The sequence below is a fragment of the Catharus ustulatus genome, chromosome 8, assembly GCF_009819885.2.
Source record: "Catharus ustulatus isolate bCatUst1 chromosome 8, bCatUst1.pri.v2, whole genome shotgun sequence".
In the NCBI taxonomy this organism is placed as follows: domain Eukaryota; kingdom Metazoa; phylum Chordata; class Aves; order Passeriformes; family Turdidae; genus Catharus; species Catharus ustulatus.
The window spans coordinates 25,752,666-26,326,599 of NC_046228.1; the positions used below are offsets into that span (position 1 = coordinate 25,752,666).

General features: G+C 39.0%; 1 protein-coding gene and 1 long non-coding RNA gene across 4 annotated transcripts; both read left to right on the forward strand.

Moving 5' to 3' along the window:
• The first annotated feature begins 91,655 nt into the window (after window positions 1-91,655).
• Window positions 91,656-486,221, forward strand: NRG3 (neuregulin 3). 3 transcript variants are annotated; one of them, XR_006163020.1, is made up of 10 exons: window positions 91,656-92,352; window positions 237,348-237,477; window positions 341,918-341,991; window positions 376,959-376,985; window positions 416,948-417,050; window positions 422,037-422,163; window positions 429,173-429,300; window positions 437,478-437,648; window positions 441,690-447,256; window positions 485,775-486,221. XR_006163020.1 is itself a non-coding variant. In XM_033065988.1 (9 exons), exons 1-9 carry the CDS (start codon window positions 91,656-91,658, stop codon window positions 442,171-442,173), a joined length of 1,941 nt encoding a protein of 646 aa, XP_032921879.1. In that variant the 3' UTR covers window positions 442,174-452,773. The 3 variants fall into 3 exon arrangements, 1 of the variants encoding a protein (XP_032921879.1); XR_004418567.1 differs by lacking the exon at window positions 485,775-486,221 and adding an exon at window positions 450,186-452,773; XM_033065988.1 differs by lacking the exon at window positions 485,775-486,221 and having other exon boundaries at window positions 441,690-452,773.
• LOC116999363 lies at window positions 383,062-384,626 on the forward strand. Its single transcript, XR_004418569.1, has 3 exons — window positions 383,062-384,296; window positions 384,421-384,471; window positions 384,557-384,626. It is a non-coding gene; the product is annotated as an uncharacterized LOC116999363 (long non-coding RNA).
• Window positions 486,222-573,934: the final 87,713 nt, after the last annotated feature.

Here is a 573,934-nt window from a genome sequence, read left to right on the forward strand (position 1 = left end):
GAATTGGCTGTGGCTTTTATAGTCAAGCATTTACAGTGTGAACATAGTTGAAGTAATTTAATTAGTGCCTATACCTTGGGGAAACAAAGATCCCCTACAGATCATCATATTAGTTGACATTGGATGAATGGTAACTATTTACATGAAATTGCAGGAATTTACAGTAATTTCACGATTACAAGCTGCACTGACTATAAACCGCATCGCTGGGTGTTGGCCAGCATTTTCTTCTTTGTCCATACACAAGCTGCACCCAATTATAAGCTGCTCTGCCGTTCGCAGCGAGGACCCGCATGCAACAAAGTTGCCAATTAGTAACAGAATCGCAGCATGGCGGGGCTTACTGGCGCGGCAAGTGACCTAGCTCGGTGCTGCCCACTGCCACTGCCGGGCTCACTCGCCCCGGCCCGACGCTGTGCTGCGGTGGCGGGGGGGGCACAGAGCCCACTGGCGCCCACAGCGGTGGTGGGAGGCGGGGATGGAGCCCCTCCGCTCCCACGGTGGCAGGAGGGGATGGGAGCCCCCCGCCTCCCCCTGAGCCGCGGGGCCAGCAGGAGGGAGTCCCCTGCCTTCCCCTCCCTCCCCCCCGGCACTGCCTGCACAGAGCCAGCTCCACCCGTGACGCAACAGAGTAACCAACATGTAACAACAACGTAAAACCGGGTTTTACTGGCAGGTTGCTCGACCTCGGTTTGCACTTCCGGGGTTGTAAATGTCAGAAAATTATTCACATATTAGCTACTTCTGAGTGTAAGCTGCATTTCTGGTGTGGGAGCAAAATTCTAGTCAAAACAGTGCGGCTTATAATAGTGAAATTACTGTAATTGATTTGAATCAAATCACCTTTTAATTTTTTTATGTGAGTTTTGTGTTGTTGGGTCAAATTTATCTCTAAGTCGTAAATAAACACGATTTAAAAAAAAAAAAATGCTAAGAGAAATGTTAAATATTGGTAGCTCACTTCATTGTTCCCAGAGTCCATCATATTAACTCATTCCAGTCATACTGTCTTGTTCAGACAGTGTCAAACACTTAGCAAACACTGCACCCCTTTCTCTTTTGCAAATTACTGCCTGATTCAGGGATTTCCTGACAAGAGTTTATACAGAGTATAAAACATTCTAGGTAGAAGGTTCTCTGTTGTGCTCATTTGATGTCATCACCCATTGTCACCTGGGTTGCAGAATAGGAAAGGGTGTCCCTCTGAAAAGGGGAGCTATAAATGAAACCCCTGAGACCCTCCTGTGAGAACACAGCTACCTGGCTGAAAAACAGCTATTTCTTGGGCAAAGAGGGTAATTTTATGTCATTCTTCGAAATGCAACTTTGTATCAGTTATACTTCAGTTGTCAGCTTTGTGCCCAAGCAAAATTATTTTCCATGCTTACTGCACTTCCTGCTCAGGTTTCTGAAGTAATCCCCATTTTCTTCCCAAGAGGGAGTTTTCCTGCTGAGTTCAGCAAGAAATGTGAATGCTTTTTATGAAGATGAGCATTCAGAGGGCTCATAGCATGGTCCTATAGGGAAGGAATGGTAGATGAGTTGCCTTGCATGTGTGTGTCCTGCTGCCTTCAGCATTGCTCGCTTGCCTCTGACCGTCTTTCTGAATAATCCCTTCAGAGCTGTCCCAGTCCACTCAACTGGCTCTTTGCTGCTTCCTAGAAATGTTTTGTCCTTAATCATCCCCACACTGACGCTCTGGGTATCTCAGAGTTGTAACCAGCCACATCTCCTGCAGTTTGCCACAAGTGGAGCCAAAATACATCACCACAAACATGACTCTGTGTGTCTAAAAGAATGAGTAGTTGTCTGTTTCATAATAGCAAGAAAGACACATTTCTCCTTTCTTTTGTTACTGAATCATTTGCTTTAATTTATTTCAAGAGAATAGAGAACAGGCAGTTGTTTGCATCTTGCAATCATCCAATCTAGGAACTTTGTGATGAAAAGGAGAGAACTAAAATAAACCCTATACTGTGATCCCCAGACTTCCAAAGTAGTCTGTCAGTATTTCTGAATTTATGTGTAAGGCATACGTAAAAAGCAAATTGGGCTATGTTTTATTAAAATTCAAGAAATCACCTTTTTAGTGAAATCTTAAATTCAAATTACTATGTGTGTAGAAATAAATTTTTCAATGTAGAAGTTGAATGAAGGCTTAGGGTACTGTGCTGTTGTTATTCGTTCCTTGAGTGTCCCATTTTAGATTCAAATCAGAGGGGGGTTTGCAGAACAGGACCTAAATCAGATAAGACAGGTAGATTGACTATCAGGAGGAGAAAAGAGGGACACACAGTTTTCATTTTACTTTGACACACAATATTTAGGTTCTGTGGAATGCCAGAATACTCTTTCACCCCATTAACACAGTGTAGCTCACCATCAAAATTAGAAATCTAATCAAAACAAGTCGTCAGACTGCAGTCCTTGACAGGATATTTTAGCTGATTTTTTTCCCCTGGATTTTGGGGGCTTAACACATTTTAATGATTTACCAAAATATGAGTATTGGCCTAATACCGATACTCAAGTGTGACAGACAAAAGACTCTCTAACAATTTAAAGTGAGAAAGGGTATGTTTATTCAGTGCTGGGCAGCAGCGTGGGGTAGCCCCCTACGCACTGCGTATTAGGTTTAAACAAATACATATTCATAATACCAGCCCCTCCCATCCCCTGCTTCCTATGGTAATTAGCTTGAATGGCTATTAAGCATGAGTGGTTGGCTTCTTGAATTAAGTCTGGGCTCGTTTTTGTGGGGAGGGGTCTTAGAAGGAGGAAGTAAGGCAAGTCTTTCTCGCCCTGACCTTCTTATTAATGACAATACAAATGGCTTTTGGGGCAACTCCAGTTTTGCAAAGAATGAGTTTCTGGTTGCAATTGTTTGTGTTCTTTGGACCTAACTGCTAGTTTCATCCTTTCCCGTTGCAAGCACAGCTGAACAAACATACAGTAATTTCACGAATACAAGCCGCACCAATTTGACCAAAATTTTGGTGGAAACCCGGAAGTGCGGCTAATATTCCGGGGCGGCTAATCTATTAACAAAATTCTAAAAGCTGCCAACACGGAAGTGAGAGCCCGCGGCAGCCCCAAGCCAAGCTGGAGCCCGGCCGGCCCCGGCTGAGGTGGGAAAGCCTGGCAGAGGCGGGGCCAGCAGTGTGGGGGGCGGGCGGCAGAGCCTGAGCCAGCAGGGCGGGGCAGGGGGGGCGGCAGAGCCTGAGCCAGCATGGCGGGGGAGCCGGAGAGAACTGGGGCTAGCAGTGCAGGGGAGCATGGCAGAAGCAGGAAGGCCGGCGGGTGGGGCTGCCTGGCAGCGGGGGAAGCCCAGCAGAATCGGGGCCAGCAGCGTGGGGGAGCCCGGCGGTGCGGGGGCCTGCAGTGCCGGCCAGGGCGAGGAAACGCGGCGGCGGTGCAGACGGGAGGGGGCGGCCGGCGAGCCCGGCGGCGGGGCTAGGGAACGCGGCGCGCCGCGGCCGGCGAGCCCGCCGGCGGGGCTAGGGAACGCGGCGCGCCGCGGCCGGCGAGCCCGCCGGCGGGGCTAGGGAACGCGGCGCGCCGCGGCCGGCGAGCCCGCCGGCGGGGCTAGGGAACGCGGCGCGCCGCGGCCGGCGAGCCCGCCGGCGGGGCTAGGGAACGCGGCGCGCCGCGGCCGGCGAGCCGGGCGGCGGCAGGCCGCCGGCAGGGCTAGGGAACGCGGCGGCGGCCAGCGAGCCGGGCGGCGGCAGGCCGCCGGCAGGGCTAGGGAACGCGGCGGCGGCCAGCGAGCCGGGCGGCGGCAGGCCGCCGGCAGGGCTAGGGAACGCGGCAGCGGGGCGGTGCTGACGGGAGAGGGGGGCCAGCGAGCCCGGCGGCGGCGGCAGCACCACCCGGCCAGCCCCGCCGAGCCGTGGCGCTGAGCTGGGCCACCCGGCCCCGTCGGCAACCATGAGCGGGCCGAGCCTGCCTGGCCCCGCCCCGAGCCAGTAAAGCCCCCTATGCCGCGATCCTGTTACTAATTGGCCAATTTGTGAAAGCTGCGCACGAACGAAAGTGCGGCTAATATTCGGGGTGCGGCTTATCTATTGACAAAGACAGCAACATTGTCGAGGCACCGGGGGTGCGGCTTATAATCCGTGCGGCTTGTATTCGTGAAACTACTGTAAATTGACAGGCAATCAATTATTTAAGTTTCAGGTAACTATCTCAAGCCCAGTTTCTTTTAAATTTTAACTAAAAACTTAATTTCTTTAAGATTAGTGTTTCATTATTGCCTAGTTCCATAAGCTAGTTCTCTTAAGAGAAAAGAAAATTCTGAAAAAGCAAGATATTTCTTCTGATTATTTCTTAACTGAAGTTTTTAAACTATGTCTTCAGTTTCTCTTCAATTTTTATTTTCAACATGAATAGAACAAAGGCCTCATGTTGTTTCCATGTCTATTTAAATAGTCTCTCAAATTCTTTTTTTACTCTTAAATTCTAGATTCCTTAATAAGTGATGATTGCATTGAAAAACTGTTTTTGAATGTACAAAAAAAAATATATTTATGCTTGAGGGAATAAATTATTTCCGTGATATTACAGAATAAATAATTTCTTCAGCAGTCACTGCTGTGGTTTGGATATCAGACTTAATAACTTAGTTCTTTTATTCATTATACTAAATCCTATAAATCCCTAGACTGATGAAGAAAAGTCTATCAAATAAAGAGGCTGACAAGAATTAATGTAAAAATGTCCTTTGTTCTCACAACAGTGGACACAATTCCTCATTAAATATATTGGTAGAGAAATAGCAATGGAACTCATATGCCTACCCCAAATAGTTTAATTTTATTCAGTGGATTTAATTGTTTTACCTGCAGATGGAAGATAATCTTCTGCATGCCATATAAACTTTGCAGGGTGGGAAATTCACTTTAAATTGCTTTGCTGTTGAATCCAATTTTCATTCTCACTGAGGGAGAAAATATTTTTTGTTATGAATGAATGGTTATATATTTTAACTACTTCACCTTTACCTCTAAGAATAGCCCTAAGGACTTCCTCATTTTCCACATTGTGCTCCTAGCTATTTCTAAGATACCCGTATCTACCAGGAATTGTTCTGTATAAGGGAGAATTGCTGTCACTTTGGGGAATGGGGCTTAAGCATGGCAGCCCTCATCATTTTCAGTTGTGAGATCAGAAAGCAATTGGCCACATCTCATCCTAGAATTCAATAAATTCCACAAGGAATGGATTAAGTGCAGCAGCTGGATTTCTTTGAATATCTATGTACAATTAGTAGCTTTTTCTCTTAGTAGTTTCACAGATAGGCTTGTGCACTAGGGCTGATTTGCTAATGCTGGGGAAATGGCATCTGACCAGAAGTGGAGAGGAGGAATGCATGGCTTCTTTGCCTCTTCTGAAAACATACTTCTCTTGTTATGTGGCAAATTGGCATTTAGCTCTTTCATTCCTACTAATATACCATCCCTGAGGAAATAAAATTGTCTTTCACAGAAATTTCAGGTGCTTGTTAGAATCTCCCACATTCTGCAACGGAGTGTTGCAGTTGTGGTCTAACTGGGCGGAAACACCAATTTTGTGTAGTGATTTTGGTTTGCCAATTTTAAATTTCCTAGCCAATGCACCAATTTATGTAGTGGATTTAGCATTGACCAAATCGCCAGTGCACCCACTAGAATTATTTATTAATTTCCTGCTGTGAGATAAGATTAGTAGGAAGACAAAACAGGCTTAAACATTGAAGCGTACAAAGAAAACTTTTATTACTAGAACCTATAAGGAAAAATAATAAAAATCTGACTAAACTTCAGAACACTCCTCCTCCCCCTCCAACTTCTTTTCTTTCAGACTGGCAACATACAGAAACAAATCAGTCAATTTACCATCTTTAAAAAAAAGTAGTCTTTCACCAATTTACAGTAATTTCACGTTTACAAGCCGCACCTGATTATAAGCCACATGTCCAGATGTCGGCAGTGTTTAGGTCTGTCCATGTATAAGCCGCACTGGAATATAAGCCGCATTTTCGTTCATAGAGAGGACCCACTTGCAACAAAGTAACAAATTAGTAACGGAATCCGCGGGATTGCTCGCCCTGGCCCGGCGCTGGCCTGCAGTGCCGGCGGGAGGGAGGCACAGAGCCCACCTTCACCCATGGTGGCAGAGGGAGGGGTAGACACGGAGCCCGCCTCCACCCACCACAGTAACCAATTTGTAATAATCGCGCAATCTCAGGTTTTACTGGCAGGTACTCGGCTTAGCACCTCAGCTTGCTCTTCCAGGTTTGGAAATTTCAGAACTTTTTTCATATATTAGCTGCTCCTGAGTGTAAGGCGCATTTCCAGTGTGGGATCAAAATTTTAGTCAAAATGGTACGGCTCATAATTGTGAAACTACTGTATTTGGGAGAGGAGACTTCTCTTCAGTCTATGGAGATGTTTTTTCTCCACAAGAAGCAGTTTTTTCGTGGCCTCCATGTCACAGTGATCAGCCACCTAGGAGAATGGAAGTCTGATCACTATTCAAAAAGTCCCTTCCTCAACTAACAGAGGACCATATCAACTCATGGGGCACACTTTAAGGATTATAACCATTCAAACAAAAGCTTTCTTCATCTTTGAAAAGAGAGGTTTTTCTTCTTCCCTGGAAGGCAGCAGGGATTTTCATCTCCTCTCTATTCACACATATGGAATCACAGCCATTTCAATATCTGCTTACTCTAGCACCAATGCCTCTGGTCATATACACATTTAAAATATTCATCCACTCCATAATCTCTATGTGCTATAGGGAATCAAGAGTCTTTTCTCCATATCTTAAAAAAGGAGAATTTTTAGTCCACAACTTTTCTCCTTCCCTCATCTGAAACATGAATCTTCCCTTTGTCTCACCTTGGCGTTTTCATGCTGTTTCTGTGTGTCTCTTCATCTCGGTCCTCCTGTTTCACTCAGGAGAGAGAACAAGGTGTCTGTGTCTCATTCTGGGCGGTGAGAGAGTTAACACCTAGCCCAGGCAGTGGATGGTCCTATGCTCTCTTCCAGGTGAGGCGGCCAGAGCTATTTATGATTAAGAGGTTTTCAAGGCCGCGCTGGGGCTGGACTTGGATCATAAGGGCCCAGCCAGAAAGCGGTGAGTTTACTGGCTCCATGGATGTTTTCTAGCACTTGCTGCATTCAATTCCAGCTGCAGGCCAGGGCTCTTCCCTCCCCTGCCCAGCAGCCCAGGCTGGGGGCCCTTGCCAGGACAGCCCGGCTATGTCTCCCTGCAGGCCACACGGACAGCAGGGTGGGCCCGGCTGCCCCAGAACCGCTCCGGGCCGGCGGCAGGGCAGGGTTCTGCCGAGCCACAGACTCCCTGGGCCAGGTGGGCAAGGATCTTAGCAACTAAGTGGGCCTCCCCTCCCTCTTTCTGTCAAGGTCCTGGTTGAAAATGGGGTCCAGTGGGCTTTCTTGAGCCTTGTGTCAAAGCTCACCTACCCCAGCCCGGCCTGGGCCGCGCAGAGGGCCAGAGTTACCTTCTGAGAGGCCGGAAACGAAAGAGAACATTCCCAGGGTTTGTTCATTCTAAAATATGAATCTCACAGAGGCATGTCCATCTCTTTCAGTGGTTTAAGCAGTTGTCAGTTCACAAAACCAATCACTGATTGTTTTTTGTCAGACATAGAGAAAGCCTAGCTGCTCCTCGAAGAAAAAAAATCACTTCCTTGGGTTGTCTTCAGTGCCAAACCAGCACATGGAGTTTGGTATAGCAGGGGACTGGAGAACAAGCACCAGTAGGATCTGTCCTTTGCTCAGTCAGTGAGGTTACTGTGGCTGTTGTTTCAACTGTGAACAGAATGAAAGCCCTAAAGTACAGGAAAATCATCTGCAAGCACGCACACTGTTAACCTGTCATGGCATGAATAATTATTACAAAGGGAAACCTGTAGTGGAGGGTGAGCAGGGTGAAGTTGTTTACCCTTTAAGATGTGTTTGATTTTGTCACAGGGGTGGACGTAATCTGAGCAAAACCTCTGGAGATTTTTTTTTAATTGAGGGAGGAAAATAATATATGAATTATTTTTCTTGTTTGGTTTTTTAAGTAATCAAGTAGGATTGTACATGTGGCACCCATATTTGTGCAGTGTGAACACTAGGAAGTGATTTGTGGAGGGGTTTTTTAGAGTTTTGGGGAAAATAGAGCTGGAATCTCTTCTACTATGTTATAAATCAGTTTTAGAGCTCTATAGATTTGCTTCAGCCATGCCCCATTATGCCCAAATTACAATATTCCTGTGTCTGTAACGTTTTAGAGGTTGTGTTCTTTCTGTAGCTGTAGCTAATTACATTCTGTTGCAGTATAATTTCGGTTATTGTTTTAAATTGCTATTTCATCACTAAAAGAAATGTTGGCAAACAGCGTTACTCTGTATTATCATTTCTTGGATGCTTCTACAGTTTCTTAGACTGTAGAGTGGAAAAGGAAGGGGCAATGGATGAAGGTTGTGCTAGACCAAAGCACTCAACCAAGAAGGTTTGGAAACAGCAGGTCTGATCAAACCTGGTATTCCACCCTTTGTACCTTCCTTTAAGTGTAGCTTTTTATGTAAGGAATCAAACAAAACAAAGGGGTCCTGTCAAAGACTTGTAGGCAAAATGAATATGCAGGTTCTAAAACCATCCAGTATATTAACTTGCATGCGGGTCGTCTAGAGGATTTGTCAAGCTTCACACAAAGAAAAGTATATCATATACATCATAGCCAGAACCTCATAGCACAATAGTAATAAACTCAAAAGCTTATTTCCACCATGAAAACCATCCGTTAGATTTTTTTTTTTTAAGGGACTTTTGGTCCTGAAGTGTGGTTAGAGTTTTCATGTTTAGAATTTCTTCCTCTTGTTTTGATAAGACCTGGATACATAAAATTAAACCTCTCTTTTCTGCATTACAGTTTCAGGCTTTTCCCAGTCTGAAACATAATTTAGTGTGCTTTGATTTGAGAGTTGTGGAAACAATTGCTCTACTCCCACACTGTCATTAGCGGGAGTTCCACCCCCCCTCCATTTCCCTTATGATACCCAGAGAATTGAAATTGTGTTGTTCTCTTTAGGTCTCCTGAGCTGAATCCATTTCATGCTGAAATCAGTGGAATTTGGAACAGCTCTTTGTGCTCGTGTTATATTCATGGGGGAATTTTTTCACATGAGATTTTTTCCTGTGCTGGAGGAGAACTGCTGCTGTGTATCTTGGGCTGTAACTATCCCCTAGCTATGACTTCAGCCAGCTGGGAAAGAATTATTTAATTAAAGAATTAACTGTACCTCAGCACAGAGAAATGGAAGTGCATACATCTAAGAGAGAAATGTAGGCCACACTTTCATGAAGAACACAATTTCATAAAAAGTAGCTGAAAAAATTCCTTTGGGCAAATGAATGCCTGATATTTTAGGACTGAGAGAAGAGGTAAAAAGGAGTCTTAGGTGTGGAAAGAATAGACTATTGAACATAAACCATACTCTGTATAGACCAAAGAAGAGTTTGTTATTGGAATAAATTTCATAGTTTTCTGCATTGATAACATGGCAAATTTTAGGGAAAAGTTCCTTAATGAAGGCATATAAATATCTTTTATGGTGAGACTCAAGGAACTGATAGGAAGGACCAGCATGTATTTTGCTTATTGCTCATGCACATTTATGGATGAAAACAAATTTCACTGTAAAATACTTGTAAATATAGAATTTACAACAAGATCTTGTAGCATCAAATTTAAAATAGAAAAGAGGAAAACGTTTGTTTCTATGTCATGGCAAATCTCTATCCACTAGGAGATTTTTTCAAAGTTGTCGTCGGGGTTTTTTACATTTGTTTGCTTTGTTTATTTGTTGAAATTACTGCAATTATATATAAAAGAATTTACAGAGAAGTATAAGAATTTCTTGGTAAGTATGAGCATAAATGGAAATTATATAGAATTACGTAACTTTTGCATTTCAAGCTGAAATAATCTATAGTTAGCAATCTGCAAAACAAGTACTGTGACATTCTTTGATATCTTCCAGGTATAAAAATCTCCAGTGCTAGAATTCAACATGACCTGACTTATGCAGGTCAAATAGCATCACTTGTTACAGCTGCACATTATTAATATTCTCATTGCTGAATATTATTTTGTTTGTGTCTTTGTATTGTTGAATTCTCTCCAAAATGAAGGATATTGAAACCTAATAGAACTTTTCAGTTTAGGGGGATGTTCAATGCTTACAGAGGGGTTGAGTTACGCTTTATTTATCTTTGCATCCATGAGACTTCGTGCTTATCCAAAGGTTTTGGAATGGAGTGATCTGCTGGGATTCTTTTCTCTGTCCTCCCTCCCTCCCATTCATTCCAGTGGTTTTTTTCCACTGTCTCTGAGGAGGACTTGTTTAAAATATCTATTCCTACAGTTTTTAGTATAGCATTAAAAAAGAAGAGCCTTAAGATAAAAATATAAACTTTTTAATGTTTGGTGGTTTGTTTTTATATTTTTAACAGGGAAAGCTATTGTTCTGTTTTATGGCTTTTAAAATTTTATTTGTTAGTGCATAATGAAGCAGTGACATGGTAGTAAGTTAATTCATGCTGTTGGATTTTGTCCATGTCCTACTGTGATGTGAGCATGCATTATGGATTTGGATTTTATTCTGCCTATGGTTATTGTTGTGTGCATGTCACAATATGAAAGGATTAGAACATTTTCTTTCTGGAGTCTTTATTTCCCTGTGTTGTAGACATGAAAAAGAGGGTCATGTAAGTGCATTTGTTATAAGATTATTTACTGCAGGGCCAGCAATATAGGTAACATGTACAAATAAACATTGATTTAGCTTATAACTTCTGTGAGATGTGCAGTTACAAAAACTGAAGCTGCAAACTGGTACAGTACTTACAGACATTTCTCAGATCCTTCATAAAGCTTTTCTTCATATGGAAAAGCTTACTTATTCTTGTTTCTTTTCTAAACTACAACCTTGCTGTTGCACTATGGCTTTGTAGAACTTTGTGTAAAGCAAATTCCTTCACTCAGAACCCCAAAACCCTAATATCAAGGACTGAGTGCCAATCACATAGTAATTTAATTCTTTAATACTTATTTAAGGACTGTGAAATATACATTAACACTAATTAATTAATTTCAGCGAATAAAGATAAAACTTTATTACTTCATTATTAATTATAAAATAGATTTTTATTTTATTGATTAAAAGACTGCATTCTTTTGGAAATAGTGTACAAATGTTAATATTGCCATGGGTTTTTATTATTATTATAAAAAGCTATAAAAATATATGGCTTAAACTAGTGAAAGAACAGCTCAACCTTATTTTAAATGTGCCAATAACTTCCTGACATCTTTTTCATACTGCCAGTCTGATGGACTTCAGTTTCTATGAGATTTTTACCAGGCGTTTCCACTAAACCTCCTATGTCATTGTTATTAAATATAAAATTGAAATTCTGGCTCATAACATTCCTAGTAAGGACTCGAACTTGCTGTGAGGTGCATTTCTAGAGAGACAGGAGCAGTACAGACATTGTTGGTGTATTCATAAAGCCATTCCTGAGAAGACTGGGCTGGCTGTTCTTTGAATAATGGATGGCTCAATGGATTTCTCTCTGGGCTCTGTACTCGAAAGGTTATTTGTTCTCATTAGCACAACACATAAAGTCTTTCTTTTCACACTGTGCTGCACTTTTATTATATTTTTGTTTGCTACTGAGATATAAACCCATCAGTGCATGATCAGGTGTCAGTCATGCTCTGTCATATCCGATTTGTTTTGCTCTCTCTTTGGAACTTTCTCTCTTAATATCACAGGTGAATTTGACATTCAGGGTCTCTTCCTGTGCTGATTATCCAGAGATAATGAATGCTGCTTGTATATGCATGTACTTTCACCTTAATAGAAAAAAAGTTTTGACATTCAAAAAAATAACACATCAGTCATAGACTTCTAAATATAAATAGATTAATCAAAGAGACCTTGATTTCTCAGTGCTTCATTCAAATTATGTTTATTTGTGAATCTTAGTTTCTAAAGTATAATTACCTATGTGATATTACACCTTTATGGATTTTCACTATAACTTTGGTATCATTATGGTTTTATAGGGAGCTAAAGGAATAAAAAAGACAAGGTATTTCAGCTGAAAAAAAAAAAACTGGCAGGAGAAGAGGCTGCTAATAGCTGTGAATAATTTGTCTTTTTGGCAATCAGTTGGATATTGCCATATGGAGCTTCAGATGAAAGAATAATTTTGCCATTGATTTCACTGAGGCCTCTTGCCAACTTCTAGAGCAGAGCAGGGCATGGGACCTGCAGCAGCAGCCTCTGAAATGCCTGGTGGAATAAGGCCACAAGAGGATGGGGGGAATTGCATGCCTGAGGTGTCACTTCACAGTATTATAGGAGTGGCTAGGAATCAAGCTTCACTGTTGTTTGTCTTTACAAAGATGAAAGTTGGACAAAAAGTCACGGGAAAGGTCCGGGTTCCATCCTGGCATGGCACAAAAGCTAGAGGACACGACAGAGAGCTTCAGAAAGTCACTTCCCACACCACGGAGGTGCCCTTCTTAACCATGCAGTGAAACTCGTGCATTGAAGTTAAATACAGTCAACAACTCTGTCTTGTTATGCTGTTGTCTAATTTAAAACTAATTTTGAAAACTTAGTATTCCTATGTTTTTCTTGAATTAATGAAGCAGCAGATCATAGGAAATACTCAAAGGTTTTGAGTGGGGAAATCCACAGGGCAATCTTTTAACTCTCTAAGGCAATTAGAGAATCTCTGTGAATGGCATTTCCCCTGAAATACATCCTGATTTCAAAGTGAGTTATATCATCTAATATTTACATCCATTCAAACTTCTCACTAATGTGTAAGAATAGATGCTTTCATGGTTCCATATACATAATGTGGTGATGTGAGGGCAGGTAAACCACTTAAGTTCTAAGAACATGGTTCATAGAAGGTCTGTGAATCCCAGCTCAGGATGGAATAAGATAAATCTGGACAATCATGCATTGCTCTAAGTAGATGACTGTATTATTTTTAACTTATGCACCATTAAAGAACTAGAAATTGGGAATTGGTGTAGTGCTGTTATTCTTCATTGGCACTAACTCATGCCAGTCAAGAGTTAACTCCAAAGGGGAAAATGATCCATGCATGTCAGGCACATGCTGTGTATCAGGCCTAATATAATTTGGTATGACTCCAATTATGTGTTGGCTTTAAGACAACTTCTGGAAACTTGCTAAAATCCTTTCACATGATGAATTAGAAGATTTTCTTAAAAACACACTTAGTGAAAAACAAGAAAAACAAAACTAGAACAGTAATGAAAGCAATAATCAAAGGCATATGTGAAAATATCACATACACTGAATTTTTCAGGCAGTAGCTATCATCAGGACCCAAAACAGAAGTCATGGCTGAGCTGGGAAATCCTTTAAACTTTCAAACTGGGCAGTGGCTGGGTGCATGAAGGCTTTTTCTAGTGTACTATGTAGCATAATGTTATTAGACTGCCTAAAATTGTGCAGGGCTTTTAGGATTTGGTTTCTTACTGAAAGGAAATCCAGTACTGACTGCTCAGTTGAGGGGGCAGCTGGCAAAATGCAAAATGCTGGAGCTGGAAGTTCATGTCATAGGTGAGAAGAGAGGATTCTTGGTGGTCATTACAAACTGAGATGTCTTTTAAGCCTCCTTTCATGAAATTTGTTCCCTTTTCCTTGGCTTTAGCTGCCAAGAACTGAACTGATCCTGTACATTCACGTGAGGGAGGAGTGGGAGAATTTCTCCTGCTAATAGAAACCACAAGTTCCAGCTTCCATGTCTTGTGAGCTGTCCCCCATTTGTTAACGTGTGGTTTCCAGCTGCTTTTCCCTCCTTGCATCATTGGTTTCTTGCAAGGTCTAAAACCACGTTCCTTTTATATTCATCCTTCCTGGGGCTATAATCTGCTTGCTTTCTGCCAAAACTCTTTTGCCTCAAGTGTTCAAAAACCATGCAGGTCTTCAAAACCAGGTTTAGCACTTGCACTCAAATGTCTTCTCCAGCTTGAGAAGTCTTCTATGTGAAGACATAGAAGTGATTCCATGTCTGTAACTCAACTGCAGCCTCCTCCCCACAGGCGAGCCCCTGTCACTCCCCAGCCCTGGGCAGGAGGCAGCTCCTGCCCCTTGGCCTTGGGCCACAGCTCCCAGCATCCCTCCACAGCCTGCCCCAATTATCCAAAGGCCTCATTCTCCAGCTGGAGCCCGGGTTTGGGGCTTGGCACCAGTGCTGAGCTGGAGGCAGAGCTCAGTGGGGTTCAGTGGTGCACTTCAGGCTGTGTCACTCTCTCTTGAACTCCAGAGACATAATTAGGGATAGTAGTCAGGAGATCAAATTTAAGTGCCCAACATAAAGGGTAAGGTATATAACATTCTGAAGCATTTTGTGTATGTTAGTTCTTCATTATTTTCAATCAAGACTGCAAATGAGCTGTGTAAGGAGAGTACATCAGTGGAGATTGCAGTGTGGTTGAAGTGCATGTGAGTACAATTACATACATGCCACTTTCTGTCTGCTGAGTTGTATTTTCCACTTAGAGAGAGGGAAAGCTGGTGGAACACACACTGACAATTTGTTCTTGAATTTTCTGGAAGGTAACCATTGTGACTGCACAGCCAAAATCAGTATGCAAGATTCAAAGCATGTACAATTTCCAGCTCTCGTTCCAAGTGTGATTTGCTGTGGTAGTGAACTGTGCATCAAATTCCTGTCAAAGCATTCAAAATGGCCTTTCTAAAACACTTCTAGAAATGTAATTGGAATGTTAATTGTAATAAGTTGAGCTCTGTGATATTCTCATAAATCTGGGTAAAGTGCAACTACATTTATACTACTCTAATGAAAAACACCAGCACAGGGTCTAATGAAAAAACTCAAGGCAGGGTCTTAAAACATAAATGGTGTTCAATTTCTTTGCAAACTAGATTTGTATCTGAAGTTTCATTGATTTGAATTGAAAAGTAAAACTAGTTTCATATTGTTCTCTAATCAGCACAGTTAAAATCTTCCCTGGAGGGGTGAGGGTATAGCGGATCACATGGATAGTGATCTCAAACAAAATTTCACCCATATAAAAGGCCAAATTCTCTTATTGCAAGTAGGTTAAATTCCAAATAAAGTCATATATCTCAGAATCACTACTAGTTTAGATATAAAATTCTTCGCACAATTGTTTGTGTTCTCTAAATTAAAGAGTAGTTGGTAAGAAAATTGGTTTTTTAACTAAACCGTAGAAGTCTATAGGAGCACAAAATTACTTTGGGTTAGATCATTCTCTCCTGAAGAAAACCTCAAATAACAGTGCCTTCTCAATAGCTACTTTCAGGGAGGAGTGTCAGAATTTGTCTGCTGTCAAATGGGTCAATAGAGCCAACCCTACGAACACCCTCAGTTTTTTCCATTGAGTTCTGTTAGCTTGGCGAGTGATCCCAAGGTCTCATGTGTCCTTTTAATGTGGATTTCTGTATTTGAAAGTGACTTCACACAAAACTCCCAAACTTATTCTATGCAGTTTTCCCAGATGCAGGAAGAAGGTGTTTCTAGTGTTTCCCTGGCACAGCACCCCAGAGGCAGCTGTGCAGCTCCTCTGGCAAGGAGGGTGTGCTGGGTTTGCATCTCCAGGGGCACAAATGTCCCCAACCCCTCTGCTGGGAGGGACCAGCTCTTCACATCAGCACACTCCACAAATTAGGGCTGAGGGGGAAATATGCAGCCAGTTTCAAAAAGCTCTACTCTCCTCTGTTATACAGCAGCAGTTACTGGTAGAACTTTAGGGACTTCATAATTTTGTATTATTAAAAAGGAAAATTTGATTTGCCTCCTGAAACTTTTGACAGGTTCATAATGGCAGCAAGATAATGGATATAATTAATTCTCTGAAATGAAGTAGTAGAAACAGTAACGCTAGTGTAATGTATTGCTCTGATTTTTTAATGTTAATTATGTCAATGAATTATTATAAGGTTAAAATATTTAAATAGAGCAGCTTGCAATTTTTTTAATTGCTGCATTTGTGCATGGTGGAACCTGATAAATATTTGTACAAACAGACTTTGTCTTTTCCAGGGAATATAAAGATATTGCAAGTAATGTATGCTGAAAGAGAAACTATCTGACATACAAACAGTTAGAGTTTTAAATGTTTAATTAAGGATCTTCTACCCTATATTCATAAAGATGCAAAACACAGTAAAAAAAATTTATTCAATTGAACATTTAGCCTTAAATTTGGGAAATACAAATTATTATCTTTCCTCTTCAATGTGTTTTACTAGGCTTTAGTCATATTTCTTAGTCTTAATGCCCCAATCTAACATCTGCAAAAGGAAAATAATGTATCTGGGAGCGATTATTGTGTGATTCACATTAATTAATTTATCTGAAATGCTTAGAATTAAAGCAGTAAATACCTGTGAATTCTGATGTGAATATGAATTGATTTAAAGAGATGTCAAAGACATCCAATTTGAAATATTAGGAAAACTATGTTTTATTTATTGATGGTGTTTCATTTGCGTTAGGTACTGCAATAACACCTTGGATAATAGAGTCCCCAGAGGATGCAAGACTTGCACAAATAGAGTTTTGAAGAGAATTATTTGTTTATTCAGAAAAAGATAGCCATTGAAACAGCAGCCCATGCTATAAATCTCATTAAAAGTTAAAAAATTATCTGAGTATATTCCATGTATATTGGTGTTTCCAATCAGTGCAACTGTCCAGGGAGCAAGCTGGAGATTCTGGCAGTGCTCAAACTATATTCCCTCCCATCACAGTGCCTTCTGTCAAACTGAGGGGAGAACTGTCTTCTGTTTTCCATCCAGAAATGATCTGCTGCTTTCCCTGGAGTTGGTCACTTGGTGCCAGTGGACATCTGGCCTACGCTTTTCTGTACATAGATGACAGAATTGCATAGTGCTCTATTTCTAGAATTTTCCTTCTCATTGACACTGAATTTGCAGTAATATTATTTAATAGTAAGTATTGTAGAGAAGTAGGCCTCTATGACTGTGTGCACAAAAATGCACAGCTTGTTTTCAAACTGCTTTCCTTTTTCTACTCGAAACATGTAAGGATGCAGTGAATCTCTTCTGCGAGCATAGCCATATGTTTCCCCTCTGCACCCATGTCAGGACCCATATGCTTGCCTGAGTTTGCTTTCTCTGCATGCTCTAAGATTTTTCTGGGGCCTTGTCTCTTTATTTATGTCTGCAAATAACTTAATTTCGGTTTTGAGCTGAAATTTGTGTAAGGAAACAATTATTTTCTAATTAAACATGCATTAAACCTGATGGAAAATTATTGAGCTTTTTTAAAAAGCCAGGATAGCATTTTAGTTCACCAAATTCTGCACTGCTTGAAAAAACACAAATGAATTCTTCCCTCACTAAGTATTTTCAGGTTTAGGAGGATATGTGTTGCAGTGATGATTTAGTGCTTAACAGCTTGTGCACTGATAAAGAACCTTTAGCAGGCAGGCATTCACAGTTAAAAAGATAAACTGCTGATTTGAAACCTAAATGACATGAAACTGAATTGTCAGAAGTTCAGGCAGCTAAAATGTTGGACATCCAAGTGTTTGAAAAGTGTTATCAAACTAGCTGGGAATTGGATCTACTCGAGTTGGGTTCTGCTATAACTGCTCTTGCAGTATACCTTATTTTCTGATTTATGAAGGTGTAAAACTAAAATCACACGAAATATCTACTATAGGAGTAGTGTCACAGCTTTTCTGACTACTGCAAGTAAATTCCTAGAAATCCACGTAAGGAAATGGGACTGTAGTGGTAAGAAAAGTCTGGAATCCACCACTGTCCCTCATGGACTGAGCAAACCAGCCTGCAAACTCTAAGTTAGTAAATACAGCAGTGTGGCCAAGAGTATAAGTTTATCGACTTTTATGTGGAGCTGCACCAAATTTATCCACTTCTGCATACCCCTAGGAGACAAACTAAGCCAGTTTATCTGCTTGCAAAATTAAATCACACATTACAGAATGAAACCATGCAAGCGAATGAGCATATGCTGTGTGACCTTAGCTGAGAATTCAACTGTGAGAAGGAAGTTCCCAAGTTTTTCATTCCTGATGCATCTTTTCTATTTTCAATGTAAAAATCTCCAGGTATCAATACCTTTTATTAGATTAATTGTCTTAAAATTGTACCCTTCCCAAACAGACTATTTGCTCATCTGTATAAACTAATAATGCTCAGTGAATTTTTCTCATCAGTTACTTCAGTTACTGCTGGTACATCCGTCTTAGGAACTCTGCCTTCTTCTCGTTATCCCAAAAGGTAAAATGGGTTATCTTGAAATACCACTGCAGCAGGGGAATGAGTAAAGCCAACCATACTCTAAGCATTAATATCCTTTTCCCTTTCTTTATAATATCTCTTGGAACAATAAATTTCCACCTAACAGTTGAAAATGAAGATCATTTATTGTCATTATTCAGATGGCAATTCTGATTTTCCCAATATAGTAAAATCAGTATTTTAAGAAAAGGATAAAAGCTTTCTACTCATTTGTCCTGGGCTTTTTTCAAGTTTTAGGCATGGAAATGGAATTTATTTACCAAAAAAATCAAATTCGCCATCTCAAGGCAAAAGTGATTTAAGGAAAATAGCAGAGAAAAGGAATTTGTTTGCCTGTGAACCAATGAAATGCTGAACAGATTAAGGATATGAAAAAATCAGTCCTATTAATCTTTTTAAAGGAGTTCATGAAGTCAAAATATTTTTGAAGTCTAGTTGTCATAGAAAGGGGGTAAAATTAGCATTGGCTGTTTATAATCCTCCCAAGGACTCAATGTTATTATTGTTATTATACTTTTATTCCCCTCAAAATACGTTCATTAAGACTTAATTTGTTAATCAAATCAGTTTGATTTCAGCAAATAAACTACAAAATACAGCAAAAAGACTATTTTTTTCTCAGTTGTCCTTCCTTTCATTTTCTTTGAGTCTTTAAAATTGCATCTTTAAAAGGTGCTGTTATCTCAAGACTGAGGCTCACAGTAAACTGCATAAACTGAAAGGTAAAAGAAGGCTTGTGTGTAAAGCCAGGAAATGCTGATGAGAGATCTCTCTGGGAAACAAAAGGCGTAAACACCTCTGAAGCAGCAATGAAATTGCCTTTTTGCAACTCTGGGGTATTTTTGCACACTTTGGTGTAACTATTCTGCAGCCATCATGTGTGCTTCAGCAGATGGCCTTCTCTGCATTCTTAGCATTTACACAGCTTATTTCTGGGACAACAAACACAAACTCACTCCATGCTGATGACAAACCTGCAAGTAAGGCCATGCAAATAGTTGACAATCACTTGGGCAGACTTAAAATACCTATAATAATAGAAAGATCATTTCCAATTAGGGAAAAAAGCTCATTTACTTGATGCCAAAACAGTAATTTGGGAGTTGAATTGATCATTCTGCTTTAAAAGAAAAACAAAACAAAACCACAAACAGAGGGGAATATTTTGTCTTGTACTCAAAAGAAAAGCAAAATAAATGTTACTCAAAAACGACTGGAAGAGAAAGAACAGGAGCAGTGTTCACATTTTGCATACTCAAAGTAATATTGTTTACACATACAAAACACAGCACTCTGGTTCAGTTCTCACTTCTCAAAGGAATATCTTGTTCACTGCTAATGTTTCAGCTGCTCTTGGTCAGTCTCCTGTGGATTCTCTGCCTGCTTTTGGAAGTAATAACCATGTCTCAGAAGATCTGGAGGCTTTGTATCCCTGTGCTGCAAGTAAAAGTCTTAGGGAATAAAGCTCTTTTCTTGCTCAGTTTCTGACTGGAGAGTGTCAGACAGAGAAAGGCTCAAAAATGCCTCAGGGGAAGGGTGGCCTTGATGTCAAACTTGCTTTGTCCAGGAATTTCTTTTGGACTGTCAGTTAAAGGGAGATTTCAAATAAAGCTCTATCATTCCTCCTTCAGTTTTTCCCCTTTTGATAAAAAAAATAGGCTTAACTAAAATTCTTAATTTTACCCAGAAGTTTAGTGAAGTTTATCTAGATTTCTCTCTGATTTCTCATATACTTCAATTTAATTTGAAGTTTTCTGTGCAATGAATATTTCTAAGTAATAGCACTGGTAGAGTTGTTTTGTTATCTTTCATAAACAATTAGACAATCAATAAAATAATTTAAGCAGCTACAGAGCAGGAAACCTTTCAACACAAGACCACTTTTATCATATCCAGCCCAAAGTAATTATGACCTTTGGATATCGTCTCAGGACCGGTGAAGTAAATTGAGAACAGCAATAAAAAATCAAAAATAAAATAACCCCCCACCCCAAACCTGTCTTCTCCACTGCTTTCTCTTTGCACAAAATATTCACTGCTATTCTAGGGATTTGTAGTTTTCAAGTGAAGTGATTTTGTGGGCTTTCAGCATGACATCAGACAATTTTTGATGTTGCTCATCTCTAATATGGGCAAAACATTTAGAAGGTAGTTTTCATGGATCAAAATGCAGAGCAGTATGAGAAGAAACTGGCTATTGTTTAAAGTGAACAAAATTCATTTAATGTCTTACTGTTATTATTCTGAGCAATAGTGAGATAATAATTAAGCCCAGCTAAGTATCACAATACTCCAAAGCAGGAGGCTTAAGATACATGGAAACGCTTGTCAGATTTTGTCATTCTTCTTTCATCTAAGTATCTAGAATTGGTAACCACTACTCTCCAGTACAAATGAAGAGCAAAAGACCAAATTTTATCACATTAAATGTTTCAAGGAGGTCTGGCTCCTCATGCTGCTAAGAGCTTCCTCTGGTGTTGATGTGGGTGCTTTCAACTAATTTCCAGAGAAAATGAACAGGATTTGGCTTGGGGTGGCTGGGTAGGTGGGAATAACAGAAGGATGGGTCTTTTAGACATCCCTAAGGAGGTAAAAATGAAGGCAGGACTGTCCCTTTTGTTTGTGGACTTTGAGCCGTGGGATCACGTCTTCAAGGCACCATCAGCAAACCTAGAGTAAATCCATCACCATTAATGCGATCACCTGGAATGAATTCAAGAACCAAACTCAGGAGATCTGGACCTGCAACAGCCTTCAGGAAATGGGCTTCCCAATCAACCTCTCCTGGGATTTCTGAGAGTAGAGAGATCTTGAAAGTAACTTCCAGTTTTTTTCTTTTTCTTGATGATGCTTAACAGCTGTTTTATGCAAGTTATGGTTAGGATATCCAGGCAAATCCTGTTCAGCTGTTGATTAGTGGTTATTTTAGTGAATGTTGTATTAGCTAAAATGAATGTAGCAGGCAGGGAGGCAAACCAGAGGAGGCACAGATGTCTATCAGCACTGACAGTTGAATAAAGACCCTACTGCCAAAAACCCTGAGCTGAACCTTGTAACAGCCTGTTGAGTTCGACACAGCAGATACAAAACATGAATAGTACAGGTCTCCAAGATAAAATCCCCAGTAGTGTGGAGGGTGGTTATTCCAGAGGAAAAGGTTTCCCTTTTAAATTTTGTTTCCATCAGAGGACCTAGCACTGCATGAAGAGCTGTCATCAGCTCTGCCCTAAGGGCTGGGGGAGGTCCAGGCGACCTTCAGCGCAAACACAATGCTGCAAAGCTGCGCTGCTGCACTGATGGATAAAGTGGATTGGATAAAAGCTGCCATTGTGGCCTAAGGGTTTTTCAAGCCCTCGTCATTATTCTCCAGAAATACACACAGGGTCTGACTAAGGGCAGATCTGACTTTGTGACTATATTATATCTTAATTGCATTTTTTTAAAAATTTCATTGTCATAATACTTCTTCAAATTGCTTACTTCCTGTATTTGCATTTGAAAATTTATGCAGATCACAAACTTTTAAAATTTAGCTTATCTTTGTTCCCTAGGACTTTTAGGATTTCTTGGTCACAGTCTAGTAAATTTTGTCTGGAAAAATTCTAATTGAAGGTAATAACCTTTCAAAAGGTGTTCAGAATACTCTAATCTGTCTTGTTTGCCTCTTCCCTTATTTTTTCCATAGCAATTCTCATTGGCCTTTTCTCTTTTTTCAGTCTTTATTGAAGCCAAATGCCATGATATGTTTGGCATATTAATAGATGCACACAATCAATCCTGCAACAAAACTTTATGGGACTTCTGTGGCCTTTGCTTACTTAAATTGGTGTCATATGTTTTTCTGTGTAAAGTTCCTCTATATTTATATAAATATGCTCAAAAGGAGTTTTTTTGTTTTCTGTTTTCCTGAGTAACAAGAAAATTACATGCAATGTCAGGGAGAATGCTGCTATTCATGAGTGAATTCCACTTGGGATTGATGACATTTCTGATGAATGTTTGGCTGTAGTATCTCCCTTACAAAAGCAAAGAAATTGTAGATTTTAAAAAATGGCTTCAGTGATGTTCATTTCATAGAGCAGCTCCAATTCTTTCCCCATTCAGACCTTCCTAGTTCTTACATGTCATTTCCAGTTGTTTAGGAGGAAATATAATTAATCATAACTACATATGGTAACCACATATGTCACCTTAGAATTACGTGCATTTCAGTGATAAGAACAATGATGGTAAAAATAAAGGATTGTTAAAAAATTGAAATTACTTTTACTGCTATGACCGTGACACTAATCTCTGTGGTTACAGCAAATTAACTGTGTAATGGAAGTACACAAAAAACAGCTCCTAAATGAATTTTAAATTGATAGAATAGCCTCAAATGTAAAGTTTCAGCAGTGAGCATTAATGAAATATGCATTATAACATATTTCACATTTTTATGTATTTATATGGTTTATACTGTAGAGGGAGGCAGCTTTGGAAAATTGGAGAGAGGCTTTATTTGAAATTAATCACAAAATAGCAGGAAGTAATATTTTTGGGGTTTCTTCCTCACACCTTCCTCTGGCTGCCTCCCTCCCCAGCTTGAGTTGAAAAACATAAGCCCTAAAGTGCTACTCTGCTATGAAAGATTAGAATGTCTAAATCATATTTGTCTACCTTTAGCCAAAAATGTCTTTAAATGTTCCTGGTACTGTGGGGACAGGAGGAATGTCTTTGGAGGAGATTTCCAAGGATTGGTGTGTTGATTGCAGTTGAATTGTCTTGGGACAATGCAGACAATGGTCTAATCCAAAATGGTCTAATCTTGTAGCATGAGCAGGAGTCCCTAACCAGAGCTGGTTACTGCAGGCAGTAGTCATAAAATACCGACATGGAAGGACTGAACTTTTGAGAGAGACTGAAACTGCTTCAGCTCTGTTCCTAATGGACTAATTTTAAATTAAAATATAGAAATTACCAATTCAAAACTATGGCAGTTGGTCCTGGCGGGAATTCCATATTAGCACTGTGAAGAAGGAAATTCTCCAGAAAGCCATTGTTGCCACAGTTCTTTTTGCTGGACTTGAAATCCAGAACTTTTAAACTATTTTCCAGATGTTTTCTAACACATAGCTAAATCCATTCTGCTATCCAGTGTCAGGATTTTACACTTTATTCAGCCTAATATCCCTGACCTGACACGCTAGCAGACTTTTAAAATTGGGATTACTGTAATAGTCCAAGAATGAATTCAAAATTTAGAAGCATTATACTTTTTTTAAAAGAAAAGATTTTTTGCAAGGAACTGCAGTAATTATTTTATGGCTATATGTATTTTTTACTTACTTATTTTTGAAGAAGCTACTCAAATATCAATTTCATGTTCCTCAAAGCTTAGTCTAAGCATGGTGCAGGAAATAAATAAGCACCCAAATTACAGCCTATTTAATTTGATGTTTGCATTCTCGTGCTTATAAATACAAGTTTTAGACTTTAGATACCTCAAGTATCTCCAAACAATGTTTGTAAAGTATTAGTAGCTATGTGCTGCCATCCTATGAGTTCTGCTCAGCAGTACTGAGGACTCTGAGCATCTGGAGCTTCTCCCTTCATTGGCATCCTACCATCTAAAGTACTTCCAAGTGTGTGATCACTGAAGTGTTGAATCTTAAAAATTGAGATTTTTCAGAGCAAAATAGATTTGACTCAACAGCAATGTGGAGAATCTTCTGTGAAGAGTGGGAGATATCTCAAAGGTAATAGTGAGAAAAATATTTTCCTACAGTGTTGATGTTCATGAACATTATTTGAGCCAGAGGGGTATACCATAGTAATAAACTGGCTTTTGTTTCCAGAAAATGGTGTTAAAACACACATATAAGTGTATTGGCTGTTTTCAAATAAAGTTTGCTTCTTTTTTTAACTGTCATTAAAATTTTTGGTACCAACTATGAAGAACTAAAAAAAATCCATGTTTTTGTTTTCAAAAACAATCCAAAAAATCTGTCATGGGTGAATACACAGAAATGAACACAGGTAGACAGGAGCTTAAAATATTTTGATAAATATGTAAATTATACAGCAATAGAAAGATCAAAGCAGTAGTAAACCCTTATTGTCTCATAGATCTGGAATCCAAGAGCGAGATCTTTCCACTAGTGGGAGAGCTGCAGGATATGCAAATGACCAGATCCAGCACTCACCATTAGACAATTCCAAACTTTACTGTTAGGAAAGAATTACGTAAGTGGTATGTTGTCTTCTCACAGTATTTTTCCAGATGACTGACATGGGCTGCAGCCCCTGCACTCAGCTCCCTGTTTTCAGCTCTCTTTGCCCTCTCAGCTGGAAGGCACTGAGAAAGTGGTGCCTTTCCTGTCTTTTCCCAGCTTCTAGTCCAGTACACTTTCCCTTCTTGGCTAAGTGGAAGGTTTCTGTGTGTACTGGAGGCTTCTCTCTCAACCTTCCCAAAGCCCTCACATGTAAGAGATGGAAATGCCCAGCCTCAGGTGCAGAATGATGGCTTGGTGCAGGAGCTGCCAGCTCACTGCCATGGCCTTACTCCAATGCCAGTGCTAAAGATAGTGCTTAAATGCCTTCATGATTAAAGACTTAATACCCTGAGTTCCCTCTCGGTAATAGGGACCAAATCCCAGAGTGATGATTTGTGTGAGTCAATGAATCAGCGTGAGGTTAAAGATTATTAATGTTTATTTTCATTTTATGCCACTTTCCACTCTGTTTATCTCTATTACTCATAGCTTCATTTCTCTCAAGAGGGACTGTAACTGGCAATCAGGGATGTATATGGAGCATCCCTGGAAAAAACAATGCTTACAGAAATGCACACCTAATTTAGCAAATATCATATGAATAATGGAATCAATTTTATTGGGATGAGACCATACTGCATCACACAGATATAAGTCTCTGCAAGAAACTTCCTAGATTTGCTCTTATGATAGTTCAGTGGGTTTTAGTGAGAATCCTAAAATACTTCTGAAGTGTTAGTATGTCTGCTCCTTCCCATCCTCCACACTGATGTAGCTCAAACCCAAGGTACATGTTTTAGGAAACTGTTTTTATCTTTGAAATTATAGAGAAGCTTAAGTAGAACATCACAGGTAAGGGCCAAAAACTCACAAATATAATTGTTGTGACTTTAAATAATTTCATATCACCTTGGGAAATTCAATTTTCTGGTAGACAACATTAAGTAATATAAAATTTGAAAGACAACTACTGAAATGCAATGCTGTTGGTCCTGTTTAATTGGTACTAGCCCTAGGCTCAGAAGTTTTTAGAATCCTAAGATATTTGTATAAATTTTGCCTCCCCTCAGTTTATCCTTATTCTAACTTTGCTGGGCTTTTTTTTTTTCTCCCACTGAAATATGTCTGTTTCTTCAAGTCTCAAGTCAGTGAATCTTTCTATTCTGTTCTGCAATGGCCAAAATGTGCAGTTAGTGATTAGTATTTGTTATCTCACGACTTGTGATTTGTTTGGCCAGCTGATCTTCAATGCACCTGTATATTAGTGCATATCACAGCTGTTATTATGAGCAAGCATTTACATAACCTGTAAACTTATAAGACTTTTTAGGTGGATAAAACATGTTCTCTGCCTCAAGACAATTGGGTTCTGTATTAGGCAAGACAATGGCTGAGGCCCAAGAGAAGTATTTGGAAAATGCTAAGAGTGTATTACAATAATTTAAAAGGCACGGAAGGGAAAAAGAGTCCTGGCTTTAATGGCTTGGTACAGGAAAAGAATTCTTGGCAGATGAAGACAATGAAGGCATTCCAAGTGTGGGCAGCTAATCTGACAAAAATTCAGCACAATATTTGAAGATAATGAAAAGTCTTGGGAAAATATAAGAAATAGGAGAATTAATGTGGGAGAAAAGCTGTGCAGAAAACTCAGGTGGGCTGAAATTAAAAGGATTTGTGTGATGGAAAAGGCTCACGTACAAAGCTTTATAAAACAGAAATTTGGGACCTTGTTTTCTTTGTGGTTTCCAAACCATGCGAGGTGGGTTTTGGCTAGAGCCTCTGGTGTGTAAGTAATGAAATGAAGAGTAGGTTCAGTTCTCACTTCTCTTTCAGTTAATATCCAATTAACTTACCTTCATCAGGGATTTTTCATTAAGCAAAATATCTGGACTCAATTATCATAGTGGTGTTTTCTGAAGTTAACTGTTCTATGACTCTGTGATTCTCTGAAGTACAACTGCTAGCATTGCTTCATGTATCCCTTTTATTCACCAATTCCACAGTATTTTCTGAAAATAAAATCACGATTTTTAGAGAGAAGCAATGGGACTTGCTTATAAGTGCCACAAACACCACACAAGTGTTAGGATCATACTACCATGATGAAATTTACCTTGACATCCTCTCTTTCCAAAATAATCATCTATGATGCCACAAACTCCAACTTTTACTACCTTATATCTGTGTTATAGATATGTGTAAATGATAACTTTAAATGAGAGCATCTTGCTAGCAAATCAGCAAAGGGAACCACCTCCACCCACCTTTAAAATACTTACATAATTTTCTTTCTGTTGCCTTTTTTTGAAGCTACAATTTGAAAGACTCAGCTGAACGCAGCTGCAGTCATGTCACTGCCACATAGGTTCAGGACAAGACAACCTTCCAAGAAGGTATCATTTGTGCCAGATTAGCAGACTGAATAGCAAACATAAGCAATGAGGTGAAAGAAGAAATGTTATCTTGCTGTGGGAAGAGAAACATGAACAGATCTGAGGTACTGATGTAGACAGGACTTCACCTTAGCTCTGAGAGTAGCTTGCATGGCTTTTAAATGCCAGTGTCTGAGTCCTGTAGCACTGACAGGGCTAAACTCATTAATTCTGCCCACAGAGGTGCTGTAAAACAGATTTGCTGTGTTGGACACAGGAACCAGAATTTATTGCACACTTGATGTGGACATTCTAGTTTAAGACTGTGCACTGCTCAGTGATGAGCTGCTTAGAAATGTGTAAATAAGTCTGTGACAAAGCTATGAATCCTCAGATTCCTCAATGTCTTCTTCATGGCCAAACACATCTGTTTGATACTCTCACTGCTGAGTTTCCATTTTGCATTTTTCTGCTGATAATACTGTTTGCCATCCATCAAACACATGCAGAAGGGGGTAACAGAATAACAAAAGACATAGTGTTATTGAACTGAAATGGAGAAAAGAAGATATGAAGAGATTAAAAAAGCCTAAATTCAAAATCAGAAATACACGTTCGTCTTATCCATCTGTGCTCTTTCTCTACAAGCTGAATAATCTTTTTTTTTTTAATTTGCATATCTGCCAGCAAAAGCCAGATGATCTGGCTTGCATTTTGCTTACTAGGCTGGTCTTAGAGTACTCATTGATCTTTTTCCCTCTGTTTTTACCTGCTTGCCTGCCTGCTTCTTTTCCTGAATAGTGTTGTTTTCATGTGCTACGCCAATTTGTCTGCATCATGAAAGACCTGTTTTGCTCCTTTAAATGCATTTTTTATGCGTTTTGGGTCGTTATTCCCGGTTGCTGGTTGAGATGCGCGCTGCTGTGCGGGAAGGGGGATCAGAGCTGCGATCAGCTCACTGTAGGTGGCACCAGCAGACACAGCAATGCCTGTGAGCAGAGCAGAGAGTGCAGGGGCTTGGCACAACCCTGATTCCACTGCAGCCAGAGCAAACCCCAGCAGGAGCACTGACCTGCATCCCTCAGTGTGGTCCTCAGCACCAGCTAAAAACATCCTAGAAGTTGCCATAAGTGCTTCTTGCAGCAACTGCACTCTTATTTTCACTGTAAGGTATTAGTGTTTATTTTCTATTTCTTTTTTTCTTTAGTTAGATGGAGTTTTGTGTTTGGACTTAGTTTATTAATTTTTATTTGTAGTACAGTGAGTGATACGGTTTTAGCTAACAAGCTAATAGCAAAGAAAATGGAGGTGTATTTTGCTTACTACAAGGTCTTTTAAAGCTAAACAGCCCAATCAAAAACTGACATCTACATTATTTTTACTTCTGACTCAATGACTAAACACTCGTGACCCACAGTGCAGCACTTTTTATTCAACTAAAAAAAATACCATCTAAAACAAAGAGGAAGGAGCAAGAAGAAAGAAGAAGCTTCCGCCTTAAAAGTCCATCTTGTTCCCTACCTATTACTACTTCATAAAACCTCAAATTCTAAACCTTTTGCTATGTAATACTGCACACTTCTATTCAAACTACACACCAGTGGTTCCAACTCTGTTACTCAATTTTGGAAGCTTTCTGTAAAGTCTTAAGTCAAAAACAGTGTTCTTTTGGGAGTCAGCGCCAGAAAGCACAGAAAGTACAAAACTCCCAGGCTTCAGGGTTCCAACAGTAAGGTAGCTGTCTAATTTTTTTTTCTGTTTTGTATAACACCCCTGTTTTGTTGCTAAATGTGTATTGTATTCATATTGTACTCACACATATTAATCTTAACAACTTTTAACTTAACAACTTCATCATCTCTTCTGAATTTCCTTCTTGAGAATATCAGACTCCATGCAGAGGAAGGGAAAAGAAATATTCTTCGAGATAGCAATGAGAATAAGCTAGGAAGGGATATCAGCTCAAAAACCAACCTAGTATATTCTTTCCTTTTCATACTCTGCAGTTTTCCTTGACCTAAAATTAAAGAGTGGATTTTGCTCCAAGGACAATATCGTCTACTGCAAGAATTTTGTCATTTGGGATGGGTTTTGGTCTTTGGGTTTTTTTTAATGTATAGTTTAAGACATGTCTGAAATGTTAGCTAATCAACTGAGATATTGAACAACTATTTTAAAGGATCATATTTTATTTTTCTCCCAATTCTTTTTGCTGCTTCTACAAGGCAAAACACACCAGGTTTGGCCTCACTTTCACCTCAGTGACACCAGATAACACAGAGGTTTCCAAGGCTGGGCTGATATTGTGTAATCTGTTCCTGTGCCACAGAAAGGGGAAGCTTGTCAAGTGTTAAGTGCAGATGTTGGGCAGGATGGTGATGACTGGGGCAGGCACTGTAAAAACATGACCATGGCTCACTAGCTGACCAGTTGCCCATGCAGCTACTGAGGGGATGTTAAGAGAATTCCCTTAACAATCTTGTTAAACACACTTTGATTGTGAAGGATGACTACTGCACTTTACCTCCTGAGGCCTTAATATGCTAAAGCAGGCAAGCTGTGCAGTTTTACAGGATGATATAGATTCATAAAAATAAATTAATCATATATGATTTTTCATGCTGGCAGATGCTAAGTTCTGATGAACAGTTTTGTGCATGATGTTCTGGATTTTCTAACCTAATTTGGCCATATTTTTTGCTTCTCATCTCAATATGCAAAACAATGTACAGAAATACAATCTGTTGTCCTTACAGGCAGAGTAGTTTCTGCTAGTCATACACTCAGGAAGAAGTATTATTCAGAATATAATGCTAAGAATGGAGGAAAGTTCATTAAGGATCAGATTTTAAAAGGCTTGAAGACCCTTGACAGAATTTTTTAAATCGCCCTCAATTGCTATGGGAAACCTATTTTTATGAATCTGTATGTTTAGGTTCCTAATTGCATTTGAAAACTTTACATTTATCTTTTCCTTGATGTGTTTCTTCTGCACCTTGCCCCTTTTGGAAGTGAAAGATTTATGTTCAGAGAAGTCTAGAAATGGATGAGATCAAGGTGGAGCATGGTCTGTTGCTGTATTTGAACCATGGCTCCTAAAGGCTTTTCAACCATCTGTGTTAGACACTTTCTGTGCTCTCCATTTTTTGCGTTGGGCCACTCTAACCAGCCCAAGAGCAGTTGTGGATGGCTGACACAAAGGTCTGGTTACATACCAGCCATGAGGAAAAGATGGCCAAAATCATGATGATATGCATAAACCAAATTATAATTAGTATATTGGTAAAATGTTGAATAATTTGGCTGTTTAACCCTTGTAAATTCTCAGTTGGAAAATTGCCCTGAGTCTACATTCATCACAAAGTAAAGCAGCTGCAGAAGTAGTGGGCAAAAAAATGAAAACAACTGCTGCTAAAAGAAACGTGATTGTAAGAAAAGGTTACAGAAAATGCTGTGAAGGTGACTGGGGGAAAGTATAATTAAAAATAAAAAGAAGAGGAAAAATTTTAGGAAATAAACCAGACAGTTTCTTTGGTGAGGGGAAAATTGAGTTTGTCTAGTGTCAGCAGTGTTTGGCCCAGCTTTGGGCAAGACTTTTCCTTCATGGTGCCATCATTCACATCAATAGCAGTTACTACCTTGTGTTTGCTTGCACAAAATGATTCTGAGAAGCCAGAGGCTCTTTGTTTTCCAGGCTGGCAGTTTTTTGGATCTTCTGTGATCTGGTTTACTGTTAGTCCATGGTACAGGGACTGTCCTGCCAAGAGTGATCAATGATCTCTTGTGCACTATCACTCGTGATCACTCTTCTCTCTCTATCATAGTTGATTTGTCACTGTTTTGGAATTACACAGCCCACAAGGTCTGCTGTCATAGCAGATTTTCAGTAATTCCATGTAGCAGGTACCAGTCCCTGTTAGCTCTATCCTATGTTTTTAGGATAGGGATGTGTTGGCTGCCACGCTTTAAATCTCTTTCTCGTTCTGACATTAGCTTATTTTCGTGTTAGGATTACACATGCCTTGGAAAATGCTAAAATAATAAAGAGAACTTAAATAATTTTCACTAATTCCAAGTCCAGATTTTCTGCTTCTGCAAGATAACTCTCCTAATTTGCTGTGTCCACTCTCCTGTTGTCCATACTAGAGTTCTAGATGACTGCTGTAATATTGTCTTCTTTTACTGGCAGTATTTTCTCTGTTATGTGTATCATTGCTCTGCCACTTCTTCCCTACCAGAACTTTATTTCTGTTTCTTTCAGCAAACCTGACCTTTTCAGAGTTAATCCTGTGATATCATGCCTACACATCTGTCAGGTGACAAATACCTTTGGGTGACTAGGGTACTTCAAGTTATTACTGTGATATGCTAACTTTTACGAGACTGGAGTCTCTCAGAGGCCAGAGATGATTTTCAGGTGACCTGCACAGTCATTTCAATAAGGTTTTTGTAAGGAAGTGTTTGCACTCTGAATTGTACCAAAAGCAAGAGTGGAACAATTGAACTGTGGTCAAGTTATTTCCATTCTTCACATCCTTTTTAGTTTTCATGTATTGTAGACAGGATTGCAGTAACAATACCAGCAGCAGCCCGCTATTGGAAAGCTGAAGAATATTCCTTTTCATGTGAGGTACAGGGCACTCTGTGAAGCTATGCTCAAAGCACTGGAATAGAGACACAATTCCATACCTGAAGTATGGCTGTTATCTTCAAGTAGGTGGTAGATAGCATCCTAACTGTTTCTGAGCCTATAGACTTTGGTGTTTTGGAAGACTGTCCAAGTATTTTTGCCATTTATTTCCCCTTGAAATTGCTAACACTCCATTCGGAATTGTGTATCCACCAATTCTCAGGAATGAACTGACCCAGTTGAAGAATGTTTCTGCACAGGGATGGATCTTATGGTGGCCAAACAAAGGATCGCTAGCAGGAAAATGAGCTGTAGCCCCACCTTACCTGTCAGGAATATTTCAGCTACAACAAGCAGCTTTATTTGAGGCAGCATGGGGAATTGAATTGCTCCTCCTACTGGATTGCTTGTGTAGATGATTAGGACATGGCTTTGCTAAGAGAACTTGTTTATGGAGCAGAATTTGTTATGGGATAGGGAAGTACCTGTGCCTCATCTACCTTCTGTAATTTGCAACAAAACTTTATTTAGGTGGCTGCTCTCAGGAACTGCTTAATGACCACAGTGTTACTTCTGCTGTGTCTGTTACTGAATGGGACATTCATCTTTAGAATATAACTATATTCTTTAAGATTTTCACTTTTTTTTGGATTACACTTACAATTTCCTGATAATTTCTGTGTTTATTCCTCAAAACATAATGTTAAAGGAACTATTAGAAAACATACCTTAGGAACTGTACAAACTCCTAGCAGGCTCAGTCTGAGTGGAGCCAGAGAATCCCTCCCTGCACACCCACTCTACTGTGGTAGGTGTGATGCACAGCACCGCACAAGTGTTTCAGAGAATGTAAATTCACATTGCCCAGAAGACAAAACAGAGATGGATGTCTCATTGCATTAAACTTTCTTGGTATATCATGCCAGAAGTAAAAAAAAAAAAAAAAATCTTGAGTCCAGCTTTACTTTATTTCCAAGGCATAATTAAAAATATAAAATAATAATTGGAGGTGGTTACTGTGCATTATTTTTCCAGAAAATCAGTCCTGGCTGTGGTGGAAAGTTAAGTCACCTTAGGGTAAGGCTGGGAAGACTGGGACTTGTGCCTGTATAACGATTTAGCCAAATTGCACTGAAAACTCACCACATTTGCTTTGCACTTGCATGTAGTTTGAAAGTTGTGTGGGTAGACAGAGCTGTAGACATCTCATCTGCCACCACAGACATCTCAGTTATCATGAGAGCTGAGGTTACTAAATAACGAGTTACAATGCTGTTGGAGGAAGCTCTCACACAGTGCTCAGTGAACCAGTTTTGAATATTAATAATCCTACTTGCAGCTCTTATGAAAAAAACATACTGTAAAAGAGGGAGATGAAAGGAGGAAAACAGATTTTTTTCAGCATATGTAGTACTGAGCACCATGGAAAGACACACTATTAAAAAATGACCAAAGTTGGCCTCTGTCTTGGTTTCAGGATGTCAGACTCTTAAATCTATATTTAGGCAACCTGCAAATTGTTGCTTTTCCTCCTGTAGTGCCGAATACCCAGCAATTTCCATTAACTTCCCCTAAAGCTGTGCAAAGTCACCAGGGCTCCATCAGCCCCTCACATAATGCCAACTCAGGTCTCTCATCAGCAATCAAATTTTGTGTGGAACTAGAATTTTTCAGTCAAGGCAGAATCAGGTAACACCAATAACCCTCACTGTTTTATTCCTCTCCAGTTGCTTGCATACATTTCATTTCCGTTTCCCTCCCTTAACTTGCTGGACTGGTGCAACTGAGTCTTACTCAAAAATATTCCAAAACACACCAGAATAAAAGCAAGCAAGACATGTAAATATGTTAGAAAAAGTGAGTAAGAAAAACTGAGAGGAAAATAAATCTTATTTCAATGAAATCAGAGTATGAAAGGATTTTTCATGACACTCTAAAGGAGATGAGCTGGGATAGCTGGCCGAGTATGTGGGCAAGATAGTGCTTATTGTGATAAATGTTGTTTATGTGCACTCCAGCAGGAAGTAAACTGAGATTGCTTTTTCTTCACTTAAGTCCTAGGAGTGAAGCACTTGAACAATTGCTGATCTTAAAGTATTGAGATTAATAGGGTTAATTTTTCCTCTTATAAAAAGACAAACACCCCTTCACCCTGATATTCATGAAACCATAAGGAAGGAATAGAGATCCAGAACCCGTCTAAGGATAGAAATAATGAGCTCTTTGGCAGCAGCTTACAGTGAATAATTTTATCTTATATTACACCAATAGAAGATTTGATATGTTTCTGAAATAATGCATATATATCATAAATTATGTACACAAGTACAGTTAATTAACAGTTTAACCAGATAGCTTACAATTAACATGTGTTTGGTTTCTTCTGTATACATTAGAAGATTGAGGAACTTAGTTTATGATTTCAAAGTTGGTTTTTTTTCAGGTGCTAATCTCCAATTTTCTAATGAAACATATTAAAATTGTCAATAGATTTCAATTCTTAATAAGAAGAACTACAAAATGCTTAATATGGTGTTAACATAATCCTAACCTAGACCTTCTTACAAAATCTGCCTTTTTTCATTATTGATTCCTGTATTTTTCTTCCCTGGCTCTACTGTGGAAAGTCATTCTGTCTGAATGGCTGCAATATCTCATATTTGCACTTCCAAGGGGCTGTTTGATCTTTGCTGCATAGTGCAGATGTATCTCCATTTAAAACAAGCTGCAACTGCCTGCATGACTGCTCTACATAAATCTGAGTGCATTTAGATTTCTGATAAAAACATCCAATAAACTTTTGGCTCTATCATAAAAATGAGATGGGGTGCCATTCTTTCCAGTTGTATTCTTTCGGGGCCAATATTAGGAAAATGAGTTTTTCAGGGCTTGTTTTAACAACTGAAATTCATTTCTATGTCTCTGTAGATACCTGGGCCTTTTTGTTCCTGATTTGATGTAACATTACTATTAGATAACAGCAAGATGGTTTATGTAAATAACATGACTGAACTTTATTTCCAGTGGCTATAGAAAATCATTTAGTACTTGCTGATGCACAGCATAGCTGTTTTTTCCTGTGCAGCTTTTTTAATAAATGTTTGCCTTTGTATTTCTCACCTGAAGGCAAAAGTGTAGTTGAGGAAGAAAATATGATCAGAAATCAAATCAAACCAAACATATCTTTCAATATTGAAAAGAAAAAGTATAAAGCCTCTTTGAAAATAATGTATTTTAGATGTTTCCTGTGCCAAAATAGAATTTAAGCAAATGTGTAGGCCATTGCCACAGAAATGCTCTTCAGCAGGAGGATGATGACTATCACTTGATTCCTTGGTTTAGGTTCACATCACTTTTGCTTTAGCCTGAGATGATACTGAGTTTTAAGGACTTTTTGACTTCTTGTAGTTGCATATGCTGAATTATCTGTACAAATAACACTTTTGCTGCTAGTACTGTGATACTGGGAACTCAGTTCCTAGTAAAGTGTGCAATAAAGTTGCCTTCCATTGTGCTCTGGAAAACTGTCTAGAAGACAAAACAATAGTCCTGAGTGCCTTGCAACACCCAAGCATTCAGTAATCTAGTCTGTCCTAGAAAATACAATCAGATATTTGAAGTGCTCTGTGTATTTTCTAGAATGGCTTTTTGCAGATTACTAGTAGAAATCAAAGTCTATAAGCAAAGAGAATTAAAAAAAAGAAAAAGGCAAGGATAGTCTCAAATTGAATCTGAATTTGTTATATAAAGCGAAGGTTTCTCCAACTGGGCTTGTTGTGCTTGTTTTCTTTCTTTTTCATCAGGCTGGTATTGTATTTATTATTATGTTACCCTGTGGTTTCTGTTTGTTTTTTCTTTTCTTCTTTTTTTCCAAAGCCTTCTGCAAGGAACTGGTATACATATTGCTTTATTTACATAGGTTAAGCCTGCATGGAGCTCTTGAATTTCCTCTTGAAAAGCATAATTTACTTACAGTAATTTTAAAAATTATAATTGTTAAAATAGTTTCAAATTTGAATCTCTAAAATGTTTGTGGATGATGTCCATATGGCATTAGGAAGGCTAATTAATTTGTTATTCTAATAACCTGAAGGTGGTTCAGTAAATTTCTTGCTAATGCATTTTCTAAATGCTGCCATGTTTATGTTTCACTGAGCTGTTATAAAATGACTTGTTTCCCTGACATACCCTTGTGAGAAGTGGTAGCTCACTGATCTTCTCAAGAGGGAAAGGTTAAATTAATGACTGATTCAGTCAGTCTTTCACCCTTCATTAACACTGAATTAATTTATTAAAGAAATTAAAGATCATCTTGAGTGGTTTAATGTGTAAATTTAATTTTAAACATGCAGAGGGCCTCATCTATTTACAGAATAATGATTAATGGTGAAGTTTAAGAAATATGTACCCTTCACAAATGGCTGATCATGCTAAATTGCAAGACCTTCCCTTTAACCCTGCTCTGTGGTGAAAGCTAAAAACATGTGCAAGGTTGGTAAACTTGGTTTTAACAAGGAGGAACTCTATTTAAAGTAAACACTTGCTGTGTTAGTAATGTGTAAATAGGCTTTAGTAATTTTAGTGAAACCATAGCATTTCAGTGTTTCAGAAGGTGGCAGTGATAAGCCTAGAAATCACTATGGTTTTACTTGCAAAGACTGGAGAATAAAGAGTTCTCAGCTGCTTCCATAATAAATGTAGAAGGAGTTCTTTCCATACATAATATTCTTTTAAAATCTACTCATGCATTTGAATAAATATATGCAATCTTGGACTGTGGTCTTACAAATGGGAGGAGATCAAACAGTAGGGCAAGAGGTCTTGAAGGTATTTCTTAGGTTGCCTTAAATCATACTGGTGACTCACTAGGTCATCCTTCTTTTGAATCAGTTTTGAGCCAATGTTTCATAAAGTACTAGTGGGAAGTTAGTGTGGGAAGTGCTCTTTCAGATGAGACCATATGTGCCCATGAAAGTTTCCCCCGTTCTCTCTTCAAGAGTAAGATTTGGAGGTTTGGATTTTTGTTTTGCCTTGGTTCACTTCACTCTGCCTACTGCATCTAAAAATGAATCCCGTAATTTTAATTATGGTAGCCATTCCTTTTTTTTTGGAAAAATGAACAAACCCAAAGTCTTGATCAGTGTTTTTTTTTTTTTATTTTATGTGGTGTCAATTGAATTGTTTCTTTAATAAGTTTGCAGTGCTGTAAAATGAAACTGTAATCCTTAATTCAGTTTACAATATGTTATATTTATTTAAGAACTGCAAATGTTGATGTCTTTTTATTAATGTTGTTATTATTATTATCATTATATACATGTAGACATAACAATAGCCTTTATTATGTTGGGCTATGTAAAAGTATTTTTGTTAGAGTTTTTTCAAGCAGGGTTTTTTTGCTTTTATTGGATGGGGATTTTTTGATAGAAAGATGTTTTTACATGTATAATTTATAATTTAGTGTCTGAAAGACAACACAAAGAACCTGCTGATTATTCAATTTCTTTTTTTATTGGCTCAAATATGCATATATCATTCCCCTATGCCATCTGAATACACAAAACCACTGTGTGCAATGGGGAACTTACCTGGTAAAAATTCAGCAGCTCTCCACAGCAGTTTGTTCTGTTCAACACCATCTGGCAGCTGCAAGCTGGTTATATCTCCAAATAACCTCCCTGTTACTTCATCCAGTGTCTCATGGCTGAAATACTTTTTGTGGGCAGTTTATTGACAGCACAAACAATGCTTGCAATTTCATTAAGGATGTTCCTGGGAAAATTATTCTGAGATACTTAATTTAATAACACAATCATGGAAGTGACCAAATATGTCAGCCTTCTGACTGAAATAATTCATATTATTGTTAGGATTAAATAAAAGGTGCTAAAAAGATGAGTCCTTTGGTATGATTTCTACAGTCTAAATATAGACACTATAAAAACAAGCAGGAAGATTTTGGAAGAAGACTTGGAAGGAGCAATGAAATATTCAGAAAACCTGAAAATTTTTAGGTATATTTTAGGATCAGATGTTGGTTTTGTGCTGCTCCATCTGCTTTCATATTAGAGAAGCTGAAGTGAGGGAGGAAAAAAAATCTTTAAAGGTTTATTGATATTTTCAATTAGTGTGCACGAACATATTTGTATATTATTTTCTGTGACCTTTTGTTTAGAAAAAAATGCAAACAAACCAGTAGAGGTCATTTCCTATATAGTGGAGAGGAATCTTATGAAGATCTTCTTCACTTCAGATTCAATGCACAAGCCTAATCACTTAATCCAGCAGGGAAGATGGGACTTGGACAAAATTGGGAATATTGTGACTGGGAGTGAAGGGGACATGGGATATTTGGTGTGTGGTGGAGGGAAGAATGAAACTTTCTCAAGTTCCTGATCCATGACCCATAACAGCCTCTGACCCAAACCATTTTGTCTGTGCTGGTTTGCAGGCTCAGTTCTCCAGCTCTGAGCAGCCACTGACTGGGTGTGGAAGCACAAGCACAAAGTCAACCACAAATAAGAAAGGGAGTCCATACTCATATACTGAGATGATCCAAAACTTTGAAGAAGGTTTTTCCTGTGATAACGTGTTTGTGTGCCAGCATGGCAGGTGCCATTCAGCAGCAGAGAAAGCTGAGCTGACAGATATCCCTGTGAGCTAGCTTTGGGCTTCCTGCTGAAGTTCAGCAACAAATCACAACTTCAATGAACTGATTTCACTTGAATTCAGACCCTGTGTTTCCGCACACAGAGCTCTAGGGAACAATGTCCTCTCTGTGGCTGCACAGGGACTGAGCCAGAAACTCATTTAATCACATTTGGAATCCTATGGAATCCCACCAGAGAACAGACTTATGGACAAAATAGGGGTTTTACTGATGACCACCAACTTCTTCAGAGAAATCTGGAGAATTTTGATCACTGTTTGAAATCTTATCTAGGCATTTACTTTCATTCCCTATTTAACCTATAAAAATGAAATTAATTATGTGATAATGTGGCTCTTTTAGGAATATCTTCATCACTGTGATTTAAGTTGATTTCACTATCAGATCACTGAAACATTTGTGTAGTTCCCTAGCTACTGTAATGTATTAATAGTCCTGTGAAGCTGAAAAGAATTTGTGAAGTTTCTCACAAATGGAGTGCATTGTTCAGCAGGGAATAAAGGAAGTAAATAGAAGCAGTGAGTCTGGACATGTTACATCTTTGAATTGTATACCATTCTTTGCCTAATATGATTTTTTTATGCGACCTTAATTGCAATGAAATGTTTGTAACAAATATTTAATCAGGATTCAATGATTAAATAGGCAAATTTAATTTTGCTCTCGTTATTTTTTCCTAGGTAATCAATGCAGATGTGATTTAATGACAAAGTCTAATTGAGTACTTTCATTTTGTGAAAAGAAAATTAAAAGGAGAAAATACACTTTTTAAATTAGAAGTAATGATGGAGTCACAGGACAATTCCTGGGGATTAATGACTATCTGAGAAAGCTGAAGGCTCAAGGTTTAGCTGTGGGCTGTTAACCTCAGGTGGCCATTAATTCTTCAAGTAATGCTCCATGCCCTGATCATTATTACAACTGAGCAGGGATGGAGTAGCAAGTTTCAGCAATTAAACCATCAGCAATATATTTAAATGCATATTTTTCTCTCCCACTTGGGCATTCTGACACAAAACACAGAATGAATCAAACTATTGATGGTATCCAGTCAAACCCTTGGTGTTTTTCTTAATTTGCCTGATCTGTCATTGAGGACATGCCACATTGTGTGCCTGCATTTGTTGAGCCACTCACTGCTGTCCCAGTAGCTGTGCTGAACACAGATTAAATATAAAACTGGATGTACCTGGCCCCAGGGAGCCTCAAAGCTCACATGGATTCTTGTCCTCTCTTTCTCTCAACAATTATGCAGATGCTATGGGCTTGACTGGCATCAGAATCACAGTGTAGGTAACACCCTCTTGTCTTCACCATTCTACATGCTAATTTCCCCATCTTTCTGCAATGAAATTGTAGCTAAACCTTTTTTTCCTCATTTCTTTGAGACTGTTGTATGGCCCCAGTAATCAAAGGATGAGCAAGGCAGAAATCCCCTACAAGCCAGAATTTGCTGCTGAAAACAGTGTAAGAGCTTGTACCAACATATCACTGACTTGGTGTGGGGCATTTTCATGCAGGGAATTCTGGTATCGGCAGCCAGAGCTTTTCTCAGTTCTGTAAAGAGTCAAAAAATCTCATGCTATTGCTTTCAATTTGAGATCTACATAATTACCTGAGAACACCATGTTAGGCTGAATTTGCCTCTATCTAAGCACTGCATTTATACATATTATGTACTGCTTGGTGTGCACACAGAGAGTCTATAAATACCCCCAGGTCTCAGCAAAGCATGCAGGTTTTTCTAAAGGCACTCACTAAGTGGTTCAGAAACAACTGTTGAAATGTTTCAGAATTCCTCTGCTAAAACATTTCAGTCTATGAGTCAAGGGCAGATTAACAGACAAAAGCAGCTAATCCAAAAATCAGCAGTTTATGCCTGAGTGGAGCAAACAGACTGAGGGAGCATGCAGAGCTGGATAGGTCACAAAAAGATGTTAATAACACATCTGCAAAGAGGTGAGTGAGCCAGGCACAGCAAGCCACCTTCCTGAGTGACTTCAGGTGAGAGAAGGACCAAAGATTACCACGAGCACTCCCTAATTAGCAGCGTCATTAGCACGGGGTCATTGTGAGCATGGATAGCCCATAGAGCATAGGTAGCAAGCCCCAAGCATTTTGGTGTCATCTGCTGGTTTGAAATGCACCCTGTATGAGATTGCGTGGCTTGCACAGTAGGCAGGTGGGTGTTAAAGTGTATTATGTTTCTTGAGATTTAACTTGTTAGTTCCATTTACATTGATGCAAATGAGAGTAAAATTATAAATTATTCTCAAATTAATGTAAAAACAATGAAAACTCTAGGGCAGCTTTGATTATTTAGCTGATTATAACAGCTAAATGTTGACAGGATAATGCATTCACCAAATAATACATCTTTTACTGCAGTTCTCTACTTGTCAAGATAAATCTCTCTGTTTTGAAGCTGTCTTTACTGAAACTTCCGTTCATGGTTGTGCTCTCCCATAGCTGCTGCCTGAAGGAATAAATCTTGTGCTTGCACATTATGTCAGTCCATCAGCATGTTGGTAAACCACTTCACATGCTACATAAACATTAATGGCAGCAAAGTCAGAGTTATGGCTGCTGCTGTCCCCTCGGCCTGCATCATCCATCTCTGCTCTCTGTCAGTCATAATCGTTGGGAGTTGGAATTTCTATTTTTAAATTTCTTCTTGGAACGGTGTTTTATGGAGTTTTTCTCCTTCTGATGTAGTCCAGCATAGCCATTAGTGGGAAAATAACAGCACCACTTTAATGATTCCTGTAGAGATCCTGGCTTTTTGGGCTCAGGGACAAGGGGAAGAATTCCCTGTGCCTGAATCTGTGACAAAAGAAATGTGGTTAAAAATGAAAAATAAGCCTAAACCTACTTCTGATCCATCTATTTCACAGCTATTTTCACAGCTTTTTCTCTCATACCTTCATTTGATCCTGTTCATTTGGGCAGCACAGCCCAGTATGAGCAGCAGTTCTGAGAATAAATGACAGGATATCAAATACCTCATTGCTGCATTGGAGTTCAAGTAAAGTACTGCTCTTACATATCTGTTGCCTAAAAATTGCATGCAGAAAATCCAAAAGTCAGTTTACTCAAAGCATATAAAAGCAAGCAATAGACCCTACAAAGACTTGATTAAATAATAGCCTACAAATGAGGGAAGTAATTGAAGTAAGGGATGGTGAGTAACACTGAGTGGCTCCTCATGCCTAACACACAGAGACAAGTCACTTATATTTTCTGTGCATAGTTTTATTTCTAGAATAATTGCTCTTGACTGACATTAATTAAGTTGAGCAGAGATCACTTTCTAATAAGTGATGCAAATTCTCTTCTTTTCATTTCTTTTATCACTCTCTTACAGAATAAGGATCAGAAATGGAATGAGAAGGCAAAGGAATCCAGGTGCTCCAAGCTCCTAACAGTGTTTCCTGACGCAGCTGGGAGAGATGCATTCACTTCAACTTGTTTTGACTCGACAAAAAAGTGAGTTGAATAGCCAATGAATATACTTGTGTCCTAGAATCATCTGTTAACACTTGTGAATGCCAACCTGTAAGATTAGAATCTGACTTTAAGCTATTGTTCATTGTTGAGACTGAAGAGATGTGTTTTCCTGCTGAGATAATGGACCGAACAGGAATGATTACCAAGTCCTGTGGGAGACGTTATCTAAGCTCAGCTTACATCCTTGTGGAGATAGGCGGAGTGTAAGGCTACGGCTTCTCGACTCCTTATCTCTCACAGGTCTTCAAGGAACAGCACAGGAGCTTGGCTTTCTCTGTTTCACCTACTGAAAATGGGAGAACTGACATTATGTTTGGTTTTTCTAAATGCAGAAAGTCATTCCCAATAGTAGTTTTTCCTTCTGAGAGGCAGCTCTGCCTCCTCTGTTCCCTTCCATAACCTGTACTAGGATACTTCTGTGCCCTATACAAAAGGATCCTTCAGATTTGAGAGTTAAAAGTAAAACTGACTTCTGTATCCTGATACAAGGCTACAGTTCATGTTTTTGCTCATATTGTGTTACCTTTGTGTTTCACCATTGTGGAGCTAATAAATGAACAGAAATTTTCACTGGAAAACCAAAGTGACCTATAGGATATTTTTAAATGATTGATTTTTAGTACCTAGAAGATGATGATATAGAGCAGATTACTTTGGGGAATTTGTTATAGAGTGAAATTCTGGAGTGTGACCATTCAGGTTAACTAATGTTCTTCCAGTATGAGACTATCTCAAATCATAGGGAAAGATACAGAACACATTCCTCTTTCTCCCCTTCCTTTATCTGTCACCTTTACCTTCATTAAAATATGGATTAAAATTCTTATCCTCATTCTTTATCTCCATTAGACTACTGTCACTTGAAGAATATATTTTCCCACTAGCTGGTTCCTAGGAGTGTTATTGTGCTTTTCTGGTGTAGAGGAGTATACAAAACTTCCAACTTTCAGCTTTTCATCCAGATAGGTGTTTGAAAAAATACTGTGATACTTTATTCAAAGAAACAGAATTCTTGTCTTTTTTGCTTCTTTTACTTCTGTGGTACAGCAGTATTTTTTTCTTGGACCACTGTTCTCTTATCAAGAAAGTAGAGTTATATAAGATATTATGTCATCCAGTGAGCTTTTTATTATTATTATTATTATTATTATTATTTGGGATTGCTTAGCAAACAAGCCTTTTTTTTCTGACACTATGTGTGGAATGTGCTTTATATTGTGTTTCAACCAGCAGTTTAAACATGCCTCTTGACTGCTAAAACATGAATGGCAGTCTCACTAGCCCATCTGTTTAAAGTATTTTTGAAGTGCTATAGCACAAGCCATAATATTTATGAAATTTCATATTCGTTTGGATAGTGACAGCATTTTTAACTTTTTTTTTTTCTGGTATTATTGCCATAAAGAAAAAAAATCCTTCAGAAAGGAAAACATATGGGAGCCTAATTCTGCAGACAAGGGCAGAGCTTTACATTGAATAAGCAAACATTTGTGGTTTTCCTCCCTTTATGTTTTCCTGCAGAAAATAACATATGCCCTGAAAAGTTTGGGAGCAGTTTTCACACTATGGAAAGCACAAAGCCTCAGTCTGCCCGGCTGTGTTGTCAGAGTTGAGAGTAAACCCAAGCAAACCAGTGTTGCTCCAGCAGCATACACAGAATGGAAGTGATGTGAGAGAGCCTGAAGCTGGGCTTGCTGGTCATTCTCTTCAAATTCATCTCTTGGCTGTGCCAGATAAGATGGTTAAAAAACCCAGCATAATGCATATTTTACTGAGCCAAATGCTCATAATGTAAAACCAGGTTATTTTAGCTCTCGCACCATTAATCTAAGCACCATGCAACCTGTCCTTCAATGAATTGAGCTGAATATGGTTAAAAGTACATTTAGCTCTCAGTAATTTTCCTTTTTCTATCATCATATTCTCTGTAATATGCCTTCAGATTCTTTGCAACAAAACATATTTTTAATTTCTAAGCATGTTTTCTTCACCTTGCATCGCTCACTGTAGTTTATGCAAACAAGAATACAGCAATTAAAGTGAGCTGTTTGTACATTTATCAGATTATATCTACCCCATTAGTCTCCCTAATGACTGAGCACTGGTTCCTTCTCTGTCTGCTGTGCTGACCTCTGTCTCTTTCAGTGAGCCCACAGTGGGAAATATTCTCCTGTTCTCAATAATATAATTTACAGCCTTCAAGTCAACATGATGGTGTTGTTCACAAGTCATGTTCAGATGTAATTTTGGCATGTTTAATACCTGGAGGTATTTAAAAGACTTGTAGGTGTGTCACTTAAGTGCATGGTTTAGTGGTGGACTTAGAAGTTTTGGACCTTACGCTCTTAGAAGCCTTTTCCAATTTCAATGATTTTGTGATTCAGGGGGCAATCTTAAGTCTAACAAGATGGGAACACAGAATCCCTGTTGTCCAACAGCAGGATGAGTGTGCAAGTTTAACCAAAATTGTCAGTTTTGAACATTCATAACGAGGGAATTAGTGCCTAGTTGTTTCAAGCTTCAGTTGTGCTTTGTACCTGGAAGATTAATTAAAGACAAGATAGGAACATAGTTTTGAAACCCAAAGTATTTTCAGAGTTTTTAAATTCAGCATGCTAAAATTAAAATTATTTTACTTTAAATCAATATAAAGTTATCTGAAGATGTTCTGGGAAGTATAAAATTTATATATAAAGAAGCTTTCCAATTTGGCTTAAGTCCAATGAAATGAACACTCAGCATGAAGCATTATTGCAAAAAGTAATGTGGTCACTTTCTGTCATTACTGTGCCTATTTTTGCTTTGTAGCTTGTTAGTTCTTAGCATGATGGAATGATTTTCCCTGCAGTTTAAACAGATTGAATGATCTTTAGATACATTTCAGCTGCTTGTATGCCAAATTAGAAGTATGATTGTGAAACAAATGCAGTAAGTTCTGTAATTCTCTTCTGTCTTGCAAACTATGAGGTAAAATACACTCAGTGGACAAATAGCAGCTTTTCTGTGCAGTGAATAGATAACAATTTTTGCAGCTGTAATACTGGTTTTTTTTCTAGTTTACTGTTATCATTTAGCTGTGTGCTGTTTCACTTGCCTGTATAATTCTCTGTGAATTAGTTCCTAAGACCAGATGTTTGGTACATGGAACACTTTGCTAAGCTATTATAATATATGAAATTTGTTTAATTTGCATAAAGTCTGGCAATTTGTTTGTTCATTTGGTTTTGTTTATTTTTTTCTTTAAGCTAATATACAAATGTCCCTATAAATTCAGATCTCTCCTCTTACATTATGGGTACCAGACCTACCACACCACTCTTCAGAGGTAACCATGTCATCCTTGTATTAAAAAAGTGTCAACTGATTCTGATTCTTCACCTTAACTCCTTTTAAGTTGGATTATAAACAGAATATGGACTTTCCTATATCCTCTGTGTGTATCCTATTGCTGTCTTGGGGTCCTGTGGCACCTGCAGGCAGGAATGCATGGAAATAAAATTCCGAGCTACTTTGCACAGGAGCTGCAATGAGAAGCCCTGTTTGGTGTTTTACAAAGGTATGAGATTCTTTGTGTAAGGGGCATCTTTTTCCAGAGGGGAAAGCAACTGCTTCAAAGCAAATCACACGACAGTGACAGTGACAAACGCCCTCCACAGGCAGTGGCCTCTGTTTAGGTCAGACCCATTCCAGCCCTCATTCCACTCCTGCTGTGCTCCTTTAAGGAATGTTCTAAGCCAGATTTAGCTGATTAATGTCAACATAACTGGCTAAAGTTTCCCATAGTTCAAATCCTGTCAGTGCTATGGATGTCATGCATCATCTTTTAGGTATGAGTAGTGGTGAATTAAAAGGTAAGAGCTGTGCCTGCTCTCCAACACCAACTGCTTAGCCAGCAGAAACAATTCTGTACTGAAATGAGAAGCTGGTTTTATTTTAAAAATGTCATACAACGTTCTTGTGATTTGGAATTCACAATGTTATTTTTTTCACTTTGAGTAAAAATAATATGATAATAATTTTCAGCCAATATAGGCAGAGGATGAGAGCTCTTAACCTTCAAACTGGTTTTTTTTTTTCCCTGAGAGCCACTATTTTTCAGCATGTTATGCTATCAGATTGAAACAGTGTTTCCCAGTAGTTATCAGTCAGTAATTTTCAATACAGAATGATCTTTTAAAGTATGTCAAGTTTGACTTGGTCACTTTGACTAAGTATTGCATTTGGTAAATGTTAAAAACAATCTGTAGTTAACTTGAATAAATTCATATTTAAGTTGTCAGTCTGATGCAGGGAAGCCCAGCATGAGATGTGTTCCATGTTTGGTATCTTTAACGAGAGTCATTGCAGATGGTGCTGGTCTTTCCTGGAGAGGTTAAAATATAATTTTGCTTATTGCAACTGGTCCTTGGAGGTCAGACTTAGCTCATCCTCCCTGTCTGCTTAAGCTATATTAAGGTATTGTCTTAGGGTAACTATACCAGGACAGGTATATGAAGCTACATGACAGTTTTGCAGAGAATTTTAAACATGACAAGTATGGTTTTCTTTCTAACCACAGTGCTGTATAGAAAACATACTTCTTACCTCCATTCAAACTGAGTTGAAAAAGAAAAAAATGCTATCAAATGAAAGATGACTCCATGTGGAAAATACAGCTCCAACACCTACCAGCAATAAAAAACTGTCTTAGAAGTGTTTTAGGAATTTCAGAAATACTAGCTGCTGAAGGGGTCTGTAAAAGAGCATGGGACTGTAGATAGAGCAATCATTCATCATTTAACATCTGAATCATTTCTTGCTGACTAAACAGAAATACATACCAGAGAAGTCAAATAATCCTTTCCCGTTATTATATATGATTCATGAATTCCAGATATTGTACAAATGCACCATTAATCTAAAAGGAAGCAGTATTTCTCAAAACAGCACTTAGAGGTTTATAATAATTTTTAAAATTATTTTGCAGTAATTATGCTTTTTTTCAATATGTTTACAATATCCACACTCAGAAATACCCTTTTGGAAAATATCAGGGTTTGTTTGTAATGTAACTAGCATATAAATAGTTGGAACCTTGTCTGTACTTCACTGTCTAATTGCATTTCTGCTGCAGATTAAAAAAAACCCCAAACATACAATCTGCTATCAAAGGTGAACAGATGTATAACATTAAAAGTCAGAAAAAACTAATAACAAAATCTTTTTGTTGTTTCCATACTTATGCTAAATTTATTCAAAGTTTAAACTGAAAGATACGTGATGTATGTTTGCAAAAATATGTGACAGTAAAGGAATCAAGTCCACCAGGAGCTTTCCAGCTGTTTTGTGTGCTCATGGTAACTGAAAACCAGAGAAGGCTTTGGCACCTTGTGGCTGCTGAGCAGCTCACAGCTGACCCCGCTTCCAGCAGCAATAAACACTCCAGGACCTACTGAGGTCACATCCAACCTGAACTCTAGCAAAGTGAAGAGGTTCTGGGATGGAAATATGGCGACATTTGTATCCCTAAGTGTCCTAAGAGAGTTTTTGGGTGTTCTTTATTAAATTCAAGATCGCTCAGATAACCACCTTTGGCATGTAGAAAGTAATTTATGCAGTTATTCAGGAGACAGTTTTGGCCTTGTGGTTTGTTCATATTGTGCAAAAGAGCAGAAACAGCAATTGTCAAACCAGTGGCATAAAGCCTTTTGAAGAAAAGGTGGCTGAAGTGTTTATGAGGATTTATGATGAAGCATTATGTAATCTAGTCATAAGAAGCTTTTATTTTCTAGCTAGAGGAACATATTTGGAGCACATTCATCCTGACTTGGCCTAAGTCTCTGCTTTGCCTGCTTTTGAACAAGGCACATGCTGTAAAGAAAGACAGTAGTGGTAGGATTTGCATAATATTAAATATTCTTTTCTGATAGAGAAACTTTGACCCTTTTTTTTTTGGAATTAGTTTGATATCCATGTGTAATTATTTCAAAGCATACCGCTGCAATTATTGGGATTTGTTACTGTCACTACATCTGAATATAATAAAGAGCGTCTCTGATGGGATATGCAACATCATGCTTTTGGGTAGAAATATATCAGAAGAACATTTCCAGCTTTGCACCTGCTGCATGAGTACATTTGTGTTCACATACATGGACCTGGAAATTTCTTTTTCAGTTGGAAGGAATTAGGATGTTGTTGTGAAGGCACTACAGTGGGAGTCAGGGCTTTCCTGCTTGCACCACAGATTTTCTCTGCAGTCCTGGACAAGTCATTTGATTCTCACCACTACAGTTTTCCATCTGAAATTGAAAATGCTGCTTTTCTGTTTCAAATAGCAGTTTAACAAAATGTGTATTAATCTTGTTTGAAGTATTAAGATGTAATGTTGATAGGTGATTATAAAGTAGTATATTAATACATTATTACTGAAATTTTAGTTTTGTATGTAAATTACTTGATGCTTACTTTAAGGAGTTTTTATAAAAAAACCAACCAAACAAAAAAACAAACCAAAAAAACCCAAAAACAAAAGCCAAAACACAAAACCTCCTCATCTTAAGCCTAAAAGTATTCATGGTTTGGCCCCAGAAACTAGTCCTAAATCTGTTAATTTCATAGTATTTCTAAAAGCAGATTAATTTCAAGAAATAGATCTTGATTCTTCTAGTTTTGAATTAAAGAATCAGTAAAGAGCAGCTGTCATCATCTCAGTACTGAACTGAAGATTCTCAAGTAGTATTTGAATTGGAAATAAGAGAGACAATACTTACCTGCATTATTAATACAAATAATATTAATGGTATTGCTTGCATCATTAATACTGTATTACTTGTACTGCAAGAAGCAGAACTTCCAGCTCTCTTAGTGACTCAAGCAGGAGGGAGCTATTTAAAGAAGTCCCCACATTAGTGGCGCCAATAAACTTGTTGTCTTATATCCTGACTTAAAGGTTTATGAACTTACCTAAATTCTGTTGGCTTTTAAGAGTTCTTCTCCAGTATTGCTCTATTTGTTGGTCTAGCAAAAGTTTGTAAGTGAAACTTTTTAGGCACTGAAATGTTACTTAGCAATTTTCTTAAGCAATGGTTTTTCTATTGCTCTCCTGCTGTGCTTGAAATTCACCCATTTATGTTTAAATGTGACGGTATGAAATAACCACTGTTTGTTTTATCATGTCTCTGGGACAGATTTGTCAGCCTTTCATCAAGCAAGACTTGCATTGTCCTCAGCAGGATTTCTGTGTGATTAAGGACTCCTGCATTTAGCGCTTTAAGTTTTTAAATATCACATTTTTGTGCCTGGGTATTGACAAATGCACTACTCTAAAACCATATTTATCCTCTATTGAAAGTAGGAGCTCGATTTGCCTCCCTCTTCTTGATTCTTGCTGGTGTCAGACAAATTTACATGGATGATTGCTCCCTTAGCATGCTTATCTATCATCATAACTATGAGGTATCACTACCAGTGCAAACCAGAACAGAAGGGATCACCCAAATTCTGCTACTTATTTAAAGGACACGTTAACCTTCAAAATCTGATTTATTGTTTATTTTCACATCCATGCTCTCCCACATATTTGTAATGTTTTTATATAAACTGTTCCAATGAAACAGGTAACCTTACTTTAGTTCTAATGCTTCATTTTTCTGAGTATCTGAATCTTGTTGCTGTTATACCAAACCTGCTGAATTTCTGCGACCAAATTTTGTATGCAGCCAAAGTATAAAGGGCTCTATGCTCAATTTTGTTAAATGTTTGCAGCATCTTTATGGATGAATCTCATGGGAGACTGGGAAGCATTTATATGACATATGTCTTCACCTATTTTCTTAATTTCTTGGGGGGTTTGGTTTACATTATTCCTCTTTGCACACATAGTGTATCACTCAAACTTCAGCATGCGGTTGGAGGTGTCTGGTGTGATACAGGTTCTCTCCTGTGCAGTGCTGTCAGGTGGGTCACAGCACAATTAAAATTTTCATGTTGAATAAGTTTCTTCATAATGCTGATGTTAATTTCATCTTCCCTCCCTTCATAGGGTAAGTAGGTATACAAGCAAAAACAAATACAGCAAAGTCAGTAGAGTACCCTTGGGAATTTTTTTAAAAGTTCCCAGAAGTCTTACTGGTGAGTGTTTGAAGGGAATTTTAGCTCCAACTCCCATCTGAAACATTGAGAAATATTCCTTCTATATTTAACCATTATAATAATTCTGAAATCACATGCTCCTCTCACACTTCCTGAAGACAGTCAGCACACAACAAACAGATGGAAATATGATACAACTTCACATAAAATGATATTGTCATTAAAAGCTGACTCCGCTCTTTAGGCATTCTCTTCAAAAGTAATCTTGAAGATTACAGCACTGCATTCATTAGTAACTGAAGAAGATAGTCCTGAAACAATTTTTTTTTGGCGCTGACACTGAGCTTTCTGGATCTTTTTTGTTCCATGACAAAGTGAAAACAAAACATTCTAAATGTTTCCATGTACCTGAAATTTAATTGATTGAAAAAGACTTTCAATGTAGGTCTCTCTGTATCAACTGAAAAGAGAGAACTTGGACTGCTTAAATTGATATTGCTTAATGGTTCTCTTCTGTCAGACTTAAAAAACATTATTCACTTGAAAAATCTTTAATTAAACCACTTTGGCCGACTCCTAGAGGCAGTCATTTTAACATTTATTTTAATAAGTAATTTTTATTACCTTTTGTAGAGTATGTGAAGAAAAGGGTTGTCTTCTAAAAGAAGAGCCCAGACTAATGTAATTGCTAGACAAGATTCCAAATGGGGACTTGTAAGATCAGAGCTGTCCCTGCTAAAGCTGCATGTTCTAGGTTTTTAAAAATACACAGAAAAATTTTATGAATGGCATTTACACAAGCCAGTGCACAACCCAAAGTTTAGTGTTATGCTCTTTTTCCCAAAGAATTCATGAGCTCATATGACTTGACTCAAAGCCCTGAACCCTCTTATAGAACGGAATATTCAGAGGAAGAAAGTCTTTCCTTCCAAAAAAAGAATCATATATTTTAGGATGAAGTTTAGATATGTTAGGAGTTGGAATATTTTAATTTGCTATGAGGCCAAACTCTTTCGTTTGCTTCATGAGGCTTTCTGGTTCTCTCACATTCTAAAATAGTGTCCAAATTTCCATAATATACAGTAATCCAGGCACGATATCTCCAAGATTTCCCGGTGAAGCAGTTGGCTATGTAGGAACTGACTGCAGAGGTTTGCACAGGTTACAGGTCCATAAAATACTCTGGCCGCAATTGTCACCTCCATCTTGCAATATATGCAACTGTTGGGCCAGAGAGGGAGAAAAGATGTAACTGCCATGAGTTTACTCTGTTTTGAGTGGTTGTGAGAGAGATCAGATTTTGAAATCATCATCTTTCTAAACATATTGTCTATATTCTCATTGATTAGAGTTTAACTTCTCTGATTATATGAAGATGCTTTCTTAGAAATATGGCAGTTCATCATATGTACCACAACAGAGAATATAGATGCTAATACCTGTTCAACAGACTATAAAATTGGAAATTGCTGACCTGATTTTCAAACTCATTCAAAGAAAACTTACCTTTTCTCAAGTACTTCATGTGAAAATCTTTGGTTCCCATTTTAGCAGGGACATCCAACACTTTTCTGGTGGCAGCTGGCTGAGTCCATTTCCATCTTTTTCTCTTCACTCTGGGGTTAAGGAGGCTCCAGAGCTTTTATTAATCTCAGAACAGAGAGTATCAGTGAAGGGCTGTCAGGATGAGTGACAGACGAGAGCTCAACTTTTAAATGCATAGTCAAATCAAATATATGTTACCCAGAAGGAGAAACAGGAACAGAATCTCAGACATCTCATTTGGATTGAATCGCTATCATTTGTTTAATGTATATTAACTTGAAATGATGGATGTAATTAGAGTTGTAAGTAGCGTTGTAATTTCTGACTGATTAGGAGCAGAAGGAACACTTTTGGAATAAGACTGAACTTCAGAAACTTACATCTCATTTGCATTTAAGAGGTGCTTTGAATCCCTCCTTCTGACCAGAATCAGAGCTTATGGTGCATCAGTCCTTAAGTGTTACTTGTTGATTTGGTGCTAGGTGAAAGCAGGTATTTTCCTATTGTTGTCAAAAAACCCCACTTATATTTAATTAACTGCTAACATAGAATTGGATGCATTTTAAGCTTATAAAACTGTGTATTTAATAATATTTTTCTCCAAACTCACAGTTGGTTATAAAGATCCAATAGTGAATTGAAAAAAACCTCTACAAAATTACACTTGACTTTTATGTGTCCTCTGTCTATTTTCATTTGATTTTATGACTGCAGGTAACCCAACTTTTGCATGAGGTTCTATCATGGATTGAGAACCTTTAACAATGTGTATTGGTCATTTGACACTATCACAGGTGGTGAAAAATATGTTTTCATCCTGGTTTTGAAAGGTTTCAAGGGAATATATGGCCAAAAATACCATAATTAAATATGTCAATCCCAAATCTGTAGTTTAGAGGGAATATTATATTTAATGGCAAACTAATAGAATTGATTGGAAATCTCAATTAAGGTAAAGTAGCAGACAAAATATGATTAGCCTTTATTATAAAGGGAATCAAATTGAAGATCATCTAGTACAGCTACTGAATAATTTGGGTGCAGAGTGTTGTTCTAGGAAGGCTTTCAGAATATGATTTTAATGTCTACGCTTGGGTTAAAGGTTAAATTTACTCTTTCAGATTTGTCAACAAACCCTTCAGTGTCATTAGCATAGTTGAAAATAATAAAGATCACTATTTTGATTTTCCTCCAGAAAACGTGTAGCCCAGCTGCTGTTCTAATTTCTATTACTTGAGTTTCCTTGAATATCTACTCTTATAAGATAGTTTTGCTTAAAAATTAAAATGGTTGTTTTTATTGAAGGTAGAGTGTTACAAAACATACAGATCAATATATACACACAAGTGAAACTAATTCATAAATCCTGTTTTGGAGTAACACCTTTATATTTCTGCTATTACTGTGCTGAAAAGCAGTTATGGCATATCATGCCTTACTTTCCTCTTCAGAATGTTTTTTTAGCTTAACATATAGAAAGTTCTTTGTAGTTATTCTGGGTTGGGTTTTGTAGGAGTGTGCTTCCGTAGCCTAAAGTAAAATCTCTTAATTGCAGGGAGGGCAGAATGCGTAGTGCATTTACACATTGAATCTTAATTATTTCATCCATATGTATAGTCCCATCTGGTTAAGCACGCTGCACTCAAAGAACAGGGTGGCCTTCTCCTTATTCCCCCACCTTGAAGTGGATTTCAACAAAGCAGCATAATCTGTTCCAAACAAATAATGAATCCTTTCTTGTGACAGAGCTGACTGTGTCATCAGTGGTGAGCTGTGATTTCAAGGGCTTCTCAGTGTGGTGCACTTCAGTTCCACAGTTGAGAGTGACGCGGGTCCAGCAGGAGGTTTGCAGTCCCACTGGTGCAGCCCCAGGCCATGGGGAACTTTATCATACCTGAAGTTTTCTGCCCCAAACAACTTTGTAGACCAAAATCTAAAGCCGAACTGAGAATATAAATGAGAGATGTTTTTTTCAGGAGAATGTTGAATAATGAGCTTCTTTGGTGTCTGTTATACCCACATTATTCAAATCAGTTAATTTGGCTTCTTAGAACAAGCAGAGTGGGTCATTCACTTTTCAAGCTCCTCTGTTGAGATAATTATCCATGAGATTTGCATAGGAGTGTGTCAAGATGGAAGTGATATAAGATTGTATTTATGGGAACTTAGTGCATTTTGATCTGTTCAAATTTTCTGTGCTCACGTGCATGGAATTTCTGATAGGGATTTTGAATAAATTAATAAATATTGTGAAAAATACCAGATGGATGTGTTTTGCCATGGAAACTTGAGATTTCACTTGAAAGTCATGTAAATAGTATAAAATGTTTTGCCATTTTTATCTTGTGGTGATGCTGTTGGTAAGATGAGATATTTGTGGTGTGCTAGTTGAAAGGTAGGAGAGAAACAGAAAGAGGTTTTTGCACTCTTAAGGGTTGAATGGGCTGCTAAGCAAGTTTGAAGCTATTCATGCATTCGAGTACAGCTGCAGAACTTAAGCTGTGACAGTAGTTACCATACAAAAAGTACTGAGCTACAGCAACAGATTTCATTCTTTGGGGTGGGGGAGAAGTGTTGGGAACATGATGTTGTAAGAAATTACCTTTTAGAAGAAAACACTTTTCTAACATGAGTTCTGAATTCACTAATCAGGTTAAAACCCTGAGCACTTGACTTTAACCACCAACAATGAATTACATACTCCAGAACTTTCAGCATTTGATACAAGATTTTTATGTAAATTCTCTGTTTTCCTAAGCAATAGTGTTAAATCCACATATTTTTATAATGCCCTGTTAGTGAAAAGCAAATTACCAATCTCATAAGTTCATTGTAGAAATAAATAACACATAAATTTGCTGTTCTACCATTAAAGAGAAGAGGTACCCTGACAGGGGGTTCAGAACCAAATGATAACTTTGCCCATATTTAGTCTCAGTGCTGTTTTGTAACTAGACAATAGGAACAGTCAGGTCGGGTGTGGTTACCTAGAATTTCTCATTCTTTTCACACCTTTGCATCTCAATTCAAATGACAAGGCACTAACTTCTGAGATTCCTGCACAATTCCCTGCTTAGCTCTCATAGTCCCAGCCTTAAAACTATTTACAGAGGGAACTATCCAACAGTTCAACCATCTCCAGGTGTTGAATGCCTGTGATCAGTCCAAATAAGTGTGTAGTTTAAGCAAAATCTTCTCAAATTACTAGTCTTGCTTTTCTTCCCCTCTGCCAACCACCTCAGTATTTCTATTCCCAACCTTCAAAAAGGAGCTTCCTGTATCTGGAAAAAAGAGCTACTGTCAGGTTTGAAACTGTACCACAGATCCAGTGTAATGGAATTCTATCCCATCAGGTTTTTCTGCTCATTGGTCTCTAACCATGACAAAAATATGTCTATTTTGTTACTAACTGCTGCCCTGTAAATCTTGTAGGTCGCAAGTAATTCCTTTAAAAAGCTGTTCTGGTGCCATTTCTTCTTCTTTCTGACCTGGCTTAGAGTAAAAGGGCATAAATAGACAGTTGTAATAATGTGTGGAAGAGAGAACATAGCAAGAAATTAAAATTGTTTGCACCAGCAAATTACAGGAATCAAAGAGTTGTTATCATTTTGACACACAAGAGGACAGAGGTGTTCTATCTTGTCTTAAAAGAAGCTTTCAGTGATTAGTCTGGTAAAGGTAAAATAGCACCCTGTAAGGTAAAAATTACCAACCTGCTATGCAGAGAAAGCAAAATGGCATTTTCATTTAATAGAAAAGTATTTCATGTTATTGTGTAAAACCTTCCTGTTCCCTGAATCGTCAAACCAAACCTTGTACACTACTAAATGACACCATTTAATTGTATACACTTTTCCATTAACATTTTAGTTGACTGTGTAGGAAAATATACCCAGATGGTTGAGCATAACTGCATTTTGCTGTGTTCTCTTTGCACAGTCATGGCTCCCTGAGCTATAAATTCCTGTGACTTAGTGATGGTTCTGTACTGCTGCTTTACAGTAGTTCATGTCTGCAAACTCCACCCTCTGCCCCAGTAACCTCCTCAAAGTCCTTTGGAGATAATAACACGAGACAAAACATTATGGAGAACTTAAAAGTGTGAAAATAGAAAGTCATAATGATGAGGACCAGTCTGGGGCTTTTAATTTTAAAGTAACTGGGTAACTTTGAATATTAAAGCTTTATGATGCAGACATTATTTCTTTCAGCTCTAAACATAACATATTGCCTTTCTCCTACATTGTCCTCTAATCATAGCTTGAAAACCACAGAAACTGTACATTTTTACATTTAAATCCTGATATCCAACAAGGATTCTTTCAGCTTTCTCAGCTATCCATTCACAGAACATCATACTTCCTTGGAATATGCCCACCTGCCTTAACACACAAAATTATATTTAAGCCTTATTCATAAGCTGCTTGCTGTTGATTTTCAGTTTGGGAACTTATGAAACACAAAAAGGAGGATTCATTAACACACACCCTTTTCCTCTTCCCTGCAATACTGGCTTAATGCCGCAGTTTGGTGGTGTCAGCAGGGTTATACATCCCTGAGTATGTTAGTTGAAACCAGTGACAGAATCATTCATCAATTAAGTTTTCAAACTGGCACTCAGAAATCTGCAAAATGCATCTAGTTTCTCTGTATTCAGCAGTAAAATAACCAGCTTCTGTAACACACTTTCACAACTGTTCTCCTCCATTCGTGTCCCTCAAGCAGGATGTTTATTTCTTTGTGAGCTCTAAATCAGCAGAGATGTGACTCTATCAAAAACCCCTAGAAGTTAGCTGTTGTGGTAATTGAAATACAGCTGTGATCTGTACTGTAAGAATATACAGATGTGTGATTTTCAGGGAAAAGCAGGAGAGCCTTAATTCCCAGTGCCAAAATGCAAACTCCTTTTAAAAAGTATTCTTATGCTTGAAATCTTGCCTGACTTAATATATTTTGCTCACGAGCACTCCAAGTTTCATAGGAATACCTGGCCCCCGGACTCTTCAGGAAATTATGGAAGCTTGGACAAAAAGTAATTTTCTCTAACCCCCACAATAACTGCAGCCATAAAGCATCCCATCTTAGAGATTTCTTCTGAGAATAAGGGAAAAGAGCAAAAATATTCATGAACAGTTTTATGAGCTCTGAGATGGTTGTAAATGCAGGAGGGTATATGGTGACAATGTTTCATCAACAATCACAATAAGAAGGAAGTGTTTCTGTGTGGTTACCTTAGAACTTCGGCTCTGTGGTGAAGCTTTTAATTTAAGTGGTTAATCACCCTTTTTCTCTCATTTTTCTGTTTCCATCCCCCTCGTTTATCTATTCTGAGTTTTGGAGCTGGTTTAGCTTCTAATGTCCATCCTCCTTATTAAGGTAAGCAGCTCAACAGTGACAGTTTCAATTAGAGAAGTGCAATGATGATAGATCAATGGAATACCAAAGTGTGGTATGCTGAATGTGTTTCAGTTTTAATTAATTCTGAAGTTAAAAAGAAATGCAGCTACTATCTTATTTCCATGAGTATATGTGTAAGAAAAACAGCATCCATAGGAATGTTGACATGAAATGTGAGTTAGAGCAGCAAATTATTACTGGCATGCACAGCTTTCCAATTTACAGTAATTCTCATCTCACATGGAAAGAAAATCAATATATATCAGTTAAATAATTTTCTTCTTTTGGTATTATCTGTAGGAATTCAGTACTTCTTTGGCAGAAACACTGACAAGTGAGTTATAAAGGCATTTGAATAATTTCTGTCCGTTTCTATGTGCTGCATAAATCAAGCCAAACACCCTGCAGGTATTCTGGAGTTTGTCCAAATTACACACTTACTGTGTTGCAGATAGTTTGCATGTTTAATGAACATTTTCAGAAAGTTTATTGAAAACAAATTATACATTGAAATAAGACATCTGATGCTTGAGTCAAAAACTAACATTGTTATACATTTTTGTTGTGTTGTAATGTTTTATGTATAAATCTTATAATGTCCCCAGCGCAGTATAACTTTCATTTTGTAGATTTAGATGTACATATACATGATTTTCATTTTTAGGTTCAAAAGATATTTAGTATTTAATTGAATGTAATGATGTAAGAAATGTAATATTGATTCAGCTCAAATGTTTTAACAAGTTGTTGACATGATAAATAAATTCAACATTGTAGTATTAAGTAGCTTAAATGCTATACATTCCTAATCATTATCTTTATATATACCATTGTAATGCAAACCTGCATGAGTGTGCCAGTCCTCCTGGCCAGCACAAGCAGAGTGTGCCTTTTTATGTGCCATGTCATTCACAGGCAGCATGGTCACTAGACAAGGTTAAAAGGGAATGTCCTTTTGCAGTAATAGAATTATAAAAGTAGGCAACAACACACATGACAACATAGCTAATATTGTCTATAGGAATGCCATACCATATGTAGATCCTTCTTCATTTCTTACAGTAAGCCAAAATCTCTCTTTCTCTCAGTTTTTTCTCCAGTGTCTTTCATGCCTCCTGGATAGGATGTAACTGGCTCTTCCTGTTCTTGCCTCTGATCACCTCTCTTGCTGCTACAGAAAAGAGAGGATCACAGGCATACTGCATTTATGCCCTTTTCTCTGTGCATTCTAGTCTATCTCATTGTTCAAGCTTCTTGTGGCTGACACACTGGTGTGTGTGCATTACTTCTCTATGTTCTTTTTACATATTCAAATGGCTTTCCTGGTTAAAATTACTAAAATGCTTGCTAGCTCCTGGAAACTTGGACTGCTGAAAACTCTTGGTATAATACTGTGCATAATGTTATTATTAGTAAATGCAGGGATGTGGCTCCCTGTGCATCATACAATGACTTCAGAGGATATCCTGAGCACTGACATTTGGGGAATAGCTGCCTGCGCGGGGTTTGCCCTCTGTTTGCTTAGCTCTGAGACACAGAATCTCCTCTGGGAACAGTGTCACAATTATAAATAGTTTTAAGATCTGCAATAGTTGGAGCTAACTTGCTAGTAAAAGCAGTTCTAACATAGCACCTGACAGTATTCAAGAAGAGATTGAAATTAGAGATTGGTGATTGATTACAACATTGATAATGAGTAAGAAGCTGACCTCAGCTGCAAACAGGGGAAGAGCAGATGGCAGAGGCATATGTTATGGCCTCTTACATGAGGGAAACACAATAGCTATGTCTCTCCCTTCTAACATCTTTTACTTAGCAATAACCCTGACCATTTTCAATAATGGCTCAATCTGCCCAAGAAAAGAGTTCGCTCTGCTCTGTGCTACTGCCATCTTCCCTCCTACTGATGAACGCATTTACTACCCCATTTCATTGACTTCAGAGCAGCCTTTAGCATCATTCCACTCTCTAAAATGCACAGAGATTTGTCTTTAGAGTTTAGTTTCATTTTTGTCCCCTTTCCTGTTCTGCTGTGCTTTTGTGTGTGTGTCTATGGCTGTGCCTGTTGGTGTCCCTGTGCCAAGACCTTCCCTGCTGAAGTTTACAAAAGCTTATTTTGGCAGTCTCCATTAACCTTCTTCATCAGTTTATTTTGCCCTGAAAATCCAGATACATGGAGATGGCACAATGCACTTCACACATTGAAATGTCAATGTTCTTTTAAAAAATCTGAGCTTTCTAAAAATGCAGCATGAATAAAAATGTTAGTGAAAGGCAATGTGCCTATGTTTAGTGTAGTTTCTTTACTCTGCATGTCAAAATAGAGCACAACTATTTTTGGGAACACCTGCCACCACCCTTAACTCTGTTTTGCCCTGTTATTTCCTACTGACATTAATTTATTTTCCTATTTACCACCTTGCAGTCGCAGCTGTGAGAATCCTTGACGTTTGGGATAACTTTGTGGCACCTCTCTGCCTTTAGAAATTCCCTAAAATATATTTTGTGTCTCTGTCCTTAGGTGTTATCCTTTCTTTTTACTTTCAGATTTTTATCACCACTGTTGTATAATTTAATTTAGAGCACTCTGGGACATAGCTTATACAGTAGGAAAAATAGTTATATTTTGCTTTACCAGGGAACCATAGATCCTCAGATATAATTGTTGTAAGGGAAATCCCAAGTTGGCTAGATGTGATATCTAGGCAGTCATTATTTCAGTATTTGACAGAGAAAAGAGCAGCTAAATAATAAGAATTAATACTGCAGATACTTTGACTGAACCTTTTTGCATGATGCTACAGCTCTCTTCAACCAACTTTCTTTGTTTTCCTTTTCTTTCTTATGAGACATATGAAGAAATGGCTATTGCCACCTGAAACAAAAATGACTTTATGTTGAATGATACATAGCACCATTTAAAGACAATAATTCTGTGAATGAAACATACTTTAAACAGAAGTTGAGGAAATTGTTTGGAGGGAATCAACCATTTACAGGAATAAAAGAAAGCAAACAAAATTGTATAAAACAATATAACATTTGAATAAATGCTAACATAATAATTGAGAAATAACTATTTTGGATCTTTTTCTGAACCTTTTCTTTGATATCCAAAACTCATGTCTGATGAGAAATATCTACACATTAAAATTTTGAATGTTGTACCATGAAAAAAATGGCTGGCTTACACAGGAAGAAACTCAAAGAGGAAAATACAGATTAATTTGGTGTGTTGCAGCGTGGAAACATGGATTGTCCAGGATATCTGATCTCTGAGCTCTTAAAATTAAAGCCTGAATTTATGTGTTATAAACATGATGTCCAGATAAGAAGATGACATCTGGTGAGGAAGAAAAAAGAAAAATTGAGACCAATTTAGAAAGGGTATGTTAGGTCTACTTTTTCTGCTAAAACTTTGTAGTGGCTGTGGCTATGCAGCTTTTTGTGGTATGTGTTTAAATAAACTTTAGTCACTATAATATCCAAAAAATATGCTAGAGGGAGTTTCAGTTCTGCTGCAGACTGAAGATGCTATCAACACAGTGTGCATCTAACACACACCATGATGGGTTTCTGTGTTGCTGGCTATTGCAGGCTGCTTCTCTGCTGCTTTAAGGAGCAGCATACAGCCAGCACAGTTCTTTTCTCCTACTCTTTCAAAGAACCATGGAAAATGGTTATATCTATTTGAGTTTTTAGAACAATTTCAAACCTAACACTAGTATTTGTTTATAGCATCCAGGTGTAATGGTCTTTAGGAGAAGCTGTGTAACCTTTTCAGTTCAGACAGAAATTTTCAGGAAGATTCTGAGGAATTGTATGCAAATGTAGATTGAAATGAGTGCTCCCAGTGAAAAGCATACAGTGTTTTAGTCTGAACATGTTTGTTTATTTCCACTCTACTGAGTGCTTTGATGTGTTCTGTGTTGTGCCTTTTGGTGAGCTTCATAAATATAAATATTGCTGATAGCCATATAATTATGGACAGATGGACAAGTAAAATCCAACTGAGATGCACTTGCTTGTTTTCAGAAATGGAATGAAGTTTGTTTGTTTGTTTGTTTTTATTCATACCAAACATGCAAAGAAGCAAAATTAATGTCTGCAGTGGAAGGAGCAAGGCAGAAGGAAGCATTACATAAATCCTCTACTTCCCAATCCCATTCCCTCCAAGACAGTTTTCCTGACAGTGTTTGAAATCAAATAGTGTATCTCAAATCTCTTATTTCTGTATTGGGCTTATACTGGAACATGGGCCCTGCAGTTTTGGGGGAAAAGAACAGCACAAAATCCATTGTAATCCTCTTTTGCTCCCAGCAGAGCAGTTAGTCTGTTGTGCCTCCTCTTATCAAAACTGAAATTTTGTTCAGCTTCAGCATTTTCACCTCTGGATCAATGTCCAGAAAAGTTAAAAAGGATTAGGGAAGAGATAGACAGGAAAACGTAAAGACACAAAAAGCCTCACTGAACTTTGATCAGTCGTGTGGGCATGTGCCCCAGGTGCATTCATTCAGAAGAGCTGCAGCCTATCCATGCATTTCCTAGAATTCTCCTGAAAGCTTTATGTCTTTAATTTTCGGTCCCTGTAACGGATAGACATTTATTAGGCTCAGAAATGATACAAGGTTATGTTGCATCATTTCTAATGGTGGGGGTTTTAATATTTTAAGCAATTTATGAGACTGGGGTTGGTTTAACAGACAAAGGAAACAATGAGTCAGCAGTCTTGAAACCTGAAGCATTTGGAGATACTTGCTCAGTGAGACGCCCAGTTCAGAGCAGATTAACACCCATGAATACAAATGGCATGCAAAGGGTGTGAACATCTCTGAGACACACTGACTTCAAAAGGTGCTATCACTTTAGACTGCTATCATCATGGAATAGGGCTTTGATTCTTGCTGCTTGTTTTGAGGTTTTTTTAAGTGTTTCAGGAGCATGCTTTAATCGTTAATGTTAAATAAAAAATGGTTGGAAAGTGAGCCCTGGCTCCAAGGCAGACTGTGCAAACGGACTGACTCCCAGAACGAGAGCAGACTGCAACCACAGATGCAGGCTTTGCACCAGGATGATTTCACACAGGAAGCAGAACTAATGCTGAATAGAAACGCAAGGTATCCATCAAAGTTTGCCCAGGATATTGTCTTGGGAAGAGTTTTAGCTGTCCCAAAAGGCTGAAGAGAACTAAAGCAAGCGTTAAGCACCGCAAATGACAAGAGGTCCCATACTTGCCTTTTTCTGTATCTTTTTCTTCATCAGAATTGCTGGAGCCAGAGTATCTGCGCTATAAGGAACTACACAGCCCATGTTCTGTAGACAGTGAGTCAGGTTTCTATGAGATTTTCAAGGAAGCAGCTTCACTGATTTGTTTATCTCATTGAATAAACAGGGTTCTCTTCATCCAGAGTCATGTCCTCAAGGAGGTTTGCATCAGAACAGTCCTAGAGTGTATGGATGTGGAAGTAGCATATGACAAAGAATCAGAAAGAAGGGTACAAAATACTGACTGTTCAGCTACCAAAGAGAATATAAATAAATCATAGATATTACTATGTTGCAATTAAATATAGTACAAAGTGTGTGGGGTTTGGCTTTCCAAGCAACAAAAGAACATCACAATGCTGATACTGCATCTACTCCTTCCTGCCAGAGCATAATTATTATAGAAAATAAGTACTCATCCAAAACACCTGAAGTTATTCACCAGCTACAACAATTTTAAGAAACATTTCCTGGATCTGGGATTTTTTTCCTGCTTTCTATTGTATTTTTTTACCTCTAAGAGAGGTAAAAAAATCTCTTTTCCTGGATCTGGGATTTTTTTCCTGCTTTCTATTGTATTTTTTTACCTCTAAGAGAGGTAAAAAAATCTCTTTTCGTCTATGTAAGAGCACTATATTTAGACCCTGAATAAATATTTATTAAGGATAAACTATATGTGTTTTAGGACCTAAGTGGAATTTTCCATCAGGATTTTAAAGATCCACATAATTAAACACACATTGTGGAGGCTGTGGTATGTTTGTTTGTTTGTTCTGCAATGAACTTTGTTTTCTAAGAAGCATTTGCAGTTGATTACATATTTTGTTTATCTATTGTTGGCTCCACTGTTCATTTTGAGCCCTTGCTGCCACTTCTGTGCAGTCAATCAACCTATTTCCTTTGTTCCACCACAAAAGACATCTTTGTATTATTTGAGATATTAAAGTCTCTCTCATTTTTTTTTTTGGGGGGGGGAGAAGTTATTACGTAAATGGAGAGGCTGATTCCATGGAGTATCTCTGTGTGAGCTGGATCAGCTGCTGTGTGATTACCAGTCCTTTTCATGTCTGCATAAATGCTAATCAAGTTCTTAGGGTGTCTGTGGAGACGTGCATGGATTGTTCTGTGGTGTATGAGACCAACATTTCTTGGCAGGTATAAAAGACAGACATAATCTCCTTAGCTGCCTTGTAAACAGAGAGATTTATCAGTGGGCTGCCATCCAGAATATTCAGATCTGCTGAAACTGAAGTTTCTTTTCTAGGATGTATCTCAGCACATACCAGAAGGGACCACAGTCCATCAGCCCCAAACAGATTTTCTGTTTATAGTACCCCAGTTGCTCACTCTTGAAAAAGCAGCAGTGAAACAAGGCTACCTTTCAAGAAATTGCCCCAATTTTTAATATATGGCAGAAAGAGTGGAAGGGTGCTGATTCAAAGGCCTGTCATATTTTCTTTAATTTTGTATTTCTCCCCTCAAGCTTAGCATTTTTCTTGTCAAAAGGATTTGTCCTACTTTTTCACTCTCATCTAACGTATCAGGAGTGCAGAAAATCAGAATTAATTTGCAAGTAAAAGTAAATAAACCATGTAAACTCTCAGGCAATCTCCTTTAACTGCCATGTTGTGGTATTGAAAATCACTGGGTATCTGCAACATTTTAAATGAAGGTATAAATTTTTATAAATCCAGGCTGAATATATGCTTATAGAAAGGTGGGTACTTATGAGTATAGGGGACACAAGTAATTACTGGGGCAGATGCACCCCTCTACTAAGAATCATAATTATATAAGATTATATAAGACCTACATGGTTTTGATGTCATTTCCTGAAATGGCACCATGTGTGTCAGATGTGTAATTTCAGGGACAGAGTGACAAACAAGCAGTTGGCTGATTACTAATATGGTAATTTTAGATTCCCTAATTGTGATGAGTAACAGTCACCCAACTTCACCTCTTGCCAAAAATCTTTCTCTGGCAGTTTATTTAATTCCATTGATACTTGGGGGTTTTTTTTGGTCACTGATCTAAGTAATCCCACCAGGAAGCTTCTGATACAAGGTTGGCCAGGTAGGATGTGGTGTGAAAAGGAGTAAAAGCAAAGGACAATTCAGTGTGACAAGGGAAGTCAGAGCATTGAGAATCTCCTTCACATTCATGAAGGTCCTGAATGCTACTTCTCCCTTTGCTTTTCCCACACTCTTTCATAGCTACAGTATCTCTAGAAATGGAGGGATTGCTGTTTTTTCTTTCATTCCTGGACCTTTGAACAAAGTGAAGAGCTTTCACAATCTGAGGAAATGAGCAGGAGGTGCAGCTGTTGAAGAAGAAATGCATGTTGGTGGGACCAAGTGGAAAGAGAAGGACCCTGAGGTTCATGGGCAACTAGAAAGGATTCACCAAACAATTAATAGACCTGTGAACAGCACAAATATGGGCTGATGTCAGGAGATGCTCTTATATCACTTGTCATGAAGAATGGGACTACTGTCCCAATCTTGAACAAGGTGACTTCCTTGAAAGGGAATTTTACTTTGTTTAATCACAAAGGATATTGCATTCCAGATGACATTTAAAAATCAACATTCAAGGCAGCATTTTTTTTATTTCCTATAGCAGAGTGTGCAAATAAATTTAACAGGTGTTATTAGAGCTGGTAGGGGGTGAAAGACAAATAAAAATTGCTGATAGGGATTTTCTCTGTGTGCTGCTGCTGGGATCCTGCAGAGACTAGACAGTCTTAGTTAAAGCTGCAGTATGTTGCCCTGTATGGGAAATCTATCACTTTTTATATTATTTCACCTGTGAAATCTATTTACAGAAGAGGAATTTTCCATTCACCTATCCTAAAACCATTTTATATTGTTGTTCAAAGTGGAAGGGCAATCTACAGCTATGTATGGTAAACCAGTGTGATTTGTTATCAGGAATAGAAATGAAATATTTTCCTACAAGCTCACCTTTTTCTTTTCTGTGTGGTCATACAAAGTTCAGAGGCTGGACTATGCACACACCACAAGATATTACACTCTGCTGCTTTTACCTCCCCTTCATGTTCTTTTCTCTTTCCTTAACACACGTTTGCCTAAAAGTAGGCCAGCATGATGGATTGATTGTGGACTAAAATACTCCCATATCCCATGTTCTGGATTTTCCAGCTTTAAAAGCACTCTGCAAGAAAAAGATGTGCTTACAAGAAAAATGATGTATTCAATTTATTATTTTCTATTGTCTTCAATAGAGTTTATTTTGAAAACAAAATAGTTCTTGAAGTGGGGTGAAAAAAAAGAAGCTGACTTGCATTAAAATTCTTTTGCAAATTCATTGCTTTGAGGGAAGGAAAGAAAGATATTTGTTCTCAGAAAATACACAAATCTTGATGGTATTGTTATGAAGAAGTGGGTAACCACTGCAGAATAAAGTTGACACTGTTGAAATGACATGATGTTTTTCCTGATAGAGGCATTCTTTTATTAAGATTCCTTTATTTTCTGATGATTGAATTCCCACTCTGCTCTCCTGCAAGCAAAAAATATGAGCTCTTCTCCCCTGTCCCTGTATTCCTTCCTCACTTCATACTTTTCCCATCTATTTGCTGCCTTTTGTTGCTGAAAGTTGTTGCCACCTTTGTGGAGCATATCCATCTCCTACTGTCTGTGGCTTAGTCAAGCTCTCTCTTACAACAGATACTTGACCAGGATTTCTGGGAAGATAATGAATTGTTTTCCACAAGTAGCATTTTGAATGCAGAGCTTGTCAGTACAGACACCTCAGTTATTTGCCGAGCAGGACAAGAGAATACAGGCAGAGATGAATTTTCTTGTTCTAAATTCACTTTGTGCCTTTGTGAAAGGATGAGTTTTTAGTATTTTGACTGAAAAGGGGATTAAACTCCTTGTAAACCTCTGACTATTCCCTGTTTTCTCTGTTGCATGCTGCAACCATCCTGCTGCCAGAAGCCTGTGCAAGGTGTGGGGAAAACACAAGGAGCCTTGTCTTAATGCCAGGCTGTGTCACAAAGCACCAGAGCATGACCAGTGTGGGCTTGCAGGTGGGGAAAGAACACATTGCTGTTGGTGCTCTGGGATTAGACAGCCAGCAGGGGCTGGGTCTGACAGGCAGGAGTTAGCTGTGCACTCCTTAGATTTGTGTTTGTTTATTTGTTTGTTGGTTGGTTGGGGTTTTTGACTAACAAATGCAAATTCTGTCACCCACAGGCACTTTGGTCAATGTCAGTGGCACCATGTTTTCTGTGGAGCTTAGGTAGTTTATTTAGCAAGTCTCCTTTCAGTTTTTTCCTGTCTTTCCATATAATGGAGAGAACCAGTATGAACCATAACTATGCCTTTCATATTTGCAGCATTCATATCACGTCTCCTAAACAGCTGTATGAGCAAACAAGGGAGGGGTTTTCCACTTCCTAATCCTTCTCTTACTATGGAAACACTTACAATGAAATCTGAATTGATTTATCCCTGATATCACGCTGCTTAAGTAACACTGAGAGGGCTGTTAAACTATTGAAATCACTTGATTCAGTCTTAATTCTTAAAATTCACATTTACTTGGATAGAATTGGACTTTTTTTTCTAATTTGAGGTCTGTCCCAGTAGTATTATTGCATCATGTTATGCAGAATTACAGCACTGATTTAATCTTATTTCAAACATGTTTTTTCTTGAAACTAAACAAAAAATAATAAGGCAATATTGAAACAGGAAAAAAAAGACAGTACTTTAAATTGAATTCAATGAGATTTTATGCCCACTAGACAGTGCTATGCATTTTTGTAATAAAAAAGAAGGTAAGAAAAGTATTACTTTTGCCCATCATGGTTGACACCTTGGGTTTTCCATGTATCTTCTATTCTTTACAGAGCTGCAACAAGACAAATGTTCTTACACCCTTCTGTCGAAATTATTTGAACGTTTTCAAATACAAAAATCCATTTCCTTTATCAAGGAAGAACTTATACTAAATAAGAGTATTTCTATTGACACTTGCAATGACTATGCACATTTTTTTGCCCAAAACATTCATATCTCTGTCTTGGAAGATTAAATATGATTAAAATATTCATATTTTGGGAATGGAAGCCAAATGGATGTCTCCTTGTGCATCCTGCTATTTGCATTTGTGCACAGAATTATTTTCTGAGATGTTTTGAAAGGTTTTAATTTCATGATGGGAGCTTTATTGATGGTTTGAAGGATTCTATATTTCTTGCATTTTGGGGTTTTTCTCTGTATTGTGGTGTTGTTGCAAAGACTTGTTCTTAAGTGACTGCTGAGAGATTGTTGTGAAAAATTGTGTTGAGGAAAATAACCAAAGAAAATTTATGTGTTTTTAGCAGAAAAAGTAGAAGACTGTATTTTACTTGTTCAACATAAAATAAGAAAATACAAATCCTTATATGGTTCCATTTTTTCCCTTTTATATTGGATTTTCTAAAAGCATAATTGTGCTACAGGTAGGAATGAGTGCCTACTGTATTAGTAGCCCCAAGGAGAATTCAAAATAATAAATTCCTAGTCACAAAGAGAGAAAAGGCAATGTTAAAGTTGGGAAGCTGCAGAAGATATATAAGAAAAAAAGAATATGGAATTACATAATTTTCAAAAATAACGACAGTGAAATAAGAATTGTAATGTTTTGAGAGAACACTGACTGCTAAGTTGAGAAGCATTGCCTTGATTTAATAATCATCCTGAGCCTATAATAGCATTTTCATATCAAATTTAGCAGTCTGAACATTTTATATATATATCTAGGGTTAAGACACAGAGTCTATCCAGTTCTTTCGTAGGAGTTCAACTAATTAAAACATGATAGTTCCATAGAGAATGTGAAACTGAACTCTGGCAAACCATGTATAATTTGTTAAATTATAGACAAGAACATCAAGGTTAATATGTCTGTTGCTATAAAAAAAAGGTTAGATTCATTAAAAGATAGTTTTAAGATTCCTGTTTTCAGATACTTGCAAATTTGCAAATGTGAAGCAGTTCTGGCTGAAAGTGTGCAGTAGCTGAAGGCTTCATGGAAGTCAGTTTTATTTCAGCCATAACCCCTTCTTTTGAGTCAACTATTTGTTGCTCAGGCATATGATGGTCGAGTCTGTGCTAGTGGAGAGAAATAGTAGACATAATTATGTCCATAATAATTTTATTTTTTGAAGAGAGGAAAGAAATTCTAATTAAGTGGTGACAACAGTCAATATAAAGCATTCCTCATTTTTTTTTTTTTTTGGCACACAACAATGCTGCTGACAGAGGTGAGATGAATAAAATCTTTTCCACTTTTTCTGGAAGTTTTAGTTGCTTTCACTCCTCTCAAGGAGTTTGCAGCCTTCCTTACTGGAGTTGGAAAATATGTAGGGTTGTGAAGTCCCTCTGAAATCTCTTGCACTGATGCCACTGATCTACTGGGAAAATAAAGATGCAGACAAAACTGCAACCACAAATCTGTCCCCACAGTCTGCAGCACTGAGCCTTGTTGATATGTACTCTTACTTTCCTTTTTTAAAAATTCATACGCCATTAAAGCTGCCTTTCTCTTAGGACTCAGTTCTTCTTTAAGATGGCAGCAAAATCTTGCACATTAGAGAAAGAACTGGACCTGGTTGATACAGATATGCTAACTTTAACTTTCTAAAAGAGAATTCATTCTAAATACAGTAGTTTCACGAATACAAGCCGCACGGATTATAAGCCGCACCCCCGGTGCCTCGACAATGTTGCTGTCTTTGTCAATAGATAAGCCGCACCCCGAATATTAGCCGCACTTTCGTTCGTCGCGAGAATCCGTGCGCAGCTTTCACAAATTGGCCAATTAGTAACAGGATCGCGGCATAGCGGGCTTTACTGGCTCGGGGCGGGGCCAGGAAGGCTCGGCCCGCTCATGGTTGCTGACGGGGCCGGGTGGCCCAGCTCAGCGCCACGGCTCGGCGGGGCTGGCCGGGTGGTGCTGCCGCCGCCGCCGGGCTCGCTGGCCCCCCTCTCCCGTCAGCACCGCCCCGCTGCCGCGTTCGCTCGCCCGGCTGGCAGGGCTGCCGCTGCCGGGCTCGCCGCCCGCCCCGCTGCCGCTTTCGCTCGCCCTGCGCCACGCCTCGCGAGCGCCGCGCCCGCCCCGCCCCGCGCCGCTTTCGCGAGCGCCGCTTTCGCTCGCCGAGCGCCGCTTTCGCGAGCGCCGCTTTCGCTCGCCGAGCGCCGCTTTCGCGAGCGCCGCTTTCGCTCGCCGAGCGCCGCTTTCGCGAGCGCCGCTTTCGCTCGCCCCGCCGGCAGGGCTGCCGCCGCCGCCACCAGGCTCGCCGGCCGCCCCCTCCCGTCTGCACCGCCGCCGCGTTTCCTCGCCCTGGCCGGCACTGCAGGCCCACGCACCGCCGGGCTCCCCCACGCTGCTGGCCCCGATTCTGCTGGGCTTCCCCCGCTGCCAGGCAGCCCCACCCGCCGGCCTTCCTGCTTCTGCCATGCTCCCCTGCACTGCTAGCCCCAGTTCTCCCGGGCTCCCCCGCCCTGCTGGCTCAGGCTCTGCCGCCCTCCCTGTCCCGCCCTGCTGGCTCAGGCTCTGCCGCCCGCCCCCCACACTGCTGGCCCCGCCTCTGCCAGGCTTTCCCACCTCTGCCGGGGCCGGCCGGGCTCCAGCTTGGCTTGGGGCTGCCGCGGGCTCTCACTTCCGTGTTGGCAGCTTTTAGAATTTTGTTAATAGATTAGCCGCCCCGGAATATTAGCCGCACTTCGGGGTTTCCACCAAAATTTTGTTCAAATTGGTGCGGCTTGTATTCGTGAAATTACTGTAAGTTGTAAATATATATGTCTCCAACCTGTGTGCCTTTTATCTGTAGTTTCCAATTTCACTTCACACTTTACTATGATAAATTATTTGACTGCTCTGAATGTGTGATAGTCAAGACTACTTTTCTGTGCCTGAAGTTGGGGTCCATGTGAGTATTATTGGAAAGCTTCCTTCTTGATATTCATAGGGTAGTGTTGGGATATGAGTTTCAATAATTCAGATATTCCTAAAATCTTTTCTCCTTCTCTCTGTTATATGAGAGAAAAAGTACACACAATATTAAGATACTTTTATGTCTGCAGCACTTTCAAAGCTGCTATTAGATGATACAACTAGAATTCTTTAAATACTTCAAACAGATTAATATATACCTTAGGCCAGACTCTCAAGAGATGTAAAGCTGCCAGATTCTGAAAACTCAACAGTTATTCCAAATGTCTGGCCCTTCAAATTTAATCCCAGTCATTGGATCTGTCTAGAGAAAATTTCATTCTTCACACTCCCACGTGATATGAGAATTGATATTCACACAAGGTCCTAACTGGCAATGAGGATCCTGTGGATTGTACACTTAGCAATACAGAAATTTAAGAAGTAGTCTTTGATATCTGTTGGGTGTGTACTTAATCTGTAAGGACAGAATGGTGAGCATGGTGCAAAACTAGTGGAGGGGGACTCACATTTCTTGGTCTCACATTTACTTAGTCAGAAAGTGCCTGTGACACGCCTGTCTCCTCATCCTGACTCCAAGGGATGCTTTATTTCCTCCCTTCTAGACATAATCCCTCTCAGGAAACCCTCCCTGTCCTTTTAGAAAGCAGGAACCTGGGTGAGATGGTAACATTTACAGCCTTTGTGTTCAGAGGAGGGGTTGTGTTTTAGAAGCAGACCTGGAAAGCAGAGAAAAGTTTTAATACTGAGTTATTCAGCAGCCTAAATTTTCAACTATATAGCAAATTATTGCATTAAATATCAGACTTAGCATTCGAGATTTTTTTTCCCCTAAGTAAGTTATTTTAGCAATTTAATAATAAGAAATATGTGTCATAAGTTCTTTCAGCCTGTGCTGCAGAAACTCCACAGACAATGTGGTTTTGCTTCCTGCTCTTATGGACGGCAATAAACTGCAATGATATTTACTTGCCAAAATTGTTTGTAGCCATTTTAGGTTCCTGTCTCTTTTGCCATTGGATTTTGGCACTTGTACTTAGCAAAATATTTTTTTGCTGCCACATCTTTGCAACCTTACCTTTGTCCCTGAGGGAGAAAAGAGATTGTTTAATGCACTGTTGTTCTAGGATCAAGCAAACTTTAAATGCATTGTGTGGACAGTTTAAATGCATCCTTTAAAAAACATACTTCTACTTAGAACTTCGAAATGCTAGACTTCTAGTCTGTGCATAATGTCATGCTGTTCAGGGATATGCTCCAAATATTCCAGAAGCAACTTGTCTCTTCTTCAATATGTTTTAGTTTGAAAAAATTCTATATTTTGAGGTTAGAGTGCTTTGTAATACAAAGAACAAGGCGTCCTCTCTCATTTGTGAGTTATCAATTTTAACTATATTTTACACGCTATATTTTATAAAGATTCATATTGAGAAGTGTTTAAATATATTTTATAAGACTATTGATATTATTTTAATAATTTCAGTGTCTTGTAACAAAAATGTTATATAACTTAAACAAGAAACAATCAATACTTACAAACATATCTTTTACTTGACCAGTTTCAAATGTTTTAGTATTTTTGAGGGGGGCAAGTAAAACCATATCAACTACTACCAGCAAATATTACAGCTTTAAAATAAGGGGGGAAATCTGAGGTTAGAGAAATGTGTATACTTCATTTGAAGAATTTCATACTTTAAAAATAAATATTAATTTGTATTTAGCTTAATGAAGACATTGACAACCATATTTTGGAAAGCTTTGTTTAAAGTTGTTATCAAAAGCACTACCATGAAATTGTGGACATAAGTGTCATGTAGTATAGAGGTTTTCCTTCCACCTTTTTGGCTCATCACCTCTTAAACTGGCAGAACAGAACAAATGCTGCCAGCTAACAACAGGGTTTTGAAGCTTGTTGCCAATCTCAATGTGATAAATGAATCAGTCCTTTTCTGCACCTGTCACATCTCATTACTTATTTCAATTCACTTTGCTTGCACAACATCTTTTTACCTTGTAGTTTTGACACAATTCTGCTATTTTAAAATCACACCAGTCCGTGAACTTGTAGTAACTGGTAGCATTTGAAAAACAAGACATTACCTGCAAAATGTGATACCAATTCATGACTGCTACACCTTACAGGAATGGATTTCAGTGTTTTCAAAATACACCTCTCAATCTGGACATGGGATTTCTAAAAAGTTCTTTTAAGAATTGCCTTTGTGATGGGAAGGGAATTTCATTTCACATGAATTTAAAGCAAAAGCAGAGCAATGACAAGGAGACAGGTGAAACAGGCCCTTTTTAAAGCCTTGTGTGTGCTGGAAGTCAACTTCTGTGCTGCATTATTTATAAGCAGGGAATGTGTTGGAGAGGTGGTGGTCTGGACAAGACATTTAATGTCAGGATGGTGCTTCCCCCTCTTCCAGTGTCCTGTGGTTCCATTTACTTAAAATTAGAATAATCTTTCATCCACATTGCATTTAGACTTTTCTGTTTGGCACTTGTAGGGATGTTCACATTGCTGGGATACTTTCTTTCCTTAACACATGAGCAGAGAGAGTCTGGGTGGAAAATATGCCAGATAATCTGGTAAGGATGGTAATGGGTGATAGTGATCCCCAATACCAGTGTTGTTAATGAAATGAGCATTCGTTAACTGCTAACCAAAAGATTTTCAAAGTTTTTTGAAAAATTTTAATCTTTCCCTGGGGAGCTCTTGATATGTGGACTCATATGAAGCAGGGAAGCCTGACTTACAAGAGGGATGGAAAGAAATCCACCTGTATTTCTAGATTTTAACTGCAAAATCTGCAGTGTGTGTATGCAAAACATACCCATGGTGGGACTTCAATCCATATTTAGGGCTCCTATAATAGAAATGCCCATGCATGCACTAATGAATTTCATTTGCATTAAGTGTGTGTGTGTGTATCCAGAAATGTATGCAATAAAACAACAGTAGGTGGGGCTCTATCATTTATTCAGTAATTAACTTTTTCACTTTTCTGAGATGAATCAAATGCTTTTTGTGGGGAGGACTCAAGATGTAGTCATGGGTACATATCAGAGCCAACTAAACTGCTGAGTAATCTAACATTCTGTACCCTGACCATCCACCCACACTCTCCAGTCTCGTGTGGCTGCTATCTGCTCACTTTTTTTCCCTCTGGGGAGGAAGGCAAGAAAAACAGCCGTCAAAAAGCTACTTCTGCCTTTCTTTGCTTAACAGTTTATGAAATACTATTGGAGACTTCTTACTGTGAAGTATGAAACTTTGCAGAGAAAAGAAAGTCATGTTTTCCTCTCCAAAGGTGAAGTGCCTCAGAAAACATTGACTAGCTTATGATGGCTGCTTATTGTCCTTAAGGTTCAAAGCAGCAGTCCTTTGGCCATTCCATGGCATCTTTTCTTTCCTTATGACAGCTACAGGCTTTGCAGGAAGCTGTTCCTTCCTGTGCTCCTTCCTTGGCTTATTCTCTCTTTATCTTTTTTTACTAGTAATGGTGCTCCCTATACTGTTGCCGAGATCTGAATCCTGTTTACCAGAAATATCAAGCACCACAAAATTCAGCATTTTTCAAGAAGACGCTCCAAGGCCTCCAAAACATTTAAAAGGTTTTTTAGATTTTCCTTTGCTCTTCAAAGAACTGTAATAGTAATATTCTTTAACAGGGAAGGACTTGCTGAAGAGATGCTTCCAACAGCTTCTAAATCTTGTAAAACCAATGACAACTATATTGACAAGGGGCTGCTGCTGCCCTTATCTATATTTGCAAGCTATTACTTGATCAAATTGTTGGAGGGGTGTATATTTATCCTTCCAGAAAATTTTGTCCAGCACCTCACTTATGTGTCTGTATGGGACATCAGAGCTCAGGAACTGAGAGCTATGGATATCAGGGAACTGCACTGAACCCTCTGCCTTAGTTCTTTTAAATTCTGAATGCTTCCAGTGCTTTCAAATTCCTATTTTAATAAGATTCTTTTTTCTGATTTTTAAGATCAGATATTCAATATGCCAGAAATAATAAAACCTCTCATACCCAAGAAACATCACAGCAATACTTTGTGATAAAGGTAAATGGTTCTGATTCCAGCTCAGATCCTTCATGAAATGAGGGGATTTTGCTGCTGGAAATGATCCAGTTACCATGAAGACATTGAGCATTCCCTCTGACAGTTGCAAATGTATGGAAATTCACACCTGTGCTCTGGAGGTGGAATTTCACAATTCTTACAATGACTTTCTACTTTCTCTGAGAAATGACCAAAGGTTTCACCCCGGGGCAATTACACAAGTGCCCATGCAAAGATCAGTTTTTTCACAGGTACTCACAGAGGGAAAACTGCAGGAATAATTTGAGTGTTAGCCAAATGAAGCACAAATATCAAGCCACATATGGGAATAGAATGCTCCATTCTTTCCTGTTCAAGGAAACAAGTATATTTTAAATTACTGCTGTTCTGAAGGGGAGGGTACACAGGGTGCTGTGCATCAGCCATTCACTAAAAGTGACAAATGTGTATTACTGCAAGTGCCTCTCTATATGTCTCTAACTGCATCAGATGACATCGCTTCAACTGTGCTTTGGCTAAAAATATGGCTTTACATCTAAAGTTCCATCTGTGTTGTTGTAACGTAATTCAGCTGCAGAATGCGAACTCCCTGTATCTTTGTACAGAGAAATATCAAGGAGAGTGAAGCAAAGAGCAATTTTATCCATACATGAAATATACTTATGTAATGTCCTAATCTGGAAATCATTTTTGTTGAACAAGGGGAAAAGCCCCTAATGAATAAAAAATTGTTCTCAGGAGGACCAATTCAATATTTCTCTTTAACATTTCAATCTGGGTAGAAAAAAAAAGCTATTTCATTTTAAGGAAGCTTTCAAAAATTTGGTTGCCTTCCAATTCGAAACAAATGCTCAAATCTTTACATTTGCTTCCCAGTCCAATTAGAATTGTAGGGCGAGCTTGTCTGGGAGGTTGTACTTGAACACAGAAACTAAAAGGCTGGAAATTCCAGACTCCAAAAATATCTACATGGCTGCAAGTGAGGTGGCTCAGAGCAGCTGGTTCTAAGAATAGGAACAAGCAGAAGCCTGCTGGTGTGGCCAGTCTAAGCTTTGCTCAGCTCCAGGTGACCCTGCCAGTGTTTGTGGTTGACTCTGATGGACACAAGACAGTCTCAGCTGTACAAACTGTTCTAAACCTGCTTTGATCTTTTCAGATTTCCAGGTAAATATATGTGTATTCTGATTTGGGGTACCCTGATTTTCTGTCAGCTGAACTGTCAGTTCATTTCAGAAACCAAATATATAAATGCATGTGGTTGCTGCAGTCTTCTAAGATTTTAGAAGCATTTTATCTATCTGGAATGCTGTGCTGGTTCTGATCATAATTAGTAACACGATTGCATTACATTTTGGAAGCATTGACTATAAAACATATGAAAGATTGCTTGCAAAAAATTTAGAATAGTTAAGGACTTTCAATGAAAAATTTGGGCCAGAATGTTTTAAGGTCTTAAATGGATTCAGAAAGCAATGTTCTCTCATTTCTGTGCAAATTTCCTGGTAGATGCTGTCACTGCAGGTATGTTTTAGATGAGATTAACAGCCATAACTTCTACAGGAAGGTGTCATGTGTGATATGGCAATTGGCATTTGTGGAAAACTATCTGACTGCTTGAAGGCTTGCATACAGATGTGTGATCATATTCCTTGCACACACTTAAATGGAATAATTTGTTCTTATTCCCTGTGTTTCTTCCTGGTTATCCCTTGTAAGAATCACAAATGTTCGTCATTCACAATTTACATTTCCCTTTGAGAACTTTTTGTGTAGCTCCAGGATACTAAACCACTATTAAGCTGTATCAGTTTTCAAGCTCTTTTTTCCTTTTTTTTCTTTCTTGGATGATATGCCAATACCTAATTACCATTGCTACTCTGATATGCTTCAAGCTGTGGGCTTTTTTTCTTACATGTAGCAGGTGAAAACACCCACGTTGTATAAAAATTCTGTTGCTTTCTCCTACATTTAGGTAATAATCATGTCATCAAAGCAGAAATTAGTGACTGGAACATTTAAGGCTGAAACCTGTCCCACTGAAATGATACTGAAATTATGTTCACTCTCATATCTCATTTTTCTGAAAAAGACAGTTACACATGGATTTAGACTATTGCTGTCCTTTCTATGACCAAGCAAGAACAGTATTTTAAAAGTTTCCAAACTCCAAGATCTATTATAATCCTGAAAAGAAGCATAGCAAGTATTTCATTCACTGAATGAATTTGAATTTTCTATAAAACGGAGGGGAAAGGGGTCTGTGAAACTTGTGAAATGCAGTAATGTATTTTATTAGCTGCAGTAATGTTATTCTGATTCATATGGTGACTGGAGAGCAGTGTCTTACAAAAAAGGTTCCAATATTGTTCTAGTAAATAAACTCTCAATAATTATTCTTTTTCAAAGAAAAGCCTGAAGGTCTAGCCAAGGTAGACAACTGATTGTGCAGAAGAAATTTGTGTGCAATGCTGTTTCACCTTCAGGCCTTCTTGGCCTTGCACACAAAATGGAAAGTCATAGAAATAGAAGATCCTTGATCCAGTCATTAACCTTACACCACTGAGTCCACCACTAAACCATATCCCAAAGCACCACATCTACATGTCCTTTAAATACCTCTAGGGCTGGTGACTCCACCAATTCCCTGAGCAGCCTGTTCCAATGCCTGACCACTGATTCAGTGAAGAATTTTTTTCCAACATCCAACCTAAATGCTCCCTGGCATGACTTAAGGCCCTTTTCCTTTTCTCTGTTGCTTGCTGTCTGTGAGAAGAGATCAATCCCCACCTGGCCACATCAGGGAGTTGTAGAGAGGGGTGAGGTGGCCCCTGAGCCTCCTTTTCTCCAGGCTGAACGCCCCCAGCTCCTTCAGCCTTTTCACAGACCCTTCTCAGCTTCACAGCAATGAGGGGCCCAAAGCTGGAGAGGATTTGAGCCGTGGCCTGCAGTGGCAGACTGTACATCAGTTCTTTTATATTTATTCACTGATAAACAAGCCACATGAATGACTCTTGGTTGGACTGTATTCACCAAGTGTCACAGAAAGTAATTATTCTCTTCTGTAGCTCACGCTGCAAGACAGACACTTAAAAAACAGCCACCCAACCAAAAAATATGGAAAGGAAAAGGGGAAAAGAGAGGTAGAGGAAGGAAAACAGTAAAAGCCTGCTTAATAATGAATTTCTGCCAAACAAATTCCTTCAGTGTTAGATGCAACCTGGATATGAGATACAGTTAGATGACTTTTAGGATTGCTCTGTCAAACATGTCTTCTTAGTGTGTTAAAACAATGCTAGCACAAGTGATTCAAGAATAAATGAGTAGCACTGGCTAAAATCTAAACAGCTTGGATAGAGCTGCTCAGGAAGATATGGATCTATGTGTTTGTGGCTGCATAATGGATGTGTAAATTACACAGTGTCCCGCAGTGGCAGACTGTACATCAATACTTTTATATTTATTCGCTGATGTACAGCTATAGTTTACAGCCTGTCAGGATGATATGCTAACAATTTAAGTACAGAGGCCTCACACAGCAAGGCAATTAGGTAAATTAAGTACATAAGCTTGAGTTTTATTCTAAGCCTGGGACCAATTACAATGAAATCAAGAAAACTGTTTCTGTGTTACATTCTAGTCACTGCCCAGCCCTGGAATTATTCTACAAACAGCACTGCAGTAATATTCTATAGATCTGCAACAGAATTGCTGGTGTGAACCCCACTACAGCTCCTCAAATAATATGTACTGGGACAGATCTTTCTGTGTTCTGGCACTTGATGCTGTCACTTACCAGAATGACTGTTGCATGTTACAAGGAAAGGCACCTCATCTGGATTTTTCTAAACTCATGTTAGGTCATAGAAAAGAGTTTGTGCAGCCCTATTTTTCGATCGTGCTGTTTCCCAAAGAAACAGCTCTCATTCACCACCATCACGAGAGGCTTTTCAGCATGAGGTTAAATTTAAAAATAAAAAGTCTTATTAATCAGAAATTTAGCCACACTGTGTCAAAAGTAAACTGTGAAAGAATAGGAAACTCGAAATCTGTCATCATCTTCTTGTCCTACATATGTATTTTTATTTGATAGTATCAGTCTACTGTGCAAGCCAAGAGATCAGTAGTGTAATATTGGCTTCTGTATTTCAGAGTATTCTTTTATCATTAGGCTGCTTTCATTTAATTTTTTGTTTCCTACTGATTACTTGCCTTTTTAAAACCTCCCTCTGCTAACAGAGGGGTCTTGGTCTGCTGTATCTGTCTTTGAGTTGTGTAGACACACATCATATTTTGTGGACACATAAATAGCCCACCTGTGAGCTTTGATGAGGAGAATTCCCATGCCATTGGCACAGATTATCACTGAAATCCTGTTTAATCCATAAATTTACTTTTTTGTTGTAAGAAAAAAATCAGCTGACCTGCATTCATAAACAAACAATATTTTAACAAGCATTAATTATAAAATTTATTCTTGTCCTCAAATGTCACAGTCTCATTTGTCTTTTGTTTCAGTTGCATTCCTCAGCACACGAGATGTATTTGACAGCAGCACTGCTTTTAGGGTTGGTATGTCATACAACCAGTGCAGAAAAACGGATTTAACTCAGTTGAGGGCTGAGATTTGGTTGACTAGATATTACAGTTCAAATACCATCATTTTTACAGGAAAGAACTATAATTTATACCAGATGATGAGAGAAAGTTACAGTCTGGGTTTCTGGGGGTTTTTTGGTTTTTTTTTGAACTATTACCTGTGCCAAAATGCACCAGTTCCATACGCTTATTTCCACCTTTCCTTAAAACACGGTATGTATTCTACAATGCTATTGGAAACCTGAGTTTTCCACGAGTTGTACAGATACCAAAATGTTAAATATGCAGGTTTTCTTGCCTTGAGCTAGATGTGTAGTATGAGTGGTGCATAAGAGCACCAGGCTGCAGCTGTGTGGTGAAACAGAGCTTGGCAGGAAAAGTGTGACTATTGGAAAGCATTTAAGGTGATTTTCAGCTGCATCTTGCTTCAAGCTTTTTGTGTTAACTTCCTGCAGTCTTTAATTACTGTCAGGAATTATTAACAAGGGAAAATAACAGTATATGAACGAAGCATACAATAATTGTAGTCTACAAGGTAGGAAGTATTTCAGACTAAACTGCTTAGCAGGATACAAGAAATGCAAAAGTGGTGGAAGAGATTATTTGTCTCATCTCCTCACCCAACTCCTCCATACACTGACTGTGCCTGACCTAATCCATTATCCTGTCATCACTAGCATACAACAACAGGAAAGGTTTTGGGTCTTTTTTTTTACTATAAATCAGAAGTTTAAACTTCAGAGGGAGAAAAAACCCTAAACATGCCCATTAAAATTTCTGGTAGCTAGATTTGTGATCTGCACTTTAGAAAACATACAGTGCAATTTAGTTTTAGAAAAAAGGTGCTTGGATTTAAATAATGTGCCAGAATTTAAGTAATACTACTAACCTGTAAAATTCAGTATATATCCACTGTAACTAGAATCTAAGTAAAAGTTAAGAAATTACAACTTCTAGTACATGAAGTACCCGACTTTGTTTTCTTGTGGACAATTATAATTTGGTCATAAGTATTAGGTTGAGATACTTCATTCTGAATGTACAACCTTGGGGAGCTGTGCTGTCCTCCAGATATTTGCATTCTCTATGACAGCATTCATCAGAATAAAAATAAATATCTGGGAATGTAGAAATAACTCTGTATGCAATTCACTATCCCAGTGCTTTCATGTGCACCTTTTCAGTCACTCAGCATCCCTTTGATGAATTCCACAAAACTAACCAAGTAAGAAAACGATATTAATATATTGGAGAAAGGCTTTTGGTCTCTACATATTCATTTCTTGGGATCTAATTAAAATTGATTTTGCTGCTATGGGGTTTTAATGACATTCTATATTGTGGCAGCTTTTCCCTATGATTATTTCATAGTTCTGAATCAGGGATCATGTAATGTGCCTGGCAGGTTGGCACCCATCATTTTTGGGTCATAAATATTTAGATTTTCTGAGAGAGCTTAACTTGCTTTATCTACATTTTAAAAATTGGTGTGGTGTAGACTTCACTCAGTTTGAGCTAATAAGTTGTGCAGTGTTGTGTCCTAACAATCCACTAAGCTATAATCACTATTTGTATGCAAAGCACTGCAATTAGAGCAATTTTCTTTGCTGGTAATTCTGAACCTGAAGGAAAACAAATTAGAATGAAAATGCAAGCTCTTTATACCTGAGTACATTGTACAGTATTTTAATATAAAAACTGACCTGTATAGCTTCAAAAAAAAAAAAAAAAAAAAAAAGAAAAAAAGAAAAAGGAGAGATTGCAATTTTGCTTGTACTCCGTTTTAATCTGTTCTTAAACAAGAAAAAAAAAAGTCTATCTGGTTGGTTTTGGTTTTCAGCTACCTTGGCCAAGATTTACCTTTTCAATGTGTCTCAGGATTCTCAGAGAGATGAGGACTTTACACTTAAAATTGAGTAATCTGTGTCTCTTGCTATTTTAGAAAAATAGTGAACATGGCCACTTGTGAGCTAATAGGTAATTCAGATTGTGTAGGCATGTCAATATTTGGCTCTTAGAGTAGATCTGACTTTTATCTGATTTACTTGACCAAATTGGAAACTTCATAGCAGCTGGGTAATAAGAATATAGAATATTCTACATTAATAAGAAAGATTTCTTTAATTCAGTAGACTCGGTATAAAACATGAGGCTAAAATATTGCACTGCCATAGGTCATATGTTGCAGCAATGATTTAAAAAATATGTTCTTCAGAATTTTCCTGTTTATAATTAGTTCAAAACATTTTTTGTTGTTTTTGTTTGCTTACTATGTATATTTTTAAAAATAAAATTGATACACTAATTGCCAAACTAAAAATCTCCTTGGAATAGGGAAAATGATAAGACAAGAGGAATGTGTTTCATTGACAACTCCTCCTATCTAATTGGCTTTTAGTGAAGAAAATAATTCTAATTAAAAATCTTTTTGTTCCAGTAAGTAAAGACCTGGAATGTCATGGGGAAGGAAGCCCCCCTACCATAACTCAGGGAAGTTACTCTGCTTGAGCAGGAATGCTTCTGCTGGCTTTAGGGAGGATGCCTTCCAGCACAGGTCCTGAGCACTTCCTGAAGAGTTTCTGCACTATTTCTACAACTTATTCTTCATGCATTTGAAATGGGTAGATAATGGCAGCTGCCTCAGAGATAATCCTTTTGGGGGACACTGCTGCAGCACCATGCTCTCATGACAAGGAACATGGCACTAGTGCTGCAGGACAGTGAGAACCACCACTGTGCAGTGGCAGTGAAGCAGGAGATGTGCAGCACAGGTCTGTCTCACCAGGCCTGTTCTGGGTCAGTACATTTCAGAACTTTCTGAGCTGGTAGCATGCACTGAAATCTGCTGCCTGCTCCAACAGGCAAGTCATCTCTACAGCTTCACGTTTAAACTTGAGTCAGTTCTCAGCTGCTCTGTGAAGATTGTGAGTAAAATCATGTTCCTGTTGAAATACAGAGAAGCTCTACTATTGACCACAGCTGGGGCTGTGCTAAGATGCTGTCAGGCTTCTGACATTTAAACGCCATCCTCACTTCTTGAATCTTACAATTGCAACTAAAATGTAGCAAAGTTTAAAAGGAAGGAATGTTTTTCCATTTGCATAACTTTAATGATGGAACTGATTGAGCTTAACATTTCTTTCAAAGTTCCCACTTTAGTTGGCATTGCTAGTGTTGTAATCACATATATCTCAAAAGTAACATATTTTTGGAAAGTTCTATGTGATAGGAAATGGGGGCTTAAGATGAAAAGTGCTTTTCATCTTAGAAGTAATTTTTATCTCACTTGTGTGTAAGCGGTGTGCTGTGGAGGGAGTCAGACTGTGTGCAGCTATGTGTACATGTTTGCCTGCCTGATTTTTCTCTCACTCAATCAAAAGAAGCTTTTAGGATGAACAAGTGGAGACAAAGCAAGGACCAGAGGCCAGACACCCTTTTGTATGTTACCTCCGAAGAAATAATGGTGGGACCATGGTGGGGAAGTAATTAAAACTACATCACTGCTTAATCAAAAGGATTCTTAACCATTAAAAGCTTCCTCATTGTAAAATAGAAAGACAGTTCAGTGTCTAAGGGTAGTTTGTGCAAAATCAGTGACTGAAAGATAAATTTACAAAAACTAGGATATCCCTGTGTTTGTGAGATGCAGTAAGTTTTCTGAGACCAAAGGTTAGAGATTTTCTACTCTTTGTATACATGCCTATACACTTTTGAATCTACAGATGCAGCATATTTATTTTTAGGGGCCATTTTCTATTAGAAAGCTGTTTGTCACCAGCTGCTTGGGAAAATTTCTTGTAGATGTCAGTGCAGCTTGGCTTGCACAGCAGGGTTGAGGAATGAAGGCTTAATTTGAGGGCTCGAGAACATCTGATTCTAGGGCATAACCTCAAGAGTGCAGAAATCTAAAAGCTGATCTTTCCTTGCCTTCAGATTGAGGGTGGAAACTACACACAGACTTAAAATTATAGAAATCAAATTAAACTTTTCCTCCAAGCACCTCAATTTGTGCAAGTTAGGTTTATGCAGAATTCATGCAATTGACTGGTGATTTTACTGGAAACAGATGATCTGAAGCCCTTTTGACACAGAAGTTTTATATGAGATGTCCATAAATGAAGATTTAAAGCACTCTGGTTTGAACAATATTTACTGCATTGTGGGTGTTGTTATGCTGTACTACATTCTAGGGTAGAAATATAGGAAGTGAAGAAATAGCAGCAGAGAGCAGTTTATGAGAGACCTTGGGGACACTCGTAATTCCCTGACCACAGGTTTGGATGATGAGGGAACCATAAAGTTTGAAATCTTAATTTCTGACCTCTGAGTACGTGAGTACAGCTTTACCATTCTGCTGAGCTTGATTCACTGATTATAGAGAGATTGACTGACCAGAGATATTTCTCCTTTAAAAGGTTCAATTTCCTAAAAGATATGAAGGGAAATGTGAATGGCTGTGTAGAACAAATGAGTAGCTGAGCAGTGTATGAAGTTTAGCCACTTAGCCTTTGATGAGAGCTGTTTTAAATAAAAAATCTTCCCTTTGCACAGAACAGAGATACAAAAACTCTGGTCCCAGTTTGAGATTAGGAACTTACATGATTTTATTCTCAAAAAAACCCGTTTTATTTATAGCTGTCTTTTTTAGGGTTCCTCCACACATCCCAGTTGATGGTGAGAGATGTGCTTCAACTTCTGACTGCCAGAACCTCCTGGTGGGCCAAGGATGTTTAACTTGACCTTAAACTATGATTCAATAAGGTGATTCTGCATTATGTTTCTTCCAGACCCAGGAATATTTGCATATGTATATTTGTATATATATATATGCAAAACTGAGCAGTTGAATCTCTTAATAGCTGATTGGTGTCTGCTTTGGTACCAAATGGGACAAAGTCACAGAGCTTTTTTTCCACAGCCAAGGGATATATTCACTTATTCTCTTGACTCCTCAACTTTAACATCTTCCTTCTCAAATAGATCTACATTTACACCCTGAAGCATGGCTACATTTATGTACATACATACATACATACACATTTCTAAAAGCTTTGCTGCTCTCCCTTTAGATCTGCTAGTGACATTGCAAATGTGATTTTGTCGGGAAAGAAGTGTAAAATAAAGCCTTGTGTGACTGACACTGTGAGCTTGTTTTCTTTAGCCAACTAGCTCATCTGGTGTGGTAAAAAAAAAACAAACTGCAACAAGAAAACCACAAAAGGAAACAAACTCAATAAACCTTGTATCTATTTGTTTGTCATCCTTAAAACATCAGGCTAGGCAAGGTATATTGTTACTGGTATGATATTGCTTATTAAATATTAAATCCCTGATTATGGAGCTGTAGAGAACAATTGCCATGACAAAGGCAGTGCATCAATGTAGTCATAGTGAACACAAAGAGGTAGAGTACTATGATTTAGAATTACTAATTGGGATTTTAGGTTACCTAGTGCATCTCTAGTTTTCCATTGGACAAATAAATGTTAAACACCTAAGTGTCCCTAAGTAGAAGGATAGAATTTTACATTGGCAATTAATTAGTTTAAGATTGAATTCTAGTTATTTTTTTTTTTAAATCTCCTTTCAACCTGGTGGGGTTGCAAGTTTGGCTGTTGATAACTCTGTGGGTTTCAAAATCCTAAATTTTCCAGACTACAGTCTTAACTTTTTCCCTTTTTTTTAAAAGAACAGCTTTAAACATAGATATTTATCAATTAATTTTCCATCGGTTGCTCTCTTTGAAATATTTATTCAGCAGTTGTCTTGCTCTAGGCATTGTTTCACTTCTTATTGTCCCCCCCAGTGTCTGTCCACACGCGGTTAAATTAAAATCACAGAATCATAGGATGGTTTGTGTTGGAAGGAACATTTAAATGTCATTTGTTCCAATTCCCCTGCAGTGAGCAGGACATCTTCAACTGGACCAGATTTCTCAGAGCCCCATCCAGCCTCACCTATTCCAGGATGGGGCATCCCATACCTCTCAGTGTAAGAAAGTTCTTCCTTAGTCCAGTCTAAAGCTGCTCTCTTTTGGTTTAAAACCACTCCCCCTTGTCCTATCGCAGCAGCCCCTGCTAAAAAGTCTCTTCCACCTTTTGTGCAAGCCCATTTTAAGTGCTGAAAGGCTGCAGTGGGGGTTCCCTGGAACCTTCTCCAGTCTGCAGCAGTCTCAGCCTTTCCTCCCAGGAGACATGGTCCATCCCTCACCTTCAGGGCAGAGGTGCTCTCGGTGAAGCTGTCCTGGATCACTTCCCTCTCCATGTGCCTCAGCAGAACTTCTAGCAGGATCTGTTCCATCATTTTCTCAGGTATGGAGCTGAGGCTGGCAGGGCAGTAGTTCCCAGAGTCCTCCTTTTCATCCATTTTAGAAATGGGTGCAATGTTTCCATTTCTCCAGTCGCCAGGAACCTTACCTGACTGCTGTGATTTTTCAAATATCATTGAGAGTGGCTGGGCAATACAGCCGATTTCTTCAGGACTCTTGGGGCATCTTATCAGGTCCCATAGACTTACACATGCATGCATAAGCCATACAAAAATACATTCATAAATGCACAGCAGTGATAAACCCAGGATTCTCATCTGATTTATTTTCCATAACTCTTTATGCTGGTGTAGCTAGTTACAGAGAAGTTCCTCAGAGTTATACAGGGGGACTAAGAAAAAAGTTTATTCTGACTCCTCTGTTGAAGGAAAAAAAACCCCATGTTTTTCCTTCATAGTTGAAATCCACGAAGAGTTGAAGTGCTTGGAAAATTTGACTGATTTCATGGATGTCTCAAAGCTTTAAAGATGAAAGATCCAACTTTTCTTCCTGATTAAGCTATGAGAATTATGAGTTCCTGTGGGCTTTTTCTACTTCAAAGGGTCATTCAAATGTAACTGTAAGGATGGATACCACAAAATGATTTCCATGAAGTTTGACAGAACGAACTCCTTTTGTTTTATGGAAGGATAAGGAGATTGCTCCCCTTGACTTTTTCTGCCTTTTTTCTACCTGTTGCTGTTCTGGATGCTCAGGGCAGCTTTGAACAGGTTCCTGCAAAACTGCTGAGCCTCTTAGACCTGTCAGAATCTGACATCCAAAATACCCAGGGAGCAGCAGTGCTCTCTGCACTAGGCAGAAATTGCATGGGACAGCAAACAATGCTGAACTGAAAAAGGAAAGATCACAAAGTCTGAAATATTGTATATATTCACTTTTTTTCATAAGTGGGATCAGATGTCCCTACCGGGATGGAAAAAGTGAAGATTTTCAGGAAACGTTTGGAAATAAGTCATAATAGCAAATAATTTTAACTTTCTTGCCTATTAAGGACTGCTTCATAGGCTTTCCCACTTGCTGTTGTCACCATTTTGTCATAGATCTTCGAAAGATGTGAATTTTGATTTAGGGCTTAGTCCAAGATAGAGTGCAGTATACTGAGAGATTTCTGCTGACTTCATCATGCTTTGGAGCAAGTCCTTTTGATGGCATTTTCATGTTTGCTTTCAATTATTTCTTTCTCTGGCATCCTAAATTGATGTTCCTGATAAAAATCTCAGGGGTTACAAAGGCTTGAAGAGTAATATATTCATTTCTCTTATGCTGCAGTGGCCTCGGTATGTCACAAGGGCATTGTTAAGACTAGTCACTATATTTCTCAGCCTGAAATCATTATTGTGTTCTTAAGGGACTGACACAATATGAGCAAAATCGGAATTTAAAAAGCACTTGCCAAACAGAATTTATCCCACTGAATCTTTAGAATTTATGGTCAGTTATAAGTAGAGAACAGTGAAAATTTGGCTTGATGAAAAGTGAGTAAGGCATTTAGGATTTCAGTTATACAACAATGAATTTCTCCAAGGAAAGTGTTCATTTTACTGATATTTCCTGACTGAAATACGTTTTTTAGGATTTGGGGTGTGGGATTTTTCATTAATATCACATGATATTTCATTTAATCATTACAAAGGTTGCCAAGAGAAATATTTGAATTGTATATATTCATTGGTGCACATTCAAGTGTAATTCTAAATATTTAGTGGCAGCCTCTACATTTGCAAATTGGTTGCACATGACTTGAGCAATCCAGGGCTGTTGGTTGTTGAGGAGGAACCAGCACACTTGCATCCTGTGACAGGATAGGTCTGTTGTATCCAATTAATTTACCCATGGGGTTGTTATTCAGAGTTTATACTGCAGTCCGGGAGAGTAGGCTGTCCTCCTTAACCTGAAATTGTGTCACTCATCTCAGACGTGTCTGAGACTGATCTAATGCAGATGAGAGACATCTCAAGTGGCTGCTGTGCTGGGAAACTCTGCAGTGCATTTCTCACTTGTTGCACCTGGGTGCCAGGAGAATTCCTAACACCCTGTGTAAAAATTCAGAGGAATACTTCAGGTACCACACAACAAACAGGTCCCTAGCTCAAGTCCCCTGAAGACATGATAAAGCTGAGTAAAGCTTGGTCTGTCTTGTGTGGTGGCTATTTTAGCAATCAGCATGTGGAGGAGCACTCCAGTCCTGAGCACTGGTTAAAGGCATCACTGGAACTCTGGCTGTGCATTTCACATGGAAGAGGGAATACAGACACATGCTGACCTCAGGCAAAAGCAAGGTTTTCCCCACCTGTGAGCTGACCACTAGAGATCTGTGTGATGTAGCTGAGCTGGGGATGAAAGCTAAGAGGAAGAATTAAGTAAAGAATATTCAAATGCCCTAGTTTGGGAAGCAACTTAACACCTATTTATATAACCAACCCCAATTCAGGCATCCTTTGGGAAATTCTGTTTTGTTCACCACATCCACCTGCTGAAGTACCAGAACACAGCAGGTGAGGTGGGTGCTGGAGAAACTCACAAATTCAAGGGTGGTTATGCTCTCAGATTACACCGTAAAGCAAAGTAACTGCGGAGCTTTTTTGCTCAAAACTTCAGTTGATACTTACAAGAGATGACACGGAGTGTTTTGTAAAGCTTGGGAGGAAAGAAGGGCTTTTAACTGTGTGTGTATGCAGGACTGCATATTGTTTACATGCTGAAATGGATGTAGCTCTATTTCACGGCTCTGATTTTCCAAATTTGAATTCCTGCTTCTTTTGTTGGCTCTTCTGAGGATAGTTACCCTGAGGTTTCTAGATCTGATTCCACAACAGCAGTTAAACAGTAATCTAACTCCCTTAGCTCACCCACTGCCTCTCATTATTTGAAATAACGGCTGTGGGCATGTGTGAAGGCAAGCAGAAGAGCACCCTTGTAGCACAAGCATTAGCTGGGCCATACCTACTGACAACCAGGGTGAACCCCTGTGACAAACCAGGTGATACATGCATAAATGGCATACCTGTTACGAGCTGTGCCACACCAGTGTTTAAGAAAATACCACTTTGACTCCATCATAGGTAAGTCATTTTTATCCACAGATGTCCTCAAGGAGATGCTACAGATTTCTTTGCATATTATGAAGAAAAGTCAAGAAAAATAAATTGCATATTGTTTTCTGATCGTGATAAACATATTTCCAGAAAAAGTAAAGGAGCTGGGCTATGATACAAATGAGTAGGAAGAAATGCAAGTGAGAGTTACCAAATACCTACGTAAATTAGAATTAATGCATGGAACAGATTCAGTTTAACAAGAGTGGGCTGATTTGAGGAACTGATTATGATTTGAATATTAATTTTTAAGGACAGAGAAATAATCTAAAAGCATTCAGAGACTGTGTTTTTGTATACATCATAACATTTTAACTCATGACTCAGCCATTACAGGAAGTAACTTCCATGTATTGCCTTCATTAAGGTGTCTGTCTAGATAAACTACTCTTTTTTTTAAACTGTGGGATAACCTATTTGAAATACATTTGCATTTACTGTGAGGTTAAGGGAAGCTTCTTGTATTGAGATCCGTTTCATATTTTTAGACCAAAGAATTTTCTTCAAGAGGCTAATAGTCATTGGTAAGATCTTAACATATCAGGGTAATGGCTGTTTTTAAGTAATTCACTTAAATGAGGCACATTGAAAGCATTCCACAGTCAATTTCAAGAATAGTTTGTCAATGCTCAATAAGAATGGGAAATTGTAAGAAAAGAAGCCTGAAAATCTTTACTAATAATGCAGGAAGTCCTCCAATATTAAACAATGAAATGGCTACACTTGAGTGATCTTAATGGTATCACATCCTGAGGTCTTCCATTAGAACCATTGCAAAATTTAGGAGCTGATAGCTTGAAAATCTTAGTGGGGGAAGAAGTGCAGTTGAGACTTATGAAACTCTGAAAGAGTTCGGGACACAGTCATGAGAAGAATAAAAGCTGTCTGTCTTGTAAGTGTTGTAAAACACTTTTGTTTTCCCAAGAAGCACGTACAAATTATTTGAGGATGAAAGAGTGATTCATACTGGGCTTAGTGAACTGCAATATGGTTATGGAAGAGACAGGAGCTACAGGACATTTGTACAGGCAACACAAAGCACACAGCAGGACAAAGGTGTTCCAAGCTTACAAGGAAGGCAAGAACTTTGCAGGACAAGCACCTACAACTGAAAGGACTTGGTTCCAGGTTTCCATAAAATCAGTGAAAAAGGTTCCCTGGATTTGCAAGAATTCCCTGTCTTTCTCATTTTTTTGCCTTATTTGGCATCCATTTGTGGTCCTTTCTAAGTGCTTTCTCCTAATCCTTTTCCCTCTTCACTAAAGGAGTAGAAGCACCTAAATCAATGTTTTCCAGTGCCAAAGTGGGGTGATTTCTTGAAGTGTTTAAATAGTCCACTTACCTAATAAGCCACTTCCACAGGTCTTCCCGATGGCTGTTAGCACAGAACTAACTTAGAGGAGCTGCCAAACTCCAGAGGGAGTCTTGAAGTAACAATAATCTAGATACCTAGTTATTGTAATATTGATCACTTAAATGGTATTGACATTCATTCTGGAGAAAAAAACCAAGCAGGTATGTTCCAGTTGCAATATTTTATTTTCTCTATTTGTCTCTTTATACATAGAACAAGTGCATTTCAAAGATTGTTTCCAACTTTGTTGCTCACTTACCCTGTAGATATATCAATACCCTTAAATACATGAGTAAGGAAATGATACCTATGCAGCAATACCAGTAAAGGACACCAAAAAGCTAACAGGTCAGAAGAAAGGGTTAAAAAACATCTGTACATGGATATTTCTATTGAGCATTTTCTAAAATTTTGAAAATGGAGATTAAGCCACCTTTGGTAAACTCCTGTTAACCCTTCAGTGACCACCTAAGCCACCTTTGGGAAACTCCTTTCAGTGACCACCCTAGCTGGTGAAATGTTTGTCTAATAAGTGAAAGGAAAGCACCCATTGTTGACTACATTGAACTTGGGAATTCAACTTTGGTGTAGACCAAACAAGCCAGAGTAGTTAAGAAATCAAAACTTGTCTGGCAACTTCAGTATTGCGGCTGTGCCATCAGTTTCTCCCGAGCTGCTGAATGAATTGTCCTTTTGTTGCAGGTGTGTGGTGGGTTGTTGTGTTTTGGGGTTTTTTTTCTTTAGCGAATCCCGTTAGAAACGTGCCACAAAATGCTGCCAATTGATACCTGTCGGACAGCATCAAGGTGGGAGAAGCCCTGTCCTGAGCCCTGGCTCGCTGGGCTCCCTGGCGGAGGTGTCCCCACCCTCTCCGCTCCCTGCACACAGGTCTTTTCCGACATGCAGCACCAGCCTATTGGATCGCTACCACAGGATGGGTGCGGGAGCTTCGCCCCCACCCCGCACCCCCGCCCCTTTCTCCTTTCTTTTTCTTTCCTTTCCTTTTCCCTTCCTTTCCTAGGCTCCGTTTGCCGTAGCATACACCCTCCCGAGGGGTTTGCCTGGATCATTTATTTATCTTGTGCGCATTAAGAAACCACCATTAGGCTTTGGTGGGAGGCGCCTGGCTCGGTGCGCGCTCGCCTGCCTCCGCGGCGCTGCCAGAGGAATACACAATCGAGCCGGAGCTGCAAGCTTGGCAGGAGCTGCCTTTGCGTGCCCGTTTACTTGCCGGATCCCTATCTTTTTTTGCCGACTGGGTCATTGCCGCTCCCCTCCAGGATTTCATCTTAATTTTTTATTTTTTTTTGCGCGTGTGTGTGGATTATTTATTTTTTTCCTATTTATTTTTTTTTTTCGGGAATCCTCGCCGGAGTTTTGATGCCGGGCCGGACTTAGCGCGGAGGAGCTGCGCGGAGCCGAGCCGAGCCGAGCCGTGCCTCCTGGCCCGGGCCCCGCCCGCGGATCGGCCTCCCTGGCCCGGCGCCGGGCGCGGGTTGGCCGCGGGGCCGCGGAGTGGCGGGTGCGCTGCGCCGCGCCGCCGCCTCCCCGCGGAGCCGCCGAGGGATGCTGCTGCGCCGCGGCCGGGCATAGGCAGGAGCCGAGCGGGCGGGGGAGGGAAGGAAGGCGAGAAAGACGGAAAGAAAGGATCCCCCAAGCCCCGAGGGGAGAGGAGAGGCGAGAGAAGGTGCGCGAATGTGAAGGAATGTACCTGCCCGTCGCCGGAGCAAGCTTGGGATAAAAAATAAATAAACCGAGGAGGCTGATCGCTGCGACTTATTACCCGGAAAAAAAAAAAAAAAAAAAAGGGGGAAAAGGAAAAGAAAAACCTTATAGCGGAGGGACAAGAAGAAGAGCGACGAGTCTGCAGCGAGCAGCACCAGAGCCGGGCGCCCGGCGGATGGCGCGGCCGTCCCGCTGACTCCGCGGGCGCGGGAGGCTGCGCGGGGCGGCGCGGTGCGGCGCGGGGCATGCCGTGCCGGCGGCGTGACTGAGCGGGGCGCTCCCGCCGCCCGCCCGCCCGCTCCGCACCGCGCCGCGCTCCCCTCCGCTCTGCTCCGCCGCATGCCGCCCGCAGCCGCGGCGCGCTGATGCCCCGGGGCCGCGGCGGCGCTGCGGACAGCCCCTAGGATGAGCGAGGGGGCTGCCGGTGCCGCGGCGCCCGGGGCGGCGGAGGCGGCGGCTGCGGCGGGGGGCCCGGGCGGGGATGGGGCCGGGGGGCCGCCGCGGGAGCTGCGCTGCAGCGACTGCATCGTCTGGAACCGGCAGCAGACGTGGCTGTGCGTGGTACCCCTCTTCATCGGCTTCATCGGTCTGGGGCTCAGCCTCATGCTGCTCAAGTGGATCGTGGTGGGCTCCGTCAAGGAGTACGTCCCCACCGAGCTGATGGACGCCAAGGGCGTGGGGCAGGACCCCTTCTTCCTCTCCAAGCCCACCGCCCCCCCCCGCGGCGCGGAGACCACCGCCGCCGCCACGCCGCGGCCGCCCAGCCGTGTCAGCCCCCGCCTCACCACCATGAGCCGCGCTCCGCCGCGGCCCCCCGGCACCCGCGGCCCTGCGCGGGGCGGCCCGCGGCCCACGGCAGCCCGGCACCCCGTGCCGCCGCACACGGCACCGCCCGCCAGCGGCCCCCCCGGCACCGCCGGCCGCGCCGCCCGGCCGCCGCCCGCCGCCCCCAGCACCCCGCCGCTGCCCGCCTGGCCCACTGCGGCACACGCTACCTCCTCCTACAAGATCTACGTCCACGACTCGGCGCCGTCCTGGACCTTGTCTCCCTTCCAGGAGTCCACCACCACCACGCCGGAGGCCAGCACGACCCCCAAAACCCGTAAGTGTCGCCGGGCGCTCCGCGCCCTCGGGCCGCCCGGTGCGCGCCTCTCCCCGTCCGGCCCCGGCGCTGGCCGCGGCGATGCGGCGCTCGGAGGTGGCCCGGGGTGTCATTCCCGTGCGGGAGGCCGGAGAGCTCCGAAGTTTGCGCTTCTTTCTCCCTTCCCTGCTTGCGCCCCCTTTTTACCCCCGGCAAGTTCCTCGCTTGTGTGATGGATGTTGAAGCAGAAGCAGCCATTTGAGGAGACTGCTTTTCATTGTGGTTTTAGGAAGGCTGCAGACCCCCCTTTCCCCCTCCAGGCTGGTCTGCGGAAGGTACTTAGGAGATGCTGGGAAGTGTCTGAGCAAGAGGGACCAGTGGTGACCCCCTCCCCAGAAGGGGCAGTGTGGAGAGAGTGGTCTGCAGCAGGTGCGGGCTGGGTTGTGCATGTGCTTCTCTGCTGGTGCCGGAGTTTGGCTTCCCGCACACCGTCTGCCTTGCAAGCAGGGCGGGCTCCGCGGGGATGCTCTCTCCGTTCAGTGCCCGGCCCCTGAAGGAGCTGTGCCAGCTCGGCCGGGAAGGAGTCGAGCACCCCGCAGCTATGCGGACCCATCCCAGCGCTTTGCCGGCTCCCGTGTGTAGCCACAGCACCGAGTTGCCGTAACTGACTATTTTTTCTTTAAGCAGAGGAGGGGGCTAGTTCTCCGATTGATGCTTGGTGGCTGGTTCTTCCCACCCTCCCAAGCACAGACCTAAGGGTTCGGACTACAGCTGAAAATTCATTTGGTCTGGGCGCATCAACTTTCAGCTGCTCATAAAGGTTACTTAGGACAAATGCAATTGTTGCCAAAGGAACTTCTGTGCGATACTATTTAGCGAAATGCTCAATTACACTGTGTTACAGTATTCTTCTGCGCTCTCTTGGATGCAGTAGAGGAAGTGAAAAGCCGGGTGTCCTCCATTAACTCTTAGTTGCTACTGCTGGGAACCTCAGTTCAATTGAATCCCTTTTACAGACCTGGGCTCCTCTTTTGTATGCTAATATAGGGCTGTTCTGCTGGGGGGTTTTGTTGGAAAGCACTATGAATTTTATTTTGTCTATTAAATCTATTTGTTGATAAGCGCTGGGTCAGAGAGGATAGGCAATGCAAGCTGATCTTGTGAATTGACAAAATTGGGAGGACAGCTAGCTGGATGTGTATGTGTGGGTGGGTGGATGTGCAGGTGGCGAGTGGCTGGGAATGATTGCGAATGAAGCTATCACTAAATTGGAAGAGCTAACGAGGCAATAACTTGTTTCCCCTCTGTCTGCCACAGTAATTGAGAGAGAAGCAGCCCTTACAGGTGTGTCCAAGCCTGCACGTTCTCTAGGTACAACCTAAGGTAGTTTAGAAGTTACCAGAAGGAACATCTTTTGTGGAGCTCAATGAAAGCTGCTTCACTCAGCTGTAGGGAGCTGTATAGGGCACTTCTTAAAAACAAAACAGCAAACGAAGCCAGATTTTCAGATTTTCATATGCCTATTTTCAACCCTTGTGTGTACCAGATATGCTACATGGCTCTTAAAACTGCTGTGATCTGCGTGTGTGTGTGTGTGTGTGTGTCTGCCTGGGCTTGCCAGGTGGGATATGTAAGGGTCTAAATGCTCCCTTGCAATTTCTTCCTTTCTCCCTTTTCTGTCTCGTATGTAAGAGAAATCCACAGCAATTTCCGCCCCTCTAGGCTGTCTCCTTACAAGCTATAGAAGGCAGGAATATTCTGATTAATAAATAATGTTCAGCTGGCAGGACTCTCCTCCATGCAGGACACACAAAGGAAGAAGAAAAACCACAATCTTGAAATGTTCCTGGCAGTTGCAGAGCTTCCTAACTATTTTTTGTTTTGGGGAAGCTGCTAAGACCTTTTACAGCAGGGTGTTTCCCTTCATTAAATGCAGCTCAGTTATAGGATGGAAATGCAAGAAGTGCAAATCCAGCAGAAATTGACCCTGTTTGGGCACATTGATAGCGGAGATTATCATTAATGGAAGATTAAATAGATTACATAAAAAAGGATTTGAATTTGTAGGGCATATGAACATTTTTTTAAAGCCTACGGCTGTACTCTCCTGATACATATAAGCATCTCTAAGGATACATGTAAAATTCTTTGAGGCTGCAATATCCACTGAGGGGCGAGAAAGGAGAAATGCAGTCTTTGTGCTGTGAACTGCTGACATGCTGTGACCCCAAAGCAAGTATCTGCATCTGCCACTCATAGCTCTCAGTAAGAAAGGGAATTTTTTTAAAAAACAAATCCATCCTAATTTCCCAGGTTGAGCTGCATGTTCCTTCTGTGCCCGTTGTTCCAGCTGCTATTGAAATGAAAGTCATGGATCCTGTTGTACCTTGTGAATACAAATCTGACACGATGAATCTCATGCTCCAGCCTTCAAAACAGTGCATGCCCTTGTGTCATCCTCTGGCTTGGCAAGGCACATGTATGGGTGGGAGTCATAGGTTATTTTGCATTTCACAGCTTTTAAGGAAAGAAGCAGCTTTCTTTATTTATACTCGTTTGTGTTGTGGTTTATTTCATTGTTCTAATGTGTTAAAATGGGCTCAAAACAGGACTTAGGAAAATGGGAGGCAAATCAGGAGTTATTTCTCCAGAAAGGCAGATGATTGCCCACCTGAATAAGTGTTGGTAAAGCCTTTTCTCTGTGTGTGTATTCATCTGAGATGTTGTGAAATCTCTCTTTTTTGTGGGTGTGCATAATGACAATAATTCTTGGTTGTGTTTCACTCAAAGTCAAGCTATCTGCTAGCTGTTTTGAAAGTTCTTGATGAAGATCCTTCAGGTTCTGACTAAGCAAAAGCCACTTACTCATCAGATCTCTCTCTGTATTCTGTGCCTGCGTGTGTTTTCCATGATCACGTATGGACTATGCCTTTTCAGCCTAAGCCTCTTTGTCCAATGCTCAGTGTAAAAGTCAATCACTGATTTAGAAGGATAGTCCAGCGTGTAGATCAAAAAAATCAACCAACAGACTGGAACATGCCAGTGAGGTTTTGTTTTTATCAAGCCATTGGTTTCATTTCTAAAGAGTCATGCCCTGATTTTTCCAATATGCATTTTTCATGGTATTCTGGGTTCTTCAGTAATGTTATTATCCTCGAATTGAGATACTGTACTTAAAAGAATTCCTGTGTGAATTCAGCTGTGAAATAGCAGTGTGGTTTCTCTTGTGTTCAGATGACCAAAGGCTAATGCAGAGAACTGAGGTGAGGCAAGTGGGGCTCAACTAAAGCACAGTAACCAACAAAAGAGATGTTACAGAAAACTTAATCAATACATCTCGTGAAGTCCAATTGCAACCTTATTTTTTGTGAGTCTGAGTATACTTTGATTTCCTGCTAAAGATTTTCTGGTCCAGTCGTTTATCCTCGTCATATCTATGACTGATTGTTATGCACAGCATGGGTTCAAGTAACAAGCATCTGGCAGATGCACTGCTACCAGCACTGACATTTTGGTAAAAGCTGTTTGTTTTATTTTGCACTGACTCAAATATCTTTTTCACATTAAGGATGACACTTAGATGGAACTGCGGGGTTTTCACCAACTGGAGGGTGTTGTGGGAGGTGCCAAGCCGTAGTAAAACCAGAGCTACTCTTCCCAGAGCTCTGAAGCATTCTGCCAGCAGATGACATGGATCGCGAACGCTTCGCATGACGAGCATGAGCTGTCACTGAATCGAGGGAACCACACGTGGCTGTGGAGCACGTGCCTCTGGCATTAGCTGAGATTAATATGCCAGTTATCTACCAATCCAAAATGCTTCAAAAGCTGTTGAATCAGAGAAAAAAAAAAAAAAAGAAAAAAAAAGGCAAACAATTGGGAGTTTTAAGAGCATTTGCTTCTTCTTTGTTCTCAGTTATTTTCTATTCTCATACCTTCAGTCAGTACCACAGACGGGATTGGATTTGTATTTCCCATCTTAGATGCTTGTTGACAGGAAGGCTAACTACCATCAAGGTAAAAATAACAAACGTGCAGCCACATCACTGAGGTAAAAGTTATTGTAATTTATTTCATTTTTTTTCATATTTTACAGCTATAACTTGCTTCATCTGTTTCAATTAAGTTGGAGGACATAGGACTTAATTCCATTTTCCATTTTTAATCTTCCTTATAGTTAGGGACTAGAGCAGCTATCACTGAATTCATAAAGAAATGGAATATTCAAATAAGACCCACTCACATATGTACATTGATCTATTCAGATATATTTCTTCATTCATCCCTTTATTAAAGTGATTGTTGGAATCTTATGACCTAGAGGAGCTTGCACAGCACTGGCACGGTGAGTGGGAGGGAAATGGCTGAAAGTATTCCATGCTGATTTTTAACCCTGAAGGAAATTCTTCTGGGGACTGTAGAGTTTGTCATTGTGTTGATTTAACCTGTGATCACTGGTGAAAGCAAAGCCTTGCATTTTATTTGGCTTTTTTTTTTTTTTTTTCATCTATACAAGGACATTATGTGATATATGTTGACAACAGAATACCATTATTAAATTAGAGTATTGATTCATTGCAAAGGATTATGCTAAAGTAATGTTGATGGTTTATCTAAACCCACAGAAAATGGAAATTAAAAATTAAAGCAAAAGACCTGTCTCTACAGTATTGTATCTAGTGTTGCACAGTGCATTTATCATATGACTCATTGCTTTGAATGCAAAGCCCAGTAAACACATGGATTGCTTTGGATTTGGCTTTGACTTTTAGTTTCATATGGTTTTCATTTTTTTTTTCCCCATATTTCAGCCCATATGGTTTTCAGGAAGTACCTGAAACTACCAGTGTTTGGTTTTGTTGATTTCTCCTGTGATTGTTTTGGAAACAAGCTGCACAAGGAAAAGTGCCTAGTAAAATCATGTGGGATGACTTGGTCACAAGCATATGTAAATAAATTCGTTAAAAGCAGAGGCTTATTTGTCTCTGAGCCTAGTGGTTTCTTTTTGAGCTTCTTTGTGTTTGAAGAACTTTGCAATACTGTGCACATTTGTGTGTGCACACAAAATCCAAGCATGGATTTGTGCATTTGCACAGTGCCAGTTGTTGAGGAGGATCAGGATCTCAAAGCCTGTAGTAACTCCAGGAGCAGTCTTTGGCTGCTTGGGTTCTGGTGCTTGTCCAGTCAGAGTGGTTCAGAAAAGAAGCCCAGAGGTTTCACTGAAGCTAACTGGACTGAATGCCAAGCTGAAGGGCATCTGTTTTAATTTGGAAATCTCTTTCAGGTTCTGCTGTGTGGAAGGAGTTTGTAGTCACTGTTACAAACTATTAAGCGCAAGTACTTTTTTGTTATTATTTTGCATTATAAGAGTAAAAAAAGCACAGGAGAAACAATGAAATACTTTGTGTTATGGAGATGTTTTCTTCCTCCCAGGGACTCATTCCTTGGCTCAATAGGGTGAGGGTTGGAAGTGTCATTTAATGAGACAGCTGTGCTTCAGATCCAAACTGGCCCTGTGTTTTCTCATGGCTTAACTGAGTTTCCAAGCTCACAAACCTGCCTTCTTACTTTAACCTTCCCTCTCATGTCTGATCTCAAACTACCCCACTGAGTAAATTGCATCTTCACTGGGGGAAAGGAGCTCCCTGTGAGGACGGAGAGATCGAATTTCCAACCTGGACAAGACAGAGGGTGAACCTTCAGGTGGCTTCTAAGTAGCACAGAGGAGGTAACTGCACACAAGTGGGGAAGTGCTTTCTGAATGGGTTTGTACATTCTGTCACCCAGGTTTCTGGGGTTCCTTGGTAGAATGCCTTCAAGAGGAAAAAATTGAATAAAGCAACCACGAGGAAAATTAAAATAGAAACTGCAGTTATAAATTTCCATGTCCTTTTCACGGAAGAGATGGCTAATTGGATCAACTCTTCCTGGTGAATTTTGGAGGTAGTGGAGAAAAATATATTAACTAAATGCTTATTGCTAACTGTTTAAATGGTTGTTCCTGTTTTTCAATATACTCAGTATTACTCTAGAAATATTTAAAAAATATAGATAAAATAATTCTTCCAGTATTCCATCTTTTCCATGCTCTAAGATCAGTATTTTGTATTTCCAGAGCTCTGTTGCTCATGCAGCATTTAAATAGGAGGATTCTATGACTTTCAAGTCTTTTTTACAATACATTGCTCCTGATTTCTTTCTCTTTTTTTTTTTTTTTTTTTTTGGTGTGGATATGTTGACTGCTGACTGTAGAAGATAAACTGTTCAGCTTCAAAGATAATTCACTTCATATCATGTTGAGCAACCAATTTTTAAGTCCAAATTGATTTATGTTTTTTCCTCAGTGTGATTTTATTTTTTTATTTTTGCAGGAGTTAAACATTTGGGGAAAGCTCAGGTAGAATGGAAAAGGCTCACTGTCCAATAAAAACATAACTGGGTATAAAGATAAACTGAAACATTGGTTTGGAATACCCCAATTCTGCTTTGGCCCCTGTAAAATCAACTCAGAAACCTGCAAATTTTTCTCTTTTTACTTTAACATCTTTTTCTTTGTTGTTTTTTGGGTTTATGGCTTTTTTTCTTCTTTTAAAATTTGAGTTAATCTCTTGGCAGTTCTAAGGGCCCTACAGTTGTGTCCCATCCTTGCCCACCACTTGAATTTTCCTCTCATAGGAAAGATGCACGTTAGCAGTGCAACGTGGTAGGTGCTCTCTGTAGAACAATTAATTAGTATTTTAGCTTGTATGAAAATTCAGGCATTTCACAGAGGCACTTTGTAACTCTTTTAGTGAAACATTGAGGAAAAAATATCCTGATAGTATTCCATGTAGATGTTGTGCTGAATGAAGTAGTGTAGTCTTTCATTTTTTATAATGAGATTGCTCTATGTAAGTTTTGCAAACATGATAGACCCAGTTTAGGGTGTGCTGGTGATGCATTTTCTGTTTTGTAGGTTTGTGGATCTGCAGAATTAGGGCCAATTTATGTGAACATCTGTGTGATAATGTGTTAGTCTGACTTAGATTGCAGTGCTTACAAAACATGCCTGTGTAAGTAAATGTACATGAGTTTTTTAACAGCTGCCAGAATTACTTAAATGTGCTTATTAGAACTGATGCTCCATTAGAGCATTTTCTTTTTTGTGTGTGTATTCTTAGCACTGCCTTGAAAATATCCCATTATGCTGTTTTCTCTTTGCCTGAAATGAGTTCTGCAGTAAAATCTTTGTGTTCTGGAGGACTGTAGTTGCTTAGCTGTAGACTGTGACAACAGTGGGTCATACATATTTTTACACATCACTTTCAAACTATTTCTTGCACTGATTCTTGTTTTTCATTATTCTTGAGAATGTCTCTGGTTTTGTAGTTTTTTGCTATATTATGTTCTTAGCTAGATAGATGCCAAAATGGACTTTTCCATGAAGCTTATGGATAGAAAATACTTCCTAAAACACTAGGGATGGCAAGATGTATTTTAAGATCTAGTTATTTTCTGAAACCAAAATTATGAAGTAAACTTTACAGTGTTCTTTTCACAGCATCATTCCTGTAAAAGTTCAAGATTCTAGTTCAGCAAGAGCTGAGCCCTGATTGCTGGCTGTTACCAGACAGAGGGGCTATAGCACTGTGCAATAGCAAACCATTAAATTAGTATTAATAGCAAATAGCCTCTTTTCCAGAGCTGAGTATTCTCACTGATGTCAGAACTTGTAAGGCAGGGATTGAGATAAGGTGTGTTATTCTCCTGGAAGGGTGCTGGTGGTCTACTTTTACTGCAGTGACAAGTGGTTGACAAGGAAGGTTGAAAATGTTCAGCCTGAATTTGCTGTGCTGCTTCTGAATATAATCAAGTTTTTAACAAAACCAAGAAAGTTGCACTGAAGAGTGTTGCTAATCTGGAAAACTTGTGCAAAGCTAATGCTTTCTTATCTCTCCCAACTCAGTGCATAGGAAAATGGCATTTCCAGTGGTGTGCTCAGGGTGCCCCAGAACTGTAGCTAACTGCCCTTCTCAGCGGCTGAATGATACCATTGAATATTAAAAAAAATGTGGGGAATCTTTGTTTCCGCTCCTCTGCTGAATTACAGTACAAGTGGTGTGTGGGTTATCATTAGAGTAGTACTAAGCTATCCCAGAAGCTTTGACTAGGAATTGATTGTATAATACTTGCTAAAAATGATCCAGTAATTGTCTTCCAAAGGGGTTTCTTTGTTAGGTTGTTTTTTTTTTTTTTTAAGAGTAGTATTGTGTGGAGAGAAGATTAATTTTTTGTTTAATCTGTGAGTGATTTCACAAAAGACAAGCAGGAGTTTTGTTGGAAACCCAGAGATAAGCTGCATGATGAACTGGTAGAGTGATTTTCCTGCCTGGCTTTGCTCTGCTAGGGTTCAGTGGGCAGTGGGTTCAGGAACTTAGCTGAGGAGATTATTCTGATGAGTGTCAGTGCTCCTGATTTAGAAGGGTAGAGGTACTTTTATCATTATTTCATAAGTAGCTAAACCACATTAGTCTTTAGCCTGAATTCTGGCCCAGATACATAATGGTCATAGTGGTAAAAGTTCAATCCCCTCGGGGTTTTTGTATTTTTTTTTTTGGTGATAACCAGAAAGCTTAAATGTAATGCATAAATACATACAGCAATGACTTTTTCCTTAAGCAGATTGTGTTTCTTTTGCTTTTAGATTTCAGTCTTTATTTTATTACTTATTATAATAGAGCATACCACATAATTCACAGGGTCAGTTGCTTATTTGTAAGTTGTATCTCAGCGTAATAAAGTTGATTTTAATTAGTTTTTGTCCTTAAAAATGTTAGTCAGAAAAATGCAGGTTGGAAATCAGAACAATTAATAAATTATACTGTCTTAACAGGTGAAAGTAATTGTTGATACTCTTTCTGAGTTTATAATATCCACACTTTTAGATTCACTGATTATCTCAAGGTAATGACAGTAAAATGGTGCTGTCTACTGTGACTGAGGCTGCAGGAGCTTTTCACAGCGCTTGTGGGCTCTTTCTGCTCCCTCTCTTAGGAGCTCGAGCCTTTGCCTTGACTGATCCCCTTCGGAGCTGAGAGGACCTTGATGCCATCACCATAAAACGATTAGAGAAGATGCAGCATTCACAGGATGCTCTGAGTGTCATTTTTGCTGGGGGTGGTGAACATTTGCTGTCACCTTGCCTTGAGAGGAAGGGGCTGGGTGGACAGAGGAGGTGACAGCGTGAGCTGAGCCTGGGCTGGCTGGGGAGACACAACCTCTGCCTTGTCTCTGTCACCATGAGCTACCCTGCCTGGTTTCCTACAGACACACAGAGAGAAAGAAGTGCTTCTGATACCTTCTCATATCTGGAGCACATTCTTTACAGAGCCCTACTTAGTCCTAAATGAAATCTTGAATAGTAACTTAATATTTTAAATTGGTTTTAGAAGTATCTGCCTGCAACAGGGAATTCTTTCAGGTTTTAGTTCTTGGATGTCTGGATTTAGTCTGAATATGTGAAGCCGTAATGCTAGTGTGTGATGTGTTTAAGAGGAGAACAGTTTGATACTGTAATTGTTATTTTATAGGCGGCTGAAAAGATCATTGCACTTACTGGATTTCAGTATTTGGGTACACCACAGGGCTTGATTGCACCTTGTGTTTGCATACATTTGGAAAACTGTCCTCTGTCACCTTGGCAGATGTAGGGGATTTGTAGCCAGCCACAGCTTTGCTGCTGTAAGGTGAATCTATAAATATGAACAGAACACACACAGATTGAGGAGCTACTGAGCTCTCATTCCTGGTTTGTTTACAGTGCATAATTTGGAACCATGAACACATATCTATTTAAATTTTACAATAATTAAAATACACTTAGCCCTGATTGTCCCTGAACACTTGACTGGTCAGTGATGTACCTATAGAAAATAAAGTATATTGGACAGGCATAGTGATAATATTCCTTATTAAAGAGGTGATGGTGGGTAGAGTCCTACAGTGAGGATGAGGTATGTTAGGTGATCAAAAGATTAATAACTCTTGTGAGATGTTTTATTTGCACACTCTTAAAATTCTGGCTGCTTAAAAGCAGTGTGGGTTTATTAGGGAGCTTATTTTTTAAAAAATGCTTTTAAGAAGATACTGTACGATTATATCAACTTAATTAGACACATTACATTTGAATTATTTATTGGAGATTATTTTTCAATCACCCCTTAAAATTGTAACACTCTCTTAATATTTTTTTCACATTTTTAATGTTGTTTATGAATGCAATCTATATGACAGCATAGATTCTTGGACTTTTTTTCTAGCAAATACTACTTACCAACAAATTTCCTATATTCTTGTCGTGGAATAGAATTGGAATCTGAGGAACTCATGCGTAACTGAGTCTCCAGTGGGAGCTGTAAGCTGGTCAGCAGTTCTGTAAGAATCACAGCAAGAAGTGAGATTGATCACAGATAGACACTAGATTGGATGTTTTACATGAGAACTCTTCATTGACAGGAATTTAGAGTCCAAACATAATAAATTTCTTGTGAACCTAAGTAGAGGTTGGGATAATCAAAACATAAATAAAGGAAATCAGGAGGGTATTGAATTAAATATTTGTGACATGCAATTTCAGTAGTTGTTATGGAAAGAAAGCTGATGTTTAAAAGCCCCAGCAAACCCCAAGGGTAGTAGCAGAGATCCAGCAGCATTTCACCTTCGTGTTGGTTACCTTGTAATGATTTCATGCATTACATAAGGCAGTGACTTTTCCCACTGGGTACAGAGAAGCAATCTCGTAGTGCGTGGGTGGAGATCCTGCTCTGCAGGCAGAGCTCAGGTGTGAACAAACCCTGCTACACTGCCTGCTCTGGAGCTCTACCCTTTGCTCCACAAAATCACCATCACTTTCCCTTTCACCAGAAAAAAAAGTGGCTTTAGCAGGGTAGAGCTGTTCTAATGGTCACCTGCTATAGAATGACATCTTTCTCACTCGTTCAGCTTGCTTATTGGTCTGCTGTCCACCCCAAAAAGTTGTTAAAACCTCAATGATAGTGGAGATCTGAGACTGTTGGTTACTGGAAGTTAGGAGACCAGGAGTGGTCTCTTCCTTTTTCTCAAGCTTAGGTTTCTTATTTATGAAATAAAGACATGGTGAAGAGGTACAGATGAGAAGTGAAGTGTGTATTCATGAATATTCAAAAAATAAGAAGGAAATGTACTTCACAAGTCTTGTCTTAAATTTCGGAAAGTACCTGATATCCTTGGTTGTTCTGTTGCTTGAGTGTCTGATAATTTCCAATAATTGTCTGACAGTGAAATCTATTGGACTTAAATACTAAAGAGGAAGGGACAGAAGTGTCTATTTTTTTGGGTGATTTAAAAATATGTATCCAAATATAGCCAAGATCTGTCCCCAGATGACAGGGCTGTCTGTGAGACACTGTAGCAAGCCACTTACTCTAGTTAGTAATTCTTTATTTTTGTCCTGCAGTGAGTGGAATCAGGTTTGAATTTGGGACACTCATTAGGCCAAAGTCTGCCATTATGACAACCCCATTTAAATCTTTTTACCTTAACTTTATAATCACTTGTCGCTGGGGATTTTAGTAACTACTATGTTTTATATTACTGTCTTGTTATATTTTAGAACCAAAGTGTTATTGTTGCCATATCTCACATCAAAAGGAAGAAACGCTTTCAGTATGGTGTAGTCTGCTATAGATAGAGTCAAAATGCTCTCTGAGTAGGTGGGATCCTAATCCAAATCCAAACCCAATGAGATAAGTGAGAATAAGTGGGCTCTAGCTAACATTTAAAATAAACAGTTACAAAGGAGTGACTTGCTTAGCCTAGTCTGTTGTTCTGCATTTGCTCATGGTTGACTTTTATGAAGTGTAACTATGCTGTTCTCTAAAAAAAAATAAAAAATCTAGCAATAAGAATGCATTTATTAGAGGGAATCTCAGATGGAGAATGAGACAAGTTTTATGGGAGATGCAATAAATCAACCAACACAACTGGAGAAAAATTGGCAAATGGTTTTTTTTACTCTATCTCGTTTGACCTCCTTGCAGTAGCAAGATTCCAGTGTCAACAAAGTTTGAATTTTTTTTTTTTTTTTAATTAGCTGAAATGTTTTTCATAACTTGAACTACTGATATGCTTGGGTTTCAAGTGTAAATAGGCAAGCTTGCTAAGTGTTTTATTTGCTTGTTTTTCCTGCTGTGAGGTTTGGAGTTTAAAAACAATGTCTGTAGCAGAGAAGCTTACTAGTGGTGGGCAAGAAACTGTTGAACATCTTAAAATGTTCATCTACTCAGTATTTTAGAGAAAGGTTTTGTATCACTAGTGTGAGGATAAATATTGTATTAACACCTAGATCTATGACCCTAACAGCACGTTCTCATTGCAGACTCACTTGTTATGAATTTCAAAGCCTGTATGAAATGATTTACACCAGTGCTTGTAAAACATGTTTTGGTAATAGCCCTTTTAATGCCTTGAGGGCATTTAATTGCCATTAAGTGGCCCAATCTGCTGTTTGGAATGGAGAGCTGGGAATATTTCAGTTGCAAATAGGATAATGAAATGGATTGGAAACAAGGAGGTGTAACAAGTGAATAGATCTGTGATATTATCAGTGAGGTTGGCATCCTTTTCATGACTAGAATATGCAATGTGTACCCCACAGTGTGGGCTATCTGTTCCCAGGCAGCCATGGGGTTTCCTACAGGTAGCTGAGTACTGAAGCCTGAGGTGGGATGCACTGCAACTGCCAGCCTGGAACAGTCGTGCCTGGCCTCTTTTACTGAATGGTGGGCTGGCATTTGTGTAGAAGGGTTTTGTCAATGTTTTTTGTATTTTATATTTTGCATGACTCAGTGGTACTGTCAGTCGATTTGCAAAAAAAAAAAAAACAAACAAAAAAAAAAAAAACAAAACAAATTACAGTTCTCCAAAGTCCCAAGTACTCTTTCTGTAAAGGATGGGCAACTTTGCCAAATGCCTGACTTCTCCTAGAGCCAAGCAGCTGATTGTGTGACTAGTGTGCATAGTCACTGGGGAGGGCATCACAGAGAGGGTGATTTGTAGATCCTTAGGTAGTTTGTAAAAAAAACAACACATGGTATATTTGGAGCTTTTACATGAAATCAGGATGTGATCAAAAGAGGATTTTGTACTGCACATCTTAAAAATTAAGTGTAGGGTTGGGCTTCAACTTGCAATAGGTGTGAAAATACTCTATGTGCTTTTCAAGTCTTAGCTTCTCAAAGCATAGCCCTTCATAATGATATAGAAGTTTCATTGATGGGTTCTGCAGAACCTTTTAAATAGGGACTTGTAATAGCTCTTCCCAACTGATGTATTATTTGGAGGGTATGCACATAATAAACCTAACAGGAGCTGTCTTTCCTAATTTAATTTTTTTATGTATGCTCAGCTACTGTGCTTTGCTGATGCAGTGAAATTGTGAGTGCTGTTTTCAGTGTTCTGTGCTGATTCTTCCTTTGCTGCTGGTCAGTCAAGCTCTTCCAGAAATACCCATTAGCAGGACAGTGGAGGTAGGAGCAGAGGTCCTATGCTGAGAGGAAATGAGAGAGACATTTAAAAGCTCAGGAGACTGGAAAAGCCAGTGGAACTGTTTGTATTGTGAATATTTAGTGTGCGTTCTCTTAGGCCTTTATTATGATAAGGCTCCTGCCAGCAAGTGAATTATTGAAGAACTAAGAAGGAAATTGCCCCTTGATGATGTGCTGTGCCCGTACTCAGGTGATATAGTCTGGGAACAGTTCCTGTTGTGCTCTCCAGTACAGGATCCTGTGGTGTTTCTCCGAGGGATTCTCCTGGAATGGGTGGTACTGCCAAAGAGAAAGAATTGCTTATGGACTAGAGAAAGAATCGCACATATGGCAGGATATTTCAGAACATCTTTTCAATTTCTCAAACAGAAAGATTTCCTAGTCAGTTGAGCCTGTTGTTTTGTCTGTGCTGCCTCTGCAGTCTGGGTTGACCAAGCATTTTATTGTCCTCATCCTCATCACCTGAGTGTGCTGTGTCCCTCCACTTTGGAACTGTGTTGAAAGCTGTCATGTGTCTCAATGAACAGAGAATTGTCCCCAAAAGGTTATGCTCACATTACTCTTATATCCTTTTAGTATTATTTAATCCCAAATTAAATAATAAATTAAAAAAAAATTGTCATGAACAGCAGCCCTGTCTTTTAAAATTCTATGTAATAAGAAAAGAATTCTGAATTCAGAATGTCTTTTGAAGTTGCTGTGGAACTTCAGTGATGGCATTGTGTTTTGTTTGTTTCTTGGCAAGTTCCAGGTGTCTCTCCTCAGTTTTCATTTCTCTGCCACCTGCTGATTATGATGAAAAAAATGATGTAGGCAACTGCAAGACATAAATGTGGTACTTGTTTCCTATTAAGCAGGTAATAACTTGATTGTATTTAAAACTTTATTAATTCTTATGGCTCTTTTCTACTTTAAGAAAGTGTTATGAAACTGTTTGGAGAGAGAATATTTGGGTGTCTTGGTCCACCTTTGTGAGAGTGAGAAGCATAGTTTCACATCTATTTATGATTATTTACTAAGGTTTTGGGTTTTTTTTATCAGATTATATTTTGTTTTTTGGCAAGTGCGCTGGAATTTGCAATGAGCTTTAAAAAGTAATATTCTAGAATCTTTCTATGATACTTCCTTTCTATAAGTGCTTAATTTTCTCTGTAAGTGGTTGCTACTGGAAATATAAAGTTTGTAGGAGACATTTCTCTGTCATATTCTGCAGTAAAGATCAATGCACAGAAGTAATTTATCTGCAGTATCCATAATTGATGATCTTTTAGTAGAAGATTCTGATTCTTTCATAACCTTCCTGCTACTGATACACTTAAATACTTTATTTATTGCCTTTACCTAATAGCTTTTAGAATTCTCTTGGTTTTCTGAATCATTTGCTCAGGATAGATTTCATTTTAGAAAGGATGTATTTTCATTTCACTTGCTGTCTTCCCCTGTTGTGTTCTCTTGTTTTCAGGGAGAGGAAGAAGTCCATACCCTTCTGGGTTATATTACAATGTTATTTGAATTGCTTATATTTTATGTTGTTAGGCTTTCTTCCTTCCATTCAATTTTCTTTCCCTTTCCTTTTTTTCAATTTCCAAAATCTTTTGAAAAGCTTTATCTGTTGTTTGAAATGACTGTGGTTTTTCTTGTCACCCCCCTTTTTTGTTATAACTGAGCTGCATCATACCCTCATGTTTTGAATTAGCTTCTGTTTTTCTGTGAGAACTGAGTCAAAACTGATTGCCTGATATCCTTTTCTTGCTGTTCCAAGAAGCAGCTGTTGCTGCTAGAAACAACAAAATAATAGACTACAAGAATACAATCACATTTTTCCATTTACTCTGTTCTGTGATCTTTTAAGTGGCCACAGTGGAGTAGAATTTTCTGTATTTGCTTGCATCAATCAGGTAGAATGTTGTCGAGTTATCCACTCTCTTCTGAGTCATTGCTGATTTAGTGCGGAAGAGTTTGAAGGCTTATTTCACCTTAGTGATGTTCAAGTTCCTTAAGCTACTCAAGACAGAGTTTTCCCATGATTGCTGCATTTAAGTGACTAATTTTTAAATAACCTCACACTATAAGAGTGAATTTTCTGTTTCTCATGGGGATAAAATATTTGAAAATCATCCCTAGAAACCTGTATTTTCTTACAGCAATATTTATCTGTCTTCCTAGTTTTGTGTTGCAATACCTTAATTTACATTCTTGGTATGGTCATTCTGCCTAAACACGGCATTCTCCTAAGCACTGCAGGGTTCTCCAGGAGATGAGTTTGTGTAGTCAGCCCTTCCAATAAACCAGTCCTTCTCCTTCACGCTTCTTGCCCCTCCACTTGTGCCTTACCATGACCACAGGAGAGCTGTGTCTCCAAATTAACAACCAGTTTGTTGGCTGAGCAGCAGTCAGAAAAGTCTGATGAAGAATCAGTCTCCTGATGATTTTTTTCCTTCAAGATCTTCATTTGCAGAGGGCACCAACAATGCTCTGATGTGGTTTCCCGTGTTTTGCCTCTTCTGTGCTCCCTTTCCTTTGCAAGGATTTGTCTTGTGTGGGCCCCAGACATCACAGAAAGGAGGCTAAACCATACTGTCCTCTCCTCAACAACATATGGGTCCTTAAATCACCTCATTCTCCTGCTCCTTGGTTATATGTAACTTCTTTGGGATGTCCGTACCATTATGCTCTCACTTTGGGAATTCATGTTCATGAGTATAGGTCTCAATTTTCAACAAAGAAAAAGGTTGTATTTTAAAATTGTTTTACTTTTTTTTTTTTTTTTTTTAATTGCCTCTCTTCACATTGCATCATTATCTGGTACTTTGAAATTCTAATAGAATAAGAAATTTGGGTGGAGTGAACATGTGTTCTGAATGACAGATGTCTTCACTGTTCCATGATTTTAAAAGAGATCTATTTTTCAGTTAAAAATACATTGTCTGGGCTTTATGAGTCTCTTCTGCTTCCTAAAGAATAATTTAAACTTCCCAGAGTTCTTCCTTTTATGATTTAACACCTTTTTGACACTTTCTTCCTCTGAATTTGATGTTCTTGTGAATTTCCAGAAATTATTATTCAAATAAATATTTATATGCACTGTGAAAGAACTTTAAGAGATACAGTAGGTTGCCTTTGTTCCCTAGATAACTGAGCTTTATTTTGATCAGTTAATTTGTAGTGGCTTTATTCCCCTGAGCAGGTAATTAAATGAAGAATAAAACCATTTGAAAGAAAAAACCTTTTACATTTTCCTAATATTTCTCAACATTTAGGAGAAGGTAGAACAATATTGTATTTAAAAGGACAATACAGCTATTTCTGTTTGAAAAACAGAACATCTTATTTTATATTAAGTAGCACCAGATTCTGTTCATGCTGATACTGGGATCCTTTTTAATTTGCAGTTGTAGAGCAGTTGTAGTAGCATAGAGCATTTTCCTTTATGGATGAGTGCATTGGTTTTTCCAGAGGTCACATGCAGTAAAACTCCAGCTGTTCATTGATAAGAGAATTCAGTGATTCCTGTTGCATCTGCCCCAGAGCCCCATTCAGTTCTGTCATCACTGCCAAAAATGTTATCTGGATTTAGTCTCTGTTCCTCTTCTTTATTACAAACACTTGCCTATCTTTAGTTCCTGACATACTTCACTAAATAGTAAACACAACTTAAATAAAAGTTATTTTCAGATTTCTGAAGAATTCTGTTACATTTTAACCTTTAGTATAATCCTTTCAAGACTTCTTTATCAAAGGAATTTTCAAAACTTCCTTAATTTGCCCAGAATGGTCTCTGAAAATGCAGAATGCTGGTAAAATGTTCGTTTAATAAGGTTGGTTATATAATGTTGTGTGTTGAAAAATAATTTTTGCCAATCAAACTGTATGCCAACTTGCCATATTTCTTACTGTGTAACCTTCATCCTCAATTGCCTTTTATAGACAAAAAATTTTATTTTCAGAGCCGGAGTGACTTAAGACTGCACTTCATACAGAAGTGTGTGGCTTCCAACTTCACTTTGCTTTCACAAAGACCATTCTGTTCTAGTGTTTTGCAGTCCTTACCTATTGAAAGTTTGGATGTTCTCCTAAAGTCAAATATGATTCTCCTTTCATTGCTCCTTGTAAGGTGCACAGATAGAATAGATGATCAGTTTGCTTTTGTTTTTCTTCTTCCTTTTTTTTGTTTTTAAAGTTTTATTTTGAGTTGTCTTGCTGGTTTTGTGTCTGCCACCCATTTGCTTTTTACTACTTTGATAATTTCTGCTTACACATCCTAACTTGTGCCTGTCCTAACGGAAGAACTTTATGTCTTTGGATTACTATCTGCAATCAGGAATTTTTATCTCTCTACTCTCTCCAGAACTCTAATCCAAAATCTTCAAGTGAACCACTTCTGTGGAACTGGGAAGCAAAATGATTTGCTTCCTTTAACCTACATATGAGAGAGATTTTAATAATTTTGCAGTTATTTAATGAAATCAATATCTTTATTCTCTATTTTTCCCAAGCTCCATCACTGTTTTCTCCTTTCCTAAAACGTTGCTAGTCTTAGAACCTGTTACTTTTTATCATCTTCATACTGATGTAACTGTACCCATTGTAGTGGCTGCATCATGTAATTCTAGATGAGACAATCAAGATTTTAACAAGGTGAGAAAAATAATATGCTTTTATTTGAATGAAATGAGCACTAAAATTTTAATGAATCTATCTCCACCACTTAATAAGTGTTGTACACCCCTTCAAAATAGAAGATTGTATTGTTAAGCAGATTTGAAACAAAAGTAGTATCTTAATTTGTATGAATGCTAGATTTTCTATTTTATTATTAAAATACTGTATTTTCTAGTTTTGTTTTTGTTTCACAGCATACAAAACTAAGGAGGGTGTAGACGTGCAGTTGACAATATCCATCTGACTTATTTCTTTTATCTGCTTTTGAATATGTTAGTACTTTGTATGATCTCTAACGGGGTTGCAGGTTGAGTAAGCCTTAAGAAGCATTAAAAACCTGGTTTGATGACCAGTTTAATGCTTCTTCCAAGAACAATTTGTAGAGATTAGGATTTAGTGAGATATCACTGGAGGATTAGCAATTGCTTCTTAAGGCATTCTGAGTTGACAGCTAATGGATAACTTTCCCCAATAGCTCTTTTATAGTCTGCTGCAGCTGGATAAAAATCAATGAGCAAGTGAACTTAAGTTTGTGTATCCATTAATTTTGGTTTTAACAGATGAGTATGACTGCCACAGTCACTTGCTTAGTATGTTCTTCCCATCTGTCATTATCTAGATAACCTCAATTAGCACACTGATTAATCCTCAAATTCTTCTCCAGTAGTTCCTTTCTGGACTGCACAATGTGAAGGAAAATGTTCCCAGCATGTCTGAGAACACACTAATCAATACCCAGATAAATAGAGCCTGGAGAAAAGGAGCCTACTTTCCTTGTGTTTCCTGCCCCCCCAGGTGCTAAATAAAACTGTGCTTATATGAGTATTTTCTTTTTTTTTCCTTTGATCTGTTCTGCATTTTGCTATTATTTGAACTTAAAGCTAATAGTTGCCTTGAATTTTACTGTTAGCTGAGAATTACAAAGCACATTTCCATTGTCATTTCCAGAGAAACAGGAGTCATGGTGTAAAATGGCTTTATTTTCACAGAATGATAAACAGAGTTAAAAGGATACTTGTAGCTGTCATGCAGGACTGTTTGTGAGGGAGCCTCAGCCCTTATTTTGAATCTGCTGGTGTTCCCATAGTTATAATTTAATTTAAACACTTTACTTCTTAACTGTAGCTGCCGTATCTGTTGAGTATTGACTCGGGTACCGTTCTTTGCTGCAAAAGTTAATGACACAAGATAAGCATAATCCAATATTTAACTTCCAGTATTTTCACCACCTATGTAGGAACATTTCTTTATTTATTTACTTACTTACTTGTTTTAAGCCATGCTTTTTCAAGGTGAAAAACATCCAAAACATGTGAAGAGTACAACAAAAATGTCTTTTGTTTTCCATCCTCCCTTGGCAAGAACTAGCTGTGGAAGCTGTTTCTCTGCACAAGCTGGCACTAGGTAAAAAAAGGTTTTAGTAGGAGATTTATGAAGAAACTAAAAGTGTATTGTGTGAGTAACATTTAAAAGAAAGCTACAGAAAAAATTACCTACACACCATTTTTATAGATTCAAGAAATTAATGCAGGGGCGAGCTATTACAGGAAACCACCCAGTAAACCATTTTACACTACAAAAATAATCCATTATACACTTTTAAAGTTTTTATCTAAGTAATAATGCTCAAGAGCTCTACTTTATAACCAAACAAAAGCTCTAGACTGCTCTTGTTAAACATTTGCTGTGCTGCCATGCCTTTAGGAGGATGCAGCAGTGACACTGTGCTAGCAGTGCTGAGCCTGACAAATTGTTCTATTTATAGAGTTGCAATTTGCAATGATTTTTGTAAGTTTTATGGTGTTGTTTCATTTGCACTTTCATTTGTTTCTTGATACTGATGGTGGATGCTTGTTGAAATGCAGCATGAGCTAGACAGTAAACTTAAATTCCTAAAATCTGGGTGAATGTTACAATGTGTATCTTGTATAGAAACAATTCTCCAGTTCTCCCTGGGGGACCTACTTTAGTTTATATAGGTTAGTTTATAGAGGTTTATTTTATTATATTTTATATATTTTATATTTATATTTATTTTATATTTAGTTTATACAGGTTTTGTTTATATAGGTTCATGTTCTTATGCTTGAAATTTTAAAACAAATTGCAACGTATAATCTTCTTAAGCGAAGTGGTTATACCCAAGTGGTAGCTCTAAGTGTCTTTAACCTTTGTTTTCCACAAAAGCAAGTATTAATCCTTATTGCTAAGGCAGAAAGCTAATCTGAACGTTGGCTGTGCCTGTCTTTGGTGGTATTTGTCAGTAGTTTCTTCCTTGTGCTCCTATGACTTCTCACAGTCCCAGATTTCAAAAGCTCTTCCACAGTTTCTGATGCAGGAAGGCTGCCAGCCATCCCTGCCTTTTGTCCCCCACAGCCTGGGGGGTGCTCCAGGTGCTGCCCATGCCCTTGGATGTGCCCTGGGCTTCCTGCAGCAGGAGCCTGCTCAGGAATGCACAACCTGAGAGCACAGCCTGAAACCTGGTGTGTCATCTGTACATCCCTCTGCTATTGCCATGTCAGCTCTGCTCTGCCGGTGGTAGACACCTTTTTTACCTTTTTAATACTGGAAATAGTTCATTATTTTTAAAGCAATTCAGTGATTAATCTGCTGTTAGTATATTTGGTTTTGAGCACAAACTGGGCACCGTTGCTGTCTCAGTTAAAATGAAATAAGAGTTTGGGAAGTGTTACTTTATCCCTGGGAACAGGGAAACGTGTCTGGAGCTTCTTTACAGAAGTGGTCTTTAAATTTAGTGCACTGTGAGCATCTCAGAGCCCTGCTGCTGAGGAGCATGTGATTTAAATGGGGCATGGGAGTCCAGGTTCTCAGCAGGGAAAGGCTGGTGCGTCAGTGGTACCACAGCTCAAGTGCTTTGACATATTTTTGCCTTCTGGATTACTGACACTGAATTCAGGCCATGTATAACTTCCCCTGCAGATTTTTTATAACATATCAGTTGAATATTTGTTAGTCTCAATCTTCTGCACTGGAAATACTCTGTAATAATCACACTCCCGTTTCCATTGAACCATAGTTATTCAATTATCTTAATGCCAACCTTAAAAATATTGAAAGAAAGCCTGTTAAATCTTCTGAGTGTAGCAACAAAACGAGAAACCTGCAGAGTGCAGGGAATGAGAACAAACAGTTCACCTTAGGTACAAGTTTCAGTTTAGCCAGGCAGAGTGCTCACGATGCACTGAGCAGGCTGGATGAGCTCCTTCCTTGCTGCAGGGTTGGTCATTACCGAGATTAGTTTCAGGTCATTAGCCCAGAGACAGGCAACCATCCTGTGCCTTCAGGTTTTCTATCACTTTGGTCATTTGGTAGGTTCTTGTCATTTTTCTTATTTCCCTACTAAATGTTAGTAATATCACAATTTAATCTCTTTTATTTTAGCACTTGTCAGCCCTACACTGATCATTTTTAAGATTATCTAATTGTATATGCAAAACATCCACTTATTACAAGGCTTAATTTCATTACATCCGCATGCAAGTCCATCATGACTACTACCATTATAACACTTTAATTTGGATTTTTAATAAGGGCTTTGATCCTGAAAATAATTACAAGCATTCAATTATAATTGTGTATTATCGATGTATATTATGTATGTATATTACTATGCAGAGAGCTTACTCACATACAAGTTACTGATGTGCAAGAACCTGCATAATTAAATCCCTATTTTATCAACTTTTGGGAAAACTCTTATTGCTGTATGCACAATAACATTTTTCAAGGCTACCCAATTTTCTTTTCAGCACTGATTTGAACACTTAAAAGCCTTATTCATAGAAGGGGCAATAAGTATCTGTAAACTATTTTGGAGTTACAGCATTAGTAATCCCTTTCAACATAACGTTATTAAAATTGACTCATTGGTTGCTGGTGTACATCCCTGCACACACATTTTACTTTCCTCATCACTGAGGTGCAACCTCTGCTCACAGAACATACACTTAATTTTAAGAATGTGCAAAGCAGCATCTAGCAGCTGAGAAATACAGAACCTAAGGTAAACCTTCAGGAAACTTAGTTCAGTAATGATGTGCTTTTCCTGACTGCAAATTAAAATAGGTCCCTTGCAGTGATGCCAGTAACACCAAAGTTGGGGGTTTGATCCCTGTCTGGGCCATTCACCTAAGAGCTGGACTTGATCCTTCTGGGTCCCTTCCACCTCAGACAATCCTGTAAAATATATTAGCATACCTGTGCCTCTATGAAAACATGAAGAACAATTACTTCAGTAAAACTTCCCTGTCTAGTTGCTTTTGTTTAATTTTTTCCCTGTCTTTTTTAATAGTTTTTCAAAATCGAAAACAAAAGAAGGCTGAGAGAATTCTTTGCTAAGAATCCAAACTTTGCACTGAAAACATACATTGAGGTTGTTTCCAAGAAACACATTGATATTATTTTATCTCAGCTCCTAAGACATGAAAAGCTGTTTGTAGTTCAGCTCAGCAGTCTGCTCCTGGGGAACCTTTTTCCTCAGCCCACCTTTCAAGTTGGGTGTTATTTCTCCTGGACCACATGATTTTCTTCTCCCCCATAGAATATGATGTCTTGGAAGATGAGCAGAATAAATGTAGCACACTTCTTGACATATTGGTTCTTCTCTTTTTATTCCTCTTGGAAATGAGGAAAGAGCTGATGATGTCACAGCTATTAAGATTGTGTGAAGTCTTTAGTTAGTGTTTTATGAAAAACAACTTCCTTAGCTCACACAGACACTCATTCTGCTGTGCCACTGTTACTTTAAGTCACTGATCTCTGAACTGAAAGTGATTATGCTAGTTTTGTTTGATATGCAAAAATAAAGTGTAGTCAATGTCACAGAGTAAACATAGCATATTTCTCAGTTTAATATATAAATGTATGTATGGGAATTTGAAAGCAGTTTGGAGAGAATGGAGTGGGAGGAAATGCTGAAACAAGAATAACAATGATAATTGGAACTGTGCAAGTCTGATTCATTAGATGCCAAAGAATACAACTCATTAATCGTGAGAGAGAACTACTTTGGATTAAAAAAATATGATTAAAAAGGGAAGTTAATCAACAAGGGAGTAATGAGGATGAACATAAATAGATAAAAATGCAAAAGCTGAGAGCACTGCATGTTAGGCAATGGACAAGTGCTAAATGATATCAGAGTGTAACTAAAAAGGAACAAATATGAATTGCTGTAGTTTTTGTTACCAACTGTTTGGCAGCAGTGAAATTCTAAAAATGGCATTGGTCTAATCATAGCTAAATTTGGCAGAGAATGCTGGAAGGCTAAAGATACTTTTTTTTTTTTTTTTTTAAATAAATGAGAAGAAAAGAGAACCTGTATATTCTACAGAAAAAGTGAAAAATTCTCTATTTTGCCAAATAAGTAACTAATGCTTTGAATAATTCGGTATGGAGTTAGAAAATTTTGAATTGCAGTTCTAGGTAACTTGCACCAAAAAAAGAATATTCTATCTTTGGAAAAGGGGCTTTCTGAATCAGTAAGTAGTGTGGATTTTTAATCATCTAAGGTATTGTACATGAGTTCAAAAGTCTTCTGAATGACTGTTAATAGTGAAACCCTATAAATGTGGTGATTAGGTAAGGAAAGGTGAGGTGAAGTGACAGCTGCTCTGGACAAAATCATGGTGAAGCTGATGTGGGAAACAGCTTTTAGTTAACTCCTGGTAATCTGATTGCAGCAGTGGACAGGAAGTCTTGTCTGATTTGTAATATTCAGGGAGAATCTCCAGTCCAGCTCACTTACAGCTTTACCTTTGCATTATTCACTGAATTTCATCAGGCAGCATTGCAGAAGAAGGCAACATGCTTTAGAGTGGACAAACTGTGTACAAAGTCAGTGTGTGCATCATGTAAAATCATGTTCAATAGACCAAAAAATAAGAACCAGAATAATTGATTTCTACAAGTCTCGGGGGAAGGTCTCAGCATGGTTTTGCTCTGGTGTATGAAAGAAAGTGCAGGTTCTTGTATGTAATGAGGGGATTAGAGATATGCAGATGAATGTTCTGTTTGTGTGCTTGGATTCTTCTCACGTACAAATATCCTCCAGGTCTGAGTCTTGACTCTTTGCACATTTTCAGTCCTGATCCCATACAGACCTACTCAGCTAATGAGGTTTAAGATCATTGCCTGAGGTGGAAAGACTATAGCACATCAGAATTCACAGTAATCTTGTTTTACACTTGAGTGGAAGTAGCAGTGAAGGAGTTGCCAAATATGCTGGGCTTTGCAATTAATATTTTAAATGTGTACTGAAGGTGCATGTGTCTCTTACTGTTCTTCACTATCACTGTATGATGTATCAAATAAAGGGGAATAATTTTTTTTCAGACATAATTAAAAATATGTTATTCTGCATGTTGCAATTCGCTATTTTACATGTAAATGTGACAGCTAAGGATTGTTAGCTGTGCTTGAAATTAAGTTGAATTTTTTAATGACAACCCTACACAGTATTTTTATGCCATTTTCCCCTTGTGTTGAGGCAGTGTGTGTGAGAAATTATATTGAGAGAATCTACAGGATAATTTCTAGAGAAAATGCTGAACAGATATCTGCTACAGTTAGTTTGAATTGTGCTGGTACTTTTAAAATGCATTTTCTGTGTATAAAATAAAACCAGGAAGGAATTAGCTCTTCACTTACACTCTGTTGTATGTACTTTTGCTGATTTTTATCACTAGAACATGCGTCTCGCTACTGATGTTGCTGACTGTATTGAATTTTGATTTTTGTCAATATGGCATGAACCAAATCTACTCCAGTGAAAGGAAATACATATGTGCAATATCCATCTATCCATGCCTTGGTTCTTTATAATCTCAGAGTAGTCAAAGAACAGATGTGTCATCCCCTGCCCTAAGCAGAACTCTTTTTCCTTGTGTAGATAATTTTAAGAGTGATGAATTGGTACCAGCAGCAGGAGCATGGTGCTTCAACTGAAGAGTTCTCTGTGTGCAGGTGGAATGTCAGCTCCCTTCAGCTGTACTCAGGCAGGAATACAGGACAGGCCAGGCTTCTCCTTTACTGATCAGAGCTCCCTGCAAACCCCTGCTGCAGCCAAGAGCTCGATTCTCCTCGTGGAACCATGGGGCACTCTCTTGTTTCAATTACAAGGTAGTGGAAATGTAAGGACCTGTAATTCTAAACTGCATTCCCAACACAGGATGACTTAAATCAGTAAGAATTTAAGAAGCACTGCAGTTGGTGTAGAATATTCAAGAGGAAACACAGATAGCTGAACTTCCTCATGTATGACCTAATTAGAGTTTGAGTGTGCATCTGGAGTTGCCACTTGCCACGGTTGTTGAATTTTATGGGGCTTATGTGTTGGTGTTAATGCTGAGCTGGCCAAGATGTTTTAGCTAACCAGAATGATTCATTTATTAGATAGCACCTGAAAATTACCAGTCTCAGGGGAAATGTTAAAGAATTAATAATTTCCATATAATTAAGAGAAAATGCTACAAACCCAGTCACTTTCTGGTTGCCAAGGCAAGTCAAGCGGGGTGTGTTGCTGTCGAACACTGCAGCTGTGACTAACTGGGGTTAATAGTAGATTACTGAATTAATTTGATTTTTAAGTGCCCTTTTGGATTGTATTCACTCCCTAGAACTGGTGCTTCACAGGGCAGTGCTGGTGCTTGGGGTGCAGCCCCCTGTCCTGCCCTGTCAGGAGCAATTCTGCAGTGGGAGGCTCCTCTGCCCTATGTCAGCCTCTCTCACTGGGCTGAGTGGTGCTGGGCAAGAGCAGCCAGCTGTGGGCATCTGGCCCAACACATTGATGACTTTGTCCCCATGCTTTTAGTTCAGTGTTTTCCCAGTTATTCTACTCTTGGAGCTGGGTTCCCAACATGGTAGGGTGCTTTGGCATGGGAATTGTTTAGAATATTTCTCTATTAGATCATTAATTTCTCTGAAATCTCAAGCTAAGAGCATTTATCAAACAAAATTCATTAAGTCACTGCCAGGTACTGTGTTTGTTACCTGGGTCTGGAAGTCAGGAATTGCTGGGAACCCTGAAAAAGTAACAGGTTTGGTGCTATTGGGAAGTCCTTTAAACTGAGCAAGCTCTAATGGGAGTCTAGTTTTCTGTCAAAAACTTAAACTATTCAAACAGTGATTTCAGGCTAGGAAGAGAAATTCTTCTACAAAATCCAGCAAAATTCTTGTCAAAACATCTGTGGGGGTTACTCTATAATAGTATTGCAGACTTTTGTACCTAATAATTTAAGGTCCAGTTTCTGAAATTGGGTAATAATTTAGTGAAACCAAAATCACTGTATTTCAGTGGGAATTTCTAAATGAGAAATAACTTTGAAGCCCAGAACAACTGAAAATCATAGTAATGAAAAGTTCTCATGTTTGAATATTTGCTGTTTGTAAGAGCACCCTGTAGTTTGTTTTTTTCTGTGTTCTTATGCTTTCTTACCACTGGTAGCCAGAATTAATAAAACAGGAAAAAAAAGTAAAAGGACAACAGCACTTCAAATGTAGTTTATAACATTTTATATTACCAACATCTAGGAAGATTATAGCTCCATTTGTTGAAGTTTTTTGGCACTGAAGGAACACGATGCACAATTGGCTTGTAGCATAATTTCTGCAGGTGCAAATGAACCTGGAGGTCTCTTGCTCAAAGAATAACTTGGGCATTGCTGCAGCCATGGTCTCTCGATGTGAGTTGTTGCTGTATCTGTCACAGAGATGTAAGTAGGAATAGGAAACGCTGCAATGGAGCTCTGAGGAGAGGTGACATTTATAAATGCAATGCCCAGGATAAGCACCTCATCTTCTCAATGACAAGATGCTAATAATAATGATAATAATATTTTTTTCAAGACAATTATTGTACAATCTGTGTTCTGAAACAACCAAGTTTTGTGGTTTTTTGTCAGAGCTAATACAAAGCTCATTTTTTTTTAGAAACTCATTTAATGTATAAAGAAGAACTTCTCTGTGCAAAATTTATATAAACATTAATATTTTTTCCTTATAACATTTAATTATCTGAATATTACAACAGAATTATCAGCACATGTAACTAAAGTTAGAATATACAATTGACAGTTCCTTTGTTATCAAAGTTATTCTAATTTTATCTATTGAAGAAAGATGTCCATAATAAAGGTAACAGAAAGTTGGGTCACTGGCCAGTGTAATAAAGTTGGCATCAACCATATCCAAGGTCATTGCTGTACACATTTAGTGAGTTCTGTGGTTATCTTCTGAAACAGTAAGATAGGTGTCGCATTCTTCTTGATGCTGCCAATAACATTTTACCTTGTTGGGGAAAGCAAACAAACAATGGAAATATTTGTACTGAAGCTGAAGGTTTTCTTAGCTTGCTAAAGACATGAACATATTTGGTGAATATTATCACTTACACCATGCTGATGTGTCACACATTTGAAAGCAGGAAAGACTTTACATATTCCGAAAACATCTTTACTAGAATACTCATTCAAACACTCCCTGAATTCCAGAGGTAGAAAAGCTGCAGAATAATCTCAAATGCAGGCAACAGCAGCATCTCCTCTGTACTTTTTTGTGGAGACCTTGTAGAATAATTCTGTGACTGGCATAGGAAATCAGAGGAGTAGGTGTAGGGAGGAATACTATATCTCCATATCCTGCTCTAGAGAGACATTAAAAAAATCATCTCATAATTCTTTTTTACTGGATCAAAATAAATAATTTTACAAGCCATGCTCTAGAAGTTTTCTAGAGAGAGCCAAATCACTTAGCCCATATATCAGAGTCACTTTTGGGAAGCTTGCATTTTTAATTCCAAGAACATTGTTGGTGTCATCAGACCATGATTGAAAAGGTTGTGAAATTGCTTTTGGCCATATTACCTGTAATCTTGAGTTAAAGATGTAATGGAGTTTGTGTAAACAATAAATTGTGCCCACTGGAGGTCATGAAAACATGCTTTTGTGTTCTCTTAAGTAGACCTGAAGATATTATTATTCTCTTATTTAAAGGTAAGATACTCCTACAAAGTTTGGTGAGAATCCATCATTGACATGTTTATTCTTGTTTTATGCAATTGTAAAGAAAGGGTGGCTATAGCTAATAAGTCACAGAGAAATTTTATCTTATACTGACCCATTTAAATAATGTAATAATCACATTTTCCTGCCATTATCTAAGTAATATTGCTTGTCATTTCATTCTTGCAGTGATGTTTAATTTTTCTTTTTTTTTTTAATAAACCTTTTTCCAATATTCATTTGTAGATTTTAGTATGTTGCTCTGTGTGGGAAATTACTCTTATTCCTTACTAATCCCAGAAGTTGCAGGGAATGTTTTCTTTCTTCACAAATCAATATCTTCAAGATGTTAAAGGAAAACATTCTTCTTAATTTTTGAAATTTTTTGGCATCTATTAGCGTGTATATTTATTTGGAGTCTGCCTTAGCAGTAATCTCATCTCTAGGAGTGATTGCAAGTGTAAAAGTACACAGCTTGCTGAAGTAATTAACAGTGTGAAGTGGTTTGTAATTTCAAATAAGTATAATATTTATTTTCAATTACTTCACATCATACATTTCTGGGGAGTTCTAATGAATCTAGGATACCAGTTCTTGAACACCAGAGGGAAAACACTGTTTTCCCTGGCACTCAGTGTGCAGTGTGTTTCATTTTGACCTGGAACTGAAATAAAGAAAGATGGATGGATGGATGGATGGATGGATGGATACATATGAGCCAAGAAAAGTAATTGGTTTCAAGTGGTATTTTAACTAGTGGAAGAAGTACATTAATAGGTATTTGTTTGCCTGTACTTATCCCCTGATCCTCAAAACAAAACCCTTGGTAATGCACTTCTGTTTCTTGGTAGCTCCCTGTGCTGTCATGCAGAGTTGTTCTAAATTCTGGTCTGTTTTCTGAGCTTGAGAGTGTGAAACTGGAAGGGGAGGGTTCTCTCCATCTAAGCTGACCTCCTTTGCAGTGGCTCAGAAGTCCATACGTAGCAGAGTTCTGCCAACTACATCCATATACATCCAATGCAATTCATGTTTTATCTTGCAGTTTTATCTGAATTTGGGTGCTTCTCTGTCAAAGGAGGACTGGATTCAACCAGCTCACTCAACTGTCCCTGTTGTTTCATGACCTTTTTAAAAGGAGAAAATTTTCTTCAGTCCCACGTCCTCTGTCTGGGTTGTCACCATCTCCCCCTTGCCAGACATATTTCTATTTAAACCACAAAACCATGTTCTAGCATTTTACAATAAAATACATATGAATTCACCCCTCTCACATTCACCATAGGTGAGTTATTTTTGTTTTATCTGAAGCCTATTTTCTTTTATTCCCTAATGCATTAATATTTCATAAACTTACAAGGTTGTTACTTAATTTTGTTAAGAGACTTCTACCATCAGCCAGAAATACAACATGGAAGTCTTTGTGCAAAAAGCCACTTATTCAGTGTTCACCATTCATCTTGCATTAATTTTTCATGTATATGAAATGTATCAACGTGATTTCACCCTTAATGTGCATGCCTGCATCTTGTTCCTTGCTGAGGCCTCTTTCGTTGTTTCAAACAGTGTTTAAAGAAAATTGCAAAGATAATTTAAAAATGTTGTGGCATTTCAGGTGTTTGTGTAAGTCAGAGGTAATAAAAGTTTGAAACTGCTGTTAAGATTATAAAGGAGTCTTTAGAAAGCAGGATTCTAATTGTTTCCTAAGCATTTAAAATATATTTAAAAATTACTTAGTTTTTAAAATATTGCTTTGTCTAAGATACCAAGCCATAACAAAATCTTTTCATATGAAAGTTAGCTGTCTAAATCAGAAATATCAAAGGTGACTGGGTTTAGAGGTCTGGATACAGGTGAAGGAAAGCAAGCTTTGCCATAAAGATTTATTTCTGTCGTCCAGTAGGTGAAATGCAAATAGATGGATGGATATCACTATGAACTAGTAGAAAGGAGTAATTATCAACAGGGCAGCATTTGCAGCAGAGAGCTCTGGAGGACAGAGGCTAAACCACCCTGCCCAGCAATTTCCATTTCTTTTTTATTTTCCACTTCACAAAGAAAAGAGATGTTGAGGACATTTCATGTTGCTGCTTTGTGCTCTGTGGAGGGACTGCAGAGCTCTGTGTTTGCAGCTGCCTGCAGCATATTACCTGAGCAGTAATACTGGGATAATTATTGTGTGCCTAGAATTTTCCTGAACTAGAGGTGTGATGTGTGTCTGTTCATTTGCTGAAAGCTTAGACCATAAACACATGGACTTGTAGTCTATTTGTTGCAAAATGAGAGGCTTTTCTGTTAATCCATTAAAAAGGGGAATTAAGAGCCCTGAAATATGAATTTTGCCAGTCTCATCAATGATTTTAGTTCAGTGTGTGCTCGTTTTGTGCAGAGCAAAGGGCAGAGCTGAGATAACTGATGGGAGAGACGAGGTCCAGCCATTGCATGCCAACAGACTTAGGTATGAATTGTGTGGGGAGCACCTCTTACCATGAAAGGAGTGGCTGTCAGTCCTTATCTGGAGGAAGCAGGGTCAGCCTGAAGTGTGACCACACTGCCAAGGGCCAGCCTGGCTGGTGGCACATGAGGGGACAGCCTGGCCCCTCTGCCCTACAACACTGCAGCTGCTTCATCCACAGGCCAGGAGCATCTCTTGGCTTCTCCTTCTGTCCTGAGACAACCCAGAGAAACTGCAAATTCAAAAATTCATTTTAGCCCTGCACCAAGCAAGGGACATTAGCAACTGTGTGTGTACTTTATAAAGTGGAAGAGTTTAAACTTTTGGGAGACTTGCTAAACATCTGGTAAAGTTCTCCCCTGAAGCTGTTTCACCTCATAATGGGGTTGCTCTAGAGATGATTGCTGTTACTTGGGCATGTGCATAATGGTATCTCAAAATGCATAATAAGGTAAAGCTCTCCACTACACTGGAGAGGTAAAATGAATCCATAAAGTTGAGTCTTATAAATATTCACTATTTTGACTGGCTAGATATTTCACCTGTTTCCTGCAGGTTGTAAACAGGAGAGAATAGGAATTGCCAACAAATCAAATTACAGAACATTGAAAGTGTCAGAGTGGTAGTGTTCATTATGCTCATTCACAGAATGTATGAGTCATTAAGATTCTGATATTGCCTCAGAAAGATAGAGTTTGTAATGAGAATAAAAAAAGCCCTTTACTTGCATTTCTCTTTCTGGCAATGATTGTTGGGAAAATTAAGGATAATACCAAAATGATTATCTGTGTCTCCTGCAGTCTTAGGTTTTCAACCCTAAATGCCTTGCCTAACTGAAAGGCTAGGAACAGCACACTGAGGAGGTGCAGTAATAAAGTTCTAATTTATTTTGAATTACAATTAGAAAGTTTTCACATTTTCTTACTAATGTTCTCATGGTTTCAAGATTATTTTTTCTTAAGTGTTTCTTCTTTTTAAAAAAAATAATACTTTGAAGGTTCTGAAATGTTTTCCATGTAGAGTAGACTGGGTTTTTTTTGTTTGTTTGTTTGTTTTTTGTAATTTGAGATTATACAAGCATAGCTAAGGTTTGGATGTGTTACAAACACACTGAAACTCCTTTATCAAAAGTCATAGAGTCAGGTGGATTTAATCTGGCCCTTTTATTATTTACAAGTCAGGATGGGCCACCACCACAAGTAATGAACTCAGAGTAATGCCTTACCCAGCCATGTGTCAGTGCTGCTCGTGCTGTGCTGTCAGTTCTGAGTGCAGGCTCTCTCCTGGCTCCCTTTGCACATCCGGAGAGCTCTTCCCAGTGCTGCCCTGGCAATGGAGCTGCCTCTTCACCTGCTTCTCAAGGGCGCAGGTTTGTACAGAGCAGTTGAAGTGGCTGTTCTGTGCTCTCTGTGCTGTCACTGAGCTGCCCCATGCTTTACACACATTGTGCAGCTTTGCAGCATCAGCTGGGCTCGGCGAGAGGTGGATCAGAACCAGCAAATTTGGGCAACTTCTGAGTTTGCAGTGCTGAACCCTGAAGCACTTCTCAGTGGTCTGTTCACCAGCACTTGCTTGATGCTGGTGCCTTAAGTTTTAGCTTTCATGTTTTCCAGATTCTGTACTGCATTAGTATCTAACTCTGAACTTCATAAAAAGTGTTAGCAAGTTCTCTTCACAATTTAGTCAGACAAAACAATCCTTTTCCAGCCCAAGAACCAAGGACATCATTGCAGCTTCAGGCCCAAAAATGTACACAGGGAATTTAGGTGAGCAATCTGGGAGGATGGGGCTTCATAACCTGGAGCTGTAATTGGAAAATTAACCCCAAAATGTAAATGGACTTATTTCACATTTATAAAAGTGTGAAAATGTGTGACACGCTGAGCATCTTGCATGTAGCCACAGCTGGGCTCTTGTACTGCCCAAGGTGCATCCTTTTAAGGCCTTTTAATAAATATCTCCTTTATTCCTTTAACACTGTCCAGCTCTATTCTAGGTAGCCTCTCAAGCCATCAATCCATCCCAGGCTTCTGATGTACCAGTGCAGCTCTCCAACTCCACCTTTATATTTTAAGTGGCAACAAAATACTTCGCATCCATTTTATAAACTTACCTGTCTTAATCAGGCTAAAATCCTGGAGTTGGAACCCTGGGAATAATTCCTAAGTCTCAGTGGGGAAGAAATACAACAATAATAGGTGTTTTTATGGTTTTCTGGAGTGCTTTAGTAATTTTCAGAGACTGTTAGCATATTATACAAATAATTGGACTGCTGTGTTTCTGTTGTGCAGAAAAATCTCTACTTGGAGCCATCAACTTTGTCACCTTACTGCACAAGTCCCTCCAGGCTGTCTTGTGTGTAGTATGCTTAATTTAGTGTTTGAAAATGTGTAATTCTTGTATTTTGGTATTATGTTTAGAATTTAGTTGTAGATTGTAACAACAATGCTGAAGCTCATAGAGTAATTTCATGTAGTGGGTGTTTAGAGGGCCAGGAGAGCCACTTAGAAATACTGAAGGAATGGTGGTCACTCTGCATGAGTCCTGCCTCTGCAGTGAATATCTAGGGAGTAGAAAAAACACCTCCTCACATAAAGTCAGTGATACAGGTAGTGAAATGCAAACTGATTGCCACCACAATTTTATTTGTGTTTAATTTTAATTAAGTGTGTAGAACAGACCTTAATTCCATTTAAAGAAAAATGCAGTGTGAGAGGTTTTTTTCCTTACTTAGTAGGTTTCTAGTCAAGAAGATTTGGTGCATCAAATATCCAACTCTGATATGGTTTTTGTTGACAATTGCAGGAAGTGTTTGTATGCAACTTTCTCAAATAGCCTTTTATTCGAGCAAATCAAAGTACAAACATTAGAGATAATCTCTGGGCATTTTTTAAAGTGAGAAAATAAAATGTGACTGCTTACACTAAATTGTATTTGTAGATGGGTTGAACACAGCTTTTAAAATGGAATATATTCACTGGAGGCAAAGGCATGTTTGTGTTTACTGATCTGAAGTTTACTGACCTATCACAGAGGTTACATTTCAGTGATTTTCTGCAGTTTTGTAAAAGGAAGACTTTTTTAATGCTAAGGTGTTCAGGGACTTAGGTTATTACTATACTGTGTCAAAAAAAAATTGCAGATTTTAAAAACGTGCTTGTGTACATGAATAGGTAGGAAAAAAAATGGTTTTGTGCAGTGCATTCCCAAATATTATAGGATAGAGTCAGCCTAAATCTGGTGTAACTTCAAAGCAGTTACATTCAATCACTGTCAAGCTTGCTGTTCACTGTCTGCATGTCAGATTTGTACAATTTAGTCAGAATAAATATGTTGTATAGAGTGACCTTCAAGAGCCAAGATTCCAGAAGAAATAGGACCGTGTAGGCAAAGTGGGGATAGCAGTAGAGACAGACAGGAATGGCTTGGCTTTGTGGCCAGTGACTGTGGCCACTGCTGGACACTGAGGTGCATGAGCCACTTCTACCTTGGGAGGGAGCATTTAGAAGCCACCATAGGTAATTGTAGCTTTAATGAAACATAGAATTATGACTTTTTTTCATGATTCCTAGAGGAGGAAATTCAGATATTAGTCTAGAGAACCCTACACTTGAAAAAAACAACCATTTTTCTTTGGACTCTAATGATTTATAATAGAGAAAAACAGATTTAGATATGGAAAAACATTTTATACTGCAAATCTGTTGTGACAAAGTTCCTGTAAACGAGACTTTGAGAAGTTCAGGGTGAGATTGCATCCAGCTCTGGGGAAGGGGGACAAAGAAATAAAATGTACTAAGAGAGGTGACTGAAGAATGATAAATGTGTGATGACTGTAGTTTTCATTTGCTTAATTTTCTGTCACATCTGTCTAAAACTTTTAGCCTCAGCTCTGTCTAAAAGTTTACGTGAATTATTGTGTATGCTCCCCAAGGTCTCTTCTCTGACAAAAAAGAAAGTCTAGCAGATGAGTTTAGATGTTGATGTGTACAAAGTAGGTGTTGGTTAGAGGACTCTCATGCCTCTTTTGTCTTAAGAATGTTAATTCCAACACAGAAGCAAATCCTCAGTGTGTGAGGCAAACACATGGCAGGTAACTAGAAGGTGAGGAATGAGACAGAGGAATGTTTTAAATAATTTGGGATGTTCTCAAACTGCCCTGGCACTTTAAATGATTTTTTTGGGTTTTTTTTTTGAATTTTCAGAGGTATATTCAGGCCTTCTGGAGTAATGTACACGATATCCTTGACTGGAGTCCTTCCATATACAAATACTTTATTTCAGAGTTAGTTTCAGAGGTGAGAGACAATAATCCTTTTGTTTATTCTCCCTTTGTTATCACAGAATCCTTGAGTTTATATGTCTACCCCTCTTCTCTGATCCTGGCTGTTACCACTTATGGCTTTAATTCCAGATTCTGAAACGAGTGTTTGACCTTTTTTGTTTTGTCACCTTCAAACAGAATGGAAAATATTTTCAATTATAAAACTTTTTGAGTTTTTTTTGCTTGCTTGTTTGCATGCTTTCCAAGGGAGCTTAGGTTTGCAGAAATTTGTTATGCTTTTGGAATGCACACACATGCAGTTAGTGGTTGCTGTTTCTTTACAAAAGACAACTGGCCAACTGGAATCAGAGAAGAAATAAGTACAAGCCTGCCTTGTATCCTCTCACATTATTTTTTTATATCTCTGTGAATTAGTTTGTAATATATGCAAAAGTAAACTAGAGTGCATTCATAGATTTGCAGGAAACTGATATCCATGGCATTTTAGTGTCCCATTTTTATTCTCTCACCTCTAATTTTTGTGAAGATCATACAAAATCTGTGCTCCAGATAGTTTAGCATCACAAAGGTATTTCTCTCCTGAAAAGCCAAGTTTGGCCCTAATGGCTGGCATATGGTAACCACATCACTCCCTTCCTAGAGACAGCCCTTGCAGTGCTGCTGCAGCCAGTGTTAGCTGAAATTCCCAGCCACAGATGTGTCACCTGTGCCAGCTCAGGCTGCTCATGGCAGCTCCCCATGGGGAGCTCTGATGCAAATTTGAGATAGCACGCCTTAGGTCAGATCTCTCCTTCTTCATGTCACTTTTGGAAATTATTTTTGAGTTAATAATTTCTTCTAAATGTACTCCAGTAGGAAGTTGTCTGGGGGCTTTTTATTCTGTTAAGGTAAAGATGTGAATAAATTTCACAGACACTAAAATTTTTTGCATCAATAAGTTTGTTTATGGGTGAGTTCCATTTGCCCAGGAAGATTTGTAATGGATAGCACTGGGTTTTTCCTCATCATCCATAAGAAAATAATTCATGCAGCCTGCCCTTTTGGGCTTAGCCAACCAAAGATGACCATTGTTCCAGTGAGCTGCTGCTCTAAGGTCTGTGTGAGTGTGTGTTTGTTTCTGTTTGAATGAGGGATTAGGGAAAAAGGAAAATCCTTGAGTTAAAAATTGCAAACATTCTTTTTACCAAATCATCAAACTCTTCCCAAGTAAAAACCACATACCTTGACTGGTTTCTGTCAGTGTTGTTTGGACTGAAGGTGTTTTTCAGAGATGAGTACTAGGGGCATAAAGCAGCATTTGCCTTTTGGAGAACAGTCTTTAGTAATCTATCCACCTGTCAGTATATATTCAGAGATGTCTCTTCTGCTTATGCACAAAGAGAAAAAGACCAGAATTAATTCTAACTTCAACTAATTAAGTCCTCAGAGTCCCATAGCTAATAAAAGTACAAGAAAGATCCATAACCAAGGGAAAAAATTACCCTGGCCTTTGCTGTCAAACTGGGGACTTTTTTGTTTTTTTTTCCCCCTGGAAGTCAACCTTTTGTGTACTTTCAAAAAATATTTAATTTCATTTGTCATTCTTGATCTTTTAGAGCTAATAATTAGTGTCATCTGTAAAATGCCAATTTTTTCTGATGTAAGCCTTCATTTTCATCAGTCAGAATGATTGTATTTTGTCACTGTGTGCTTCCTTTTAGATTTATGCTTGAGTACAGGATGCAGAACATGAGCTCTAGAGACCAAATTTTTGTTCACAGCCCTACAGAGTCCTCTGGGGAGCGTTCTGGCCTTTTCTGCTTTCCTTTTTCTGTCCCATTTTATGGTGACAAAATGTAACCTTTGAAAACTAATTAAGAGCTCTATGCTATTGTATTGCTTGAAGCTTTTTTCTACTTTTACAATATGAGCATGTGAATGCTTTGAGTTCTTGTTGCATAACTTAAAAAAATAAATCTCTCTTTACTGTATTTTACCACAGAATGGGGAAGAAGTAGTCCCATGGAAATACATTTAGGTGTCATTGTGAGGCAACCCTTAATGCAATGCAAGCAGTTTTCCCAGGCTTAGTCTCACTCACTTAACATCTATTTTATTTTCTGCTCAGGAGAAGGCTTGTGTTCCAAACTGCCATGTTAGTGGAAAGCTGGAGATGGAAGAAAACAGATTACTCATAGCTGGTGCAAGGCCACATGATGGGTGACTTTATTTTTAGAGTAGGCTAGCGCAGTCTAATCCTGGGATGCTGCTTGGAAGAAGGAGGCTTTGCATGAAGCAGTTACTATGTAGGTTACATTCCTACATTATTAATAGTGTGACTGGAATGAAAATCTCACAAGTTTAATATTTATAAAACCCTCTATCTGGCAGTACCTTGCCACCCAAAGGAGCAATACCTGCTGTGTTGCTGATTTTCATGCACAGGTGGAGTTCCATGCTGTGTTCCCATCCAAGCAGAAGAGTCTGAACTGTCTGGTATTAAATGTCCTGAGGGAGGGTCATGGTGAGAACCACTCACAGGGACTGAGCTCCTAGGAAAAAACTTCAGTAACAAGCTTTCCATTGAAGATCACTGCTATGGATAAGAGATTTATCTGTCCTCTATATCAGCTACTTTTAGCAGCTACTTCATTTCATTACAGTTTACCTCAGTATTTCTCAAATAAGCAGACATGGTCAGCAGCTTCTCAGTTATTTGTTATGTATCACAATTTTCAGCCATTTACTTTCATAATACAGGGACCATGAGGAATAATTTTAAAAAACATCTGAGGTGACAGTGTGTGTTACTGACCTTGACAAACTGTTAAGCACATTAAGTATATGTACTGAAAATTACACAGCCAGACAAAATGGTTTAGGTCATGGGAAAGCAAATAAACTCTAGTATATGATGATGTTATAGAAATATGTTCTCAAGAACTGATTGGAAAATGGCAATTTCTGTTGAAATAAGAATACATTACTTTGAAATTCAGTATTTTTTCAGATTTTCATAATGGAAAGAAATAGAGGCGCCTATATTTTGTTCAATGGAACATTTGGCTATATTGGGTTCACACTTAAGGAGTACAACTTTATAGATTAAATCTCTTGGATAAAACTACTTTTAAAAAGCACAAGAAAGAACTGAAAAAAACCTTTATTTTTCATTGAAACTGAGTTTTTATTTTTCGTTAAACATGATGGTGGAGAACCAGTAAAAAAAGTGTGTATTTCTCCAGAGCTCAGCTCATGGGCATTTATTGTTTTTTTCATAATACTTTTTGTGGTATCAAAATGAAATTCACAAAACCTTGGTACAATTCTATAAATTATTCCATTATTAGGTTGATTCAAAGCTGAAATAATATCTAAATGTATGTGTTCCCACCTACTGTAGGAATAGGAATGTGTTTCATTAAATGTTTTTAAGTTACACATTATCTGACAGTTAAAGTTGGAAATAGGCTGAACATGATTGTTAAAATATATATTTTTTTGTTAAAAAAGCACTTTTGATTTTATTCCCTGTCATCTGGAAGACTATATCTCTGTGCTTTCCTGCTCTATCAGGGGAATGCACAGTTCGCTAGCTGAAAATGCTGCCAGGCAGGGAGAGATCAGGGCAAAGTCACCTTAAGGAGTACCCAGAGTGGAGAGCAGGACCTTCCTGGAGTGCAGTGAGGTGCAAGGAGCAGGGAAGTGCTGCTGAGGCTCAACTGTTGTTGAGCTGGAGATCACTCCCTGGAAAAGTCACGTCCCACTGAGTTGGAAGTCACTGTATTTTTCTCCCAGATTGCTGGATGTTCACAGACATGATACACGTGATGTTCTGCACTAAATAAGGAAATGTGTTGAGTTTTTCCCCTGGATTTTATGCTCGTAGACTATTAAATAAATAGCTTTTGCAATGTTACATGGATTTTTTTGAATGGCTTGTAACTTTACTTAGAAGTAATTTTTGCATAGTTCTCTTTAAGTGACTATGTCACTTAAAAATTTAAAGGCTTACAGGTTCTCCTTCTTTCCCTTGTTCCCTATTCTGTAAATCTCTAGTATTTAGTATCTTAGATGACATCTCTTTTCTTTTTTTTGTTTTCTGTTTTTACTCTTGCATCCGCAATTGATACTAGCTTGCTATGTGGTTTTTCAAAAGAAATTTCTCCTTGATGCATTGGCTCTGTGTGCCAAGAAAAATCTATCTGAATGAAAAATAATTAAAATAGCATAGTGAGTTAGCCTGTTAGGCTGCAAAAATTGGCTTTCATTTCCTAAAGCATTTTGAGTGACAGTAAGTGTTTCACTTGAATTTCAGGGCTCTGATGAGTCACCTTTTATGTAGGCATTAGGATGGCACTGTTGATGCCTCACTATGACAGTCTTAATATAGCTGTAATTATGCTGAAACTACTCAATAAATGAAATCATTGTATTAATCTGTGTGTTTTCTTTGCAGGCTCCCACAGAAACATTCAGCTGTGTTCTTTCTCATGTTCACTTTATTCTTACACCACACTTCTGTGGGGAGAGGGGAATGGAACTGTCAGATGGAGTCAATTCAGAAATCCTGATTCATACTTGGTAGCTGCTCCTCTTTCATGCTTTTCATTTTCCTTACAAGAATTTCAGTAATTCAGGTACAGCAGCCACTGTGTGGCCACTGAACTCATAGCTGCACCTGTCTGTCAAGGGAGAACAGGTCAGCTGCAGCAGCACTGCTGACTGCAGTAACAAATTCTCCTGTTAGTCCTGTCTGATGGAACAATTAGATTGCTTTCCTCACGCTCCAGTCCTACTCACAATGCAGCTGCACACAGGATACAGCTGACAACACATGGCTTTGAAACTTCAGGACAAATATCTTATATTTTGATAACATTTAGAGATCTGGATTTCATAATTAATCATTTAATCATTTGAAAAGGTGAAAGTATGTAATAAAATGTGAGAGAACTGACTGCCCTTTCCTTAATTCTTGAAAGCGTGAACTATCTTAGTAGAAATGTCTTAAATTATCATGTAGATAACTTGCTTAAGTAATAAACTTCAGATCTTCAGAGTTGTCAGGGTCTCTCTGATACGTATGTAAATTTACAAAATGGACTTTGGATCACATTGGCACTATGGCTAAAAATGATTAATCAGAGCTCTTCCCAGATGCATTATATCAATAAATTTTAAAATAAATAAGTTATTATTAATTTTTACATTTTAGATGGCCGCATAAATGGCTGTGATTGGAACTTATACTTCAGCCAAAGTATTCTGTTGAAAACTTTCCCTATACATTGTGGTAATTTTAATTTGAACATTTATATTTACATTTCAGCCTAAGAAGTTGTGTGATGACAGTTTTTTATGATTTCTCAATAGTTAACATATTTCTTTCATTTCTTGTCACCGTTCTTGGATGTAAGATTGACTTGTCTTTTATAAAAGCTTAAAATGCCTGTTTTACTTGAAGTCTCCAGTTAGGGAGAAGTCCTGTCATGCTATTTGTGCTAAACATTTTTACTGTTATTGAAGTGGGAATTTTGGGTCTTTCTGTTTTCCTAAGCTCACATTTGGAATCAGTGTTCTCTGTGGTTTTATCATCACCATTATTGTACCAAATACCTCTGTCCCAAGGCTCAGGGTCTATGCAATGTACTGACTTGCAGAGCCACAGAGTGGCTGAAACAGGAGCCAGTTTCTCTCTGCTCCATTGCAGCGAGCAGAGTCTTAAGCTGCTCAACTTCAGTTCTAAGACAATCATTTTCAATGCTAAATTTATCAGCTTCAGTTCCCCATTTTTCTCCTGTTTCCCCTTCAAAGGCTAATGATGACTTGAACCCTCAGTTTCTATATTCCAGTTCAGAAATCCTTTTGGAAGCAGAGGAATCCTTGATTTCCTCCGGAGCATGGGAGAAAAGAGTTCTAGGAGTTTTGGGCTCCTAAACTGCACAGATTCTCCTTTCCCTTTTCCCTCTTTAGATGAACCGAGTTCATCTGAGGAGAGTGGATGTGGCCCAGCTGCTGGCTCAGCAGCCAGGCTGCTGGCTCAGGACATCAGCTCCTGTCCCCCTCACTGGACAGGTGCTCGGTGCTTTCTCAGCTGCTGAGCAGCCTTGAATTCCCTCCCCAGGAGGATTTGCAGAGGCTGCCCACGGTGTTCCCACTCCACTCCAGCCCCTGAGCAGGTGCTGTGGCTGCAGATTGTGCCCATGGGGAATCACTGTGGAGCAGGGCTGGAGCTGCCAGCTCCATTCCATCCGGGGAGCAGCAGCTGTGTTTTACCCCATAATTTCTGTATCATTATAGCCTCTCTTAGGATGTGACTGTCACTTCTCAGTTTCCCCTAATTTTACCCCCAGCCATCTTTCTACATACAGACTTGATATAATTTACAAATTATTCTTATGTATTTATTGGTAAGTATTAAATAGTCTAGAAAAATCAGGGTACAAAATATCTCTTTAGAATTATTATTAAAATGAATAATTGATAAAATAAATAAAGATGAATAAGAGATAAAATTCAAAGTAGGTTGAATTCATGGCTGGTCATGTGCTATGAATGTACTGAAGCACCTTTGTTTTTTACTGAGTAAAGTATAGTTTAATTTTCATAAAAACGAACTTTATAATAACAGCTTATTGATTTGATTCAAAATATAGAACTTAAATAGAAAATTATTTCAAAAATTAATGTGGCTTCTGTCAAAAGTATTGGTTTAAAAAAATACCAGCAGAATTTATATTGTATCTTTTTGAATCCTCCTCCTTGCAGTCAATTAATGTGTTTATTCAGTTTTGTTCAGAGTAAATACATTGGCCAAAGTCCTAGCTGCCCTAAAATCAATGTTAGCTCCATTCATTTCATTAGTGTCTATTGACATAAGTAGATTTATTCATCAGTGCAAGGTAGACATAACATTTATTTCTCTTGCTGAATGAACACTAATTTTGAAGGTTTTTCCTATATGAGCCTTGGTTTGTAAACAGCCTCTTCATTACCTGAAAATGTTCAAATATGGAAATCTTTATAAATGTTAAGTTACAAAGATGATTTCAATTCTCTGTATTTCAGGCATCATTGGAGCCTAAGGGAGCTGGAGGAGTTCAGTGCTTTTCAGAAGTTTTCAGTATGAAAACGAATTTGAAAAGCAGTGAATAAATTAGCTATTTTTCTTCTGTACAATATGGCTCCTAAGCACCAAATGAGATATACAATGCACAGATGTGTTCTGGACGTGGGTTAGTTCTAAAACAGAAATTATACTAAGCTGCTATACCATACTTTTTTCTAATTTGTGAACATAATTACTTAGTGAATTACTGAAGAAGTCTTGAGGGTGGCTTCAGGGAGTCCAGTGTTGCAAAGCAATTATACTTTCAAAGGGTTCAATTGATGCTAAAAAAACAGAAGTTTGTTCTTGCTTGTGCTTTTCAACATTAAATCAGTCCTCAGCGTTAGACCATTCCTGTGTGTTTGTACTTCCAGCACTCGCACACAGTGTTTGTCCTGCTGCAGTCCTTGCCACAATCCAGCCTAGCTGTGTGTTCTCAACAGGCTTTTCAAGGAAATTATGTTGCAATTCAACTCAGACCCCCGCTTAAGGATGAATCATTCAAGCACAGGAAAATCAGCAAACATCATTTCTGATGTGGCATTTGATAGCCAGCATCACCTCTGCCAGGTGAAATGCAGGACTGCAGTTAGGACTGGCTGAAGTACCAAGTGTCCCCAAGCCCCTTTTTGCTCTCCATGGTTGCACCAGCAGGACCCCAGCAGCAGTGCAGGTGCTGCCCTGCCTACAGGAGATGCAATTCCTGCAACTGGGTGAGCGCTTTGTGTCCCCTGTGCTGCCCAGAGCAGCCTGGGACAGGGTCACCTCTGCTGCTCTCATTTAGTCACAGGAAATTTCCTTTGTTTCTCGTTTGCTGAATTAGTGTGAAATTGAAAATTAGCATTTCTAGGCCTAGGGTTACACCAAACCTTTTATTCTCACACCTTTTCCTAAAGGAATTATTAGCTATATCAATTGTATGATAAAAAGCCTAAGTGTGAATTTTTATTGAAAGTATATCAATAGGACACAAATCAGTGTTTTTTTCTTTTATTATTTGATTTTAACACATTTAAATTAGAGCACAGGCTGAAAATTGTGACATAGCAGTAATTTGACAGAACTGTAGTGGATGTAGAATGTGTTGCATATGTTCTTCCTATGTAGCTAAAGGGAATATATTTATTTTATAACTTCTTGTTTGTCTGGAATAGTCCTTTAGGACTATGTTTTTTCAGAGTTAACGGTCTGTCATCCTGCTGTAATTCTAGTTAACAAATATCATTTTAATCCCCTTAGTGGGCTAAACAAAAGGAAATAAAAATATTTCCTTTATCTTTTTTTCTGTAGATATTTCATACTAATCCATTTGTTCAGGCTTTCAGAGCACTAAAAGCTCGAGTGATTTGCTGAATCCAATTAATACGAACAGTGTGATTAGAGATATCACAACAAATGAGGACAATTGAGAAGTTTCACTTCATATTGGGCACCTTTACCCAGCAGTATTTGTGTTTGAAACCTTTATCAGTATATAGCATTTTGCAATTTAAGGAAGACAAAATGCATTTTGTTGGAAAAAGAAATGGAGACCTTAGAGATCCTTGTAGTCTGAACATCTGCTCTTGATAACATAGCAGGATTTAATGACACTGCCAGCACTTGAAGCTATCTCTCCTCTATTTGAGCATCCATATATATGAGGAAAGACAAGTTTATATTGCTTCTATTTGAAAGGTAAAATGAATCTGTATCACACATGCAGATAAGATACAAAAAAAGTATGCAACTTGAAAATAGATAAAGTTGTCATATTACACTAGAAATATGAATATTAAAAACTGTAGAACAGATAAGGTTAGCTTGGTGATTCCTACCTGCATATGAAATACAGAGTAAATTTAGATACTCATAGAAATTACAAGAATAAATGGAAATGGAAGTGTAAAAACAATAATTTTCACCATTGTTCATGAGTTACAAGCAGGCTTTTGTATTTTCATGAATTCATAAATGTCTAATGGGAGTCCACAATACAACACAAACAAATTGCCATGTTGGTGGGACAATGGATGAAGTGTTTTTAGGATAACTCAGAATATTTGTATTGGTATTGCCTAAAATCACCTTTATTCTTTTTGCTACTATATATTTTATAGTTATATTAATACTTAAGCTGTAATTGAAATTAGGCTAATAGTTGGTGTAAAAGAATAAATAGAACTATTTATCAGGACTTTTTGTAGTTTATAGATAAGTATATATTGATATATGTAATACAGAGTAAATTTCTGAATGGTTTTGACTATTTTGCAGTCTGCATATATACAGGTGCATCTAGATACAAGTATATATATTTATACTACATAAATGTATAAATTTATGTATTCCTTTGAAGCTTCTGCTCTCTCAAAAGCTTTCCTTGTGTGTGCAATCCATGCTCGAGTTTCTTGTATTGTGTTCACTAGGAAATACAGCAATAATTCTTCATGTGGGCATTTATTCTCTGATAGAGATCCTGTGTAAATATCCCTTGAGCTTGAACAGTGGCAGCATAAGGATCCTGCCGAACTTGGTTTCAGTCACTAATTACTCTGTCAGCACTATGCTTTTCTCTTCAAATTTTGTCATGCAGTTCTCCTTGACTGGCAATAAAGTTAGTGCTGCAGCTTCTAGAAGTGACCCAATCAGAAATCACTGTTCCACAAGGTATTTTTTCTTAAATGTGTTTTCAAGTACCTTGATCATACAATGAACATTCCTCAGAAATGCTTTAAAAATACTCTGTAATTGTTTAGTTAATGAAAGCACCTGAAATCTGAGAATCTCCCTTCTAATTTTATAGGTACTTTCTTGCTTCAATGTAATATGTTTTCGTTTTGTTCTATGAGTTACAGTATTTCTTGCAAGTGACATGGGTGATTTATCACGCAGGGATTTTCATGTTTTCTGTCACAGTGTTATTTTTCTAATGTATACAGATGCGAATTTCCACTTCAGCTGGGTAATAATGTCTCAAGGGAATGGCATGTATAGATTGAAATTACAGGCAAGCACATGCCCATATGTTTGAACAGCTCTGGCAGCGAGATCACTGCAAGGAGATCAGGGAGGATTTAGAGGGATGATTTCCACAGCTTTGTTTGAGGAGGCAGAGATGAGTGAGAGATCTGACCATGCCTTTTCCAAACGCTGGGGCTGGCTCTGAGTGCTGTGTGATGCTGCAGTGGAGGAGGAAGGGGGTTACAGGCTGGCTGCAGTTAAAATGCACAGATGATGAAAGGAGCAGGGTGCTAAGATCCCTATAGTGATTTGGGATTGTATGTGTTGTGTTGCATCCAAGATTACTTCTCTGTCATCAAAGACAAGATCTTGTCTAAGCTGCTTTAGTTAGCTTCGTGCTCACTGAGGATATCCTGACACATGTCCAGCCTCTGTGGCAGAGTCAGGGTAATCAAGATTTGTGAGCTTTTGGAACAAGTAAATCCCTATTTACGCAGACAGATAGAAATCTCCATGTATACAGCTTGCAGAAATCTGTATGTATACAGCCAGCAATTTGTTTGTCTCCTGACTAATCTAAGTGACTACCTTTGCATTGTGTCAATAACTGAAACGTCAGTGTCAGTAAGGTCTAGAAAGGCTTGGGTGCAGCTTTTCTCAGTGCTGGGATGGGAATGTGCAGCAAAGGATGTCTTCAGTGCAGGTGAATTGTAACCAGTTAATAGGACAAGTATTCTAATAAAGGAAAAGCTTTGGATGAAAGTATTCAAAAAGCCTCATACTGAACTCTGGAATTCAGTTTCCTTTTGAAAAGAATGGCTGAAATAACCCAAGAAGTGTTATACTAGATTGTTAATAGTCCATTTCTCTATACAGAGAGTTTGACTTATGTCAAAGAGATGACAAGACCTTCTGATGTTAGCAGCCATGCGGGGAACTTTTCCTTGAGGAGGAGGTCAGGTCAGAGAGAGAATGGAGCTGACTCCTCCGTCTGCCCTGGAGCAGCCAGAACTCACAGTCACCATGAAGGATTGCTGTCCCTGAGAGCAGCATGTGCTGTGATACTGAGGGAGGTCTGTTCTGCAAACCCAAGGAAGAAGGAATGCTGGCATGTTAATGGTGACACGAGCAAAATTAATAGAGCAATTGAAAAAAAAACAAAAAAACTATGTGAACTTGTGGTATTCCAATGTTAAGTAATTCTATGCACAACATATTATTTCCAAAGGCAGCACTTGAAAAATTCCCTGTGATCTTAAGACTTCTGTTATATCCTGTAATTCCCTTCAAACTCTTACTGTGAGCTCTAGGGAGAAAGTTTTGTACCATGTGAAAATGTGCAAAGCCTTTTATATATGAGTTTTCTTTTTCAGGTCATACATGTTAGACAATTTCTTCTTTGCAATTGCTGTGAGTGCTGATAAACCCACTTACTCCTGTGCAGCTAGATGCAAATTTTTTTTCTGCAAAATTTTCTGGCTTTATCCATGGCCTGCTTGCATTTTGTAAATACCCATTTTTTGATTTGACATTGATCTAAAAAACTCCTGGCTACAAAAACTCCAAAAAACCAAAAAAACAAACCACCAAATAGGGAATTTAGAAGGCATTATTTCAAATTAAATATAAATGAAGGTAATGGTTCAGCAGACATTGCTAGGGCATATATTCTTTCTTGTGTACAGTATAAGCTTCCAATATCAACAATTTTGACAATTATGAATATTTTGGTCCTGTGTAAAACTAGTCTGCAAAGTCTTATTCATCAAAAACATGATAAAAAGTCTACAGAAAATGAAGGGGCAGAGTCCGAATGTTATAATAAGGACTGACAATTTTATTTATTCTTGTAAGAGAAGGCAGAAGTGAGGTTGACCTGTGGATCACATGACCATTGAATTTAATGCAGATGCAGTTATTAAGGATCAGTCATACTTTAGCAATTAAGCACTGCAGATAAGATAAGGATTAGTCCTAAGAAACTGTTACTGATACTGGAATCTTAGGTTATTACTTTTGTAAGTATGACTTAGAGATTCCTGTCATCTAGGAAGACCAAGGAAAAATTATTTAAAACTTATTTTGCTTGTGTTATGGAAGGCACAAAAGAAATAACTGTACTGATATGAGCTGTGCTTTACAAAATGCCTGGAGATTCCAGCCTAACTTTTAAACATGCAAATAAAATTAACTTAAAACCCCATATACTATTTTCTTTTACCCAATGTTTTCTCTACAGTTTAAAGAAAATGTTCAGAAAGGAAAAAAAGAAAATTAATCAATCAGAAATGTTCTCCACAATTTATAAAGAAGATAATTGTTGTTACTCTTAATTGGGTTTGTCTGAAGGATAATTTCATTATGAGACAAGGAATGGAGCCGTGTGCAGATATCATTAAAGCTTTAGCCACATCCTGAGGTGTAGTCAAGGCATGCACCCTAAAGAGGACTGAGCTCTCAAGTGTTCATATAGTTGCAGTAATGTTGCAACTGCAGAAAATGAGTAATTTCACTGAAGTGAGAAGAAATCAATGGTGCTATTGATGTGCCCCAGCTGAGTGTAGGTGGCATTTAAAAGATGAAGTGTGGAGCCCAAGCTGTCAGTCTCACCATGAAGACGGCCTGATTTTGCCTAGTTAAAACCCATTAGTTGGCTGAACTCTTGCACACTGGTTATGTTTTGAGAGGTTATTTTTGAATGTCAAGCACTTCCTTGGGCAGGCAAATCTCTCTTCTTAATTCCCCAAGGTTGGTGAGGTCATCCTGTGTTTCTTGTGTGTGCTTTGCCAATTCTCATGCAGTGTGGAGTCAGAGAGGAATATCAGTCAGATGCTATTTTAATTTTTTGTTTCATAATAGCAATCTTGAATATATTACTGTGACTGTTTTTGTTTAGACTGGTTATTGATTTACTCATTTAGTAAAATGATCTAAAATGGTTTTTTATAACATAAGTGTCAATTAAAGGAAGTATTACTGAAGGCATTACTGGATAATTTCCACGAGTCCCAATGATATGGGAGACAGTAATTGTTGCATGTGAGGGGTTTTAAAGTGCAGGGCGTGATGGTAGAGCAGGAATTGCTTCATCTAATTCATCTTCAGAAGATGAACTGTCTCATTTCATTTGCAAGAAAAATGGAGGAAGATATTAATCAAGAGAGAGATAATTTTCAGGTCTTATTTTATTATTTAGATACAAAACAAAGTAATTCAGTACACAGATGTGAAGAGAGCATTCCTTTTGTCTTCCTTCCCTGTGCTCTGGGGCTTGTGCTGGGATCTCAGTTCCTCTCAAGGATGACTGAACTTTGTGCTGGTGTTTGCAGCAGACCCATTGGTCTCCTCTGTTCAGATGTTTTTACAGCACAGCAGCTCTGTGCCTTTCTGAGCAGGATGCTCAGGAAGAAAGGAGATGGTGTTGTCCCTCCCATCTCAAGTTCCCTTTCTTCATGGCAGACAAGGAAATGAGTGCCTAGATGTGCACCAACTCCTTGTATTCCTGAATTGCTTTTTAAAGGATTGCTGTTGTGATAGCCAGCAGTACGGAAAAACCTCCACCTTTGAGTCACACATTTGCAGTTAATATGCTTATGGAATTCTGCAATCTTGTCCTGCAGAAGGCAAGATAACACCAATACTGTCATGCTCCTGCTAATGTTTCAGGCTTATTATATTGAATTTGCATGTTTTAGCAGGTGACACGTTAATGCAAGGTAAATCCTGAAAGCCAGAGCTGATTCAATGTATATAATGCAGAAATAGTTGATAGATTCAAATCAAAATCTCTGACAAATTGGAAGGCATTTAAAGGATTTGTTTCTCATTTTTTGATGACCTTTGATTGCTGAAATAACTCGCTGTGGTGTTTTCACAGGAGAAATAGGTTGCATTATTGGGTTGAATATTGGAAATGATGTGCTTTTGTTTTGATGTGTTTGTTTTTTTGTTGTTTGGTTGTTTTTCATAGCAAGGTGAGTAAGTTGATGCCTGCACAAAGCATTTTTTTTTCCTTGAACACAGAAAAGTGCAGGCAGAAATATAAGCTAACAGTCAATGTTAAATATAGGGGGGTATCATTTCAAATTAATAGAGTTATAAACCAGGACAAGTACTGCTATTCAGAGGCACTGAGGAAGATAAGTATTTAAATGTTTATAGCTATCACCAGCCACATAAAAGTTGACATTCACATGTTACTGACAATCGTGATTGTATTTCGATATTAACTTCTATGAATATGAATTGAGTAAGGAATGGAATTCTCACTTCAAATGAATTCTTACTGTTTCAGGAAGTTGTATTCTTATGAAGGGTCAATCCTGAAAAATTTATATTCTTGAACATTATAAAGAAAAAATAATGGTCTTAAAAATGCAGTTGGTGTGTTTGCTTGTGCGAATATATATTTCATATTTCTTATTTATATTTAAACTATTCTTCTTTTTCCTTAAAATGTGAAAGGCTTTGAAGTTTGAATTAAGTTCAGAATTCATGTGGTCTAGCTTTACTTTGAAAATGTAGAAGCAAGCTTATACCATAAAGGGGTTCATTTAATAAAATTAATTCTTCCTAGTGAAAAATGTTTATTAAGAAATACATGAAAAAAAAAATTATCTCTAGTAAACCCAGGCTCTGTAGGCTGAGAAGGAAAACTGACATCTGAAACAGTTGGAAGTATTTGGGTTTTGCAGTCAGTGTTGTTTAATTGTGATGTTTGGAATTACTCTATCCTCATTTTTAAGCAAGAAAATAGAGCTGAAGAGAGGATAAGATAATCTTCATGTCAAGGAAGACAGGTGTGATGAGGAGAATCATCTCTCCCAGAACACAGCAGTCGTGTTCATGTCAATGTTATCAGGCATCCAGCTGAGCTACAGACGCCCCATTTCCAGGTTCAGAATCAGGAAATTCTTGTGGGCTCTCTCTAAAATCTGGGTGAGGACCTGCAGGAAGAACTTAAGGGTGCTTCCCAGTTGTGGCACCCGTAATCTCTGTGGATATGGGGGCACTGTGCAGTGTCTCAGCTCAGGAGTCGCTGCTGTGGGTTTCATTAAAGGGCTGGCAGCTGCTTCTAGGGCAAGTTTCATTATTGGATTCCAAATCTGCCAGAGCAGCTTTGTCCAGTCCTTGTTCTCATTTCAGCTAATCATGGATTCTTAAACACTTGGGCCTTGCTGGGAGGATATCTCCCTCCACACAGGGATTATTGATCCCTGCCACAGAATAACAGGACTGACATTTGAGGAGGATGTGTCAGAGAGAATCTTTTGCAATAAACCATATGGTCCTCAGGTCTGCTCTGCACCAAGTGTTTTTAACAAAATATCTGCTGGTTTTCCACAGACTGCAAGAAGCAATCTTCTGACAAATCAGAAGGAAATCCCTTTCTTCTTGTCATTCTTGAGAAAGAAATAACGATGGGATGAAATGTGGCAAAAATTGTAGTTTTATCTGTTGCTATTCCTGAGGAACACCAGATTTCTTGCAACTTCTGTGTTACAGATAGGGAAAATGTGTTTTGAAGCCCAGAATATTACTTTTTCCAAGGCTTTACTTAGGTTTTTGAAATTGGTAAATTTTGAGGAGAGAAAAGAGGCAAAAATAGACTAGGTATCTCTGTAATTGCTTTCACACCTATCTGCAGATACCCTGAGTGCAAGTAATTTGGCAGAGCTGCCAGGCTAGGTGAAGAAACAATAAACAACTTTTCTTGCACTAGGCCAGACTCTTCCAGCTAGTAAGAATATTTACAGCTAGAGCTAACAGCCTGTGTTTGTACAGACAGAGTTATATCAACCTAGTATTAGTAAGGGAGACCCAGGTACACATCCTGCTCAGGAAAATGAGAATGTGCTCTTTCATGTGTTTTGCGTCTAGAGGACTGCTTACCCCATTGCCAGTGGAGTTTAGTGGAGGAAGATCTGGTGGATAGGAGGAATCTGTTCCATGCCTTGCAGAATTCACTTTGTGTGTCCATGGGCCCATTAGACACCTAACTGAAAAATGCACTGGAACTTCTTTGTTGAAAGCACAAGAATATTTTTGTAGGCAGGAAGAACAGTTACTGAAGAATATACTCTTAAATGATTTTTTGGCACGTGGAAAGAAGACTTGAGCTTTTGAGCAGTGAATTTACTAATAATTAGGATTTTTGATTTTTATTCTTGTATGTACAAATGGAATTAATGATGGCAGCTCAGTAATGCATATATAACAGGTGGGCAGAAAAGGGGTGCAGGAAAGTCATCTCATCTGTTATATCTGACTCAGATATTTCAAACCATTTTTATTATCTAAAGGCCACTTGCAAGCTTTTTTGAAATTTTAGTCACATCTGTTGCCACTAATTGGTAGTGTGTGGTTGTGTACTCCACAGTTTACTAAAGAGGTGGAAGTTGGTGTTAAATCCAGTGACTGTGTGCTCACTGCAGTAGGCTGTTCAGGACAGTTTGAAATGTTCCAGGAGTCACGCAGAGCACAGAGCAGTGGGCAGATGCCACGTGGGCTTTGTACAGTCTCCGGTGAAAAACACAAATTGGCTTCTCTTAAATAACCATGTTTCTTCTCATAGTGAGTGATATAATCATATTAATAAACACTTTGCAGTCTGAACAAATACTTATGCTTCTCTAATCAATCCTCATGCATAGTAAGTGGAACAAAAACTTTTTTCTGTCTTTTTTTTCTCTCTGATAAGCAAAGTCTACTTTCATTAAAACTCAATGTAGTTGCTTTTCCTCAGTGTCATTATTTACAAAGAGATTCAAAGCTGTGCCACTGGAGTTTTGCATGTGTGGCTGACAAACAAGATGTTATAGGAAAATAGCCCCAAGACTTAACGAAATATGTTGACTCGCATTTGCTGTAGCAAATATATTCATTTCCTCTTGGAAAAGATTTGGTACAGTTCTGTTCTCAGTCTTACAAGGCAATTCTAGAATCTAGTCTACGAAAATAACATTTGCAAATGCTACTTCTGTGCTAATTTTCCGACTGCTGCAAACAAACAAAATAAAAGGAATTGAAAACAGAATGAAGCAAAGAAGTTCAACTTCAAACCAAACTAAATCATCAAGCTTCTAAAGCTTACAGGCAGTGGTCTTGGTTCCTTCACATACTATTTAGGTGAATTGGATTCTACTGAGTTCTTTCAGAAATTCAAGAGAGAAAAGGAGTGTAAATACAGTAAAATTGTTTGGGTAGAAAACTACTTTCCATGCACATTTAAAGATCTCCAATAATAAGTATTGGATCTTAAGATTCTTATCTGGATAGCATGAAAGTTATTGAGGTCAATTAGGTACATGAATTTATGCTGTGAACTTAGTCTTTAGTAAGAAACTCAATGATAACAGGATGTTATGAAAAATTTATTGTATTTAGTAGCTTAAAAATGACTGGGACCAGTGTGTGGACAAGTCCACAAGTTTCAGGGACCATACCAATGGTATCCCAGGATGATGATAGTACAGACAATAAGAAGTGAAAGTGTGGTCCCTTTGTTACTGCAAGTAAATGTACAGTGTTCTGAGGCATGGCACTAGAAAACACCACCATTCTTGCACACCTTGTCCAGTGTTACTACTTCCTAATCAGATCTGATTTCATTTGCTCGCTAAGTCACCTAAAGTATCCTAGCTGGGGGCTATAAATTATGCCAACTTCAAATTTGACTTCCCACAAATCAATAATCTGTCTGATTATCAAGGCTGTTTCCCTGGATGCACCAAAAGTAGGTTTAGCATTCCACTTTCCAGGCAGTTCTGAATCTATGCCTAGTGAAGATTTTATGGTTTTCCACTATGGTTTGTGTTGGGTTTTCATGCATGTGCTTGCCACTTTAGTTGAGGGATCCGTTTGGTGCAGGTGTCTCTGTTTGTGAGCTGCAGGTGGAGCTCTGGGTGCTGGGAGCCCAAGGCAAGAGTCCCTGAACTGTTAACCCTTTGCATGACAAAAGGGACCTGTGGCACAGCCAGGTGAGTCACACACCTTCAGGAGCCCAGGACTTGGGAAGAAGAGCAACTTTGGACTGAGAGGGGATAAAAGCTCAGGGGTTCCTTTGTTGGGGTTCCTCCTGGGGGGCAGCATCTCGAGCTGTTTCTCTGTTCCTGACATGAGTAAGTTGCTTTATGGAACAGGGACATCATAGGCTCTGCTATGGGAAGCCTGGTCTGACTGTATGTGGCGGGGGAGGGAAGGGAGTCCAGTGGGGACCTCTTGGGTCACTGTGAAGGGACTTTTGGGTCCCAGCAGGGTAAGTCTCTGGAACTGGGAGTGTGATTGCCAGAGACTTGGGAATGGTCAAACTGGGGAGTTTCCTTAGCACTTTGGGACTCACAGAAGGGAAGACTGTAGAGAAAAACACCCTACTTTCCCTGACATTGAACCTCCTGCAGGTGTGACAGTCCTTACAGGCTGGCTGTGGCACCTGCCTGGCACCACAGCATTCTCTGCCTGGCCATTACTGGTGGCGCCAGCACTGGGGAACCCTCAGATGCTGATGTTCCTTTGTTGCTGTAGGGGCTGGCGCGACAAAGAAAAGGCACACTGTACTCCAGAAGGCTAATACCTGTTTATGACAACAACCTGCTGTCTTTTATACACTCTGCAAAGTTTACACTTTCTTCATTGGCCACAATAGATCAACATAACGTTTGTTGGCGTAAAACCCATCTACGCCTCTGTTTTTCCCAAGACTTTTCTAAAAATACTTTTCACAGCTGCAGGTTTCTTCTTGCTTATTTTCTTCTTCTTCTTCTTCTCTTCTTGGTCTCCAGGCCAACAGCCTTGGTCAGAGAATACTTCTCAAAACAAGCCTCATTCATTAACCCTCTCTAACCCACAGCCCAGCCGTGGGTCCTGCTGGATTCCTGTGCTGCCCAGCACTGGGATGATGCCATGCCCTTCCTGCTTGTCTTCACAGGGCAGGAGTGATCCTGGAGGATGTCCCGGGGCTGGGGAGGCTGCTGGGGCAGGGCAGTACAGTGTGTTGGGGGTCTGTGATGTGTTACCTTGTGCAGGCTCCAGCTGCAGCTCCCCTGCTCCAGGGCTGGAGCTCCCATCACTCCCGCTGCGGAGAGGGAGAACATCCTCCCCCTGGCATCCTTCCCCAGGTATCCTTCCCTAGGTATCCTTCCCCAGGCATCCTTGCCCAGGTATCCTTCCCCAGGCATCCTTGCCCAGGTATCCTTGCCCATCTCCCAGCTGGCAGCGCTTGGCTGCTCTGTGAGAGCACAGCCTGCTTGGAGATGGAAGGGTGTGTGAGTGGGGGGAGCTGGCAGCAGCCGCGGCATCCCAGTGTCTCATGGTTCCTCAGTCTCCCCCAGACAGCCGCCGCTCCTCCTGCCTGCAGCAGCCACTTACTCATTCCCAGAGCAAATGTTCCTGTTTGTATGGCAGTGCTAATTGGAAGAGCTGTTCCAACTTCAGCAGCTATTTGTTTGGTTATATCACAGACAGTAACTTCTAACTTAATAAACCAAACAGACAAATGTTCAGGAGTTATGACGGCAATGTTAAAGTGTTTGTTTTTTTTTTCCCCAGTGTGACAGCGTGAATGAAAAACACCATCCCTGTCTGCAGCTGGCCTGTAAATGTTTAGAAAGAACATCCTAATAATTCTCATCTCTGATCTTCTAATTTAAATGAAAGATAACCTAGCTGAGATTAGAAAACTATAATTTTCAAATTCTATGATGAGTTATTGTAGCCTCCTGATTGGTTTTCTTTTTTTTCTTTTTTACTTTTCCATATATATTTTTTTGAATATATTTTAATATAAAATTCACACAAAAAAATTGAATTCTTATTACCCATCAATTTACTTGTATTATTAAGCCACCTTGATGCACTATTGGATTCCATTTTTCAGTCATGATAAGTATGTACAGATTTTGTATCTTAAAGTGGGCTTCTCCACCCTAGAGAGAGTACGTGTCAATGGATACAGGAGAGCTGTCAGCAAGGGCATGTGAATGCAGGGTTAGGGTTATGAGGATTATGTGGCAAGTGTAGGAGAGTTTTGTGCTTTTGTCATTCTGCACATCCTTCTTCAAATCCCAGGGCACTTTCAGTGCTGCACCTTTCTCTCATGTGGACTTCAGGCATTGATCACCTGTTATTTTACAGTATGAAATCCTCAATTCTAGGTGCAGATTTAATCTCCTTTGGAAAAGGAATTGTTACCATGGATGTTGATATTCGTTTCAGCTGGTTTATTTCAGTTTGAAAGAGAGCAGGTGAGGAGATTGGTCTAGAAATGAATTACAATTACTTTTCAGCATTGTTGGCCAGTGTGAGCATGTTTTGACCTTAAACCAGGTTAGAGATAAATCTTATTAACAGTACTGATTTGCAAACAAAGGTGTATCCTTTGACAAAAGGAATGAAAGCCAGAAAACTGATTTTACCATTGTTACAGAACAGAAAATCCTACTTTATTGTTGTCCAGCATATTATTTGGACTACACCTTTCTCATGCCAGTGCTAGGTATTAAATCATACCATAGGAGAAAGTACCTTTGTTCTCCACTCATGTCAGCTGGGTGGGAAATCTAAAAGTCTGCATGGTTCTATAGGGGGTGCTTTCTGGGAAGCAGTGTCAGGGTTCATACTGTTCAACCTGGCCTAGTATCTGCCTTTTCTCAATGACTCGAATAATACATGGCATTTGAAATTCTCAGTTGCTGCTATTAGGCAAAAAACATGCTAAAAATGGGGATTTAATTTTTTTTAAAGACCAGTCACACTAACTTGCTGTCTCTGGGAATTCTTTTTGTAGTTAAATCAAAAATTTTTATGCCATCTTCAGTAGTACACATCTTCTTAGTGTTACCATCAGATAGGCAAAGTAAGCATAGACGTTTCAGAGAGATACAAATATTTAATTAAATAAATGCCATTCTGAGTAATTTTCTCAGGATTTGTGTAGATGCACATGTTTTCTGTTGTGCATTTGTTTGAAACCTATTGGAAGAATCTGGCTGCAGGAGCTGCCTAATAAATGTAGCCTACCTGCCAGACACCACCACATGTTTGGAAAAGGGAAGACTTTTGAGGAACTGTCCCTTATGCTTTCCTAAAATTGCAGAACCAAGTTTTGCAGGTTACCAAGTTTGTAGATTTTTTAGCATTTTTACATGCACAACAGAGTTCCAGTGCAAAGGCAGTTGATTTAAGAGAAAAAATTACTGAGCCAAAGATGTGATGACAACTGAGACAATGTGCAATGAAATGTTCCAACTTCCATCAGAAATCATGACAGTCTTGGCTGAGTGGAGGTGTTTTAACTAAATACCGACAATTCATTGTAATCAGTGAACCTATTAGCTGTGAAATTTGATTCTCTCATCATGGACTGTTCCCTTACATATTTCAGATAGAAATAAATCTACATATCATTCCAAGCCTAACATTGTGTACCTTTCTAAACACTCCTGTAGCATCCTGTAAAGTGAATGGTTTAATAAAGTGAAGCCTCAGACAGTTTTTCAGGAAGAGTTGTCTCATGATTGACAAGAATCAGGAGTTAACAGTGCTGTTCTTTATGTCAGCAGTCTGATGCTTCAGTAGAAACTTGACTAGCTCCAATTTGTTGTCTCATCAGCAAGAGAGAAGTAATTGCTTCTTCCTTGACTGGTTCCATCTTTTACTGGTGTCTTTTGCCATCAGGGGAACTAAATGGGAAAATACTCTTAATGGAGTAAAAATATTTTCAGAAATGAAAATTATTTGCATGACTAATACTCCAATCTTGTTAACAGCATTTTGGAAAACACTAATAATGGTCTTTCTTCTCTATTGCCAACAGGGAAGAAGTAATAGGGCTTTTCAGAGACCTGTAGTGGGAAAAAAAAAGGATTCTATACCTGTATTTTGCACAAAAAGTTATTTATTTGCTCGAAGCCTAGATCTGTCTTATGTGGTGAGATACATCCTTCAGCTGCCTGCAGAATCATTGCAACATTTAACTGCTATGTGACCTCTTCTGTGGAAAAGTTAAAATAAGGAAAGCAGCAAGCTTTCTCCTGCAAGTCTGAAGTTGCTGCTGTGCAGGATTCTTATAATCTGAAATTACTTCAGGCACAAATGGGGCACTTGCACACTGGTAGGTCATCACAAATGGTAGTGGGAAAGTGAAGCATGGGGAACATTTATAATTGAGAGGTTTTGGGTCTAATTCTGTTCCCACTGAAAGGGAAAAGAAAACAATTACAGTTTGCTTACACAAATAAGAATGGTGTTTGGGAGCTACAACATGACACAAGGGCGGTGCAAAGGGAGTTGAGTGCATTTTCTGCTTCTGTGACTGTATTTTGTGGAAGGAGAGTAACTAAACTGAGGATGTATTCAGTAATTTAAAGTTCTCTACTAAAAGCATAACACTCTAGATTTTTTAGTTGAAGGTAACTAACAGGGTGTGTCCTCCTTCCGTCTTGGTGAATAACTTGGTTTTTTATTGGTTATATAACGGAGCAGCTACAGCTGTACAACTCTTGGATGAGAAGATTTTTCCCTTGCCATGGTCAATTTTTATTTCTTTCACCAGCTGCCAGGATCTTGTATTTACCCTTGCGAGATACAACACAATGTCCTTTAAAAACATCTTTCCCTTTGCTGCTGAATCTCATCACCTCCAGTTACCTGTGAAGGTACCCAGCTTCAGAAACTGCAATGGTATCATTAGAGCTGAGTGTATAGGAACACAGCAAATAACCTGTTGAAAATTTGCTGAGAGTTTTCAGATCAGTGGCCACAGCATTGACTAGACAGCCATTTCCTCCAAAACTTAATTCCTGTGTGGTGTTACCACCTTTCAGATTAAAATCTCCAGACTTCTTAAAAGACAGAGGTGTTTTCTCTTCTTAAAAGCAAACGTGGGGGGGAATGGCTTTTTTCTACTTTGTTCATGTTATTTATTCTCTTTTAACTCTACTACTAGTCAAACAGTAGGTCTGTTTGGTTTTTGCACCCAGTTTGTTGAAATTGCATCTAGAAAGCTGAAATTTCAGGAAGTGTTGAGCAGCTGGAATAGTGGGCTAAAAGGAAATCATTATAGAACTGTTACTGCAGTTGTTAATTTTTCCTGCAGGCCATCCTGTTCAATGTACATAAAGATGGAGTCCATAGAAAATTCCTGGTGATATGATCAGATCATAATGATAAATCTTTCTCAATGCAACCTCCCTAAACTACCAGGGCAATCATAGCTGGTTTAAATGCATTTAGGGAAGGCATTAGCTCTTCCACTGAGTTTTATTCCATTTTATCTGTGATAAAATGTATTTTTATATTTAAAGCTTTTTTTTCCAATGATAATGCATTAATGAGATAACACATGATAGACTGTGACAATGCTTTAAGCCCAGGGAAAAAACCCAGAGCTTTATTTCCTAAAAGTCCTTAAATCAACCTATGAAATTCTCTGGAGTACCACACTGTTTGAAGGTGATGGATATTTCTTCTGTGTGTAAGAATGCTATTTTTTCAAATGACTACCTGTCATCTAGAAAAACAACTCTGAGTTTAAAAAAAAACCCAATCAATGTACCTGACTAGAATTCAGGTGAATTCCTCATCTCTCCTATATAACAGATGTCATTTTGAACATCATTATATTGAATTCTGTGGTTGTGCAATTGTTGCTGTCAGATTTGCATTTATACTCACTGTAAATGCATTAGTAGTTTACCATTGAAATAAATACTGTGATATTTGTAGGCCTTCTGTCCTGCCTCTGCCATCAAAGCACTCAGTGCTTTGAAGAGGAAAAAGAGAAAAGCCAACTTTTAGAAAAACCTTTCAAAAACCTTCACAGAAAATGACAACAAAGTGAGCCATCATTTTGCATTTCATTTTGAAACATTTGAAACGTTTCTATGAAGAAAGGACAGCTCAGCATAATATCAATTCAGCCCTTTAGTTTACAAAAGTAGGATTTTTCATAAAAATATTTTAAAACAGATTTGTCAAATTCAGATTTGCTGTACAACCAAAACATGTGGTGTTTTTTCATGCTAGTGTGTTTTCTTTTTCATACTTACCCAAATTTGAAAACATGTCCATTTTGTACAAACTATAAAGGAGGCAAAGTGCAGGCAAGAAAATCACCATAAAACTCATGAACTGGAAAAATGTAAATACATTGCATCTTTAATGCATAAATAAGCTGTTTTGTGTTCCTAAGGCCATTAGCTCTTAAGGCCTAATGATTTAGCTTCCTGCACAGAATCATCAGACTTTAATATTCGTGTTCCCTTTCAACTCTAATTTTAATATTAGCATTTGGTAAATACAGCATTTATCATTCAGTGTGCTGCAAAGATAAAAAAGGGCTAGATAGAGCTGTGAGGAAACTGCAATAATTGCTTTGTATGGCCACAAATATCTCATTAGAATGAAATTGAAAATGAGAGATGTTTGACTGTAATTTATCGTCAGGAAAAAACAAATTGAGAGACATGTATTCAAAAATATAAATTTATATATCAGTGGAAAAATTATATTTACCTCCAAGGCCTGGACTCAGTCATGTGAATGTGCTCCTTCCAAGCACAAGTTTCCAGTGCCCAAAATCTTTTGGTGTGTGCCTGCTCTGAAGATGGTGCCTTGCAGGCACGGGGTCCTTCCAGCTGCTTGTAGAAACATCAAGACCTTGAAAACTACTCTGTTATATTTTACTATCATCCCACATTGGGAAATTGAAAGAAATTCAGGCACATTTAGAGAGAAATAACACTTAGGGAAGAATAGAGCATTTTAACTTTGAATAAATGACCAAACCTAGACATTCATTGCACACGCCCTGGTCGTAAGTGACATTTTCAGTTATGTTTTCATAAATCTCTTAGCAAAAAATTTTGATCTGTACCAGACATCTCTGGAACTCTACCTTGCTATCAAGAACAGTAATGCCAGTAATAGTGATACCTGGGAGTTAGGGAATGTGGTTGGTTGCCCTTGGCTGGATGCCAGGTGGCCACCAAGCCTTCCCAGGGGAGAGAAAATAAGATAGAAGGACAGTTTGAAGGTTGAGATAAGGGAGTTTACTAAAGAAGAAGTGAAATTTGTGCATGCACAAGCAAAGAGGAAAAAAAAGTTATTCTCTACTTCCCATCTGCAATATTTGTAAGTAATTTGTAAGTAAAGCTATATTGTTTGGTGATAGCAGTAAATATTGAGACTCACCAAAAAAATATTTGGGCATCCCCCTGTTTGTTCTCTTACAAATGTCTATTGGCATGCAGAGAATGAGGAGAGAACAGACAGAGAAATGTAAAGATGAAAAAAGCATTTGCTGCCTGTTCCTGCAGATTTGTCCTGTTTCTGTGTTTCCATGAAAAAAACAAGAATGAAGACACAAAGCAGAATAATTGAATGTATATGCTATCCTTTTTTATATACAATTTTAAAGTAAACAAAGGGCATTCAAAAAGTCTGTCTTGAATATTATAATAAGGCATTTAATTCAGATGTTGAGAAGAACAATTTCCTTGGCTTAATGTACCTGTAAATTGTTTCTGTATTCTTATTTGGGACATCATGCTAAAAAATAAGTACAGTAAATTCACGAACACAAGCCGCACGGAGTATAAGCCGCATATCCGGTGTGTTGGCAACATTGATGTCTTTGTCAATAGATAAGCCGCACCCGGAATATTAGCCGCACTTTAGTTCGCCACGAACTTTCACAAAATCGTCATTTAGTAACACAATCGCGGGATCGCCGGGGCTTACTGGCTTACTGCCGACCTCGGAAACATTGTTTCCAAGTGAAAAAAGACACACCCTTTATTTACAAGCCGAAAAAGACAGGAACAATAGTGTGGTCATTTTGCGAGCATTCCCAATGGATCCGCGTTGCCTTTAAACAGCCGCTCAGCCGTGCAGGCAGGCAGCTGAGCTCCGAGTGGAGCCACATCTCCGTGCTGGCACAGGAGCGGCCGTTGTAGCCCTCGCAGCCCGCGGGGGGAGCGGCTGTTGTAGCCCTCGCAGCCCCGCGGGGGGAGCGGCCGTTGTAGCCCTCGCAGCCCCGCGGGGGGAGCGGCCGCTGTAGCCCTCTCCCTGCGAGCCGAGTGGCCGCTTCATCCCTCTCCCTGCGGGGAGAGAGGCTCCCCCAGCCCTCTCCCTGCGAGCCCAGCCAGCCCCGTAGCCACACAAGACTGAAAACACTTTAAAAAGTACAGAGAAATATCACACACTTTTATCGAACTGCCGAGGTAACTCACCCCGATAACAACCCCCGCCCCTCAGTAACGCCGCCATCCACAGGCAGGCAATAAGCTGTTCTCTGATTGGTTCATCGTCGGAACAACGGGAAACCATGGATTTCAGACTGTTTTGGCTCGGGACTGGACCAGCATGATACTAGGTAAGGGCAGATATCACATTTTTGTCCATAGATTAGCCGCACCGGAATATTGGCCGCATTTCCGGGTTTCCACCAAAATTTTAGTCTTCTTGCTGCGGCTTGTATTCGTGAAATTACTGTAGTTAAAAGAAGTTGTTTCAAATTTTGGCACCTGAAGGGTTTTCTGAACTTTTGTTTCTGTCAGATCACTGAGGATGCTCCTAAAGAGAACTAGTATTTGATCAATAAAACATTTACAGAATATGGTTTAAACTGAAGCTTGACTCTTAACTGGAAAAGGAACACATTTGGAGCTAAATTAATAATTAATATTAGCTCAAATTAATAAATATTTTAGCAGAGAGAATGCAGAGGCCTGTATAGGAAAACAGGAATTTCCTATTTTAAAGTCTGCCTGCAGTCAGCTGATTGTGATTGCTTGACTTTCAGTTGTGAATTTGATTTGCCATATGGCATGGGAATAAGGGACCCAGGCGTACCACAGGAAGATAGTATTGATATGCAGACTGAAATGGAAAATTAGATTTCCTTCCTAGAGCACAATAAAGAGTGTGTTGGGGGTTAAGACTCTGTTGTGGCAAGCAAGTGTACAAATTCTGTTTAATGTGGGTTTCATGCTTCCACGCTGTGACTTGAAACCTGCTGACACTGTTAAAAAGAACATTAATGCTTTTAGTTTGCTGTTGTTGGGTCGTTCCTGTTTTATTCTGAGCTGTGTCTTCTCAAACTGACACAGAGTCCAAGTGATGCTGCTTATCCCTGCCTGTGTAATTAGCCTTCACTGGTCCAGTATGGAAATCATCTTTTCAAGGTTTTAAAACCCCTTTTTTTCCTATGTCTTTTTCTCAATAACTAAAGGTGGAGTGCATGACAGAAATAAAAGGACAAATTTCAACCTGGTGAGACAAATACATTGATACGTATTTATCCTCTGAAGTCGTACCTTTTTAAACTAGACTAGAGACTAGAGCTTGGCTAGTCTCGCATTGCACAGAGAATCCTAGATTTGAAAAAAAAAACCCCAAAACATTATATACGGATAATATGCATGAAAGTAGCTTCACTGATAATCCACTCTATTCCTGTCCTTTGAGTATATGATGATTCTGAGCTCTGTAGAGAAGAAAATCACTTTAAAAGCTCTCAGAAGCTATTACAAATGAATGGACGTGTCTGGACATGGCAAATCCTTTGTCTTGGCAGCCTGGTAATTTTTATGATGAGCCTGATGTTTTTCAGCTTTTCAGTGTCCCAGCGTGAGCTGTGTCAGACAAACCTAATGAGATGGATGAGCTCAGTTTTGACTGGATCAGACTCTCTGTCAGAGAAGGTCCACCTGGAGTATTCAGCTAAAAATTAATTTTCAGTCCTACATTTGAGACTTTTAGGATGGGAGCTGGCTGTGATGTGAGCCAGCAGTAAGCACGTCCTCATGGCTTCGTGGAGTTTCTTGCTTGCTCTGCTGAACTTCTCTGGTGTAAAAATTGTGTGGATCTTCATGTACTCCCAACTCTACATGTTGAAATTAGGTCTGTAGACAGTCGTGATGTTCTTAGTTGTGTTCCAATGACAACAGAATGAAAACCACTTCTTTCTAATGTTCTCAGACTTGCAAATCCTGCAGCGCAGAGGGAGAAGTTCTAAACCAAAATGTAATAGATCTGCTCTCTTTGAAACTGGGAATTCTGTTCAAGTATTTATTATAAATGTATAGGACTTTATAAATTTATAAAAAGAGCTGAAACTGCTTTTAGATTTATAAATACATCAGTATTTTAAAAATATGCTAGTAGTTCAAAGTTTCTGTATTACCAAAGAAATACATTTGATTAAGTAACCATCTGGTAAAATGTTTGCTACCAGTGAACACACTGAATTTTGGATTTTGTATGTGCCAAGTTAAAATGTGGGCAAGAGTAACAGCTGCATAAATTGAGTAGGCAGTAATTGGACCATATACCTTTCAAGCCTACTGCTATCAATCTAAATAAATTTTGTGATTCTCAAAGCCATTTTGCTTAGCTGATCCATTTACAATCAATTGTTTCATCACATTTAAAATTTTTCTGAAAAGATTTGGTTGACTTTGAGTAGTTGTATCTGTACAAGGCTGGGATGACCTGAGTTTTGGGAGACTTAGCACAGAAATAATTAGGCGCTGTGTTCCATGCATAAACCATCCTTTGAGCCAGCCTCACTCCTGGGTGTCAGAGCATTTGGAAAGATTCTCTGTGGTTAAATGACTTGTAAATAAAAAGTAGGTGCAGTTTGGCCTTCCTGGAGCTCCCTCAGTGCTAGCGTTTGGGGACATGCTGATAACGACATCGGGATTTCCTAGGAAGAGTTGCCGTAGCTTCAGTTCATTGAGAAGTGTTTTGGCCATTCATGCATCAGTGGCTTTGTAGAATGCAGTTGTCTCTTTTATTCATAGCCTGTGGAGCATCTGTAACCTTTCCAAAAAACCTTCAACATTCGTTCAAAATACATCAGCATGTCAGAAAGGTAAAATAGTTAAAATAGGGAATGCTGCAAGGTGTTGGTTTCACGTCTCTAGAAATTTAACCTGGAACTCATACTTTTCCATCTTTTTTGTTATTTATTACATTTTAAAACAATATGATAACGTTTTTGAGACCTATTATTTTATTCCTATAAAAGGAAAATATTAGGTTTAGTATTTGTTCTGTGTTGCTGTTACCTGTGGGAGATTGGGAAGGTAAGATACCACTGCTATACACACTTTCATCTTTGATCCCAGCCGGTTTTGAGGCGTGCTTGCCAGAGGTGGAAACAAACTTGTTTTTACAGCAAAAACCATTCTAATGCAGGGGATGCAATGCAGTTGTTCTGTTGATAATTTACCGTGCACAATGCTGTGTCTTCATTTCAAATACTCATGGAATAACTAATGAAGTGGTGGTTATAAAATAACTCCATTTCTTTCTCCCTGACTTTAAATATTGAAGCTACAAGCCATTTCTGACAATAATGATATGAGGAGCTTAGGAGAGTAGTTTCTTCGACAAACAAAACCATGCACTAAATACAAATTAATTGGAATTCTGTTGATTACATTCATGGATTAGAGGAAAACTGTAGGAAAGGTATTTTGAGAATGCTGTGCTTCATGAACATCCTACAACAATTTAAAAAATTGGTCTGAAATTGCTGGGAATTGTTGCCTATGTGTTGCTGATCTTAGCTCTTATTCAAAGTGAAAGATGCTGTGAACAAGTAAGAAGAAAGCTGAAGAGATGGCTATTATATAGTTTCTTTTAAAATGTAACAGGAGTGGTGAATAGATACATTTTATTTCCCAGTGCTCAAAATGCAATTCTTGCTTTCCAATTATGAGTGTTAGACATCTGTAATTTCTGTTATTTTTCTCTAAGTGGAGAATGGTGATAGAATATCTCTTGCTGGTATTTCTGGTGTGATTTTATTGTAAATGTTCAAAATTAGGTCCTTGGGTTTATTTCAGCTAAGCTACACTGACTTATTTGAAGTATGTCTTTTATACTCTTTGCCCAGGGCTGAATCTAGGGGTGAACTTAATGAAGATCTTTGGAACACAAAGCAGCACTGTCTGTATGGTGAGGTGTGTTGCTTGCTGAGAATGGAGCAGGTTTGAGCAGTCAGTGCATTTTTACTCCTTGGTGCCTGGGGATTTACACCCTGCACATCAGCCAGGGGCCACTGGCCTTGTCAGTCTGGCCAGCCAGCTGTCAAAACGCTTTCAGCCCACTCACTACCTGATTTGAAGGAAGTGGGCAAAGAAATAACTCCAGAGAGGGCAAAGAACTATTTCGGTTTACTGTGATGCTTCAAAATGCAAATGCATTTAATGTATGACTTGATTGCCAATTGCAGAATAGCTACGTTAATTCAGATGTCTACTACGAATCACAAACTAACCCACAATTAAGTGAGGTTATCAGATCTTGAGGGCTGTGTTGTGTTATGTTGTTTCTTGGGTCCTTGTGTTGCTTCTTGTCTTCAGGTTAGGACCATCTCCTCTCTCCTTTAATTCCATAAATGTTTTAAGCACCTCTATTAAACTAATTATTGTCCTGCCCAGTCAGTGTCTACCACAGCCTGCTGACTCAACTCATATTTTTCTTCATTTATTGTAGTCTTCTGACTGCCTCAATCTAGTTCATGTTGACCCTGAATTTGGTGAAATGAAAGAACACATCCTTTGTTACAAGGTCTGCTTTGCTTGTTCTTCTTGCTTAGCAAGCATATGACCAGGTTATTCTGGGAGCTGCAATGTGACTAAATAACAATATCTCCCATTGCAGTGCAGGATGACAAAACTCGTGACATTCTGCTAACACTGAGAAATCCTTAACACCAATATTGGTGTTTTGGTGTTTGTTTTTTTTTAGTTGTATGCAACATTTGTAAAAAAAGGCAACACATCAGATTAGTGTGTGTTGAAAGCTGCATTTTGCTTTTGGACTGGGTAGTTCAAATTGGTGTAAGTTACACCTCCAAGGTGCAATAAAGCACATTAGATCAAATTACATATATCTTGCTATAATTTCAAATTAGAATTATAGCATACTTTCTAATTTATTTTATATTTAATGATGCCATGATCATAAAATGATCATGATCCTATGATCCCATGGCATATGTCTGCATCATTTAGATACTTTAAAAGATCATCAAGCAGAATTTCCAGAAATAGAGGGTTTAGTGGCAACTACTGTTCACATATTTGAACATACAGTCCTTCTAGAAAACAGTGCTAATTAAGTTTAAAAGAAGCTAGTTTTTCCAGTAATGTTCATAAAATAGATACTCTGCAGGGTGACTGTGTTAGAGTGTAAAGAAAATATTAATTAAAATAATCTGCTTGTGGAAGGGGTGAATGGAGAAGAGGATTTAGGATCTGTGTGTGAGAAAGCCCCAAAAAGGAAAATTTCAAACTGAGTTAGGAATGTGGTGGGGAGAAAAGTGAACTTTTCTGTGGAGGGAAAGAAAAAAATCCAACCCAAAAAAAATAAGACATTGCAGCTAATTGAAATATGACATCCTGTGGCAGTCAGTTATTCAGTAATTAGGAGGAAGCCTGGGTGGACAGAGCCTCATTCCTGCCCTCGTGATGCCCAGAGGGGTTGTGTGTGTGTGAGCTCAGCCAGTCCAGGCCATTTGTGTTGGTGTGTTCCATTCACAGCCCAGCCTGGAGTGTGGCATCTGCCATCTCTTCAGTCACTTAAGCCTTGTTGCCATATGCTGATTGTTCTTTACTGTTCAGTCTTGCAGATGTAATATTTTACTGTGTGGCTAGAATAGAGCTGAGTAAAATTAAGAACTTCGTACTGAAATGGGGACATTTAAAAGCTGAAGAGTATTTTTCTCATCCTGTTAGTGTTTTTCCTTGCCATACCAAAAATTCTCCTTAGTGTTTCCTAAGCAGATGAGCAGGGCTGCTTAATTCAGACAGAGCATCACTTTTTTAAAGACAGGTACATTAAGAGTAGTTTCACTGTTTACCTGTTCCCACGGAAATCCTCCAGCATCCTCTCTTCTGCTCAAGCAACGCTGCAGAGACATCCCCTGGAAACAGAGCACTGCAAACAGCAGGCTTTGTGACAGGAGGGACTCCCTGAAGTGCCTTCCTCAGGAGTCCCAGCCTTAGAGCAGGCTGGAGAAGGGGCTGATGAGCTGGAGGGATCGGTGTGCTGGCTGCAGGCACACCTCAGTCACAGCCCTCTGCAGGGAGGGGGCTCTGCTGACACACCCTGTCCTGTGTCACATCAGGTCACATCAGCTGGCTGCTGCTCTGTGAATGCTGTCTTAACTTTGGGTTGGCTGGCAAGTGGGGTTGACTTGAATGTCTGTGAAGCAGAAAGGCATTGATTGCTCCTGCTTTCAGTAAACAGGGGTGGTGTGGAAATTGTTTTGCATCTTATCTGGTTGTAGGAATAAAAATACATCAAAGTAAGAGATTTTCAAGTAAAGTATCTCTAAGAATGAGTAGCATCTAGTACTTAGAAAAACTTAGCTCTGAGTGGAGACATGCAATTTTTTTTTCATAAATGATAGATTTATCGATGTTTCTTTGGACCTTTTCTAAATTTATTTTAAAAATCAAATATATCTTGTCTTCCTTGATACTAATCCTATGCAACTACAGAAAAATGAATTGATTTTCTGTATTGATGTGGCTATTTCTGCCCAGGCTGGAGAGGCAGGACATGTTTTTTTATTGATTTGGCCCTGAACTTCCCTGACTCCTGATGAGCACAAATGAAAGAACCACTCTGGAGGTAATTCTGAATCAGCAAGGGAACAAGTACCACTGCCTTGGCCAGACTCTTGTTTCTTCACATATAATTCTTGTATGAATTATACATTGGGTTACCATCACAGTAATGAGAACAGCATCCGGATATTAATGTGTGACCTGGAGTAAGAGGGTTGTTCCTTGGAGGGCTTGATCTCTCTAAAATGGCACAAGAAGAGATTTATTGCATAATTGCAGAGGAAGGTTGACAGGGCTGACTCTTCTAACAGTCCTGGAAGTGCCTGTGTGCCCAGAGGATGTTGTGCCCGTCTCTGTCAGAAGAGCAAATGAAAGGGGATTCAAGAGAAAGATGCATGAGGAGCTATTAGCTGTTGTTTAAAGCTGTGCTAGGGCAGATTTGTGCAGTGTTCTCCAGAACATTCATGGAAAGCAGCTGCGGTGCTCAGGGGTTTTAAATTCTGGATATTTCACTTGCAAGCATATTGGGAAACTTCATTGTTGTAGTACTGAGGGGAGGTTTGAAATTTATCTTCCAGGAGATAAGGAGATACTAACAAAGACACAGGCCTTTTATAGGACATTTTGCAGGACTAGGCATTTTTCTGTAGAAAAATAAAAATACAGTATTGCATGAGGCTGGATTCTCTTCTCTGTCACTATGGTCAAATGATTTCAGTGCTGTTCTTCCTGATTTCTCACATGGTGCTGGTGCAGCAGAGGAACTTAGTGCTTCACAGTAACTTCTGCCTTTTGTTTCACTTGTTCTTGAGACACACAGGCACACATTTAATATAGAAGATTGATTTTTTTTTTGAAGAACAAAGTAAAAGTATGTCTTTAAGAAAGAATAAAATCTTTAGTAAGATGCTGCATCATTCTCTAAAATCGGTCCTTCAGTAGTGTGGTTTCTCTCCCTTTTTATGCTAGTAGATAAGATGAACTTATTATTTCAATTTTGCCATCAACTGGATTTACTCTCTGGTTTTAAGCACAGCTAAATCACATTGTCAGCACACTGCTTTGTACTATCACTCTTAAAAAAAATCTTTATACTTTTGCTGTATCCAGCCAAAGGCAGAGATAAGGCTGAGCCATTTCTTCTATGTAAGTAATTTAAAAATCAGCAGAGAATATTTCTTTCATAGGAATCAATAAAGTATGAATATAAAATTGTCAGATGATAGCAACTGTGTGATGCAGAGATTAGTGACTTGTCCTTTTATTATCAGAGACTGTGCTCAAGCTTAGATACAACAAATCAGAAATAATAAAATGCTGCATGGGCTTTAGTAGTATTGAACAACAAGAGCTAATGTGTATAATACCCCAATGCAGCTGGGAAGTATTGAGCACCACTCTAATCTCTTGCTCTCTGCTCAGATGAGCTGTGGATTATCAATCTGGTACCTGGTTGTTGATCATTCTTGACTGTCAGGATAAGCCCTCTCCACAACAAAGAACACCCCCAATCGTAGTGAATCCATATTTGCGGTGCCCATGAGGTAGCAATCCTTCCTTTGGGTGCCATTCCAGGCAGGCTGTCAGCAGAGCAGCAATAAGGGAGCCAGCAGGGCTGAGCACTCATGCTGGGAATGGGAGTGTGGCTAATTCCAGTTTATTAGGGAGGGAGCCCAACCAACACCTTTCTGCTCAATCTCTGGCAGTGATGGTTCCTATGGAAACCTTCCTAGGATTGACCTCCCTTATTGTTCTAAGTAAATAAGCTGAAAAATCTTGTTTGTTTTTCTAACAGTACCTAATTTTCTTTGGGATAAGCAAACTATGAATGAATTCAAGAGGCCATCGATCCAGCCTTTAGAAAATAAATTCTATGACTCAGTGTGTTACTGCATTTCAGTGGGTCTGTGTGCTTGCCTAGAAAGCACAGGGGCAAGGGCAGGGCATGGCCTCGATTTTCTCACCCAGCTCAGAGCTCCAGTTTTAATTACACCTCTGAAAGATCTATGAATTGCCTTGAAATGAAACATCAGTTAATACTTCAAATAATTATCTTTGATAAATTGGGTGAGTTGGGCACTCCTAAGTAATTGCTTTGTTTCACCTGAGAGATTTTTGGGTTTCAGTGGTGGGTTAGCAATTCCTGTGCATGCTTTCCAAATCCACCAGTAACACTTTGGGAATGAGCACAATTAGGAGCATTCAGGAGGAGCACTGGCAATTGCAAGGGTTGTCATAATGAACTGGGTTAAAAAAAGGGCTGTGTTCACACAGCAAAGATTCCACGAGCAGTGGCAGTATTTAAACAAGTAAGTGTTTAAGGAAACTGGGATTTATCAGTGGAACATGAAGGATCTCTAGAGTCTGACAAACCCATTTGAGGTAGTTCCAGCTCAGTTCCACTGAACATTGGTGTCTCACCTGTCTTGTGTAGAGGTAAGCCTTGAAGAGATGAGCCAAAAATTACTTCAACTCTAGAAGTGGGTCACCAATGAATTCAAAAATTCATGAAGCCAGCAATGGGACTGTCTGCTTGTGGGAGGGGGAATATTTCTCCAAGGTTCATATTGCCAGGCCAGATTTGATGACAAGCACAGACATTTATAATCAAGCTACAGAATCAGACTGGTGACTGGTGGCTTCAAGAAATATTTCTGTTCACTCAAGGTGCTACATTTCATGCATAGGTTTGTCTGCTGCCCTCTGCAGTACTGGAGAAGTTGCATCTGTTTTAAAGCACTCTGAGTTTCTTGTCTGAACTGTTAAGGCAGAACCTACCACCTTCCAAGTCTTGACACAACATGCCAAGTCAGGATAAACACAATTAATATCTGCTGGAGACTTTTTCAAGCAAGGTGATAGCTCCTGGTTCATTATTCTGAAGATTTGCATACAAAAGAAATAAGCAAGCAGTAAAAACTGCGATAGTGCTGACACCAGCATTAAAGATGAATGCTTAGTACAGCAAAGTGACAGAGAGCACATATTTGTGTTCCCAATCATCTGAGCTGAAAGACGTTTTTAAGTGAAAAATTCATTCACAGACCTGAATTTTGACTGCACTTCCAGTGTCATGTACTGCACAAGGTAGTGCAGAAGATTCAATTTATGCTGTAACAAACTAATTTTAAAACAGGTCATTGCGCCAAGTATAATTTACCATATTAAAAGAAAAAGAACAAAAACTTCTCAAAAAGAAGTGATGTGAGACTTACATAGCCTCCTTTCCCTTTATTTGAATAATTTCTCAGGGATTTGCAAACCTGTTAAGAACTATTTTCATGTTCAAAAGCTCTGTCAACTGGAATAATAGAATTATCAAGTAAATTGTGCTTTTCCTGAGATTTATGTTTCTGTCATGCCAAATTAATCTACCTTTTTTCTGCACCTGAAAGTTAAACATATGTTATCTTGTTTTGTTGTTGTGGTTTTGTTTTCTTGTAATTATTTAACCAAATAAAATTACTTATAGTGATCTCTCAGCTCTGGAGGAAATAGCTCTTTTACCAGTTTCACAGTCTTACCTGAACTGCTTTTTATTTTCTAAAAATGATTTCATTATTCAGGTTAGCTAATACCTTTTACAGACTGAATTAAAAGTAGAATCTCATAAATTGTTTCACATATTTCATTACTTTGTGTAAAAAATGAGATATCAGGCTCTTCCTCAGGGGAATTCCCATGAATGAACATTCTGATGGACTCACCCTTCTAACCTGTTCTCCCAAGTGGGAAACACGTGAAGCACTAAGAAGAGGGAAGGATTGCTCAGAAATGAGAGTTGTGTGTTTCTCCATCCAATAAAGACTCTTTATAATTCCCTACATTGAGGCAAAATGGGTTTTCATTCCCTGTGGCACCACTTTTAATCTGTGAGTTTACTTTTGAGATTGTTTGCACATCTGCTGCTGTGGCTCCCAGGTGGAGTTCAGGGTTCAGCCAGAGCCTGTGCCCACAGTGTCACCCACCTGCCCTGCAGCTTCCTTCCCTCAGAGAGAAAACAACTTTAGAAGCCTGGGAATGTTTTTGATGTCAGAAAAGGGATAAAAATATAAATATAATTCTGTATATTTTTCCCCAGATAAATACAAAAATTCAAGATCTCTGTGGGTAATCAATCTCGTATCTCTATCTGCTTTTAAGATTTTGACAGGCTTGTTATTTTTTCTTTAGGTGTTTGCATTTTGTATAAACTATTTCAGCCACCATCAACTCACAAAACATTTTTAATCCTTCCTTTGTACTTAAAGATGATGGAATTCAAAAGTGAAGGAAAAAAAGTCACCATTGCTTTTCTGTAGACTTTGTTTTGTTATATATATTGACTGTCAAATTATCCAGGAATTGTTTAGACTAGAAACCCAAGGTATTTCAGGGGAAATTGTGTCCTGTTTATCAGTTGTGGTTTGCTGATTCCACCCGTGAAGGCTTTTATTTAGAGAAACAAAAGGAATTGCTAGCACCTGCTTCTGAGTAATTGCTCTCATGCAGGCATGGTCTGATGCTTGTGACTGCTAACTGGACATCAAAGTTTCCTGCTTTTATTCTACTCATGTACAAAAATCTTCATCTTCTAGACTGTTTGTGAGTATCTCCTACAAAAGCATGAGTTGAGTAAAGCAGCTAATTAGTAAGAATGTGGTATGTAATTTGAAAACAAGCCACATTTTTTGAAAGAGTTTGTTTATGAAATGAGAGGGATGAAGGTTTCAGCATCTTGGTGCTTAATTTGTTGTGGAAAAGATAAGGAAATAAGGAAAATAAGGGCAGAGGCTGCAAAGGAGGTTATGGTCACTGTGGGTCCTTTATTCACAAGTATTGATGCTTGAGAGGAAGATAAAGTTTGTAACACTCCCTTTACTGGCAGCGTCTCTTCCCTCCCTCCACATTCAGTGGTTTGAGGTATCACTGAAGAATGAGTGAAACTCATAACAGAGCCTTCAGTGCACCTCTGAATGGCCCTATTTATCAAGCAAATAGAATTACAAGTTGGAGTTAAACTAAAAGAGCATAATACAGTCTATCTAGAAGTTTGAATTTCACTGCTCATCAAAGTCAGTCAGACTTGAATACTTCATGTCCTATCTTTCTGGATTACTTGATAGGAAAGGCCAAAAGGCTGGAGCAAGGCTTTTATCTTACATGCCAAAAGAGTTTGTTTGACTGAAGCAAAGGATTGTGGTGATAGTGTGATTGTGTAGATGTACTACAAAAACATCTTACCTGGACCTGGAGCTGAGTCCGTTTGGGATTGTCAGCATGAAGAGACACACACTTTGTTGTCCCGTTGTGTTTGAAGAGATGCCTGAAATGTGGCAGTGCTGTTTCATCACTTGCATTTTTAAACAGCAGCAAAAAGAAAACATGAGCGAAATTGGAAGCAGTAATATTGTGAATGGTGGTACAAGGCAGATGCAGTGTGACTGACAAACAGAGAGCTGCTCTGTCTCGTGAAAACAGATGTGCTCAGCAAATGCTATCATCAGTATTCCAGGAGGATCTGGGTACTTTGCTAAAAAATGCAGGAGATGACATGGAGCAATCAGCCTGCTAAAGCTGAAGCTGTAACACAGCAGAGATCAGGCAGTACTGAGAGCGGGGATAGTGCTCCTGGAGGTGGGCGTGTGGGCTGCTCTGTGAAGGTAAGGATTAGAAGTTAATGAAAAAAGTGTGAGTAATTGCCTTTTTCCAACATGCATCCTTTATCAAAGGGCTTGTTGTTGTGTTGTGCATTTCCCTTCCCTCTGTCCAAACTTCCAGTAGTTTCCAGGTAGTTCCCTACCCCCATCAAAGCCTTTTTTCTTGCCGTTCATTTGCAGCTTTTGATTAAAGTTATTTTTTATTTCCCTGAAGCATTCATTTTTTTTAAATGTGAAACACAACTAGTGTTTCATCCTTGACCTTTTTATCTGGAATGGAAGTTCAGAACAACACTGTACATTCCCTTTGCCACCCAACAGCTGATTCAGAACTGATTTAATGCTTATTCCAGAATCACAGAATTATTAAGGTTGGAAAAGTCCTCCAAGATCATGGGGTCCAACCTTTGACAGGGACACCCAGGACTCACCTTTCCACTTAGAAGATAGAGCTGGGCTCTCTTCTGGATTTCTAGTCTTATAAGCCAGCGTTTACAATCTCTTCCCTAGATTTTTAGTAGCTTTAGAAATAAGTTTGGACAGATCTAGAAGTATTGGCTGTTTGTATGGCAGCAAATACAGCAAATTTATTTAGAAAAATGGAAATCAGTAAAGTTATTTTATAGGAGGTGTGATGCTAGTCAAAGTAAACTGTGTTTAATTTTCATGATGATCAATCTGTGCTTCAGTTTAAGGCTTTCAAATCTCCTAAGTGAACCTGGAGTCACAGAGCTGTTGTTTTATGCCACTGAATCTATCTACTCTTCTTATTTTTGTCCCAAATGTTAACAAATATTTTTGTTTCATGAACTCAGTGGAAAAAACCCCTTATCTTCTGTTCCTGTTCCTTCTGTTCCTTTTGATAATGACAAATTGCATAAGATCCATTCTAGATCTCAGAATTTACAATCAGTCATTCACCTCCTTGTCAGTAGATCTGGGCCATTTCAGATAGTTTCAGAAAAAGAATTAATTTCTTTACTAATTTGTTGAAATACCTGCATTTATTGCAAGTTGACACTATTTCAATATAAAGTAATTTTAGGATTTTTAGGGAGGATAAGGCATTTGCATACATCTATGAAGAAAGAATTATATCTATAAAAAATATTTGGAGGTAGGAATTTTGAGTAGTGCACTTTTTGCCCATCTTGAATAGTACTGTTGGGAAGCAGTGCCACAGCTGCCCTCTCACAGACTAGTTTAAAACAAATAGTTAGAGTCATGGATGTTTTTAATCTCTTTTTGGCAGCATAACATTTTTTAGTGTCTCTGACAGAATCAACCTCGTTATTATTTTGTGTTGTTCACCATATTCATAAGGCTTCTTTTGTAGACCTGGCAGGAGTCTGCATTTAAATTGTACTTCCTCCTTTTTGTGACCTACAGCCATTAATAGAGATCATATTCCCCCTTTCCTCAATTAAATCCTTCCTTTATTTTTGGAACCTAACACATCTTGCTCTCTCCTGAGATCCTATTTACAAACAACTGCTGTGCTAAGTACAATAAAGCTAAAGGCAATTCAGGTTTTCCCTCACCATCATGCTAACGTTCCTTGAACGTCTGAGATGTGGAAGAACCAAAAGGATGCTGCAGTTCTGTGGCTGTTTGTGCACTCTTCAGTCTCCCTGCTGGAATTGCCAAAGGGGCTGGGGCACCAGGGCAGCTGCTGAAACTGGAAAGCAAAAAATATAATCTTGTGACATATGTGAACCTATTCAGTTACTTTTAAAACAAGTTTAAATATTGACAATGTGCAGCCCCGGGTAGAGATGAAATCTTTTTTTCTCAGATTTAGGAGTTCAGAAGTTACTGTACCACTGCCTCAAAATTTGGGGGTGGGAGGAGGTCTGTGTTTTGATTTGTTACCCCTGCCCCCACACTTTATTGGTCTGTATTATCCCCTAATTTTCACTGAATGTTTGCATCTGCACACTTTATGGGCCAAAGAATCCAAAATATATATAATTAATATCTCTTACTGATTTTAATGTTACCAAAATACTCTGTTGTATCACAGGGTTTATCTGGAAAAACATAAATGTGTAACCATGCAGATGCCTGAGCTTTTTCTCTGTAAGTCTGGCTGGAATTCAGCTGACTAAAACTGGCAATTTGGTTTTGTGTGTTTCTTAAATGCTGAGAAACAGGCAAATGACAAATCTAATTCTGGATTGCTACCTTGTTTTAACTTGAATATCCCTTTTCAAGTTAGTTTGCTCTGTGAAAAACAGAATTGATTTTGGGAATGATGTTAACTGCAGGAAAAAAACAATCATGTCAATGTAGGTGCCAAAAAATATTTTCAGTTTAGTGTAAGTAAATCAGCTCCTTGAGATGTATTATTTTTTAAGGCACATACTTAAATTCTTGTTTTGTGCTTTGAGACTGCAAAATGACAGGTGCTTTAATTGCAGAAAGTAGGCAGGTAGAGGATTTTTCAGGAACTGTGGCAGAAGAGTGGCAGTAGGTGAAGTCTTTTCTAAGTGATGCACATAGTCCAGAGGTATTGTTCCGTGGGACAGGGGATCTCATTTTCATGACAAGCATTTATCAAAGGCAATTTCCTTACCCAGATGTGAAAAAACCCCAGTCCTGACAGTCAGTGTAGCGTGGCAATCCAGTACAGCAATCCAGTTAGGAGCAGTGGTTCAGTTCCGTGCAGGAGCAGCTGTGACAAGTGGCTTACATGCTAAATGCACTGCTCTGTGAGTGGCTGCAAACCAAACAGCTGGGTTGCAGTGTTGAGCTCTATTAGTTTCACAGATCCTATTTCCTTAAAGTGTCAAATGCTTGTTTGTCTGTCTCGGTGCTGGCTACCAGCTTTTTGCTGGATTAAACAATTTGACATGACTACATTTCAGATTGTGGGCGATTTGAAAGGAATTTGTTTGGGCCTTTTGTAGCACAGTTTTTATTCCAAGAAGAAGGGCTTGGTATTTGATACATGTTCTGAACTGAATTTAATTCCCTGGAAATGGATTTCAGCTTGCTGCTGTGAGCTCTGTCTGGTTTACTTTTATCTTCCCATTTCTAGGAAGGCAGTTAGACATTGCAGTCATAAGGGCCATAAATATGGTATCTTAGGAGAGGGAGAGTTGACACACGGAATGCTTCTCCAGTAGCATAGCTTGAGGCTCTGTGCAAAAATAAGCTCGATATTTTACAGAAGATACTCTTTGTATGTAGCAAGAGCGTGGTTCTGCAGCCTTCACCACCACTGATTTAGGCTTGCTAATAGCTAGACTTTAATCTCAGCACCTAACAAGTGCACTTGGCAATAACTTTTAACTTTATCAGTGGTTTTACTGAAAAAAGAATATCAACGCTAGAAAGTTTCTTGGAACTGGCTGTAGCTTTTTTACAAGAGTTTTTGCTAAGTCTCCCTGTAGAGCCTGGTCTGACAAATCCCACCCCACAACTTGTTGAGGAGTGGGCAGGAGGGCTGCAGGGCACCACAGCTCTGTGCCTGCTGCCAGCACAGCTCAGCCTGCCAAGGGGCCACTGCAACACAGAGCAGAAAATTATCTGTAGGAGTGTGAGTAATCCCATCGCTTTCCAGTGAGCCATTTAAGCACGTGTTTATGGTTAATGATTATGTCCAGATGAAAGCAGTAAGATGATCTGTGATTAAAGTTAAACACATGTTTGTGTGCATTCTTGAAGAGGAATGAAATTACCAAGTGCTTTAGTGCTGTGGGTCACCTCACACTACTGTGTTTTCCAGAATTAGCTATCATAGTCTCAAAAAAATGTTTAACATTAATTTAAATGTGTTGTATATGTGTGAAGTTTGAATATATTGTTCATAATTTTCTTACCTATTTGTTTTGGTCTGGATTTTGATAAGAGTACTTGTACTCTGGCTGCAGAAATCCAAGGTGCTGATGAGGAGCAATTGGGCTGGTTGACATCCAGATCCTAGACTCAGAACCTGACCCTGTAATAGTATAATTAACTAAAACATTTCCCACCTTGTTTTTCCCAGTAAGTACTTTTTGAAAATATGATTAGTGTTTCCTTTTTGTTGGAAAAAAAGCACATGCTTTTTTATGGGGAAGATAGAGGAATTCAGGAAAGGTACTGCTTAAAATCACCTTGAGCTTTAAGTTATAATCTTAAATTTTGTGTTTAGAAAGCAAGGAATTAATTGATGTCTTATATGAAATTTTCAACATATTTCATTAAATAATTCAGCATTTTTTCTTCACATGTCATGCTTATTACTAGCTTGTTAAGAAAAATTTCTTTGCTTCTTTGAAGATTTAAGTGAAATATGGCCAATCTTATACCTGATCTTCAAAAATGTATCAATTTGCTTTATTGAAAGGTATTGCCTCTTACGTAATATTTATTACATGGAATAGTTTTTATCCATGTATAGTAAGGAAAGAAATGAAATGGTGTGAGAGCTATAATTTTTGTTTGTTTTTGTCCTTGATATGCATCTAGTTTAATCTGTAAGACACAGGTTATAAACTATGGGGATTAAAGAGACCTAAACCCAAACTAGGAACTTCTAGAATCCACGTGTGAATCTTCTACAAAACCTGAATCTTAACACCAACCCCACAAGAGCATGATGATCTTGAGTTTTGCATTTTTACTTCTCTTTGTTTATGAAGAGCTGAAGGTTCTGCTCTCTGTCCTAAAACAAGACTCTTTTTTGACACTAGAGCTCCCTAATTGAACACTGGGAATTCCCACTGGCCAAGCACCAATAGTGCTGTGGTATTTCACCAACGTGAAATCCCTCCCATCCCTTCCCCAGGTCTAACCTGCTCCAGAGGCCATCCTCTGTCTTCTGCCTAGTCAGGGGACAAGGTGGAAGTCAGGGAAGCAGAAGCTGCAAATTCTAAAGACATCTTTATAAAAAAAAAATTTAAAAATCAGGAGACAAAGCAATACATCAGAATTTTTAATTCCTTTTGCTGGACTATGGAAAGGCAAAAATCCATAATGGCTTTGTGGGCTCTTTCCCCACAGGATCCCAGCCACCTCTGCTGCCTTGGTGTGCTGGAGAAAACAGATTGCATTAAACAGGTTTGATGGAAAATGCCTTTTCATTGTGCATCACTTTAGGATATTAATTCTTACTGAGTCACATTCTGTTTTCTGGTTGCATTTACTAAATGCCACTTCCATATTGTAACAGTATACAGACTTTTATTCTAATGTTACAGACTTTTATTTTAGGTAAAACTGCTTACATATTATTTGCGATATTTATTTGGAGACAGATGATGGGAAAACCATATTAGATAAAACTGAATTATGTTGCCAAGCTGTAGATTCTCAGTGTTTATAAGCTGAGACAGTAGAAAGCAATTTTAAAGCAAAATTCATACTTTGTGTAGTGTTCAGTTTCCACAGTGTTGTCACGCTCAAAATGAAGTTTCATATTCTAACACTTAAAATTTTATTCAGATTCTCTCTCAAATAAACTTACTTTTTAGCTTTCTTGTTTATTTTTGTGCAGATTTGCCCTTTGTGGGGCAATGTAAACGTGGTGTCCTCTTGGGGTCATTACAGATACAGCTTTTAGTTCATTATTTGTTGAATTTGTTCAAAGAACAAGAGCCATTGGGCTCATCTGTCCTCCTGTACCTTGGAAGCACACAAGCCTTCACTTCCAGAGGGGGGAATTAAGGCAGGCTGAGATTTGGATTTGATAGCTCAGCTCCTCCAGGGCAGACAGTGCAGAAGTCACTGGGAACAGGTATTTACCTAATAGAGGGAACTGTCAGTAATGAGACAATTAGGAGTTCCTACAGCTCTTGGAACCAGCTCCCTCCTAACCCACAGTCACAGTTATTTGCACTCCTGGCCCCTGAAGACCTGGACACTGCTCTCTTACCCCAGAAGCATCTGTGTTTCTGTCTAACCTGGGCACAGGCTGAGCCATGTAGTTTAATCATGCACTGCTGTACAAAGGTGATCTCAGTGTGACCGAGTGGGAAATGAAATAATCTGGCAGATTACAGAACAAAGGATCTGTGATCTGGAGCTCTTGTCACCGTGGTTAGTCTAAAGATTGATTCTGTGATGTCTCCTTGTAGAGCAGTGTTACTGAGACATCTTATTCAGCAGAAAAGTGGCTGCTATGAAATTACTCCATGAATGCTCGGAATGATTTTGAGCGAGCAGGCAGAGCCTGTGCTGGGTCAGCATTTTTATCCTCTATGACTGTATTGATTTTGATCCAGAGCTGTCACACTTACAGCCAGATTTACTGCACTGTCAAGCCACAAACTTCAAAATCTGTCTTTAATTGAAGTGTAATGTGATACATGAAGAAGAAAAGTCATTAATTAACATTATCTTACATTTTGCCTATGAATGGAAAAATGCTGTAATAGAGACTCCTACGGCTTGGACTTCATTTATTTGCATTCATTTTAGCTCAATCTCCCCCATACCCACTACAAGAAAATTCTGCCCAGATTCCCTCTATGATTTCTTTAAAACTGTAAAACTTGCTGCAAGAGCATGTAACCTGTAAAGCCAAACACCATTATTTAATTTAAGGAAGGATTTCCTTAAATGGAATTAAATTAAATTAAATCAAGTTATAGTTAGAGAAGAGGAAGATGGGGCTGAGAAGGAGCAAGGGCTGAAAGATAACCTTGAGAAACAGGTTTTGATATCAGGAAGATAGCATAACAGAAGCAAAAAGAAGTGATGAAGAAGAAAATCTCATTCTTATAACCCTGCCTGATCTTTCTTTTTTTTTTTTTTCTGTCTAGTGGCCTGTTTAATGATTAACATAAATAAGAAATGGTATTTCTGGGGAAACAAACAAAAAAAAAAAAGGTTCCTGTTGTGTTCTATGTGTTGCCATTCCTACTTGTGTTTTGTATTTTACTATTAATCTTCTAATACTATAAGTGGTAGGAATCTAATTACATTGCATGAAGCTGTGTCTTTTTGAAGGAGTAATTTACATTTAAACTCTTTTGGAGTGTCTGTGTTTTGTCTTTGATGTCCTTGATTAGTAATTGCAGCTCTTGTTATCAAATGTTATATTTAAAGCAAAACAGTTCCATTTTTTTAAGCAGAGTATTTCTCTGCTTATATTTTCTAGGCAAGTCTTCTATGTGGTAAAACATTCTACAACTTGCCCTATTAAGGTAACAAAGCATTTTATAAAATATTCTCCTGTTTCAGAAAGTTGAATAAAACAAGTTCAGATGTACATGTCCATTACAGGCACAGATTAACATGAACCCATTGATTTTGGACAGGAGAAAATCTGTTATTTAAAACATTGTTGTGGGTGTGCAGATGCTCTCCCTTGTGCTGTTAGATGGGTGTGTTCCTTAGCTGTGTAACTTTATGTACACAGCTGACTCCAGTGCATTCCACAAGGATATTGCAAGAGTGCAGTTCTTATTTCCCTTTCTGACTGGGGAACAGAGCAGTGTCTCAAAGCACAAAAGCTTTGAAAACTTTACCTTGCTTCTTTCAACTGCTGGGTTTGTTTGCTTAAAACATCCTAAATAAACTTAATTGCAACTCTCTGCTTTAGCTCCTTCTTTTAAGCTGCTGTTTCATTACAAAAGTACTTACCTGCATAAACTTTTATTCCCAAATTATACTGCTGTTTCTACAGATTATATTTCTGTGTGTTACATCTCAGTGTTTCCAGATTGTACATATACTTAGTATATGAAGCAAATGTACACTTTACATCTATTGTTTTGTTAAATAGCCCATATTTTTATAAAGAAACACAAAACTTGTTTAATATTCTCACCTTCTGAATGTGAATGGGTTTTTTGTCAGGTGTTCTGTTTAGTCATTTCAGTGCTCACCTGACATTTCCCTGCTTTTTTTTTTAATCAGGAGGTTCATGTAAACACCAAATGCTGAAGGCAGAGCTACTTTTGCTGATTCTGTCATAGATGACAAAAAAAATCGTGCCTGAATTTTTGCAAAACAGCAATTTCACAATTTGATGCCTTGGAGAAAAACACCACCCATTTAATATATTGCTGCATTTTCAGCAGGACTTTGTGCTTCCAGATTATTTTAGATTTTTAATTGCCTTGAAAGCATTAATTTACTGAGCTAACATGGCAAGTACAGAACAAAGGGCTATTTAGTTTACAGATGCTAACATCCGCTTTAAATATAGGAGTGCTTAATGGATTTAAAGTATATAAAGACTAATTGTCTCACTTATTTTGTAACCAGTCACGTTAATAGTGTTTAGTTGTACTACTTGCAACATTAACTGTTATGTACATGATAAACATGAATCAGCCCAGTTGAAAACTACTGTGCCAGAATTAATTAACTATTATTAAATGACCAAATATTAGAACATTTCTGATGAATTAATTAATTCCAATACTTGTATGAATACAGAAATCTGGAAACATGAAAATTAATTTGGACATTTTATTAATTTTTGAAGATTGAGTAATGGCTCAACTGATTGAGTAATTTGCTACAGCCAAGATTTCTATGTGCATTTCTAAAGTTTCCAGAACTTTGGTAGAACTCAATTTAACATGGGTATATGTATAATCCCAGGTGATGATAACAGTTTGATTATATATTAATGTCTTTCTTTGTTGTTTTCTTTGCTTCCTTCTCCACCTCTGTTGAGCACTTTTAGGTTATGACATATTTGCTCATCTTTGATCCATGTAATGCTTTTGAAGGGCAGCACACAAATACTCATTAATTGTTGGATCTTATTTATCATTGAGGTAAAGAGCAGTAGAATAAAATTTAAATCCTTTACCCCAGTAAATTCATTGGCAGAATTGCACATTAGAAACTTGCAAGCTCACAGAGACCAGCAGACTATTTATGAGGGCAGTATCTTACTGTTCTCTTATCTTTATCTTTTATACTTTTTTTTCTCTCTGTCCTTTGAAGAGTTATATGATCTGGTGATCTGAAGCAGAAAGGAAGCAAATTCTCATGCAGACTGTTTCAAGGATGTCCCTTAATGGAACTTTAAAAAGGAGTTCATCCTGGTTTTGAAGGTATCGAAGGGTCTAAGAGCATTAAAGTCCCCAGATATTGTACTCTGTAAAGGACATAATATGCAGTGAGAAAAAAAAAAAAAAATCTAAATTCTAAGTCTAAACATACTTGAAGATAGAATGTTTTTTCCCTTTCATTTGAAAATATCCCAGAACATTATTGTGCATTTGCAGCTTTGGTATTCTGGAAACTTGAGATCAGATTGGCTGTTATTAACCACCAGTAATTTTTTACAGAATATCTTGTGTCTTGAGAGAAGATTAAATAGATTTTCTTTAAATAAATATTTGTGTATAAATTTAACAGTCCCCCCCCAATATTTAGAAAAACAACATGATCTTTTGAATTTCATGTTAGTTTGTCTGCAGTAAAAATCTTTTAATCCTGCTTGTTTCTGATGAGTGAGAATGTCTTAACTACGTAATTTAAATTTCTGGCTATAAATTTAGATGCAAGGAATATATTAAATTTGTTAAATGATTAATTATAAAGAGAAAATCAAATGCTGCCTACAGATACATATATTCCCTTTGAAATTTTTCTCCAACTTCATGGATGTAGTTGACTCATATGATTTAAAATGAAAGCTTATATTCAAATTGTTTGTTTAGGCGAAAACATTGAGGTATTTGTAAAATTGTTTACTAAGTAATCCACAACTGGGTCTGCATGTGTTACTTTTAATTCTTCATTTATACAATTTTTTAATTTACTGGCATTTGTTTGCTGTGAGTGAGTCGCATAAAGTTGTATTTCTCATTAGGAGTGCAGTCCATGGTAAATGGAGGGAACTGCTTTGCTCTCCCAGCACAGTGAGGATGTTGTTGAGTAAGGATAACCTTCCCCAAAGCTGACTCCCAGCATCCACAGGTAATTAATCCCTACAGGAAGCACATGGGATCTTGCTGCTGCTTCTTTCCTATACTTCTGTGAACAGGTCTTTTCTTCAGGGAGCAATTTCTACATTCAAAATGGGCTGAAAACATGAGCAATCAGTGAGACTTATCAAGGCTTTTCTCTATATTTTCTTCCCCAGGATGTCTAGTGAGATAGTAACAACAATAATAATATCTGGGGGGTTTTTTTGGGGTGCAAGAAGGCTGAGCATGGAGCACCTTCTCCTCACTGACACAGCTTTCCCTGCCTGCTTGGGTGTGTAAGAGCACACTAAGCCTCCAGGAAGAAAGGCTTTGATGTGTTTCAGCTAGTATCGTTAATAAAAGATTATTATGCAGATATATTCTCCTTCTTTCCCGTTTGCTCTCTAACTGTAGGGTGTAACCTTGAAGGGTAAGTCACTATTCCAAATTGAAATCCCTGTCTTTGTACTCAAAGTGACTCCTGTAACCTCAGTACTAACCCTGCCACCCAGGTGTGCTCAGGGGTGTTTGAATCTGTGAACGTTTTTAGCCAGGATCTGACACAGCTGTGGCCAGCCCAGCCCAGCTGGAGCTGTTAATGACTTTAATTAACTTAGTTCCCTGGCCATGGGGGCAGCCTGTGGGGAGCAGGGGGATTGAGAACACCTGAGGACAAGGCAGGAAAAGTGCAGTGGGGACTTGTGGCTTCTCTTCAGGAAAGGTTAAAAGGTGGATGGCTGTAGGGCTGGTGATTCCAAGTGCTGACTCCAGGGAAAGGCTCAGGATGGGCAATGTGATCTGAGTGCTTCCATCCCCAGAGAGGTGAACTTGGTGATTTAAAAGTGCTTGTGAGATTAGTGATGGTGTTGGAGCTACTATAACACTCCGCTGCAGTTTGAGTAGGAAAGAAGAGCAGCATGCGGACCCTGTTGTAAGTAAGTGCTATTTTGTGTTGTGGTATTGTGATTTATTCTCTCGTTATAGCTGTGCTCATGCAGTGACACACAGAGTATGTTTTATTATGCTTTATTTGTCCTTCAGTCTTCTTTCCTTGTGGATCTTCTATGCTGAAATGAGGTCTGAATAAATTTTTGTAATGGCAGCGGGTGTTGATTCTTGTATGTAATGGGTGGATGTGACTATGGTCCTGAGCTGGGAGGGCTCACAGTGCATGAGAGATGACAGCAGGAAAAAGTGAGTGTTTGGTGCAAGCCACGTAATCCAGCACCATTTGAGAGCTGTAGATTGTTCCAGAAGCAAACTATTCCCTGGCAGCAGCAGTGAGGAGGGAACTCAGTGTGGGTATGTGTGTGGTGCCTGAGCAGAGCAAGCTGGCACCTCTGCCTTGGCTACCAAGGTTTTGGGTATAACAAAGACTGATGGCTGTGTTCTGCCTTCCCACCAGTCCCTTTGCTCTGGCTCTGTGTGCCAGGAGCTGTTAAAATGTCAGACATGATCGAGGGGATATTGCACAGCTACTCAGATTTGCTTTTGATAGTAGGCTAGGAAAATACAGGATCTGGTGTGTCCTGCTGGCTGGTGGTGTAGAGGGCTTGTTGTAACTTGTGTAATGCCAGATAAACGTGGCTCATGAGATCACTAAGCCTGAATTATTCTTAAGATGATGGAAGAATATTGATGTTTGTAAAATATGGAAACTGGTGGGTGTTGGTATTTATAAAACTTGGTAAACTGCTAGGAAAATATTTTAACCTCTTTATTGTGTTGAATGCTTCATAAATATTAACATATTACTATAGGACCGCTTTTCAAAGCATCTAAAATAGTGAAGAAATTTTCTGTACAGAGCTCTGTGTGGTGTTGGTGAAAGCTGTGCAGCTGCTTTAAGTTTCATGGACTAGAGTTTTCCATCTCTGGGATTCTTCCAGTGGCCTCTGCCCAGACTATGTGCTTCAGTTTAAGTGTGAACATAAAGTGGGGGTGACCATAGAGGTTCAGCATTTGTACCACCCTTTGTGGCTGTGGATAAAGCTGTTCCCTTCCTGCTTCAGCACAACTGTGTAACATGTCTGTAATGTAGCTTCACAAAATTCACAATAAGAGAAAGCCCTTGCATGTGGATCAGGGAAACAGCTTTGTGCACGGACACCTGGAAGTTGAGGAAAAGTACAGTAATTTCATGACCATAAGGCACACCTCCAGGAGTCGGCAAATTTTGCAACTTTGTACATTATATAAGGCGCACCGGACTATAAGGCACACTTTTTTTTTTGCAGCGAGGAGCTGTGCCACGCACAACAAAATAACTAATTAGTAATGGAATCATGCGATTGGGGTGCGGGGTGTTACTGGCCGGTACTCAATTTGCAAACATTTTTCACAGATGGGTGTAGCCTTTAAACGCAGCCCCAAGCGCCCTCCCCGTGCCGCGGGCCCCGGCACTCCCGCCCGGCGCCGGCTGGCACGGCTCGGTGCACGGCTCAGCTTGTGGCTCCCTCCTGGCAGCCGCAGCGGATCCAGGCTTCCCCCGCGCCTGGCGGCCACGGCTCCTGTGGGTCCCAGCTCCCCCCCATGCGGCTGCGGGTCCCGGCTCGGCTTGCAGCTCGTACTTCCAGTTTGGCAAATTTATGAACTTTTTCCATATATAAGCGCACTGGACTATAAGGCGCACTTCTGGGTTCGGACAAAATTTTGTCAAAAGGGTGTATCTTATAGTCGTGAAATTACTGTAATTGGAAACGTATGGATTAATCTTGCAAACTTAAGGGCTAACTTTTAAACTAATGTGCACCCCTCAGCTAAAGTATTTGTAATGGAGTAATTCTGGGAAATAGATATTTTATTTTTAAGCTGCAGCATATTCTCTCCAGCTTTTTCTGAATTTAACAATGTCCATTTCTACACAAAATGCGCTGTAGGGATAAAATCATATCTTTAGTGGAACTGAATGCTAGAAAAAAGCTTTCCTTTCTTCAAACAAAGTCAGGTTCCAACGCTTTTTGGGTTTAGAGAGAAAAGAAAATGTTTTTATATTTTTAAAAATTTTTCCTATAAGGAGTTTGTGCCCTTCTATTTTTCCTCTCAAGGTAGCTTATTCAGATGTGAAAATTTTCCAGGTATGTATTAGATCCTGAGCAGAACAAATTGCCTATGCTTGCAGAGAAAAATATGAGGCTCAGCAGGTTATTTGGTCATGTTCACTTTTCTTCATCGTCAGAGTGTGAATTTAAAATTTGTTTTGCTTAACTGAGAATTAAAATCTGGAAAAATGTTTGTAGTACAAGTTTTACTCTATGTGATTCAAGATTTTCTCTACTTTGAATAGGCTGCCATAAAAATATGTGTGCTTTGAGGGATGAAGCAGAAAAATGGATCAATAGTTTAAAAAATATTCTTTTTAAGGTATTTTTGAAAACATGTTTATGTTAAAGCTTCTGATGAGAAGCTAACGCGGTATGTCTGATACAGTGCTGCACTAATGTTCTCATTTTGTGAAAGTAGGTTTGACAAACTGAATTTCTCTGCCTTATTCAGCCTTCTTTATTCCTCTGTGATGGTTGAGAAGTCAGGGGAAATGAGTAATTGGAAAGGGTTTAGAGGATCAAACTAGCAAAGCAAGAGCTGGTTTTGATGTAAGGTACAACCTTCAGCAAGGGTGGTTAAAGCAGAGTAATCTTGGGAAACACTTGGAGAAAAACATTTCAGAATTGCAATTCCTTCTGTGCTTCTTGTTTCGTTTGAGGTTGGCTAAATTAAAATACTGTTGGGAATAAATTATGGAGCCTCTCCTACCAGCAAAAGCCTTTGTAAGATCTGCTTTTATATCCACAGTGACAGAAACTGATTGGTGTTTATGTCTCCCTTTCCTACGATTCAGAGTTCACATAAGAAATTCAGTTGTATAATGATTTATCCTTCTCCCTCTCTCTTATTTGAACTGGTGGTTTGAACACTAGCTGTGCTTGGGGAGCTTTTTGGGGATCAAGAAAGGACAGAGACAATCAATTAAAAGCACAAGTTTTATCCAGAGTTTAGAGTTTTTCAAACAGTATAAGCCTATGAAACTCAAACACAGATAAAACTTAATCTTCCCTGTGTTTATTAGTATTTAAAACTGGTTAACTCCACAGCATATATTTAAATAATATGAAAATATAAAATCCCTCCTAGAGAGCAAAGATAACATCCTAATGAATGTCTCGTATCCTGGGTAGTGTTCAGCATATCACCATAATTATTAAACACAGAAATGGATGCCTTAAGAACCCATGGTGTGTGCCCCATGCCTCACCAGATCTCACAGGCCTGTCTTGTAAGTGCTAATTAAAACAAAATTGCAATAAGGAGAGGTGATTCAGTGCTAGCAAGTACCTGTTAGTGTTACTTCTTGTTTATGATGGAGAGATTTTATCATGATCTAAAGCAGTGTCTGTGCTGTGGAGCACAGCCTGGAGGAACTCCCTTGGTACTCAATGGTGCTCTTCCTGGGAAGGGGCACGATTTACCTTGGATCCAGAAATGTTTTCTGGCCAAGGTGGTGCATGGAGATTGTGTGTCAGTCCTGATACAGATGGAAATCAGAGGTGCTGCCTGTATGAAGTGGGCTGTGTTCGCTAGCACTCAGCTGTGCTTGAGTGGCAGCTCAGACTAGCTTGTCTTTGAGATGGTTTTCTCTGGTAAGCAGAGAATGGGTGAACTGCTTATGTGACAGCTTAGACACAAGTGAAAAACTTTCATCCAACTTTCTTGCATTAATTAAAAGAAAAAACAAACCTGCACTGCTAAATGTCACTGAAAAGAAGCATCACTTTTGTGGAACTGTCAATGTCAAATAAATAGAACAAATCAGGTTATTTGTTTAAAATTAATTTTTCATCAAAATAGTTTGGAAGTTGGCTCATGCTGCTGAAGCTTATGTACATACTCTGTACCCTCATCTGGAGTTCAGCTGTTTTTGCCATATGTCTTTCTGAACTTCATAGATGTGCCTATGATTTCCTCATTAAAATAATCCTTTATTTATTTATAGGCATAAAAGTACCCCAAAGCTCTTATGAGAACATGTATATATAATATATGTGGATGTAACTGGCCTGTTACAAGGGACTATAGAAGATGGAGGAGCTTTTTATTCCTGATCCTAAAGAAGGAAGACCAGTACAGTGCTGGATGAAATAAGCGTGTGGTCTCTACATTTTCACATTTTGTAAATACACAGTTAGTAACAGAACTTATGAAAGTTAATATTTCCAGTTAAAAGCATTTTTCGTAAATAACAGTGTCCTGTGTTTTGCTAATAAGCATGTGGTCTGGCAGTTCCATTAGCTACTGAGGTGCATACTTAGAAAAAACTATGATGAGAAAGGTAGAAGAATTTTCCATGTCTTGCTCATGACTAATTGGGTGATGTTAAGTGATCACATGTAATAGGTTAAACATCACCCACAGTGATAGTAAATTTAAATGTCTGCCATAAACAGGGATTTCTGTGCTACAAATAGTGTTGCTAAAAATATGGTCACACTTCAGTCACAAAAACAGAAAAATCAAAATGCAAGAAAATGCATCTCAAATCAATGAAATAATCAAGCAGTTGCATCAAATGTGTGCTTTGGGAATTGGTTTGATTTTAGTACTGAGAGTTCTGCCTTTCTGCTACTGAAATGAAAGTTCTTGTGCAATCTCTCCAACAATACCAGCTGTCCTGTTCAGTTATTTCTGCTACTGACAATTTCCTCCCCCTAAGTATTATTCCCAATAATAAATCTGTCCCAAGAGAACAGGTAAGATACTGGCTCATGGAAGTATACCAGTAATTTTCAGGGGATAAAGGCGGCCAGCTAAGACAAATAAGAATTTTTATTCAGTATATTCAGAAATTATCTTAATAGATATGCTAGATCTTGTAGTACTCACTGTCATTGATTTCATAAACCAAGGATCAGTCTCTTTTCCAGTAGTGAGTGACGAGGCAGCATTTCTTCTTGTAGATTCTTCATCGTGTGAGCAGTAATGATGGTGGGTTTGTTTTTGTTCCAAAGGGTTTAGTGGTTTAATGTATAGCTTTTTCATAGGGCTACATCTTACTTCTGAACTGAAAAGTTGTGCTTTTAAGGAATGTGGATGCCTGGATCCTTGATTTAGTTTCATAGCTATGTCCTAATCTTGAATATCACAGCTATTTATTACCTTTAATATTTTTCAACAAATGCTAATTTTAAAATATCAGCTCTATATTTTAAAACACTTATATAAAAATTACAGCCATGTTTTGCATATAAGCAGTACAAACAATTTGTTAGTAAATGCAAATGAAGCCTGAAATATTGGCTTCTTCAGCTGTGAGATGGTTTTGATAGTGGGTGGACTTTAGAGGTGGCTGTCCCCTGCATTGCTCAGGGGAAGATGTAGAGGATCAGGAATGAAGTCAAGCCTGGGAAGAAGAGGGATGGGGTAAAGGTGCTTTTAAGATTTGTTTTTAATTCTCATTATTCTACTCTAATCTGTGTCTTGGTTTGAAAGGTGTCCGCTAAGGAAAGCAGGATCCTTTCTTGAAATGGAGAATGTAAACCCCCTCCCTCCAAATTATTATAATTTTGATAATTAAGGGGCTCTCAGGCAAAGATATGGGAATAGAATAACAGTTTTTTATTAGGAAAAATTAAAATGGAAATACAGTATTACAAAGAACAAACCCAAAACACTGACAGTCAGAATAGAACCTGACACCCCGTCAGTCAGGCAGGGTGTTGGTAGCAGTCGCATTAAATGGTGGCTGCATCCTCCTGCAATGACAGATGTGGTTCAGTTGAAGCAGTGCTCCTGTAGAAGGGTGCAGTTTCCCTCCAAAGGTCCAGTGATGATGTGGAAAGGTTCAGTTTTCCTCTGGAAAAGGCTGAAAGTGAAAAAGGCTGCTCTGGTGTTCCAAATCTCAGTTTTTATCTGGGTAGGAAATTCTTGGCTCTTCCCCCCTGGCTGGAGAATCTCCCAATGAGATGATGTCATTTTATCAGTCATGCAGTGGGACTCAATGGGCCCAATAACAGTAGATACCTCCCTGGAGGAAGGAAGGGTTGTGGAAAAGATAAAGATGACTGCCCCACCTCATTTCAACAGATGGTGATCGAATACAGACTTTTGGTCACATCCTGTATTGCAACCTAAGACAATCTGGTTACAAATTAAACCCGCCAAGCTTCCATTACTAGTTAACAAAAGCACAGCATTACAGTTAATGTCTCTTGACAAACCTGACAGTTACCTTTTTCCCACAGGTTGTATCATTCAATGTGCATAGAAAGTGAACACCTCCATCATTTTTAGCTACAAAATTTTAATAACTTTTCAGCTAGCTGGGAGAGAGTGGGAGAAGACAAGTTAGTGAATCAAGGTTGTGAATGAAGTGTGGAAGGATAATCTGGTATAAATTCTGACTGCCTCATAGTGAGTGGACTGAATTGAAACACAAAAGGATTAAGTATCTCTGGGCAATGTCTCATTTGTAGTTTGGTTTTCATAGGAGACTTAGGAGCCAAGGAAGCTGGGAGTGTTATTTACTGTGTGGAATGGAAGTGCTTTCATTTTTTTAGGGAAAATCCAAGTAAACTACTATTTTTTCCACTTAAAACATGCAGCAAGCTTCTGGTATACCTGCTTCCATGCTGTATCTGTTGCCCATTTTTCACATCCTTTAGTGGGGCAGGGGTTCTGCTAAAGGAATGAACTACTGACAAGCAAAACTTTAATGAGACATACTTAATTTTTTAGGCTGCCATGCAGAGAAGCTAGCCAGTATAAATTCTCTGTAGTTACTTGCTTTTTCTTTGCTGTACTGCTTCTGATACCTTGTTCTCTTGCTGTGGATGATGGCACTCGCCTTTTTCCAATATAATGGCTGAGTAGGTGTAGAATGTGCAGCAGTGGCAGATTCAAAGAGCATTTTCTGTAAAGCAGTGTAATAAAATATTTACGAGATTTGATGTAATGAGCTAGGCAATTATGTGTGAATTGTACTGTCTTCAGTTGGTTGGAATAGGCAGCCTGCATGCATTTACAGAATCTCTTTCAGAACAGTTTCCAAACCATGTTTTATGGAGCAAGAATACTGTTACTTTCTCTGAAGTTTCATCCCATGGCATCACAATGAAACACAGAAATATTTACAGTTAAGCTTGGAAAAAAGGAGTTTAAAAATTCTATTAAGACATATAAATTAGCTTATATAAGGACATGTGCATTTTGAACCTGCCAGAAGTGCAAGAACAAACTTTTCATATTGAAAGGTTTGGGCAATTTCATGTTGTTCAGGTATCTTTCACGTTTCTTTCAGTGCTTTTGGTGTGAAACTGCAGGGGCCTCTCACCTTCCCTGCTTAGCTGACCATCTTCTGGAAAGCTGTTATTTAAATTTTTTTTTTTTTTTTTTTTGGCTTCAATGCTTGTATTATAAATGTGTGCAAGTACCAGCAAGTGCAGTGTTTATTGTCCAATGAACTGGCAGTTTTCTCAGGTCAGGATAAGGATTTCTGTTCATAGATGGGACAAACCTGATTTTATTCTAGCAAATTACTCCATTTATTAGGCAAAGGGGTGCAAATCTGGACCAGCAGATGATTATTTGCTTCCTATTTTGTATGAGAAATGGAGAGAGAATTTGTTTCCACCCTCTATGTCCTGAGAGAGTGGCCTAACAGTGCAAAAAGCAATTAACTAATTTTGCTGCGAAATTATTTTTGGCTATGCAATAATACTACATCCATTTGTTTTGGAGTATTTTCTGAACAAAGGAAAGGAAGGACCTAAATGTTAGAACCGAGACTGCTGGTTCTGATACAGAGTTCTAATGTAAAATTATCCAAATACTTCAACATCCAAACTGCTCAGTTCCAAAAGAAAATGGATTCATCTTTCATCAGTCTTTGTCTGTATTGCTTTTAGTCTAACAGTGTAATCTTCTCAATGCAGACAGTAAAATGCTTTCATCTTCCTGTTAGCCACTTGGCATTGCTTTCTGAAGTTACAATTAGCTGCCTTATTTGAAGAAATTATTGCAACCACTGAATTCTTTTTGTGCAGAGGAATTTTGTCTGAATTTTATTTTATCTGAGTCTGCATTCTCTCTGACTTTTTGGATTGTATAGAAGGAATGCATATACAAGTATGTTTATTAAGAATATCATGTCTAGCCTTATTTATAAATGAAAAAGGGAAAGGCTTATCTACAACTCCTATCAGTCCAGTAACCTGAAATATGCTGTCATATTTTTCACTGTTCTAGAATGATGGATTAATTTGCAATTAGTATTAATTTTAACTGGAGTTTGATCCCTTTGACTGTTAGACTTTGCACATTAATATCTTTCTCTTCTGTGGCCTCATTTAATGGGAACAAAGCTGTGAAGCAGTAGTCTGTGGGAATATGTATTAGGGAAGTACTGGCCTTAATTTATGCTCTTCAAATGCTTATTTGTAGTGCAGTCTGATTAGCTCAAAACTTGAGTGTCTTTGATTTGCAATGTATGCATTTACAATTAAAAAGTGGGGAGTAGGGGCTGATGACAGGCTGCTTTTTTTATAATCATCTACCAAAAAAAAGGTAAATTTGTCTGTGAAACCATAGAAATTGGATCTACTGGCATCCTACTGGCCAATTTGAAATCCCCAGTATGCTTGAAAGAGTTGGTGAATGCTCCAAAAATAATGAGAAGTGTTTATAGAAATTTACTCCAGCTTTGATCCATGCTCTGGAAGAACTGTGCATACCTTCACAAAAATGCATTCATTTCTTTTGAAGTCTCATTGATTTTTAAATGAGAACCTGGAAAGTGGTGGAGAAGCAAAACTTATTCTTTATAAAAGCAAGAAATGCCTAAATAGCATTACTAACTTTAGACAATGAGGAGGTACAGGCTGAAGGAAATTTGCTTTTTATTACCTGTGTTGTTTTGTCTCACACAATCTTATGTCTGTAACATATGCAAAGCATCAGCAGTGCTAAGCAGATTCTTAAACCCCAAAGAGGGGCAAGAAATTAGAAGTGTAATAAGATTTGCAGAATAGTCAAGTGATTTATGGACCCTGCTGATTTCTAAGGCCTTTTGTAGAAAAGCAGAAAATAGGCAATAGCCTTTAGGCATCATTAAATTTGACTTGTTTTTTTATATACTACAAACAGATAAACTGATTTTTTTTTTTTTTCATTTTACAGTAGGAGCCAAGGTACATCTATTTCTCCCTAAACTCAGTAGAAATGTGAATATAATTAAAATAACTGTTTAAAAAAAAGTTGAATTGTTCTGGAATGGAGAATGCGCTGTGTGCTGTGAATTGCTGAGTCTAATGGAAGCCTTCAATATTTTCTGTTATTTTGTTTTAAAATCATATACAAACAATATTTAAAAATCCATCAAATTCTGGTTTGTCCCCCATAGGTTAATAGTTTAGCTATCCATGAAAAACAAGGTCGTTTATCATGTTGGCAGAGGCTAGATATTCCTACTTTTAAATGCTCTCTTAAGAAGTGTGTGTGAAAGCAGCAACACCTGCTTTTGGCCATTGGTGAAAAGTATTGTGTTTTTCAGGTTGCAGGAGGCAGCAAGCAGCGTAGTCAGTCACTGGATTACAGATTATTTATTATAAAGCAAATTCATTCATCATCTTGTCTCTAGTCCATTGAGTGACACCTGACGTTTCACTCCTTTTAATCATTATTTTTTCTGCAAAATGATTCAAACAGTGTTCATAAAGAAATCAAGTAGACACAACAGTACCTGAGCACTGATACATGTTGCATGAATCAAGTGTAAAAGTGCTGATACAAAGTTTGATGATTAATACGGATATTACCATGGAGGTTTTTGAATAGTTGTCATTGAAAGCAATAATTGAATGACAACCTGAGAATGTTTGTGACATTTGACTGTTTATTTGTCATCTCCTTCTAGCAGGCAGGGCGTGTTTTGCTATATATGTTGTAGGAAGCTTTTGCAAATCTTTGTGCATAGCTGCACTGTGGGCCTGTCTCATGTTTGATATGCTCTAAATATTTTCTTCTGGTCCAGTACAGAGGAGCAGCAAATCTACCAGCTCTCCCACATGTCCAGAGCAGTGAGACTCCCACTCCATCCAGCTTTACATGCACTGTCCTGACTGGAGTGGGTTCAAGACTCTTCCTTGGGCTGAATGTGTTTTTAAGAATGCACTGACATCACAGCTGAAAGTGTTCTCATGCAATTAACAGTGCTACTAATAGCTGTGACTTCAGACAAGCACAGACAAACACAACAGTTTCTCATCATTATATTCGGAGGAGTTTTTTTCTCAGTATCAAAATTTTCCTTCTACTCTACTATAATGTCCATGTTTTTTACAGATTTCTATTTGTTAAATGCAACCAAATGTTACCTTGTTTAAAATCTTGCAACTCCCCAGTGTGGTCAACTTCCTCATAGTTTTTGATCTGCATTTATGGGAGAAGGTACATGAAACGAATTCTGTCCTTTTTTCCTGTTAGACTATGCTGTCTTAGATCACATAAAGCTCTTTCTTGGGCAGAGTGAAGCCAAGCTCTCTGAAATGATCTCAAAAGATGAAATCAAATGCTTTTCTGAGTTAATGTCTTTGAAGTCTGACTTAGAGAATGATATGTTACACTGTGGGGTTGTGGGGGTTTGGTTGTTTGTTTTGTTTGGTGGGGGAATCAATGTTTTATGTTGCTGAAGTGCAGTGGCTAATGAGATCCTGAGGTCTGTCTATGCTGCTGACAAGTGTGAGTGCAAACATAGCCCAGCTCAGGTTTCAAGCACAGCTTGGCATAGCAGTTCCAAGCTCTCTGTAGGGGCAAATTCCCACTCAAGTCATGGCTAAGGAACTTTGTGTTTGTAGCAAATTCCATGCTATTGCAATTCATCCGCAGCTGCTGTGTTAGGAACTGGAGGTCTGCAAAAGTGATCTGGGCAAGATCTTGCCACCTTTTCTGGGTTCTGCAGAAATTTAGATGGAGTTAATGCTTTTTTAGTTGTAATTTGTTTCACCTGATGAATCAGGTGACTTAGAACCACAGTACATTATCCTCATGGAGTTTTAATCAAATAAGCAAAAAAATTGCCTACATGAATGAGTAATAAGAAAATGCTTGCAAAGAATAAAAATGTCTGTCTGGGACAAAGCTAAGAAAGCATATTTAAAAACTATCCAGGTCTGTGTGTGTCTGAAGGTTGTGGGGAAGGACAGGGTTATTTGTAGGCATGGCAGACTGAATGTGTCCTAACACTTCAGCTGCAAGGATTTGGTGCCATGAGGATGTAAGTGCACCACTGGAAGGATTCTGTTTCCGAGGGGTTTTATCTACTCTTTCAAAACCCATGCATTTATTAACATACTTTCTTAGAACAAATAAGCAAACATTGCTTTAACAGTGAGCACAACCTGCCATGCAAAATAACTGTGAATACTTCCCTGCTGGAAAGATAATTCTCCAATTAGCCTCCAACCATTCAATGATTGAAAATTTGTAGATGCAAATAATTTTTAGATTATTTAAGTCACTTAAAAATAAAATAAGGGATTCCTGTGGAGCTGGTAGAATTCATTTATAGCTGGGGTGTTTCTGACTCCAGATCACATCTGGCAGGAGGAAAATGTATTCATTCTCCTTATCTTACAGTGTGTGCCAGACTGATGAAACAAACACATGTGGAGGTAATTCTTTCCAGTATTGAAATGTGTGTGTGTTATTGGAAGATGAGAGTGATGGAGAGAGGCAGGGATCCAGGCAGTAATTTATACAATGGCCTCTTATATTTTGCATTCCTCTTTTCCTCAAAGCCTCTACAGATGGTGGCAATGCATGTCATTTGGGTTTCTCCTGCACAGTGACCATGCCTTTTAGATCAGGAATTGTGCTCTGTTGTCTCCCTCTCATGGAGAAGCCACCTGTCATGTCCCACAGCCTGCTCATGCAGAAGGAGCTGCTTCTTTAACTTTGAACCTTGGGATTAGTTCTTGCAAAATCTGCTCTGGCTCAACTCTTGAGTTAGAGTGTAATGGCTTATAGGTCAATGAAACTTTCTTTTTGTCACTTTTTGTCTGCTTTACAACACAATTTGTTGAGGTTCTAGGTAGCCTAGGTTTTAAGTGGTTGTCGAATCCAATGCAGCCTGAATTTCAATTGTTTGTCATCAACAAGGAAGCCAGCTGGACTTGCCAGAGGGGTCACGTTGCCTACTGTGCTTTGGCAGAGCCATTTCAGTTTAGAACCAGCTTGTGTGTCAGTCCTAGGCACAGGGAATCAGCCTGCCAAAACCCTGATTGCCTGAGGTAAGAAGAGCCCCAGGAGGAGAGCTGGTGGGGGATGCTGGGTGTGTCCTGGCTGTGGTTACCCTCTGCTGGGTTAGATGGGGCTCTGCACTGCAGGGCTGAGGAGGTGGGCCAGAGCAAAGAGTGCTGAATTCCATGTGCCCCCATCTGCCAGTGAAGTTTTCAGCCAGAGCTTGTTGTTTGCCTGAAGAGGGGATGTGGCAGAGAAAAAATCGCTTCTGCCACAGGAGTGGAGCGCCGTAACTCGGAACAGGATTGTCTGAAAGTGAGAGATGCTGTTAAATGGCCTTTGGCACCATCACTCACTGCCCAAAGGGAAATGGCAGAGCTTGAGCAGTGCCATGGTCTTCCCAGATCTGTCTGTGGGCCCAGGCACTTCTGCATTCATGTGCACTGTATTTCCTTGGGGTTTTTCCAACATAACACCCTGTTCAACCAAGGGACACTTTTAATGCTTGATACAGTTTAAGCTTGTAATTATATGAAGCTTAGTTGGGAAGAACATTCCAGCCAATCCCTATGCATTCCTCTTCAGTGTCCATGTCATCCCTTGCCTGCATGTCAGACTTGATGAGTAGAGCTGTTTTCCTTGTATTTTATGGTGAAGGATGTCTTACCCTACAGCTTTGCTGATAACTTCTTTGTGCTCAGTTTGAGGGCTTTTAACATAGGTTTTCAGTTTTCAAAGTCTTCCATGATCATTATCTCTCTTCAGTTATTATCAAGCAAAAGTGTCATGCCTGTCCTAAAAGTTGGCAAAGGCAGGTGTTGCTCAATATAAGAATTGAGTGGTGTTACTGTAAGAAGGCTTCTAACCAAATACATCTTTTCTGATAAAAAAAATTTCCCCTACTGTATTGCTTGTAGATACCTAATTGCTTTTATATAATAAAACATTAAAAGAAATTTGATGTAGTAAAACCAGATATAGCCTTATTAAATTAGAAGACTCGAACATTCATTTTAATTATATTTAAATTGTTTTTATGATCTTAAAACAACTGTGTATGGGATTGAGAGATGGATGTTTGCAATATTAGATAATGACAATATTAGATCAAAGCTGTTTGTGTCTTTCAATTACCTCATGCAGTATTGCTGAATTTTCAATTATCTTAGTAACACGTTAGTAGAGTTGAGTGTGCTGCCTCCTCAGTGCACCACCTGCTCCTGCAGTTTTATCTCATCTGCAGTGCAAGAGAGCTCAGTTGCTCAAAAGGAATAGAACTGACATTGTTTACCTAAGGAAGAATCAATTTCCAGTTGCACTGTGTTTTTCAGGAAAGGTAGCTTGTAAAACCATCAGTCTCGTTTCCTGGCAGGTTCAGATACAGTTATTTGCTCCTACCTAGATATGAAGAAGTATACAGAGCTCCTTCTCAAGTGTCACGCTCTGATTGTGTTTCATTAATTTGCAGGATCTTGTTTATCTTAAGTAAGAAGGAACAAGTCAAACTTGGATTTCTTGCACAGCAAGGAATATTGTTCTGGTGCAAAGTTAATACTTTAAAATTGCTTCCTTATGTTCTGTTTTAGTAAAGATTTCTTCTTTCTCTATGTGCTGTCCTCAGCTAATAGAGTGAAAAGTGTCTATTTTCTTCAACCCCTTTTTTTTTTAAGCTTTCTACCAGAAATGTCAATATGTTCTAGCTTTCATTCACTGTAATGAATGATATAATAAATATGGCTGCAAGCAAAAGGAATCCATTTTCATCCAGACCACCTTGCTTTTCATCTTGCCACAGGGTGAAGCCTAAAGACTACAGCTAGATGAAAGTTTCATGTTACATGCTTCATAAAAGCAGCATAAGTACTTTAAGTCCCTAAATTCTGCAGTAAATATAAAGCAAAGGGTTTTTTCTGGCCCTTTGTATGTTCTCTGTGAGAAACCTCTGAGCTGCTCCCAGGTAATGTTTGACTTTTTAGGTATGCTTGTTTTGAGTCTCTTTTGAAATCTACTAAGAATAAGAGCTGGAGGAAATTTTCGGGGGTGGTTTGCTCTTCATAATGTCCCCATGAGAACTGATTTCAGCAGTGATTTTGTTTTATTCAGTGACAATCAAATAGAACTTTTATTTCCGGAATTATATTCAAATCTTTGTTCAAAGGTGCCCTCAAGACTGAGTGACCTCTCCATTCTGTCTTGCAATATGGAGTAGTTTCTACCCTTGATCTCATCACACAGGTGAGGCTTACAGAATCAGGTTCCACTGAAGAGGGCCTGTAATTTTAGAAGGCTGTATGTTTTTACACATTTTTGTCCCTTAAATTGTGTTGATTCTGGGTTCATTACTCCAGGTACGTCACCTAAATATTTTTCTTTGGTCACTGTACCATAGATCAAGGCACTCTAGAATTTGTTGTGTTTAGATATGATGGGTAAGGGTTGCAAATTATGAGTCTTGGAATGTATGAAGTCAGTCACGAGGAAAAGTATTTCCCAGAAGTTTTTTTAACATAAAAGAGAAATGTGCCTAGTGGAGTTTGGTAGTTCTTTGGAATCAGTAGCTACAATCATTAGGAAAACAAAATTATATTCTATTCTATTTGCCCATACTTGTGAAATAGAGCAAAAAGGATTAGAATTGAAATGAGGAATGCAGCACTAATATATATGCTGAACAAAAATTTTAGAAAATCAAGCAGGAAATAATTAGGTTTGAGTTTAGGCCCTTACTAGAGCTGGTTAAAAAGGAAGCAATCCATTTGGTATGGTCCATGAATTCCTTACTTCTTTTGTGAATCAATAAAATCTCACACTCTAAATATAGTACTTCAGTAAAGTATGCTGTTGAAATGGCACCTTTCTGCTAACAGGAGTGGTTTGATGTCTGTACATGTGTGCCCCCACAGGTACACACACACATAAATCTGTTTACCTGTCATGGCAGAAATTCAGCCCAGCTCTGGGACTGGAGAGTGTCCCTGTGTTGCCTCACCCTTCCTTTGAGGACACCTGCCACACTTCAGTGATTTTAGGATTAGTGCAGAGGTGACTCATCACCCTTTGTCAGTTTGGGGAAATTCAGCACCTACCAGTGCAGCTTCCAAAAGTTCCCATGGGAGCAGTTTGTTACTTTGAGGTCACTGAATCTGGGAATTAAAAGGTTCAGCAGAGCTTATAGCGCAATTGGCTTACAAAAACCCTGCTGTAAAATGTGATGCAAGCTGCTGTTGCTGGTCTGAAAGGAGGAAACGAACCTCTTGTAACAGCAAGCCATGGCTGGATTGCCAGTGGTTTAAAAACTCATTTTATGAATGTGCCCATTTCACAAAAATCATGTGACTCCTAACTTGTTAAACTCTTTTGAAAAGTAATGTGAAATTTTGATTTTTCTATATGTCATTCTAGAAGACTTTTATTATTATGCATAATGTTATAAAATATTAATTAGTGTTGCCATTTCTACATAGGCTTTCAAGAGGCAAATATTGAGAAAAAATGCATTTTACTTGAGAAGTACTTGCTGTAAATCACATGTGATATAGACTGTAATATAGTTTTAGGGGATCATGGATCATCTATATCCCAGTTAATGCATTCTTATGAGATTATTTGTGCTTATTACCTTATAAATTTTACATTAGTTTTTTTAAATTTTGCTCAGATGAGGGTATGCAGCAAAGGCAAGTTAACTTCCTTTGAAATGTATCAGGATTGGTGTTGGAAGTAATCCAGATCACATGAGAGATGTTGAAGGTATTCTAGATGGCATGAGCAAAAAAAGGTGTTTTGAGTATCATCATACTTCTCCTGAGAGAATTCAGTGATGCAGAAGGTTTGCAGATCTTTAATATGTCCTCAACAGGTCCCATAATTTTTAGCATTTAACTCTGGGGGAGTGTCTGCCCAGGAATTATTAGTAGGTGTGGAATGATTTGTAGATACAGTTTTGAACTTCTCACCAATTTCTGGAACTTCTATTTACACCAGATTCAATGAGAGTTCCTTATGTAGAAGATCCATAGAGAACCTGTTCTATCAATAACAGTGGGATTTGTTTCATATTCCTTGACAAAGTAAATAGCTACTACAGAGATCCAGATTTTGTTTTTCTACCATAAATTCAGTGTCTAGGAAATTCATGGAGACCATGGTTTAGAAAGGTTTCTGATAAACATTCAAGATGAAACAATGTAGATGAAAAGATGATGCAACAGGGAGATTACATGTGGGACTAGTGTAAATTCTAGTCTTTTGGAATTTATCGTGTTGGCCATTCATGATGTTGCCTACTTAGACTAAACAGGCACAAATAAGCTCAACCAGATTTTCTATAAATTTTTGGGGGTTTTGAGGGGACTTTTTGCATGTATGGAAACCTTTCTAAAGGAAAAAACACAATAAGGTATGGGAGGTGGACAGGGGAGAGGTGTATTCTGTTCACCCAGGAGAATCACAAACCACACCAAAAATCTTTGCTTTGACAGGACTTGTTCCTTAATTTTCCAATTAAGGAGAAGTTGGAAAAGAAAAAAAATGCAGTTACATGAGCCAAATACAATTATTTGATCCCCCCTATGTTTGTCTGAAGTTATTTTGAACAGTCTTATGTTTCCTTTAAGGATGTTCAAGGGAATTGTTTTGGCCTTTGAGAGAAAATTAGTTTTGGTTTTGATTGTAAATCATAAGATCTTTGCCTCCTCATGATTAATGAGATAAGCTGCTTGAATGACTGCTTAATTTAGTGATCTGAGATTTAGAGAACTGCTTTGAGAATATTGGTAAGTAAATTTGTTCACAGTGTGAGAGGTATTTAAAATAACAGCAGTATCTTGAGAAAGACTGCTCTCCACTTAAAGGATGTAATATTGCTAATAAAAGTCAGTGTGTGTGCAGGAACTAGAGCTGTACTGTGTCACTCTGCTTAATTTAGAGCAGCCAGTTATAACTCAGGTTGGTTGCCATTAAAAGCCAATTTTGCCATTGCAATCAGTGTTGATGTCATATTTTATTGATTACATGATCTCTGAAGGCAACAGGAAGGGAAACCAGAAAGTTCTGCCATGCCATTTGAGAAGCTGTTTCCAGGTCTTTGGATGATCTGAGTGATTTGCACACATTTGGTTCTCTCACCAGTTTGTGGGTTCACCCAGTAACAAGGCTGGGCAAATCTCCAGAGGTGCAGAACAGCACCAGAGCTGCTTTATCATCTTGGTTCTCTTCTCCTTCTTGAGTTCTGTACAGCTGGGTGGGTTAATTTATTACTTTCCCACCTTCTTTTTCATTGGCTGAATTGCCCATAGTAAAATATCCGTAATATTCCACACATCCTTGAAAGTTGTGCATTCATTTGAGTTTGAGAGGGGTTGTTCAGAGCAGCCAAAAAACCATTTGTTTCACTGAGATCTGTGTGTTCCTGTCCAGTCTCAGCAGAAATGTACATCTGTGCAGGACTGTAGCTCTCAGGAGCTGCAATGTGTTTCCATCATGGTCAACTTTTATCATTTCCTGGCATGCTTTGGGGACCTGTCCAGGGATTGATTGCCATGGCTCTGGATTTCTACACTTGGTTTCTAACAGTCTTATGCATGGTCCAATCAGTCTGGCAGGGGTAAAGAAACAGATTTAATGACTGTGCTTGTATGAATTGCCATAAATTTTTTCTCTATCCAGAAGTTACAGCAGTTGTGTATTGGTCAATGCTCAATGTCAATAGATTTATACTGGGTTTAATAAGACATTTAAGGAAAAATGCTGCAAATCCTGTGTTTCTTTTGCTTGGACAAACTGTTTAAAAAAGCAGCTTGCAGCTTAATGTTGTTTAGTGAAGTCTGTTCAAGCAGATTTTCTGCCTGTCATGTTGACCCAGTGAATGACTGATATTATACAGTATTTGTCATTAGTTGGTTGGTTTATTCCTGATTTATTAACTATGCAATAGTAGATAAATGCTCTCATAATAAGCAGAGTGTAAATAAAAATAGCTAAGTCGAAATAGTGGTTTCATTTGAGTTACCTGGTTTTGGTAGTGTCGTGTTTGACTGTCATAGTTGCCAAAAAAATTCTGGCATGAAACAGGAAAGCAGTGATTCTTTAAACATAACAGCCAAAATCCTGCAGTCCTGAGAACTTCTTCCACATATCTTACTGGTATTTGACTCTTCTTGTAAGAAGCTGTATCATCAGCTTTGTTTACATCTTAAAAATAAGTGAAATGCCTTCTTTGAATGTGAATGTTGTCTAATGATACGTTTCTACTCTTCCAAGAGCTAGGCTGGTTAATTTGAAAAATTCACCAGCAGCCCAGAGCAATGAGTGCTTGTAATTGCCCACCTGGTGTGCAAGATATGCCTTTATTTAATAGAAAACTTCAAAAGCTCAGTGAGTTTAATTAAAGTTGCATGGAAGAATAAAAGAGAAATTGAAAAGGCAGAAGTGGAAGGGGGGAAAAAAAACCAGAAGAAATACAGGGAACTGCTAAAAACTGTTAAAATCTTTCAGGAAGGCTTTTTCAGGTGAGTTCTTGAGCATCAGCACAGGACACACCTTAGCTGCAGGGCTACAAACAGCTGTGTCCTGGGTCAAACACAAAGAGACAGGATCTAAACCAGGTTATCAAGCTGGAGGCATTTGAAACCAAACCCTGAAGATTCTGGTTAGAGCTCAGACACAAGAAGAATGTTCATTTGTGATGCAAATCTAGATCTTTGCAGTGGGTAGATACTACTTTGGGAAAATGGGGAACACCCTTATTCTGTGAGCTCTGGGGTCACTCTTCTGTGGTCACCTGGGCAAACTGAAGCTTCTTCATGTGATTTTATTTCTGTATATCTGTTCTTTAGAAGAGTCTTGAATGACATTACGTGTAATCCAGTGATGATTTACTGATATGGACAGAAAAGGCTGGTGTAAAATTTATTAAATACAAAGAATTAATAATTGAATGTTGTAATTCAGTATCTCAGTTTTCGCTTTGATATGGAGCTAAAGTTGTAGCTGAAAGAAATGCCAAGTCATCCAGTTTGTGACATATTAATTTGAATGATGTGGAAATTTTCTGTGGTTTTAGTGTGAACACTGAGATGTCAATTTGGCTCAAGTTCAAAATCCTGTGATAGATGCCTTATTCAGCCTGTGTTTGAGAAGGAAAGCATGAAGAAGCAAAGAAAAAATAATGAAGTAACAGGATTTAAAATAAACACCAAACTGAGGGGAAAAAAAGTTATGAATAAATAAAATGTTGATGGTTTTTGAAGATAATGAATAGTGGGATCAGGAAAAAACTATCGCTTCACATAGCAAAACAGTAAATTCAAACATGCATGTGGTTAAGTGTGTATTTAGACAATTAAATGCTCTCTCTTTGAATACTTCATATATGAAAATCTGAATATAGCTCCCATCAGTGAGCTGTGGCATGGGCTGCAGATTGAGGTGGTGCTGTAGGCACGGCTTCTGCATCTGCTGCAATGTTATTCATTGCTCTTTGCTGTGAAGGATGGAATCAGACAATTTTAAAACAATTTTAAGATTCTAAATAATTATGCTTCCATTTCTTTGTACATTTTTTTAGCTTGTTTGTGTATTTTAAATTGTGATAAGTAGTAGACTCTGACCATGGATATTGTTTTCTCTTAAATGGAATGCCATAGGAATTAATATAAAGGGATATTTTAAATTTATATTCAGGTATTTTCTTTTTTGTCTCTAAACAACTTGTACAGAGTTCTTCATGTTGTTTGTTGTGATAGCAGTAGTGATTTATCATGGTCTTTCAACTTTTCTGCAGTGCTGTAGAGTGATGAATAGCTGTAAAAGGATTTTATGTAATGATAGTGAATTTCCTGAATTGCTCTAAGGCATGGAGCTGAATAATGTATGCTGAAATAACTTTATTTACTGACAAGTTGTGTTTGAGACTTGTGTGGAAAAAATTGAATGTCTCCTTGCTGTAGATACATAATTTTTAAAGGAGAATATTTCTTAGGCAAAAGATTAGGAATTAGGCCAAAGAAATCCAAGCATTTATCTCTTTCTAAATGCAAATATATCAATTATTGTACCCCTTTACTGGGACATTGCAGAAATGTCTGATGTCAGTATTTGCTAGGGCATAGGCTACCTCAGCCACCTTTATTTCTGTTCCTAGCTCTCAGTTTTGTTGCTGCTAATCTTCTGCTGAAAATCTCATAAATGTCATTGTGGGTAAAGCACTTTACCATTTCTTTCCAGTTAGACATGGTTAAGTCTTGACCTGAGGAGAGCTGAGTACCAACTGAAAGAACAGGTTTATAAAAAAAAAAAGAAAAGAAAAATATTTTCTCAAAGTCTTTGTTTCCTCAGTTTTCCATATATATTTTAGCAATGCCACAGCACCAAGACCCAAACAGAGAGGTAATTATCTGCCTCTGAAGGGAAAAGCTGCCTTTGGACAAAGCTCAGGTGTGGTTTAGCCTTGTTTGAGCTGATTATTGGCATGGCCACAAGCACAGATCTTCTCTTTGTCTCCAGCTGTTAATGTGTCCTTTTCATCATGTCCTTCAGTTTTGTAATTTTGTCAATTTTCTCTGAGCTCAGTTTCTTTTTTTTTTTTTTTTTTTTTTTTTTTTTTTTAGGGGGATTTAGTTTTGTTCTTCTCAGTCTTTGTAGTATATTATTTATTATTTGTTGGCATTGGTGAGACCCCCTTCTACTTTTTCATCACTTGTGAAATTGGTATCTGTTTTGCTTTGCTTGATGAGATGCTTGAAATGATGAAGTTAGGTTTAAGTCATCTACAGTTCTTACCTAACCGTTCACATTTTTGTTCAACAATGTAATAGACACTCTGTCTGATGATTTCTCTGCAGTGGGGAGAAAATGTGTAGATAATGAGAAAACAGGAAGTCTGTTCCTTTCCATGGGTCTGCATGGTTTGAAGTAATAAATCACACAGCCTGACAGATTTAATGTTTGATTCTCGATGTGCGTGCAATAGGGAACTCAAATATTCCTCCCGGATCCCTCACTAGGACTGGTGCTGTTCTGTATTAGTCTGTAATTTTGCTGTTCTATAAAGACTTGTCTGATTTAATCTTCTTTCTCTGTTTTGACACGAGGTGAGATTTGAAGGCTGCTCAGACAGTCTGTGGAGGTGAAGCATTCTCAGCATTGTACATCATGGCTTGCCAGGTGCTGGATGTTTCACTAATTTTCTGACTTTACAAAGGGGTTATGCCTTCATAAAATGTGAGTTGTACAGTAAATTTTAGATGCTAATTTACTTGTCTTAATTGAGAACTAGGCTTTCTGCTGCAAATGTTTATCTAAAGAGAATGTATTTATGTCAATTGTGGGGCAAGTGCTGCATGCATATTCTTGAACTAGTGTGCAAGCAGCACCATTAATTATCAGCTGGGACTGAACCAAGTCCTGAGCTCGTGCTGTCTGTTGGTGTCAGTTCAGGTGAGTGAATTCACCTGATAAATAGTAATAAGCGTAATAAAACAGAAGCAGTAGTAACCTAACAGCATGCTTGATGTGTCAAATGGAGCATTTTTATGGCCAAACAAGCATTTAATTCTTGTAATAACAGATGATTTGTGAAACTGATGCTTCTTTGAAAGGGAGAGAGATGAGAAGATTCTTGACAAGCTGTATTTGCTGTCTGGTTACAAAAGCTGTGTTTTGCTTTGTTGCTATTACAGCACCAACAGGAGGAGAAGAGATTACTGTCTTTTGTTAGATGTGGTAGAAAATTGTACTCCTGTTAGGCTCAGAAAGAGCCATAGAGCCTTAATGTTTCATTAAATTATACTAGGTTTTGATGGGGAGGAAAGACAATGGAGAACACCCTCTAAAAAGCTTTAAAAGGTTGTGTCTCAACATTTATGAGAAGAAGTTTGGGTGTTCTGTGTTTTTAAAAAGTAAAAAATTGCCATTAAATTGAAATGCTTGTTAGGGACTTGCAGTGGTTTTTTTGGTTGTTGGTTTTTGGTGGTTTTTTTTCCCTTGAATATTAAGTTTTCTAGTTATCTTTAAGGAAAGAGCTTTGACGCTTCTCAAAGGGGACAGGATGGAAAAAAAGATGACTTTCAAAGACATCTGCAGAGCAATTTCTATTAATTCACTTCATACTATATAATGTTAAGATAATAAGGTTGCAGATAAGGTGTCACATTCTCATTTGATGCAACTGCATAATGCACTCTCCAAGTTACAGATTCATTCCAAGCCTGAAGCTTAGAGAATTGGACAAGTTTCCCGTTTTCTAAATTCTTTTTGATCTTGACCATGGGCATATTTCAGCAGCAATGAATGATTATTCAGTTTGATTTTGTTAACTTGGGGTATTTTAGTTCTTGTTTCTGAGCCACTGGGTTTCAATTTTACTTCCCCTGTTAACCCCTCTGGGGAGGGTGACACAGGGACAGTTTTAAAATCTAGCTCAAAGCCAAATGGAATATTTGTGGCAAAATCAGGTCTCTGATCTTCTGAAGTCATTTGTGGGTATAAAAAAGTCCTATCATTAGTGCACAAAGCTACTGTTCATGTACAGAAGTGCTGCCTTCTGAATGATGCACGAGATTATGTTGCAAAGTGTCTGTTTATTTTCATTTTTTAAAAAAATTATGAACAGGGCAAGCACTAGAAAAATAAGATTCATGTATTGCAGGTTAAAATATATACCTACATTTCATTTTGTGCTTTTTATGTGGGCAGGTTTTCCCTGAATTTTCAGCTGGTGCAGAGACACATGGGGTATCTGCACAGCTCAGAACATCATTGCGAAGAAATACAGTAGAAATAGCTGATAAAATGGGCTTACAAGGAAAAAACATAGTGCTGTCGTAGGGAGGAAAAGGGTAATTCTTTTTCAGGGGAACCACATTGCTTTGTTTTACTTTCCTTTATCAGAGGAACATGTGGAGTGACAGACTGGTAAGATGCGAATGAACATGGTACCTGTGTTATATGAGACAGCCATGCAGGCACAGCAGCTAAGTCTTTGTGATATGGGAAAAAGCACATTTCCTCTGTCAGGGAGATTTCCAGTTGGTCTCAAATTCCCACTTAAATGGAGGAGAAGGTGCAAGATTGAAGGTGAGACTTGGAGGGCCAGGGGAACAGACTTGCAGAAGGTCTTGTTGACTGTTTACCAGCACAAGCCCCTGTCTGTAGCTTGTTTGACACACAGAGCTGTCAAGCCCTTCCCTTGGTGCAGGAAGGCAGAAACATCATCCATTCCCCTGAATTACTCACAGCATCATTCCACTGCAGTTTCTGCTGTTGCCTTGAGCAATTGTTCTCAGTGTTCCTCTCCAACTTCACCCTCCTCAGTTATGGGCAGACTCTCCTGCAGATCTGGAAGCTCCACCTCTCAGTCACAAGTACTTACATGAGAATTTCATACTTTGAAAATAAAACAATAAAGTGTAAACTGCAAAACACGTACGCAGATACAAACAGTAGAAGCCCAAGGTACGCTAAAAACTGACCTCGCTCTTCTTGTCCCTCTTTGTGTGTGCTCACTTTTAGCATAGGAAAGAAGATTGTTGCAGAAAAAGACTTATTTTTTTCAGCTACTATATTTTGAACTCAAGAAAGAGGTTACTGTTTTTATGGCAGAGAAAACAAATACACACTGCAGTGCTAGGATAAGTAGTCCAAGGAGCATTAATCACTGAAATCATCCTGATTTCCCTTAACAGAGCAATTTTTTCTGAAGAGATCCATCTGATGATACTGCATCAGAGTACAGTAGTTTCACGAATACAAGCCGCACGGATTATAAGCCGCACCCCCGGTGCCTCGACAATGTTGCTGTCTTTGTCAATAGATAAGCCGCACCCCGAATATTAGCCGCACTTTCGTTCGTCGCGAGAATCCGTGCGCAGCTTTCACAAATTGGCCAATTAGTAACAGGATCGCGGCATAGCGGGGTTTACTGGCTCGGGGCGGGGCTAGGAAGGCTCGGCCCGCTCATGGTTGCCGATAGGGGTGGATGGCACGGCTCGGCGCTACGGCTTGGCTGGGCCGGCCGGGCAGTGTTGCTGCCACCGCCGCCGCCAGGCTCCCTGCTCCCGTCTGCACTGCCACTGCTGCGTTTGCTTGCCCTGCGGGCGGTGCTGCTGCCGCTGCCAGACTCCCTGGCTCCCCGCTCCCGTCTGCACCGCCGCTGCCATGTTGGCTCGCCCTGGCCGGCACTGCTGGCCGCCGCACCACCGGGCTCCCCCACGCTGCTAGCCCCAGTTCCCCTGGGCTCCCGTGCACTGCCAGCCCTGCTTCTACGGGGCTTTTCCCCGCCGCCGGGCAGCCCCGCGCCGCCGGGCTTCCTGCTTCTGCTATCTTCCCCTATGCAGTCGGGCTCCCATGCACTGCCAGCCCTGCTTCTGCCGACTCCCCCGCCCTGCTGACCCGGCTCTGCCGCCCTCCCTGCCCCGCCCTGCTGGCTCAGGCTCTGCCGCCCGCCCCCCACACTGCTGGCCCCGCCTCTGCCAGGCTTTCCCACCTCTGCCGGGGCCGACCGGGCTCCAGCTTGGCTTGGGGCTGCCGCGGGCTCTCACTTCCGTGTTGGCAGCTTTTAGAGTTTTGTTAATGTATTAGCCGCCCCGGAATATTGGCCGCACGTCCGGGTTTCCACCAAAATTTTGGTCAAATTGGTGCGGCTTGTATTCGTGAAATTACTGTAATTAATTATTTTTCCTATTTTTGACTCCTGTTTGGAGAGGGTGTTCTATCCCTAGTAACCAAAGTAGTCAATATGGTATAAGTGAAATGACTTGCAGGTGGGTATGAGATTGATTGGAAAAACACTGTGTAGCATAGTTCCTAAACTGTTATCAAAATTAAAGTAGTACTAAAATGAGAGCTCTAACCAGGCTCCAGTATTATTTGTTACATCTAATAGCAGGGCTGGATGGTGGGCTGTAGAGTACAGGACTGCAATTCAAAAGGGTACAGACACCTTAGAGAAATGAAGTGCAGTTGAACCGGGACAAATGTGAAGTTTTCTGTCTGTCTTCAGGTAGAGATTGGAGAGAAACAAGCTGGGCAACAGCTCTGTGGGAGCCTGGACTTTTAGAGTGGCAACAAAATCACAGTAATATCTGTCTGGAAAAAAAATCTAGAGAAACATTTATCAAAAGTTTAATTTCTTGAGGGCAAAATGCATTTATTGTCCTCCAGTGCTTCTTTCCAGGTCTTATTCTTATGAATGTCTGACTGAAATCCTTTCAATTTATCTATGAAAGCTTTTATTCTAACATAGTATAGCACTTCCTTTTGACCCAGATTTTAAAAATATTCTTATTTAAACATGTTAGTGGAGTGACAAGATTAAAAGCACTTTGAATTGCTTTTTAGTTCAGCAGTACAGTAAAAGCACCAGTGTCCTAGGAGTCGCTTCAGAGATTAGAATAAAATTGTTAGCTTGAAAAATTCTTCAGTTTTCCAAGTGATTTTGAACCACTCTGTCTGCTTTTGATAAAGCCACCCCTCAGTGGCCCCTGTCAGATTGTCAGTGCTGATAGTGTGGAGCCAGAGATCCCCCTGTATTGTGCTGCCCTGTATCTCCATCCTCATCAGTATTGACCTTTTTCTGGAAGAGCCATGTCTCACAGACAGCACCACTCCTGCTGTGTTTTGTGTTTTTAACAGATATGTCTTGGATTACATTGGCAGCACAGACTCCTCTCATTTGTCACCTGCTCTGTGCTGTTCTGTCTGCTGGGCCACAACAGGAAAAATACGACTGTGTTTAAGTCCCTGTGCTGCTGCCTCTCTTTTGGGCATATTTACCTTTTTTGCTGCTTCCAGATTGCCCTCAGAACTTCAGAGCCAGCAGGGTGAAAGCTCTGGATCAGTGCAGCAACCATAGTAAAAGTAAATGGGAAAAACTGCCAAGCAGGGAAGCTGAACCTTTTCATGCCCTATCTCAAATTAACAGTAATTGTAGATACATGGGTTCAAGGACTAAGCAGAGCTGCACAACACTACTGGAAACAAAGAATACAGCATGCACAGAGTAGCAATAGTTAGCAGCTTAAATAATTTGCACTGCTAGACTTTTAATTGAACAGCAGCAGCAAAACCCAAATAAATTCCCCTGGACTTTCAGAGGAGGGGGGATATCTGCATGAAGAAAGCAGGTGCTGGAAAGAGAGGGATTCTTGGTTGCACTACTTTGCTTTAATATGCTTAAGCTATGTTTGTAAGCATTAATTGTCCCTTTGTATAAATTTGTTCTTAAAAAAAGATAGGGAATTTTCCAATCTTAGGAAAGAGATGGCCTTGCAGTGGTGCATAGTGTAAAAGTAGGAATGTCACTATGCTGGAAAGCTAGATAGCACTATGTGCTGGTTTGGAAGTAAACCAGTGAGGGATCTCAAGTCAGAACTACAGTTTAATAGGAAAAATAAAACAAAATGCAATAGTACTAAAACACTGACAGTCAGAGTACAACCTGACATTCTGTCAGTCAGGGTGTTGGCAGCAGTCCCATTAAATGGTGGCTGCATCCTCCTGCAGTGACCCATGAGTTCAGTTGAAGCAGTGCTCCTGTAGAAGGGTGTAGCTTCCTCTGAAGGTCCAGTTATGATGTAGAAGGGTCTGGTTTTCCTCTGAGAATCCAGTGGAAAAGGCTGCCCTGATATGCCAAATCTCAGTTTTTACCTAGGTAGGAAAGGCTTGGCTCCTGCCCCTGGCTGGAGAATCTCCCAATGGGATGATGTAATTTTATCAGTCATGCAGTGGGACCCAGTTACCAGGAGATATCTTCCTGGAGGATGGGTGGGTCATAGAGAGCTAAAGAACAATTCCCCACCTCATTTCAACAGATGGTGATAGAATACATACTTCTGGTTACATCTTGCATGGCAGCCTAAGGCACACTGCAATATTTCAGGAGAGTGTAAGCTTATTCCTGTGCAGGGGAATAAGACCGGGGGGGATTTTTTTGAGGGGGATTTCCATTATGAAACCTTCTGGATGATATGTTGATGTTTAACTGAGGAAAATACTTCCATAGGAGATAGTTCATTTTTGTGCTGCAGCCATTCCATCATGCTATTTATCTCAGGTGTTTCTGGATGAATAGAATATCACATGTTGTGCTAGTGAACCAGTAGCATCCCAAACCCTATTTTTGAAGATTTACTCTGTACCTGCAGAGAGCTGCAATTCAGACATGCATGTGATCTGCCCATTTTCTCTCCATCACTATTTAAACCTGTCTTTCTACTTGTCTCTTTACTCATATTTTTCAGAACAGTCTGTGTTGAAACTCTTTACCATTGACATCTCTGGCATTGGTTACTCTGCAAATATTTTCATCGCTCTTTGCGCTGTTAATGTTACACGTCCATAAGAGCTGTGATGGCAAATACAATAGTGGTAGTAGAAACATGCATTTTCATGGTCTCTTCCTATGGTGTTCCACACAAAGAACAGTGCAATCTTTGGCTCAAGTTGTTTTGTAGTTGATTATCATCTTGTATTTATTTTCTGCTTTGAAAAATATGCAGCTTACATCATGGTATTGAAGTACCTAACTGTAACAGAGCAGTTCACTTCAAATTCAGATACTTTACTGTTTCAGAATAATTTTGTGGCTGTTGATACAGGCAATTCCAAAGACTATCCTGTAAAAATTAGGGATGACTTCTGTTAACATACAGCAATTAACTAGAATAAACGTTTCTTTTTTAATAATGCTTTTTAATTTAATATAATATACTTACAGAAAAAATTTAGAGGGAACAAACCAATAATGTGCATTAGATTTGAATGAGGCTTGGGTTTTGCTGGTTTTCCCCTTAAAAATGTGTTTAATCATTGGCTGTCTCAGTATCATCAGGTATTAGAATTTTGCTGGACTAGCTCATAAATTTCAAATATAAATTTAATATTGGTGTGTAGGATATGCACAAAGTGCTGCTTATTGTTTGCTTTGTACACCAGAGGAATCTTAAATCCAGATTAAAATTTTTGTGGGATTATAAGAACTTCATTTTGTAGCCAGAGAACTGGAACTCTCACAATGAGACCACAAGGGTGAGATCTCAAAATGGACTAAAATTTTCTCAGATTTTTTTTAAAAAATGCTTTACCTTTTAATAGTATTACCTTGATTTCTCTATACACGGACTCCTCTACTATCCTGTTGCTTACCCAGCTTCAAATCTTAAATTCTCTTTCTCTTTGTATATGATGGAACTTAACTGCAATTTGAAAGCTCTTAAACTCCACTGGACTAAGATGAAATAATCCTTTACATGCAGAAATACGTTCAGGGAAAATTTAAAGGATTTATTTTGTTTTTAAAGGCTATACTTGTAATAACAGACTTAGCATTTATGTTTAGTTTGCTGGCATGTTTATGCAAACTTTAAGAGAAAAGCTTAACTGCATCTTTTGTTGCTGCATAGTTTCAGAATGTAAATTGGTATTAATAGAAAAAACCGTGGTGAGGGGATCAGAACACTTATTTATTTGCGGACTGGTATTTCAAATACTAACTCAGTCTTGCACGTCAGTCTGACAGTTGATAAATGCCATTTCAATGGTAACATTTTTTGGTTTTGTTTTTATTTGGGCTGAAGTAGTTTGCTTATGTGCATCTTATTTGTTGCAAGTAGAAATTATAATCAATGAGGCCCTAACTAAAGAGATTGCTGCACAGTTCTGAGGAATGAAAAGAAAAATATGCGTTTTGTGGAACATTGGCAAAAGCAGAAGTATTTTAAACTGTGATCTGTAGTAATGGAGAATGCTACCCTAGGATTAAAGGGCTGCATAAATTGTGGGAAATTTACTGCAATTTTTTTTCAATTTCTATAAGTTCTGGAAGTGTTGCTTAAGATAAACATTGGACTGTTTTAACACTCCAAAATATGTGGTTTTCTGTCCCTGTTGGAATAACTTTACAGTAAACAAAGAACATAACTGCATCAAAAACATCCCAGCTTCAAAAAAGTCTCTTAATGGTTTCAGTGCTGTCTTATTTTCTCTAATTACTGTCATTTCTGTATTGATCAGAGAGGATTAATTATTTACTACCACAGAAATGTTCTTTCGAAGTAATTCTTCAGATTAAGTATTTATATGGATTCTGACATGCATTCTGTTGCTTAATATCATATATTTAATATTAATTAACCCCTTGCATCTTATATACTTGAGATGTGTAGAAAGATGGGCATATGGTGATCTCATCAAATGTGTAGTAGAGGTCAGAAGCTTGGAATGGGCAGTCATAAAGTGTGTGTGGGGAATGTATGATAACCAGTCCTTCCTTTGGCAAGGTCAGGGCAGTTTGAGGAGAAAACTTTTTAGATCTTTTAATAACACACTTCCAGCATCTGGAAACATGGATGCCTCTCCCTGAACTGCAGTTGTAATGAATTAGTAATGTGGTCGTTTATATTGATTACAAACCAGGGCAGATCTTGTCGTCTTTGAAAAGCAGAGATGCAGCATGCAATGTATTTCTGGATATTTTAGGATATAAAATTAAATTTGGTACCTTCAGGCTCTGCATCAAAACCAGTATATCAGGAGGAAGAAGTATGAGATCTTTGAATGCAATTCTTGCACACAGCCCAGTGGTGTAAAAGTGTCTTCACTGCACATTAAATACCTGTCATTGAACCATTGATGTTAAAATCTCAGAATTATTAAGTCTCCCACTGAGGCATTTCAGGTCATCAGAGAAGCTTTGGAGTTGACTGAAGCTGAAAATTTGGAACAGATATGGACTCATGTTCCCAATGAAGACCAGTACTTAGCAGAAATATTTACTTGCCTTTAATTATAGAACACCAGGTTAGAAGGGACCTCAAGAGTCATCTGGTTCAATGTTTCTTGACAAAATCAGGGTCTAGACAAGATGAACCAGGGCTCTGTCCTGCCGAATCTTGAAAGTGTCCCATGCTAGGAATGTACCGCTTCATTCAGGAGATTATTCCAATGGATGATTGCTCTTGTGTGAGAAATGTTCCTTTTGGAATCTCCCCAGGATAGACTTGTACCCCATCCTCCTCACTTCTTCCCTGATTCTTTGTAAACCAGAAGTTTCCATCTTCCTTGTAGCCATCCTTTAAACACTGGAATGTAGTGATGAGGTCAACCCTAAGCCTTTGTTTTTCTCGAGGCTGGATAAGCCCAGTTTTCCCAAATTTTTCCATGTGGCAGCATCCCAGTCTTTTGTTCATCTTTGTGGCTGTTCTTTGGCCCCTCTCCAGCTTGCCCACATCTTTTTTGGATAGAAGGAACCAAAACTGAGCACAGTACTGCAGGTGTGGCCTGGCAGTGGCTGAGTGGAATGAGGTGATGACTTGTGTGTCTCCGCTGGTACTGCAGCCCACCCAGCCTCCCGTTGCCTTGCTTTGCTGCAGCAGCAGCACAGTGCTCACTCACATGGACCTTGTTACACCCCATGTCCCTCTCCACAGAACTCTTCCCCAGCTGGGTAGGTTTCAGCTGTGCTGCCCACCTGGATTGGGTTTTTCCCAGGTGCAAGACCTGGGAAAATGCTTTTCCATTTGTATTCCTTATGCTTGTCCATTTGAACTTCTTAAAGGTTCTTGTTAACCCAAAGGTTCTTTCAGCCTATCCAGGTCTATTCCTGCAGGGTGACTTTCCCTTCCAAGTGTCTGCTTCCCCTTCAGTTTGTCATCATGGGCAAACTTCTTTGGGGAATATTTGATCCCATCATCCAGATCATGGGTGATAAAAACATTAAATAGTGTTGGTCAGTCCTTGGGCACCCTGCTTTGAGAAGGAGTGATTTCCCACCACACTCTGGGCATGGTTGGTCAGTTCTCCACCCACCACAAGGACCACTTGTCCAGACTATAACACCTCAATTTCTCTAGGCTGAGGCTGTGGGACTCAGTATGAAAAGCTGTGGAGATATTCAGGTAGGCAGCAGCCATTAGTTCTTCTCAAAACATTTAAACGTGTGCAGAATTATACATACCCCACCCTGCAGGATGGATATATGTTAGAATGGATCAAAAAGAGAATTTCATGAAGGAAATATGAAACACATACACAGGATTTATTTTTTCAGAAACTGTGGCATTGAGAAGTTGTGAGAGTTAGTAGAATCGTGGAAGGGGTGGGACAATGATTTTACCCATTAAATTTTACCTGCAGTACTTGCCTGGATTGGCATGTACACCAGGTATAAGGCAAACAGTTCAGCTGCTGCTGTATTACAGTAGTGCTCAGAAACCTGTGTGCTCAGAACCTTATCCTCATTGCTTGTATCATGCATATAAAAGCCTTTGAAGAGAGGTCCTAGTTGGCTGCCAGCTATAGCTCTTATGGTGTAGATTTTGGTGGGTGAACAGGGAACTCTTCAGCCTTTTTAGGCATCTCAGCTTTTAACAGCACTGACGTTTTCAGAAAGAAGTGTAATCTTCTTGTCTGTAGTACATCAACATAATTTGTTTTTTTTCTCATTGCAACAGTAACAATAGATTGAAGGTTTCTGCCACGTAGAAATGAAGGTTGTATCTTGTGTCTGTCATTGTGGAAGTCTGATTTTTATGTCTGATTTAAGATAATAAGCTACAGAAGAAACTGTTTATGTACATCAGCTGTTTTTCAAAATGTCGTACTCACATCTGCAACCAGCAGCAGATTCAGGTGCAGCTCTGACTGTACTTATGAGAATTAGAAAGATGCCAGAAGAGTATCACAGGAGACTTATGAATGTTCTCATCATGAAAGCAGGAAGGCTGATACACATTTCTTAATAGCTCCTTTAATGGTAGCGACCACCATATTGCAGCACGATCATCTCCACAGCAACCAGATGGGGTTTACAGAAGGCACTGAGTTTGCTAAACAGATGTTTCAGAGCTGTATATATATATATCTATTATTTCTCTGGGTGTTACTAAGTGAAATACCTCAGTTTACTGCTTGATATGTTCTTAAATTGTATGATTACACTTTTCCTGTCCTTACAATAAGCTTTAGTGCCTGCCATAGCCTGTTTTCAGTAGCAGTTAATATATGTAGTGATTGCCTTATTATAAGGATGAAGTGTACAGAAATGAATGGAAAAAAGGCATTTGGACAGACCCATAGGTCTCTTCAAAAACTGCCTTCAACACATTGGGCAAGACACAAAGCTGCCCTTTTTCACTGAAGGAGAGTGTGAATAAATGAAGTACTTGGCTGATTCATAGATGTACTGAAATAAGAAAATGAAAGTAATGGAACTACTGTATGGGACTATAACAAAGGTTAGAATGCATTATTCTAGCATTTTTAAAATTTAAGAGTGTCAGTATATGGTTCTGATTCCTTCTATTTCTTTGTGTGATTTGGGATTTATGTGTTGGGTGCTTATGGTCACTGGTAGAAATTTAAACACCCAGTGATGAGTGGAGCCCTGTGTGCTGCTCCAATTTACATTGCTGGGATTTGCTGGAAAAACAGCAGAGGTGGGGGATTATTTAAGAAGGTGGCATAACTTCAAAAGGTTTGGTACAGCTATTTTAGCTGCTGTTATGATTTCAGAACAGTTATTCAGTATCTTCTTGGTTGACAGTGGGGGCAGCTGTCTCTGCTTCCCACTTCTTGTTGAAGAAAAGTTGTAAGTGTATGTGTGTGTAGACAGCAGGAACCACACTCTTTGAAGAAGCTGCTTTGCTGTCCTAGAGGTTACTCCTGGACTGTAGCTCCAGTTACAGGAGAGCTAACTACACAGTACAAGCCTATAAATCTCATCCAGCAATAAATGACTGTGTGTCTAATAATTAAAGATCAGCTACTGAAGGACAGGAGTATCTCTTCCTTTTTAACTACTGTCTCACTTTGTTCATTTTTCCTTAAAGACATTCTGGTTGCAGCATGGCTCTCTGCCATCTGTCTCAGAGATCCTTCTCTGATGTTCTCCAGACTGCTTTGTTCTTATTATACCATTCCTTTCACTGAAAGTTCAGTGTGTGTGAAGGGAGAAAGGGAAACCCATTCCAGGGAGCTCAGTGAGTCCTCCCAGCAGGACTCAGCAAGCCACTGCCATCATGCAGGCTCTGCTGTTCCACAGCTACAAGAGCACTCACAGCAAATGCATGATAATAAATATCCTCTGAAATATCTCCAGTTATTCTACTGAGTAATAAATCATTGTTTCTTTAAGTAGACCGTATGTAGCTTTTTTTGAAATAGGTTTTCTTGCTGCATGTGAATTTATGTTATTGTTAAGTGTTCAGAGGAGATATGCCTATCCATTATAAAACTGGAAGAAACAAATACAGGGAATTACATTAGAAAAAACTAAATGGAGTAAGGACTATTACTTACAGAGAAACATTAACAGGTTTAAAGTTTTCTGAATGTATTAAAAACAAGTATAGTGTTGCAGATGAAAATGAAATTACATCTGATCTGTTAATTTTGTAATGCTAAGAAGAAAAACACACAATTTTGTATACAAAATTTCCATTGACTTGAAAGTTATTTTAAATTATTTTTTTATAATATCCCTGTGTGTATAGACTGGCATGGGAAGAGGCCAAAGTTACGAAGAAATGCCTTGGGTTTTTTTTCCCATTTCCATGCAGTTTCATTTGTATACTCCATAAATAGTACAAAAGTAAATAAATAATGTAGCTTCTATGTATGATAGAAGTGAAAATATAGGTAAACATGTATACACACTAGCATCTGAAAAATATACTTTGAGGAGTATTTAAAAATATGTTTGGACTTGAATTTCTTCAAACTAAGTGAAAAAAAATAGTTTGCTAATGGATTTTTTAATTGCTAAAATTAATTAATAAGGACCTCAGCTGAAGAGAATAGATTAGAAAATAAGTGAAAGAGAGTATCCCTTTAATTGCCAAAATGTGTGTATTTAAAAGTGTTTCTAAGTTTTCATTGTGTGCTTTTTGGAAAGTAAATAGGCATAAATTTTGAAAGCTATTTTTTTTGCTGCTTTTTTGTTGTTGTGGTTGGTTTTTTGTTTGTTTGTTTTTTGGGTTTTATTGGTCGTGGTTGTTTTGTTGGTTGTTTAATTCAGTTAACTAGCAGCAGTGTTATTGTCAAGTAGCTGTGCCACACACATGCTTATTTTAGATGCTCTATCCAGACATTATTGCTGTGATGAGGGCTAAACGGAAAAAACTTACTGCAAACTTTTGGGAAGGTTGAAAAAAATCCCAACAATACTGCCCCAAACCCCAAAGTGTTCAGAAGTTGTATAGATTCTTCTCTATATCATATTTATTCTGTTACCTGTGTCCTTTGGAATTACCTTTGTCACTGTTGTTCACTGGGACCTAGTCTGGCTGAAGGAATGGGCCAACAGAGATCTGATGAAAATCAGTGAGGACAGATGAGTTCTCTGTGTGTGATGGACTAACCTCTGGCAGATGTGCACAGCAGAACAAGATATGCTGGTCAGAAATGTTAGCAGGCTATGCTGGAATAGAAGGAAAGTAACTTTACTCTGAAGGTAACTAAGCATTGGAACAGGTTGTCAAGGAGGTTGTGGAATCTTGCTCACTAAAAGTTTGAGATGTGCTCAAGCAAATTCCTGAGCAACATGTTGAAGTTCAAAGCTGCCCCTATTTAGGCAGGAGTTTGGACTTCCTAACATTCATGATTTGGTCTCAAAAGTCAGAGTCACAACTGCAATTTTATGGCATTAGCTTTTGGGGCAAAACAGAGCTGTAGCTATCAGTTTATTTTCACAGATTGCATTATATGTTCAGTGTGACTCTTAACAACTTCTATTAACAATCAGATTCCTTTCCTGTCCGTAGATTATGTGGAGAAGCTGAGTCAAAGGAATTAGTTTAGGCTTTTTTTTTTCCACCCCTATAGTTGTGTTTTTATTACCTATTGAGCATTTGTATGTGACCTTTCTCATGAGACTCCTGCTATTGCATCCTTGTCCATTGTTCTGGGAGTGCTGGGAAATGGGCACAGGAGCTGGAGAGGCAATGGCTCTGCTCCCTCAGGGAGCTTTTCTGCAGGGTTTAGGAAGTCCCCTGAAAGAAAGAGGCAAGCTCTGCATCAGTACTTGAGTGAAGACCTGTGTGCAGGAGGATTGCCCTGGTGTTAGAACAACCTGTGCTGCTGAGCAATAAATAGCTGCTGGGTTTTGCACGCGCTGATGGTTTGTGGGTTTTTCTTTCTGCCTCTTCAGCTGTTTGGCTGTGCTCCCAAACAAGCAGAGCTGAGTAGTGGTGTCAGTGTGTGTGGATCACTGAGGCTAGGCTTTTGTAACAAAAGACAAGAAATGGTCTATTTTAACCAGCTCTCAGCAGGAAAGGGCAGTCAGTGCCTGCAAGTTTATCTCCTTGAAAGCACGGAGGGAAAGCCAGGGACACTGAGCTGCACAGCAAATGTGAAATTGTGGAGTGAATGCTTCTGATGGAGGGAGATACTGAGTGAAGAGGTGCAGGTCCTGTGGAGGAGAAGCAGGCTGTAAAATGAGTATTTTGCAAACAGGCAAATTTAGCAGTGATCAAATATATTTTGAGTAGCCCAGTGAAGTAGTAAAATCTGGGGACAGAGTGGCTTAAAACTAAGTAGTAAATAGAAGTAAATCAAGTTTTTGATTTTACAAGTAGAAAAACTCTAGGAAAGAAATTAATAATTCCTTTGAAAATGGGTTTGTAGTTTCTTTAACCCATCTTTTACCTTGTCTTCTTCCTAAGCCTCTAGTTAAATATTACAAAATATATGTCCAGCCACTAAAGTTTTTTTGAGTAAATAGTAGAGTCAGATTTTTTTTTTTTTTTTTTTTACATAAGTCTTCAGCAATTTCTTGATTTATTTATTTTTGGTGGTGGTAGTACACATCAGGAAGCCAGGACTCTTCTCTTATCAATTTGCTTTTGTATAAAAAGCTTTTTAAGACAAAAGAGGGGCCAGCTTTTCCTTAATGCTTCTTTCCTAGCTGATTTATACCTAACTTCAGTTGAGTTAAGGGATGCGAACAGTGAATCTTAGTTACTAATGAAGTTATTTGAATAATGCAATGTCTATCTCAGTTAGACTTTCTGCTGAATTAATTTACGGACTTATACATTTATTTGGATCTTATTCATGTGAAGAAGCCTTCAGATGTGGGTTCAGAATTAAGTCAGTGAGAGTCCTCATGTGATTATATATGTATTTAAGAGGTATAGAATTATCAGAGTGCCTGTTCTATGTTCCTAAATGGGCATTTAAGGCTATAGATGATGTCTGGATTTCATGGGACTTCTCACTTCAAGGTTCCTAATTTAACCTGTATCAAAAAATTTGAAAGTTCGGTCATGTGCAGTGAGAGAAATTGACTTCTTAATCACTCGCCAGTAACAAAGACTTGGTCCAGGCTTTTCAAAAGGAAAAGAAATAAAAGTATTTTGAGTAGTGGAAATAAAGTTTAGGTATCCTGGGGTGCTTTCCAAAACCTACCTTTGTACATTGACTGACTTGGAACTGTTATTATTGTCAACTGTTGACATAAATGTCAATTGTCATTGTAGATTTCAGAAAATGTTTTCTGGGTTGCTGCTTGGTGTTCATGGGCTAGGTTGTTTTTGCATAATGCTTTTAAGTGTTCCATTCATAGGATGACTGATAGTTTATTTGGATTGCTCAAATATGAAACCAAGTACAAAAATTGTTCCAAAACATCAGCTCTGCAAAAAATCCAAACAACTCAGTGATTTTTGACACAGTATTTTGTTAGGATATTATGCTAAACCAGCAAGTTTGAACTGAGTATCACTTGTCTGCAAACATGCACTTCTATTATGGACTGATTGATACAATTGTCTGACACTTCATTAAATGTTGGTTTGTTTCAGTTTATTGTTTTTATTTCATGAGAAATAATTAAATTTCTGGAAAAGTGGGTTTTAAAAATAATTTGCTTAAAAATTCTGTTATTACTGGAAGAAACCATAGTTGTTTAGGAATGTGAAGTTGAAAGAGCTCAATTATATCATTGTTCCATTAAAATAAGGACAGGTCCTACTATTTACTTGCCAATTAAACCCTAGTTTGAATGACTTGACACAATACATTTTATTCTGATGCCTTGACATTAATTTACCATTAAGGCAAACAACTCCTTTGCATCATGGGAAGAGTCTTGGAGAATATATAGCCTTGAAGACTGGGACAGGCTGAGAAGCTTTGAAGTGTATTTCCAGGGCCAATTTCACTTTTTTGTTTTTTTCTCCCTAGTGTTATGGGTCTTTTCCTCTCAGTGAGAGACTCCAAATCAGAGATACCGTTTAATAGGAAAAAAGAGAAGAATAAAAAACATATAATAATGCAAAAGAGTCAGAATACAACCTGACACCCTGCTAGTTAGGGTGGTGGTAGCAGTCCAGATGAAGTGGTCCTGTTGAAGTAGTGATCCTGTAGAAAGGTCTGGTAGCTCTTGTCCTCTGAAAACCCACAGGTAAGGGCTGCCTTGGTGTTCCAAATCTCAGTATTTATCTAGGTAGGAAAGGCTTGGCTCCTCCCCCTGTAATTTTATCAGTCATGCAGTGGTACTCAATGGCCCATTAACAGAAGAAGGGTGGGTCATGGAAAAGGTAACGAACACTCCCCCACCTGGTTTTAACAGATGGCCCATTAACAGAAGATATCTCCCACAAAGATAAGGAACACTGGCCCAACTGGTTTCAGGAGATGGTGATAGAATACATACCTTTGGGCATATCTTTGCATTGTAACCTAGGACAATAACCAAACATAAAGAACAAAATTCATGACTGGATATCATGCTGAAATGTGGGATCTTAACCCCACTAGGTTACATGTGTAACCTAGTACACGCTGGGTGTTACATGAAATAACTGTGCTTCTCACTCTGCAACCTTGAATAAATCACAAACCTTGCACAGTCCCTGCTCTTTTAAATCTTTTTTACATTAAAACTCTTGATGAGAAGGGAAAGAGAGCTGCATGCTAAAATGCTGGGTTGTCATTAGAAATTGTAGGTATGTCAGGTAAACAGCCTGCATCTAAAAATGCTGGTTGAAATCAGTCCTGCCATCTTCTTAGGGCACATGAGAACAAGAATGAATTCAACTGGTTGGCATTACAGCTTGCTTTTAACCACAGCAGCTCATCACAGCCTGCAGTAACCTGAGAACTGAGTGAGTAGTTTCACACTTAGCTGACCAGAGATTCGTGCTTCTGAGAGCAGAAGTTGCCAGCAGCTCATGTGCTAATTAGTTTAGAACTCACTCTAGTGGGAGCAGGCAGAGGCAGTCTGTAGGCTGGACCCAGCCCTGGAACAGTTTAATCTGTTCCAGTCTTCCCCTGAGTCTTCAAACCTGTGAATGGTCTGCGTGGAGATGCTGCAAACTTACAAGCCCTGAATGCCTAAATCCACAGGCACCAAATTGATGATGAGGTGACAGTATCAAAGCAGTAAATGCAATCTAAATATGAATACTTATATGACTTAGTTGTGCTTTGGTTGTTTAAAAATTTCCCTGAACATTGGTCATTCAAAGGCAGAATGTTAGGTCAGGAACTAGCTAGCTATATTTAGGAGCAGTGCTATAGATTTTTCTTCTTCCCTTCCTCTGAAAGCCAATATTAACACTCTGTTCACCAAACCCAGAGACCTTTCAGGGTTCAGATTTCAGTGCTGATGGTGGATCAATGAAAGTTAGGTCATGGCCTAACACAAATAAACTTTCAGGTGCTCTACCTTTGAACGGAAACAAAAGTTTCAACTAATCCTCATGTAACTGCCATGAAATAATTCACTAAAACAATTTAAGAGGTACTTCTACTTGGAGAGACTCAGTAAATCAGACTTCACAAGAGCCAAGTGATTAGATGAATCACTGACTCTACAGATGCATTGGAATAGAATGTCATGTGGTTTTATTTTTAAGATGGGAACATTTAAATGAACATGTGCAGACCTAAGTTCCTAAATAATAACCTCTGTTTCAGATGTGCAGTTCAGCAGCTTTCCATGTGAATGCTTTTCAGATGGTGGGTAATTCTCCAAGTATTGTGCCCCTTAATTTGAGGGGACAGTCAGGGGGCTTGTGCTATGGGTTGGGAGGGGCTGACAGCCTCTGTAATCCATGCCAGCAGAGGATGCAGAAACACTAGCCTGCTGTTGCTGAAGTCCAGCTTTTAGGCATGTGAAATCAGCAGTCCTGTTCATGCAGGTAACCTATCTGTAGGTGTGATGCTTTATTAAACATTGAATTCTAAGCTTTCCCGGACTGAATGAAGTTAATTGCTCTATGTAACAAAGTGTCATTTCTGGACACCTCGAGCTAAGCACATACTGATGAATCAGCAATTGAAATCAAGACTATACTGATGAGCAGCAGTCTTAGAAAGCTCGGCAGTGAGGACAGAGTCTGGGAGAGATTCTGATCTCTATGATGTGCTGAATGTGAAGATAGATAATTGAGAGACACAAAAAAGAAAACCAAGGCATCTGCATTGTCTGGAGAAGATAGCATGCCAGCTGGTTAAGAGAAGAAGCAAGAAAATATTCCTCTTTTGTTTGCTGAAAAACATTTAAGAATCTGAGGCTTTCTTGTTTTGTGTTTGTCCCCTCCCCGCCCCATCTCTTTTGTTATCATATAACCTTGTAGCATATCTTCTGATTAAATTTATTATTTTTATCTTGAGCTAGAGGGTGAAGTGTGTGGGCAAGTGGCTACATTGGTTGCTTTGCTTTGCTATTACTGAATGACAAAGAATTTCTTACCCAGGGGTTTGACAGAGCTGTTCTGCAACTCTGTAGGCTGGGACCTCAGTAGAGGGCAGAGCAAGTCAGCACACCTTCCAGTGCATGTCCAGAGAAATCAGGGATAGATTTCATTTCAGGTGCCTAAAGGCTGGACTGATAGAAGCCAAAAAGGCAAGGTGATGTTCCTGTTGCAGATGGTAACTAAAAAGCCTGATGTATGCAGCAGGATTCTGAGTTCTTGCTTGAACCCCATGTGTCACTGTGCATGTGTCTATTCTGCTTTGTTAGCTTGGTTTGTTGACTATTTTTGAAGTAAATATTTGGCAGAGTACCTGTACCACTGTAATTAACAGTGGACTGTTCTCAGAACTCATCTTTCATTGTGTTCCATAAAAAAATATTTACTGCTTCATCAACACAATTTTATTCCACACAGCTGAAAGTGCATGAACAATAAGGTACTTCACAAATTCAAACCAGATGTTATAAGACATTCTGCTTTTCAATGCATGGTAATTCAAATGTTCTGCCTGGAAAAAAATTACTTTATTGAAACCAATCAGAGGAAAAAAATAATGTTTACACAGGCAATGTCGTGTGCTCTTTAAAAGACATAAATGACAATGATTGCTAGAGAATGTTGTCAGAAATAAATGTGTCATTTGTTTTAAGATTTACAGTCCACCACCATTAGAGTGAGTTATTTCAAGACAGTACTTCTTGGAAAATAAGTTTCTTAAAATACTTTTTTTTTTTTTAATAGAAGGGAAGAAAGAATATGGATGCAGGTCTTGTAGTAAAAAGACATTGCCTCACAAAATGTCAGCGTACATAATCTTTATTACATTAAATGAGCATAAGTAGGCTTAAAGTATTTTGAGTTAAATAAACTATTTTGTCATAGTAACTTCCGTACAGTACTCTGTACCCTGGTAATTATTTTGGTAGTTGCTTTTCCAGATGCTTCCAAACAAAATGGTTGGAAACCCTTATGTTGTATGAGTATCCTAAAGTGGTTTTGGGGCATAATGGGACAAGAGGTGCTCATGTGCACACTTACACACAGCATCTGTCTCTGTCGAAGAGCACTTTGGTTTGAACCTTTTTCTTGGAGGATGTGTGGTTGTTTTTGTATTTTAAACTCAGGTTGTCATTACATTAAGTTTGAATTTTAAAAGAAGTCAGACCTGAAGACAGGTTGAATTTATAATTTGAAGTTCTGTGTTGCCTTTTTGTCCTCACTTGCTGCACGCTTAAGCCAGGTCGAGTATTTTAAAGAGGTAATATGAAATAGCATTATTTATGATCAGAATTATCATGCTTGCTTTCCTCAAAAGGTGAGTGATAGGATATCTCTTCAGGATATTTTCTCCTTGACATATTTCATTTAAATTTCATATTGAAGACACAGGTCCTTGGAGGTTTTCTAGGCTTCTCAACACAAAGCCTTGAGCAACTGAATCTAAATTCAGTGTTTGACCCAGCTTTGAGAAGGATGCTGGACTAGCTAACCTCCCAATGTCCCTTCCAACTTGGATTCTGTGACTTTGTGATTTAGAATGAGAAATAGGTGATTCATTAGTTTGCACTTTATAAGCTGCTAACTACATCTAAGTCTGGTGTTTTGGGTACACATCCTCATTTGTGACAACTTTGGTCAAAATGAAAATTAACTTTGAGACAGTGGATGTAGAACGGTTCTCGCAGACTCAGTTTATTTCCTGGCTCTGCTGTAAACAGTGTGTGTCCCATCCAGTGCATCACTTGGGTTCTCTGTGCCTTACTTGTATTTCTGTTAAAGGCTAACAATGATCCTTTTCTTTTTATTTTGTTTTAGATTACTTTTTTTTTCAGGACAAGGTTTGTCTCTGTGTACTTTCTTGAAAAAAAGGGAAAAAAGCCCCAGAGAACTACTTTTGTTGTGATTTCGTATTGGTTGTGCTGGAGGTTGCTGGAAGCCACTGTCAGTGCTGTGCCTGTTCAAAGGTGATCCTGTTTGAGCAAAGAGCATGCTTTGGAAAACTGCTCTTCAAAAATAGGCTGCACTTTCCTCTCCTCCACCCCTGCTCTTTGCTATGCCTTTGGGATGGCAGAAGTTTAATTTTGAGTTTGGAGAGACAGAAGCCGCTGTAAAAGATGTGCTAAAAGATCATATTCTGTCTTTACCATTTTGAAGGCTTTCCATAGAACTGGGGCAAAGTGAAGATGGCAGAAAAAAATGATGGTGTTTATATTCATACTTTTCTAAATAGACTTGGGTTGAATAGAGGGATTTTTCTTTCTGTTTTCTTTTCCTTTGATAGTCCTTTAGTGTATCAGCCAATGAGGCCAAAGGGCTGCTGTGATACAGAGATTTATTCAAGATGCTTTTTCCTCACTGAATATCTAATGAAACTTGCATCAAGGGGAATAAAACTTTCTGTAGTGCTAACCTAGAGGAGATTTGCATCCTCTGTCTAAACTGGAACAAGTAGAAAATCTTAACTGCGATCAACAGTATTTTATAAACATTGCTTGAATATGATACTTTAGATCATAGTAAATAAACACAGAATATTCTGTGATGGACAGTGGATCTTAAAATGTTTCCTAGCATTAAAAAGATTTAATATCAGTTGCTAATGTGCTGAAGCATTTAACATCCCATGTTTATTGCTGGGTTTGAAAATAACAAAGTGTCTCTACTGCTTCCTCTAACACCTCTGTCCAAGTGAACTTCTAGTTGTTGAAACCCCAATGTTGCCAGAAGTACCCAGAGCTCCAGGGGCAGGCAGCTGTTCTGTGTTAGAGTTTTAAGATACTTGCTGAAGCACAGAATAATTTCTTAGTCTTTTTCATGTTATAGCCTGTCCCCAGATAAGTGAAATGAGATGCCAAAGTTGTTTACCAGCAAACCACCCCATAAATCTTACACCAAACAACTGATAGATTTATAAACAAGCAAGCCAGAGTGTCTCTGTGTAGCCACATGCATGCATACATGTACACCACTGCATTCTGATTGAAAACCAGGTGGGTGATGAGATTAGCAAATTAATGATGTCATTTTATCAAGCACAAATCCTGCACATAGTTGTCAAAAGTTATCCCTGGTGGCACCTGCCTGGTTCCACAAACAAAATCAGACACAGATTGGAGCATGCACCAGTCTGCATTTGTTTCACGTGCATTTTATTAGCTCTGGCCCCTGTCCTGGTGCAACTCAGCAATGTTTGTGTGTGTTCACACTCCTGTACACCATAATTATAAGAGGATGCAACTCAGTAATGAAGGTAAAGCAATGAAGTGTATCTGCAAAATTAGACACCCAGTTCAGGATGGGATTGGGAAGTGCGTGTCTGTCAACAAGCCCAGATCAAAGCAGTATGGAAACAGTGGAATTAAAAGCTGAGGAGGAGAAGTTTTTAAGTCCTTTTGTGGGTCTGTAGGAAAAAAATAAAGAGGCATGGGCGGAAGTTGTAGTTTGTTTTAGTGATGTTATTTTTCTCAAAATCATTGCTATGTCATAATTACTAAAAGCCTAGATATTTGCAATGACTGCATATCTAATTTTTCAGCCATAAAGCCTTTCTTGAAAGCCATCTGTAAGGAAACTTGAATAACAATTGGAGAGGAAGGTTACCTTAGTAGTTGTCTAGTTTGTGACCCTTTACATGGTGTGTTTTTTTTCTTAAAACTCAAGAGACAAATTTCCTAGGTATAAATCTCCATTTCCTGCATTTTGTGAAGTACTCTGCATAGCTCTGATGCTAGACAAATAATATCAAATATAGCTCACAGCAATATGGAGAATATTAGCATCTACAAAGTGAGGCTTCTAACTGTTCTTGGTTTTAGGGCAGATTCTGTCCTGGTTTTTACTATACTGTGATTTTTAGGATAGATCAGAACACTAAACCCTCAGCCCTTGGAAGTTTTCCCTATGTAAAATGTGTCCCAGATATGAAAGCTGAAAAAATTACAGATGCTCAGATTTCTTCTGGCATTTCAAGGAATGTTCAAAGTACACAGCTTTTGAAATAATGCTGTAATCTAAATTGCTTCCTGATGTGCTCCCAGTGTATTCATCTAATTCTGTGAAGAGATGGGAGGGTCCCACTCTGTACATTCTGCCTCCAGTGCTGAAGGGGGAGGGAAGGGAATAAAAGAGCTGGTTGCTGGAGTTACAACTTCTGTGGAGGTGGACAGAGGGTGGGGCTTCAGTTCTTAATTGCAATTCATTAACAATTAAGCTTTACCGGAGAGAGAGATGTGAAGTTTTCAATCCTTCCTGAATCCTAAAATAGGGCAGCAAAAACTTGCACACAAAAGCAAAATCTTCATAGGAGTGAAGTTCAGTTTTTTTCAAAATGTCATGAACATGGCTGCAGCTGTTGGAAGGCTGAATTTCAGCCAGAGTTCTATAAATGAGCAAGCTCTCAGCTGTTTGCCTGGTTGTTCACTTGCCTCTCTCATCTGTTTGATAATGCTGTGATGAAATGAGAGCCTGGCAAAATCACCAGAACACCACCACACCGCACTGCTGCACGTGGAAGGGCACTGCAGGCTCTGGAATGCGTGAGGTGAAGTTCCTCATCCAAAGATGCATCTGCAGTTCTGTTGGCATGGAAAAATGCAGCATCAGTGACCTATTTATTTTCTGAAACAATCATTAGCAGCACTAATTGACCATGTTATGATAATTAGGGATACAATACATGGATTTGTGGACATGTGTTTCTTGAAACATCCCAAATATTAGCACTGTTCAGATATTGATCTAAGTAGCCATGGTTTGTGGAACAGCTTGTCTGATAGCAGCTGAGACTTTATCCAGCCATAGTGGACATCTGAAGGTGTGATTTGCTTCCACACTGGCTTTTGGTGATTCTGTTCTTCATTTCCAATAGTCAGTTCAGGTGTGGTATAGATGTTAGTACTCAAAAGCCATTTCCTTCTGATTTGAACTTTGATACACCATGAAAACACACTGAGATTTTCAGCAACATCCATATCTTGTGTGTGCTCAGAGATAAGCCTGCCAGCCTTATGATTAAGTGTGTGGCAGGGTGTGCTGCTGCCTTTGTTTGCTGCTGAGCTCCAACAGCTCATCTGCACCGACAAGATGAGCAGAACTGATGTGCTCTGTGTCTTGCTTTGCTATCAAGTTGCCGCCTCAAACAAACCCTGCGTGCAGCGAGCGCGCCAGTGGGAAGTTGGATGATAAAGAGTCAAGATGTTAGTTCTGTCTTTGAAGTCCTTGTCATCTAGTGGGAAGAGAATTAGCTAGCAGAAAGTATCATCTTGCATGTTTGACATTACTAAGGCAGTAGCATAAGAAAATACATAAATCTTCTGAATAACCATGAAGCATACTCAACTGGAGAAAATAGCAAGAAAATAGAGTAGCTGGCAAACAGAGAGATACAAGCTGCCAAAAGGATGTGAAGCATTAATTCTACCATCTCAGGACTGGGGTTTTTTTTAATTTTTAAAATTGTATTTATTTTTGGAGGCACCAGATGCCAACCTTATTGCTTATGCAAAATAGATAGTCTGAAAATTGTTCTAGCTTGTTCTAGCTCACTCCAGCCTCCAGTGCCCCACAGAGGCTGTTGCAGCAAAAATGAGATCAGCTTCAAGGAAAGAAATTCTGACTCTCTCCTCCTAGATGTGGGTGTGTGTCTTTCTTATGTGTGCCAGTGCCTATTCAAGGGGGCTGGCATGGGATCTGTTAAAATAACCTTTTCGTTTATGAAACTTTTCTGTGTGCAAAAGATGGTTAATTCAGCCCAACCATGACTGAAGCCAAAGATTTCCACTTTCTCTGCGTGGTGGAGAACTTCTGATTGTGTGCTTTCCCCTGCCCCCAAGTTTTCCATGCCTTTGCTCAGGTTTTAATTAGGCACAAACCATCACACATTTTCCACTGCTTTTTAGAGCAGTCAATCTAAATTTACTTTTGGCAAAAAACAAATTGAAAGCTGAAGCAATGCAAAAATAACCCTTTAAAAGCAAAAGAAAATTAAAAATCCCAGTTTCGAAATGAACTACCTTGTAATTTCCATCTGAATGAGTGTTTCCAAACCAGACTTAGATGTTTGGTTGGATGCTGAGTTTCCCCTTTTTAAGAAGTGATGTTAGTAACTTGATTTAATATTGCTCTAATTGGAGAAGAAGCAGTGGTATGCTTATACCCTGGATTAAAGCAGATTAATTAAAAGTCTCAACTGATTTGTGAAATAAATAGATGTAATATGTAAAAAAATGCTGGATTATTAACTATCTATCTGCTATTTATGGACTTTAAGTACCCCACTAATGAGTGATTCTTCTTCAGCCTTGAGTTCATCCAAGTTACATCTCAGCTATGTACACTGCAGTCTTAGAGATAGATATTAGGTGGTTTTTTGTAATTCTCAGTGGTTTTCCTGAAGGGACCTGTTAGCTGTTTGTGCGAGCAGGTTTTTCTTCTACTTTCTTGACATCCTGAATTTCCAGCTTTTGGGTTTTTTTGGGTTTTTTATTTTTTTTGGTTAGTTGTCTTTTATACTTTCCTTCTCATGCCTTGTATTTTTTACCCTTTTACAACCTGCTAACTTTGTCATTTATATTTGGAGAAATTATGTTTTAGTACCTGTTTGATTAATGTAGTCTCCCTTTGATTTTTTTTTTTTTTTTTTTTCCTCAGGCCTTCATTCCACTTCCATTCCTGGTATCCTTGGTCAGAACTTGCACTGATTAAGCAGTCTTTGCTCTGGGAAGATTTTCTTAGGAGAACAGTGGGGTAGATTGTAAAGGAAATTATGTTTTCTTAGGAATGGCTGAGGAGCAAATATATCTCAATGTGAGCAGACAGTTGTGTCTTGGCTCTCCCAGTTAACACTGAATTTTAACCTGGATAAACTGAATGAACTATTTGTGTCAAGAACCACTGTTTGATCCACTTTGATCCATTATTAAAAGCCTCACATATTTAAGTATATATATACATATTGGTGTGACCTGGGCAACATTACATGAGAATAATTTAAAAAGCAATGTGACTGGAGAAACAAAGTCAAATGTTAACCATTCATTGGAAGAAGAGGGAGCAAAATACTGTAAAGAGTATTTCTGCCTGCACTTCTTTCCACAAACCTGAAACGAGATGCTGTTAGAAGAATTGGTGAGTGTCAAGGTTCATCTCCTGTGAACTTCTGACAACGATTACTGGAGCATTTTGAAACTAGCTTATCTGATTTATCAGCTGATTTTTTTTCTTGGTCTTTTCCACCCTTCCAAGAGTAGCAGTTGTGCTTTCCAGAGGATATTACTAGGATTTTTGCTGCTGCTGCCAAAGATCTTCTGGCACGAAATTGCTGTCTGAGTCAGCTTTGTAATATGACAAATTCAGAGGCAGCTGCAGTAGTGATAAGTTTGCTGCCTAGTGGGCAGCTTTTGAGTAGACAATAAATCTCCTACTAGTTATAAAATGTCATTAAAAGTGGCCTAACACAATAATGATTGGGAAATTCTGTGCTTATTATTCTGGTTAGCAGGTTGAAAGATGTGTAAGCGGTCTAAGTTAGAATAGTTATTCAGTTGTTGTATACAACAGCTTTAAAAATTAGAAGCCATCAAAAAGGATAATGTAGTTCTCCTGTAATCTTCTCTCACCCAGTTGTTAATTGCTCGTATTGTATTCTCATATTTCAGTGATTACATCTGTGGCTTATATCTATGTTTTTCTCCAATGTGGTGGCACTAGAGCAGTGTATATGATGCATTTTCCAATGGAAAGATTTTACAATGGAATTAGGCTACCATTGGAGGTGCTCAGTGTTGCATTTCCAGAACTGGACTTTTGTGGTTGTTGTTTTGTAGTTCTATTAGGATTATTAATGCTGCAGTTTGTGAGTTCAACTACTGGTTTAATTGACTTTTTCTTTCCTGTACCAGTATCTTCAGTCAACCACAGCCTGCAGTCCTACTTTTTATGTCTAATTATGTTCCATTTCTGTGCCCCAGCCTACATTTAATTTGCACAGAAGTGGAAATGAAGTTGTCAGTGACATCTCGCAGTGACTCTCCTCCCCCTTACTTGAGCTATATCAGATGCCAACACTGCTGATTTGTTGAACCTCAAGCTGTTTTGTTTAGCACTGCAAAGCTCTCTGCTCTGCGGCCATCCCGCCGGTACGGTGAGGCACAGAGTGCTCGTGACTTTGCCCAAATTTCTCGTGGGTAAAGGTAGGAGATGTTTCAGCTTCAATTCTATACTGGATTAATCTAAGTAATGGAGTAAGGATGCAACTTCACTATGGGAAATGTCATGTTCTCTGCTAGCTAACACTGGTAGATAACTTAGGTTAATGTGGATTTGATTTAGGAGTATAGGAAAGCTAAGGAATATTTCTGTTTTCTATTTCAAGGCTAATTTTATTACAAGATGAATGTTACAATTGTGCTTTAATCAATTAATTGTGGAGTGGGGAGGACTGAAGGGTGAGAATGCATCTAAATGCTTATCAGAGCAAGAAGAAAAAGAGATGTTTCATTCTTCTCCTTTCCTAATGCAAAATAGGGGAAAATAGCGAATGTCATAAAATGTTGCCACAGTGCAAATTTGTTGATGCTATTTTAACATTGCCTTTATCCTTTTTGACATTCAAGTAGTGGTGGCTTTGTTCTGTCGTGCTGTTCTTATAACTTGAAGTGTGAAGGAAGATTGAGGTTTGTGTAGCATTAAATTTACACTACTAGAAACCCACCCTGCAGACCTTGTGTTTTGTGAGTTTGTGCAGCATTGGAGGGGAAAACTGACCATTGAATTTATTTTTCTCTCAATTACACTGCTTTCTCAGGTAAATAAAACTAGAGGGTTGGTAGGATTTTCTGCATTACTTTGGTTGGTTTGGTTTTTTGTAAGCTTGAATTTAAAAGAATATATAGTAATGTTCCTAAAAAAGTTTAAAAGTGGGAAGGCAAAGCATAAGACCTAAGAAGTTTGTTTAGTTATTAATGAGTAGAAAATTCACCTGGGTGTTTTTGAGAACTTTAAAATTCCAAATAGTCTTAGTTCTCAGGGACGTATTTGTTCTTCATCATTTTCATTGGAGTAAGTAATTACTGGAATGTTTCTAATCATAGCCTTCACAACTGTTTTGCTGAATGATGCACTGTACAGGCTGATTCAGTTATATAAAACCAAAAAATCATAACTCCCACCAAAACAAGTGGATTCTACTGAAAAGAACAGAGTGTGTTTGCTGCACAGCACTCTGCTTTCCTGCAGTAATGCTTCAGTCACTCAATGATTAAGGATGAATGCTACGATGTCCAGAAGTAACCACAGCCCCAAAAAGCTGTGAATTGCTGGAATTGCTGCTGAGAGGCACCTCAGGGTGCCACTGTGTCAGCCCACAGGTGCCTGGCAGTCAAAGATAAGTTCTGTGGCTGGTGGTGACCGGAACTCAGCAGCAGCCAGTGCTGATTTTGCCTTGATGTGTGTGTGCAATGCTGTAGGCTCCGGGTATGCCACAAGGAGGGAATCACTGGAAAAGCAGTGGGGTGGGGTGTTTGGATTTTTTAGAAGTCACTGAATAAATGCAGATGCTAAGGCTTGAGTGCTTTGTGTGCTTCTGGTGCTCAGGTCTCAGAAGGAGCTGGAAGAACTTGAATGACATAGAGAAGAGGGACTGTAACTTACTCATTTACTAACTTGCTGTCACTATTGAAAGACTGAATTACATGTACTCTCCTGATGGTTTTGGAAGGATATAAATGCTGTAGAGATTATTAAATGTGGAAGGCAGATAGGTTAGACTTCCTGGTGGCTAGCTTTGGTGTTAATTAAGTTTCTGGTGCTTCATAATCTTCTTAGTAGCATTATAGAAAAGAGGTATGTCCATGTTTTCCTTACCTGCCAGTGAGCCATGCTCTAAACCACCTCTACCATAGAAAGAAATTGCATATTAACTTTTAATTTAACACTAGAATTAATGAATTAAATGCACTGAAATTGGAAATGCTGATTTTAACTAATAATTACATCTCCTGAAACTCAATAATCAAGCACTTAGCTGATAACTTGTAAGACCTTGTGGTACTTCACTCAGGGTGAGCATGGTGACAGGTTATAAAATTAGATCTGTAGAGCACATTGGATGGAGGAGTACTTATGTGCTTCCAAATGCAACTTTACAGTGTTGTGGATTGTGGAGACTGAGGTGAAAAACAGGAACCAGCAGAATATTGCTTGTACTGGCAATGGTCCCAAGAGAAATTTCAGAGTGCGTTGTACTCTGTCTTCATGAAAGTCTTTCCCTGTAGTCCCAAACTGTGTCTTCTCTTCCCTCTGCTCCTTGCCTTACCATTAACAAGAATACGTATACTGGTTTATTGCACTAAGGTTGTGTATTCTTTAATAATAAGCAACCAGCCAAGAAGTTTCAATTTTTAAACTTTTGTACCAACATAATAGTCTCGATTGCAGGGAATTTAGCAGAAAAATCTGTTTCACTTCATGGCCAATGACTTAGATTTGTTGAACTCAGAGTTGTGTGTTAAATTGAAGATCAGAGGCGGATGCAACTAATTGTGGTTTGAATGCGAGTCAAAGGCCAAGGATTAATGAACTAGAAAAAAATCATGTTTGTATTATTCTGTGGAATATTTATAGAGATGTTGGGATATTAGACATACCTTCGACATCTCTGGTCAAACTCAGCCCAACTTGGGCATTGTTGACTCCAGTCTGATTTCTGAAGCTGTAGTCGCCCACCAAGAACCTCATCATTCAACTCTTCCTTACACAGTTGACTGACTCTTGGCTGTGCTGAACCAGTGTGTGCATAGATTAAAAAGCTATATGTGATTTACTGGCATTGGAAAATGAGGGCCAATAAAGCTGAGCAGTTTTTGTTGTGCGCTGGTAGTAAAGACAAGTGTCAGTAAGTGTGTGAACTTCTGACGGTGCCACATCAAAAAGAAATGGAAAATTGTTCTCCTTACATGAGAAAGTAAGAGAAATCCTGTGAGGTAATCCACACACAAGGACAGGGCAGTGCACAATGAGGGAACTGTTGCAAAGACACTTTACCTTCTTGTGCTCATCCCCTTTCTGTTCTGGAAGACTGAATAAAAGTGAGGAAATTAGATTTTAAAAAATCAAAATTTAGAATATATGGGTTTCTTTGTGAAAGGAAATATGGAAAGTGATGTCAGTGTTTCATTGCCTGACTCTGCATGTCCACACACCAAAGATGTCAGCATTATAAATGAAGTAATGAATAAATTACAGATTGCATGCCTTGGAAATAAGCAGAAGCTTAGAGTTAAAATAGCTTTTCTTATTTCCCTTGTTTCTAGTTAATGTATTGTTTGACCTATTTCAGTTCCTTGGAGAAAGAGCATCAAACAACCTACTCATATCTTCTTGATAATTAGTTTTTTTACATTAAACCATTAAGTGTTTTCCCATATAACTGGAAGAATTCTTTTATTCCATTCTCTTTGAGCCTACAGTACCTTAACAGTTGCTACAAGAAATGATTTATTAAATGTTGAAAACACAGTGCTGGCTAGTTCCTGTACAACTTTTAGGAAATGGTAAATGATCCAGAAGAACTGCAAACCTGAGAGCACAGATCAGGCTGGGGCAGCCCACCCTTGTCAGCACTGTAAGTCATAGCCTCTGTTTTCCCTTTGCTGCTGCTTACCATGAGAATGTATAAAAATCATACAATGCTCCAGAAGAACTTCCCTATACCATAGTAAAGGATGGAAAGATGTGCAGATATAGATTGTTACAGGTCTATAAGAAATGTTGCTGCAGCTGCCATTAGTGATGAGACTTTATCAATTCTAGCATTTCTTTCTTAAAGAAGAGCTGGGCAAGCTGCAGTCCCTGTATGTTCTAAACAGAAATATTTGCCTTCCAGATCTAAGGTTTCTGTCATTCCCTTGCTCTCCTCTGGGACTTGCATCTAAACTCCCACCCCCACACAATATTTCACTGGCAGAGGGAGAAAGAACACAACTGTGATACAAGAAATAAAAAGATTTAGAGGACTTGATGGGTTTTTTTACTATATGTAGCAATAATTGTAACACCACTTTTATACTCTTGTTGTAGCTGTACTGAATTATTTAGGTAATTTAGTTTGTTTTTATTTTCTTCTTGATTTGATTCACTAGATTTCACATGAGGGATTTTTTGTTTGTTTGTTTTTGTTTTTCAGAGTACTGATGATTGTAGATACCACAGGTGTGTGCTACCTCAGCTTTTTTCTGGCATCTTTTAACCTGTACAGAATTTTCTGATTTGGGATGGCCCTCCTAAGTTTTGTTTGCACCTCTTGAAGTCTGTATTTTATTTTATATTGAAAATGAATTTACTATTTTGCTTTGATGCTCTGAAGTCACTTAATTTAACGATGTTTCAGTTTCTCCATCTATTGGAGATTATTTCCTAGAGCTATTTTCACATCCCCAAGAGGGTTCCTCTTTTTGGTGCAGTGGTGCCATCCAGTCTCAAGGGCTTTTGGTGTCTCCAGAGATGTCAAAGCACAGAGAAACCCTGGTGTGGGTGATGGACCCACGTCTGCCACAATCCCTGATATTCTGCCTTTTCACTGATTTCCTCTATGAGCTTCTAGATCAATTATTGAGCCCTACTGAAGGATAACTGAATACATTTGATTGACAAAAGCACTCTGCACCTAGAGAGCCCATCAGAACTGTCACAACTCAATTTCAGAGTCATTCTTCACTTTGAACACTAAAACCTTTCAGAGTCTTTAGAGTCACTCTGCTTCTTTGGCTCCTAGATACAGAACTTCTGGCCCTTTGTGTCTCACAGGGCTCTCTCCTGAGTCATTTCCCATTTGTTCAGCTTTCCCTGGTTTCAGTTTGGGCAGCACGGAGAATGCAGGCTCTGATGTGCAAATTGCCCATACAGAGATGAATTTCAGTGGTGTTTAGGGTTCACTATTTCAGTTCTGACAGATGTGATCAGATATTGCATTTCAAAGTGATACTAGAATTATTTCTTTTTCTACTTTTGAGTTTGTTGTGACAAAGCACTAGGCAGGTGTAATTTTTACATTATTTTAAGAACTAATGCTTGATTAGTTAGGCTTTTTTTTTAAGTCATGAAAGTAAAGGGATAATTTTATATTTCAAAGTTTTTTGCATCAAGTAAATAACACATGATATTTGGTAATAACGCACTAGTAGCTTGAAAATGCTTCCATATGTTTTTCAAGATATGTATTAGTACTTGTGTATAGTGATTTCAAACTGCAAAAACATTTAGAAAATATGAACAACAAGGTCATACTTAAAGAATTAATTTAGGAGTTGCTGACAAGGGAGCATGTGTGATTTTTGGAGAGATGACTGTAATATCTTCTTCTGGAAGTGTTCTGTGTTGTCTCTGCAGTGGTGCATGTGATGCTGTGCTCTGGTGTGATGGAAGAAGAGCAGTCTGTTTGTGCTGGTGTATACTGAGAGAAATGTTTCAGTGATGTGCTGGATGAGTTAATGCCACATGAGCTTTCTTATGTAATCCTCAGAAATGCACTGGGGCTATTTCTGATAACTTCAGCTTCCCCCAGTCTGACTGGGAAGCCAACACCTGTAAATGACATTGTTTTTGGTGCATTGGCTCTTTCATTTTGTTGCTCAATTATACCAATATATTAATTTGAACCTGAAGGATAATAGAAAATCTCCAAAAAGTCCCATATCTGTAGCACAACTTTGTTTTATATCATGATACAATCAAAGCTTTGAAAGTGTTAATGGATTAAATAAAATTTTCTCTGGCACAAAATATGGCTAAGGGATAGCTTCTTGAATAATTGGCATCCAGAAATCTATTGCTTGTTTATATAAAAGTGCCTCTCTAAATGCAAAAAAATACTTTTCCTATTTTTTAACTAAGCTTTTGGTTTTAATAATACATAAATATATGCAAAAGAGTTCAAGTAAGTTCAGAACAAGAAGTCTGTTATTTTAAAAACATGAAGTTTTCTTTTTTGTTTTTTGTTAATTCTCATGATTTCTTACAGGAATTTTAGATTTTATTATTCCATGCCTAATGCCAGCTATTGTTCAGGTAGCACTGACAAAGCAAGATCTCTGCTTGGCATTAAAAATGGCAATATCTAGAATGATTTCTTTGCAAATATCAACAACTTAAAGAGCTACCATCAGCTGAGGCTAAATCAAAATAAACACTAAATATTTATGTTTTCCCTTCTTTCTACCTTAATGAATATCTTCCTGGTACTTAGTATCTTCTTCTTCTGCCCAGGTCTTATTTGGCAGGGGCAGGAAAGGGACTCTCACATCCGAGAAGGAAGAAGGTATTATCCAGTGAGGGGAATCTTGGTGGCCAGAGCATCTGAACCTCCTTGTTTGTCGTTGTCTCAGGCTTGGTGAACATTTGCTGTGTAAACCTCCCTCTCATTGCACATTTGGTTATCAGTATTGATGCTGTTACTGTTCCCTTTCTTTTGTCCTTGCTGTTTCCAGGAAATCACTCTTGTACTGTGATCTTTGCGTTTTGTGTTTTGAACTGGAGAGGGAATAGGGGAAGCAGTAACCTGGGAAATGCCTTTCCTAAACTTTACACTCCTGAAAGCACACGAATAAAAATTTTAGGTTCAATTTTTTTAAGGTTCAGTAAGTGAATAGACAAAATCACATCTAAACTGTTCTGTGTGTAAGTTTCATTTTTTGTGCAAGACTCTAGTTAGGGCTACCACACTAATTCTGAGATAGCAGGAGAGAAGCACTAGATGACTCTATAGAAACTTCAGGGAACCCTGCTTATTCTGAATCATTGTAAATATTCTGCCACTGACTTCACCAAACACAAAATTTGCCTCCCTGTATGCTATTAACTTTTTATGATGCCTTCTTCACAGAATGCAGTAGTGATACATGAATATATTGTAAAAAAATGTTGGGATTTCTTGAAGGTTTTTTTTTTTTGATAACTAGAGTTGTATTTTCAGAAGAAATTCAGTTGTATCTGGCTTATTTTTTCAGTACATTTAGAAATGAGACCAGGAATTGAAAATAAACATCTTGCTTTTTTGGTACCTCAGTAATGGTTTTCTGGGAAATGATCAGTTATAAATGGATAAAAAGGTAAAGGAAAAGCCAGTTTGTGTGTTGATACTGAACCTGAATACCTAGTGGCAGTCCAAATGTGCAACATGTTAAAAAGTCTTTTAGTGTGCGAACTCTGGCATTAAAATGAGCCATGTCTTAATATTCCTTGGTGGAAATGCACCAAGGACCTGCCTTACCTGTGTTAATGACTGTGGCTGCAGAGTTTGGGTGCCTGTCTGCTAGTCCCAGACTTACACAAGGCATTTCCATCTCTTGTTCTCCTGGGTCATTTTTCTCCCCACAGGAGTTAATGTTGTCTGTCTGGAAGAAGATGTTTACAGCGAGAGGGCCATGGAGTGTAGGTGTCATTAAAGCTAGCCTAGGAAACTTGCTTTGTTCAAGGTGTAAGCAATAAAATCTGTTTCTGAGGCTGGGATGCTGCAGGACAGATGTGATGGATGGGAATGGCTGCTGCTGCAATCTGTGCAGCTGACTTAAATGCTGCGGTTTCCCAGGATATTTTAAATCTTGCATTCTTTGTTTTCCTGCATTTTTCTCTGGCAGTTACAGGTTTATCAGTATCAGGGCATAGTATTGGAAACACTGAAAGTGGTAGCCTTGAAGGAGCAAATAGCATTTCTAGTAACCATATCATACCTTGGAGATCACTCAAAAAATCAGCTATAATGAACCATCCTGTACTGGTATAAATATGATGGCATATATTAATGAGACAAGAATACAAATTCACTTCAAGAATACAACTGTTATAGACCTAAATGGAATAAAATAATATCTGAAATCTTCCTGCTGATTTTTTTCAACAGTCCTAGAGATTGAATTTTTTTTAGAAACCATCTCTATATTTATAAATAAGTGATCTTGAAGCCTTCCTTTGAAATGCGAATGGAATTCTGGTTTGTTTGATTAAACAATGGTAACTGAGGGTTGGCAATGATGTATCCATTTTTGGATATATTTGGGAATTATGTGTAAGCCTTTGCTGATATAATAAGGCAAAAAAAAAAAAAAAGAGCAAGAGTGCCTAGAATATTTTTATTCCCTGTTAGTTGAAAAGATTCCAGCAGAAATCAATATCACCTGCTCCATTTGCATTAAATACCTGGACACATGGCAGTTAAAAAAGTGAAAAATTACCTTAAGGAGTATGCACTGAATTCAGGGACATCTGAATGCTTAACAGAAATTCCCCTCTGTTACTTACCAACATTTGGGACTGTTATGACATCCAAAGGCTAAAAATAAATAAAGGAGCTGCTTTGTTCAGTTTTTTGAATGTCTAAGTTTTACTTAGTCTTAAAAATATGAAGAGTTAGACATCACAATACAATAGTGCTTATTTAGCAGACTTCTGTGAAGGACGATTTCACATGAAAAAGTCATTTCAGTATTTGGTTAGGAGTAAAATAAAACAAGAGACAACAGGGTTTAATATTTCTTAGATAAGGAGTTAGGAAAAGTGTATAGTCTCTACAGTGTTTTCTGTTATTTTGTTCTTTCTGCAGTTACGTTTAGAACCAGTTTTTAGGTTTTGTTTCTATCACTATTTGATGAAGCCATGGCGGAGTTTGTGAATGCAACATAAAATAACAGCAGGATTGTAACTTTTATGAAACTTGTGTATGGGCTATGTGAGTTGTCTCCAGCAGAAAGCAGCCAGCAGCTCCAGGGATATCAATTAGCTTTAAATATCAATTAGTGACATAGCTTTGGAGTGTTGGTGAATGACCTTTGAGCCGCAGCACCCGCTCTCTGCAGCCCAGAGCTCTGGGCACAGCTCAACTGTAGGAAGTGTCCTTGTGCACCAGCCTGCTTAGACTTGCACAAATATTCCAAACCAGAAAATACTCTAATTGAAAAGTGACTTTTAATGTGATTATTAAAAACAAAACAAACAAAACCCAAACACTTTTCCAATTCTTGTGTACAGTAATTTCACTATTATAAGGCACACTTCCAGGTGTTGGCAAATTTCTAAATTTTGGCCATATATAAGGTGCACCGGACTATAAGGCGCACCTTTTTTTTTTAGTGAGCATCCATGTGCAACAAAGTAACCAATTAGTAACAGTTATCTTCTGCTAATGGCATATTGAGTCCCACTGTGTGACTGATAAAATTACTTGATCCCATTGAGAGTTGCTCCAGCCGGGGGGAGAGTCAAGCCTTTCTTACTTAGATTAAAAACTCAAATTCTAGGACACCAAGTAGCCCTTTCTCTACTGGACTCTAGAAGAAAATGAGATTTTTCCACATCACTACTAGACCTCTGGAAGGAAACTGCACCTTCTACAAGACCACTGCTTCAACTAAACCACATCTGTCACTGTAAAGAAGACTGTAGCCACTATTTAATCAAACTGCTACCAACACCCTGCCTGACGGGGTGTCAGGCTGTACTCTGACTTTGTCAGGGTTTGGAGTTTCTTTCTTTGTAGTACTGTATTTCTATTTTAATTTCCCTAGTAAAGAACTGTTATTCCTAATTCCCATATCTTTGCTTGAGAACTCCTTGATTTCAAAATTATAATAATTTTGGGAGAGGGGGTTTACATTTTCCATTTCAAAGAGAGGCTCCTTCCTTTCTCAGCAGACACCTGTCCTCCAAACTAAGACACAAAGTCAGAGTACAACCTGACACCCCATCAGGGTGACACCTGTCAGGCAGAGTGTTGGTAGCAGTCCCATTAAATGGTGGCTACAGTCCTCCTGCAGTGACAGATGTGGCTCAGTTGAAGCAGTGGTCTTTTAGAAGGGTCCAGTGGGGTCCAGAAGGGTCCAGTTTTCCTCTGGAGTCCAGGGAAAAGAGGGTGACTTGGTGTCCCAGAATTGCAGTTTTTAGGTAGGAAAGGCTGGGCTCCCCCCTGGCTGGAGCAACTCTCAATGGGATGCAGTAATTTTATCAGTCCCACAGTGGGACTCAATGGCCATTAGCAGAAGATAATTCCCTGGAGGAAGGATGGGGAGGTGCAAAGATAAAGAACAATGCCCTACTGGTTTCAATGGATGGCCCATTAGCAGAGTATCTCCCACAGAGATAAGGATCACTGCCCCACCTGGTCACAACAGATAATGATAGAATAGATACTTTGATCACATCCTGTGTTATAACCCAAGACACTTTGTCAGTGTTTGGGGTTTGTTTCTTTGTAGTACTGTATTTCTGTCTTAATTTCCTTAGTAAATAACTGTTATTCCTAATTCCCATATCTTTGCCTTAGAGCCCCTTAATTTCAAAATTATCATAATTTGGAGGGAGGGGGTTTGTATTCTCCATTTCAAAGAGAGATTCCTGCCTTTCTTAGCAGATACCTGTCCTCCAAACCAGGACACTGCTGCGCCCCGCTGAGCCACACTGCCCCATGCGGTTCAGCTCGCACTGCTGGGTTGGCAAATTTCCAAACTTTGTCCATATATAAGGTGCTCTGGGGTATAAGGCGCACTTCCGGGTTTGGAGCAAAATTTTAGTCAAAAGGGTGCGCCTTATACGTGTGAAATTACTGTAATTTTTAACATTAGGAGTGCAGTCCAAGGCTGCCCTAAGGAGCTGCCAGCATCCTTGTTACCTACAGCTACTGTACTGAATTCGAAAGGTGAGGGACAAAACACAAAAGAAAAGCTGGAGATTGTGTCCAAGTGGAGAAAATGAAGTATTGCAACTTATGCCCATTTATAAATAAAACACAAAGGTTGATTAATATTAAACAGAGTAATTAAAATAAAGCAGAACAAAACTTCTAAAGAATACATTTAATCTAAAACTTTAAAATGCTGACCTTGACAAGGTGTTCTTGATTTAATGACGGTAGAAGAGGAGTCTCCTGCACTTCAAAAGCCGTGCTGTGAGAATTCACTGCCTCAGCCTGGCTCCCTGGTGGTGCCCATCTCCCTTCTTCTACTGTGTACTTTGGGAGCACCTCAGACTCCTTTGGTCTGTGTACTGCAGCTGCCTTCACAAAGGTGTTTGCACAGATTGCTTCTTCACAGCAGGCTGGCAACTCCAGGTTTTCTGTTCCCAAAAGCTGGATCAAGCTGAGTTTCTGCTCCTTTTGTAATAATCACGAGTGCTTTCAAATAACGTTGCCTTCAGTTTTCTGTTTTTAAATGGGATATAAATACAGCTGGTTACTCAGGTTTATAGTGATTTTTTTACCTAATCAAGTTTTGAATGGTCCTTTTAGTGCTTATGGGTAAAACTAGCCTTAAAAAGTAATTAGGTTACCTCTTTTCTATGTGAGGAATTTTTTTTTTTACATTAAAGGTGATAATTTTTAAAATTTCAGCAGCTAGTCACTGTTTGCATCTATAAACATCTTGTATCATCTCCAAAATTCAACTTGATTCATTTTAATTCAGGGTTTGCTTGCAATCATTAAAAACATAGGTTCTATTCGGCTTGCATCTTTTTTGTGAGCACTGCTACAGGGGACAATGCCATGGCCTTTTGTTCTGAATCTGTAAAAACATTTGAGGAATGACTGTTGGAGTTTATTCCCAGTTATTTTTTTTTCTCTCCACTGAAAACACTAAACTACTACATTTTCTCTCTGGAGAGAAAGAACAAAAAAGTGTAGCATACAAAGACTAGGGTGTGGATTTTCTTATTATTTTCAAATGTGTTTTATTAATCTTCTGTGATTTAGTTTGTATATAAGGAAAATCTGCAGAGGTGTTAAAAATATATTGAGAACAAAAAAACTACTTTTGACAATTTTTGACATTATCTGAGTTGTCTTGCAGAACTGTAGTTACAGGTGTCTTGTGGTTCAGTATTGGTTTTCAACTTTGATGTTAGTTTGGACATTTACCTTGTATTGAGTTATGAGCAAAACCAAGTAAAAGTGTTTGTATAACTTTGAGTTTGCAAGGTTCTGTGTCTATTGAGAACTGCTTCATTTATTTGACAGCAGGCAACTTAATATTTTGTGATAAGGTATATGGAATACAATGAAATGTTCCCTTACTATTTCAGTATATATCAGGTCCTGCAAAGTGATTAGGAATTTAAACTTTTTGAATTAAGATTGAATATGAAGATTAAACCATGGCTCTGTGGAAATCATAATCTTACTGGAAAATCACACTTCATTAGACAAAACCATGTCATAGTAAAGAAAATTAAAATATGTGTCAGTCAGGCATCTTCCTCTGAAAATTTCACTTTATTGTTGATTAATCCAACTGGATTGGAAAGGTTAAAGAGATTTATTAGAAGACGGGAATGATGACATACTGTCAGTCTATTCCCAATCTAATTATCTAAATATTCCAAAGGTGCAGCCAATAGTTCTACCTGTAACTAAGCCTGTAACTGTTTTATAGGGGTGGACTTAATACACCTACAGATGATCTATGTGAAATGACACAGTCCCTGTACATTGCTTGTGTTTGAGTTTTAGGTGCTTTTTTTTGTAGCTGCTGAATCGAATTAGCATTGACCTTGTGTATTTGGCATTTTTCCCTCTTTCATTGTAGGGAGTTTTATTTATTTGCGTATTCATTTAATTAACACTGTATTAAGTACTTTTGCTTGGGGTTTATGAAAAGGTTTTGTATCTTATTTCAAATCACGTTTTGGTGTAGTAATATAAAAACATTGTTCTGGTTAAAGGTCGCAAAGTAGGTGTCTACATTTCAGCAGGGAAACCTCGGAAATTGGAAGTGGTTGAGATTATCCTCCAACTTTGCTGCAGTCTGGTTTGTTTTCCTGCAGGTGTTTCTTGTGAACCTTTTAAGAAACCTGATTGCAAACAATCTGCAATCCATGCCCCGTGCTTTCCATTTCTTTTAGTGTGTGTTCCATGTTGCAGGGTCCAGTACAATCAAATTTATTTACCGCGTGCCATAGGAATATCCAATATTTATCCTCACAGCACTTCTCTCCTCTCGCTGTTTCCTCCTCAGACACCACGACGTATTCCACGGAGCGATCTGAGCACTTTAAGCCATGCAAAGACAAGGACCTTGCATATTGTCTCAACGAAGGGGAATGCTTTGTGATCGAAACCCTGACGGGATCCCACAAACACTGCCGGTAAGTCCAGCCAGTGCCACAAAACTCTTCTGTCTGAGGGAGGAAGCATTAGGAAAAAGTAAACACTCGGGTGTAGAATGTTGGAAAGCAATGGAATTTTTTTTCTCCAATTCAACTGCATTCCTCACAGTTGATGGGTTTTTTACTAGTCTGTGATAATCATATATTGGAATATGTAAATACAAGAAGCAACATTTTGATCTTTCCATGGATAAGAAGAATCTTCAATATTCTGTTTTCTAATCATGTAAGGATTAATGTTTCATTTTGTTGGGTTTTTGCATATAAAAGTCATATATTCCCTGACATACCAGAAGCATTCCTTTATTTTGGGTACTCCAATTAGAGTATTTGACAATAGCTTTATGTACTGTTAATTGAGAGAGAGGAAGGGCTAGTAGTCTTAGAATTAGGGTTTCTTAAGTTTAATTAATGAGAGATAAAATGGACTATGATAGCTATCTCAACTTGCTCTATAGCTGTTGCAAACTTTTATACTCCTGAACTTCTACTATTATGCAAGGCAATCTTGAATATGTTGGAAAGAATATCAGAAAAGAAGGCCAGATCACTGCATTTATTTATTTATTTATTTTTAATTGTTATGTAGCCACAGAGGCCTGTAAAAAGGAGTGATATGCAGAAGGAATAATGCAGTATCTTCCTAAGGATGAGGATTTTAACATACATACCCACCAGACCCCCAATTATTTAAGTAATCTTTTAAGCAGAAGAACAGATTTTCATTTTGGACTCTTGTGATCTGTTTTGCTCCTAAGATACTGTGTATGGCATACAAAAAGTGTATCTGAGATACTCATATGCCAAAGTCCTAATCTGAACATCTAAATATATGGAGAACTCTAACATAAATAATAAAAAGTGTGGAGGACAGATTTACTGAAGGATTTGGGACTTGAGCTGCTAAGTCTCAATAAAAGTAGAAAAAAAAGTCTCAAAGTCCCATGTGCCTGGCTTAAAAATGCAAATTTGTGAATTTAAAGATTGATAAAATTCTGCTTATCAGAAGAATATTTCCAAAATTTTCACTTTTTTGTACATTGCTGGTGATTTTTCTCATTCAGTCGTATATGATTCAATGACCACCAATTCCCTTCTTTATGTTTTTGTATGGCATGCTTAAATTAAATATTATGATTCATTTATTGCGGAAAATTGTGTCTTTTTCTACTTCCATCATAATACTACACAGGCTTTTTTGTTGTTTTCTCAAAGCAGATGAGGTTTTTTGGTCTTTCTTAGAAATGTCATGAGCTATTAAGGGAATTATATCACTCAATTATTCAAGTGTTTTTCATTGTCAGAATATTCAAACTGAATGCTATAAAATAACAGAGGAAAATGGGTGTATATGAGAATTTTTAAATTGGCTGATAAATTTAGTAGCTAATATCTTTAAACAGACTGATTTTGTAAACTGTGGATTACATTTTAAAAAGTTTGTAGGAGATACCTCTTAGGAGCTGCATTTTTTTTTTGTTGCTGTTGGTTTGTCTCTTTGGCTTTCACGATCTTTCCTATCGAATTTGCCAAAATTTTCTTTGTTTCCTGTGACTCTGATAGTGCAGCCTGATAAATGATTAGAAGTTTTCCACCCAAGCTTTCCCCTTTAACTCAACAAGCCAGAATGTTGACTTTTCACTCCGCTGGAAAGAATGAAATTTTTTCATCTCTGTCCTTGTGTTATCCTTCCATAGGGAAGCACCAGTAACCCTGGGAGTCTCTTGGCTCCTGTGTGTTTGAGGTTTTTGTTGTTTGTACAAGTTCCAGGCACTGGCACATTCTTTGGGAATTAAACATCTTTTTTATGGTGGGTACTTTGAGTGGTGCAACACCAAAGGACCTGCATACGGCAACAATTTTCATATAGCAAAAGGAAACACATTTCCAAATTTAAAGGGTTATTAGTTGCAATACTTTGTTTAGTTTTGCAAGGACCTTCGACACTGCAAGCAACAATCTGAATCAGTTTTATACTGATACATTTGTCATTAATGGAATGAACCTTTACATTTGACCCTTAAATGCTATATCTCTACCTTGGTGGACTGGGTGTATCTGTCAGGGTCAGTCCTATAATGAGTGGAATGTAGGTGTTTTTCTGTCTGTAGCCTATAGCAGTGCTCAGAAATCACAGCCAGAATGTACACATATAGAAAAATACAATACTGATATACTGTAATTGTCCTCTAACTGGTAAAAAAGCCATTTTTTACTAGGGTAATGGAATTCCCATTGCGATCAAAAAAGAATAATTTGAATACAGAATTATGAACACTTAAAATGGTACTTTGTTCTTAGAATCAGGCTGCATTGTATATTCTCACTGTGAGAGTGATTTTGCATCTGTTCTGGGAGCAGAGCGCCAATTTACTGAAATGGGAATTTGCCATGTGGAACAGCTGCAGACAGAGAACCTTGAATGAGCAAAAAACTTTCCTCCCACTTGGTCAGGTTTGAAGGGAATTAGTAGATGATATTCTTAGGGAGTTGTGCAGTTGTTCTTGTTGTGTGCATGTCTAAGGATAAATATGCTGATTATCAAGGGACAAAAAGAGAGATTTGGTAGCAATTAATAAATATTTGGACCTCTTCTGTATCCTTGTGACCCAACAGGCTCAGCTGGCAGCTCACTCACCTTTCAGAGTTCACGAGCTCCATTGTGCTGTTGTTGGAAAGTTGACAACGTGTCCATCCTCTGCCTCCAGCTGTCAGTGGTGACACTGGCACCAGGATGCTGAAGAGTGCTGGCTCTGGCTCGTTCCTGTTTTGTGGGATTCCTGCCCTACCTGCTTAGAACCCGTAACTGTGGGGAGTGGGACTAAGGTGCACCCTTGGCCAAGGGCAGGGGGAGGCTCTGTGGCAGGAGACCACTGAGAGCACAGGAAATGAGGAGGTCAGAAGGAACCCTGATCATGGATCTTCCATTCCTGTTCGCCAACAGAGGAACATCCCAAAGTCACAGGATTTTAATTTTTAAAAAAATAATTTAATGATTTTTATTCTAAATTTAACTCAAATTCTGTAATTCAATTTTTTTTTATTCAAACTTCTACATTTTGCTCACTCCCTCTTGGTGAAAAATTGCCTGGGCTGTAAACTGGCAAGAGTTCTCCCGCGTGGTTAGGTAACAAACAAGATCCACTAGATGTATTGTGCTATTTAAAACTGTGACTTCAGTGTTTATTTTTGTGAATGGTTTAACATGAGCTTCTTTTAAGGATAGGGTAGGTCATTGGTAGGGAAACTTCATATTTAGCTTCTCCATATGCTTAAATTTTTTTCAATGTTGGCACCTTGAGAATTTAAGCTCAATGGTGAGGGTGCCTTAATTTGTAATTTACACAAAACAAATCAAGTACAAAGTCAACTCTGACACATCAGTGTTTAATGGGGTATTATGTAATCCAGGCTTTAAAAAGACCTGTTAAAATTTTCTTTGTACAATTTTATTTAAAATACCCCATCTCAAGGAATTCTGGGTTTTTTTGAGTTTGACTTGTGGGGTTGTGGGTTTTGGGCTTTTTTTGTGACTCTTTCTACATTGTTTTTTATCTTTTTAGTCCCTGAATTTTCTTTAGATAACCTGTTTAGGATTGGAAAACACTGGTTGAGTTAGTGGCTAAAACTTTTGAGTGCAGAAGAGGATTGTACTTTCAAATTTCTCCTCTGGAAGAAGCCTTTAAGACTATTGTGTATGCACAGGAAGTCTTGGCATTGGTGATAAACTCTGATGCACTCTTTATAGGTTTAGTATGTTGGATGAGATACTCCTTTCATCCTGTCTGTCCTTCATCTCTCCTTCAAGCAATAGAAGGCCTGAATGGAGAATGAAAGAAGACTCACCAATGTACAGTAAATGAAACATCATTTCCAGTTGACCAAATTGCAGCAGGTTTATCAGCATCTGAAGTGTGCTACTGTGGTGAGGATCCCAGAGTTTTCAGATTTCATTGGACAGTCTGTTTTTGATGCATACATGCTGTTCTGGTGAATTCTGAGCTGGGTGATCTTGCTCATATTTATGCATAAATTTTCCATTTTTACATTTAGTTGATTAAAAAATTATACCAGCATTTCTCAGCTTTATTTAAAATCTGTCATGAGAGCAGAAGGATTGAATCCCCATTTAATGAAAATTCAGTTTGGATAAATGTTTATGTACTGTCAGGTTTTATTGTGAGTCTTCTGCATAATAGTGACTGTAATCCAGGCATAGCCCTTGCTGTCAGTAAAAGCAGGAGAAAGGGATCAAACAGATGGGACTTGAGAACAGTTCTGAGCGTGGCATATGATATGTGCACTTAACCATAAGTTAAAAATCTAAAAAGCTAAGAATATAATTTCCCTGATTTAGTTACATGGCTTGTTTTCTAGGCTTTGGCAGTCTGACCTAGGTGTTTTAAAATACCAGCTACCCCATTTTGTGCATTCCCCCATCTTGTATTATGCTGACACTTTTCCAGAATGCAAGCCCAGGAAATTATTTGCTATTGAGTAGCATTGAATACATTAAAAAAACTCAATCATGTCATAATATTCCAAGCATGGTTTCATCAAAATAATTCACTCTATTAAGATGACAATGTAACACAACAGCTACAAACTTTTAAAGGAAGAAAGAAGGCTGTGCTTGGAATTTAGGGTATTTTCCATGTCAAGGGCAATTGTGAAAATTATTGTCTTATGGGCATTGCTGTAGCACATAGCTAGATTATATTTGTGTAATTGCATGCACCATTTCCTGGAATGCTTCTGCCTTTACTTTCATGTTTACTTTTTAAGGCCCTGAAGTGAAGCTGAAATACAAAGCCAGATATTTATAAGCTGTTGTTAAGCAAGTCTTTAATATAGATAGCCCATTGTGCTATTACTCCATGCCCTGTTTCTTCTGCAGTGCTCTCACAGGCTGTGGTTACTTTCAGCACTGGGATTTTGTCTTTAGCTCAGATGGAATGGCCAGTATGCCTAAAGTGTTGTGTCTGCTTCATCCTTTTCAAAACTCAACCTGTAAGAAGTTAGGAAGTTGGAATTCTGGCCCAGAAGTCTGTACAGGGAGTGCACATTGCCAGGGTAGCACCAGCTTCATTTACTCCAGGTAGCACTTGTAATAAATAAATAAATTTAAACCTTTTCTGCCTTAGGTAGCACTGATATCATCTACAATGTGACTACTTCTGTCTTTTTTTTAAGTGGAAACCATCATGCTTTTCTTGTATAATTTTAGATATTTCTTCTCCTTCACAAAATAAGCAAATAAAAAAATCTCCAAACAAAGACCAAACCAGAAAACACTCCCCAAACCCAAAGCGTTTCTGTGCTTTCTCTTTCAAGCTCCTGCCCCCCAAAATAACAGGAAGAGGTTGTACGGCTTTGTTATCACATAACTGGTTTCTTCTTTCAAACCTTTTTAGATATGAACTGTGAAGAAAAATGGTTTCTAAACCTCAAGGTGAAATGGGGTAAAGTCCAAGATATCTATAGGACTCTTACTTGCTACCTAACTCTTTCCATATTATCCAGTCTTACATTCTTTTCATAATTTAGTTTGAATTTTTTTGTAATCAGCATATAAGCCTTGCATTTTTTTAATTGGATGCCGTTAATTAGAATAAAAACTAAATTAACTGGTCCAAATACCAAATTCCACCTATATAAAATCAGTACTTTTTCAGTTATCCCTATTCTTTTCCTAACAGTTCTCTGAAATTAAGCCCCTTCAAGTCTAATATATGGTATAAGAATTCAATAAATAACAAACAGGTTTTTAAATGTAAATTGAGTCTTTTAACATCCTCCCCAGATGCAATAGTGCAGGAGCACATTATATGATATTCACACGAAACACAAAACATCTGATTCACGCTTTCATAATTTAACATTCAGAAGATAGAGGCTCTTGAGAAATCTTCTTGTCAAAGTACTTTAATTATTGATTAATTTTGACAGTGTCAACACTCCATTTTACCGTGCTTTTTATTTACAGATTTTCCCCTAGATTATTGCATGTAACTTCAATGGTGGAAAATACTTTCAGCTTGCAGAATACATACACCATTTTAAAAGTTGTGTGCAATCCAATTACTTTCAAATATCTGCAAAACTAAGGGTTTTAATGCAGCAGTGGAATAGTTTTCATATCAAATGTCCTGACAGATATTCTCCCTGATGTGTTTGCAGAAGTTCACCCTTCACACATTTAAGTTCTTGGTTTTAATAAACCAGTGTTTGTTATGGTTGTTGCTGTTCACATGGTATCAGTCCTTCAAGCAGCTCTTGAAGGTCACCAGAAGGTCACTGGCAAAATGTCTATTATTCATTATCCCTCAAACATCTTCTGAAAGCAGTTTTGTGTTGCTTTTATTGTTTCGTGGTGGATAAATTAATTTGGCAGCAAAAAGAAATACAGAATGAAAGAAAGCTTTGTATTTAATGATAATTTAAAGTTTCTGTAACCTGTATTCATAGTATTTCAGGTTTAATTTGCTTTCTGCTGAACACCTTAGGCTATATATTCTAATGGTTTTCCTTTGAAAAAAAAAATTTGATTACTAACCAGTGGGATTTCCTGGCTCCGTTTCTGTCTTTTGAAGCCATGAAATTGATGCACCTGCTTAAGGTTATGGTGAAGATGCATTTTCCCAGTGGGAACAATAAGGTAAAAGTCATAATACCATACAGATAAAATGCATGCCCAGATAATTCAATTACACTCCAATTTAACAATTCACCTGTGATTCATTCAGTTCAAGCAAATAGCCATGAAAGCAACACAAAAATCTTAGTTCCATTTTGTCTTGTTTGAAATGCTCATTCAAATTAATATTTGTGAAAGAGTTTGAGGAAATAAAGAAGAAATTGTGTAGATATGCATCCAAAGTAAATGTTGATGCTTAAGAAAATGAGTGTGTTTTAAACCTGTGTCAGCATGCAGTACTGAAAAAGCATGGAATTAATTTCTCTTTCCTAGAATACTTAGGACTAATGTAAATCCAATTTCAGTTAATGTAGAGTATGGCAAAACATAGTTACAGGCTTAGCACATCCCCCTGCTTACATTTTACTTTTTTAAAGTCACACATCTGCAGCACAGAGATAATAGCATCAAATTAAGCAGCGTGAATTCTTTCATTTATGTATGTACGGAGTTACTTCCCAGACATAAGAGATAGGTATCCTTTTTTAGAACAACCAGTAATGTGAGTGAAACAAAAATATTTCTGGAAGCTTTAAGTAAACTGTCATCCCTTCCTGGAGTTCTGGAAGGGAAAGAGGCTAAATTCAGCTCCCTTTGGATTTGGCAGGATCCCTTCCGCTGGTTGAATCAGGAGCTGGGCTATAACCTGGAATTTCAGTGGGGAGAAGTGAGAAAAGTAATTGCCAGCTCAGCAGCTGAGATGGCTTTTTTTTGGGGGCTGCTAATAATGCTTGGATTTCTTCATTTGGCATGAAATGGGAGATCAGGAACCAGTGCTGTACTAACATTTATTCCCATGTCTCAATATCGAGAATACTTAAATCTGGTGGGACCTTTCAGTTTTATCACCACCTTTTCTTGTGCCTACACAGGTTTCTGAAGCTGTATCTTGCCATCATAGTTTAGCAAGGCATCCTATTCTATACAAAATACAAACTTCTATTAAGCAAGTTGATCAGTCAGTAGAATAAATTACATCTAAACTGCCTCCTATTTCCTAATTCTAAAGGAAAGCAATGCTGTGACACATACAGAAAACTGTTACTCAGTACATGCTGTCTGAAACTAAATAAATACAAAATGGAGATATATCCTGAAAATTGGAAAACCACAAATTGGTGAAGTCCTTCCACCGCAAAGGAAAGTTCTGTCAGATTATTGGAATTGGGGTTTTTTCCCCCCCTTATTTTCCAAGACCCCAGTGGAAAAAGCTTTTATAGTACACACAAAGAATTTCTAGAAAAAGAAATCATATCTTAAAATGTACAGGTGCAAATTATTGATGGCATATATTGCATCTGTCTTGAAACTAGCATATGCAAATACTCTGCCATCAAACTCTGCTCTTAAATTAACTTGGAAATGAATTAAGTTTGTTGTTGTTCTTACCTCCCTTAGGCAAGAAGGAATTTGTGAAGTGCATAATGCAGACATCTGAAATCTCTCATTTAAATTCTCATCCCTGCCAGTGTCTTAAGTACACTGAAAGCAATAGCATTTCCAATCTAATCCTATCTGCAGACATTCTCCCAGAAGATCTGGGAAAAAGAAACTCACTAGAAGAAGAAATAAGCCGTGGCCAATTGAGTCCTTTAAATAGAAATATATGCCAACTATATCAAAATGCTAAATACCAGAACTTTAATCCACCAGCACTCTAGATCCATCTAAATGAGGAAAACAAACAAAACCAACCACCTGTTGTTTCCTCTATTCTTTACTGCTGAGAAAACCCTTATTGCTATCTCAAATAGAAAGAGGAGAAGTGAAGCAAAAATGTGTGGACCCTGTAACACTGAGTAAAGTGGGGCATGTGAGATTAGACAGGCAGGCAAACTGTTTTCTGTGAGGTGTATTGAATAGATAAATATTCTGATTCTTATTCTGTACCCATTAATGTAGTGTTTGAATTTTAAACTTACTCCTTGAAGTTTTTCCAGTGCAGAGGGGTGAACTCTTTAGGCAACCTGCCAACAGTAAATAATAAGAAGCAGACTTAGATAAAGTCTCTTCAGAGATAATGCCAGGAGCTGTTCATGAAACACCTTTTGGCTGTGTTTGTGCCTCATCAGCTGCTTTGTTAGGTAGAAAACTGCAGTTTTCACCAGAATTGTGCTGTTGAAGAAGCTTAGGGTAATATCTGCACTCTCACTTGGATCAGCACACAAATCTGAGGTCCAAGTGCTTCAGATAATTATAATATCCCAATGATCCTTGTTAATTGATTAAATGCCAAGGGTATTTGACAGGAGAATGCCAAGTCAGAGGTTAACTGTGGAACTGCTTCTGGAAGGGAAGCATCTGCTATAAAGGTATATGAGTTCATAAACTTTTCATCAGGTACTGCATATTTTTATAAAACAGCATTGATCCTTTGGTGAATGTATGCAATCTTTGCAGCAAGCATTTTGTCTGAACCTTTCCTATTTTATGATGCTTTATCCTGACTTCATGAGGCAAATTAATTTTATTTTATTTTTTACAAAAAAAACATTAGGAAGCTAATACTTTTTTTGTTTGTTAGTTTTTATTAAAAGCTTATTGAAGACAGGAGGAAAAACATTTAGAAATGAAATAAAGCCTCAATTTGATCTTGCTGGTCTCTGGAAGATCCTCACAGGCCACAAAAATACTTTTTTTTTGTTTGTTTTCGCTATTTTGAAAAGTAAAAACTAGAATAATATGATATCTAAAGTGATGGGGCTGAAGTTGATGGGATCACTCTGAAGACTCTTTGAGGCTGCAGAATGGAATTTTGCAAGCTGCTCTTGAGTCAGGCTGCCCTTTAATTCTGCCGTTCTTTTGCATCCATTTCTTCAGTTTCTGCCTTTATGGCCCCTCTAACCTTGCTCAGGTAACAGTGAGATTCTGACTTTTGGGGTCTAATCCCATCAGAAATGGGAAGGAGGGCAGTGGAAAGTCCTCCTAGGATGGCTGTCCTGGATGGGCATTCCCAGTGAACTGCCTTCTGGAGGAATTTCCAGCTTTCTGCTTAAATTTCTCACTGTGACTAGAGCTCCCAAGAGTGTTTGTGAGGATGACCAAGTCCTAAAAAGTGAGTTTTTTGCTAATTTTATTGGGGAAATACTGGCAAAAGCCTAAAACAGACTTTCACCCCCTGCTCCCTTCAATAGGAAAAGTTTATTCCAAACATGGTCTTAATAAATTTGTAAGGTGGGTGACATACCAATGTATACCAGTATATACCAATCTATACCAGTATAAGGCTGTGGTTGCTGGCTGAGGTTAGGGCAACAGGGTGACACTGTGCTGATTGTCTTTGAGGGCTCTGGAGGAAAAGATGGAGAATGAGAACTTTGAGTTAGTATAGACAGTATAAAATCATAACTTGATGGATTAATAAGTCAACAACAATTAAATAAGACCAGCTGCTTAAATATTTTTCCAGACTTTTCCATTCAACACCATCAAAGTCTTTGTGGACTGAAGAAAATTGCAAGGAAGGGAATGCTGTTCATAAATCTGTGGTGCCCCTTCCATGCTAAATTGCTACTGTTTCCATGTGACTTACTAACTCAAAACCAGGGCAGGAATCATTGGGACTTCATGTTGCTGCATTGTGTCCAGGGTCTACATGATTTTTTGGTCTTATTTAGAACAAAGACCCTTTTGTTTTGTCAAGCATCCAACCAGCATGTTATAAAGGCAAGCAGCTCTATGCACTAAATCAGTTCCTATTAGGGAGCAGCAGCAGAACTTGATGTTGTGGCTGCTCTGGCAGTGCCAAGGTGAGGTGCTGATGCTGTGTGATACAGAAAGGCTTTGCCAAAATGCACTCTAAAAGCAGAGAACGATTTCCATCAAATCATACAAGAGATTGTCAGAAAGGACTGTACTAGTTTTGCTTTTCTCTGTTACTTTGACCATTTTGATCATTCCATTTGGGAGAGGTTTTTCTTGTAGTATCTGTAGAGGTGGTAAGTTAATACTACTGGGTTTATTTATTTTAAGGAGTGGGTCTGAGGATTTACCTCTTTACATAGGAACTTCAAAATTGTCCTGGAACCAGGAGTTTCTAACAAATTTTTAAACCAATTTCTATCAAAGAACATGAGTTTCCTGCAATTCAGGAAGAAAATGGCAGCAACAACTAAAATTTGATGGGGGTTTTTTTTGTATATACAGCTAAAGTAAAAACATCCCAAAACAAGAAGAAAAGATGCTCTCTTTTGGAAAGAACTAGCAAGTTCTGATAGCAGTGGTTTTAAAATGCTCACTCCTGTAAATCTCTGAGCACTCTGTGTGTGAATAATAATGATTTAGAGCAGTGGAAATGGCTGGTACACTGCACTAAGGATTTTTATATCTATCTCATTTTTGCAAGTAGTGCACAGTAGAATATTTCCTAATAGAAGAAAATGGACAGGATAGTGGCAATATATGCAGCATATTAGCAAAAAATAGACTGTATGAATTTTAAATAAAGCACAAAGTTAATTCATTATGCATGATGGATAACTGTAATATTTGCCAGGATGAAATTTCTAGTAAATCTTCTTATTTGCTGAATCAAAATGATTGTGCTTTTGTCCAGAGCAACTTGCTTTCTTTGTGTAGTTTGATTTGCTCATGATGTTAAGATAAATCAGAAAACAAGATGCTGCATATTGACAGAACTGGAATTAATTTTTTTATTAAAAAAAGTATTGTTACAGAATTATCTCAAGTGTTGTGTTTTTTTGGGTTAGATAGAAGGAAGACACTACTGTGTCTGTAGCTGCATCTGGTAGTTTTTTCATGGTTTTCAAAGATGAATTGCTCTGGATTTTGTCTTCCCACAGTTATTTTCAATAATTTGTAATCACACCACACATCTGATGAAACCACACAGATCACAGATCTGTCTCAGTCATCCCAAGTGCATTCATTCTGTTTAAATGTTCATTTTGGCTTGCTTGCCTGGCATTTTGTCATAGATGTCCAGCAGTAATCTGAGGCTCAACACAGCATAAACAGAGTTGTTCTTAATCTTTTAATTATTTGTTCAGTTAAATCCTTTCTGAACTAGATCCTGGCAGTGCATCCTTAGAGCCAAAGATATGTATATCTAGATATACACATGTAAGAATATATATATACATGTATTCATTTATATCTGTGCATGAAAAGGGTCAATCTCAGCTCTTCCATGATAAGTAGCAAATGACAGACTTTTGCAGAAGTAACAAATTGGAAAAATAATTGTTACTTAGCAAGGAGGTAAATTATGTGCAGGATCTAAATTTTAAATATACACACAGGTCTCTTCAGAGTGTCAGATTCTTATACAGAAAGGATTTCATTGTGGTGATATAACCAGACACTAGAAAACCTTGTGATTTTTTTTTTTTTGGAAACAGATTTGTTTGGTGGTTTTTAGTTTTTGGGGGTGTTGTTTTGTTTGTTTTGTTGTTTTTTGTTTTTTTTTTCTGTGAACACTTTTTGTCCACTTTCTATAATTACAAATGCCTTGTAAATTTGTTGCTCTGTGTATGGTTACTGAAAGGCCCCAGTAGTTCAAAACCATCACAAGGGAAAGCAGGAATGGATAAAATTAACTGTGATCAAATGGGGGTGATTCAGGGTCTTCTCTTAAATTGTCTTGTTATTGCTATGATTTATTTTTGCTTAGGGATTGTGTGGTGCAACCTGAAAAGGATTATCATGGTAATTCTGGCACACAGTTTTTAGGTGTAGAGAGAACTGCAGCATTACATGACAGAGTGAACTTGCATCATTGGGAAGAAACCATGGATTCATGCCTAATGAATCATTGTTCACCAAAGGATCAGAGTTACATAATTATGTGATGGAAAAGGAAAACTACAATCTCAGCCTTTTAGTACTTGCAAATGTTTGCAGAGTAGCCAGGAAGAAAGCTTAGTGTCTGTTAGTGGCAAAATTCCAGATAAGCTTTTCCTATACTGCTTGCCTTAAAATGCAACTATTCCCTGTAGCAACAGCCAGGAAGGTGTAGTACCCATCAGTTGTTTTCAGCAACTTAATCTGTTGACATTTCTGAAAACAGGCAAGTAATATGTGAAAAATGCATGTAAACTTTCCCTTTGTAAATAAAATGTAAAATGTGGCCTTTATAGAGTAAGTGTTGTACAAGCTAGAGCTGTTAAAGAACTGGCTTGAGTGGGTTCTCAATCAATTAGAAGCTTGCATTATAATTTACCATTGCAGTGTCCATATTAATTAGTGACACATGTAAGCTTTTGCAAATGTCTTTAATGCTTTGTTAGTGTTTTGTGGGGAATAAGGAGATTGAAATATTTTTTTTAGCATCATCCTTAGAGCACAGATGTTAGTTTTCATTATGTTTGTGTTACACCAAAGTGTCAATAAAGATCTTTATTATCATCCAAAAAACCTGGATATGCAAGTGCTATTCTCCTTTCAATTTATGGTCAGCTGGAATAACAGGGAAGTCTGATAGTCATATGAAAAATTTACAATTATGAGTCCTAAAATCATTAGGCAGTTTGTATGTAGCTAATAGGGACTGTGTTATGCTTTATAATAATTAGGCACTTGATTGTTATTTCTTTTTAAAATGTGCACAAGTGTAAAAATGAAAGTATATCCATTTTCTTGGAAGGAGTTTCTGGAGCTGACACTCTGCTGTGTTTCATTGCGCTGGAGAATTCTTGATCTTTTGTCAAAATCCAGAGCTACATTCCTGGGATATCAGTTAGAAGAATCTGTGATATGTATTAAATTTCACTGTTTTACTTCCTTCCTTTTAGCAGTGACTTAATCCTGAACTTTTCAGGAACAGTCATCTGCTCCAAAAATAGGCAACAGCTTTTAACCTCTAATGATTATTGACCAGATGACATTTATACTTTCTGTCTGTCCTCTTTGAATGCAGAGTCAAAGTTCATTTGAAGCAGTTGTTTTGCCTTTTTGCCTGTCTTGGTATTTAGGCTGCAGTAAATCTGAAACTTCAAACCCCTTCTGGCAGAAGTTTGCACTTACTGTGGGGACGCCTTGATCTCAAGAAATTTGTAGATCAAGAAAAAACTGTCACAGTCAGAGATTTCTATGCACTTCAACCTATCCTTGACTTCTTTGTGTGCTTAGAATGTCTTCATGCCATAACAACTTCCTCGTAAAATAGAATATTTGGTGCTATTACCTCTCAAACACACAACTCCAGTGACTTTGTAAAGTAGGCTTATTAATCAACACTATAGTGTTGAAAATTGATGATTGAAATGCATTTCAGTTTTGTCTGATGGACAAAATCAGGGGAAGTCATCCAATATATTTTTTGCTAGTAAAGCTTATTATCTGCAGTTTGACATAAATCCTTATGAGGCGGGTCTCTGTCTTGTGGTGAGCTGACTGTTGATTACTGAGGACTGATGGCTGTGCAGATGTGCTGGGGGAGCTGTGGGGTCTCTGCTGTCACACCAGGTGGGATGCACATGCTGCACTGCAGGTTGCTGCAATGATTGCAGTTTCCTCTGATGTGACATTAATCCAAGCCTGATCAGTGTCTTAAATACTATCTAATCACAGCAGTAGCTAAATAAATAATGAGAAGTGGCTTTTAATGGAATAGATTCTATATGTATATGTAGCACTCAAATTTTGCCTACAGTCTTATCTTGGACACTAATATTTTGGGAGCTACAGTCTTGTAGTCTGTTCCCACTTGCCTGTTAGTTTCCTTTTCCTAGTCTTATAAACTAATGTGTCCAACCAGCAAGGTCAGATGTAAATCTTTGTGACTGGAGACTGCATTGTCTCTTGACTTCAGATTTTAAAGATCCTTCTGTTTACAGATATTATCTTATTTTACCTCCTGCTGGAACTGAATCCTTTGTGATTGCCATTTCGTTGTCTTAGATACCATCAAGCAAAAAATGCATCCTTTATGCATATAAACAAACACTAAATCAATTTTCTGCTTTTGCACTTGTCTCTTCAGGGTCTGGTCTTAGGAACAAACAAATGAAAACAGAGAAATGGTTTACTTACGGCTTCTTTTCTTCTGAGGGTTTTTTTTGTCAAGTTTTTTTGTTACAACTGAAATCAGCCCATCTAAAATGGTTTTGTTGACCAGTATTGCACACCAGTGTTGATTAGTCCTGGGTCAGCAGTGCTGAGAAATTCTCTAACTTGTATTCCCCCTAGCCCCACTTGGATTTGCTATACCAGAAGCATGAGTAGTTTGTTCAGCTCATACCTTATATGTGGTGATGTGATGCAGAAAGGAGGGTGGAATTCTGCAGCCACGAACAGATCTAGCAGTAGCTGCTGAGTGTTGGTGCCTATTGTAAAACCAGGCACATAAACCAGTACAACCCAATATTTATGAAATGCTTGCTTTCTGCTGCTGTCAACACTTACTAATTACTATTGCAACTATTCATTACTTGCAAATGGGCTTTTTGGGTTTTATTGTAATTAAACCAAGATAATAGCTCTTTATAGTCCCTGTGACAAATGATGAATTAGTGAACTTATCTCCTCACCTATTTCTCTTCCCTTTTACATTTTAGATATTGCAGATGATTATGTTTCAAACGAGATTTGTAACTGCAGAGGAATTTCAAGGTACTGTCCTTGATTTTTACAGAAATGCACAATTCCACATCAGTGCACAAAGTCTTTAGTTTAGATGTAATTTCAGCAATAGAACATTTATTTGAAATAAAAATTAGAACTATGACCCATAAATATTGGCTAAAGCCAGTGACTGAAAACATGAAGTGAAGAATGTATATAGAACAGAAAACTGTAAATGATGTTATGGATACACATTAAACATATTAATTATTTAAAATATAGTTAAAGATATTAGTCTTAAATTTAACTATGATATTGACTTTCTTGGAAATCCATGGAGAGACAGCTGCCTGATATATTCTATAGAAGACTCAAATCCATAATTTGTACAAGAGCAATTAAATGTTAATTTAAAAGCAGGTAGCATTTTTATTTTCAGTCATTTGTCTAGAGAGAAGCTTGCTGTGTGCAGGACAGAGACTGTTGCAGAGCTGCAAGGGGACATCCAGTTGAAAATGCATTTTGAGGATGTTCTTTGAGGACTCTTGTCTTTTTAGACTCCCATAAATGAAGTCTTGAGATATCATCTCTTTGTTGATATGCTCTCATGAATAAACACAATTACTGCTGTTAGAACAGCAAATACTCTCTGAGCAGCAATCTTGTAACCTCAGTTCATGTTTCAAAGCAGATAAGGAAAATAAGTTTATCTTCAGGAATGAGGAACCAAAACAGTCATTCAGCACTTTTGTCTGTGTTATGTGCCCTGATCTCCTGAAACCATCAGAAAAAATTCACTGCAGTAATCACTTCACAGTAAATGATCCAGTAGGATAAATGACATTTGTTAAAGTTTTTAAAACTCCAGGAATTGACAAACTGCAACAAAGACAGAAAGAATCAAGGAGGGCATTTTTCTTGATCTGGTGTTAAATTTTATGGTACTTGAAAGCTTTCAAAGATTGGTTGCTGTATTTTGAGGTGCAGAACTTGGATACAGTACACAGCAATACGTTTCAGCTGGTTTAGCATTTATGTAGGTAGCATCAAGAAAGAGTAAATGAACAATAAACAGCCAATGAAAATAAAAATAAAAATTAAAATATATTGCATGTAAGAGATTTCCCTTCTCTGAAGTACATACATGGAACGGCAACAAGATCTCATATGTTGGATAAAATTTCATCCTATAGCTCTGTAGCCATCCAAAAGTGTTCCAATTACTCTGTTTTTTATCACACTTTCTCTCTCCAGAATTCCTTGAAGAGTAATTCCTAAATTTCAGGCTCCACATGCTCTGAAGTGACATAATTTCAGTAACTACTGAATGTCTTAACATGAAGAAAGGTTAGGTTTTCCAGTGGTTCAGTTTTTGCATATGGCAAATGTTTTAATATTATGCTTTTTATACTGGCCTCTGTATTATTAAAAAGATAATAATTTAATCTTGGTCCTGTGAGTCCAAAATCAGCACATGCTCAGAAGAATCAAAGCATTATCAATTATCAGGCTCTCACAGTGTACTTTTGGAAGATTTTTCATGGCAGGTACTATATTTCAGGGTTGAGGGGGTTTTTTAGTATTTTTTGTTGTTGTTGATGTTTTGTGGTTTTTGTGGGTTTGAGTTTTTTTGGTTTTTTTTTTTATTTTTTACAGAATTAGCAACTCGGGTAATTAAGCTCACATTAGATCAAATAAATGAGCTCTGAGAGTGAAGTTAAAAGCTGAAAGTTCGTCAGCCTAATTGTAACAAATTGTTGGCCTGACATACAAGGTTAACAACAGCTAAAAGCTTAGAAGGGAAAAAAAAATCACTCAATCAATGGGGAAATCCTTTAAAGAAAATTTTTGCTGGGCTTGAGTATATGAGGGAGGCAGGGCACAGAGCAGAGGACGATAAGATATTTTGACTCGATATTTAAGAACCTTTAAAGATTAGAAAACCCCCAAATGTACAAAATTTAATTAGAAGCTAATGATTTGGTGTTGTGGGGAGCTGAAGGGAGCAGAATTGGGAATGGCTTGTTTGAAATGACCTTGCTGTCAGGGTTTCACATAAGCTGTTAAATGCATGCAAAGAGCTGCCACAAAATCAATGAAATAAAACATTGCAGTGGTCCAGTATGGAAGCATAAATTACCATTTTAATTTTCAATCAATAAGAAAACAGATATCCCTGAAGCAGTAAAACATGACCTGCACACAGATCTTCATTGCAGGACAAAAGAGAACCCAGCAGATATCCATAAAACTCTCACAGATGTTTTCAAGAACAATTCTGGTTGTATAAGATAGGCAGAACAGTGCTTGTTCTGTATAAAAAACTGATCTACTCCTGATGGGAAATATCTATTCACAGAATAAATTAACCTTCTTCATAGTTTATCATTTTGCAAAACTTTTTGACAGCTGGCTTTAGAATTTGCATTGGTTGTCCCTGTTTTGTTTTAAGTGGGTCTGGGCAGCATTTGAAAAAAGTGTCTGGTCCAGCCCTGAAAAGGTGTCAGGATGGTGCTGCCCAAAAGGCACTAAAGAGGGAAATTGAGTAGCACAGAGAACTTCATTGTAGGCCATAGTTTTACAAATATTTATCCTTGATTGTTGCTGTAATTACTAGTTTATGATAGTGTCTCATGTCTTGTTTGGATGAGTCAAAGAGATTATTTCTGTTGAGAAGGTAAACTTACTACAGTAAAATCTGATTGCTTTTCAGTTTGCGTGTGAATGTAATGGAGCTTGAAAATCCACCCCATTGATACCTTGAGTTAACTTCAAACCCTATTTTTAGGACAGTATTGAATAAGATTTAATTGCTTTTGCCTGTGTTTCCAGATGGTCAGTGCACAGTTCGAAATGCTTCAATCACTTGGCTTGTATTGAAAGACTTCTCTGAGTACCCAGTGTTTGGTTTTGACTGGGAGTAATTTAATGTCTGAATCACAACTACAGAGATCTGAAACCGAGCAGGATTTCTGCACATGCTGTAAATTGTACCACCAGTGTAGACTATTTGCTCATCCCATATCTGTTTTCAAGGTACCCACAGAGGCATAAACAATTAAGTGAGACAAAAGTTTTCAAATTTACCAGTGATCGTGTAAGTGGGAAGGTCCCAACTGACTGGAAGGTTAAGTGGGAAAAAGATGTGTTCTTTGTGGTTGGCTGGAAGGACTTGGAGTCCCTATCCAGCTTGTCACTAAAATCAGGGGGAAGCCAGCTGATAAGTGCAGGACCAGTGTCGCCATCAGGGGCTGTCACACGTACCTGCAAGCTGCTGCAGTGTTAGTCAGTGAGTTGGGGGTCTCTGAATTCTTCAGAGAGAAATCAGAGTGCAGGGATTGAATTAAAGTCTTTGGATGTATTGAAGTATGTTAAGTCACTCACACATAAAGTAGAGGTGTAAATTTAAGTTTTGGGATGAGTAAGTGAGTCAGTAAGTAAATTTTAGTAAGAGCTCTAATGCTTTTAGTGAGTGAAAGGTTCAGATGCCAGAGCAGAAGTGCAAGTTCTAGTGAAGGTTGAAAAGCATACTGGTGTTCTCAGTAGAGGCTCCAGAAGTTCAGTTATAGGCAGTACTTAGACATAGAGCTCCAGTAAGAATATTGTTTACATTTTTCAGATAGAACAAGATAGGTCATATGCGTAGTTTATATGTAGCCTGGCGTGTTAAGAAACTAGAATTCTAAGAGGTTAAGAAGTGGTGGTCTGAGATGGTGTCTTCTTGGGAAAATTCTATATAACATGCACTGGGGAGACCTTTTGCTCTTGCCACTGCTTTTTGCTATTGCTTTGCTTTTGCTTTGCTCTCTCACTGCCATAATCAACACCCCAGAAGAAGAGAGGAGCTGCCACAGCAACATAGGCTCCACTGGGACCTTGACAAGAGCAGCTTCTGCTTCTGTTTGGGACTCTATACCAAAACTTAGCATGGACTTTCATGTCTGTGACTTAGCTTTTGAGACTGATGTGCTCCTGCAATAAACAACCTTTTAGCAACTATTAGCTGCTTTGCTCATTTAGGAGACAACTCGATGAAGTTGGTGCCTCAGAGCACCGGAGGTTTAACCTCACACTGCAGTTCCAGAGAATCCAGCCCCTAGCACAGGTTGTTCCATTCAGGGGCAGCAGCTCAGTGCAGGGATGGAAACAAGAGATTTTTGCCCATGTTAAACCAGTGAGAATACATTTGTGATAAGGGTGCAGGATCTGCAAAGGACTGGCACTATCAGGACCAAGGGGGTGTTGGTAAAATCATTTAGGTAGAAAGGGCTTTGGGAGTTAATAATAGGGCTCTTAGTTTTGTACTGCATGATTATTTATGTCTTATAAAGCACCTCATCCATAGGATCTTTTTTCACAAAATTTCAGATTTGAATGAAACTGGAATGAAAATAAATGCAAGTTATTTCCATTTATCTGATTTTTTTGCAGCAATTCTATCCAACTGAGGAGTTAGCATAATTTCTTTTCTGAGACACAAATCTGTCCAAATGAAATAAATCAGTGAGGATTCAGTGTGTCTCTTCCTGACTTTGTAACAAAGCTCAAAACAGAGTGACAAAGATGCATGTGAGTTCATACCCTGGAATTCTACCTTTAAAGGAATTGTGTGGTTGAACCTATAATGGAATCATCTGACCTGTTCTGTCAATGGAAAAAGTCCTTCTATTTTTAAAGAACTTCTTGTACACATTTTTGAAAATTGTATTTTTACATAGCGGAATAAATCTTGTGATTTTATTGTGAGCTGGTTTTGCCAGTTTAACGCTATGTGATAACCCTAGCATGGAATTTATGCTGCTAAATTCTTCCCATCTTCCTTGCTAGGACAAAACAAGGTACCTCTTTTCCAAGCATGTAGAAATTTTAGGGAGCAATTTGCAAACCCTGAGGTGCATTTTATTTTTATATTACTGCTTTTATGATCACTTATCCAGCATCTTTTATCAATTTGCTGTCAATACCCCCACGATGTATTATTGTGTATTTGAAATTTAGCTTGGGTTTAGTTTAGAATCTATATTTAAAAATAATATGATGTTAATTATAGCAAAAGATTTTAAAAATTAATTTGAAATAACAAAATTTATATTTTTCTTGTTACCTTTGGTGTTCTTTAAGTTTTGTATCTTTGTAACTTTTAATATTTGCACTTTGAAAAATACCAGCAATGTGCCTTAAAAACCATGGCACATAAAGTTAGTATTGCATTTTACTGAATTTCTATGTATGAAAATAGCCTTCAGGTTTCTGATGTAAGTTTTATTCCACAGCTTTTCATATCTGTTGAGAAGTATTCCATCTTCTCTCAGGAATGGTGTTAATGAATGTGGTTTGGGAGGTAATTTTGTGCATGTTACTGGCAAATGTATGATTTTGTTCCCCTTTCCAAGCAGCCCTTCTGTGTTCTATGCATGGTAACTTTTATTATCTCATCTTGTCAAATAATTCCTAAGGCCCAATGCACCAGACAGTCACATATGTCTGATGCCAAGAAGTTTTTTACCCCCTTTTTTGATTAATCTTCATAACTGCAGTGATTTTCTGCAATTAATAGAGTGACTGAGAGACAAAAATCCAATCACCAGTTAGAGAACACTTCAGTAAGTTAAATGTATGCAGTTTGTTGAGTAAGTATTTAAACAGCTGCTAATAAAATCTCAGGTCCATTGGGAATTACCTGTGTTAACATATGGATATACTGAACTTTAGAAAAGGATGAACTTCGTGCTTTTCTTTAAAAAGAAACAGAGGTGGAAAGTGCATATCAATTTAGCCAGAATACTGGGAGGCTGGGCATGAATATAGATAGGTATTTCCATCCTTTTTTGAGTTTTATCTCTCAGATTTTATCTTTAAAATTGACAAAGCTTGCAAGTGTTCATACACAATGTGGATATTAGTGAAAATACACTTGCAAAACCTCTCTTCAGATTTTAGGATTACTTGGTCTTCATTAAACCCAAAAAAAAGAGGGTTGAGCAGTAGGGATGATATGGCTGAGTTTCACACTACAACAGAGGACGAGTTTATCCATTTATCTGAATTCCAGTAAATTGAAGCATCTGCATGAGAATAAAGGAACTTTTTCAGTAGTTCAAAAAAAAAAAAGCTCATTGTCTTCATGAAGAAATGTTACACTCACACTAGCTGGTTTTCAGGCCATGAAGAAGTTTAATCTCTCTTTGTGACAAGCAGTATTAGTCTCTTTGTGCATATATGTTCACAAGGAGTTCTCAGCACTCATGGCCAGTGCATGCTGTGGCACTCCCCTGCAAATATTAAAAGGTTCCACTTTCCATAAATGCAGAGCAGAACTGTTTCTGCCTTCTGAAATTGCAGAAGCATCACACATCAGGTTTCCAGTTTGGGAGAGAAAGATTGCTGTACAGATAGGCTTGACCCTGCCTTTACTCAATAGCAGGGCTCTAGAGACTGGAAAAATAACTTGTTGTAAGAAGTAGAGGTATGAGGGAAGTGGTATGAGGTGTCAAAAACAGTTTGCAGCTTTTCCTTGGCAGCAGAGTTTTTCTGAGGAACTTGTACAGTCTACTCTGTCCTTTGTTCTGCAGTAAGTCTTCCTTTGCTTAAGGAGATTTTTTTACTGTTTTTGCTATGTTTGTAAAACTAAATAATGCTTCTGTAAAAATTGCTATTATTTAGTTTCAATTACTGATTCCAGAATCATACTGCTATAATGCTTCCCAGCTCTATTTCCTTAATAGTCCCACCTGAATCTCCCAGGGAAACATGAATAAAGCTTATAATAGACAGATTGGTATCAGTGTTGTTCCTTTAGATACACATCAGGTAATCTGGCTTTAAAGCCAAATGCTGTGAGAGGATAACAAGGGATTTGACCATTGCATTCTCAGTCTCTAATTCAGGTCTTTGTCAATTAGTGAGGTAGGTGCAGTGCATCTAAACTGATTTCACCTATTAGTTATTTAATCTATGACTTTTAGGTCAGAAGAAGCCTGGACAAGCTTTTGGTCATGAAAAACTATTGCCAACAGCAAGAAAAGGGGACACAGTTTTTAATATTTGTGTAATTCCAAATCTAATGCTAAAAATAGGAACAGGAAGAGGCTCCCATTGAGCAGCTCTCCATGTAAGGTACTGAGGTCAGTTTTAGGTTTTTATGGACAAATTAAAGATGTTAATGTTTCTCAGGAAGACAAGGAAGTGAGCACAAAGAATGAGATGTCCATGTGAGAATTTGGACTCTTCTTGTCCTTCTGCTGGGAGTAGTATTGTAAAATACAGCAGTATTTTAAAATGGAAAAAATTCCCCTATGAACCTAAAACTTATGAAACCTCTCTCAATGTGGTATTTTTATGTTTAGTAATTATCTGATACAAGATATAAAGTTACATAATATAGCTTTCTGGGTGGGTATATGTATTTCTTCTAGGTATAGTATGAAGTGAAAGAAAACTGAGATCAAACATTTGGCATTATATTCTGATATAGAGTTGTGTCTATGTAGAAAACACTTGTGGAGAGAAGGAGTACAGTGAGATAGTGATTAGTTTGTTGAAAAGAAACTTCATTAATTTTTTTTTATTTCCTGTCTTGGAAAGAAGTAGTGTATGTGTATCTAATTTGAGGCAAAGTAATTTACATTTAGTTTGATTTTTTTCCCTTGTTATTCTTTGAGTAGTCAGACACATTGACTACTGATGAACATGCAGTTCTCCTGGGTTTTATTTCCTGCTCTGGCTCCTAAAGAAATCTAGCCTCTATTTCTAATTTCACCTCTTACTATTGCTCTTTATTTCAGAAATACTGCTGAGGTTTCAAAAAAAAATAAACAGAAAGAAGTACTAGTAAATTTGAGAGCAGTAATTATTTGAAATCAAGAATTTTAGAAATTTCAGTTCCATAGCCCAGAAATTATTAAGCTGTCTCAGTATGATAGATGAGATCATCTGATATTTACAGGGCAAGTATTCCAGAAAAATGGAAAATGAGAACCATTTGATTATTCATCTAATTTCCTACAGGAGGCTTGTCTTATGTCACTGGATATACCATGTGTTCAAAGATACTTTAAACTTGTGCACTTCTGTACTTGACTGGATCCAGCATCTCGCCAGAGTAATTTTATTTTGGAGTGTTGGAGAGTTTTTTCATAAAGGCAGAGTCCAGCCCCCTGATGCTGTTTATGTTGGAAGGAGAAGTTTTTAGAGCCCTGCACAGCTCCCTATCTGTGCTGGGTTTACAACAAATGTGTTATTTTGCAGAAGAGTATTTACTCATGATGTCCAACACAATCCTTTCTGCATAAGGTACTTCAAGAAACCATAGGTCTTTATTACCTGAAAGGATTAGATTTCAATAATTTCCTTTACATGAGTGATAGAAGAAATATCAGAGGAGGAGTGGAGGTTTGAAGAGGGATGCAGGTCTATATCTCTTGCCACTTTGCCAAAGCTTTTTTGTTTTTTTTTGTTGCTGGGGGCTTAGCTTGAGGGAGGGAGTGTTACCTTTTTTTTGTTTTTTTAAGAAATGGGTAGGATTATAAATCTATTTTGATCACCAGTGTCAAAAATTTGATGTTCTCTGAGTCAACAGATGCAAATATATATTGATATACATTGGCTTTTATACATGTATATATATCCCTTATGCAGAGAGTGTCTAGAGCAGCTGAATATTTATATAAAAATCAATATTATGCATAATAAAAAATATTCTCTGAAAAGATGAAAGCATGGGAATTACTGTCTAAGAGATACTGAATCCCACATCTTTTTAGAAAGAACAAAGGGGGCATTAATGCAAAATTTCTGCCTTGCTGCTCAGCCCCATCACTTGTGATTTGAGTGGATTTGATCTGGTGGTTCTGCCAGAGGAAATTCATAAAGGAGCAGCAGTTCCCTGTAAAATAAACTTCTGATGTTTGGTGTTCACTTTCTTGCTCTGGCAATGCCAGGACAGCTGTGTGTGGCCAGGCCTGTGGCAGCCACCTTTGAACAGACCACGTTCACTTCAGGAAAGTGCACCTCTGCTTTTAGTAGCACCATTCCTTAAAGAGAAGCAACTTACTAGTTCATTAGTCAGGGTTTAAATATAAAAGTATTATATATATATATATATTTTGTTTTCTTTTCAAGGTGAATTATACTCTGTGACAATGGTGGCTGCAGTTGCACATTTAATTTGATTTAATTTTTAATTACTGTGAAAAGAACATATAGACTTTATAAAGTGTATTTATGGTTTCAATTTGTTCCTAGTTTTGAGGTTTTTGTAAAAATTATAATATTTTTGCATTTCTGGCAGCGTTATCACTACATGGTGACGTGTAGTCAATGTTTAATTTGAAATGAAGTGTACTAACAAATTTAGTTCTAGCTTTCCTCAAATAAATTGTAGGATTTAACTTAGGTTATGTGAGTATATTGATGTGCTCCAGGGACAACATGTGACAGTGTAAATCCCCAAATCCTCCACAATTTAATTGTGGGATTTTATGTATGTATTAGTTTTACATAGGTGTTTTCACATCTCTTCCTTTTGGCTGAAGATCAGGTCTGGGGAATGCTTTGTGTTCAGTGCCCTGTGTATGGTCTCAGCCCTTTCACACACTTGTTTGAAATGCCAGGCTGGCAATTATAATGATCTCAATCTCACCACTATCTTCTTTCTAGGGTGTGTTCAGCAAGAATCTTTAAAAAATCTCTGTCAGGAATTTTATTTACATCAGTTTTTTTCTTTCTTTCTTCTCCATGGAATTGACTTTTGTAAATTCAATTAGACACTCATTGTATTATATGAGATAATCAAGGGGTGAGGCCTTTTAATGTGGAAAATACTCCCATGTTTTTTTAAATTCTTTTTTCCTCTCTCTTTTTGTTGTCCAGTTCAGTGGTGGGGGTTTCTTTTCTCTTTTGCAAAGTCACTATTTTGTTGATCGTGCTCCAGGTGGTAACCAGGTGTGCTGGCACTGCATGTAGTACTGAGGATTTTGGCAGGGGAGATTTCTGGATGTACTTTTTCTTTTAATTTAGGTAAAATGTACAGTAAATTCACGAATACAAGCCGCACGGAGTATAAGCCGCATATCCGGTGTGTTGGCAACATTGTTGCCTTTGTTAATAGATAAGCCGCACCCGGAATATTAGCCGCACTTTCACAAAGTCGTCATTTAGTAACACAATCGCGGGATCACCGGGGCTTACTGGCTTACTGCCGACCTCGGAAACATTGTTTCCAAGTGAAAAAAGACACACCCTTTATTTACAAGCCGAAAAAGACAGGAACAATAGTGTGGTCATTTTGCGAGCATTCCCAATGGATCTGCGTTGCCTTTAAACAGCCGCTCAGCCATGCGGGCAGGCAGCTGAGCTCCGAGCGGAGCCACATCTCCGTGCTGGCACAGGAGCGGCCGTTGTAGCCCTCGCGGCCCCGCGGGCCGAGCGGCCACTCTAGCCCTCTCCCTGCGGGCTGAGCGGCTCCCCCAGCCCTCTCCCTGCGAGCCCAGCCAGCCCCGCAGCCGCACAAGACTGAAAACACTTTAAAAAGTACAGAGAAATATCACACACTTTTATCGAACTGCCGAGGTAACTCACCCCGATAACAACCCCCGCCCCTCAGTAACGCCGCCATCCACAGGCAGGCAATAAGCTGTTCTCTGATTGGTTCATCGTCGGAACAACGGGAAACCATGGATTTCAGACTGTTTTGGCTCGGGACTGGACCAGCATGATACTAGGTAAGGGCAGATATCACATTTTTGTCCATAGATTAGCCGCACCGGAATATTGGCCGCATTTCCGGGTTTCCACCAAAATTTTAGTCTTCTTGCTGCGGCTTGTATTCGTGAAATTACTGTACATTGAAAATGGACTTCAGGTGTCAATTATGAACCTGTGCCTGAATTTTTAACGTGATTGTTATTGTACAAAGAGTTCTGGCTTGGATGTACTAGTGAAAGAAGTCAATTATGTAAAATACTAAGAGGAAATCCTTTGGATTATTTCCTCTACTAAAGTTTAAGTCATCCTAATCTACTTCTGGAATTTTTTGCATTCCTGTATACAAAACAACAAATATATGTATATATAAAAAATTGTGTGTGAGCCTATGCCTATTTTATGTCTATTTTTTCTTAATTTTCTGGAAAAATCCCTCAACTCCCTTAAAGGCAAATGTTCATGTTTCTGGCTAATCAGGCTGTGAGTGTCCTGTTAAGTCAGCAGTAGAAATGTCTGCACTAAACAACAAAAAGAGAAACAAACCATATTTTTCAGTGGTCTGTATCACACACGTGGGTTTTGTTTGTGTTTCTTCCATTAAGGAAACACCAATCATTTCTGAATGCATGTGAAGCTGCAGGCAGTGACACACGTGGAGAATTCCACTCTGGAGATCTCTCTTCGTGTGTTAAACACACACAGTTCTGTTTTGGTTCTTTATTATGTACAACATTTTATCAGAACACTCCTCTGTGTTCCCTTACCAACAGAACTAATAAATTGTCACCCATGGTGGCCAAGAGTTTTGTCTGGAGATCAGAGGCTTTCTTCAATCCCTGGAATACCTCAGTCCCTGCTCCCAGCCTGTGTGGTACATGCTGTGTAAGAGAAGCAAATGATGCAGTCTACAAGGGCTGAGCTTGAACCTGCTGTTTGGATAAGTAGGAGAGTTTAAGCATTTACATTCATTATTTTGTAGGCAAATTTTAATAAACTGTTATAAATGTGTAATTTGTAACCTATAAGCCAGCCTCCTCTGCCAAATAAAAGTTCAAGGCTACAGAGCAGTTAGTTTCCTGTTGCTGTTCTTTGGTGCAAAACCCTGATGGTCTTCTCAGGCTTTTAGACCCAAAACTATTATTTTCTCTGTAGGGTTCTGGGCTGTGTGCCAGTTTGTTGTGTGTCTGTACAGTATTGTATCTATTGCTGCCTGGTAATTTGCCTCTGCTGGGTAAGTGCCTGCCTCTCTTTCAGAGCACACAAACAATTCTGGAGATGAAATAATAGGTTAGGTGCCTTGTATTTTCAGCCATGTACAAGAGATGTGAAGGGTCAAGGTAATGTCTTATGTGAGAATCCACCCTTTCATCAGGGGCTGAGGAGTCAGGCATGATGCATTTCAATCCTCCTGCCCCATGGTGCTTTATTCAGCAGAAGGCATGTTTGGGCTTTTATCCACTGGCATTGATCTGAATTACTGCAAGTAGGAGGAGGAATCAATTCTCTTTGGTACTTGATTTGAGCTGCCTGAACTATAGAATCATTTTAATTTAGACTTACTTCACACTGTAAAAGATAAGGGCTCCTTCCAGACATTCTATTAGGTCTCAACCTGGAAGGTCTCTGTTGTAATTTCAACACTTATCCACTTATTTCATGAATAAAAGGTTTCTGTTTTAATTCTAGTAATCCCCCATGTGAAAGCCCCTAGCACAAGCAGATTCATTGCTGAGAGCACAGAAATAGCTACAGAATTCAGTTATATTGATTTCTTTTACTTAAGGGAGGAATCAACACCCAGCTTCATTAACAGCACTGAGCCTGCACTTGCCTCTCCTGCTGGAGATCTGCACGATTTTCAGTGCCTGCATCTCTTGTCTGTGGTTTGATTTACTGATCTCAGGCTGTTAAAAGTGGTGGGTTCAGCAGTGGCTGATGTCTTCTCCTTGCCTTGCAGAGCTTCACCATGGCAGGGCAGCCTTTTCCCTGAGATTTTCTTGCTGTGATTTGACTGCAGTGTTTCCCATGCTGACAAATTTCAAACAATTTGGTTTTTTTCAGTGCTTGCGTTTCATTCAGGTCAAAGGGAGCAAACCTTCCCTTCTGTCTTTTGTGTTTCAGTGTGACTGTCAGAGGGCTCACCTTGTGTTAGGAGCTCATGGGGGCTGAACTGCTGAGTCCAGATTATGGTTCAGTGAATGCCTGAATATTTGATTTGTATTCTTTCTTAGTTACTTGGGGCTTGATCATGCAGATTTTTTTGAAACATCTGAGGTGAAAAACCTCCTTGTTTGGAGGTTGTGGTTATTAAGATGATGTGGAGTACTGTGTGAAAAATCCTATCTGTTCAAAATTAGCTAAACTGACTTGAAATTGCTGAGGGTGAATTTAGCAAAGGTAGATGGTGACTTAACAGAGACCTGGACGAAGAGAATTGCACATTGACGTTAGCAGTATGAGCTGTGACACCGTGTGCCCTGGGCGTGTTTCTGGGCGACAGTGGCTCATGTGGTCACATTCTTACTCCAGTCTAAATTGAGTAATTAGTGAGGACTGCCTGGTTCAAGTTCCTAAAGTCAAAAGTACCCTGCTGAAATTCTGCTGAACACACCACTAACTCAAAACCAAACACTTTTGCTGCAAGAAGAAGTTGTGTTAAGCAATAAATATCAGTAAATCGTAACTTTTACTTGGCACTTTGCGTTTTATTGCCAAAGTTGACTCAATTTATTCCTCTGATGAACCATGTGGCAAGGACACTGCTACTGCTGCGCAGCAGCCTTGCATTTTGTAATGGATTAAAATCAAGCTTCTGTGTGCTGATGATGGTTAAATTCAGTGTCTCAGAGGCAGCTGCCCAGCCATGGATGTGAGCACGCTCATCTGCTGAGAGCTGCAATTCTGATGGGCTGTTGGCTTCCTTTTAGACACCATTAGCTTGTTCTGTGCTGGTAAAAAATGAGCTGTGACTTTCTTGCCCGGGGGCATTTGTTTCTTGTAGCTTTAACATTGCTAGTCATTGTGGAGATTTTTATTTTATTTTACGCTGCGAATAGCACGAAGTTTGGTTTGCTGTAGAGCTCCATGTAACTTGGTTACAGGGAGCAAACAATGATGCCCCAGGGAAGCAGGATGTGATGGACAGCACATCTAACTTTTCCAATGTGTAGCATCATTCCAGAAACTCAAGAATTCTGTAGTGTTTAACAGCCACTATCTTCTGCAGCCTGTATGTCTTCCCCACAGCCTCTTCAGGAATTAATTTAGTTTTTCAGTCACCAATTAAATTTTTGACAACTCTATAGCCTGAAAGCTACCCTTATGACACATGAAGAAAAGCAAGAGAGTCTAGGTAATGTTTTTTGCATACAGATAAATTCCTCTTTTTGGAGGTGATACAGTTTGGGGATAGGTTTTATTGGCAGTTCTGCTTCTTGAGCAGAGTTTCAAATTTTATTTATTAGTATCCTGCCAGAATCACGTTCACTTACATAATTTATATGCATCAGCAGTATTAAATTGACTTCTGGTTTAAAATACAAATATGTGTTTTGCAAAAATTTTGCATTATTTGCCATATATTTAATTGTTGTAAAAACTTATAGTATCTCTAAATGGATTTTTACAAGGTTTTATGCTATTGAAATTTACCTCTTGCTGTGCACACAGAATCTCCAAATTAATGTGTGTATTTTTCACAGGTGTTAAGAAAACAGTGTGCTTTTTTTGCTTTTACCCTAATCTCTATATTCTGCTTCTTTTTTTTTTTTTAAACAACTTGACAGCGTATTGAGTAGACATGACACATAAAAGGTCATATTACATTTTTACATTTAAAGGTATGTGTTGTAATGTTCTAGTTTTAGACATTATCTTTCATCCAAACCGAACTTATCAAGAAATAGAGCCCATCTGCTGCCACAAACACAAAATATTTTAAGCTCTAGGCTGCGTAAGAATTCTATGAACGCACCAGGAATAATTAGATTAGGATATATTTGCACTTGGAAGTTTGGTAGAGTTTTATTCTTGTGTAGGTTTGAGGGTTAAAGATTAGCTAGGGCCATCATAGCCTCTAAAGATACCTTGTTCCAAAATTGCTCTTGGAAATTATGGTTTTCTCTCTTTTCCTCCCTGCTTTTAGATTTAATGCCTTTCCTCTATTGTTTCAAGCTTTTTACAGATCTACATTCTAGGAAAATGTTTTTACTTTTTATATGTGCAGGTCTCTGCAGATGTTCAGTAGCATAAATATGCTGTATATCACAAAAAAAACCCACATACTGAGTCTTCTTTCAAGTTTTATGACCTCTGTACATGTTTCTGTGCTACTTAGCCTTGCCTAATGTATAAGGTTTGCTTCAGATGAATTAGCTGGCAGTGTACAAATTAGACCTAAAAAGAACACATGAATCTTAAATTAGAAAACTTGGCTAATATTGTGTATGTTTTGATGCCACATAGGGCAGTAATGTTTGGGAAATTCTTTGGAGCTGTAGTATGCACGATTGATGTGTTGTCCCTATTTCAGGGATAATTCCTACCTACAGTGGCACTGGGACTGTATTCAGAGTTTGGGGTAGTTTACAATACAGAGGTGATAACAAGGACTTCACAGATATCTTCATTTGGGAAGGAAAGGGGAGACAATTTCAATTCTGAGCCCATTTGGGGAGTACCAGAGTTTTGAACTGGAGTCAAAGAAAGAAGGTGCGGGTTCCATGCACACAGGACAATTCTACAGAGTCAGTTCTCAGCACTGTGCCCTTGGGCAGTGTTCTCTGCGGACAACTTGAGTACCATGCATTTATTTACCTTTCTGGAAGGGGTGACATTAATGTTCATGGGTGAAGAAAGTCGAATTACCTCTAAAGTTGATCATATAGCAATGTAACTCTGCAATGAACAAAGCAAATAGCTCTAACTCTTCCTTTCCTGCAAGGCAGTTATAGAAATCTCAATTAGCTACCTGCTATTTTGTTTTCCTCCATGCACTTTGGCATTTAGCACTGCATTGTTTTTAAATTTCTTTAATTTTTATAAAGACTATTTTTTTTCAATTATTTAGCTATTTCAAGCCATTTTTGGTAATAATGTAAAAATTATATTGTAAGCACCGCTGATTTTTTTTTAATTTTTAAAATTTTTTTAATTTTTTTTTTTTTTTTGGTAATCTGCAGAACTGCTTACTTGTGCCAGTCAGCATTGTGGGTTACAGATTTCAAGATAACTGTAGGGCTGGGATTAGGTACTGCCTCAGTGAAAGGGAATGAATTATACAGGAGTTCCTCATATGGGGCTAAAAGGGTAATAATAAAATAAATATAATGAAAAAAATTCCTTGTAAAGCAATCTGGTTTTGAGTAGGTGGTCTCTGATAAAACAAACAACAAAAATCAGTGTGGGCCTGTGGCTGTCATTGGAAAATCCTGGAGAGTGGCAATAGTTTAAACCCTGGCAGCTCTATGTGCTGACCATGCAGCAATTCAATTCCTGAACATTAAGAAATTAAACATTCCTAAAAATTAAGTTGAAATATGTGAACTGGCCTTTTTGATCCTTTCAGTGAAGTGCCACTTTGCTTTCTAGTTGCTTTCTTATTAGAATTTCCAATGCTGCTTTGCTAATAGAGGGCTGCAAAAATAAGCAGCACAATAACACAAATAAGTGTTGCATTTTTTAATGGGGAACATCTTGCTTTTAATGGTTTGTTCCACTTTGCAAAGCCCTATCAGGCAACCATGCCATGAATATAAAAAATATAAGCATACATAGACAGTGACCAGAAGAATTAATGTTCTGCAGTGCCAGTGTGAGGAAGAAGAGGACTCTGAGTCTGTTGGCTAACCAGCTCTTGGCAAGCTTCTTTTGCCTTTGAAAAATGCAAAATTAAACATTAATACTTTTTCTGTCCGTGAGTAGGAATTCTCTACTTATGAAATATTTATTGAAATGTTATGTTAAGAAAGCTAAATGCCAAAGGCATAGAATTATTTGATTCTGAAAGACATGTTAGCTATCTATTAGCATATTTTTTCATTTTAATTTTTTTTCCTAATGCATTACCATGGCCATTGACAGTCCAACAGATCAGTTTGCTTTTAGAAGACTGCTTTAGTGAAAAGAAATGCTTATGTTTTCAAAGTACCAAAGTAGAATTAACAGAACCTCGTGCTTCTGAAGCACAAATGAAAAAGTAGAATAGGAGACCCTAAGAACATGTAGTAGACTAGGCAATTAAGAAAAAAAATTAAGCAGGTCTAATCAGAGGCTTATTTCCTTTCTTTAGTGTTGGAAGGGAATTCTGGTTTTGGTTTGATTGGTTTTTTGTTTTTTTTTTTTTAAATAATCTATATTACTTTGGGAAGGAGTTTGACTTTCTTTTTAAATTACATGTAGATTACTTTGGGAGATTACAGAGTATAAAACATTCTGTTTTCTGGTCAGTTTGGAACATAGAGTTCTGCTTTTTCTATTATTGTGGTTCCAAGTGGATGCTTTGTGTACAGCAGTGACAGCTATTTTATTGTCCATTTAATTACTGCCAGCTCTGTGAGAGTGCAGGGCTGCTGTTGAGCAGATTTGTGGCTGAAAAGCATTTCAAGGGAGTATTGGGAACATCTCTTCATTCCAAATACAAAGTGTTTTAGTATATGATCTGTAGTTTAAAATAAAGCTCTGGAAAATACCAGTATTTACTGGGATTGTAATCAAGATCTGTTGTTTGTACTGGAAGCAGAGCTTGGTATAAGTGCTTTGTGAAATTGCTTTTTCACTGGGAAAATCTTAAGAGAACTTCCCTGGCATTCTTTCATCAGAGACATCTTCAGTGTTCGATGTCCTCTTCAAAGCAGGTATAATGTAAGGGTAAAATGTGGTTTCTTGTGGCCCTTTTGGTGGAATTTTGGTGACTGAGGGATGCAGATTGTGCCATATGGTCTGAGCACTCTGTCTTGGTGCTCGGTCACTTCGCAAAACCTTTTTCTTTTTATCTTGCCCTAAAGAAGAGAGGTTTGTACCTGCATTCCCAGTTGTACATTCTCAAGAAGAGGTGTGTATCCTACATATTGAAAAACCAAGTAGTCAAGTGTAGTCAAAATGTGCTGAATTTTATAGTTAGAAACAATGCAGTTCTCACTTATAAAACAGTTTGGCTGTTTAGTGCAGCTGCTAAAGCTCTGGAATGTGTCATCTTCTGAAGTTGCTTTCATTAAATTGGTGTGTGCACACATACGGGGTGATGGAGATGGGCTTGAAAGTAATGTATAGCCAGGTCCTTAAATCTGGGAAAGAACTGCTCCGGGAGGGTAAGCCTCAAAGGAGTTGGGTGCTTGAGACGGTAACAGAAACAATTGTTGACTTGCTGGTCAGTATTAAAGGTTTTCCTTTAAAGGAGCTTATGTCAGCAATATTAAATCCAGAAACCCTTCAGGAAAAACAGAATGAGTATCTGAGACAAATACCCAGAATTTAGGCCTGAGAGGTTGCCCTGAAGTAAATCTGCTCTTGATAAGAAAATTCTGCTCCTACATATAAGGGAAACAAAGCAAGCATCTGTTTTTCTGTATTCTTTTTTCCCCATGTAATTAAGGGGAACAAAGAAGAGTGTCAAAATAAACATGTAAACTAAGGTACTTTGAGAAATTATGGCAAGATAAATAATTATTAAAAGAAACATCTTTTTTGGGGTAGTGGGGTAGATGGAGGAATTGCTACGGCATCACCTTCAGTGTTAGTGTGTGACTTCATGCAAGCAGTTGGGGACTGTCTTAAAATCTTGTGAAGAGGGTCACAAATGGTTTGTCCTGTTCAAACATTTTCTTGTGCATAAATTAATTAAGTACAGGCATAAGTTGGGGAAAACATAGATTTTAGAATTAAACACTCTGCAAGTTACTTTCCTTTGTTTCACCTTGACCACAGATAATGTGAGGTTTTTAATTGATGATGATATCTTTTTTATATGGCTTGTAATGAAATTTAAAAATCCTACTTGGTGCTTGTCTTTACATAAACTTAAAGAATTCATGCCATTATTACCATTATTGCTCGGCTTACTCTGTTGTGAAACCAGTCAGAAATCTATGGTAAATAAACTAAGGATGGATCAGTACATCCCATAAAATTAAAATATTCCAAAAACAACACTGGTAGTTTTGGTTATTACGTACTTCACCTTGCAGTGTAGCTTAAGGCACAAGATGCTGACTCAAGGCAGAAGTTTGCTTGAGGTAGGTTGGCATCTTCTAGAGCATCTAGAATTTCAGATGCTTAAAGAATCACTTTCTGACTATTATCTGTGAATAAAAAAAAAATATTTGACAAACCCAAACAGAAGTAATTAGCCATACTTGTGTTTACTAATCATGGTTCATTTGTATCCAGTTTCATTTTCATTATTGCAATATCAGTGTGTTCAAGGAATCCCACAGAAGAGATCATTTCCTGAGAGAGGAGGGGAGGGAAAGCTGGTCCAGGTTGTTCTTTCCAAACCTCCTCTCTTGTTCCTGCTGTCTGCCACATAACTTGGCATTCAGGGATTTTTGATGCTACTGCAGTGCAACACGTTCTATTTGCAAGCTTGATATTTTCCCAGCAAGGCCTTGAATTTCACATGTAATAATTTGCATTTTAATGTAAAGTATTCAGGTATATCTGATGGAAATATCATGTGAGTCAGTTTTAATGCCTCGTACAAAGTCTGCCAAACTTGTTTGTCAGCTCTAGTGTTTAAGTTACATGTATTCAGGTTTGTGGGAAAATGCAGAAAGAAAAAAGATTCATTCCCCCTGCACTCAAACCTCCTCCTTGTCTGTAGAGCTGCATTTGTATGTACATCTTGCCATACTGAGAAATAGCTGAATAATCTGACAAACCATAATATGGGGGGTTTTTTTGTCAGTACATATAAGAACCTGACTGATTCTTTTTCTTAAAGTTTTTAACCTTCTGAGTGTTGTGAAATGTTTTGCCAATACCATTAGATCATTTTTATCTTCAGCAGAAAGGAATCATTTGGCAGTAATTTTAAGCTTAATAGAGTGGAATCACACTGTGTGGTCCCATCTTAAATTCTTCAGTGTCTTCTTTTCATCCTGGATGAGTCTATCAGTCTGTCAAAGATGGGATGATTCTGTTAATTTCTTTTTTGAGGTCTTCATACAATTATTTTCTTTTTGTGAGTGTTATCTACTATAATTAGTTTGTGCTAATTTTATTGCTTTTAATGTATTGAATCTTTTTAACAGAGTTAGTGTCTGGTTTTGACAATGAGATATATATAATTGCTTTTTAAAAATGTATTTATCATATCTAATACCAGTCTTCAAATGTATATTTGGCACAAAAGCAATAAGGTATAAGGATCAGAATGCAGGAAATTAGTATTTTGAATATGTTGAATTGCAATATTAAATTTATAATTATAAAATAACAACCTTCCAGTAATGACTGCTGAGTGCAAAATGTGAGCGAGGTAATTCATGGCATTCAGCCAGCCAAAAGAATTGCATTTTAGTAATTATAATTTCTCTGTTTAATTTTATAATATATTGAGTGGATAATCCAATCATTGGAAAAGTCCTTTTTTACAAATGGACTGGATGTGGTTTTCCACAAGGAAAAGGATTATTCAGCTTTGACAATAATCGATATCTGCTTAGTCTTTTGCACTTGAAGGAGCTTGGGGTGAATCAGTGGGCAGGGGCTACAAGATGGAATGGAATATGGAATATAATGGAATTAATACGGAATCAACCTGCCTGCTTTTCTTTTTCTACTTCTTGAAGTGCAGGATTCATGCCAACTCCAGGAACTTTTGATACAGAACATCTTTGTTGTGTTTCTTGAAAGAGCTTTACTTTCATACTTAGAAATAGCTTGAAACCTATTATATATAATAAAAAACGTGAACAGTAAAACAGAGTAATTTAGACTTTTTTTGATATATTTAGCTTTTCAAAAACATCACACATGACATATTAATGATACAGTGATTGATTTGGCAGTTGGGATGGTTTAGAAAATGACTTTGAATGCACAGCAGTAATAGTTTCATGCCATTACATTTACATTTAGACAAGCATGCAAAACTAGTGGTTGTGTTTTATATTCCTCATAAAAGCTAAAGCATCCTTTTGAATTTTTTACACATCCAGTAAGACAGAAAGAAAAGTTCCCCCAATAGTAACCTCCCTAAAGCATTTCTGTACCTATGGCTGTGAACATGCTGTGAGCACTGTTTAGTCTCAGTCTTGCTTTGAAATTCTCATTTGTTTCCTTGGTGGGGATTCTTTGGGGTTTGGTTTACGTTTTTGATGATTAGTTTTGGGGACTTTTGTTTTTTTAATGTAGATGTGCAATTCTGTGTAAGGTAAAGGAGAAGAGGTTAATATTGATGTTTTAGGGAGCTTACTGAGGGCAAATTTCATTCTAGTTAACTGCTGGTTTTTCATACTAAGCAAGCATAATTCTTTGGAAAGTGATAGAAGTATGTAACTTGGTATTGAACTTGTTCACATGAGTATTTCAGGTTGTTTTGGTATAATGTTTTATGTAATTTGGGAATTTTTGAAAATAGATAAGGCAGATGTTCCTTTGACTAAAAAATGTATGTTTTCTCTTTTTTCATATTTTAATAAAAAAGGAGGAAAAAAGTATAACAAATTTAGTAATTTTTAAGGTCTGAGTTTGTATTTTTTTGGACTCAGTGCTGAAAGTTTATAATACAATATTCTTGCTTAAACACAAGCTGGTGTAACTGTCTTCTGCTGCATTATTAGTGTCCATATGGAATTCTACACACTGGTTGTGGGTTGTTTGGGTTGTGTTTTTTTTTTTTCTTTACATGTACATGTAAACTGCTGGTCCATATGTTTGAGGTTTCTGTGAGAGAGTTTGTTTTGGTGTTGGATTCCCACTCGTGGTGATAGACAGCATTTCCTCCAATCCACCCAGCACACAGTTTAGTGGAGCAGGGGGTAGGTGAGTTCTGTGGCTCACTGGTTTTCCAGATTAGGTTTCCATGATTCCAGTGCTGAGCAGAGCAAACAAACAAGGTGGGAACTGAAACTTGAGCCTGGCTAAACGGTGTCATCATCACAGTTGGTAGCAGAGACGTGGGAATCAGTTCATTCATCACATCTCCACTTTTGAATGGCAGGAAGAAACTTTTGTTTTCTATCAGACATAGAGAAAACTGACAATAAATTCCTATGAATTTACTTTGAGAAAGCTGACAGTAATTTCCTTGGAAAACATTGGAAGTGAAATGTGTTCATGCTGTTATGATTTATTGACTGGTTGTGTTACTTGGTCACTGATTGTCCACTGTTATTAGTCACTTAAATTTTGCTATCAGCACATCTTTCTTTGCTTTCTAACACATACCTGAACAGCTGGAAATTTGTAACCATCCACTGGAATTAAATTCCAAGTAAACTGTGCTGTTACTAATGAGCACTTGCTAAAGTGCTGGAGGTTAAGCATTTCAGTTCTTGAGAATAGTCAGTTTTTTAGATGGGTTGGTTTTTCTTCAGAATTTGCATGGTTGGAAGGGACCCATCAGAATCATCAAATCCAACTCCTGACCCTACACAGGACTCTCCAGGAATCATACCCTGTGCCCTAGAGTGTGGTCCAAATACTTCATGAATACAGACAGGTTTGATTTGGTTTGTTGCCTTAAAACTCAAGATTTATAAGGATCATGACCAACTGACTCTTGAATATCTCTAGAAATGAAAACTCCATGGTGCAAATTGTTCCAGTGTGTTAGTGGCCTAAAGGAGAACAAAATACAACAAAATACATTCCATACATCTACCTGGAATCACCCACATCCCAGCTTGTATCCATTTTCTCTCATCCTGTCACTCTGCACCATGGAGAGCAGTCATACCTATACCTCCCCCTATTGGGAGACAGAAGTAGGGTTTCCCTGAAATTCAGGTTTTTAGCTCTCTCAGCCTTAGAGATGATGTGCTGTAGCAGTCTGACTATCAACCACATGAATTTCATTATATTGGGGTCTAAAGTAATAAATTGCAATTAAAAGGAAAAAGAAAAGGTGTCTGCTTTGGGCTGGTGTTTTCTGAGTTTTCCTTGCTTTGCTTTAATTGCTTGGATTTCATAATTTTTGTTGCAGTAGCTTGTAACTAGCTCTGATAAACTCACTTTGCATCTGTCTGCCATGCTACCCAAGTCAGCCCTGCCTCATAGGCCGGGTATATTTCTATATATTTCATTGTTATTCACATCTTTCCATCTCTTTGTTACTTTTCTGTTAGTCCTTCCTTTTTCCCCCTGGAAATAAACCGTACATTTTTCACGTTAAATAACAAATCCACAAAACCCCATCTTGGGACAAAAGCCGACTTTTTTTCCATCATGATTGGGGGTGGGGGATGGGAAAGTGGAGCAAGTAAAGTTTAGGAGAGCTTCAGAAGAAACTCCTTTGTTTAGGAACTTTTTTAGAGTTTGCAAATTATGAATATTACTAAAGCTTGGAAGTAAGGGAGTTTCTGGGGTTTCATTTTTCTCTATTGTTTGTAGCAGCTCATAGGTGAAAACGTTTTGCATTTTTGTTTAGTTAGTGTTTTGTACTTTCAACCCTGAAAAACTCCCGCAAGTATCTCCAATGTGGATTAATTTAAATAAAACATCTTTTTGTGGTGCTTTATTTTGACTTTTTTGGATGTTTGTACTAAGGTTTTAATAAGGTATCTTGAGCTGAAATATGAATTTTTTCCATAAACTTGCAGTGTTTATCTTCATGTTATCTAGTCTATTTGTAAACAACTCAGATGCCTCAGGAAGAGGAATCCTATTAGAATACATTAAGTAGCATAATTGTAACAAATGATCCATAAGCAAATGCTACACTAAAGTAATTTCATATTTCCAGCTAGCAAAAACCAAGCCCTTCTTTTATCTGAGATGCACAGATCAAATCTCTCTGAGAGTGTGAAAAGCTTTGTCTGAGTTTTTCCACTTTTGAGAGGACTTTATGTAGGCAGACAGATCCTCTTCAACTTAGGGAGTAACCTTACAGCCTTCTGAGGAGTTCTTTAACCTTAATCATCAGCTGCTTTCTTAAAAACATTGTTACATCCTTATTTATTTTCTGCTGAGAGAACTGAAATTGCTATGTAAAACACATTGTTTGTCAGAATCTTACCAGCCTAAGCCAAATATTCCTGCCTGTGTGCTGTGACAATTTGGGCATTTAGGCAGAGAAGGCATCAGCAGCAGGAGCTCAGTCCTTCCCACACTGAGAGTGCTCAGAGATGGGGATGGAGCAGGGAGCAGCCTTTAACCAGCTGTGCCAGTGTTTTGCTTCCACTGTTTTGCAGTTCTTATCCTGGCCTGAGCAGAGGCTTCTCCAGCCAGGGACATCCACCTGGGCTCTTCCAAGGTCTTGAGAAGGTCTCTGAATGCAGGCACCATCCTGCTCATCCCTCCTCCTCAGCTCCACAGGCTCAAAAAGCACAATAAAATTTCAACTGCATGTCTCAGTTTTATCACTGCTCTAGGATCTGGAGTGTAACACAAAGAAAATGTTCTCAGCTGTAAACTTTGCTATAAAAATATTTCTTTTGTTTGTCTGGCTCTGAGGTAGCTTTGCTGACATGATTATTTCTATCAGTCTGTTATGATTCTGCAGTAAGCTTATTTACCATCTGCTTTCAAGATGTGTGTTGCTGGCTAAAACATGATGTTTCCAGCTGTCATATGCCTGATAGTGTTCGGTACAGAAAATAGCAACAAAAAAGAAAAAAAAAACAGATTAAAAAATGGCTTCCTCTTATGTAGAATACTGTTCAGAATTCAGTCTTGCAGTTATCAAAATGTGAAATGCTTGAGTTATGGACAGACAGATGGGCTATGATCATTTACATCTTAGTGTCTTCTAAAAGAAGATGGGTTTGGGACATATTTCCTGTGTTTCTTCTTTTTTCCACCCAAAAAATAATGGATTAAAAACAAACAAACAAAAAAAACTCCAAAAAACAAAACCCAAACAGAAGCAAACAAATGAGAGCTGCAAAAAAAAAAAAAAAAAAAAAACAAACCCAAAAAAACCCCCAAACAAACCCAAACCATTGTTTTGAGATTTAATATGTTCCATCTATCTTGCTTTATTTCTTTGAAAATTAAGTTTTACATTTATCAGTAATTTATAAAGACTATTCATTTTTGCTGGGAAAGTTAGAAGTATATACAGTATGTAGTCATGGAAAATTCACTGGAAAACATTATTTTGTGTTGCACCTTCCCTGTCCACTCCATCATCCCAACATCTGCCTGTAGCTCCTTCTCTGGACAGACTGTAAGATCTGGATATAGACTGTACATATGATCACACAGAAAACAACAATATCTAATAGGAGCTGATAGATTCTCTTGTATTTTATGTAGAGAACTGAAATAAGCATCCACAAAAAATACAGAATAGAGGAGTGTGATGAGAGAATGGCCAGATGTTGCTTACAAAAAATTAAGAGAAAATCTGTAGTTTTTTTCCTAAGTACTTCAGCTATGTAGTAATGGCCCTAAAAATCTACATTTGGAATGGCTGGGGAGTAGTAGAGCAAAATAAAATTCTTAAATACATGGCAAACATTTAACATTTCCAAATACTTTTGCAGCTGGAGCTTTATCAAGCTGTTTAGTTTGCCGTTCCATTCTACATTAAATGTAGCAGGTTTTGGTTTGCTAAGTTTCCTTTAAAGGATGCTACACCTTTGCTGTAATCCTGGAGTTTTATATCCAGCATAGCATCGGGGTGAGCAGCAGGTCAGTCTGGAGGTCCATTGAAACCCTTATTCTGTGTACAGTGATGGCTGTGAAAATTGGCTGAAGTATCTATTTTACCTTTCCAGCTCTTCTTTACATGAGGTGCTGCAGGGCTGGATGTAGTTTCTGTGTACTTATTAATCTTTAACAACCTCCTTCTTCTCCAATGTGTTCGGTCTTCCTTAAATCCAGATGTAACCTTTGCCTCTCTAAACATCCATTAGCAGGGAAGTTCACAGATCAGCCTTTGCTGGATGATGAGTCACGTCATCTGGTTTTGAAGCTGTTTCCTGTTAGTTCCAGTTGATGCCTCCTGCTCCTTATTTTGGAAGACAGAGTGAAGAATCAATTTTTATCACCTTGACCTTGAGGACTGTGTTTTTATAGGCGTTTGTTATTTCTCCCCTGAGCTATGTCTTTCTGGAAAGAGACTGAAGTGGGGTTTTTTTTTGTTTTTTGCCTTTTTTTTGTTTGGTTTGTTTTGATTTATTTTTTTTTTTTTTGCTTTATGTAGGGATTTTTTGTATAGAAGTTCTTTTAACTTTGTCTACTCTAAGTTTCTCTTCTACAAATAACTTTTAGTTCTACTGTACCCTGTTTTGAGACAGGGAACCAAGATGACACACAGCACTGATGTGGACAGACCACGGATTTAGACAATAGCAGAATGAGTTTTGTGTTGTTTTCTTGAAAGTTCCTAACTTTGGGTTTACATTGCTGAACAACTACTGATATATTTAAAAAAACAATTTTCCACTTGTATTTCTTTCTCTTCATCTATATTTGTTTTATCTGTCGTTTATTGGCCACTCAGTGTCCTGTGTTGCCTCTTTTTTTCTAACAGTAGGAGAAGCTTGGCATCTCATGAGATGTTCATGGTGATGCTGTGGTGAAAGTGTATGGGAGTAAAATGTGACTGTTTCATTTGCTGTTTAAGTTGTTACAAGGAAATAGGGTGGCTAAATTTAACTAACTTGGTGAATCTAGAATTCAGAAATTACCTCTAGTACTTAAGATCTGATTTTTATTCAAGTACGTTAATTCATAGGACCCATCTAGAAATAAAGGCCCTGGAATGGTATTTATCAGCTGAGGGAAGTCTGCAGGAGTGTGTTTTCTTGGTGGGATGAAAATGTTTAAGGCCAGGCTGGATGGAGCTCTGAGCAGCCTGGTGTAGTGAAAGGTGTCCCTGTCCTGGCAGGAGGGCTGGAATGAGATGATCTTTGGGTCCCTTCTAACCCAGGCATTTACAGGGTTTATGTGACCATGGAGTTATCCTCAAGCTCACCTCATCTTCACACTTCCTCAGTATGTGTTGTCTCCACCAGGGCACATACATTTTTCAGTTCTTGTATTTACAGCTGGTGTGAGTATACCCAAATTATCTTGCTACATCTGCTCATGTGTTCTTCACTGTAGCTACAAAAGATGACCAGATAGAAACCCCTAATGTTCATGCTCTTTGTACCAGCCAAGGGAAATCAGTACCTGCTTTAGCTGGCTTTGAGGTGCAAATGTCGATTGGCTTGCCTGGGAAGAGCAAATCAAGTTTACTGTTCCTGACCTCTCAGTAATCTAATTTGTGTTTTGAGGGTCTTACTGAAAACTAAAAGTACTTCTTTGGGTTTTTTTTACCCCATCCCCTCAGATACTTAATTAAAGGTCAGAACAACCTACTAATTTCTTTTCACACCAAACCTTTGTTCTTGTTACATTCAGTTTCTTTATTTGGTCTCTCTGGATTCACAGGTCAGAAAATGTATAAAAGAAAATAAGTTAGAGCATGTATCAAGAAATCCAATCCAGGTAACTGAAATGGATGAGACTCTTATTTTCTCCCTTAGTGAACAAGAAGTAATGGCTGCATATTTGTTGTTCACTTCCATTGAACATCAGTAGAATATAAATGACAAATGGCCAGCTTCTGCTATATACCAAAAATTATGGTAGAATAATTAGACCACCTTGCATTTTTTACACTTAACTTCAGAAGTGACTGCCTTGATTGTGCTATTTGAAATTCTAACTTTGAGAACAGTCTTAAAGTAGTAAAACTGAGCTTGGAACTGAAATTGCAGAAAGATGACAAATAAAGTCTTGTAGTATTTCGGGCTGCAAATTGCCTCCAAGTGCTCTGTAAGCTTGTAAATATTGCACACACCTGACCTTTGTGAGTTACTGAGAACAAGGAAACTCTTCCATTGAGCTAAAGATGGTGACAGAATCCATGGACAGGTCTGAGGCTGAAATTAGAGCAGGTGGTTTGTTTTTTAAATCACCAATTCAACTTTGGTCACCTTGAGGATAACCAAAGTCAACCCACTGTCAAAATGGGCAGGTCTCCCCCATCCAAGTAAATGGGCTAACACACATTTTCCAGAAAGCATGCAACTTTAATTCCAAGTTTTCACTGTAAGGAAAATGCACTGTTTTTGTCTTGGTTTAAAAAGTGTACCTTATTTCCATTTTGTATCAGCATCATCCTGCAATTCAGTCTGGGACTGTCCTTATGTTTTTGATTTGTTTGGTTTGTTGGTTTTGTTTGTTGGTTTTGTTTTTGGTTTTTTATTAACCAAAGAGTAAATTTTCCTCTCTTTCTGTTAAAACAGTTCAGTGCTATGACACTGTTTTGGAATAGAGGATTAGAGGAATGATCAAATAAACTCATTAAAAATACTGTAATGTGTGAACATTAGTTCTGGTTATTATTCTCCTTCTAACAGAAACAAGGATGTTAGAAATAGACCAGATATGGAATGTGTAATTACAGCAATCTATATTTTAAAAATTGTGGGTTGGTTTTTTTTTTTTTTTTTTTTTTGTATTTTGTTTCTAGTCATGCTCTTTGCATGCAATGCATACAGCCTTGCCCAAAAGTATCCATGTGGATCTTAACGCCCATGGAAAAGCTGGTTTGTAAGACTGGCACCCTGATTTGCATGTGAAAACCCGGTGATTACTGTCAGAATGCTGCAATCAGAGATGCAAGCTGGAAGTTCCACCATGTCCTATATAATTTCAACTTAGAAAATTAAGGTGCTGTGTATATGCACTTTTCATGCAAAAATTATAGATAAGTATTGAAAGCATTTGTTAGAATTGCTAGACAAAAAATTACTAAACAGGCCTACAGGTTCTGAGGAATAAATCTGCTTGATTAACTCATTTTAGGATTATTTCACGATGTTAATGATAAATAAGTTTTATTAAGTGTGTGGTGTAAAGTTAAATGGCACTGTGTAGATTGGAGTAGATGAAGGGGTGGGTTCCAGTAATGTAGAAAAAATCTGAGGCTTACAGTGGCAGGTGAGTTAGAGCAGCACTATTCTGGTAGTATTATGTATAGCCTCTTTTGAATTGCTTATTTTACTAATCTGTAAAATTTCCATTTGATAAATGCTGTCTGCATTATACAGGTTTTTCCAGGAAAAAAGAAAAAAAAAAATAAAAAGACTTACAGAAGACTTTAATTGCCTGTAAATTCATACTAGTGTTTTCCAATCTCAGTGGTTCTTCCTCCCATCTGCATCTACATTGAATCAGCCTTTAATCTGATTTCTGCTACATTAGAAACAAAAATGCTTTATTGATGCCCTTTGTTTCCCTTTGTTTATGTGTTAGAAACATTTCTTGTGTCAGTGTGTTAGTGCACAGGCTTGCTTAAATGTGAGGTGAAATGCATGTATGTGTGTGTTTATACATATGTTCTAAATCTCCTTTTGCTTGTAGGCAAAGTGAACTTGTATAAGTCAGACATGCTTTTAACTTGTAACTTCTTCATTCCAACTATGAAATAGCCCTTGCTGTAATCACTTTGATAACCGTTCAGAGCAGACCTCAGTGCTTCACTGCAGCATTTTCAATTATCATTACTTCTGTTTTCAGTTACAGAGTTTGCACCTGGACTGCATTTAATTGCTTTTGCTCAGCTCTCTGACCACTCAAAATGAAGTCTGAAAACACAGAAAGAAATGCTCAGATGGAAAGACCACTGAATACTTATTTGTGGGGGTTTTTTTGTACATTATTTTTAAATGCATTCCCACAGCATAACTTTTACTTCAGGGCATGTTACAGTATGTATTTATAATGAGACTGACTGTGTTCTTTCTTGCTCTGCTGCACATGACTCCAGTGAAGTCAATGGGCTTATGTGAGACTTGCTAAAGTAATATTCAGACTATTAGTCTCACATGGAAGTGCAGCTAATATTTAAGACTGAATTTAAGGTTGTTGCTGTAGGTTCCAAAGCGATTTTATTCTCTTGTTTCATATTTTTCTCATTTTCCCCTCTTATTTTATTCATTTGGAAAATTATTGTTTCTGAATATTGAAGACAATCAGGAGTAGAATTGATTTTTTTCCTGGATATAATAATATACTACATGAATTGTTATTCATGCTGTGTACTGAGTCAAAACTCTGAAGAATTTTTCAAAGGGATTATGTGGAGTTAGATTGGAAGGGTAAGGAGAATATTTCAAGACAATCTTCCTGCAGGGTAAGAGGCTCAGTGAGAGATTAGATATACATTATTTGTGTTGTTGCTTGCTCTGGGAGGAAACTAAAAGAATCTTAATGCTGAGTTCAGAAAAGGAAAGGAAACTAAAAAGTGAATAAACACAAGTTGTTTTTCAAAAGGTGTCCCTCTTAGATGTCTATCTATGCAGAATATCAATCTGAAGGGATATAAAATAATTTAGCACTAGCTCCAGTTAAGGATTAATTAAATAATCCCTTAGTCAATGATGCTTGTCTGTTATGCATTGGATTAGAGGGAGTGTTGCTGATGGCACACTGCAGGTAATAATTTAAGGTGAATTTCTTTTAGCTAAAGCTACTCCAGAGATGGCTGAGTCACTCAGAGAACCTCTCTGGAGCACTGGACTTTTGGAAAAGGAGAGAGTAAAGGAGGAAGATGGTTCAATATTAAATCATGTTTGCTGTTGACTTACATTGTGGGGAAGAAGGGAAAAGGAGGAAATGGAGGCAATATTGTGTGGATACTTAAAAAAACCCAAAAAGTCAGAACAGGAGAAGAGATTGTTCTGAGGAGGTCTGGAGGGAAGGAATGCAGTAACAGTATGAAAAATTTAAATACTCAAACTTTGTTACCAGTAAATTGATGGAGTTCTATCTTTGGAAAGAGCCTTACCTGGTGGTATTAAGGATCCCTTCTTATGTACGACTCCTGTTTGCAAATATTCTGATTTTGAATAATCATTTAGCAACATGCATGTAATTTGGCTCATTAGCATGAAGCATTAACAGTAGAGTTGTTTATTTTTTTTTTTTGCTGTGTTTAGAGTTTTTTTGCAAGCCAAAGGAACCATATATTATCAGCATACTATCTGTGCTTTTGTACAGAAGCCAGAGAAGTCCCAGTTTGACCTGCCAACTGTATCATGCAGTGTTCAGTAAGGAAAATATTACAGTCTTGCAGTCTTTATGATTGGCTGCTCCACAGATTATGCAGAATTTGGAAGAGTGCTACATTCATTCCAGACTGATAGGCCAAATGAATAATAGCCTATTCATTTGTAGAATTTTTTTTTGAGTATTTACGTTCAATGGACATTGGGGATGTTTCCCTTGAGCAGAAGTGTGAAGCACCCATCAGTTACTGTTCAGAACAAGTACCTTGGGAAACTGCCACAGCTTTCTTGTTTAATGAACGAGACTGAAAAGTTTTGAGAAGTATTGAACTACAACAAATACTTCCTCTAGCTGACCACTGTGCTCTTGTAGACACTTTTATAGAAAGTGAATGGAAAGAAAACATCATTTGAAGTTTAAAACCCAAAACAAAATCTCCTTGCTACATTTGTCAACTATAAACATATTCCTAAAAGATCTATTTTAAAACCTGTTCAAGAACAGAAAGGTGATAAACCTACCCATTTCACATCATTCAAATAGAATAAAAATAGAAAACTGTGATTCCTTTCCAGTACTGGCTTCACTTCCAGTTTTTATTCTGGTTCTCAATTAACAATGTCATGCCTTCATGTCTTAACACCTCTTAAAGCTTTTGTAAACTGATTTGCAGGGTAAAAAAGTATAATAAATGCCCCTTTTGTCATGATGAGTTGTGGTTAGATTTCCTTGTGCAATGTTAGTAGGGGACATGCTTTCACTAAGTCCAAAACAACAAAACAGAAGTTGTTCAAAAAGTTCCTTTGCTTGTGTAAAATAATTTCTATAGAGGGAAATGCAAGTCCACAGTCAGATATCTAGTTAAATTATTTTCCCTTTTATGCAAGGAACTATTTACTTTAATTCTTGACCTGTTGTTATTCAGGAAAGTTGTCTGTCCTGAGTTAGGAATCCTCCTTCCCTTCTCTGATTAAATCTTGTAATTTCTTTTTTTTTTTTTTTTAAATCCCAAAATATTTGTCGTGTCTCTTTCAGCAAATATAGTAAACAGTAAAGTTTTAGCCTTCAACAAAATGCTTTCCATTCATGGAAGCCCTTCTGGGAAGCTTAAATTAGCTACCCTTACATTACACACTGTTGAAATGCTCTGAGCCACCATTGCATAATATGTTTTCCAGTATCTCTGGAAAACTCAGTTATTATTATCACTTTAATATAAAAAAAAAAGTCAATGCCTGTGAGCTCAGAATGAGTAATAGCTAAATTTTATGGTTTATTTTAGAGTAGCACAGGTTCCAGATGGAATAGTCCTTTTTATCTCTACAGATTTTTTTTCTTGAATATAAACCATTTTATTCTCCATCATTTTTACATTATAACTTTTCTGTGATATTTTCATTAAAATGAAGCAGTTGGCAAATGGACTTTTCGTCAGCTCATTCTTTACCTATTTTTTTTAACAGAGATGGCCATAAATCACACTTAATTCAAACGCAGTGCAGCTCCCAGTTTCATCCTCTTTTTCCTATGTTTCCAGTTAGCAGGGTTTCACTTCATTGCTGTGATGAAACTGGAACATCATTGCATTCCCCAAAGAAGTAGGTGTATGCCATCAGCTTTGCAGCATTCAGCTGAAGTGTTGGGGCATGAAAGAGAGGAGGAAAGATGGAAAAGAAAGTCAGTGATGACTTGCTTTTGATGGTTTTGTCTTAAGTTGTCACCAGCAGCCTCTTGCCTTTTGGTCTCAGAAATAATTGGTCATGCATCAATTATATAGGCTTCTGAGATGGGAAGGGTAAAGGAAAATAAGGTGATTCTGAGACCTTTAAATAACCTACTCAAAATAACTTTTTTTCCTGAAGAAGGTTTCATTATTTTGTTCTGACCTATATAGGTTAGAAGCAAGAGCCACGTCCCAATGGAAAAAGAAGCATTCTTATTTTTCTAATGATATGAAAGTATGGGATTTTACAGGCTTTCTATGTAAAACTGCTTGGAAGGTTTGGGTGAGTGACAACCTTTCACTGAGCCAGACAGGCACAGGTCCCACACTGGGGATGCTCTGGAATTAGATTGCACTGCCTCAGGATGAGCATAACTTGTGAATGCTGTAGCACAGCTGTGGCTAACTTTGACTGATAAATGTTGTAAAACTGGGCAGTATGTTTATGTTTTGTGCTGTTAATTGAGGAGAGAAGCTGCAATGGGCTACATAAGAAATGATAGACTTGCCTTATAATATATATATATATAACAATATATTCAGAATATTTCAGGTCATAATCTTCGGTTGGTCTGTGTTATCCTTTTTCCCCTCATTTTGCAACCTGGTAAGAGATAAGAGCTTTACCACCCACCCTGATGCAGTTTTTTCTGCATTTTGTTTTCAGCTGTGAAATGATACAAGGCTGCTGAGAAAGTGGACTTCATAAAGCACTTTATCAATAACCTTTTGGATAGGGCCAAAATGTGTGATGTGTGCCCAGAAATGTAGTCATTTTAGAAAATTGATTCAAAGAATTTGTGTGAGATGACCGCTCATCAAAATTTTTCCTTTTTAAAATTTTTCTTTCTTTTCGATCTGTGTACCATAATTTCTGACCGATTATTTTCCAAAATTTTAGGAGTGCTGCTTTGCAATTACCTTTGAATCCTGAATTACCTTTGAATTCCTTCTGAATATTTTTCTGAAATACTGCATCTTCTGAAATACACGTCTCTACCCATTTCTCTTGGGGAGTTCACTTTTTTTTTATTTTTTTCAGTGCACTGAGACTTTAAAAATGGCATTATATGGATTCAGGCATTGAGAGTTTGGTGCCCAGTCTCTTACTGTACTACCTTCATGTACTAGCAATTTTTGAATGGTTTGTAATCTAGTTTTGTTTTTTTGCTGTTTCCATGCTTAATTCTGAATCATGTCTTTTTTGTTACTGAAAATAATTTTTATTTTCCTTTAAGACTGCAACTGAAATGGTGTCAAAATCAGTGAAACCTATGATTCACAATATCAGTCTGGGAAAAATAAAACACTGTTTGAATGTTCATCACATTCTATTTCATATGATTTATCTAAGGTTTCTTCTCCTTCATTTTATGTATCTTACTATTAATTATATTATGGAGAATCCAGATATGGAATGCACAAAAGTTATAGAAGAACACCCAAAAATAAATCTCTTACAAGCAAAGGTCAGGTTAGTTAAATAATAGCACAATTTTTTTTTTTTTAATCATCACAGATGTGAGGGAATGGAAGTGAATGGTTTATTTTTAGTTTTCTGGTGTTTAAGTGTTTCATTTGGAAAATGGGATGTTCAGGCCACTTTGTCTTGTCCCAGTCTGAACTGCTGTACAATGGAAATCAGATTCAATTACAGTAATTTCACGAATACAAGCCGCAGCAATTAGACAAAAATTTTGGTGGAAACCCGGAAGTGCGGCTAATATTTGGGTGCGGCTAATCTATGGACAAAAATGTGATATCTGCCCTTACCTAGTATCATACCAGTCCAGTCCCGAGCCGAAACAGTTTGAAATCCATGGTTTCCCGTTGTTCCGACGATGAACCAATCAGAGAACAGCTTATTGCCTGCCTGTGGATGGCGGCGTTACTGAGGGGCGGGGGTTGTTATCGGGGTGAGTTACCTCGGCGAGTTACCTCGGCAGTTCGATAGAAGTGTGTGATATTTCTCTGTACTTTTTAAAGTGTTTTCAGTCTTGTGCGGCTGCGGGTCTGGCTGGGCTTGCAGGGAGAGGGCTGAGGGAGCTGCTAGGCTCGCAGGGAGAAGGATGAAGCGGCTGCTCGCCCTGCTGGGAGAGGGGTAGAGCAGCCGCTCGCCCTGCTGGGAGAGGGGTAGAGCAGCCGCTCGCCCTGATGGGAGAGGGGTAGAGCAATCGCTCACCGTGCTGGGAGAGGGGTAGAGCAGCTGCTCGCCCTGCTGGGAGAGGGGTAGAGCAGCCGCTCGCCGTGCTGGGAGAGGGGTAGAGCAGCCGCTCGCCCTGCTGGGAGAGGGGTAGAGCAGTCACTCGCCCTGCTGGGAGAGGGGTAGAGCAGTCACTCGCCCTGCTGGGAGAGGGCTGGGGGGGGGCCGCTCAGCTCACAGGGGGAGGGGCAGAGCAGCCGCTCGCCCTGCTGGGAGAGGGGTAGAGCAACCGCTCGCCCTGCTGGGAGAGGGGTAGAGCAGCCGCTCGCCGTGCTGGGAGAGGGGTAGAGCAGCCGCTCGCCGTGCTGGGAGAGGGGTAGAGCAGCCGCTCGCCCTGCTGGGAGAGGGGTAGAGCAGCCGCTCGCCGTGCTGGGAGAGGGGTAGAGCAGTCGCTCGCCCTGCTGGGAGAGGGGTAGAGCAGCCGCTCGCCCTGCTGGGAGAGGGGTAGAGCAATCGCTCACCGTGCTGGGAGAGGGGTAGAGCAACCGCTTGCCCTGCTGGGAGAGGGGTAGAGCAGCCGCTCGCCGTGCTGGGAGAGGGGTAGAGCAGCCGCTCGCCCTGCTGGGAGAGGGGTAGAGCAGCCGCTCGCCGTGCTGGGAGAGGGGTAGAGCAGTCGCTCGCCCTGCTGGGAGAGGGGTAGAGCAGTCGCTCGCCCTGCTGGGACAGGGCTGGGGGGGGCCGCTCACCCGCGGGGCTGAGCAGGGTGTCTGTGCCAGCACGGAGATGTGGCTCCACTCGGAGCTCAGCCCGCGTGGCTGAGCGGCTGTTTAAAGGCAACGCAGATCCATTGGGAATGCTCGCAAAATGACCACACTATTGTTCCTGTCTTTTTCGGCTTGTAAATAAAGGGTGTGTCTTTTTTCACTTGGAAACAATGTTTCCGAGGTCGGCAGTAAGCCAGTAAGCCCCGGCGATCCCGCGATTGTGTTGCTAAATGACAACTTTGTGAAAGTTCGCAGCGAACTAAATTGCGGCTAATATTCCGGGAGCGGCTTATCTATTAACAAAGGCAACAATGTTGGCAACACACCGGGTATGCGGCTTATAGTCCGTGCGGCTTGTATTCGTGAATTTACTGTACTTCATTTTGAAAGTGAGCAGGTTTCTGAAACATCTGTGAAAGAATTTTGTCACTAAAATATTTCTTAATGGTTCAAACAAAGGTCTTGTTGGAAGTGAAATAGATGAAACAAGTAATCTCCTCAGAAATAATAGATTCATAGTAAATTTGAATGTTGTTGAGTTGGTGAATTGCTGGGTTCTGCCCCCGTGTTCTCTCTTTCATTCCCTTATAAAGAATAGCACCAAAAAATGTTACAGTAAGTTACAATACAAAAATATTAGATAACAGCGTGTGTAGCAGTAACATTTCTGTGTTGGACTTATATGGATATTTTTCCATTTAATTTTGATTAATAAAGGGTAAAATTACAATAAGCAACAATGACAACTGGGGTGTGTATATACACACATTTATATATGTGTGTAAATGCAGACATACACAAACAGAATCATATATTAGAATACATCAGTAAAGAATGAAACCTGCTAAACATATGCAGAGAATGAGATGCTTCCAATTTTTCTTCTTGTGAAACCTGGGATATAAATCTCCACTTTATTCAAGTGCTGCAACTTTCTTGAGTAAGGAGAATTGTGCCTGGGAATAAAGTACCTGGGGAAAAAAAAAAAAACAACCCAAGCTTTTTAATCTTCCTCACAGTTGTTAATCAAAATAGAGAAATTAACAGTACTTGTTATAACAGTTCTTGAAATAAGTAAGGAATATATTTATGAATTTTAAAGGTGCATGAAACTTTCTAAATAATCGAGGATGTGTTATAATTAATTATATAGAAAAACAAAATCTGGTTTCATTTTAGAATCCTGGTGAAACTTGAAAACATTTTATTCAGGGAAATAATTTTTCTCTAAAGAGTGGAAAAACATTTGCTTTGTTTTTAAGTAACAAAATGTTATGTGTCAGATGAGCAGCTGTCTGTGAAAATGACACTTTTGCATGCAGATACTCTCTCTTCAATAGATAATTTGAGATTTCCACAGTTTTTTACATGTGAAATCATCACTTGGTTCCTTCCAAGTAGCCTAAGTCCCACAGACAGAATGAAGGGGACACAGGTAGAAGTGCAGGGGGTTTGGGGTTTGCTGGGCAAGGGAGTGACTCTGAGCCAGAGCTGCCCTGTGTCTTGGCACTGCCTGGTCCTGCTGAGCTGGAGCTCCTTTTCCACATGGCAGCCCTCCCTGAGCTGTGCTGTGTTGGTACCTAGAAAGGTGCTGCTCATACCCTGGTGTTTTGGCTCTGGCTGAGCAGTGCTGGCACTGCAGCGACACTGTCTCCAGCATTCCCCCCTTGCCTGTGGGCTGGGGATGGGCAAGATCTTGGCAGGGGTCATAGCCAGGACAGCAAATCCAGCTGACCAAAGGGATATTCCATATCATTATGATGTCTGCTCAGCAATAAGAGAAAGGGGGACACTCATCATGACATTTGTCATTATTACTTTGTACATTATTACAATGCCTGCTGAAGCCCTGCTTACCAGGAAGTGGATGGGCATCCCTTGTTGATGGGAAGGAGAAAATAAATTGAATTTTTTTCCATCTTATTTTCTCCCTCCTCTTCACCTCTTACTGAGGAGAGGAGTGATAGAGCAACTTGATGAGCACCAGCCAAGGTCAGCCCACTACAAGCATAAATCTCAGTCTTTTTGGCTTGAGATGTTACTGGTCCGTCTCCAATGGCTTGTTGGTAACTTTTCTGTGCATAAGGCTTCTGTTTCCATAGCTATTATTGGCCAAGTATCTTCAACCTGCAATCTCACAATACATTCAGATGTAAAAATCCAGTTGAATTCAATGTGACCTTCACAACTCATTCACTAATATGTGGGTTTATGGTAGACCTATTAGTACTCTGTTAAGTGACAAATGTATTATGTCTTCCTATATGAAATTAAAAAAGGTATTTTTTTTTCTGAAAAAACTGTCTCCAACCAAAACTTTCCAGAAACTTTTGTTTTTTCAGCCTAACAAGCTCTTCTTATGTAATCTATGCTGTCCTGCAGTGAGTTTCCTTCAAAATCACAGGACTGGTAACAATACTGAGAATTGCTGACTGCTTTATTGTATTTGTAACTGCCACACTGTTCTGATTGAAATGTTCCTCCCATATAATCACTTGCCTGATCATGTAGCAACAGGTACAGTTAACATTAATCCTTCCTTATGAGAACTGTAATAAATGTGCTGTGTCCCTTCCCAAGGTTAGAGCCAGCTTGAGCTTTTTTCAGTTAATAGACCTATATGTGTCAAAATAACTGATTTTTCAAACTGGCTGCTAGTGACCTGAGTATTCCTGGATCAGCTTTTTCATTCAGCAGAGGAAAGCATTTTCTTTGGCCTCAGGAGAGAGAGATGTTCTCCATCAAAATAGTGATTTTTCCCTCTTCTCAAGTGAAAAGTACCTGTCAATGCAAAACTGCCTTTCCCAACTTCAGAGTAGGAAAGTGCCTCTCATAAGTCCAGACAGGAGTCTTCACTTCCCTACGTGTTCTCGGATAATAAAGGGATGGCATAAAGAGCAGGACAGAGATAGAGAAGATGTGCTGGGAAGGGCAGTGCTAAGGCAGTTTTTAAAATTTCTCTTGATGCCACTCCCTATGTTGATGGCAGCAGGGGATGATAAGTGCTTGCTGTCTATTTTCAGTGTCATGTACGAAGGGCTTAGTTATTAATGGATTAAGAAACAGTAGAAATTACTGTTCTCCTATTAATGTTAATACTTTTTGGCTAAGAATTCGTTTCAGCTCTCACATTCTTGCTAGAAATGTTAGTCATTGATCACAGAGGAACTTTAGTTCTTCTGCAGTGACTAACATGCTCCTAAAAGCCGTTGGTTTCTGAGATTTGTGTACAGTGTCAGAAAAGGTTGGAAGATCTGCCCCAAACCCAAAATTTTATCTTAAAACTGCTTATGTCATTTTCCTGAGAGAAGACAGAAATGCTGTGCAAAGAGCTGTGTCCTGAAGCTGCTTAGAGATCCAAATTACTGGAGTCTTGCAAAACTGACAGTTTTGTATCAACTTCATCACCTTTGCAAGGCAGGTTTTTTATTAGCTGTAGATACATGCTCCATTCCTACATGCAATTTTCTTTTGATTTATACAGCAGAGAAGAAACAGGAGACCTTTCTTTTTTAATTACTGATTCAAATTTTTAGAAAATTCTGAATTTAGTATTTATAAAGCAGTGCGGTAATTTGCTCTTATGCAATGTGTAGTTTATAAACTTTTACTCATAATCAGGGCACAAAGCAGTTTTTGACATTTGTAAATCCTGATCTGGTCTCCAGTCATTGAGGATATTATTTGGATTTGCAGTGATATGGGGAAATATATGCAGTGGAACACAGAAAATTCTAAATGCTGTTGACAGCTTTTGACAGGCATAATCCTGATCTCATCCAGTGTGTTTCATGCTGTCGACAAGGGAACTATTCTTCTTCTTTCTGTTCGTATGCAGTATACATTTGGAGAGTTCTGAACTGTTTGTCTTGTTATAAATTCCCATTTTAAATGTTCACAAAGATTAGCTTTGTGTCACCATTTGTAATTTTGCACTTGAGGGAGAAGGATAGCAGAGAGTTTCTTTGAATTGGAATACTGTGTGCTTTAAAAAACTGTAGTAAAAAGGGGGCATTTCTGACCCCTTTCTCTGCCAAGTCAGTGAGAGGTTTTCTCCTCTGTTGCTGTCATGTAAAAGCCCAGCTCAGTTGCTGTGGGCAGCTGGGAGATGTGGCAGTGCTCTCCTGCCCTCTGCACTGCACCCCAGAGCTCCAGGGCATCAGGAGAACCCATCCCTGTGCTCTCTAAATGTGTTTTTGGATCTGCAGGTCCAAGACATGGATTTGATTTCACAGAATTACGGAGGTATCTCAACTTTCTTCACACCTAGTTTTGCAGAGACTCATTGAACTCTTCATGTGGGACCCATTTGGAGATGCCTGTGCCTCTCATGTCCCTGGACGTGTTACCAGGAGAACCATTTCATACCTCACATCCCCTGTGCTGTGCTGTGGGCCTGATCTGCACAGGATCCTTAAGCAGAGTGGTTTGCTGTATAAACATACTCCTAATCTGCTATTTTTATCTTTAGAATTCTGTACAAAATTTACCCTTCTCTGTGAAAAGATTTCCAGAATTTTTGGTAGGCTGCCCGTCTCTCATTGAAGTGGAAGAAGTGTTGCATGCAGGCTTTTTTTAACCACATGGTACTTTTCATCCACCTAGCATATGCTTAGGAGATCAGGATATCAAGTGCTTTACTTTGGAACAAACACTCATGGTGAGAGTAAATATGGCTTGGTGGAGAAAAGTGAATAGAAGAGTAGCATCTGAGTGGTGTATGAAATTTTGTATAAATGTATTCTAGCAAATTTTACTGTGAAATATGCATCATTCTTTATCATTACTGAAATTCTGGTTTATTTTTTTCACCAGAAATCAGAAGTTGTTCTTACCCAGAAAGTAAGGACAGATCTGATCTGTTAGCTGGAGGAATTCTTTGACAGACAACAGAGGGAGAAGCTGAATCACTGAGCTTACAGCCTGTAAAGGCCTGGGTCTGAGCAAGTTAGCAGCAACTTTTACTTGAATTTAGACATTTCTTCTTCCTTTGACTAAACTATAGGGGACATTTCTTGGCAGTTCTTTGCAGTGTGTTAACTCTGGAGTTGCTGTTCAGGCTGGAAGCAGATGTGTCGAGCAGGATATGGATTCTGCAACCTGAGCGCTGAGTGCTTGTTTGGTCCAAGACCACATAGAGCTCTTCACCAAAAGGTTTTATTTGAGATCCTTTACCTTTTCTGATGGGAAACGGTGCAACTTTTACTCTTCTTCAACTGCCAGGCTGTGTGCATAGGTACAGAGTAAGCAATAAATTCATTGAGAAGGTAATACCACACAAACAACTGATAAAACACTGGATCTTTTGTCTTCCCATGCAGACAAATTCAGTCCAGTAGGGTTTGCATTCTTTATTTACAAAATATTTCAGTTCTCAGGTAGCCCCTGTACCTAAACTGATGCAGTGAGAGTATATGTTTACCTGGGGCTTTATCCATCACATATATTTAGTCCTTGAAGGCTGAAAATATACCTGAAAAACCATTATTACACTTGATTCAAGTCACTATTGCAATTTGTGTTGCAGTCTGTTCCTATGGATAATGCAGAAGGAGACTAGTAGATCACAGCTACAACTGAATAATAACTTTACCAAATATTCCAGTAGCATTTTTAAATGGCCTTCAGAGTATCATCCTTTTTACTTTTGTGTGTCTGATGAAAAGACCATGGAGTCACAAAAAAGGGTTTCTGAGGTTTTATCCTTCCTTGCTCGTCTTGGTGCTCATTCTTACACTGTGTGACATCTATGCAGCCACCCAGAGCCAGATTTGGTTGTCTGCCTGTGGAATGGGAAGCAATTCAAGGCAAAAGGACACTCACAAATTTTATTTTGGTTGGTGGATTTTATTAGAAGCAGTAAGTGACAACCTGGCTCGTAAAGACATTCTGGGATTAATCCTTTTAAAGAACAAACTTGGACTGAGGTGCCGGTTAGTGTAGGGGGAAGTGTATTTTAATGGGCTCATGAAGCATGCCAAATGTAGTTTATTTCCATTTTTACATTGATGTACTACTATATTCATCCCTGGCACCCACAGGAATCTTGTCCATTGTCATCTTTGTCATTTTAATTGACAGAAATGTAACATTTGGTCAAAATAAATGAAGTATGACTTTCAGCTGATAAAAAAGACTGCTCAGTTTATAGCTGGAGATGTATATAATACTTATCTGTTCTTAAAAAGCCTGTAAAATAGAGGTAATGAGCAATATTTGAGAAGAATTCTCTCATTTGTGCTTACTTTCTCTGCTAAAAAGGACATTAGCTCATACAGATGTAATGAATGCTAAAAACCAGTTTGCTTGTAGTGGATTTGTTTACAGCATAAAAAATATTTGCTTTTATTGAGGTAAACGTTGTAGTCCTCTTGGCAGCACCATTGCTGTCAGCTCTTCTGGTGAGGCTTTGGCACAATTATGCTTCTGGGAAGGTTGATGAACTCATTTTCCATGGTGGAATATATGATTTAAAGAATCACTTGGAAGAACCTGTGTTTCAGTACCTGAGTCTTGATTGGGATGTACTTTTCTTAAGCAAATAAGGGTATTTTTCAAGATGAAACATGAAAAAGGAAACACAACTCTGGATGGGAAATGAATGTCAAGGAGTAATTGTCAGCACTTTTCTTTTGCATCCAGATTAGCATCCTGATCTAGTTCTAGTGGCTTATTTTTATTTTAATGGCAGTAGTGCAGCTTAGCATTTGTGAATGATGCCAGTATGGAAGGAGTTGTAAACATTTTGGGGTGTGAGGTAATAATTCTGACAAATTGAAAGGGCAGTCCCTGAAAATACAAAATGCTATAATTAGCAAGATGAGCTCTAAAGTGTAAGTAGTGCTGGGTAGCAAAATGGCTCTTTGTGTTTTATGTCTGACTCCCCTGAATAAGTTAAAAATGTGATAGTTGTAAATTGAGGTAATTGCCTTCTAAGGATATATCCTGAAAAATCTGGTTTGTATTTAGCTAGAAGGGTTTGTCCGGACTTTGAGCCCATTAAAAAAAATTAAAATCTGGTAGTTGAATAGATTCCATTGAAACACCAACAAGCATTTTAAATAAAGTAAGAAAATTTTAATGGATTACATTTTTCTTGTTATATATAAGAGAAGACTTCATAGAATATGAGCAGGACTTTAAAAATGCAGAGGAGTCTTGTGAAGTGGTTGATTGTTCTCTGAGAAGGCTGTGGGTGGGATGGAAAGAAATTGTTTTCACTAGCTCAGATGTTTGGATATTAGGAGGAGATCCACCATAAAAAAAAAGGCAAAAATAAAGAGTAAGAAAATTTTCTTGTGTTTGATATTTTAAGGTAGTTATCCAGATATCAGGTACAACACTGATCACTCATGATGATCCTTTTCTGGTACTAAAGAATATATTAAAGGGATTCATTCCTGGTGATTAGTCACAGATTCTTTTTTTGCCTTTAATTTCTTTCATGATCCTATTTTCTCTTTTTCAGTGACAAAATGTTCATTAATTATGGTTGCCAGCATTACACAATTCTGGTGTTATTTCATGTTAACACTAACATTAGTCCATAATTTCCTGAAAACCAATACTAGTGGCATATGCTTTGGGAGTTGTTTTTGTTTTGTTTTTCTTCTGGATTTGTGTTAAGGTTTTATGCAGTGGCATTTTTTTTTAATAGGTGAACAAGTAATTTATTTATCATTTTTCATATATACTCTTTCTGTGGAAGATTTTATGTATAATAGAGGTTTTCTTAATCAGCTTCTGAAAAAGTTGAATATACTGTAGCCTGGTCATTCTGCTGTTAAATCAGGCAGACCTCTAGAGGGAAGAGTCTGACAGCTTATGATCATCCCATCTAAAATCAATTAGTGATATTCAGTGGAGCAGTTTAAGGGAATCATTTTAACAGCTATCATATTGCAGGACACAGAGTTAGATCCACCACGGGTCACAAATAAAATAGACAATCATTTGCACTGCAAAAGCTAATAATAGTCATCATCTGAGAGGAGCAGCTAAATAGCAAATGTTAGGGCTCAAGCAGAAAGTCCCCGTGCTGTGCTCCATGAGCACTCTCAATGATCCATGAAAATTGAATGATCTCTGTGTAGCATCTGAAAGCACAAAGATACCTTCCTAAAGCACCAGACTCAAGCCTTCCTTTGAAGGGTGGATCAGGTGGGTCTCTCACTGTGGTATCACCTGCACCTACATGTGGAGATAATTAAAGTTAAACTGACTTTGGGAGTACTGTACTTTATAAAGCTATAATATAAATTATCTTTGTGACTTCTGTACTTGTGTTACTGAGCTGAAAAAGCAGTAAGTAAAAGGCCTGGCAGGACTGTTTAGATGAAGCTGGCAGATATTTATGTACTTTTTTGTAGTAGGCACTTACTGTGAGCATGTTTCTTTCAGGAACTTCTTTAGCTTCCAGGTGAGATTAAAATAGGGAGAAAGATTGATTTACCCCAAAAGTACAGTAATTTCACAAGTATAAGGCACACCGGGATATAAGGCGCAATTCCGGGTTCGGACCAAAATTGTAGTCAAAAGGGTGCACTTTATAGTCCTGAATTTACTGTAATTTGGGAAGATGCAAATTAACTCCTCATATTTCAGGAAGTAAAAGTCTTGCCTATAGTTTTGTTTCTGCTCAGGCTCAGGCTCTTGGGTGGCACAAAAAACTGGAGCAGCAGGGCAGTGTCCATGCCACAAACCTTTGCTCAATGGGATTTTTGGTCACTGCCCTCTGGGCTTCTTTGCAAGAGTGGTGTGAGACTCTCCAGTCTCTGGGTGCTTTGTGGTTCCAGCTAGAGATGTGCAAGACTCCACCTGCAGCCTGCTGGAATGAGAAGAGTTTCTGATTCCTCACAAGCTTGCTGTGGGCCATATTGTTATCTGATTTCAGTGCCTTTTCCAGTAGCACTGTGTCAGTGGAGCCTTGCTATTGTGAGAGCTTTTCCCTGCTGGGTAAAGGGAATCCTTTGTGAGACAGCTCAGGTCATAGCTGTGACCACCTGAGCTCAGCAATGTGTAGCATAAAGCTTTGATTTTTTTTGTCAGCCCCCGTATTAGGACTGCAGGTTTGCATCCCTACATACATCCCCTTGAAGATTTTTCATGGGAAATATTTTTAATTAGTAGAGTATGAATGTTAGTGTGTTACACCAAATAAATGTGTTTGTCTCCTCCATTCTGCTGAGGACTTGGAGAATATAGCTGTTGTAGTAATTTAATCACTCAGTTTCTGAGCTGTTACTTATTGTATGATTTTAAAATATCTTGCATCTGACATACTTGACCTTTCTTATCCACTTACAGCTCAAAACTGAATCTATTCAGTAGAGCTCTTAAAATATCCGGATTGGAGACTCCAACTATCTGACAGTGGAAAGAAACAGCACTCTCTTTACAATTGGTATCTTAGGAAGAAATAGAGCACTTGAGGACTCATTTGACAGAAGAATCCCCATGAGTATTCTTACCTCTTCTAGTAAAGATGATGATAGGGATTAGGAATCCCCTAGTGCAGGACCTCTGTATAAAACCTGAGCAGCTCTGCAGGGTACTTGGAAAAGGCTTTATACAAAATCTTTTCTCTGTGTTTGTCAGAAGTTTCCTCTTGCATCTTGGCTCAAGTTTTATCCTTTGTTCCTGGCAATTCTTTATCTTTCATGCTTCCCTTGGCTATTAAAAGCTCCACTGTTTGTTTGAATCTATTTCTGAGATTTTATGATTGACTGAAATGTAGTTAAGCACATAATAGTCATATTAGAGCCTCAAAGACCAGTGGCTGAAATTACCAGTTTTTACACAAAATTAAATATGTTTCTTAAAAATCATATTCTTCCGGTGTTGTATAAGACATTATACAAGACAATCATTTATTTCTCTTTTGTAAGACAACTGCTATACTGCTGGGAGGATCTCAGTACAATTTCTGAAGACTAAAATAAAACTGTTTCTAATACAAATCAATGACTATTACGAAAGTGAAAAAAACCCCTTAGGCACAGTATTCTTTGGATCAGGGTTTACAAATGTTGCTCCTGTGTGTGGTGGAAATATATGTCAGACATGCAGCCTGAAAAATAGTTGGGTTTGTTTGGGTTGTTTTAAGTTTGACTTCAAACCAAATTTTAGGGGATAGTTTTGTATTTAGGCCAGTGGCCTGATCCAAAGAGAAATAGCTGCAGTTTAAGTTTAGTTTGCAGCTTAGTTTAAGGCCTCTGAAGAAAGGCCTTATGAAGAGCTTAGAAGTAGCAGACAATTTTAGTCATGTTTTTCTGGTTCTTCTTCCAGAATTCACAAGTCTACCAAAGCAGATTTTGCAAATGGCCCTAAACTCTCATCTCTGATGCTGTCCAGTGTCCATGGCAAGTAGGAGTGCTTTATAAATAACCCCTCATCCTGATGGAGAGCCTGGGAGAGGTTCTGAGCAGGTTTGAAGAGATTAAAACAATGGGCAGAGGAGGCTTCAAAGGGCTGTGTGGCTGAAAATAAACCACCCAACACGTGCTTTCTTCATATGCCTTTAGTTTGTACAGGAAAAAAAAAGCTTTTCTCCACTTGAAACTTTTATTAACACAGATTTGGATTATATCCTGACTTCCATATGGCCAAAAACTTAAAATTCATCAGTCCAGCCTTTCCTAAAGGATTCATGCAGCTGTTGATGTGGTGTCACCACATGTCACCTCAGATTTTCAGAAAGATCCCAGGGACCACAGGGCTGCCTCTGATGTCTCTGCCCAAGGATCATGTCAAGGATGTCTTGAGATGTTGTGCATTATTTGCATTATTTTGGAGCATATAGCTTCACTAACAATTTCTGACTAGGATTAAATTAATATGTAGAACTAGCCTTACAGTCATATACACTTCTATGAACTCACATTTAAAATAAACTCTATATTCTCCATATTATATTACACTGGGCATAAATTACTATTCAAACCACCATTTACTTTGACTAATCAGGTTAATGGATTTAAAAATCAACCTCAAAGTTGACAGGTAGGTGGAACAGAAACATCACACTGCTACTTAAATCCAAATAAAAAGAGTGTGAAAGAAAAGAGACCAGAATATGAGAGTCTGGTTTTCTTCTGCGTTAATCTGACAGTTTAAGAGTGTTTCTGCCATGTATCTACAGTATGAGTTCTCTAAAATGTTAATCTTTCTACATGTTTTACAGAAGGAACAGAAAAAAATCAACATTGACATTACACATTTCTATTTAATAATTCTAGCTATACATAATTGTAGTAGATGATTACTGCTTATTACTGGAGAAAGATTATTTGCAAAAACGCTTAAAATTCCATTATATTTGTGTCCTGATTAGATTAATTTATCATCTCTTTAGACAGAAGTATAGTAATTCCATGAAAAAGAAAAAGTCTTCCTTCTTGGGTAGTTTCAGCCCATTTGTGGCTCATAGCTAAAGGCTCTTTAAAACTTGGTTCACCTGTATTAACTGTATTAGAATTTGTAAGTCTGACTCCAGATGTCAAGGTTCTGAAGTCGATGCTAGATATTCTAGTTTCTTCTTAAAGGTCCTGATAATCACTTGTCCTATGAAGGTTCTAATTGATTAATATATTATCCATTAACTGTGCTGCTTCCTCTGTCCTGAGTGCTCTGGCAGTTTTAGGAATGCATCTGGAAGATGCCTGTAGGACTAATGCAGTGAACACGTGATACAGCCGTGCTGCTGGAATCAGTCCCTGCAGACTCGGGAGAGCTTTAGCCTGATACTCTCCAATCCCCTGAATGCCAGTGTGGAACACTCAGCTTATGTCAGCACTTGAATATGCTTTTAGTGCCCTAGAAATGCTTCCTCACTGCTTCAGAGCAAAAATGTGTGAGGAACAGCTATGCCATTTGAAGTTCAGAAAGCAAGGGCACAGAGAAATGCAAGCTCCAGTTTTTTTCTGTTCTTGTTTTCCCTAAATTTAGGCAGCAGTCCAGAACAGAATCAACCATAGGAAAAAGCAGAAATTTAGTTACCTGGTCACCATAGCCTCACCATAGTGTTCATCAGTCTCTGCTGTGCTTGTTCTCATGAAAACTCTGTGGCTGAGCCAGCAAAGTTGCCCAAATCTCTCACCAGTGAAGACAAGTTACAGAGAGAGAACTCACAGGCTGTGGGTTTTTGGAAGTTTGCAGTTTTGGAAGAATCCCAGTGGTTCAGGCATTCAGGCAGTAAGTTTATAAAGGCATTGCCTCTGTCCTGTAGTGCTGTGATTGCGTTTCCGTGCTGAGTTCAGTCCTGCAGTGGGTGACCCTGCTGGCCCCCAGGGCTCCAGGCTTGGGTGCCTGGTTGGAACTGGAGCTCTTGTTTGTTCTGGGGGTCTGACTCACCTGCTGCCTTGTAATACAAACTGGTTCTGAGGTGCTCCTGCTGGACAGAGAAGAAAAACACGAAAGCAGAAACTGCAGGGAGGAATTTCTGTGGGTTTCAGTCATACGACTTTGTACAGTGTGCGGTGCAGATGTGAGCACAGATTTCTGTTTAACACTGAGACGGCCTCAGGGAGTCAAATCTTGAAACAAAGCCTTATTTTTAGGAGCACAGTACAAATTCAGGAGGAACTAAAAAGTTGATGGTCCAGAGACACTGTAATAATCCCACTGATGGATGCATTTGCACATGCACAAACAGCCTTACTTTCTCCTGTGCATTAAAAGCTCAGCCAGAAGTCTCCACTTATAAAAATATGCAAAAAATGCACATTGGATAATAAGTAGCACAGGCATTCTGCACATGCCATCAGTTACACTTTTAAATGTGAAAATCAAAGGAAAGAAGATTGTTTAAGAGCTTTGAACATTTTGATGTACCAACTCTAGTAGAGAAGCTCTTTCTGTGATGCTGAAATGTGGCACATGTTTTAAAACAAAGTACAGTCAAGCCTGTCCCTTAAAGGTTAAGTTACTCTTGAAATACTTTTTTCCATCCTATTTGATATTGGCTGGCTTAAAGCTGTTGCAACAAGATTTTTGCTTTTCACCAAAACATAGGAGATGTGTCCATGACCTCACTTTTGAATTCTGTGTCTTTATGCTGCATCCATGTGTTTCATTACTAGTGGGTTGTTGTTTTCTTCAGCATTCATTTTGCCCGTTCTTTATACATACTGCTTGTCAGTCTCTTTGGATTTTTTCTTGGTAAGGCCTTTCACAAGAATGAAACCCGTATTCCTGAAATATTACTGTTAAATTATATGGCTAAAAGAGATTTGAGCTACAGGAGATTAATTCTCTAAGGGTCATTCATTTTGCACTGAATATAAAAGGTAACCTGTTCATTCAAAATTAGAGAGGCTTTCATGAAATTGAGGCCCATAATAGGGAAGAAAGAATATGCCTGAGTAATTTGCAATCTTATAATGAAATATTGCTATGGGAAACAAAGTAGAACAACAGATGCTGAAACCCTTGTTATGATTCTTGGCATGGTTTTTTTTTTTCCACTTTCCTTCAAACCTTCTGAGTCACGTTGACCTGAGATATTTGGAGATCTCTGTGTATTACAATAAAATATTAACATTGCAGCAGATATTCAGTGGTAATAAGTTTAAATTTAAATGACGTATGCTCCATACATCAGAAACCTGAGCTTCTGCTAGTAAGTGAATAAAAATAATGGAATCACCTTTCTTGATAGTAGCACTATGTTCTGTAGTACCAAATCCCAAGAGTTTGACCCAGTTTGATAGGACTTAGCTAATGTGCTTTGAGATAAGCAGAGGCTTAAAGGAGCTCTTGAAAATAGTTTGTATTTCAAAAGCCCAGTTGTATGATTATGATACAGGATTAACCCTCATTTTTAAGAGGTGGAAAAAAGGATAACTTGAGAAACTCCAGGCCAGTCAGCCTCAGTTCTGTGCCCAGCAAGATCATGGAGCAGATCCTTCTGGAATCTGGGAGGGAAGGAATGCCATGCACAGGGACCTGGAGAGGTGGGTCTGGGCAAACCTCAGGAATTCCAGCAAGGCCAAGGACAGGGTCCTCCATGAGCACCAGGAGAATCCCAACACAAATACAGGCTGGGCAGAGAACAGAGCTGGATGGTCTTTAGGGTTGCTTTCAAACTCAAACCATTCCATGATTTGGATTACTGCTGTTCCCAAAAAGATAGACAGCAGGACAGGTGAGAGTATACTTCAGTATATGGGAAAATAAGCAAACTTCATGGAATTTCAGTTGTAATTTTGGAAAATTCACTTAAGGAATTGTTTTGAATAAATACAGTGAATTTAAAAAGAGAAGTATTTATTTGCAGTAAGCTTGGTATTGTGCCTATGTGAGCTTTGTAAAATGTGCTGCTTTTTTTCTTAGTGAAGACTCAAAGAGCCAGAACAATATTTTTGCTAAAAGTATTTTCAGGCATTAAATACAGACCCAGTTAGTTAAAACCTTTTGTCTTTATCCCTTTTTGCAATCATGACTGCTCAGATTCTGGTTGGAACAATTGTGTTTGTTCATAGGAAAGATCTGAAATCTTCAGAGAGGTCATCTTTTCATAAAATGTCAGGGAAGCAGCATGGCTGCTGTCTTTATTCAGCAAAGCCCTTTGAGCTCCTCTGAGGAGGTTTTTCTTAGTTATTTCATCTGGTTTGTGACTGCACAGAGGATTGTTCCATTCCTCTGTTCTCTTGACAGAGCTGCAAAGGCAACCTGCATTAGAGCCTGCTTCCCAGTTTCATTTTTATATTAATAGAACATTTTTGCCACTGACACAGGAAGAATAGGGAAGCACTGAGAGTGCTTGGCTGTCTGATGGTTGACAGCAAGCTAGATTTAAAAAAAAAAATAGAAATGGAGAAAGCTACTTTTAAAGCTGAAGCTCATGAAGGTTCCCTCTTTACTGTGGTCTAACATTTCTGTGTCTGGGTCTTTATAGAGAAATGAAATCTGATTTGTTAGGACAAATATTGTTTCTTTAGTTCCAGAAACAGTGTTAAGCTTTTTTTGTTTGGTTTGGGAAAAATTACTTGGCAAATTTGCTGTTGTCACTTTTGTAGTGTGCTATGGCTTCTGTCTTAAATGAGAACGTTTGGCATTCATTATGAAACTAAAGAAAGGGAAAGCCAAGGTACTAATTCAAATATTTAATATCATAAACACTTTAAAAGAGGATGAAAGGCCAATTAATGTTTAGTTTTGGTCAATTGCCTTACCTATGTTTTTTTCTGTTTGAAAAAACCCAAAAACATAACTTCTGTTAAATCTCTCTGCACGGTATAAGGCAGATCACAGTTCTTGTAATTTAAAATATTTGCCATGGATTTTGTAGTTGTATGATAAAGCAGCAGCCAGCATGTCCAGGTTGTTCAGGTCTGTGTGCTGTGAATGTTTGACTGTCTCTCCTGAGATACAGGGCCAAAGTTACTGTGCACATTTGTGAGACTCACCACCACACTTGGGAATAATTGCCCAAAGACAAGTGAACTTGTATCACCTTGGTATGTCCTGGCCTGCTTGAGAAGCAGCAATATGATATTTTTTTAAATTGCTCAAATTATACTTGAAATATTCACTGTTAATCCTGTAAATATTTCAGATTTTGGACATTTTTCTAGCTATATGCTATGCTGCAAGCAGTCTTTCTGTATCCTTACATCCTTAATCACCTCTGGAAAATGGCACCCTCTTTTTGCAAGTCCAAATACAAAATGCTGTGGCATTTTTTCCTGCAGAAATATTTTAGTAACCTCTTGATTTATTTCCTTTTCATCAGAGTTATGTATCCAGAACTGAATTGCTTTTACACTTTATGTAATTTTTTTCTCAGTTGAATGTGTTTTGTTTTACTGTGTCATAATGTTCAGGAATGTATTCACGTTACAATTCAAGTTATCTCAGGAAATTACAAATTACTGTGATTGAGCATGCTGTGGCTGGGATGTTTTCAGGCAAACAATGGTTGTCTTCAAGATACTGAGCAGTCTAGCTACTATTTATACTTTTTTTCAGTTTATAGCACTGTTAGAACCCCTTGTTAGTAAATACGTTAGTAAAAGAGTAGAAGTCAAAGTGTTGGACTAAGAGAAAAGCTGGAAAGCAACAGAGACAAAACCTATCCTGGAAGTCCAGTCAGAGACTCTGGGAACATGAGCTGTTGGAAGACAGCCCAGCCTTCACTAAGTCTCGTGCAAAATTCTTCTGAGAGCAAGTTCTTGGGAATGCAAGTTGCTTTTGGGCAAAATATTTGGGAAAAATGTCAAAATTCTGAACATGGTGATTGCCCCGCTTACATAATTAGACTTTGTGTAATTCCTTGTAATTTAAATAGAATAGACAAAATAGCTCACACATGTTGTGAAACCTCAAATATGTGACATTTTTGAGGCAGAAGAGATAACAGCAGCTCTGTCTAAGATATCAGGGAGAGGATAATCACAAGCTTTGGGGTTAATTAACCTGAAGCTTAGAATTAGTCTGGTGTGTCAGTGTGAGACTTGGTTCTCAGTTTTCCTCTCCTGCCAAGCATGGTGATTTCTGATGGAAAAAAACACTGCTGGGCAGTGTTGTGCTGTGGGTGAGGTGTTCTGCTGCAAAACTGACCGTCTCTCAGGAACTGCTCCCCTCCAGAACTGCATTTCTGTGTTAAACAGGTGCATCTAAACATGAAATAAGGAGGATGCATTTGACAATTTATTTGAAACATGCCTTTTTAGCAGTGACAGAGGACACCAAATTGTGAAATTCTCGCTTAACCAGACTTTTCTAGAGCTTGTAGGAGAAAAGAAATGCTCAGTCTTGTTATTTAACCCCTGTCAATCTAGCCTTCATCTATCAGAGCAGATGTAACCTGGAAAGGGATTCATGCTTTTCAATCACGTTTGTTGCAGCATGGGGTCAGTCATTTTTGTGCCAATTCATATGGAACAGATGTGACAAAAATCTGAAAGCATTTATAAATAAATAATAAACTCACATCACATTGGAGACTGGTTAACAAGTACTGGCCTACAGCAGTGTCCTTCTATTGAGACAAAGCTGACAAAAAGCACAGGTTTAGTTAAATAAATTTACACAGAGCACAGGTCTGTTAGAGAGTCTCAGTGCAAGGAGTGGCTGAAGGAGGTATTGCATTTGAGTGTGATGTGAAATCATGGGCTTCCAATTAATGGAGGGGAACTGAGGGAAACTGCTGTTGTGACTTGTTAATTAGAACAGGAAGCAAGAAACTGCTAGGAAGATACCTGAGGTGTCCTTACAATGAGAGAGAGTTTAAAACCAGGTGAAGGGTAGGAAAAGGAAGCATTGGTAAATAAAAAGGCAAAAAAGGAATGAGTTTATCTTTAGTAACTAAGTGTAGAAGCCAGAAAGGAGGAAACACATCATTAGAAATCACACAAGGAAGAAGAGAATCCACTCAGACAGTAGATCATTTGCTATTGTTTGTTTGGTTTTTTTTTTTTAAATAGCTACTCCTTGTGATTTGTTCAGCATTGGAAAACAAAAAGAGACCATGTTTTAGAATGGGGAGGCAGACAGGCAAGTGCCAGTATAATTTGCTTTGGGAACAAAATTATATTGTTCATTATTTCAGTTCATTTGTAGGCAGTTAACTTTGCTGTACCATTACTGAAATAAAAGTGTAGAACTACTGCAACAGAGTATTAAGGAAGAATAATATCTATTAACAATGAACTCCTTTTGACACTATAATAGCATTTAATTGACATTAAATAACTCTTTGGAGCCATTAAGAATACGATATGAATGCAAATGTATGAAACATTTCCATCAGATTGAATCAACATCTTCAACAGACAAAGTTAAAGCATGGGAGCCTTGAAGACTTCCTCTATTGCAGGTGAATTTAGTACTCATGAAAGTTCCATGCTGGCATTTCTGAAAAGTGAGGTCTTGCTGTGTGAAGCTGGTTTGTCTGAGCAATTGTGCTAACAGAGCATGGCATGGAGGAGCTGATCAGAGCTTTGTGCTGCCTGTTTAGCCTTTCCTTGAGGCTGCTGGCACCATCCTCAGCCATCCAGTGATGGACACAGTGCAGAAAGAAACAGTGACTAAGAAAGCAGATCCACATGGATGCCACAACCTTGTGTACCCTCTCTGTGCTTTGTCCAGTTACAAAACTTCTAACAATTGTGGCAAACACTAGTACTGTAAAGTTTTTGATTCATCTTTCTCAGGGGATAGGCAAGCTTGGCTGAGAGCATCATGTGTTTTTAGGGGTTTGGTGTTGCTTTCTTCTCACCCCACTAATGTTTTCACCTGTCTTTTCACCTGCTGAGATTGAACCTAGTGGATGCCATGCCTGAGAAATAATGGGCTGGACCATATGCTCAAGAGCTCCCTTCATTCTGAGATACCATAAAGCCAGCATGGAAACAAAAGGAGGCTTCACCTGAGCAAACTGGTGGTGTCTGAGATCTCTGTAGTCCATAGTAAAGTGCAGCTACTGGGAGGCATGGCTTTGCTAAGCACATTGTAGTGTGTGAGTCCCTGACTGGATTTGCCCATAATTTGCCCACTAATAGGATGGGGCATGTGGTACAACACATCAGGTTAATTCAGATCTGTTAATTTGGGCAAGATACTTCTCTTCTAATGAGCAAATTAAGCCATAGCTGTCTACTGATCAGCATAACAGAAAACAACTCTTTTATTTGTAGTCTCCAACTTCTTGGGCATCTACTGAATTTTGCATTTCCTTCTTAATTAGGAAGGGGAATACTTTAACAGAGGCATTATCCACTTCCAATGGGATGCCTTTGGGAATCCTATCAATGCACACTGGACTTCTTATGTATTTTGAGTACTTACATGCAGATATGAGAGCAGGCTTTCGTGCAGTTAATCTAGCAATGAATCATTATTTAGGCCTGGTTTTCTGTGGATATGTAAGGTATTTTAGGGAGAGAAGTCATTCCTGCAGTGACAGATGGAGGTTTTCTTTATATATGCTTTGGTGCAAAGCAAGAGCTAAATTAAATTCTATGATTTGAAAGAGACTGTGATGTCAACACTTATTATTTAAGAAAAGCATGGATCTCTATGTATCTTTACAAATGCAATTGTATTTATGGGATCCTGCTAGTTTAGGAGTTGGCTTTTCAGAGAACTCCACAGCCTCTCAATGGGAGCTTTGTGTTAAGTTCCTTTAGGTTGACAGCCTAGTCCACAAGCCTACTTTAGAAAGGTTGTAAAGTGTTTTCATGCTGGAAAAGGCAATAGTGATGTAGCTGGTTCAAGGAAAAATATCTATTTATAGATAATAATTTTTTTTTTTATAATCATAGCAAAGAACTGCTGTCAATATCTGGAATAATTATTCCAAATGCACAGTCTTTTCCAAAGCAATTGCATTTCTAAAACAGCTGCTGCATAACTTTAGGGCAGGAAGGACCTACATCACTGAATTTTAGTTACACTTCAGAGCTACCATGGACAGTAAAGAAACACTGAAGATTATTTAGTCCTCTAATTTTCCAAATGTTTGGCTTTGAAATTAAGTAAAACTCTCTGTACCACCTCACCCAACCAAACCCTGTCAGTCCCACAAAAACTGATCTGAGGTACAGGGATTGTTTGCTTCAGCAGAACCACATATGGAAAGCATGTCTGAAAGTTAATGCTTTTTCCTTTTGAACATGAACATGAGTTTATACTTTCCAGTTTAGATCCCAGCTTCTGGAAGAGTGGCACCTGTTGCCAAGGAAGCCTAATAAGCCTCTTTGAAACATTTTCAGAGAGGAAGAAAGGCTTAGTTCTCAACTGGGAAGAGATGGAGTGCTGGAAATACAGGATGGGGAGGAATTCCAGCTTCACCTTTCCTGATATTGAAATAATTAGCAGGATTTCACTGCAAATAGGTGTGATTTGAAGTAGGAAGGGATTACAAAACCATTGTCAATCTGGAGATGAATTTTCCTGTTGTGAGAAGCATCTTCTCAGATCATTGATAAGAGCTATGCCCATTGTGTGCTAGGACTTGAATTAAATGAGGCATTTAAGCTTATAACTCTTATAGAAGATTCTCAGTCAAAAGCTGAATATTTTTTTGCTTGGGGCCTAGAATAATTTATTTTGTTGTTCTGTGGTATTTAACATCTAAAATTGAGGACTTCTTGGAATAATATAATTTTTGCTCAACCATCTGCATTAGACAAGTACTGATTTGGCAGGCAGAAATGTTGGCCAGTAACATTATACAAACTTGCATCAAAAAATCTGTAATTTTAGGTCCCAACTCCCCAGGTTCTACATCATCTTTGGTGTTTTGGTTCCTTAGGCTATTTTTACTCTCTAAGGAGTGTTCCACCCAGTGCAGAAGTTCTGATTAAAATTAGTATATGCTTGAAGGGGTTACACTGGATTTAGAGGCATCTTTTTCCAGGAAAATATTTTTAAAATTGATAGGTATTTGCCCAATATTTTACCATATGTCCAAAACATTTGGTAGTTACATAAACCACACTTGCTCTGCGTTTCCTTAGATTGCTGTCCTATATATGGCTGTGTATTTTTAATAATATGAGAAGTTGTTATCATGTCCTTATGTATACTTGGAATAGTGGGATGCTCTCAGAGCTCTCACCTGCTGCACCTTGCTCACTGGTCAGGTTTGTGGGGAATGCTGGTGGTGTAGCAGAGGAGTTGAATTTTTTATGCAGAAGGTGAATTATTAATTCTTTGCTTTTAGACAGTGTGGTGCTTCCCTCATTCAATACCTGCAATGAGACTGAGAAAGCTCGGTGAAGAAATGGCTCTGTCACCAAGGCACTGTTTCCTTTCAGTCAGTGTCCATGGAAACCTTGGTCAGTTTTTATTTTCTTGTGTGGTTATCAGTGAAGTGCAGCTTCCAGGGGGAAAGGCTCTGGCCACTGGCCTCCTGAAGAGCAGGCAGGTGAATTGGCCACTTTTTGCAAGCAGGCCATTTCTGTTGCTCAGGGGACTCTACTGCCCTGCACAGCTAAAAATGTGGGCAGCTTCTTATGCTCTGTAAAATCTAGGGAAGAAAGAGTTCTCTCACACACCCCCTGCCAGTTTATGCTCCTCAGCAGCTTTCCAGAGTCTTCCCAGTGTCTTTTACAATACTGATGATGATGATGATGAGATATTTTACTATGTCCTCCTCTGTATGCAAGAGTTTTTTTGAAAACAGCAGCAGGATATTTCAGAGAATCAGATACGAAGCAAGAGAAGCAGAAGTATGCCTGGCATCCTCATATGGAAGTAATAAATGCAAATTTGTGCTGTAAATTCAGAGCTGAGGTTGTCAGAAGAGATTTTCCTCGATGTGTGCACTGTTGTCATCTGACATGTTGGGTTCTGAGTTTTAAAGCTTGATCTCAAGGATGATAGTAAATTTTTAAACCCTAGAACAAATACACATGTAAATGCAACTTAATAGACTCAGACTGGCGCTGTGTACATCATCTTTGTGCAGGTTTATATATTTTTGTCATATTTTAGGACCCATACTTTTGCTGCCTTATGTGTGAACTATGGACAAGAAAAGATGGTTCTATAGTACTAGAAAAGATCTGGCACCTTATTTAATAGAAAAAGAATTTAGCAGCTCTCTCTCTTTATTTTTTTTTTAATATAATAAATCAATCTCTGTATTATTTAGCTTTTATGTTACTATTTGGTTTTTTAAAATGCAAAATTTGCTTCTAGTGCTCTGGTGTTTTGACTAAACCATCTAAACCACCCTCTAACAGAGGGGAAGGCTCTACAGTGCTGAGCAGAGCAGAGAATGGCTGTTAGAATAATGCCCAGCTGATCAGAAGGATGTAGTATAAAAGAAAAAAAAATAAAATAAGAAAAACTTAAACAAGGTTTATTAAATTGAAAACTCAAATGAGAAAATTAACTTAATCAAAGGTGGTAGAGATAGCAGGGCCTTTTTTTAATGAGAATAATTTGTACATATATTTAAACAAAAAAAATGTTTTTAAGTGCTTCCCAGCCTCCCTGGTGTATTGTAGGTGCCTGGATGTGATAAAGAGCAGCCGCTGGGTGCCACTGTTGAGTTTCAGAGCACTGGGCGAGGCAGGGTTTCTGTGGCAGCCAAAATTTGTAGCTGGGGAAGAGTGTGTGGGTAGTAGTTTTGCAACAGAAATAAATTATTTCTGCAGTTTTAGGGTTTGTGAAATAGAACTGCAACCAACATTTTCGTCTTGCTGTTTCACCAGATATTATCATAGCTGATAGCACATCACAGTGGCAGGTCCAACATGCCCTGTTCCCTGCACCCAGAGCAGAAATGGTGCTAAATGAGAGAGGTGCTAAATAAGAGAAGACTAAAAACTTGCTTTATTGTTCTGAAGCGTTTTGTCTCTCATTGCAACATTTTGGGCAAGCATATCTAGTCAGGTGTTTTCTAAATAATGTGTTTACTTGTGTAGTACAGTGCTGAAGTATGGGAGACCCCACTTTTTGTACGATTTTCCATCAATGATTTTCTTGGTCAGCAGAGTGTAAATATGTTTTGGATGTAGCTTGCCTAGCAAAGCAGGAGGAGTAATGGTGACTCACAAACTCACTCATAAAATGAACGTGGTTCTGAATAGTTTTGGTTTGGGGAGTAGATAATGAGAGCTTGATGAAGCAGAAACACCTTTTTGAAAATGGATGATGTTATCTGAAACAAGGTTTCTGTGTAGAGATACACACTTCATTCAGGCTTGTCCAGAGTAACAGTGTTGTGCAGTCTGTTCTTCTGGAGTACTTTTGATCATTTGCTCTCAGCCAAAATAAAACTAGAAAGGTGTGTGTGATAAGCACAGCACACAGGATTAGAGAAAAGTCTGCCATGAGCTGTTTCAAAGCTATGGACTGAGATTTGGATTTTAGATCCTGATCTTAGGAAATCACTTAATGAAAGTAACTATTTCTCTTGAATTCACAGGCTTGATATTAGCATGTTTTACTGAGTTTTGTTGTAATATTTTTGATAAATATTTTGCTAATACCTCTGATGAGAAATCTGTCAAGCATGAGCAAGCTGGGTTTGACCTACCATAGACTCCACCTCAGCAGCAAAAGACAACTCTTGATTTATAATTTGAGATAGAAATAACTTTGTGGTGCAGGCTTTAACCCATTACCTGGTCAATTGTGCAGTCACATAAACTTTCCAGATAATGTGCAGAGACTGAAGGAGAATTATAGATTCTATAGGTTTCCTTCAAGTTTGGTTCCTTTCTGCTGATAGGGAAAACTTCTGCTATCTCCTTACTGTTACATCCAAGCATTATTTAAGAAGAAATATATATATATATATTTAAATCAACACAAACTTGTCTATTTCTTCTTGTTCATACCTCTCAGTATATAATTTAAAAAAAAAAAAAAAGTCAGTTCTCTTAATTTTCTATGCTGAATTTGGGAATTAGCAAGCCTTATTTTTTCATGTTGAACCAACAGGTGTTTGTGGCAGGGTTGTGTATTAAATATCAACACTTGTGAGAATATTTGAGAAGTGAGTTAGTAATTTTCATTTTATGGTGTTATAAATAAAATAATGGAATGTCTTCTATACCTCCTTGTATTCTGTGGTTGCAACTGAGGTCCGTACTTATGGGTATGAGACTTCTGGCCACAGGTAATATTTTTATTATTATATGAGCATATAGGATATGTTTATATCAATTACTATATGTTTGTTTATCTGGCACTTTGAATGAGTGCCAGATGCTTAGGCTGCCTTGAGGTGCAGCTCCTGTCCCAAATATGCCCAAAGTTTGTGCTGTGGTAAGGGAGCTACAGCACAGCCAGTGCTTGCAAAGATTTAGAAAAGGTAAATAAGGGAACAGTAAAGCAGAGTCCATAATCAGCTACACAGTCCAAAGTACCCAGGAGCTGTTTTATCCAAGATATAGATTTTGCTGATTACTTTAAGACCATCACATAAAGAATGGAAATGACTTTTTGCAGCACTCTATTTTCCTTATATTTTCTCTCATTTTGTACTGTGGCTGAAATAAAGGATTACTTAAAAAAAAATGAAAAACAAAAACTCTACTAAAGCCCTTGTATTTTTTGTGTCCTCACCAATTTTCAGGCTCAATTACACCCAAATTACAATGTACAATTTTTATCATGACATTTGAATTTATTCCTTTTATATGTATTCCAGATTTGCATTCATATTTTGCTATAGCCTTGCATAAAATACCACACTGTGATGCTCTGATTATTTGATTAATTCACTCTGTAAAGATCTTTGACATTGTTAGTGAAAGTTTCTACAAAATTTGTAAGTTTAATTTATCAATTCAAGGAAAACCATGTAGGAAAAGAGCAATAAAGGGACAGAAAATGATGGTGTCATTTGCAGGGCTGTTAATGTCAGTGTTTTGAAGAATAATGATTGTGCAAGTGCAGTGAAATATGTGTTGTACTGCAGTGAGAAAGTTCTGTATTCATTTACTTTTCAGTTAAGTACCCACTTAAACTCTGGCACCAATTTTCACTGTTTACTGATCTGAGGAGTTAAATGTTAATCATGCCATGTTACTGGAATGTTTTTTTACTACTACAAATGAATTCATTTCATCATAGCTAAGGCAATAATTACCAAAGAATAAGCCTTTGTGTGCAAGGATTTATAATAGAAATGAACTTCAACATTCAAAATTTTCTTGCTTTGTGTCTCTGATGCTGTTGTGTGAATATGAAATTTTTAACTCTCTCTAAAATTTCTGAGGTGGAACACAATTCAAGCAAAGAAAGTCTGGGATCTGAGCTTCAAAACCCCAGTTTTGATCTTGAGGGCCTGGGATAAAATATTTTTATGTCAGAAAGACTATTCTTAAGTGGTCATTTACATCTAGTTTAGTTGTGTCATTAAATATGACCCACGTGCCTATCTGTATTTCAGTAAGGTGGAGTTCCCATTTTTATCCGTGTATTTAACTGTGCTTTGTGTGTCAGGTATAAATTGTCTTTTCCCTGAAAAGAACTTGTCAGAGTTATTGGAAATGCATTTCTTTCTCCTAGGTTAAACAAAAAGCAACCCAAATGCTCTCTTTTGGGAAGTAAAGTTTGCTTTTTCAGATGTGTTTGGGTACACTGTGTCTCCAAATGTGAAAAAGAGTAAATGCTAAAGAAAAATCATAAAGTCTGTGAGGAAAGCACACTCAACTGGCATCACTCCCAACCAGAACCAAGGGGTTCCTACCCCTCCTGGAAGTGGCAAAATACCCTCTGTGGTGGAGGCAGAGCAAATCAGACTGAAGTGTGCCCTACATTTCCTCCCAACACGAGGATGTAGAGCTTTGATTCTGCTTCAGCAAAGTGCACTTTGCTGCTCTCAAATTCGTTAATTGTCATGGTGCAAGTAGGGGAAGTAATCTCTAGGTGGAAGTGTGAATTCTGGAATGCTGTAATGCTGTGCTTTAAGGAAACTGCTCTGATCAGGGCTGGTCACTGCAGCAGTGTCACAGTCTGAGATGAGGGCTGGGTCACACACTGCCATGGCCTCTATTCTTTTGGGGTTACTGCAGCACTGATGTGCAGAAACAAAGCCTAGTGCTGCATAACCAACCCCATGTAACTGTGAGGTTATAATCCTCCTGTGCTCTTTACCCACCCTTCGTGTCGGGTTATCTTAAATTATTAAAGCAGCTAATAGTTGCTAAAAGGCTGTTTATTACAAAGTGCATCAGTCTTAAAAGCAAAGTCACCAAAGTTTATGCTAAGTTTTGTTCCACTAGAGTCTCAAATAGAAGTAGAAGCTGCTCCTATCAAGGTCCTGGGAAGCTGATGTTGCTGCAGCAGCTCCTATCGACTTCTCGGGCAATGAGGATGCTGACAAGCAAAGCAATAGCAAAATAGAAAGCAATGGCAAAGCGATGGCAAAAAGCAAGAGCAATGGCATAAAGCACTAACTCTTCCTAATACATAACCTTATACAGGATTTTACCAACAAGCTAACACGTAAACTCCAACCACTACTACTTAACCTATGAGAATTCTAATTTCTCAACACACTAGGATATGCACAAACATATACGGGCTATCTTGTTCTGTCTGAAAAATGTAAGCAATATTCTCACTGGAGTTCTGTTTTGTCTAAGTAGTGTCTAAGAAGGAGCTTCTGGAACCTCTACTGAAATCATTAGTGTGTTTATTAACCTTCACTAGAACTTGTTCTTCTGGTATCTGCACCTTTTACTCACTAAAAACACTACAGCTGTCACTGAAACTTACTTACTGACTTACTTATTTATCCTAAAACCCAAACTTACACCTCTACTTCATGTGGGAATAACTTAACATACTTCAATCCATCCAAAAACTTTAATTCAATCCCTGCACTCTGATTTCTCTCTGAAGAATTCAGCTAGAGGCCTGGCTCACTGACTCCAACATGTAACCACTGGCTTTGTCCCACACTGACTGTGCCCAATATTAAAACAATGTAAACTGCAGAAACAGTGGGGTTTTGTTCTCCTTACTGCAAGCAGGTGTTACACAAATGATTACATAAATATAGCTAAAAATAAACATTTTCCATAGCCACCTCTGTCCTCAAAGATCAATGGCTATAAAAAACCTGCTACATTTCATTGGCTCTGTAAAAACAGACCATTTCATGCTGACCTTTAAAGAATTCTTTTTCATTATTACTTATTACAGGAGGATAAACCCTTTTGATTTTAACAGAAAAGAAAAAAGTAAAAAAAAAAAGAAAAAAACAAAACATCAAACTTTGTAGTTTTTTGAGGTGCTTGCTGAACTTCACACAAGTTGTTTTTCAAACTACAGTCATTTAGTGGCAGTTGTATGAAACTTAAATGCTGTGGAAGCTGCCCTTTTCAGTTATTTACAAAGCCACTATATTCCTTGGAATACTATTGAGACAGAAGACCCAAGGCTCTCTGATGGTCTTTCGATAGTCCACAGGTCTCCCAGTTTCATTTTTGTCAAGTGTTGAGAGTCACTGGCATGCTGCTCTGTGAGAAGGGAGGCTGGGTGAGGTTCCAGGTAAAGCAGGGACATGCACAGGGTGTCTGGGCTGAGAGGGAGGAGGCTGGCTGAGTGCTGGCAGCTGTAAATCCCAGGGATGTGACGGTGCCTTTGGTTAGTGCTGCTCCCTGGCCCAGTGCAAGGCTGAACAAGTCAGAGCAGATTTGCAAGGAGTGCAGTAACTGGCAGGATCTAATGAAAAGAGACTTCAGCCAGGAGAGACAGGTTTACTTGGGGAGCATCTCGGGTCTCCAGAGGCAGATGAGGACCTGTGTTGTGCTCAGCCATGGTTATCTGAGCATCCTGTCATGGTCAGATTTTCTACACCTTCTAGATGTGCTGTGGCATTGCAGTGACATGGAGGAGATGAGAATTTATTATAGCTTGATATTCATAGTGACCCTGACCGCTGAGGTTGGTGCAGTATCTGTGCATGCCTGGAACAAATGGTGTGTGGCAGTGGTGGAGAGGGAATTGGAAATGGAGCTCACTAGCTGCTCAGTTACAGAACTGCAAACAGCCCATGTTTCTACTCATTAATTGATGGCTTGAATGCCCTAAAGAGAGATTATTTCCAAAACAAGAAGAAGGTAGCTTGAAGTGGATACAATGGTTTCTAGATGTGATTTAGTCCACCCTCTCAATTACTTTTTAATCTGTGTCCAAATTCCCAAGCACCCTAGTAATTTGTAGTGGTGTTATTAGCAGGTGGCTGCCAGCAAGCAAATTCTAAGCTGTAAAAAAAATGTTGCCGTTGACAGAAACAACCCCACAGAGACATATTCATCTGGAACCTGAAGGCAGATTTAGACACTTGAAACATATGGTCTAGTGCTTTTGCCTGAACCAGGCAACAGAAGAGGACTCACCTAATTAAAGATTTACTTTGTTTTTACTTCATTCCCTTTGTCTTTCTATTTTAAAATGATCTACCCTTTATTCATTCAACAACAGAGGGGTCAAGGCTGAAATCTTAATGAAATTGCTCTCAGAGCAAAAAAATACCTGTTTTGTTTGTAAGAACTGATAGTTCTTAGTCACAGAAGGTTGAACTGAAAGACGTCAATGTTAGATTATTTTGTTCACAGTCTGGCCAAGTAAAATGTGCTTCTCTGTCAGTCCTGTGGTGTTGGAACCCAGAAACCTGGGAGTTTTGAGCTTTCTGTGCTTTCTGACACTGGCCCCCAAAGGACTTTTGACTTGAGGCCTTGGAGAAGGCTTCCAAATTTGAGTGATGGAGTTGGACTCACTGGTGTGGAGTTGGAATAGAAGTGTGTAATTTCACATGGTGAAGGGTTTGGAATTTTGGGGTTTAGAATACAGTAATAGGTGTGGGACAAGATGGAGGATTTTAGGCGTTGTCTCTTGTTCTTCCTTCTTGATTTTAAGTAGTAGTTTTTGGTTGGATAGAAAATACTGCAGTGCGGGTCACAAGTGTTTGATCATTGGGTCAAAAGTATAGATAATATAGATGTTAGCTTTTGATTGGACTGTTTGTCTTTAAAAGACCTTAAAATGAACAAGGGGCAGCTCTGCTTTGTGTCTTTTAGTTTGTTAGCTAGAAGCACTGTAGCACTCACTGTACTGTAAATAAGAATTAATAAACAACCGAGACAAACACAAAAATCCATCTCTCGTACTTCAATTGTGACTCTGGCTGAAGGCAGAGTTAAAAAGAAAATAGCCACTAATATGTGGTGCCACTAATGTGGTTGCTTCAGTGTTTTTGTTCCTTGAGTTGGCTGGAGTGGGCTCAGGCACGGAATTCTTGCGCTATTAATATATGATGTGTTTGCTCTTATTCAATTAACAGGTTGTTCCCTCTGGGTTGCAGAGGTATTTGTTTAGCAGCAGACTCATTCTGTGAAGTAACTCATTTTCTCAGAGTCAAGTAAGACTTAAATGATGAATATTTTGCAAAATTTTCTTCTGAGTACACTTGTATTTGATCATCTGTATTTTCACCCAGCTCATATTTTCCTGTTAGGGTGATACAGATGTGAAACTGTATTAAAATTTGTTGAAATGTTCCAGTCAGTGTCACCGCAACTTCAGTTAAAAACCTTTTCTCTTTTTTTTTCCTTATGGGATTGAGCATAGCTATGAGTCTTGGTTTTTGTCAACAGAAATGCAGTAAGAGGTTAATAATATCAATGATGATGTCAGTTAATGCAAACCACAAAATTAAAGTTAGAGCTAAAGTTAGTTTTAGAAATTTTGAAGTCTCCATTACATGGAGCTAAAAAATAAGAAAAAGCCACTAGCAAGATTGGCAGTATTGCTCTTTAAGGTATTGCATACTCAGACTAAGAGATTGTAAATAAGAAGGATTTGGAGAACTATAAAGTACATTTTCCAAATCTTCTATAATTACTTTTTTGAGCTTTCATTACAAAAATAAGATGTAAGATGGATATATCTTGTTTTGTTATATCCTTATAACGTTTAATCCAAAGTAGTCATATCCATGCAATACAATTAGGACATTTAATCCAGTATATGTCACTTTTTCATTTTATAGAATGTCAGTGAGAAAGGGAAATAAACCCTGACAAAACTCTCTTTTCTCACATGTCCATCTTTCTGTGTCTGTTGGGATTGTTAAAGGGTACAGAAGTTCCTCTACGGAAAATTTAGCCGAGCAACAGCAAGGGCTGTGTAGGAGCCAGGATATTTTTATTTTGTAAAAAAATCTTGAGCTCTGTTGTGTGTGATGGGTAGGAAGGAAAAAGCTTTCTGCCCCAGGTGGTCTTAAACTCTGTTTTGAAAATGGATTTCGTACCCTCTGGAAATTCAGTGATTGTGTGCACCAGGGGAGGGAACAAGGAATGTAAATCCATAAAGATTCCTGAGCAGTCTGCTCTGGGATGAGCCACTGGGGTCCCTCCCAGGCTCACCCACCCTGTGCTTCTGGGAGACACTTGAGGCTGAAGCATTGATCTTGCAGCACTTTGTGTCCTGGTGGAGGTGGGATCCATCTAGGTTCAGAAAACTTGTGCTTTTATTGATTCATTAATATAGCTATTCCTGAACACAAAACAAGCCATTTCATGAAAGATTTTTTCTGCCTAGGTTTTGCTGTCTCTGTTCAGAGGTCACAGCTGTGGAATGTAGGGCTTTATGATTCTTTTTGTTTCTAATGAGTTGGGTCCTCAGTACTTCTCAGCTAAAAGAAAATATTCTGTCTGCAGTTCAAAATATTGGAAAATCGGCTTCTCATTGATTACTGCCTCTGTGTGTTGCAATAGATTACTTTTTCTTTTTTTTATTAAAGTTCAAATTTTATTTTCTCATACCATCATTTCTTCTTCTTACATGTTTTCCACCATCCACCACTTCATTTTCTTTCCTTAAGAAAGAGATTCAGGCACAATTTTCATTCTTTTTATTAACAGTTCCTATTATCAACTAAGGTTTGTGCCTCCTCATTTGCCTAGTCTTTCCTCTCCCACTGCTCTCACTGAAGCTGATTATTCAAACTTTTCTCTGGACTGTAAAATGTCACAGAACCATTCTTTTTGCCATTTGATGTAAAGCTGATTTAATCTGTCAGCTGACATGTGAGCATTAACCTTTTCCTCCTGTGTTTTAACAGGACTGAATTTACCAAAAACACAAGGAAAATATCACTGTGCTAGGGATCTTAAAGTAAATCATCCTAAATTAGTCTTCTCTTTGAATTTATATTCACTCAGGAAAGCAATTTATTTTGAAGATATGGGATTATTTCACAGTGGTTGAGTATGTTTTCAGCTTTAATTGACATGACCAGTAGCGATCAACTCTCATCAGGGGCTTCTCTTTTAACAGTTTAGACTTTTTATGTCTTTGACTCCCTCTTGAAATTTCTCCATATTAGATTTGACTTTCAGACTAAGATCTACTTTATGGAATCAGCTGCTTTGGAAGGAGTTAGTGATATTTTTTGCCTCTGTAAAATTTTTGTCTAAGGGCATTGATAGCTAAAACTTCAATTATAACCCTTTAGTGCCTGTTTTCTGTAATGTCCTTAGGGTGTGATGATGAACAAATTATTTTTAGCCATTTCCACAAACCCAGACTGAAGGACTACAGTAATTTCACAATTATAACCCACACTATTTTGACTAAAATTTTGGTCCAAACCCAAAGTGCGGCTTATAATCAGGTGCGGCTTCTATACGGACAAAGAACAAAAAGTTGCTGTTTTAGTTTGGAGGACAGGTGTCTGCTGAGAAAGGCAGGAGTCTCTCTTTGAAATGGAGAATGTAAACCCCCTCCCTCCAAATTATTATAATTTTGAAATCGAGGGGTTTTCAGGCAAAAATATGGGAAATTAGGAATAACAGTTCTTTTCTAGGGAAATTAAAATAGAAATACAGTACTACAAAGAAACAAACTCCAAACCCTGACAAAGTCAGAGTACAACCTGACACCCTGTCAGGCAGGGTGTTGGCAGCAGTCCCATTAAATGGTGGCTGCATCCTTCTGCAGTGACAGATGTGGCTCAGTTGGAGCAGTGCTCCTGTACAAGGTGCAGTTTCCCTCTGGAGGTCCAGTGGTGATGTGGAGAAATCCAGTTTTCCTCTGGAGTCCAGTGGAGAAAGGGGCTCCCTTAGTGTCCCAAAACCTCTGTTTTTATCTTGGTAAGAAATGTTGGGCTCTTCCCCCTGGCTGGAGCAACTCCCAATGGGATGCAGTAATTTTATCAGTCCCACAGTAGGACTCAATGGCCATTAGCAGAAAATGACTCGCTGGAGGAAGGATGGGTTGTGAAAAGATAAAGAACAATGCCCTGCCTGGTTTCAATGGATGGCCCATTAGCAGAATATCTCCCAGAGAGATAAGGATCGCTGCCCCCACCCTCAACAGATGGTGATCGAACAGATACCTTTTATCACACTCTGTATTGTAACATGCGGCTTATAATCAGGTGCGGCTTATATATGGACAAAGAATGAAAAGTTGCTGACAGCCGGAACTGCATCTTATAATCCTGAAATTACTGTAATTCTGACATGGGTTCTGGCAGCAGTTTTTTCAGGGTAGAAGCTCAATGTGAGAAGAGTAATCTAGAACTGGAATAAGATGCATCAAGTAAATGTATTTTAAATGTTTGTGTAACTGTGAACAATGCTAGCTAAACTGCAGTGAGATTTGTTTCATTCTATATACCAATAGATTATTTCCAACATTGCTATAAAACATAATTATTATTCTGTCTTGCAAATCTTGTACCAGTTGTATGAATTTGTGCAGTACAGAACTTAGAGAAGCTGACTGGAAAGAAGAGATTGAGTCTCCTTGTAGTTTTTGCCATTATTGCCTACATGATTTTATGCAAAGTGATTTCTTCCTTATTTCAGTATAGTAGTTTCAATATGGGGAGCAGGCTTTTTAATGCTATTGTTTTCTCCTTCAGAGATATAAAAGAGTTCATTAATCAGAATTGAATTTTGTTCAGAGATTAAATTTATTAAAATCTTATTATTCTAATTGAAATTTTTTATAATTTCCTATTAATCTAGCTCCAGTTCCCTTTGAAGACTCCTGCTTTAGTTCTGCCATGATTGTTTTCCATCATCAAAATTTTGATTATTATTTTTATTTATTTTTAAAATGCCTCAGTAACTGCCTTTTTCTTTCCCCAAACAAGCTCAAAAAATAAGAACCAGCCAGTCAGGCAGAAGAGTGATTTTACTTAACAGAAGTCTGAGGCACCTCTTAATCAAGCTAATATATGAGTAGTTACTTCCACATAAGAAAAGTTTTAATAAGTATGTCAGGTGCTATTACATAAAATGCTTTGTAGAAATCCAGATAAACAATAACTTTATTAAATGGATCTGTAATATTGAAAGGGATTATTCTGCCAGGAAGCAGGATCTTCTCTCCAAAAAATGCAGCTTCATAACATTGATATGTAAAGAATTTTGAATACTCATTTCATCTGAAAATATTTTTTTTCTTATGTGCATCGACAATAGAGCAGGGTTTTCATTCTCTCTTCAGGATGTTGTTGCTCTGACTGTAGAATCCATTCTTTACATGTTTACAGCCCTTTCTGCCCATGGGGAATTCAATTTTTCACTTTTCCCATTCTTTCCTCCTCATGCTGAACGTGGTGGGAGTTTTAGAGAAATGCACTCCTGTGGTTCTCAGCTGCAGGAAGGCCATGAACCAGTTCCATGTGGGTGACTTTCCAGGCATTGCTGTCTTTTCCAGTTAGCTCCTTTTGTATCCCTGCTGCATATGGAATAACAGCTCCTGATAAAACCACAAAAGTGGAACAGTGTGACCATCAAATCAGCGGTGTGTTTTATTGATACATCCAAGTGATAATCAGTAGAAACAGATAAAAGCAGAAAAAAAACAATCAAATATTTATAGTTTTTGTGTCGTTACCAAATTTTTATTTATGTTTTAGTATTCTAAATTTCTGTGGGTCTCCGTGTTGTCAATGAAGAGGGAAGTTATTCATGCATTTCTTTGGATTAATTAATTATCCTAAAGCCATTGTTGCTTTTTAGCAGTGCCGTGTTGCAGAGATGCCAGAATGAAATCAATCCACGTTTCCACAGGCATCCTGAAATCCTTCATTTCTCTCATGTTTGTGGGAGCTGGTGGAGAATAATCTTTTGGGAAATGAAGCAGTGAAACAGGCACCCTGAGGTGAATCCCAGGGTGGCTTGGCTGACATGAAATTACCATGACTTGCCAGGAAGCTTCTCCCTCTCTGCCTTTTCTCAGAAGGCTGGGAGCATGTTCAGTTGAACACTACTTCTACCAAATGTAATAATTTCATTTTCTTATAAGTAATCTATGATTAGCACTCTGGCACCAGCCTTAGAGAGATCAATTAAGCATAGTTCCATCATGGTGTTTTGGTTTTTTTGAACCTATAGTTTATCTAACAAGAGGTAGTGAGGGGTGGTTGTTGACAATTCTGTTTTGCAGAGTAAATTGTGAGCACTTTTTCCTTACAAAGTGTTTTCTTCTAGAAGAAAGAATACAGAATGAAGTATTTTTATGTTTTATTGAAGACAATGATAGGGTAATGTTTCTCAGTTCAGTGAGTTTGGGTTTTTTTAATGGATGTTGTGTATGTAAACCTACACACCTGCTGCAAAATTGCAGAAGTCTTTAAATCATTTACAACCATGTTGATGGCTTGCCAGACAGAGATATGTTAGTCCTTTACACAAAGGATTTTTCTCCCTTTTCCAGTCTTTGATAGGTAAATGTCAGAGTTCTGTGCTTTCAAATTGCAGTGTGTGTGTGTATCAATATACATATATGAATATACATATATATGACAGCCAGTTTAAATTCCAGCTAGAACTGCTGGTTAAAAAGGTGCTCCTTTTGCCATGAGCAAAATGCCAAATTTGTGTTTGGTACAATTACCACATAGTTCTCATCATAGCCAGGCATGCAGAGCCCTGCTGCAATGCACAGGAGGCTCAGCTGCCTTGGATCTGTGGTGAAATTCTAGGGAACCCTTGGAAAAGGGGATTCTCCTGATTACTGGGTGTCAACCTTCCATTATTGCCAGTTTGATTTGCATTTGCTTTTCATTTAATTGGCTCCAGTATTACAGCACTGCTATAGAGAAATTGTATTTTTGCCCAAACAAGCTTCCTACTTTTGCTTTCCTTTCATTCAGACAAGTATTTTTAATTTTTTTTTTAAGTTAGCAAATGATAAGGTGCTCAGAGACAAGTATAAATGCAACATTTTATTTTCTGTCTCTTATTAATGTCAGAATTTAGGGCATATCTACCAGGTATTTTAAGGGAATGGAATTCAAGCTAGGCACACTGTTTCTTTTCTTGGCCTGTATATCCACCTGGCAATTGCATTGATAAAATGATTGTATCCTTTACACTGAGGTACCTGTGTTATTTAAATATTTGGGGCTGTTACACGGTCGCACAACCTAAAAGAACAACCCTGAATTCAACCCAGAGGCTGAATGAAAGCACTGATAGAGGTAAAAGTGGTGTCCAAGTAGTTTAATCAATAAAATCAGTGCTGGAAGGGAGAAAAGAAGATGCTGGCTCTGGTGACCCCATCAGTGCTTCTGATGGCAGTACCAATGAGGAGATTCTTTTGTTTCCTTCTATCCAGACTGGTAACTCCAGATGTCAGGAATCCACAAATGAACCTGTTTGCTGTTGTCTTATTTTGTGACTCTCTACAAATTCTTATAGAGTAAGAACATCAATAATTCATAACTGGCCTGGGGAAAAAAATGAGAGGATGTTCTCCAGCCCAGTATGTAGGTGGAACATCTGAGTTGGAGACTTCTGATTGAAAAAGTTTGTAAGAAAACTGTGAAGTGTGTAGAAGGATTTATTGTTGAGGGTTTTTTTCCTCAGAAAGCATTTTAAAATATGACTGTCATTCCTAAGAAAGGGAGTAAATGGAGAATCACTGTGTGCCACATTTTCCACTGTGATCCCAGGTTAGTGCTGAGACAGAGCAGAGTCTCATTCTGCCTAAGGTGATGATGGTCTTTTGGGAGTTAATGAGAAAGGGGATTGCTGCTCTGAGAGCAGCTCCTAGCAGATGATAGATTAATTGAAATCAGAGTGAGAAAATTCATCATTAGCTATTCCTGAACTGATCTGGAAGAGGGAGGTCTCCCACCATTCTTTTCTGCTTAGATAACTTCCACTTGTGTGCTAAATTTGCACTTTTGTGTATCCATATTGCATTTGAAAGGGAATGAAGAACAGCAAATCTTTCAATGATGTAAATTTGGAGGGGTGGGAGGAGGGAGGAATCCAGCTGTCTGTGACATGATTTTATTTTTTTTTTTATTTAAGATACAAATAAATATTTTAAAAGAAACGAAAACGTATGAATGCATGCTTGAATTATTGGAAGTGTTTGGGTGGCTGGTTCCTATCCAGCTGTTCTTGGCACGTGATCTCCTGGAACTGTTCCAGATGGTTCCCAGCACATGATAAGGACATCTCTGGGGCCTGCAGCAGGCACCTTCAAATTTTATTTATTTGCTTTTTAAATTACTGCTTTACAAAAGTCAGCCAACTGTGCAGCTTGTGGTGAATCACAGATGCAAATGATAATCCAGTGTTTGATCGTGCTTTCCACCCTCATTCTAGGTGTTTATATTTTAATATTCTTCCTGTCTCTCTGCATATGTCTAATGAGTGATGGACTGTAGCTTGTTTCTGGATATCAGTTTTTATGAAGAAAATCTGTTGATACTTATTCTTGGGCCTCTGATATCCTAGAAGTCACAGTGGCATGGACCTTATGACATGTGACATTTCAATTTAAATTATATACAGCAGGGCAAATCTGCAAATCTCTCTGTTACCAAAAGATGCAAAAAATTATTCTCCAAAACAAAAACCAAACCAGGTTTTGTAAATAAAAGGTTTTATAAAAGGTTGTAGCATTATTGGGAATCTTTTCAATATTGTCTGGGCTTATTGTTATTCACCTTAAAGGTGTGCTGAGAAATTCTCTTACAGCCCAAAAATAGTGTGCATTTCTGAGCTTCTATACCCGTGTATTCATATTGAAATCAGCTTCACTGAATTAGCTCACCAGATTTAAAATCCTTTGCATAGCTTAAATTTGTGTATTTCAGGTCTGGTGGGGTTATCTTGATCCATTTACAACCAATTGATATTTTTCAATCAATACACTTAGTATTTAATTTAAAACAAGTAAACTTTGTTTTTAAACTTTTAAATGACTTTTTTTTTTTTTTCCCATTAAGAAAAAGAGAAGATAACTGATTAAGGACTAGAAAGGGGCTGAGCTTAACCTACAATGATAATTTTCTGGTTTGCCTGTGCCTATTAGAATCATAAGTTATTCTTCTGAAAGAAAATTCAGAAATAAGTAAGGAATTAGCTGTGAACTCCAATCCACTAAATCTTAGATTAAGGATCTAGAATACAGTCCACCTAGATCCTAGATTAAGTTTTAAGTCCTAGATGTATGACTCTAATATTACTGAGGCTTTGTGATTAACTGGAGCCTTGTGCAGCTTCTCTGAAGAAGTGGGAAGCTCCCTGTCTGTATAAATGTGTGCAATGCACTTCTCAGGATAAATGGGTGCTGGACAGGTTTGCATCAATGTTTGAGAATTTGAAGGGGTTTTGGAGTTGTTTTTTTCCCTCAGGGAAGCTGTAGTTTGTCCAATAGAGGGTTGGGATAGAGTTCACAATTAGGAAATACTTTGTGATATAAGGAATGTTACTCATCCAGCATGTCCAAAAATCACTGAAATTTTGATGTGGGAGTGCTTCTGTTGAAGTTCACATTGAAAGTTAGATGTGGCTGAGTGACTCTTTAGAGCAAGAAAATAAGCTCAGAGTGTGACAAGATCATCCTCTGAGGCCAAGTTCTAGTTCCATTGACTGTTAGACCTTCACATATTAGAGGTCTGAAAATAAGGACTAATAATTCAGATGTATAAAAAGGGTGTTTCTTTTGTGATTTAAATAAATACATTTGAATCCATCACTGTGGGACCTTCAGTGATATTCTGTATTTAAAAGCATATTTATGTAGTCCCTATAGACTCTGTCACTAAGGAATAGTATTTTAAGGAAAATTAAAAATTCAGGTAGTTTATAGAATATCCACGTTATTGCAAAAATTCAGGGTTTTGGCTTTGGAACAGTTAGAGGATTTTAAAAAGAAGTTGGATTTTATGAATGTCTTGGAAAATCATCTCATCTTACTCGTCTGAAGGTATTTGTTATGTTGTGCAGTCGAACATCTGTTCAGAGTTTTTAAATAGTTAGAGATGACAGCAGTCCTCTTCTGCTGGAGCATCCACAAGGGTATTGAACTGCCCCAGGATCTGTGTTTACAGAACATAGGCTGCATAAAATGCAGAAGATTAGGAAGATGCAGAGGGAGTTGACACTGTAGACAGCAACATATTTCATGTATGTTTTATTTATAGTTGTGAAACCTGTGTTTACTGAGAGCTCAAGTAATGCACAAACAGGCAAACAAAAGTACTAAAGTACCAAATAACTAGTACAGTGCTACCATAAAACCAGAAGAAAAACAGAGTGAGTCTTTTGTTCTCTCTACAGCTGTCGTTTTATTTTTAAAACTTGTTTTTTGGCTTACGTAGAGAGCCCTGTCTCACACCAAGTAGGAAGGGAGCCTGATCTCCCCTGCAGCACATAAGGAAATTTTTACAAATATTGAGAGTTCAGAGTGGTGTAAGTGCTCAGCCTCACAGCACTGTGCACAGGCTGTAGGAGAAGGCATTCAAATCACACCATTGCTCTGGTGATGCTGTCTGCATCTTTGCTTTTTTATTGGAGTCCCAAAATTCGATGTTCCCAGGAGAGGTGTGGGTCCACAGTATGCTTTAATTCTTAGATTTCATTCCACCTAAAGAGATTTGCCCCTGTGATCTGCAGGCTTTTCAGGTTCAATACAGTGCTCTTGGTGTGCCAAAATGTCCATTCTGCTTCAGGGTAGCCTGAGCAGCCTTGGCCTGAGCTGCTTCCTCTCAGGAAGGTGTTGCCAGGCTGCTTGTCAGGAAAGCTGAGTGAAGAGCTAGTTTCACTCAGGAGGCATTGCACTGGTGAGTACAGCTCAGCTGGGCACACTTCCTCTCTGCTGTAGCAAGGAAATTTTATCGTCTCAGCAGATGGCCAGAAATCCTGAAACACTGATTTAATTAACTGGAATCCCACCACCAGACAGCAACTCTTGTGGCTGCATCTGGAAGCAGAGCAGAATGCTTAAGGGGTAATATTGTCCTTCTGAAATTGAATTAGGCAAACATTGGGACATCTAGGGGTTGCATAAACATTTGCGGTGGGTTGGGCAGGAAAGAGTAAGTGCTGAACTGATAAGGGGATTAGAGTGCAAAAAGTCTTTTGGGAACACTGCTGTTCATCCTCCTGAAGATAAGCAAGGCTGTGCTGAGCTGTTTGGTGGTCTCAGGTGCAGTGGCTGGAAGTCAGATTGAGTTTTAAAAGTTTTACAAGTGTGGTAGGGAGATGGGCATGAAAGAACAGATTGGGCTTTAAAGCACATGAGACTTGCATTACATCAGCATTTGATTGCTAGGCAAGCCTCAGTTTGGTAGAAAAGAACAGTTTATCCCAGCTGCCTCTTAGTCCTGCTCTGGAGGGGTGAGCTGGGGGTGTTTGAGCCCAGCTAAAACCCAGGTGTCATCACACACTATCCACATGTGTCCACAGGCCCTCTCCTGAGAATGCAAAAGGCAGAGAGCATCCTTTCCTCCTGGGAACACAGGAGCAGGAGAAAGGCTGGGCAATGAACTGGATTCCCCCTTTCACCAAGACCATGGTTGGATACTGGCTGGGCACTAAGGTGGAAGTGAAAAAAGTTGAGGCTCTATATTAAAAGAGCAGTCCCAAGACTAATTCTTGTTTTCGTTTCCACTTGCTCTGAGAAACCTTTGTCCTGTGTGCATGTTCCTTCTTCCCAAGGAAGGCCTAAGGCTTGGATAAGCTCAGTTATACACAGTGAACTTCAGAAGTGGTTTTGCTGTACTTTCAATGCCATCTAACTAGTGCTGTTGCCTCATGTGAGTCAGCAAAGCCCCTCCTTTTTCTGGAATCCTCAGCTCCATATGCAGAGATAGCAGGAGCATGCAGCAAGGCTGTGGGTGATGGTTGAAATAAGTGTCTTGAGGAAAAATTCAGCAAGCCTCTGACAGAGGTGGTTGGAAAAAAAAAATAGGTGCAATGTTTTACAAATGCTTTTATTGTACTGATGGGTTTGGTAGTTGCTTTCCAGTAGTGAATTAGTGCAGATGACATCAGCTAGACTCGAGAAAAATGGCTTGTTTTTTATAACCATCTGCTTAGCAGTAAATTGCTTTCTCCAAGCTAGCTGTATGCAATCTTTTGCTTTGCTTCTGTCTCTGCTTTAGCTCATGCTTCCTATTTTTTATCTCCTCAGGGTGCAATTTACTGTATCAATCAATATAGGATAAAAAGGTCAAAAGTCCTCAAATGTTTTTATAAAAAAGGGGGGGAAATGAAACTAATATAATCAGCTCATACATGGCATTTCATTTATGTCATTTTTTGTTGTATTATGGCTCTGTGTCAGGTGAGTTACTTTGAAAGCAATGGTGATGAAACCAACCATCCTCAAGCTCTGGGGCATGGAGAGGAAAAACAATAAATATATATATATAGAGAGAGAGAGATATCCTAGATTTCTTCAGTAAGTAAAGAACCCTCTGTGATGATTCCCATGATTCATGTAAGCACTTTACTTACAAAGTAGAGGAGTTTTTTTATATATATTTGGAAATCTTATTTCTTCTCATCTGTGTTTCATGATGTTGAATGACTACTAACAATTATACTGAGATTGAGGAAATACATTGGGCTTCAGTAAAGGCTGCTTCTCTAGAACTGATTTCATTAGTGGAGATTTTCTTCTGGGTTGGTGTGGGGGTTGGTTTTTGTTTGTTTGTTTTTACGGTGGGAACTCTTGTAATTGTCAGAGAAATGATCTTTTCATTGATCAGAGAATTGTTAAGGTAGGAAGACACCTCTACAGATGATCTGGTCAGATCAGTTACTTCAGGCTGTTGAGGACTTTCCACCTGAGATTTGAGTATTTCAATGATGGATAGTCCTGGCAACCTGTTACAACATTCTGCCACCCTCACAGTAAACCAGAGATGTTTAAATGGAGTCTCTGTACTTCAGTGTGGTTTCATTGTCTTTCCACTGGGTAGCACTGACAAGAGTTTATTTCTGTGTTCTGTGGTGTCTCCCCTCCCTCCCTGGCATTCCTGCACATCAATAAAACCCCTCTGGAACCTTGTCTTTGAGCTCAGTCATCTCTCAGCCCCTGTTCATCCCACACACAGTGCTTTGGTCACCCTGGAGCTGCTGCTGTGCCAGGTTGATGCTGTTGGTGAGCCCAGAGCTGCTGCTCGTGGCAGAGTGTGCCTTGGAGATCTGGGCTGATCTCTGATCTAAGCCCTGCAGGTGGTGGTGACACCATCATGACACGATGGTGACACCAGAGTTCGTGCTGCTCACAGCAGGGCAGGAGATGAACTAATCCAGTTTGCAAGGACAGGGTGGAGTGCAGCTGCTACCAGGGATTCTCTTTCCCAGACTGAGAACAGGTGACAGCAAACTGCAGAAAGTGGAGGGAGAATGGCTGGCACCTACCAAAAACCAGCTGCAGGAAGGTGCTGAACGAAGCACTTCTTCCCTGACACACCCAAATCACTTATTTGCTCCATTGATTACCTTTCATAGCACTCTGGGACTCAGGTTAGCAGCAGTGATAGATATAAAAAACTCTTCTAATTACTCAAAACTTTTTTTCCTGACTCGAGTAGATTTTGAAGTTTCAAAGGAAAAAAAAAATTCAGGATTGATGGATTTAATTTTCTGTGATACAGTCCTGGAGACAGAAGCCTTTATATTAAATTGTAAATCTTTGCAGATTGAGTTTGTTTAAATAAGGCATAATTTTGTATTTAATATCTAGGAAAAACATTTTTTATGAAGCCAAGAAGATATTTTTGTAGATGATAAAGATGAACAATTTTCTTTGGTTTATGATTACCATCAAAAGATGAGACTCTTGAAAAGCATTGTTTGGAATATAAAAGTATTTTACCTGACTGCTAAAATTAATGCAGATATAATTATTTCTATTATTTTTGTGTAGTAACCATATGCTTTGTAATGCAAGAAATATATTCTAAAATCAGTGGAATAATGTCAATTTCCTAATTTAGAAGCCAAGATGGGTTTAAGTTTCTTGGGGTTTTTTTGTTTGTTTGTTTTTTTTTGTTTTTTCATTTTTTAACATTTAGCTTGTAATTAAGCTAAGTTAAATGATAAAACCATGAGCTGATATGTCAAAATGGCTAAGAAAAAACCTAAGTAATTAATTTTTTTGCTTTATATTAGATCATGTTAGCCTAGGACTTTAAAATGCTGATTTCTAGCTCGGGTTCAACTGGACTTTTGCCCCAGAGATATCTGCTTTCATTCATTTTGGTTTGGTTTTTTTTACTCCAGAGGAATAAAAGAAACAAGTTAAGGTGAACATGGATTTAAAAATCCATGGATTTAAATCAATAGCACAATCTTTAAGAAGTTCAATAAGTGTATAAAAGAAAAGGACAGCAGTGTATATCTTCCTTAATGTTATTTTAAGATTTGAGCTGTTCAGTCATTGTGCTAACTTCAAGTTGGTACCACAGCTGTATTAATCTCTGTTGTATCAGAGTCCATTTGAAAAAATTTATATCAAATCAAATGAAACCATTTTACTGTAAGTCCCATGTGAATGCTTACAGATTGTTTAGCACAAAATAAATTGAAAGCAATACCAAGTTTAAGTGCAGCTGATGTTTCTTTCTTTATGAATCTTGAACTCAGACTTATATGAAGTAAATGAAGAGTATTTTAAACTACAAGTACATAGATTCCCTCACTTTATGCTACTTATCTTAACAGTTTCTTTAAAATATTTGCCAGATATTTTGAGAGCACTTGGTGGAAACATATTTGGGCTGGAGAGCTATGGGTTTCAGCTCTTCAAGTGTATGTATTAAGGCATTATTTTGTTATTTAATCTTTTTCTCTGTAAAATAGAGTAGCATAGCTCTAGCCCAGGTTCTATGCTTTTACCATTTTTCAAAATGTGAGTATTGTTTTGTATCAAAAATATGCTATAAATCATCTTAGTAGTACAAAATCCAATTAAATTCACCCTGTAGATCATTTAAGTAGTGGAGGGAAGCAAAGGGGCAAAAACTTCTAAAAGGAAGAGCCAACACTTTTCAGTAATAAGCAAAACATGATGAGGATATTTTTCAGAGCTGCTCTCTTCTGTTTAGAAACACACTGAGTTGGTAAAAATAAATAAAATTAATGAGTGTCTCATTTCTAATAAATGTGAAAGGCAGTAAAGACAACCAAGAAGGAAAAGGTTATTTGGTATTATTGGAAAAAGCAAGACTGGTCATTTTTTATTTCCTGATCTATGTACTGACTCTTAAAGGAACTTGCTACATATAACTGGGGGAAAACACCTCATTAGAGGCATAGGTAAATGTATAATGATAATGAGTTTGTAGAGTAATTACTCCAGTCATAGTATAAATATTTTCATACATCAATTCCAAGCACAAAAGTGAGATAAACTGTTTCACTGCAGGGCTGGTCTGACTTCTGAACAATCAATTTCTAGATAAATGGAGTTATTTAGCTGTGCAGTTATGAGGAGAGAAATGCCAGTAAATAGCAACGGTGTGAAAATATCCAGGGAGGCAATATTTTATTTAGAATAGTCTGTAACAAAGGGAATGAAGAAATGTCCAAGGTAACCTTAGATTAGTTAACTCAGTTAATCCTAGTAAAACAACTGCTGCATCATGGAACACACCTTGGGCTGCCAAATTTTACCAAAAAACGCAGTAAATTTGAGAGTAGTAATCCGTGTTGAGCTGTCTGCCATGATAGAAACAGTATTTGAATAAGCTACCATGGCATTCTACTGAAACAGCAAAAGCTTTAGTTTGTGAGATGTTTAGAGAATTGAACAAGGTATCAAGAGAGGCAGAGGGAGGAGACTGAAGTGTGTAGTCAGTGAATTTTCTGACAGTGAAATATAACTAACCTGCAAGTCATAGAGACACCAGTGCTGTGCCTCTGACAAGTTGAAGACTGTGTCAAATGCAGAACTGTTGGTCTCAGAGTGCTTTTTGGGCACTCAGCTGGCAATTGCACCTGCCTGGGCTGTTTGCAGGTTGGGATGCTCTGTTCCAGAGGCAGCTCTGAAAGTTCTTCTGGTTTGCTGAGTACTTTTCTCCTTGTCTGCCCAGGTGGAAAATTACAGGGGACTAGCAGGGAGCAGGTTCCTTCCAGCAGCCCCTGCAGATTTGCTCCACACCAACTTGCAGAGTCTTACCTCTGAATCTCCTGTGGCACTACTAGCATTAAGGCCCTAACAAAGGAGGAAAACTAGTAAAACTCTAGAATTAAATGGTGAAGCTGAGCATGTGTGGGTAATGTACCCATCCTGGCCTTGGCATGTGTGTGGTTTGGCTGATAGCCGCCACCCACTCTCAGAGTCACTGACACGAGGCTTTCACCCCTACTTGTTGTGGTTTAACCCCAGATTGTTGCACCTTGCAGATGTTCCTTCTCCCCCAGTGACAGGAGGGGAATGGAAAGGGTAGGAGGGAGGAAACTTGTGGGTGGAGGAAAAGCCAGTGTAATAGGGAAAGCAAAAGCCCTGCACATGGGCAAAGCAAAACAAGGAATGAATTCACCCCTTCCCATCCTCAGGCAGATGTTCAGCCACACCCAGCAGGAGATGGCTGGGCAAGACAAACATCTTCACTCCAAATGTCACCCTCTTCCTCCTTCTTCTCCTGCTTTTTTATGCTGCTGAGCATGACCCCATGTGGCAAGGTCCCTGAGGTCAGCTGGGGCCAGCTGTCCTGGCTGTGTCCTCTCCCTGTGCACCTCCCTTGACACTGTGCAAGGTCTGCTCAGCAGGAAGGAAAACATCCCTAAGGGTATTATTATACAACATAAGTGTATTATCAACACTGCTTCCAGCACAAATCCAAAGTGTAGCTCTGTAGCAGCTACTATGAAGAAAATGAACTCTACTCTAGCCAGAGCCAGCAAGTTTCTATTCTTTGCTCCAAAACACACTCTTTATCCTGTTTCTAGAAAGGGGCTCATATCCTGCATGACAGTGGCTGGAAATGCCAAGATTTGCTCTTTTGTTACTTGGTGTATCGATATTTTACAAGATCAATCTTAAAAAGAAAATTAGAATATCTTAATTTTCCTTGTAATCAATGTGTAATGTATCTTTCATTAACATAGCTTCACTTCATAAAAATTCTCAGTAATTTTTCTCTGAAGAAAAACATAATGAATAAGTGAGGTTGACAATACATGATTTCTGCTTTCTGCAGAAAATGACGAAGGTATATTTATTTTATTACCCAAATGGCTTTGGTGTTTGTGCTGCCACCATTATTGCATGTCTCTTGATAATGTCACCACAGAAAATTCCAGCCACAGGGAAGGCTGTGCTGATTTTTGACACTGCTGTTCCAGCAGCGCTGGGAGGGATGGTGCTGTTCAGTAACAGGCTGAAGGTCACACAGGAGGAGAGTGGAGTGGCTCCTGGAGCACAGCTACTGAGCAGGCAACCTCTGCTTTTTTCCTTCTAAAGGTTTTAGTCTTTAGAAATTAGTTCTTTTGAAATAAGAATGAATACAATCAGAATGACCTGTTCTGCTCCTTTTGTCTGTATGTGATGGGAAGGATTTGGTAGCTCTGTCTGCAGGCAGTGTGAACTCTGCTACCTTTCTTTCACCAGAATTCAGAAGAGAATTATCAGGAACACATGGCTGAGTTCAGTTCAGTTGATTTATGATTAGGAATTCAAGAGAAGCAAATGTATTCATCAAATTTCATAGGGGCGTCTTGTCAGTGACTAATTCTAATCCACAAAATGGTCTTAAATGGGACGTAATGACTTCCCTGATTGTTGCTTTCTCCTGCCATTATTTTGAAAATGGAATCAAGCAAAAGTCTTGTATGTATGACCAGTATGTTCTGGCAGCAAGCATGACAGATCTGTGCTGCCTGTTGGAGTTACTGTAATTTATAATATTCCAATCCTCAAAGTTCTCTTTTTTGTTGGGCTTGGCAGGTGGTGGCAGAGCATGTGTGGCTTCTCATGCAACTGCCTACTTTTACAAAAGGTATTGAGAAGAGATGGAAATTGTTCATTCAAATGCAGTAGGTCCTTTTGTGAATGCTGTTCTTTTCTGTGCATAATTTTACCTTGTATAGACAATGACCACATTTCTAGATTTCCACTGGATAAAGTTTCCATTTGCACAAATAAATAATAATGTCACTGATGGATCAGGTACTATCTATAGGGGTATTTCCTGCAGCTAATACTCACCCTGTAGTCTGAAACATGTTCATGCAAACCCTACTAAATTACAAAAACTTTGGCTGGTGAAACTTCATTAAGTTGCATTAATAACTTGTGGACAAAGCCACTTGACTCTCTAGTGTCAAGTAGTACTTTTTTATGGCATAGGTTTTTTAAAGTCAAACAAGAAGTTCATTCAGAAGACTAAATCTCCACAGTGATCCATATGTCATAATGTCATTACAATACAATACATAGAATTTTCTCTTCAGGAAAAAAAAATTCTACACATGCCTAAAACTTACTGTACAATAGGCCAACTTCAAAGATTTTTAGTTTTTCAGTCAGCAGTTTTATAGATCTCCAGAGAGTGGCCTCTTTGAATTTTAAAACTATTCTTCCTCTGGGTTCTAAATGATATTTAATATGCTAAGGAAGGGTTATTCTGCAAAATGTTCCTGTATTTGAACTTTGGTAGGCAATTACAATGCATGTCAAATTCTTTCCACCTCTGAAATGTGATGTGTGTAGACCATAGAAAATACAGTAGCAGAGGCATGTTAATCTCCTGCCATAAAGTCAGAGGGCATTGTTTGCAGAGACCATCTGGTAATAGTTAAGGATATTTTAACTGATACCTTTGAGTGGCTCCAATTATTTTTTTCAAACCAGGTATAAAAACAGGTACAAAGCAAATGAACAGGTACAAAATAGCTCACTGAATGACTGAGGGGTTTGAGTTCCTGGCAGAGGCACTCTGTCAATGTAGGTAAACACTGGCTTGATGTGACCTTGAGCTTTTTAGGAGACGAGTCTGTGACAAGCAGTATTTAATGTAGATATTATTACTAGACAAGCATCTGAATTCCTTGTGTGTATTTTAGATTTTGTCAAAAAAATTAAGTAGAAAGGCTTACTGCCATTTGAAAAATGGTCTTGATTCTGCAGGGCCAGAATGGAAATTTTGCATGCCTTTGCCATAGTAAGCAAACAATCCATTGTACTTCTGGCTTGGGCTTGAAACAAAAAAATTAATTTCTCTGAGTATTTATTTGGTCCTACTTTTGAATTGGGAAATATTCAATGTAATAAAGTGAAAAATATATTTGACAGGTTTTTATTAAAGTCCAGGGCTTTGTTGCTTTTATTAAGTAGCTGGAAGTAAAAGATTTTAATGCTGGGCTTGTAATGTTTGTGGGGAGAAAAGGGGGAAGAGACACATCCAGCAAATCCGTTAAGCCACTTAGAAGTGAGTTTACACCTCTCCTTACAATTACCTCATTTGTTGTTAGAATTGCCATCTTTAACAAATGGCCTCTTGAAGGGCACCAAACACCATGATACCAAATATAAATCTTACATCTTTTACTCCTTTTATATTGATGTCTTAGATTTCCTTTTTGCTACCTCAGTCCAGTCTCTGGCAGATGCTTTCAAGAAGAGTTTTGAAGGGTTTTTACTTATAAAGATGGCAATCTGGGGCAGGCATAATATAAAGCAAGGGTCTCGTTTTCATTTGTTTTTTCAAGTATTGAATGTGGCTTTCATCTGTGCCTTAGCTGTGTGAGGTTTTGAATATGATATGAAATCACTTTCCATTTATTCAGAATCTTTCTCATGGCTGATGAATGCCATACATAATGAAAGATTATATTCATTTATCATCCCTAGTAAATCATTGATCACAGAGATGTCTTTGAAAAAACCTAATCAGAGCTTTTCAGTTTTTCTGGTTGGTTAAACTCAAAGCAGCAAAGAATGATTGCTCAGTTAGTTGGTTAAACATTTGGTTTATTAGGTGATACTCACAGACAGTTCCTAAGGTTTTTTGTGGTTTACAGATGAAAGTTTGTTGGTAAGGAGATTAAGGCAGATGGCAAAGGTAATTTTTATCCCTTTAAAAGCAGAAAGCCCATGTATTGGTCTGAACTGTTTATCTACATGGGGATATGCCACAAACGAACTTGATACCAGGTAACTATCAATAATATATTCATACTTTGGACACAAAACCTAACCAGAGTTTTAAGTGAATTTGCTAATCTGGAACCATTATGTAACAATCCTGCTTAGGCTATGTGCATTGATTAAAAATATGAAACTAACTTCCTCCCTTCTTTTTTTGTAAGGGAACACCTTCAAATTAAAGCAAATTGGTCTGTGGTTGAGGGAAGGGAAATTATCATTAGTTCAGGTGCTGTCATAGATCCTGATGGCTTGAATGGCTTTACTAACACACCTTGTTAATTTTATTTCTTTTTATGACCTACCTTTTAGGAAAGACAAAGAAGGCAGACCATCTATATCGGGAGGGAAATGATAATTCAGTAGTTCCAGCATAATTATGGATGAGGCATTTAACTCAATTCCACATAACTCCTTTTCAAATGTTAAAAGCCTCATTTAGTTCAGGGGTTCCTACAGAGGATTTACCAAAGTGTGCCCATTTAGTTTCTCCAAGGCTTAAGGATCCTGAAACACTGGAGTCAACAAATTAGCTGAAAGTTTTATTATCTAAATCTGGGCAATGTCTCAGGGTTTTGTAGCTGTGACCTCCACTCTTTATGCCATCTACTCTGAGAGTATAACAGTCCTTCCCTGTTCAGAGAGCTGCACTGACAATTTGCAAACTGAAAAATACAGTGAATTGTACCACTCGTAAATATGACATTTTAGAGGCCTGACTGTAATTTCTCCATGATGTTAGAGTGTTTCAGCTGGCTTGGGTGTACAGAAAATAATGTAAAAAACCCCCTTTTTTTACTATTCTTTGTCTGCCTTTTCAAGATAATTTCCTTTTGGGTTACTTGTTCTACTTATTTTAAATAGTTACAACATTTTTAAAGAAAGCTGACAGGCAGGCAAATGGGTTTTTTGGTTTTCCTTTTAAAGTTGATGCTGTCCATTCTGTAAGAACTGTAGTATTTCTTTAAGGAAAGAAAAGCAAAGGCAGATACATATCTTAATTCAAGCACACAATAGATGGCAAGGTCTTAACAAAATCAAGTATGTTCAAACCCTGGTATGAAACCTTTATTACATAGTAGGTAGCCTCTCTGTTGTGAAAATTATCTAAAATTAACTTTTTCCAAAGCAAAAGAAAAGAAGGAGGGTGAGTGTCCTGGATTATTGTTCAGGCCTTCCCATATGAAAAGATTCACGAGTACAAGAGGCAGAACGTCTTTAGCCAGTTCCTTATTGGATCCCCAGTTTGTTCTTTTTAATGCCATGCATTCATTTCACTTTAATTTAGTGTATTTTTATGTGTTCACGTTGAATTGAGTTTAATTTTAGTTAGTAGGTTATATGTTGTGCACAGCATAGACCATAGGGATAGAACTTTAAGAAAGTAGCAGTCCTTCCCAGAATAGATAACACTGAAATGTCAGGACATTTCTGCAATATAGAAAACCTGGCTTTGAGTCTCTGATGCTTCATTTTCACACCCAAAACTGAATGTGAACCTCGCACCTCAGGTGGGTGCCTGGCCAGCAGACTGCAAAATATTGATTTTCATGAAGGGTTCATTTTATCTGGCTTTGAGCACAGTGTTCTCACTCATGATTTGGTGGCCTGAGCTGTGGAACCAAGGAAGCTTCTTTTCTACTTAGACTGGCTGCATGTGTTCAATGACAAGATATCATGTTTGACCCTCACTGTTAAGAATAATTTTTATGCCCTTTTGAATAGAATATTCACCTAATAACAATCCCAATAATAAATATAAATTTCTGTGTATTCCAGTTCAGGTCATTCTCATTGCAAGCATGGAAATCTATATTTAGCTTACCTGCAGAGCAAAGGAATTATTTTTCATTGTTCACAGCATATTTCAGGCTAGACTGTGGGACAGCCCAATGGCCTATATAATGTCATGGCTTGCTGTGGTAGATTTATTGTATAACTGACTCTCTGACCAGGGTAGAGTATTGCATTCTCTGTGTGAAAAGAAATACCTGATCAAAATTTATAGGCCATTAGAATATTTCTTTATCATGATCTTGGATTTCTCAGAGAATAAATAAGAGCTGCAGTATGTTCTCTTATTGGCATCCGAATGTTAGTACAGTGGATATAATGGTGTCAGAGAAAATAATTTGCAACTCATCCACTGAGATGGATCATTCTAATTAATATCATCTTTGAGACTGCCAATTTGCAGTTTTACAAGGGGAAGGAAATGTGTGTTGATTTGGATTCACTGCAAAAATTAAATTTCATTTTTCATAGGTACTATTAATTCCATCTTTCAAATTGGATTACTCCTGTTTATGAGACTAGAATCAGATTAAAGGTTCATACAAGTTAATCTTTTGGGCACTGTGTTATTAAGACTTTTTTTTTTTGATGTCACAAATCACCTTTGGCCTAGGACATGCTTGTTTTCCTGTGTATAGTCCTACAGCTTTCTCTTCTGTTGTAGTCTGTCCTTGAGATGCCAACTGTCATTTTCAAAATTTTCATTTGAGATGAACTCTTATATTTTATGTTTGCCATATTCTGGACTTTGTGCAGAGAAGCTATTTTCTGCATATTTTTTCACATGGTCAGAGGCAATATGATCACCACACTGGGGACAGAAGGGGAATTTTTCCATTTCAGATGGATGGATATCACAGCGGGGGAGGAAAGGGATGGGGATTCATAGCCATCTTTTATAACCTCTGCACTTTGTTGGTGCCACTTCCTTTCCTGCTTTCTGTACATTGGTCTTCCTTGAGAAATAATTATTTAGGCTTAATAGGGATTTGGAGCTCCATATGGAAGTGTTTGGGGAAAATGTAAATCATGATAGTATTGGCTTCTTGGTAGACTTAAGTTTTATGTCTACCCTAAGTCTTCTAAGTAGGTTCTTCCCTTTCTGCTGTGTTAAATATATTTTATTCTTCATCTTTGCTTATTGTGCAATTTTCCCCACTCTAACCCTCTTTTACTTTACTTTTTCAAATGTATCCAACCTCAAACTTGGGAAATTGGAGTGCCATATTATGAGTGACACAGTCACCTATTTGAAATCTCCCTTGGCTCCAGAAGGCTGTACAAGACACAGTTCTGGAAAATACCCACAGAAAGTGTCTGTGACCTCTTTGACTAGAACATACATTTAACTATTTAACTTTATTATTTAACCTTAGCAAAAAGAATGAAAGAATAAATAAAGTCTCGTACTTTACTTATTTTTTAATACTTAAGTGCGAATGTGCTTAAGTAGAAAGGAAAAAAAAAAAAAGCTTTCTCACGAGGAATGAGAGATGTGTTTCTGTGTGTATGTTTTCACACAGAGGTCATTGTGGCTCTTCACAAAGTGCAATGCACAATGCAGTTTGTTCCTGGTGACCTTAAAAAATCATCTGGGAAAGTACATTGCCAAAAAAAGATGTGAAGAAGACACGATGAAATAATCTTAGTTGAATTTAGCACTTAGCAGTTAGGGATATGCTATTTGCAAGCATTTTAGCAGCTGCAGATTGGCTTTACCTGTGCTTCTCTTTTCATACCATTTAATCAGAAGGATTTAAATAATTCCATTCATGCAATACAATCCTGTTGATCTTTTTGGTCTAGAGCCTAGACAGACACACTCCTTTGGCTTAAGATCTAAATGCAAAATAGAAAATTGCCTTTTCATTTTTTATTTTTTTTTTTTGCAAAGAGGCTGCAATTAAAACCATAAGCTGCACCTAAACATTTCTCAATGTTTCTCTGATAACTCATGGCTCTTTTAATGCATCCATAAATATGTATTTGATCATTCACACTGCATATGGTGATACTGAGTGACCTCATTTGGACTTTCCTGAACTTCTGTGTGTGTCACCACAGTGCTGTTTCAGTAGGGTTTTCTGCAGTGGGTTGTTGTGCTTTCTGCCACAGAGGTGTGATACCAATGAGCAGCATTGTGTGCATATGACATCTGCCTATTTAGGACAGATGGTAGATGCTTTAGCTGAGATTATGGGATGCCACAAACATGATCAACTTTTATCATATTGTAGCATTATAACTGTCAAGTGCATATTCTGCAAGGTTTAATGACTTAACACGCAAAAGTTTGCATTCAGGTCATAATGGCAGAGCAGTTATTGCTATTATTTGCTTTCGTGGATTTAAAAAAGAATTTGTTAAGGGAACTAGAAACTTAGTTTTTAAAACCCTTCCCGGAGATACCACTCTGTGACTCTCTCCTCATATGTTTTATGACAAACAGTTTAGAACAGAGGATTTTAAGTCTATAATATGGTATTTATAACCATGGCAGGTGCAAATGTGTCAAAAAGTTGATAGGAAATGCTCATGGAAAGCTCATGGAAATGCTCATGGAAAGGCAGGAGTCCCCACCAGTGCAGATTGTACTTAAGCTTTGGTATGAGGTCTGCCTCTCAAGACTTGAAGAAGAGTTTCTTTTTGATGTGAGGCAGCTTCTAATGTTTCATAATCAGAGGCGAAAGATGCATGTAGCAGTGCCTAAAGTATATGTGGACTTCTTCAGTTTTTCTGATTAGTGGACAATTTTAATCAATAGAACACTTTTTCCCTGACCCATAATTTATGACCGCTGTCATGGGATCTGAATGAAACAAAACCTGAGTAGTTGTTTCAAGTTAATTATTTTATAGATAGGCAAGTATTGGGAGGCAGTAGTACCTCATATCCATCACGCAGGGAGAAAGGCCAAAAGGGAGGTTTTGAAGAAATACTTGTGTGGGGGTTTAAAATCTTTTTCTTACTGTAGATTTTTACTATGTTTTTGGGTCTGGTGGGAATATAATTTACATATTTGCTCACAAATGTTGTTACTAAACCCTGAGTCAGCACTGGTGAGAGGCATTTCTCATTGAGCCATTAATTTATTAAACCAAAAGCATATTAAAATGCAACATTTAGGGGTAGCCTGAGTAAAAACACTGTGAAGGAGCAGATAACTTCTTCTCCTGACATTATCACATCATTCAAGCTGCAGTTGTCAGCCCTAATGAAAGGTGGTGATTCTGATTTGAGCATATTGCTTATGTGATGTGCAAGAGCTTTGGGAGATAAGGAATCCCTGTTGCTATCATTTATAATTAAAGTGTCCATCACTTTCCTCTGAAAAACTGCTTGACGAATAAATAATTAAAGATCTGATTCTGATACACTTAGTTGAAATGAGACTTCTGAGAACAGTTTAAAAGCAGTAAATGGAATTTCTTCAAAGTAAGGCTTCAAGATAAATAATAGTATTACAATCTCAGTCAAAGCCAGCTCTTGTTTGTTGAGGCAGGAGGGTATTCTGGTTTATGTCCTTTAAAATCTAATCTCACAGGCATCTTAAACTTCCTGCTTGCAAACAATGCCTGATGATGTCTATCATTTTATCTTTTAAGCACAATATAAACTGGTATTAAAATTAATGTCTAGCTCTCTGTTCCCTGCTTTTTCAGACTAGATGTCTGTCTCATGGTTTGTGCAGTATGGAAGCTTTATAAAGTGCTATGTTACCTAAAGAGTTTATTTTATTTGTGATGTGTAATTTATACAGGTTTTTTCTTGGGTTGTTTCACTGCATTGATATTTAGAAGAATGGTTATGCTAAAATGGTGTTTATTTTCATATTTCTAAAATAATCAAGATGTTTGAGGGGAAATTTTTTGAGCTACAGATGATTTTACCTGCTTCAATTGTGTCCCAGCAGTACCCATGCTCCCATTACAGTGGAAATAACTTTCATATTGTCGCTCCGCGGGTCCCTGGCGGCGTTGGCAGGGCTGATTTGGTGCCTTAAAATTAACCTTTGACTACCGCATGCGTATGTTTGTCATTTATCCCCTTTTCCTCAGGTGCAAAGAGGGCTACCAAGGAGTCCGCTGTGACCAATTTTTGCCGAAAACCGACTCAATCTTGTCAGATCCAAGTACGTCAAAAGTTTTTGTTCTATCGCGCCGCGTGCCGGAGGCTGTGCCGTGTGGGATGACCCTTTGTAGTCAGACAGGACACTGCAGCTGTGTCCTCAGAGCAGCCAGGGCATGAAACCACAGCAGCCAGGCTCTGCTGGTGTAAAACCTGCTGCTCCAGCAGGGACTTCATTCCTTGCAGTTTGGAGTAACACTGTCCCTGCTTAGAGCCAAAACATTTCTGTTTCCCTGCTTTAGACCCAACAGCAACAACTAAAATTACATAGTCTAAAAGGAAACCCGATGTAAAGTGCAAAGTGGTTCCTTCAAAAGGAAAAAAAATCACATTGTGTGGCACTGAAGAGATTCCAATCTCCTTGGAAACACTTTATATCAGTTTGCGTGAAAGTTAATTATTTATCACTTTGGCAAGTGATTTTTTGTCTATTTGCATAAATAATAAAGCTGTATTTTCAGATAGTAATGTGGAGATAAAGTAACTTTATATTACACTGGCCAGAATAACATCTGCATATATCTTCTCTTACTCCAGTGTTTCCCTTTCTAAATTCTCTTGATTAATGAAACTGTGTCAAAAATATTATCCAATATTAATTTTTTGAAGGTGAATCCATTTAGTTATGTTTACCTTACATTTTTAAATGAAGTGACATACAACAAAGGGTCATATCCAATCTCTTGGTTTTGTTCATATACCTGGAAACTGTAACATATCAAGTCTTCTGGTTTTGGGTGCTCTTTAAAAGTAGATTTGAGTTGTTTTGTTTTTTTAAGAGCAGTACTTGTTTTTCTAGTCTTTGTGCTTTTTAATTTATTTTCTTGCGCTTTTCCCTGCGAAAACCTATTTCCAAAGGCACCTGTTGCTTTGTAGTTCTCTGTATTGTGGAGCTCCCATTACAGTCTGCTTGGTGTTTGATTTATTTTCTCCTTTGCTTGACCTTTAATGGTAAAATGTAGAGCTTGTAGTGAACAGGCAGATTTTACCTCAGCCAAGTTTTGTGTTGCATGTCAGTATAGAAGATGTGTATATGTCAAACAAAAAGGTAGTTTGTATCCTAAAAGTGTGGGAAAGGATGGTTGATTAACAACAGGACAGGGTGGCACCTGTCTGATCTCATTTTCACAGGGGACTCTGGCTTTACTCTCTCAAGAGTAGAGGTTAAATCCATGCAGATAGAAACAAAGCCCCAAAAAGGCTCCCAGATTAAGGTGCATCTAACAAGACCAAAAGCCCCATAGTGTTTATCTGGTGCAGACAGAATTGTTTCTATCTTTGAGGTGGTTGCACAGACTTGCTTCTCTTTACTGGGAGGTGTTTACTGCGGTTGGGTTCTGATGTTATTGTTTCCAGAGTGTTTTTCAGCCACATGATCCTGCTCATTGAGCTAAGTTCTGCTGAAACATCCTTTCTACACCTTCTGAAAACAAAAGCTATTTTTTTATTTTGTTGAGGTTTTCTTTCAAAATTATATTGTTTAGAGTATACAAGGTGAGGGGGCTTTGGCTTGACATTGTCATGGGTCCCCTGGACACACCCATGGCCCAGCAGGAGCCTCTCTTTTGGTATGAATGAAGAAGGTTAACATGAGTTAGGCATGTTTCTAGTCAGTTTTGAAATTTCACTTGTATTTGAGCCTCATCTGTTTTCAAAAGAGAAAAGACAGGTCCAGTTCAGGCCCATTTCTCTGTGTTAGCATAGTGTGATATATCCCTGTGTGTGTATGTGTGTGCACATGCACTTGTTTTAAGGATGTTGAGCCTGGAAGGAAGATAATTGAACTTTCTCCTGCAGCTGGACAGTGACAGCATTTTGTTCAGGAGTCAAATCAGTAATGTAGTTATCGTCCTTCTGGAGAGAGGAAAAATTAATACCACGCTGATAAGTAGCACTCAGTGGCAGAAATGTTTGTTATTTGCATAACCTGAGTAGTGTAAAAAGTATTTGACACAGTAGTCAAGCACATCTTATCATCTTCAAAGGCTGTGGGTTTGCACTGCCAAAACTGAAGTTTGTGGCTGAATATGCTTGGATTAGAAAGAGAATGGCTGAAGGGTGAATTTGGAGGTGGCTGCAGAAAGAAATGATTTTTAAATGCAACACTAAATTTCCAAAAGCTGAGAAATAAGATTGAGGGCTCTTTTGTCTGAGCTGCACGTAGCCAGCCCTGGCTGGTATCAGTCAAGCTTTATGAACAAGTCCAGCAGGGTGTTCCTGGTAGTGAATGTGCTACTGATGACACATCTGCTAACATTTAGCTTATTTGAAGTTTGCATGCATGAAATACTGAAGCAATGTGTTTGTTTTATCTTACCTGTGATACTGCAGGTTGTGTTTTCAGAATATACCCTTGTCACGACTGGGAAGTGAATCTGCACCTCAGTCACTTGGCAAATAGCAACAATTCTGTTATAAAATTGTTACTTATGTACATGGGCTAAAGCATCTTGATTTTTTTGGTCCTTGTTTCCTTAAGTTGTTTTTTATTTTAAATAGCTTGATAGAGCAAACCAAGCTTCTTCAGCGTAGCTATTATCTGCATATTATATGCACAGTGAAAAATAGTGTGTTATGGCTCTGCAGTATTTATAACACCAGCTTCTTACCTCCTTCTAGATCTAAGTTAGGCAGCTCTTGACTTTACATCACAGATATTAATACAAATTATATAATACATAATATGGATTAATGCTGGATCATGTACATGCAGGTTAATTCAACCAACTGGATAAGGTATTTAAGATTCTGTTTTCAGGAAACACTCTTGAAACTACCTGATGGTGTTTCAGAGTTCCTGAATTGGCATCCATGGCCTCTTGCAGCCAGATCTGCCACCTGCTACCTTCCTTCAGCTCAAAGACAGGATTAAAATCCTAAGGAAAAAAAATGCACAACACACGAATGTCAAAACACTCCAGGCACAGGCTCTTTAACTGGATCATTAAGCATCACAGGTGTAACAGCTTACACTTCCCTTAAATCTCTACTCTTAGCAAGGTTTTCTGGCTATAAGAGAAAGTTCTTTAAAAAAAATCCAAAACAATCCAAACACAAGCAGTTTGAGAAGTTTGGTAATCTTGGAATATGAGAGAAACCTGCTTAAACCGTGTGAGCCTCAGACATGTGGGAACCTAACAAAATTAATAATGTCACCAGTAGGGAAAAAGGCTGCCTGGCAAAGCCACCCAGGCTGACAGTCCCTGCCAAGAGGAGGAAATCTGTCAGTGTGCTAGCACTGTGCAGGAGAAGTCCCTGAACATTCCCTCTCAGTCATCTTCTCCATTATGTGGATGAAATAATAATGGGACAAAAACAGCAGAAACAGCAGTCAGATGCTGGAAGGAGAGGACAGGAGTATATTTAGAATGTTACTTCAGCTTTCTTTGTCTGGGCTAACTCCTCTATAAATACAGCTAATGACAATGGTAGAACACTTGTATTTTCAGCATTTTAAATGCACCCTTAATACAACTTCATGTGCACGATATTTTTCTGTAGCCCTATGTATATCTATAGGATTGGGAACTTATTTGCAACTTAAATTGTAGAAATGTACCCCTGTGCCTTTATGGTATTCTGAAGTAGACCTGCCTGGCCCAATAAGTCCTGAAAAGTAAGTTATGTAGGCAACAGATATTTCTTTTAATCTGCTTTTATACTGAGGCAAAGTAAAACATTTAAAGCTTTGTTCTGTGGGCATATTCCAAAGTAGGGAACAAGGCATTGAAAATGAATTTATCACATTACCTCATTTTACCAAATTGCTCTTGTTCTTAGCATTGAAAGCTCCTTTTCTATGTAAAATGTGTATTTCAATTTTATAGTGTTCAGTATTAATTTTGTGCTTACCGTAGTAACGTTCCAGTTGTCCCATTTGACTCAGAAGCTTGAGTAAAGAGGGATCCCCTATGAAATATTGGGAATGTTACCCAATCCTTTTGCAGAATAAATGCATTATTTCCTAGAAGAATAAAAGTGGGCTGGAAAACTTATAGGTCACCAGGCCATGCTCCTGCTGTTGCAATTTCTGTTGTAATTTCTGCTGTAATCTGATCATACTTCACTGTAAACCATTTGTAATCAGTATGAACCAACCAGTGAAAACAGGGTTTGTTTAGCATCTCTGCCCGGAGGATTTCAAGATTTTTCCGCTTCCAGACAAAATTTACACCAAAATGTGTCAATTTTGTGCTTTGTTAAAATGCTTAATTTCAACTTTGATTTTCTGTTTTCCTCTTGGTTTCCATGTTGTTATGCTTCAGTTTTGTTTTCATGGCTTTTTCAAATGTCAAAAGTCTTCTTCCTACTGAGTGAGCTATAGCCTGTGGTCTTATAACACTTTAACCTGTGACAACATGGCACACATGTTTCTCTTTGAATCTCATCAAAGAGAAACCTGCAAGTGTCGTGTCTGGAGTTGCTCATTCTTAGATTACTTCTTTCTGTAGCAAAGGATCAAACTCCCTCTTCTGGAGGACTGGGACTGCAGATAAGAAAAAACAACTATAGCTAGGTTAGAAATGAAAAAATGTCTTTCCAAAAATACATTCAAAGTCCCAAGACCCCCACACTAACATCCTCAAAAAAAAAAAAAAAACAAAAACAAAAAAAAAACCACCAACTCCCCAAGAAAATCAGTGAAAAATCTTAGGCATTTCCTTTTATTTCCATTTTTCTAGTTTTGTGTATGTAAGATCATAGGATAGTTTATATAGAAAGAGAAGTCTGGAGAACTCAGAAAATTCAGCTTCCTGCTTTAAGCAGAGTTGGCTTTGAAATCTGTGCTACTGCACTCGACACCACCAAGGTGTTTTGCAAAGGGACTCTTATTAAATAGAGGATAAAGAGCATTACCATTGTGAAATATCTCTAAAATATATTTTCAAATTATTTGAATACATAAAATGAAACTTGTGATCCTTCTGAATGACTGATTTTCTAGGACCTGAATATTTTTTTTGTCCATTCTACTTAGCCTTTCTGAATTTTTCAAAATTCCTTCTGAATTTGCTTTTTTTCCCCCTTTTTTGATTTCTAGAAGGCATAGGAGAAAATAAGATTTTTCTGTTGCAAAGACTTCAAAAGTTCCATGGAAGTAGGGGCAGTTAGGAATAGGAGACTATCCAGAGGTGGATATCTGAGTTTTGTGGAGGACAAGAATTCTCAGACAAATTTAACACGGGACTTATTTAATCCCAGAAAGAACTTTTGAAATCTAGATGTAAGTCTGAATTTTGTGGCTTAACTTAGTCTTGAAACAGAAAAGGTTTTAAGCCTGCATTAATGATTTCTTCTGTTCAAGACCTTTTTTATTCAGAAAAAGCATATGAAGGGAGAGGTGGTAGAGCACGCTTCTTTCATATTGGGTGTCACTTTATGCTGTCTTATGAAACTAATGGCAGATTGCCATACCATCTGTGTGTTCACAAAAAAATATTAATGTTACTCTAGGATGTTAAACTTTTACAAAAATGAAATTATCAAAAGGTGGTATTTTATTGGCTTGTAAAATTAGAGCTGAAGATGTGGTGACTACAGTCAAGGGAAGTCCCCAAAAATGCCACGTCAGTAGATCTGTTAGCCTCCATCAAGAGGGTCTGACATTTCTCTCAACTGCAGTCTCTTTATGAAGGTGTATAACCAGAGTTCCCCTAGTTCAAATGCATCACAAATTAACCTAGATTAGTCCTGATGCATTAATGGATTGAAAGGAAAGAAGTGCCTTAACTGAAATAGTAATATAGAAAAGCAACACAGTCTCTCCAGAAATTTCAATTAGTTTAACTGTAGGTGAGAAAAGATGCCTCAAATCTTTTTTCAAGGAATATGAAACATCTACAAGGTAAAATAAGATATCAAATATATCCCTGGGGCAATGAGGGACATATTTTCCCTCCTCTTTAGTGAGGTGTGTAAAGACTTCGGGATATGATGAACAAAAGATGATGTGTTTAAATTTGAGCAGTATGGAAGCTGTAAATTTTGACTTTCTGTGAATAGTATCTGAGTTTGACCAAAATCCTTTTATTAAAGGAGTATTAGTTCCTTATTCTTCTGTGTTCATCTCTTCTCCTGGAAGACAAGAATGTATTGACATTACTCAACTTTGTATTATTTTCAAAACTTTAAATCTGAAGCATTCAATGTTTTTGCCATGGCTTTTAGGCCATAGATGATCTTCTGGAATTCAGCTTGTGCAGACTGCATCTCTGTAGACTTCATCCTTGCATCCATCTTCATTCTTACAAAGAAGCTGGAATTAGGCAAATGCAGTATATCTGACAGCAGAGAGAAAAACTCTAAACAAATCTCAAAACCACTTGCTGCCTTCTTCTTTAAAAATTGCGTGTATATGTAAGAATGATAATGAAATTGAACAAATATTTTTACATGGAGTCTGTACAAATCCCAAGGAAGAAGGAAAATGGGATCTCTAGCAATACAAATCCCAGCCAACAAGTTTTCATCAGCATGTCTTTCTGTAAGCCCCAGTTACTATAAATCAAGAAGGAAACCAAAGCCACCTTGTGCAGAGGAGTTTGAGGCTGCCTTTCCAAACTACCATTCATCTGTGAAATGTGGAAGTCATGTCTAATCATAGAATATCTCAGGCTTTGTGTAGTGATTTTTGCACTTGTGTTTTAGGGCAGTTTGATGGCCAAGTCGCTGTCTGGGGCTCGTGACACAAGAGCCCAGCAGATGGAGGCTGTGAATGGTTCCAGGGTTACCTAAGGAGCGCTTTGGGAATTGCTGTTCCTGCTCTCTGCCAGGCAAGAATATCCCAGAGCCGCCAGGAGAAGTGGTGCAGCTCTCCCAAAACACCTTCTGAAGTGATGAACCTCTGAAGCAGCAGCTCCTCCTGTCCCTCTTGCAAACACTTGATGATTTCCTAAATCTGCTGTTGGCCATTTCGTGTCTGGAAAGCTGCAAGTACAAATATAGTTGAAGTCAATGTTCTGTGACACCCTGGAAGCCTCTAATTTTGCCTGTTACCCTAAGTAACTAACTTTTCTGACTTGTGCACTCCTCTGCTGACAACGTGTTACTGTTGGTGTCAATCTCCCACGGTTTTTCAGAAGGACTTCCCTGATTTTGCCTGGATGGATAAGGTGCAGTCAATCCCTGACTTGGCAGATCACATTTTTGGAAAATTCAGCAGTGCAATGACCTCAGTTCTTCATGCTCAGGGAGAAAAGTATAAGGAGAGACTGGCCATCATGAAATGACATATAGGAGAATTACACAAAACACAACTGTAACTTGTCTGAAAAGCATTCATTCTGTTGAATTCTTGTCTTTGTAAATTAGATACTCAGTTGTCCAAGAGAATCCTACTTTAACAATACTAGTTCACTTTACATCACGCTTCTGATGTTAAATTCTTCATGGTTGGTTGACATGGCACAGTATAGGTTTCTGTAAGATGTTGCAGGAGCTAGTAAGGGGACATGGGGACAAGAGATGGATTTCCCTTATTGGCAGTTAATCCAATGTCTTTGTGTGAAATCTAAGCCTGAATTGAAAGTTTTGCCATCTCCTATGAGTGGTTCTATATTAAATGATTCTAGTAAAAAATGCAGTAGTGTGGGGGCAGTATATCCTGGAGCTGTGGGGTTCCTATTGTGATCTGTCCTGTCCAGACTACAGTTTTATGATGTTGAGTAGTGAACAGCAGGAAGACAAATTCTGCACTGCACAAACAGAAAGCTCAGGATCTGTCCAACACACACTCACTGTCTTGAGAGTAAAACCATTAAGGCTCATCCATGAGAGCTGAAGTTTCTTCCAAGAGAATTTCTGCTGAGTCTGCTGATCATCTTCCCAAAATGAATACCTCAGAAGAGCCTCCTTGCTCTTAGCTATCTTCACTCTTTGCATTAAGCCCTTACTCCATTACAAGGATGCTCATTAAGGCATTTATTGTTTCACTTAGAGCTTCTATCAGTGTTGATTCAGCTAATTTGAACAAGCTCCATTCACAAAGGAAAACCAGGAATAAGTATTGTTCAAAATTAAAGCAGTGAGTGCTCTGTGTTGCTGTGAAGACCAGATTCTGTGAGGGCAATGTGTGTATGTACATACCTGCCCACGAGAATGGCAGTCTTACTGAAAACATTATGGGCCAGTATTACTGTGAGTTTGATTACCACATCAAAGTTATAATCTTTTGCCTAGAATTAAAGTAGTGCTGAGATTCCTGACGGCATTTCCAGGCTCATTTCTTAGGCGTAACATAAAACACTTATATTTAGCAACAGGGAATAGCTTCTGGTTAAAATTTTACTGTGCAAACCCAGCAATTTATGTAACTATTATTTCATGGATCAGAAAGATCAAATTATAGAATCTTGATCTCACTGGGACTGGCAAGCTTCTGTTAATGAATCCTTAAAGGTTGCATTGTCCTCACATGACTTTTATGCCGTGTATGAGTACTATCTTCTAGTGGGTTTGGTATCAACCATTAGGGAGTCAAAATTGCCAGCCATGAGCATATGTGTTCATTTTCTTCTGTGACAAATTTGCTCATGGCAGGAATTTCTTAAAGACAAGCCAGGTCAGTGTTGTCCCAGAAGCAAATCAAAGAGCAGACTTGAAGAGGCAGTTCTTGACGAGATTGTGTTTGGAGATTGACTTCCAGCCTGTTCTGAGAGCACCCTGCTCTCAGGGCTCCTGGCTCTTTGCTCTTACTGCAAGTACCTGCTTGCTGTAGAGAAAAAGTGCAATTGTTTGCTGCCATCAACAGTATTAACAAGTTAATAAGGGGCCTGGGAAACAGAAAATTTCTCTTATGACTTCTGCACACAGCCTGAGTAACAGGTTTGACAGTGCAGCTCTGAATGATCATACAAAGGAAACAGAAGAGAACTACAGAACAAGTAACAGCCAAACCCTGCCTGTCACTGCCCATTGCCTTTCTGCAAGTCATCCTGCTCTTTGACCTTGTCTTCCCCAGCCACTTAAACACACCAGCTGAGTTAGCAAGAGGAGAAGATTTGAGTGTACTGTAATGCTGCTAGGACACCAGGTGGTTTGGTTTTTTAATCTTTTTACCTTCTATACCAACACATCTACTTTATGTCCCTCCACATTTGTGAGGGGCTTTTTCCTTCAGCATCTGAATTATATTCCTGTTAGTGAGTTTTGTCTCTCTGCTGGTCTTTGTTACCACTCACTATTTGCCATGTGCTTTTGCTGTGATTCCTTTCCACACTGTCACTCTATGTGATTTTTACTTCCTCTCTGACACCAAGATTTGAGTCCTGTGTTTCCAGATGAATGTCTGAATGACAAACAGCTTTTCACAGGCTCTCTCGTCGGTCTCATTTAGGCTTTCCTTTCCTCCTTATCTAAAATGTTTACTTTTGTTCCATATTGGATTAAAAAAGTATAATTTGCAGTCCAATTTAGTATCCAAAATGTCCTTTAAACGTTTACAATGAACAGATGTCCACATTTCATTTTGTTTCCAAAGGAGCTGGATACAGGGAGAGGTTAATACCTGATGCTTTCAGGAGAAAATATCCACTGTGTGGGCTTCTTGTGAAAAGCAGCATCTAAATTTAACTTGGATTCTTGTTTTGTTTGCTTGTAGTAAAACTGAATTTTTCTTGAAAAAAAGGTTGTTTTTTCAATACAGACTGCTTTTGTGTGTCTCAACAGTGCTTTTATTGTGAAAGCTTTTTCAGGTTCAGAAGGAACCTTATCTGGTACAGGAAAAAAGCCCAGAATTAGCAGACCACAGAATACTTGCCCATGACAGGTGAAATACAGGTTCAAGTCCTTGACCTGATTTTGCTCTCTTGCAGGTGAATGCCTAGATCACAGCACAGAAGAGGGAGTAGGTCAGTCAGTGTCTTTCTTGCTTTGTGGTTGTAGATTTTTTTTTCCGGGAGAGAAAGACTGAGCTTTTTCTGCTATTTTCCAGCTAATTCTAGTGGTGAGTCAGTAAACTTAATATTTCTACTGTAGTGCAATGTAGTGAAATTTCTGTTGTAGTGACATGATTTTTACAGTACAGCCCTACCCTAGACAGCGCACAACACAGAATTTTACCTTAATGCTCATCAATATTATAAAAGGTGCTAGAGTTTGCAAAATGTAAGATATTGACTTAGATCTCAATCCTGAGAAATCCACCTGTGGGTATCATTTATCGAGTTAAATACTCAAGTAAAAGATATTGAGCAGATTGGAAGCATCCAGCTGAATTATTTGCATTAATTTGTGGTTTATTTCATAAATTTACCACTTTCTTGATAATGAGATGACCTAGTGCATTTTAACTCTGAGTTTAGTGAGTCCTTCTGAAAAGACTTTTTCTAGAATCTGAGGAGCTCTAATGTAGGAGCCTGGCTCCTGCTGGTGGAGGAGCTGCCCCTGAATGGCTCCATCTGCACCTGGCAGACAATGCAGTGCACTGACAGGGGAAGAGTGTCCTTTTGAAGGAACTCAGTCTGTGGAGATTTGCAGTTGTAAATATAAATATGTATATATATGGTAATATATATATAAATGCAAAAGGTATTTTTGTTTCTATGAAGACTTTGTGTTCCAGTCTAATCTAACTGTCTTTGACAGTTTGTTCTCCTATTAATGCCATATTAATTTGCTGTCTTTATCAGTCTCCATGTTCTAAGCATCCCTTGTGGTCAGGATTTGTTTCGTGTTCAGTAAATATTCAAATATTTAAATGCTTTTAAAGCCTTAAAATACAATCTGTACACTTCTGGAGAAAAGATTACTCATTTCAGAAGAAACTGAGTTAAGCCATATTTGTAGATGTCTGGAGAACTCCCAAGTAAAGATGATACTTACCAATGCCATTCTCAGGAATTTATTATTTATTTTATAGACATTATAGATATTTATAGTCACCATAAGCATGGTGACTAAAGCCTGGAGAAAGGGGAGCTCAGGAGAGACCTCATCACTCTCTATAACTCCCTGAAAAGGGGCTGTAGGCAGGTGGGCTTGGTCTCTTCTTCCAAATAACAAGTGACAGCACAAGAGGAAATGGCCTCTGTTGCAGCAAGGAAGGTTTATGTCAGATTTGAGGAAAAGTTTCTTCACCAGAAGGCATTGGAGCAGGCTGTCCAGGGAAGTGGTGGAGTCGCCACCCCTGGAGGTGTTAGAAATACACCTGGAGGGGGCACCTGGGGACATGGTGTAGCAGTGGACTTGACATTACTGAGTTAGTGGTTAGACTGATCTTGAAGGGCTTCTCCAAACTGAACTGTTTTGTGTTTGTGTGATTCTGAGGGCCAATGTTACTACATGAGTTTGTAGGTAGAGGATGACGAGGTGGACCCAGTTGGGGTAGTGATAAGGACACTTTCTTAAGGTGTCAACAACTATAATAGTGGTTGTTAAATATAGAGATGCATCTGCTTGGGGAGATCATGACCCATTTCAGTTGGTTCTTGTTCTGTGAGCTTTCTGTGCCTTTGAAGGTACATTCAGGGTACCCTACTTCTCCCTCCAGGACTTCTTTCCTCAATCCTGCATTAGTCAGAAAGCTCTTACCAGAATTTGTTGTGAAAGCAGCAAAGGCTCCACCTGATTTTTCATACCATCCTGCATATGTATGAATAAAGATAACCTGACCTTTCCTGTGCAGTGAATGGACCAGATACGTTTTCCTGCTCCATCAGAGGCTAATTAAAATATGGCAAATTAAGTAAAAGCCAAATTTAGATGTTATAAAGTGATATGTAGAGAAAATTAAGTCGTCTAACCATTTAGGAAGCTCCAATAAGACAACCTGATGAGGACTCAAAGTCATAGCTGCTCAATGTCTGCTCCTTAGCACAGGGAAACTATTCAGTATCTGCTAGGGCAGATCTGCACTGAGAGCAGGGACATCAACCCTGCAGTGTTGGCAAAACATCACAAATCCTTAAATGCTCAGCTGAACTCAGTGACTTGGAAGCATCATGAAGCTGACTGCTGGAACTCAGCACATATGAAAATGAAATCATTTTCTATTTGTTTTTTTTTTAACCATAAGAGAAAACTAGAAAAGTGGCAAGACAACTTTCATATACAGTAATTTCACGATTACAAGCCGCACCATTTTGACCAAAATTTAGCTCACAACCCAGAAGTGCGGCGTACACTCCGGAGCAGCTAATATATGAACAAATTTAGGAAATTTCCAAACCCGGAAATGAGAGCCTGCAAGCACGGCGGTGCTGCCCAGCCCCGACAAGTGGGACGACGCTGCCCAGCCCCGATAAGCGCAGCAGTGCCACTCGCCCCCTGCAAGCACGGCAGCGCCCAGCCCCGACAAGCGCGGCAGCAGTGGCGGCCGGGCACGCCGCTCTCCCGCTTCCTGGCAACTGCAGCGAGCGGGGCCAGAGCCGCTCCCTGGCGGCCACCCCGAGCAGGGCCAAGCCAGTAATCCCCGCCATCCCGCGATTCTGTTACTATTTGGCAACTTTGTTGCACGTGACTTCTCGCTGCGAACGACAGAGCGGCTTATAATTGGGTGCAGCTTGTGTATGGACAAAGAACGAAATGTTTACCAACACTCGGAGATGCGGCTTATAGTCAGTGCGGCTTGTAATCGTGAAATTACTGTATATAAAAATTTAGACCATGTATATACATTAAATCTTGGGCTAGGTTAAACTAGACCTTGTTTAGGTTTTTTATTTGAGATGCTTTAAGTATATCTCAAGTGAATGGAATACTGCAACATTAACAATCTACCTCTTGGGTCAATATTACTCAGTATTTATAAGATCTTTCTAAATCTCAGCAGAATTTTAATTGTTAACCTCTTACTCTTATGCTACAAAATCCAGATCTTTCTACTCGTCTTTGCTGCACAGCACCTTCAAGAAGGACAAGGTGGATGAAATTAAAAAAAAAAAAAAAAAGTGCTTTTGTAGGACTTTTTCGATTGTTGTTGTTGTTTTAAGGGTTTTTTTCTATGTACTGTGCAATTAGTTTTTGCTCAAGTGAAGAGACTTGCTAAAATGAATTCTAAATGAGCCTTTGCTTACCCAGAATAAGGCCTGGAATTCTCCGGTGTGTTTTAGCTTTCCAGGTGAGTTTGTCCTGGAAATGAAAATTCCTGAAGCTTAAAGTCAGAATGAGATTTACTAAGATGAGAATGAGACTTACTCAAACTTTAAAATAAAAATTACTCATGTTTGAGGGGTCAAAAATAAATAAATAAATAAAAATATTAAAAGGGGCTTGATTTTCCCTGCCTTTCAGTCATGACCCTAAATTAAGTGGTTTGGAACAACCAGGCTGAGTTCTTCCCATTTTGATCTTTAATATATAAATATTCCTTCTTATGTGCTGGCATAATCCAAAATTTTTAGTAGTCACCGCTTATTTTTACAATGTGCATTGCTTTCAACACCCCTTCATTGGCTGACAAGCTGCCTGTCAGAGTTTCAATCCCTAGAATTATACCACTAAAATAACTCCAAAGATTCTCCAGTTTGATTAATCTGAGTATCATCTACACATTTTTCACTGAAAAATTTGTCACCTTTGCTTAATGAAAATTGGTTAGTTTTAGGGAGAAAACCATTATAATGTATATAACTTAGAATCCTTTGCCTAACATGTACATGTGCTGAAAACCATTTAAAGCTGATTGCCTGGGTAGAATTTGAATAAGTTTTTTTTAAGGAATAGTAAGTGCACATTGAAAATTTATACCTTCTGTCCTTGCTTTTTCTCTACAGTCAGTGTCTCATTGCAACATAGTGCTGTGTCCTGGTTTGGAGGACAGGTGTTTGCTAAGAAAGGCAGAAGACTTTTTTTGAAATGGAGAATGTAAACCTTCTTCCTCCAAATTATTATAATTTTGAAATTAAGGGGCTCTTAGGCAAAGATATGGGAAATAGGAATAACAGTTCTTTACTAGGGAAATTAAAATAGAAATACAATACTACAAAGAACAAACCCAAAACCCTGACAAAGTCAGAGTACAACCTGACACCCTGTCAGGCAGGGTGTTGGCAGCAGTCACATTAAATGGTGGCTGCATCCTCCTGCAGTGACAGATGTGGTTCTGTTGGGGCAGTGCTCCTGGAGAGGGTGCAGTTTTCCTGCAAAGGTCTAGTGTTGATATGAAAAGGTCCAGTTTTCCTCTGGAATTCAGTGGAAAAAAGCTGCTCTGGTGTTCTAAATCTCAGTTTTTACCTAGACAGGAAAGGCTTGGCTCCTCCCCCTGGCTGGAGCATCTCCCAATGGGATGATGTAATTTTATCAGTCATACAGTGGGACCCAGTGGCCCATTAACAGGAGATACCTCCCTGAAGGAAGGATGGGTTGTGAAAACAGAAAGAACACTCCCCCACCAGGTTTTAACAGGTGGCCCATTAGCAGAGGATATCTCCCACGGAGATAAGGATCACTGGCCCACCACATTTCAACAGATGGTGATAGAATCTATACTTCTGTTCACACCCTGTATTGCCACCCAAGACACACTGTCCTCAACCCAAAATACTGGAAGAACAATATGAACGGAATTCACGCCTTTAATGTCCTTCAGTGCCTGAATGCAGAGACTGGAGCTGACAGATAGTTTGGAGAGCAGGATGGCAGATGGCCTGTCTGAACAGAACAGAGAACAGCACTAAAGGAAATATTATTGGCCAAGAGTGATAGCAAAGTTTAAAAAGCAGTAAATGGAGCTGTGTACTAGGCAATAGCTAAGAGATTCTTCAGGAGGAGGGAGTTTGGAAAAAGATGTGATCAGAGAACGAATTAATATTACTGCCTAATCACATCCTATTTTATTCTTTACACAAAATCCCTTATCAGCCGATTTTATGTGGTGGGAGTAGATAAATATTTCATCAATGGATGGTTAGCTCAAAATAACCACAAAACCAAGTCAGGGAATATGTTTTAAGAAGAGTTTTGTGGGGGTTTAATTGTGTAAGACAGTGAAGCAGCAGGGGTAGGAGGCCAGGAGGAGCAGGTGGAAAGTCATTCTCAGTGTGATGGATGGGAACAAATTTGGTGTTCAGGTCTGCAGAGCCCTGCGTGCTATTGCTGCCTTGGGCTCATGGTCAGGATCTGGCTCCAGGGTCAGGCACATTGCTGAACAGGGACTTTGGGATGCTCTGAGATTGCTGAGAGCCATAAATTGCTAGCCATAAAAAGCTAGAAGTGAAAGAAAAGTTAGAATAGACGCAGCAGTTTGATCAATGCACTGGAATGTTAATCCCTAGGTGATGACCACAGGGTGCCCTGATTTATATTTGCTCCTCCCTAGTTCAGGGTAAACTCAAAATGCCATTTAATGCCAGAGATGTTAATGAGGGCTGTGTTCAGACAAGGCTGGCTTTTGGTGCAGATTTCCAATCAAGAATTCAATCCAAAGCTCTCCTCTATACCATTATTTTTATTTCAGTGGTTTTGATTGATAAAGACTAAAAAGCAACTGCATGAAGTTGTCATGTTTGAGTAGGTCTGCTTTGGTCCTTTATTTTGGTTCTCTTGTTCACAACAAAAAAATCATACTCAGAGGAGTTCTCATTTGGGCAGTGTGGTATTTACACTGTAGAAATTAGATGCCAGAATGAGTGAAGTAACTGGGAAGCAGCAGTGTGTGCATCCTGAAATTGTGACTGTGTAAATGAACTGAGGATGTTTTGTGTGCAGAGTGGCATGTGCTGAGATCCTGACATTGATACATGTCTGGTTTTTATTGTTACACAACCAGACTGATACGGTTGCTACTTTTTTATTGATAGCAATTCAGAAGAATGGCCATTCTTTTCTGCTTTAACACATGTTGGCTTGGAAAACTAATTCTGTGGCATGCTTTGGTCAAGGAGAAAAGTACTGCATTATCCATGTCAGTACTGGGAAATGCATAATGTATTTTTCTGAAGAAGTTGGTCTGAGTGAGGAATTTTATTTTGTTTCACATTTATCTGTAGAGTTGAATCTGTTATCCAGCAGTTTGATTGACTGATGCAGCTTCTGTTTGATATGCATCCAAATGTACTCTTCTATTTTGCACTTGTGTTATTATCCATAAATCTCTCAAGCCTTAGGTAGCAGCAGCTGCACCAGTATTTGAATATAAAATAATGTGTCTGCTCTGTAAGAATGCAGAATCTCACATATAAAAGTAAAGAGAAAGTACAGAATTATTAGAGGAGTTTTGGCACCTGTTGATATTTAATAATATCTAGGCTCCTATATGTCTTAAGTACAGTAGTTTCACGAATACAAGCCGCACGGATTATAAGCCGCACCCCCGGTGCCTCGACAATGTTGCTGTCTTTGTCAATAGATAAGCCGCACCCCGAATATTAGCCGCACTTTCGTTCGTCGCGAGAATCCGTGCGCAGCTTTCACAAATTGGCCAATTAGTAACAGGATCGCGGCATAGCGGGCTTTACTGGCTCGGGGCGGGGCCAGGAAGGCTCGGCCCGCTCATGGTTGCCGACGGGGCCGGGTGGCCCAGCTCAGCGCCACGGCTCGGCGGGGCTGGCCGGGTGGTGCTGCCGCCGCCGCCGGGCTCGCTGGCCCCCCTCTCCCGTCAGCACCGCCCCGCTGCCGCGTTCGCTAGCCCCGCCGGCGGGCTGCCGCCGCCGCCACCAGGCTCGCCGGCCGCGCCGCGTTCCCTAGCCCTGCCGGCGGGCTGCCGCCGCCGCCGCCACCGGGCTCGCCGGCCACCCCGCGCCGCGTTCGCTAGCCCTGCCGGCGGACTGCCGCCGCCGCCGCCGGGCTCGCCGGCCGCCCCCTCCCGTCTGCACCGCCGCCGCGTTTCCTCGCCCTGGCCGGCACTGCAGGCCCCCGCACCGCCGGGCTCCCTCATGCTGCTGGCCCCGATTCTGCTGGGCTTCCCCCGCTGCCAGGCAGCCCCACCCGCCGGCCTTCCTGCTTCTGCCATGCTCCCCTGCACTGCTAGCCCCAGTTCTCCCGGGCTCCCCCGCCCTGCTGGCTCAGGCTCTGCCGCCCTCCCTGCCCCGCCCTGCTGGCTCAGGCTCTGCCGCCCGCCCCCCACACTGCTGGCCCCGCCTCTGCCAGGCTTTCCCACCTCTGCCGGGGCCGGCCGGGCTCCAGCTTGGCTTGGGGCTGCCGCGGGCTCTCACTTCCGTGTTGGCAGCTTTTAGAATTTTGTTAATGTATTAGCCGCCCCGGAATATTAGCCGCCCTTCCGGGTTTCCACCAAAATTTTGGTCAAATTGGTGCGGCTTGTATTCGTGAAATTACTGTAATTTTTTAAAATTATACTTGGATTGTGTGAAAATTAACTTCCTAATGCCTCTGAAATGACTGCTGTGCATTTTCATACATAGTTTTAGAGCTGGGAGCTCTTTCTCTCTCTTTTGAATCCCAAGTGATATTTTTGTTGTTTGCCTTGGTTTGGGTATCTTGGTGGTGGATATCTGAGAACAAACCCTGGACTGGAGAGATGATGATGGACAGAAGGTAAGATGAAAACTGCTTGGTGAGATAGAAGTGTTTGCATTATCTGATTCCCTTTCCAGAATGTGGTTGGCACAAGAAGAGGGACTGTTTCTAAAAGATTTTATAGATCTACTCAGGGTTGTGGAGGAACATTAGACCCCCAAAACTATACAGAATTTTCCTGGAATTTGTCCTTAATTTACATATGTGTATGGAGACTGTTTCTGAGTGCAAATCCTGCAAATGTGACAGAGCCCAGAGCTCGACCAACCCTATATACAAATTCTGCTTTCATGAGACTTCTTTCCTATCAAACCTATCATGGTAGCTACTTTTTGGCCATTTTCAGAGTAGGCAATCTAAAATAAAATAAAATAAACTTGTAAAATAAAGTAAAATAAACTTGTATCTTTCATATGGCAGGGTAACTTACAGGCTTTTCCTAGTTTGAGTATTCCAGGAAAATTAGGAGCCTGAGAAATGAGTGCAGCAGAAAAAACAAGGGCTGTCAGTGTATAAATATAAGTGTTGCTGCAAAGCACTTGGATATGAAGTGTCCCATAACATAGATGCTTATTGCTAATTGCCATTGACAGTATTTTTAAATTATTTTACCAGTTTTCTGACTGTATTATATGAGTTTTAATCCAGCAATTTCTGATTTGACTGATTAATTTTGTGCTGCAAAGATAATTTTTGAAGTTTTAATTTGCTCACAAGAAATTTATTTCATATGGGGCTGTATGTCTTTCCAAGACCATTTCTGCAGTTCACTGTGTGCTGTGCTGTCCTGTGGCTGAATGAGGAAATACCCAAGCAAATTTGAAATTATGTAGGTCAGGTTGTGGAAGCAGTTTAGCTGCAGCAGCACAGAGCTCAGCAAAAGCCAATTAATTTGCCTGCTTGTGTAAATACTGGTATGCTTGCCCCTCTCCCTAAAGAAGAAAAGCAATTTTGTCTGTCTTCCACCCTCACAGGTGGAACTCTCACAGGTCCCTTTTTAACATAATTTACATGTATTATTCACAGCTCAGTTTCTTTACAGCCTGTTCCTTATTGCATTATTCTGATCTGGTTTGAGTGCATCAGAAATCTAATGACAAAAGCATCAAGTTCAAGGTCAAAAAGGGTGTTTTGGCCCATGAGAACATCCTCAAAAGTAAATAAAGAATAAATATAGAGCATAATGAATGTGCAGAACTTTTATCACCATAAAATCACTTCAGGAAAAGAACTGGGTTGCTGTCTTCTACAAACTTCTCTGTGAGTGTCTTAAACTTCCCTAATAAGCTTTTTTCATTATTGTCTAATTAAGTAAAGTGTTCTGTTCTCTTATTGCCCTTATGCTCTCAAAGCTCCTTTTGGTATCCCTGTTCAACGTGCCCTTTAGGAAATAAGTTTGCTTGATTTTCTAGCCCTCCATGTAAGTCTTCATTCTGCATCATCTGTTAAAATAAAGGCTTTGTGTCTGTTGCATATAATAATAATAACATTAGTTTTGACCCAAGGGCTTGGCCAGAACTGAACATTCTGTGAAATTAGCAGTTAGGAAAAGAAGTTGGCAATACTTGGGTATCTTTGATGCAGTTATGGTTACAAAAGAAGGAGCAAATTCTCTTGTCTGAACAGAAGGAAGTTGTTCACAGCTCCAACATTAAGGCTGCTAGAGAGGTGTCTTTGTCATCATTTTTCCTAGGCTCATACTTTGTTGTATTGATCTCACTCTCCCCTTAAGTGAAAAAAAAAACAAAAACAAAAAACAACCAGAGTAGTTTTTTAACCTCTTTGTCTGCCTTTTTTTTATGTGCCATATATCTGAGCTAAAATATAATGCTTTATTTAATCTGACCATTTAAAAAAAACCTATTAATGTCACCAAATCTTACAGTTGTGCTCTCAGATGGGCAAAATATCTCTCATTTCTAAATATCTGTGTCACTGCTGATTGATTTTCTTAATACACTTTGCACAGCTGTAGCAAATTACTATTTTTTTTTCCTAACTCACACTTTATGCTTGAAAATGCTCTTGAAAAATCACTGAGAGCTCTATGGAAGCTGCTATTGTAATAATTGTAACCAGTTGTATAAAATTATGCTGTCATGCTGTCTTTTCCAATTAAAGTTATAACATTTTTGTACAGGATTTAAAAATCTATATAATATATTGGAGGGAATGGGTCCTTGACATTTCTATTAAAAGGCAAATTATATTTCTTCATGGCATAGCTTGAGAAAAAAATATAAGCAGTCAGCCTCTTTTTCTAAGATGAAAATGCACTAAAATACACCATTTAACAGTAAACTGCAATGCAGAACAGCTGCAAGGATTTTACCTTTCCATCACAAATAGCTTCTTTTCCAGCTACATTAAACACTCCCTTCAAGGGAAGGACCAGCATACAAATCTTTATCTGCTGGTACCACCACCTTCTGCTGCCCATTGCTGAGTGCCTTCTAGTTTTGTTTATCAGCATTCCAGGTGAGAATGGTAGGAAAAGCAGTGAATGGGGTACAAAGCTGTTGCATCCTGAAACATTAACTTAGCTGAGATGGATGCTAATTAATCTGATTCATCTTATTATGGTGGAGTTTGATTTGTATTATTATTGCTGTGATTAGTTTTCCCTTGTGGTCTACATGTGTTTTATTGAGTTGTGTCCAGGTAGACGTGGTCTATTTTTGGTGAGTGCATTCCATAGAAATAACCTGCTCTCACTCATTCCAGTTCTGGGGATGTCCAAAGGCAGGAACTGGGAGAAATGATCTGTAGTTTGCTCAAGAGAGAAACATTTATCCTCAAAATGGCAATTTCTTAAGAAAATGTTTATAAACAGTGTAAGTGTTTTGTTTTGGTTTACTTGGTTATTTTGCCCTGCAGTGTGTTTAATTTTGTTAAAAGCAGCCTAATGGGCTATAAGAAAATGAAAATGTGCAATTGCAGAGCAGCTAATCAGGCTCCATCACAGTGCCACTGACTTCAAGTCAGGCAGACTAGGGCTGTGTGCCTTTTTTTATGGCATTTGTCATATCTGTCTGTCTTTAGACACTTATTAGAGATTTGTGTATGAATGACTCTACCACTGACTGATATTATCTTCTAGAAAGAAGGTTCATGTAGCAGGCCTCATCTCATTAATTCTGCAGCAAGCATTTCTTCAGGTACTGTGACCATTGTTAGGCAAGCATTTACCAACTCCTATGTAATTACTCTACAGATATTTAAACTCGCTGCAGTTGCAGACTGAACAAGACAGAGAAGTCAGCGAGACATCAAAATTTCTATTGTAAGTTGTTCAAGCAATTTAAACAGCATTAGAAAAAATAACAAAAAAAATTAAGTATTTGTGTTATAATGTCTGTGCAGCAGTGTTTAGCACCTACACAAAAGACAGAGAAAAGCACAGCCTATGACTGCATTTCTTGTATTGCTATGTGTGTACATAACCTGTAATTACCACAACGTGATTTTTTAAAAGTTGTTTTTAAAGAAGTGCAATCTTAAGACCTCTGTCTTGAATTTTATATTCCTTTCTGAAACCAAAATATTTCTATTCTTAAAACTGTTCCTCAGTGCAGAACTTGGTTATAGAAAAGAGTTAGACTTTAAACTGTTTTGATATAATTTATCTGTAAGTTGTTTCATAAATATGACGGGAACACATTTTCTCTCTCACGTTCTCTCTGGTTTATAATTCAAGATAAAATCTAGTTTGTGGGGCAGAAATTTCCTTCAGAGGCAGAAGGGATTTAAGGAAAATCTTCCGCTTCATTGTGACAGTTTGCTCACAGCTGGAGTGGCAGTGGGACGAGCAGCTGTGCCAGCCAGCACAGACCTTGCTGTACCTCTTTGGGTGAACTTGCACTTTGGAGGGCAAATCTTGTGTTCTCCTGTCTCATGAGGAGTCTGACTCAAAGACTCCACTCATAGCTTGTTACCTCCTTGATGCTGCTTAATGGATGGAGGCTTTTGTTTTGTGTCTGGGGATTCTGTCAGCACCAATAGGTACATGATGTATTTTTTTTATCTTTTAAGATGCTATATTTTATAGGAATGTAGGAAGTGGTGGTGGAAGCAGTGATCAGTTTTTTTAGAAAGTGTTTGAGTGCCATTTTTTGAGTGAAATATTGCTGATCCAGTACAGTAATTGATAGATGTTCCAATGCCTGTCAGGAAATTGCAGCTGTATGGAATGATGGCCTGGAAAATATGTCAGAGATGTCATTGGGTCTATAAATACGCCAAGTGGATAAATATAAAGGAAATGTAAGAGTGATTGAAGCTGAAAGATAATGTTTGTGCAAGAATGAATGGGTTTAAGTTGGTGCAGTATGAATTTAGGCTGAAAACTAAAGGAAAATTCTTAGACATAAGAAAAAATCAGGTTCTGCACCTTGGAGCTTAAGATGGGTTTAATACTCAGCTGAGCAGCATAATATAATAGTACAGGGTGCTCAGATGAGTTGCCTTTTGCCTTCTGCAGTTGCTGGATCTCCTAAGAAATTTCTCCCATGAGAGCACACGATCAAGCTGTTGGTGCCCTGTGAGCTTTCTGCTCCTGCAGCTGTTTGGCAAAAGCTGGAGTCAAAATGGAGTTTCAGAGCAAGCGTAGGTGTCTGGAAGCTGACCTGAAGTACCTGGCAGGAGCAGGAGCAGCAGCAGCAATGTCAGGGAAGAACCAGCTGCAAGAACACGAGGTGTTCCTAGACTGTGATCATTCATGCATAACTGTTCTTCATGCACCAGTATCTACATGCAGGTGTTCCTGCTTCTGTCCAGTTGAACGTGCGAATGTGAGGCTTGGTGCAGGAATCACTTTTCCCCACAATCTAGATATTACCCCAAAGAAATGAAGTTTTTACCTCAAGAGGTATGACCCTAAGATGACTGGTTTCCAATTTGAAAGTGACTTCAACTTTGTTTTGGAAACATAAAGGTATTGAAATCTTTTACAAAGGTATTTAGGTGCCTGAGTTTGGTTTTAATCATGTGTTAAGCTCTTTTTTCTGTTTTATTTAAGGGAAGAAAATCTCTAATCCTCAATGGGAAGGGCATTTGGCAAATGAAAAATAGAGACAGCAGGTTTTCAGATTAAAATATTCTTGAAAGTTAGTTATATGCAGTGCACAGCTGCAGAATAAAGGAGGGGACAGCAGTTTGCAATGGACAGCTGTTTCCCTTTGAGGGAGCAGTGTTGCTGCTGCTGACAGTGTTCTCTGATTCTAGGAGCTACTGAATTCTTCACAAACGTGTCTGGAGAAAAAAAACTTTATTTTTATCTGCATACTAGGTAGAGGTTATGATTTTGTAGCAAAGTAGGAAGTACTTATTCATTGATGCCAGGGTATTTACTGATCCTTTATAAAGCTGTTCTGAAACATAAATACCTGTTCCTGCTGCTGCTGTTGCCAGCTTAAGCAGCAGTCCAGTCCCTAGTTTCACACAGATTTCAGACCCTATTTGAATCGAATTTGGGCTGAGGAAGCAGCAGCATGAGATTGTTATTCTGTACAGCATTCTAGGGAAAAGGGCTGCCTCTGGTAAATGTGATGAGTGGATCAGCTGACAGGGAAGATCTGCAGCCAGAGTCCCACAAAATACAGATAATGCTTTGCCAGAGCCTTGCAGCTCTTTAGAAAAGCAATATTTCTCTTTCTTTAAATATTCTGGAAAAGGAGAAATTTTGATTAGTAAAATATTCTAGAGCTCTGTTTTCTACTCTTTTCTGACCCAGCCATGTTCCAAAGCAAAAGTAGATTTAATTAATCTGATTAATGAATTTGGTTAGAGTGATGCAGGTGCAATCTTCTCACCAAACACCAACCTTAGGCATCTCCATGCTATTGTAAAGGGACTTGCTTTCTTACTGGTTATAACACATTTGTATCCCCTATACATCCCTGCCACCAGTGCAACAGTAAAATAGATGTGTAGCTAGAAAAATAAAGAAGTGACAGCTGGACTACTGGATTTTGAAACCATATAGAGGCAAAATATAATAAATTTTAAAAAATTAAAAATTTATGATAGTCAGTTTAGCACACTCAGCTTCTCGAAGCTTGCTGTGAAATCCTAGATTTCATCTCAGGTCAGCAGCAATTCTGCTTCAGTGGGGTTTGGAGCAGAGACTGGAAAATTGTGCTGCTAAACTTTGGTACCTTGTCACCATTTCTTAGGTTAATTTTCCTGCTGATCTTACTTGCTACCTGAAATTCCAACTCTCGAGTATAAATCACAGCAGAAATGTGTCTTTGTCTCTTGTCCCTTCACTATATTGAGCTTTGTGAGCATATTACAGTGTCTTTCACACCTTTATGATTATTTCCTCTGTAAAAATGCCACTGCAAAAAATTTGAATTTTTCATGGAGGATTCCAGCACAGCAGCCATAGACTTGTCACTTGTGAGGTCACTTGCCAGTTTTTGCCTCAATTTAGCAAGCTCTGTTGGCTTATGAAATGCAATTCACCTTATTGTCACTGTAACTGTATTCCTAAATGAATGAATTTACAATGCAGTTTCATCTAGCAAAATTAAAAATGTTCATAGGTAGCAGGATTTCTTGTTTTCCTTCTGAAATAGTATTTATTATATCCTTCTAATAGATTATATATTTCTCTTGTAGTTTGAAAGCATTTTCTTCTTTTTAGGTTCCATACTCCTTTGGTTTTCTGACTTGCTAGAAATGTAAGACCTTTCAATTCAGTATCCTGTGTTTCTGACAGAAATAGCTTGTAGTGTTTTCTAGACATTTTATTGAAATTTACATGTGAGATGCAATAATTCTTACTTCATGACCATATACATGTGTAATTTCTCAGAGTTGGACATTTTAAGGGGGAAATCCTTTTTCATGTAGGTAGCACACTACCCAAAGATACACTTCAACTTTGTAAGTTGGTTCAAAATTCATTTCCCTCTCATGTAAAAGTGATTTCCATGCCTCTGACGCTACCAATGATAAGGAAAAGAAAGAGTTAAGAGGAGTTAAAAGTTGTGACTTCAGCTCACAACTTTGCTCTCAGCAAAGTCCTACTGATTTGAAACAAACCATAACAAAAAATCTACAAATCTAAGCAGGTTATAACATTATTTTATTTTATTTCATTTTTCTAGACTATCCCACAAAACTAATTTGCTTGCTGACACATCTAGTTTGTTGTAGTGGAAAAGAATAGAGAGGTTCCTTTTGCCCTGTTTTTGCTTGTCAAAATAATTTATGCCCTAGTAGTAAGGTCTTATAAGGGAAACACTGTATTCCTCAATACTGTTAAGATCTAATTCAGAGTAAGAGAAGGAAAAAATCTTTGATGGGGGAATGTTCTCTGAGATTTATTGGGAACTATTAAATTCTTTGAGGCACCTTGAAGTTTGTGGAATGGAGATGAAACAAGAAGAAAGAAAACAAGTGCCCTTTGATCATCTGAAGCACAGGTTTTACTGAGGTATCTCACAGGAGAAAGGCATTAGTAGCTCTTTCAGCCTTCTGAGAAGTCTTAAGTTGCACGTTCACCTAAGCCACTTTGCCAAGATTTGAGCAATGGTTTGTGCTTATGAAGGCTGCAGAATGGATTTTCCCCCTTTGCTCCTTTCTTGTCCCATCCTGTTCCAGGGTGCTGCAGTAATGGTGAGCTGGGAGCATCAGGACGAGGCACCAGCCTGGTTCTGGTTTGCACCTGATCTGTGCACAGGCAATTCATTTGTTTGAATGGCTCTGAGAGGGCAGTTACACTCCATGAGTTTAATATTTCTGTACATGGGGCCCTTTGGCACCATTGTCACATTATGTTCCTAACAATTAATTGCAGTGCATCACCACATACAAATGAGAGCAAACGGGAGCTTTTGTTTTGCTGCTCTCTCTGTAGATGATTCTGGGTTGTGTGCACATCATACTCTTTTTATTTTGCTGGTGATAGCTGCTAATGATTCTTTTTATCACAGCCCTGTCTACTTTAAATCTCATGGATGAGTCATATTGTTCATTCCCAACATTAACGATTTCAGACCATCTTTGTTATGGGTATTTATAGTAGTTAATGTTCTAATGTATTCATGGGAGTAAAGGATTTGAACCCTTAACAGTGTTCAAACAGACAGTAGTTAAGTGATTTTCCCACTGTTTCCTACATATCTGAAATCATAAATTCATGGCTTGCATCTAAAATTACACAAGATGCTCAGACTGAGGAAAATCATTTCTTGCCATTCATTTTTGCTGCTGCTTGGTTGTTTACATTATTAGCTAATGACTTCTAAGCAGAATATATTTCCATAAGCAAGGCAGGATAGGCATGGTAGAAAGCCATGATTGCATTTGCATGACTGCATGGTGTGGGACATTATTTGTTATGCAGTCTGTGGGGTCATAAACACACATTGGTCTGATGCTGTCAGGACATGTATGCCAGCACCCACAGTCAAATGGCAGTGGCACTTGAGCTGCCACAGCCCCAGGTAAGAGAGACATTTCCTTGGTGCCTTGATGCCTCAGCTCTGTAGCTTTCACATCTCAGCAAATAACTCATCCCAGTATCTCACTTCAGAAGTCTGTCATTTCTGACACGGTGCTCTGTGCTCTGCAGGGCTTTGTCCAAGTCACAGCTTCCCCATCAGACCTGCCTGGGTATTGATTAGCTTGAACAAATCATCCACAGATGTCAAGAAAGCATTTTAGCTTAGAGGAAAACAGAGCCTTTCTGCTCCCATCTTCTGACTGGGGTTTGATGTCGTAAACAAGCTGACAATTGCCAGTGTGTTTCCATTAGGGCTGTTTGTATGGTGCACCAGCCTCAAAGGACTGAGTTTGGCACAGGCATTTGCTAGGTGACTTGAGAGAGCACTCAAATTTGAGTACTGAAGTGGTCTGTCCTTCAATGAGCCTTTTTTATAAATCTAAAACACTGTATGGCAAAATATTCACCTCAGGTGTCTGTGTTTACTCACCAGCTTTAAATGAAATGTTTCTGTGGAAGCACAAAATGTCTCCATATAAATTGTCCAGTTAACAAAAAGAAACCAGAAAAAGCAGTTTCTCTAGCACTTATGCATACCTGAACTTTTGTCCCTGTAATGTTTAACACCACACAGAGCATGAATGCAGAGCAAGCTGTGCTGAGTACATGCATGGCTTGCACACTGTGACAGAAAGCAAATGTGCAGCAGCTTTTCAAAACAAACCACAATGCTATAGTTGAATTATAAAATTGTTAGAGGGCCTTACCATTGAAAAAAGGAGAGATGTGCCTAGGTCAGTTCCCTGCTATACATTTTGCAGGCATGGAGAATTGTACAGTAATGGGAGCACTTTTGTGAACTGTCATTCTGTATTTCCTCCTTTGAATCTCGAGAGATGTTGGACAAAGGCTGTGTTTTCTGATAAAGTTCAGTGCAGCAGTCTTTAAAGCTCTCCAGTATGTATCCCTGTGAAATTGAAAGGAATGACAAAAAGGAATGATGCTGCTCCTCTTCCTCACCAAATAGGGCAGATCTGCATAGCTGAGAACAACCCCTTTAAAATCACACCCTTTTAAGCACCCCACACTTGTGATTGCTTGTCTGCAGCTGGATCTGAGGCATAAAGGCACTTCCATGGCTGCTTTCCTAGAGAAAGGACTCAATAAAACTTGGAAGAGCATTGGTGTTAAACTTGTGATGGTCCACGGAGGTGGGTTGAGAGACTCTGACATACTTCCCTGTAAGACAGAAAATTTGATAAAAAATTGATAAAATTATGATGAAAACTTCATGCTCTTGTATTGTCTTCTGAGCCTGTAACACAGAACTGCTGGAAATGAGGCTCAGTAATGCAGCCACTTATACCATGGGCAAAAAACAGGCACAGAGTAATTGGAGTAAGTTTAAGCATTTCTCTTTCTGCATCCTAAGTTATTTTAAATGAATCATCATAAAAAAGTGTACAGCAAATATAGTGGATTCATAAAGAAACGTAGATTTCCAAATCAACACAGATTTTTTAAAAAAGCATCTTTTTGAAAGGATATGAGTCCTACCTACATCTCTGAGTATCTCAAATTCTTTGCTGCAGAACTCAGTCCAGCTATCTAGGCAACAAAGTAGGGATATCAGTAAATATGTCAACTTTCTTGTCATTGGAGATGTACAGTGCACAGCTTTTAAAACCCTCAGTTAATATTGTAAAGTCTTGGTGTAAATACCTGCACTCTGCTTCTGCCTGTTTGTTTTTTGACTGCAGCAGAACTAAATTACTTGAAACATTAGGGAATACAGCTGTGGGGTTGGTTTTTTTTCACAAAATTATGTACATTCCATATCCTGAAGTTGAAGAAAGTAATTAGTTTTAAGGAATTGACAAAAATCTTCAGAATTTTCTGTGCCTTTAGAGAGCAGTAAACAGGATTGCATCTGAAACATTTTCTTGTAGTAGGCAAGTGAAGGACAGCTTAATGATCTGTGGAAGGAATAAAGTAACATTTAGCATGAAAAATGTTTATTAAATGTCATATGTTCATAAGATGAGGGAGCTATTAGCAATTCATTTAATGTTTCTGTGAGGCTGGTTATATTTTACAGACCCATATTACCAAACACCCATTTGGAAATAATAGTGCAAAAATCCCTATAGTAATTTCTAAGAAACTTATAGGCTTATCCCACCTTAACAGACATTTTGTGTCACTTGTGTAACCAGAACAGGATTGTTTCATAAAATTGTATTTGCAGAATATTGCAGTCAAGTGAAATCTTTTACACCTATGATGAGATAAATAATCTAATTCATACACATGGCTCCAAAAACTTTCCAGATCAGTGTTTTGGAGGTAGTGAATGTGCTTTTGGGTTTTGACAGTAGATATGATTCCACTTCCCTCTCCTCTTTAGCTTTATGAGACCTTATCATAGCATAGCTGGGAAAGGGCCAGTTTTGCCAATGGAGAGGTTGGCATTTCTGAAGGACTCTGCATCACTAATCACGCCAGTTGCTACTGAAGTTCAGTGGAGGTGCTTAATGACTGAGAACATCAAATCTCAATGTAGGTAAATGCATTTAAACCCCTTTGCCAGCATTCCAGATAAAGACAGGTCCATCTGCAGATAAAGGCAGCGTGATGTGCACACTTGGAGCAGGCTCCAGGGGCTGGACCACGATTTCATGCAGGACAAGTCTGGGCTCTGCAGGAGCTGTTGTGCCAATGACACGACACAGATGATAGAAGGACATATTTCTCCACAGTCCAGTTCTCCCAGTGGTCCCTGAGTTGTGACAGTGCTGTAATCACCTACCATGCAGTTGAGACTGTTGGACAAATGCAGTCATTGTCCTATCTGCTGGAGAAGCCCAGCAAGAGAATTCAAAATGGTAGAAGTAGGTCACATAGCTACATCAGTATTTTGGTTTTGCACAGTCCTTAGCACAATCAGAAAACTTGGCATGTGGGGTTGGTCTCTTAAATGGGAATATAAAATGAGTGTGGTGTGTGGAGCCAGGAAAGGCAGGGGCAGGAAAGAAACTGTACAGGAGATGAGAGGCTTTAGTAAGGAACAGGAACATAAAAAATAATTGCAGTTTTTGCAATTAGAATGCTAACACGAATTTACTGATCTGTCAAAACTGCATAATATCAGAGAAATCTTGATTTTTCTGGGAATGTTTATCAGACTCATTGGTTATAGCAGCTTATGCTGATGTCAGTAATCAAGTAACCAGACTGTAATGTGCAATGTTTATTGCAGGCTCGTTGTGCCAGGGGAGGTTGATCTGACAGTGATCACACAGGTTTATCATTTCCAACATACATTTAGAGCAAAGCTCATAAATAACCTTGTCACCATCAGCTATGAGCTCTATCAGGCAACTTCATTTACATTTGATGTAGTTACTATTTCTCATAGAAACATGATTACACTTTTAGCAAATAAAGGAAGCATCTCCCAGTTTTCTGAGGTGAGACAAAGTGTTCTGTGTGAACATCCTGTTTACTTTCTGGTACTCTGGGATAAATTAAAGTCCTTGTATGTGTTGAAGACTTGTGTTGATTTATGAATGCCAAGAAAATCAGTAAAAATATGTCCCCATATAGCAGCAACATTTAATATCTACCTGCTTTCTCATCTCATAGCTGAAAACAATGTGTTATTCAGAGAAAAATAAAAACTGCTGCTTTCTGCTTTTGTCTGGCACCTGATGATAAACATTTTGGCCTGCATCTGGTGAAACTCTTAAATACATTCTGCAGGTGTTTAATAATCTTAAAAATATAATATCAATAGGCTACTCACTGATTTGAAATTAGACATGTTCATTTCTTCTGCTGAATTTATAGCTGTAGTAATAAAAGTTAATCAGCACTGATTTACAGTATTGTGAATATCAGTAGAGATTGCTTATGTTGCTTGGTGAGACTAAGTTCTTTCCATTAATATCCAGCACAGTGCCTCAGAGAGAAGTAACTTTGTTTATTAGCTGCAGAGATAATTTAAGATCTTAAAAATGAATAGAAAAGAGACAAGCTTAATCCTTTGAGTCCCTTGCTGCAGGTGAGGTAAATAGTTGAGATTTCCAAGTTGTCTTGAGTCTGAACATGGGAGCATTGCTGTTATTTATTTGCAGAAGCTAGAAACAATCTTTCCACTTTTGCAATGAAAATCACAGCCACAGGCTTAGTCATTCAAAGGAAAAGAAAATCAATAGTTTATTCCATTATTCAGCACTGTGTATAATTTATATAAGGAGAGGTTTTGATGGATGTTTTTCAAGTTTTCCTTTGTTATGGAATTGATAGTGGGCTAGGGGATCCTGTCCTTAGGCTGTGTTGTAATCTTTCCACAGCCACATGAATACTCACAGCAAGCTTAGGGTGTTTTCCCTTCTTTGTATATTTTTTCCTTTACAAGTAAATGGATAAAGCAATTAAATAATGGATAAAGCAATGAAGATGTATTGTCTTCAGTGTTTACTTTTACACATTGAGGACTTGAATTTGATTTGAAGTAAAATGAACTGCAGCTATGGAAATTGGGAGTATAAATGCTCTTTCATTGTTTTTACTGAGAATATAGCAAATTGGGATTATTTTTTATAGATTTATGGCCTTCTTTTTTTCTAAGTTATTATCATTTCTCTAACTGTGATTTATAATTTCATCAAAAACAGACCAAGTATCTTGTAAGGGATGTGTGGATGTATGATTTTGATTATTGTGTCTAGACATAGATGGGGCTAATTACCAAAATATTCTGTATAGTTACTATAGCACCAGTTAAAGTGTAGTGAACAGCCTACCTGTTGCCAGGGAAATTTTTAGTCTGGAAAAATTTTAGTAGTCCTTTTTATCAAAGAGAGTAAAAGGAAGGTCCTGGTATTAGCTGATTCAAGATCATTCTCAGGATTTAATTTGATCCATTTTTAACTGTCTTAGAGAGGGAAGTTTCTGTCATGTGTTTCATTGAAGATATTTTAAAAAGTCAGTAGTTGAACTATTTAGATTTGGTCTCTGATTCCCCTGAACAGTCTCAATCAGTTTCCCAACGCCACCAAACATTTTGAAGAGTACAGTAATTTCACGACTATAAGGCGCACCCTTTTGACTAAAATTTTCCCCCGAACCCGGAAGTGCGCCTTATAGTCCGGTGCACCTTATCTGATGTACAAAGTTGCGACATTTGCCACCCCAGAAGTGAGAGCTGTGAGCCGTGGGAGGAGCCAGCAGTGCTGTCGGGTCTGGGCGGGTCCAGGGGCCCATGGCTGCCGGGTTGAGGCGGGGCCTTGGCCAGCAACCGCGCGGGGGGAACTGAGGGCAGAGCCTCGCTGCAAAAGAAAGTGCGCCTTATGGTCATGAAATTACTGTACTTTTGTGTAAATTAATTAAAGAAATAAATGACTAGAATTTCTCCAGAGCAAACAGCAAAATTAAATTTTGTGCTCTTTAATAACTGAGATTTTTTAAAAATACATTATTACATGCTGTTGCTTTTTCTTTTCGATATTAAAAAAAACCCAGCGAAACAACCAAAGTGTCAGAACATCGGTCAATTTGCCCATGAGGAGAGAAGATAAAAGCAATGAACCTTCCTACTGAATGGACAAACCCTTGTCCCATTACTCTGTGTGCTCACATGCAAAAGGAATCGTCAAAATTAATATGCTTCAAAGAAACCCTATAGTTTCATATATATATATATATATATATCTGCATATATCTGTAAGTGATTATGGTTTTCCCTTCACTAGATATATAAATAGGTTGACAACCATGTGCTGCCAAACATCACAAAGCACAATGGATAGGAGAGCAGCAGTTTGTGTCTTTAGGTAGTATCCTAATCTAACTGCTTTATGAATGGAAGGATTTTCCTTTGTTTCAGACCAAGTTTTATTGGTCTAATACTTAAAAGTTAAACTTAGCCCTGTTCCTTCCAGACAGATAATCTGTTCAGAGTACTTGAGCTGTCCCAAGGTAGTTCCCAGCATATACCATGTTGCATTTTGTGTTCAAGACAATCATCTACCAAGGACAATTTAACAAGTCTTATGAGTTTATTTGAAGTGATAAATTTCATTTGCAGAGGAGAATATTTTGCTGCTCTGATTTCCTAAAGCTGTCTTCATGCCAAAGTCAGCTTGTCCTTAGAAAAGATTAAAATGTCTGTAGAGGTTTACAGTGAGTACTTTCATGTCCAAGATTTTTCAATTAGATTTACATTTTGAGTTTATATTTCTGCTCAGTCTTAATATGACTAAGAAAAAAGTTGCAGCGAACCACAATTCAGACACAAGGCAGGATGTTGTTTTGTGTAGCACTAATAAATTAATCCATTAGTGACTGCATATTTGTTTTCTCTTGTCCTTGTTATCTAGTATTCACAGGTGTGTATGTATTTAGAGAGTGCAAATTACAAGGGCTTTAATACTGGTGACACATTACCATAGTGCAAGGACCATAAGGCACAGTATTTTTCCCACATCAACATGAAAATGGAGAAATACTGATAAAATAAAACATACAAGTGAATAATCTTTCTATATGAGAAATAGATTAGTTTCTATGAACATAGCAATACCGGAAGGAAAGGAGAAACCACAATAACAGAAGTAAAATACAGCCGCATTATTTGGTTAATGACCCCATCTTGTGGAGCAGCGCCCACGCTTCAGCACATTTATAGCTCTCATATGCATTTTTTTTTTTTTTAATGGAGTCCATTTCTTGATGGTGAATTGCTTGGCACTGCACTTGCTGTGTCCAGGGAAGTGCTCTGCAGGCAGTTCATCACTCGTAGAGCACAACTGCACAGCAGTAGAGCAGTCCTTTGTCACACCATGGATTGCCAGGTCAATACTTCACGTTTTAGTGCTTGCTTCAGGCTCAGGTCACCACCACAGCTCACATCCCCCACCACCCCTGCTGGTTATTTCCTGCTGCCCTGTGTCCCTCACATGGACCTGCTGGGAGAGTTTCTTGATGTTGTTTAGAGGCGACAAACTCATCTCCAAAGCTGGTGCCTGCAGGGTTGCTGATTTGCACCTCAGCAGTACAAGTGAGAGCATTCACTGGGCTGATGCCTGGTCACCCAGGGGCTGCCCAGTGATGGTCATAACCAGTGCCAGCATCTGCTACATCTGCTAGAGTTACCATTTCCTTGTTTTCTATTCCCAAAAAGCTGCTCAGAAAGCTCGTTGAGCTACACTTAATGATTGGCAGCTTGGATATTTTATTGTAAAGGTTTTTCCCACTGGACATTCTTTTATCGTAACCTGGGGAAATCAGCTTTGTCAGCAATATATATCATACTGGTTGCCGAAGTTGTTTTCCAGGCACATGAGATATTTAAAATAAATCACCTGGCATGTTCCCACCCTCTCCAGCTGAACATGTTTCCCGGGAAGGCTCCATATATCCTTGATTCTCACTTACAGAAAAGCCACTCAAATACAAACTGAAATGCTTTTTTCCACTTTTTTAAAGGAAAGGTATATTTTGTGTCCACTTTCTGAGGAAGTGGTTTGTAACCATGTTGGTGAACTCAAAGGGAGAATTGTAGGCTGCAAATGGAAAACACGTAGAGAAGGTGTAGAGCCAAGTTAGGAAAGAAAGATTGCTTTTTTCAGCTGTTCTGCATAGACTAAAAAGGTGATACTATATTTTCTTCCTCCATGTGTCAATATCCTTAGTTCCTTGGAGATCAGATTATGATGCTTTGATCTCTGCTATCATTTTTTCAAGGAATTTTCAACTGCATTTTTATCTGATTTACAGAAGGATGCAAAGGTGTGAATTGCAGGTAGATAACATTTGTAGATTTCACAGCTACAGAAAATTAGACAGGGGAAAAAAGCTACAAATCTCTGTAAACATAGTATGTTTGAACTTTTGACATATATGATTTAATGCTTTTATAAAAATTTACATTCTTATAAAAATTTACATTCCTGTCAAATGTACTAGGGATGTTTGTATGTGATGTTTGTACATGAATCCAAGAATACAGATTAGGAAATTGCTATGAGGAATACCTATATGTATGATTTTAAGTTATGTGTTTTCAAAAGGAAAGATTCATTTGTCACTAAACTTGCAGAATGTGCCTTCCCTAATGCCATGCTAATAAGGTATTTATACCATCTACCATCATCTCGTGTTCTCTGCTTTTGAAGTGCACATTGTGCCTTCTGCATGAAAATAAAATACGGAGTTTAGCAGCTGTTCCATACATTTGTATGCTAAGTGAACTGAGCAAACTGATGCTCAGTGCCTTCTCCTGGGGAAATTGAAAGGGTGCAAAAGGTGAAGAATTCCCAGCATTTTCAACAGAAACCCAAATTTTCCATGATCCCGTCACAGGTACCAGAGTTGGCAATAAAATGAAGTGTTTCAACTGTAGGGCTATGTTGGAAAATCTTTCAGCTTTGCTATGTAGTTCTTAGAGGACTGTAATGTGTCATGTAAAAAAAGGCCCTGAAATATTTAGAAGCCCATGTGGTAATTCTGTCGATATTCTAAAGGCATTAAAATTTTTGCTTCACTTTAAGATGTCTTGAAATTCTTGCATCTTGTCTGCCTGATGACTGAGTAGGGATGGCTTCTCTTTCCTGCCATCAGATTTTGTGTGGTGCAGCAGAGAGCAGCAGATAGGAGTCACGTTGGGAGCAGGTGTGGCTGCTGTGCTGTGGTGGGAGCTGCCAGACTCAGTGAAAGCCTTCTATTCATCTCTTTAGGTTTTGGTCCTTGTCAGAGAAAATGAAAGAAAGAGCCTTGTCTAACTGAGGACTAACAGTGGTTAGCATGTTGAGAGAGGAGTTTCAGGAGGATGGGAAAATGAAATCCCTTTAGGTAGCTGGCTTGAACATGAAGTCAAATATAAAGGCATTCACATCCTTCCCCAAATACACGTCCCTTCATGTGGCAGCTGAGTGCCCTCAATTCCCTGAGTGCCTTTGAGGGGCAGGGCTGTGCCTTTGTTTTGGAGCTGTACCCACACTGCTCTGCAGCACTGCCATGTCAAGGTGAATTTAGATTTTACTGTGTTTCTAACATTTCTGTCTGTTTTCTCTTTTTTCTTTTACATGCTTCCATGAGTATAGCAGACCATTTAGGAATTGAATTCATGGGTAAGTTTTAACTTCTCTTCCTTTCAATTGCTCATATTTATCTTGGTCCCTTAGTCCAAAGAACATGGAAGTTAATGGGAAGACTCCCATGACCTCCACCACTGGGTTTCTGATTGGGTTCCTTTTATACTTACAGATTACATTTGAAATTATATAAGGTTTAATTTTTTTTTCTTGTCCACTGCTATGGAGCTTAAAACCTACATAATGAAGTTTTAGTATTTCATTGGTATTTAATGAAACATAACATAAAGGTTATGTGACCATATCATCTCGAGGAATAGTATTTTATATGTGATTTTAGGGCAGAGTTGCTAACTTTTTTCATGTAAAGTAAATTCTAAATCAGATTTATTTTTCTTTTGTTAAGAATTAGTTGTTAATTAAAATATTAAATTTACCTAGGTTTAATAAGAAACATAAGAGATAATTCTCTCAAATCAGAGAAATACTTTTAAGAAAAGAGTCAAAGATCCATCATTCCATGAAAAAAGTCTAATTGGTTAGGAAAAAGCTAAAAAAGGAGCGAATAGTTGCTTCTTACAGCTTTGGAAAGGAAAGGATGACGTTCTGTTGGCTCAGCTGCAGCTCTGCAATGTGCTCACAGCCTCATGGAATGACAGGCTTAACAGATCACCTCTCAGCTGGTGATCTTCAGACTTGAGGAAGCTGAGATCCATCCTTAACAGAGTTAATGTTTCTTTGTGCAAGAGCAGCTTGCATAAGCCATTAAATATGACTGAAAACACTATAATAAAAAGCATGCAAATTCCTACTGAAGTCACAACACAGTTACTTTTAATGGGCTCTTTTCCTATGTTAAGTTTTACTTGATTTTTTTTTTTAGATTTTAAAAGTAAGAGCTTTATAACCTGTCGATTTTAAGATCCAAAGTGGGGATTCTGTTGGCCAGTTAGGTATAAATTGTTAAGAAACCAATATGGTGATGAATATTGACTGCAGTAACAAGAGGATAGCCAGCAGGTCAGGGATTTTATCCTACTGCTTTTGGATTTGTGCCATGCCTAGAGCACTGTTCTCTCTAGGGAACCAGTTGGTGAGGTCCAGAAATTTTGTGTTTCACTTCACTCTGTATGAGGCTTGAAAAGTGACAGTGGAATGGATGGAAGTGTCTTCACAGACTGGACAAGCATAGCTGGGAAATGGTTACTTGAAAGGCTCTGCATATATCCTGTTTTTCGTGCTTAATTTGTGGCATACAAGTTGAAGGACAAGCATGTATGTAAAAGAGAATAAGGAGTATAGATACATGGGATGCTTTGAGTGAATCTTTCTGTAAGAAGCAGGAAAGTGTTACACAGAGGCAAAGTTGAATTATTTTAATTTTATTTTGAGACTTTCTGTTTCCTGTCTTTTTTTTTAAAGACATCTCTTTAAGGCATGAACTAAAGCCAATCTCTGAAATCTTGGCTCACAGTAGTCTTCTCATATGAGTAGCTCTCAAGACTTTTTTATTAAATATTGGAACAGATCCTGATGGTGTAAAAATTAATGAAATCTTGTGTCTCAAGCCTGAAAATATTGTGACAGCAGCCTAAAATAAGGCTTGAAATTGTTTGCTGTGGGCTAGAAAAAAGCAAGTTCTGGAATAATATGCAAGTGTGAAATGCTTATGCTTCTTAAATCCTCCTCTAGTCTACATGAAGATTTACTTAGGAAGTGTAAGCATGCATGGAATCATTGCTGTACATGTAGCAAAGTAGAAATCCCCCCCTGTGCACAGAGAGTCCAGGCGACAATATGCTCATCAAATCAGGGACACTCTTGTAAAACCTTTTCCATGAGTTTACTTCTGTACTGTAAAAAGTAATGGCAATTAGTGCAAAGAGTGTTTTCTAGCTAGAAAAAACAACAATGCAGAGACGGTGCTGAACTTAGCTTTGTTTGTATGTAATTCAGTGAACATTCTTTTTTTCATTGCATTTGTGGATTTGGTTGCCATAGAAATTCCATTTTCATCATCAACTTCCAAAATTTTTGTTTGAGAACCATGTAAACCATGTAACTTGGATTGCCAGGGCAAGCTGAATTCCTTCCATGGCAGACAAAGCTGGAACCTCATGTCAGTGGGAACATCTGTCTGTAGGGTGTCCAAGGGGACAGACAAAATGTACACTGAAACTACACACCTACTTTAGTGTACATTTGCCAAGAAAGGTAGATAATTGTAGTAATTTCCTTTTGTTTTGTTTTTGGGTTTTTTTGTTTGTTTGGTTGGTTTTGTTGGGGGTTTTTTGTGGGGGTTTTTGGGACTTTTTGTTTGTTTGTTTGTTTTTGGCTAGTCTCTCAAGGATCAGTGAGGTGTGTATGCATAGCCAGTCCTTTTACTGTCCTGTTAGGGAACTGTGGTCCATGACTTTGTGCATCCTGTTATGGACCAGCTGGTGCTGTTTTCCCCCACAAGCTCCTGTGGCAGCCCATTCCAGTGCTCAGTAGAGGCAGTGTCTGCTCCTTTTCCACTAGCTGTTGACATCTCCTTCTTGCTGGACCCTTCTCTCACAAACAGTACTTTGGGAACAGCAAATATGCGTTCTGTTTATGTACCACACTGAACTTTGTTTGTGTTCCGTACAATATTCAATTTTGTGCATTCCAAAACTTGAACACCTGTTACTTTAATATTGCTGCTGATACTGATTTACACTGTCTGTTTCTTTGTATGGAGAGCAGAGACAAAGGCAGGCATATTGATGTGACACATCTATTTCAAAATGTAGCAATTAATGTGTGGTTCTGGTGTATTCATGTGGAGCACCGCCTGAATTAAATGAGATCCAAGTATGTGGACAAGGGACACTATGTCCTTAATATTGTGGATTGTATTGCCATCAGTAGTCCAGCTTTATGAAACTCCTGGTGATAAGGAAATGGTTTATATTTTCTAGTACATTGAATCAAAAAAAAAGGTCTTGTGTCTGACTGTCGCTTGATTCAGTATTGATTTAATATCCATCTCTGATGCAATCTCCTGGACAGGCTTTGGGCAAGGTGTTTTAATATGTCTGTGCTTCAGATTCTCAGTTGCAGTAAGTTTTCTCAGGCTTTTTGAGTTTAGATTCCTCAGCTCTCTGGGGGATAACTTTCGGTACCTCAGGAACTATTTCTTCCTTGTGAAAGGATGCAGACTTGGCTGTGTCCTCTCCTCATAGGGGAGCAGAGCACTGTGAGGAGAGCACAGTGCAGCTCACCTGGTCTGCTTTGCTGCCCAGTGTTTCACCAATGAGGATGCGCGCAGTTTTATTCACATTTCCAACACAAAAGTAAGGAGTTTTCACCATGTTCCTACAAACTGAGAATATACAAGTTGTATGAACTATTCTGTGTCAATGGGAAGCAGGGTGGTAGCTGGTAATGCACATGGGAGCAAGAGAGATTGTTTAAAAAAAAAGAACAAAACAAACCAACAAACTATCAAAAGCAGCAGCTTTTATACAATGAGAAAATGAAGTGATATATCATTAGCATTGGAGAGCATGGGGGTACAAGTATCTACAGCTCACTATCATTTTTTGACCCAGGTGGTTAACTGCACTTCAGGGCTGAATGGTTTACTTTTCCAATGAAAAAACATGTTGATGAGGACAAATATCTGTGACAGCAATCATGCTCACTTTGGAGCAACAGGCAGCAGCTGTTGAGGAGCTGGCCTGGTGCATGTTCCAGCTGCAGAGTGAAATCCTTACCTGAGAGTCATCTGTGGATGCTCTGAGCTGCATGCCAGTCCCTGAGACAAGGAGTTGCCTTTTAAACTCATTTCTTACCCTGAGGATGAGTTAAGGTCTGCTAAGGCATGAAACACAAAGGTGGGTGTTGGAATAATCTGCTACAGCTCATGAGCAAACAGGACTGTTCCAGGAACTGCCTCCACCACCTACTCTGATGATCCACAGTGAGGATCTTCTGTGCTGAACAGGAATTTATGGTGGATACAGCTGGAAATAAAGTGTTCAATAAAGTGCAACAGCCAGGTCACTGCAGTTTTGATGGAAACACAGACATAACATGAAGTATTCTTCATCCTTGGGCTGCTTACCAGTTAAACCAGTATCAATAGTGCAAACAATTTCGATGTGTTAATCTCCCATGTGTGAATGACAGGAAACCAGTGTTATAACCATATAACCAGTTGTTATATGTACTCACTATTTTTAATTTGTTTATTCTTAAGTCTTAAACAGAAAATTAATATTTTTCTTTAGAACTACTCATCTTTTTTGGAAAAATCAGGAGCTCCACTGAAGTCAATGAAGTATGAATGGTATATAAAACCCTGTAAGTGCTGAATCATTAAATAGCATTTAATTGAGCAGAGTAGTAAAGTAACTCAAGAATGGGATCCTATTAAACTTTATATATCTCCTTGCAATGACTACAATGTGAAATGTATTCAGTTTTCTGTAGTCTGAGCAGCTGTTAACACTGGAGAAGATGGTGCATGCTGTGTTTTCACTGTGCCTCTTGTCACTGCCTCCTCATTGTGCTAAGATAATATATGCCTATAACTCTGGGGATACCTGATCCAGTTAACCAGATTGACCCTGTGACCTTGTGTCATGCACTGTGACTGATGCATTTGGATTTTTATGAACTGCAAATGTTGGTTTTGCTGATGGGCATGATAAGCAATACTGCAACAACTTAGTATTTTTCCTGTACGCCAGAAATAAAAAGGCAAAGTTCTTTAGTCCTTGCACTGCTCAAAAACTGGTAACCTGGATTCTTTCCTTGAAACTCAATGTTTTGCAGAAACAAACAGAAAATTATAATAAATAACCAGTGTTTGCCTTAGTTTACCATTTACAAGCTCTTATCTGTTATAAAACCCTGTAAAGCTCCAGTCCTTGCTAGAAGAGAGGATGAATGTTCAGTTACATGAGCAAAACTGTATGTGTTCTAAATGATGTATGTTTAAAAAATAAAGAAATTAAGTTCAGTTTTCCCTGTATTCCTTTTATAATAGTATAAAGCAGGTATATCTTTTTCTGATCATATGGCACACTGACTGTTTTTATGCTCCTGTTTGTACAAAATCTTATTAGAGATTCTGATCACAATCATCCCCCAGCACTATGAAACCATATCTTTCTAAGAATTATATTGTTATTAATCAATAAGCATTTAAAATATTTCATCTTTACTCAGTTGGTAGATTTCTGAGGAGCTAGGAAGGGCTATTCTGGTAGGCCCTGATACTTGGAATGTATTGCTCCTTAAATCCCTTTGTTCTTCATCCTGCCTCAAATTTTCATTACCTCCTTTTTGTATTTATCTTCTCAAACTCAGTAAAGACTTTGCTCTTGGGACTGTTTCCAAATTCACTAAAGGCTTTGCTCTTGGGACCTCGTCTTTCACTTTGCCTTATGAAATACCTGTCTTTTAAGTATGCTGCAAAATAACAATAGCATCCTGAGGCATGAAATGGATTTAAACCCTCAGCACTTTCCATGGGATTCACTTAGCTAGGAAGAAGAGTCATTTATCATCTCTAGAGGAAAGAGACATGAGCAGCATAAGAGAGAGTTTTACAGGAACAGCTGATGCCTGAGTGCTGTCAGAGCAGTGGCTGGAGCAGAGGTTCCTTGGGGGCTGCAGGAAGCTCTGCCAGTGGTTGTACCTGTGTAGGAAAACATCTCCTGAATGAAAGTCAGTGTGCACCTGATGCAGGAGTTCAGGCTGCCTCATGTCTTGGCTCACTTTAGGGCATATGGTTCTAGTTCAGTTGAGAGGGACAGATTTTTACCTAAATAGTTTGTAACCTATCTACCATCTTGGTTCAGTGCTACCATCTTTACTTTTTTGTGATATGTCATTTTTCCAATTTATCTGCACTTTCTGTATTGGCAATGAACTGGGTTGGATTAACTTGCATTATTTTTAAAAGGTTTACTGTGTAGCCAACCTACGTGTGTCATTACCTGCTTTTTGTGGTGGTTTATCAAAATAGCAATTCTGTGAACTGGGTGGATGAAATAATTTTTATATATATAACTTACTTTGGTTACTTTCCCTCATATCTGGTTTCTGAACCTCCTGATCATTCACAATGAAACTTACGGAAATTTAAAAAACAAAAACTGGTAACAAGGTGTACTGACAAGCTTATAAAGCCAGAGTTGGTCTGGGTTTCTCTATTTTGCTGGGGTCTGGGTTGGGAGGAGGAGAGAGTTACATTAGCTGGGGTCTGTATCAGTTTGTGCATCACCCCTGATGATACACAAGGATTGTTACTCTGTCACTCCCAAGGTGAATGTGTGCTGAGTTCCCCTGTGTGCTGATTGGGGAGGGTAAGGGGTACTAATAAGGTCCAAGTGTTATCTGTGGGTTACAAAAGAATTTGTGAAGCCTCAAAAATGGATGTTGTGTGTAAGCCTCCAGGTAAGTTTCCATGTACCTCCTGGTGCCAGGTGCAAGCCTCTTTCATCATGCCAGCTTCAAGAACTTTGGCAGCTCAGGGAGAAGGGGTGTGTGCTTCCAGGCTGGATTTCAGCTGAGGACACAGCATCTCAGCTGCTCACAGAGGGGCTTTGCTGTGTCCTGTCCCCACATACACATATCACGTGTACACTCTGGTTTGGGATTGGGCATGTGCCCTGGGGTCCTGCACAGCTGGTGTGCCTCGGAGTTAAACACTTTTATCACGAAATACAGGTAATTGGATGGCTTCAACACTGAGCAGACAGCTGTGTATTCAAATGTGACCTTATACCGTCAGTCTCATAACCTGCATTTTGATATTACCATTTTGAGCATGGTATTTAGGTAAATGCTGTGCTGAGCCTGAGGAGTTGTTAAAACTGACACCACCACAGTGTGCTAATGACCTGTAGTGCTGAGATTGGGCCTTTGTTTGGGCTCAGCTGCAGTCTGACCAGATGCAGAAATACATAGACAGTAACTCGTACACTGCTGAAACAAGCCTAGCAGGGCAGAGGTGAGAGCCACGTGTCAAAGGTGGTGCTACAGACAGCTGCCACAAGACTGCCAGTGACACTTCACATTTCCAGTTGGGAGAGGACTGGGAGGAGGCTTCAAAGCAGTGAGTACCATCTGGACATGTCTGTGAGAACTTGGGATCTGTTGTTTGGGGTGGAGGGGGTTTGTTATTAATGGCAGGTTGTTCACTGTGTGCTGAGGTTATCTTCACACAGGAGGAGAGGCTCTGAACACCTGATCTGTACCATGTTTGTGCAGCCACGGTGAATCAGGGCTGCTTTGCCCTTCTGCTGCCTGGAGGTGCTACCTGGATGTCAAGTCTCATTCAGCAAATGATGGAAATTTGGAAAGCAGAAGGTAAGTATCCCAATGAATGTTCCGTGGCAGTGGTGCACTTGTAATGCATACTACAGTTGTACAGAAAAATCAATGCTTTTGACAGTGAACTAAATCTTGCTCTGTCCTTCTGTGTCCTGCCTAGAATGAGTAGAGCCAGTGTCCTGCCAGTAATTGCTGGAAGCAGAGGAGAAGGGTAAGCAGGGTGGAAAAATTGGCACTGTGCTGCATAGAGCACACTAAGTTATGTTTCATGCACTGCCCTTTCTCTTCTTTTGCAGGAGCTGTAGGATATTGGCACGTGGAGAAGAACAGAGATATTCCTACTCTGGCTGATGGTTTCTAATAAAGATATTTTTATTATAATTGAAAATTGTCTCATGATCCCATTTCCTGTTCCAATCACCATCAATTTATCCTCATTTCAAGTGTGATTCTGCTGAAAAACACTCTGTCCAGTGGCCCAGGGTATCTGTTGTTATTGCTCAGACTTAACAGCCAGCAATTATCTGGGACACAAGCGTGAGCAGCACAAAAGGAAGAGGGAAAAACGAATCCTGTGTATGAGTGTGCAGGTGGTGTTCTTGTATGCTCAGTTCTTAACAACATATAATCTGAAAGCTGCTTGCAAACTGCTACATTCAGATGACAAATGAACTTTTTTGTTTGACACTGCTGACTTTTCTTCTTTGAATGGTTAAATAAATCACCATGAGGTATTTTCATTTAGTATGGATCCAAATCCATGAGGATCATGTTCATGTAATTTACTCACTGCATTTATATCTATAGCATCCTGTAATTAGCATAGGAGCTAAAATTATCTTTTTTTAAATTTTTGTGCTAAGTTAATTATGTGCTGCCCTATGCCTACTGTAGCAAGTAAACTCTATTGTAATATAGTATTACTCTGTGGTTATTTTTTTACATCTCTTGGTAATTTTGTATTTCACATTCAAATAGAAAATAAACATGGAAATATAAAAAATAACCAGGTAATGGAAGAGCATATAATGGGACAGTATGTTAGTTCTCAGCAGAATTAACTAAAACAAGTTAGGGGCTTCACTGTTTGATAGTGAAATACAAAGTAACAGAGAAGAGCCAGACAAAATGAATTAGAGCAAGCAGTTTATAGAAGAGAAGAAAGTGAGAGAAAAAGCAGTTTATTTGCCATTAAGAGCATTAATGCTTCTATTGGTAGCTTCCCACACCTTGCTGTTCATTGTTAGGTGTGTAAGCTGTTTCCTCATTGCAATAATGACCTTGGTCACCCAAAGTGCCAGGTTTTAAGTAGTGCAGGGAGCATGGAGTGGAGCCAGCTGATGCATTTCCTTAGGGCAGTGCTGCCTGCCTCAGCCTGGCCTCTCATCACTTCCAGCTCCTGCCAGTCCTCTGTGCCATGGGATAAAGTTCTGTGCTGTAAAGGCTGGAGTATCTCTGTGCAAGCCAAGAGTATTTGAAATTGATGCCTACAAAGACTGTGAGTGTTTTCACTGTTAGTTGACTGCATATTTTGAAAATTGCAGGGTTGGACTTAATAAGAGTTACTTTTGTGTTGCTCTTGACTTCTGACTAAAACACATGGGAGTCAGTGAATATTTTGATATCTTGTCTGTTATTTCTAATATAATGTACAGAACCTGAAATCAGGATCCAGTGTGTGACTAGACTGGCATAAGAAGTGAGCCTGTACTTTTCCTGAATGCCTCCAAATTCCCTAAATCTAAAAAAACTAGATCTATCTCTCAACAGTATTACAAAACTGAGTATGTACAAGTAATTTGTTGCAGTTGTGCAAAACAAAGCCAGGAGTATCTTTGCTTCCTCTCTTGAATTTCCATTCTTCTTCTCCCTACCTTTTCTCTTTTGTAACTTCCTGATTGTTTCCCTTTTTTTTTTAATGTATCCTTGTGGACTTTCTTTTTGTGTTATTTTCATAAATTTACTGATCAATGAACTTTGTGTAAGTGTGCTGCAGTTTACAGCAGTGACTACAAATCAGTTGTATCACAAACTGCTCTATTTAGCTTTAATGGAGAGTACAGCATGCACACACTGAAGTTTTACTCGTTTATTATCATAATGCCCTCTCCTGTACCCAGAAGTGATGCAGCATTTGAAAAATGGAAATCACAATATACACTAACTTCACCAGCTCATAAAATATGAATGCTCAGAAAATGGATATAGCAGTGTTAAATACAGTTAATCAGCTTTAGAAAAACAAAAATATGTATTTATCACTATAATACGTACATGCATGGGATATTAATGAAAAATACCAGATACTTCATTTTCTGTGTTTATTCTACTCTGTGCTCATTACTCGTATTCAAATAATTGAAATTTGCTTTCAAGATAAGGACGATTTGCTGCTGATGAGAAAAGTTTGGATGTCTTCTGTGCCCCATTCTTCTTTGAGGCCATGCAGTAGAGTCTGTGCACTGAATACAGAGCCAGCTGGGCTGGAGATTTTGTACATTACTGTGGACTGAGAGAGTAGACTTTGAAAATTGTTGAGCTGTAAATAGTTGAACACAGTGCATTGTCAGGAAGTGTATCATAAAAATATAACACTTTATTAAACTCAAATTAACAACCTGACTCAGTGGGAGTGTGAGTCTGTGACTTCTGCTGAATTTTGCTACATGAATGTTTTTTATGCTTCTGTACTTTAGCTAATGTGCTTAAGTCAAAGCCAAGAAAGTGGCCTCGAGTGTTTGTTGAATGAATGATGAGAATATTATGAAACCAAGTGAATATTTTATTTTAGTCACCTTTTTCTTGCAAATCTGTCTAGTGTGTTTTTAAAATTTCTCTTGCCTGATGGAGTCTCTTTCCAAGGTAAAGTGGTACCATAGCATTTCATTCCTCCAATTAGTAGTGAATACTGTCTTGAAATAAGATAGGTGACCATTGGTGGGTGAAGGTGAGTGAATCCTATGGAAATCTATAGAACAAATCCAGTCACTTTAAATTTATTCCATAAAGTTACTTAAAGGTGATTTGGAGAGAAAAACTAGATCTAATTGTCTTAAATTATGATGTTTCTTTGAAGTTAAATAGGTATTCATGTGTTTTTTTCAAAAAATTACTGCTTTTCAGGACATGCTCTAGTCAACTTTTTGTTCCAAAAAACTATGAAAAATATTCATTTAAACCTCAGGGGGAAATATGGAAATCCTGTTATTTATTTTTTGCTGAATACAAGTGGTGATTTGTGAGAACTACACTGGATGGCCAATATTTTATTTGTCAGTATTGGGCCAAAGGTTCTTATTTGACTCTGATGTAATTGATGTGGATAGAGGACAGCTGAAAGAATTCATTTGTATGCCTTGGCACTGATGCTGCTTTATCCAACTTTTATGTCAGGAGTTGTTTTGCTTAAAGGGTGAGTAATGTAATGACACTGGCTTGTGTTTTCAAGTGATTTGTAATTTTTTCTGTACCTTTTAAGATGTGTTAGTATCCACGTTTCAGTTATTTTGATGGTTTCATTGCCTCAACACCTTTGTGGATTGGGTTTAGCATCTGTAGGCCATGAATCAGTTTGGTGATCATCCCCTCCAGTCTGCTCAGCCACGTTCAGTGAAAGTGGAACAGTCCTTGTGCAGAGAAAATTCAGAATCGCCTGTTAGTTTGCAGGTATAGCTCTTACTGTGGCAAATGCCTTGTGAATTCAGAACTGGAATGTGCTCCAGACCCTACTGGATGTGCAGCCTGTGCTCCTGGCTCTGGTGGTGCTAGCTCAGCAAAAATGGGACATGGTCTGTTCCCCTTTTGGAACTGTGACAAACGTGGTGGGAAAACCATACACTTTTTAAGAAGCCCATTCTCTGCCTCCCCAATCCCCAACATATGCTCCATTTCCCTAAATCTTTCTTCAATTTAAATTTGTAGAATTTGTTCTCTTAATAAAGTATGCTAATAAAAATTCCTGAAAATAGCAGTATATGATTCACTTGTCAGGGAATTATCTTCCCATAATATCCCCCAGGATGTAACATTGCTTTTTCTCCCATTCTCTACTCCTCATTTCACGGTGCCAAGGTGTGTACCATCAATCATTTCATTTACATTTTTGTCATCTTTATTGCTTGCTGAATAACTTTGATATCTTCAACTTATCCTTCCATTTTTTTTGCTCTCAGAACTCTAAAAATATGGATGCTTGTGTTGGTAGCACAACTGTGCTGATGAACCTGCTTGCAAAGTCTTCTGCTGTTCAGAGGAGTCTGTCTGTCCCTGTCATGACTTGTGTCACTGTTTTTGAGAGCAGCTTTTTAGCTCTTCACTTCCTCTGGGTGTTTTCCTCTCCTCTTCCATCATTTCTCTCTCACAGCTCTGCAGCCATCTCTCACTCCTTGCTTATTTTGGTATCACCATTACTTCTGGTGTCAATGTGATCTTTTTTCCCTTACAAAAGTCTGTAATGTTAAATTTTCTGAATTATTCATAGGGCCATATAGGAACACCTGCATCTATTATTCAGGACTCCTTATTTCTCTTATGCTAGAGCCTAGAACCTGTTTTATAATTCAGTAATAAATGAGAGCCTTCTGTTTATTCAGAGGTTTATTTTGCCAACCTCATGTTTATCTCCCAACTGTCTCTTAGTTAATTGTGCAGAGCCCTGCAGTGCAAGGAGCTAGAGAATAATTGTTAGAATAATTTAGAATATCCTTTTTCTCTTTGCTATTTCTATCTTCATGCACTGGCCTCCCTGAACAATATGTTTGAAGAGGCTCTTGATCTAGAAAAGATTACAGTAATTTCACGAATACAAGCCGCACTGAGTATAAGCCGCATCTCTGGGTGTTGGCAAATATTTCGTTTTTTGTCCATAAATAAGCCGCACCTGAATATAAGCCGCTCTGTCGTTCACAGCGAGGACCCGCGTGCAACAAAGTTGCCAAATACTAACAGAACCGCGGCATGGGGGGGGTTTACTGGCTCGACTCGGGCTGTGCAGGCTCGGCCCGCTAGGGGCTGCTGACGGGGCCAGGTAGCCCAGCTCGGTGGGGCCGCTCAGCGGGGCCACTGGGGGCCAGCCGCCACTGCCACTGGGCTCGGTCACCACGGCCCGGTGCTACCCTGTGGTGGCAGGCGGGGACAGAGCCCACCCCACTCCCATGGTGGCGGGCGGGGACGGAGCCCCCCGCCGCCTCCCCGAGCCGCAGCAGTGGCGGCCCGGGTCCCCCCTCTCCTCCCCGGGCCGCGGCAATGGCGGCGCCGGGCCCCCCCCGTCTCTCCCCTGGGCTGTGGCAGAGGAGGAAAGAGAGCTCTCCCGCCTCTCTCCCCGCCCCCCGTGCTGCCTGCAGGGATCCAGGCTCCACCCGTGGCGCAACAGAGTAACACTTCGTAACAATCGCGAAATGCCGGCTTTGCAGCTGCTCGGCTCGGCACTCTGGCTGGCACTTCTGAGGTTGTAAATGTCAGAAAATTATTCACATATTAGCCGCTCCTGAATATTAGTTGCATTTCCGGTTTAGGAGCAAAATCTTAGTCAAATTGGTGCGGCTTGTATTCGTGAAATTACTGTATTTACTAGCATACAAACATTTTTTTCTCCAATCTATTATCTGAGAGTATTACTTGATAGATATTGCCTTTTTGCCTTTATGGAGGTGCTAATTCAATTTTTAAAAGTTTTATTTTGCTTTATGCCACTCATTATGCTCCCACATGTACTTTTTATTTATGCCCCCGTTGTCTGAAACTTGTGTCCTCTAGAGCAGTAGTTGGTGTTCCTGTGAGTTTCCTACTTACTTTAAAAGTATTTGTAAAAAGGATGTCCCAGAATCCCTGGTTCAGGCTGGAACCTGAAGGATTCTAACCTGAGGCTTGAAGCAGGGTCAACTCAGGTACCACCAGACTGCTCAGAACTTATCCAGATTAATTTTAAAATCCTAGGACTGCACAACTTCCCCAGGCAACCTGCTCCAATGCCTGAGTGTTCTAGTGGTTATTTATATAGATAAAATGGCTCAGTTTGTTGTTTTTCTAGAAATACTCTTGAATAATGTGTTTTCTGCTACTTGATATTTTGTGATTCAGACAAATAATTGCTTATTGGTACTCAATTCTCTGCTTATTTACAATGCTGTGCTCTGGGTAGGTAAAAAACAATTTAGTCTTACTTTTGGTAGTCCTATTTTTCTTGTCCTGTCGAAGCTATACTAGTCCTTATTAATTTATGTCATTTTACTGCTTGAGAAAGTATGTGATATAACTCTAAAGTAAATCTCCCTCTGCATCTTTGTAATTATCCAGGCCTACAGTACAATATTTTATCAGCTTTATGCAGAAGCAAGTTCTAAAAATAATGAGTTGCAGTCCATTGTTTTGGATTAGATCATCACAACCGAAATGCCAGGAAGTTATTCTGTTCTAGACACTTTTGCTTATTTACTGTATCTCTGTGATATTGAGAATTTCTCACCTAGTACCTGGTTTCACATTAAATTCTGTATTTAGGCAAAAATGTAAAGGAGCAACTGGAGGTATCGAGATTTCTAATGGCCACAAAGATGTGTAAAGCAGTTTAAAATCTTGACAGTTTACAGAAATATGGTGTTTAACCTGCTGTGGTGCCTCTCATCAGACCTTTTAACAGAATTCAGTCACAGGAGTGCCAGAAACAATAGGATTCACCAGCACTTTATTCAACTCTTTAAAATCTTTTGGGTCTAGCATGAGAGAACTAGACTGTTTGATACAGCTCCCATAATGCAGCCTCCTCTTCAAAGAGCCTTAGTAAGAGTTACAGACCTCAGAGAATGCCATCTAAATAAGGCCTGGCTTTAAATAAACAACACTTTGTTCCATAGGTGCTTTCATTAACATGTACTTTTGCAATAACCTGAATGAGGAGCATGAACATAAAAAGGGGATTAATAGTCAGGACTGACTCCCACCTCAGGTTTGAAAATCCATGAAAAGGGGTTTTTGATTGCTCTTATGCTGTTTTCCTTTCTAACATTGTCTATATTTAAATTGCTTTAGGTGCATTATATATTCCAAATACAATTCCATGAAACTTTTAGTAAATTGAAAATAATTAAAATACCTCTTTAGATACTGATTTTACTTTCCTCTCTTACATTTAGTGTTTTACTGAATATTGACACTTTATTCCGTCATCCAACTTGAATGTAAAATTACATCATTTTCATTAACTTTATTTTTCACTTTTTCAGCAAATGATTATGCATTAAGTGGGAGGGGGTTTTGTTGTTTGGGTTTTTTGTTTTTTCTGGTTTTTTTCACTAAGAAGCCTGAATGCAACTGTGTGCGATATTTTAATTTGCCAAACAGAAAAAAAAATTCAGAAGATTACCATTTTGGAAACCAAAGGTAACCTTTTGGGCTTTTAACCACAACATTGCTGGTTAGGTTCATTGCTTGTGATATTTTTAATTGTTTTTTCCTGTAAATTTTTAGAAGTACTTGGTAAAATAACTCTGCAATTTTTGATCATACCTGACCCCTTTAGTTGGGGGCAGCCCAGAGGCCAGGGTTGCCTACAGAGCTGTGACTTCACCTGGTTTCACAGAAAGGTGAGCTGGTGCTGGAGCACAGCTGAGGACAGAAAGAGTTGCAGGAGGGCATGGATTCACTGAAGGAGTGATGGCAAGAAACAGAGAATTTTGACCATGATTTTGCTTTTTTAACTGGTAAGAGATCTGTGTCTTTTTGAAGAATTTGATTCTACTGCGCTCATGGACATTAACGTGAGATTTCTCTTGTGCAGTGTGATAAAATTCATGGTTGCAAACTGATTTGAAAGTGCTTGTGTAGTTAGTGAACAAAAGTAATTTCAGATAACATATAATTCTCATTTACAAGTTGACAGAATTGTATCTGAAATGAATATAAGTGATTAAAAATATATGAAAACCATATTTTTGTATCCCAGGTGCTGCAATAGACGCTGACTTACAGTTCTAATAATAATTCCCAAGAAATAATATAATTGTGTTTTCTTTATGTAATCTGGCATTCACATCTTTTTATCCTTGCATCTGTCAAAGATTTGTTTAACACTGTGGGGGATTGAAAGATAAATGCCAACAAATGCCCTGCATCTTATGAAAAAGTGGCTAAATGTCTAAATGTATCACTGTATCAGATAAAATAAATCTTAATTCATGGCAGAAAATCTCAGAGGAATCAGTTCTAAAATCCAAAGTTTCATGAACAAAAATACAACTCAAGGGTTGTAAATGGAAAATTACTGATCTCACAAATTCTGTTTGTCGGTGTGAATACCCAAACCAGCTATCCAGTGTATGGTTTCCTCCTTCATTTCTGCAATCCTTTCTAGTTTTCTATCTTCACTAAAGCATATACACACACATTTAATCAAAGTAACTTTTTTCCCCATTTGTGTTATGCACAAACACATGACTTCTGATTCGTTCCAGTCTAACTTACTGCTCTAATCATGTGTTGTGTGATGACCCATCCCATTTTGTCCAGGCACATTTACAGCAATATATGAAATTAATGTTCCTTTCCTTATGAGTCCTGTTAATATGGACCATCATGTTGTGGGTGCTCTGCTTCTTGGGGGTTTTCTGTGGAAGAGAAAGCAGAAAGGAACTATTTCAGGTTGTGTACTGCTAGGAAATGTTACAGAGGAAAATTATTTCTCACTATAAATTTAATTATTCTAGGCTAATAAGTTTGTTACAACACTAAAAATCCAAAGTACCACACAGGTAAGGAGTTATGCAGTTCATTAATTTAATGTCACTGAATTAGAAGACCTCAGCTCCTGAGATGAACCAGTCAAACACTCCATTACTAGAGAGAGCAAGGTCTGTGTGTGAGAGCTGCTTTGGCAGCAGTGCTCCTGTTCCCCCACCTGCCTGAAGAGGCACAAGTGCTGTGCTCAGGAGCTGAGCTGAGCTGCTCACCCACTTGCCACACACATCAGGGTCTGTTCTGCCTAGCTTGTCTTATGTAGGGATAAATAAACAGCTCAAGCCATGTCCAAAACCACAGGGGTACCTTTATAAAATAATCAAATGCCATTTACGTTTAGCTGTTAGTGTTGCACTTGGTGTTTTCAAGAGCATTTGTTATGAATACAGTGAAGAAATAATGTTCTATTGTGCAAAACACTGTGTATGAAATGTCTGAGCCCTTCTCTTTGCTGCTCTGCCTTTCTGCACCTACTGCTAAATTGCAGCTTTTTAGGGAGGAGACAAGTAGTGTCTGAAAATCACTCCTGTCTGCTGGATTGCTTCCCAGTGCTGTTTGCTCAGCATGGAGCACCATGGATCAGGGTTGAAAAATGCTCACAGCCCTCCTGTCAACCCATGTTTTTATGCCAAATCATTTAAGACAGAAGCTGATGTAGGCAGGAAAGTTAAAAAAGGGGAAAGTCCAGTGCTTCTTCAAGAGAACAAGGAGACAGCCCTTTTGTTATTGGCTAGGAGGCAGCATAGTCAGCTGGAAAAGGCAGCAGTGTTCCTGTTAAACACTGTGATTCTGTTGCTGTAGAGGAAAAGGGGTTGTTTCCTATTTTTACCCTAAAAGTCAGCTCTGGGAATGCTGGTTCTCATGGCCAAAGTGAAGCCAGGATTTTTGTTGAGGAGACAAATCAGTAATGACTGCATCTGAGTCAGAAAAGGTGTGTTGGTGTGGGGAGAAACATCAATAAAATGTGGATCAGGAGAGGAGGGAAGGTTGTTCCAGTGTGGGTGGGACCTGTGATGCCATGAACTACTGCTCCAAGCTGCTGCAGATGTGAGAAATGTTTTTTTTCTGGCTGTTCTGTGTGTGATATGGGGTGTCTGATTCAGAGTTCATGGCTTTGAACACTGTCTGGTAAATGTACCATGGCTGAGTTTCACAGTGGGATCTAATTAATTTTGCTTCTCATGCAATCAAGTGTTCCTTGTCCATATATGTATTGACATTTCTATTTTTGAAAATGAACTCATCTGTTTTCTTTATTTAATTTCTGTGACATTATGCCTTTTTAAAATTTAGTTTAATTAATCCAGTTTCCCCTGGTAAAACTTCTATATACCCTCATGTACTACTGATTTAACACAATCTAAGTGCATCCTAATTTTTGGGTGTTTTAAGGAATAACTGTGCTGGAAGTCTACTGGAAGAATGCATGGAGCTTTAACAGACACAATTATTGTGTCATTTAATTCAAAGCCATAAGAGCGGTCCAATTTTAAGGGGCAGTGTAAAATTAATCACTCTTCTCCATGTCTTCCACAGAAAATAGCTGATGTTTTGTAAGTTTTGGTACATGTCACACATTGCCTGTTTCAACAACAGCAGATGTTAAGGCACTGACTCCAAGCCCTTATCAAAGTAAAATTCCCAAGCTGAAATTGAATCAGAGTTGGCTTACATTTTGAAAAAATACAGTATATAAAAAATATAGCACTGTAGAAGTTATCATAGAGAAGATATTGGGAAACCATTTACCTGCTTATCCATCACAGGTGGCTTGTAGGGTGAAAGCAAGGCTGTGGCACTTAAGAGGAAGGAAGGAATGAAACAACATCCAAAAGAACAGCTACAGAAGAGAAATGTGCATTTATTTTATTGATTAAATGAATGAATCCTGCTTGTAAGTGCCATGAACCTTCTCTGTACAGAGATGTGCATCTCCACAGAAAGCACAGTGTGGACTTAATGGGAAGTTTTTGCTGTTGACTTTGAGGGAAGGCTTGGAAAATACTCACTTCAACAGAGCTATGCTCTCTTACTCCCTTTGAGGACCTGTCCCTATTATTTTAATTAAAAAGCAGCAGACAAAATCTGATCATACAGAGCCTTCTCCATACCAAACTCAAAGTTAAAATTAATTTTTTGTGCTCAGTGTAAAACTTAGCAACCATGTCATGTAACCAGAGCTTCTGCAGCATGCTCTGAAAGGTAGTGTCATGGGAAAAGCAAAGGAAGCAATTGCAACATTCACTTTTCCTTTTTATTGCCAGAACCATGCCAGAAATGTTGTTAGGGAGCAACATTTAATTAAACCGTTATCAACTTAACTTTGGGGCATTTCATAATCTCACCCTTGGCACTGTCTTTTTATTAGGAAAAGGCTTAAGAGACTATGAAATATAATGAAAGGCCATGGGGAGGGCTTGCACACCACAAAGCTGCTAATCCATTGGAGAATTTTGTGGGAAGTGAGCATTTTTCCACAGCAATGCAGAGCTATGAAGGTTATCAGGACCTTTTATCTTCTAGTCAGCTTTCTCTGAACTTCAAGCTCTGTGTGAAGTACATCCCAGCAAATACCCACAGAGCTTGAGGTGGAAAGACTAATGCATTGCTGCTTTTCCTCAAATGTTTTAGCCCCTTATAGCTGTTTATTTGCTTTATGTAGTGTGGGGGAGCCTGAGTGAGAGTCCAGGGCATTAAGCACAATGTGTTCAGTGCTCCAGAGAGTTTATTGTGCAAAGTGTTAGGTGGTGTTCAGACAATGTGGGTTCAACACTGCAAATACAGAGATAAATATATCTGTCTTGACCTCAAACTAAAATAAAAGATCCGGACTGATCCAGTAACAGCAGGAGTGCAATATTTTCTTCTCAGGTTTGTCGTTTTGGAGCAAGAATCTGATCAACTGGGAAAAAGAACAGTGTTCTTCAATCACTTTCATATTTTATTTCCTATCATTTATTCTTTTTATTCAGCATGGAAGAGTCTTAGCCATAACTGGGAACAAGGTGTCTGAGAAAACACTGACTGTATATTTGTACTCAGACTCTCTTATTAAGCTTTGCAAAGACTAAGGAGAACAGTTTGCTATGTGAAGGAAGAAATAAACCCCAAGAGCATCTGAAAAGATACAATTATTTGAAATGAAATAAATAGATTTTTTTTTAATCCTGTTGGCAGAATTTGGAGTTTCTACTGCTGAATAGATTCCTTTGGTTTGAATCTTGCCATTCCTAACTCCCAGTGATCACTCTGGGAGCTGCCATCTCAGTGTTTAGTGAAACATGCCCATGTCAGGCACTTTAATACAGTTTTAAGTGGCAGCAGTATTGGGCTGTCCCCAGCCTCATTTACTGGTGAATAATCATGTAATGCAAAGTCCATTACTGCTGTTCTGCATCCGTGCTGCTGGGCTTGCCCATCACTAGCAGCTAACAAAGAAGCACAACATAAATTAGCCACTTAATTTAAACCAAAATGCAGCTGGAGCATTCATTAGGCTACTTGAAAAATCTCATCTTAACTGTCAAAGCTAAATAGCTAAATACTTTCACCAGTTGTTGCTTGTTTGCTTGATGGTTTTGTTTGTTTTTTTTTTTTTTTTCTTAACACTGAAAAGTTCTGGAGCATTGACTGAAGTTTTGCATCCTAAATTTTTTTTGAGAGGAGTGGTAGGCTTGTTTGCTTCTCAATGTGTTACTAAAGATGCAGTGTCCCAATGTAGTACAATAATTTACAGAAATGTCAGTTCTGACTTTTTAACTGTTGTCACTGTACCTTCCACAGAGCTTTAAATATTGTGATCTTTATCAAATGCTTTATTTATAGGATTGATATAGATTCCACTTGCTTGCTTTTCAGGCTTACTGAAAAGTTGCAGAAACCAGAGAGTGCACATCTTGCACTTGTTACTTGGCTTGAGCCATTTCCCCACATCAGAGCTACCAAAATCTGCCATTCAGTGGAGTTAACAGAGAACAGCTAATCCTGGCTGTGATCTTGGACAGTCACTGTGTCCAGTTTGCTCCTGCAATCAGCAGCAGCTGAGTAAACATTTCAGAGAACATTATTACCTGTTTTTTGTGTGTGTATTTTCTATTTATAACCTCAAATCCTCTCCTCCTCTGTTGCATTCTCTCACACCCAGTTAGCTGTTAGGAAAAAATCAGTGCTTTTTGTTTAACATGTCAGAACTGGGCTAATCAGATGCCGCTGCTCATGCTACCAGAATGATGTCCTGAATGAAGCTAACTGCATAATGTCTTAAGCACTACCTAACTGAAGGCCTCAGTGTAAAGCAGCACTCCCTAAATCATGAACTGAATTTTGTCTGCTCCTGAGCTGTGTCCATGTGGAGTAGCAGCAGGATGATGGGAATCGCTGCTCTTGTGGCATTTATCCCTGGAATTAATCATGTGCCATGAACATATTCACCATGGAGAGTAAACCAAGTCTTGGACTTGGCAGATAGAAAATCTAGCAGGGGCAGACTTTGAGACAGACTGAATTTTACTGCCATTGATACAACTGAAGTTAATTCACTCCTTTCTTCAGTCAAATATTTTGACACAATCTGAGTTAATCAGCCTGCTCTTCAAAAAATATTGAAAAGGTCATACAAATTAACATCTGATTTGGAAAAGGGATTTGCATTCAAAAAAGAAACAGGAAGGAGATGAATATCTTACCTGAGTGCAGTAACTGTTATGTTAAAAATAATTATGATATGAGACAGCAAGTATCTAAATATATGTAAAGAGAAATTTTTAGTAAAATATATGAACTCAGCTTTTACTATCTTCTCAGTTAATACAGAGGTTGGGATTGGGAGCTCACTTTTTTTTTTTTCAATTAATAAAGACAAAAGCTATTTGATACAATCCAAATGGTTTACCATACATTGCAGGTAAACCTGGTAAATTGATTATCTGCATCTCCCAAATAATTTCACTTGCTTATTAGGGATAATTGTTGCTCATTAGTGAAAGAAAAAGTTGGAATCGATACGTTAACATCACAGAAATAGCAACAAAAAGCCAAATGTCTCCAGTGTAGCATTTGCCTAAAGTTCTCCTCCCCTGGCACTTCATTTAGACAGTTCTGTGTTTTATTGCATGGTAAGGCTTTCTACAATTTAGACTAAAAAAAAATAATTTCTTTTTCATAGTATCTTTTATGTCACGTGGCTATAATTTTCTAAAATCTTTCCTTCAGTGTTTTTCTCTGGAAAAGAAATTTTTTTTTTGAGCAGGTAAGAGTATTCAGTGGTCCAGAGAGCAGTGCTTAGGCATTGTTTTACATATACCTATATATATATATATATATAATATAATATTATATATATATAAATTTAATGGTGATATTTATAGTTCCCATAGACTTGAAATGTTTCAGTAGAGAAGGTTTAACAGGGTACAGTTTGACTGAGGAGAAAAAATTTATTGGAATTGGATTTATTTAGACATTTTTCCCTCTCACTGCAGCTTCTATAAGCTGCTAAAAAGCAGAGTTGTTGCTGACATTTGGCTACTTAATTAACATTAAAAGGCTTTTGCCTCATTTCATATCTGAGCATTTTTGAATATGTAAAACCCCTTGTATTTCCTGCTGTCTTACAAAAAAAATTTATTTGCATTAGATTGTATTGCTGAATCTCTGGTTTTAGGGTTCATAAAGAGTAGTTTGTGCCTGTCAGGAAGGAGCAGATGGTTTTGTTTCTTCTCTTTGAAGAGATCTTATGAGATTACAGAGTTCTTCAGCCAGTAGAGTTTTACACTGGAATCATACTGTTAACTGGGTTAGGGACAATATTTTGATACTGAATAAACCTATATAATAAATAAAAGTTATCATTGACAGGAAATAAAGCAAATTCTAACCTCAAAAAAAGTTTGGGCTATGTTGACTTCACAGGTCTTAAAGTCCTTGTGTCCTGAGATGACTTCCATATTAAAGTGATCCAGCTTTGTTGCAAATCAAGCAGAAAGATTTAACTGAATTCTTAAATGCAAAGCTAAATAGATTTTATTTTCTATGAGCTTCAGAATTAACCCCTATATAAGAATTTATTGTAGTTGTTTATTAATTCCTTTTTTAAAGACAGTAGGTTAATATACAAAAGCAGAGGTTTGAATGAAAGATAAATATACATGGCTTCAAGATTTTGTTCATGTTTCCTTCAGAGCAGCATTTCTGTGGTCTAATAGCTAGGATTCTTGTAAAATATCTTTATAATTAAATAATTATTATCAGTTGTTATAAGATATAAGCATGCAATTTTTCTGTACAAATAAAAAAGTAGATAAGGTTATTAGAAATCTGGTTAGACATTTGGTAATTTTAACACAAGGCAAAGCTCTCATTTGGAAAGGTTGAACTAAAGTTCATATAGTACTTCAAAATAAATCATTGCATTATTCCAGAGCTGTGCATTCCCATGTGGAGAGCAGCAGTCAGTAATGACAGCAAGTTACCTTTTGTTTTTTAAGCTAGGCAGATAGGACACACTGGTATAAGGCAATTTAAAAGGCATTGAAAGGTCAGATTACATCCTCCTGGATACCCACAAAACTTAGTTTCATTGATGCTTTGCCTTCAAGGGTATTCATAATTTAGGAGAGAAGTAAGAGTAATGTGAGAGAAGCAGAGTAAGGCAGGGTAGGGTGTCAGGTTGGACCAGTGCATGCTTTGAACACTCACGTGTACATGAACTGCTTGATCCATGTTTGGAGTTTATTTAGAAAAAGAAAGAGCTGCACTTGTTTGTTTTTGTTGTTGTGGTTGTTTGTTTATTTTTGTTTGTTTGTTTTTAAGAGAGATGTTTGCCATCATTGTTTATTTTGTTTCTGCTAAACCTCAGAGGCTTTCCAAGTAGCAAAATATTTTGTTCCCCTGGAATAACCCAGTAGATTCTTGGAGCACTAACTCAGGAAATGCACTGCTTGTTTTGATGGTACTAGGGATGAGCTTTCTTCCTGGGTGCTTGCTTCATCACCTTAACTTGCTCTAATTATTAGCCACAGAGATTTAGCTCACAGGAACAGGAGCACTTGAGAAGGACTGACTGACAGAGAGGCATGTGTGTCTGCATAAAAATCTCATAGATCCTACTGCAAAAATCCTGGGGTTTAGCCCACATTAGGTAGCTGCAGTCAGTCTTTAAGACAAGGTTTTGTTGGTCCATGTTGTGTGCATGTTATTCAGCATCTCTTCTTTGATAGCAACACTGAAGTTTACTGAAGTTGCAAGCATGCAAGCAGCAGTCTGCTGCATTTCAGCATCGTAAGAAGTGGCCAGCATGTATGTGGGAAGCTCTGAGAAATCAAATCTTCCCCATTTCTTCAAATCCTTCCTTCTTATCTTTAATAATTTCATCCCTCTCTCTAGCTAATTCCCCAAAGTAGAGAAATACTTACACGTGTCTCTTAATTGGTATCTGAAAATGTTTATTCTTAGGCTCTGGAAGTGTAATAAAAAAAAGAAAGGCAGCAAACCCAAATGCCCCCAGACAGATATTGAAACTTTGAGGCTTTCTTTATCTCAGATGTTTCCACTCCATTATTCATGGGAGAGGACTTTAGATCACTTGTACCTAGCCAGCCACAAACTTGTTCTGTCAATTTTAACCCATTTCATATGAAAGATTAATTAACAAGATCTGAATGTTCTTTAACCATTGTGGAAGCTTTGGGGGAAATCCTAGCATGTGTGTGCAATTGCAACACATCAACCACATGAACTTAAACAAGATAGTTGAGGTAGCAGTGGGATTCACACAGACTTTCAAAAACCCTGATGGGAGGATGATTTCACTGTTCTAGTTCCTTTCCCAGACACTCTGGAAGAGTTACCTGGTAGTGAGCCCAACACCAAGCTAGAAAGCATAAAAGGGTGAGGTTTGATCCAGAGTAAATTTGGATCTTGCATCTGGAGAGTGTTTCACGTATCTTTGTGCTATTGGATGTTAGTTGTAAAGTTTTGGAAATGTATTTTTCAGAGATTCTTTCAGAAGCATTTCCACAGTTCCTTTTCTGCTTCTGGGTTGTGGCTATTCTCTGCCTGGTGGGGAAATGATGACAGCCTTCACTGCAGTTTTTTTGGCTTTTATCCACAGAATAAAACTTAAGGACTCTTTTGAAAAATCCTTGTCGCTTTCTCTACTATTTAAAGCATTTTCTTCTGTGGGGAGGACTTCAGTGAGAAGAATCAGCCAATAACTCCTCTCTATCCTGGTCACAGAACTTTTGGAGCAAACTGTTCTGTATCTTAAAATTATTCTACTAAGAATAATTGGGATTCTTTTCCACAATTTGGCCTTGGTTACCATAAATAGGTATTCAATATATATTTTTTTTTTAGCATTCATACTGGTATTTATTTAAAAATGTGATAAATCTGATAGTAAGCTACAAATGTTAATGCAAGAGTTACCCCTAAATTATTTCCTAGTGACTGGCTTATGCTTTTGAATCCAATGAAGCAAAAATATACACTTTACCACAGACACTTACTGAAGTTCATCCCATAAATGGCCTCAAGGACTGGTTGAATTTGGAGACATTCAGAGCATTTGATGGATATGTCAGTCATGGTTCTGTCTGTAAATTCAACTAACACAGGCCAGAAATCATTGCAGGACATGGTTTGGCTCATAAAGTTGTGGAAATTTAGGCTGATTTCAGAATATCCAGAGTATAATGCTGTTTTGGTCGAAAGATTGAAACAAAAAAAAGTTTAGGGGATGAATGACTTAGTGCATAATTCCATTATGAGATGGATAACAATAAAACATGGAGCAGGAAACAGGTGAGCATAAAAACACCATGTATTCAGAGAGCATCCTGGTCAGCATTTCTGATTCCTTGTCTGGTTAGAGGATTCACAAGCCTCTGCCTGGGCAAATCTCCTTTAGGCAAATATCCCAGTTGCATTTGTGACAATACTCTTAGTGAGCTGAAAGCTATTGTTTCCCAATAGGATGATCAATGTTCATTGGGGACTTTGCCTAATTGGAACACGTAGGTGGGAGTTGATTCTCTTGGCTGTATTTTCTAAGATCTAATTCTGCATTATTGGAACATTTGATGTTCCTTGTGCCACTCAAGAATACATGGAAATTGATTTTTGGTTCAATGAGTGCTATTTGAGACAAAATAGAAGGGGACAGCTCACACCTGAATGACTGTTCTTGTGTTTCTACTCTGGTATGACTCCTTAATTTTCTTGCATATTGCAAAGTAGACCAGAATCTGCCCCACTATTTCTAGCAATTCTTGATTTACTCTGTGCAAGACTCCTCACAGCTGGATTTCACAGCTTAATCCATAAAAAATAGTTCTTCAATGGCTCCAATTAAAAAATGAATCTTAACAAGGTGGAAATATCCTGTAAGATTTAATAAAAGTTGCAAGTGAGAAAAATTGGGAGCTGAGCAATGTCAGTCTGGAAGGTTCTTGAATAGGGTACCCATACTATTAATATGGTATAAACACATATTTATACATATTTCTGATATATATCACACATATAAACAAAACTGGCTTAGAGGAAAAGACAGCTAAGCTGAGACTAGGTGTCTCATTTATTGCTTGCAACTGAGGAATCTGTAAATCCTTAACTTCTTAGGAACATTTTATTAAGTTCATTTATCTTCGTTCATAGCTACTACTTCTGCATATCACCTCTGCATTCTCTGACAGTATTGTTAAAAATGAAATTGATGGTAGCAATATGTAGGCAACTTGAAGAATCATGTTGTTTTCTGATTGTTTCTTAGAGTGGATATAAGATGTATACCCCAAAGATGATGAATAGAAAGGGGTCATCTGAAGCAATCTCCTCTCTAGTCCTCCTCAGAGAGGCAAAACAGATAGGAGCTCTCAAAGAGGATTTATGAAGAGCAAGGTGGAATTGCAATATGTTTTCTTTGGCTTTTGCAACACCTGACAGCAAAGGAAAACTTCAAAGACAGTTTGGATGTAGAGAGATTTTACCTAGATGCCTTCTTGATAATTTTGCCAACTGGATTTTTCCTGAATTGATGACATAACTATCTAAAGCTGGTGGAAAATATGAAGCTGACTAATTTTAAAATGAGTGACTTCAGATGTAGGGGAGAGAACAAGGACTGAGAGCAGGTTGGCCAGCAGGGAAGGCTTTTTGTGTGGAATTTCAGTTGCAACCATAAAGACATCTCAGTGAACTCTCACACGGCCTCGGCATTGGAAGCAGCACGGTTTTCTGCAGGCTGTTCTCTGCTGTTCTTTCACCTTTTGCTTTCATGCCATGGCAGAGCAGCAGCTGTTGTCTCCTGCCCACCCTCAGTCTCTCAGTGCTCTCCAAAATATGTCTCACCCAGGCAGGAAAGAAAACTGGGTCACAGGCAAGCCCAAGCAGGCCAAGTTATTGCTATTCAGCTGCTTTTGTTTGAGTTGTTCTCTTCAGCCTCTTCAAGTCTGCTGATTCTTTTCATTAAGCTGTACTCAGGGCTGTGGTGTTTCAGCAGTGTTTACTCAAGGCTCAGGAGCCATAGCTGTGAGCTGTCCATCATGACTGCCACAGAAGATAATGTGAATATTTTTAAAACAGGTGAGGCTGAGGGATGCAGGAAGAGCTGTTGTGTAAAGCACGAGTCAGAAAACACTTGGCTATTAGTGTTTGGCAAAGTCTGCTTTGTGCTAAAATGTTGTGATGAGCCAGAGGTAGCTTGCTTCAGGCACAGTATTTTCATTTGCAGTTTTTCAGATAAAAATCACGACCAGAAATGTTACAAAGCACATCAGAAGCTGCCCTGTGGTGCCAGAATCACAATTGTGTATGACAGCTTCTGGCTTGTAAGACCCACCCAGGCAGTCTGTGTAGAAATGTTTATTACTGGTGCCACCAGAGAGGCTTTTGTGGAAAACATTTCACATTGGTGTAATCTGTCCTTCAGCTTGCCAAAGAGTGACTGCATAAAGCTGCTCCCCTTCATGCAGTCAGGAAGTAATTCAGGAGCTCCACAGTCAGCTGGGTGAGTGCCAAAAACCTTCAATGGTTGCCCTGCTCTGCTCTGCACTGTGATGTGTGCACATTTGGGCACCACAGTATAAAAGGGACATAAAACTCTTAGAGAGTGTCCAAAGGAGGCCATGAGGATGGGGAAGGGCCCTGAGGAGAAGCCAAATGAGGAGTGACTGAGATCCCTTGGTGTGCTCAGCCTGGAGAGGAGGGGACTGAGGAGGGACCTCAGTGCAGTCACAACTTGCCAGGGGAAGAGGAGGGGCAGGCACTGATCTCTGCTCTGTGGTGACAGGGACAGGACCCGAGGGAATGGCCTGAAGTTGTGTCAGGGGAGGTTGAGGTTGATGTCAGGCAAAGGTTCTTCCCCCAGAGGGTGGCTGGGCAGTGGAACAGGCTCCCAGGGCAGTGGTCACAGCTCCAGAGCTGGCTGAGTTCCAGAAGCTTTTGGCCAATGCCCTTGGGTGCCTGGTGTGACTCTTGGGGTGGTCCTGTGCAGGGCCAGGGCTTGGACTCAATGATCTTGTGGGTCCCTTCCAACTCAGGATATTGTGTGATTCTGTGATTCCACAAATGGGCACCACCCTCATGGGATGAGGTTCTTCCTCACACCCAATGGGAACCTTCTTTCTGTTGTTTGTTTTGTTCTTCTGCCATGCACTGCTGGATTTTCTCAATAACCTCCTCAGGTTGGTATTTATTTTATTTTTTAAGTCACTTTTAGTTTTAAAGTCATTACGTGTGTCATTCTGAAAATACTTTTCCTATTGCTGCATTTAATTTCTTATTATTCTGTAGATTATAAGAAATTATGTTACACTGTATATAAACATGCATCATTTTGAAGTGGCAAGTTTATGATGTTTTCTGACAATTACTGTGCTTCATTCTTTAAAAAAAAATCAGCCCATGTAATGGATTTTGAAATTTAAAATGCTATTAGTAAAAACTGTATTTGTATATGTTTAGTAAAGGAGAGAGTGGCCAAAGTTTATCCTCTCCTGAAGGGTAGTACAATGTTTACACAGCTTGTACATGTACCTGCTTGCCTTTAAACAAGTGTTTGTATCCCTTTGAGCTGAGTTTGCACGTTTAAAATCCACCTAAATATGCTAATGCAAGGAGGCTGGGCTTGGGTTTTGTATATATCAGTTGGGAGGCTGGGAAGAGGAGTACAAGAATAAGTAATTTTTGTGTTCTCAAGCACTGCAAGAACTTTCTTGTAACGAGGAACACAATTGGGGTGTATTACTGATCTCATGCAATGTGCCAGTTGTAAAGATTGAGATCCCCTCCTTCAGTCCTTCAGAAGCTGTGCTGGGGCTCACAGGCAGCAGTCCCAGCAGTCACACTCCCAGACAAGCTTGGAGCAGCTCAGCCTTGGCAGCTGCTGCCAGCCTGCAGCCCCTGCCAAGCTCATGCAGCAGATCCCTGCTCGTGGGTGAGTGCTGGGAGCCACTGCTAGACATTCTGTGGGTCAGGGCTTCACTGTGTGCTAGCACTGCTGCTCCCTGGGACACTGAGCACTCTGAGCACTGGGACACTCAGCACTGTTCACACTGGGACACTCAGCACTGCTCACTATAGGACAGACACTCTGAGCACTGCTCACACTGGGACACTCTGAGCACTGCTGCTCACACTGGGACACTGAGCACTGCTGCTCACACTGGGACACTGAGCACTGCTCACACTGGGACACTCTGAGCACTGCTCACACTGGGACACTCTGAGCACTGCTGCTCACACTGGGACACTGAGCACTGCTGCTCACACTGGGACACTCTGAGCACTGCTGCTCCCTGGGACACTCTGAGCACTGCTCACACTGGGACACTCTGAGCACTGCTCACACTGGGACACTCTGAGCACTGCTGCTCCCTGGGACACTGAGCACTGCTGCTCACACTGGGACACTGAGCACTGCTGCTCACACTGGGACACTGAGCACTGCTGCTCACACTGGGGCACTCTGAGCACTGCTGCTCCCTGGGACACTGAGCACTCTGAGCACTGGGACACTCTGAGCACTGCTGCTCACACTGGGACACTCTGAGCACTGCTCACACTGGGACACTCTGAGCACTGCTCACACTGGGACACTGAGCACTGCTCACTATGGGACACTGAGCACTGCTCACTATAGGACAGACACTCTGAGCACTGCTGCTCCCTGGGACACTGAGCACTCTGAGCACTGGGACATTCTGAGCACTGCTGCTCACACTGGGACACTCTGAGCACTGCTGCTCACACTGGGACACTGAGCACTGCTCACTATGGGACACTCTGAGCACTGCTGCTCACACTGGGACACTCTGAGCACTGCTACTCACACTGGGACACTGAGCACTGCTCACACTGGGACACTCTGAGCACTGCTGCTCACACTGGGACACTCTGAGCACTGCTCACACTGGGACACTCTGAGCACTGCTCACACTGGGACACTGAGCACTGCTGCTCACACTGGGACACTGAGCACTGCCTCTGCTCAGGGTGAGCAGCTGGATGTTATCCCGCATAATAGCAAAAGACTGGGGGATTGAAGGAAGAGTGTCGCTGCTTGCAGGCACCATATTTACTTTTCCATCTCTGCCAGCACAGTGTTTTTCTCTCTGATAATTTGTTTTGCCCAGACCTGAGTGTTGTAGTGAGCAAACATGCACTTTCAGTGCTGGGGAGCTGAGTGAAGGGGATTTTTGTGACAAGGTGAGGGACAGAGCACACCAAGCGAGATCTCTGTCTGCTAGATCAAATTTCCACTGGCTCATGGAGCAGGCAGGGAAAATCAGCAGAATAAGAAATGTGCACAGAATTATCCCCAATCCCCCACATAGCTGGGAGCTGTGGGTGGAGGAGGCTTCAAGGAGAGCACAGGCTGGCACACAGCTCTGTGTGAAGGACTCTCTGTCAGTCTCTCTCCTTTTGTCACTCCATCCCTGAGCGCTGGCTTGTGGGAAGGTGAGCCTTGGAACAAAAAGAAGGCAGTGCATTAATACACAGCCCTGTGCCTGCAGAGCCTTGTTCAGAAACTGTGGTACTTCAGTGGGAACACAGTGTCCCTTGTCACATCTTTCTGCATCTGACTTAAGCCCTTGTCCTTACCCTGAGTCCTTACCCTCCAGAGCCCTCCAGGCAGAACATCACATTTTTGTTTAAGTGTATGAAAAGCAAAATATGTTTCAAGTTACTAACAATCCTTTTTCTGTGGTTTTCCTGTCACTGCTCTCACCACATTTTTGTAAAGAAAAAAATCTATTAATGCACCCTGGTTAAAATAGTAGCAGTCAAAAGGAATGGCACTTAATTGTGATATTGCTTGACTTGCTGTGAGCTCCTGACAATGTAGCCATCAACAATATCTGTCAAATACACTTTGGCAGCTCTGAGGCGAGCTTGAGATTTGAGTGGAATGTTCAATACTAGCAATTGAGCAAGATATTGGGAGAAATTCCAGTGACAGGGCTTTGTTGATAGAAGCAATGCAAGCTCTGAGATCAAATAAAACATCATCTGGGAAATTAAGATGTTATTATATTATGTGTTAGTGATGCTTAGGATCTTAAGAATAACAACCCTCATCAGCTAAGGAATTACTAAAGCAGAATTAAAGAATGCTATTGCTTTATAAAGCCATAATATTTTTATGTAATAAACTTCTCAGAAATTACCTTTATGGAGTTACATATAAAATGATTATGTCACTTATCCAGGGCCTATTGCACTTAATGGTCCTTGGATTTATCACTAGATATATATATGTATATGTATACATCCTAAAGGAACCTTGATGAACTCTAGAGTAACTTGTGCAGGAAGTTTCTATCTGAATATCATTCCCTCTGGCTCCTCCAGTTGCCAGCACAAGGTATGGCTGAACAAGGGCCTCAGGGGAGCTGGAAAGCTCAGCTCAGCATGGACTTTGCAGAAAGGGAAGGTCATAGTGCAAGAAGAATAAAGGCAGAATAAAAGTTTCATTTTGAAAGATTTTTCATACTGATGGTGGGAGAAATGTATGATAGCAGAGACATTTTAAAAGTGCAGAACTGTGTGTAGTTATAAAATTTAGAATAAAAAATAAGGATAAGAAGGGGCGGTAACAGAATCAGAGAAGATGTAGAGAAGTGCCAAAATGCAAAATTAAGATAGGAGAAAGGAGTGAGTCGTCATTCTGGAGCAGAATACTACAGCATTTCCCACACATACAGCTCAGGCTCTCATACAGAATTGTGGAGCTCACACATTCTGTCAGAGAGTGAGCAAGAGAACCAGCTGGAGGCAATCCTGTGCCATGATGCTTCTGCTTCAGCAGGGAAATTGGACTAGGTGACCCCACCAGTGATCGCCAGCCTTACCAATTCCATGAATAATATTTTTGAGGGGGAATCTGTGGTTTGAAAGGTCTCTAGGACCTGGAAAATAATTGATATCCTGCAAGAATGTATGTGGAAATCTAAGCACTGGGGGAAAAAAAATTTAAAAAAACTCCACTGAAACAAATTCCTTCTGGAAAAATTATTACTTAGTTAAAAAACAAATCACCATACAGTTGTAATATTTTTCAATCTTGTTACTTATGCTTTGGAGCTTTTTGCATCCCTAAGATGCGTAGTAGAAGTTGGAGATGCTTGGAGCTGAGATTTTCAGTATGCAGAAGTGACATAAAGAATAAGATTTGACAGTAGATCAAGCAGATGAAGTTTCAGATATTAATTCAGAGGTGTCAGTACCTAAAACACAGTAAGTTCAGTAGTGTTGTGCACTACTTAGCAACAACTGCAGCATCAGGGTGTTACAAACATAACTCTCATACTGAATCCAAAATACAGCACTGTACCAGCTCCTAGGAAGAAAATTAACTCTGTCCCAGCCAAAACCAGCAGCTATTAGTCTTAGCTATTGGTTCAGTGCTGAGGCAGGCAAGGGTGCTGTAAGGAGGCTTTGCACCACCTAAACGTGCAGAGCACTGAAAAGGTTTAAAAACCCTCCTGCTGTTCCACTGGAATTTTCTTCCCGTGTGCTTTTGCAGTTGGTTTATTTGGTATTACTCCATTGCCATTCATTGTCTGGTGGCTGCATGGGTCTCTGCTGCTGCTGCTGTCCCATTTGTGGTGGATTCTCCCTGCTCCCCTCATTCACTGTGCCAGGGCAAGCACTCACACATCAGGGCTCTCTCTTGTGCAGTGTGAGCACACACAAATCAAAAGCACACAGAGAGGGGATGTTGGGCTCCAAAGGGCGATAATTGTCCTGCCTCATTGTGCTGGAAAGGTTTGGCTGTTCCTATTCACGGGTGTCTAATTCCTCTTGCTGTCTTCAATCTCTGTTTAATTTTCATTTTTGGTAGCAAGTGCAGAGCTTTCTGTGTTCAGAAGCCAGGAGGTGCTAGGCTGCTTGTGGGGCTCAGTGCTGATGGCTGCTGGAGCTGTAACTGAGCTGGGTATGTTTGGCTTAGTGACAAATGTCATTTCTGACCTGTGTCCTTCTGTACTGAGCAATAGGTGACCAAAAAAAACATAGGTGCTCTGTGGGGTGCCAGCCCCCTCCAATTTAGACATGATATGGGATTTTGGGGGAAGGGAAAGAGTTCCTTTGAAAATGCCTCCTGCTTTTCCTGCCAAGAGCTGCTCATTGCTTTTCTGTACAACTCAGCTGCTGGAGGACCACAGCATACAGGGTCATGTGCAGTCCTTATTGCCCAGGGGGATCTTGCACAAATCTTTAGCTTTATATCTCAAATCTGCAAGCTTTCATGTGTGATTAGGGCAGGAGTTCATCTTGTTTAGGTCTAGCTGTTTGGCCCTTAATCTCACATCCTATTACTATGGTATTATTTCTTCAGTGCCCTGATGCATTTTAGTAGAAACGTCCTCAACAGTGGCCTAACATAAAATAGAAATGAAATGTTTCAGATCTTTTAATTTTTTTTTTCTCTCCAACAGCTATCAAATTTCTCTCCTGTGGGACTCCTGCTCCTTAGGGGGCCGTTTTTTAGCTGCTTATCCCTTTCACACATCAGCAAAAGTGCAGGCAGCCATCAGGCAGGAAGATTGCTGCCATAGGATCACAGTCTTAGACAGCTTTACCCTTTTATCATAAGTTTTTTTTAGTGTGCTCATTGTCTAAAATATAACCATAGATTTTTAGCTGTCAGCCTGTATTACACAGATAAATTTATTCCCTTATATCCACAGTGAAAATTAAGTTTGGGGAGGGAGGAAGAATGGCCTTCATATTTATCCTTCTCTTATACTTAGAAAACGCAAGTTAAAACATGTGTATTCAGGTTGTATCAAAAATTAATAAGATAAAAAGAAAGGTTAATATGTAATTTTAATTCTTATTAGTATATAATAGAAATATATTACAGGTTGGCATACTGGGTGTATTTTTGCAACAGTAGAAGGTCTTGGAGAAACTTAGAATTGCTGTAATAAAGTCTAGAACTGAATTGTTCAGCAAGGAAAATTAGTCTGGCACACAGAGAACTGATGAGATTTAGGAAGTGAATTTGGTTAGTGACTGACCTCATCCATCTTGGAAATAAAATTAAAATAGATAAAGTTTGTAATAGGATTGGTTTGTCTTACTTGTAAATAGTCAATACAAAAGAACTTGTAAAGAATTTTTCTTACAAGGAAAAAGTTACCTCTCATCCCTTAGCTTCCTATGGGGCTGTTTCAAGCCTAAAATTTAATGAACACGTTGCAGTGAATGTACTTAGATATGGCTTTGAGAGTTTGTTAGATTTGAGTTCTGGATGTAGCTGGCACAAATCCCAGGTTCCCTGCAGATAAACAGAAAAGATGGTTTCTTAGGATACCCAAGCTAAAATTAATTTACCTTCAGAATTATGATCTTGCTGTTTAAAAGTGTTAATCATATTTTCACTTTATGATAAGTAGTACTTTCCAAGAATATTGGCACCTTTATTCTTTTTGTAACCATAGACAACCCAATACCTGTGTAAGGTTTTGTTTGGGTTTTTTGGGTTTTTTTGCAGGTAACTCCTCAGCATTTGGCTCATTGTATTTGAGGATACTTTTTCATTACTTTTTGATTGAGATGTCACCTTCCACTCACCAGCCTAAAACTGAGAGCTCAGCATCAGAGTTACAGCACATACCTTTGCATCCCTTTCCCTACGAATCTCTAACATTACACCTAATTCATTGCTCCATTTTAATCTCATGCAAAACCAGTGCCAATGTAGCATTGACACTGTGGAATCAAGCACTCAAAATAGGTCAGTCAGACATGTGGAAGTCTTTCTTTCCTTTTCTCTGTTCTGTGTATGTAGGAAATTATCTCCCCAGTGTTAAATGCCAATAGTCAAACAATGTAAATATCATGCAGTTGTAATATATAATGGGCTGCATCTATTTCACTTTGCTTTCATTAAGATCCTTGTGCTGTGGACATTCCACTGGTAGAAGAAAATGATTTTGTTCATCTTTGTTACAATCAGAATTATCGAACAGTTCTTCCCAAGAGAGAATCACTGTTAAAACCATGAAATGTTTTATGAACTTTTGCCAGTAGAAGTCAGCTTGCTTTTTTTCTAGCCTGAGATGGGAATCTGTGCAATTAACCTTGACTCTGTCCTCTCTGTAAACAATAGCAGATAAAAACTTCTGCTTCTGTTTTGGGGACCTAAGTGTCTTGAATCCCTTTTAAAAGGGAAATTCTATCCAGACAGACAAAAGTCTTAAGGAGGAAAAGTCAGTGTCTTTTAAAAGTAGCTGAGACTTAGAAAAAAACATGATATTTTATGTGAAGTAATCCATATGCTCTTAAAGATGTTGTAACAGAATTGTCTGGGGTGGGTTTACCTATTTCATGTATTTGCAAAGAGTTCATTCCTTTAGAGGTTAATATGTTTATATTACATTTTGTCATTTTAATCTCTGCAATGGAAGAGGCAATGTTCTTGTGGTTAAAGAAAAAACAAGAGTCTTGACTTACCCAAGGTCAAAGAAGAAATTTCTGACCTGTGCCTTGTAGCATCTCAGCCGTTTTGCTCTGCCTCAGCACAAGCCACAGCATATGGCAGAGAATCTGTGCAGTAGGTTTTTGCAAGTGCAAGAAGAGAGAAAGCTCTTGGGAGAGTGGAATGTCTGATGCTGAGGCAATCACAGATTTTGTGGAACACGCAGACTTTTTTTATTCTCTTCATGAATTAAATTTAGGGTGCTGTATATAGTTCAGTACTTCTCACACATAAATCTAAGTATGTTGAGAAACATGCTGTAACTACTCTTTTAACTTATGGAAATCCATATTTTATTGAAAATCTTGATGTTGTGGATGAAGTTTCCGTGTAGTCCTTCACTGTTGTCTGTGGGACTTTGGGGCTGCTGGACACCAAAGACAGTGAGTGCCTAATGATAATTTTGAGGTTCACTTCAGAAGTGAGGTTCTGTCTCTGCAGGATATTCCAATAGAATGTGGAATGGAGGTGTGGCAGGAAAGACATGGGCAGGGCATGAAAGGAAATGCAAAAAGCATGGCAGTGAGGTCACAGCAAAGATCCCAAAGTGCCCAGTTCACTGCCTCTGCATGGCTCAGTTTTTGCATGGGGACAGAAAAAACCCCAAAGCCCTCCTGCATTCTGCCTTGCAATCTGTTGAGGAAAAGCTGGCTCTGTGCACATGGAAAGCTATTGGGTTTCATGGACACCAAAGACAAGATAAAGGGTTTCCCTATTTATTTATAGTGTGTTGTTATTGGAGTAATGCAGAGTGGGCCCTTTTAGGAGAAGGGAGTGAGGAAGGTTAAGGGGATACTGGGTGCTGTTAGGGTTTGTCCTTTTTGGGCTAGGAGTAAAAATTCCAGCAAATTATAATAAAAATTAATCTGCACATTTATTCATTTTCATGGGGGCTTTTCTTCATAGGGCAAAGGTTAAGTAATGCATTTGTAGGGTAAATGTCATAATTTCTCAGTTGGCTTGGTTTGAATAGTCAATAATTATTCTCTGTGATTCTTGCGACCATATTGAGATGTTATTCAAAAGCCATTGAAATAAGCACAAGGGGAAAAGTTACTATTTTTGTTTTGTTATTGTTTTGTGTTGGCCACATGCACAGTGCTGGTTTTCATATTTGAAACCCCTTTCAAAGATCTTTCACATCAAAACACACAATAGAACCAGAGGATCCAGTGATTATGGCTGGATATTTTGGATTTAAGTGCTGACAAAGCCTAACATAATCTATTTTAATTAACCAATTTTTTTCCCTCTAATATGGTTAGAACCATAGTCAAGGACCTTGCATTCTTCCTTTTATAATAAAGTCACAAAGAAGAGGCCAGTTTCAGCTTATTATATAAAATAAAAAACCTACCATATCCTTTAGAAATAACAGTCATGAGAAGAATGTGTCTGCCCTGCACTTTTAATCCTCTAAAGGTGTATGTGTATGTTTCAGTGGGTGTTTCCACATGCAGAAAGCAAACAGGGTACAGCCTGTAAGAGTAAATTTTAAAGAGCAAGAGAATTAAAAAATCCAAACCTCCAGTATCTGGAATATAACATGTACTTTATTTTCATAATGAACGTGAAATTTAACTGTGCTGTGAGCAGTGGGTCACTGGTAGTCATTTTGTGTTTCGTGCTAGCTGCAAACAAGTGAGGCAAGCTTAGAAAATCTTGTAGCAGGTTGGAAAATAAGAAACAATCAGTAGCATAATTGAGAATGGGCTCCACATGTAACAGGGCACACAGTGCATGGGGACTTTAGGAGCTCAGCCTTGCAACAAACACCATATTCTATGTGAGTTTGTCTTTATGTTTTGAGAAGACCTTTTGTTCCAGCACACCTTTCTTTCCATAATTTTTATGAAACAAATAGCCTGCATCTAAACAGTTTACTACGTTACTTTTCAGCACTGTGGTTTTATTTCTGTCAGTAGAGGTTGTGTATTTTCTGTAATTTTAATGCTTGGTGAAATTCATGTTGTGTAGTCTTAATCCTCAAGTGGATTATCCAGGAATATCCATGGCAGTTTATATTTTGGTTTTTAGCAGAAATATTTTCTTGACTGCTCATTAAATGAGGAATCCTCTCCCGAGAGTATTTATTTCAACAGACTGTAATTGAGGTGATGTACTTCACAAGGAATATATGAATATATGTGAATAAAGAGAGACTTATCATTTCAGTCACACTTTAGTTTACCTTGTGAAGTTAGTTTCAGTATGTAAATATGTGTATGCACCAGCTGATGCAAATCCTTGAGCAAAGGAGAAGGAATTTGCCATTCTTCTCTTTTCTACCCTTTGAATTTCTGCAGGTTTCTGTTATGTGAAAAAGCCCAAGTGCTTTGCAGGGCTTGGCTACAGCCATCTCCAGGTTCAGGCCATTTTTGATGCTCTTTGTCTGGAGAGGATCTCAGCTGTGCTACCTGGGCTTAGCACAACAGTGGAGTTAAATCAAGGCAACCATGAGGAGACCTTCGAAGTTTGCAGGGAAAGACAGATGACATTGCTGTTAGAAGGAAGGTGAATTTTAAATAAAGCCAATGCAGAAGTTTAGAGAACGGAAAAATGACGAACTGATTATATTTAAAGATGCTGGAGACAAAAGAAATGGTGGAATCCAATACATAAATAGATATTTAAAAGATGTAAGAAATGAACAAAGCTGTCTAAGAAATGGAGTACAGGTAATCAATAAGTACTGCTTTAAATATGCACTGTACAAAATAAACAAAAAGGAAAGAAAATATTGATCAGCATGTGTTGAAAGCTGTTGACAGGGATTAATCTGACTACACAAAAGACTTAAATCTTCACATAGTTGTTTCAGCAAGATAATATTGTCTGGTCTCTGAATTGCTTTTATCTTGGTAAGGCTTATTCTAAAGTATCTTTAACAAGGCAGTGATCGCTATTCAGGACTGAGAAAAGAGCATAGCTGCATTAAACTCACAATTTATGAAAAAGAAATAGCAAGGAAAAAAATTAAGTATTTAATGAGGACTTCTGTTGAAAGAAAATCAAAATTAAACCTATTTGCACACATTACTTAAATCAGTTTATTTTCATAAACAGATTTTTTAATTGCTATTTATATCAAATGTTTGAGTGAAACTGCAGTTCAGAACTATGATTGGTTTGGTTGTGGCTTAAGCAGTAGGTGCTGATATCAGTGTTCAGGCAGAACAGGTTAACAATTGCTGAAATGAAGATGTTTTCAATGAGTTTCAGTGTGATTATGTCAATGTAAGAACTCAAATTTGTGAAATTTGTGTATTACTGTGGACATGGAAGGTGGGCAACTGTGTTTGCACAACTGCTTTCAATAAAAAAACAAAGAAATGAAACAAGATACATGAAAAACCAAATATTTATTTCAGTGCCAGTAAGGATTTTCTGTCTATATCCAGATTTTGTAGCTCCCAATGAGGAATAGGTCTAAAGCTCTACTGGAATCAGTTTTAGTGCAATGCAAACAAGATTTCCTCTTGAATTACAATTTTTCCAGTTATATTTTAGACAGGTGAGAAGTCTATTTGCTTCTTTTTATTTTTAAGATAGTTTTTTAGAAGTACAACTTTTAGAATTTCAAATTTAAATGATGGGGAAATGTCAGCAGAAGCTGAGGACATTTTGTATCTTAGGAATGGCTTCTGTGTCACTGTGGTGTTGTTTGAGAGAGCAAGTAGACAAGTAAATAAAAAAATCAAGATTTAATACTGTAATTTTATTTTTAATAGCTTACAAAAAAAGAACTGTGACTTACAAGAGACAAATGCTTGTGTTTAAGATTCCAAATATTTAGTAACAGCGCTGTGATATTCATTCTTGAAAAATTAATAATTAGTACTGATTAGGATACTGCACATAGTCTTTAGTGATTTGCCTGGGTTTACCTTGGTGTTTGCACAGAATATTTGTTATGAACCTGAGAGTTACAGACTGGGAGCTGCTGCCACCTACTTGACATGTGTGCCTGGTGTTCACATCCATGGGGTGTCTGCACTGAGCAGCTCCAGCCTAGGCAGGAAATGTGGGTTTGTCAGCCTGCACTGTGCTTTGGTAGTCCTGCATGCTGGCTTTCCACCTCGAGTATGTGGATGGAAACACTGGTTTGTACCTTGCATGTCTGGGGAAACTGACCTTTAAAAATAGCAATCTCTTTGATGTGTTAGCTAAGTGGTTGAAAGAATAAACATAAAATACAACACTTAATGAGCTGTTGAATTGAATGTGTGAATCTGCTTATCAGCTCCTGTCTGCTGTCATGAATGAGTGTTTTCTCTTATTTCCTTAGCTTTTTTTTTAAACTTTCATTCTGTTTATGTTTTAAAGCTATTTAGAACATGATGAGATATGTATATATATATATATAATTTTTTTTTTTTTTTAATAGACACCCATCAAAGCAGTATCTGGTGCTTCATAGCAAAGTAGTCACTGGATTCCATGCAAGTTCATTGAGTTAGTTCTTTTACTCTGGCATGTTTTGCATAAGCTTCAGGACATGGAGTAAGGTGCTGTAGTCACTACTCAAATCCAAAAAAAACTTGCATTTTTGGGGTAGCTAAAGAACTCTGACTCTTGTGGGATGTTACAAGAGCTTTGATGGTTCTTTCCTTCAGCCAGAAAAACTCTGTGGTTGTAGGGGTCTTTATCCTACTGATGGTAAAACCTTTCCTAAGAAAAGCTGAGAAACAGCATGCAGATCAGAGAAAAGATGAAAGTGCCCTGATAGTCATTATTATGTCGTTATGACAACTGTCATTATTCTGCATCTCTCAGAGTGCATTGGGGCCATTTTCTAACATGAGCCATATAGAGAGGAGAGGTTCAGAGAAACATCCATTCTGTGGAGGAATGAGCTGGCCCAGAGCTCCAAGTCCCTCACACCTGTCCATCATCAGTGCAACCATGAGGTGCAGGAATCCCCTTTTTGTTTTCTGTGCTTCCCTAACTGTGCCTTTGCTGTCCACAGAGAGCGAGGAGGTGTACCAGCGCCAGGTGCTGTCCATCGCCTGCATCGTCTTTGGCATCGTCGTGGTGGGCATGCTGTGTGCAGCCTTCTACTGCAAAGCAAAGTAAGAGCCTTCCTCTGCTCTCCTTGGGGTTTGGCTGCTGTCCTTTGTACTGCCTTGCAGCTTCTCCCCTCCTGAAGTTGTTATCTCTGGTTCCAGCTGCAGCAGTTCCCCATGGCTGCACCAAGTCCTCCCCAAAATGTAAACAGGAGCAATACGTGTTCTTCTTTCTATTTGCTCAAAAAGTTTGGATTGTGTCATATCCAGTTCTTGTTTTTTGACAGTAATAATTTTGTGTCTTTTGCTATCAGTGCAGTAATCACTTTGCTCTTCTGAAAATGACAGTTTAAACATACCGTCTCCTTTTTGCATTTCATTTCATATCCCTGAATGTCCATTTCTCTGTGCTGAGAACAAAAGGGATGTTAGAAATGCAGAAACAAGTCCTCTGCAGATACCTGTAACCTGTAGCTAGTACAGCAGCCTATTGATGAAGATCAGTAACACAGAAGCACTTTGACCTATCCAAGTATAATGAAATCATCTAAACTATTTTCAAGTTTAATACTTTCTGCTCTATCCTTTTGTCTTCCCAACTGAATATTATTTTATAATATTTATTGTTAGGTGTGTAATCTGAGTTGCAAAAAGCTCATAGCAGTTACATGACATGCTTGTCAGTTTTCCTGTATTAATAAATGTGTTCTGTATGGTGGTCACCCTTCATTCCTGTTCCAGCTGGAGTAAATGGGAGAAGACTAATCAATATAAAAAAGTACCCGCATGAGGCTAGTCAGGCAGGCTGAACATCAAAAATGTGAAGGTTGGCAGTATTTAAAAGTTTGGATGTTTATCTGAATCCCCCTTTCTAGAATTTATTTTAATGTCTAAGAAATGTAATAAGGATTGAGTTGTATTTAGAAAAAAATTAAATTGACATTTTTATCTGGGAAAAAAAAATTTTAAAAAGGTCACCAGTGTTTTTACCCCTTTTTCTTCCCCTCAAACTTCAGAGGCAGGTCATAAGTGAAGATTTGAATTCACATTTTTTTCTAAATTATTCTAATGTCTTGAGGGATTTTGTTTAATTGTTCTTTGGGCATCCAGTGTGACAGTGATGCTAGCTGGGAAGGACAGACTGACAGACAGTTCCTCCTTGCAAACTCCTTTGCTGTGGGGTAAATTGGGAGCAGAGACAGCCTCTTTGGCACTGCCATTAGAATTGTCATTATGCATTTTAGATCTGCACATCTTAGAAGAAAGAGTGAGTGAGAATCTTCCTGAAAAGGCTTGATAGTTTTCTGCTGAAGAGAGTTTCAGAAGAGGCAGGGTGGTGTCAGTGGGAATAGCATGCAGTCAGTGACTGAGCATCCTGTGAATAAAAAGCCCCTCTGTTATTCACAGTGCCCCTCTTGGTTTTGCACTGCTGTAGGGAGTGGTGAGAGCTGGGTTGGATCAGCCTGCAAAACACCCTGGTTTTGATGAGGTGGTGAGGAGAGCTAAGTCTGAAAGTAATGAGTGGAAATAACACTTGGAAGGAGCACTTACAGCACAAAGTGTGTCATAACTCAGGAGCAGCTGGGGGTGTTGGGTTTGGGGCTCTGTCTGCATTATAATCATGAGAGTGACTGAGAAGAGTTGAAGTGGGCTGGTGCCAGACTCTGGAACTGAGGTTTGGAGAGTTATGAGAAAATGAGTGCCTCTGGTTGAGTGAGGAGCCTCAGACAATGCACAGGTGGAGTAATGCAAGGAGGCTGATGAGTCCCTAACACCCTGGCTATGGCTCCATCTGGTGCTGTCCAAAAAGGAAATAAAAGTGTCTAGACTGGGTCTGATGGAAGCCGGGTAAAATTGTAAATGTGACATTGGCCAGTTTCTTAAGGGTGTAAAAGCCAACAAATTTGAAGTGCCTCAACCCTTATCATATGTTGACTTTTAGTCAGCAGGTTTTTGGGAGCTTCTTTGTCAGGTATATGTATCCTGAATGTGCTTAAGAATTATCAGAGTATTTCTCCTGCATGGGAGTTATCTTGGGGTTTCACTGACGTACAAAAAATTTAGAATATTGCTAACAGATATAGAAACTCTGAATAGTGCATCCATTAAGAGCAAAGTTTCCATGAAGATCCTGACCCTCACTTAGTCTGACAATTCTGTAATACCAGCTGCTAGAAATAGGCACTTCCCTGTATACCATTGAATTAAAAGTCCTTTTTTAAAATAGATTCAATCTGAGAAAGTTTAGAACTATAATTAAACTCTATGCCCTTCCAATTATTCCTTTTAGGTTAATCAAGAAAGTGCTGGAAGTGTTAGCAACAGATGAAGAGTACAGTAATGGGCTGCCCTTTATAGCTTAGACTTTTACAAATGACTAGTGACTTTATTTCTTGCTGAAGTAAGAACTCTTCATTGCCAAATAATTCTAAAGTAGAACACATAAGGCCCATTTGTTTTGAAAACAAAAAGTATAAAATAAATTTATTAATCAGCAAGTATTTTTGAATTATTAATGGTTTCTAGTTTTATAGCTGTGCATCCTACAGTTTGGCAAAATGAATATGCATAAACCTGATATTAATGTTAGGTTGCATGAACATAAAAGGAAATTAATGATTGGATTGTTTTTCTCAGCAAATTACCTTCAGGAATTTCAATTGTAATGTTAAAGACTGCAGTAGTGAAGCTGAATTTTTGCAGTTTACTTACACGTGTTTATAAATACAGAAACAACACTATTTGTTTTTCTAAATTAATCCAAAAATGTTTTGTTATTTTCCTGATTAAATTGTCATTTTGTATGTATATGAGAGGTTCCCAAAGTCTGGTGTTGTGGTCATGTTTCACTATCATTGCTCATACCTTACATGAAGACATGCAAAAAAGTTCCTGAAGGTTCTATAATCATTCAGGAGACACCAAGCAAGAGGCTGGTTTTCCAGTAGGACACAGAAAGAGATGTGCTAATTTTCTCAGATATAATTTAGCTGGTCAGACAATAGTTGTTAGTAAAAACACTAATGCTGCTTTTATTAATCTCCCCTGGATCTTTATGAGAAGATGAAGAGCTCATTTAGACATTTTACAAGTTACATTGTTCCATTTTATTGGATTCAAAAATTAGTGGATATTAAAACCATTTTTAAAAGAGATGTTTCAGACTCAAGTGACTAATTTAATTTGATACTATATTCCTTCAGATTATCTATCTATTCAGATTATTCCAATATTAACTCTACAACTTTTGCCTAAAGAAAATTTTGAAAGCTTTTGTGCTTGAGAAATTATTTCCTCATCTACCTCTATTCATAAATTTTGCTAATTTTGAGCTCCTAGCAATACTCAAAACATGCCACTCATATTGCTTACAATTTAAATTCATTCCCTTCCATTTGCTTCAAAACAGGATGCAAGTAGCAAGCCTAAGAGGTACTGAGAGTCCTGGATTTGTTATGGCTTGTGACCTGTACTCAGGAAACGAGCTGTAACAAATACTTCCAAGCAGGTACTTTACCATTTATTGAATTTAAGCAAATGCTTACATTGTGTCATACTGAACCGAAAGAAAGGTACTCAAAAACTATTAGAAACTATTTTATAAAAATTGAGTATCTGAACTGTGATACTTCTCACCATTTGCTTTCACATTGAGGGAACTTGTCCTCTCTCACAGGCCCCTCCACTGAGCACATAGGAAGTCATTTTCCTCTGCTTTCTTATACCTTCCAGCAGTAGACACAGATCCCACTATGAATAAGAAATTTAAATTAATTTTATACTTCATTCAGTGTCAAATTCACTGCCTGACTCAAGATCCTATCAAGCTTAATGATGTCATAAGGCTTTCCACAATCAAATCACCAGAAATGTTTCAAAATGCTGCTAAAGCTGCCTTGCTAAAATCTAAGTTTCAGAGTAGAAAGGCCATATTTTCTTTATCTCTTATCAACACTTACCAGGAATCACTTCCCTTGGAAATTTGGCTCAGCACCAGTTGCTGTCCAAAGCCTGCTGGTGGCAGAATGAAATGCTGCTGCTGGTGAGTCCTTGGCATTACTGGGTTGTTTCCAAGGCCATTGTAGGTTCACTGCTGGAGATGCATCTTCTGGGGAGAGGAAGGAAGCAGGGAAGGAAGGAAAGAAATAAAAGGGTACTGTGAAGTTTTTGCTCATCATTGTTTAAAACTGATATTCTCAGATGATAGAGCTTATCACAAAAAAAAAAAAAAAAACAAACAAAAAAAAAAACCAAACTGATAAAGGACCTTAACTTTATTTTGCTAACAGTTTTTGCCCAGCTGAGATAACTTTTTGCAGAAGACAAAAGTAATATTTAAAGTTTGCTGTCTCATATCTTCTATCATGTACAGAACTTAAAACTGTTTGTCATCCCACTCAATGTAGTGTGGCAGAAACAGAAAGTCTTTGTTAACAGTATAGTTATCTCCTGAATAATGCAAGGGATTCATCTAGTGCTATTCCTAGCTCTGACAGGGTAGATTATGGTATAATAAGTCAAAAACATGGCCTCAGAGGCCATACTGATGTTTTTTCCAGGTTTAAGCATATAAGCAGAAGCTGCTCTACACAAGATGTTATAGGTCAAGTTTAATCAGCCAGCATAAATCTTTGATTCTTCATCAATTTTTATAGCCAGTGAGGGCTAATGCCTGTTTTATTTGCCAAAACCTTTTTTTTTCCAAATCAGAGCAAAATGCTTTTTTATTATCCAGACTGACTTGCAAGCTATTGTTAAATGTGCAATAGATGATCTTACAAAACTCTGCACTAGCACAACGAGCATACTATTATAGTAATCTGAGAATAGAATGTATTTTAAAACAGAAGAGGGGGAGTGTTTTTCCCCTTTGTTAAGCCTTGCCAGAAAACAAGTGCTGCACTGAAATATCAGACCTCAGTGAATTAGCTCAGCTGGCTCATCTAATTGGGTGAAGTTTTGAACAAAGGCAGCTATGGCTGTAAAAGTATCATGGCTACAGCAGAAGATCAAGTGAGCTCTTTCTTACATGGATTTTATTTCTCTCTGCAGGAAACAAACAAAGCAAATTCACGAACAGCTGAAAGAAACGCAGAATAGGAAAACCTACAGCCTAAATGCTTCCAGCATGATGGCAAAGTCGGAGTGTGTGGCACAAAGCCAAGTCCAGCTGCAAAATGTAAGTAATCCTGCCAGCTACAGCACTTAATAGGCTGGCTGAGTTCCTGCTGCTGATGGCAGCACATCGTCATGCTGCTATTAACATCTGAGCAGTGGGAACCACAATTCTCACCTCCTTCATCAAATGTTTTCTATCAGGCCTCTTCATGGAAAGCAGGGATTTTTATTTTTTTTTCTAAAGTTCTTTCAATGGATAGTGGTACATTAATTTCATGTAGCAGACTTTGCTGAGCCCCCCAGCTCTGCATTCAGCAATTACTGTTATGGTTTCCAGGAACATCTGAGGACATGCATGTCTGTATGTGTAATGGGGGTCCTTGATCTTAAATGATGTCATGCCTTCCAATAATTTATGAACCTGCAGAAAGTACATAGAGATTTGTCACAATTAATTCAGAGTAAATTCAAAATCTAGAACTAAATGTACACATGTAAACAAATGCCCAAGGGAAGACCATGCAGATGGTCTCATTTTTCTGGGTCTTCAGTTAAAGGTACTTTGGTTTAAAGAAAGAAATTAGTCTGTCCAAACTAAATTTGAAATATATTTAATAATTTTCTGAATATAATTATATGTAAGTCATTACAATCTCACAATCATGAAATCTGTAAAGTGTATTTGAAATAAGGAACTTGAAGACAACCAATTTATTTAGCCCTGGTGTGTTTTTAGGAAGGTGTTTTCCAAAATATGTCATTCTCTTTCCCCTGGTCACACACAGTCAGCACTGTCTTACTTTGAACAAAGCCTTCAGAAGAAGGATCCTCGTATAATAGGAAAATATAAAAGATGTATTAAAACCTTTCTAAATTATTAACTCCTTTTTAAAAAAAAATGTATCTTAGAGTTGCTTAAAGGGATGACTACCTTATTTGCCAGATTCCATCAAAATAGTGGGAGTTTAGCAGAACTTTAACAAGGATTTCTCAACTCCTAGTTTACATCCAGTTAATTTAAAGATAAATGTAAACCCTTTTAACCAATTCAGAGTAAGCAAAGCCTCCCTGCTAAGACACAGAGGCTGTCAGAGCATTGCTTGTATTCTCTAAAAGTTCTGTTTGTAGGAACACCATTGTAGTGCTCCTGGATGTGCTTTGTAACTCAGGAAAAATATCCTCTTTTAAGAAGGAAGATAGCTCCACTAAATTGACATAATCGCAATTTGCGGAACCTTGTGCAATTTTTTTCTTCCATTTCAGTTCATTCAGCCTTACATTTTTTCTAGCTCCTAAAAGAAAAGCTGTTGTGAGTGTTTTTGGTTGTAATGATGGCAACAAAAGGTAAAGTTCATGATCCTTTTGTTCTATCCTATGAAATAAGCCTTGGTTAACACCAAGAATATGCTCTCTGCCGTTTGCTCACTGTAATTCAGTGCAATATTTTGTCATTTTCTTTTGTCATAACCATAGCCATAATGGCTGAAATAGCAGTTCATAGATTCTGGACATGGAGACTGAACACCATCATTATATTTACTATTTTAATCCAAATTTGCTTTTGGTTTTAATGCCATTCAGCCTGACATTATAAGTGCTGGTAATTAACACACCATTTGCTTGTTCTTGTGGCTGTTTGCAGGCAACTGTTTTCTCCTTGCCATTAATGCATTCTCCCTTTGGGAGGATAGGAAGGAGGAAAAACAGAATGACCTTGTGCAGGATGTAGTGTAACAGTGTAATAACAGCTTCTATTGTTAGGAAGATTTCAGTGCAGGAATGCATGCAGGCAGCTCATGAAATATTTACAAAACTCGCCAGATTGGAGGGGGTGAAAAGGGCAGGGCTTTGGTGAGGCAGCAGAAAAGGTGTTCTGTAGGAATGGCTGTGACTCCCCCTCGGAGACAAGAGATCTGCCTCGGGCATGTCTGCTGGGTGGGAAGGGGCAGGCAGCCTGGATGGGATCCTTCTGCCATTCCCATCTGCAGCTGCCATCGTGGCCTGGGGAGGAATCCTACTTCTCTGCATTTCCAGGAGCTAATGAATAAGCTTAAATAAATGAAGACTGTTCTTTTCTGGAGGCTACTCCTCCAGTCTGGTATTTTGGTTTAGATAATTCTGGAAATTGTTTCTTTTCCCACTCTATGTGCTCCCCCTACAAGCAAGAGAATTTTCCTATTAATGTCACCTTCCTGTCTTTCCCCAGAAGATTTTCCTCTTGTCTCTGTGGAATAGACCTGGTGATGCTTTCAGCCTTTTCACACAGCTCTTTCTTCTTCTGTGGAGGAGAATGCTTTTGTGGAGACCTGAGAAAAGTTGCATAAGGTTCCTTATTCTTGATGACTATTCTGAAAGAGCCATCACCTTTTGACTGAGAGGTTGCTATATTTAGTAAAGGGTCCATCTATCTTTCCAAATGCGTTGCTTTAGAAGGAGGTTTAACTTATTTCCCAAGGCCCAGGGTATAGCAGGCAGGGTTTGTGACTATAAAGAGCTTGACCGATCTCAGGGAAGTAATTTTTCCTCCCACACTCAAATGTATTACTCTCCACTCCCTGCCTCTGCTCAATTGTGATTCTGAAAAGCAAAATAAAGGGTTGAATTTTGTCAGGACAGCTGTGTTCTCTCTGAAGTCCTGCTGCTCATCACTGGTAATTGTGCTCACCAGTGTCTTATCCTCAGCAGCAATTTCATTATTTTCTTAGAGATACAAATTAGATGAAAAATACTGTGTACTGTAAGAGGGATTCATAAATATCTGTTTGAACACAGCTCCTAGGATTTCCTGAATCTCCTCCAAGTCTACTGCTTTTCTCAAATGTTTTGGCAGCAACACACTTAAATTCTTGCTAGGTGTTTCTTGCTAGGGTTTCTAGCCTCTTGGATTTAAAGACTAATGCCCTGATAATCCTGCTATGATTCCTCAGCCAGGAAGAAATAGATGTGCCAGCTTTTAATTCAGGATCTTTGAGGTACACAGGAGATTGAGATTAATTTCACCTAATGCATAAAACCTAGGGCTTCCCAAGTGTTATGTACCCCTTCCCAAAGAGATCATCCTCCTTTCAAGAGATATTTAAAGGGCTGCAGCAAACAATTGGGTCTGCACATAGTCAAAAGGAAGGAAATTGTCATTCTGCCCATCTAGAAAGACAAGTGCTTGGTGCACCCTCACACACATGCAGGTGGCAGGAGGAGGTGGGGGTGGCTCCTGATTCCTACCTGCTTTTGCCACATATAGTAGAGGGTTTCTTTTTAAATTCTCACAACTTGGTAAATATGTCATGGGAAAAAAAAATCTAAAAGAGTCAGCTGAAACCTTGACATTCCTTTAGTGATTCTGAGAATTGTCATGGCTTTTTAAAGTGCCATGACATCATCCTTGTGGTTTTTAATACCTTCTCCCATGGTACCGAGGGGATCTATTATTTCCCATCACTTTCCCTCTGAGGTGGTTAATATGCTTTTCATGTTGTACTGTGTGGTTTCAATTTTCACTACACTTGTTTCTAATAGCTTGCAACCACTCCACCAGGTTTCTGAAATTCTTACAATGAGGGACAAAAAATGCTGCTTTTGCATCTTGCTGCCTTTTGTTTATAGTAGTGGGAAATGAAATCTTTTCAGTCACTGTGATAGAAATGCAATTCATATATGTCAAAGAAGTTATACTTTAAGTCTTTTGAAGGATTACTCTGTGCCTTTACGTGAATTACTGTTTGATTCATCAGCCAAGATCAAGAGCAAATTTCCCATTTCTGCATCACATAACTACTTAGGAAGAACTGCCAGAATAGACAAACCTGAATTTACTGTCCTCTGTCTAGAGCCAGTGTTGGCAGCAAAGCACAGAGAGCATAGGGGAGCAGTGAGGATATTCAGTGTACCACCTGATGAGCTTTTGTGCAAGCTCAGCCCCCCCAGAAAATCCACTGGCTCTTTTCCTCCTTGAGGCAACCCCTCTGAAAGTCATTTAAAGCTGACCCCTCTCAGTCCTCTTTGAAATGGGGTCCCCACATCACCTCTCTTCCAATGCCAGATGAATTTCTGGACCTTTTACTATTTTGGGGGAATGGCTGAGGGGAAGAGCTAAGTAAAGCCCGGGGGAGGGATGGGTGTTTTGGTTTGCATAACACCAGAACAACAGTGTCAAGCACTTGTTATCCCTGAGCCCTACATTTCAGAGCAGGGAATTCAAGGCGTGGAGCAGAGGAATTGTGTGCTCACAACAATGCACCAGGTCAGTGACAAAGGCTGATTTCTTGTCTCCTAGCTCAAGCTGCCTGCACAGATTCACTTTGCATTAAACTAGCGGGGGGTGGAATTTTTATTGTCAGAGAGTTGAGTAATTGCACATAATAGATTCTTTTCTCCGTGAAACAATGAAAAATTGAAAATCTGCAAAATATTTTTTACAGCTATCATTATTCTTTAATTTATTTAGCCATATGCCTCAGTGTTTTTCAGTAATTGCTCAAACAAGAGCAGATAATTAACCAAGAAGGCAATAAAACCATTAAAAAACCTGGATACAGATAAGCTTTCAGTGATGCTTTCAACCTACTGGAACAGGCCTTTGAAAGGGTTCCACAGTTTATTCTCCATCAAGGCTGAGTATTGAGCAGCTCACAACAGCCAGAGGCTTCCATGGAGCTCAGTCCAGGTGAGAGCTGAGCTGTGAGAGCAGCAGGATGAGCCCAGCTGGGATTAAAACTGGGCAATGATCCCATTTTGAACCAACTGATACTGCTGTAAGCTCTTAATAAAAGTATAAAGGTGTTTTTCTCCAGAGGTGATCTTAGATGTGGCACTTGGAGTTAAGCTAAAGGAGAAAAAACCCAACTGTGTTTAAGTGTATCAAAATATGTGAATAATGTGGTACATCCAGGTATGTTCAATTACATTGTTAGAATTCCATCTATATTCACACCCCCCTCAATTTAAACTGTAATTCACATTTTCATTTTAATGAATGTTATGGCTGTTGCAGGAATCGTGTGTTAAGTAGCATATCTGAAAAGGGAAAAAGTGCTCAGTTAGGGGTGGAAAATACCCTTTGCAGGCTGTGCCTGAGCAGTGCTGGATGCTGGACCCTCAGTACAGTTTGCTGATCAGCATGAGAGCAGCTTCTGGGCTCCTGGTGCTGCTCAGCTGTGATGAGGAAAGGCTCTGGGTTCCACTGCTCCAGCCCACATGCACCTGAAACACAGACGTGGCAAAAGGCACAGCTTATCTCTGCTCTTCATGATTCACTTCATGCTCGTGGTCTTACAGGCCATTCAGGCCTTCAGTTTTGTGTCATGAACAAACTCAAAAAAAGGACAGAAATTGCTTCTTGGCACTAGCAAGCCATTCTTTACATAGCTCAAATTGATTTATTCAGGTCAGAAATCAAAGCCAGTTTCATTTCTGCAGCTGGCAGGATAACTATTAAAGTTTAAAACCTTCACCGATGCGAGTACCTTAAGAATCACATTTCTGTCTGAATATTTTATCTACAACATTTACAAGTGACATCTAAGATCATGGTAACTGAAAGAAATGGGAGTGGAATATGTTTCTTCTCATTATTTCAGTTGGGTTTGCATGCAGCAGCACCATTATGCATATTGCCACTCACAGCTTTGCCTTCAGAAGCACAAAAGCAATGATTTGACCCTGTTTAACATGAGTATTTCACTCAATAGAAAGAGGGAGAAGAGAGCAGTGGAGAAAAATTTGAAGAGCTGTTATTTTGTCTGTAGAAATTGGTCATAAGAAGTCCGACTGGCTGGACTAAAAGTACATGTAACCTATTTTTAAAAGAGAATATTCTTACATGATTTTTCTTTCTTATCTTGCTGAAGTCTACAGAAATGTAGTTAAGAATAAGTGAGAGTCAGAAAATAATAGTCTGTTTTAAGGAGTTATTGGTCTTTTGTTAGACAAAACTAATAATTATTAAGAACTGTCTTTTGAAAGAATGCTTACTATCTTCTCCATTAATTTTTATGCTATTGTATCATAACAAGGCATTTTTCACCACTGTGATTTTTTTTTCTAATATTTTAATTTGTATTTTCTTTCTAAAGGATGTAATCATGTAATTGCTCCCACGGTACCAATCTATTTTAAAGATAGCATGGATATCTAGGTGTCTAGTGCTAAAAATACAAAGCAAAAGGAAAACAGACCTATTAGTTTTAGTGCAGGTCCTTCTAATGCAAAGTAAAAAGTCTGAAAAGTGCTTTATTTTTCACACCTGAGTGTGAGTTAACCTCTCATATCTCAGAGATATTGCCCAGTGACCACTAACAACAGGGAATCTTCTTACAAGCCCAAGTGCAGCTTTTTCCATACTTCAACTTTATGGCTCCATTTAGGCTGAGACTTTTTTTTTTAACTGCAGTTGAATCACAAAGCAAGAACAAATCTGTTCTTCTTCATGTCTGGTGTCTGCTCTGCAGACCTTTGTGTCTCACTCTGTGCCCAGAGACTGCCCCACGCCTACCCCTGCCACAAGAAGAATTATGTTTACACTGTTCTTGCTAGCACAGATACTCCCAGGTCAGAAGTTTCAGACTGGTTCAGAAAGATATCTGACTCTGTGGATAGGATTCAAATATTTTTCTTACTTATCTGATGACACAAGTGCTGTTTCAGTTTGGTTTTCATAGTTGTTCGTGCTGCTGATGAATGCAGGGTTTGACTGAAATCACCAAAGGACCCAAGAAGTTGCTGACTGTCCTCTGAGATGTGTTTTGTGATCTGTCTCTGCATGGGTAGCCACAAAACCAGACTTCTAGTCAAAGGGATCATTGTTCCCATCTTTATGGGCAGATCAGTCTGTAATTTTGCTGCTAATGCTGATATCAGTGTTTTGATGTGCAGAACGTAATGGGGATAATGGTTACTAGCCCTTTCTGCTGTGTAAACAATACTGAATGAAAGTGTTGCTTGCAATGCTAAATTTTGATTTAAAAATGCACCAGAGCACTCCTTACCCTGCTCTGATATGAATTCAGAGTGAATAGCATCAATAATGTACTTTGTCTTGTGAGTATTAATTAATTTTATCCTCTCTGCTGCAGTACTCAAAACCCGATGGGCACCCGGGGCCCATTCTGCACAAAGTGATGGAGTCGAGTTTTTCAGGCGCTCAGTCCTTCCCAGAGGCCTTGTCTCCTGACAGAGGAGCCCAGCCCATCAAGCACCACAGGTGAGCCAACATCTGCCTGCTGAGGCATCTGGCACAGCCCAGCCCCTGGAACAGCTGTAGGAGCAGGAACCATTCAAAACAATTCCTTATCCATGTTCCTGAAGTTAATGGCTCGTTTCAAAACAATTCCTTATCCATGTTCCTGAAGTTAATGGCTCATTTTCTGCAGAAAGACTTGGTGGATGTTGCTAGAGGCAGGTGTGACACACAAAAGGCACACTACAGAAGGCTAAGATCTGTTTATTCCAACAATGCACTGTCTTTTATACCCTCTACACAGTTTACACCTTCACCATTGGTCACAATTAGTGAACGTGATATTCATTGGCAGAAAGTTTTTCCACCCCTGTTCTTCCCAGGACCTTTTTAAAAATACTTTCCACAGCTGTGGGGTATTTTTCCTAGTTATCTTCTTTTTCCCCTTCTTCATTTGTTAGTCTCCATGCCAACAGCCTTGGTCAGAGAATACTTCTCAAAACAAACCTCATTTATTAACCCTCTCTAACCCACAGACCAGCTGTGGGTCCTAATATAGGTTGCAAGCTTCCATCTTTTTTCATTGTTTCCTTAAACAAAATATACATGAAATGAATAATGACTCATTTATGAAAACATGGTGGTCTTTGAAATTGAGACTTTAAAAAGTTTGGATGTTTGTTTCCAAGAGAAAAAAAACAGGAAGAATATCACCCAGCACTGGATGAGATTCAGATCAGAATTCTGCCTCTAACTTTTTTGGATGAGAAAGATTGCAGGTGCTTCATTACAGGACTGGAAACCGAACTGGAGTCTGGTACAAGCAATAATGTTGGTGGAATGACAGTGGTAACATCTGGTCCAGTGCGCAGAGAGGGAAAAAAGGCTTAGAAAAATGAGTTTGGAATTTTTTCAGCTAGATAATCTGGAGTGGAAGACTTATTTATTAAAGGATTTTTTTTTTCTTTTATTAATAAAGAAAAATCTTGGATTGCTTGAGGTTATGATCTGGCTTCTGCAGTATTTGGTGCATTTTCAGTGCAGTCTCTCAGCCAGCTATGTGTTTTTTCTCATCTGAATAAGTGATTTGGTTAACCTACAAAGTAGCACATGTAAGCCACAAAGGGATATTTGGGTCCTACCTACTTTTAACTTACTGAAGCTTTTAATTTGGCATGAAAAAAATAGTTCAAATAAATTTTCAGGTAGATCCATTTCTTAGGTCTTTTTCCTTATTAGACAGAAATTTTCAAAGCATGCTTAATTATGTTATTAAACATAGATGGGACTATGGGGCTGTTGCCTAGAATGCTTTCTGCAGAAGTTCTGTGGAGAATTTTATCGTTATTTAGTCACAACTTCACAACATGAAGTTCAGAGAAAAACTCGGTGACATTCCCTTACCTTTTAATAGTGTGATTGCAATATCCAAGAAATGTCTTTGCTTCAGAACTCATGTAAGAAGTGGGATGACTAGTTAATTTATAAATACAGTAATTTCACAATTATAAACCACACCATTTTGACTAAAATTTTGGTCTGAACCCAAAGTGCGGCTTATAATCAGGTGCGGCTTATATAAGGACAAAGAATGAAAAGTTGCTGTTTTAGTTTGGAGGACAGGTGTCTGCTGAGAAAGGCAGGAACTTCTCTTTGAAATGGAGAATGTAAACCCCCTCCCTCCAAATTATTACAATTTTGAAATCAAGGGGCTTTCAAGCAAAAATATAGGAATTAGGAATAACAGTTCTTTTTTAGGGAAATTAAAATAGAAATACAGTACTGCAAAGAAACAAACTCCAAGCCCTGACAAAGTCAGAGTACAACCTGACACCCCATCAGGCAGGGTGTTGGTAGCAGTTTGATTAAATGGTGGCTGCATCCTCCTGCAGTGACAGATGTGGCTCAGTTGGAGCAGTGCTCCTGCAGAAGGTGCAGTTTCCCTCCGGAGGTCCAGTGGTGATGTGGAGAAATCCGGTTTTCCTCTGGAGTCCAGCAGAGAAAGGGGCTACCTTAGTGTCCCAAACCCTCTGTTTTTATTTTGGTAAGGAATGTTGGGCTCTTCCCCCTGGCTGGAGCAACTTCCAATGGGATGCAGTAATTTTATCAGTCCCACAGTGGGACTCAATGGCCATTAGCAGAAAATGACTCCCTGGAGGAAGGATGGGTTGTGAAAAGATAAAGAACAATGCCCTGCCTGGTTTCAATGGATGGCCCATTAGCAGAATATCTGCCGTTGAGATAAGGATCACTGCCCCCACCCTCAACAGATGGTGATAGAACAGGTACCTTTTATCACACTCTGTATTGTAACATGCGGTTTATAACCAGGTGCGGCTTATGTATGGACAAAGAATGAAAAGTTGCTGAAACCCAGAAGTGCGGCTTATACTCAGTGCGGCTTGTAATCGTGAAATTACTGTAATTCTTTTGTAGTTTTAAAGCTTAATGTTTATTGTACAAGTTCCTTGTTTTCTAAAACATGCAACAGACTTGAACATTTAAGACTTACAAGACTGTCTTTAATTTATGCACCATGTGAGAGCTTCCTAATTTATTTTCTAAATAGTGTTCACTGTGAACAAATGATAAAATGTGCCAAATGAGGATTTTATACTAAATATCCCTTCATTTCATTCCAAACCTGACTGAGCCTGGAAAAATTATATCAGCTCTGCAGGTTCTCTCTTTTATGCTGCTCTAAATTCTATTGTTGTTTTTTTTTTTTCTGCTTGCTACTTTGCTCTACATCCAGACTTGTTTTCTCTGCTGGTGTTTTCAAGGACACTAATGATGGGAGATCAATTCTTAAAATCAGGAGCTGGCTGTTTCCAGCTCTTGAAACTAATACATTTAGACCTTTGGAAGTAAGACTGTCCGTGTAGGGGAGTCATTTGGAGTTGCTGAAATGTGCCTGACAGAGACCAGCTAGTTATTTCACTCAGATTATGGATAATAGCAAATTTCCATCTCAACAAACCTCAGCCACGCAAAAAGAATTAATGCAGAGATTAAGGTAAAAATTGAGATTTAATCTCAAAAAAATATTTAGCGTGTGTTATTAATAATCTCCTAAAATATTTTGCCTGCACTGTGCACTGCTGTTGCCATAGAAGTAAGTTACATCTTCTGCTTACATATGTAAAATAACTCTTTGAACTGGCAGAATTCAAAATTAATGAATGTGTTTAATCAGGAAACTTCCTGCAACATGTACAATGTGCTCAAAAATTTGTCTTGGATTATCTGCCCATCTTGGTAAAAAGGAAACCCATACTGCCTCATTTTCTAATAGATAGAAATAAATTAGAGTTTTGTTAATTATGGGTTGAGTTGTGATCCCTTTGAATAGCAGTTTTCTTGGTAATTAGTCATCCTGACTTCCATTCATGGTTTCAGTCATCCTTGATTTTGGAGGGATTCATTTCAGAGAATGCCATGATGAAAGCCAAATGCAGAGGCTTTCAGCCTGGAACAGATGTATTGTCTTACAAAAATGCCAAAATAGGATAAACTTACCCTAAAATTAATAATAATAATTTCTGTTTTCGTTTTTAATAAACTTTTCACACCACAAAAAAACATGGAAAAGATATTTTTTCCATTTGGTATGCATTTTACCCTTTTTGCTGCTAATATAAATTATTCAATTTACAGTAGAGGAAAGAGTAATTTAAAATTACTCTGTAAATAAGGCTATGGAATTTCAAAGAGCAAGTATAGCTAAAGTAAAGCAACTAAGCATGTAAAGGCAGGTGAAACCTGAAAGGAATTTGGTGGAAGGAATCTGCTATTTTCCCAAAGAAAAAGCAAAACTGATGGTGGGGCAGAGATAATAATTGAAGCAGTTAGGGCAATCCTGAATTAAAAGATTTCATTTTTTAATGAAAAGTTGGGATGACTATTTGAAGACGAAGGTAGAATATGAACAGAATCAAATGTATGAAAATAGACATTCCTACAGGCAAAGTGGAAGTAAAATGTGAAAATCAGAGCTCTCAAGATGGTTTGGTTAAACTTGATCCAGAAAAAGAAAAATTTGGAAGAAGAAACCAGTTCAAGAAATTTTATGTCTGGGAGCAAAATCTTTAAAAATGGGAACTGTGACATGAGATGATGGATTAACATGTATCAAATATTTAGGAAGATGAAGAATTTATTAAAACAACTAGGAACCAATTATGCTGAATTTGAATAGTCAAGACTTTAGGGCAAATGTGGGGGAAGAAGATTCTTGTGGCAGATTTTAGAAAGGCAAAAAATTGTGTCCTATCTTATCAACAGCGGGTACTGCAACATGTGCACTGATTATTGTATTTGTGTTTGGTGGGAATGAGTTAGGTTCCTACACAAGCTCAGTCACTGTTGTCACATGTGTCTAATGCCTTTGAGAAAGTAGGGAGAAGCAGAGGAACTTTAATGTGGATTCAACATTAACCATTCTAAGGTGGTTTTAAAAGGGAGAGACTGTGAGAAGGTAGGACATTCACCAGTGCAGCACTCAAAGAATTAGTTCAACACTGAGGACAGGCTTTTTTTGTGCCAAGTTCACTGGCCAAAGCTGGAACACAGCATAGCATGAGAATGCACCACTGTTATCTCACCTGGTTAAAACTGCCATGGACTCAAACTGCATTCCCAAACTAAGAGGAGGAATGAATGATTCATGTTCCATGGCAAGTGTTAGAAGCCTGTCCTACATCAGTCTTCAGTTCAGGAGACTGGAAAAGGTGCGTGACTGCTGCTTATGAATACATGAGAGCAAGCTCTACGAGAAGTAAAAGTCCTGTTTAAAATGAAGGAGGGTGGTGGCACACATTCCACCTGAATATTCATCAGAAATAATTTTAAACTGAAAAGAAGTCGCAAAGTTTTCAATACAGAACAACTCTCAGTAATAGTAGCCTGGATATCATCATGAGTTTGGGATGGAGGTTGATCAGTATCTGGGGAGGTTATGGCAGATCATTAAACTCAGTGCAGCTGACATACCTCAAATGCTCTGTTCCCTTTTCCTAATGTTCTGCCACCAGAAGGGTGACCAGATGACACAGGTAGCATTGAAGGATTTTCATAGAGTTCCAAAATCCCTGAGTAGCCTCAAAACAGACTATTCCCAAATACAAGAATATTGTGAAGGAATCAATAATGCTCACATTTCAGAAACCAAGAGGAGATTTTTGGCTGTAGGCTTTATTTATTAATACTGAAATTGTTTGAAAGCATCAGTAGTTGATCCATACAAATGTTAGCAGTAGATTGTCTAAGAGCCTAAAAAGGTGGCTCTGAGGGACTATCAGAGGACACTGCCTGGCAGCTGGCTCTGTCACTGGGGTATGGATTTACTGGGGGGTTTATAATTAACTCAGAAGGATTCCAGAATTACTGTAAAAACACTGCTGGTCTTCTGGGCAGCTGCACTTGGGAGTTTTGTATGCCCCAAGAATAGAAGACTCCACCTGCAGTACCAGACTTTGTTTTCATTCAGTTGCTCAACCCAAAGAAAATTCTCACAGAAAACAACTGGCTGGCAAGAATGAATCCCAAGTCCTTAATTAACTTTAGGATGGTTAAACTGCTTTTTTCAAAACATTAATTCATCAGAACTTTATTTCTCCCTAGTTTATGCATCACTTGTGAACCACTTCATGCATATTCTGATTTTTTTATTCTGGAGAAATTGATTGATAGATTTTAAGGACATATCTGCTACAGCTTTATGTATTGGTCTATTGTATTGAATGGCTCGCTTATGTGGGCTGGTTTCTTTTACCCAGTAAGACTGGAGTGCAGGGAGGAAGAAACCATTGTGTTGGCTAAAGGAAAATAAATTCCCTAAAGAAATCCAAAAACCATTGTTTGCCTTAGAGGGAGGAATTTTTCACATTAGCAATAGAGAACATTACATTTGCATTGCTGATATTCATATCAGTGTTGTGTAAAAGGAGAAGCTTTGTGCTGGAGAACCTTTTCCATAGGACTTTTAACAGAAATTCTTGGGGGGGGGTTTGATGCCTGGAGAATCAACTGTAATCCTGCAGCTTGCAGCTGCACTGCCTGTAAGTATTTCCTGATCTTTAGTGAATTTGTCTTGTTCATGACCTCAAATGATTTTTGTTCCTTCTTCCCTCAGTTTTGGTGGGTTTTTTGTTGGTTTTTTTTTTTTTTTTTTCCTGACAGAAATGTTGAAAGCATAAGAACCTCACATTAGCAACAAATTGGTTGCTTAGACCGTGTCAGTGCTGGAAGTTCTGTGGTTGCAGGACTGTGTCAGATCCCTTTGGTCTCAACATTTCTGCAGTTTATACCAATTACCTGAAGTATAGCTGTGTTGAAATTATGTCTATTACAAATAGATGTTTTGTGAATTTGCACATGGAGATCATGTGCTCTTATCCAACAAGGAAGATGCTCAAAGTCATCAAACCAACCACAAATTAAAATTTCTAACTTCAGCAATTTGTAATCAATCTAAAGCTTCTTTTTTACTTTTGGATTATTGACTATGCTCAAGTCAATAAAAACCCCAAAATTCATTATCCATCACAAATTATTCATACACCTACATCTTTTGAAATGCCCTGCTGTATTAATCTCAGGCTCTCCTGAGCAGAAGTTGTCAATTATTTTGTGATGTGGTAGTGTTATTTTACAGAATATGAACTGTAACTTGAACTCAGCCTTCAGAACTGAGAGGCCAGTATTTCAGGTTTTTAAAAAGTTTTTTTTTACAGCCTCTTTAGTAGCAAAGGAAAAATCTTTTTCAGGAAGCATCAAAAATCCTGGAGGGAATGATATTGCTATGGGTTCTTAGTTTTTCAATTAAAAAGAAAAGTAAAGGTGAGAAAGAAAAACAGAGGTTAGACTGTGATTGAACACTGCTAGCCTGAGCAGTAGGATAGAGAGTGTTGAATTTATTTCTTATTTTGACTTTGGATGGAAAAGGTTGGTTTTAATGGAAATACACACTCAAAGAGAATTTGTCCAAGGTACTTGTTCCAAGCAAGAATTGCTTTGGGAGTAGATATGGCCCTAAATATAATTAAAATTCCCACTAGGTAAAAAAATGCAAATTACTTTTAAGTCACATTATAATGGGAAAAAAGAAGTAAAATTATCAAAAGTCTTTTGCATTGCTGAGTTGTGTCCCAAGTTGGAATTATTCACACTGCCAAAAATAATGACTCCTAAAAGGCATCTACAAAACCTATGTTAAGTTATCATTAAAGATGTAAGAGAATATGAGGTAACACATGCATTTCTGAGACCCAGAAGATGTCAAGAGAAATAGGAGTAGCTGAAAAATGAATATTCAGTCACGCCATGCGGTGCTGAGACCTGTTAGCAGTAAAAATGGGTTATGCCTTGCCTTAGTTCTGTGTTCCAATGTTTTTGCATTAGCAATCTTATGGTTTATATACTAAAACTGTGGATTCTAGATACTTTTTCATTCCTACGTGAAATGAAAAAAAATAATCCATCCTCCTTCCAAAACACCAGACAAACATTTACAAAGCCAATTTGCTAAAATAAGTAGAAAACTGTGACTTGTTTGTATCAAGTCCAAGTTTCTATTATATCATATAAAGAAAAATCACGGTATTTATCAATCTGTATAAAAAACAAAGCAATCTGTAGATAAAGCAGGAATAAAATAATATAGAAATCCTGTTCAAGGTGAGGAAAGCTTGTCTTAGCTTCTTCAATCTGCAGTTCATAAGCCTCGCTTATATTCTTCACTTACACTTTTTCTCAATTTAATGGTTTTGTATCAGGAAGCAGCACCTCACAGACTGATAGATAATATATTGGGCTTTCAATTTAGGATCTAATTTTGAATTCAGCTGTGGGTATGACAGAGCTGTATTGTTTGTTTATACTGTCTGAGGACTCAACTCTCTGTAGCAGGATTTTGCTATGCTGCATGGAAAAGAGAAGCATCCTTCATCAAGTGCAAGAAAACATTTCATACAGTGGGCAATTATTTTCATTCCTAGAAAATAGGTGATGTACTAAATAATAGCATAAACAGCAGCTAATGGTGGATTGTACTATTATATTTCCATAGAGAATTTATACTGACATCATAGCAAAGTTTATAAGAACAGCAATCCATGCATTATTAATCCTGAACTTTAACATTGCAGAATTTTATGCTTTTGGTGTGATAATTTTTACTGTACTCTTGGTGTTGTTCCTAGAAGTCTCTCTTCATGCTGCAGCCCAGGACAAAAAAGTGGGATGCTCCATAGAAATGCCTTTCGGAGGACTCCTCCTTTGCCTCGGGGTAGGTTCAATGGAATTACAGGACCAGCATATCAACAGCTTGAAGAGTCGAGGATCACAGACCAGGACACGATACCTTGTCACGGGTGAGTGATGCAGACCTGAAGTGAGCCAGTTAGTGCCTTTTCAATGCAATAATGCACATTGCAAAGTTGGTTTTCTATAGATAGCTTCATACAGGTTCGTCTTTGAAAATGCACAAAAAGTACACTGTCTTTCCTTTTTAAATTCAGTTTATTAGAACATTGGCTGTGAGCTCCAGCTCTGCATAAGGGCTGGGTTTCAGAAGTGCTCCTGAGAACCTACAGCTGCCTTTGAGGTCATTCGCAATTGCTGAGATATTTTGCATAATATTTACCTATCCCTATAGATTTCCAAAGACTTTCCAGAATATTACAAGCATATTTTACATAAAAAGAGGAGTGATAGATGGAATGGAATAAAAACTCCACCCAGTTTCACCTGTAACTCTTCACTCTGACTTACAGGTGAAGCTGGTGGGATGGGTGTCTGGTGACTTCTTTTAAATAAGTTTGACCCACACTTGTGTCATTGTTACTATTTGCTTCTTCTGAGGAAAAGTTGTTCATTGCCTTTTGCAGTAAATAGATTATTGTTCATTTGTGTGATATGTGCATATAATTCCTGGTGAAAATTTCCTACTGAAATTGCCAGCCTTGCAGAAAGGAGCAGGCTGGCAGCCTTCCCTCTCCAGCGGCAGCGTCGCTAACGCAGGCTCTGGGAAGTGCCCTTGCCTCCTCCCAGGCTGAGGGGTGAGGTACAAAACAGCAAAGCTCTGGGAAATTGTATTTTCTCTTGTCTAGGAAATCAGCCTGTGACCTTACAAATATCAGCCTGTACTGGCCTGTATTTTAAATTTGCAGTTCTGCAAAATTTGATGCTGGGACCAGACTGTGACCCCTTCTGGCCTCGATCCACTCAAGCACTTCATCCCTATTTTATGCACTAAGGATGTTTACCCTCTAAATATCTGCTGGTTTCACAGTGTTGGAGTTCTCATCAGATTTCCAGCCCAAACAAACCTTCCTTGTTCCCTGCAGAACTTGCACTACTTCCTTTCTTCTCCTTTTTCACCTCCATCTTTCCCTATCGGGATGCACAAATCAAAGTGGTTTGTCTCCCTAATTCTGAGCATTCTGAAATTCATCCACCAGCTGCCTGGCTGGAGCCTAGTCAGGTGTACAGGCAGAAGATGGGGGTGTGTTTATATCAGTGGAAGTGCTCACAAGGCTGGCCCAAAGCCTGGCAGAGCCACTGCAATGATTCCCATCCATCCTAATGGACCTTGTCAGGCTTGTACACTGCACACCTTCAGCCACAGGCTGACAGCAAAGCTGCTGGGACTAAGTAAAATCCATTCCACATTTAAAGTTTCAGTCGCTTCTCTCTCTCTTTGATACCTGTTCTTAAAGGGGGCAGTAAAATTATTGTGCTTCTTTCAGTTTCATCCTTTAATTTAGACTCTTACACACTGTATAACATAATTACTGTTGAATATTTATAAATGTTTGCTTTTGTTGCTTGATTTTAGGAAGAGGGTGGAGAGAGAGCATGAAACACATGCACATGAATTAATTTATTCAGACAAAATAATTTTTCAGATAAAAACCCAGATACATTTCTTTGGATGAACTGTGGTTCTGGGAAAGTTAATTATAAGAAAATGTAATTAAGGTTCTGCAATTACAGTTCTAAGTCTCAGTCTATTGAAAACAGCCACAGTCTGGTGTCACACACAGAAGCATGGATCAGTTTGTAATTAACTAAAAGCCAAGTCTCACATGGTTTAGATGTAATATCCCTTCTAGTTTAATACCTCACCTGTTGCACACAGTGTATGCACTTTAATTCAACCTCAGTTCTCCTTTGAAAGCCCTGTGAGCACAGGGCAGAAACGTGTAATTCTGGCATAAAATCCGTATGTCTATCTGTATTTCAAAAATTATTATGGAAATACGCCAGGCATTGCATTACATGTCACTTGCTGCCAGTTAGTTTTCAAAATACCAAGATTAATTGAATCACTATTGTAGAACTGGCAAATGTTACTTTTTTCTCACCAAACCCATTTTAATTCAGTCTTTTCTTGGTTTTGCTTATATATCATCCATATAATACCTACATTGCATGTGAAATTCATTAAAAACATTCACTCCCTTTGTTTTCAGGGTGCAGCCCAGAATATATTTAGGGCCTGAATTACCAAAAAAGGGACTAATGCAACTGATGCGATCTCTCCAGCTATAGTCGTTTGAACAGTTATATATAAGCAAAGGAAACAAGAATGGGCACAACCCAAAGGTCTGCACTGTTTTGTTTTCATTTATTTTTTTTTAATTGTCCTCCCTCAGGAATAATACCCCTGATCAGTATTTCATTCATCCTGAGTCTTGAGAGCTGGTGTAAAAAGCCCCTCCATGAATGGTACAGGTGTCTAAGTGCCAGTGTAAACCAGGGCTGAGTCTCAGATGTGAGCCAGCTGCAGCTCTAGGGCAGGGACAGGAACCTGTAGCACACATCCCAGAAAGCTGCTTGCTCTATTACTCCCCTGGGTGCCACTTCCCAAAGCAGTCTCTTTTCATCTCCTGGCAGCAAAGTTCCCAGCCCTTCCTCCTTATCCCAGAGCTCCTAGGTGCTCCTCCTGGGGGTGCCAGGCGAGTTTTGGGCTGTGCAGAGCTCCAGGGCAGGGCGATGTGCAGCAGTGGTACAGACTCAGTGCCACCACACACCAGGGAATTACAGGTCAGTGGCACTCTGCTGGAAATGAGCCTCCAGGTGTCTCCTGCTCCCTCCTGACACCTCTCCAGGAGCACAGAGACAGAGGAAGCCTTTCCAGTTCATTACTGCTTGTGCCGGTTCTGGACTATGGCAGTTTTGTGCGATTCACTTCTCTTCCTTAACTCTTTCTCTGCTCATACCAAAAAGCAGGAGGCACAAATGAGTAGAAGGCTATTCCTGGTGAGGTCCAGCAGGCTTAAGGAGCTTTTGGAGCAGTACCCTTCAAGTCAGAGCAATTGCTCCCACACCAGATCTAATTGTTGCTCTCCTCATCCATGGATAAAACAGATTCAACATTAACTTGCCTTATTAAGTAGTGATAAGTGATTATACATAAATTATGTTCTGGTACTGAGGTGATGTCTGTGGTCCTTAGCAATCATGCCTGATAATATAGTAACTGCTAGAGCACCACTTTTCTAGAAGTACTAATTTCAGATGGGAAACATCTTTGGTTGTTTTGGGGTTTTTTTTATCATTGTTTATTTTGTATTTATTATACTTCCCATTTCTGGTTTTTTTTTAAGTGTTTCTTGTAAACAAAACAGAGTTTGGCTTTGAAACAAAATGGAAATGTTGTTAAAAATTCACAAGTTGCCTCACAATCAATAAAATCATGTTATAATATGTGTTGGTGGAGGATAAAGGATTTTTTAATGGTATTACAGTATCAAGAGAACACAGACATTTGCTCAAGTCCTATATATTAGCTCTGTTTCCAGATAAAATCTAATAAAACAAATCAGGCCAACATTAGGAATATGGGCTATTGAAAAACAATTTTTTTTCAGAGGTACACTGCACTTAGATGCTCTGCTTCTTTGAAGGAGAGTACAGACAAGCATTCCTATGTAAATAAGGACTACACAGCCATGTTCTTTTTATCTGCACTTTTTAAAAAGTTTTTTCCTAAAACAACTATTTTACATTGAGAGTTCTGACACTGAAGAAAGTATCAATCCTTTTCCCCAATCAGAAATGTAGGAATAGAATTCCAAATTTCTTTTCAAAGAAAAGTAATAATACATTATAACTTCTGAAATGTTTTAAAAAGGAATTTCCATGATTCTCATTTACTGCTGGGCGAAATGAGACTGAGAGAAAAGCAGTGCTTTGCTGCTGGCAGATTTGAGAATCAAAACCAGTCTCCAGTCTCCTGTTGTTTCCCCCAGGGCCCCACCACGGCCAAGTGCTCCTCTGTTTCAGGAGAAAATGGTGTGTGTGTCTTCAGCACTGAAGAATCACGCTGAATCTCACACAGTGTCACTGCTGCTGGTCGCATCTGACCCCTTTGATGTACAACCAGAACTCTTTTTTACTCTTTCCAGGTATTCATCCAGTGGTTTAAAAACTCCTCAGAATACTTCAATAAATATGCAACTGCCTTCAAGAGAGACAACCCCCTATTTTAATAGCGTGGAGCAGAAGGACTTGGTCGGCTATTCCTCCTCGAGGGCCAGCTCCGTTCCCATCATCCCGTCTGTGGGCTTGGACGAAGCCTGCATGCAAATGCAAAATGTCCCTGAAGTAACAGGCATCAAATGGTGCAAAAACTCCTATTCTGCTGAACTTGTCAACGTGAGTTCCCCCGTCAGTAATTGTCTAATAGCAGAGCAGCGCGAGGTGGAGGTGCTGCTGGAGACTGTGCAGGAGCAGATGCGGGCGCTGGCGGAGGCGCGGCGGCCGGAGCGTTCGGAGGCGGCCAGCGAGAGCACGGCCTTCCTGCCCGTGAGCCCCAGGGCCAGGCCACAGCCAGGGCCACCGCTTGTCCTCACCAGTGACACACAGAGAGACTCGCTGCTGGCCAAGTGACTCCGTGCGGGGCGGCGGGAGGGGGAACCAGAGCTCTGTGCATCCGACGCTTTGCTGGACGGGAAGGGAGGAAGTGAAATACAAATTATTTATATGCATTAATTTAAGAGCATCTACTTAGAAGAAACCAAATAGTCAATCGCCCTCATATCATAGTGTTTTTTAACAAAATATTTTTTTAAGGGAAAAGTTCCAGGAGGGATGAAGCGTGCTTTCAGATGCTTTCTAGGCAGGATTACCCAGTTCCAGTTGTGAAGGGTTTTACCATGGTCCTGTTGGGCTGTCCCAAGGCCTAGGCTATGCATCTCATTTCAGTAAAGGCCAAGTAACCGTTCTTAGATGCATTTCTGGTTTCAGGGCAGCACTGCAGTGAGCTGGTGGGCAGGGATTCAGACCCTGGGGAGCACATCCTGTGAGCCCAACACAGATCCAGTCCCCTCTCCACTTCTGCTCTTGATTCCAGGTCCACATCACGGAAACAGGCACAGACACCTACTTCTGAGTTCTGGTACCTGCTGTGGAATGGTGGCAACATCCCTGAATTGAGCAGATGCTTAATTTTCAACCTTAATTCAATGTGTCAGTCACCCCAGGAAAGTCAGGGGAATCATTTATGAGCTTTGGGATTGGCCAAGAGTGGGAGCAGGATTGGGGTCTGTAGAGATTCAGTGGTCAGGAGCCCACAGCTGCTCCATCTTCTGAGCTTTGCCTATCAGAGCTGCCTTGCTGGAGAGTGAGGAAAATCGAGAGAAAATGTAGGAGTGTGTATTGCTACAGGTTTGGTTTTGGTTTCTGGTTTGGGTTTTTTTAAGTGGAAACATAAACTGTTGTTTGTTAGCACCCCTCAACATTTCTAAACTTTTACACTTTAAAGGCATTTGTAAGCTCTCAAGGAGCACTTCTCAGTGTATGTGTATTTTTTTTTAACTTTTTTTTTTTTAAATTTCATTATGGCTTGTTCAGAGAAGAGTCAGGGGGATCCAGTACGATCAAAATCCAGCCAGTAAGTGTCCACGCTGCCTAATTTGTTCCTGCATTCAGTTCTCCACTCACTTTAATTAATTGTGGCTTAGGCTTGTGAACTTTAAAGCTCCAACCCTGCAGATGGTTCAGGATGGGCAGACCCACAGGCATGCAGAGATCTGACTCTAATGGAGCTTTCTAAGAGCAGATGGTTTCCACCAAGTCACTCCCTGCAGGGGATCAAGGCCTTGGAGAGGATGGATCATTTCCTGGTTGCTGTATCCTAATCACATTTTAAGCCCTTTTTGCATTAGCTTTATTTTGAGTCCCTCTTCCCCCCATAATCTGTAACAAGATGTGCCAATTTTGCAGTGAATTGGGTCCAGTGACACACCTTACTGGGTTTATTAGTGTTAAAATATCTGCTTATTCTCGGGGGGAAAAAGTCAACTACAATAAATAATTGCCAAATAGCCTTCCCTGGTTAGTGCCAGGAGATTGATTTAAAAAAATTGGAGTATATACAGAATGTATTAAAAATATTCCTTTGAAACAAAATAATTGTTAGATTCATTAATGTGCCCCAGACTTTCTAGTTCACAAGTCTCAAGACTTCCCAAGATAGCACAATCAATCACACAGTGCTGTTGTATGTTGAGTCAGAATAAAGCAATATCTTAACCACTGTCAAGTAAATTTGGAAAAGAAATGCTGAAGGTGTATGTCATTTTTTTTTTTTTTGTTAAGGCGGTAAAAATAATTATTATTGACAGTCTTCATTCAGCAAGTCGTATTTTGGGTTGCTGTTGTGGTTTTGGGGGTTCTTTAAAGATAAAGTTAATGGAATTGTCCTGTTTACAGAATTTTCTGTGGCTGCAATCTTTGCTGTGTGTTTTCAACAGAAATGTATTTGAGGGCAAGCTGTTGTTTTATGCCCCAGGATGGAGCAGGAGCTGTTCAGGCTCCCTTCTGCACAGACACAGACCTTTTGCCGTAGCAGTGAGGTGGGAACCCCATGGGCTGTGGGCTCACCCTGACATTTTCCTGTCCTGTGTGGGCACATCTCCACGTGTATGAGCTGAGCTGGCTGTGGTGGGCACGGCCCCACACCAGATGAACCCTCTGAAAGGCAGGGTGCATTGGGTGGGGCTCAGCTCTGCACCCCTACAATCATTTGGCTTTTCTGTCAGCACCATTTGCATTCCCCATCTCAGGACATGAGCAAAGGGAGCTTGCCTCTGCCCGTAAGCCCTGTGAACATACCCGAATTTTCATATTATATGAAAATTGGGTACTGCATAAAGCTCTGGTTCAACAATTTTGAAATGGTGATCACAATTAATGAATTGTTCGCCATTAATTTAATCAAGATGGTCTCTCTGCAATACAGTGCAGAATCCTGCCCAAACTGATGCTTAAAAATTAAATCTTTTCAACTCAGAATCAAGATCTTCCCTCCCCCAAGCTCTGCAAATTCACCTCTGGCAACATGATGGGAACACACAGCAAGATTTCAGTTGAAGAAAGAACCATATCGTGGAGCAATGCCTTGAGGGAGAGAAAGTGTTCATGCAGCACCCCCAAAAGACCCAGAGAGAGGAGATGAGCAATGTATTTAAGAGAATGAAATGTTTTACTGAACAATAGCTGAAGATCTGAAATGATGAGGATGTCTTTGGTTCATGTTAGAGACACGATCTTGTACTCAGCAAAGGATGTGTGACTGTTCTATGTTAACTGTTCTATTCAGTTCTCAGCATGTTTGAATAGAGAGACGTTAATATTAACCAATGACAGACTAGTGTATTATTTGTTCAGAGCATCGCTTCAGATCTTATTGAAATGTCATTGTTTGCAGAGGAAAACAAAAAGGGTTGAAAACATCCAACTAGATAGCCTTAATGTTGTTTGTGTGGTTTTCTAATGCAACTGTTTTCCTCTGTGGACCTTCCTGTTTTACAGTGAATGGGGCAATATTTTCTCTGAGGTCTGACAATTAATTGTGTGAAGCATCCATATGAAAGTTGTACTGAAACAGCTGACATGGTTGGCCAAATTTTGCTTTACTTCTGGTCCCACTCAACTCGTGGATTGGAAGGGATGCAAGTCATTGAGAAATGCAATTCATTCCTAAAAGTAAATCTGTTCCCAGCCTTGGAGACAGTCTGTAATCCCCCTAGAAGAGGCTCTGAACTCAGTCTTTTATGTGGATCATAATTAAAAATTTTATCTGACCTATGAAGTTCCAGGTGTAGTCTGGTGTGCAAATTTACACACGTAGCATTGCATTCAAGCAAACTGGGAGAGCAGCTGAATAAATAAATTGAACTTTCTCTGAAGTGAGCAGAGACAAAGCCTGTGGCTCCAGCACAGCACCATGGAGAATTGAGAGAGGTATACATCCTGGTCTTTCTTTAAAATTTATTTCTGTTGAGAATTTCTTCAAAAACAATCCAAAATAACCCTAAAATATTAAAACCAGTTACAAAATCCCAGCATTTGAAATAGGAAATGTAGGTAAGTATGGGCAAATTTCTAGTGTTTACCATTGGAAAACTCTTCAGTACCCCAAGGCCCAAAGCTGGAATGTTGCCATTTTTCAGGCACATGTTTAGATCAACAAACAGTCCTGTGGAATAAGAGCTCTTCAGAATGCCTTTGGTACCCAGCCAGGCTCTCAGCTGTCAATGCAGCAATGACAGTGTACATCAATAGAGGATCACATCCCAAATCCGTGCTGCTTGGTGTCCAGCGTGGTGTCACAAAGCTTTGCAGCCTCCATGTGATGTGAGCAGTGCTACAGGATTTATTCTGCCTCTGAGCGTCCCAGCAGAGTGAGCACTCCCAGCAGAGCAGGTGCCAGGCTCCTTGGCCAGGTGATTGGGCTGCCAGGTCCCCTGGTCCAGCCTGGGTGCCCCTGGCCAGGCTCTGGCAGCACTGAACTGGCCACCGTGTGGCTGATCCCAAAGCCACTCAAGTATCCTCCCAGTTTCAGTTTTGAAAAAAGCAATGAGTTTTTGGCATGTGCCAGTGGCCAAGCATGTGCTCAATATGCTCCCAAATTGATCTGTTAGCAGTTAATTCACATCTCCCTCTCATGTAAAATCTGGGTTCCTTTTCCCAGTTTATCTCCCTGTAGTCTCCTTTTGGGCATTACTTGAGCATTTCTTACTCTTACAAGGAATTCTGAAAATGAATACCAAAGAAGAACTCTGAAAGAGTCCTATCTGCAGTAAAAAAAATTTGAAGCTTAAAGGAGCAGACCTGCAATAAAAGCTGGGTTTGAAAGTGATATTAAGATCAATTGCCTTTCAATAAAATGAAATTTCCCTGTAAACTCTTTACCCTTTGGGAAAACAATGAGCTTATAATGTGATTTGTTATCTTGCCATGAATTTAAAATGTTTATCTTCAAGGAGATTGGGAAAAAGCAAATAATTAGTATAGATTTTTCAGTTTTGGTAATTTAACTTTTCTTTTTTAAAATTTTATTTCAGCAGCCTAACAGGTCAATCAACCCATTGTTGTATTGTCTGACACAGTCATATTCTCTTTTGTGATCCAAAAGCTGCAATGTTAGATTTCCTTAAAGAGATCAAGATTTTATCTAAATTTTATTTTTAAATAATTCATTGAATAATATAGTTATTTATGTTGCTGAAAATATAAAGTGATGCAAACTTTTTTTGGTTTTGTACTGCATTATTGCTGAATTTATAGCACAATTTTACTTCCTTTGTTTTGATGTCTACTTACAGGAAAACAACTGACACCCAGTTTTCAGGTTTAGACTTGGCACTTCCAAATCATGGTATCAGGCAGGATTCCTGTACTTGCCATAGCAGAGTTCAAATACGTCACATGTATTAGTACATCACAGGATATAGAAATGAAAAAGCTGCAGCAGCAGTAAAATTACTAACAAAGTAGGCCTGTGTTTGGTGGTGGAGTTTTTTTTCATTTGTATTCCATGGCAATCAGAGGATTGTGCCGTGGGAATTGGCAGTCTCTTGCAAGAAATACAGAATGTATTAGAGACAGTGGAAAGTCTGCACTGTAACCCAGAACTAGAAGAGCCACAGTGGAGGAGGAAACAATCATCCAGTGTCTGCTGCAGGGGGTAAGAGTGCTTTCATCTTAATAGTAAAAACCAGTAATTGTTTACCTTTTGAAAGGTTTACCTGCTAGGAAAGCTGAATTTATCAATGATCCAACGTGGTAGTGTTTGATTAAAGGAAAAGGGCAGAAATGTCCATTTTTTTCTGTCCCTTGGAACAAATCTAATTATGTTTTGGTTCTGTATTATTAAAGCACTGTTTCCAGTGCTTCAGAGACAGAGTGCTCACACCTCACTGACAGCCTGCACTGACTCTGCCTTGCTTGAAAAGATTTAGCAGCTTCCTCTTTGATCAACACTCCTGTAAACAAGGAGCAATTTTCTAATACCCCACAAGGCTGTTCTTGTGCAAGTTCTCCCAGATAAATAATAAAAGCCCAGCAAGACCACCTATAAATCTATTTTTTTAATATAAAAAACTATATATAATGTTTCATAGCTGTAATGGAGAAGAGTCATTGATGACTGGAGTATGTGAACAAATTATAGGATAAAATGTGTGTCAGTATTTGTACCACAGCTTTTAATAACACATTCTCTGGGCACCATCAGGAGATGTACATGCAGTTTATAATTTTGCTGTCCTTAAGGGGGACATGGTCTGTAGCACATCACTGCAGTGGCTGGGCACTGATGTTCCCCTGTCCTTATTTCTTCATTGCAAGAGCCACTTCTGTGCTGTCCACGCCTGCCTTGGTCTAACTGAATTCACTGAATTTGTGACCATTCAGCTGCTTTATTCACATTCAGTTTTACCTTGCCCTCAGAATCAAGAGTATCAGCCTGACATTTGGGACCCTGAATAAATTTAAGGCCTTAAAGAACTTAATGCACTTAACATTAGTCTGCTTTGGTTTGACCTGACAGGAAATCTCTCCCTTGAAGAAGGATTTATGCAGCCTGTGCTGCAAGGCTCTTTCCTGCCATTCCTTCACATGTGCCACTGCCAGCATGTCCAGGCTCTGAGTCAGCCACTCTGAGCTCTGCTCCCCAGCATGGGAACTCCTGTGAGGCGACACCACACTGATTTTAGTGTACCAAAGAGCAGCAGTCACCTGCAGTGTCCTGAGCTCTAGAGTCAGATGTGAGTTTCTGCTTCTTACTACCAAAATATCTCCAAAGGTTAAGGTCTCTAATATGCATCACATTGTATTGTGTAATATGAGTAATGCCAAAGTTCATAAAATTAAGAGTTATGTGGCAAATACTATTTTAAAATGTATGTCTTGCTTTGAAGGAATATGGAGCAAGAGCTCTCATTTGTGTGAATATTTGGAAACAAAAAAATCAAATAATAATAGAGGAATATATAATATTATTACTAATAATCAATATTCTAAAATAAAAAATAGTTCCTTGCCTTCCCTGAAATACACAGTAGTAGCTGGAGGTTATCAAGATGCATGAGGGATGTGAAGAAGACTCAGTGAGGCTGGTTTATATGTCCTATGTCTTTTCTCAGGAAATGCAGTTTTGGAGTTTCCCTTGCTTAAATGAAGATGATTCTTTCACAACAAGAAATTCACTCCTATACACTGCATACCTCAGCAGAGAGGAGGACAGAAGCACAGCACAGGCTTCACTTTGGCTTTCTGACTCAAGTTGAACTCTCTTGCTTTAGATCATCTCTGATCTATGCCAGGAAAAAATAAATTAATATCCAAAAAGAAAATAAGAGAGACCTAAATACTTGATGTAATTTTTTTAAAAAATCAACCAGTCGCTATTAAGACTGGAGCCATCTGCTGAACTTCAGTGTTCTAGAAATAGCTTGGGGCAAACAGCAGGTGGGGCAAGCATCACCACCCTCACCACCCAGCAAGACACACTGGAACACCTGGAGGATAGGGTAGGGACCTTCTCCTGACTGTGGCACAGCTTTTTCCATGGGTGAGGAGGGATAGATTTTGTGTCAGGCTGGATCACAGCATCTGAGAAACTTGCCTTTTGTTTCTTTCTCAGATCTTTCTCGTTTCAGTGAAATTGTGGTCATCAGCAGTAGTTTGTTTTTTAAGTTAGGGACTTCCAAATTCTGTAATCCTTTGAAGTGTTTAATTTAGGAAGCAGAGACTTCCAAAGAAAAAAAAGTAAGATTTCTGCCATTTTTAAACCATTAAAATACATGTATTATGTTAATTAACTATTTTTAAAAAAAATCATATGCTGGAAATTTAAATTACAAATATTTATATTTACAATATGCTAATAGGGGATGGCTAAGATCTGTGTTTATGTTTCTCTCCTCATCTTGTTGAAGATGTCCAAACTTGTTGCAGAGGTATTGGACTAGATGACCTTCCAACCTGAATTATGTTAACTATGTTCAAGTTAGTTCTTTCAAATTGCCCACAAAAAGCTGGATATTTCCGTGTGTATCAATGATAACTTTGGGTTGTAAAGGTAAATAAGATATTTGGACTACATAAAATTTGCAGGTCACACTGTGGTGTTGCACGAGTGGCAGCTGTTTGACTGCAAGCACAGTTTATGTGAGGCTCCCAAAGGAGGATGTTTGTGGTGGCTCAGGAGTTGAGCTGCCTGAAATAAAGGCTGAGTCTCTCTCTGTGCAGTGCTAACCTCCACTCCTTCCCAAAGGTGTCCCACAGGGTGTCTGAGCTCCTCCACCAGTGACTGTGCCAAAAGGCAGGTGTCAGCACTGACTTCTGTGAAGGCTCCTCTCATTAAATCAGAATGAAATAACATGAGCTAAAAATTGATGGGCTGGATTCTCCCAGGTATTGCCAGGTTATATGGAGTACCAGCAACAGTGCTGATTTACCATCTCTGAGGCTGTGGCCCATGGTTTGACCTAATTCATTAGTTCCCACCACCTGAGCTGGGGCAATTTAAGCAGAAATGTCTCTGCCCATCAGAGTAACTTCAGAGCATCGTTAACACAGTTTGATTCCAACTAACCTCTTTTTTTTTGCAGAAGTGAAGCTGCTTCCAAAGTCTTATAATTGTCATTGCTGATCCATCTTTGCCAGAGCTGTGGTCACTCAGCTGCAGTTCTGAGTCCAGTTCTACAGAGCAGAGCTGCCTCTGCCAGTTCAAAATCATGTATGTACCATAGAATAGTTTGGTTTGGAAGAGACCTTAAGGGATATCTATTTCCATCCCCCCAGACAGGGACACTTTACCATGGATCAGGTCACTCAAAGCCCATCTAACCTGAAGTTGAAAACTTCCAAGGGATGGGGCAGCCTCAGCTTCCCTGGGCAGCCTGTGCCAGTGCCCGCCCATCCTCACAGGGAACAAACAGTACAAGCAGAGCTCTCCATGCTTGTTCTGCAGCAATTGTGTGCATTCAGATCATGGCATGATCAGGCTGATCATTCACATCACCAGTTTTATTTAACAAAGCTATCTCTTATGTGTAATTTCCATGCTGCTTCTCTGGATGTTACATAGAGAAGCATGAAGGCAAATTCAGCTTGTCTGCATTTTCACTTCAGATAACAATGGTGTGTTTTTTCCAAAGCAGGTCAGGAGACCAGCTCTAAAATTGTGAGCTACCTGTGGAAAGTGGGGTAATTCTGTACAGGGTTTGTCCATGAGGTTTCTTATCCAATCTTTATTCCCAAAAAAACCTCTTTCTTCCAACAGCCCTTATTCCTGAACTAAAATCTTAAAGCTGAGACAATAGATGTGCTCTGTCTTCTGTGCAGAAGGGACAGGGGTATAAGGGCTAATTGCCAAAACCCTTTTCAGCTGATTCCATTAGTATTTGCACAGACAGGTGATGCAAAAATGACTCTGTATGGCTTGGTCACATGTATTTGCAGGCTGTGGCATATATAAACTGCTGTAAATTATCTGTGGTTTGCAGTATCTTGGGCAGACTTTCAGAATGCTCAGGACAGCATTTGCCGCTCTCCTTGACTTCCATCTCAGCTTCATGTGCCTGATGGAAGTTTCTGTGGCACTGGCAGCAGTGACACCCCCTTGCAGAGGCATGGGGGCTGCACCAAGTCCCACATCACCTCTGGACAAGCAGGACACACCTGGAGCCTTGCAGGCAGTGCTCTGGGTGGTGAGGAAGCTTCCCCCAAGCTCAGATCCTTCAGGCAGGGAATAGGCTTTACAGTAGGGGAGGCCTCTGGTGCTAAAAATGAGAAACTCTCCCAACTTGGAAAAACACCCTGGAAATCACAGTCCTTTTAAACTTCATACAGATTGATAACAAAGCTGTGATTTTCATTTCAATTTCTCTGTAAGTAGTGGAGTAGCTTTGCATTTCCATTGATTTCAAGCTGTCTCTAGGTGGCTTCAGAGAGCAAAGAGAACTCGTCACTGTGGGAATGACTGTGCTCTGGGAAGGTGCTGTAGCTCATGGGCAACTTTCCATCCTTGTGGGCAGGATCTGGGCACCAGCACATTGCCTGTCTTCCTTAATTAGCTGAGAGAAGACCAGGCAGAGCCCTGTGCTCCTCGCTCACTGGCTGCTGATGAGGTCTGGAGCAAATCCTTACACTAAAAGCACTTAAAAATGGAACAGAGGTGATGGAAATGTGGTTTGTTCACTGTGAATATCCAGCTGGGATAGTTGGAATAACTGCAAGGGAAGAGTTGCCTTTGCAAATCATGTGCCTGATTTACTGGTTAGCTTTTCATTTCTCCCTATTTAGTCAACAAGGACATTAAGATGTCCAGAAATAAAAGTGGAATGATTGGTTGCAGTACTAATCTTAATGGTCACAAATCCAGTATTTCAGAGTTTTTACTCAGCACTTAGCAAGAAGAGTCAATCAGGCTTCATTTAAATAGATGAATTCCTATTGTAGAGTTATACCTGATTCCATGCTTTCCTTTATTGGTCACTAGATCTTTTCTATACCACATAAAATTATGTTTACCTTAAAACTGATCTGTAGATATGCCTAAAACAGCACCTAATGTGAACATCAAGTCAGTGTTCTCAATTCATAGGGCGAGTCTTGTGAAAACTTTTTTGCAGCCGAAAGTCTTGAACCATTCACTGAAGTAAGACAACTATTTGATTTCAACACAATGGATTTTGTTGTCAATAAAATCACTGATAAACACATGAGTTGGATTTGGGACTTGTGAGTATATATATATGTAAAGCTACATACACAAACTTTCTTTTAGATCACAGAAAGGAATGCTCCAACTTAAAGTTTATTCATCTAAATAGCTGGAGAAAATATCCACTTAATCACATAGTCTAAACACATTGAAGTAGGGGGAAAAAAGGTGTTCATTTTCACCTGTGTTTATTTTTTCACCAGTAAAAACAAATAAAAAGAGAAGAAAAATAATCATAGTGCCTATGACAAAGATTGTGTTTCAAGGAGTGTGCAATGTGTACCATGATTACTTTAACTGCAAATGGAAGCTGCTTTTAGACTGAGTGTGGTTGAAAGGAAATATCCTCAGAAAAACTGTCACGCAGAATCCCAGGAAATGTTTTGGTTCAGTATGTTTGGCCTCCATTTTTGTGGAGCTGTACATTCCTGTCCATGGTTCTAAAGGATAAAAAAAGAACTTATTTCAGAATCAATCTGTATTTTGACTCGTTTTTATACTCCCCGCACCCAGGCTGGTTTACCATATGTGTAAGTGAAGCTGAGCAGTGTCATTCTCCTGTTTAGTGCCACAAATGAGTTTTGTGCTGTACCTGAATTCAGTCCTTTTCCCCTTTCAAGTGGTGTGTTCCTGCTGTCTCCAGCCATCTCCCACTCAAAGCAGAGGTTTCACCTTTTCTCAGAGCCACAAAGGCAGTTGAGACCAACCCATCTGAAGACACTGTCGCTCTTCCTTCAGCCTCACTGGTGGGAGGATCAGCAGGGCTTGGAGTTGGGGACAAGATACAGGGATGTCTGATGTCTCAGCACACATGGAGGCACCCACCTGGAAAACCCAAGCCTTCTGCTGCTGAAGTGATTCCTTCCAGTCTTGCCTGCTACCCTGTCAGCTTTGGGCTAAATGAACCGGGCAGAAAGGCTGAACTAGCCAAAATAACACCAGGAGGATCAACCAAGAAGAGAGGCAGAGATGGCAGCATCTTTCATTCTGGAGCCAAAAAAAAAATAAAAAAAAATTAAAGTACAAGTTCTTTGCAAAATAAATGGCTTTTTACCTGAACACAGTGAAGGTGTCACAGATGGGGCAGAACTTCAGTGTCACACATCCACGACCAGCCACAGTGGATCCCCTGCCCACCCTCCTCACTGCCTCTCATGCTCCTTTGCATGGATGTTCCTCCCTCCCCCTTGTGCCCAGGGTCATGTTTTCAAGCACATCCCCAGAAGTTTGTGCTGAGCCACTCCATGATGAGCTCATTCATCACCCAAGCCCCAAGGAGGCTTTCTGCTCCAGTGCTCCCCAAAGGTGTCTGTGGTGATGCCAGGGACCTCTCAGCAATGTCCTGAGGCTCAGTGCATCCCTGACACCTTCAGCTCTGCCCAAGGTGTGCTGAGCACCCTGAGCCCAGGCAAGGGAAGGAGGGTGCAGGGCTGTGGGTGATCCCCAGCTCCCCCCTCACTCCTGGATGCTGTCTTGCAGATCCCCATGTTCCTGCTGCACTTGGCCCTTTTCTGTTGGCTTTTCCTTTTATTTTTCTGTGTGGTTCAGAATAGCTCTCTGGATCTGATACTTGGCTTCTGCTTGTGCATGATTTTTGCTTGCAATCTGTCTTACTTGAGCAGCATTAGTCCAAGTGCTTTTGAACACACTGATGTTACAAAGCAGCAAAAAAAGAGTTTTACTTTCAAAGCTGCACTTCCAGGCACCTCATACACTTGGGGCACAGGCACTTGTAGGAGTTTGATGCTTGTGGTTTCCCCTCTTGCCTGTGGCTCTGGGCAGATTTGGGTGGTTGTATAATGCTGCCCCAGATAAGGCTCCCACCCATGGCAGCCACCCCTGTGTTTGGCTGAGCTGCTCACCTGGTTTGCAGCCACAGCTGTAAGCACTGAGGACGCCTTTGCCTCCACACCTTTCAGGCTTCTTCTCCTGGTGTTCCTGCACCAGAAGTCCTGTCTTGCTAGGAGGAGGCAGCTCTGGAGGTATGGTTGTGGTAGGAGGCTTTTTCCTAAATATGATTTCTTCAAGGTGTTTGGGTTTGTTGGTTTTTCTCCCTTTGGTTTGTGCTGAGTATTTCCTGGAGTAGGTATTTTATTTATCCTGGGGTGCAGTAACTTCAGTTTATTAGACTGAAAAAAGATTAATGTATTTATGTCATTTACAGCTATGATTGATTGTTTTGAAAATCTACATTCTTAGTAAGAGAAAATCTTGTATTTCTCCTAAACACAAAAATCCTAAGGTTTTTTGTTTGCTCCTTTCCAGAATGCAAACATCTGAAGCTTATTTAGAGCATGGTTTGTGCCATGACAGGCACTGCCTACTGTCCAGCCGTACCATAAAATATCCTCAATGTGAAGGAACTCTGTGAACTTTCAGGAGTTCAAACATAACAAATAAGAGAGATGAGAGAAGCTCATAAAATTCCTGTTAAGGGTCATGTTTGATACCTCCTTGAAATGTCATGGTTTTATGGTATGCCCCTTGCCAAAGACACCTTAGTTATGAGTTCTTTCTGAAGCAAGGCTGGAGCAGGTATCACACAGCATCAGGAATGCCTTGTGATGGTCTGTACCCTAAAAACTAAAACCAGCCAAAACTTTCCTCAAATCACTTAAATATTTTAAATTTATATTCATCACCTATGCATAGCAAGCTGTTAAAAATGCCTACAGGTAGCTCTCAAGCTACAGTTAAAGTTATGTCAACTTAATAGGAAGCTCTGCAGTTGCTCACTAGCTAAATGCTTATAGAAATGTCGTTGGTACTGTGCAAAAAAAGAGTAATACTGTATCTTTTTTGCCAAGACTTGCACAAGCAGGTCATAGTGAAGTGCTTGCTTGCAAAATGTTTCTGCTCTAGCACAGCTGAAGCAAAGATGATGGTGAAGCTAATTTGTCTCAGGTGTAGCACTATTACCTCCCAAAAAAGTGTTTACTACCAATTTAATACTGCTTAAAATAGTGAAGTTATGCCTTAAGTTTAACCTTAAGTCAAAGACATTATTTATCTTTACTTTTTTTCCTTCAATACCTTGAGAGATGAGATTAGAGTTGGGCAGGCAGCAAAAGAGCAACCACTCACAAAATCCGAGGTTTGCCTTCTTTGTGGTTGTATCTTTGTTATTTATAAGCATTGTCACAATGAGATTTGCTGAGATGCAAAGAAGAGGCTGGCATTTTGGGAAGCTCTGGCTGTGGGCATCAGAGGAATTGAAGGAAGGCAAGGGTGGGTCTCACCTAAGATGAAAACATATTTTGGGACATCTGTGTGCCAAGGACTTGGAGGACAAAACTTGTGAAGCTGCTCCATATTCAGATGTATATTAGCCAGATGGACAGTTCCAGGTCAGTAAAGGGGAGCTGGTTGCAGAACTAAGTGGGAGAATCTACTCTGAGAATAAGACTTGTTGATAATTATCTACCAGAAAAAGAGGTGTTTCCAAATATAAATTTTTACTCAGCGTAATCACCTGAGAGCAGAACCAGAGAGGGATTATTTGGCTGTGATTAGTGGTGCCTGGGTGTTCTTGAGCCACAACTGTGTCTCCTGACTTCTCAGACTGACAGTGGCTTGGGCTAGGAATGGTGGATGAAGTAGGCTGAATAATCCAATGGAAAGATGATGTTTTCCAGCAGAGCTGATTTATTTTTCAAGAATCAAAGAAACTAGAGAAGGGGAAAAAATGCTGTTTGAGAGATTTGGATAGTTATTTTATTTTGTTTTTTTTTCTCCTGAAGTCAGGCCAGAGAAGGCTACAGGGGCTGAAATTTAGGAACTAACTTAAAAGTAGTTCTGTAGCCTGGGGTGTTGCTGATTCTCCCATCAGCCTGGGCACTGCAGGCATACGTGTGCCTGTCATGCTGCACTCTGCATCTCTCTTGTACCAGTCTCTTCCCATTACTGCTCTTATTTCACAGCATGTTCCAAGGCAGTGGGCCTGGGCTGATGGGAATAGAGAAAATATGGCTTTTCCCCAGCAGATATACTGCAGCTGTAGGGATTTGTATTGTGTCCTGCCTTCTCTTTGGTGTCCTACATGAAGTTGCCACTTGTCCTTCTCAGGGCTGCTCCCATGGCATCTCATGCTCTAGTTCTTGTTCTATGTCATGCTTGGTGGGTTGCTGCTGTTTTTCTCAAAATAGAGCTGCTGTTCTAGGTTGGGATTTAAATCAGGAATAACAGCTATGACAGCTATTTAGGATTTCTTTTCTTTAAAATAAAAAGATAGTTATGGGTTTGGCCAACTCTTCAGAAAATCTGGTGCTTTTGGATTTCTTCTCTTAACAGTCTGTATTTTACCATTGGCTGTAAAGCTTCTTGACCCAAACTTCTGTAGGATCAGCCTTGCTCTGGAGGATTTCTTAGTTTGAATTGAACAGCATTTATAAATTCATTGGTGATAATTTTTACTGTAAATGTAGACCAGCAATTTATAGATGCATAACTTCTGGTTTCACATCAAATGAACTTTTTATTCCCATCTAGTTAATTAAGCCAAATGTAGTTTAAATTCTCTAGCACAGAGCTTTTTCTCTCCATGAAATAAATGGATTAACCTTTCTTAGAAAGCCATCACTAATTATATTACTGTCCTGGGCTATTAATTCATTTCCTCAATAAGTTACTATTTTTATATGGCCACAGTGATCTGAAGTAATTTCAACCCCATTTTTACTTGAAACCTTTCGGTTTAGCACTCTTCTGATGAAATGCACTGCTTCTACTAATGTGTTACAAATACTGGGAAGGAATAACAGTGCACAGAGAGAATTTCAATCAGCACTGTCAGAGCAATAGCAATGTAAGTGTTCCTTTTTCCCCCTAGATTATCACTGAGGTAATCACATGCATGTTTGAGAAGAGGAAGCAAGTGTTCCCTATTAGCATCTTTTGTGTGCCAGAAATACTTGATTTTATCTGGTTGAAGATGATGGAAAAATAAGGTTATGATTTACTGTGTGTTTGAAGTCTGAGACTGCCTAGGGTCCAATATTCACAATGCCAACGGCTGAATTTCTCTTTCTTGTGTTTAGAAGCCTAAAATGTTGGGCTGCTGTTGTGTGCAAGAAGAGGTGTTAGCTGAATACTTGCTGATTGTCTGATTTCTTAGGTGGGCAAAGCTTCCTTCAGTCCATTTCTGTGAAATTAAATGGAGAGAACTCAAAGGGGTTTGTCACCAGAGAGGAAAACTTCTCACCTGAGTTTCATGAAAGATGCATCATGAAGCCCCATGCATCATGAAACAGGAGTGAAATTCATGATTTATGGATTAAATATCACTTTAATCAAGAAGACATTTTAAGTAGCCAGCTTAATCATTGTCATCAACTTCATCAGGGTGATTGAAACCATCATTACTTCAGCACCTGATTAGCAAGAGCTGGATGTGGTCTTCCTACTAATGCTGCTCATTAGAAAGGTGTCAGAGGTCCCTGGCACTACCTCTGCATGATCTGCCCTGCTGCTTTTGCTGTATTTTGCTGGAGAGTATGTGGATTTTTCCTTAGGTTAAACTTTCTGTGTAATTCAAAATAATTACGATTTTATATTACCAATACGTAAGTATTTGTATGAAACTTGTTGATGAAAGCAGAGAGTGCAGAAGTCTGATAGCTGGTGATTAGTTTATCATTAGTTTATTGGGATTTTTTTTTATGATTATACAACCTAAGAAACAATTTAAACACAGTTTTAAAACTAAAATCTGAAAGGAAGGATTGGAAGTTTCTGCAGGAAAATAAAAATACATCTAGACAATGCAAAATCCCAAAGCAGTCCTTGATGGAGTGAACAGGTGGTCGATTTGTGCTCTGAAAAAAAAAAAAAGCAAAATTGGGCAAGATTACCAAAATGAGAGTCAGTTTGGAAGTGCATGTGGAAACTTCTCTGTCTGGAATAAGAAGATAGTGAGAAACATGATTCATGTGTAGCATACCCCTGGGGTATTTGGGGTGGGTAAAAGGGTGAAAAAACCCAGAGTTTTTCTGTTAAGTACTCTAGAATAGGCCATTTGAGATAAAAGCAGAGAAATCTTAAGAAAGCTTCAGGAGCATAAAAATAAGCCTAAAAAGCAACTAAAATAACCAGAAACTATATAGGAAATTACCTGATGAATCCAGCCAGCCAGAGACCTTGGTTGGCGGTGCTTTCTGTCAAACTGAAGATAAATTATATCTGGTGAGGAAAACAGTCCTCTTGCTCTAGTTTTCAGATTATTTTCTTCTACCCACCACCTCCCCCTCCCCCCCAAAAAAAAACCCAGAAAAATTTCTTATTTTTAACTTCACAATGCCTGCAAAGAATTGGGGACTTGATCAAAGACACAGGAATTTATATCTAATTACATAAATTATTCAGATTTTGCCTTGGATTCTTGATGGAGGTTAGCAGTTGGCCTGACATTATTATAGCAAAACCTAAATAAACATTTTCCTGAAATACTTCCCTGCACATGGGGGGAAATTGAGCAGCTCTCAGCTGAATGTGAGGGAGATTTGAAGATTTGTAATCCAAGCATGGTGATTTTTGACAAAGACTAGTGATACACCTCATCTGTATTCGGATGGAGAATGGGGAAAGGAAGCCAAGGATAGTTTTTTTCTCATTTTGCAATAACCACCATGGTAAAAGCAATCATTCCCAGCCCCAGCAGTCCCAAAGAAGCAGCAACCACAAGTAACAAGGAGGGCCCTCAGCAATACATAAAACACTGTGGAGAGACACAGAATTTCAATTTAGTCTCAGAATGTATGGAAGAGCATTACTTTGAAACTAAAGAAAACTTTGTCTTATAGACCAAGCTTAATGATAGGCAGGACTGAAAGTGATGGGGAAAGAGAGTTTAGTGAATGTGGGAAAAGCAAAGATAAAGGGGTTAGAAGGGGTTTTGGACAGGAGGACAAGAAATCACTTCCCTACCTTATTTCTCATATTGAAAAATCACATTCTTGTCATCTTGAAAGAAGTGGGAGACCACCTGAGACCAAGAGCCATAATCTCTTTCCTTTGGGGCAGGAACACTTGTGTCAATCCTGATCATCTTTCTGTGAAAGGCAGTTCCCCAGCTGTGATGGTATCTTTCCAGTACCAAATCTTCCAGGGCTTTTCTGGCTCTTTGGTGACATATGTGTTGGTTGCTGAGGTCTTGAATGCTTGTTTTTGTAATTAGTGGGATATTTCCCAGAGTATTGGGTTCTTCAGGTTCACACAAGTGGCTTGCCAGCTGTTAAAATATTTTGTTCCATTGAGAAGAGCTCCTCCAAGTCAAAGCAGATTTCTCTGCCAGCACAGGGTACATAGAGATGTTCTTTTGGAGCCTGAAGCTAGCAGAGGGGATTTCCTCAGGCTTGCTGCACTAGCTCAGGTCCCTCTCTTTGGTGCACAGAGAGTTGTGCTGTGTCCCCAAGTCCCTGCCCTCCTGAGTGAGTGCAGGCAGTGCCCTCTGGGGCTGTGCAGTGTCCCTGTGTACCTGGCTCCTCTCCTGGCCCTGCTGTCACAGCAGCTGCTGCTGTTTGACTCAGGCTTGTTATTGCTTACATGTGTAGGAGAGACTGAATCACATTTCCATTTTATTCTTTGGGCTGATATGCTTTAGCATCAAAGGAGTGTTCCTGCTGTGGCTGCTGTTTCAAAACACATTCTGGAATTTCATTTCTATTGCTCCTTATTACTGGTAGTCTGTCTCTCTTCCTTGCCTTTGTTTCAGGCCCTGCAGGTGGGCTTGCACTGGGGTGTTGCTATCCATGAGGCTTAGAAGAAGCATTTGGTACCATTAACAGGCTCTTTGTGGTGGCACCATTGTTTTGAGGGAGTGTTTTGGAGTGTCTGTGTGCTTGGCAAGTTGTGAAGCAGCAGCACCTGTGACTGTGGAGAGGAGAGAGAGCTGCAGAGGATGGGTGGGGATGGCAGCCAGGCTTGGCAAACCTGGCGGCTGTGCTGGAGCCCAGGCTGCCTCTGTGTCCTGAAATGAGCAGTCCAGGCTTCTGTTCCCATGCAGGGGGACAATCAAATCTTCTAAATGTAGCAAATAACTGTGCCAGCAGACTGCAGGAGTACCAAAAGCAGCAGTGAAGCACATCTGATGGCTCCTGGTGCTTTGTCAGCACTAAATGATCTTGTGTGTGCCTTGGCAGCAGCTCCCAGCTCTGGTGATCAGGGCTCTCCACCAGCCAAACTGCTCAGCCAGAACCTGGGCTCAGGGCTGCCCTGGACCTTGTGCATGGGAACCAGTGTCTGTAACACAGGGATGTGCAGGGAGTTTCCCACAAGGAAAGGTCACTCCTGATCCTGTTTCGATTATTTGTGTGGCAGTGCAGTCCCCAAATGAGTGGCTGTGGGCAAGGCTGAGAAGGACAAGCAGAGGGCAGGTCAGCCAGGTTTCTGAGATGCAGCAAACAGCTCTGTGAGCAAATGGAGAGTGTGGTTATGCGTTGGGTCTGTACCTAGAAAAAGAACTCACTTGTTGCTGTGATGAGAATCGCTGAACTTCTCTGCTTCTGCTTTATTCATATTGTCCTAACAATATTAATATTGTGCTTCCTTCTAGATTTCTTTATTGCTATTGTTTTAGGTGATCTAATTTTGTGGTCAAAATGAGCAGATGGAGAGGGACCTGCTATTCCCTAGCCTGTCCACATGCCATCAGCCCAGTGAGTTTAAGCACTGGTGCAAATAGCTGAAGAGAGAATCTTCAACAATTGCTGTATCAGACACAAAAGTGTCTCAGCCTGTTAGTAGAGTAGCCATATATTGACCTCCCACAAACATGGCAGAATTTCAGAAAGTTCATCCATATACTCTCTTGTCAACCTGCTTAAAGAACAAGAGTATTTACTTCCATAGGTTGCTGTGGAAAGTTACTGCATTTTGAACAGGGGTGTTTTTGTAGATGCTAAAATCACTGAAACCTTTGAAAGCAAATCTACTGTTGACTGTAATAAAAATCAATTGTGTGTGTGAAACAGGAGTCTCAAAGACATCAACAAACATCATTCTACCAAATTAAAGTTGTTTGGTTAAGGACTGCCAAGATGCTGAGAAGTGATCAGGTTTTGGTCCCTTTCAGCATCACTCACATTAAGTACCAACAACCTAGAAGTATAAACACCTGTTAAATAAGTCACCCTTTCTGAGGTTAAGGGAAAAAGTCTATGCTGATCTTCAGGAAATAGGGCTGAAAAGGGACAATAGGAAGCCAAAATATAATCAGGACTTTGGAGGGGTGTTTGTCAAACCCTTCAAAGCTTGAGCCACTTCCCTGGACAACCCCTTGTACTCACTTCATGTTCTAACCCTTTAATGCTTTTGCTGCAAGAGTTAATTTGGTTTCTTCTCTTTTGACATGCAGAGAAGTTTTCCATTTTCTTCTTTTTCTGTATGTGTGTGAGTATTTGAGGACTGTTACAATTCTCTCTCCTTAAGTGTTTTTTTGGTTTTTTTTCTGGACCCACCTTGCCCTTACCACTCCTTTCCATCAAGGAAGACTTCAGACAGTGTCTCCTCAGTTAAAAAAATGAAAACTTGGTAATTGCCAAGTACATTTTTTACCATTCAGACTTCATTTTGCAGTGGTTTTATTTAGCCCACGTTTTCTGTGTTTTATCAGACAGAGTATCAAAAACCTTTATTATAATCAAGGTGTGCTCTCTGCTGGGGCTCTCCTGCCTACAAGGCCTCTTCTCCTGTTCAGGGTGGAAATTGGACTGCTGAAAGTTAATATTTGACAAATCCATGTTTATTGTTAGTACCTGCAGACACTTATAAAACTTAACCCAAGTGAATTGAACAAATGAATTTGAGAGCAGAAATACCTTAATTTCCTTCTGTGTTCCCATAAATAGTCTCTGCCTTTGGAATCCTTTAAGAAAAGAGGTTTGTTGGTTAGCCCAGAGCTCTTCCTTCTGCCCACCCTCACTCACTTGTCAGGGGCACCCTGCTTGAGTTTTTCAGTGATTCCAGCCCACGTGTGAGCTCTTAAAGGTGATGTGCAACTGTTGGAAGAGAAACTGGTTGGAGCAATGTCTTCTAAGGCACATTCCACAAAGCCCAAGGGAAGCATTTGCAAAGGCAGGGATACAGAAGCCAGTGTGTCCAAACATGTTTTGAGGCTCCTGACAGGTAGAGAATCAAGCAGAAATCTGTCAGATCAAATGGAGGCTGCTTGCCTTGAGAAAGATCCCTCCAGTGTGTGCTGATAAACCAAGTAGCTCTATTTTATTTACAGCCAAGGAAATAAAGCTTTTCTCTTGCATGCTGACAGGTGTGAGGGATCTGGTTAGGGTCAGACACTTGTGGTGCCTGATGTGCCCCAGGCTTTGCAGTTTGTGGGATCTGGTGAAACCCACACAAACTCCAGGCAGGGTTGTGAGCAACACAGCTCTTGGTTTTTGAACAGAATGATTTAAGCTATGGGGGTTTTGGAGTTAAAAAAACAGATGCACTAAATCACAATGATACTACATGTGTATTTTAAAAGATATTTCCATGGATAACCAACAAAAATTATCCCAAATTAATGTTCTTGGGATTTGTATTTTGAGTGTTCTCTGTGGGAGTTCCAGTTAGGAAAAAAGTCTTTATAATTAATTTTTAATATGGCTACTGCTCTTCAGCAGTTCAAGGTGATTGATTTATTAGACATTTTAAATGTTTAAATACAATTATTGACTGAAGAGAAGCCTGGCCAGCCTCTGTCATAGATTTTCATAATTAATGGTATGGCAAAATGAAGGTCAAACAAACTTTTGTGTCTTGGGATATCTAACAAGTAGCACACTTTAAAAATGGCACAGTGGTATTAAAGTTATCACCATGGTAGCTTTAAGGAAAAGTGAAAAGAACAATTAAAAAGACTCAACTTGTGTGTTTTCTTAGCATTCTCATGGCTCACCAGTGATGTTGCTGGAGATACTTTACCATATGGATGCTATATATATTTCCCTATGGAGATGGCAAACTGGGGAGGACCTACTCTTCTTATCAGGACCATAATGAGAATGGAAATGAGTGATTACTTCCTCTGCCTCATTCAGTAGGAAATCAGAGTCACACTGCTGAAGAATAATCTGACATTTCCAGTTAGTAATCAAAGAAAAGCCTGAATGCTTCTGAAAACCAGGATGGATTTAGGTTACTTGTCTGAATGGTTTTCTGTTCAAAGTTTATCTTTCAGTAGATAATAGAAAATTTGCTGTGTTGCTAATGAATTGTTTAATCAGACTTTTACCACTCACCACATGGAAAATAGAGCCCCTGCACCCAGGGAAGTGAGCTCCTAAGACTTGACCGAATTTTTCAAAGCCTGTGCATGTTGAAGCCCCAAGGATGAGGATTTGGTCAGATGTGCTTTTAGCATCCTGTTAGTCCACACTGGGGTTGTAGATACACTCACTGATTTCCTCTAAACATTTTGAGTGGCCAAAGCCCAGTGAAAATGTTACTTTCCCCAAGAAGTGATAGCTTTCCAGAAAACTGAGGTTGTTGTTTGTTTTTCATAGGACTGTAAGCAGACTGAGTGAAATACTGCAGCTCAGGAATGTGCACAGGTTACATCTCAGGCTGCAGAGAAAGACTGCTGGAACTGCTGGAGATCTACAGCTTCAGTTTTCACAGCAGAAGCTCCTCCTGCCCCCACCACTCCTCCTGGGAAGCTCTCCAGCCCCAGGAATGCACTTAGTGCCTGCTGGGGAAAATTGCACAAGATAATCTTAGCAGGGAAAGCAAAATCAGGAAATAGAGGCGAGGAGCAGGAGATAAAGTAAAGAACATGCACAGAAAAGTTAAAGCACAGTAAAATTTGCCTCTATATGTCTCCTCAATAGTTGGATTATTTCAGCAGTGTGAATGTGGAGTTGTTTTTCTACATAAAGTGGTAGCAGAGTCGTATTAAAAGTGGTGGCAATGCTTTAATTTACTCTTAATTAAATCTTACTGCATTCTATTTCACTTTCAAATTTTCCTGTTTATGAGCGATTTGCAATTCATACTTACAATTCATGCTAAAATTGCTGTTCATGCATGTACTTTCAATGGTTGCTAACAAAAATTTAACTCTGATTTGGTAGCACTACTTTTAAGAAAGGCCTAGGAAAAGTCTGTAGTATGTTTGTGTTTTGTGGTTTATATACAAATAAGGGAAAGCATTCATTTTAAAAGGAGAAAGACCCATTTGATGTGACATTTTGGAGATCAGTGTTGTCATTTAAACACTATGGTGACAAAAAATGCAGGGTGGGGTTGGTTGGTTGGTTGGTTTGTTTGTTGTTGTTGCTTTGGTTTGGACTTTTGGTTTGTTTTTTTGTTTGGGGTTTGTTGCATTATTTTTTGTGTGTGTTTGTGTGTTTCAGTGCATTTGCAGTGTTGTTTGGCATATATCAACTAAATGGAGAGGAAAAGTCACCTGGGGAAACCTTGGCAGATTCTGGCTGGAGGCTGATTTCAAACATTTTATGACTGCAAATTTGTTGCAGAGAATCAAAGAAATGGTAGGCAGAGCATCCAGAAGCAGAATAAACTAACCTCTCTCAAATTCCATCCAGAGAGCCAGTAGAGCTGGGGAAAAGAAAAGCCAGGGGAGTTTTCCTTCCCTTTGAAGCTTTTCTAGAATGAATCTTTAATGATGGGTGTCTGCAGCCTCTTCCAGGCGATAATGAATGTACAACCCCCAGGTTTTTAAGGCAGAGGAGATGGAGCCCAAACAAGAATAGGCTCAGGGTGCCACTTGCACTGGCAGTTATCTGTAAGGACTCCCCTGGGATGTGAGCTAAGCTTGTGTGGATAATGCCAAGGGTAGCATTTCAAACTTGAGGTGGGGGTGTGTAGGGTTTGTTCTCTGAGCACTGAAATCTGGAGTGACTCCAGCAGTGCAAATGCAGAATCCTCCCTTCTGCAGCAGGCAGGGACCAAGTGGCACAGCAAAGGGCAGGCTTTGAACACTTGTGCAAATGGAGAGAGAGAGAGAGGGGCACTTCAGTGAAAACATGTGGGAAAAAATTAAGAGTTTAGTAAAAGTTGCTTTTTTGTCCCCCATGTATAAAAATGTGCTTAGTAATAGGTTCATTTTGACTTCTAAAGGAATTTATGTCAAATACAATTATCAGGGAAGACTACAGCTGCAAAGGTATCAAAGCCTTGTTTGCAGAAATCAGGCTTCAGAGCACTTTGAGATGGAAGATATTTGTTGAATTTCTTTACATGTCATCTCATGTTTCTTTTATTTATGAATTTTCCTACTCTGGTATATGCTGTCTGTTTAAAGATGAGAATGCTCCAGCAGTTTTCTTTTTTTAAAAAAGTATTTGGCAGCTGCATTGTACTTATTTATTTATTTTGGGTTTTTCTCTTCATCACTTGAAAAGAAAGGCAGAAAAGTGAAACAAGGTGCAGAAAAGCAGTCTGTCACACTGAAAACCTCTGAAACATAAATAATAAACTTTATTTACCAGGTAATTCTCCTTGATACTCTTGTTTATCATATTTTCAACAGCTCTCACTTAAGACAGTGTTGGCTAAGTACAAGGAAAGTGTCTTGATATTGTTCAGCTGAATGAAACATCACATTTGTTTTAACAGACATTCAGGCTTGAAAGCGTGTCAAAAATTTTGAATGCATTTAGAAAAGCAAATGCATTTCTTCCACGTGTCTGAAGACTAATTTCATTTTGTATTCTGGGTAAGACCAAGGTGCTAAAAAGACATGCCTATTATTTGCTGCTTTTACTTTTTTCATGGCATACATATTCCATGTTGAAGGTATCCTTTCTGTTCATTTGGTGTCACTGATCAAATTTTGGTAGCCACCCTATACATTAATCTATTCTTTCTTTAACTCACCACAACAATGACTTCTGGCTGATGAACTGATTGCTATTTTAAACACATTTAAAGGAGGAGAAAAAGAGATTAAATTGATTTCTTTCCCATTTTTTGGCTATTCTGTGCCCACAATTCAAACATGCACTGCATAATCTCGTGAAAATTAAATGTCATCATTTGACTGCAAGAGGAATGACCCACTGAATTCAAATTACAAAGAACTCTGAATTGCTTTCAGCTGTTCTCTCAGTGGGTCGCTGTTTCTAATGATGAGCCAGTCCTTCAGGTATGTTGGCAGAGAAGGTGGGCTGTGTTTGCAGGAAAGCAGACATTAACAGGGATGCCTGGTGCATAGAGCTGCAGTCAGAATGTCTTCATCACTGCTGTGCCAGGCAAATGCTGCTCAAATTATTTAAGGGAACCATATCATGTTTGCTGCAAGGGCTGGGAGCAGGAGCTCTGAGCTATTCCCATTATGTAACATTTTCCCAGTGGAAATAGCAAATCCCAATGCTGTTGCTCCCTTTCCCAGCTCTCCTGTGCTCCCCAGTGCTATCAGCCCCTGGGTGCCTGTGTAGAACCCAGGGGGATCTGCTCAGGGCTCTGAATCTGCAGAGGAGGAGAATGAGCCCCCCAGTGAAGGATGCTCCCTCCATAACCAGAGCAGTGAGCAGAGGATTTCTCCTCCCATGACTTAAAGCTGAACTAATTTTGAACAGAGCAGCTATAAACCTGATGCTGTATCCAGTGGTTTATGAGGTATATTCATTTTCTCTGAGGCTGGGGCAAGTCTTTAAATGTCCACAAGTATCATCTTGCACAGGCATCAAAATCTTTTCTCCTCTAAAATACAAATGTGATTTGCTGAGGCTCAAAGCTGCAGCAGGATGGCTTCTCCCTGCACCAGGCAAAACCTGCACTGTGTGTTTTGTAGTGCCAGCTCAGTGATGGAAGGGAAGAGGATACATGACAGAGTATGAGGCAGAATCTATTGCTCATACTTCAGGGTGTAAATCAGTCAAAGACAGCTTCAGGTGAGAAAGAAATTTCTTCTCTGTATTTAAAGCCTGGCTATAAATTTGAAGCCTCTGACTCCCTCTCATGCAGAAATATTGGCTAATGTGTTTTTCATATATACAAGTGTGCATTTGTCAATTAGTTCTGCCTGCAGTACAGACATTCACAATTTTGATCACAGATGAGGACTCCCTTCTCCTGAGATTATTTTCCAAGTATAGGTTCACTTTAAAAGTCTGCAGAGGATGCTGTGCCTGTATTAAATAGAATCCAGGTGCCTGTGGAGCAGCATTCTTCACAATCCAAAACTTCAAAAGATTATTGCATAAGAAAAACAAATTCATAGTGTACAGTTTTCTGTCTCCTCACAGGCCAGTAACACCATAAATATGATGAGGACTGTTAAAAGCTAAAGTTGAGTTCAGGTCCCTTAATACATTTCCTAGTGCAGCCACCTCCTTAAAATCACCTTTCCTTATTTTTCAGGCTTTGAAGGAACAGTACTCTGGAGCCCATGTGAGCTCTATGCAGAGGATTCCACGGCTCCTGAAAGGAGCTGCTCTTTCAAGAGGGTGAGGAGCACTAGAAGCCTCTAATTGCAGCACTGCAAACTGTCAGGTCTTGTACAGTAGGCTATATTAAAATGTAGTTTGTGTTGATTCACTTTCAAGCCAAGATAAGAACCTCACAGGAAACCAGGCTTTTACATCAACTAATTAAAAATTGATATGGTTCCAGTGCAGCCTAGATAAGGAGGCACTCACCCCACTACTGCCAGGCACTCAAACCCTGCCCTGGAAAGCCAAGCAAAGGCCAAGCATCAGTCATTGCTAATTCCCTGCTGATTCTCCTGCAGGTAACTTGTAAAGAAGATCCAAAGGCTATTTAATTTGACTGTCCCATAACAGCTTTATAATCAGCTATGTGCTTCTGTAATAATTTGCTGGTTTAATTATATTATGTTGTTCAGGCAAAAAAAGATAATAAAAACTCTTAAAGCACATTTCCCTTTAGTACTCAGCCTTTTTAAGGTTGAGGGAACAGGATAGGAGGAGCACACAAAAATAACCCCTAAATTTCACTGGCTTTTACCAGAACAGTGGGGTAGGCAAACCTAGGCAAACATTAAACACTTTGGCACCACATATGGCACTAAAAATAACTTCCCTCACATGTGAAATTCCTACATTTTGAAGCAAAACAGTGGATTGAATCATGGGTAACATACATTGAGAGGCATCTTTATGATTTCATAGTCAGTGATGGAAGGGGGACAGCTCCACACCAGGCACTGACAGACTGGCTTGGATTTTACATAGAGCTCTTCTCTCACCCCCCTGGTCCAGCAGTGGCTGAGCTAAAAAGTGTGTACAGCCTGAGGTGATGTGGCTGCTGCTGAAAGTCTTGAGCCCTTCTGGGATGTGACAGCATTTCAGGAGCTGTCCTGCTGTGTATGGACACCCACAAACTGCAGCTGCATTCATGGTGCTCTGTAGCCGCAAGGAGAAGGTTAACAATGGGAGAAATTGCTACTTAGTTCATTAATGCTCTAGATATTATTAAAAAAAATAATTAAAACCCAGTTGGCACAGGCTGCAGGATTTACTAATCAACATGTCAGTTCATTTCCAAATGCCTCATACACCTCGAGTTATTTTTGTCCAGCTGCTTCCTGCAGATGCAATTTGAACAGTCAGAAATAAAAGCAAATTTCAGTGCACCAGCAGCGTGCTGCTGGCACTCTCCTCTGACTCAGGCAGGTACATAGGGGTGGGGGAGAGAGCAGTCAGTGCAGATTCAGGGAGATTTCAGTAACTTTTTGCTAAAGCTGAGACAACCCTTGCCAGTGGGCCACACATAGCATTGTTTCCTTTGTAAACTGATTTAGGAAAGAATTCCAAGATTTGTGTTGAAGATCCTTTATTTGTAACTGTGCGTGGAGGGTTCCATAATCTATATTCAGCTCTGATACTAAAACCTGCTTAACTCTACAGATGATAGGACTTGTGCATGTGAAAAGTTAAGTGTTCCCACATGCTAGAACAGCTTCCCTGCGTTGGAGACGCCCCTCCAGGTGCATTTTAGCACAGGAATTGTTCCCTGTGTGCACACAGTTGTGCCTCAGAGAGGGCATCCCCATCAGATTGGCCTGGGTTCTGTCTCAGGGCTGGATGAGGAAAAGGTGTGGGTTAACAAATCACAGCAGTGATCAGGATCACAATAAGAAGCTTAAATAACAAGGAATTAAAAAGATAATGAGACTTATAAGCCTCATTAAGACTCGATAGAGATACTACCTGTGATGCTCTAGAGTGAGGCTAAAGGAGCAAATTTTCTTTTAGGTTCAACAGCTCCTTGTGCTCTCCTCTTGGGTTATGGTGCTGTGCCAGCTGAGCTGGGGAAGGGCTGGGCTCCCCATCCTCCTCCTCTCTGCTGTGCCCTCCCACCAACTGTGCTCTCTAGGGCATCACACACTGATGAATTCCAAGCAAGCATTCAGGAAAATCACTCGAGAGATACCTGCTGGCAGCAGGAAGCTCCTGATTGCTCTGTTCCTGAGCTGCTCAGGTTTCTGCCTGCTTTGCCCGTGTGTTTCTCCATGTTAATGCTCCTTCACCATGGGTGTTATTAGGGGCTGGAGCACAAATATGGGAGCTTCCAGGGTTGTTTTTGCTAGAGAAGGAACAGACACTTGTTTTCTTTTGAAGCAGCTCATCTGAGCTTTCAGCACTCAGAGGGAGATTTCCCTTGGCAGGCACAAGGGCTCCTGCTTTGAATCCCAGGAGAAAGGTGGCTGTGCAGAGGAGGCTGAGCCTCGTGGCTGCTGGCCCAAGACCTGCTTGCCCAGCAGGGAATTCTGGAATGCTGGATGGGGTTCTGGAATGCTGGGGGGATTCTGGAATGCTGCTGTGCTGTTGCCTCCCCTGGCAGGGCTCCTTGACACCCAGGGTATTCCCTCCTCCCACACACAGCCACCTTCTCTCTGATGGAAATCTGCTCTTTGCAAGTTTCTGAAGTTTTTTTTTTACCAGTTGTGACCTGAGTGGAGATTATTTAGGAGTTTTCTGCCTGGAGAGCAGACTTCCATCACTGCAGGCTTATCTGGGACAAAGCTCATCACAGCAAAAGCCAAGGGTCAGTATATTAAAGTAGAATGCAATAACCCATTCAGTTGGAGGCTATCTTGATTTCCATATAAATGCAGAAAATTATATTTGAATGTGCACCTCTCAGGCATACGAAATTCTAATGGTGAAGTAATTTTTATGTCACTTTGTTTTGATTTAGTTGTCTGACGAATGGAATTCTTTCTGGCATTCTTGCCATCCTGTCTTGCTACACCAATGTCTGAGCAGGGTTAATTTTAATTGGAAATAATCACAACCAATGGCACTTATGCAAGTCATTGGCTAAATCTTAGAAAGTTGAATTCTTAAAATTGTCAGAGATGTTTAAAATGCCCTCTACTGCAAAGTAATAATGACCTACAGTTTGGTCAGTGGTTCTGAGCTAAAAAGAATGTGTAACTCCTGCTCCATATATCCTTAGCCTGACCCACAGTTGTACCACTAAATCTACTTTTAACAAGAGACTTTGTTGTTAATAACATGGTGTCAGAGCTAGACTTTTTTTGTTTCAGCTGTTTTCCAACCCTTCAAATGGCAGAATTTGCCCTAAATTCCTTTGCTACTTAGAGGTCCCTGACTATTACAGGCACCAACCATCCTGACCTTTTTTTCTAGCAAGTTTTATGATAAAGGTTATACTAAATTTCTGGTTTTCCTTTAAATAATTCTAGCATGTCATGTATTATGAATAAGTATGGAGTGACATCCTAGAAGACAGTGTATTTACCATCTTCCCATATTTTTGTTCCTTATAAATGAAAGAGGAGCACAGATGACAGGTTGCCATGCAGGGATAAATGGACTGCAGCTCAGGAGGAGAAGTGATGAATTGTAGCTTTAGCTAGAATGTAAAGCAGAACCTCCTCTCTCCCCAGCAGCCATGTCAGCAGGATGGGGCTGCCAAGGCAGCTCTCAGCCCCAACAAATGATTCCCCACCAAGGGTTCTTATCTTGTGTTAGTGGCTTTTTGTTATCCTGTAAGAGTTTCTCCTCGGGAACAGAAGCAGGCTGACTCTCCACAGGTAATGCCAGCCTGGGTAAAGCATCCCAAGGTGGGAGGGGCCCATCTCTGGAGAGTGCAGGATGCTGATTTACTGCATGCTGCCCTCTGTGTTTGTCACTACACAGGCAAAAAGCAGGAATTCTAGCGAGTGGGGAGTGCTCAGAAAACATGCAGACTTCACCCTGCCCCCAGTTTATGGGACACCAATTCTCCCAGGAGATCTTTTCTTCAAGAGTACCAACAAAAACTTTCAACAATGTAATACACTCCTAAGGCTTCTGAGCTGCTTCTCTGCTACTCCTTGTCAAACTTGCTTTAAATTTCATTGTTCCTAGTTCAGTTTCTCGTATTTCATGCAAAAGTCACATCAACAGTATAATAAATCTTTTCTTATCTCTAAAATTCTTTTTCTATTGCCTTGTTCCCAGAAGATACTGCTGCTGTTGTGACAACTAAATAGATACAACAGCCTTAGAGTTCAAATATGACTCATGGTATGTAACTTACTGATACAGTAAACCTGAAAGGGAAGGAAGGAAAAAAGATAGTTTATTTTTTCAATATATTTTTCTTTTTAAAGCTAAACAATGCAAATGGTCCATTATAAAATGTGGATGTTATTTTAATCAGAACTCTACTTTTATAAAGAGAATCTAAATTTTCTTTTTAACTAATTTTTTGTTGTTGTTTACAGGGCCTTGCTGTCACCTGTCTGGTTTCCCTCTCCTCTAGTACTTGTTACAGACTTTTGCATAGCTGGGGAATCCATGTCTGTAATAGTTTTGATAGTTTCTAATTTACACAGAAATTTAGTTTGTGTTAAGGGTCAAGAGTTTCCTTTTGTCAGATGAAAAATTGTTATCATTTTTTTGGTAAAAGAGAATATAGAGGATATGAAGGCATTTCATTTTCTTGTAAAGAATATAAAGGGAGATACAGAATGTCAGAAGGGACACACTGAATTTCCAGTGCCCACTGGTAGTGTTGGCACCCACCTGTATTGCTGCATACAGTGAAACCCAGACTCCTTTATAAATTGAAACTACACATATTAAAAAATCTTACTGTGTGTCTTGTCCTCTGCTCATTACTGGCACTGGATATTTGTCTCTGCAGGATTTTCTTTTTCCTGGGGATGCTTTCTTTTGGCCATGTATCCCAGGACAGCACCTACATTCAGTGCCTTCTCTTTCAACATCTCTAATTCCAGACAACCCACTAGAAACATGTGTGAGAATCATCAGAAAGATCTCCAAGGTCTATTCAGACAGCAGAATGAATCACACAAGGTCTCTTCCAAGTTTTCAACTCTTCTGTCAAGCGTCAGCATCCCTCCTTTACTTCTCTTGTTAAGAGAGACAGGCAGCCCCAGCATGCTTGGCTCTGTTCTGCTCCTCTGGCTCATCTTTCCTGATATTTTCTTGAACCATGAACTGAATTACAAATAATAGGATTTCTTTTATGAAAGGCTGCCTCTTTACATGAGTAGAAGCTGGGCATTTGGGCTCTTTGAAAATGGCTCTGTGGCATTTCACATACTTTGTTCTCTGGTCAGAAGTTCAGGATGTTCCATTTCTAAATCTGATTTCCGGCTAAAATATAAATGTGTCGCATTGACTGATCATCCTTGGAAGTTTATATGCTTTTAGAGTTAAAGATGTGAATGATTAATGCTTCTACTGTGCTTGGCTATGAATCATTATATGATGCCCTGATTTTTCTTTCTAAATCTCTGTAGCTCTAGCAAATAAGGTGTTTAAGGGAGAGAGGGGAGGAAAAAGGGTAGAATATGACCTTCCTGTTAGTCACACTTCAGATAAAATAATATTCTTGCAAGGACATGGTTCTCTTTGAGTTTCTACCTACCCTGTGAACTGTGACAAAGTGCAGACTATCACCTGCGGGCTTTTGGAAGTAAATTCAAACATGAAAGTCTTGACAGTTGAAGCAACAGACAAAACTGTCAGGATTTAAGTTTTAATACAATCCTAATTAACTCCAGTATTACTTCCTCTCAAGGTCAATTAGAAATTTTCAGGGTATGCAAATGAAGTATTTTGGGAAGCATATTTTCCCCATCTAGTGACCAATATTCTTTAAAGAACCTCTGAACCTTTCTTGTCTCCCTGACCTGTGGTGCAGGGAGCTGGTGTTGTCCATCCTGCATGCAAGCAACTCTTTCAAATTGCTGATTTGAAAACAGCAGGGCACGACTCGTGTAAGTACAGGCATCTACACTTTACACAAAATGTATTTTCCACAACAGCCACCCACATTCCCCTTGATTCATCTGAGACACTTCATCACCCCAGCACTGGGAGCATCACCATTCTGTGCTCTCTGAAGAGCTCAGGTTTCTGGTGGTGGGGATGCAGTCTGGGAGGGGCCAGGTCCCAGGGGCAGAGGCTTCACTTCTGCCACCAATTTAAATTAGAGCAGACAGGAGGCTAGAAATTGATTTGAGAAGGGATTAGGGATTCAAAGAGCTGTGCTGGGCCTGCTCTCAGGGGCAGGTGCCATGCACTTGACTGGCAGGCATCACCCTGAACCCTGTGTGTCCTCCTAGAAGGCACAGAGCTAGTGGCTCTCATGGCACTCTTAAATTCCCCTTGCCATATTTCTTCAGTGGGGCAAGAAAGATTTATAATTTGTTGACTTCACCTCTCAGGGAAAAAAAATGCTTCATCTTATGCTTGTTTTGTCATAAATACTGAGGTAGAGCAGGGGAGCACACTTTAATCTAAAAACCCAAACAAAATTTTAGGCAGTCTTTTCCAAGATGAACCCTGCCTTTGCTGAGATGATTGGAATGGAGCTTTCACATGGAAAAATATGGGAAATAGTCTGTGAAGCGATGGCTGCCCACTGAAGAGGAGATGGCAGCAGTATTTAGGGGCATGGAAGTGTTCTGTTCTGATTTGATAATGTCTATCTGTATAGCAGTTTTGTGCTCTTTTCGATGGCTGCCACTGCAAAAGCACTTGCTTCACCTCATGGCAGGTGTCTGCTTCTCCTCAGAGAGAGGACTCAGAAGAAGAGAGGAAAATAACTTCAAATTCCTTACTCTTTTACCTGCAGTCCTTTCCCTTCCCTTTGCAAAGTGATTGCTTTTTGTAGCCAACCTCTTTTGGAGAGAGCTGTTTTCTCTCAGGCACTCGTACTGTTTCCACAGCTCAGACCACCAGGGAATGCAGTCTCACGCTACTTGGGGACTAATTGCACAGAATAATTACTGAGTCCTCAGCCCTCACAACGATTGTTTTATAAATAATTCCCTCTTTAAGCGTTGATTACACATATGCTTCCCCAAAGAATTGTGCAGAGGAAATAATTCTCTGAAACTGTCACTGCTGCTGTCGTGTGGCACAGGAAGGGGCTGCAGGGTGGCAGTGACAGGAGCAGCAGGGGAGGTGGCAGGGTCTGTGCCCCTTCACCTGGGGACTGCCTCTAGATACGGGCTGGTTTGGCACAGCTGAGGAGCCAAACATTCAGTTTTAGAGTGAGAATGGCTGAGCTCTGCTGCTCAGCAATACCTGTGTCTAAAGGCTGTGGAGATGGAGGGGTGAAGTTGGGTTTCCAATAAAAGGGAAAGGAGTTCACAAGGGGGTGTGTGGCTCCACTAAAATCCTTGCCTCAGGCTTTTTCTGCCTCCTTCAGAAATTCAAATGCATGTGGCAGTGTGTGTGTGTGAGGGGGGACTATGGAGGAGACTGTATAAATGTGATGGAATGAGAATTTAAAATAGTGAATGTGTAGTGGTTGTGTAAATGACAGATTACAGATGGGGTTTTGCTAAATGTATTAGCATGATTGGTGAAGCAGGCTGACAGTATTGTTAAAACCAACACTAGAGCATTGGTACAGAGCAATCAATATCCCTTCTGGCCACAGTTCCCTATGTCAGGTGAAGAAAATGTTTTAATAGAAATTCAGTTTATGTGTCCGAATTGGAGGAGGTTTTTTGTATTTCTTATGGTAACAAATGTGCTTTTCTCTTTCAAAGTATATGTCAGTTGAATTTTTTTTCCTTTTTGTAGAAACTGGAAAGTCTATTGTAATAACCAAAAAAACCACAAGTGGCAGTAGGGCACTGGCAGGTGAATCAAACAGCAGCCCCAGCTGATGAGCTAAGGCAGGGGCTGTCTCTGGATGGCTGCTTGCAGGCTGAAAACGAACATGTGTGTAAATGTGCAGCCTGAAATAGAAGTGAGTTGTTTTGAATAGTAAAACATAATATTTATAACCCTACCCCAGCAATTTATAACATACCCACTTCCTACTACAGAGGGCAGAACTATAATCAAGAATACTTCTGGAAGCTCAGAAATACTGTTTGCAAATGCATGTTCTAGTAAATGTATTTTAACTGCTTACAGGATCTATGTAATCTGCAGAAAACAATTTTTCAGTATAGAGTTGGATTATTTTAGAGAGTTTTTTACTGCTTTAGCTACTGGTACCTGTGTGAATTCCGTGGCAGATCTACAGGTGCAAAGAGGGCACAGCTTGATTTCTGGTTTGGGTTTGCATTTTAACAGCGGGTGCTGGAAAATGATTCCTTCATTTTCATGGTAAACAGGATAACTCCTGTTGCTGTGACACAGGAATGTGCTGACAGCTTGCCACTGACACAAATAGCCTCTGTCTGGGTGTTGTCATCAGTGAGGTGTGTGATAGCTTGAGTTCAGATACTGGAGTTCATCACTCAGCCACTTTTGAAGGCTGTCCTGGTCATTTCATGGTATTTGCATGAGTTGTTTTTTGACTGATATAGCTCCCTGGACCTACACTGGCACTGCTGATGTATGAAGGCCTTCCCAATACTATTTCTTCCTGTTAGACATGACATGGGAGAAGTGTTAATGGGTTTCCTTTAGATCTTGAGTTAGCAGCAGTTTATTAGCATTTATTTTGCATGAATCAGAAGGGGCTTAGAGTTCAAGTTTAACAGTGATGATGGTCTAACCACAAAAAACAAAGAATCTTTTCCCAAACCCAAAACAACACTTTCAGAAGTAATCTAAAAGGCCAGAATGGGTACAGAATTTTTAAATGTGCTTGTATTGCCTGTGGCTGTGAAGGAACACATGTCCCTGCTGGCAGACTGAGCTTTATCCCACTGCTAGAGAGAGAGCACTGCCCCAGCCCAGCCCCCAGAGATCCCTCCAGGAAAAGGACCAGAGTCAAGGCTCTTGCTTGAAGTAGCATTGATCCAACTCCTGCAAGAACATGAGAGAAATGATGGCGAATTCCTTCCCCAGACAGAACAATGACATTTTCTACATGATGTGATCTTTAGAAATCAATCAATTTTGTACTTTTCAGTAAATTCAGGCAGCTCCAAATTAAATTGGAAAAACTGCTTGCATGGAAGTAATTCTTTTAAGTAAATTTCTGCCTATACTCCAATAATAATATCAATGTGGATTTCATTAATATGTCTCATTAAAAGGATTTCAATTAGGAATTAGTTTCAAAATTGCCTAATATGTCAGACTCTGAGGACACCCATAATTACATCTATAGCCTTTCTAGATCTATACCATTTCCCCTCCTGAATCTCTCTGTTCTAGTAAGCACTTCTAAACTGCCTGTTAGAATAAGTCTGGCAAGTTTTACAAATTACAAAAAGTTTTGTTTTCTTTACATTTGTTCAGACCCCTAATCTCCTCATTCATTATTTTAAACATACTATCCTATTATCCTTATGCCTTTTTAATAAAGAAGCAGTGAAGATGAAAGTTTAATTACAGACAATATCAAATTTAGATATCAGACTCTGGCCATGCCATCCCTTTTGGATTTTAAGCACACCTTTGGACAAAATCTTGTGCTCCAAGGAGTGAACAGTCCTGACTCTCACACTGAAAGGACTCCCCAATTTCTGAAAGGAAAACTTCCAGCAAGGGATCAGGGATCTTCAACGTATTGGTGGACAACCTCCTCTATTTAAGAGATTTAAGGATGTCTCAGCATAAGAGAAGGATCTGACTGGTGGTGGGTGGCTGCCAGACCCATCACTATCCAGTGTGCAAGAAATCATGGCCTCACACTGCCTTGAGTCACTGCTGGAGCCCTGTTGAACATTTTGTGCTTGTTTTTATCAGCCTAAGAGTTATTTTTACAATATTAACATTTCCCAAGGTTAAAGCTGATAGAAAAGTAATATACAAATAAGAACTAAAGAGAAGTCTTCAAGGAACAACTGAGAAATATTACTTTTGCTTTCCTTTGGTTGTTTAAGAAGGAGCTCTGTTTCATTTCTCACGTGTTAAACTTTTCTTTGGATAAGATTTAGCAACAATAATGCTACAACAGGTTGAAATTGAATGTTTACCTACACTTTACACAAAATCATTATAATTAAATGTATTCCAAACAGCATGCACAGAATGAAATAAATTCCTCCATATAGTCACATTTAATAAATATGCAATATTGCTCTCTTTTCTCAAGACCAGATAACAATGGACCAATTATTCTTTACTGCTTTCCAAGAAGGCTTCCCATTGTACAGAGAGGTTTAACATCTGGATCAATGCTTGCATGATTCTTAATGAAGTCCTTTAGCTCTTAGAAATTATTGAAAAAACATCTCCTATGGAATACAAAGATTAGTTTAGCTGGATGCCGTGCTGAGCAGTGGATGTTTTTCTTGGCTGGCACACCGCAAACCTGCTTCTATTATCTGCACCAAGGAAGGATCTCCAGGCTTTAGTCCAGTAAACAAACATTTTCTTGTCATTCAGTGCACTCTGAAGCTTCTTGGTTTTCTTTAATGCTGAATTAACTGGGCCAAACTCTGGTTGTTGCCGTTGCATTTTTGCCTTGCTCTGTACCCATAAAGGAGACTCAAAGGAAACCCTGGGGGAAAAAAAATATAAATGACATAGCCCTAACTGAGAAATCCTACGTGTCTGTCCTGTAAATGCACATGGTAAGACTTGCCAGAATGAGGATTAAGCTGTGTGAGAGGGCTGTTGGCAAAGGGCAGGAAGCCCATGCCAAAGTGCAAGGTGCAGCATTGAGGCCGTGCTGAGGAACCAGCCTCTTCAGCGTGCTTCACATCACTGCCAGCTACACCCTTAGAGGAAAACCAGTCTACAGATTTGTGATGTTCTTTGTGTGTGTTTTTGCCTCCTCCCCTCTGCTGCACTTTAGATGGAAGGCAGTGTCTGTGGGGAGCACCAGTGCTTGTCCTGGTGGCCCAGAGCCCACGAGTGCCAGGGGGAGGCTCGCTGGGACAATCGGACACTCATGGATTGTGATCCCGTGGCTGCTCTTACACAAAAAGGGCAGGACTGCAAACAACCCTGTCAGAACAAGCACACACCTGGAAGAGCAGCTTTTTTTCCCTCATGTGAGTAGCCTGATAAGAGTGTGAGCTGATCCCTTCCTAGAATGCCAGGTTTTATTCATAAATCCCTTCAGCACTTTTCTCTAACTCTGGCATGCCACTCCAGTTCTCTGGGTTTCCATCTAACACAGTGTCCTCCATCTACTGAAGGGTTCTCTGTAATTCTGCTAGTGCTGGCTTCAGCAGAGGTGAAGTTCAATAAATCTCAGCTGGTGAATAAGTCTGATTTTTAGTTGAAGAGATAAATGACGTGAGAGAAGCAATCATGGCAAAGAGTTGTTCTGGTAAAGCGAATCGATGCATGCTTAAAAATGTTGTTCTGGGACCTGTGTTTCATGGGATGACCTGAGAGAGCTGAGCAACAAAATCTTTGCTTTCCCTCTGAATATGAGTGAGAGTTCTACAGCTAAATGATTAGTTTAATACTCTCTTTGTAAATTAAGACATACAAGGAGAGAGGCACTGAAAGAGGGACTGTGGCTAGAGGGTTCGCAGCAGTTCTACCCACGCTGATGAACAGCATGGCTCTGTGCTCTCCAGCAGAGGGACTGCAGAAGGGAAATTACATCTGACAGGTTTATTTCTACATTACCTCCATTTTGGCTAAAGGCAAAATTGATTAAAAAGAGAAAATACTTAGGATGTTAGGATTTGTGGCTGCATTTCTGTGCTGAAGTCCCAGCATTAATCTAGACTTGGCTGCGCTGGTTACAGGAAAAGGTAATTCTGTACCAATTTCAATCTGTGTTTATTTTTAAAGTAGTGATGTAATTATAGAACTTTTTAAATGCATGAGGTTTAAGAGTTCATCTGTCAAGAGAAGCACAGCTGAGAAGTGGTGAAAAAACTGAATTTAGTAAGAAACACCTGAGAATGGTGTGCTTAGCAGGGTAAATAATTGGAATAAACAGCTCCTCTGGAAAAAAATTATTGTACTAGTAAAATATTGAAGTGTGATTATTGTCTACAGAAATACTTTTTCTAGTTCAGTATGTACAGAGACAGACATGCAAACAAGGACAAAAGCAGTCACCTTATACAAAGGAGCAAATTCAAAAGTCCTGGGGGAAAGACACTAAAGTGATAAGTGCCAGATTTCTGCCTTACCTTTTGTGTCAGTCCTGTTCATCTGTGTTTTTACAAAAATAGTGCTGAGGTTATAATATGGCTTTGATTTTTGTCAATTAGCCAGATTCACAAAGGATATTGACCAGTTAAGGCACCAGCTAGGACTTGTGTAAATTCAGTTTGCATTACAGTGAGCTGCTAAAAGGGAGGGGATTCTGCCTGTTCGTGTTTAGGGTGTAAATGAACTCAATACAAGCCTCTCCTCACGAGGAATTCTAAGAGCAAGTTAAAATATTCTGTAAAGAAATAGATTATTAGCATGTTGAAAAAGGATGAAGCAGAAACAAGATGAAAATCTGACAGAACTAATAATCCAAATGTTTGTGTCTCTCACCCTGTGAGGCCAGACAATTTTTGAAATTACCTTTCTTTATTATTTTTTTAATTTTAAGTCCTATAGCAAGTACCTAAATGAAACTTTTTAATATTTCATGGATTGCACATCTTCTAATCTGTTCTTTATTTAATTTTTATGAAAATTACCCTTCAAATTTGTTTTATTCATTTCTGAAAGACCCATATCTTATGCATTATAATTTTTTAATTATCTTGATTTGTGTACAGCTATGACTAGAGAAAATTACAGTTTGAATTTCCAAAATAACTGGTGTAACATACATGGCATCTAAATGATGTTCCATATCCCTCATCAAAGAGAATTTTGGATGGTCTTTTGAAATGTTTTCCTTGTGCAAATTAGAGACTGTAATTTCAGTTTTGTGTTTCATTCCCCAAATTAGCTTAACCCCGTAATAATACTGTTTGCAAGCAGCCCAGATATTAATTGTCATGGCTTCCCCAGCCCTCAGCCTTGCCTAACATCTTCCTAAGGAGATGGCATTCTCAGAAAGACAAGTGAAAAGGTTTCCTTTCACAGGGAAGCTCTGAGAAATGAAATACCCAGCACTGATGTGCGGTGGGAAGTGACAGAGACTGATGCCCTGACTAAACAGGTTTAATTAGTTGTTCTTGCTGCAAGTTTTATCCTTGACACCCACTGACATGCCTGGGCCAGGAGGGCCAGCTCAAGGCAGCCCAGAGCTGCCAGCATTTCCTTACCACTTGTGTTAACTCTGGCTTTTCAATGGTAGAAGGAAATAAAGCTTCTCTGATGTTCTACTGTCACAACTGTTGTGGTAAGGGGTCTGAGGAATAGCCATGATGGAGTGAGAAACCAGGCAAACCTCCAAAGGCCAAGCAGGCCCTTGTTTGTCAAGTACTTCATGACAATCCAAATTATAACAACTGAAACAGCAAGCACTTATCAAAGAGATGAGTCAAGTGGCAATATCAGTGTTCCAGTGCTGTATTTCCATCTCCAATGGCTTCAGCCTTTGATGATTCTTAATCTCCAAGGTCAAAACTGCTGAGCTCAAGACTTCTTTGATGAGAAAGGAAAGGAGCAAGGTGGGGTTCTTTGCTCCTCCCCAGGTTGTGCTATCACTGCATACACCTCATTTTTGTAAGAGAAAACCAGTCAGGTCCAAGGGCTCACAACCTCTTTCCGCAGGTCCTGACTGTTCCAGGCTCTCCAGACAGCTGGTGCTCCTGGAGCAGTGCACCCTGGTGTGACCTGGATGACCATCAGATGCTGGACATGCAATTCCTTCTAAGAGCTACCAATCTGAATAGCCAGCAGGATTAAATAACTCTTATGCAGCCATGCCAAATGAGTGCATGTTATGCAATGTTTCACTGTCTACCTTGAATGGAGCATGTGTGGTGTGTCTGGTGTGCAAGGCAAGCTGGCTGCTTTCCACAGGGAGCTACAGTGCTAACCCAGCCACTCTCCTGGTGGGACTCTCTAAGGAGCCTCCTGTTTCTAGTCCTGATTAAGTCCATCAAACAAAAATCTACTGTGGGCAGAGTTTTCAAACTCCATAATCTAGAGTGCAAGTGTGAACCCTGGTATAGACCTGAGACATGCAAGGTGACAGTCAGGGTCTGGCCCCCAAAGGAGGAGGAGCAGGGGGCACTTGAGCAGCACAGGCTGACACACACACTCACTCACCAGCAGCACTGGCTGGAGCTGCACTCAGCAGATTTTTTATGTTTCATCCTGTATCTTTGATCCAAAAGTATTTTACTTTAGCAGAAAGCTGTTTGTACCTCCCCTAGCATACGTACAGTATGTGTTGTGTTATTCTTTTCTCCAGATGATTTAGACAATGCTTTCCCTGGCTGCTCTCACTGCTGCTGGTTCAAGATGCTTCATCTCCCACACAGTGACTCTAAATTATTTGTATTTTTTGAGTGTGCCCCGGAAAACTTGCTAAATCTGTCTTTCAGATCAGGTATTCAGTTCCACCCAGAAGCTGAAAATATATGACAACTTTCAGTGTTTTTTTCCCTCTCTCTGGAACTTAAAAATACAGAACCCTGTGAAAGTGAATGAGAAGCCCTGCTTATATAAAGCTGGTAGAGCTTTGCTGAACATTCAGATTGTATTTGAGGCAAAGCTTAACATGCAGATGAGGTTTTATAATTCTTCATCTCTCCTGCTCTTCCTTGTTTCCCTGTAATGGATTTTGATTTATTTGATGATGGGATCAGACTTCTCTGTATCATCAGGAACCTTCACAAGTTTTCTGCTAAGGGAAGGGATAGTAAGATTTGCATTACGGTTTTTTATTATTTTCCTTCCACTGCAACTGAGATTTGAGAAACCCTGGTAAGGCAAAATTATTTTTTTTCTAGATACAGATCTATAAAACAATAAAAATATAAATATGTATATGTGTACTGATAAGGATTATATAATATATTCTGTTAGTAGCTGCAGGTAAAGAAAATTATTTTCTACCTAAGACTATAAATGTGTTAGGCAAATTTTCTCAGCTTAGAAAGTTTCTTCTGTGTATTTTTATCATTGGGCATTCTTGTCAGAGAAAAACTGCCAGAATCTTGATGTACCCTGGATTCATTAGCGGTTGGTAATGAATCTGTGATTCTATAAAATGCCTGTGAAGCAAACACAATCTCTTCATAGGTTTTCCTGTGTTAATAGTGTTCCTGCAGCTATCCTAGGTCACATACGTATTCATCAAACATCTGTCTTTACTTGCTGGCACACTGAGCTAATGATATATCCAAGAGTCTGTGCTGTACCAAAGTTGAGATGTGTGCAAGCTTGCACATGTGTTTCCCAGTAAAAAGGGAAAAACACTTAAGCTTACAATGCCTTCTATTTAGCTTACTTATTTTTATTCTGCATGTATTTCATTATTATTAGTAACAACTTTTTATCAATGTTACCATAGAAATAGAAAATTCTAATTCCTAGAATCATGCCAAAACTCATTTTCCATCCTGTTTACTTAGTTGCTCTATTGCAAACAATGCTTGCTAGATAGCTGTGAATAATTCAGAGCAGCTACATTATCTGGCCAGTTTATTTTTGTGTGCAATATTCAGCAATACATTTTACATGTTGTTCTGGAAAAGAGTCTTGTGAAACTATGCTGAATTTTAAATGCAAAACTATCAATGAATTTCTGGGGGGAGGAGGGTGAAACCCTAACAAGAATCCATAGTCTTAAAGGAAAGGAAGGACAGGGCTGTAATTTATGTACTGAGTAGCTCTTTTGTCTTTGAAAGCCATTTTGTACTAATTCATAAGATGTGTTTCTTCAAATCAGTACATATATGTTTTATTTTAATGGTCCTCAATGATCATTAGGCATAAACCATGTAGTGAGCTGCTTTCTAATGTTTCTCCTGAGAGCTCAGACTGTCAGTGGAACTTAAGGCACTGCAGCTGTGTCACCTACAGCCGTCTAGAACTGAGTCATTTAACCATAACATTACAATCTATTTAATTTTGAAATACTAATTAATTGCCAGGGGAGGGGGCAAGTGATTCTGGAACTATCTAATAACCACACTTGTAATGCAGCCATAAGTCAGAAAATTAAGTCCCTTAAAATAAGATCTTGTTGTTCCATAATTAATATAATTAGGGCCCTCCACTATGAATCCTAAGAGTTTGGAAATAATAATTTCAAAAAATTCCTACTGTAACAACTGAATCCAGTTTAAAAATCAACATATTCTTTCTACTTCATGCATCATCATCATCATCACCTACTTCAAATTGCAAATGTCCTAGAATCAAAAACTAGCAAGCAATTTTGTTAATGTAGCAGAAGGTGGAAAAGAATACAATTCAGTCTTCCACAGCAATATTGACTGTTGTGCCAACAACCCTGCTCCTGCTTCATGGTACTGCATAATTGGAAAGAGACAAATCAGAGATTTACAGCACCTTTTATACAGCACAGTATTTTTACATAGCCATCCTCTTGATTATTCTCCCCCCAGCATGTATATTATGGCCATGAATAAAAAGAGAGAAGAGGAGGAAAGGGAGATGTTACCTATGTGTAGGCTTCTGAATCTGTCTTCTGGCATTGAGAATGAGAGCACTGATTTTATGATGCATATAGCCTTTGGTGATTCTGGTCTGTGTTTACAGATTTGCTTGCCTATTTTCTACCATTTGCCTGTTTCCTTACAACCTGTGTAACTCAAAAGTGAATCTCCTTTTGGTATTGGATGCTCCTTTTGTTTCCTTGTATGCTGTAAACAGCAAGAGCACCTCAGAGTTGAGCATCAACACAACACAGGTAAATAAATAAATAAATAGGGTAAATAACATAAATAAGTGATTCAGCTCTTAGAAAGAACTTCACAACTGGCAAGTTTCTGCACAAACTCCTGCATTTCCACACAGTGGACGGCTGCATTTGTAACAATCCCATCTGGAGACACGGCAGTGTCACAGGCACTGAATCTGCACCCACATGGTGTGCTTGAGCCCTCAGTGGCTGTGCTGTGTGCTCCAGCCTGGTTTATGTGCAGCTACTGAAACTGTGAGTGCAAAGCTATCCCTAATGTCATGAATCACCTCTGCCTCAGATCTGCAGATGCATCTCTCAATGTGTTATCCTTTTCTCAAAGCTACCCACCTGGGAAGGTCACTGCAGTACCAGCCCATCTTTACACACTACAAATTGGACTTTCCACATCCTTTCAGCCTTTCAACCCATTTTTGCATTGCAGCATGTGAGTGTCTGTCTGTGCAAGCAAAGTGATGATCATTTCGATCAGCCCTGCTAGCAGCACTGCCAGCCCTTTCCCCACTGCACACAGGAGCACATCCCATAAATATGGAGTGACTGCAGCCAGCCATCTGCAAGGGAGCCAACACTCAGCTGCAATGAGCAGGTAATGCTTCTGTAGTCAGGATTTTTCAACTGTGGTTTCTCTTTTCACTTGAAAAGGTTTTGATCAAAAATGCCAGTTAAAAAAAAAAATCCCACTGTTCAGTACATTTACTGTTATTAAAGCTTCATTTTTTCTCTGCTGTCTCTTCATATGTCCTCCTTTAAATTAAAAAAATGGGCAACTCAACAGAAAGTTTCAAATCAAAGCGAAATTATTGCTGCTTGTAAAACTGTGGTAAGATTATTTTAATGTATATTACTAATATTTTCAATGTCCTTGCTCTGATTACACCATTCAAAAAATGTTTAGAAAAATGCATATCAGTGCATATCAATAAGGATAGATTGAATTTGAGTGCCTTTATAGTGCTGCTGATAAAATTCTCACTTGCCAGAACAGAGTGTGCTGTAGTAACAGCAAGAGCATATCTGCACATGGTGCACCTCGAAGCAGAAATCTGCTTTCCCCTGGCAGGCTCTGTAACATCTGTGAGAGGTAATGGCAGAAAAGTGGAAGATTTAGCACCCTTTGCCATGTTTGTCCATGCTGTGATAGCTGATGTCTGATGCTTGTCTTTGAACTCTGTTTCTGAGCAGAATGGAGTGGGCTAAAGATCTCTGTATCTCTGACTCCTTTTGATTAATCTCATTTCACTTGCCCATCTCTGTGTCAGTGTCAGAGAGGCACTGCCTGCTGCAGCCAGCCCCATCTCCAGCTTTCTCACTCCTGTGCAATTTACAGCAAGTGCTTCTCCTGCCTCACTCTGGGTACATTTGGTGTTATTTTCCTCTCCTGCAGATCTGCAGAGCAGCACACTCCTTTTACTCAGCCCAGCTCCTGCTGGCCTCTGAGGAGAGCACAGTCTGAGTGGTACCCACAGCTCTGCTCTCACAGAAGAAACCACAAACCACAGGATGGATTCAGCTGGGAAAACCCACCCATGTTCCTGCTGGAATCCATAGGAACACAGGAGAAACACGGCCTGGGGCTGGTTAACTCTTGTGCACCTCAGAAGGGGGAAAGAGCTGATGGCTTCTTCTTCAGAAATGGACCACAAGGACTAGGAAACCCTGGAATTTACCTTTTTTCTGCACTGATGACAATTTTGAAACTGCCAGTGAAGTGCTGTCCTCTCGAAAGAGTGTGCATTTACTGGAATAAATCACACTTCTCTTCCCCTCTGTCAGCTATTAATAGTGGTAAATTTTAATTGCATATGTAAATAAAAACACTGTGTACTCATTAGTTTAAATATGTTTTTCATTAGGCAAATGAAATGCTTATTGTATGTGATGCAAAGCTAAAAGGAGAATGCTAACAGCATCGAGCAGTTTGGGAAGTATAGTGACTTGAATTTTTAAAGTTCTTTCTCAGGATAAAAATAAACCATGTTTTAAGGGATTATTATGGGCAAATTTTGCAGTAGAGGCATCTTGTTTCTTGAAATGGAAAAACAAAGTTAAGTGACAGAAGTATGGGTAGGGTGTCAAGGCCAATGCATTAAAACTTCTACTAAAAGGGAGAGACAGCACGTAAACTTGTATTACTATTTATAGCATTGGCTATTTTAGAGATGGTAACTGCAAGGCAGGCAGCATTTTTCAGTTTCTATGTAGAAAAATCCTGACATGTCTCACATTTTGATATCTTGAAACATATTGGTCCCAAATTACATCACTTCTCTATCGTTAATTTTCAAACTCTTGGAACACCACACTCCAAATACACTTTTTGCTATTTTTAGGGGCTATGCAATTACAGTCAAGAAGATACAATTTTTCAGTTCACTAATCCATACTTTCAAGCTTGGAGTATATTTATCTACCTATGAGCTCATAATTTGTTTCCTTTCTATCAACAAAATACCCAGAATTTAATAACTAATTTACTTTTAAACCTTCTTGTCTATGTCCTTCCACTGTTCTGCTCACTATGAAATGAGAGAAATCTTATCAGAGACACTTATTAAATTAGTATCATTTTATACAAAAGCCTGCCCTCTAAACACTTAAGTCTTAGTGAAAATATGCTCTGAAAGCATGACTTCCTAAAGTCTCAGAACAGTTTAACAATCTCCCTTAATATCCAAACATGTGTTTCATGATTAATATGAGAATATAAAATTTCTCTCCCTGCAAAACTCAGAGCACCAAATGCACTTTCTTCCCAATTGCTTGAAAAAGAGAGCCAAGATAAAAACCATTTTTTTTCTTTTATAAATATCCATGCTTCCTCAGTTCAAATCCTATCAAAGTTTTATACTGGAGCACAGTAAAATATTTATATGCAAGATGTAGCAAACGAAATGCAAGGGCTGGCTAGAGGGCAGTCTCTCAGAATTAACACAGAGCAGTCTAAAAAGGACTGTGTCAGGCTTCCAGACTCTTCATTTGCCAAACTAAATTGTAGCTAACAGTGCTCATTGCCAACAGAATAAAGGCAACAGAGATTCCATTTTGTATGAAGAGTTATTGCACGTAACATATTGTTGAAAACATATTAATAGTTTTTAAGACCAAAACAGGACTATGATATCAAATTGGACTTACTACCTAAGACAGGCCAGAGGGTTTGTCAGTGCCCTGAACAAGTTTATGAATTGAGGCTGAGTTGGAGCAAAGTTTTGAGGATGATATTCAGCTTGCCATGGCTGAAAAGCCAAGAACCAAGTAGTATCTTTTGTATCATTTTGCAGAAAATGTTTAAAAGCTCTTGTAATTTAAAAAGCGGTGCCCTGTATTCAATTTTTTCACTTGTCTGGATCAATCTTCCAGTCATTGCATCATATTTTATTTCACCCTACCACTGGGCCATCTGAGGAGAATGGGGGTAATAAAGTTGAGGGGAAAAAGATAGAGGTTTTGTCAAACAAAACAGTTTGAGTTTTGTTTTAACAGATTTAAGGAGGCTGTGATGTAATACATGATGATATCCCATAATATATAATAGGTGCCGATCTCACTTTTGCCCTTGATGGTCTCAAAATATTTATTCTACTCTGCTGTATTAGAACCAGTAGGCAGTGTAATGTGTAAGTAACATTCACTGGGTCTTCATGCTTTCACACACCAAGAACAAAAATCCTACTTCAGTTGGGATCCATGCCCCAACAAATCCACGGGACTCATTTCCAAAGAATTTGAGCATAAGAGCCCACCAGGCCCCTTGTTTACAGGCTAAGGTGAATTAGAAAGCAATCAGAGCCTGATCTTCCCTGTCCTTACTGTTCAGAACAGAAGTTCCCGTTGATCTATAATGCATGTAGCATTTCTCCAAAGTTATATGTGTCAGAGAGAGTGGTTATCTTCTACAAGTGTTTCCACTGATCTCCAGATGATTCCTTTGATTCTCATCCAGCATCAGATCCTCTGAACGATTTCTCACGAGGTTCCCCTCCCTCTCACCACTGAATTTCTCTAGGTAGGAGAAGATGAACTTCAGAGATGTATTTAATATCATACACAGATCTCTTCACGCACTGACACAGCTCAGTGTAGCTTTTAACAGCTCCTTCTTCAGGTTCCTCAAGAAGCTTATGGTAGAGGTGAGAAATCTGGGGCTATGTAACACTTCAAGCCGTAGTAAGCTCTCAAATATTTAAATTGTAGATACATCTAGACTGAGTGTTTTTAATGGTAAAGTGTAATGATATGTAGGTAGATGAGGAAATGTAATTTCTGTGTAACTCATCCTAAACTAGCTTTATCCCATTTTATCCACATTGAAATGTCTTATCTGAAACTTGGCTCAGCAGGAAGTGGTAACATGTCAAGGATCCAATTAACATTATCTCACTCCCCTGGTTTTTTCTTCAATTTCTCTGCCTTATGGGAGCTGCTTCAAGTTGTGTTGTTACTCACAGTGAAATGGATTGATTTTTGGCATGGTTCTGATTTGCTGCTACCTTGAATACCACTGGAGCCTCTGAATATGTATAAAACAGGAACCTCCCCACAGGGGAAAATCCACTCATGAGTGTGCCATCAGAATTCTGGATGGTTATGTCTTTGTTCTGTCTGGATTGCTTTGTGCCAACTGTGAAACCTTCTAAACCCAAGCGCTATTGAATGGTCCATTTTGTAGTGTCCAACATCAAAAGGAACATGAGTTTGAAGTACAGTCAGCTTGCCAAAATCAAATTCAAAAAGAGGAAACTGGAGTGCTCTTTAACAGGGAGAGTTAGAAAGGTAATTGTAAGCTGTATTTGACACTAAGGAATATGAATAGGAGGGGTGAGAGAGGTCCATGATGAATATATTTGCACACTAAGATAATTACTGTTTATAAATAAAGGAGCAATTATCAACTGCAATACTCTGAACAGCAGAATTTTACCTGACTTCTTCCAGCAGCAACCATAATATCCTTGCAAGGCAGCATCAGAAGAGTGCCTGTAAAGGGGTTCTTAGGCAAGCAATGCTAAATGCAAACACTACATAATTTTTCAAAAATTAATTGCCTTTCAGCAGAAACTGCAGCGAGACTCTGCTTTGGATTTTGTTTTGCCTTTTCCAAGATTCCCAATTACAATATAAGGATCTCTTGAGTGTGCTGAGCTGGCAATCTTTTTTACCTGTTTTGTTTAGAAAATTTTCCAGCCTCCGTTTCCTCTTCAAGCTGTTAGTATAAATTCCAGGTTATGAAGGGTCATTCGCCAACATAGAGACTTGTGGGAGGTAGAACAGGAAAAGAGAGAAACTTTCTGTCTCCAAACTGTTCCCTTAAATGCAGTTCAAGACAACTAAAGATACAATGTGATTTAGAATCTGGTTTGTTATGTAGTTAAAAACAGTATCTTGCCACTGTATTTTTTCTACTGACTTGTATCAGTTTTGACATACTGTTTATCTATATTTAGCAACAGATGTTTTTCAAGTCAGTACTCAACTGATTAACTGGGAAGCATTTATTTACCATCTATGCATAACTAGGAGAATGAAAATTAGAACACTGAATTAAATTGAAGTTGGTAGCATCCACTGTGGAGGCAAGCCATAAAAAAAAAAATAATCCAGCAAGTCCATTGTGGATCAGTTTTCACTCTCTTCCTTGAGATTCTTTCCTGCTTGTAAGACACAGTGGGGTTCTCCGTGCAAAGCAGTATGGAAAACAGCATTCCCCAGGGAGAGGAGCAGCATCTTTTTGAGATGAATATCTGTGATGTCTTGGGAACTACTGTTGCCTTGCAGGAATGCTATCCATGCCAACATAAATCATGTGCTCCCAGGTGAGTCTGATAATCTACCTAGCCCAATACATATACACAGTCACTAGGGATGTGAATAGAAATCTATATATGTGGAAATATGAACAAGAAATCCTTGTGCAGTGTGCACAGGGATACAATGTCAGTGTCTCAAGACTATTGGACCCTGATCTGGAATGAGCTCAGATGTGTGCAAGCCTTGATTCACAGCACATGGAAAATGGCATGCAGATCCTTATAATGAATTTTTGAAGAAATGCTCTGGGCTGTCCCTAAGTGGGACTGACTCCTTCAAATCTAGCTCTGATCATTAACTCATGAGCACAGCATGATAATGTGCTTCAGCTGGGGATGCCTCTGGAAGCGCAGGTAAGTGATGGAGATGTTCATGTGAGCAGCACGTTATCTCCATGTCAGCTGCAAGCTCTGAGGTAAAGCAATGGGCTGCAGCTTGCAGAATGGCTGCTCGAATCCTGAAATTCCTGCCTGTTAAAAGCTGACTAAGTACCCTCTTAAAGTATGCAGTTTTAAGTACCACGTCAAATATTTATTGGTTCAGCCTGGGAACTCTATTTAAAAAGACCATTTCCAAGCAAATTGCTATGAAAACAAACTGCCTCACAATTCCTCACACTCACACATGGACACAGCAAAGCACCTATTAATGCCTATATCCTGTCATCAAGTCTTAATATTTGAGAAGCCTTTGATTCCTGTGAGACTTGTCATTAATGTTAAAAATTATCTTAAGCACTTGGTTTCCAAAGTTCTGCTCCAAAAGCTATGGACCTTAGTGGGACACCTTGTTTTGAGCGATGTGAAACTACAAATACCACAATAAGTGACAGCCAGGCATTTTTATTTTGAGAGTCCTCAGCATGATACTCCTAAAAAATGCCTTCTTAGGATAGTATTTTGGCAGGTTTTTAATTCCTTTAGAATTTTATGATCTTGAAGCATATGTCTGAACAGATATATTTTGAACAGGGAGGGGCATATAGCTCAAATCTAAGACTTGTTCTACTGAATCTGTGCCCAAAGTTTTCATGAATCATGAATATGTCTATTCCCACTGTAATATTTCATTTTTAAAATAGGTTGCAAAATCACATCAAAGAGAAACTAGCTTGCAAGGCTCACATATAATGGCCATTCATAATTAAACTCACAGAGTAAAAATATCTTTGCAGTGTAGATACCAGGCACCCGTTTATGGCATTATCCCATTATTTTGGGATTTCAGAACTGCAGAAATAATGGCAGCAGGGTAAGGGGTAAGGAACAGAGAAAGAAATTCCATACTTCAGTGACCCCAACCATCACACTTTTGATTTTTGACAAGCACTCATTCATTTACTGTATGTCTCATCTCTAGTAAGTATAAATGCTTTCCTTAGTAACATGAAAATGTATTTTCACAAATAGCAAGGGAAAATACCTGTGCATTTCTCTAAAATGAACTATTTTCATTGAAGATACAAACTAGGTTTTCACTGAGCATTTTTTACTGAGCCTTTCAGCACCAGGACTGTAACAGTTGGTTCCTTTTGTAACTGAGGCCAGTTACTTTTGAAAGCACACTCTGCTTTCTGCTCACTGTAGAAAAACCTCAGCACATTTCTGCAAGAAATCAAAGATATAGCTTTTCTTTTTTCCTCAGGTTCAGAGTGTAATTCATAGTTTTAAGGTGTCTCCTCTCCAGACAGAAGCAATGAATGTACAAAATTGTTTCATTTCCAGACATACACCCCAGTTTACAATCCTTCTCTCCCTTTCTCCTCTATTTCTCTACCACTCACATCACCCAAGAAACAAAGCCATATGCCAGGCAGACATCATAACTACCTTCACTAACATCTGTTACAGGCCAGTTTCAATGCTATTGCTACTTCTTCTCTCATTCTGTATGTATGAGCTGGTATTAATATCTCCAAGGAAAGCAAATGCATGAATCAATGTGTCTGAATCAATTAGGCTGAACGAACGAAGCACATGTATAAAAAAAGCATAAATATAAAAACAGCATGTGCTCTGTTTGTACATGCAGATTCTGTGTTGAGCATCACGTGTGGCAAGGGGCACATTGTGGAGGCCACATGCAGCTTGTCCAGGAAAGGCAGAGCAGACAGAGGAAGAGTCAGGAAGACAGACCCTTCATGCAAGTTGTCACAGCCTTCCCTGAAAAAAAGGTGTGGGCAGTCCCTGGGGCTGTGCTGCTTGTGTGTTCTGCTGCCACGCAGGTCTCAGAGGAAAGGATGGCAAACAGCTCTCCCATGGAGCCAGAAGAGCAGAGGACAAGCAGGAGAGAGCATCAGAGCACATCAGGAACCAGGGCCAAAAGACCTAAAGATGTGGTGCTGCCTGTGAAGTCAGTGATCATAGTAAGAAGTTTTTCCAAAGTGAGACGTCTTCAGAAAATGCAGCGTGTCCATCCTGGGAAGAAAAGCAGGGAGAAGGGAAGGTACTATCAGAAACCATTTCTGAGAGTTGCTGCTGAACAGGCCCAGTGTGTATGACAGCTGCCCTTCAGCTGCTCCCATTGGATTTCCCTGCAGGAGCGATGTCTGTCCCAGTGCTGCTGGCAGTGGGTGTGCTCACTCACCTGCTGGCTGACGTGGGGCCAGCTTTTCCAGCCCCACATTTCCTCGAGCACCTGCTGAGGAGCCAGTGCTTGTACTCTAGCCCTGCCAGCCCAGTTCAACCCCTTGTCAGGAAAGCAGCCCCCTGTCAGTCAGTGAGTAATGGCCACAGCCAGTGCCACATTGACTCTGGCCCCGGCCCCCGTGGCTCTCCCTCCTCCACTCATCCATCACACCTGTAATTCAAGTCAGCTGTGTCACAGTCAGCCACCTCCAGCTACCCTGTCCTAGCAGGCACAGTCTGTTAGAATGATTTTAGCAAACCATAAGAGGAGTTAGACACAGGTAGCTGACTAATAAGGGAGAAGGGTGATTTGGCTGGGATGTGTGAGGTGATAGATACCTTTCTATAGTGCTCAAATGAGCACTTTTCAAGATACAGGGTAGCTGTGGCTGAAAACTCCCCTCCTTCAGCCAGGCCATTGTCCTGTCCTGTGTGTGAATAGTGCATGGCCCAGGAACTGGATCTACTTCCTGCTGTATAATGTTCTGAAGAGTGGTGTCACTGCTATTTTGCTTTATGTGATAGCAATAGGCATTTTTGCAGGAGAAAAATATGTACAGGAAGCTCTCCAAGGTCAATATAACAGTCTAAATAGCCAGATGCTATTTCCTTGTGAATTACAAGGTTGAGCAGCCAAACATCTCTTAGTCATGTAAATTATGAAAATTCTGAGAACTGCAGTGCAGACAAAAAAAAAATCTACGGCTGTTGAATCATTTTCTCTGGTTCAGAAATGACCATATCTTACCCTTTTGTTCCAGATTTTATTTGCATTGCATGATTGTGTTTCTTCCTGTCAGATCTAGGAATGAAGCTAACATCTTTGCTTTAGGATATTGTTCTTTTATTATCAAAAAGGCATTCAACAGACTTGCAGAGATTCTTTTCAGACATGGAGAAAATAATACAAAACCAGGATTGAGCTATTCTTTTTAAGCTATCTGCAGTTAAAGTGATTATTAAACCCCAGGACAGGTTTAAGGGTAATCCAGATGAATATTGTTTTCATCAAAGCAGTAGTAAAGTAATCTGCTTTTTCCTTGTTGCCTTAGGACTGACATTAGTAAAGGCATACCAAGTGAAATTGGGAATTATTTTCCTCCACTTCCTTTAAAGTTCAGTTTTTATCAGTAACTGCTCGTGGTTATCCGATGTAAGAAACTTTACTTCCTTTTGTAAAAATGCCATGAATAAGTGTTTTCCCACTTTCACATGGGAAACATGCTGTCTTTATGGTAAAAAAAAATGCCACAAGATGAAAATGAACTCCTTTTCTGGAACAATAAATAAATAAGGGCTATGCAGAAAACAAGCAGAATTAGAAATATGTGAATGCAGAACAGATATGAGAATAGCAGCATGTGTTAATGCTACTGACTTGGGTCTCACCTAAGAAGTAGGGGGTAAATGCTTGTCTTTTGTGGATAAAGTCAAAGGGCAACAGACTAAGTAATAAAGGAAAATATAGGGCACAACATTTCATGAAACAATTTATATCAGGACTGCCCAGGTCAGGACAAAGTAAGTGTAAAATGCACCTAAATTAGAATAATTAGGGTTAATAGCCCCTTTGATATTATAATGAATAATTATTTAATTCACAGGTCAAAATCTATCTCTTTGACTTCCTCGGAATTTTTTTCTTAAATTTTATAGAGTGTAAGAGGATAATAGCTGAAACAAACAGCACTGCATCTGGAGGAGGTTTGTTGTCCATATAAACTCAATCATTAAAGTTAATTCTACTTCATTCACTGGTTCCCCAGTTTGATCTTCCCAGCTGCTTCTCTAGAGAAACAACATTCTTATTTTTATTCTGTTTTTTTCTGTTAATCTTCCTTGGTCTTACATGGCTTCTTGCAGTGGTGCTGTCAGCAAGATGATGTCTAGTCCCAATTAGAAATTCAATCAATATTCACATAATGAGGGTTCTAGCAAAACCATGTCATTTAGTTCAAAGACATGGATGTATTACTGTAGCAATTCAGGATTCGAGTAATTTAGGGCACCTCAGTGAAAAAAAGATAAAATAAAGCTGAAGGGCTTAGAGGTAGTTAATTGTTACTATGGCAACTTCCTAAATAAGCTTTAGATTCTAGTCATTTTTCAGTTTATTTGGAGGCAGAACAGAATCATTAAATATGAAACTGATTTAAAGCTCAGAACAGTTATGGGATCTTACAGTTTCCTGCTGTTCCTTGCAGAGTTACTTAAAGTTTGTCCATCTCAACTTTGAACTGTGTAAAAGAGCAAGATGCAGCCTGCACAGATAAAAAAATACATCATGTTATGTAACAATGATCTAATTCAGTAACTTTGGCAATGGTATTTTTACATTTTTATGTCCCAGTAGAACTCCTTTTCAAGAGTCCACCCTCCCTTCCACAAAACCTCCATGTGTGGAATAGCGGGGCTACATTTTAACCTGGTCCTTAACCAGGAGAATAAGGACCCAGGAGAAAGGCTGCCATATGAAAATCATGCTGTGCTGATTGTGTCCATTTGAGAATGAATATATTTGGCCTCTTTGGTGCTGCATCACTGGGCAGATCCAAAGAGCCTTCTGCAGGCAGCAATGGAGACAGAGAAGAGGGGAAGACAACAGAGTCAAGAAAACTCTCAGTCCCTGCACAATAATTAGGTGGGGATCTGTATCAGCCTAAACTTTTTGCATTATCTCAGCAGCTATAACTCACTTCCTTAACCACTCCATAGTGTGTGATAAAGCAGCAGAGGCCATGAAATAAAATCGTGTCTCAGTAGGAGAGACCCCCTGGCTTCTCACAGGAGTAAATTCATACCTCAGACCGGTTTTCACTCTTCTGTAGGCTGGAAATCTCTGAAGTCACTGAGTCATAACTGCAAAGTTGTCAGGGAATGATGCCTTAGGTGTGAAGATGCTTAGAAGACACCTCTAGAGGTGAAGGTATCAGCAGTGTAGATTAAAGCAATGTGTTCTTCTCAAACAAAAAAGCAGGACAGGTTACCTGGCTGTGAGCTCTGTGCTCCAAGGGTGAGGAGCAGCTGCTTCGTAGGCATCTTTAAACCAACTTCAAGGAGGTTAACTGAGCAGGATGGGGAAACTGAGGTGTTCAGGTTTTGCTCAAAAGGAGGTAAATTAAGGCTAGAAGAGTGACAGGCTGCCTTGTACATGGCTGAGTCAATATGACATTGTCATAATTCCCTTTCCCACCATCTGCAAACCTGGCTGTCTTTCTGTCGCAAGTAACAGTCCTGGATATTGGAGAGTCACCCAGCCCAGGAAACACCTGGCTGTGTTTGACACGCTCAGAGTGACTCTAGACTTTCTCCATAATCAGTGTGGGGGAAACAGGCTTTGCCAGTCCATGGCCCATTCCATCCTAGGGATTAAAGAGCAAAAGAAATCATCCCTATATCTTGAATTATGAAACAAAAGTGTTGAAAAAATGTCTCTTCATTCATGTTCCAAATTAAATTGTTCTGTTCACCTAAAAAGAGAAAAAAACACCTTTGTTTTGAAATATAAGTTGAACATCAAAGTCTCATGATAGAAACCAGTCATAATAGATATAAGTTCAAATTCAGACTGGTTCCATGTTACTTCATCAGGCTTAATTCTGTTGGTCTTGGTCCCTTCTTTTGTCCTCAGATAACTCCTCCAGACTGTTTTCTGATTTAGAACAATAAGAACGCTCTTTCAAATTCACATGATTAAAAAGAAATGTGCATCCAGCTGCAAGAGAAACTGTTTTTCTCTCCCATCTGAAAAGGCTGCACCATGGGCAGGGATTCTGCACTGCCTCTTACTTGCACCACTCCTTTTCTATGGAATTCCAGACTCCAGAGTTATAATTCAGGGAACTATAGTCAGGAGTAACTTGGCTTAATTTCTAAGAAGAATCAAAAATACCTGCTGAGGAAAAAAACAAAGGAGAATATGATCTGATCCCAAACAGCCTGAGTATTATTTATTGTATTTTCTTTTCTTTGCTGTTATACAACCACAGCACCCAGCTGTTTGCTGTGTTGCAAGGGAAGTATTTTCAAGGTTAGCACAGAAGTAATCAACCACTCAATGGTGGCATGAATATTCATATCAAGACACATTATGAGAAAGTAGATAGAGGTAAATATGCAATTTAAATATAGACTACAGCAGGAAATGGGACATGAAACAGTAATTAAATAGTGAAAATTACATGTTATTTACATAGGTAAATACACTGCAGGGGTTATGCATGTGAACTTTTCTATTAGCATTTGTTTGTTTTTGATTTAACCCTGATTTAAAAAGGAAGGCTTTTAAAGCATGAAAATGGGAAGAAAGAAACACTTACTTTGGACTAGAAAATCTGCATTGCCTGAAGAGTTACCAGGTTGGGCTGTCAGCCAGGTTTCACAGCTAACGTGGATCAGAGCAGGCCTGGACTGCAGAAGGCACTGGTGGCGATTCTCTAAGCACAGGCTTTCTCCACAGCCCTGTGATGCATTTCCTTTCTGATTGGGCAACTGGAAGCCTGTAGGTGATGGGAACAAAAGCCTGAGCTCCTACTGCCCGGGTTAGATGGAAATCATACGGCTCTACTGAATTTCTGGGGGAAAGAACATTTAGAAGGGGACAAAAGTATTTGCTTTCCTTCTTCAGGGAACACCTAGATTTAGACTGCTTTTCCTTTCAGAAATGAAAATATGGCTCTGTCTATTTGGGTCAGCACAAGCACACTCTCAGCATCCACAACCATCACACCAAAGGCAGTAATACTTTTTTTTACTTCTATTGTGAACTATGTCATCTTGTTGGATTCCTTACCTATGTCTGTTCCTTTTTTCTGCTTCCTTAACCAAGAGGAAGGTTAAGGTAAAGGCTTGAATAATAGATCTCCTTTCTTCTCTTCAGCTACCATGTACACAGAGTTCACTGATAGTTTGGGATTCCCAGAGAAAACGACTGCTAGGGAATTAATGAGAGGAAGAGGGATGGAAATAGATTTCTGTCTTGCAAAGGCTCATTTCTTCCTTAGCCTTTCACTTCTGGGTTGCTTTTTCTTGGGTATCTCTTGAGTCTGCAAGCAAGAAAAACTACTTCAGAGTCCACAACACTTATTTATTGGTGAATACATGCAGTGAATAGCTGGGACTACTATGCTCCACAATCACATAAATATTCTTTTGATTCTGGGTGAATCTCTGCTGAACAGGCAGTCATAAGTCAAGTGAGGGAAGGGTCTGCCTCTGCTCCTTGGTGCATCTTTGTAGAGGCTGATCTTTGATGTTTCAGATTTGCTGTCTTCCTATTCTTTGCTTTTCTTTCCCTAGGATTTTACAGCTTTTCATGTCAGTGTTTTCCTCTTGAATCCCTGAGCTTTACGTAAACCCATCTCAGCAAATACTGGTGAGCCCATTGTTTTGCTTTCCTTAGCCTGTGTGGCTTTAGCTCATAGGTTTTCTCACACCTTAACAGCATTTTTGTGTAAAACTCTGCCCGACCATGGTGGCAATCGTGTTGTGTAAAAGCAGGCTGGGTGTGTGGACAGCCCAAGCCCTCAGCCACAGGGCACAAAGGATTGTATCTTCTCATCACTCTCCCTCCAACTCACAGCAGCTGCCCCAATGACATAAGGAACTGCAGAATAAAGCACAAAGGAAAATTTGTAAGACAAGTACATGGTGCTGCAGTGCAGTAACATATTGAGGAAATTCCTGTGTGTAGGCTACTGAGCTGGCACTTAGCAAATGCCCTGACTGTGGTCTGAGAGGGCATTGCCCTCCTGCAGCTCCTGTGCTTCTTAATATCAAGAAATGCAGATGTTTGACAGGGACTGGGAGGTTTCCCAAAGGGCAAGTGTCTCAGAATTGGTGTTCTGGGCAAGTTCCAAGCTGGTCAATCCCACTCTATTAAAGTTCACCTAAAATATGGGTTACTGTATTTTTAAAATCTAATTAAGTCTTCAATTCAGAAATCATGATAATGCAACCTTTGTTCTTGGCTATCTTTCATTTCCAGTTTTCTTTTCATCAACAGACGAGTGCTTGTGGATATGAGGAAAAACCCTGAAAACTCTTCCTATCTTTTATGCATGCTTCAATGCACAAGTGCTCTGCATGAAAGTGTGTATCTTTCCTCTGTAGAGTGCCTGTGTATATTTGATTTGCCACTTCCCCTTGTGGAGGTGGCAGCACATTGGTCCTTATTCTTTATAGGAAGTTTATTACTTTTTGTGAAGTGTTTCAAGACTTTGTGGACTAAAAGAGTGTGTTGAGATAAAGATTATTTATTATTAATCACTCCAAATACATTTGTTCATACATTCTGAATCTGGGAACAGTGTGTGATAAGAGACAGCTGCATAGCTAGGACTCTTCCTGAAAGCATGCAAATTATTTTTCAGATCTGAAAAGAGGTGATGGGCCCAAACAATTTTCTTTTTTCCAGTTGTATCAGATGGGTCAATGCAAGCTATTACTTTTCCCAATAAAACATAGCACATTGGGGGGATCTCCAATCTTTTGATAAAATCACATTGTAGCTAACAGAACAAGCCCACAAAAAGGATGTTAAATGTCATAAAAATCACCTAGTCTCAGATTTGAATCTTTTAAGTGAGGTATCCCTTATCCCTGTGTGCCCAAACAAAATTGCTTAAGGCAGCAAGAGGCAATTCAGCACAAGAAATAAAAGCAAAACCAGCCTTCCTGCAGAAACTAGACATTTTGTGAAACCAAATGGAGCAGAGTGAAGAGTGGATGTCCATGACTGAAACCACCGTGACAAGACAATCTCTCTGTATGTCAGATGGATAAAATAACAACTGACTCCACTGGGGAAATTCTATTGAAACTTGCTCATACCAGGCCTGGGGGCTTCCTCAGAAAAGGAAATTGAGATTGTAGTAACCTTCTTCACCTGTTCAAATGCACCTTTTTTTCTCATTAAGGAGATTGGGAGCATTAAACATCTGTTGCTTTTGGATCCAGTTTGAAATTGTTGAGTATTTCACAGGAAGCAATTTTTAGGAGGATAATGCATCTAACTTGGGCTGAAATAATCTGAGTACCTGTGACATTTCAGACTGAAAGAAGGGACAGAGTTCCTCAGAGCAAGCCTCTTTTATTGCAGTGACTGCAGTCACTTCTAGAGACTTTGACACAAAAATATTTTATTCCACTTTATTTTTGGGCAGTTAAGAGGAGTCTCCATGGAAGGGGGAAGCTAATTTTTGCCTTTCCTGGTAACAGTTTAGTAGTCAGTTCCATTTGGGACGAATTCCAAAGGCTTGTTTTCCTCCCTTTCACATTATTCAGGATAGAGAAGTGTTGCAATTGTCTTCTGAAAGGGCTTATATTTATATTAAGGATAACCACAAATTTCAACAGTGTTTATCTCTGAAACCTGCAGGTGACTTTCCAAATTATGGACATGAGGCAAAAGAGATCCTGTTCTGTACCTTGCTGTGCTCAGTAGTGCACAGTGCTTTGGTGGAGTCCATTTTCAATGAATGACTCGGGGAGAAACAAAACCTGAAATGGTCACATGAAGAAGACACTGCTGAATTTCAGGTTCTGCTAAACTGAGGAGAAGGTGCTGTCATAGGCATGCAATCCATATGGAATATTCCTCAAATAACAGCACTGAAACCTTTTCAGAGTGAGCCAGCATCAATTCAAAGGTCCAGGGTCAACTAACAGAGTCACTGGAGTCCATTCCACTAAAAATCCACAATTTGTAAACACCAGGCCACCAGCTTCACCTTCAAGAATCCACATAGCTTTTAGAAAATATCCTCTTTACTCCTTCTCTGATTCAAATCTCCTATCTCTTTCCCTCTGTGTTAACCTGAGAGATTTGTACATAACAGACTACAGCAGAGGGTTTAATCTCAGTTGAGGAATTTAAGTAGCATTGTACTTAATAATTTTTATATCACTTTCTTTGACTTAAGATATTCCTTTTTTTTTTTTCTTTTCTGTTTTAAGCTCTCAAGACTGAACAGCTATTCTTTAAGGTATTAACTAACTTTTTCTAACTTAGAGTCCCTATGTGCATAAGATTCTGCTCTGTAAGACATTCTCACACAGTAGACATTCTGGCATAAAATCTCAAAATCCTTGGTTTGGGGAACAGGTTTTGCCATTTCTCTACCTGCTGCCCAAGATAGGAGCAGTGACTGTCCAAGACTCCTGAATGCTGTTTCAAATGATTAATTCAAGCCTTACACTCAAGAACACACAAAATATCATGATGAACTTTTGCAAACAGGAAAACAATATCTCCAGGTATTTGTGTTCAAGATTTGATTTATATAAATGACATTTTGCATGTAAATATGCAGCCATTCATTTCACTGCCTGCCAAGAGGCATTTCAGCTAAAGCCATTGATGCTCCTCTTAATCTAAAATGTCATGTTCTCATATGCACCTACTGCAAAGGTTATCACACCCATCTGAAAGTAAACAAATTATTTGGCAAATAATTAAGTCTCACCAAATTTTCATCTTTTCTCCCTGGTTAAAATAACTTCTATCAAGGAATATGAGCCCCCAGACAAGCATCCATCAATTCTGAGCACCTGACTTAAGATGATATGAAAATACTAATTGCCTTCCATTCACCCCAAACAGGCCAGAGTCCCAGATCCAGGGGGATTGAACAGATGTGCTCAGAGAACACAAAGTCCTGCAGGCAGTCCTGTCTGTAAAGCTTCCTTGGAGTTTTATGAATAACCAGGTCCTTGCTTTCTGTCTTTCCCAAATCTGGACTTGCACTCAGAGCCCTGCATGAGTAGATCATTTATAACATGAAATTGCTGTGGCTCAGTGTGTGTTGAGATCTGTGTTTCTTCAGAAAACAGAGGTTCACTTCAGGAGTGGAAAACATCACAGAGCATCTCTTATTTTCTCCTTTTGGAGTTCAAAAGGCTTTCAGGCTTCTGATCTACAACTAGAAGATCTGATCTGCTACTTCAATACATATTTACTGAGTATCTCTGATGTGTCTATTGTCTGCTCTGCAGCTACTGCAGCACAGCTTTCCCAGGCCCCAGGATGCTTCCTCAGAACTGAGGCCACAGCAGAAGTACCTCAGGCACTCCTATATCTCCCTATACATTTGGTATGTTATAGATAGTTCTGGGGAACATATGAAACCCAGGCTCTGAAAGACAAATTTGGGTCATGATGATTACATGAGCTTCACCCTCCTGCTGCAGGATGCTCCAGTCACTGCCTCTGTTGCTGGGTAAAATTAATTCATGCCCTACCATACAAAAATTCTCCAAATTTCAGTTAATGCTTTCGCCTTTTTCCCCTCTGCTGTATTCGTTCCTCTCCTATATTATTTTAAAGTAATCAAAGTTTGAATTATTGATCCCTGCTCCAGCAAAACAACCCAGTACTCTGCAGTTTGTCACACGTGCAGTTAAGCTGCTGCCATGGAACTGCTCTCCTACAGTGTGACATTGCCTGCAGCTCAGAAGTCACCTTTGTTTCCTCTCCTGGACTGTTCAATAGGAAGCCCCAGGGATGCCTGCCTCATTTTAGTCTCTCTCATGTCAGATATAATATGTATGTATCTTGTTTTGTGATGTCAAAATTTAAAAAAATTTAAAAATCATAGCTTTCATATTATATGCCCAAATTTCGGATTGAGATATCTCAGACAGGAATTCTTTTTCCTTTACCCAAACACATGCTATACACAGTAAGACAAAGAATAAAAGGACTGGAGTCTGTCTGAGGAAATTTAATTTTTTTCTGCTCACTTTTAAACCTAGCAGGAAAAAAGCACTAAAATTCAGGTCTTGTTTCTTTTGTTTTCACTTTCATGCATGTTGTACCTTTTATTAAAAAACAATAACAACAAAGAAGATAGAAATGAAGCATAAAGAGGAAATGTTCTTTCATTTTCAATCACAACAAAATTGATGACATTTTTCACTGCAGAGGCTAACTTCCTCCCAATTCAGACTGAAGGATTTTTTTTCCAAACTCAAATGGCATATATATATGTATCTCCCATAAATTAGGGGAGCCTGCAGAGGTTGCTATTGTTCAAATGGTGTTACTTTATTTTTCCAGTGAGGTGGCTGTGCATCCATCTCCTGCTGTCCTTCACCCCTGTGTGTGAGCTAAGTACCAATTTTATTTTCCCTCAGATGTTTCTCTCTAAGGCAAGCTCCCAGAGCTAGGAGAGGCAGCTAAAGGAAAATAGCCTTCAGATTTCAGCATTTAGGAACATAAGCAGTAGTCTAATTGCTTAAAAGGCTGAAGGCTTGCTCTTGAGCATGGATCCACCCCTCAAACACAAGGCCCACACACGTCCAGCAAAGTTCCCAGAAGGATCTGTGATGGTCTGCAATGGAGGGTGAGTCAAATGCTAAGGCAGCAGAAGAATCAGTCACTCACCTGTGAAACTCGTCCTTTAATCAAAGCTTTGTTTTAAATCTAGATTTTGTTTTCTTCCAGTCCTAATTTCCTTTTTCGCCCATTCCACCTGAGTTGTAAAGCTCGGTTTTGTCTACAGAAATGAGAAGTCTGTAATCATCTCAGTTCCGTGCCTGTACCTGGAGGTCAGTCTCCAGGCCTGAAACAGAGGCAGAGTTCTAAGTACATGTCCTGTAGTTTGTAAGATAAGGCTGCCCTTTTCATGGGATGCCAAATTATTGCTCCTTGAGCAAGAGCCAGTATCCCAGGAAGAGCTCAGCCTGAGCCAAATCACCACTTGTGCTTGTTACTTACTCTGTGGTGATAACCTCTGGCTTAAAACTACATTTGTGGCACTCAACTGTAGAAGAGATGATGAGCTAAATTGCTTCCTGAGTGGCACTCACAAATAAATATTTGAACTGATCAAACAAAAAACAAGACTCTGAAGCAACAGCAAAACCAGCAATTAGTTTAAATTTGTCATTGAAAACGTAAATTTTTTTGAGGCTGAAAATAGTTCAGCTACAACATTTTGCGAAAAGCCAAAAGACACCATATGAGCTGTTTTCCAGGATTCATCAAATGGAAAGAAGATCACAGAATCACAGAATGACTAGGGCGGAAGAGACCTTCAAGATCATCAAGTCAACCTGTGCCCTAACACCTCAACTAGACCATGGCACAGAGTGCCACATCCAGTCTTTTTATAAACACTTCCAGGGATGATGATTCTACCATCTCCCCAGGCAGACAATTCTAGTATATAGAATACTTACTCAGAGACCTGACCTTCTTCCAAAGATGATAAGTCTTTTTATTTCTAAGTTCCCCCAAAACCTCATTGCCCAGCCAGACTGGACATTTGCCATGTTGACTCATCATCTTTTGGCACACAGGGACAGTTTGTTCCTGTGCCCTCAAGCTCTCTGCTTTGAAGCACACCCACCTTTCCTGAACTCCTTTTTTTTTAAGGGCTGCTTCCCAAGGAACTCTTTGAGTAAGTCTCCTAAATAGACCAAAGTCTGCCCTGTGGAAGTCCAATGTAAAAGTCTCATTGATGTTCCTCCTGATTTCCCCAAATATCCAGAACTCTATAATTTCATGATCACTGTGCCCTACCACCACATCTCCCACCAGCCCATCTCTATTTGCAAACAACAGATCTGACACAGTCCCTCCCCTGGTGAGCTCACCCACCAGCTGTGACAAAAAATTATCCTCCTCACACACTCTAAAAACTTCCTGCATTGCCTCTTTTCTGCGTATTAAGCTTCCAGCAGATTTCTGGCAAGCTGAAGTTGCCTACAAGAACAAGGTCTGATGATCCTGAAACATTCTCTAGCTGCTTATAGAAGAAGCTGTCCACCTCTTCTCCCTGGTTGGGAGGACAATAACAGACTCCCAGAAGGATGTCAGCCTTGTTGGCCTTGACCTTAATTCTTACCCACAGGCACTCAACTTCATTGTCATTCATTTCAATAGCTATGGCATCAAAAGCCTCCCTAATATAAAGGGCCTCCCCTCCACCTCTGCTCCCTTTCCTGTCTCTTCTGAAGAGCTTGTAGCCATCCAGTGCAGCACCCCAGCTGTGTGAGTCCTCCCACCACGTTTCTGTGATGGTGACTACACCACAGCTCTGCTGTGGCACCATGGCCTCCAGCTCTTCTTATTTATTACCCATGCTGTGTGCATTGGTGTACGTGCACCTCAGCTGGGCTACTGATCTCACCCCTTGGCTCTGCTTCCAGACAGCCCAGCTGCATCCCCTTACCCCTTCAAACCTCATTTAAAGCCCTCTCAATGAGTTCTGCCAGCTCATGAGCTAAAATCCTTCTGCCCTTAACAGAGAGATGGAGCCCATCTGATTCCAGAGGGCAGGTGCCTTAAAAGCTGCCTCATGATCAAAGAAGCCAAAATTCTGCTGATGACATCAACTCTTGAGCCACTTGAGGATAATGTGGGCTCTCCTAACCCTTTCATCATTTTTTCTGTCGCCAAAGGGACTGAGGAAAGGACTACCTTCTCCTCAGATAAAACAGGGGAGACTGTGGAAGCAGCGTTGCATCCATTTCAGCCCCTAGTCTGTGGTGTTGCTTTGGTTCCAGATGCCATCAGGACAGTGACAGCTTCAGCCTCCTGGCATGGTATGAAAGAGCTGGTGAGGAGCTGTGGTGCTATACAGACACCAAAGTCCCACCTGGAGGGACCCCTGATTAGTTCCAGCTTCATACTGTGGTACCCACCCTACCTGAGGAACAGGGAGTAAGACTGCACTTGCAAGACATTTTGATCACCACCACTAACAGAGCAGGGATACTTTTTTCTGTAGAAAGAGCTATGTTAAAAGAGACACAGAGGTCTGGGCAAACATAAAAACCCCACAAAATGCTCTTTGCTGTATATAGACATCCCCTCTGGAGGTGATTTTGTGCTCTAAGCCCACTCGTCTTTTAAGCTTCTAGTTGTAATGACAATTAGAATGAACTTTTTCACAGATGTCATTAAGATCATTCACGTGAAACTGCCATTCTGGTGCTAAAATCGACATGCTTTGTTTTATGCAGTTTCTGTGGGTCATGTGTTGATGAGGCTGGGCCCCAGACTGGATTTTAAGTGCAGGTCCTTTAAATCTCTACCTCGTGCCACGTCTTCCAAGCAAGTACATTCCAGTTCTTTTTGTAGAATTATAACTTTCTCAGAATTATCCAGGGGAGATTCAGATCAGCTGTCATTAGGCTGCCTTCTCTTTAAGGATCTCTGCATGGCTGACCACATCCCCATAGAGAATATAAATGCAAACCCACTGCCTGCCAATGCCTTCCAACACCCAAGGCCTTGGAATTAAGCTTCTGCAATACTCAATTATATTGCAGCAAGTAGTATGTACAGAAACCTTTTCACGGGTGAAACATTCTCAGAATCATTTAGTAAGTCAAGCTACCTTTTATTTTAACAGCATGGTTAGTGTTTTTCACATAATATTTAGGTGTGAAATCATTAGCATGAATAATTCAGCTATGCTTTTTTATCTTTTCTTTTCCTATTCACACTCTCCATTAACAAAGAAACCTGGTGAGCAGAGTGCTGAAAGAACAGTGAATTCGTGAGTTGAAAAAATAAAATATATATGCTGAAGCGGTTCTAAGAGAGATTTATTATTCCTGAAGTACAATATAATTACAGCATTTGTTGATTCTAACTTTTTTATTATACTTTCTTTGACCTATTTGTTAAAAACTGCCTGCATATAATGTGTTTCTTGTACAAAGCAAATCTGTGGAACAGAAAATAGCACTACAGACATTATTATGATAGGGCAAAGAAAATAATAAAAAATGAATTTATTAAGAATTTAGGGAATATCAAAATTATCACTGCATCCATTTAACTCACCATTTAAATCAATTTGCTTTATTCTTCCACCAGACTCCTGCTTTAGCCTTTTTTCTCATGCCCTGCACTCACTGTGCAGGTAGCTATTTAATTTTATTTTTTTACATCTTTCTCATCTATTGTGTGACATCATTGCCTTATTTGCTGCGCTAGTCTGGATTTTTCCTCTCTGTGGATGAAAAATTTACAAATGCCCTCGGAGTTTTTTGTTGGTGTTTGGTTGGTTTTTTGTTTGCTGTTTTTCTTTTTTTAGGTCACAATACTTTAAGTTCACTTGCCAAACTACAGGAATATTAAATTTCCCAATTAAGCTCGTTTAAATTACTGATGTTACAGATTAACCCATGAGCTTTCTCCCCAGAATCTTCCCAATAACTGACAGAAGAGTTTTTCTTGGCTTATGTAAAACTTATGCAAAATATGATGATAAAAGGTGGCCAAGCCATAAGCTACTGATAATAGGTTCCCATAAGTGACAGTGTTAAGAAACTAGCACTGCTGGGTGTGGAGGTTCAATTAAATCAATAATGTACATTTAGGAAAAACTGGCCTTGGCATTTGTAATGTCCTATACTTTTTGTAGTATTGACTATTCCATCCATCTTTGAAATATATTTCAAAGAAATGACACAATTTGAAAACCAGCTGATTTAATCAAATGGACCAATCCCTATATTCCTATGAGTCACCCTGCAGGGAAAGTGATCTTTTTTCAATGTATTTTTGTCTTTAGGAAACATTAACATTTAACTATATTTGTATGAACATGGAAATTAAACCTTTCTCATAATTTCGTGTTGATTTTTTAAAAAGCTACAGCTGGGCTTTTCCTTTCATAACTGATTGTCAGCTGAGTTCTGGCTCAAAAGTCAGAAAAAATAATCCCCATTATTTATTTAGCTAATTTAATTGAGTTGCACTGAATGTTCTTCTGAAAAGATAACTGTGAAGCCAATATTATAGTAATTTTAGTTGGTGGAAATTAATTAATTCTAATTAATGGGAGTAACTTTATTAGGGGAAAGGGACATTCAGGAATAGATTAAAGAAAAAAAATTTTGAAATCCTGATAAAATCAAATGAGATTAAAATCAAATGAGCCATAGGGTGACTAAATGTGGGGGCATGGCATCAGCTGTGTTTAAAGCAACTATTTTCTTCTTTTAAAGAGGAAAAGAAGGAAAATTATTAAGCCAACTTTGACTTTAACGTTCAAGGCTTAGGGTCCATACAGAGCCATCACTTCTCCAGCTGGAAGGGAGGGCAGGTTTATTCACTCACTTTGTGTTTCATGGAGGCTTTGCTGGGTACAGCACAAGTGTGCTGGATTCTATTCACCCACGTGAGCAACAAAGAGCTTTAACTCTTGGTTTATGATCATGCTGGGAAGGAACATGTCTGGTCTATTTTTAACAGCTTTGTGTCAGAGAAAGAGATGTCTTCTTTTCAAGGCTTTTCAAAATAGACCTTAAAAATGTACTTCACTTTATCAGCTCACAGTGCTCATGCAAACAAAAATGAGACAGGAAAGAACAGGAAGGTCAAACTTGCATAAACACACTCTTGCATATGTTGACTGCCAGGAGAAAGAGCAGTGTGCAGCTGAACTGAATGCATTATACAGAGAAGACAGAAGATGCTGCTCTGGCAAAGTCAAATTTCTCTTTTATGCAAGCTCCCATGGCATAAAGCGTAGAACTACTATTTCCTTTTAGTAATGTAGGAAGCATAAACTAAAATGGATTTTTATGAATCTGGCAGGATGTTTATAATGACAAAGGCAAAAGGAGCTTTGTTTTAAAGTACACCCTATATACTTTTTCCATCAGCAAAAGCTAAATTTCCTAGCACTATCCTTCTAATAAAGCTGTATTTCTTTTCAGGAACCCCACTTGCTGCTGCAGAGAAGCATCCACCAGAAGCTGACCTCCTTATCTTGAATTTCATATGTAATGAGTAGCTAAATCTGACACCAAATTATTTTAGGAAGAAAATTCAGTCAAGCCATTTCCTTTGAAAAAGCCATTTGAAACCTTTGGGGAACAGATATGGAAACATAATTTAAAACTCATTTCCCCACAGAAGTGATTGGGATTAATTTCAATAAATCCAGTGTTTACTATGCACAAAACATCTCCTCTCTCACCACAAGCCCTGGACACTTCTCACTACTGAAGCAGCACTGCAGCCCCTCCTCAAGCCATGCCAGGGACCTGCAGCCCTGGCTCTGCTCCACTGATGATACTCAAGGGCTGGGGGAGAACCTGTGCTGTCTGGCACTATCTCTATTGGAAAGCACTGCTTGCATTTGTAATGCAAAGCAGACATGATTTCAGAACCTGATCCCTTCGACAACAAAGGCTTTAGAAGATTAGAAATACTTAGATTTGCAGTTCATTAAAAAATGTATTTCCCTCTGTAAAAGGAATTGGTTTTCTTAACTCATTTGCCTTGCTTCTCTCTTGTGCCTTTAGTGTATTCTGGTAGTTCTATGAACTGTGGATAGTTTTTTTCCCACCAATTAGTTCCTCTGGGACTATTTTATTAAAGTCTTTTTGGCATTTAAAATATGCAGATGATATCATTAATCCGATTAAAGTGCAGGTAAAGCTGATAATACAAACTGTGAAAAAGCAGTGCAAGGTACAATTACTAATATAATTGTTTTCATTATCAATACAATTACATTTTTCAGTTGTTGCTTGCTTAACTTTTTTCTCCATTTCTTTCATTAGCTCTAATCTACCGCTGTGAGAGGCAGTTGTCTGCTTCTTCAAGCAGCATGAAGATAGAAGGGGGCAGAACTATTAGCAGAGGGATAAAAACCTTTTATCTCTCTCTGTCTGGCTGAACTCCACTGAAGTCAACTCAGCCAGCAGAACTGTTCATTCTCCTAGGGGGATGAGCAATTGGGGTCTCAGTTTATTCTCCAGTCCCTAATGGTTTTACTGAAAAATCATGACAGTCTATAGGCTTGTAGGTAATGTCAGGAAAAAGAGCCATAAAATGCCATTTCATCCCTGGAAGTGTCCCAGGAATTATTTTAAAGGCCCACTCCATTCTGTTTCCCTGGCAGGCTACCACCAGTGGCATTTCATCAGTGCAATAGAGCAGCTCTTGCACCTGGGCATGATGGACAGCAAAATAAGCCAATGACATAAGAACTGCAAAGTGAAAATGGTGAAAATAACGATGAGGCAGTGATTTAAGACAGGAATTCAGAGTGAAGAAGTAGGTTTAATTTTAATGGGAATGAGAGGAAGCTCATGGATGGTTTACAAAGGCTAATTCTTGTGTGATACAGTTCTCAGAGGGAATGAATTTGTTTTGACTTGAAATTGGGCTGGGTCTGATGACACTTCCCTTTTTGTCCATTCTAAGGGAATGATCATGGAGAGACTGTGAGCTGGTGAAATCTGAATTGAAGGAAAATGCTGGTTTTGAAACCCACAAGTGCATGAGCTCTCACACCTACACTATAGTTGGGACTAACCAGTGGATGATGTTTTTTCCTCTGGGATTTTCATGTTTCTTTCCAGGCGGCACTCACTTGAAGTAATGCAAGCAGATATTTCCAAATCTAAATCTATATCCCTAAGGGTAGCAATTCAGAGTGGAACTTATTGACATAAATTAAGGAAGACTTAATTCAAAAGGCTTGTATATGTAAAATGATTCATCCACATCTGGATTTTGTGATTTCTCAATTTAAGGAGCAGGTTAAGAAACTAGAATTCTGTTTTTACTAAGACCATGTCAGTGCAATGTGTTTTGTGGCATCATTTTCATCCTGTGTATTTGGTTTGATCATCTATCAAAAGAATCTGTATTGATAAATTAGGTTTTGGTTTTTATTAGGTTCCACAAAATCATTTCGAGTTTCCACATACTTATGTTTGCATGTGCATGACTTTGTCTTGCTTTGGTAAAGTGTCTTCCAACTGCATGAGGCTGCAGTTTGTGAAATGCCCGGGGAGGCAGCTGTGTCAGTTGAAATTAGGGTGAATTGTGCATGAAGCACATATTTTCCTCATAGACATGATCTCAGCATCAATGAATAAAAAATATTTGTGCAGACTCTCCCAATGGGAAGCAAGTGAATGAAAAATGAGAGCCACTTTTAATCTGTATGATACCTTAAAAAAGAACATAGGAACCAATTCGGTCTTTCAGACGCAATTAAGGGTTGCAGAGCTACCCTAAAAGAAAACCCAGTGTGCAGCTGCCATTCAAAAACTCAGCCCCCAGGCTACCTGAATGAAAGGCTGAGGTACAACACAGCACTAGAGAAGCAGTGGAAAAGAAGACAACAATCAGAAAGGTTTCTCCTCTAAATAAGAAGCAAAACCCCATTAAGTATTAAAAATGATGACCATACAGAAGAGCAGATTAACGTACAGTTCTGAAACATGAGTCCTGATCCAGATTCAGTGCTTAGCATGTGTGCTGGATAAAACCTCAGAGCCTTATTTCTACATAGATTATTAAAGATTGTATTAATGCCTCTAATGCTTAGGAAGCAACTGTGACTGAGTTCTCCCACTTATCTTAAAACAGTTGTCAGGATCTGTAGTTGAATCCTGACAAGACTAGAGTAAGAGCACCACTGGGAGGTTTTTTAATCCCTTTTCTGGCACATAGGACAGTTCCTGCCTTGGCATGGCCCCTTTGCATGCCTCCAGTGTTGTACTCCTTGATTCTGCCCTTCTGAACAAAAGAGCATCATCATCCAAGACACACACATACTTTCTGAGCCTGGGAGCCCCTTCACCTTGTCCCAGGTACTCTACAAAAGGTATGGAATGGCCATGGATATAACACATCCAGAGTGAGTTATGAGATGCTGTTAAACAACACTTCAGTTCTGTAACTTGGGAGGTGAAAGGTGTCTAATTAGTAAGAAAAAGAACAGAAGGAAGAATGAAGAGATAACAATAACAAGGCAAAAGAGGAAAAAGGTGTTTAGTAATGCCCATGATGAATACAAATATTCAGGAATAGGCAACCTCTAACTGAGCTTTTTTTCAGTGCCACTATGTTATTGTAAACAGCTGAAGGGAAAGCTTTTTGAAAGAAAAAAGCATGGCTTATAAGAGAAGAGGAAACAATATTCATGAAGCATTTCATGATCATCAGGCTTCCTAATGCAATCCTCATGCCAAATATTAAAAATGCTTTGAAGTCTGACGGCTGCTCTCTCTCTTCTTCCTCTCCAAAAATGTGGTCTTCTAAAGATAACATGCTATCCAAAAGAAGCATACTTCAAAATCTTAAAATGTTGCTATAGAGAGTTTCCTTCAAGTTATGTCAATTATTTTGCTTTTGTAATTCCATTAAAAGAAGTCAATAGGTCCAAAGTCAGCTGTTAGCAGATTTTGTTGTGGTACACCACAAACATGGGAGAGCAGGGAAACCACAGGTTTAAGTGAGATGACTCTGGATATCAATCACCCTCTAGGAATACCAGGGAATTACAAGAAAGCAGTCTCTGGCTAATGTTTGTGCCAGTAAAACAATCACATGTAATACACTGATTCATTCAGACATCAGCCCAGTAGTCAATTCTTAGTAAATCTGTAGCAGCTGAATATCTTTTCTCTGAATATGGTGACCAAACCTAAGCTCAGTACACTGTAGTTTGAGCACAAACAAAGCTGCTGGAAGAAGACACTATTTCTACACAAAGATTTAAGAACTCTCAGCACAAATGCCAATAATCTACCTATAAATTGCTTAGAAATAGTTAAAAAAAACCAAACCTCTAGAAACAGCAGCACTTCTTCTAGCTGAGAAATGTATGCGAAATCTATTGTGAAGAAGGTTGTCAACCCAGGCATTCAAATGAAATTCCCTTGGTGCATTACTAAACTTGAGCTAAACAAAAGTTTTGATTAGAAGCACTCAATGTCCAGAAGTTCCTAAGACTGGTGCTTCTGTAAGGCATCCAAGTGCTGGGATGTGAGGCTGGGACATTCACTGATCTGCAGAGTGCTGGCTCATGCATCCCCTGCTCCCTGCATGCATGTTCTGTAGGGTGAAGAACAAGTGCCAAATTCAAGTATAGGTGACTGTCTCCTTATCCATCCTTTCATTGTAAGAGGGTAGGAGGAGACTGGAGGGCCACACTTTACTCCAGGGGGAAAGGTCTGGCTGACTGTGCTGCTAGGCAGGCTGGACCACCCATAAACTTCTGCAGAAAGTGCTGTCACAAAGATGGGCCTGATGGTTTGTATTTAGAGAGATGGACTGTGGATAAATGATGGCATTTCAATCCAGCAGATTCATAGGAGAAGTGGGCATCTGGCTATTTTCATAAACAATGCCCTCTTTAAGAAAAGCTTTGTTCCCTTAGTCTGTCCTATTAATGTTTAGTTTCCTGGTGTACTTGCATATCTGCAGAACTATAGTACAAGGCTCAAAATCACATTATTTATTTGTACTGTGTTTATACCATGTTAATCTCAGGCCTTCACGTTTCTTCTAAGGTACCCATGGGAGCTCAGAAACACTTATTTTATTTATTTATTTATTTATTTATTTATTTATCTATTTATTTATTTATTTATTTATTTATTTATTTTTGTATTCTCTTTGGCTTTGAAATAGTATTTCTGCTAACCTCTGCAGCACTGTAGTTTGGCCTTAGTTTCAGGTAGGATTTTGGCAAGGTACACACAGTAATCTGCACTTCATGTATTACGCTTTTCACACCAGAGGAAAATCTGAATTCTGTGGAGAACATGTGTTAGAAAGCTGACAGAAAAACCAAAGAGCGTGAAATTCAGATGTGTTTGGTTGGTGTTTTTGCTAATCCACTTAGCATAAAGCCAAGCACAGATATGGAGCCAAATGGGAATTTTCTCTGCATCAGATCATGAGCAGGTATTAAGGTTTGTTTTCTACCCTTTTCTACAGACTGAGTCATGATATTACACTAGGCTCACCTGGGAGCTTTATTTAGGAAAGCCAGTGCTTTTCTAGGGATATTATTAGCCCCAGCACTCTATTATTACTGCTTCGTTTGTGTGAAAATACAGCATGTTTGGGCACAAGACAGTGTGTCTCTCCCACTGTGTGATGGTGCCTGGAATTGTCTACAAGCGACATTTCTGGCATTTTTAACAGAAAGCTTTGGAGCCAGGACCCTGCGGATCAGGAGGCCTCTTTCACTCTGTGCTCCTAAGCCACTGCAGTCTGTGTGCCAAGGAATCTGCCCAGCAAATGGCATGGGCAGCAAAAGCCTCTATGAACACTGGCAGGGTTTCTGAGCATAACCCAGACACGAGGCAGACCTGTGCTGTCACACACAGGTGTGTGCAGCAAGCTAAACCTGAGAGCCTGTGCGATTTTATGTATGGAAACTTCAGTATCGACAAGGTTAGATAAAAGGGTTTGTGAATGAGTGACGCCTCAATATTGGGAAAAGGCCATAAAAGGGAAGTGCTCTTGCACACAGCCTTAAATCTTGTTCCTGTCATACCTAAAATTGCCACATGCTTCCACGGTGAGGGACTTCTACAGTTAGAGAAATGGTGACAGAAGATCAAAAATGTAAGTGCCAACACCATGGTGTTGGTGCCTTTGGCTCAGCACAGCTGGTGAAGTTGGAGCAGTCCTGCTGGCAGCATGCTGGGAGGTGTGCAGAACTTGAGCTCTGTACTTTGTTATTTCCTAGTTTACAGGAAGATTCAATGGATGAACGCTATCAGCTTCTATGGTCAGAGCGTTATTCACAACAATGTAAGCTGGTTTCAAGCTCCACTTTTTCTCTGGGTGAGACTTGGCAGTGAGACCCTCTTTGCCTTCAGGGAGTTTTGGAGTGGGCCTGGCTCCTCTCTTTTACACGGAGTAGTTTTGTCATCCTTCAGCCAGTCAGGTTCTTGCACATGCTTTAGCTTTTGGCAAACAGGATGAATTCCAAATAGGAGCTTTTTTTGTTTTGTCAGGTGGTGGAGGGGATTTTTCTTTGTCTTTCTTGGTTTGTTTTGTGAACTTTTATCCTAATGTGTGGCTACTTCAAACAAAGTCTCCAAATTCTGAATATGAAAGTAACATCTGGTTTGTGTTCAGTACTGTTATGAGCAACAAATGCAAATGGAGTTTTGTATTTTAACAAAGCACTCTTGAATTGTCATTCTAATGAAAGTTTCCTACATCCCAATTATCCTAATGTCAGGCAGGGATTTGCTAGCTCTTGCTTCAGCTGAAAAAGAAACAAATATGCTGAACATTTAAATGCAAAACTATCCCTTAGAATGACTGTCCATTTTAGTAGCATTAGCTAATCTGCAACTTGCAGTTTCTTCTACTTATTGTATTTTAAGGTTTGTAGGCAATACGTAAAATCTCTTTTCAGGTCTTCTATAATCTGTTGCGCAGATTGTATCAGGCATGGACTATTTCTAAGCTGACACCCAGCTCTTCACTCATACTTGAGACTGCTCCAAGCTAAAGGCATGGAAAGGACATGCTGACCTGGAAGTGTTAGGAGTATCTCTAGTGTTTTATTGAGGCGTGCATTTGATTTGAGAGGGGGCTCTTTTGAGAACCACCTAGCGAATAATTGTACCAGCATTTCCTGTTGGCTTTGCTTCTGGGATTTAATTCGTACTCCTCTTGTGGTTTGAGTTGTTGCTACAAGTTGTTGAGCTACAAGAAGCTCTGGTTGAGTTCCTTGTAAGGTTCTACTTTTTGTTGTATTGTTTGCCTGATGACTCAAATAATGAAGTCTTTTTCCAATTGTTGTGCATCACTGTGATAAACATTGTTCAATGTAAGAAAGAAAATGATGACTAAAGTGTTATGAAGTTTACTTTTACATTGGATAACTATTTTGTTTTATCACAGTGTCTATAACTGTTGTGCAGATAACCTGACAGGGAAAATAACAAACCTACACCGAAAAACTTCCCTCCTTGTAAACTTCCATCTGTGTGTAAGTGAAATGTTTCCTTTGTCTATTCTAAAGAAAAAGGATTTGGTCGTTCTTCATGTAACTGATTTCCATCTTCCTCCTCCCTCTTCAATCATTTGCATTTTGAATGCTCTGGAGAAGGATGGTAAAATACAAGGTGAGGAAGGTGATGGTATTGCCACAAATCAGACTTACTGAACATCTGGTTTTCTGCACTATTGCTTCAGCAAGATTCAGAAAAGGAAATGTGATGACAGCAAGTGCTGGAGAACTCAGGGATGATGTTATAGATGTGAGTCCATCAGCTGACTTTTTTCTTTAATGGTCACATACCTGGCATTGTCTTGTTTCTCATTTTATGTGGTAGGCATCTTTGCATGTTTATAGCCACATTTGTATTTATAAATTAAGATTTGTATTAAAAACATGTCTTTTCAAATGAACTGTGATTTTTCTGTGGCATCTCATCATTGCATTTCATTAATGTGCTCCCCAGTCATGCAGTATAAATCTATACTATGGATCATGCTATACAGATACTACAGATCATATGGCTGAAGTCTTGTTAGAGCACAGTTTGCTTCAGTCAAAGGAGGACACAACTGCAAAGGTTGTAGTGCAAAAGGCCTCCCAAAGGCTTGAGCATCGTTGCCAGCCTCTCCTGCAGGAGATGAGCTATTTCAGCCAGAGAATCCCAGCAAGGAATACAAGAGCTGTAGCCATAACCTTATGCCTAAGCTCAACAAGTCTTTGAAGAGAGTTACCTATCTTCAGCACAATTCCTATCCTGTAGTCACCTTGCTCTGCACAGCTGGGTTAGAAGTGTCTAACATATGGACAAGAGCAGTTAAAAACATGTCCAGCAGTGTAACTGCATGAAGAACAGGGCTTATATCATGCTTTGATAATGTAGCTGGCACTGCTGCTTTTTAATAATCTGCCAGGTAAAGTAGTAAAAAGATAAATTGATCTGAAAGGTAGAGAGCTTGTGGGTGCTTTCTTTAAAAGCCAACCAAGCACCACAGCTTATTTGTTACAAGAGGAATTATGTAGAGAAATGCCTGGCATTACCAACAGGTGTTTGGAAGAAATTTGGGTCCAGTTTCCTGCTTCCTTTTCCTTTCTATTTTCCTTAGTGATTAGGACTAGTTAGAAGCATTTTTCTTAATATTTTAAGGTTATGGGAATACTACAGAGGAAGACAAAATAATTATGGTCACAGCTGTAAATGAAGACTGCTGGAACAAGGGGTTAAGGAAGCGTGCATATGTGGCAGGAGATTCAAGCTCAGAGTCACTGCACTCCTTTGTGGTGACTTGAGGTGCACGAATAGTAGAGCTCAACTTTAAAGCATGTTGTGTAATATTGGGATTAGAGGAGGTGGGGGGGAAAGGCAACAAACCAAATCAAAATGTAAACCCCTGTCTTGGTTTGCCTGACTGTGGGATCCATCTGTACATGAAGCAGGTGGGAAGCCAGCAATCCTGAACCAAGAAACTACAGCGAGTCCATTGCTTCTGCATGGTACAGACATGACAAACAGAGCTAATCCCAGCTGCTTGTCTCCTGTACACAGAGGCAAAAGATGAGATTAAACCAGGCCATCAATTCCAGTGTGGAAATGCTGAAGCATCTGTCAAATATTTGACACTTACGAAACCAAAATTTGTTCAGTCTGGCACTGCTGGAGGAGCATCTGGTAAAAAAGAGCAGAACCTGGAACAACCTCAAACAAAGTCTTGTTCCTGGAAGGGTATTGCTATGGTAACTAAGTTATCTTAGCCTCACTCTTCCCTTTAAACTAGCCAAAAAGCATCAAATGTCCCACAGGTAATACAGAGTCACAGAACAAGTTTATAATTTCTAGTGAAGATATTATGGTGTTCTTTTTCAGATACCTTAAAAATCCTTATATGCTTAGAAATTAGGTCTCTAATACTAGAATGACTAAGGAGTGGAAATGAAAATTAAATTCAGTGTGGTGGTTTCCATGGAATTTGTCACTTTGGGAGTGAATATTGTAATGAATACTTGGAAAATCATGGTGGTGGTTTGTTTCTGCTGTGTAAAAGGCTGAAACGTAGCCCAAGGTTTATATCATGATTTGAAAGTATAATACACTGATCTACATTATATGTTAATTTTCTGGTTTATTTTTCTTGCAAATTATACTTCTTTTAACCCAGTTATATGATAAATCTTACCTTGAAAGCTGTGTTGTATTGGCAGAAGATGAAAGCATGAGTATACTGTCATATTCATGGTCTAATCTTACTTCTAAATGATGTTTCATGGGAGTATCATTTAGCTACAGCTCCCCTGTCTTTTAAATGGAGATAGAATTTGCTTGTCACATAAAGTTGTTCTGAGAATTAATTGCTTAATGTGGTATGTATGCACTGCTTTGAAAATTAGGGCATATAGGTGATGAACATCATTACCAGGTAATTATTATTAATATACTGAGTTCTAATTAAAGCAACTATTGGTAGATGAAGAAGGTAGTGTCTGATTGCCCATTTGGATGTCAATAATGCTACAGTCATAAACCTGATATAATGGGGTGAAGAAGCAGCTGTGGGAACTGCTGCTACTTTTAAGGAATCCCTTTCATCTCTGTAACCTAAAGGTAAAATGGATACACATTTTAGCATTTACACTGTTAAGGAAGTGATAACTGTGACTACTGCCAGACAGGCAGATTTAGCACAAACAGAAATGAAATGGGGTCCTGCACATCTCTAGACAGGAGATTCTTGATCACTGGCAGTATCTTGAGTTGTCTTTTGTGACTCCATGGTGCTGTGCTGTGTTTTTTGCTGCAAGCAAAATGCCCAATGTATGTGTTTTAAATAAGGGAGTTTATTACAAAGAAGTATCTTGGCAACTGTATGTATGAGTGTAAACAGGTCATTGTGTTAGAATAGGAAAAGCTCTGCTGATCAAATTGTTAGGAGTTTAGTATCCAGGCTGGGGATGAAATTACAAATGTGGATACTGTGAGACATAATTCCTGAGACAGATCTAAGGAGTTCTGTGCACTCGCTGTCTCAATATTACAGTATTGGAAATGCACAGGTAAAAATTATCTGCTCCAGGCTGGGTGATTATTCAGGAATGTAAAGCAGTGCAATTCCCTCTGAGATCATGAATTAACAGTTCCTTCAGTTTCAGAAGCGCTGCAGTTAAGGAATAACTATAGCCAGCAAATAAAGCACTGGGGTATCTTAGCTAGCATGGACCTCCCAACGCAAGAGCTTCTAAAGAGAATTTGTTAAATTCATATCTCTGGGGTTTTTGGGGAGATGTAATAAAATCCTGACTCCACAGGGTGGAGAATTTTGGAAGCTGATTTATTAAGCCTTGTTATTTACATCCAAAGCCACCTTATAATGGTTAGGATACTGGGAGAGAAGTCATTAACTATTTCTTTCCTCTGCACTGTAGAGGAACCTGCAACAAAAGGTTACTATTAAGAAGCAATCTTAGAAGAGCTGAATGTGTGTGATGTCCTATGGCTTCAGAAAAGGATTGCACAATACTGTCCTGTGTTTCAGAGTATCTCCAATTCATCAGTGATCATGCATAATGATTTTCATAGTAAATTTCATAGAATCACAGAATATCATAAGTTGGGACACCCAAGGATCACAAATCTATTAGATTTAAATTCCTACATCTGAACTTTTTTGTGGGCCCAGTGAAGTAATAAATATTGTTAAACATTAATTTGCTACACTAATTCTTGATTGATCTCTTAAGTGATCACACTAACCTAATAAAGTAATTAGGTCTTTAGGTAGGTTTTTGTTAGCCAATTTATTTTGATTCATGAAGTTTAATAAAGAAGCTCATTTAACATGAACATTGTTATATCTAATCACTTGATACCTTCTAGTTTTTCTTCAAATAGTAATAGTAATTCTGTCCATTCATCTTGCGCATCTAAGATTAGGGGGCAGAGAAGAGCAGTGAAGCTGGTGTAGGAGAAGAGGCTCAGGAGGGACCTTCTAACTCCCTACAACTCCCTGAAGGAGGCTGTAAGGCAGGTGGGGTCTTCTCCCATGTAACAATGACAGGACAAGAGGAAATAGCCCCAAGCTGCAACAGAGGAGGTTTAGATTGGATATTAGGAAAATTTTCTTCACAGAAACAGTTGTCAATCCTTGGAACAGACTGCCCAAGGAAGTGGTTGGGTCCCAAAGCCTTGAGGTATTTAAAAGATGTGTAGATGTGGCACTTAGGGACATGGTTTAGCGGTGGACTCACAGTGTCAGGTTAAGTAAGGACTTGGTAAGTAAGGACTTGGACTTGGTAAGTAAGGTTGCAGGTTTCTTCCAACCTAATGATTCAATGTAACATTAACCTGAATTTGATTAATATATAGTCAGGTTATTTCAGCTGATTTATATCTAGATCATTATAAAACAAGTCACTCTTCTGTGCTCATTTGCAAAATTCTTTTTTAATGGAAGCAATTAAAATCAGCTTTTTTTTTTTTTTAATTTGATGTGCTCTGCAATATTTAGTTTTAGACACGGGGTTTGATTTACTTTTGCTGTCTTTTGGTGTCAAGTGTTGACAGAATTATGGTGTCAGACTTTACGGAATGGGCTGCATTTCTAGATCCAACTCTAGATCCAACTCAAATACGACTCTAAAGCAATCCTTGGTTTTGGTGAGATCTCATGTGCTTGCTTTCTCTCTATCTGACATTTGGAATATAGACATAGCTCAAAGGGCAGTGATTCAAAAATTCCTCCTCTTGCTGTTCAAATATTGATGAGGATGGGTATTTTCCATTTTCTAATGCTAGCTGTGGGAGGATGCTTGCAATTTATCTTGTTACAGTGAGTGTATTGTAAAGCCAGTAGAGTTGAGAGTTTAAATAGCAGTCCTGGGTTAAATTGGTTGTAATAATTGCATATGAAGGAGGCAAATGCTGAAAAATCTGACAAAACCCCCCCAACTTCTAAATTTCTGGTCCTTCTTTGCTAAGCTGTATAAGGCCTAAAGAAGGTTTTGAAATAAATTTAATGGGCTAAAAGAGCAGCTCTTCCTTTGGTTTTTTGACCTTATTTTCTAGGAATTCAGTGTTGTAATGGATTTTCATTTTAAAAAATTGGGAGACAAAAATGTGTTATCCAGCTTTGACATTTCTCAGCATTTTCATTGCTTACTACTTACTCTACTTGGTAATAAGTTTTTGAAGGAGAATATGACCTGGAATTTTACTGATGTTTGAAGTCTTATTTCATACTGACATTCTTGGCAAAGACCTCTACTCTTTTACTCTCTCTGCACATTTACTTTCTACACGTTTGCATCTTTATTCATTGCTGCATGCTAGTTTCAAAGAAAAAAAATCTCTCTAATCTTTTGATTCTACAGCGAGTTGTTTAGGAAAGAATGAAAAATGCTTTCTTTCTGGAATAAAAGTTTAAAATTTTCTTATGGTAGCTTGTAAAAGTCCCAGACAAGAAATGGCATCTTAGTGTGCCAAGTTTTCTATAAATAAATAGATTCTGGTGCCTTATGCTTTACTAATGTAAGCAATGGTATAACTGCACATGTAATGATGGGACTCTTGTTATCATGTTGTTTGGGGGGCAGAGTTCCAGCCAGTAGAGGATGAATAAAAATACTCAAGTAGAACATCACTTGCTCTTTGTTCTGCCCCTTCCAGCTGAATCATAGAAGAGATAGAAAGGAATGTGGAGAATTCCATCTGCCAGAGGCCTTCTAAAAATCCCAAGAGTTGAAAGTGTCCCATTATTTTCTATGGAGAGGTGACTGTGGTAATACACAATTAATTAGATATGTATGATGATGTCAGCATTAGATGGGTTTAAAAGACCAGGAAAACCCAAGCTCAAGGTGGCAATGTGAGTAAATGACTAGCTGAAGATCCTTCATAAATTGTGGAGAAAGTGGGAACAGGATGAGGTGCTAGTTTCAGCTTGGTGGGGTTTGACCAAAAGGGAATTCTTCTCTCATGTTGGTTTATCCTGAAAAAGAGTTCAAAATAATGAGGGCACTGAGGGAAAGATTTAGTTAGAAAAGGAATATGAAATTCTAAGTTGAGCTTTTATGGTTTCTCATATTTTTGATGCAAGTCAAGCAATCAGAACTTAATTACTGTTTGAATGCTTTTCTTGTTGTCTATCAGTGAATCCTCTATCAAAAACAGATAGAAGAAAATGCCAGTTTGTCTTCAGTTATGCCAGTCATGTACAAAGTTGACACCTGCAGCAGTGTTAGAGGAGCTGGAATGATGAGAGAACAGATTTAGCATGAATATCATGCCGATTGTGGGACATAAATTTTACTGATTCACTGGTTTTGTTTTTAATGGCGAACTGCCCAAAGCCCAAAATGTACAAATAGAAAGTTTCTCTCTAATTCACTGAAAAATCAGCAGCCTGAGGACATGCTGATTTCTCCTGTATGTTGCAGTTCCTGGTTAGTTCCAGCTGCCAATGCAGTCTCGTATCTCTGGAATGCTACTTCTTTAGAACATGTATATCTTGCTGGACTTTAAAGCAGATCTACATTTTGTATAACTGTACTGAAGATCAGGCATTCAGTCAAGCAGATTATAATTCTTCCTGCTTTTAGCATATGTTTAAACATACAATTATTTTAGCTATTCATGCTAAAAAGCTTTAGAGAACCCTCAGAGGGCTATTTTAATCTTAATTATGTAGCTGCTGATGGAAACTGTTAATAACGAGTAGATTCATGCTCTTAAACATCTTGTTTTCATCCTAGGCAGTTATGTCAATATTAGGTTGTTATACCACCTGAAGCTGTCAGAACAGTGCTGGTATCACTCATGATTCTGCCATCCAAAAAGGGCCTTGTCTCACAGTGTGTGTAAATTCAGAGTGAATCAGATAAACCTGAATGAGCTGGTTGTTGGTGCCTTTTCTCACAAACTACTCCTTCTGCAGATTTCCTTGACCTCTGTTCTAAGTCATTGATCAATGTAAATAATATATAGTTACCTCAGCTTTTGGGTGACTCTTAACAGTTTCAATTTTGCAAGGCTCAGGCTTGCTCATTATTTTAGAATTCTTTTTCCATAGTTCCTCATTTAAATGATGTGTTCACTCCATTGTTAATTATCTGGGTTTTTCAGACAGAGGTAGTAGTAGATGTAAATTTTATTGCTCTATTAAGTGATTATTGTTTTGCAACAATAAAAATTCAAAAGCCAGTTGAAGCCTTACGTGGAATTAGTTTGGTATTCATTTGAATTTGGCAAATCTCTTTTTAAATGGAAAAAATCTTAATTTTCAATCTTTTTCACAGTTCTTTCTACAATAGTTCCTTTGAGTTTTTGCTGGTTTAATTTGTATTATGCTTGGGATTTCCCTATGGGTTTCATAGACAAGATCTAGAGTATTAGATTTTTGAAAGATAGGGATCTGAGTGCATTGTTCAAAACTTCATTTGAGAGGATGTCATGAGTCTCCAAGGGACTAACTGGGAGCTTTGCTCCATAACAAGCCAGGCTCTGTCATGGAGATGACATCAGCCAGGAAGGCTGGTGAAATTTCCCTCTGTGGTACCATCAAGTTTGCCCCTGAGTTCTCTGACCTTTGGTAGAAGTCCCAGCTGATTCTTACCTGTGCCATTGCGTACAGCTCTGTGTCCATTTTCTGACACTGCCACCTGTGAGGTTCTACACAATGCTGAGAGCTTATTTTATAGAGGGAGTGCTCTACACTGGTAAAAAATGGTAGAAAATGGAGAATTGCTTGTCCACACCTGTTTCACATTACCTTAGCTGTTTCTTTTTCAGCCTCAATTGCCAAAGTGGTTAAAAAAGTGCACTACTTCAACCTGACATGAAGGTTTAGATAAGGGAGGATCTAAACAGAGTTACCCTCCTCCCCATAGCCTTTCCTGAAGGAATCTCTCACCATATGCCTCTTGAATTAATAAGGAAGTGGGTTTTAGATGCAGCCAGAGGTGGAAGAATCTGCCTGAATCTGCCAGTAGGTTTTGGACATTGGCCAAAGATGTTCAAGGGAAGAGCAGCTGTTTCTTTTTTTTTTTTTTTTTTTTCTTCTGTGGTGACAAGTCATGATTTTCATTTTGGGGAAAGACAAGGCTAAATGGAATGTGTAAACAGACAGTAGTTACATCTCCTTTATTACTTGAGAATTATTTAGTGTTATGGAAGTAAGAATGATATGAGAACTTTTGTAAGGGCAAAAGATGAAACTGTTTTAATTGCGATGAGAAAGGAGCAGAGACATCCCCCTTCCTTGTCATAAGGTTTGCTTTTCAACAGTGTGGTATGTGAATTGTGTAAAGATAAAAGCAGGCATGAGATTCTTGTGCAGCTGGGACCATACCTTTGGAGATGCTAGATTTGGGAAAGGAAAAGAATTACCTCTATTTACTGACAAAATTAAAAATGGTGATACAGCACTGACTGAATGTGATTGAGCAGAAGGATCATTGTAAGGGCCTGGTACAGGGTTCCTCACAGCCCAGTTGCACAGTGCAAGATTATGGGGTATGGGTCACTTTTCACTGCTGGCAGCACAGCTATTAACAGAACTAAATACTGGGAAAATGTTTTGGAATTCTTAATGCTTCAGAAAACTCAAAACCTAGATATTGCAAAAAACCTGATTTTTATGAAACATTGCAAAGTGAGTTGTAAATAACTGGATGTGACTCTTCTAGGTCTACTATTGAACACTTGTGGAACTGCTATGCAGAACCAGCAGGGAATAGATTTTTCCTCTTTTCACACCTGCATATTACCAGTTTAGCACAAGAGTGTCACACTCTTGCTGTATGCACTTTTTGTTTGCCTGTGTGTACATCAGATCTGTGTCTTTCATAGAGTTCTAATGAAGTAAGTGAATTATGGAATTGTTGTTTTGCAAGGTTTGGTTGCTGGGCTTATTATTTAAACTCTTTGTTGGCAAAGGGGGGAGTTGCTGAAATATCAGCTGCTCAGCATGAAACTCCTGGGAGAAAGGATTTACAGTGCTGACCTGAATCCATGCAACCTCTCTGAATGCTGGATTGCTGGAGTGCTGCATGGAATAGTGTGAAACAGCGCTGTGCTATCAGTATGCCAGCAGCAATAAAGATGTACTGCAGCTGTCTCATGAATGCTAAATTCCCATGCAAAGTTCAGGTGGGAAGTTTCACATGCATCAGTCATGTTTGCTCTTTTTGCAGCTGTCTCCTGGTTCCCTGTGTAAACATTTAAAAATAAAGTTTCAATGGTTAAAGTGTATAAAAGAAATTAACACTGGAGATAAAGCTCTTGCAGAAGTTAATGTGATGTTCAGTGCAAACTCCCTCATTGATTGATCCCAAATGACATTGCTTGAGGATTCAATAATTAAAGACCCACTTAGCTATTTTATTCTAAATTACTCTTGTATTTCTCACTCTCCTGCCCTTGAGTAAACTCCAGAGTCATTTAAAATGGCAGGATTGATAGTGAATACTAGTGGCCTTACTGGTTACATCTCTACAGTTAAATTAGATGTGCTTTGGACCATTTTCAGACAGTGAGGGCAGCTGGCATGGAAAAAAACTTATCTGCATTATGGAACAGTTTTACCCTCCAGCATAAGGAACAGGTGGGCAAAATTCACGTTGACATATTTTTTCTGGAAACAATCCTTATTATCTGCTGTCTCCAGGGAATTGTCTATTGGGGTGTGATTTGCTACATGTAAAAATCACTTGAGACTTAAAATTATAAGGGTCAAAACAAGTTTCAATGCCTGTTGACACTGGTGGTCTCTTTCCTGACACTGCTTAATTGGCTAGTGTAAATGTGCCTTTAGAATAGGGTTCATTTTAAATCCAGGAATCTAGTCATGGTGTTGAGCAACAGCTGATAGAGAAATGACAAAATAATTCTTCCTATCCTGACTTCTCTGCTTGAATTTCCCACTGAATATTAAGCTGTGCATGAGGCAGATGTGTGCACAAGTAGATGACATCAACCCTCTGTAAGTACCTGTGCTACCTTGGAGGAGTACAGGAAAGTTAAGTATTCCTTTGAAGAAGTCAGAAAAAGATAATGGAATTGTGAGGTGCAGGTTTTGAAATAGTTGTGAAAATTGTGCACGTGTAAGATTGGTTAGAGGAAAGCACAACGATGGAACAAAGTAAGGAGCACAGCTGTGGAGTGTTGGAGAAGGTGCCTCTAATGAGAAAAATGAAAAGTAAGGGTCTGGCAGATTGAGAGGGAGAACCAGTGATGGAAAAACAAAATAGGTATTATAGTGGTGTTAAAGGAAGGCTAAAGTAAATGGAAATTGGAGACCAGAGTTTTAAACAAACAGAAAATCTTGAGTAGTCTGAGGACTTGTTTGGTAAACTTTAGGCATTTAAAAGAGTGAATCCTTCCAATTTATAAGTAATTTATTTGGAGGACTTTGAAGAAAAATCTCACCTGATTCTTTACTCTGTGGCAAGTACTTTGTAATTAAATTCTACTGTGCTGGATTCATAATCTCAGAGATGTAAGATTCCTTCCCTCATTGCATAGATAGTAAAATAGAAATGTTTCTTTCTAATAGATATATAAAGCAGTAAGGATATTTTAAAATTCCTGTCAAATCACTCCATGTAAATTACCTTATCAGATGCCATAGCTACATAATGTAATGTTAAAACCAGCAGAATTACACCATCACAGGAATCATCTATCTCTATTCCAGATTACAGGTTTTATAATTGCAATGTTTCTTCATCAACCCACTCCACTTCATGCTGTCACATATCTTTGGAATTGCTCTGAACATTTATCTCTATATAGGTTTTCATCTTCTTAAAAATTTATGTTTTTCAAATATATGTATTTTTGGAAATCCTTTTTTTGGTGAATGCTGATCCTGGCATTTTGGGTATATGCTAGTTAGTGTAATGGGAAAACAGAGGCTCCGTTTATTCAGGAGTATTGAAACTGTAAATTTGATCAAATAGCTGAGAGATTTAACATGCTTAGTGCCAGCTCAGAAATATAGAATAGCTTTATATACCATTACAGCTCTTTGTAAAATAAAGTATGTTTTAGTTCATAAACTTCACATCCTTTTTTCTCAAATACAAGGCTTTGTGCTATTTGCAAGACATAGAAATCAGCTAAACCTCTCTTTGCTCTGTGGTGGTCTCACTTAATTTCATTAAATTTCTTCTTTTTGGTTGTGAAAAGAGCAAGCACTTATGTCAGGAAAGGCTGTTATACATCCAGTGACACCTGGTGCAGCACTGTCCCTAAACCCAAAGCTTACAACAAGCCCTCCTTGCACTGAGATAACTCCAGCTAGCTTTGATAGCTGATGCTAATTCTTTACAATATTCCCTGAGCTCACCTCATCTGAGCTGCTTTTCATCATGAGGGTGCAGTTGCATTCCCTGGCTCAGACCAACTTGGAATTACCCTATGTAGCTCAGTGAGTTTTATACATCATCCATAGCAGTGACCAGACCTCTTACAGAACTGAATCCTGCAGTCTCAGTAATTTCACAGTTAATTGGGTAGCCTTCAGAGCTTCTTCTGTGGAAAATATGGTGCAGGAAAAGGATGTTTGGCTTAGACAGGAGATGAATCCGTGTACACAATGCAGTGTGCAGGTTTCCATATCCGAAGGTAACCTGGGAAAGAAGATTTGCCTGTGACTTCAACTGAGTAAGGCTGGCCAGGAGAATTTTGATGAATATTTTCTTCATAGGAACATAGAAAAGGATAACTTCAGTCCTAGTCGATTCTTTCAAAGTGACCAGTCTCTGTCAGTAGAATTTGTTGGCTTGCTGGAATCAGAGTGGCTTGCACAGACATTTTCATTTCAGCAAAGCTGAGGTAGGGCTCTGACAGATCCCTGCTGGGTTTGTAGCGGGCTCTCCTGCTCAGCCTTTGGCAAGCTGCCTGGCAGGTTGACAAGCAACAGAACACGACAAACTAGGAGGTTCTGGCACTTGTTCTCATCGCTGCTTGAAAGGTGAAACTTGCAGCCTTTTTAAGATTCCTGACTCCAAGGCAACTTGGTAGGTGGACTGCTCCAGACTGAGGACTTGCTTTTCTTTTTAAACTGTGGCATAAGAATATAACTAGCATCAATGCTGATCACAGATGACAAGATTTTAAAATAGCTTTGCTGAATGACAGGCAAGAAAAAATGAAGTCAAATGTTTTGCTAACATGAGAAGGGAAAACCTTTTTTGATTTGACAAGAAAGTAAATATATGCTATTTTTATTAAAATGAAATATTTATTTGACATTGTTGCTCCTCGATAGCAAAGTCTAAACTTAAAATTGCAATATATTACCACAATAAGACCGTGTAAATGGGCTGCTATATGTTTTGTCAGTAACTAAGTATCAGATATTCTAAATCTTGTTACCACATATGAACTGGGAAATTTATATGTGGAGTAGATTAAATGAAACGGAGAAGCTTTGTTCTCTGGTGCTCGCCCTGTCTGATAGATTTTATTGCCAGGCCATCCTATTTTGGCTGAATATGTTGAAGGGAGGTGAAAAATAACAAATGAAGGCCTGATGAGCTACTCAGTAATGAAGCATTAGTCCAACTTCTGAAATAAAACTGAGGCATCCTGAAAAAACTTGTCAGGTTATAGATCAATCCAGAAGTGGCAAAATATTAATTGGGACCTGCTAATAGGGGCTGTACTGCCCATGCTGAGGTCTGACCTTTCTAGTGTCAGAATGAATTCACAATCAGGGCTGATCCTTTTGAGAAAGAATGCATCTCAGACTTGAAAAGACAACCCCTATCAGCACCACTGTGCCCTCTGATCCTACACAACAGCATTGCTCTCTGGTCTCCTGTGTCTTTGCCATTGGTGCTTCCAGTGTCTGAGGCCCCATCTCCCAATGCTGACACAACATGCAGAATGTGGGGTTTTTACAGAGCTGGAAACTCCCTGCAACTCATTTTTCAACTCCTGAGGTTGTCCTTGGCTTTCTCTATTTTGTTTTACTCCTGAGTGCTGATTCAATTGAAATGTAAATTATTCTGTGCATTTTTTTCTAAAAGGGATTTGATTCAGGCAGATCTCTCAATTTTATATATGCCCAAAACATTTGCTTTGAGAGAATGAAGTAAATTTGCAGTGCCATCTTTTAAGTAGGTCTTCAAACTCTGTTAGCTTTCATCACATTTGATCAGCTACCTGCTCTTTTGCTAAGCACATGACTTCTGCTCATTTTTAATATCAAGCAGGAAGTGGCTATGTTCTCAGAATCACAGGAAAAATGTTTTCTTTCAATATCATTCTGCAATCTCTATCCTTTCTGGGATGTACATCATCCAAATCCTTCTTGATCACTGTTCTAACTTCTCTTTCCTTTCTCCTACTTTATATTGCCATGTCTGGCTTCTTATCCTGCCCTGGAGCTCTCCTGTAATTTCCTATAATATTCCAACCATGTAGCTTTCAATTCAGTACAAATTGGCAGAGCTCCTGCAGTCACCATGCATGTCTTTCCTTTCTTCTGCCATGTGCTGCCCCTCCTTCTGCAATGTAGCTGCACCCTTTTCTGTCTGTAGGAATCCGTCCTTTCTGCGGACTTTATTCTGGAAGTTAAGCAGATCTGTCAGTTTCCTGATTAGACCACATCTCACAGGCTGCAATTTACTTCATGTTTCTTCTTAGATTCCCATACTTGAATTCCTCCTTTCTTGCTTTCATATCTTCGCATTCTCAGAGAAAGAGCAGAAGGATCCAGAATCAATGTGTCACTGTCTTTTAAATGTTCATTCTTAAACCCATCTTTTTCACTTACTAGCCATGGCCTCATTATTTCTTTCTGGTTCAATAACAGTTATCCATCAGTGGCTTTTTCCCTGAGTAATGTATGTTTCTTTTTTATCCTTTTAAATCACTTTTATTTTCAGATCTACAGTGAAGAGCTAATACATGTCCTCTTCCACTATTTGAATAAGTCAGGATTTCAATATAGAAAGTTTAAAATAAAAACATGCAAATAAAATATCAAAAAGGTGTTTTAAGTTACATTTCCCTTAACCTGCATTTGAAATGGCTCTCCTTATCCTTTTAGCCATCTTTTCATCTAACAAAATGGTGGTTTTATAAAAATCTATTTAATTGCCAGTTTGTGCCTCCCAGAATATTAGTAGCACTTACACAGTGTTGCAACAGAAAACAATTTAATTCCTGTGTGGCTAAAAAACAAAAATAATTACTGGGCTTGTGCAATTGGATCATTAAAATTGATTGGAAATGAGGCGAGGGTCAAAAGTGAACTTAGGTTTAGCTTGATCAAAAGCAGAAGCAAAGCAGTAAAATCAGCATATGCAGTTTGGAACAACAGCTAATGTGTGCTTTATGCTAATTTCAGAGATCCCATGGGAATATTGCACTTCATGGCAACCACAGAAGAAATCTAGAAGGTGTAGCTCCAGGAACATGGTGGCAGATTTTAGGTAGGCATGTAAGGCCCTGATTAAAGTAAAAAAGTAAAACCCTAATACAGTTTAACTCAATGTAAATTTAACTCAATGTAATTATAAGTTTACTTCTCTTATCTTACCTGATGTGCTGCTGTTCCAGCTTTGACCAACCAGGAGTTTCAGCCTTTTCCACCAGAGCCATGAGATCAGCCTGAAGACTAGATTCTAATCCTGTCTTCTGTTGAGTCCTTACTGCCCAGTGATATTCATAATTATGTCCATCCCTGGGGGAACTGCTTCCCACCATTAATGGTTTGTTGTAATTTTCTTGGAGGCCATGGAATCAACAGAATCACCACCTGGTTCAACTATCCATTGGTTGTTTCCGGGCATCTTCCATCTTCATTTGCCATCTTCTTCTTCTTTTAGTTTCCTTTTTTCAGCATTGTCCTTCTTGCACAAAGGTCACCCCTGAGCATATCCAACCAGTTACCTATTCTGGTTCCTATGTATAAGGAGACTTTCATGAGGGCTGAGATCATGGTTTGATGGTAGAACTAGCTCAACAAACACTTTTTTAATATTTTCTTCGTGTTACACCACTGTATTGAGAATGTGTGCTTTTTTTCTATACCATTTTTTGAGCTCCTGCTCCCCACCCTGTCCAGAGATGGGGAGAAATCTTGAAACAAAAATGGCAAATTTACCCTCCCTGTGCAGCAAAGATCAGTGAGCCTGTGAAGTTCTGTTTGACACACAGCAGTAGGACATGTGCTGTCACATCTATAAAAGTCAATTTGAGATAGTTGTTTTTTTAGCCAATAGACATCTATGTGTGTTTCATTAACTGGGTTTTAAATTATAATCTGAGTGCTACTGTGATTCGTGGCAATTGCAACAGGAATCTCTGTTTCTTTCTGCTGAAATGTTGGATAGAAGCATAATTGCATAATCCATATAATTTGTATGTTGGCCTCGCATTCAGATCTGATTAAAATAATCTCTCCTGCCATCCTGTTTGTATATTTGTAAAGGTCAAATATGTGATTAGGCTTGACTATTCAGCTACAGGATATAGTGGACTTTTTACAGTGTCTGTAATGTGATATGCACAGAAGCCTTTCTGCTTGTAAAATGACATCTATTGGTCTTGAGGGTCATGGACATATTTTTTCTTACATCCTTTGTGCAAGTGGTGGTGCCAAATCCAGTTGAGCCAAAGGGTGAAGTGTGACCCTGACTGGAAGGCTGTGGTATTGCCTTGGCAATGCTCAATATTGAAATGCCTTTAGTCTTGAGTCAGTTATCTTTTTTAATCTTTATATTCATATTGCACTCAGTACACTTAGAGCAATAGTTATTTATGGGGAAGTAAATATAATTCCTGTTATCTTTCCCCTCTTTGAACAAGTGGAACATCATTTCCAGTACATCTGGTGCAGTATCCTTGAATTTTGTAGCTGTTTTCTCTGGGCCTGTGACCCAGCTACAACTGCCAGGGCAACACTTGGATGTGTAAACCTGCCAGTAGTTACCAAACATTATGTGTGTGCTGTGTTCTAAGTAATTTTGAGAAATACCCTTTATGTCCAGGAGAAGCCAGAAGGACAGAATTTGTCTTTGAGAAGTGTAGTGACGTAAACATGTTCTGTGTGTTTCATGGAGATGTATCCATCTGGATATAAAGGAGCTATATTGCCAATGGCCTTTGATAGAACGTGAGAACATTTTATTCTAAGCTACATCCCTGTTTTAACATGGAAACTGGAGGCACTGGAAATGTGCAGTCCTGAAAGTTACCAAACATGTAAAGCAACAGAGGGTTGGATTCAGGGCCTGGGGAGGTCTGAATTTAATTTCCAGATCTATAATGGATTATCTGTGTTATTTTGAAAAACTACTTTTGTCATTCAACACCAGAGTGCTGCCTTCCTGTAGAGAGGTAAAAATTTTGCAATGCTGCTTGCAATTTTGAGCAGTCTCCTCTGGCATCTCCTCGTGCTTTACTATAAATCAGAAGTCCCTGTGGCACTGCTGCTCTGTATCTCTTTGTTCCCTCCGACAGGGCTGGTCAGAAGCTTCTCAAATTAGGTTGATTGTTAATTTAGAAAGCATAGGAAATACTTGACTGATTTTTTTCTACCAAAGGTGAACTTCTCAGGGATTCATCAGTAATTCAAATCCAAGGAGGGTTTTAGATTTGTTCTCAGTGACTCTTGCATAGTCAGAATCTATTGGCAGCTACAAGTACATGGATAATCTGTATGCAATGAGTTGGTGTTTACATCCTGTTTCTTCATCTTGGAGTTACCTTATCCTTTTAATCAATAATATTGTGGTTATTCATAGTCTCTGAAGAGGCCGAGAATACAATAATATTGAAAGAATAAGGGTGAAGTGATCAAGGCTGAACGATGGATTACATGGGCATTTTTAGTCAGGCTTTGCTTGGTTTGTACCTTCAAACACCATCCATCTTGGTTATTCTATGACTGAATATACACATTTACTTTTTATTTTTAATATTTTTTTTAACAAAAACTCCTTCAGAGTTCTGTTCCAAGTTCAAAGTAAAACAGAATAGTTACCCTCAATGAGTATAATACAATGGACAGGTGAGACCCCTTCCATTTCTTAATATTTTTTTCCTTTGTAGTCAGAATCTTGTGGCTCTCTGGGGAAAAGAGCTCAGACAGTGTGAAATAAATTCCATCTGGCAGTCACATCTCCCATCTCCACATTCAGAACTCATTAGAACTAAACAGAATTCTTCAAAATGAAATGAAATTTCCTATTTAGACAGTGATTTGGATCCATTTGGTCCTCTTTATGCAGGACCTTTTACATCCTTCAGATGTAACTTCTCAGTTCCTTAAAAATGCATGAAATGGGAAAATTGGGTGCATTTCTGTTTTCCACCTCTCTTAGCAGATTCTTTTGCTTGGCTGCACCCATGTCAAACCACCAAGCTGATCCTTCACAAGCCTCAATCCCACCTGAAGATATTTGCTATCTGAACCTAATTTTACCTTACATTAGTTTAAAGTCCCTTTTTTGATCCCAGCATATAAATCAGCTGAGTAAACACCTGTGTAATATATACACAATATACTGCTCTTTAATGAAGCCTAAACCATACCCTTGCATGGCACCTACTGAGATTACAGGTGTTAACTACCTACAGACATATTTAGAGAGATTCTTACATCAGTTATCCTGTGTGGGAGTGTTGTGATTAAAGAAAAGCATTCAAAACTTTAGTAACTATCCCTGCCTTTCCTGATTATTTGTCCCCTCCCATTTTAACAGAATTTCCAAGTTTCCTTTGACATTGGAGATTCTGGATTGTGTACAGCTGGATCTGTTTTGGCAGGGCAATTGTGGTTGGTCAGTGCACTGGTACGATGCAGGTGAAGGCAATCTGTTTAATCTCACTAAATTAGAAGTGAGGGAATGGCAGAGGGCAGATAAATCAGGATTCTGGTGGGATATGTGTGCTCTCTGCAGAGCTAATGAGTATTTCCAGCAGGATCTTACAGCCAGTGCAGTGGCTCTGTCTCTTGGAGAGAGCCTGTTTTTGTTTGCTGATCTGGTCAGTCATATATGCAATCCCTCTAATTCTGAAGAATATTTTAGGGTAAGTCTGCAAAGAATTCAACCTCTTGCCTTCTAAGAGAAAATTCTTAGAAACTCAGTCTACCAATTACCTGAATCTTCTCATAGCATAAAAGGAATATTCTGGTATGAAACTACTTCCATGTTTTTCCATGGCTCAGAACAGGGGATGTCTAGGTCCTTGACAAACTGTTAATCATTGAGCATCAGTTTTATATGATTACAACAAGCTATGTAAACACATTAAATTATTAGCTTTTGATTTCTGAAAGTGCATAGGTTGGTTCTATTGTTTCTGGGTTTTGTGGTCCTTTGATTTGAAGCTCTTCCTGTTTTGCTTCAGTTCATTTTGGTTTTATTTTCACTTTGGATTTCTTAAAAATTGGATTATGGAAGGAGTACTTGAGATATCCTAAAGAACTGATCTTTCCCTCTGCTGCTGTGTTACATGGAATCAGCTGATCCATGCTGACTTCAGTCTCAGTTGAGAATACTTTGGAAAGTCTTGCCACTGCTCTCTAATCTCATCACTCTTCAGGGTGTTACTTCACCCTGCCTAACTTTTCCATTATCCTTTTATTGTCTCTGCTTCAGTACATTTTCCTCTTAGTACTTAGCTTTCTTTAGCAAATAAATTGTGTTCTTCTGTGTCTGTTTTTTTTTAAGGAAACTTATCTGTCTAGTGTTCTAGTTTTTTAACTCTTACAGAGGTCTGTGTTGGAAACAATTTGTTGTCAGAAGACTTTATTTTCCTGAAATCCTGAGACTGAAAACAAAGAGTTGATATATGTAAAATTCAATCCTGTTGCATATGCAACTAACAATCTGTCCATAGAATAGGTTATTTTGGTTTTGTATAATAATTTCCATTAAAAGTTGATTAGTTCATGAAGATATATCAGAAAAATGTATTTATATGTACGTGTGTATATATGTAGCAGGTATTCTTATATAAAAGGAAAAGTATTAAACAGGGTCCTTTCTCTGTTTGCATTTTTCTCAGGGTTGGCATTATATATAATGAGAAAAATGAAGAAGAGAACAAATTCTAGGAGTAAATTATAGTGCATTTATTTATGATACAGCAGTTTAGACCTGGAAATGTTTCTGCAATCACTGCAGAAGTTTTCCTTCAACTAGGAGAATAAAAAGTCATTGTTTTGAAAACATCTTAAACTTTGATGCAATACCTAAACTGATTCTGTTCTCATTAGCACAGCTTTTAGCCCCCAGTTTAATTGGTGTCAGTTACTGTTACACAATGTCAATCTGGTGGCAATTTAAGCCTGAGCAGTATAAATTACAGTGAGGATGGATTTGCAGACTTAATTTTTATTTTTTTTCAAAATCCTTAAAATACATGGAGGAGAGTGCTCAAAAAAAAAAAAAAAAAGACAACTCTGTGTATCCCAACTGTTGAACTGCTGCTAATTGAAAGGACAGAACTGGCTCAGAGATGTTCATGGGAACAAAAGGTGACCATTCAAATGGCAAGGTTATGACGAGCCTCTTTCACCGTTTTCTTACAGTACTCTCCTCAAATGGGGAATACCCGATGTTTAGCAGCTGATCAAAGCAGGTGTGCAGTCTCTGAACGCGATCCTGCAGTTCCAGGAATTGCTTCTAGAAAAGCAGCAGGTGCTTCCCAAGGGACAGGTAAGCCTGTGCTGGGATGTGCCTTCCCTGAAAGCCGCAGAGGGACCGCACAGCTGGCAGAAGCATCGCCCTCTTCTGGGAACAGAAATGCAAACTTGTTGAGAATGTTTTTCAAAAATGCAAATGAGCTGTTTTCAACTCTTTTATATTTATGACTGTATTACTGTGAGGCTGTTAAGAGCTTTAATTTTGTAGTTACCCCACCTGCTGTTTCATTATTAAAACCTTGGGTCTGATTAATCAAAAATGTATTCCGCAGTCAGATCACAGCAGTTCCACAAAATTTGTAAGCATGACTATACTGTGGAAGCTATTCATGACTGAAATAACCTTTAACATTTCTGATATGTTTTTAAGCTTCTTATGAGGAAGCAGTATAGCAAATGGGTGTTACACCTAGAGTTAAAACCATGGTTTGTTGCTGCTCTGAGGGATTTTCTTTCCTTTCATATAAATCCCTCCACCCATGTACACTACATGCAAAGGGGAAGAGTTCATGTGACCAGTTATTTTCATGAGCATTTGAAGACAGAGATACCAAAAGGATATGGCTGACAAAATGGCAAAAATCATGGAAAACCTTGGCAAATTCAATCTCCTACATCATGTAATTTTAGTGCAGTTCTGTGTCTCTAAGGGAAACTGCTGTTGACCCATTGGTTTTAAAACACAATTTTCATATCGGGGGGGTATTAATGAATCTTCACTAAGATTGGTAAACCTCTTTACATCAGTCTTCAGCTTTCACTGGCTTCCAGCTTTGCTGAATACCTTTGTTACAACAGAAAATGTGATGAGAACTTGTAGTTCATGTTTTCATGGAAGTTTTCATTTGATATCTGAGTAGCCTTCACTGTCATGTAGCCTGGGGATAATTTAATTCTTCAGTTGCTGTGGAATTTATGCTTCCCTACCTGTGTTCCTACAGAAACTAACACCAGCATGTTGCTGTGTATCTGGACTTTTTTTTTGTTATTCACTGCAGTTGTTAGTAGCTGGTATGGAAGTTTCCTATTAGGTTTTTTTTCATACTGGTGCTGCCTTATTCAGCAAGTTTAATGAGGTAAAAAATGAAAGCAGCTCTGAAAAGCAAGTTTGAGGACAGTAGTGTTCAGAGTTGAGAGGGACAGAAGGTAACAGCAGAGAGGCGCACACTGAGGATAGAATTCATTTGTTACTTTTGCAGCACAAAAAAAAATATTAGCAGAAATAGTGTAGATGGAAAAATTCTTCATGCTAATGGTGTAAGTGCAGCTGAACACTGTAAATCACAACTTTCCCTACTCTATTAGACTCGGAACAGATTGAAAACAGATTTTCTGATGTCTGGAGTAGCACAGAGAAACAGTTAATATTAATTCATGAGGAATATGCTGTAAGGAGTCTGTGAAGATTAAATTTACAAAGGAAAATTTCCAATCATATAAATCACATTTTAAAAAACTAAAATGAACTTGCTTTTGGGAGGCCAGTCCCTGCTTGACCTTTCTGGTTGCAGAGCAATTAGTTGCATGTGTAGTGCTTTGGCAGTATAAAAGGCACTGGGGAATGGCAAAGTGTTCTGGGGAACTTAGTGAAAGTGAATGGAGTTTTAAAAGAAAAGAAAAGTGCTAAAACCAGAAGTGCATCTCCTGTTCTAGTCCCACTCATGTATGTGCTGTTTAGCTCACGGAAGGAGTGTCGTTTTCTGAACGTGTTTGATGTACCTGGTTAAAGACTAACACCGAGTCACCTTGCTCCAGACAGCTCCCCACACGTTCTGACTGCAGCACCATCAGAGGAAGAGGCAGCGTGATAACATTTCTTGCTTTTGGCTACGTTTCATTTCCCACTGCTATTTTGGCAGGAAATGTGGCTGGCTGCAACTTCAACTTTGGGTATCAGAAGCCCAGGGCTGAATACCAGCAACATCATTTAGTGTTTTCAGAGAGAACTAAAATGGGCATAAAGCTTCTTGAATTTTCTTTGTGAATTATGTGCAGTCTTGCATTGCCTGCCTTTCTCTTCTTTACCCTCACAAGATAGCCATTTACTCTAGAGAATTCATACCAGAAGAAAATTGAGTATAGACTGTTTCAGCCTTTGAAACTCAATTCTCAGCCTTTTTTCTTATATCCTGTGAATGTGGTGATATAAAAAGAGATTGAATCTGAAACTTAAGAAGTGGTAGTAGTAATAAGTTACTGAATGAGGCACCTTGGAGGAATTTGATCTTTTAAATGGCACTTTTTTTTTTTTTAAGAGATTTTTACGAAATGTAAAGCTATACAAGAGTGTTTTCAGGGGAGCATGTCGTGATAAGTGTGTTGTGCTCAACCTGTGCAGAAAAAGGGTGCGTGGCACTTCAGCATGGAAACATAAGAAACCTAAGGAAGTGTGGTTCGACCTACCACTTGTCATTTATGCCATCTGCAAAGATCAGCTGAAACCAAAAATGAGACATGTTTGTAAGATGTCTGTTCTATTATTTCGTGTGATGTTTAAGGTTCTGAGCTTTGCCTGAGTAACTGTGTGCATCAGAACAGGCAAAAGTTTGCTTTCCTTTAAAGTCTTTTCAGGAACATCACAGGAAACCTTTGCTCAGGGATATATATTTTTTTTTAATTGCAAGGTCAGTAGACATCAGTAAGAATGAGGGATACTGTTATCTTCCTTTTAAAGATCTCAAAATTAAGCGAGGCTATTTGAGCAGTTAGTTGACTTGAGCTATAGAAAATTATTTTTACTCCTATCTTTCTAAAACGTTTCATATAAAAGTGTTAGAAAATTGATCTAGAGGATGTTATGCTCATTTTGTGTTTATCCACACAGTAAGCATTAGAATTTTGAGTCTAAGAAACCTGACTAGACTGTGGATGGCTTTGTTGTGCCATTTCATTCCCCTGGCTAAACATAACCTCTTGTATTTGAACTCCCAAGAACCACAACTTACACAAAAGAGAAGAAAAAGGTTTTACAGGAAATACATTTCCAAGGGGTCTGATTGCAAAGGCTCTTGTGGAGGTGGGATAGGTCTTCCCATTGCTTTTTCTGGCCCTGACTGGCTTGCTGATGCCTTACATCATTAATTTAGAATACTCTGGTTTTGGAAGCTCTATCAATTCTTTTAGCAACTTGGGTATTTTAGTCTGATGCTTAAAGTTAGTATATTTGTCCTTTTTTAGCAGTATGGGAACATATCTTTAAAAATCTCAGTTTTAATAGACAGCATTAAAGAAATGTGGTAGAGTGATCAAAACCACAGCAGTACTGGGCAGGGGAAAAACTGGCATGATAATGAGGAGAAGAATTAAGGAGAAAATTGTCTGTACTGCAGAAACACAGGGTGGGAAATGTTGCTTTCTTTTTTGTTTTTATCTGTCTCTTCAGTATAAATTCTGTAATCTAACAATTTCAGTTAAATATAGTGACCTGGGGAAAAATATCAATATTTATTAAAAACCAGTGAATAAGACCTGTGTAACAGTTAATGTTGCAAGGGGATTTCTGGAGATGTGTTCCCCCTTTACTGCTGATAAAAGGGGTTGAATTAATACCAACATTGAATTTGAAATGAAGAAATAGCAACTCCTTATTTTCTATCCAATGCAGTTTCTTCTGGCTGAAAATCTAGAAACAAAAAATGCAAACTCTTAACACAGTTTTCTCTTTCTTACCAAATACTGTCTGCTTCTCATCTGTGTTCAAGGGCTACACTACCTTTAGTTCAAAGAAGCTTTGCAAATTCAAAGGGAGCCCAGATGTGCACATCTTTACAGTATCAAAGCAAGTGGTGTGGTGGTTGATAATTTTTCTTGTATGTCGTTAGGAAAAAAACACCATAGAACTGCTTTTGCCTCATACCCTTCCCACTGCACTGAAGTGGGAAGGAAATAGGTGATTATTCAGCCATATTTTACCATATTTATGTTCAGTTTCCATAACAGTCTTCTACCACTTTGATTATTGTGTGTAACAGCGCAAAAAAAATTCAGATCTCTCCTGTAACAATGCAAAACAGTAAGAGGGGACAGCACCATGTACTTACTCCAAGTCAGTGTTCTTATTTCTAATTGTCCTTTACAGCAAGGGAACTGTTGTCCTGACAGTCTCACTCCTAGCAGCTGTACCATGCACCAGCTCCCTACAGATAAATTTGTTGCTTCCCTCAAGGCACTTTTCATCCAAAACCAAGTTGTACACGTATTTAAGATAAAATTTTACCAATGACTTGATGTTTAGAACTTAGCTTAATGTATTATATGAGTTAGTTCAGAAATGCTAATAACACTTTCCAGCTGGAAATTAGACTGTTGCTGGCCTCAGTTCTATTATCTGGAGTAGATCACTTGAATAAAATACATGTATTGAATTTTTTAAAGTATATTTTGGCTAGAAGTTGAATATGGAGGGCATTATGCATATGTATTAAAATTCTTTGTATGCAAAACTCTGAGAAATAGGAATAGCAAGTCCTCTTATGTGTGAACATTGCAGCATCCATTTCATTAAAATATTCCTGTTCCATCAGCTCCATGCTGGCAAAATATTAGCATTTAAAATTCATTGGCACTGTGTGATGTAGGAATAGATACCATTTTGTAGGGTGTTAGAGTGGATTCAGACTCTGCAGTGCTTGGTGGGTTACACAGTGGATTCTGCTTTGGGTCTTCTGCTGCACCTGCTCGTCAGTGCATCTTAATGTGAAAGATGTTACAGCCTTGGAGTGCTGCTTTATCTGGTGTTTCAGAGCCACCTCTTGTAGCTTGGGGAAGCTAAGTAAAATTGGGAGCATCTTTTTTGTGAGTATCTAGGAAACCACTTCAGGCTTTATCTCAGCACTAGGATATCCTGAACTTTCTAGTCTCTGAAAGTAGTGACACTTTTCCAAGTTTCCTTAGGGGAGCCTGCATAATTTTAAATGAACACAGAAGTTTACAATTTTCCTATTGGTTACTGGTGAATAATCAAGTCCCAGCCAGACAGGCACTGCCCAGGATTTTCTGTATGTGAAGAAATATTTGTGAAAGCAAAATAAGTATGCAAAATGTCCTGTCTTAACTGGTGCCCAGGGCATGTGTTGGTCAGGCTTAAAGTTTGCCAGAAAGCTTTAGTGGGTTTAAAATTCATCAGAACTTCAAAGAATTTTTGGTCCTTATCAGATCAGGAAACAGGTGAGTGAGTGGGACCCAGCACGTGCAATATGTTCAGGTCATTCTGTGATCACATTTTTTTAATCCCCCTACTTCGTAAAAAGTCCAGGGGAATAGTTTGTAGCTGAACATCTAATGGAATACAGGATGCAGGGTACAGCAGACTTTACTAGATATAATGGATCACTGCAGGAGTTCTCTTTGCTTCTTTCAGTCACAGGCTATGAATGTGCCAGATACAGCTTGAGATTTGATTCATTACTCAGCCCTCTGACTGCAGCCATGCACAAAAAGGGCTAAAATGGTATTTCTTGACTGAAAGGACACCTAGAAGATCTAGGAGGCTGGTAGATAGAGCAGCTACAATGACAGAGCCATAGAATGATTTGGGCTAGGAGGGACCTCAAAGATCCCTTAGTGCTTCCCTAGCTGTGGGCAGGGACACCTCCCGCTTGACCACGTTCCTCAAAGCCCTGTCCAGCCTGGCCTTGGAACACTCCCAGGGATGAGGCATCCACAATATCTCAAGGCAGCCTGCTCCAGTGCTTTACCACCCACACAGCAGAGGATTTCTTCCTTTAATGCAGTAAGAAAGGCTTCACTCTTCTGTTCTTGTCAACAGTTTGCTCGTCCTTTCAGTGTTGCGAGCCTGACCCAAATGTCTCTGCTGGAAGTTCCTGTGTGACATTGCATACATTTGTTAGAGTCCTCAGAACAGGAAGGAAGACAAAATTTTTTTTTAGATCTGTTGGACAATAACATGCAGTCAGGAAAGACATTATATGTTTGCTCAACACAGTGAGTCTCTCGTGTGTGCTCAGTCCAGGTGAGAAATTTAAGAGCTAGGAGGGAATCCACAACAGAATGTCCTGGCTGTGGTTAGTAACAAATCTTGGAGCAAATAGGAAGAACAACAGAAAGCTGCTGGTGATAAGTCTGGCATAAAATGAAGAGAGCAGAGAGAGCTTCTGTTCCACACTGTAGGCTGTGGGGCATTTAGAAACTGGTGAAATCTGGACAAGGGAGGAAAAGAAGAAAGAGATAATACCAGTGGTACTCTAGACAGTGGTGGATGTTTTCACAGGTGGAACACAAAAAGGCTATTTGGATATAAAATAGAACAAAAAAAATAAAACCAATTGCATTCCAGATGGCAGGAGAAACTACACACACACACCCCCCCGTCATTCCCTCCCACCACCTCTGCCCAAACAAAGCAAAAAAGCCTTGTCTGTGCATCATGTGCTTCATGACTACCTTACAACATAGAGATACTTGTGACTGCAAGATCCATCAGAATGGAGAATGGTGACTTTCCTTCTTGGGAAATTTGATTTTGTACCAATGAATCCCTCTCTGTAACATAGGAAACACCAAAGTCCCACCAAAACAATATTTTCTTTTGTTTTCAAGAATATAAAAAGGAATGTAAAGAATAAAGCCCAGAACTGATCTAGAAAAAGAAACCTACTGGTGTGTTAATGATAAGAATTTTTCAGAGAGGAAGGTGTTTTCTAGAAGACCAATCATTTGTAGTCTTTAGGATTATGACAAGAATATGAGTCAGCTATGTTATGATTTCCCTGAGCATATTTTTAAAGATTGTGATATTTCATTCATGAAATATGGGAATGAGCTGAAAGGGGATACGAGACACAGTTTTACAGTGCTAATTTTTTAGGGTTTTTTGGGGTTTTTTTTAGACTCTACTCTTTGATATTGGTATGAATAATGCAAAAAAGCAATGTCCTGGTACTTGTTTTAGATTCTACTTTTTACATTGCTTCAGAATTGCTGATTATATTCTGATGCAGAGAATCTTTGATTCCAACAATGGATGCTGTTGACCAGCAAGCTTCACTATAAAAAATTTAAATCCCGAGATTTTACTTTTGGAAATTTGTGCAGGTTCATTTATTTCAGTGGCATTAAGCTAATTTATGCCATGTAAGGATTTTACAGATTATTGCATCTAAAACTGTATATTAGAATGTATAACTATTTCATTAATGGAAGATAATAATTGCTGTCAGGATAAATCATTACATTTCTTTTTAAAAAAACCCTCTCAATTCTTTAAATTCTTCAGCTTATTTGCAAGTACTGATGAATTTGGAGTTGAGGAAAAAAAATCTTTTGAAGAGGTTTGTTTTTTTTTTTTTACTAAAGCCAGAAACAAAATTTCAAAAACGAAAGAAAGATTAAAATGCAAAATAAAATACTATAAAGTCAGTAAAGCTGTGTTTTTAAGGTTTCTTTGTCTCTAAGGGAAGAAAATTCTAAAGCAGAATAAAAATTCATACAATCAGAAGTTCCTTGGAGGAAAAAAGGTGAATCCATAATTTTTTTTGAGAGGAAAATTTTTATCATTGGAGTAATAAGATGACAGAAGTTATTAGAGTGGATGTTAAAGAAGATAGGATGCTCCAATGCTCCAAAGCATATTTGGAGGAATTACTGGCTGACTCACATGGCGTCTTTCAGCACAGTTTGATCTCCATAAAAGTTCAGCAGGGAACACCCAGTTAGTTTTGACTCATTGCCACAGGGAAGTGGTCCTGATTTAGTGGTATTTTTATCCAGGATGTCAGGATGCTTGTTTCTGCTTCCTTGGTACTGTAGCTGACCCTCTCCATCATTATTACTTCCAGCGTGTCAAAAAGCCCTTTTGTGCCTAGCATGGTGCAAAGAACATGCTGTCTGTCCCAGGAAGTTAGCAGTTTGTATACTGAGAGGAAAGAAATGGGTGATTTTAAGGGAGGAGGCAACTTAACCATCCTCAAGTCCTTAATAAATCACCAAAACCAGGCTGTTTCTCCTCATGAACTACAGAGGGGCTCTGCAGGGATGATGATGATGGTCTGCCATAGGACCTACACTGCAGGAGTTAGGGGAGATGATGTCCCCAGGATGTCAGGGATGAGCCCTGATAGGACATCAACCTACACTGACATCCCTAACAACGTCATAAGGTGTCATGTTCACACGTGTTTGGGGGCAGACAGCTGCAGACAACGTGTCAGAGGATGACTGTAGGGAGAGTAAAGATATATAAAGTACTGCTGTGAAAATGGGAGGGTGTCAGGATAGAGTGACTTGGCCTCCTCTTAGTAATTCTGACTAGTGCTATGAACTCTAAGCAGGCTCCATTGGACTTCCTTGCACCAACCTTTGATCTCTGTTGTGCTATAGAATATTTATAACTACTGCAGTTTATACAGTATACATTTCATAAGCTGGGAGCTACTTTGGTGGGTTTTTTTGTCCAGGGTTTTTTTGTCCAGGGTTTTTTTGGTTTTTATGTGGGTTTTTTTGTTGTTGTTTGCTTTGGTTTGGTTTTGTTTTTTTGTTTTTTTTTTTTTTGTTGTTTGGTTTGTTTGTCTTTTGTAGCTTGATTTTTTTATTTTTTTGTTTGCTTGTTCTGTTTTGTGGGGACTTGTTTGGGGTTTTTTTTCCCCTTTAAAGGAAAAGATCTGAGCTGAAAAGTTTCTGTGATACAATTAAAAAAAACCCCCACAATAAAAACTAAGGCATATGTGCCTCTTAGGGCCCTTATGGGATTGGTGACAGCTTCCTTTTGATCAGGAGAGGAAACCTTGCCTGTTTTGGCAAGTACAGGTTCCTGTGTACCTGACCTTTCCCTAGTATGGTGCTGTGCTGCAGGCACAGTGGATCTGTGCCATCTCCAGCTGTTGCAAGCTGGGGCAGAGTTTTTGCTGATGATCCAAAGTTGCCTCTGCCTGAGTTTCAGACTACTACAGCAGTTCTTCTGTGCTACCAGGACTGTGAGGAGGAGCAGAATGCTACAAATACAGGCAAGAAGCACATTTCCCACATCCTTATCTGTCTTCAACATGTTTCACAGTGGACTTCTACTGAATGAGCTGTTGCTGTAGCAATACTGATGTACAGAATGAGGAGGAACCTTTTAGGGAAGCAGCTGGCAGCAGCCTGGATTGCACCTTCCACACGGAGGATAAGTAGGCTGATTGAAGCTGTCTGTCAAAGCCTGGCTAGAGCAGTTTGTTTCACCTGGCTTGCTCTACTACAAGTCAGTGTCATTTTAATGTGAGTTAGTTTTTAAAGCTGAAGGCTGGAAGGAATTTGTTTCTTTTATATTTTCTGTACTGTGTGTAGAGATAAGGAGAAGGCAGTATTAAGCTCTGGTAAAAGATGAAGGCTGGTGAGCCATGTAGACACATGTCTTATGTGTTTACAGCAGCTTTCAAACAAGAAGGTTCTAGAACGGACTCTACACTTGGAACATAGAAATGTGTGTTACGAGTTATAATGCTATAGTGGCTCTTGATAGAGACACATAAGTTTGTATTAGCTTCTATAACAGAATCAATATATTCAACAGGTTTATTCGTCTTTAAGCTCAAATATTTCAAGAATCCTTTGTTATGTTGTGGAATAGCACTGTTTATAGTGAGGATTGTGCAGTACGCTAGTGATGGCTGTATCCAGAGCTCTCTGAAGATGAAAGGGAGAATGGAGTTGATTCAGTTAATTTTTGTTCACAGAACACCCCCTTGCTCCAAGAGTAATAAATAGTTCTTGTTTTGTCTGTTAATTGTGACCTAAGCCTGGCAGTGCAACAAGACTTGCAAGCTCTTCACCGGATAATTACTGCTAGCAGGTAATTTGATGAGCTACAGCCCATATTTTGGGGTTTGATAATCTATTAGTTGAAGAAAGTTCTTGACTTCAGGGAGATTGGAAACCTGTTCTCTAAGAATAATTGATTTGGAGCACTTGAGAAATGCTGGCCAAGGAACATGATACCACTCCTGCATTGTGTATTCTTGCTTGTGCAGCCTAGTCATTCTATTGTATATTTATTTCACTTTACTCATTATTCAAAGAATAGACAGAAATTGATTGGTATTCCATTGTTATTTGTGTTTCTTAAATAGCCGCTCAGTGGAAGGCGGGAAAATTGCTTGCATGCTGGATGCCAAATGAGATTTTTCCTAAAACAGATACACAGTGAGGTGATATTATACTAATGGGTATTATACCAGGGTCATGGTGGTTCAATCTGGAAGCAAGCTTGAGTAATTTGGCCATATCTAGACTCAGCTAAATTTTGCACAGCTCTCCTGATTTACTGCTTTACTTGAGTGGCTGTGGGTTGTATTTTTAGAAAGGGAAATAAAATAAAATAAAAGAATGGGATGAGGAGAACAGAAAAAAAAGATTAAGTTCTTTTCTTAATAAAGTGTTTTGCATTTTTTCACACTTTCACTAGAACATTATAGAAAAGATGAAAAGGATGGCATTCAGCATCCTGTTGTATAAGAGAGCATATTCAAAAAATAAATCATTACTATTGCTATGAAGGTTTCTAAAATCTTGTTTAGTTTGAGATTGTGACAATGATGCTTTGTGTGCAACACATTTAAGGTAAAGATATGAAGGAAAGCCTTTTTTATGTGTGTGAAGCCAATAGTGTCAAACCTTTGTCTATCTGATGCCCAGAATCATTAGGAGAAATTAAAATCATAGTAATTGAGTCCTCAGTCTTTCTTTCATCCAATAATCAGAGAACAATTAATTTGGGATAACTAATTATTTTAATCAGACACAAAAATATAAATATGAAAGACTCCTACCTATGGGATCTACATATTACAGGACAAGATCTTCGGTATTGTTTCACCCTTTTTCTTTTCTTAAGGCTTTTGTTGTTAGGCAATATTGTTGAAATCAGATGCATAATTTCAAAGTTGGAGCTTTCATATTTTTGCCCTGGCTGTTCTGGTATTATATAACTTGGATATATGTGGCAAGTAACAGCAGTGAGTTGCTCCATCCTCTCTGCTCTGCCCTGGTGATGCCTCACCCACGGAGCTGTGTCCAGTTCTGGACCTCTCAGCACAAGAGCTGTGGGTCATAGTGGAGAGAGCTCAACAAAGGCTGTGCTTAAACTTTGGTTAAAGCAAAGGTTGTGCTAATAACCTTGCCACAAAGGTTATTAAGGGACTGCAGCATGTGTCCCATGAGGAAAGGCTGAGACATCTGAGATTGTTCAGCCTGGAGAAGAGAAGGCTCGGGCGAATCTCTGTGTGTAAACACCTAAAGGGAAGGTGCAGAGAGGAGTGAGAGGTTTTCAGGGGTGCCCTGAAGTCACAGGACCAGAGACCATGGATGCAGACTGAAACAGGACATTTTTGTCTGAACATCAGGAAACCCTTTGCTGTGAGGGTGACTGAGTGCAGGTTGCCCAGAGAGGGCATGGAGGTTCCATGCTTGGCAATGCTCAGAAGCATTCTGGACGTGGTCCTGCACAGCCAGCTTTAGTTGGCCCTGCTTGAGTGGAGTGCTGGAACAGATGACCTCCAGAGGTCCCTGGCAGCCTCAGCCAGCCTGTGATTTATGTTGTTTGCATAAGCCTCTCTAGAAAGCTCTAACAGATGACATTTGGTAAATAAAAAACAGATACAGCAGTGGGTTTCCTGTGCAAGTTTCAAGACTAGAATTAATTCTTACACAACTTTTGATTTTCATACACGTGGTGTAATTATTCCTAATTTTTGATCGCTACGGTTGGATAAAAGATACAGGAAATGCACAAAATACTGTGATTCTCAAGGCCAATAAGGATAAACCAACCAACCAAATAATACTTGTACTATCTGTCACAAAAGGCAGAATAATACAGAAGAAATTTATGTAAATGAAATTTCAGGATAGGCGTAAGAATTATTCAGACACCAAAGGACTTGATAATAGACCAACATAAACAGAAGCATCTGTCTTTCTGAAGTGCTGGCTGATTAAGAAAATTACTGCATATGTTTAACTAAGCTTTTCTACTAACCTTAGGTTGGTGGTGAGGATTAGAGGCTTTGTATTTTTTTGATAGAGAATTTTTAATTTCATCTTTGTGGAAAAGCACCTAAAGAACAACCATTTCATTTATAGGGTGGGCTTGATTATTAGGAAAGGAAAAGGGAAAAGAAAATTGGTTCAATGTGATGTTGTTTGTCTTGCCAAGTACCCACATGATGGAGCCCTGCTCTCCCAGGGGTGGCTGAACACCTGCCTGCCCATGGGAAATGGTGAATGAATTCCTGGTTTTGCTTTGTTTGGGTGCAGAGCTTTCGCTTTCACTATTAAACTGACTTTATCTCCACCCACATGTTTTCTGTTAGTCTTCCCATTCCTGCCTGATCCCTGCGGGGGGAGTGAGTGACAAGGTTTAAACCACAACAAAAGGCATCAATAGAAGTTGTGGGGGGTAGACTGCTCTTTAAAAATTCCTTAAGTGACTGAACTGAGCAAAATGCTATGAGAGTATAAAATCCACTTGCTGAGCCTGTGTTGTAATCTGTGCCTACAAAGAAGTTATGCAGCACATGCTAGGTTATCTTTGAGAAACCCACGGTTTGCCAGGCTAACGCTGAGCATTTACTCCTTGGGAAATACCTTGTTTGCTTCATGTGTGCTGCAGCCTGGCACACAAGTGGGAATAGCACAAGAGAGCCCAGCAGGCTGCTGCCATAGAGCAAACGGAAGGAATGTCACATTGCTCCTTTGTGGTTGCTGAAGTCCGACAATGAACACAACAGAAAAGAGCTGGATGAGTGAATTCCGAATATTAGCAAGCCCTTATTCCCTTGCCATGGAGTTTTCTGACAGTGGGTAGAAGGAACAAAACAAACCTGTGGAGAAATGGCTATTAATGTTTTCAAAATATAATATAGAAATTCCACAATGTTTTCTACAGGAAAAGACCCTTTGAGTGATGTGGTTCTTCTCACTAATGGTATTCCAACCAGGAAACAGCAGAGAAAATAGCATGTCTATGGAGCTGGAGTACTGTAACATAATCAGATACTTCAGAACTGATCTTGCATTCTTTCTACATGCACCTGGATGCTTCCCACAAAGCAATATAATAAGAAAATTTAGTCCTCGAGACTTAATTGAGCAAACTCACTTGAGAAATTTCTTTACACCAATTTAAAAAAGTCTATGAACTACGGCTTTTCACTTCTTCACCCTCTCTTGAAGAGATCCATTAGAGCAAATTGGTCTGTAAATTTCAATGTTTTCAGTGCTTCGTGTTTTTCCCTTCTGTAAGGGATGTATTTACAAGCAAAGCAATTGAAATACAATATCAAGGCCAGGTGGAGATCCTTCCCAGGACAGTTTTCAGGAGAAAGAGTTATTTGCATTTCTGGAAGGTGTTTTGAAGTCTTAGAAAATTTTCTTGTTTGTTATTCCCCTCTATAATGATTGCTCTTTTGCTTTGGCAACAGAATTTTCAATTTAATAGGGACACAAATGTGATTTGGAAGCTCCAACTCAGTACTGTCACCTCCTTAGCTGTTTAATGAACCAGCACTTGCCTCCTCTAACTTTAATGGATTACTCTAGAACAGAATGAAACTCATCCACAAAGAGCAGCAGAGACAGTAATTACTGAAAATTTCATTAAAGAAAGTTTTCAAAGCTCTTTTTGTCAATTTATTGAGTTGTCATTTTTTACAGCTTTGTTTAAAAGGCTTTACTTTATGTATCTACCTTCATTTGTATGAGATGTGTTGAAGAGCGCTGTGTTCATTTCAGGGCAAGGTTTGCTCTGTGGCCCTGTGTTAAGAGGGGGGAAAATAGTCAACTTCACCATTTACAGATGAGCAGCAGGAGGGAAAGTTTCTTTATTTCAACCAAATTACCTATTCCTTTAAGAGATCAGGAATTTACTGAAGCCTTGAATGACCTACTGTTTTTTTAAATTCGGGACGACCCAGAAAAGAAAGAATTACTTTTTGACTAACCGTATTAGTTGTGCAAAAACACTTGGCTGCAACGCAGCCAGGGACTGATTTTCCAGCCTATGCAATGGATTTTTCATGTGTCTTCATGGTTCCTTGAGGCCAGAATGGATTCTTTCCTAAAATTTCTATAGTCTACAATTCCATTTCTCATCTGGGCAAAGAGTGATTTGGATTATTGGTTGTTAATAACTCTTCAAAGTGAGAAAGTCAGCAAAGTACACGGGTGGAAATAATGTTCCAGGAATGTCTTATATGAGAAAAAGAAAAGGATCAAATTCTGTCAGAAGCAATTAATTCAAACACATCAGTAAATATTGCAGTGTATTTTTAAAGACAACACTCAAATTTCTACTCAAGTGGAAAGGGGTCTTTTCAGGATCTCCCAATTCCTTTGGTCAATAGTGTGTGTGTGTATATGTGCTCTGCCTTTGTATATATCCATATATGTTTGAATATTAGGATGTTTATATGTGTATATCTGTATCCACACTATTCTCTTTCAAGTTATGAAAGTGTTTGCTGTGAAAACCCGTAAAACTGAAGCCATGGACTGATTTCATAGGGGAAAGATATTCTACTGTAGAGCCATAATTTATAGAGACGCCAATATTTCAACAGTTGTAGTGGTATTTTCAGGTGGAGTGTGAGCAGTTGCATCACTACCAATGATGCCAATAAATAAATGCAAATAAAACTTATTAGGAACTTTACACTATTAGCTCAGACTTTTAATATAGAGGCTTCTTACCGATTGAAAAATTAGCTTCTTTTTCACCAAGCAAAAGTTACAGGTTTTCATCACACCATTTTTATGTGGCAAAATTGACTTGTGAGTTTAAAGATGGATCTTCTGTGAGCATGAGCATAAATATTGTCATAGCAACCTTTGTACTTCATGGTTTTCTGTTGCAACTATCATTTAATTAGGAATTGAAATTAATTTAAAGTAGCTTCATTTAAAGCAGCACTAATAACTCTTGCAACCAACCAAAAGGTTTTCTAATAGCTTGAGGTTTGGTTGTGGTTTTCATTTAGTCTGTCTAGAACTCTGAACGTGTAGTAGTGCCTGCTGCCAAGCAATGTACAATACTGAACGGTGTCTTACTCCCTAAAATAAAAATATAGATCAGAACACAGAATCTCAGTTAACAGTTAAGAAATGAAGAAGTAAAATTTAAAAAAAAACAACCGAAATATTTTGAAATGTATTGAGAAAAACGTTTTGCTACTAAGCTAGTTACCTTATTTTATATGAATATTGATTCCTATTCTGCACCATGTTCTACATGTGGTAAAACCCTTTTTTAATTGCAAATGAACAATTGGGTGGGCAATGAGTCAAAAACTCTTGTTTTCTGTTACTGAATGCCTCGGTAATTGATCAAGATGCTGTTGTCTGAGACTCTGTGTGTTTGATCTCCATTTGTGTTTGTTGGCTTAATTTGAGTTCAGAGCTTGGCATGATAGTTACAGTATGAGAATATAATTTTGCTTTTTTCACTGTATTGTAGTGCAGAGTTGGCAATACAGACTTCATGGCCATTGCAGCTATGTGGGACTAGAGTCAAGTAAACAGAGTTTAGTTTACCGTGTGCACCCGTGCATGTGAACATAAACATTTATTTTTACATAATATATAACTGTCTAGATATGTCTAATATATATGTCTAAATATGTATATTTTCATTACATAAAAATATTATCTCAACATTGTTAACATCCACAATCTTTTATGTCTTCCCATCTTGGTTTTACATTCTTGAATTAGGCCTCTTGTCTTTAGCTGGTTTGTTGTGTCTTCTCTTGTAAAATGGAGTATTTTTGAGGATCAACAGGTAGTGCTTCCTTTCTGGTGCTCTACTTGACTGAATTTCTTAGCTATCCCTACTCAAACCGAGTTACACTGTGAGCACTGTGTAGTGTGTGTAATTATGAAAATTGCTTAGACAGCAAAGCTATGGAGTGTGTTCTCTTTCAGTATCTAATGAATTCCTAATGACTATCCACAGTCATTCAAAGAGATAATTTCCTTACTAAGATAATCTTCTTTTATGTACCCACATTTTTTGTTACAGGAGCCATTATTGTGCTTTTCATGTCTCAACCTGCTTCCAACTTTTTGAAAGGCTCTTTGATTTTGCTGCTCCCTTTTCTTAATTTTATGTGACATTCTGTACCTGAGCACTTTTGGCAGTTCTTGAGCAAGCTTTCCCTGTCTGCAGAGAGTCTGTTTTGGCTCATCTTACTTCCACAGTGCAGCTGGGCATGCTAGATTGAATTTTTCTGCTTCATACTTGCCAGCTGCCAGACCTTAATCTCTTTCTAAAACCAAGAATTATCAAACTCCTCAACTTTTTTCTCTCATTACAGTAGCTTGAGGCCCATATGGCAGATTTACATAGGAAGACAAAACAAAGCAATTCTGCAATTATCCTCAAAGCAAAGGCTTCTGTGTTGAATCAGTCCCATTGCACAGATTTCAGTGGAGCGGTCTCATGTGTCTTTCTGACAAAGCGATAAATTGAACTGGGCACTGAGAGCACTGAATTTTAATCTGCATTTCAGCACCGACTGCCTGTGTGTCCTATGGCTAGTAATTTCACCATTTGCATTTTAGATTGCAAGGCCTCAGAATGAGGACTCTTTCCCTGTCTTGCTGAACTCTCACAGTGCTGCTGCAAACCTTCAGCATTGCTGCATCAGAAGCTTCCTTCAGTCACTGACATATTTGGGATCTGGAAGAGTCTTAGCTGCTTCATGTATTAGAGGACCTTGCAAACACTGATAGCTTCGTTCTTGAGTTTTCGTTGATTCTGTTTTACAGTGAAAGGATTAGGGATGAGAAAGCCTTGGAACTGAAGTTATATAATGGCTATACTCTGTCCTTTAGAAGGACATTGCGTCCTTGATTTCAGGTGAGGCTGCAACAAACCCAGAGGATCTCCTGCTTCTGAGAGATGTGAGCTGACAGATAACACTTCAAATGCATATGCTGTTATTACGCTAGGCTGAGTTAGGGTAGCAAAGGTGGCAGGAGTATGGAATCACTGAATTCCAATCTGGATTGCTGGAGAAACATATTGATTGTAAAACTGCATTGCATTGTTGCTTCTTCAACATTACACAAATGGCAGATTTAGTTTTGAGGATGGCTCCTGCAACAGCAGGAAATCAGAAATATGAAGGTGTGACTGCTTCAGTACTGTTAATACTGTACTAATGCACTCATGGCAAAAGGGCATTTCCCACCAGCAGTCTCCCTGAAGCACCTTGGAAAAATTGTATTAGCACTTTGACCTGATTAATTAATATAATGGGCAAGATTTTCCCCTGGGTCCTCCTCAGTATTACTGAAAATCTGAACTTGACATGACTCATAGATAGAACTGATGGAAAAGCCAGCAGAAAAGGGTTGTCTTAGTGCAGCACATATTTTGCCAAATGTTTCAAACATTTGTCAGTGGAGAAATGAGAAGGAAAAAAAGAGTGAACTGAAAGTGAAAAGTACAATGCACCCCTTTTCTTCAAATCCTTTGTTTTCCCTCTTACTTTATTTTGGCATATCCCTTAGTTCTTTTGATTACTGAATTATATCTAATTATTTATTCTTTCAGAATCAGGAACACAGACCATTAAACAAGATTGTTTCCTGGTCTTCTGATTGCACACTTTTTTGTTAAAGCAGTCCCTATTGATCATGGTGAAATCATAGGGGTGGGAGGCAGAAGTCAATAGTGATTTTTGCTGTTTCTGCTTTGCAAGTCCACCTTGAATGTCACTCAGCAGGCTCTTCCCAAGAGCTCACTTGCTAATATAAGGTAAATACCATGAAACAGTGGAACTAATTGACCAAATACTGCTTGGTGTTGAAATTGTGAAGCTATTTATGTGGTGGTTTTCATCTTGGCCACCTGCCATTGTTTCAGCAGTCAGTTGCATACCCAAAATTGCACCGTGTTTTCCAGCCACAATTCCATGTGTTATGTTGATGTAGGGTGACTGTCCAACAGGTGCTTTCACTCACCATTCAGTAATGTAGGTGCAGATATGAGAAGCAGAACTTTAACTGCATTGGGCTCAAGGACAAAGGGGGGAAATAAAGTGAAACTTATTTAAAAATGTAATTAAAAGGCAGATTTTTCAGAACAGAATGGTAAATTCTCTTAACCATCAATTGTCATCCCTTTATCTAAATAAGATGACAAAAGTATATTTACTGCTACCTGTTTCATGTGCACAATCAGGGTCAGAGGCAATTCTGTCAGCATGGAACCTACTGAGATTGAAAACAGGCCCTCTTTAATTGTGCAACTCCATTAATTTCCATTGGAAACTTAAAATGTTTGGATTTCTTTACTAGAGAAACATAAAAATTATGTATTTATTATGTTTATTTATTGCAGAAAGAAAATTTTCAGAATTTAATAGTGTTTTTCAAAAGTGCCATTTTCTCTTTTTGGTTAGACTCTGGTCACAGTCCCTTTTTTTTTCCTTCTGGTTACATTTTTCCTATTTTCTTTTAAAATGTCATATGCCTTTCTAAAGTTTCAGCACTCCGAAGCTAACTGTTTTAAGAAAATACAGGTTATCATGACATGTGCAAAAACATCTGTACTTGCAGAGTCATAACCAGAATTTTGGTGCTTTTGTGGGTCTTTTTGCATGTACACTTAAGAATAAAATGTAGAAAAACTCAGAAACCTCTTTATGAGCACTGTTGCATTGCTTCACCTCAGTCCCAATTAACCTTCAGTTTATGTGAAGCAGCAGGCACTGTGTCCTTGTTTGCAAGTTCTACAAGTTTTATGTGAGCTGTACCATGACCTTAGTACCTAATAAAAATATGTATTTAAAAATAGACAGAAAAGTCAGAAAGGAGAAGGAACTTCAGGGTGGCAATACTTCTTGACATCACATGTCCTTTTCTCCCCTAGTTCTCCTTGTTCCCTACCTATCTAGTTGATAAATAATCTCTGTGTTGCTTGTCTCTTCTATGAAAAGGCTCATTTATACCTGCAGCTAAGGAATGGTTTTATTTTTTGCATGATCCTGTGTCAGGAGTCCTTGAGATGTCTCAGTATCCTTAGATTTCAATTATTTTGTGAAGTGTTGGGTATGCTTATCTTGTCCAGGACCTCAGGAGGAAAGGGAGCTCTTTTGACATGTGGGAAGCAGCAGTCAGTGCTGCCAACTGTTCCCACTACCTGGATGCTGTGGAGCAAGGAAGAAATGTAGGTTAAAATGGCTGGGCTGCTGCCTCTCTCCTTCCAGTGGCCTTGGGAACACCTGGTGGATGCAGCCCTACAGGGAACTTGCGTGTCACATTCCTTGGTTTTTAAGCATATGTAAAATAGCTTTTTACTAGGAACTTCTACTGGCAATAGCTTTTTTAGGGGAAACACACAGCAGGTTTTACATATCTGGAAAATTAGAGAATAGGGCAGGTATTCCTTCAAATAGGATTTTGTAACTAATAATGTGTTCTGTCAAAATTGCTTGTGGCTGTTGCTGTTGAAGCATGTATTGTGGAATTTCTCCTCTAAAGGAGCAAATATTCATGAATAAAAATCAAAGGAATCCCAGGGATCTGATCCTGCACTAGTGCAGGAGCAGGTGGAGAGGAGATAAATGCTACCACTATAGGGTTTGCTGGGGAATAGCTGTCCTGTGTGGGCAGTGCTTATTGCCCTTAACTCTCAGCCACTTGTCTGGGTTATGCCAGTAAGGAGCAGGAAGATGCTTCTTTAATTTAAGGGCATTGAAACAGCCTGTAATAAAGGACATGGCACAAAAATATTACTGCAGCAGCCAGGACAAGGTTCAGTTCAGTGCCTAAAAGTGTGTTCTCTGTAGTTTGTGCATCCCCTGTGTTATGCTATTTGATCCATTATGGAAGCTGGACTTTGGTGGATATGCTAACTTGCTTTGTGACTGATTGCCAGTACCCATACAAGGTGACAAACCAGTCTGCTCCTCTACCACTCAAAAACGTGCTGACAGAGCAGCAAAATGGCATCAGAGGCCAAGCAAGAACTGGTATCACTTGAATAAGCTGAGGGAGAGATCCAAGATCTTATTGTATCTTGCTTTCTTCTCAAACAAGGTGCAGGAGTCTTGCTGCTGAGCCCAAATATCAAGTACAGCAGAACATCATGAAACTCTTCTCATTTTCTTGTTGGGTGGGCAAAAGACTTCCTTCTCTCCCAGATGCACCAAGGGCAACCTGGAGCTACCAGTTGATGGCAAATGCTGTGCCTTTTCAGAAATTCCTGTTTGTCAGGAAAGAAACATCACCTTAATACAAATTACTGTACCTGAAATCTAATTCCAGTCTAAATTGCTTCATATTGAATTGTGTGGCAGCAGGGTCACGGAGATATCTTGATATAAGTAAAAAAAACCTGAACAGAAAAAAACCCCAGACACAAACACTCCAACAATAACAAATCCAAGCCAAAATACCTCAAAACTCCCTAAAAAACCGCCAGAAACCCTGAAAAAATGAAACTGATCAAAACCTCAACAAAAGCAGGGGTCCACAGTGACTGCATGCTAAAGAATGCATAGAACCAAACTGAGCCTGATTTCCCCTTTGTAAGATCTAGACATTGACTTAGAAATCCTGCAGAAGATTTGGTGTCTTCTACAGCAATAGTCAGGGTTCTTCCATGGGAAAGTAGTTATTGGGATAATATTTGGGCTCACAGCATAAAAAGAACTAACAGGAGGGCATATGATAGAAAAATTCCCCTTGCTAGTGTGCAGTAATGAAGATTTGTTTAATACTTGTATTCTGGAGACTAGTTATATGTAGTAAAAGTTGTATTTAAATCAAAGACTTTTGTTTATTTTTTTATATTAAAGAAAGATAAAATATCTTAACTACAGCTGTTCAGGTAACTGAATATGGGAGCAGATACCCAGATATAAAGGACTACATTGTAGAGCAGCCAATATGCTAAAAAGTATATAAATAAATGAAACATAAAAACAGAAAAGGAGAATTATGGCAGTATCTAAAATTGCATATGTATTTTTCATATTTCAGGGTATTTTTCCTGTCTAGGTTGACAGTGATTCATGTTCTTGAATCTGGATGTATTTTTATACTTATTCATATATAGTGTAACTACTGTTTTACCTGAATTGATTATTTTTTTGTTTGGTTGATTTTTTTGTTTTGCTCCATTGCAAGTATACATGGAACTATAAATGCCATGTGCATGTCTGTTTATTGAGTTTTCATCCAATTTGGAGTGGAAGATACCTTGGTTTTCTTATATAAACTCAGTTTCCATTTAGAATGGAATGAGTACATGGTGTACAAATTCAGTTTTCTAGTAGCTGTTTGTCCAGGAGAGTTTTGTTTTGCCCCTTTCTTTTTCCTTCCAATTGACAAACCTTCATTCACACATCATGCCTCGGTTTTCTGAAAAGTCTCCAAGCCTTCCTGTGATACCTTCTGAGAAGACAGTTTATGTTCCTTTGGCCTCTTTTAGCTTGCCCCACTATTTTTCTGGTGATCTTATCTTATAGCCCAACAGCTTAGGGCTTTCCTATTTCTATTTTTCCATCCCGTATCAGATGTTGTAACCTCCTAGGAGATGCCACCTTTCCTCTAGCACCGATATCAGTGCCCATCCAAGCTAGGGAAGCTCCCAGGACTCCAGGGCAGCAGGTGGGGGTGGGTTCCAAGCCATGAAGGTGATAAAGTTGCCTGTTTGTGACAGTGACAGCCCTCTCAAAGAAACTGCCAGAAAATTATTCTGGCACAAAAGTAACTTTCTAGACAGACCATATTAAAGTCCCACAAAGTTCATTAGTCTGTCCACGGACTCCTGACATAAAATTTATTGTGAGATGCAATTAAGGTCTTAATTTAAAGACTTTATCTATTTTAAGAGCTCAGTTGTTTCTCTCCTTCATTCACAAGGGAGCATACAACAGTCTCATCAAAGGACAGGGTGGGATTGCATTGCTGTGCTAATCTACCTTATGAGACTACAGCAGGGCCACTGGGGGGGTTTAAACTGTTTTTACTTCCCTTGCAGGTTATGTCTTTAAGCAAGTATATTTTTGCTGTGCTGAAATTTACCATGGCAGATGTTAGAATGCAGTACCAGGATTGCCCCTCACATTGTGGGATAATTGGCATTGTGGGACCATCAGGGTTACACTTCTCCTTGCACTCTGCCTTACAGTGGCATTTTGATGTCTTCCACCGGCTCCCTTTTTTTTTTCTCATCCTCTTTCACCATCATCCTTTTTCCAAGGACACTTGACCTTTTGCTTGGCTCAGCCAATCAGGTTTTACAATTAAATGCCCTGTATGGAAATATTAAACCAAATCCCACTCACTGACTACCTCTAAAGAGGAAGATGTGATGTTTCTGTGAATTCCCTCTACTTTTTATTTCTCCTGTGTCAAGTATGATTTATTGACTGGTCAAGAAGCTATTTTAAGCACACAGAATACACATAATAGATGTTTGTGGCAGAGGTTATCCTCACTGCTGTTGGGGTCATGGGCACTAGAACAAGAAAAAGCAGAGCATGGTTATGACTCTGGGGCTTTTGTACATTTGGTTCAAGTGTATGGGTTACCGTGACCCAAAGAAGGTGAATAAAGTTAAACCAAGGTCTCCCAACCAGCAGAATATCAACGTGCAGTTAGAGGCTGTGCACCAACCAAATTGTTTCCCTTGTCCTGTTAAATGTCACAGTCATTAGAACAAAAATAGAGGATTAAGAGCAGTAATAATGAGGTCTGCATGTCTGTCTGCACTCTGAATAGCGCAGTGTGTCTTATTTTCCCACCTGTGGTGCTCAAGTTCGGTGCCCAGAACATATACTGTGAACTGAAGAACAAAACATGGAAGAATAAGATTGCCACAGATGTCTAATATAAAACTGCATTAATTAAAATGAGAAATGACTGTGGGTATGAGGTCGGCATTGTTTCCTTGGTCTCAAAAGCAAGGAGAATTGCTCAGAGCAGATACCCTGAACTGGAATTGAGCCCTGTAGAAAGTACTGTGAACTGGAAAGTTAGCAGCACAATCTAATTTGACAGGGAGGGCCTTAGGTAGGGCATGAGCACATGCCCTACAAAGGGGATGGAGAACTCTTCTTTGGTCACTATTTTTGCCATCAGTTTTTTTTTCCCAGTTATGCCATGCCGTAAGCTGGTAGGGCAGGGATGGTGTTTGTTACTGAGAGACAGGCACGTCAGAATCACATTGTCTCAAACTGAAAATAAGGAGAGAATTCAATATATCCTAAAAAAAAACCCAAACCCACAAAGAAATATTTGAATCTTTTCCGGACTCAGGTGACTCTGATAAAAACATGGCATTTTGAGTTTCATGGTTAAGGAAATAATAATTGAACGTGACTTTTTAAACCATTCTCATTTTTCTTTTTTGTCAGCTAACAAGAAATAATCTAAATGACATTTAGATGTTGTAACACAAAAAACTGTTTTTTAAATAAATTGATTTGGTTTTGATATTCTTATAAAAACTAATATAATGTTTTTAGGTATTCATGACACTTTCTTATGGGAGAAGACTTGCTACTTTTTATTTTTTTTTTTGAGCAGTGGGTAAAATGGAGTATAGGCTTGGCAAGCATTTCTTCAAGCTGGCATATGTTGAACAGAGGATGCCAAGGTACAAGTAGCCAAATTAATTATTATTGCTTCCTGGATACTATTGGAAACATTTTTCGTCCATCCTTTTATGCTGACTTTTCCATAATCATTCCCTCCCACCTGTCACAGGAAGACACTTGAACCTTTTCTTGCAAAGCAAAGAAGGGTGCATAAAGAGAAAAGTAAACCAAGATTGTGCACAGAATTTTACATTCAGCACCAGCTTTGGACATCTTCTGGAATGTATGGAACCAATGAATCACAACATAGCCAGTCAAGTTCAAAGAGGACTTTGTACTGTCCCTGAGATGGAATCAGTAGCAAAAACTCACATTAAAGGTGTTGGAGAAATCTATTTCAGTAGCTGCCATTTTTATGTCTCCTGAAAATCAGTGCTGAATTAACATTCGTGTTATTATTGGAGTTTATTTGTACATAATCATTCAATTAGTGAATTAAATAATATAGTCCAGGATGAGATTTTCAATGATGACCAGACAGTCATCAGTGAAGTAGACTCTGCTCTGAGTTTTCATCATAAAACCACAGTGGTTTACAGCGTAGATCTTTGCAGAGGACACAAAGTAATTGCCCATTACCAGGTCTGGTACTTGAAGGCAAACAGATTTTCTGCCTTCTCTGACTTTCCCTCAATGAAAATAAAACAAAAACCAAAAACCACCTCAAAACAAACAAATCCCAAATAAACAAAAACTTCAAAGCCTACCCAATTTATTTGAAAGACAAGTAATCCAACAACTAGATTTTCAGAAATGCTGCATCTACAAAGTAACCTCTTTTCTTGGTCTCATTTTTATCACTTGCAGCAGATTTTAGCCTTTTATTTTCCTGAAGATGATTCAGAAATATTCAACAATATTTCAGCAACTCAAGTTTAAATGCTTTTTAAAATGTGCTATTAATTTTGCTTTTAATTACTTTAAAGGAAATGCTTGGGTTCAATGATCCTGATATCGAAATAAATTCAAAAAGTAGTTCTTCTAAATGCTTTTCCAATTTATTTCTGCTCAGGCTTTGGGAGTGAGCCATTTTAAGATGCTGGTTTGATCCTCTCTGTGATCTGACGCTTTCTCTAGCAATATTAAGTCTAAGAATTTTCTGTTCTTTACTAAGGATTGTCGTCACCTAATGAGTTTTGGTCACAGCTATTTGGAGATTAAAGACTTCTCGTGCAGTTTCTCAGTACTGAGTGAACCAGTTTGCTGCTAGTTTTTGTTTTCTTTTCTTTCTAGACTTTAATTGGTACCATATCTAAAGGTGGCACAGTGACTGCAGTGCCACTTCCACCTTACTCCCAAGTTTGCATGTAGTTATGCTTTAAACAGATTTGGTGTGTCTATAAGTTTACACTGCTGTGTTTCATCCTCTTCTGCGTGCCATAATGAAAATTAGGCTCCTTCATTTGAGATAAAATGAAAAGTAAACATCTTCCTCTATGCGTTTTTCAAATTTGAGTTGCCAAAACCTCTCTTCAACCCTTTATTAGATTTGGCTTTGTGCATTTGAGAGGTGTTAAACTTGGATTTAAATGGATTCACTTAGGTGATGTGTTTAGACAAATGTGTCTTAATGTCATTTTAGATCAGCAGCTTGCCTGTGTGACAGGTTGTGGAGGAAGTACACGGTGGTGACAGCTGAGAAATGCTTCTGCCTTGGGGCACGCTGCAGTCTTACAGCTTCTGTGACTTGTGTCCCAGCCACAACTCTTACTATGAAATCCACCTTGACTTCTCAAGAAATTAAATACTGGGTTCTGATGGGGGTCATTATGCTGGCTTCTGATATTTATACTTGCAGGAGATTGCCTTATCTGAGTTTGTTGAGTTTTGGGGGGTTTGTGGTTTGGAATTTTGCTTCTTTGCTTCCACATGACAATCTTTCTCTGATTTCCATGGGCAATCATGAATGAGAAAAAAGTAGTAGCTGTTGTTTTGCAACTTGCCTTCGCCTGCATCTCTAATATTTTTCTAAGAATTGATTCCTCTAGTTGCTGATAAGTGAATACTGATCTCATTATAAATTTAGGAAGTGCTGAATCTTAGGAATTAGATTTATGTGACTAATTCAGGATTTAGTTCCTTCTCACATAGATTCTGGTCAGTCGTAATTTCTTATCTCTCTAAGCTTTTTCCCAGCTGATTCTGTGATTTAAAATAATAATCTTGTCATAAGAGGCCCACAAGTGCCTAATTACTCTGTATGCAAGAAGAGCATTCCATTGATAATGAAATGTGTCAGCTTAAAGCAGTAGGTGTGACTTAAACATATTAAGCCATTAGGAAGTCATTTGAGCTGCCTACTGCACGTGAAAGGAGTGTAAAGAAATAATTCATTCAGACCAGTTCCAATTCTTTATGATTGCTGTTTCTGATGGTTCTCCTTGTCAAACATATTCGTGCTTGCTACATCAGCAGTTCCTGAGATCAGCAACATGTGAGTTTGTTCTAGTTACCAGTTTAAGTTTCCTGATTATTTGGTTCTGTAAATTTGTTCTCCATATATAACAGAGGATACAGATATCTGAATGTGATGAATTTTCTAGCAACATGGTATTGAGATGTGGTAACATGAAACTTTCTGGCCTTCACTCTACAAACAAACAAAACACACAAACAAACAAAACACAAACAAAAACAAACAACAAAAAAAAAGCAAGTATCTAATGTATTATAAAGTTGCCTTGATCTGAAATAGACCTAAAGTGAGCTAATGTCACTTACTTAAGGTAGGGAAATACCAACATAAATCAGAAAAATATGTCATGATTTCTGAAACATTTTTATAATTGCTGCACTGATGTAGCACTGTGGGAATGACTTTCAACTCTTTTCTCTTCTTTTGGTCCTGCATCTCAGTGTGCAAATAGGATTTGTGCTCAATGAGACACCAACACACAGAATTCATAGAATTGCAAAAACTTGACTCTTAGGAGGGAAACCCAGAGAGCTGCAATCCAATCTCCTGCTCAGCATGTTTCCAGTTTCTGGTTGCTCAGGACCTTTGCCTAGTGAAGTTTTGACTGCCTCAGAACTTTTTGGATAGGTTAATTCAGCATTGCTGGGTTTTTGGGATAAAATTTCTCAGAAAATTCAACCTGCAGTGTGAGAGCTCCATAAGCATTTCCTGTACCAAGTCTGCTCAAGAGTGAGTAATCCGTAAGGAAAAGAATTTTTCCTTAGAAATTAAGCTGGTGTTACTACAGTGTTGTTATACTTCTGTGCATCCAGGACTCAGCAATGGAGAAGTTACACCTGGAATCCTTTTTGGGCTCAGAGAAGAGTGAATGTTTGCTAAGGTGCCCTGACAAGCACTGTCACCACCATGTCCAGTGAGCACAGCAGGACTGACCCAAGCCAGAGGCTCTCTGGGGCCACAGCCACTGCAGAAGCCCTGCAGGAAATTTGCCTTCCTGGCTACCATGTGTGCTTCGCAGACATACCAAATGTTTCACATTCAGGCATTGGTTTCCTGGGATATTTTATTTTATCATATATTTACAGATATATATCTATGTACACAAACAACAGGACAGGAATGCTGGAGCAGCTGTCTCAAAGACTTTATTCCATCACAGCCATCAGCCTCATTTTATAGAAGCAAGCAAGGGAGATGGAACAGAGTTCTCTTCGTGACAAAGTCTTTTAACAACTTTCTAGCCAATGGCATAATACTAAAACCTGACAAGCTCAGGCTAATTAGTATACTTTATACGTACCTCTTGCTTTCAACAATGTTTGCTTGTAATAGCTTAAAACAATGGATACAGCTTTGTTATTAAACTTACATACTTCTGCTGTCTTGCTTAACATATTTTCCCTAGGTCTGTCTTTACACTCCTTACAGCCCTATTGTTTCTTGTCCTTGCATCTTCAGCATTCTTGCATTTCTCCATCCTGAGATTTGCTTTCACAGAGCTTTCAGAGAGTTTCCTTTTCTATTTCCCACAATGTTTGCTAAGGTGCCCTGACAAGCACTGTCACCACCGTGGCTGGTGACCACAGTGGGACAGACCCAGGCCTGAGGCTCCCTGGGGCCACATCTACTTTGGAACCCCTGCAGGAAAATCACCCTCTTGGCTACCACATCTGTGCCCTAATGTCTCACATCCCAGCATCACCAAGTTTACATCTTATACTATAGTCACACCACAGATTGCACAATTTAGCTGGCAAAAAGCAGTTCTGTATCACAGCAAACTTAACCAATATTATAGCAAGTGGTTGATTTAAACTGACATAATTCGTTCTTTTTTCCCCTGATTTTGGTGGTGCACAATTCTAGCTTTTTAGAAGTTTATCTCAATATGCCTCTGATTTTCACCTCTTGAACCTGCATTGCTTTCTATTTGTGACATGAAAATTAGTTGCCATGGAAATGATTGCAGCAGGAACAGAAGATCTCTTAAACAGGGGACTTAAAAAAGATCCCATATATAAGCAGATGGGTTTAGCAGTAAGCAAGGAAGAAATAGCACCTAAAATCTAAGGTGTAAGGGGCAGGATTTTTTTTTTAAACTGTCTAGATTTTCATTTGTCTCAGAGTATCATCTTAAAGCATTGCTGATTTCCTAGAGCACTGTTTGCCTGTGGATGTTTACCTGACATCCTGATTTATAAGAAAGCATATCCTTATATCTGTGGCACTTAGTACCAACTTTAGCAAGACACAAGGTAGTGCAGCAGGTAAGCAAAAGCTCCTCCGTAGGGGGAGCAGGTGTAAAAACAAAGGTTCAGAGTGCTCCTTTGCTGGTCCAAAACATGGTGCAGCCCACATTCCCCAAATTCTGGGCAGCAAGAGCATCTGCTTGATGAGCACAATGACAACAACCTGAAGGGCCTGTTCTGCTTAGCTGTATTTGCAATGTTTTCTTGTCTTAATAAGGATCTGACCTGAGATATTTCTAGGCTAATTCTTTTGCCTGGGATAAGAATGACGTGTATTCATGGTGGGACTGTCAGGCTTCCACTGGGCTAGCTTTCATTCACAGCATTGGCACAAAGATTCTCCTAGTTGCATTGGGAAAATCAAAATCCTCCATTACGGAGGATTATAGTCTTTCTATCCACATATCTATAGCCATAGTGATGGGAAGCTGATGGTCTCTTTGCCCATGATGTTAGGGGGAATGCTCTGTAGAATCACCTGTTAAGGAAAAATCTCAAGTTTCATGCAATATAGGGGACAGTATTTATGTCTGTACTTTTTTTTGCCTGGTTATAGTGCTAATCTGGACATTTTAAAAAGGGTATTTACAGATGCCCACTTTGTTTGTAGAGAAAAAAAGATGATTAGATCTGCTTGATTGCTCAGTGGGAATGTTTAAGGGCACAACTACCTCTTGCTAGTACTCAGAACATTAGTCCTCTGCAAGGTGACTGAAGGGATCACATGCAGCCTGGGTTGAGTTCTTATTAGAAACAAATGCTGTTTCACCATATCTTTTGAATAGGTGTTTGACCCTTTCTAGTGCAGTTATTGCCTATAACTTCATAGAAGGTCCCAGGTAAAATAATTTGGTTCCACCACATTTGGCTCCTGAGAGAATGGGCTGTAGTGAATATACTGCACTATCCTGACAGAGCTGCTGTCCTGTCATGATGGGGCATTGACTTTTGCTGGCAAAGCATAAATATAATACCTCAGAAAGCTTCACTTGCAGTCACTGGAATAAAACAGCATTAAAGAATAAAGCTCAACATTTACTTCAGACCATTCTTTTTGTTTGGTTTCTATGAATATTTTAGTGTATAAAAAAATCTGTACAGTGCATTAGATTTATGTATATGAAGAATATTTTCCAAAATCATATTATTAATTTATACAGATGTCTTTAATCAGAAGGCACAAATGTTAAGGATTATGCTTATAAATATATAAAAAATACAACACACAATCCATGTTAAATGGTAATACTTGATTTTTGCTTTATATATTCAAGATGAAGGGCTCATCAATAATCCCGTCATGGAAGATTATTTGTAGCAATGGGTCTTCAAATAATTAAATTATAATGTATTAGAATATTTTAAACTGCTTAAGGTCAACTACAAATAGAAAAATAATTTGATGTAAATTACTTGTTCTAGCTGAGGACTTCTACAGCAATGGTCAATGTCATCAGAGTTAAGGGAATCTTATTCTTAGCAGCCGCTTTTCTAGTCACAGTGAACTTGGGCACATCTGCCACATCTCCATCTATTTCCCTGGAGCATTCCTAGTCTCAGGCAAGGAATTTTTTAATACTACTTAAAAATATTTTTGATTTTTAATTGCTTTCTTTTATGATAAGCATCTGTGTAATATATGGAAATGATTTCTTTCACTGCATTGGTAAATATTTTCTATTGCTTAGATTGTAAACATCATCAATTTTTCATTATTATCCAAACATATAATCTAGGGTGTTTAAATATCTTGTATTCAAAGCCTCATGTTTTCTATGTGTTTTTTTTTTTTTCTTAATTATATGCATGTAGTTTTCAAAGGAAGTATAAAGGTGTGAAGTTTGTCTTGTTATTTTTTAACCTACAGCTGGTATTTCTGTGCAGTTAAAAGCAGTTCTTAGATAGAAAGACTCCAGAGACATCTGCACTTAATTATGCAAATAGAGTATCACAGAAATCACGATATTCATGGTGACCTCATCAGTTTGTTTTTTTTTTTTCTTATTCATGTACCTTCTAACTCTCTGTGAGCTGTACAAGGGGCTTCCTCCCAGTGTCTGCATCTAGCAGTCACATCTGCAGTGATGGATTTGCAGCCATCTGAATCCCTGAGCTGGGGGCTCTATCTTAGCATGGAAAAACTAAAGGTTTTGGATTCAACAATCTTAGAGGTTTTGTCCAACTTAAACAATCAATATCTTGTTGGAAGATGTGGAGTGTGAATGAGGTTTGTGTTGCTGCTCCATGATTGCATTCCTTCCTGGGCTGGTGACTTGCACGATGCTCCTCAATGATGCCCCACAGCTCTTGCTGGCATCACCTGATGCAAACATACAGATTTCAGTATTTTTTTGTCTGTGGGACAATATTGAGATGAAAGTACAGTGCCCTGCAGGACAGAGTATGAAATGTTTCTCAGCTCCCAGCTGTGACTAGGGTTTCTAATTTAGTGGAGGGGAGTTCAGTACCTTTCCGCTTTGGAATAGAAAAGAAAGATTTCTAGGCCTAATTAAAGGAGATTTAAATATCTAAAAAAGTAGAATAAAATCTGAGTAACCACAAACAGAAGCTCACTATGGTAGTTGGAGGCTATTTATTTAAAAAAATAACCAAAATCATAGACAATGTGGTTAGCACAGTCCACAGTGTATATTCTAACTTCTGTTCTCTTGCATGATAGTAACACAATACCTTAAACAAGAGAGTATGTTATGAGAGAGCATTTCAAACGGGAAAGCTTTTTGCAAACTAATATGTATATTTCTGATTGAGATGAGAATATTTTGTGTTACTTTACCTCATGCTGTATCCCGTTTTCATGCTTCCCTTTTGACAGCAAGGGTGATGCTATGCCTCTTCCTTAGAGAGCATCTGACAGCATGAGCTGTCTGTGTCCTCCCTTGCTTAAATGGTCAGGGGCACCTCCACAACAAAACCCAGCTGGAAGAGTTTTTTAACTTGACCTTTTTTAATTGATGTCTGAACTCCTTGGTAAATGAGATCTCTGAGCACTGTGAATTTTCAGCTTTTGGTTTTATCCTTAAGTACATTTGATTTGAATTTGCTTAGGCTACAAACCATTATATCTACCATTTGGATATCTCCCTATTTCCAGGATTTCTCCAGGCTGAAATCAGCATCGTATACTTCTGGGTATTGGCTACAGCTAACTGTGCCTGGCAGTACTTTCAACCTTAACAAGTTGCATAAATCTAGCCTTGGACAGTGCACTCACAGCAGCTGGCTGTGGGTCCTGTGGATTTATTTGGAGATTTGGGTACCAATGAAGGAGAAACTTTTTCTTCTGAAGCATTTTCAAGGGTTATAAAACTTCCACCTTTGCAGAAGAAGAATGGAAACATTTTTTGTGGTTTTCTCTAAGGGCAGGCAACTAAGATGCAATAATAATCAGTTAGAAATTTATTCAGACTTCTTGCTGGGAGGTGATTCCTATCCTCTTACTAAAAGTCTGTGATTGATGTGTTGATTTTCAGCATTACCAGTTGTCCTGGGAGTGTGATGATGAAATGGATTGCCATTTTGCACCATTTGCCAGAGAGGGATTTGCCCAGCCTGACTCCAAAGCGAAACTAGAAAGAAGGTCAGCAGTTCTCCTAGTTATCCTATACAAGCTGTAGCCTGATGAAGAGGGGGACAGGCTGCCATTTAAGTGGCTCTTGTGTGATACACCACCCAGACACCTTCCAGCCCAGCCTGCCTCTGCACTCCTGTGTTAGCCTCCTGCATTCAGGGAGGTTTGTTCTTTTCCATCTCCCAACAAAGCCTTTGCTTTGGTGACCAGCATCCTTTGTACAAACTGTCCCAGCTTTTCCAGCACTTGGTTTGGCCACCACTGTTTGTCTTTGCCCTGGCATGCCTGAGAAGCACTTGCTATCACACCAGCTGGAAGGCATTTTAGGTTGTTCCCTGCTGTTTTCTGCTGTGTTGCTGTTTCTGAGCTGAACAAGCCTGATTATACGGTACCTTGAACCTAATCTCAGGTAGTAATGATGTTTGCTGGGCTGACAGATTGGACCTGGGCATTAAACATGTATTAGGATCATGGCTTGAATAAGAAGCAACAATGTTACCAAACAAACAAAAAAAAAAATCTCAGTCCCTTGCAAACGTAATATAAACCTTACAGACGTAATGAAAACCAAAGTTAGCACATGACATTTTTTCAATGGCATATTTATTGTCGTGAGTTTGCATAAAACTTCAGTCTGTTTCTCAAAATAGCAAAGGAAATTATTTTGCATTTAATTTCTTCATGTAGTTACTTTTGATGCTATTGAGAAAGTATTTGATCCTATTGAGCAAGTCTTTTATAAAAATGCTTTCACATCCAAGTTTTTAAAAATTTTGAAAGGACACATCTAAAGATCAAGAGCTCAGCAGAAATCAGTCAGCTTCCAGTACTCAGGTAAACATTCTTCACAGAAAGGGTGATGAGATATGGGAATGGGCTTGCCCTGGCAGGTGGTGGAGTCACCAATTGGTGCTTAAGGAAAGACTGGATGTGGCACTCAGTGCCGTGGTGGTATCAGTGGTCTTTTCCAACATGATTGATTCTGTGATTCTGTTAATCTCAACCACTGGAAGCCTAAGACTCACTAAACCAGTAAACCCTGTCTCTGTGATTGCACAGCAAATATGTAAAGCAGAACAGCACTAAAAGGTGTTTCAGAGCCCACAGGTGTGTGATATAACTCTGATAGCGTGTGTTTCAAAGACAAGAGAAAATGTAGACCTAAATCCCAAGAATTTAAATTCAGAATCTGGAAATGAGTGGGAGCTTGCTATTAATGATCTCTTGCAGGAGTATGTTAATTTAAAATGGTTTTGACAATTAAAAGTCTATAGATAGCTGCTTTATCAAGCATCTAATGTTTTAGTTTGGTTTGTAAGTCGTTAATATTTCATAAGCCTCCATGAGTTTCAGTGAGATTTAGAAACTAGGCTATTAAATCACAAAAGTGTTGTGAAAATGTGATTAAAAAAAGAATCCTAAGCAGTGCTGTGCTTGGACTGGTTAAATCCTTCTGTGTCATGAGTGTTTCAGTCCTGCAAACTGAATGACATTGTCCTCCTTGCTTTGTGAAATCTAGAGATGCCTTCCCTGCTTTTAAATACAGTGGGATTAGGATGTGAGCCTGTGATGCTCTTGGGGCTGGACTTGCTGCTTGGTTATAAAAAAAATGGGACCATTTAAATAATGAATAACAAATAATAGAAGTTTTACAGCTACCGAACATTCCATCCTTAGCATTTTACAATGTATGAAAATAGAGGAAATGAAACTGCAAATTTGCTGCCAAGTAATCCAGCTGGGGAGGAGGGTAGAGGGAAGGGAGGGCAGGCAGCTCAGTGACCAACAGGACCTGACAGTGAGCATGGAGATGCTCATAGACAAGATTTTTGTTTTGTTTTGTTTTTGTCATGATGCAGAAGATGCTACCACAGTTGTGTGAGGTAGTGACTTCTACTGAATTCCTGGAGGAAATCCTGTAATGGATGCAGCAGCTTCCACAGAAAGTGATGGTGTAGCTCTAACACACTGCTCCCCTACCTCACCCAGCAGAAATAGACTTTGCCTTACATATATCAAGATACAGGCAAGCCAGGAAGGTGGCATTTGTTTTGGCTTTTATTTGTTGGGGGTTTGTTTGTTCAGTGTTGTTGTTGTTGTAGTTGTGGTTTTTGTTTTGGTTGGGTTGTTTTTTGGTTGTTTGGGATTTTGGGGGGTTTTTTGAGGAGAGAAAAAGCATTCTTGTTGCTTTCCTCTGTTTTCATGTTGTGTATCCCTGCCATCTGAGCTGTGCTAGTGACTCTGACCCTCAAACCACTCACAGAAGAAATGCTTTTCTAGGCCAGTCTCCCCTCACCCTGCCACAATCTGTCTGCAGGGGTGAGAAAGCAATTCATTCTGTTCCTGTTCTGACTGGTCAGAGCTCTTGACAAGATGTCAATGCCCACTGTGATAGCTGTTCTTAGCCTTTTTCTGTGATTTGAATACCTTACTTGGAAAAGAGCCCTGAGTTTGTTGAAATAACTCCACAGACACTCTGAAAGAGCTTTGAGATTTTAAGACCAATCAGTAAACTGCGCTGGCTTTGAAATGCAACCTTTTCTTTAGTTACCTCTAGTCAATTCAAGCTGTGGTGTCCCTTGCATCTGTGCCACTGTTCAGCTGCATTTTGGGTTTGTTTCAATGCTTCTACAGGACAGATATATCCTCAACTCTCTCTGTTACAGGCAACAATGAACTCCAATGCCCATGGAGTTCAATAGCATTATATAAAAAGAATGGTGTATGAATTGCTTCCTCAGAATTCTTACAAAAACAAACAAACAAAAAATAGTAGTAGAAGCTGTTTGCTGAGAAAGCTGTTGAAGAGTTGTAGAGGACAGTAATGCATTCTGTGGAGAAGGAGTTATCAGCCTTGATACCTGTAGTCTGTGTATTCATTATTAGGCTTTCATCTTCTTCCACCTTACAGAATGTGATGATAGTACCTAGAAGTTTGAAGTTTAACCAAATGTCAGTGACTCCAGTGGGGTTTATTCCTTTCTGCATCACTGGATGACAAGGGAATGAGAGATCTTTGGCAAATTCCTGCTCCTCTAGTCTAGGATGGCAACTGTGCAAGAGATGTGTTCAGCAGTCTCTCATCCTCATTAGGTATTTCCTTGCTCTGTGAAGGGTTATTCTATGAGCAGAGGAGCTACAGAGCTCCAAGTGAATACAGCTAATTATAGTTTGAACTCTTCAGCCATTCTAGAGAAGTCTGGGAAGGGAATACAGATGGGGAAAATTGCTGCAAATATGTCTGAGTGGTTAAAAGGGTGACAGTGATTTCAGGGGCCACTTACTGTATCAGATGCATCTCTTGACACAAGGTAAGGGACAAATACTCAAAATATCTTCAGCTGAATGAACTATGATGTAGAGCCTCTAATTCTTTATGCTGTACAAACATAATGTGTGCTTTGGGATATCCAGTAAATAACATGTTTCCTATGTTCTTAAAATGTAGTGATGTAGGGCCAGTGGAGGCTATTCCAACAGCCCCAGCTCCTGTTATTTCTCTGGGTTCCACAGTGCTGCTTGGCTGGACTGCAATACGAGTTGATGAATTATGGAAATAGAATATTTTTTTATTCTATTAATAAGACCACGTGAAAATCTCCCTCAGGAAAAAAAATTCCCAAATAATCTTTCCTGAACATAACTTTGTGAAGGTGACTCGTTTTAAATTCTCCATCATTTAGGGACCATGGTATCTGTACCGCCTGTTGGCAATGTCCATTAAGCAGCAGCAGAAATGCATTTTTTTCCTTGGTTAGACACTCCAATGAGTTCAATTCTGCAAGAAGAAATGTCTTTTACTCTAAATATTTTTTTTTGTTCCCAGTCTAAATGCATTATGCAAATAATTCACTTCATAAAAAGATAACAAATGTTTGTGTTTTGGTTTGGATTTTTTTTCAAACAGCTCTGAACATGATAGTTCAGGAAGCCAGTGTAATTTTAAGAGCTTAAGAAGAAGCAGATACAGTATAATAGGATCTGGGTTTTATGCAAATAAAACCATTATGCCCATTACTGGAGCATAACAAAGTAGAAAGACCTCTGCACTTATGGGCAATATGACAAGTGCTTTATTTATGATAACTCTTAGAATTTTCTCTTGGCATTTTCTTGCAGTTCCATGTGGTGTCCAAAAGGCAGAGTTTTATGTTGCTGAAAAGAACTTTCAATATACTAACAAATTACTTTGTGCAAAACAAATGTTCTCAGATTTTGTTTTGTTGCCTTCTAGCCCTCCAGCAGTTCAATATAGTCTTGACACTATGAAGGATTGTACTTCAATATATATGGTTAATCCAACACCAACATGGAAGGTTAGAAAGGTCTTCAACTGTATGATTAAACAGCTCCTAAGTGTTACAGGTTGAGTGTGTAAAAGTCAGCACAAACCACCTTACCACCAGTCTAACTGCAGAGTTCCCCATTCATTCTCCTACTGCACCAGGCAGTGAAGTGTGTGAGCTTTCTAAAGGTCTGCTCAGATGCCCCAATGATCTGAACATCTTGATGTTCATGTCTATTTGTTGTTTTATTAATCAGGTTTTTGCGTTCTACAGACAGTGTCCTAAGGCATAGAAAAGCTGAGTGATTTCCTAAGTCTGCAGAAAGGCAGATATGAGCCTTGGCTATGGAAGCCAAGGGACTATTTTGATCATCCTTTATTGCTAGAAACTCTGGCTTGTCAGTTTGTGTGTCCAGTGCCACGGTGATTTTGATAATCCAGTTCCTTCCATTTGTACTAAGGAAAGCACCAAACAGCTTTGGGCTAAGTGTGCCTGAAGTTTATTCTTAAACACAGGATATCGAATGGGATTGTTCTTTCAATGTACCTCAATAACAACTAAATCTCTGAGCAGTGCTCTTGCCTGCCTCTAAACATGAGAGGTTCTAGGTTCACTTTCAAGGGCAAATTGTTACAACTATGAGAGTAAGTTAATATTTTCCCTTAAATTTGGTTATTCATGGTTCGATCTCTGTCCCATATTACAACTTTCTGTCTCAATATGCATTGAGTTTCAGTGCATTGGCATGACAGTGACCAGCAAAGGGACTTTTCTGCGCCCTTGCAGCTCTTAAAGCTTTGCCATAAAAATTATTTTCAATTTGTTTTTTGAAAGGAAAAATGCCCATCCATCTCAGTTACTGGAAGTTTACAATGCACTTTGAGGAACTGGTAGCTAAAGATATCTTGTTCCTGAGGTGGCACTTTTAATGCTGTATTGAAGGTTATAAAGAATAAAACTGCCTGGATTTTAGGGAAAGCACACCCTAAAAACCTTCACACTTCTGCTGACAATATTATTCTCTCTGTTAGAAAATAAAAAGTAGGCAAACCTACTTTCTCTTTTCTCTCTCAATCTTCCCAGTAAAGTTCCACTCACCACAAGCCAGTAACAGCAGGACAGAAAATTGTGATGTGGTGCAGAAAAAGAAACAGCTAATATACAGTGTTCCTATATGTAGCCAGGTTATTGTGCTGTAGCCTAGGAAAAAGGGAAAAGTCCAGATCTGCTTCTGTCAGCCACAGAGGAGTATCAGTTTACATTTTTGTGAATTAATCACAACAATTTCTGTTGTAAATCCAATTAACCTTAGCTCTGTAAGTCCAAGCTCTTCCTCTGCTCCTGTGGTCAGTGCTGGGGTTGCTGTGCTGATCATCTGTGCCCGAGTGGGGACTGCTGGCAAGGGAAAAGGAACATGCTTTCAGAAATTGAAGGAGAATTGGACTGGTGATGTTTTAGCACTGAGCACCTGTTGGGTGCAACTTCCCCATCTGGAATACCCTCAACCAATAGTTCAAACTGCATGCCTTTTGCTTCGGGATTTATGTGCAATACATAAAAATGTGACAACAGCTCCTTGAAGGCATCATTGCATCTGCCAGCTGACCTGTCCTCCTTCTTACTTACCAGTGGCAGGGATTTGACAGCAATGGCTTTATAAGCTGCTTTAAAAATAAAGATCTCCCATGATTTTATTTATTTCTGCTGACCTAAGTACAGGGCAAGTGTAGAAATTTATGGGAAAAGCACTCAGGTTACACAGTTGGCAAGCTCCCATCCTTTATGTGTGTAGTAGGACACCCACCAAGCTATGGGCCTCATCAAGCAGCCTCCATGCAAATATATGAAGGCTGCTAAATGGCCCTTGTGAGCTCAGTACAGTTTCCCTCAGTGCAAAATGCTGGAAGCAGAAGTACTGAGAGGTACCCTTACTACTGCAGTAAGCAGAAATCCAGATATTGTGTGTAATTAAAGATAGCAAGGTTAGTGGAATGTGCAGATTATGCTGGCAAGTGTTAGGATATATAAGGTGCAGGCTGCTCTTCCAAGTGACCTGGCAAGACAAGACAAATATGTTTAGCTTCACAGAGCAACTTATGAAAAAAAAAAACTATTTGTAATCAAATGTATACAAATTTATTTATGGAACTATCAGCTTTTGATACAAACTCAAAACCACTCAAGGCATTTGTACTTAGAAAATCAATCCAGAATACCCAAAGTCTGCTTAATATTTGTACAAGGCTGTTTTTCACATGTTTCAGTAATTTAGTTTGATACTTCATTGACTTGCATCTCAAAATATTTGTGTCCAAATCTTGGCATGGAAAGAACTTTCCTATACAAGAGACAAGAAAAGGAAACTTGTCTTTAAAGTCACCTGTTCTGGTAGAGGGCATGTGATTGCCACCCAGAGGCTGGTTTACTTTTGTTAATTGAATTGTGATTCCCTAGATAAGAAAACTGCTGCCATCAGTAGCAACATCAGCCAAAAGCTACACACCCTGTAGGGGAAGGACCCATCGTGTTCTCCTACTGAGTCACTGCTGAGGGGAAGTGA

What these genes read in the sequence shown, in the direction of transcription:
- NRG3 (XM_033065988.1), top strand. Translation starts at nt 91,656, where the DNA reads ATGAGCGAGGGGGCTGCCGGTGCCGCGGCGCCCGGGGCGGCGGAGGCG. An exon ending in CAGCACGACCCCCAAAACCC is followed by an intron (nt 92,353 to 237,347) that starts GTAAGTGTCGCC and finishes TTTCCTCCTCAG; the next exon opens with ACACCACGACGTATTCCACG. An exon ending in CAGCCCATCAAGCACCACAG is followed by an intron (nt 429,301 to 437,477) that starts GTGAGCCAACAT and finishes TGTTGTTCCTAG; the next exon opens with AAGTCTCTCTTCATGCTGCA.